This window comes from Vipera berus, assembly GCF_964194415.1.
Source record: "Vipera berus genome assembly, chromosome: Z".
Taxonomy (NCBI): Eukaryota; Metazoa; Chordata; class Lepidosauria; order Squamata; family Viperidae; genus Vipera; species Vipera berus.
Window position 1 is genome coordinate 103,515,485 of NC_138205.1, and position 576,716 is coordinate 104,092,200.

Below are 576,716 nucleotides of genomic sequence, written 5' to 3' on the forward strand. Positions count from 1 at the left end.
TCTGAAATGGTATGGGGCCATGGTGGCGAAGCTATGGCACGCATGCCACAGGTGGCATGCAGAACCCTCTCTGTGGGCACGGGCACCGTCGCCCCAGTTCTAGGCCTTCAGCTGGGTTTTATAAAAGCTTTTTGCTTTAGGCCTCTGCCACCATGTGCAAAAAAAAAAGTTCAATCAATCAATTTCAACTTATTATAAAAAAGATCTTGCAAAGTTGAAATTGTTTGATTGAACTTTTTAGTCCCACCCAGTCTGCTGTTACCACTGCAGTCACACCCACCGGGCACCTGACGATACATAAGTGGGTTTTGGGTTGCAGTTTGGGCACTTGGTCTCTAAAAGGTTCGCCATCACTGGTATAGGGTCTGCTGTTTGAGCAGTGGGTTGGACTAGAAGACCTCCAAGGGTCCTTTCCAGCTCTTTTCTGATTGATTAATTGTTTGATTAAGTCTGGCGATGTTAGTCTTAAAGTACTGGGATCTATTAATGATAGTTTTTATATTGCTACAAAGTTACCGAATAAACTCTCCTGGTGTTCCCCAGATAATAAACATTAGGAACCAATCAAGAAGCAAACAACAATCAACAAACAAATAGAAAAAGTACCCCAATCAAGGTATACCAACTCAGACAAACAAGCTAAGAGTAAATAGCAACTCAGTCAAGGAACAACCAAGACCATTTTCCCCAACACTGATAGGACAAGGCACTTGTATTTAAATTAAGAGAAACCCCACTCCTACTAGTACCGATGATGTTACCAAGTTTGGGAATGGAACATCTCCAAGAAAACAATCAAGCTCAGAGAGCACCAAGAACTCTCCCCCTCCCCAATAAATTTTTCACTTAAATCTGGAATGCTTTCCCCAGCAGTTTCTGTATGTTCAACTTTTGTTTCCATCCACTCAGTTTTACTCAATCAGCATTACATTTACTAAATGGAAAATATTTCCTTTAAGGCCTTACTACCTTTTTATCTTCCGTATAGGAAAGCTGACTGAAGTTAATGGGAAATAGATGTATATTGCCACATAGTAGATGACAATATACTCATTGGAATGCAAGTTGGAAAGATTTGTGTGTGGAAAACACACATTCCAATGCACACAATGAATTTCTTTTTGTTGGTAGCTTGATCCAAAGATGTCTGACTGCTATTATTAAGTAGCATTTTATAAAATATTATTAAATAGGTTTATTAAATAAGATTTAAGTTGGGTGAGGGTGCATTTGCACAAGCATCACCAACATTTGCTTTAAAAGTACACAACTAAAAAAAAACAGGTTCTAGCTGGGCTAGAACTGCATTCAGTTTGAAAATTGCCCATTGTGGGGGAAATTAATCGTATGTAAGATGTCAGAAAAAAGAGAAAGCTAAACAATGCAAGACCCTTGCTACCTAGTGAAAGGGTGAAGATCTAATATTATCAACTATAATTTCACAAAAAGTAAATTGGAAAATCAAGGTTAATGTTGGTTATCGTCTATGCTTCACTCTGATATGATAGTAATAGTGCCCCTACTTGCATTAATGTTCCTAGAATAGATTAAACATATAGTTAATCAGCCTATCAGTAAATATTGCTAAGCAGAACAGAAAGAGAACAAAAATAATACTGTAAAAATACCTTCTAGGGAGAGCTCTTGAATACAATGTGGTTTATTCTAACTGTGGAAATATAATTTGGTTTTAAACTCAGTAGGAGTTTGAGTTAGTTTTCAACTGGAGAATTATTTTCAATTAGATTGATAGGATATAGACTAGGAGAGATTTTATCCTCTGCATAGCTTAACGCTATATGGTATCATTTCAAATATTATAAAGAATGCTAATTTTTTTAAAGGTGTAATTTCAAATTAGAAGGAAATATATTCCAATGTTTCCCTATGTCTTTTCTATCCTCTATTCTGCACCCTAGCAACTTTGCTGATAAGAGGCTATTTATGGATGTTTTTCTTTAATCAGCCTCATGGATATTTTATTTAGCCAGTCTCAACTGCAATATGCAAGAGCCCTGGAGGTTCATTGTGTGGTATATTATATGTTTTGTTAAAACCAATTAAATATCATTCCTAAATCTAATGCGGATGAAAGGACTGAAAATACTCTTGCCTAAGGCTACCCAGTGCGGGATGAAATTTGCACAGGAAAGTCAGATTAAAGGTCTTCCACGACCATATTATTCTTATTCATGGGCGTCATGACTACAATGTTCGTTCCCATCATTAGAGTTCTTCTTTTGAGATTTATACAGCGCCGAGCACGGAAGCCTTCCAGCGTTGTGATGCGGCCGGCGCTCCTCCTCCACGTTGGGTTGTCCTTCCCGCGCCTCACCGAACAGCCTGCGTGCTCCTCCGGCCTTGGGGCGCCTGCTTCGTGCGTTGTGCTCGCCGATGCGACCCTTGCGGTATGCGACTGCTTTTGGCAGAGAGCTCGTGCAGGATTTCATTGAGTGTGAAGACAGAGAGCAGAGACAGAAAAGAGAAGAAGGCGGCCGCTGCCTTTGTAGTCTGGCTGGAATGCGGAAATGTTGAAGCACTATGTCAAACTTTTTTGAAACGGGGTCAAATCACATTCAGCCAGCGTGGGAAACCAAGGGGGGAAAAAAAGTAGAGGCGAGGTGGGGGGAAACTCTTTTGCTCCTGCTGCTGGTGTCAAACCGAGCTCAGGAACCGCGAGGAGAGAGAGAGAGAGAGAGAGAGAGAAAGAGAGAAACTGGGACTGCGTGGAGAGGCGGCGGCGGCGGCGTGCAGAGCTAACGCGGAGCCTTGCACTCGGGAGATTGCTCGTTGCAAGGCTTTGATCAGCCCCAGAAAATTTAGCAGCGCCTCTTTCACTCTTTCCCCAAAGAGGGGGAGGGGATCTCAGCGCTTTAAGGTGTAGCCTGCCCTCCCGGCTGGCAGGAAGATGCGAACGCGGGGCAGCGATAGAGCTTCGGAGTTGCTGCTGCCACTACCTGTGTGGCCCCAGTCGCGGCTGCTGGGCTCCGCTCGTGGAAGCGCAGCCTCCCCTGTCACTATGTGAACTCTTCGAATCCGGATCTGCTGCGTGTCTACTTATTTTCACGGGAAGCGGAATTTTTTTAAAAAAATATAGAAAAGACTCTCTCCATTGTTTTTCCTGCCTCATCAGGTCTTTGCTTTTCATCTTTTTCTTTTTAACTATTTTTAACCCCTGTCTTGCTGGAGACCACTCAAGTGGTAACTTCTTCAGAAGAGCCGAAGTGCGCCTGAGCAATTCCAGGTACTTCTAAAAGTGCCCATGTGCTCTTAACAGACCAGTAGCTTAATGCTTCATTAATTTCCAGAGGTGGGGGGCTGGAAAGGGGCTTTCGAGATAACAAAAAAGGGGGGGAGGGTTGGAGACTGAAAAGTATTGTTATTCGTTTCCCCCCTTCTCTCCACGTTACTTGCATGCTTCATAGGGGAGCGTTTTGGGGTGGTCCTTGTGCGATCGCCGCAGCTTCTACAGAGAACCACGTTCGGTGTCCGCGTGGGATTTTCAAGGACATGGTTGAGCCGTCTTAGCCGTGGCCAAAGTAAGAAATGGTGGGGAAGTGTTGCTGCGCAAAACAAACACTTACTTCATTTATTTTCTATTTTAGGAGGCTTCAGAAGGATATTAGAGAAAAGGGAAGGGGTTCAGCCGCCCTAGCCGTGCTGTTGCCGACAGCCTAGTAGCACATGTAGCGCATCAAGTTGATGCATGATTTCTTCACCTAATTTCTGCATGGCAAGCAGTTGAACGTAATTTCGTGGAGTGGGAATTCTAACTTTAACCCTTGGCAACGCTCCCTCTCCCCTTTTCGCTCCGTAGGATGTGTATTTTTATTTAAACGAAAATTGTCTGTCGCCAGCCGCCGCGAGCGCTCCGCATGGAACTCCGCATCATACAATCATCCCCGGGCTGCATGCGTGGCCGCCTCCGACAATCGAAAACGGTATTGCCTGAGCCCCCGCCCCTTGACGACCTCCCACATGGAGCCGCCCCAGTTTCCCATCTTCCAGCCTCTCACATCTGAGGCCGCCTGGACAGTGGGGGGCGACTTCCATCCCGGAGGCACTCGGCGCCTCCGCTCTCTCGTTGGTCATTCTTATTTTCTATTGGCTAATGACCCTTTACTTCAGGGAAGGGTGTGCTTCGTGGTGGTGGTGGGGGGTGCTTGGAATGTTCTTTCCTGCAGTTGCAACTTGTAGTTACTTTGGGTGGTTGTCTTTCATTTCTAACAGATGAGGGTCCTAGTTGTGGTAGAATTGTCCGGTTTCTTTTAAAGCAGATTTTAATAATGTAGTAGCCTTGTAGAAATTATATTGGGCTAGTCAGTTGGTTTGGAGACACCTCCTGAAACCTAGAAAAGCAACTTTGAATTATATGGTGGTGAAAAGGTGGGAACAAAATATATTTTATAAAAGTATTTGTAATCTTACGGACAAAAGGATGACAGCTTTTTAGCATATGAACAGTGCCTGCCGTCATTCCAAAAGATCCACAGCTACCCTTGAGCTTCAGAGTTGCATTTCTCACTTTGGGGTCCTCTGTTCTAGCAGCACAACATGCAGAATTTGTACTCCAAATTCCTTTAGGCATGCTAAAGTTCCCATCCTTAATTTCTGGTTTGTCCAGTTAGGACTGGCAACAATTCCTGCCCCAAACCACAGAGAATCACTGCTGCTCTTTGTAGATTAGCTTTCTCCTATTTGGTACCAGAACAGAATTGCTAATTTTGAATAAGAGAAATTGTGAAAATTAGAAATGGAACTCAAATTTAAGTTGTAAATAGTTAAAATTAACCATAATATTAAACAGGCAAAATAAATATTAAATTTATTGCATAGTTAGCTATTATTTCTGAATTTGGAAGAAAATTATCAGTTGTGGAATGATCTATTTTTGTTCGGTTGAAGCCTAGGAAGGACAAATTGCACTTCTTTGCCTTCTTGCCCTCTTGGTGTTAACTTGTTTTTAAAAAATCCAACCCATAATTATTGTCTAGTTGACTCTGAGAAATGAAAAACTGGTCATATAAATGCTAAAGTTCCCTTTTATCTGTATCATTACATGTGTTGGCTGGAAATGATGGATCCTGCAATCCAGTATATTTGGAAAATGTGAGTTGGCTGAACTGAGATGTGATTTTGTATCATGCACAGGTTCAATGGATTTCATGTAAAGTGAGAAATTCAGATACTGCTCTCTTTCATCTCTATGGAGATTCTTAATCATCCATGTCACAGTTGTCGAAAAGGTGCTTTTCCAAAAGGCAGCTGGACTTTCTTGCCCTGTTATCTTTTGGAAAAGCACCTTTGGGTGCCTTCTTTTTCATGTTCTTCTGTGTAAGAATAGAAACCAGAATGCAGTGCAACTCCAGATTTGTTATTGTATATAAATTGAGAATTGGTTTAAAACTAATACTCAATTTGTTAACAAGCCAAGGTTAGAACTTTGTGAAAATTCTGAATTTTATATCTGGTGCAGAAAAAAATGGCTATTTTGGACAGTTATGGACTTTATTCCCAATTCCACTAATGTTAGTGGGAATCAAATTTCATACATCCTTTGATCTATATATACGTATACTATACATAATTAAGAATTATACAGCTGAGAAAGTAAAGAGTATTACTTTTCTTGAACAACTTTATTGAGAGAAAGCATCCTAATTGAAACAAAAAATCTGCAGGCACTAACACCCAAACACTTTGCTGGCAATAGTAAAGAAAGTCTTTATAAAATTATATCTGAGTTCCTTATTTGGGATTTTTCCCTTACCCAACAATTTGCACATTCTAAAGCAGATAGCAAATTTAAGGGGAGAAAACCCAAAACATTTAATAGCATTTGAATGCCTAGTTAAGCGAAATATTTTTGAATAACCTTCCCAAAAGTAAATGAAGAACACTCTAACCTAGGAAAGAAAATGTGTTAGTTTACAATGGCTCCTGCAGAAAGTCCTTATATTGTGTTTTTATCAATGTGAGCTTTCTAGTGATAGGAAATATAGAAGAACCTCTTGAAAATGATCTTTAAGCAGATTCCTTTGGGAGGAGATAATGTTTCAAATATGAACTCAATTTATTTAGGAATGTGTAAGTATAGGCCAGCATCTTGAATTATGTCCAGAAACAAATGGACTCCACTTATGGTTTATGCAGCTGACTGTTAGGGCAGCCCCAGATAAAGCACATTATATCAATCTATATGAAAGGGGTTAATTCATAAAACACTATGGCCAACATCACAGTAAATATCTTCTGAATCATTCGCAGATATTTCAGTTGTAAAAAGGTTTCTTGCTTAGAGGTTTTTATTCATATTTTCTTTTAGTTTATGAGCAGAAAAAAACTTGATAGTTGCTTTTATCTGTGGTATTTCATGTATTACTCAAGTCATTGTCTTCCTTGCCAATGAATTGTTGTAACATTGGGTATAACACTATATACTTATAGTGTTATAACACTTATAACAATATAAAATAGTGCAAACACAGAGTATAGCTCTTTTTCTGGAGATAATAGTGATTGCAAAGTGATTGCAAGTTGAAAATGTGTGAATTGCAAGTTGAATAACTGATTCAACTTGCAAAGTGGATTGCAAGTTGAAAATGTGTGAATTGCCAAGGGGCAACTATTATGCTGATAGCTCCTGATTTATTTATTTCTTATTTTCTTGAATGAATTTGTATCATATTTCCAGTGCTTAAGGTATTCCCCAGTCCATTATTTTAAAACTTTTTGCAATGCTATAATGAATCAATAATTGTTGGATCACAAAAGACTGCTGCATATCATAAAAAATGAACAAAAGGTTGCTGCAGATTTATTAAGAGAATATACAGGGCTTTTATTGATCCTATATATGTAGAATACTGTTTTACACATATCACTCCCTTCAGGTTCATTGATACATACACTATTATAGGTGTATACTAAAAAATAAGTTGCACTATCTTACCTGCTGAAGAGAAGAGGTTAAAGAAGCTGTTCTTTTCAGCTGAAAAGCTGACAACCTCGACTGAAGACCCGAGCACCATCTGACCACATGAACTCCCATTCCTGCCCTAGCTCCTGCTCACCTAGCAGTTCAAAAGCATGTAAATGCAAGTAGACAAATAGGTACCATTTTGGTGGGATGGTAACAGCATTCTGTGCACCTCGGCATATAATCATGCTGGCCATATGACCACAGAAATGTCTTTGGGCAACACTGGCTCGCTCAGATAAGAAAGAGACCATTGCCCCCTAGACTTGGACATGACTGGGCAGGGAAAACCTTTTACCTGCTTAAGACTATTGTTTTCTGGCCAGTAAATACAGAAGGGAAACCATTTTTTCTTATTGCTGTAAGTTAGTGGTAACATTTCTTACCATTTTATAAGCAAGAAACACAAAACACAAAATACTGCAGATGTGGGAAACAGGCAAGGTGGAGCTCTGCTCATTTTGTGTGACATTACCTGCCCACCGTTGTTCTTGGATTGCATCTTCTTTCCTCAGTGAACTTCTAGTCCCGTGTTGGCGAACCTATGGTACGGGTGCCACAGATGGCACGCAGAGCTCTCTCTGTGGGCACGCATGCTGTTGCCCCAGTCTTAGGCCTTCAGCTGGGTATTATAAAACCTTTTCGCTTTAGGCCTCTGCCACCATGTACCAAAAAAAAGGTTCAATCAATAAATTTCAACTTCTCTTGGGGAAAAAAAGTTCTCACAAAGTTGGAATTGATTGATTGAACTTTTTAGTCCCACCCAGTCTGCAGCTACCACTGCAGCCACGCCCACCCAAAGGGCCACGCCCACCCGGCACCCAATGATACATAAGTGGGTTTTGGGTTGCAGTTTGGGCACTCGGTCTCTAAAAGGTTCGCCATCACTGTTCTAGTCTGTTGCTACTAGCTATAAGAATGCTGTATATTTCTTGAGGTAAATGTTCTTACCTTTAATTTACTAAATGTTTGCTCACTTGAAAGATATATTTACAAGCTTATGTTATTTTCAAATTATTTCTCTTCTCCAGAGACCACGTCCATATTAAAATAATCTTGTGAAAATATAAAACCTCCTTTCATAATGTTTTGTAGTATGTTTAAAAGAAAGCGTATAGGCAAATTGTCATGGATCAAGGGAATTGTAGCCCAACAGACCTGGAAATCACAATTTCAAAACAATATCTGTACAGTTTTTAACTTAGTTAACACCAATATTTCCAAACATCCTTTAAATCATAGTTCTGAGAGAGATACTTGTAGATTTTAATAAGGACTATAATAATTCTACGAGTCAGTCATTCTGGAAGAAGAGAAAAATGATATAGGTAAGCTCTTTTTCCTTTTCAAGAATTATCTGTAAGGTATTTATTTAAAAATGAAAGATAATAAGAGTTTCCTTAAGAAGACAAATGTCTTAACTGTCAGTGATCTTTTTTTAAAGTACCAAAATAAATGATGCAAATATGCATCCCTTCAGAAATGCTTATAGGACATTGGTTGGGAAAAGTTAGCCTATGTTAATTAAGGTTGGCACATGTCATACTAAATTTATTCGTTTTCATACAACGTATTGTTTTCCCATACATCGTGGAAATCATAAGTAGTGATGTCATGGATACTTCTACCACATTTCCATACTTATCAGAAAATAATCTCCATTCTTCAACGTAGTAAATTTGAATAGTCATTTAGAGAATAGTATTATTCATACTCTTTCAACTGCTCAAACAGTTGTCACCAGTGGAGTTAGGACAAGCAGAGAGCTTAAGTATGCAGAATAAAAGCTCATATTGCAGGGTAGGAAAACATACACAAAGCCTGAAAAAAACTCAGAACTTCATAATTCTTGAGCAAACTATTAGAAAAAGAGTTTAATGTTGAAAAGGAAAGGAAGGCTCAGGAAAAAGTATGGGCAGGAGGGAAAATTCAATGGGAGAAATAGAAAGGTATGGAAAGGGACATAAGATTTTAAAAGGAAAACTATGCTGTAGCACAAATAATAAGGATAGTTGGAATAATTAGGGAAATAAGAAAGACAGTATAATGGGAAAACACTTTATAAGAAAAATAACCAAAGTATAGCAATCACCAAAACGCAAGCCTTGTCCAACCTAGCATATTCTAGAGTACTGAAAAAGACATGTCTTCCCAGCCAATCGTCTTCATTGATTAGAAATTCTTAGATTAATTCACGATCTGTGTAGAAGACAAATACAGATAACAGAGCTTTATGAAGAATTTTAGTAAGTTAGCACAAATAGAGCATCTTTCTTAAGACATTATAGCACCCACACCTTTTAAAAGGCTTGCGTGGCTACTTTGAAATCAGTCTTCTCCTAGAATACGTATGCATACTCGGTTTCTTTTCTTTACCAGTAATCCCAGGAAATGTATTTTCAGATGAGAGGATTTTTAACCATCTGCACAAACTTTGTAAAGAACTTGAGTGTTTTAATAAGATGTACTTAGTCCACAGCAACCCACATTGCAAATAGGTTTTTGGTTTACATAGCCACAATGGCAGAAGTAGAGAATTAAGTAGGAGGATGAGAAAAGGAGGTTCAATAATAGAATATATCTTTGGGATAGCTAAGCGGCTAAAGTTTGGAGTGTAAAATCAATTATTCTGTTCTTAATAAACTCAGCTACACAACACTCATATGAACCATAGGCCTGGTTCATGCTCAAGCATACATTAAATTTAAAGTTTTGTTGGAGGCAGGCATAGTGTTTTCTTCAAGAAACTTTCAAAATTCTGGCTTACTGTTATCTAAATGTACCCATTGACTTTTCTATAGTTTACTGAATAAGTTTCAATTTTTTATCTATAAAATATTAGCAATGACCTTAATAATCTTGAAGTTATGTTAAAAGAATCTGTTTTTTTTCATAACCACTGATTTTTGGCATTTACAGCAAAATTAAAAGAGTTTTTGATTCTTGGTGATACTTTGGTTGCTCATTAGTGATAATGCAAAGACGTTGGTGATCTGTATATAAACAGGTTTTGTAGCGCTTGTCACTCCTTATTACTTGAAGGTTGAATTTGCTGTAGCCAGTCAGAACTTATCACTGATTGTAGATGACATCAGCGGATATAAAGCTTACTTCTCTCAACCATGCATTGATTTTTCATTGTTGAATCATTCCCACATTGTCTTGTGAATTCTTCACATACTGGATCTTTTAGATATCTATCTAGAAAAAGATTAGACATAAATATTATGGGGTTTGGATTTATTAAATTATAACATTTGTGGTTTGATTAAAAATTAACTCTACTATTTACCTATTTTACTATTACTCACTAGATGTGAAGAAAGCACTTTTAAGCCTGGTAATTTCAGTGGAACACATCTTACACATAGAAAGCATTCGTTGTGCTTAGTGAGATTACCACCTTGTTTTAAGATGAACATTTAGGAATCTTCTATCACCCTTTGGATGAATTGTATATGTGAGTTTCTTTTCTTCTAAAGTAGCAGATGTCTCTTTGGGCATATATAAGAATTGGCATTTTTAAATTCAGATATGACCAGTTTTAGAAGTATTGAAAAATGCATTTCTTCTACAGTATATCTTGGCTTTGTCTTGCACATTGTTAACTGCGCAAATGGAAGTTGAAAAGTCCTCAGCATTTATCCAAGCCCATTTCTTTTCTGTTTTGCTTGGCTGCAGCTTTGCTTATCTGGCTGTTGCTGTCAATAGTAATTCTCCAATTATATTACTGATTTTCTCCCAGTTTGGAATCCCTCTAGATGTGTGGACTTGATTCCCAGAGATCTCAGTAACAAAAAAATTCTCAGAAAAGTCATTATTTGGTGAGAAATTTTAGAAGTTGGAAGTCTATAAATCTGAAGACCATCTCAGTGGATTATATACTCTGTCCTTGAAGATGGCTTGGAATTTTTGCTAATAGAAATAGAAACCTTCCGTTTTAAAAGATTGATTACTAGTAAATTTTTGAGACTTAACTCAGTAATGACAGTCTTAATTCAGGGAGTTTAGAATGTATAGATTGTGACCTGTTTGGTGAAGAAGTTCATATAATGACTTGTGTCATATTATAATTTGTTTGGTTTAATACCTTGTGTGTATCCAGTTACAACTTGATAATATAAACATAACTGGTTAAAACTACCCTTGGTTTAGTGTAATAGGTAATTCCAACTCTTGTCTCTGAGACCAACTTACTTGACAGTTTTGTTGAGAAAATAAAATGAACATTCTTTGAAGGGAGACAAAATTACTAATATATAGGGAATGGGATATTAATGCTAATAATGGGAACGTAGCCTGATAATGCATACTAAGTAGTGAAATTAATGCTGCTATATTATGTATGAAAAAAGTGAACAGTTGCAATAATAAATGAAAAGATATTCTGTGATGGAGAAATAATATGTTCTCTCTCTCTCTCTTTCTCATTCTCTCTCTCTTTCTCTCTCTCTTTTTCTCTCATACACTTTGGTTTTATAGATTGAATTGGGTTTACACAGAGATTTATTCCAAAGACCATTCACCAGCTAAGCAATAAAACAACCACAGTTTATTACTACAGTTCTTGAATGTTACATTCTGTTGACTGGCCCATCAGTAATTGTTCTGAATACTTGTTGAAGTAGCAGAAAAGGCATTTTGGCAATTGGAATACAGGTCAACAGATTCAACTATTAGAACATCAGGCAACAATTTGTGAAGAAGGAAAGCCGTGAAGTCATGGATAAGGACAACATGAGCCTAGCTGACCAGCAGTATGAATGTGTGGCGGAAATTGGTGAAGGAGCCTATGGGAAAGTGTTCAAGGCTCGAGACTTGAAGAATGGAGGGCGCTTTGTAGCACTGAAGAGGGTGCGGGTGCAGACCAGCGAGGAAGGAATGCCGCTTTCCACTATACGCGAGGTGGCAGTCTTGAAGCATCTGGAAACATTTGAGCATCCTAACGTGGTCAGGTGAGGAAGTGGGGCAGAGAATGTAATCAACTATGTTTGAGATTAGTTGTGTAGATTGAATGAGAATTTTAAGCAAAGGCATTTGAGTATTAGAGCAGATATATGGAATAGTTTGTTTAAGTGAATATATTGCCAGCCTAACCCTTCTGTGCTTGAGCTTTTCCTCCTACGCATTCAAACATCCATCTCCAGAGGCATAGGTGTGTGACTTAAGTATTTGAGTGGATGGGCATGGTGCCACATGTATGCATTGATTTCTGGAACACAAAAAGGAAAAACAAAAAGAGTGTCTTTTGTACTGGGAATTATTTGTGCCTAAATCAACCTATAATTTTTTTAGGACTATTAAATATTGCCCTTAAGACAATACTCATTCTATATGGTATCCAAGTTAATTTTGAAATTAGAACTTAATTTAGAATATGTAGTCCCTTCTAAACAATTCAAGAGTACCGGTATATAGAATATATTAAAATTGCATGTGAAATAGAAATTCAAAATGGGTAAATGTCTGTGGAGATTCTCAGTCATCCGGGTCATGGTCAAAGGTGCTTTTTCAAAAGGCAGCTGGACTGTTTTTTTTTCCTTGAGGAAAACAGTGTTTTGCTTCTCATCAAAGAACATCAATTCGAATGGTGGAGGAGGATGGAAACATTAGTTATGAGAGGATGGTGGGGAGTGGGATGGAAGGATCATAATTCTTTGCAGTCATCTGTTCAATAGCACTCTGAGAGCCTTTGAGGCCACTTGGGAGTTTATCTGTGCCCTCAGGGTGACCTGAATCAGAGGGCAAATGGGAGTGGAGTCTTCTTGGAACTGCTGAAAGGACTGTGTTGTAGACAAAGAGATTGGTGGTGTCGTATTCCTCTCCCTCTGTTGAGGGAGGACTGTTCAGTTCTAACATAGGTGGCCTCTTTTTCACCCTCTTTCAAACCAGTGGTCTTCTCTATCCAGAATGTGGACTTTGCTGTCTTCAAAAGAGTGACCTTGGTCTTTCAAATGCAGATGGACCGAATCTTGTCCTGAGGGTTTGTTTTCCTATATTGTGCCATGCATTTATTTATTTTTATTTTTTTATTTTAATTCCATTTATATCCCGCCCTTCTCCGAAGACTCAGGGCAGCTTACAAGCTTAGCAGTAGCCTTCATTCTATGTATATGCCTGCTTATTAGGGCTTTCACACACACCCCCAAGCGGCATTATTACAAAGTCAGCTTAATTGCCCCCAACAATCTGGGTCCTCATTTTACCTACCTCAAAAAGATGGAAGGCTGAGTCAACCTTGAGCCTGGTGGGATGCGAACCTGCACTAATTGCAGGCAGCTGGTGTTACTTAAGGAGGCATTAGCCCACTGCGCCACCAAGGCTCTTCCTAAGTTGTGAAGTGGTTGTTTTGTTTTCCACTGTACAGATCTACACTTATCTCACTGCATTGTACAGGTAGTCCTGATCTTACAACAGTTCATCTAGTGACTGTTCAAAGTAACAATAGCACTGAAAAAAGTGACTTACGACAATTTCTCACACTTTTGACAGTTGCAGCATCCCCATGGTCACATGATCAAAATTCAGAAGTTTGGCAGCTGACTCATATGTATGACAGATGCAGTGTTCCAGCGTCATGTGATCACCTTTTGCGACTTTTCTGACAAAGTCAGTTGGGAAGCCAGATTCACTTAACAACCGTGTTACTAACTTAACAACTGCAATGATTCACTTAACAACTGTGGCAAGAAAGATTGTAAAATGGGGCAAAACACACTCAACAAACATCTCAGCAATAGAAAGTTTTTGGTCCATTGTGGTTATAAGTCAAAGACTACCTGTATTACATATGTCACATTGCTCAGTTTGTGTTTGGGTGTTTTATGCTTGGGGTGGACAAGCTTCTGTCTTAGTGTATTCGCATTGCACAAAATTGGAAAACGAATACACTAAGGCAGAAGCTTCTCCACTTCAAGGATAAAACATGTTGCCTACCTAGTCAGAAATAAGCCATATTGAATTCAACAGAACTTAATTTCCACTAAAGATTGTTGCAACCTTGGTTGCAGTGGTCTTTAAATATAATACATCTCAGGTCACAGTAATTCCTGGCCTAATTTTTTATAGGTTTGAAAATATGATTTAGAAGTTTTTTTAAAAAGGAAAGAGTTGTTCATTCCCATCTATGATGGTTTTAGCTTTTGTAAGTTTTAGATTTTATAAATGGTCCAGAAATAATACAAGGTTGTTCATCAGTAATAGAAAAAACTCCTGTCTATGATTTACCCTATGTTCTTGCTGATATGATAGTTGTATGTGAAGATTCATTTACAATTTTCATGGGTGGAGTCCCAGTAGTTCTAATCATACTGTTTCTTTAGATGAGTAATATGTCTGATATGTAATAATATGAGGTTCAAATGTACATGATGACTAATTATAAAAAAATGCCTATGCATAACAGGTATTATGATGGAATTTGAAAGAAGCTAGGTTAGAACCTTTAGTGAAATTTTCCAGGGAATTTTTGCAAGTATATAAACAAGTAATAAATCTTCATATTTGGAACCTACTAAAATAAAAATTTTGCAATCCTGTATCAACTTACTTTAGATATCCTGTTTAAACATTAATATAGTATTTCTATATCTATCAACATAATGAGATTAGGAAGACCCTTATGTTTTGCTTTTCTACATGCCACAATGATTTTAAGTATGAAAAATGGTCAGAAGTAACTTTTTTCAGTGCCATTGTAACTTTGAACTATCACTAAACAAGCTGTTGTAAGTTGAGGACTGCCTGTACTACAGGTGCTACAGTTTGAGTCATTTTCTGTCGTGATAATTTTTAAGAAAGAGAAATCTATAATCTATTTTGGAGTATGTTTTTAATATATTTATAATGTTTGATTTCATGGGAAAGTTCTATTTGTTATTGTATGCAGTAATGGGTGAATATCTTTTTCTCAAATATAAAAGTGAATAATATAGTGTTTTGGTTTTTTCAGTTAAATAAGAGCAAAAGATGATGTCATAGTACCTTGTTATATTAGAAATAGTTGATAGAAAAGATATCACAATGATAGTAGAATTTATTGTACTAGATGTAGTATTTAAAACTTGGTTGTTAGGTGTTGACCCTCTTACAGTAATTTGTTAGTCAATAATTAGCTTAAGAAGAATCCTCTAGGACAGGGCTTTTCAACCAGTGGTACGGGTACATTGGCACCTGGCAGGTGGTATGCAACCATCCTAGAAAAGTAGCGGGGGAGGGGAATGAGCTGAACCGGTGGCAGCACCCCACAAGCCTGAGCGAGAGATAGCTGAAGCTGCAGGGCTGTCAGGGCTCAGTGGAAGCGCCAGGATCAGTGCCAGTCTCCAGCTGGAGCTTGGCGCTGATCCTGTCACTTCTGAGCCCAGAAGAATTGCTGATCAGCTGGAATGTTGCAGCATCTCCAGGGTCTTGTGATTTACAATCAGATGCTTGGTAACTGATTCATATTTATGACGGTCACAGTGTCCCAGGGTCATGTGAAGTGACCAAAACCTGCTGCATCCACCCAGAAGACTGGGGGAATAAACACCAAACACCACCCCACACCACCCCTGCTGCCAATCCTCAACAGAAATGCTCACAACAATGAAAACGTCGGACAGGAGGAAATGCGCCGCCAGGCAGGTGTCTTGCTTGGCTGTGGCTTGGGGGGGGGGCACTTTTTTTCAGTGCCATTGTAACTTCGAATAGTCACTAAGTGAACTGTTGTAAGTTGAGGATTACCTGTATTTCATCAGTTTTTTCCCCTTTTTTTTGGTCATCAAGTTTTTGACACCTTGCTAGGTGACTGGTGGTACTCGGATGTTGCCATATCCTAAAAGTGGTACATTGGGTGAAAAGGTTTCCCTGCTCTAGGATCAAACCTATTTAGTCTAGAATATTTTTCCACCAAGATTTGAGGATTATAGCACAACTTACTTGAGGTGCTCAATATCTGATGTTAAATAAAATACCTCTTTCCAATATTGGACATTGTATATAGGCATCATAACTTAACAACTTTATTCTCTATGGATCATTTCCTTTTGGAATGAGGAACTATCACCACAAGGGATAGAGATTTGATTCAAAAGGAATTAATTGGGTGTGGAATCAAGTCTTTGCATGCAGCTCTTTTCCATGCAGTGTTACAGTTTAAAACAATACATCTAGGTTTCACATAGAGTGATCTATAGTAATCTTTGCTTGATTTGTCTTACATGCATATAGACCTGGTTTGGTCAACAATACTGAATCCAGATCTTCCACTTTTTTAAATTTTCCATATCAGAATAAATTGTTCATAATATGAAAGATGTCCTTGCTTGGTTTCTATAAGAGAATTAGTGCAAAATGTTTCCTGAGATGTTCCTTAAAATGTGTTTTTATTTTATCCTAAACTTTAAAATCACTATGTTCGAGAAGGCAAGAAGATCTATCCTCCAATGTTAAATGTTCAGGTAATCCAGAAAAGGACAGTTAAAGAAACAATAGACATTCAGCTTCCTTCCTTTTTCATTGAAATGCAATCTTTCAAAATTCAGTGAAAAATACTTATAGAAAGCAAGTTTTGTTTTCTTATAATATTAATCCTTTCAGAAATCCTTTAATAATTTTGCTTCTAAAACTGCGCTAATGCTCTGAATAGCCAAATAATAACAGCTGCCCATATTTGTTTTCTTTGGTCAGTGCTAGTCGATTCAATAATTATTCTGTGTAGATTTAGTATAATCTGTTGGAACGAACTGATATAAAACTCATTTACCGGTAGTTAAAAGTCATCGTTGGGTGATAATGCTTTAATGTCTTACTTGGAACTAGTACTGTGTAATAGCTGGGAGTTTCAAGGTAGATCTGAGATTGAATAAAAGAAATAAGAATTGAGGTTTGCACATGCAGATAAGCATAATTTCCTTTAAAATGATTTGTATGCTAAACAATAATTAATTGGGTTCATCCAACACACTAAGGTATAGGTGATGGTGTTATAAAACAATTTTCCTGGTTCAGAGAACATGCTAAGCCAACTTCTAACATTATAATTTAATGAGATATGCCTTGCATCCATTGGTTTCAAGGAACACCATCAAAACTTTTTAATATCACCTACAATTGAAACTACAGAAAGAATTCTGAAATGTTACCTTTTGTATTCTACTGTATAATCCACGTATACACAGAGTAAGGGTCTTCTGAAGCTAATACTTATTTGTAAGAGAATCTAGAATTTTAAAACGTTTGAAACTCTTTGGAAATTCTTCTTTTTCACCTTTCCCCTACTAAAAAAAGCCAAGGCTTATTATATATAAATATCTAAGCATACCATGTGCATAAGCATACTGGCACTTCAATTGTGTTTGGTAAGATAAATTCCGCGTACCCAGAGTTCAGGTTGGAAGATTAAATGTTTAATTAGTCGTTATTGTCCAGAATATATAAAATTGGCACAAATATATCCCCCAGTTATGTAAGATAACATTCACTGCTTGCAGAAAACATGAAGTATATGCAGACAAAGGAAAGACTTTGCCAGGAACAAATGACATATTGAATCCAGGAAATTCCTGTGTGTAAAATTAGGAATATTTCCTGCTGTAATGCATCTGTAAATATTCTGATTATATTTATTGCATCCAGCACCACATAACAGCTTGATTGTATTGGAATCTGCACTTATAGAATATGAATCAGAAGTGGAGTATTTCAACTCAAAGTATCCCATATCAAATGATACTGGTGTGTTTGTGTGTATGTGTTTACCAAATGTTAAAACAAAAATAAACTTTGCTTTTCATTTAATAGATTTTCAGCTTTAAGTCTGCCCCTTAAGCAGCTGCCCAAAACTCTGGTAGATGTAGTTATTTTTACTATTGTAGAAAAAGTTATTTCTAATATTAACTATGCACGATGGTAGCAATGATTTCTAAGTTCACAAAGATACGGAAGAAGGGGCGGGACCAGTGCCATGGTGGGACGACATCCTTTGGAAGTTCCCGAAGGATTGTCGCTTTTCAGCTGTTTAGGGGATCTGTCTGAGTTTCAAACAGATCAGAGCTGTCCTGTAGGGACAGTGAAGAAGGGAGGCACAGTTTTGGCAGCACAGGAGGGATCGCAACCTCCTGGAGAGTCAACGGAAGCTTCCCGGACCAGCAGCTGTCAGACGGCCATTGCGAGCGTCACAAGCCAGGGCAGCCACTTGGAAGATCTTGAAAGTAAGTTTGGAGGATTGCCTGGGTGAGAAGATTGAGAATCCTTAAATGCTGGAAACTGTGTGTGTGTGGGGGGGGGGAAATAAGAAGAATTTGACGCCGTGGAGAAGGGGGGGAGCGGATTTTTAAACTGCTCCTCTCCTGGAACTGCAGCGGTGGATAACAATGGAAGGCAAAAGAAGGTAATGAATCAAGTATCTTGGCTGAGAATACCCTTGAAGCTTAAGAAAAAAAGGGAGAGTAAGTGACCTTGAATGACAGCTGCAGGACTCACTGATAAGAAGTTTACAGTGTTTTTTTAGTTTGCGGAATGGTGGATTGTTTTTTATTTTGATTTTTTTTCCTTTTTGACTAAGGGCACAGAGACTTTGAAACGAACAAAGAGCGTAACCCGTATGGATTAATTTCTTCTTCTTTTTTAGATATAAGGATATTTGGCTTTTTCCTTCTTTTTTTCTTTCCTTTTCCCTTAGTTCTCACCCTTACTTGTCGCTGAAATTTTTCGTACTCTTTTTTTTTGGCGGGGGGGAGCACGTTTGGATTATAATACCCCATCGACATTTATATTACAAACTACTGGAGAAAATGAAGAAGACCACAACACACATAGCAACAGCTGCCCTAATATCACAGAGTCCGGTGGCACAGAAATCACTGGACAACACAACACAGCAAGATAGATCCAACATGGAATTGAAAAATATGATACTGGCTCTACACACAAACTTCAAAGAAGGGATCGGCAAACTAGAAGAAGACCTAAAAGAGGTCAAAGAACTGATGGAGAAAAATGAACAAAGATTGCAACAAGCAGAAGAAAGAATTAACAGATAAAGAGACTAGAGGAGATTGATAACCGACTTACATTAACAGACAGGAACCAGAAGAAAATGATCATTGCTTTAGAGATGGATAGAGCTGATTATTATTTAAGATTCCAAAATGTTGAAGAAGAAAAGGGAGAGAACCTAGCAGATGTAATGGCGGGAATATTAGCAGAAGCATTGGAGGAAAGCAAGGAAAAGATAATTAATGATATAGATGAGATATTTAGAATACACACTAGATATGCAACGAGAAATACTCTCCCCAGAGAGGTGTATATAAGATTTACTAAAAAAGCATTAAGGGTAGATATACTACAGAAACTGAGAAATGTTAAAATAAAATGCAAAGGAAGAGAGATAGTGATGTTAAAACAGACCCCAAGAAGAGTGAGAGACCTGAGAAAGGAGTATCAATTTCTGACAAAATGCTTAATTAAAAAAGGGATAAATTTTAGATGGTTAATACCAGAAGGAGTAATGATTAAATGGCAAGAATAGAGAATTAAATGGGCACAATAGAGAAAGCAGAACTTTTCTATGATCAATACTTTGGGCAGCAAGAAGAAGAAAGGCTGAGAGGGGAAAGAGTAATCAGACAGCAAGGAGACGAGACAGAGAAGCAACGCAGTAAGTATAGCATAGAACAGGAGGAAAGGATGTTGAGAGAAGGGACGAGCAAAAGAGGCAAAAGAGCAAAGAGAGATGAGAATAATGAGAGCAACTAAAACTTCAAATAAATAATCATGGAAGAAGAAATAAAAGCAATTTTGATAAACGTAAATGGACTAAATTTGACTATAAAAAGAAAACACTAAATAAATTGGGGAAATTTAAAAATGGATATACTTTGTTTACAAGAAGTTCATATTAAGAAACAACATAAAAATCTACTACAATATCCAAAATTGGGAGAATTACATACCTCACTTGCAGATCAGAGAAAAAGAGGTGTGGTATTATATATCCAAAAAGCAATACAAAGTACATTGTTATATTCAGATGAAGAAGGGTAAATTTTAATGGTGGAAGTAATTATGAATTGTAAAAAAACTTTATTGGTAGCGATTTACGCCCCAAATGGAAACCAAGACAATTTTTATTCAAAATTACACCAGAAAAATAATAGAATAGGAATTCGAAAGCATATGTATGATTGGAGATTTCAATGCTATTGTAAAGGGCGGGCTGGATTATAATATGACAAAAAAAAATAAGACCCTAAGGAGAACACTTCCAAAATCTTTTCATAATATGGTGGACAAATTAAATATACTAGATGTTTGGAGAGAAAAATATCCGGAAAAGAAGCAATATACATTCTATTCTAACAGACACCAGTCCTGGTCGAGAATAGATATAATATGGACATCAATAGACTTATTTACAAGTACACAAAATATAAACATAGAAACAAGCACATGAGTGGACCACAACCCAGTCACAATTACATGGAAAGGACAAAAAAAAAGAGAACAAGATGGACATTAAATCAAACTGTATTGAATGAAAAAAACTTCCAGCAAAATATGGAAAAAGAAATGACTTTCTTCTTTAAGGAAAACAAAACAGAAGATACCTCACTTCAAAATGTCTGGGATACGGCGAAAGCATACATGAGAGGACTTGCTATATCTTATATGCGGAAAAAGAATAAACAGAAAAGACAAATTAGGGAAAAACGAGGAAGAATATAAGACTCTTGAGAAAGAATTACAGAAAGATACACAAAACAAAAAGATAAAAAATTTAATGGAGTTGAACAAGCATAAAATGAACTTAATAGAAAATGAAGAGGTAGCAAGGAAAATAAAGGCAGCTAAACAAATCTTTTTTGAACATGCAAACAAACCAGGGAGATGGTTGACATACAAAATTAAAAAGGAGAAAGAGAAGAGATGGATTAAACAACTGGAAGATGCCGAGGGGACTTTACAACACCGGAATGAAGAAAAGAAAAAAATAGCTTGGGAATATTATGAGAATTTATATAAGCAACAAGTAGTTTCAGATGATAGAATAAAACATTTCTTGGAAAAAACAGAGATACCTAAAGTACCAGAGAAATTTAAAAAGCTATTAGAAGACAAAATAACAATGATGGAATTAACAGAAGCAATTAAAAAACAAAAGAATGGCAAAACACCAGGACCAGATGCGCTACCAGCAGAACTATATAGAACATTGCATGAACTGTTAGGCAATGTAATGCTGGAACTCTTTAATGAACTCCTCACTGAAGCTAAGATACCAGATTCATGGTCGGAAGCACTTATTACCCTGATACCAAAGGAAGAAACGGAAATACAGAAAATAAAGAACTATAGACCAATTTCCTTGCTGAGTGTGGACTATAAAATATTCGCATCAATCATGGCCAAAAGGCTTTAAAAGTTCCTAAACGAATTTATACATATGGATCAAAATGGGTTCCTGCCCAAAAGACAGATTAGAGACAATATGCGAATTATATTAAACACATTAGAATATTATGAAACACATCCCAAAAAACAGATGGCATTGATGTTTTTGGATGCGCAGAAAGCATTCGACAATGTGAATTGGCAATTCATGATAAGACTACAGATTATGGATTTTAGGGAGAAATTTATAAATGTAATTAAAGCAATTTACAATAAGCAAATAGCCAAAATAATGATTAATGGAGATATGACTGAAAAGATTAACATTATTAAGGGAACAAGGCAGGGATGCCCTTTATCCACATTATTGTTTGTATTGACATTGGAGATACTAAATAGAACTAAAACAGAATAAGGATATAAAAGGTATGAAAGTTAAGAGAGAATATAAGCTACAAGCTTTCGCAGATGATTTAATATTTATCTTGGAGAAGCCATTAGAGACAGGACCTGTATTAATAGAACAAATAGAAAAATATGGTGAGGTAGCAGGTTTGAAGATTAATAAAGATAAAACAAAAATGTTAGTGAAAAATATTACTGAAAAACAAAAAAAAGAATTGATGGGAAAGTTAGAGATACAGATTGTAAAGAAGGTAAAATATCTGGGGATTCACCTGACAGCAAGATGTACAACAATTAAAGAAGATAATTATTACAAATTGAAAAGACAAATCGAAGTAGATTTGGATAAATGGAAAAAGGTACAACTATCATTAATGGGTAGGATTGCAATAATCAAAATGAATATATTACCACGATTGTTGTTTTTGTTTTCAACAATACCAGTAAGATTGGAAAAGAAATATTTTGAGGGGCTAAATAAAATAATTTTGAAATATATTTGGCAGGGGGAAAAAGCAAGGATTAATTTAAAAATGTTACAGGATGCAAGACTCAGAGGTGGGTTTAGCTTACCTAATTGGGAATTATATTACCAGGCTGCAGTAATGTCATGGATGAGAGAATGGATTTTACTGAGGAATACTGGATTATTGACATTAGAGGGACATGATTTACAGTTGGGATGGCATGCATTCATATGGTATGGGAAAAATGGAATACACAGCTATGTCCAGAGACGCCATATCAAGAATTCTTTATTGATGGTTTGGGAGAAAATAAAGAGGAGGCATTACTTGAGGATTCCAGATTGGCTCTCAATGATGGAAGCGTTAATACACCCCAATATGTTTAACATGGGAAACATTATAAGATATAAAGACCTACTAACAGAAGCTGAAAACCAAACAACTATTAGAGGAACAAGGAATAAAGATGGATTGGTACATGAGAAGGCAAATACAATCTAGATATGAAAAAGATGCTAAAATAGATGGTTTTAATTTGGGGAGAACAGAGTTAGATGAAATACGGGAACTGAAGAAAAATGGATTAAAAATGTATAGCTACTTATTATATAGGGAATTAGAGGAGAAGCAAGTTAAGGAGTCAATGATAAAATGGTCAAGAAATTTTGGATATACGATTGAATTAGATAGATGGCAGCAATTGTGGGAAAGAAACTAAACTGACAATGGCGACAGCGTATAAAGAAAATATGTACAAGATGTTCTACAGATGGCATATGTCTCCAGAAAGACTAGCTAAAATCTTTAAGGACAGATCTATGAAATGTTGGAAATGCCATCAAATACCAGGCTCTTTCTATCATATGTGGTGGACGTGTGCAGAAGCTAAAACCTATTGGAACATAATCAAATCATGGATAGAAAAGATGATACCACAACGTATAGAATTAAGACCAGAAATATTCCTGTTGGGTATTTTACCAGAGAAATATAGCAAAGAGAACACATATTTGATTATTCATATAACCACTGCAGCTAGGATTGTGTTTGCACAAAACTGGAAGGCACTGAAAGCTCCTCCAGAAGAAGAGGTGATCAGGAAAATAATGGAATGTGCGGAAATGAATAGATTAACAATGATAATTAAAGATAAGACAGTCAGAGTATTATGAAATTTGGGGAAAATTTTATGAGTGGGTGAAAAAGAATATGCTTAAAAGACAGCTAACACTAATTTAGATGGAAGAAAGATGAGGAGATAAGGATATTATCATACCTAATATAGACATTGAAAATCTAAGGAGAGGAGCTGCTCGGACATTACCCTTGAATTGTATCAGAAGAGGAATGGGAGGGAAGAAAGAGGAGAGAGGGAAGAGAGTAGAGGAAGGGGGAGAAAGTAGGAAAGTTGGAGGGAAAGAGGAGGAGAAGTGGGGAGAAACGGGAGGGGAGTGGTGAGGGAAAGGGGAGAGGAGAGGAAGAAGATGGAAGTAGGAAAGAAAGGAGAAAGGGAGAAAGAAAGTAGAGAAGAGGGAAGAGAGAGAAGGAGGGTGGATACAGTGAAAGGGGAAATGGACGAGCAGCACCCAAACTTACGTGTATTTATGTATGGCAATATATTTGTTGACTTGTTTGTGGAAGAAATGGGAAAATAAAACTGTGTGTGTGTGTGTGTGTGTATATATATGTCAAATGCTTGTTAACTATTCTTTGTTAGCAATTTAAAATTTACACACACACACACACACACACACACACACACACACACACACACACATATATATATATATATATATATATATATATATATATATATATATATATATATATATATATATATATATATATATATATATATTAAAAAAACAAAAACAAAAATGCTGAGTGCACATTTGAGGAAAAAGTTCTTTGTCATGCTCTTTCTCTCTCCCGTGTTAACTTCCAAGATTCTGACTTCGGAAAATTAGTTTCACCTCCAAAACCATAAATCAGCCAGTGCAAGATGTCATGTCATGTTGAGCTGATAATATTTATTTTATGCAAAAGTCCTTTTCAGTAGTGCATATACTTCTTTTCTACATATTTTGTAAATATGCTTAGAACAGTGTATCCCAACCTTTAAGATGTATAGACTTTAACATACTGCCTTGTTGAAGATCACACAATTTAAAAGTTGAGAAATTTTTGAGACTGAGAAACACACTCTTAGACTATAGAAGGAATATCATTAGGGTATCCTGCTGTGCTTCCTGTCCATATGTTTTGTCGTTTGTGCACCTGAAAGTAAATATTTTATCAGTTCCTTTATTGTATTATCACTGGTGATTCTGAGAAATATGTACTCTACTTATTTGTCATGAAATTCTATTTATAACAGTATTGTAATACATTTAAGACATTTCAAAGACTTCCCCTGTACTAAAATCAGAATCAAACTTTGTCCTGAATGTTATATGGAAATTATATGGATTACATAGTTCTTAAATGTAAGGCCAAAAAGGATGCAGGAAGAAGAAACAGGCTCCCTATATATATATATCATTCTTTCTCCCCACCCCTTCCCTTAGTATGTTTGAAAAAAAGTTCTATTTAAATAAACAAAGGTATCATTAAAAGTGCTATTCTTTTAGCTATGAGGAAATGTTTTGTCATGTTTCCCTGGAATACATGCCATGTGGCTTTGTGTTTTCTTATTGAGAAAAATACCTTTTGAGCAGAAAGCTTTGTACAGTTAAAACTCATATGCTTCTCTGTTAGTGGTCATTGCTCACAATGGCTGGCATGTTTTTCATAAAAAAGTATATTTGACAAATTACCACCATATAAATGCATTGTTTATAAGTGGTATTTATTACAAAAATTGATCCTAATAAACAATTTGTTCAAATTAAAGGGATCCCGTGAATGTGTAAATGTACTTACCTATAGTCTATTTAAAACCATGGTCCATTTTCTTAGTGTTGATATCTTTCACATTATTATCTTCTGTCTGGCAGGTGTAAGGGGTTGGGAGATAACTAACTTAATAGTTATGTATTGAGAAATAAGGCAGTATATTTAGATTTCTTCTCCCAAGCAATACTTTTGTAACCCTGCATGACTGTTTACCTTGAAACAAGTAAGCTTCATATCTGAAATGGAGTTTTAACCAGTATATCTTCAAGCGTTAATCCAATGCATTGACTGCAAATTATACAAGTATCTTGTTTTGACTATGCCACCCTATATCATTTTTGGAAATATCTAGAGTTATTTGTAAACTGAAATCTAGATTTGGATGTGCATTATTAACTCATTGCCATAGACTTTGCTCTGTAGTAGAAATAGACTAAATTGGAAAAGGCCCAAATCAGCAATAAAGCATGCCAGAACTCCCAAATCAATTCATTCAATTCAGTTCTGTTTAAAATGATCAGGTGGCAGATAATGGGGGAAACATTTGCTAGAAACCATTGGGAGGCACCATCAAATGTACTGGCTTGTAATGAAACAACTTCTAAAGTTGTCTCTAACGTATATGGTCACCTATCTCACTAAGTGACTCTCCCAGGAAAAAAGCTGTAGTGGATTTGTTATAAGCATCTGATAGCCACATGAATGAATATCTTTGTATCTTTGAAATAACAGTATATGCAAGATACAGTAGGTCATCCACAAGTCAGTATAGAGTCTGGTTCCCAAAATATAGCAAATTATTCATGCACTGTCTCTTAATAACTGTTTCACTAATTTAGCAATTATGTCAAAAAAGATAATAAAACGGGCAAAACTCATTTAACAAATATATCTCAGTAACATAAATTTTACGGTTGTGAGTTGAGGACTACCTGTATTGAGCACACAGGATCTATCAACTAATTTGGGAAGGAAAACGACTGATGAGCAAATTATGTATGGAAACATAATCTCAAAGTCACATGTCTTTAAAAGGCTATTTTTCATCTTCAAAATACAATTTCACATATCCTGGCAGTCATTGAAATGAGCTAAAAATCATTTTTTTCACAACAAGAAATGCAGTTGGGACATATGGTGATACTGTCTAACAACTGTCCTGAGTTTGGATATGTGTTAATTAAAGAAATCTAACTTTAATTAAATCTTGTTGCAAAATTACTGCTAAGGAAAGAGAGGGAAGTGAGAAATTGTATGTAGCAGAATGAAAAGATGCAAAAGGGGATTTTATGTTTTCTTACCACAAAGTATTGGGACAGTCCTGTCTTCTGACCTATGTAGATGAAACTCTATAAATGAAACTCAGGTAATAATGCAAAGTATCTGTTGCTGTTTAAGGTTTCTTAGGAATTTCCCCTTTCAAAATTATCATGTCATATGCTGGCAGTGTCTGATTATTGTTTATCCACTCAGCACACTTCTCAACCATATTATGAATGCAGTTGCTTTTGTTTCTTTCCAAATTTCAAGCCAAACCAGTAATGTTGTTGGGGGCAATAAGCTGACTTTGTAATAATGCTGCTTGGCGGTGGCCGAAAGCCCTAATAAGCAGGCATATACATAGAATGAAGGCTATTGCTAAGCACATTGGTTTGTGCTTAAATTGTAAGCCGCCCTGAGTCTTCGGAGAAGGGCGGGATATAAATGGGATTAAAATAAAAATAAAAATAAATGTTAATGGCATTAGGCTTGGGGGGAGGGAGCATGGGGAAGGATTCTGAATCCTTTACCCCCACAAGTGCACACACACACACACACACACACACACACACACACACCACATTTGATCTGGTAGTTTGCATACAGCTGCTGAATAGCAGTTACCTTTGAAAGGAACATTTGCTCCAATTTGAGTAGAGCAAGCCACCTCAATCATTTCTTAACTAACAAGGGCTTTCATTTTTGCTTGGCAGTGGGAGTTAGGAAAATACTGGCTGATAACGATACTGAGAGAAAAAGCAAAAATGGGCATCATTGACTGAATGATTTGCTCTGGAATTTTTTTAAAAAACCCATAACCTAGGGTTTGAGCGGGAATATTTTAACATGATAAAAATTAATGGAACTGGTTTATGCTAGCAGATGTAATCTCTGTGGTAAACCTCATAATTGAGGTAGTTTAAAATTTCTTGATAAAAGTCTTGGAACATTTTCCCCCCAGATACTTTGGGATGCTTTATTCCAAATTACACAGTGAAATAAGTGGAGAAAGATACATAATTGTCCATTTGTATCATTTTTGATTAGATGACCCTGGCTGTGTATCATGTCCATGTATGTAATCAATTAAGTCAAAATTACCAGCAAGCCGGTTTTCTGTTTTCTATTAAGTTCTCATAAAGATATGCTGTATCTGTTTCAGCTGGTTAAAAGATTAACAAAATAAAAAAGGAACTGGAGAAAAAAAAAGAAGCTGTTTTAGCTACTACTGCTTAGTATTGCAAATCAAGCTGTCTTGATTTTCTTAAGCAGTAGCTTATAGTTTTTCCAAGTCCACTCCAGACATCTTTTTAATCCCGTCTATCCACCTTATTTATTTTATTCCCTTTCTGTTTTCCTCAACTTTGTTGAGCATAATTTTTTTTAATTAAGTGACTTAATGAAGTTGCTGCCAATTTTTGAAGACTGTTTCCAGCATGGTCGTGTCACCATAGAATCCATTCAGTATGAGAATATAAGCTATGTCCTTTGCACAGAGAGAGCTTTAAGTAAATTGCCCATATGCCGCATATAGCCTTCCCTAATAAATAAAGATAAAATACCCATCAGTTTTGGCATATTTTTTTATAAATATTTTATTAAGTTTTTATAGTTACAAATGTTATTGCTTAATAAACGTGCTGTTTGGGTTCACATATTTAACATTAATAGTAATATAACTTCCATTTCTACTCTCTACTCCATTTTCCCAGCCATTTATAGAAATTATCCCATAATTAGAAATATTCTGTATCTTCTTTCCCTTTCATTTTCAGTGTGAGCCTATCCATTTCTGCACAATCTAAAATTTTCCTGATTATGTCTTCTTCCGATGGTATCTCTTCATTTTTCCCATACTGTGCAAATGCAATTCTTGCTGCGTTAATACATATAATATTAAATATATACATTTTCTCTGTAATTATACCTAAAAGAAATAATTCTGGCTTAAAATTTACAGGTTTTCGTAATATTTTCTGTAACCACATGTGTATTTTTGACCAATTTTTTGTTTTGTTTTAGGGCTTGTCCACTAAAGGTGATAGTACGTGCCTGGCTTTTGCCTACATTTCCAACGAATTACTAGATACGTTTTTAAACATTTTTGCATATTTTGACCAGAATGCTAGAAGTGCAGTAAAGCTGAATTTTAGCTCATTTGTGCTGATACTGTTTTGTGCTGTCTGGGATCTCTAAAGACTGCCTTATAAGCCAACATACCATTCTTGCATCCCAGCATGCGATATAGTGACATAGATTAAATGACATTTTCCATGCTATAGTCAGCATTTTCATTAAAAAAAAACCAAATGGAGGCACACTTCATTCCTATTACATTATCCAAATTATTGCTAGTCACTGTAAGAGTTGTATTTTAATAACAATGAAAAATTTTCATAGAACTTATTTTTCTAGTGAACTAATGCTACTGCTAAATAGTTCAGTTTCCTTTGCAGCCAAAGTTTAATCAGCAGTTACAGTTTAAACAAACAAAATGTAATTTATGTTCTTGCATTATTTTTTTTATAATAACAATGAGCACTTGAAAGTTACATGGGATAAAATATTGATTTCAATGCTTTACTAAGACACCTGTTATATAGCTGTGTTTTCCTAACAGGCAGTCCAACAACAGACATCATTAAATGGAGCAAGTATTGCCTGCTCTAAGGTCAGATCTACACTTACCTCTTACTCTGTAGTGAAAATTGCCTGGCGATGTTTCCGAGAGCAGAAACAGATTATAATTTACTCTTGAAGGTAGTTCTGCATAGAGTGGACCAGGTTTTTCGGCTTTATTTCAAAAGTACTTTTACTCAGAGTATTTTTCTATCCTATGGTGGGTCAAGTTCTCCTATCCATTTAGATGAGGACAATTCAATTTCCTGCAAACTAATACCAGTAGCTCATTGGCTGCTTTGCATGATACGCACTGGCTCTTCAATGCATGCACTCTAATAAGACTATATCTCTCTCTTCTTAACCAATATTAAAGAAAGATATATTGGCTAAGATCTTCAAGCAGCCCACTTAAAAAAAACAACCCAGGATTATTATTACTATTTTGAATAGGTAATTTACTATTCCGGTATTTTTTTAAGGGCCCAAAGTTTTACCATTTTCTAGTCATCTAAGGTGGAAGAGTTTTACCTCAACTTTTACCTAAACCTATAGGTATGTTTGACTGTTTCTCCATTAGGATGACATAGTATGGATTGGATACATTACAAACTGTTGCTAAAGCATCTCAGTCTGGATGAACTCTTTGTAAATCAGCTAAGATTCAGTCTGTCTTAATTTTATAAGGATTATATTGGCTCAGTCTATGGATTACATTTAAGTCACAAAAGGGTTTTTTGATAGATTTGTATTTGAAGTTTTGTAAAGTATAACACAAATCTGATTTCGTGCAATGTATGAAATTAGTGATTTTGTCTTAAATAACTTCCCATTCAAGAATTAATTAGTACTAGTTTGTTTAGCTTCAGCAAGGTTAGTGTAATTGGAGCTTTCAGATCCTTTTCATATATTGCCCTTGTTTCATTCCTCTTGTCTAATAAACATATTACCCTTCCCTCATCTTCATTTTTCTTACTTGGCCTGCCAGTGCCCAGTCTTCTCCTAATTCATTACTGATCTGTTTCTCTATTCATATCTAATTTACAGTAGAGAAAGATACTTTTATTAGAGGAATGCCACATAGGTTTCTTGCACTGCAAACAGCCAATGATGACATGGTCTTAATCGTGCTGCAAAATCTTATATGCATTCATTTGGAAATAAGCTTTACTAAATTTGAAGTACAACTTATGTCTTAAGTTACAAAAATACATAATGACATTATAATTTTATTATATTCTTGAATTATATTGTTCATTATATTTTTTAACTGTGAGCTGCCCAGAATTGTTTTCAGAGATAGGTGGCTATAGAAATCAAACAAACAAAGAAACAATTAATTTTAAATTATAATTTAAAATAAATATGAATTATGAAATAAATATACAACAAAATATCCCTGCTGGGTATATTGTGTTTTGAAGAAGGGATAGCACCTCTAGTGGAGGACCTGCTGTGCACCTTTTAGGTCTGCTCAGTCACCTTTGGTTCCTCCCTGCGTTCAATTCTTACCTGTGATTCCAAATAGCTGTAGCACATGCAGTGGCTACACTACTTGGAGCTACACTCCAGTAGAGCCTCTTGGCAAACAGGCCAAACCAGGTAAGGAAAGCTGATGGGTAAGGGATTTCTTTATTCTCACTTATGAAGTCAGACCTGACAGATTGAGTGGAGGAAATCAGTCAACAATCCAAGAGTCAAGCACAGAAGGCATTGTGGAGCGCAGGAGCTCGATAAGACACAGACATCCTGGTTAGCCACTGCACTGTTCTAGCTATAACAGTTGTCCCACTGGATTAAGGTCCTTCTGTCAAGAGAGTGGAACTGTCCCGGTGCAATAATTGTTCCACTTAGAACTCTTATCACACATAGGTTTCTGTTCTGCAGTTCATTTTCATCTATAACACATCTGCAAATCATTTTAATTTGAACCTAATTTGTTTCACACTGATGGGGCGAAACAACAAATGGACTGTAAATCATTTTAATCTGAACCTAATGGGGCGAAACAACAAATGGAAATATAGCCACAAACCTACATGTAGATGACCTTTGAACCAGTGGTCATTTTATCCAGGATAGCAAAAGATGTCCAGCAGCATCCAGGGAAACTGGTAGTCCTTTCTAGAAAAGCAGTGTCCACCTTTGCATGAGGATGCGGATAAAAAGGGTACCCTAAACATTACCTGCTCCATAACATCTGACTGGCTAACCATTCCTTAGCAATTGAGCATCAAGAAAAATAAAGAATATTCTTTCTCACAGCCTGGAATATCCACACCTTGTTGTATAGAAAGAAGGTGGCCAAGCCTGAAAGACAAACAGTACACATACCAGTTGAACTTTGCCATTATAGACTTGATATTGCTGCAGTTACAACTCAAAGACCAGGTTTGCAGATGAGGATTCATTACAAGAAGCAGTGAGTTGTAATACGTTTCTATTGGAAAGGGGAACCATAGTCTGACAATAAGACTTTCAGAGTAAGTTTTTCAATCTTTGCTGAAGAATATTTCTATTCTCACTGGAATTAATGACCACAATAACCCTTGCTAAGGTCAAACTTGTCAGTCCGAGTGACCTCATCACTAGAATGGAAATAGAAGGAACAACTGGGATGGAGTCCTTGGGAGTAATGGGATGGGAAAACTAAATAGCAACTGTCTGCTACTTCTGGAAAAATTTGCTGAGCACAACCTATGCATGACTAACACAACATTCAGACCTGCAGACAAGTACAAAATTTCCTGGATCCACCCCAGGTTTAAATATTGGTACCCATTTGGCTATGCCGTAGTACATCAGCACAGTCTTAAAGACGTCACCACTACCTGTGCCATGTGAGGTGCTGATTGCTGGACAAATCACAGGCCTCACCCTGCACATAGTTCCTTTATATTGTAAGCAACAAAGATCTTTCAGAAGGGCATTCCTGTATTGATAAGCTACAAGATCCAATCCGGGTTCAGTGATTCCAAGAAGTACTTAATGAAAAACTAATGGCAATTTACTACTTGTAGAAACCTGTTCTGAAACATGGTTCTGGTTAAAAATGTCATCATGCACACTGCAAAAACTATTTGCACTGAAAACCCAAGTTTGCATTGAGACTGGTTTGATGAAACCCATAACTCCATTTCAGCAACCCTGCAACAAGGCTATGAAAATTGGCAGAATGACCCCTTCATTTGTCTCAAAGCAAGAGCACTTTAAGAACCTGCAGTCCAAAGTACAAAGAGAACTGTGAGAAATGCAGGACAAGTGGCGGCACAGAAAGGATGAGCAGGTAAAATGCTATGCAGATATGCATGTCACCAAAGAGTTCATCAGTGCCATGAAGTCAGTTTATTGTCTTTCTAAATACAGATTCAAATGCCTTTCAAGTATTCCAAGATATATTGGAAGACATTTGATCAACAGAGGAGATGTCTTATGGCTTCCACAACGCCATTTTTGTGGTTGTCTGTAAAAATAAGAAGCAAATCAGACTGGAAATTATAGAACTATCTTATTGCTGTCCATTGCAGACAAGATCTTTGCCCACATTCTCTTCAACAAACCTGTCACTGTCTCAGAAAGGCGATTCCAGACATGCACTGTGGTTTTTGACCAAAATGGAGTACAGGCAAATCCAGGAGCAGTGTATTGAGCAGAACAAGACTCTTACTATGTCTTCATTGACCTGACAAATGCATTTGACACTGTAAACAGATAGACATTATAGATGCCCAAGGAAATTTGTGAAATTGATTCAGCTGTTCCATGACAGAATGATAGGACATATTCTTTACAGAAGATTACAAGTGATTCATCAGCTGCATTTGCTATTCCCAATAAGGTAAAACAGGCATATATGCTAACCTCAGTCTTGTTCAATCTGTTCTTTGCTTGTATGTTGTCATGTGCTGTCCAGGATCTAAAGGAGGAAATGTCTATGGAGATGCTCAATCATTCAAATAATGGTTGTCTGAAAGATGTTTTTCAAAAGACAACCAGATTTTCTTGTTTTTTTTTCCTTTGAAAATGTTTCACTTGTCATCTAAGAAGTTTCTTCAGTTATGGCTGAATAGTGGGGAAGGGAGATATGTATATCAGGTACCAATTGGACATCTGTCTCTTTAATCTTTGCGACTTGGACACATGGACAAAATACTTCCAAAAATTATTCAAGAAACTTGCTTTGCTGATGACTGGTGTTCCAGGTTGATATACAATTGATGCTGAACAAATTCTCAGACTCTTTTATAGTCTTTGACCTGACTTTATCAACCTGAAAAAGATTGAAATAATTTACAACATCATGCCAAATACCAATATTGGTGGCACCTAACTGACAAATGTAAACAACTTAAAATACTTGGGAAGCTTCATTTCAATACTTAGATCTTTGCACAAATAAATTGACCAAGATCAGCAAGGCCAGCTATGCACTGGGGCAGCTGCACATCAGACTGCTTAATCAACACAAACTCAATCTCTCCACAAAGCTGAAATTCTAGAGAGTTGTGATTATCCTTTCTTTCCTGTATGGATTTGAGTCTTGGACAGTATACCAAAGCACATCAAACATCTGGAGAAATTTCACATGTGCATTCAGGGTTTCATCCTCAGCGTTTGTTCGCGAAACCATGTCTCCAACTTGGAGGTGTTAAATCATGCAGAGTCCACAAGCATTGCATCACTGATTATGAGAGCCCAGATGAGATTGGCAGGACACATCATCAGAATGGATGACCACTATATGCCTCTTCAATTGCTCTGTAACAGGGGTCTTCAAACTTGGCCCTTTTATGACTTGTGGACTTCAACTCCCAGAATTTCTCAGCCAGCATGATGCCTGGCTGTGGAATTCTGGGAGTTGAAGTCCACAAGTCATAAAAGGGCCAAGTTTGAAGACCCCTGCTCTATAATGTACTAGATTCTGGGAAGACAACTCAAGGTTGACTACACAAGCATTATAAACCCTATACCATTATAACATACAGCCAATGGAAATAGAAGCTTTAGCTGCTGATGGGACCCTCTGGGGAATTTTTTGCTGTGTAATGAAATGTGCAACTGCAAGAGCAGAGGAGACTTTTGACAATCCAGAACTTTTCCAGAAAAAGCCACGTATTAAGAGATCCAAGCTGGATGAGGAAGGAGGTTCAGTGTAGCTACACCCTAGAATCTCTCACAATATATCTTAGGGTAGAGGGTTACAGCTTTAATGTGGCTAGATTTGGTCTATTAGATATTTAAGTAGATCAGATATTTCTATCTTGGCTCTGGGCTTGGGTCTGACAGCTATGAAGTCTCAATTGGCCTTGAAGGTAAACATCACCAAAACCTGATATAAAATTGTGAGCAGCATCACAATTACTAGAATTAGTACAATAGTGAATTGCCAGTGCTCCTAATGTGTTAGATTCTGCTTCCATGGATTGCAAATCAATTTCCACATCCAGGATGAAATGCACAATAGCATCTCTTTTTTGAACTCAAAGGATTATCATATAGGTCTCAACTATATATTTATGACAAACTAATCAGATGTTTGAATAATTTTTACAGTAGTTATATTCTGTAAAAAGGAAAGTGGAATTCTTGAGCACCACAAAAGTGAATCTCCCAGGCATATTTTTCTTCTACCCCATCAAAAGTCAATCCAGAAGGTAACCACAGCTGATAATATCAACAACTCAAAAGGAATTGTTCAGGAAATAAATAGTTATATTTCTCCTCTCTATATTCTAACAGTGCATTTTCATAAGAAGTCAAACTGGAAAATAATGTTATCTGCTGCAGTGAAGGTTTGTTGACCTTTTAGTGCTAATTCAAACATTGGCATTAGAAGAGGATAAGAACAGGATATTTCAGATAAGTTTTCCAAACGAGGAGGAAGAGCACCCATACGCCCTTCTTCTATATTCAGAGGTTAGCCAGGCAGTTGGGTGGCTACAGAAGTAAACTATTAGTAATGCATTGCTATTATACGAGAGCTTTCTGGGTTCAAAGGAAATAGAAAGGATGAAGAGAAATGAAGGGAAAGCAGGGAATGTATTCAGAAATATGTTAATGGCAATGATATGTATTCATTGATGATGAACTTTGTATTGCTTTCATTTTTATAGTCCTCAAATCTATCCAAAATACATTTTAATATATGAATCAGATATTCAGACACACTGTATGTTTTTAGTTCTCTGAAAAGGTAGTAGCTCTTTGGATTTTCTGAATTCTTGCAGATCTGATATTTAGTCACTAAATATTACATTCTATAATAATAATAATAATAATAATAATAATAATAATAATAATAATAATAATAATAATAAGAAGAAGAAGAAGAAGAAGAAGAAGAAGAAGTAGTTGGAAGGGACCTTGGAGGTCATCTAGTCCAACCCCCTGCTAAGGCAGGAAACCCTATACCATTTCAGACAAATGGCTGGCCAGTCTCTTCTTAAATACTTCCAGTGTTGGAGCATTCACCACCTCTGGAGGCAGTTTGTTCCACTGGTTAGTTGTTCTAACTGTCAGGAAGTTTCTCCTTAGTTCTAGGTTGCTTCTCTCCTTGACTAGTTTCCATCCGTTGCTTCTTGTCCTGTTTTCAGGTGCTTTGGAGAATAGCTTGGCTCCCTCTTCTTTGTGGCGGCCCCTGAGATATTGGAACACTGCTATCATGTCACCCCTCACCCTTCTCTTCATTAAACTACACATACCCAATTCCAGCAACCGTTCCCTATATGTTTTAGCCTCCAGCCCCCTAATCATCTTTGTTGCTCTTCTCTGTACTCTTTCTAGAGTCTCGACATCTTTTTTACATCGTGGTGACCAAAACTGGATGCAGTATTCCAGGTGTGGCCTTACCAAGGCATTGTAAAGTGGTATTAGTACTTCACGTGATCTTGTTTCTATTCCTCTGTTAATGCAGCCTAGCACTGTGTTGGCTTTTTTGGCAGCTGCAGCACACTGCTGGCTCATATTTAAGTGCTTGTCCACTAGGACTCCAAGATCCCTCTCACAGTTACTACTATCGAGCAAGGTACCACCTATACTATACCTGTGCATTTGATTTTTCCTGCCTAAATGCAGAACCTTACTTTTTTCACAATTGAATTTCATTTTGTTAGATAGTGCCCAGTGTTCGAGTCTGTCCAGATCCTCCTTTATCTTAAGCCTATCTTCTGAAGTATTGGCTATTCCTGCCAGCTTGGTGTCATCTGCAAATTTGATGAGTTCCCCATCTATCCCCTCATCCAAATCGTTGATGAAGATGTTGAAGAGCACTGGGCCCAGAACAGAGCCTTGGGGCACCCCACTACACACTTCCTTCCATGTAGATGCAGTTCCATTGAGGGCCACATGCTGAGTATGGCCTGTCAGCCAGCTACGAATCCATCTGGTGGTGATGCTATCTAACCCACATTTTTCTATCTTATCAAGTAGTAGGTTGTGATCTACTTTATCAAATGCCTTACTGAAATCCAAGTAAATTAAATCTACAGCATTCCTCTGGTCCAGTAGTTTTGTCACTTGGTCAAAGAATGCAATAAGGTTTGTCTGGCACGATCTGTTTTTGACAAACCCATGTTGGCTTTTAGTGATAACTTTGTTCGCATCAAGGTGTTCGCTGATTTGTTGTTTGATTATCTTTTCCAGAATCTTCCCAGGTATTGAGGTCAGGCTGATAGGTCTGTAGTTTTCTGGATCTGTTTTTTTCCCTTTTTTGAATATGGGAACTACATCAGCTCTCTTCCAGTCCTCTGGTAGTTCCCCAGTGCTCCAGGATCTTTGAAAAATATAGTTCAGTGGTTCTGAGATCACGTCTGCCAGTTCCTTGAGAACCAGGCTCAAGGTTGACTCAGCCTTCCATCCTTCCGAGGTAGGTAAAATGAGGACCCAGATTGTTGGGGGCAATTAAGCTGACTTTGTAATAATGCCGCTTGGGGTTTGTGTGAAAGCCCTAATAAGCAGGCATATACATAGAATGAAGGCTACTGCTAAGCTTGTAAGCCGCCCTGAGTCTTCGGAGAAGGGCGGGATATAAATGGAATAAAAATAAAATAAAATAAATAAATAATCCATCTGGTCCTGCTGATTTGAACTCGTCTAGGCTGGACAGGTGCTCGCTTACCATTTTCTTGCCTATCTTAACTTGCGTTTCTATTCTGTTTTTTATGGCACTGGTTTTGGTAAGTTAAACTGATCTACATTAAGAGTTGTTGCTTGTTCCATTGACTTCATAAAGTCATTCAACATGCTGTGGGCTAATGTGAAATAATAATTATGCCCACCTACCTGGTCAGTTCAAATAAGGACATGCCTAGGACCAGTAGGGGAAGGAAGAAGGAAGGGGGGGAAAAGGAAATGGAAGGTAAAGGGGGGGAAAAGAAAAAAAGGCATTGACTTTCGACTCGTTTTAGCATAATAGAAGATAACATAACCTCATTTTTTTACTTTTACACATTTATACTAGCCATTTCTATAACAACAAGTCTATCTAATCAGCAAAACCAGTTTTCATTTTTTCCATCACAAGCACAAACTCCAGAAGCGATTTCCAAATAAAAAACATAATTAAATATATTCTCTTTGAATAAAGCAATTAATTTAACCGTCTCTGCTTTTTCTTCCTTGCAGAAATAATATATATTTCTACTTGCACTTTACAAACTATCCCCATTTATATGAACAAAATTCACTATATTCTTTCAGATTCTTTAACTTTAGATACTTTTAGATACTTTTTCCCATCTATTTTAAAACACTAGATGTTTCTTTAAAAACATTTCTAACATCAATAAGTTCTAATACTAATAAATCTAAATCTAATCTAAATCTAATACATGTTTTTTGACTTCCTCTTAACAAACATACTTTAAAATTAACTTTCAGTAATATTTTACAAGCTTTAAAAATTACTCAAAAATTATATATGAAGGACCATTTTCAAAGTCGTTTTATAAACAAAAACAAAACACAATCTACATTAAAATATTGTTTCAGTTACATACAACAGAGCAATAAAATTCCAGTTCCAATTAACTCATTAAATTTAAATTACTCGTAAGGTATCCTCTAATTATTCATCTTGTATACATCCATTTTAAGACTCTAAACTTTTCTTTAAACTAATACATGTTTTTAACTTCCTCTTAACTTAGATACTTCCAAATAAACTTTCAATAATATTTTACAAGCTTTAGGAATTACTTAACCATTATATATATATATATATATATATATATATATATATGTATGTATGTATGTATGTATGTATGTATATGTATGTATATGTATATATATATGTATATATACATATATATATATATATATATATATATATAAAAGAAATGCATTTTCAACCCCACTTTACATTAAAACTTTCTTTCAATTACATATATCATACTGATAAAAATACATCCTAATTCCAATTAACTCATTAAGTTTAAGTCACTTTTTCCAGCTTTTCTTCATAAAATAAAATATTTTTGTTATCTGGAATGTCTATCAAGTAATTATAAACTTCCATATTACTCAAGGATTTCCCAACCTTGCTAGTATTCATGAAGAAAAAGTCCCAGACTTCTCGTCTTGAAAGTTGCAAATTTTCTTGGAACTTTTCTTTCAATTGTGTTGTGAGGTTTATATTTAAACCATCTAATGAAGATTTGTGTCAGGTTTATATTCCAAAATTGCAATTGAGTCCTTTGCATTGTCAGCTACTTGTGAAATTGCCTCAGTGGTTTGGGAGTTTTCTGCACATAATTGCATATATAAAGTAGTTTGAGTAGTATTTAGCATCTTTGGAACATAGCTAGCCTATAAACTGGTAGGTTTTTATTTATTTATTTTTTCAAATACCTCTCTGATAATTTGCTCCTCCATCTTCTTAACTCCCTCTTTAGTCAAAGAGTAATTTTTTTGTAAATCATTTAAAAATTAGTGCACAGTCAGGAATTCTGGGAGTTGAAGTCCATGAGTCATAAAAGAGCCGAGGTTGCCTACCCCTGTACTAGAGGATTTTGTGGGATGATTCTAGGACTCTCCCTAATCCAGGAGAGTTGTATAAACTAAAGGAATGCTGGTTCCTTCTGTTAATAACTTGAAAAATTGACAATCTGGAGAGAAATCCTTCAGGGAGCCTGAGGGAATTTCTCCCTGGGCGTGTCGTCAGTTGGCCATCTTTACCAGAAGCTGATGATTTGATAATCAGAGCAGACTGTAACAAACTTTGACTGTCTTCATTACAATGAAGCAGTTACCACCAATTTTTAAATGTACATTTTTTGCTGCTTCATAAATAATAATATTTTTTCTTAACTATATAGATAATATACACTATAAAATATTTCTAAAGTATTTCCGGTGATCCACAGAGACATACTCTTGAAATAAAAAAAGATGAGGAATATTAGTGAATGTTTTTAAGACAGAGAAATCACTACAACAATGCAAGGATCTTCCAGCCTCTTTCACTTTTGGTAAAGTCAGTATTTATGACTTACCATCAGAAAAATAGTGGGCATTCTATAAAATGATGTACCTGTGATAACTACTAGCCATTTCTATAGCAATAGATAAACCTTCAGAGACATATAAGAGTGTTTCAAATATTTGTTGGAAATGCCAGTGTAAGTAGGGTACTTTTTATCATATCTGGTGGACATGTATTTATTATTATTAAATTTAGTATTTATTAAATTTAAATGTGACAAGGTAGTGGATACAGACCCATGGTTTAATTTAAAAAAGTTTAAAAATGGACTTAGAATGGACACCTTAAACCTGTTTGTTAGGACTATACTATTAGACATAGAAAAAAATGAAACTTTGTTGCTATACATGTTGACGGTTGCAATAATTCTATATACCCAGAAATTGAAAGAAGCATTAACTTCTACAACGGAGGAATGGTTGTATGGATAATAGAACTGGCAGAGATGGTGAAGTTGACTGCAATAATTAGAGCCAAGAATGTAAATTGTTTTGTGGTTATTTGGAAACCCAAGTTTGACTTTGGGCTTTGACAGTTAGGTGGGTTATTGCTATGGAAATGGCTAGTAGTTACTATTTAGTATAATTAAATAGTTATATTTTTATTTATTTTATTTTAGATCATTTATATAGCTGCCTACTCACATGTTCAGGATCTTGGGAAATAGCGTCAGAGAGGGGGCCAGCCTAATTTCTGGAGGGATAATGTACCAGAGGGAGGGAGCACTGTGGACCTCTTTTGGGTCCTGCCAGATGTACCCACAACATTCTTTGCCTCCTCGTTCTAGTGAGTCGGGTGAGTGTGACCGGCAAGAGACGGTCCCTCAGATAACCTGGTCCCAGGCCATGAAAGGTGGCAACCAGCACCTTGATTTGCACCTGGAAGCAAATCATCAACCAATACAGCTCCCACAGGAGAGGTGACATACTATATTATAATTTCATTTTGTATCTTACTGAAAAAAGTTGAAAGCCACTGGTATTTTTTAAAAATTTCTACCCCTTTCTATCTCTTCTATACCCTTTTCCCCCATGGTCTTTATTTTTATTTGTATTTTATATTAAGAAAAAAACTTGTAATAAAAATATGTTTTTTAAAAAAAAGAAAAGTAGTGGGAAAAATGTAATTAATAGAGTCTAGCAAGGAAGAAGCCATTTCTTCAAGAAAAATGTTGTCGATCTTTGTCCAGATTGGCTAAAAGGTAGCATGATAATGTTCCAGATTTCTTGAGGAATGTTCTATGGGGAGATGAGTGAAAAATGGAAGTAATAGTCCCTACAGCATGGTTATCGAGTGGATTTTCTTTTTATTTGCCTCTGTGCCTTGTAATTGTTGGGAGTTTGGGCCTTGATGGTTAACATAGAGGGAGATGAACCTTGTCTTTATTCGGGCCTCTTAGGGGGAGGAAGCAGACCTTCTTTTCTTAAGGTAGCAGACATATTCTTAAGTAAGGGAGTACTTATAACTCTGTGAGCCTCCTGATGTAGTAGAAAGTATACCATTTTTTGTTTTCCAGTCTTGTCTTATTGCTTCCCCCATCATTCTTTTACACTATCAAATGCTATCTGGGCTATTTCTTAGCCGCTTCTTTCCTATGGTGTTCATTTCCAGAATAATCTTGCAGATAGCTTAATCCCACAAGCAGCTTCTATGTTGTAAAAGTGAATCCCCAGCTCTGCAGTTTCCCTCTCCCCCTTTTTCCTTCCTTTTCTCAGCCCTTCCCCAACTGCATCCTACAAGCAAAGTCAGTGGTGAAACTATAAGGAAATCAGAATCACAGAATCAGAATCACACTCACTTAATGACCCACGGTGATTCAGTTACTGGTAATCAGGGATTGCCAAAACTGTCATTGTTAAGAAGCCAACATTGCACTTATTATCACATTGCTTACTGAGAGAAATTTTGTTCCCAGTTATTAGGCTAGGACTACATATGGGTTAGGACGCTGAGCTTGTCGATCAGAAGATCGGCAGTTTGCGGGTCGAATCCTGAGTGCCGCGTAGCAGCAGTACCTTGTAAAACAAGCATTTGATTTTTAATAATTATAGAAATGTCTGTGCCCTACTCAAGGTCTTTTGGGAAAAGTTAGGGTTAAAATTCTCTTGTTAAAACATTCTTGAGCCCTGGAGAGAAGAACACTTCAGGATTATGAATTACATTTGTCATGTAGGCCAAATTTACACTTGCTGCTATTTTCCTTCCTTACGACATTGTAGTCACTACTGAAAATACTTTCTTGTATGCACACATTACATGCATATGCATATACATAATTTGGTCCATGTTCACGTTCATAGCTTATAAAAACCTCAGCTGTAACCTCTGCTCCCTGGAACAATATACTCCCTGCGGTTAGGTCAGCTCCCACCCTATTACTTTTAAAGATCACTTACTTAGTAACTATGGTTCTTTTTTAAGCAAATGTTTGGTTAAAAAGATTGTAACTTAAGAGCAATAAATGTCATATTTTCTCTTATTTTTTATTATTTGAGATTTGATGTTTTAATTGCATGCTGTTAGAGTTGCTTGAGTAGGTGGCATATTAATTTTCTGTAGATAATGATTGCCAGGCTATGATGATTTGAAAATGAATATAGATAGTTCTTAACTTGCAAACGGTTACTTAATGATTGTTTGAAGTTATGACAGACTCCGAAAATCGGCTTATGACCTGGATTTGAACTTCCGATATCAAGGCCTCTCCCATGGTCATGGGCTTACCTGTGGTCACATTTTGAGTGCTTGGTAACCAACCCACATTTATGACCATTTACTGCACCTCACAATCATGTGACTGCAATTTATGATGCTTTTGCTGGAAACCAGTATTTACTTTCAGTTTCTGGCAAAAATTGTACCTTTGCAAACAATGGTCTTGCTTAATGACTGCAGTATTTGTTTTATGACCTCCACATTCACAACAACTGCCTCAAAAAGGTGGTAAAATCAGACATGGTCATGTGGTGACCCACTTTATGACTGTCATGATTTATGAATGAAATCGGGGGCTTGATTATGGTAATGTAGGATTATTTGTAATTAATATGTATTAATCTAATTCCTGATTCATATTTCTGTATTCTTTGTGGTCTTAAACAATAAAAATAGGAAAGATCCAAATTTAAGCCTTATCTTGAAACATAAATTACCTCAATTGGTCTTTGAGATGACCAGGTTTTTTTTCTTTATAAGCTTCATTTGTAGTAAAAAGATACATTATTCTTCTAATGATTCCTACCCATTTTTCTTTTTCATCCTTCTTAGGTTATTTGATGTATGCACAGTATCCCGAACTGAACGAGAGACAAAATTAACACTGGTGTTTGAACATGTTGATCAAGATTTGACGACTTACTTGAATAAAGTTCCAGAGCCTGGTGTTCCTAGTGAAACTATAAAGGTATCAAAAGGGGAGGGAGGCAGAAGAGTTTGTACATAAGCATTTTATTAAATGTATAAATTGTTGAAACATATATTTAATAAAAAGCTTTTTTAAGGAAATATGTACCAAGTTAGATATAGCTAAACAGCTGTAGTTTCATAGCTTGATTAAGAAGAAACAGAGGAACAGAGAGAATTACGTACAAAAGGATATAAGGAACAGTTGCTGGAATTAGGTATGTCTACTTTAATGAAGAGAAGGACGAGGAGTGACATGATATAGCAGTGTTTCAATATCTCAGGGGCTGCCACAGAGAAGAGGGAGTCAAGCTATTCTCCAAAGCACCCAAAGGCAGGACAAGAAGCAACAGATGGAAACTAATCAAGGAGAGAAGCAACCTAGAACTAAGGAGAAACTTCCTGACTGTTAGAACAATTGATCAGTGGAACAACCTGCCTTCAGAAGTTATGAATGCTCCAACAATAGAAGTTCTTAAGAAGAGACTGGACAGCCATTTGTCTGAAATGGTATAGGGTTTCCTGCTTGAACAGGGTTGGACTAGATGACTTCCAAGGTGCCTTCCAATATCATCATCATTAAATTTAATCAAACTACAATTCATGTTGTTGACAAATTGGGGTTTCTCACCAAGTGCAATTGGTAGTGCATGCATTTTATCCATCAGTTATGAAGAACAAGGAACCAGAGGAGAAGATTGCCATGACACATGCGCTTATACTAAAAAAAAATTATATTTGAAAAGCCAGAGTGTTTATTATTAACTGCCAAAAGGAAGGAACTACAGCCCAGTGGTGAAGATCATGTTTTGCATGAAGATTCCAGGTTCTGGAGGCATTTCCTTCTATAGTTTAAAAGGCTTGCTGCTATTTACAGTAAAATGAAAATGCTGAATCAGATGAAGCAGTGGAGACAGCATAAGCAACTGCCATATGATTTTAATATGATTATCTACGATTTTGTTATCTCTTAACTGATACATTTTTTCTATATTAGTGTATACTGCTTGGTGGGGATGAGAAAATCACAACTGCAAAATATTCTAGAATTTTTAAGAAAGAGAGTCCCCTGGGATTGTGTCACTAAATGTTAGAAAAAAAGTTGTGATTTTTTTTTTGTTAGTGGCATTACTTTTTCAACATATTCTGATTTAAAAAGGAAAAGGTGATTCAGAGCACACATTGATGTACACTTCATATTTGCTAGCTGCTTCTTAAAGGAAGCTTTGTTTCCCCCCCCCCAGCTTTTTGAGTAGTTGGCCACAGGCAGGATGTGCACATCTGTATATGCTCCGAATCATATTTTCCCTTTTGAATCTAGATGTTGTAGAGCCCTTGTATATTAAGAGTGCATTCACAAGGAAGAATATTTAGAAACTCTATGGCATAGATGTTTTATTAAAAGTTAGATACTAAGTTATAAATTTTATGTTATTTAACCTGGTTTCCATGCTATATATTGTTTTAGTAGATGTTCAAGAATCTTATTGCACATGCATGTAAGAATGTGAAATGTGTGGAGATGAAATGTGCCCAAGGATATGTGTATGCATATATTTGAATTTTCATATCCATGCAAGTTGTTCCAGAAATCTTTGAAAATATGTTAAAAAGGAGGAAGAGATGATTATAAGTACTTCTTTTCTAAGCATCTACATTAACTCACAGCTTTCCCACTGAAGTCTAATAGTCTTTGAGGTTAACCCTTCAACATCAATATAGTGATGACATCAATGGAGGGAAAAATCCAAACAAATTCTCTTATGTTTGTTTCTTCCTAAATTTTAAAAAAAATGTATACTTTCTCCCTTTTTTGTTGCTTTGTTCTATAATCACCATGTTATTCCACTTTCTGGTTCTTTTAAGTTTCAAATCTAACCAAATAGAACTTCCTTCATTTTGAGAATGATTTTAACTTCTGAGGGAAGCCCAGACAAAGGCACACATTATTAGAGTTAGAATATAGCTGACTGCAAACAAAAAAATAATGCATGGAAACTTAAATGAAATACAGAGCTGTACTGTTTGGGTGATTAATCCTTTAAACATTTGGCCGATTAAATTATTTTCACTTCAGTAAGGTGGGCCTAATATTGCAGAACCTAAAAGATCAAGCAGTTAAGGAGGAAAAAAAACACCAGTTAAAATTCTTCTGAACTGGCATTGCTTCAGAATGGAAAAATTCTGTCCTCTCTCTTTCTTTGGGGAGTGGATGTATTTTTGGGTTTTCTTCTACTTTTGCAGAATAAGATGTGAGGAAAAAAAATCTCATTATTTTTAATGTGGTAAAGCATTCAAGGATTTACTTACTGCACATCCATACTAAAGACATACAATAATTTCAGTAGAGGTATCACTCTATTATTTTTAGATACATATCAGCTTTTAAATGTTTTAGGTGTCATATCATGTTACACCATATTTTAGTCTTATGTAATCAGATTTTCTGCTTCTCTGTCATTGGTCATGTGAAAGTGTTCATAATATTTCCTTCTGTTTTCAAATAACCTTATTTGTTTAAGCAAGCCAACTGCATAACTCAGTTGGCTTGTTTTCAACAAACAGTGGTTAACATTAACTAGAATTTGATGGTTAAAGCTGTTGGTAAGCAAAATCATCTAAAGTACTTAAAGCTGCATCAGAGAAGAAAAACAAAGAGCAAAACGATTATTATCATGATGCCTGGACCCAACTAACATATCAAGTACATTTTGTTTTGAAGGGTTTTGATTGTTGCTGTGACTACAGATAGCTAGGAAACAATCTTGTATTTGACTTCAGAAATAATATGCCTTGACTGTATAGGAACTTTTGCAAATCCATAGAAGTCTCTAATGTAGAAGAGTTATAATTGTGAGCGAACAGTAGTTAGCATGTTTGAAATCTAGCTGAAGGCATAAATAACTTCAAGCTCTAAGTATGAAGAAAGCAATTTTGTGTGGAAGATTAAGGGTTGAGTAACGGTCAGTTACAGAACTAGGTTGAAGAAAACAAAGTTGGAGAAAAAACAATTACAGATAATCTTGGATTTATGGCCATTCATTTAGTAATGATTTGAAATTACGATGATTATCACAGCATCCTCACAGTTATATGATCATAATCCAAGCAATTGTTCATATTTATAATAGTTGCAAGGTCCTGGGATTACGTGATTGCCATTTACAAATTTCCCAGCTGGCTGCCAACAAGCAAAATCAATGGGAAAACTGGTAGAGAAGGTTGCAAATTGTGATCTTGTATCTTATTTAACAACTACAATGATTCACTTAACAAAAATGGCAAAAAAGATTATAAAATCGGGTGCGTTCATGTGATGCCATGCTTAGCAATTGCGTCATTGAGCAGTGAAATTTACGGTACCAACTATGGTTGTAAATTGAGGACTATCTAAGTGCTTCAGACCATGTTCAGTGACTGGTCTGTCCAACTTAGTATTATTGCTACCAGCTGTCAGTGGAAAACGATAGAATGACCCTGGAGCTCACACTGTGTGCTCAACTATTGAATTATGTCTCTCTCTGGATGATTAAGCATCAGCAACTATGCTGATCAAATTGTTAATCTGCCAGTGAAAATTAAACAGAATATTTTACAAGTCAAATGAAATGCTTACAACCTAATCACATACCTTCTTCTGTGTCATGATAATATCCATATATCACTAAACCCACTATCAGCGATACTAGACTAATACAGCAGAGCATTTCCGCAGTATAAAATATTATAATGAGATCATGATTTGATAGATATGATTTAATTAAAACAAAGCATAAAGTCCACTATTTTGGTTGAAATGGAATCTCATTTACACTGTTCCCCCCCCCAATATCTCCCTAAAGTAAATTCAAACATAAGCGTGGGCCACATTTTCTTTTTATTTGTCCTTCAAATTACTCCTCCTTATTCTCTTATTTTTCTGCACTCTTTTTTGCATTTGAAGAGTCCTTGGTGCTCTCTGAGCTTGGTTGTTTTCTTGCAGATGTTTCATTACCCAAATAGGATAACATCATTGGTGCTAGTATCCTCAGGACACTAGCACTGATGGTGTTACCTAGTTTGGGTAAACATCTGCAAGAAAACAACCAAGCTCAGAGAACACCAAGGACCCTTCATTTCAATCCTGAGCCACAAATATTCCCCTTTATTGGTCTCTTTTATCTTGTTGACTCTTGACTGGTTCTGTACCTGATCTTTATTCAATTCTCAATCTCCCCACAAAATTGTTATTCTCTGATCTTTTTCTTTCAACAGCTGGACTTCAAGCATTATAATCATGATTGTTCTCTTACAATTACAATTCTTACATACTCCTAGATTAGAGGCTTCTACATGCTATAGGTGCAAAGATTTTATATACGTATAAAAGTTAGCTTTAATAAATATTTCTCTCGGATAACTGGAGCAAGAAGGTAAGAGAGGGGAGGATGAATTCTGATTGTACTTCTCCCAACTCTGTATCCTACAGTTTAACCAAACCAGTTGTAAAAGAATGGATATATATATGAAAAGACTCTAATGAAAGTATACAGATGTCTTTCATGCAGTTAAATTGGAAAGACTAATTTTGAAGCTAAAAGGCAAACAACAGTGTGTTAGGAGCATATGCTTCATATTACCGGAGTATTTCATGCGCAGGTCTGTCACTCAATGAGAAACAACACAGACTGAAACAGGAAATCTTGAAAGAAATGACTTGTGGGAAATCGAGCCTCCCCTAAATATGTGTTTTATTATCTTTGGGTGTTCTTTTCTCAGTTACCACCATGATGAAACCAGTTCCCAGCATCCATGAAAAAGGCTCCCCCTCAAACCACATATCAAGATGCAGAACACTGACTGCAGACTAGAGTTGGGTGAGAGGAATGGAAGCAGATGCAAATGTTGTTCTGCAGCCAGTAGTCTTGTTTGCATTGAAGGAGCTTATATTGATGCCTGAACCTCGTGCTTCCTACAGATGCAACATTTCTATAAAGCCCAAGTTGGGGACATAGCTATGGAACAAGTAGAAACTGAATTATAATTCCCCACTAGTTTCCATTCAGTGCTAAACTGAAGAGAGTAGCATATAAGAACTGTCAATTTTTTAAAAAAAAAAACCAAGGACAAAAGGTCAAAAGGCAATTGCTAGCCAACAGGATTAGTTCACATGTGACTAGATAAAATGGTTACTCTTGTGCTACTTTGTAGTGTACTGATAAAAGTCCTTGTCACACACTCCGCATTCTCTATATAAAGCTAAAGCTGGGAAGATTTTTTGGCATTCCAAACCTCTGTCATTCCTCTCTTTCTCTCTTAAATGTTTGATTGCAGCTAATCCATGCTGATTCATATTATATATTTACCTTACCTTCGTCTATATAATAAGAAATATTCTACCTCAGTATGTTTTCATATTTTTATGCTTGTAAGAGATTACTAGAGTCTTTGAGGAAATATCTACATATTAAGACATTGACCTAGCTGGATCAACACTTTGTTAAAGAAGTTTCCCTCATATAAAAATTAATACAATTTTTTTATATATAATTTCCCATAAAAGTCTACTGAAAACTGCCAGAATTTAGAAATGTTGACAGATCGATCCTTGTCCATATTTTATCTTTTTCAGGACTTATTTCCTAAAATGTAATTGTGTCCAAGGACATGTACAGCTGTTTTATTAAAAAATATTTTCATAGCTTTTCTCTTTAAAAAAACACCTTGAATTTAGACTTATTTCCCACTTATACATATGTAGCAATCATTTCTAGAGATATTTTAGGCAGTTTCGTCTTCAGGGAACACAAAATTGCTTTAAAAAAAGAAGAATGTAAAAACTGTCCGGATTGCTGAATCTTACTTAGCAAATTGAAGCCTACAACTCATGAAAATATGAGTTCTCAGAACAATCTGTTGAATCTTTCTTCAACCAGTCATAATTCTATTAATTTTCCAGCTGCGTGTGGTGTGACATGTCAGCGTTGTACTCAAAAAGCAATGAAGTCTAGGAAGTGGCTTGGCTTGGGGTTCAGGATGTTAGTGGGTGAAAGGAATACCTTGAGCCCTTCAAATACCTATTTTGCGCTTTAAAATTCCCCATCTCCACTCTCACCCAGGAAAGGCTGTAGAGGCAGCAGAAAGAAACTACATGTGGTCTGTGCTTTTCACACTTTTGCCTTAAGTCTTAGGATTTATTTTGTTCATTTTTGCTATTGTAAATGTGTTGAAGATAACCCTAATATAGTTAGTGAGGTCATGCTGTATTGTGAATTGCAAAATCAAAAATAGTTCCCTAGCACAGGGCTTTTCAACCAGTGGTACGGGTACCACCTGTGGTATATTGGCACCTGGCAGGTGGTATGCAACCATCCTAGAAAAGTGGTAGCGGGGGAGGGGAATGAGCTGAACTGGTGGCAGCACCCCACAAGCCTGAGTGAGAGATAGCTGAAGCTGCAGGGCTGTCAGGGCTCAGTGGAAGCGCCAGGATCAGTGCCAGTCTCCAGCTAGAGCTCGGCGCTGATCCTGTCACTTCTGAGCCCAGAAGAATCGCTGATCAGCTGGAATGTTGCAGCATCTCCAGGGTCTTGTGATTTACATTCAGATGCTTGGCAACTGATTCATATTTATGACAGTCACAGTGTCCCAGGGTCATGTGAAGTGACCAAAACCTGCTGCAACCATCCAGCAGATGGGAGGAATAAAAAACAAACACCCCACCACCCCACCCCTGCTGACAATCCTCAACAGTAATGCTCACAACAATAAAAACCTCGTATAGGAGGAAGAGCGCCTCCGGGTGGGCAGGCAGGTGTCTTGCTCGGCTGTGGCTTGGGGGGCACTTTTCAGTGCCGTTGTTAACTTCGAACAGTTACTAAGCAAACTGTTGTAAGTCGAGGACTACCTGTACTTCATCACTTTTTTCCTTCTTTTTTTTTTGGTCATCAGGTTTTTGACACCTTGCTAGGCGACTGGTGGTACTTGGATGTTGCCATATCCTAAAAGTGGTACAGTGGGTGAAAAGGTTGAAAAGCCCTGCTCTAGTATATTTATTTATTTATTTATTGATGGGATTTATATCCCGCCCTATCTCCCGAAGGACTCAGGGCGGCTAACAGCAAACAGTATAGATAATAAAGATGACCCTTGAGTGATTAAAGAGAACATTATATGAGTGCAATGGGCTGGAAAGTCATTATCTTGTCTTTTCCTTAGCCACAGGAAAGACGTACTAAAGAGACCTCTTTTCTTCTGGCTGTGCATAAGAAGGGTTTACATGGCATGGAAATGTGTTACACCAAGCAGAAGCTCATGAGTTTGCAGGGCACACAGAGTAAATCTGTTTAGTATCTGAGGCACAAAAGAGAACAGCACTCTTGATAGTGATGCCTGGCCCCTTTCATTTGCTTTTCTAAATATACCATTTGCTTCCAATTCATGGAGTGGCATTTTGCAACAGTGCATACTTTCATGTGGTAGACTCTGATTGGTGGGTGGTTGTTTTTATTTTTAATTGGCATGAGTAAATGAAAGGTTACTTAGGCTCTGGTGTAGTAGTAGAGGTACTTCAGTTTGTTTAAAGCTGTTTGCCAAACTACAGCATCTGTTTTAACCCTCCATATTCATTTTCCACTGAGTAATTTGTACAAGGGTAATATCCTAATGTCTCACCAATTGCAACAATTCCTTGATTTGCTAGTTTGTTTTTCATGTTTTAATAACCATGACTGGCTACTGTTAGTCAATGCAGGCAAAGAAAAAAGAATTCTGATCTTGTAACTAGATACAGTTATCTAGAAGATAAAAGAGACTGAGTGTCTACCACTCTTTGAGAAGGATGGAAGGAGAATTCTTCTTTCCATTTCTTTCACTATGATGTCTCTTCTTTTATACTTTCCAAGAAAAAAGATCCATGGGAAAGAAAGGCATTGGTGTTTGTTCCCTCGCCCAATTTATTACATGTTGGTATTAAACAGGGAAAAAGAAGAGCAGGCGCTTATCCATGCTCCATTTATTAGAAGACATTGGAAGAATATTAGGGCAAAAAAATCCTTGCAAAGTATATATAGATAAAACGTAACTCCTTGCACCCTTTGAAGTGGCGTTTATCTTGGGCTGAGAAGCTAGGCAATATTTCAAAGGCAAAGGCTATGCTGCCAGTCAGTATTACACTGTTATATTCAATTTCTTTGCAATTGGAATCCAAATCTATTTTCCTAACTCAAAGGTTCTGCTCAATTTTTTGTTTGGTTTGTCTTAAGAAATTGATTTTTTTAAGGATGACAGTTCTTTGTTTACTTGTTACAATTTTATCATACTGATCTGCTAAGAAATTGTTCCTTGGTGGTGTTCAAGTCACCATAATCTGAGGAGGGGGGGGAAAGAGGGAGAGCGCAAATGCTGCATTTGAGCAAATTTGAGCTCCTGAGCCTGAAGCTGCTTGCAAAAGCATGTTCCCCTTTGGAGCATTATCTCAGCTTCCTAATCACTGACCAGCTGCCTTGTTAGTGAATAGAATTGTGGGCCCCTTGCCATGTTTCATGTGAGGTCTTGGCTGGGTGGCCAAACAGGCAGCCTGCAGCCGCCATCAAAGCAATTTGAGAGATATTGGCACAGCATTGCCTCCATTAATATCTGTTGTCACATGCTGTCATGCAACTTAAACCAGAGAGGAAATGACCACTGGAGACAGGAGGTGTGCTGGTAGCGTTTAGTGTCTCTAGACATTGTCCTTGAGGTTAAACAAGTGGATGCATTTATGTGATGTCCATAAACAGCTGTTAGGAAGCAAAACTGAATTTTGGCCCTATCACCATGTCTTTCTTTTCCAGTAAGAAGAATGCATTCAACATATGCCATCTCTTAAATGTTAACAATAATTAACAGAATAATTCGACAAATGCATTTTCAGATATAAACTTAACTTCACTAAGTAAACATTATTGTTTGGGGAGATCATCTAGGTTGGGTTCTCTGAACTGTAACATTAAATCAGCCAATGTTATTTTGTGTTAACAAATCACCAATATACAATAGAATGTTGTTTGAATCAGGATGAAAAGGAATGATATACAATTCCATGTTTCATTCATATAATTTTGCATTTTCTCCATTAATCTTTAGTTCTGGTTGTCCTAATATTTAGAAGACAGACCTTCATACATCATGCTAAGCCATGATTTAAATGTGTTACACTCCTTTGTTTTCATGTAGCCTACTAAACTGAAATTGTAATACAGCCCTTTAATAGTATTTATAAAATATGGATCAGTTACTCTCAAAATTATTTGCTAAGATGATTTGTAAAAATAACATGTATAAATATTGGCCTTTAACCAAATTAAGAAAAACCCTTTTGATGAGTAGTCTGGCAACATTAACTAGAAGATACTAGAAGATATCAATATATTGTAATGCATAATTTTCAACATGGAATGAAACCAATGCAAAATGTTTTTTATCTTGTCAAATGACCGTAGTAAATATAATTTCATAAAAACAAAAGAAGAAATTACTATTAACCATTACATAACATTCTCAAATAATTTTTCAACCAATCAATAAAATGAAATATGGAAATTGGGACTGAACATTAATTTATCTTCACACAGGATTTGTTAATGGTTATAATATGTGAGTCTTTTCTAAAATTAATGTATGGGTGCATATAATATTATTGTGTATATTTGCCAGTTAATTCCATTGCTTTGAAATAGGTTCACTTTCTGATGTGTGGTATTCCAAAATCTTAACATTTTTGCTTCTTTTTATTAAATTTTCTCTTAGGATATGATGTTTCAGCTGCTGCGAGGCCTTGATTTTCTACATTCACACAGAGTGGTCCACCGTGATTTAAAGCCCCAAAACATTCTAGTCACCAGCAGTGGACAAATAAAATTAGCTGACTTTGGCCTTGCGCGAATCTATAGTTTTCAGATGGCTCTTACTTCTGTGGTAAGTTTTAATATATTTTGCTTTTTTAAATCTAATTCCAATATTTGGTTTTGTATAAATGCAATTTTATCAGTATGAAAAAATTATTTGAGAAAACTGTTAAATCAGGATTCCTATCTGTCAGCCTTTCAACATAGTCTCTCTCTCATACCTTTACTTTCCAGAAAACGGGAAGATTTCTTCACATGCTTTCCATATTCCCCTTCCTTCGCTAGACTAAAATATCTCATTATCTGACCATTGCCCTAGCTGTGGCTTCTCCTTCTGTTCTCAAGAATATTCCCACAGACCACGACACTACCCAATGCTCTCTAAATATGTTGGGCTTCCTTGATTTCCAGCCAGCATGGATAACATGGAGCAAAATTGGGAATTAGTGTCCATTGTATCTACTGGTAGCTAATGATGGAGACTTGATCCAAATATTAAAAAGCGTAATTTGTTCGAAGAAGTTGCTATACTCGGGAGAGGAAGAATTCCATTTGCCGGTTATTGGGACTTAACAGCAAAAGGGCTGCCTTCCTAAAACCCAGCAACATTATATTTGGTATTTTCTTCACCCTCCCCGAATCTCACAGGAAATGCAGGTAGAATCATATTGACTGAGAAACCGATGCTCTGTGAAAAAGTGGATATTTTGCATATTATCTTTTTTCATATTGCTTCTACCCTGATGGAAGCACCTACATTTACCATTGGCATTTAATACAATTAGCTATGTGTGTAGTAATTAGTGAGGGGAGATATTAAATTTTGTATGAATTCATATAATTTTTTCTCTTTTGGTTTAGTCATACATATGTACCCAGTTATTGTAGTTTATGAATTTAACTTATTTGTATCAATCTGACTCATGTACCTTGTTCAGAAAACATTATATAAAGAAGTTGTGGCTTGAACCCTGAAAGAGATAACACTTAGAAAGAGATCTGCAACTATTTTAAGGTATGTAGCGGTAAAAAAAAAAGATTAGCACAGAAAATACACAAATAAAATACACGAGTTATGGATTTGTCTGAAGAAAGCAAAATGGAATAAGAAAAATAGTATAAATGGTTTTACAATAATCTTTAGGTGAACATATTAATAAGAAATGCATTTTAAAGGTGTAAATGCAATTCAGTGTAATTTCCACATTGCTGCTTGAGCTCTCCTCTCAGCTTACTTATTGCTGAAGAGTTATACACCATCAATTAGATAGTATATATAAAGAATTAGAGAGCTAGGGAAGTATAGTAGTTGGAATAAGTGGTGGAAAAGGAACGGGGACCTAGGTTCTAATTCTACCTTAGATAAGAAGAAGTCCAAGAACCTGAAAATTAGAAAAATATCAGTGCCAAGTAAAAATGAAAAATTATGTCAAGACATTCTCCTCCAAAATGCCTGTAGAGATTCTTAGTCATCCAGGTCATTGTCCCAAAGGTGCTTTTTTCAACTTCATTTTCTTTGTTTTTCCTTGATATTTTGCTTCTTATCCAAGAAGCTTCTTCAGTTCTGACTTCAAGGGGAAAAAATGAAAATCCAGTTGCCTTTTGAAAAAGCACCTTTGGGTTCTCCTCCAAAAAATTAATTTAGTTGCACCTTAATTTGAAATTATTGGTTTAACGTGGAAGAAGAAATAAAACATTGTTAAACTCTCAAGATAAATTATTGTACAAGAATGCATACACAATGATGGTATAAAAAGACTCTTGGGAGGCCTTTTGCTATGACTAAATGACATGTGAACTCCATGTTATTCCTACAGTGGAGAACAGAAATGTGGTTAAAGCTTTAAGAATTATTTACGGAAGTGTCAGCCAATTCCCAAGATAATATTCACCCTCATTCTGTCTTAGGATTCCTCTAATGGAATAAAATGAAAAATTAAAGTAAACTGGTGTAAAAAACTGGGATGCTTCAAACAAATAATTTCAGGTCATTCAATTTCTAATACTTTCTCCCTCAGTAATAAAACATTCTTCAGGTAGATAGGCCACTTAGGAATATGGCTGTCATTTGCATTCCCCTAACCAATAGAATGAATGCTCAGAATACACAGAGAGTTGTTATGGAAGGAATAATAGTCATAAAGCACTTTAATAGCAATAGCAAAGTTTTTAATAGCAAAGAAAAAAGACAGAAACATGACTCGTCTCTAAAGCCATAAAGAAAAATATTTTGAAGGTTTTTTTTCCTCACATGAACCTGACTAAATCTTTAGAGATATATTTTTGGTTGCTCTGTTCCTATCTTTGAAATAAGAATAATGGCCCCAATGGGGTCATTGTATTTGATTGCCCCAGCTTTATACATTTGTTCCTTTAGAAGTTACATATTTTGTCATTTAGAGAGTTATCAGTTAGATAACATATATGAACAATGAGAGCCAGGGCAGTGTAGAGGTTGAACTAGGTGCTGGAATCGGAACAAGGAGACCTAGATTTTAATTCTGTTTTTAAGAAAAGACCAAGAATATAAAATTAACTTTAGAAAAATATCAGCCAAATAAAAATGTAAAACTGTTTTTTAAAAACACAGTTAAAATATTTTGTAACAGCAGGATACAGGGTTTAATATAATTTTTAAATGTCGTCTAGCAAAATATCAATATCTTGGCCATTTACCTGAACTCTGAAGAAGAGAGTGAATTCCATATATCTGGCATAATTGCCTAGAAGACTTTGTCTCAACTAGCTATACCTGGACCAAACAAGATGACTTTTTTGTAATAGTTGGGCTGGTTTCCGTAAGAGAAACTGACCTTCAAATAGCTGGCCTTAAATTATTTATGGTTTTATGGATAATCAACTATTTCTTTATTTCTGATTAATATTTAATAAAAAACTAAGGTAGTTTATACAATGCTTAAGTTACAAGCTTTTGTGAATCAAAGTGTGGTAAACTTCCTCATTGCCACATTTTATAATATTGATCCTGATATTTGTGAACATGATTTTAAAAGTAGCTTGGAGCAAAGGCCTTACAGAAGGTCTGGGGATTTTAAAAGAAGTATTTTCATCTGGCATATGGTTTTGTGCTTCATTCAGGGACATTTTTTGGTTTATTTGTTAAATTTGTATGCCACAAATCTGATGCTAGGTAAAGACTAGGCTACAATCCTATTTTTTTTCCCAGACCACATACTGATAATCCTTGACTTATACAATCAATCATTTAATGATAGTTCAAAGTTACTGTAACTTTGAAAAAAGTGCTATATTTGCATTTGTGACCAATGCACCATCCCTATGATCTCATGATTGCAATTTGAGTGTTTGGTAGTTGTAGGGTCCTTGATTGTTTTCTTGCAGACAATTCATTACCCAACTGGGAAACATCAATGTGTAACGTTAACGTAAGTATTCATGAAAATGAATACAACTCCTCTCCCCCCCGCCCCAAATACTAACCAATTTCAAGAGGATAGGGGAGACACAGGAAAATTAGATGGGAGTGCTGCTTCTATATTACTGTAGCATTTTCATTTACTTTGGAACCTGCCTAACCGTTTGCAATTTTTCTGTTGACTGAAATCGGTGCAGTTCTCATGACAGCAATTCTAAAACTTATCTGGAAAAATTAGTGGCACAACTTCCTGAAATTTTGACAAATAGTCTAAGAGGTAATTGTGTGATTCATTTTTTCAGTAACTGTATGGCAGTTTATGAACTATGAAGATAACACAAAGACATGATAATATATTTTCACGCTGCATTAGAAATATGATTAGAAAAATATTACATGTCATGCTGATCAGTGAACGGTGTACTATGTCAGGGCTTTTCAACCAGTGGTACGAGTACCACCTGTGGTACATTGGCACCTGGCAGGTGGTACGTGACCATCCTAGAAAAGTGGTAGCGGGGGAAGGGGAATGAGCTGAAGTGGTGGCAGCACTGCACAAGCCAGAGCGAGAGATGGCTGGAGCTGCAGGACTGTCAGGGCTCAGTGGAAGCACCAGGATCAGTGCCAGGTTCCAGCTGGAGCTCGGCGCTGATCCTGGTGCTTCTAATAAGCCCAGAAGAAGTGCCAATCAGCTGAAATGTTGCAGCACCCCCAGGGTCTTGTGATTTACATTCAGATGCTTGGCAATTGATTCATATTTATGACAGTCACGGTGTCCCAGGGTCATGTGAAGTGACCGAAACCTGCTGCAACCACCCAGCAGAGGGGGGGGGGGATAAAAACCAAACACTCCACCCCCACTACCAATCCTCAACAGAAATGAAAACCTCGTACAGGAGAAAGAGCGCCGCCGGGCGGGCAGGCAGGCAGGTGTCTTGCTTGGCTGTGGCTTGGGCACTTTTTTCAGTGCCATTGTAACTTCGAACAGTCATTGTTGTAAGTTGTAAGTCAAGGACTACCTGTACTTCATCACTTTTTTCCTTTTTTTTTTTTGGCCATCAAGTTTTTGACAGCTTGCTAGGCAACTGGTGGTACTCGGATGTTGCCATATCCTAAAAGTGGTACAATGGGTGAAAAGGTTGAAAAGCCCTGTACTTTGTGAGTGGACAATTTTGAAATTCACATAACTGAACTCAGGCAGATGTACTGCTGCTCTTTGATTCATTATGAGTGACAATGTAGCTTGTTTTCAGTAAGAAGACATTTGACCCCTATCTTCAACTCGCACTTAGCTTGCAAGTTATCCTCAGCTAGATCTCAATACCAGAGTAGTGGGAGTAGTCAATGTGAGTCCCAATTTTTTAAAAAAAAAAAAAGACTCAGGAAAAAAATTATAGTCCGGTTAGTTCAGTATCTCTTAGACAAATTGGTAGAAGCAGTAATCAAAGAAAGCATGACTAGGCACATAAAGAAACACACCTTGCCGAAGAAAAATAAATATGTATTCTGAAAGGGAAATCCTGTTTTATTTTTATTTTTTAAGAATGCTACTAGGCATGTAGCTAAAAATGACCTCTCAACTTAGTATGTTTGGAGTTTCAAACAACCTTTGACAGAATTCTTCAGCAAAGATTCTTGCATAAACCTAGCAGTCATAAGATAAGAGTACCTGCCCTCATACAGATTGCCAATTCATTAGTAAAGAGTATGAATATATGGGCAACATTTTCAGTGGAGGTGAATAACTAGTGGAGACTCTCAAGGATATATGGAAGAAAATATATTTAGTTCATAGTTGTGAATTCTTGGTGTTTTTTGAGCTTGGTTGTTCACTTACAAACATTTCATATTACCCAATTAGATAATTATATGTGTTTTGTCATTACATCTTTGAGTAGGTATTCTACTTTCGTAGGTATCCAGATTTCTAGGGATGCATTAGGGTAGGGAAAGGGGGAAATAGGTAAGTAAATAAAGAAATATTAGTGGCAAGGAGATTAGTAACATTTTAATATCATTTAATTTTTCCTTTGGAGAAGACAATTAAGCAGGTAGGAGAGTGGTACTAGTGTGTTTCATATAGTTCAACAGTGTTTTCACAATGGCCAAATAACTGCACAAGGAAGCCCATAAATCTCCCAGCAGATAGTCTTCAGAGGCAGTCACATTACATCAAAAGCTCATAGCTATTCAGTGTCATTTTTGAAAGCTGAGTTATTTTTTGCTTTTATGTGTACAAAGATTTCAATGCAACTTCAAAAGAAGTTAATGCGTCCAATTGATATAAGCTTAATATGCAATGCAATGCCAAAAATGCTGCTTTAATACAAATGTAATGTATTGCTATAAAATGTTTTCAGATTGTTTCATATGGCTAAAAATCCCCTTCTCCTATGGCTGGCTTTTCATCCCTGTTTTGGGCTTGCTATGGGCTTCTATCATATAGCATATTTATGTAGACATATTTATTTGGATAAGAATTCAACAAAATAAGAACACTTTTCTTATATTGGTTTACTCATATTAAAACTTTCAAATGTAAAACACCCTAAACATTGAAAAGGTACTGTAATTAAAATATATCAAATAGAGCATTAGTAGTCAGTCTTATATTGCTGAATGGCATACATACTGCAGTGTGTAACTACTCAGTTTTAAGTATTTTCTTTTATTGAAATTTTCTTTTATTTGTTGTGTTGGCATTCCATTTCATACACTAAGGAATACACCATTTCAAAAACTTAATGCAACAGTGGCATGGATACTTTCAACTATTTGTGACACTATACGTTTTCTCTACTTCATGTCACTGAAACAGCAGAAATTTTAAATAAGTAAAGGCCTCCCTATCGTATCAGTTCTTGTGGGAAAATATGCTTCAGTGACTTACTGGCGCTGCCTGTGGAATGTGGCATTTCAAAGTACCTTTTTACAGTGGGAAAGAATTTGGGCAAGAATAAACAGTCTGACCTTGTTAAATGGACCAAAGTCCGTACATATCCCAGTTACAGAAAGCTAGTTTTTACTAGACTGTAAAAGAAAGCTCAGTTTTCAATTACTGCTATTTGAAATTGGGGTAAGGAGCAGGAACTTTAAAGAATCCTTGCATGCATTGTAATTTTAAATTTTCTTTTTTAGGCAACGTGGCATATTAGTATTACATTTAGAACAAGGTACTTTTGTCTAAAAATACCTATATTCAGACAGTGCTAAGAATAATTAATGTTTAATATTATTATAAGTGTTAATGAAAACGAATAATTTAATCCTAAAATACTAGCCATTCTCAAGTGGCACACAAGGTTAGTTAATTTCTTTGGGGACTTGGGAGATCCAGGAGATTTAGATGGGAGAAGGAATAGAGCTGTGATACAACACTGGAACACTGATTAATTTGTTGTTGTCTTTCCCCTTTCCCCATTCTTATTCGCTTTGGAAGGAAAGAAGTTACCAGTGATTCTAAATAGTTTTCAGTTCCCCAAAGTATTCCAAATTTCTGTCTTCTATAATTTGATGTAATCCTAAAATTTCTTTACAACTTACCAAACTGCAGCCAGCATGGTAGATGTTGTAACTAGGGACTTGGGGAAGTGTAATCCTAATATTTCTGAACAGCAGCAGCTTAAAGACAACTCTTCTATCATTTAACATTTATAATTTATATAAAAATATTTTATATATTTTTATATATTTTTTTAAAAAATATTGCTTAGAATTTATTTTTATAAATTATAATTTAAAATGTATTTATAATTTAAATACAGTATAATAAAAATAGCACTACGATTATATAATAATAATAATAATTTATAATAATTTTATTTATATACCGCCCTTCTCCCGAAGGACTCAGGGCGGTGAACAGGGCAAACATATAAAAATACAAAAATACAAAAGTTAAAAAAGAATTAAATACAATGCCCATGCTAAAACAATAAATAGTTATTTTAAAAAACAACAGTAAAAACCCAACCCATCCCCCTTCAGGCCAGGCCGGCTTGTTCGAATAAGTGGGTCTTCAGATCACGTCAGAAGGAGTGAAGGTCGGGCGCCATCCGGAGCTCGACTGGCAACCGATTCCATAAATCCGGAGCGCCCACAGAGAAGGACCTCCCCCTGGGGGCCACCAGACGACATTCTCTGACCGGTGGCACCCTGAGGAGGCCCTCTCTGTGGGAACGCACAGGGCGGAGGGAAGTTGATGCCGGCAGCAGGTGATCCCTGAGGTACTCCGGACCCATGCCATGTAGGGCCTTGAACACCATTACCAGTACCTTGAATCTCACCCGGAAGACAACTGGGAGCCAATGCAGCTCACAGAGCAGAGGTGTAACATGGGAGTATCGGGAGACTCCCAACACAACTCTCGCGGCTGCATTCTGTACCAGTTGGAGCCTCCAAGTGGTCCTCAAGGGCAGCCCCATGTAGAGAGCGTTGCAGTAGTCTAAATGAGAGGTCACGAGCGCATGAGTGACCGTACACAGGGCATCCCGGTCTAGATAGGGCCGCAACTGGCGCACCAGGCGAACCTGGGCGAAGGCCCCCCTAGTCACAGCCACTATGTGATCTTCCAAAGTAAGCCGTGAATCTAGGAGGACCCCCAAGTTGCGAGCCCTATCTATGGGGGGTAATAGCTCACCCCCCATAGAAAGAATATACTGCTTCATAGTGCTTTACAACACTCTCTAAGTGGTCTACAATGTCAGCATATTGCCCCCAACAATCTGGGTCCTCAATTTACCGATCTCAGAAGAATGTAAGGTTGAGTCAACCTTGAGCCTCTGAGGATTGAACTGCAAGCTGTTGGCAGAATTAGCCTGCAATACTGTATTCTAACCGCTGCACCACCATGTCTCCTGTAATGAAGTAAATACTTCTAATGAGGAATTTTCCCCAGCTTTACTAATCACAGTACACATTTAAAGTATATTAACGCGCACACTAACCCTTGTCAAATAATAAAAGTTTTATATGTGTATTTTGAAGGCCCAGTTTCATTCCTATTTGGAGCACCAAGACATCCCAAGACCACTGAGTGTAAGATAATATCCAGAATCTTGTAGAAATCAGTTGTACAAAATAATTACCTTGAAAGAAATCCCATAAGTAATTGGAATATGAAATATAATAAAAGTATATTGAGCAGTTTGATAAGTAATTATTTGTAAAATCCATTTTACATACATTAAAAAACTAGTTAATATCCAACAAGAAAAGCTGGGCATTGAAATAAATGGTTACAGATAAGTGAAAGAGAAAAATAAACTGTTATTTATTGTAAGCCAAGTTTAAATAAAGACAGAATATAAAGGAGATACGTATTATTAATGCATGCACCCCTTTCTAATTTTATAAACAGGGTAAACATCTGAACCTTTTGTGAATTATCTTTATTTAGTAAGCTGCTGCTAACTAGAAATTCTGAGAGTACCACTTATCTGAAGAGCACCAGATTAAAAGGGCTGTTTTAGAAAACAGCAGTATATCTCTTGTTGATAAACTAATTAAAAATATAAAAAGTTTTGCATGCTAAATGGTTTATATAATAACACTAACTTGATAATATAGAAGACAAGAAATCTATTGATATGCTTATAATTGATTTATTCAGTTTCTTCTAATTTAAGTCAGAAATGGTGGAAAACAAAAACAATGGTTTGTGAAGAGGGTGCTTAGACTAAATCCAAGGAACAAACTCTTCCTTCCCAGCTAATTAGTAGTTTGCTTATAATGCAATAACTTTATACTGTGCTTCAATGTTTTTGTTGAACTCTGGAATATTTCAGGTATATTATTTTCTTGATTAAATTAATTTACATAAATTAATTTATGTAAATGTCAGGCCTGTCAGCTTGAGCATTTAGGAAAGAAAGACCCTTGACTATTTGTAGCAAAAGGTATACTTTTTTACTAAAGCCAAGTGGTTACAGCATAAGCAAAACCAGATATGAATATTCCCATATAAACCCAGTACTTTTCCCTTGTCTTGGGCCATCTCCCCTTGGTCCTTTCATAAAAGTCCAGTGGTATTCAAACTAGGTGTTTTGGTAACAGTCTTAAAGTTTGGTGCCTCTTTGGTGAAGGTTTGCATTCCTTTCTCATTCTTGTGTCCTTCGATCTGCCAAGCTCTGTTCTGGGCTAGCACCTCTGGTTCCTGTTATACTGGTATTCCACCCCCTCCCTATATCCCCTTACTCCTCCCTCCCTTTATGGCAGGATGCCATGAAAGCAAAGCAGGGCTGAAGTGATGCGATGGCAGATCTGACAGTAACATTATTTTTCTACATCAGGGAAATAACTGATGGATTAGCATATAATTATTTAATGATGCCATCTTTGGTGCTGGATAAAGTTGTATGGTCCAAGATAGCACTGGTGCAATATTCAGCAGTGCGAGCATTTATCTGTGCTTCTATAATATGTTATATCTCTGTTCCGTAAGATGCATTGGCTGGCAGTTTGTTTCCAGGTCCAGTTCAGGATGCTGGTTTCGACCTTTAAAGCCTTCATGGCATGGAACCAAGTTATTTTCAGAGATAACCTCTTCTAATTTCCATCTGCCTATTCCATCAGATCTGGCAAGAAAGACATGCTACAGGTCCATTTGTCAGGGAACTATATTGGGCCATCTCTTCTATGACGCCTGCCTTATGGAACATTCTGCTTTCTTGCCCCGAAATGAAGTGATTTCCATCCCTACTTATTTTCTGGAAGTCACCTGATTTAAGGATCTCAAGAGATTGATGAACCCTATGTATTTTATGCTCTTTTTTTACTTTTAAATTTGTTTGCTTTTGATATGTTTATTGTTTTCATATTTTTTGCTCTATACCAGTGGCCCCCAAACTTTGGGGCACCAGGGACCGGTGCCGTGGAGAGAAGTTTTTCTGCGGACTGGAAGGGGCATGGTTTCATGTGCTGTCTGCATCCCATGGATAGGACTTTACTTGTTTGCACAGCCCAGTTTCTGGCATGCCGCGGGCTGGTGCTGGTCCATGGACCTGGGGTTGGGGACCTCTGCTCTATACCATCCAGAATCACTTTCTGTAAATTGGACAACCATATAAATTTGATAAATAAATGAATAATAATGGATAATATTAATTAATTAATAAAAATGAAAAAGGCTAATTGATTTAATTAATTAAATCACTAGAATTTGCATTCAGATACTCTCATAGTGAGCTTTGTCAATATAAAAGATTTTCTTTAAAGCTTGACTCCTGTTAACTTTATTTTATTTTATTTCTTTTCCTAACTTAGTTTTTTAACCATGTATTTTCCTGGTATTTGTTCATTCTCTTCTTAGTTTTTCTGAGATCAGGCAAGATTGATTGTTGTCATCTTGTTATTATAGTGTCTTCTAAATATTTTAGGCTAAAATCTCTGTTCTTCTCAGCCAGTATGTCTATAATCTTGCCTGTTGAGTTGATGAGAGATAATCCAACATCTTGCAAAATGTTGGTACAATACTTCAGTATGTGTACATAATACTCCAGTACTACTTTGTCAGTGTAAAATGCATTTCTGTTTTGTGTGCTAAGAGTTCACCATCTTGAAAGAGAAGAATTTTTTTTTGTTAAAACAAAACTGAATAATAACTGGCATGAGAAGCAAAGAAAGAAATACTAATTTTGTTGAAATATCTCCTGGGTATTGTCGAGGCATTGTCCTCTTAGCTTAAATATGGGAGATGAGATATTTAAAAATTAAGAACCTTTTAATTGTTCATAAAGTGCCCATTTTCTTTAGATCATTAATGCTTTTTGTACTGCATAGTTGAAATTCTTTCCCAGTGAATATGTGAAATATAATAGCTCAGATTAACAATTAATGACACAAATGATGTACTTTGTTCTAAAAAGTGGGTGTCCAGCAAGGAATCTTTCTCTTTTAGTTTTTTAAACACAGTTACAAGACATTCCTAATAGTTAAAAACAAGTGGGAACTTGTGGGGGAGAAAAAAATGATATGTGTATTTTGTCCATACCTTTTGCTTTTGCATCCCACCCTTTTTCTGCAGTGTGTATGTGTACAAGACAAAGGGAGAAATGGGAAGCCTTTCTTTAGAGTATTTTTTCTAATAATAGATATTTTTTAATAATACAGATTTGTTCATTATTTATTTAGAAACTTATAGCCACCGAATCTCATAATATTTCTGGGCAGCTTATTAAAAACAACAATATGTAATAGATATGGATTATAATATAAAGGAGTTTGTTTCAACTTTTGTTTCTGATGTTTTTAAAAAGACATTGAGTTTTTATAGATTGATACCCAGAATTATCTTCAAAATATGAATTGTTCTATTATGATTCACTGTTCCCTGTATTTGAAAACAATGTGGTACATGCTCAGGTGGAGCTTTAACATTTACTAGACAACCCATGCCCTATTGTGTCACGTTTAGGAGATATTTTCTTACCTAAACAAACTGAATGATCATGGCTGGGCAAAAAAGTAGTGAGACAGGAAGGACTTCCAACTTCTGTCCAACTTCCCTTTTGAGTTTTCTATTAGGAACCTGGCAGGGAGCATCAAAAATCTCCCTTTGGTGTTTTCTCCCTCCCTTCCTCACTGTCCCTCCCCTCCATCTTCTAGAAAAAAAATTATTAGATTTTTTTATTCCGCTTTTATTATTTTTATAAATAATTGAAGGTATGAGCTAAACATCTATTTGACCTATTTTCCCCACAATAATAAACCTATAAGTTAGGCTGAGAGATAATGCTTGCCCCAAACCTCCCAGCCAGTTTACATGACTAAAGTTGACCTAGAATTCTTAGTTTCCAGGTCTGTAGTCAGTTGCCTTAATTACTAAAGCAAACTGGCCCTTTTTGGCTCTCTCTATTGCTGAAACAGAGAATTAGAAGGGAGGGGGGAATCTTATAATTTTATTTACTACATTTTGTAAGCTACTGCCATCATTATAATAGTATGTTTCTGGTGTTATGTATTGAAATATATAAAGTTGTGTTAAGAGCCCTGTAAAGTGAAACTAACTTAACTTCAGCTGTTTGTGAAGCTAAAATGAAACTAACCTTTAGATGATCCTGACTGTTAACTCCAACTGTTTTGGAAGGAAACTTTGAACATTTATATTTGGTTGGGCTTTCCAAGTATTGTGATTGGTTAAGGCCCTGTGGGCTCAGAGTATAAATTACAGGAAATTGCCTGCAGTTCTCCAGTTCTAGTTGATATTGTAATTATGCTGGTCTGCTCCTTGCCTACTAAAGCCCACTACACAATAGTGGTGACAAAGGTGGGATTGCTGCAGAGGAGAGAGCTGCTGCTAAATAAGAGACTAAAATCACTGGATGTCAGACCAGGTAAAGAGTCCTGGTGGGACCATGCTCCCTGCCCTGCCTGCCAGTAAGACACACTGGAGGCACAGATATACCTGAGGGATCTGTCCCCAGGACTCCTAAGTGCAACACAGCTCCAATCACAACAGTACAGGCATTAACCAGCACCACAGGGGCCTCCCCAAAATGGCTAAACTGGGAATGCACAACGAGTTTGATATTACTCATCCGGAACAGTGGAGCTCATATGTCTCCTGAGTAGACAATTATCTCCGGGCTAACCAGATCACAGACGATGGCCTGAAAGCGGCAACCTTACTATGTATCTGTGGACAAGCCACGTTTGATGTTGCTGAAAACCTGATAGCAGTGGCAAGTATAGAGACTGCGGCCTATGCAGACTTGAAGAAAAAATTAAGGGAACATTTTGAGCATAAACTCTCAGTAATCGCCTGGCGCCATGCATTCAAGCAACATGAGCAGAGATCTGGGGAATCTGTAGCAGAGTTTGTGGCAGCCCTTCGCCAAGCTTTGTGCCAATGTGAGTTCCTTAAACTGGAAGACTGTCTCAGACAGTTTGCAGCCTGCATAATAGAGAATTACAGCAGCGCCTATTCGCCATGGAGAAACTGATTTTCCAAGACACATTGAAGGAAGTCATGGTGGATGAGGCTGCCGGAGGGGCAGTGAAGACTCTCCAGCCACCTAAAACACACACCAGCCCCACAGCAATCCACCAAGAGACCACAAAAGGCTTGGGGGAGGCCAGTGAGAGTGAAGAAATCGTTTGCGGAGAGAGCCACCCAGACAGCCACACTCCACAGAGCAAGAACTTTCCCACAGAGCTGCGCAAGCTGCGAGGGACAGCATGAAAGAGCAGAGCGCAGATTCCACACAGCAGTATTCCATGCCTGTGGAAAGCAAGGGCACATTGCCAGAGTTTGCAGAGGTCGTCAGCGGGAAACAAAACCTGCGACACAGCAGCACAATGGGAAATGGCCCCCAGGACAGAATAGAGTTTAATGCTGCTTGGGAAGGTGTAGCATCCAACATACAGGGGCCCAATGTTCCATCAAAGAAAAAACTCCAAATAAGACTGCAAGGGGTCCAAGCTCCATGGAGCTAGATACCGGATCGGCCCTGTCCATTATCTCTTTCAGGGATTTCGACCACATTTGCAAATGTAACCGAAGGTGGGTCCCGCCCAAATCATTGAGCTTAGTGCTAACAGACTTCCAGAATTGCTGTGTTCCCGTAAGGGGGGAAGCTACCATTAGAGTACAATTCAAGAGTTTGAGGGTCCCCTCAGCGTAGTGGTTGTAGAGGGACTGCGCACTAGCCTCATAGGACTGGACTGGTTCGAGGCCCTGGGCATCAGGGTGATAGTGCTACCGCAGAAGCACAAACAATCGTCACACACAGAGGTGCATTCCGAGTGCGCCACTTGCAGTTTGGGGTAAGCGTAGCACCCGGGTTATTCCAAAACATTATGGAATGAACACCAAGAAACATTCCCGGCATCTGCCTGTATTTTGATGATGTCCTGATCGTGGGGGAGTCAGCAGTGGTCCTGGCGGAATGTCTCCATGCAGTACTCCAACGTTTCCGCAAGGCAGGCCTAAAACTAAAGGAAAAGTGCCAGATCAGCGTGGAATCCACAGAATTCCTGGGTTTCCACATCAATGCTGCCAGAATTCACCCATCTGAAGCAAAGCTAAAGGCAATTCAGCAAGTCCCCATACCAAAATCCAAGGGGAAGCTACAAGCATTCTTGGGCTTGCTCAATTTTTACCACTCTTTCTTACCGCATAAGGCTGCCCTGGCCGAACCGCTACACCACCTACTGGACAAAAAAGCGCCCTGGGTCTGGTCGAGTACTCAAGACAAAGTGTTCAAGGTGGTAAAATCATTGCTATCCTAGCTCATTTCAACAAAAACCTACCAGTAACACTGGCCTGTGATGCTTTGCCATATGGCCTTGGGGCAGTACTAAGCCACAGGATGCCAGATGGTAGAGAGGCCCGCATCGCATACTATTCTAGAACATTATCATTGGCTGAAAGGAACTATGTCCAGATACACAAGGAAGCCCTCGCCATAGTGGCTGGCATTAAGAAGTTCCACGACTTCTTATATGGACGAACCTTCACCCTGTTAAGGAATTTATTGTGCAGAGGTCTCCTTGTGCTACCAAAGAGTTGCACAGACAAGGAAGGGCACTGAGAGCAGTAAAAGTCACACACAGAAATACACTGAGTTCTAAAGGCAAAAAGTATTTTACTTTGAGGTGGTGTAAGAACAAAAATGCACAGTCAAAAATAAACAGTCCAAGTAGCAATCCAAAATACAAAGTCTTCTTACCGATCCAGAGGTCAATACACAGTTCAGGTTTACAACAGTAGTAAACCAACAGCAGAGCAAAAACAGTAACAGTAGAAAGCAGTGAATTCAGAGAGAGAGAGAAGCTACGTTCCTAGCTTCCTCTTATGGCCATGAGAACACTTACACACCCATTGGCCAATTAACAACTTAAAGACATAGCATTATGGTTAATATATTTTCAACCCAACATTGTAGGCTAACACCATATGCCTAACATTCTCCCCTTTGGGTAGAATAATATATAACTCTTACAATCTTATGCACATTCTTTCACAATTAGCATTGTGTTTCACAGCACTTTGTACCTTCGTAAAATGGTCTGCAATATTTACATCAGATGGACAATACTCTAACTGTATTAATTTATCTTTGACACATTGTCTGACATTTAAATAACGAAGATCAGTATGTTTAGATCTTGTTCTTACTGCAGCATTATTAGCCATCTTTATCGCAGCTTGATTGTCCTCATACACAATGAATGGATCATTTACATTTAAACCCATATCTAACAATAATTGTTTGTACACTAGCAGTTCTGTACATAACACTGATAAACATGAAAATTCAGCCTCCATTGTAGATAAGCTTATGTGTTTTTGTCTAATAGACTTCCATCCAATTAAAGAATCACCCAACATTACAGCCAACCCTGAAGTAGATTTACGAGTGTTTGTATCAGAGGCAAAACTCGCATCTGCATATGCAGTAAGGATTAACTCACGATTTGGCTCTAAATATAACGAGTAGTGAATAGTCTGCTTCAAATACCTTAATACTCGTTTAGCTGATTGCCAGTGTCTAACAGTTGGATTATTGTTGTACCTAGCTAATTGATTTACACAGTAAGAAATATCAGGTCTAGTCCAATTACTCAGATACATAAGACTTCCTATCAAAGATTGGTACATAGTCTTATCAAATACAGGACTCTCAACATTAGTGTCCTTAAAATCCATAGCCATCGGAGTTTTTGCTGGTTTACACATTTCCATATTGTATCTCTTTAATAACTGAGATATTTTACTGGCTTGCGACACCTTAAAACCCCTATTCGTTTTCACAATATCTAACCCCAAATAGTGGCTAATTTCTCCAAGATTTCTAATTGTGAATTTATTTTGCAATCTTGAAATGATAGTTTGTGCTTCTAACTCAGTTTTTGTTATTATTGCAATATCATCTGTGAATAATAAAATAAAAGATAATGCTCCGTTGTGTTCCCTTCTAAACAAACAAGGATCAGCATTACTGGCTACAAAACCTAATGCACTTAACTCATTAACTATACATTTATTCCACTCATAGCCTGATTGTTTCAATCCATAGAGGCTTTTCTTTAATTCCCAACAATCATGGTCTCTATCACTGGTCAATCCTGGTGGTATTCTTAAATAAATAGTATGTTGCAATGGAGCATGTAGATATGCAGTTTCAACATCTACATGGTTAACCATATATTGGTTTTTAGCCGCCCATACTAAAGCTGCTCTTAAAGTAGTTGCCCTTAGACTGGGTGCAAACACCTCGTCATAATCCTCAGTAGTTTGGGCAAAACCTTGTGCAACCAAACGTGCCTTATGGGTTATAGTTCCATCTACACCCTTCTTTATTTTATATATCCATTTACAACCTATAGCTTGCTCACCAGGTGGCAGTTTTGCTTTCTGATAAACCTTAAGATTCTGCAAAGACTTCAACTCCCTGTTCATTGCAGCTTTCCATGATGCTTGTTCCTTTTCAGGATACATCCTGATCTCATCATAGTTAGATGGCTCTACACTAACTTGACATACTATACTAGCTTCATAGCGATCAGGTGGATGTCTGATACGCATTGAACGCCAAGGAATTACAGGGCTTTGAATTTCTGTCTCCTTTCCTTCCTCTGATTCATCTATTATCTCCCCTATCTCCTCTTCATCTTTTATATTTACAGGAGATGCATTATCATTACTAGTTACGTTATCAGAGGAGTCCTCAAACACTAGAGGATCAGTATTAACAGTTTCTTGCTCTAACCTATCCCAACCAACGTGCTCAAGGAATTTTGCACTAGCACTGTTATATACATTAGTTGTGCCTCGTTCCCAGAAACGATAGGATCTATGGTTAGCTTCGTAACCTACGAAGTATAATTGCCTAGCCCTATGTTGGCCTTTACTCCTGAGTTGTGCAGGAATGTGGACCCAAGCTGGGGTGCCAAACGTGTGCAGGTAATCAAGGTTTGGTCTTCTACCATGCCATATTGTATATGGTATTTTACCAGTAGAAGTATTAACAACTATATTCAGAACATGGTTTGCACATTTTGCTGCCTCCCCCCACAGTCTATCTGTTAAGCCAGAATCTCTTAACATGGTTCTAATCATGGCTTGTAACGTTTGCCCACGTCTCTCAACAAATGCATTATGTTGTGGCCTATAAGGGGCTGAACGTTTATGCTCAATGCCAGCTGATTGTAGCATATCAACAAAACGCTTATTTGTAAATTCAGTACCATTATCAGTAATTATGCACTGAACCTTTCTCTTTGTTTTTCTCTCCACGAACTTCAGCCAGTTTGCAAATTGTTGGAAAGTATCTGCCTTTGACTTAAGCAGATAACAAAAACCATATCGAGAGTAGTGGTCCAATATACTTAAAATATAACATGACCCTCCTAAACTTGGTTTCATGGGTCCAATTAAATCAGCAAACACAACTTCCAAAGGAACAGTTGTTTTGAAGCCGTTTATCCTGTTTGCAGGAGTTGCCTTGCTCTTTTCCTGATTACAGGCATTGCAATTCAAATACTTACTACATGGCTTCAGTTTAACTCCCTCTACTAATTCCACTGTTTTACGTAGTGAGTTAAAGTTCACATGCCCTAACCGCCTATGCAATAAATGTATACATTCATCATGTGGCTTCTTGTTCTCACATATCGAGTTAGCTTTAACTGTACTAACCTGGTTACTTGTGAGAACGAATAAACCATTTTTCAAATTAGCAGTTACACAGGTTCCATTCCTCTCAATAGTGCATTGCTCCCCTCTGAATGTTACCACAAACCCAACCTTAACCAATTCCCTTACAGATAACAGGTTGAATCTTAGCTTAGGTATATATAACATAGGTAACTGTTCATCAATGCATGGACAATAGGAATTACCTTCACCAGAGGCCTTCATCCTCCAACCATTGGCTAGTGAAACATATTGGTTGCTGTTTTTCATATTAACAAACCTCTTTTTCACTTTAGTAATGCATTGTGAAGCCCCACTATCAACAACCCACAATTCATTGTTTCTGGATGTTGATTCACCAGAAATAGCCAAACCAATGCCCTTCTTAGCCTTCCCACTGCTATTCACATTCTGTTTTTTACCCTTTCTACAGAATTTGGCTATATGCCCTCTAGCCCCACAAGAATAACATTTCTTGACGTTGTAAGCAGTGGTGAATTGCTGCTTCTCTCGTGGCTGTGTCTCTCTCAGCTGGTCTCTGTCACGCCTTCTTCTGGACTCTTCCAGCAGTCTCCCAGTAATGTTAGTCAATGTCAGTTCCTCTCTGGTCAGGACTTCCAAAGAAGAAACATATCCATCATAACTCTCATCCAAAGATGACAGAATAATGTAGACCTGATGCAACTCTGAAAAAAATCAGCTCCTTTTCATGAAGCTCTTGAAAAGTTGCCTTCATATAATTTAAATGGGTCAGCATATCTCCATTCTTCTGCAGACGAGCCCTAAACAGCTTACGTGTAAGGTGTATATGTGCACCCACACTGTCACGAACATAAAGCCTTCGCAAAACGCCCCAACACCTAGCAGCAGACTCCTCACCACGAATATGGACAAGCTGCTGGTCATTCAGTGTTAGTCCAATAATGCAAAGAGCTTTCTCATTGCTACGTTTAAAGTTGTCTAACTTCTTTGCATCCTCTTCGTCATCTGGATCCCAAGCAGTAGTATCTGGTGGGTTATTTACAACAGCCCATAGTCCTTCCTTGCACAAAAGCAAGCAGCATTTTGTGGACCAGGAAACATAGTTTGTCCCATCCAACCGGGTTATCCAGGAGATGCCTGACAACAGTTCCTGTGCCATTTTACACCAAATACAAACTCAGGTAGGAATACTGTGTGAACTTACTCTCAGTACAGGCCTGGGCCCATAACCAGTGTTAAGGAATTTGTTGTGCAGAGGTCTCCTTGTGCTACCAAAGAGTTGCACAGACAAGGAAGGGCACTGAGAGCAGTAAAAGTCACACAAGAATACACTGATTTATAAAAACAAAAAGTAGTTTACTTTTGAGGTGGTGTAAGAACAAAAATGCACAGTCAAAAAATAAACAGTCCAGGTCATAAACAATAGCAACAGTCCAAACTACAAAGTCTTCTTACCGGTCCAGAGGTCAATACACAGTTCAGGTTACAACAGTAGTAAACCAACAGCAGAGCAAAAACAGTAATAGTAGAGATCAGTGAATTCAGAGAGAGAGAGAAGCTACGTTCCTAGCTTCCTCTTATGGCCATGAGAACACTTACACACCCATTGGCCAATTAACAACTTAAAGACATAGCATTATGGTTAATATATTTTCAACCCAACATTGTAGGCTAACACCATATGCCTAACAGCCATATGGCCTTGGGGCAGTACTAAGCCACAGGATGCCAGATGGTAGAGAGGCCCCCATCGCATACTATTCTAGAACATTATCATTGGCTGAAAGGAACTATGTCCAGATACACAAGGAAGCCCTCGCCATAGTGGCTGGCATTAAGAAGTTCCACGACTTCTTATATGGACGAACCTTCACCATCTTTACAGACCACAAACCTCTGCTGGGTCTCTTCACAGCAGACAAACAGACACTGCAGATCCTGTCGCTGCGAATGTTACGATGATCCATTTTCATGGCTGCATACTTGTACCGGATAGTCCACAAGCCAGGTAAGGAAATGGGCCATGTCAATACTCACAGCCAACTGCCTCTACTGCAGTCTGATCTGGACCCAGCCCCAGCTTGTCGTATCCTCTTGATCCAGGACCTGCCTGAAACACCCCTACATGCAGGGGACATTGCAGCTGAAACCACCATGAACAGAATGCTTAGCCGCGTTCTCAACTGGGTGTTAAGGGGATGGCCAGAGACCCAGCCAGGCCCTGAGTTCCATCACTATGGTTCTCAGAAAAATGAACTGTCAGCCCACAAGGGATGTATGCTGTGGGGCAGCAGGGTCATCATTCCACCCAGTCTTCGCTCCAGAGTGCTGGATTTCTTACACGAGGGGCACCCAGGAATTGTTTGAATGAAGGCCCTAGCCAGGAGTTACTTGTGGTGGCCAGGCCTGGACAAGGACATAGGCAATGAAGTAAGAAGTTTCCAAGAAACCTGACCAAAGATGCCACAAGCACCAATGCACTGCTGGGAGACCACGCACGCCCCATGGTCTCGCGTTCACATTGACTTTGTGGGCCTTTCCAAGGGCAGGTGTTCCTAATTGTAGTTGACAGTTATTCCAAGTGGTTGGAAGTGGCACCGGTCTCATCGATGACAACAACCAGGGTCATCCTTGAGTTGCGCCAGCTGTTTGCCACACATGGTCTGCCAGATGTAATAATGTCCAACAACAGGGCCCAATTTACAGCAGGAGAGTTTCAATCTTTCTTCAACTCCAACATGATTCGGCACGTAACATCCGCTCCATTCCACCCCACAACCAACAGTCAGGCCAAATGAATGGTCAGGACCACAAAGCGCTCAAGCGGATGATGACTGAAGACTGGAACCACCTCCTGGGGAACATCCTCCTGTGTCAACACACAACTCCCAGTACAGCAACAGGTCCCAGTCCAGGGGAGCTGAGGTGGGGCCACCGGCTCACCACAAAGCTTGACTGACTTTACCCAGACAGATTAGCAGCAGAGACGGCTCAGCCAAAGCCCCCCAGGAACTTACAGCTGAGTGAATTGGTCTGGGCCAGGAACTATGGAAGTGGGGCACCTTGGGTGGCAGCTAGGGTAACTAGGATAATGGGGCCCTTGTCATACGAGGTTATTCTGGGAAATGATCGAACAGTCGGACGCCACATTGATGCGTTGTGGCGTTGGCAGGCCAGTCCAGTCCCAGGTGAGGATCCTGAGGTTTTATCAGACACACAGGAGAACTGATTTCTTCCGAGTTTGCCTACACCACCCTTGACCGCCCCCGGGGAAACAGATCTACAAAGAGTCGTAGAGCCGCTGCCATTCTCGAGCAATCAAAATGACCATCACAACTCTGTTCAACTGGGGAGAGATAATACTCCACTTGAACAGGACTCTGCAATAGCATTACGGCGGTCCACCAGGATCCGTGGGTCCACAGCCTATCTCAAAGACTATGAATATTGAATAGGCTGAGGATGATAACTATCCTAGGGGGGGAGGGGTGTTATGTATTGAAATATAGAAAGTTGTGTTAAGCCCTGTAAAGTGAAACTAACTTAACTCCAACTGTTTGTGAGGCTAAAATGAAACTAAGCTTTAGATGACAGTGACTGTTAACTCCAACTGTTTTGGAGGGAAACTTTGAACATTTATATTTGGTTGGGCTTTCCAAGTATTGTGATTGGTTAAGACCCTGTGGGCTCAGAGTATAAATTACAGGAAATTGCCTGCAGTTCTCCAGTTCTAGTTTGAGTCAATAAATGATGTTGTAATTATGCTGGTCTGCTCCTTGCCTACCAAAGCCCACTACACAATACCTATTATTAAATGGAAAAGCATTTACTTATTGAAAGGTAATTAATATTTTTTGGCTATTGCACAGATTTAGTAGCAAACTGAGGTAGGAGGATCTTTAAAGCTATGTGATTGAATAGATATTGCAAAGCTATAAAATATTATTGTTGTGTTTCTCATATTTTCTAACAAATAGATCAGTAAATGTTCTTTTCAGAATGTAGGGGGAAGAGGCCTTGTGGCCTTGCAGATTAAGATGAAAAATATAAGGACATTTGTGCTGTTCTGTAATGTTGGCCATATTCCATTGTTCAACAATGGAGACCCTAAAAATGACTTCACTTGCTCAAGTGTAGAGATTGTCATGTTAACTGAATTAGATATTGGCCAGAGATTGCTTCCAAGAGAAAAGCAAGTCTCTTGCATTTTCGAATCTGAAAGAATAGTTGAATGCAGCCATTGATTAGTCAGTTGATTAAAATGAGGAAGTTTATTTGTTGTAATGGCTTGTTGACAGAAAATAATTTTAATTTCCTATTGCTATTATATTTGGGACATAACAAAAAGAAGCAAGAGGGGCAATCTGTTTAAAATATCAGACTAGTTAATACATTCAGGCCTATGCCACAGACATAGTTCTAAGGCTTGGAATTCACTCCACTGTTCAGCTTACAGCCATGCATAATAGTTATCTTGGTAGTTTCCACATCCCCAAGAGCAAGCAGATGGGAGAGCAGGAGAGGAGGGGGAGAGCTCTTTCCCCCCTCCCCCTTTCTTTTAGTCCTTGGCTACTTGGGCCTTTCCTGTGTCTTTTTATATGAGGACCTCCATCATTAAAGGGGAAAGGTAAATTAATGACATGAATATTAAAAGGTTACTCACCCGTTTTAACATTTGGTCACTAGCTGGGTAATGAAAAGGAACCCTGGCCTACCACGCCTCTTTAGTGGGGCCACATGCTCTACTAAAGTATTGTGCATGATAGATCCTACAAACAATGAGTCTGTGCGCAGCTCATCCAGACAGACCGTGTCTTGCTGAATTACACCAATAGCAGGGTGGCCTACAGGCAAACAAAATAGTTAAACAATACATAATAAAGTTTTTATTTGGTATTTCCTGTGAGGCTGTGCCAGTTGCCAGGGAGTGTTCTCTATTTTCTTCCCCCTCCTTTGGTTGTATTAATTGTTGATCACAGCTGGCAAAGAACCAAAGAAGCAGCGACAGATAAGGAAAGGAAAGGGAGAGAAGGGGAATGGCATCTGGAGGGGGGGGGAGCTCAAAAATTACAGCATATATCTGGAATTTTCCAGCTAATGATGTGCGGATGTGGTAGTGCTAGAGAAAAAGAGCCAAACTGAGGCTGCTTTGTTCAGTAAGAGAGGCCCCCTGTAACATTCCTTTTAGCTGTGTATATTTTGGCTCCAGTTATACAATGTTAACTAAATGCAGAGTATGGAGAGAATCAGTATGTGTACATATGTGTGTATGTGTTGGTTATGTTATAATAAATAAAATGGTACAATGCATGCAAAATTGGGTAAAATGATACTTGATGTTGCTTGTGCTGTTTTGTAGCTGCATAATATTAAGGAAGAAAAATGCAAAAAATGCAAGACTCCCCAGCAACAGCTGCCTTTAGGGGATTCCCAGATGAAATGAATGCTACTCTTTTTAAAACTCATCAATGAAGCAAAATAAGTTAGATTTTGCTGATGTAATAAAAAGACTGTGATGGTGATATAGTTGCTTGGGGTATACAGTAAATAGGAAATACTATAATTGAGAAGCTCTGATACAGTTTTTCTATTTTGTCCATTCTTCATGATTAAGCAATTGAGGCTTTGTTAAATGAAAATTTTACAGTATGCTGAGTGATTATTAATACACATGCACATACAAGAACACAATCATGTACCCTGAGCAAACACAAAAATCAAGGCTAATATTATTTCCTATTGTGGAAGAACAGGCTCATAATGCATCAGAACAAATCTGAAGTACTGCATAGCTATTAAACTACAAGTTTAGATAGAGAAGAACAACACTGAAAGTTTAATCTGGATTGGGTTACCACTAAAATGGTGAAGATTTAACAGGCCCTTGTTTGAAGTACATGTAGGATTGCCAACTTCAATAGTATCCAGGAATATATGGCTTTTAATCATAAACTGACCCTAGGAGCAAAGGGATACATTAGATTAGTGTTTATGAAACTCAACAACTTTATGATGTATGAATTTCAGCTTCCAGAATTCCCCAGCAAGTGTGGGAGTTGAAGTTAAGACATCTTAAAGTTGCTAAGTTTGAGAAACACTGTTCTAAACCAATGTTGATCATAAAAAAGGAGTTAAAGATCATATCTCAGTGAATCAGTAACTACTCAGCTGTGGAGAACAGTTTGAATAATTCGAGTTTTAATCCTTAATACTTTCAATAGTTCTGCAAACATTATATTTGACTCTCTAGATATAAGCAATGCTGAATTCGATAGAACAGTTTAATTATGCTGATCAAAGGCAGAAATTAACGTTTTGTTTGATATTTGTCAATAGTATATTATTTATTCAGTGGAAAGAGAGGTACCTAAGCCCAGAGGTTCAAAACAATGTTCTATCTTATTTGGAGATGCAGATTTACATGTTGGCCTTTCTATATATCTCATTTATGGGTAATATTTCTGTGCTATCTGGATCAAAAACAAAATCAGTGTGACTAGCAAAAAAAATATCTGTGAAATATGATAACATTGTTGTAGAGGTGTCAAACTCAATTTCACTGAGGGCCGCATCAGCACTGCGGTTGCCCTCAGGGGCCGGGTGGGCGTGGTCTGGGTGGGCATGGCCTACTGGGTGGGTGTGGCTAAAGTGAGTATGGCCTACTGGGTGGGCGTGCCCAGCTCTACATCGTTTGCATCAAGGGTGCCTATGGGGGCCTGGGCAGGAGTGGGACAGATCTGAGGGTCTCGGGCAGAAGGAGGGTCTCTGGGCCAGGGCCAAGGCAGTGGGGGCTGTTCCCTCACTGTTTCCAGGATGGCTTCGCGGGCCGCATGAAACCACTTCACGGGCCAGATCCGGCCCCCAGGCCTTGTGTTTGACATGTCTGTGGTAGAAGAAGGAACCAGGCAGGTTGACAACATTTTCTGGTACAAGTTCATCTATCTTACAGTGTATTTCATAAATGTAGTTTCAGTTGGCATATCATTAAATAATGGACTACTTGTTAAAAGATAAAAGATAATGTGGCAGGTAGCTTTTAAGGCACAGGAACTTTCCATGGAGATGGCTGGAGCCAAAGCAAAATGTAGGAAGAACTTTCCTTTCAGAAAATCCATGGAAAACATGACAAATCTATTCTTGAATACAAATTTCTTGAAATTTGGAAAAAAATATCAATCACTAACAGTTCTCTAAAAAGAAAAGAAACTGAAAATCTTTGAGATATAGCTAAGTTCACTGTGCACTGAACATCTCTTGATGCCAGCGAGTCTGATTCTTTTGATGAGAATATACCAGGAGGAGGAATCACAGCTCTCAACAAAAACAATGCTGATTTGGTAGCCAGAAAAAACATTTTCTTCCTATATGAAATGGTTCTTTCTCTCCTGCAGACTCAGTTTACCGCTTCATAGTCCTTGCAAACTGAAGTCCATTGTTACAGCTGGGAGCTGTATACAGTACTTTGCAGCATATCTCGTGAGATGCTGACATCTAGATAAATTAGCTTTGGGGGGACGAGAGGGCTTGCAGTGACTCTACAGGGGATTTGACGTGTATTCTAAGTTCAGTGCTCCCTCTCTGCCACAATCTGACAGGTTGCGCCTGGAAAGGGACAACTAGGTTTCCAAAGAAAGGTATTTCCTTCTTCAGTTACTTGTGCCAGCACTTTCCAAGGGGTTAACTGGAGAATTTCTTTGAAACTGAGGAAGAAGGTCACTGGCGGCAAAAGCAAAGGCTTGCAGGGCCTCCATTAAGAGCCTTTCACCCTGCATTTCCCACCAAGAGGATTGTAAACATTGGCTCCCAGCCATAGTCTTCTACAGAACGTCTCTGTCCTGCCAGCATACAAGGATAACATGTTTTAACGCAAACAGCTATAAGCACATGAGTTACTTTCTGGATTCCAAAGATCATTTTGGTTATAGTAAAAGAGGTCCCATCTCTATGAAGGAATTTGAAAATACAAATTTATTTGTATTTGTTTTGTGGAAATTCATATGTAGCTACCTTTTTTAGCTATTTTTTTTTTTACTTTGAGGAATGTATTGTATAGAATGTTGTCAATTGGTAGCATAAAAGTTATTTTATCTGGTACGTGTTAGTAACTAGCAATATCATTCTTATCTTGTTTGCCCTTTAGCTAGATGCAATGCCATCGGAAATGAGAACTAGAAACATAAAGGTCTTTTTTACCTTAAATATTCACTGGCACTTTGCATTCATCTTCGACTTTCATCTTTGAAATGGTTTTCAGAAATAAATTACAACCAGTTTCTGTTGTTTATTTCAGAAGCAATGGTTGAACTCTTAGAATTCTAGAGACAGAAAACAAGAATTATATAGAAGGTATTTCAGAAAAGCTGATTCTTTGGATTTGAGTTATAGGGAAGTTTGCTGCATGCTGGTTTCATGCATCATTTTAAAGACATTTAAAATGACTTTATTATAGTTTAGTCATACCATGAATCTTAATTACCTTTTATATGGGAGAATTATAATTTGGCTAGAATCAAGGATTGAGATAGGGCTTGTAGCTTACCTTTAAATTGAAACATTCTTGTATAAATCTGCCCTCTCTTGTAAAGTATGATGTTACAAGAGCAATCTCGTACATAATTCTTAACATACTGAACATATCCTATTCAGAAACAATTCCAAGGAATATACGTTTTGAAGTAATTATTCTTTCCTTTTTATCAAGATCCCTCTTGTTTCTCAGATGTAACTCAGTTTATTTTCTAACCAATGTAAAAACAACTCTTCCTTTATGGTATTAAATTTATTGTTAATACCCATACTGCCTTTTTGATCTGACAACAGATCTAAGCTGGTGAATCTTTGCATCAACTAAAGGTAGTATGAATATAAGGCCTGTAGTAATATATGAACGTCTTCCAACAACAATTTTGAAAAAAACCTAGCATGTTTTTTGCCAATTTAAGGTGGGAAATGCTCCAAATTACCTGAAATAATCTAGAGAGAAGCATCCAGATTTCCTGAAAACTAAATAAAGCACAAATCCTGAATGGATGTGTAGCATGGTCCTGCCATTGGAAAGAGTGATCTCTCGTCAAATGTTAAGTGGAATCAACTAAAAGGATGCCCATTATTCATTTAAAGACATGCTAACACTGTTTGCTTAATGAAGCCCTGAGTCTGATTGCCAGTATCCTAATACATCAGGAGGATATACAGATCCATACTGTAGATTGCCCAGTTCATCTTTTGACTTGATTAAAAACTTTAGAGCTCTTGCACTGTTGAATAATAGCTCATACACATGTTCAGTGCCTGAGACTTTATTAAAAAATAAACCAACTACATATGTGTGTGTGTGTGTGTGTGTGTGGAAAGAGAAAGAGAGAGAGAACGGATATACCTATAAATACTCTGAACGACACTAGCATTCTAAGAAAGTTAGATTTCCTAGAAGTATAACACAGGATTCTGATTAGTGTTTTCGTTTACCCATCAAAGGAAATGAATAGGTTTCTGTTTTAACTTCTTTTTATAACATTTTTTTCAAGACATATGTTTTGGGAAGAATGAAGGTAAACAAACTGAGTCTTAATGGATATATTATGGAGATTCTACGTGTAGAGAAACTTGCAAGCAATCTTAAACAGCTTTATATTCCCCTTGGAAGCCTAAATGTTATTCATGGGTTGTTTGTTGTTTCCTATTATTTTTTTAATGCTTTCTGTGTGTTGTGAGTCATTCAGAGTCATTTGGAGTTAGGTGACAAAGTTCACATTGAATATTTGGCTCATTGGATATTTGGCACATGGCTGGACTACTATGATGTTGCTGTGTGAGTCTCCATTTAAAGACATTTTAGAATATTTAATAGATGCAAGATACGTATAACAATGCTGGCTGATTGAGGCAAAACTCACAAAACAAATGTCTCACTTAATAACAGAAATTTTTGGCTCAATTGTGGTCATAAGTTGAGAATTCCCTATAATTCCTTGTGGATTTCTGAATTTAGTTTGAAATATTTCTGTTAACCTTTAACACCTAAACTTTAGCAGTGTTGCTTGGAAATAATTAGATTAGTAAGTACAATGCATGAATCCTTTTTAGTAGTACCTGGTATCCTGGAATAATCTTCCTTATCAATTTCCTTCTTTGAAATGAGTTTGGTATCTTGCCTGTTTATTTGATAAGTTAGAGAAAATTGGGTTTGCTTGATTCTTTTGTTTAAAGATTCCTGGGAGGCTTTTTAGTAAATTTGAGTTAATCCATTTTTAAAATACAAATAAAAGAATTCCACTGGAGTGAGATAATGTGACTGAGATTATTTTAACTTAAACCCTGATTTATATTGGAATGGAATGGAATGGAATGGAATGGAATAGAATAGGAAGGGACCTACGAGGTCTTCTAGTCCAGCCCCCTGCTCAAGCAGGAGAACCTATACCAACTCAGACAATTGACTGTCCAGTCTCTTCTTAAAAACCTCCAGTGATGGAGCACCCACAATTTCTGAACGCAAGCTGTTCCACTGGTTAATTGTCCTCACTGTTAGGAACTTTATCTTTAATTCAGGTTGCTTCTCTCTTTGATCAGTTTCCAACCATTGTTTCTTGTCCTGCCCTCTGGTGCTTTGGTGAATAATTTGGCCCCTTCTTCTTTGTGGCAGCCTCTCAAATACTGTAATACTGCTATCGTGTCACCCCTATTTCTTCTTTTTTTTAAGACTAGCCAAACCCAAGTCCTGCAACCATTCATATGTTTAGTCTTCAGGCCTTTGATCATCTTAGTTGCTCTTCTCTGAACTTTTTCCAAGGTCTCAACATCTTTTTTGTAGTATGGTGACCAAAATTGGTTGCAGTATTCCAGGTGTGGTCTCACTAGGGTTTTATAAAGCTGTACTAATACTCCGCGTGATCTTGATTCTATGCCTCTGTTTACACAACCCAGGATTGTATTAACCTTTTTGGCTGCTGCTGCACATTGCTAGCTAAAGTGATCATTCACTAGGACTCCAAGGTCCCTCTCGCAGTTACTGTTTTTGAGCCATGTTTCACCTAATCTGTAGTTATATCTTTGATTTTTTCCTGCCTAAATGTAAAACTTCGCTTTACTCCACATTAAAATTCATTTTGTTGGATAGGGCCCATTGTTCAAGTTTGTCAAGATCTTTTTGAATCATGAGCTTGTTGGCTATCCTGGGGTGTTGCCTATTCCTGCCAGTTTAGTGTCATCTGAAAATTTGATGAGTTCCCCTTCTATTCCCTCATCTAAGTCATTTATGAAGATATTAAAGAGTATTGGGCATAAGACGGAGCCTTGTACTCCACTGCTTACTTCTCTCCATGTGGATGTAGTATCATTGAGAACTACTCATTGAGTATGGTTTATCAGCTGGCTACAAATCCATCTGGTGGTGATGTTGTCTATTCCACCTTTGTTCTAGCTTACCAAGCAGTAGATTGTGGTCTACTTTGTTGAATGCCTCACTGAAATCCAAGTACCTTATACTATGTTCACAGCATTTCACTGACTTACTAATTTGGTCACTTTATGAAAGAATGAAATAAGATTAGTTTGACATAATCTATTTTTAACAAACCTCTGCTGGCTATCAGTTAATAACTTGTTTGCTTCTAGTTGTTCGCAGATCTGTTTTTTTATTATCTTTTCCAGGATGTTCCCAGATATTGATTTTAGACTGATTGGTCTGTAGTTTCCTGGGTGTCTTTTTTCCCTTTCTTGAAGATGGGAACCACATCAGTCCTTTTCCAGTCCTCAGGTACTTCCCTGGTGCTCCAGGATTTTTGAAAGATATGGTGCAATTGTTCTGAGATAACATCTGCCAGCTCCTTCATAAACTCTAGGATGTAATCTGTCGGGTCCTGGTGATTTATAATCGTCAAGGTCAGATAGGTGTTCTCTTACCATTTTCTTGTTTATTTTAATTTTTGTTTCTCGTTTGTCTTTCACAGTATTTTTTTAGTATGTTGTGCTATATTTTCTTTTTGTATGAAGACTGATGCAAAGAATAAGTTAAGCAGCTCTGCTTTCTCCCTATTGCTTGTTACTTCCTTGCCATCTTCTCTATTTAGTGGACCTACAGTTTCCTTGAGTTTTTTTGTAATTAATATATTGAAATAAACTTTATTATCCTTGATTCCTGTTGCAAGTCTTTGTTCATTCTGAGCCTTTGCTTTCCTGACTTCGTCTTTGCATGTTCTGGCTGTTTGCTGATAATCAGCCTTAGTTGTGTGTCCCTCTTTGCATTTTTTTTTATTTGTCCTTTCTGTTTTGCAGTTTGTCAGAGAGATCTTTGTGCAGCCATGCTGGTTTCTTCTTGACTTTCTTGTTTTTCTTTTTCAGTGGTATTGTGCCGGAATGGGCTTTTATGATAGCATTTTTCAGAGTTTCCCATGCTTCTTGAGTTATTTTCCCCTTTAGGATTTTCATCCATGGAATCTTTCCTAGGTTGTCTCTGAGTTTGTTTAAAATCAGCTGTTTTGAAATTTAAGACATTGGTTAAATTATTTTCTATTGCTTGTGCTTGCATTAAATTGAATTCCAGTATGACGTGATCACTTTCCCGCAGGTTCCGGCAACTTCAACTCTCTCTATCATTTCTTCTCTATTAGTAAGAATTAGGTCCAGTATAACTTTACTTTTAGTTCCCTCCTAAATGATAAAATTGGATGATAAAATTGTCAGCTAGATTGATTAAGAATCTGTTTGATCTCCCGCTTGCTGCAGAGTTTGTCTCCCAGCTGATATCTAGATAATTGAAGTCTCCCATTACTACTGTGGTATGCTTCCCATACATTTGTTAACTGATTGACAACAAGTCCATCTATTTCTTCTGATTGGTTGGGTGGCCTGTAGTATACTTTTTTCCCCTTTTATATTGACTGATATAGATTCTGGTGGTCTTGGACTTTTTAATATTCAGATTGTTGAATACACAGTATGAACTGATCCTTTGCAACAATCTTCTCATCTATGTGGGTAAATGACTTCAGTATCATGTCATGAACATTGTTTTAACTTTAGGCATATGCATTTTAGTTGATGGAAAGAACTTGTAATATAATTTATGTAGAGACTGAACAGAATATGAAATAGTATATAACTTTGTCTTAGCCCTTTATTGATGCTATTTTTTCCTGTTAGGGAACCATGTTCTCCTATGCATATTTTTAAGCATGAGTTTGAATATAATGTCTATCATGCCAGAGATAAAAATCTGTGTTCTATTGTTCATGTCAAAAACTGGACTGATGTCTATGAATGTTGTAAAGTAAACGGTTTGCTCCCTTTAACCGTATATTTTTCTATTCGGTGACATGAAATTAAACAGTTATCAGTAGTAGAATTACTGGACATAAATCTACTCTCCAGCTAACAAGTCTTTTTTAGCTACCCAGTCATCAGTTTTGTATAAAAGATGTTGGTGTGCAATTTTGCTGTGATATCAACAAAATTGAATGATCTATAATTCGAAGGATTACCCCTGTCATAAATAGAGAGCTTCTAGCCATCTGGACCTTGGCAGGAATTATTTATGTGAGTTAATAAATCTGAGAATAAAGGAGTCCACCAGTCAATGTGATAATTTGGTTCAGGGAATAGAAGATATTCCACTAAGAGCCTCCTCAGAGTCCCAGTGAACCCTTTAATTTCCATCCAGTCATCAGAGAAGGCTTCAGACCTTTTATAAATCCTTTTGTGGATCTTTAGTCTTTAGTCCACTACAGCAGAAGGCAGTGAGTAATTGGTTATAATATTGCTCCCACATGAAGGCAGTTATTGGGATTTTGAGGGAGGACCTATGTTCCTGCAACACTCCTGCAACTAAATGCCCCCTTCCAAAAAAGACTGGGTTTGAGTAAAAATATAGTGGGGAGTTGAGGGGGGAAAAATGATCTTTAATCATACATACATTGAGATGCAAAGGGGATGTCAAGATACTTCTTCTTTTGACTTGAGTTCTCTGAGTAAAGCAGCCAGAATCATTTTTCTCTAACCTTTATCATCAAGAAATACCATCCATTTAAATGATAATTTTTAATATGGAAGTTTAGTGTTATTTTAATATAGAAGTCATTGCTTAACACCTCATTTGAGACTGGAATTTCCATTGCTAAATGAAGCAGTCATTAGGCAAAGCATCACATGACCTTACCACTTAGTGATCGTAGTTCCAGTAATCTGGTTGTGATCACTGGGAAAGAACATCATGCTTCTCCTGCTCTGTGTGAACCGCTGGCTCTTTCTTACTGGCTCTTCGATTAGTTCCAGTATCAGATACAAATATTTGAATAGCCATTTTGTAATAAATGAAGTAGCTACAGATCATACTAACAGCAATGCTGGTAGGAACATACTTGCATAAAATTATCATTTCTTAAATCTCTTCCTTCTGCCTGTAATTTCACCAAGAAGTAAATGGAATCCTTTTGCCTCAATATCAAAGCCCATATATGTAGCTTTATGTTATAGTAATTTCCACTCCACAAGAAAGATAGAACCAGAATGACTTCTGGTTAATGGAATGATTTCAACTGATTCAATCAAAGTGAACTTGCACTTTTAGGCTACAGTTTTATTTGCAAAGAAATATATTCTGCATTCAACAAGAGTTCATGTCTTGGCAGACCTTCATTAAAAAAATACTATTGCCATGGGCTCCACCTTGCCCTTTTCAGTACAAATTTTGTCCTTAAGATCTTTCATTGCTCAGCTTGACCCGGTGTTATTTGGGGGTGGGGAGAGATTGAGCCTTTCCTTTATCAAAACGTTTCACATAAGTAAAATATGTAATCAAAACCATCCAGAAGAGGAAGTTCTATGGTAACTGTTAAATTCACCATATCCTGTCTTATGCATCATTTTCATTTCTGCTTCTCTGTAACTGAATGGAATATCCATAAATTTTTGTTTGGTCTGGGGATGAGACAGAGGGAAATGTTCTTAATGAATCATGCAGATCACTGGGGGGGGGGGTGGATTTCCCCCAAGAGAACATTCTTAGTAGCAAGAACATTTATCTGTGGTTATTCTTTGCAGTCAAATTCCTTGAATTGAAGCGAGCAATTTTGCTCATCTTGAACATTGAACATAATGTATTCATATATACTGAGATAATTACATTTGTTACAAATGATCAGCTTTCCTGTTTGGTGCCCTCCGAATATAACACCTAACAGCCCTAGACAGAATGTTAATTAATTAATGCACGGTTTCATCTAAAAATCATTATAAATCATTCTTTATTAAAAAAAATAATCCTGAGACCTATCCTTCAATCAATGCTTTCTTCAGATCAGTTTTGTTGGGAATGCGATTCTTTTTTATTTTATTTTAAGGAATAATGCATTTTGGGGAAAATATTTTCTCAGCATTTAAAATGCACATTTTGTGCTGTGAAATAGTTCATTTCCTTCTCTGCTAAGATAGCATTTGCAGTAGAAATTGTTCTCCTCAACACTGATCTTGTTGAAATCCAGCATCTATGGAAAGCACTGGGTGAAAGATACTGCAGAATATGTAAATATAAATAAACCTGATGGTGTCATACAATACAAATCTACAAACCTATTTCCATTTTATATAATTTTGTAAATTGCTGAAATGTTCCCTACATATTGCCATCTGTGATGTTAAAGAGATTGAAAAAAACAAAAACTGAATGATGTTAGCTATTCTCTGAAGCTAGCCATGAAAGGAAAAATTTACGTGAATGGATATGGAATATTGGATGGTTTAGTATGACTTATTGTGGCAAACATAGACTTAGAACATGGATGTCCAGATGTCCCAACATTTTGGCTTGCCTGACTTTCTTTGAGTGAAGAGGAATTGTCTTGGACCGCATATAAAACACATCAACAGATTCCTGACAAACCTAGCAGACAACTTTGTCTCCCAAAAAGTAGAGAATGGAACTAGGGGATTAGCCATATTGGATCTAATCCTCACTAACAGAGATAAAATCAAACAACAAATCAGTGAACACCTAGAGGCAAACAAAGTTATTACTAAAAGTCAACATGGGTTTGTCAAAAACAGATCATGCCAGACAAATCTTACTGCATTCTTTGACCAAGTGACAAATTAGTGGATCAGAGAATGCTGTGGATATAATTTACTTGTACTTCAGTAAGGCATTTCATAAAGTAAATCACAACCTACTACTTGATAAGATAGAAAAATGTGGGTTAGACAGCATCACCACCAGATGGATTCGTAGCGGGCTGACCGGCCGTACTCAGTGTGTGGTCCTCAATGGAACTGCATCTACAAGGAGGGAAGTGTTCTAGGGCCAGTGTTCTTCAACATCTTCATCAACGATTTGGACAAAGAGATAGATGGAGAACTCATCAAATTTGCAGACGACACCAAGCTGGCAGGAATAGACAACACTCCAGAAGATAGGCTTTAAGATTCAGGAGGATCTGGACAGACTTGAACAATGGGCACTATCTAACAAAATGAAATTCAATGGTGAAAAAAATAAGGTTCTACATTTAGGCAAGAAAAACCAAATGTAGGTGGTACTTTGCTCAATAGTAGCAACTGTGAGAGGGATCTCGGAGTCCTAGTGGACAATCATTTAGATATGAGCCAGCAGTGTGCTGCAGCTGCCAAAAAAGCCAACACAGTGTTAGGCTGCATTAACAGAGAGATAGAATCAAGATCACGTGAAGTATTAATACCACTTTACAATGCCTTGGTAAAGCCACACTTGGAATACTGCATCCAGTTTTGGTCACCACGATGTAAAAAAGATGTTGAGACTTTAGAAAGAGTACAGAGAAAAGGACAACAAAGATGATTAGAGGACTGGAGGCTAAAACATATAAGGAATGGTTGCTGGAATTGGGTATGTCTAGTTTAATGAAGAGAAGGACGAGGGGGGACATGATAGCAGTGTTCCAATATCTCAGGGACTGCCACAAAGAAGAGGGAGTCAAGGTATTCTCCAAAGCACCTGAAGGCAGGACAAGAATCAATGGATGGAAATTAATCAAGGAGAGAAGCAACCTAGAACTAAGGAAAAGCTTCCTGACAGTTAGAACAATTAATCAGTGGAACAAACTGCCTACAGAAGCAGTGAATGCTCCAACACTGGAACTTTTTAAGAAGAGAGTGGACAGCCATTTGTCTGAAATAGTATAGGGTTTCCTGCCTGAGCAGGGGGTTGGACTAGATGACTTCCAAGGTCCCTTCCAACTTTATTAATGTTATTATATATAATATCTAATATAATATAACTAACATATAAATAACAAGCTTCCTTTATTTTTTTCTTATATCTTGTGGAGCAGCACAGGTTGGACACATCTGCTCTAGACAATTATCTGTGTATCCATTCATTCATCCATCCATCAAATTTATTGTCCACCCATTTTACTGCAGGAAGCAGAAACTGTGAAGTATCTTTTCCTAAATGTCTAAAAAGAAATTAATTTTCATTGAACTAAAAGAAAACTACAATGTAATTGTCCATTTGAGCATCTTTCAAAAGGAAGAAAAATTCTCAACATTTCACCTAGTAAAATATTCTATAATGGTTTCCAGAATGTATTTGGCCTTCATAAACTTAGGCACTTCAGAAATCAGTTTCTTTCCTGTTTATTTGTTGCATTCATTCCTTTTGAGATTTTGATTATTCTGAGCAACTGTAATTGTAGATGCAAGGGTCATAAATCTTTACATGAGGAAGGAAGAAAACAGTGACTGAAAACTGAAGTGTCATTTGGGGCTTTCGGTGCAATTGAAATAGTTCTATGGATACAATCTTAGACATGTTCATATGTGAGCTTGTACTGTTCAGAAATTATTCCAAATCACATGATTTCACCTGGCTTGAGGAACCAAGTCAATCTATTTCTCAATCTGTGCTAGTGTGTTTAAAACCAGAGCATAGTTTTTTCTCTTTTGCAGAGTAGCTCGACACCCCTTACATGTAAACCATTTTCTCTTTCCTCAGTAAGACATCTTTTGAGTGCTATTGTAACTTCTAATGGTTGCCAAACAAATGGTTGTAAATCAAAGGCACTTCCACGCCTGTAGTTGTGTGGAAGTGCCTTCTCTACTTAAGAGTTTTCTTAAGAAAACTGTTTTTCAGCAGAGGCTTAAAATCTGCTTGTTATTCATTTTAAATAAACTTCATTTTCCTATTTCTTTTTCTTCGTCATTTGAAACACATGACAAAAGCTAAATTCATTCATGTTTAGCTACAGTAAATTATATTGTTCATGTTTCAGTAAGAGTTCACAATTCCTCACATGACATATATTTAGAAGCATCTATTTTCTTCTGTCTTAAAATTACTGAATTGTTTCTAAAACAGGTATGAGACTAACATGCTAAAAGTTTTTAAGGCTTTGTCTAAATAATACCCTTTCATTTTCCTTAATTATTACTTCGTAACATCTACTTTATATATATTTTGCATGTTTTAATCTAATTTCAGATGACCTCTACATTGAGAAATATATTTTTCTAGGAGAGTGATACTATTACTTTAATTAAAAGTAATGTCTTCAGGAAAAAAAATCTAAATTCAACGGTACAATTTTTTAAGACTGCAATTATATTTTCCTCATTTGTAACTTCTTCAAACTTTTATCTATATGTGCATCTCAGAAAAACTGTTGTGGACTGTATTTCCTGTGGTGCTTCCAGATCAAAGGTTTATTGTGCAGTCCTTTAACATTAAATTTTACTATTTCCTCTATTTCCTAATGTAAAAAATATATGAAGGAATATGAAATAGAATAATTGCTGTCCAATAATTTTTAATTAATAGCCTTTAAATCATTTACCTGGAAGCATTCCTAAAGTTTTTCATTTATAATTTTATAGAAAACATTTGTTCGTCCTGAGAAGTAAAATGATTCCTTTTTACTTCAGTTTAGAACAAAATATTAAAAAAATCAAACAATTGATTAATAATGTAATTAATATGTGGATATTTCCACAAAGATCTTCCTTCAAAACTTGCAATTTAGAAATACAGTAATATTAGAAAAACAAAGAGATATTTTTCCTCCTTCTTGGGAATTTCTTTAATTAAACCATATTCCTAATAGTTTACCCTTTATTTTGCAGGTTGTTACTCTGTGGTACCGAGCTCCTGAAGTTCTGCTTCAATCCAGTTATGCAACACCAGTTGATCTTTGGAGTGTAGGTTGCATATTTGCAGAAATGTTCCGTCGCAAGTAAGCACTAATTTAAAGCCTTTATATTTTAGGGGAAAATTAGCTTCATTTATACTATATCTATACTATATAATCTATACTATAACATAATACTACTACTACATGAATTGTTATTTTGCTTAACGTATTGATTAATTAATTTACTTAAAGTGTCTTCACCACACTAGATTTTAGGATGATGCAACATATTATTTAAAACAATATAGTTCGAGATTCATGATGCAACAACAAGTAAAAAATGTCAAGGCAGGCTGGAATATGTGCACCTTGGGGAAGTTTGGAAAATAAAAATGTTAGAACTTGGCATTGAACAATTGTAAAGCAGATGCCATGGGAAGTCTTTAGGAAAGATATTCCAAAATAATATCCAGTTATGATTCCAAAATATTGAAATTGTAAGATTTAATAGTGAGCGAAAGAAATATTGGCTGCCTTCAGTACCCATCTCTTCTGCTCTCTATTATCCTCTGTTTTTATCCATTCCTTTGTAAAATTCATATGTGAATCTAATTTAGAAATAATTTTATTTCCAAATATTAAAATTAAAATATTGGTCTATGATATTAAAATTGAATTAAGTTTCTGAAATACACAAATCCTAAATTTGTGAAACACTAAATTTAATAGGTTAGAACTAGAACCAGTTGAAATAATACAATTTTAAATGATTACCAACTGTTTCCATACATTGTCATTCTACAGCTATTTGCTATATTGCTTTGAGAGCAAAATAAATATGCATTAAATATTTTTTATTTGTATTTTTTTGTTTAATCTTCATGGCAGCTTACTTTTAATAGTGTTTTGCCCTTAGAATAGAGTTGGACTTTTAGCTAATTGTTATGCCACTGAAGGAAGAGGGACCTGCAACTTAGAAGAGTTAAAAGGATAAGAGAATTGTTTCCAGGTCTAGATAGATAATATCTCAGGCTACTGAGAGAACTAATAGAGGTTATTGCAAACAACTCTCAGTAATTTCTGAGAATTCTAGCAGGATTTGTAAGATTCTAGAAGTTTGGAGGAAAACAAATGTCATTACCATCTTCAAAAGAGAAAAAAACGGAACTTCAGAAACTGCAGTCCAATCAACTTGACTTCTGTATTGGACAAGGTCTTCAAACACATTCAAGTGGTATATTTGTGAATATTTGGATAGGAACGCTACAGTTAACAGGAGCCAGCATGAGTTTGTTAGCAAACTGAACTAGAATAATGTGGCATAATCACAGGACATTTTATCACTTGGATTATGTTGCTTTTTATGTTGTCTGAGACTGTGATCCTGTAAGATACTACTTTATCTCTTTTGATAGAATTGCTAGCAAAGTAGATTTTCAGAATAATGTACACGTAGTTTACTTGGACCTCAGCAAAGGTTTTGACAGATGGAGAATATTAATAAATCTCATACAATCTGTCCCACAAAGGAAAGTCTAGGAGGAGAAGTGGGAATTAAGCAAAGGGAATCTTAATATGTATCAAGATTATAAGGAAAAGGTTCAGAGTCAGTGAAGAGTGGAACATTGTCAAATTAGATTCCAAACTGAAAAAAATAATTTCAGTGTGTTGACTAAGTACTGATTCTGTTGACATTGTGTTCAGTAAACAGGTCAAACAGTTGATATTTATGCCAGGATCCTATTCTAAATGTCTTCTCCTACCTGTCTGTGAAATGTCTCAATGCTTAAAACTCCTACTAGGCCTGAGCAAGCATTTCTCGCTGTAAGGATCTATACCTATCAATTATTTACTATTCTGGATTTTTCCTTTAATTTCTAAATTTCTAGGTTCTGAACCAATACAATTTACTGGGTATTTTTACACAGAATTCTAAGGCATTGTTCAGTAGATCACTATTCAAGGTCTGGTGGCTGGATTTGCAATATAGCTATTTTTGTTTCTTTAAATCTTGGTTAGCTAATTATGTGGCATTAATTGACTACTGTTCAGGGTTTGGATTTATGATAAAATGATGGTAGTGCAGAAAATTAGCAGATGGAAAGAATGAAGGAATGGCAGGAGGCATAGTATCTTACAAGTAGAGTATAGAGAGTATGCTATGCTTTGCTATGCTATCTAATACCATACCGTACCGTACCATATACAATACAATACAGTACCATACCATGCAATATAAACAGCCATTCGTCAGAGTTCAGGCACTTGCTGAACCTAGTGGCAGCAAGCATGTTCACTTACTTCAGAGCCCCTTGTTGCACAGGTAATTCACTCTAAGCTTCATGTATGGACAATTCACCATTTTGAATATACAGATGGTAACATCATAGTGGGGAGACCCAGATTTTGGTCTAAGGTGCTTTCAGATGTATTGACAGATGAAATGCATAATGACTTAGCAAAGTTTTGCCTTTTACATTCATCCTCAAAATGGACTAATTCTGAAAGTATATTATGTGAACAAAACCATCTAATAATTCTCAAATATGGGCAAAATGTTTTCCTCACAGAATATACTGGCTGATTTTCTTTCACATTGATATTACATTTCTGAATCTAAAAGTTTCTTTTCCAGCTCTGTTGTGCATCCTGGGGCAAAGACTTAAGACTATGCCAAAATATTGCTTTCCTGCAAATTAGTATGCCTTGCTGCCTTTTTGTCTGGCAATCAAATATGATTCAAGCTGTCATTGTTATCCTATTACATAGAGAGGTTGTTGTGTTAAATTAGAGGCCTGCATTTATTCAGACTTATGGTAGAAATTCAGAACTTGGAATCAGAATTAAAAAATAATCTAATAGACTGGCCACCTGTCTAGGGAATGAATTGAAACCTTGTTTAGGATTAGCTCATCAGTTACTAATATATCTCTATACCCATAAGACAGAAAGGCTTAAAGGGCAGATAAAGTGCTATCTAGATGTTTTCTAATTGGATGGGAACAACACAATCTCTTCATATAAAATATTTAGAAATATAGCTGCAGATGTATCCTTCTTGGATTGGGGGCAAGAAAAATGATACATTTATTTATTTATTTATTTATTTATTTATTTATTTATTTATTTATTTTATTGCATTTATATACCGCCCTTTCCCTGAGGACTCAGGGCGGTTTACAGGGAGTTAAAAATCAAACATACAAAAGTTAAAAGCCAAGTTAAAAAATATTAAATCAACCCTGTGCTATTAAAAACCCCAATTAAAATAATTTTCTCCTCAGCCTGGGCCCGAGAGCTCAAAGAGCCAGGTCTTCAGGCCCCGGCGGAATGATCGGAGGTCGGGGGCAGTCCTCAGCTCCACCGGCAGCTGGTTCCAGAGGGCAGGCGCTCCCACTGAGAAGGCCCTATCCCTGGGTGTCACCCGCCGGCAATCTCTTACCGGCGGAACCCTGAGCAGACCCTCCCTGTGGGAGCGCACTGGGCGAAGGGCGTTTGAAGCCGGCAGCAGGTGTTCTCTCAAATACCCCGGACCCAGGCCATGTAGGGCTTTATAGGTAATAACCAGCACCTTGAATTTCACCCGGAGGGCAACCGGAAGCCAATGCAGCTCGCGGAGTAGAGGTGTTACATGGGAGTATCGGGAAACCCCCATTACAACTCGCGCGGCCGCATTCTGCACCAGTTGAAGCCTCCAAGTGGTCTTCAAGGGCAGCCCCATGTAGAGAGCGTTACAGTAGTCCAAACGGGAGGTCACAAGCGCATGAGTAACTGTGCGTAGGGCGTCTCGGTCCAGATAGGGACGCAACTGGCGCACCAGGCGAACCTGTGCAAAAGCCCCCCTGGTCACGGCTCCTATGTGATCTTCAAAATTGAGCCGTGAATCCAGGAGGACGCCCAAGTTGCGAGCCCTATCAATGGGGGGTAACACCTCACCCCCCATCGTTAGAGGTGGAATAACATAGCTATGAATATATTTTACACTGATTTAAAACATTAAAATTCCCACAATTGATTTTAAATTAATATAAAAAAGAGTGGATGTCCAATTATTTCTATATTTCTATTATATGTAAGTTTTCATTAAAAATATAGTTGAACTGGGGCAATATATTCTTATATTCAGGTACAGAAATCATCCTCTTTAATTCTTTATTACATAGAATTACATGTTAAGCCAGAGCTGATTTAATTTGGAGTTTGATGCAAAGAAACTACTAGGACAAAACAGAAGCTAGCTTCAGGAGAAGTCTTACATGATGATTTAATCACTGCGTAATGGGATGGGAATGGCATATTGTCATTTGGAATGGCAGTGATTTAATCACTGCGTAATGGGATGGGAATGGCATTTGTCCTTTTCATGCAGATATTTTGACGTGCCACATGTTGGAATGTAATTCATTTTAGGAAATATGGAACCAATAGATAGTAATCTTGTCATATGGCTAGGTCAACACTCTAAATTAAATAACCTCATAGAGACTTTGTTCATCTATTTGTTTGAAGCCACCTCTATTTCCTTATATAACCATAATTAGGACTGAGTTATAATTGCAGGTTTTCCTGTTTTTATATCCTTTTTCTTTTTACTTTATTATCTTCTTTTTTATCTGTTCTTATTCTTCCTTCATACTTACAGATCAGATTTATTTTTTTGAGAATTCGGTGATAAATTTTGCATTCTCATTTAATTGAATGATATGATTCAAAAGGTAACATTGACAATAAGAATTTGGTTATTGTAAAGTACATTGTGATTTTTCTGCAGACAATATTAGCTCTGTTTCCTCTCAGCACCTTTATTATTTGTTAGCCTAATACTTAAATAGATTTCTAAAAATGTATGTATGTAGATTATTAAAGATATATGTTCATATTATGTGTGTTACTTATTTCAGGCCTGATTTGGAAAATATTAAAGGTAAAGGTAAAGGTTCCCCCGCACATACGTGCTGCATCACAAAGAATCAAAATGAATGGAGCTTCCCTGAGTGACAGATTTAAAGCTGAAAATAATTAAATAGAAAAACATTTTAGAAGTTCCATGAGGTTAACAACCATATTTCATTATATATACATTTTATGGTTCATATTAACTTGCTTCTTCCTTCTGTTTTTCTGACTGGTTATCTTCCCAAGGGCTTACAGTTCAGCTGATTGATAACCGTTAGTCAAACCCAGTAACTGTATCTGTCTGTGGTTGGAGAGGGGTGTGGAAGTGAATGGCATGCCATTCTGTTGTGGTTTTCCTTCAAGCTTCCAATCATGCCAGACATTGTCACAATTGTAGATATGATGGGCAAAGGAAACTGTTGGCCAACCATAAACCAAAAACTGTTATTTAGTGCCTAACAAAAGCAAAGGGAGGAGGGGGGATGCCATCTTAGCAGGCAGAAATCCCTTGGTTGGTCACATAATGTAATAAGGCTATTAAAGCCAGACTGAATGTTTTGATGATAAAGATGCATCACGTTTTATATATGACAGCTGTAGCCAGGTGCTAAGCTAAGATCTTTGCTCTGGCAAATAAACATTTTATTTTGATGGCTCTGTTTGGAGGGGGGAAGTGCCTTCTGAAGTCTTCATTAGGATGAGTGAAGGAGTATATACATGAGGAAGTGACAGAAATGATCTGTTCGATTAATAGTGGGGGGAGGGGGCAGGAGAGCACCTTGGCTGATAATGCCTGTGATATTTTGGTGTATAATACAATGGGTGATATGCAAGTTTAGGGTATCCAGAAGTCAAGTTTGAAGGAGGGGATTAAGATGACCAATTTTAGTAACCTAAACTAGGAGTGCCTCCCAACTAGAGTCATTTTTAAGAAGACATTTAAAAGACTGATTGATTGATTGATTGATTGATTGATTGATTCTCTTCAGGTGTTTTGGAAAAGAGTGTATTACTGAGGTTGAATGGAGAGAAACACTGCCATTTACATATGGGGTAATTGCTTTATGAGGAAATAATTAGCCTGCAAACAATTTTAGCCTATTGTCATCAGCAAAGCGAGTGGAATCCTTCTGATTTTTTTCTGCCCTCCAAATGTGATTCAGAGATTCAGCCATCCCCCACCCCACCCACCAGTAAGTTTGTATGAGCATATTGTTTGCAAGTGGTAAGGCAAGGAGGAAGGATAGACAGGAAGCTGAATTGACTAAATAGAGATTGGTTTATAGGTAGGTTGTGATTAGTGAAAGTCTGAATAATGTGTTCAATTTAGTGTGAATTGTAAATTGATTTCAGATCTCGTTTAATGCATCTCAAAATTCAGTTAATGTGAGGTTAGCACATTGTGACTGACACTAATACAGTTGCAGTTGGGTTTTTAAATGTTAAAATGTATGGATGCAAAATGGACGAAAGAGATTCTATCAGAGAAAAACAGTACAAAAATTATTGTGGGGGAAACCAGGTTCGCTTCATGTCTGCATGATTCACTTAACAACTGCAGTGATTCACTTAATTGCAGTGATTTAACAGCTGTGGTAAAAAAGATTTTAAAATGGGGCAAAGCTCACTTAACAACTGCCTTGCTTAGTAATGGAAATTTTGGGCTCAATTGTGGCTATAAGGTGAGGACTACCTGTAATTGAGAAGAACCTATATATCTTTTCCGTTTCTATACTCTCTGCAGAGATTACCTGAGTTTAAGTTATAGAAGATAAAATGACAATTACCTGCTTAAAGAGAAGTATATAATTTCCGAATTATCTTTTAATATCCAGAGTTTGAATTGCACAAGAAACCCTCTTTTAATTGTGCACTAACAATTAATGAAAATAGCCATTCATGCTTTCACATTTCAGGTAGGAATCCTGTTTAGAGATAAGGCTATTTTATTTAACCTGAAAAAATTTCTGAATGAATTAAACTTTTCTAAGCTGCACTCATACAAAATGTACATGGTTTAGTCCTATCAAAGGAGTTTTTGGTACTGAACGTATAGAACATATCTTTATGCCTTCCTGTTTCCTTCAGTTTTATAATTTTGCTTTGGCACTGTTCTCTGTTCCCATCAAAGCATTCAAAAATGTGGTCAGAGGGCGTTTTTTGTTTTTTTTTAAAATCAGGTTTATATGCAGGCTGGGAAGCAGAAAATCAAATAGAAATCTGTAAAAGGATGGGACAGCAGGATGCTGACAGCACTGGAATCCAATCAGAGGAAAAGACATAAAACAATCCTGAAATACTATGCCATCTTGTTTTTGTGTCAGATTTTCTCAAAGGGAAAAATGAAGAACACAGTATGGGTCTGATGGTTTTTGGACAATTAGAGAAATCGATTTGTTTTCCAAGCCATCACTGCTGCTTCTTTTTAAATAGAATCATAGGACTGAAAGGTCTTTGGAGGTCTTCTAATCCAGCCCCCTACTCAAGGCAGGAGTCTAAACCATCCCAGTCAAATGGTTGTCCAGTATATTTTTGAAAACTGTTTATTATAATTAAACAGCTTTGTTATATATACCATTCTTTAAGCAATATATGATTAAGCTCTAAGCATTTTGATAGTCCATTAAAATAAAATTTACTATTTTTATCCTAATTTCAGAAGCTCAAGAAACATGTTATTGTTATTTAGCTGTTTAATGAAAATTATCTGATCTAACACTTACAGTAAAAGAATGTTTCTCACCTTGGCAACTTACAGATATGTGAATTTCAACTTCCAGAATTCCCCAGCCAACATGGCTGTTGCTAAGAATTTCTTAATTTGAGATACATGCATCTGGAATTTGGCAAGATTGGAAATTGTTATACCAAATTCTGTTTCTTGGGGGGGGAATCTCTGCATTTGTTAACAGAAAGATAAATATAAAACCAAATTTCATTGAATTTAGAATATTTTGAAATAAAATGTATTTAGATTGCAGTACAATGCTGCATTCCTGAATTTGGTGAGGAGAGAGAGAACACTATATGATACTTCTCACTCCTATAAAGTTAAATACATCTCTGTTCATTCTGTATCCCATCTCTTATCTACAAGCGAATTATAATACATCAACTTTTCAATCCTGGTGCCAGATATCTTATTTTGTTGTTGTTAATTGCGAAGTCATGTCCGACCCATCGCAACCCCATGGACAATGTTCCTCCAGGCCTTCCTGTCCTCTACCATCTTCTGGAGTCCATTTAGGCTCACGCCTACTGCTTCAGTGACTCCATCCAGCCACCTCATTCTCTGTCGTCCCCTTCTTCTCTTGCCCTCAACCTTTCCCAGCATTATGCTCTTCTCCAGTGAGTCCTTCCTTCTCATTAGGTGGCCAAAGTATTTGAGTTTCATATCTTATTTTAACCTTAATCAAATAAACCAGTTTTCTATTCTTTTCTTTTACTTCCAACAGTCAGATTGAATCAAATATTGTCATAAAATTTGATTTCTGTAAAATTCTTCATACAGATTTCTTCAAGTCCTTAACAAGCCTCTTTTGTAGATCCAATAAGAAAACATTTTCCAGTTCATTCTCTTGGTTTATCACTGACAATCCTCTTTTAATTTTTAAGACTTCAGGCACTTTCTTTTATATATCTAATAAAGCAGGGGTGTCAAACTGCTGGCCCGCAGGCCGGATTGTCATGCTGAAACCGCCCCCACCACAGCTCCACAATGGGGAACAGTCGCGATAATAAAGTATCTTTTTTCCAAATTATTCTCTTGGCCTGTCAGTTATAGTTCTGCTTTCAGAACTTTCTGTCTTGTCAAATAAAATATGTTCCACATCTGTCATTTCTTCATTACCATCTTTTAGACATACTCTGTCCATGGAAGCAGACTTCATTACTGATAGTATTGACACTGAAGTTGTTAATTTCTGGCATCATTCTTGAAAGATCTCTAATATTTCCAATGTTTTAATTTTTGTGACATTTTGTAAATACTAGTATGAACTGATACTAAGAGCAAGCTCGTGGAGTTCTTTTCTGCTTAAAATCTTTAATCATCTGTAATGTGCTATTTTTACTATAATATCTTTGTTATGATTTTTAATAACCAGAATGGCCAAAATAAGTCTCTTTCCTATGAGAAGCTGTTTATTTTTATATTAATTCCAAAATCTTATAGTAAAAGTTAATACTCCAAAATTACCTGGATCCTTAATCCATTTGTAACTTTCTTAGATCAACATCATATTTAGCTTTTTACTTTATATTTCAATTTTTTAAGTTCTTAAGCTTATAGTTTGTTCTTTTGTTCAGATTAAAGAAACTTGACCAGGATAGTAGGTTATGTGCTACCTCCTCAATAGCTGCTGCCTATACTCATTGCTTTTTTATGTTTTCAGTTTGAAAATAGTACAGCTCTGGGTTTGCTGCAGAGCATAAAAGTCAGAATCATTAATCCATTCGGTCATTATTGTCATATTTCACCTGAAAGAAGCTCTCCAAGCATCCAGGCTAATGTTTTTTGAGCCTTGTTCCTGAGATCTCATAGCAGATTTAACATTTAGGTCCCTTTGTATACAGAGTATATAAATGCTAATATTCTTCTTTGTTCTTAGTACATAGTTTACTCCTTGATTTTTGTGTAAACTTGTGAGTTATTTCATACAGATTTTAAATCTTTTTCAGAAGAGATTGCTCCTCAGGAAAGTACCTATAATGGTTTGAGTGAGCAATAAGTAAAATACTTTTGTTTCCATTGGTTTATTTGCTTTGCAGTGCTTTTATAAAGGCTTCAAGTAGGTAAGAGTTAACTTCCTTCATGCTTTCATTCATGTGTGCAAAGACTTTAAGCTGATACAAGTAGGAGTATGTTTGGTTAAGCAAAGTTTATTCCATGAGAAACTGACCTACTGGCATTAAACAGTTTCTATTCAAAAGTTTCCCATCATAATGTCAGATAGAAATATTTTCAGTTGGAGAGGCCCAAAACAAATACCGTATACCTTATTGCTCAAAATCGGAATGACAAACGCTAGGTGTTTTTAAGTAAAAGAGATTCCAGTGTTAAATAAATTATTTTAATATGCTTGTAATAGTATAATTTTAATCAAAGTTAATTTTATGGATTGTAGTTCTGTTTTAATGCCCTGATATATGATATGATATATATGAATTGGGGACATTTTTTATTATTTGGTCAGCAAATTTCACTTGTTATTGTAGTATAAGGAAAAAGATACATCACAAATTAGTTTCTACCAGTGAGATCTTTATCCCACCAGCTAGACAAAAGGAAGAATGTAATGCAGAAGTAGCCAAATGAAAGTTCCCTAATCCTCCTTTATGGTCAGAGGAATAAAACTGTTTAATGTCTACTTTTTACTCTGTATGGACAACGAATAATTTTTTTTAAAAAAAGTCCAATCTTTCAAAAGCTATCTGGTCTCCAGATATATTGAATTTCAACTTCTACAATTCCATCAGCAGACCTCTTCCTTCATACATGTTTGCATTCCAATTGTATGTGCTTCTCATTTTCTCTTTTGGCAGATCCTTTTGATTATAAAAACATTATAATACCTAAACATTAAGAGTTTAACAATGTTATACTTTTTAAGGCTAAAACAACAAAATTCATATGGTGATTCTAAATCTAACAAATATATGGAGATGTAACTATAAGCTGCCACAGAAGTTATTTTTGTTGTAGCAAAATGCCCCACTGCCTAAGGAATGAGATATCCGATGTGGTTGTAATACGGAAGAACCATTTCCACAAAGAAAAGAACCACATATGCAAGCAGAACTTCAGTTTCCCATATTGTGAAGGCAATGAACAATAATAGCAATAAGCGGCAGCCCTAAAAAGTACAAAGCAAATTTCAACTGTACATGATTTCTTATCATTCATGTAAATAGTTATTTTGGATAAAGGCCAGAGTGTTTAATCTCACTCTTTCTGTATATATTTTTTTTAAAATTGTCTTCTAATAAAAACAGAACCCAAGCAAACCTGTCTCTAATCTTCATGGATTCCTTATCTTGTTTCAAGGTTCATTACCAATCAAAAGGGTTGACATAAAGATACAGAATCTGCATTGTGAGGGCACATCCAGTCTTCATTCTTAGATTTTTCTGAGACAAGCTACATGATATTCTTGAGATGACCAAACAAATGTGAGACAATCTCTATTATACTTGGATGTTCCATTTATTGTAGAGGAGTTCACATGTGTATTTGATCCTTGTATCTGCTTTCATTTCTATGACATTTGAACTCAAGATTTTTTCCACAGGAAAAAAAACCAGCCAAACTGGGGGTTTAGAGACTACTAGGAAGGAGTATCTTTAACAATCATGGGAGAGACAAATCATATTATTCATGTGGTTTCTTCTTTGATCAATTTATAGACTTACGTTTCCTTTATTGATTAGATAAAAGAACTTTCCCCAGACAATTGCTGATGCATAAAAATGCTTTCCTGACTAACCATCTGACTAAGCTACAAGGTTGCTTTAAAGCAGATAATCTAGAGCCTTGAAAGATAAAATAGATTAATCCTATACCTAAATGATCTACTGTATTACCTGGTGGGGCTACCAGAGGGGCACTCCTTGCAGTATCTGCTATACTGTTTATACCAATAAATTTGATAATTTATCTGTTATAATATAGCTTTTTTCATATGTAGCTTAGTCAAATAGTCAGGAATTTACCACTTATCTTCATAGAGTAAGGCAAAATTAATAATCTCTAGGTTTTACTATATCTTGAGGACAACTGAGTTAGTCGTACATATTTATGGGTACCAGTTCATAAAGGCTGAATGAGGCTTCCCTTTGATCCCCAACACCAGGGGTCCCCATGCTGGCTGGGGAATTCTGGGAGTTGAAGTCCACAGGTCTTAAAGTTGCCAAGGTTGGGGACCCCTGCCCAACACCATTCCTCATGTTCTTTGCACAGTACTCTTTCTAGCTTCTAGTAATTTCTTTTCTTGAATTACTTTGTTGGCTTCTTTAACTAAAAAAGTCTCTGGTAAAGCGTCATTCAGTCCAAATGCTTGATTTCTTATGTGGCTTGGTTTCAACTGCCAAGCATTTTAGTGCCTGGTAGGAAGCAACATCCTACATAAGTTGCTAGTTTGAGGCCTATGGTTGTAGTGGTCAAGATAAGAATTTAGAGTATTCAGGAAACACTATCTAAGATCTCAAGCCAAGTACAACCATTCATCATCTTTAATTAAATCTATTTTTATATAATTATTGTGGCTCCAAGATCCCTAATAACAGTTAAGCCTCCATTCAAGCTTCCTATGATCATTTCCAGAACCTGTTGTACAAGAATCAAATTGCATATATATTCATGTTAGTTCTTTCTGTACAACATTGTTCTCTAGAGTGCCCAAACAGGCTTGACGATTTATATGTTATAGCAACTTTATTTCCTGTTTCCGTTTTCACCAACATTTGAGTTTTCTGTTGACCTGCAGCAATTTATGTTCTGGCATTTCTATCATGTTTCTACTCCTTAGTTGAAGAATGCTCACTTACCCATCATAATGTCAAAATTTTTAGAAAAATAGTGTTGAAGGATTAAATTGGATACCTTTACAGTACATGGACTTTGAGCTAATTATTCCCCACTAATAAACTGCTTTTTCCTCACTTTGCTAAAAGATAGTTTTTAAATTATGTAAATGTGATCATGACATATTGTGAAAAAATCTTTGTTGTTACATTCTGTATAAATACACACATGAATAATGGATGTACAGAACCATATAGAGAAATTAAATAAATAGGCAGTGCTGCATCATGAAGCCATCATTTGAATCCACATCTTTTTATTACCGTATATACTTGAGTATAAGCCGAATTTTTCAGCCCACTTTTTGGGCTGAAAAATTCCACTTCGGCTTATACTCCAGTCAACAAAAAAAACTTACCGAGGACTTGTGCGCGGCCGAGGCTTTGGTGCTTCCGGGATCGCCCGCACCTCTCCCAAGCCACCGCCGTCCGAGACCTGCCGAAGTTTGGGGAGGTTTGGGGAGGTGCGCGCGCACCTCCCCAAACTCCGCGCCTTGCCTGCCTGCTTCTTTCCGCAGCGGAAAGAAGCAGGCAGGCAGGGCGCGGAGGAACGGAGACTTGCCGACGTTTGGGGAGGTTTGGGCGCCTCCCCAAACCTCGGCAGGTCTCCGTTCCTCCGCGCAGACCTGCCGACGTTTGGGGAGGTTTGGGCGCCTCCCCAAACCTCCCCAAACCTCGGCAGGTCTCCGTTCCTCCTGCCGACCTTTGGGGAGGTTTGGGCGCCTCCCCAAACCTCCCCAAACCTCGGCAGGTCTCCGTTCCTCCTGCCGACCTTTGGGGAGGTTTGGGCGCCTCCCCAAACCTCGGCAGGTCTCCGTTCCTCCTGCCGACCTTTGGGGAGGTTTGGGCGCCTCCCCAAACCTCGGCAGGTCTCCGTTCCTCCTGCCGACCTTTGGGGAGGTTTGGGCGCCTCCCCAAACCTCGGCAGGTCTCCGTTCCTCCTGCCGACCTTTGGGGAGGTTTGGGCGCCTCCCCAAACCTCCCCAGGTCTCCGTTCCTCCTGCCGACCTTTGGGGAGGTTTGGGCGCCTCCCCAAACCTCGGCAGGTCTCCGTTCCTCCTGCCGACCTTTGGGGAGGTTTGGGCGCCTCCCCAAACCTCCCCAAACCTCGGCAGGTCTCCGTTCCTGTTTGGGGAGGTTTGGGCGCCTCCCCAAACCTCCCCAAACCTCGGCAGGTCTCCGTTCCTCCGCGCAGACCTGCCGACCTTTGGGGAGGTTTGGGCGCCTCCCCAAACGTCCCCAAACCTCGGCAGGTCTCCGTTCCTGTTTGGGGAGGTTTGGGCGCCTCCCCAAACCTCCCCAAACCTCGGCAGGTCTCCGTTCCTCCGCGCAGACCTGCCGACCTTTGGGGAGGTTTGGGCGCCTCCCCAAACGTCCCCAAACCTCGGCAGGTCTCCGTTCCTGTTTGGGGAGGTTTGGGCGCCTCCCCAAACCTCCCCAAACCTCGGCAGGTCTCCGTTCCTCCGCGCAGACCTGCCGACCTTTGGGGAGGTTTGGGCGCCTCCCCAAACCTCGGCAGGTCTCCGTTCCTGTTTGGGGAGGTTTGGGCGCCTCCCCAAACCTCGGCAGGTCTCCGTTCCTCCGCGCAGACCTGCCGACCTTTGGGGAGGTTTGGGCGCCTCCCCAAACGTCCCCAAACTTCGGCAGGTCTCCGTTCCTGTTTGGGGAGGTTTGGGCGCCTCCCCAAACCTCCCCAAACCTCGGCAGGTCTCCGTTCCTCCGCGCAGACCTGCCGACCTTTGGGGAGGTTTGGGCGCCTCCCCAAACGTCCCCAAACCTCGGCAGGTCTCCGTTCCTGTTTGGGGAGGTTTGGGCGCCTCCCCAAACCTCCCCAAACCTCGGCAGGTCTCCGTTCCTCCGCGCAGACCTGCCGACCTTTGGGGAGGTTTGGGCGCCTCCCCAAACGTCCCCAAACCTCGGCAGGTCTCCGTTCCTGTTTGGGGAGGTTTGGGCGCCTCCCCAAACGTCCCCAAACCTCGGCAGGTCTCCGTTCCTGTTTGGGGAGGTTTGGGCGCCTCCCCAAACGTCCCCAAACCTCGGCAGGTCTCCGTTCCTCCGCGCAGACCTGCCGACCTTTGGGGAGGTTTGGGCGCCTCCCCAAACCTCGGCAGGTCTCCGTTCCTCCTGCCGACCTTTGGGGAGGTTTGGGCGCCTCCCCAAACCTCGGCAGGTCTCCGTTCCTCCTGCCGACCTTTGGGGAGGTTTGGGCGCCTCCCCAAACCTCCCCAGGTCTCCGTTCCTCCTGCCGACCTTTGGGGAGGTTTGGGCGCCTCCCCAAACCTCGGCAGGTCTCCGTTCCTCCTGCCGACCTTTGGGGAGGTTTGGGCGCCTCCCCAAACCTCCCCAAACCTCGGCAGGTCTCCGTTCCTGTTTGGGGAGGTTTGGGCGCCTCCCCAAACCTCCCCAAACCTCGGCAGGTCTCCGTTCCTCCGCGCAGACCTGCCGACCTTTGGGGAGGTTTGGGCACCTCCCCAAACGTCGGCAGGTCTGCGCGGAGGAACGGAGACCTGCCGAGGTTTGGGGAGGTTTGGGGAGGCGCCCAAACCTCCCCAAACAGGAACGGAGACCTGCCGAGGTTTGGGGAGGTTTGGGGAGGCGCCCAAACCTCCCCAAAGGTCGGCAGGTCTGCGCGGAGGAACGGAGACCTGCCGAGGTTTGGGGAGGTTTGGGGAGGCGCCCAAACCTCCCCAAACAGGAACGGAGACCTGCCGAGGTTTGGGGACGTTTGGGGAGGCGCCCAAACCTCCCCAAAGGTCGGCAGGTCTGCGCGGAGGAACGGAGACCTGCCGAGGTTTGGGGAGGTTTGGGGAGGCGCCCAAACCTCCCCAAACAGGAACGGAGACCTGCCGAGGTTTGGGGACGTTTGGAGAGGCGCCCAAACCTCCCCAAAGGTCGGCAGGTCTGCGCGGAGGAACGGAGACCTGCCGAGGTTTGGGGAGGTTTGGGGAGGCGCCCAAACCTCCCCAAACAGGAACGGAGACCTGCCGAGGTTTGGGGAGGCGCCCAAACCTCCCCAAACGTCGGCAGGTCTGCGCGGAGGAACGGAGACCTGCCGAGGTTTGGGGAGGTTTGGGGAGGCGCCCAAACCTCCCCAAACAGGAACGGAGACCTGCCGAGGTTTGGGGACGTTTGGGGAGGCGCCCAAACCTCCCCAAAGGTCGGCAGGTCTGCGCGGAGGAACGGAGACCTGCCGAGGTTTGGGGAGGCGCCCAAACCTCCCCAAAGGTCGGCAGGAGGAACGGAGACCTGCCGAGGTTTGGGGAGGCGCCCAAACCTCCCCAAAGGTCGGCAGGAGGAACGGAGACCTGCCGAGGTTTGGGGAGGCGCCCAAACCTCCCCAAAGGTCGGCAGGAGGAACGGAGACCTGCCGAGGTTTGGGGAGGCGCCCAAACCTCCCCAAAGGTCGGCAGGAGGAACGGAGACCTGCCGAGGTTTGGGGAGGTTTGGGGAGGCGCCCAAACCTCCCCAAAGGTCGGCAGGAGGAACGGAGACCTGCCGAGGTTTGGGGAGGCGCCCAAACCTCCCCAAAGGTCGGCAGGTCTGCGCGGAGGAACGGAGACCTGCAGAGGTTTGGGGAGGCGCCCAAACCTCCCCAAAGGTCGGCAGGAGGAACGGAGACCTGCCGAGGTTTGGGGAGGCGCCCAAACCTCCCCAAAGGTCGGCAGGAGGAACGGAGACCTGCCGAGGTTTGGGGAGGTTTGGGGAGGCGCCCAAACCTCCCCAAAGGTCGGCAGGAGGAACGGAGACCTGCCGAGGTTTGGGGAGGTTTGGGGAGGCGCCCAAACCTCCCCAAAGGTCGGCAGGAGGAACGGAGACCTGCCGAGGTTTGGGGAGGTTTGGGGAGGCGCCCAAACCTCCCCAAAGGTCGGCAGGAGGAACGGAGACCTGCCGACGAGCCGCGGCCACACAGGGTATTCCTGTGTATTCAGGCTTGCAGAACGGCGGATCGGCTTATACTCGAGTCAATAACTTTTTCCAGTTTTTGGGGGTGAAATTGGGGGTCTCGGCTTATACTCGAGTCGGCTTATACTCAAGTATATACGGTAGTTTTTTTCCCTTTTCTGCTTGATATCTCAAGTATCATCCAACAGCATCTTTTCTGGTCATACTCTTTCACATGGGTGTTTATAAATAGGAAAGGGGGGGAAACAAATATAAATCATAAAATTAGCATGGTAACATATTAGAGTGAATGTCCAAAATAAGGAGACGGGGTCAACCACAACAGAAGGCTAATAAGTGCTCATACATCTGTTGTATGTCCAAATATAGATCTGTATTATGACATGCGGTATTCATAATTTCAGATATTCTCCAGATGCACATGTGATCATAGATAGTTTGCAGTTTGAACATTCATTGTAACGAATATAATTCTTTTTTGTAGGCCGCAACAGTGTTCCATAATTTGAAGAATCCTGTTGAATGCCAAATACTAATAGGAAGGATTAGAGGGCAAAACTGTGTGGATGGTTTTTCCTTTTATGCAATATGGCCAGGGTGGATAATGGTTAAGCAATAATTGAAGCAATATTCAGGCCTCAGGGAATCCCTGCATTAAAATAGTAAAAATTCAAACACTTCACAATATAATTCACTTCTAACCTACATAGTCTTTACACAACAGCAAATTCACAGGCTTGCAGCTGAATTGCAGCATGTAATAATTCTCACCATTGTAAGCACCAGGATTGCAAGTCTGAAATTTACTTATTTCAGTTACAATGTCTCAGATAAAATCTAGGCTTCTCCTGTTGAGAAAGGATGAATTAAGCCCTATTATGGATATTTATTGAATTCTGAGGTTAATGTCTGAGTATCTACATTTACAATACTTATTTTGATACAGCTTACTTATTCTATAAGGGAGGGAACTTTTTTTGTAGCCAAGGCTTGGGGGGGGGGGGCAGAGCAGAGCAGCCATTTGCTATGGCTACAAGGAGAGGTATATGGAGCCTGAGGTTGTTTTTCTTTCATTATGAGAAGGGACATTTAAGAGGTACTATTATTAAAGTAATAAGTAACTTCTTTAGAGGTTATCTTTACCTCTAAATATCTTTATCTCTAAACTTCAATTGTCCTGAGAAAATCAGCAGAACATTAATATGTCGGATGTTAATGTGTGATCGAGGGGACTTCAGAGGGTAAAAAAACAGAGTGGAGGTCTCCTACTCCTTTTTCAAGTGCTTGATAGCTCTGGAGATTTTTATGCTGAGATGCCAAAAGGGTAGAATTTTGAAAACTCAAGAAGAGGGAAATTCACCTTGTTTCTTCGTGGTTCATTTTAGGCAGTAGGCCAAGCATAGCCCTTTTTAGGAGTGTCTTTGATCTCTTCTGGTACTTAGTTTTTTCATTAGTGTTTTTGTGTAATGAAAATGTTTGTATTGGCTTTAATTCATCCATAAAGTAATTTGGAGACTTTGTTCAGTTTCTGCCCTGCCCACTAGTGGATAACTCTGAAAACTGCCATAGGAAACAGTATTGCCATCTGAAGAAAAAAAAATCTACTGAATCATTTGAAAAAAGAAAAATACATAACTTAGGCAAAATGGTTTATAGAGATGGATAAGTCAGGAAAGAAATGCAAAAGTATGTAGTCATTTTACCACTTTTATTTATTTTTTAAAATAAAAATGTGGAAGCAAGATTGGATGAACAAAATCAGAAAAACGGATAAACAATTATCAACAAATTTATTTACTTTTTTCCCAACCAATGAAGCCATTTTGTAATCTGAACCATCAATATTGATACCACTTTAACCAAAGCAAAATTCCATCACATTCCACAAACTGCCCAGGAATTGCAACTTCCTGCCAGTTTTCTCATTGACTTTCGTTGTTGGAAGCCAGCAAGTAGATATAAGAAGACCCTTGCTTAATGGCTTGTGATCCTGGTTTAACAAGGGACTGTTGGGATTATAGGCCATATAGGAGCATAACCTATAGGTAGTCCTCAATTTACAACAGTTCATTTAGTGTCAGTTCAAAATTACAAAAGCACTGAAAAAATGACTTATGACCATTTTTCACACTTATGACCATTGCAGCATCCCCGTGGTCTCATGATCAAAATTCAACTGGTTGTCAACTGACTCATTTTTATGATGGTTGCATTTTCCCAGGATCATGTGATGACCTTTTGTTAACTTCTGACAAGCAGTCAATGGGGAAGCCAGATTCACTTAACAACCATGTTACTAACATAACAGCTGCAGTGATTCACTTAACAACTATGACAAGAAAGGTTATAAAATGGGGCAAAATTCACTTAACAAATGTCTCATTTAGCAAGATAAATTTTGGGCTTAATTGTGGTCCTAAATTGAGGACTACTTGTACTGTTTTACAGTTGCATTGCTAAGCAATGAAATTCTGTCCCAATTTCTGTTGAAAAGTGAAGTCTATTTGTATGCAACCTATTCTTATAGATTTATTTGTTAAAAATCTGTGAATGATTTTATTTGCTTTTTACTGTATGACTAGAACCATAACATCTTTAGAAGAATTGCAAAAAAAAATTCAGTTGCTATTTATTTACACAGGAAAACATTGTCCTATTTTTAGGATTACATAAATATACAATATTTTCTTAATCCTGTTTGGTATGCATATCTTTATATCTTAATGTTACATATGACACCAATAAAGTATCTGTGTGTGCATGTGTATATTAAATGTATTGCCACAAAATGACATAGATACACACACACTCATTTAGTAGTTCTGTAATTTGGAATTAAAATAGGCATTCCTCTCTTACCTATTCCTGGTCGGGTTAGCATTTGTAAAGAAATTTCTATTTTCTTACCATTCACATTGAAATTAATTGCTGGAACCAGTATTTTTTTTCATCACTTTAATTGGCACAACTTTACTGCTTGGCATTTATAATAAAAATTTGGTCAAAGTGATCCTATTGGTCAATATTAATTCTTAATTACACATAGAAAACAGAAATGATGACAGCTGCTTGCATTATTCTATTATTTATCTTTTTAAAAAAGCAGGATTAGATTTAACAAAGAGAAGAGTGAGGGGTGACATGATAGCAGTGTTCCAATATCTCAGGGGCTGCCACAAAGAAGAGGGAGGCAAGCTATTCTCCAAAGCACCTGAAGGCAGGACAGGAAGCAACGGATGGAAACTAGTCAAGGAGAGAAGCAACCTAAAACTAAGGAGAAACTTCCTGACATTTAGAACAATTAACCAGTGGAACAACCTGCCTCCAGAAGTGGTGAATGCTCCAACACTGGAAGTTTTTAAGAAGAGACTGGACAGCCATTTGCCTGAAATGGTATAGGGTTTCCTGCCTGAGCAGGGGGTTGGACTAGATGACCTCCAAGGTCCCTTCCAACTACTACTTCTTCTTCTTCTTCTTCTTCTTCTTCTTCTTATTATTATTATTATTATTATTATTATTATTATTATTATTATTATTATTATTATTATTATTATTATTATTATTATTACCAGATTTCAATTCAACTTATTTTTAGTTTAGTTTTCTCTTGTTTTTATTTTAATATTTATGCTTAATTTTTAAACTCTTGTCTGGAGCTTGGCGGTTCAGCAGAGACCACATGTTTTGCTTACAGAAAGTTTCAGATTCAGTCCTTTATGCTATGAATAGAGTAGGGTAGAGCGAACGTAACAGAACAGAATAGAATCTGAAAGGGAGCTGGGAGGCCTTCTAGTCCCTGGACTAGACTATACCATTTCAGACAAGTGGCTGTCCAGTCTCTTCTTAAAAACCTCCATGATGAAGAGCCTACATCCTCTAAAGACAAGCTGTTCCACTGATTAATTGTCCTCACGATTAGGAAGTTTCTCCTTAATTCCAGGTTGCTTCTCTCCTTGATTAGTCTCCATCCATTGTTTACTTCTAAGACTTTGCAGTTACAGTACACCTGCTTATATATTTATATTTAATTTTGAAAAGTGATAGCCCAAGCATCAGCATGACTGCTACATTCCTTTTGAGTTCTATCAACTCATGAATGATTTTATGTCTTTTCTTAATATGACCACTTCCTTCCTTCTCCCCACCCCCATCTTTTTTCTAAATGGAGTGGGATGGTGGTGGAAGAAACCTGCTTGTTTGACATTGCTACTTAGCAATGTGCTTTTTTCAATACCATGGCAAATGAGAATTTTTATTTTTCAGTAGAAAAAGTTACTTCTATAAGCTGTTGAATTATAAATTTTTATAGAGAAGTGCTTTATTAGCCTTTGGATTCTGAATTGTTCTATGTATCCCAATATGTAATAATATAGGTTCTGGCATTCTTTAAAAACAAAGTTCCAGAGTTATATATCACAAGCAGATGTTTAATCAAGGTAAACTAAGTAAACTGGTGGTGTTTTTTTTCTTCAAATGCCCTCTCATACAGAATTTTGGAAATCTCATGACACATAGCTACCCGACATTTGATTTTGAAGGTTAATTACCCGACATTGACTTTAGAGGTTAATTTCTTTTGGTTTCCATATCTGCCTTTCAGACCAGAATTTGAGGCTGCTGTATTGGCAGTTCTAGAGTTCCTGTCATGGCTCTTGTTTGGATTAGAAATGTTTTTTTGTTAAACATGAATTTCCCTTTCCTATGTAACATATTTGCTGGATTTTGTCATGCTGTGAGGTGGTTTCCAGTGAGTTAATCTGTTGAAAATGCTTTGTTATTCATGCCTGGCTCAGGATTAATAATTCTTCAAGAACTAGTATGAGTCTTGCAAAATTGCCAATTTAATACAAGGGCTTTCTTAACTGCAGAACTTGGGGAGTTTCCTCACATTAACCCGGAGTTTTGTGCCTGTGGTTTCAGTAACCAACATCCATCAAATTAGCCCAAAGTATTTGTAATTGTCACAGAGAAATACATACAGCAAATGACTTCTTTTTTGGAAAAAAAAACCACCTCTTCTTTAGAGGGGTTATAGTTAGCAAGGATTTTTTTTCTACTTCAGTGAACATGCTGGTTGTTTTTTTTCTGTCACCAGGTGGTAGAAGTTGGCTGAAAAGCAGCTGTCTAAAAGTTCAGTACTGAACTCTGAGAGCAAGAAGCATTGGATGAGGTTCAAAATGTGTGCTTTGGGACAGTGAGAAATTGAAGAAACTGAAGTAGCTAGTATTGGAAATCATGGGAGAAAGCTGGATGGATGATCTTCAGATATCTTTTAATTACTGGATTGAAAATGTGTGTGCTTTTTTTTTAGGCCACTTTTCCGTGGAAACTCTGATGTTGATCAGCTAGGAAAAATCTTTGAGTAAGTATTAGCTTCTTTCATTTTCTGTCAAGATCATTTGCCCAATAATTGATTTTTTGTTTTGTTTGATAAGTGTACAGTATTCACTCATTTTCTTACACAAGAGTCCAGATACTTGCTTCTAAGCTGACTTATGGTGTGGGTATTCCAAGATGATTGGATCTGGAATAAGATACATGTAAGTCCCACTGATAGCAGTGAAATATGGTTAGGCAGAAATAATTTCCCTTCATTTCAATGGGAACTGCATACAATAGCCTGGATCCAACCCAGTGCATCCTTTAGTGGAGAAAATTAGATCTTCTCTTCTCAACCTTTCTTCAACAAGACTTTGTATCAAGTCTGAATATATGGAGGTCACCAAACTTTACTGCTTTGTTTAACTTTTTATAAGTTTTAGTTTTTAAAGTATATCCTCTGCTAGCCTTGCTGAAGTGTTGAATCCTACAAATATTAAAAGTTATGCATATTCTTAGGGATCCTTCAGAATTTTAAAAATGTCTATAGATAATCTTATTGCTTATACTTTTTTCAGTTTTAAAATCAATCAATCCATCAATCATCTAGTTATGATTCCATGCTGTACTGGGTAGTTGTTGACATTTAATTGTTCCATCTGGGCCAAATAGAAAATCAAGTATTTCTCCTTCTCCCAATTTTCTATTACCTCCATCTTTCCTAAGGGTTTCGGGAAGTGGAGGGGCAAGAAGGCTAAAGTGCCACCCTTTTCTGGGTCTTAGGTGTTTTCCTATCAGAGAACTAGTGAACCCTACAGTCTGAGCATTTCTAGTAGAAAGATAACTACTATTTTTGAGCTGGCAGTATTAAGATAAAATCTAACAATACTCCTATATTCAGGCTCTGCTTGCTTTACATCATCATCATAAGGACAATTGGTGTCTTACTAAACTCTCTTTCGATAGCAAAGTAAGTGGCATATAAATTTAATAACTAAAACAAAACAGGTAGCCTGGTGCAGCTAAGTATTCCATTTGCAAATTGGTTCGTTTATATCATTTGTTGTATCAAGAAACTCAAATACAAATCAATTCTACACTGCATTCAGATTTTCATCTATATATCAGTATACATTAAGCGATGCTGTGAATATGATAGTATATTCAAGTATTGTGGTTTCTGGTCAAATAAATGATATGCATGCAGAAGTTCACTTTTATATATGGATTCCATTGTAGGATTAGAGCAAGGTGGCATCTGGGAAGATGGCATAAAGAGAAAAGGAGTGAAGGAAAGAAAAATTCCACCTTTATAGTCTTCCTAACTTTGCTTTTTGCTTTTCCACATTTGAATATATTAAATTCTCAGTGTTTGCTAGACAAAAAGTATATTTATTTTAGTTTCATTTGACATATTTATAATTAAATTGAGTAGCATATTGGATAAAACATGTCTGTCTGCCTATCTCCTCTTTATAGGCATCATTCCTTCTGAGTCAAGACTAGATTAATTCATTTGGAAAGCTTTCTTCTACTTAAAAAAAAGCAGCAAAAAGGAAAGACTTGTTTGGGCTAATGGCTAGAAAGGCACTAGCCTAGAATTAAGAGACCTTAGCCATGAAAGACTCCTTAGCCATAAAATTTAGCTGGGTGATTTGGGGCCAGTCTCTTTCACCCAAACTACCTCACCAGGTTATAGTTGGGGGGGGGGGAACAGGAAGAGGAAGGTTTCTTTGATATTTTTGTTGCCTTGAGTTATTTATACAAATAGTAAAGGTAGTGTGTATGCATGTATGTATGTATACACACACTCACTCACACACATATTTCCTAGATAATTTTATTTTGAATTGAATATTTTCAATTGTTGGGTTTGGCTTCCACTCCCATTGTATGTGAATCATCAATATGCATTATGGTGTGGTATGCTGGCTTGACAGCCGCGGATAGAAAGACACTACAGAGGGTGGTGAGCACAGCACAAAATACCATGGGCTGTCCCCTGATACCACTAGATGACATTGCTAGGGCCCGCTGCCTTAGAAGAGTGAGGAAAATCCTCAGAGACTACTCACACCCTGGTCATCACCTCTTCGCTCTCCTATCATCTTGTAGAAGATATAGAAGCTTAGCCAGCCGCACCAACAGGCTGAAGAACAGTTTCTACCCATGGGCTGTCAGGCTCCTGATGGAAAATAACTCCATGTCAACACAGTATGATAGACTTGAGGGGCCGGCGCGTTGTGCAATAAGTTCACATTGTGCAATAAGATTGTGTGTTTGTTAGTAGGATTCATTGTGTTGGGGGGTGCATGAAGGGAGGCTCAGCTAATCTCATTGTACACATGTTGTATCTGACAATAAAGGTGGATTTGATTTGATTAATTTGTCATGCACCAAATAGTTTTTTCTGTTCAACTTTTTTTTAAAAAAAAGTCAGGTTCAAGTGGTTTGATTTTTCAGAATCTGGCACTGTAGTTCATTTGTATCTAGCGTCAATGCGTTTATTCTTATAATACAAGAAGCATGTAATCTTGCTGATTTGATTTGTTTTTTGTTAATAAAATGACACATTATGGTATTTCTGGTCAATAAATGTCCAGAGCAAGAATGTTAGCAGGAATATACCTGTTTTGTGTGTTTCTTTTTTTTATTGAAAAGTTTTACAATACATTTTTAAGATAGAAAAAAGAAACAAAAAAAGAAAAAAACCCTCCTCTCCCTCCCCTCCCCTCTCCCCACCCCACCCCTACCCAACCCTCCCCCCTCCCCGACTTCCCAGAGCTGAATACAGGGTATAATATTACAAACATAAGCTAAAATATGCTAACAACCCAAAAGTAAAACATTAAATTCTGTCGCACTTTAAGTCTCCATAGTCATCATATTGCTAACAAATAACAAATAACTAATTATACATCATATAAAACCACTACTTATTCAAATGCTAAATGAAACTTTTTAGTCCCATATTTATTCTGAATATATTCAATCCATCTTCTCCATTCCACAATATATCTCTGTTGCGATTGTTCTTTCAAATATGCTGAAATCTTTGCCATTTCCGCCAAGTTAGAAACTTTCAAAGTCCACTCTTCTATAGTCGGCAGTTCCTCCTCCTTCCAATATTGCGCTACTAAAAGTCTTGCTGCCGTAATTAGATTCAACATCAATTTAGTGTCTATGACAGTAAAATCTGTAATAATACCCAACAAAAACAACTGCGGAGAAAACTTTATCCTTTTCTTAAATATCTTGCATATTCTACCAAATTTTAATCCAAAAAGCTTTAACTTTTTTACAAGTCCACCATATATGAAAATACGTTGCATCCTCACAACCACACCTCCAGCATCTGGGCTGGCAGTTCGGATACATACTTGCTAATTTTTTAGGATCTAAATGCCACCTATAAAACATTTTATAAAAATTCTCTCTTAAATTTTGGGCCTGTGTAAATTTTACGTTTCTAACCCAAATATTTTCCCAAGTATCCATTGTTATAACCTCCTGAAAGTTCTGGGCCCACTTTATCATGCAATCTTTAACAAGTTCCGTTTCTGAATCAATTTCTATCAATACATTATATATTCTTCTTATATGTGCTTGACCTTGATCTCTAATTTGTTTTACCAAATTTTCATCCGTTATCGAGAAACCAACTTTCTGATCCTCTTTCCATCTTGCCTGTAACTGCCCATACTGGAACCAAGTTTGTACAATCTTTTCTTCTTTTAAAATATTATATGGCTTTAGTTGCCATACATTCCTTTCTAACCTTAAAATTTCCTTATATGTAGTCGCATCATGTTTAAATCCAACATTTATATTTTCTATTGCATGTTTAGGTATTGTCCAAATTGGTATCTTATAATTTAACTTATGTCTATATTTTTTCCAGACTCGCAACAGAGCATACCTTAATATATGTATCTTAAACACGTTATCCACCTTCTTATCATACAATAAGTATGCATGCCAGCCAAATAACAAGTCATAACCCTCAAGATTTAATAATCTCCCTTGTGTTAAATTAAACCAGTCACTTATCGATGATAAAGCAGCAGTCTCATAATATAATTTAAAATTAGGCATTTTAAGACCACCTCTTTCATGCGTGTCTTGCCAGTTTTGTGTGTTTCTATTCGATGCAACAACCTGCACTGGAAAGAATTTATTTAATAATTAGGAAAAGCAAATGCCAATTTGAGTATTTTTTATTATATGCTAATCAAGGGAATACTTATTGTACATGAAGCCATGTAGGCAGTATATAATGCAGAAAGTTGATATAATATAAAGTTAAATCACCATTTTCATTATTTTTATCCAAATATTCTTCTTCAGGTCAGCATTTCCAGGTGTATAGGTTGCAACTTCTTTCATTCCAGTGCCTGGGAGTGATGAGAGTTATAATTCAGTCCAACTGGAGAGTGCCTAATTGATATATAATTCAGATTCAAATTCATTTGTTTTAATTTATTTTGGATGGTTTATAGCAGGGGGTCCCCAGCCTGTAGGCTGCAGCCCGGTAGTGGACTGTGGGCTACTGGCCACCAGGCCGCGGGATAGGCTGGCCAGTGTGCGCATGTGTGCGAGCACAGACCCCCACTTGTGCTAGGGTTGTGGCCACAGGGCTCAAAAACAGGTCACCATGGGACGCAAAAATGGAACACTTCGCACTGCGGGACACAAAAGGGCTGCCACTGCAGGGCTTAAAAATGGGATGCTACTGTGCTGCAGGGCACAAAAACATACCACTGCCGCACCACGGGGTGCAAAAACAGGATGCCATTGGGCACAAAAACAGGCTAATGCCACACCTCAAAGCACAGAAACAGGGCACTGTGCACAATAACAGGACAGGGTTAGCGAGTATCACGCAAGCACTAGCCCTGCCCCATTTGCATTGCACACATGCTTGTGGCCCATGTGTGTGCACGCATGTGTGCATGTGTAAAATGCTTCCCCCTCCCTTTTCTTCCTGTCCGCCAACCAAGAAAGGTTGGTGACCTCAGGTTTATAGAAGCAAAGTACTATATTCCAAGGCCATCACGCAATAAAGATGAATGTTCTTTGATCTAAGGATATTCAGTGTATATAAATTATAAGTGCACTGTGTAAAAATCTAATGGCAGTATCTGCTGTGCTATGTACTGTAGTAGTTTGAACTTAAGATCTAAAATTATATAAGTGAAATCTAGTTTTAAAATTCAATCTTAGTTTTATTTCATTGACATAAACAAATTTCTTACAGTAAAGCTAGCTATAGAAAGGAAAGTGGATGGAAATGCTAATTTATTTCCAGAGAGCTTTCTACAGAAAGCATTGTGTGGTTCAAAGAAATGTTAGTTTTACAGCAACTTGTACAACAGCACCACAGATCTCCTGCTTATCCTGCAGTCTTCTTTCAATACTGGCAACGATCAGTGAAGCCTCATGTGGCTCTTCAGTAGTCAAAATTGGCACATTGTCTGCCAAATGACAAATCTTCCACTGATAGTGTCTTCACAATGCCATCAATACATTTCATAGCAAAAAAGAAATAATCAAAATCTGAGGGATGCTGCACCCTGGTGGCACAGTTTTTTAATTCCAACTCTAGTTCCACAGAACTCATTTTCAAAATGCGTAATGCTGGCACCATTTGTGACACTTTTATGAATGCTCTAAAACAGCGGTCCCCAAACTCTGGTTTCAGCAACATCAGCGGGGGGAAGGGGATGGTTTTGCGTGCACAAGCAAGTCGCACAAATGGAGCTTCCTTGGCTCAACCTTCACTTGTGTAACCAGGTTGCCAACAAACTGAGGAATGGTAGCAGTCTGCAGACTGGGGGTTGGGGACTCCCTGCTCTAAAACAGTCTATTTTGTTTGCTTTCTAATTGAGGTTTTATTATTTTAGTTGTCATTTTAAAAGAAAGCATTTAATGTAAGGTGCTTTTACAATTTTATATTAAAACCTCTTAAGTGAATGAAAATTCACAATTGAGAACCATCATCAGATACTGAAACAAACATTGTAAGAACTAATGTTTCACTTGGAATAAGTGCTTGTTCTTGTCTTCTATACAGAGTAATTGGTCTTCCTGAAGAAGAAGATTGGCCTATTGATGTTGCCCTCCCAAGGAATGCTTTTGCCTCTCAATCCCCACAGCCCATTGAACTTCTTGTAACAGATATTGATGAACTGGGCAAAGACTTGCTACTTGTAAGTATCTGTAATAGTAAAATTTTAGAAATAAGCAGCCTCTCATGGAACAAAAAAGTCAACAATATATATAATTGTCTGTTGCTGAGCTGAGAAAGAATGTGGAAGAGTCTTCTCCAGTATCAAATAAAAGCTAAAAGTGCTTAGGATATATCAAGAAATATCCTTAAATATAAATTTTGAGAGGAGATAAGGATCTCAAATCTAAAGCCACATATTCACCTTCATTCCACAGAATAAACCAAAAACATCCAGCAATCACAAAATGCTCTGAAAAAAAATATTTATTTATTTGTTTTTATTATTAAACTTTGTGCCCTCCTTCTTGCCCAAGGCAACTTTAGGCTGCGTTATCCCAAATAGAATTAGTGGATCTACAGCCATGGGTATACAATAGCTGCATTCCCCTGCTGGAACCTCCTCTGAAATTCCCCCCCCCCTCAATAACAGCCCATGGTGTTAGGGTTTGGAGAAGAAGGAGAATGTTAGAATAAAAGATGATGTTGAAAAGATCAGATTATGATGTCCTTAAGCCTTTCTTGAATAAATAGGCTTAGTTATATAAAAAAAAATCCAATCAGTAACTGAATGTTCTCTCATTGCATTCTTAAATAATTTGCATCATATTGACTATAACCAGGCCCCCAGTGTGTCATTTTGATGTCATATCTTGGGCTGCTATTACCACTGATTTCTATTAAAATAAACGAAGGAATACTTTTATGATGTCTTGTTTTCCTAAACAATACTTTAAAAGTGGACATGTTCCATTTGAAATAATTTAACAGTATTTAGATACTTTATTAATGGCACCATGATTTTACCTCTGTAATTCATTCAACAAGTCTTACAACAAAATAATTTTCTTTTTCACAAATGAAATTATACACATTAACAAAAAAATCTGAGATAGAATAACTGCAGTACTTATGAGAAATGAGATCATATCAATCAAATCAGAATTTACTGGAATTTAATAACCTGTGTAATAACTGTAGTAAATACAATAGTGCGTGAAACTAAATGTTACCCATGCAGCACATATATATTAATCATCTAAGAAACTGGTGAACAAATGAAATGTTTCCCATAGAATTTTCATTGTAGAATATATATCTCTTTCTTGGTAGAATAATAACACTTAATACTTCAGAACTGATGTGGCATTGTTTGGGATTTTACTTAGTACATTTATTAATAGTGTTAATGATGAAGCATAGTCATCTTCAAGATGAATTTGACTCCTAGTGAGTCTGTAGTTTTCTTGATAATAGTATAGGTAGTGTTTGATTTGCAATCACAATTAGGACTGAAACTTTCATAGCTAAGTGATGATTGTTTAATAAATTGGTCCCAATTTTATGATTTTATTGCTCCAGTCATTAAGGGAATCTCATGATTGTTAAGTGAATCTGGCTTTCCCTACTGACTTTATCAGAAGCCCCCTGGGAAGATCATAAATGACAATCATGTGAACCCAAGACATTTTAACTTGATTTTGGTCACGTGACCATAGAGATACTGTGATGGTTGCAAGTGCGAGGACTGATCGTCACTGTTCTCAGCACATTGTAACGTCAAACAGTTGTTAAATGAATGATTGAAAATTGAGAACTACTTATATTCTAACAGTTTACTATTGATTTTTCTAACTAATTTTCCAATTTAATCTAAAATTCTGTGGTTTTCTGTTGGTCTCTCTTTCAAGTATTACCTGCATAGCTTTTTTCAATAACTCAAGACTAATTACATGCTGCTTCTCTTAAAAGCAGTGCTGATGACAACATAGACAAAACTTTGACTATATCTTAAAAAGATCATTATGTAATAAATCCTTGCCTTTTCTTGATAAGTTTTTTGGCCAGCAGTAGAAAAAGTGTGTTGCTGGATCAACCAGAGTGTTGCCTACTACTAATTATTTTCTCTATCTTATACAGAAATGTCTGACATTCAATCCTATGAAGAGAATATCAGCTAATGATGCCTTAACCCATCCTTATTTTCATGACTTGGAGAAATGCAAAGAGAATACAGATTCTGATGTGTCCTCCAGTCAAAACTCCACAGAGATGAATTCACTGTAAGGCTTTATCAGGCTAACCTAAGGATGAACAAAATAGTTTGATAAGATCACTGTTAAAGGTAAAAGGCATCATTGCATGTTTGAAAACTTTATAGAAGACTTCACATAATTGTGTAGTTCTTCAAAATGATGCTCTGCCTCTCCCAAGGAAAAGAACCTAGTTAGGCATGTTTTGACAATGAAACAATGCAAGATACAAAAACTTTAAATGGGTTCCACTATAGTTTGTTGTTTGTTAATCTATCTGGAAATCTACAGAATGAGAGAAGCTGTTGATCAGTTTTGCTGCCTTTTTCTTCTAGTGTTGAATGGTGCCACCATGGATTAGAAGAATTCAGTCTATCTACCAAAACATGACTTGATTTCTGTTTCTGGGTGCTGAAGTTTGATTTGGTGCTCCTCTGGGAGTTATGGTGGTAGTTTGTTTTGCTGTTTATTTGCTTGATCGTGAATTCAGAAATATTTTTGAAATAATATTTAAAAGAGTGACATTTGAATCTCTCTACCCTAAAGTTAAGAGAAAAATGTAAAAGATACACCTGGCTATTATAATCCACAGGATCCTTCCTTAATAAGAGATGGAAGATGATAACATTTTATTGTGTCTGTGACTTAATCTTCAAATATTAATATATACATTTGATAAAGGGAACAGGTGGTTTTAAAGAAATTAATTTGTAGGGATCATTCCTGTGATCCGCTAAATTTATGTCAGTCACTGCACAACATTTCATCTTTATCTTTTCTGATGAAAATTATGAATTTCAGTTTTATCATTTTCAGATTCAAGGATGAAATAAGAAAAAAATAAGTGTTCATATGCACACCTTATTTTGCTTGCCCATATATGCACACATGTGTACATAAACTAAAATGGCAACCTGAAAATAGCTTCTCCAAAATAAGCCCTGTTGGATTTAGTGAGGCACAGCTGTGTATAGAATTGAATCTTTAATAAGTTATAAACTGTTCCCATTTATTTGTGACTAAACCTCCATTGAATCCCATTCTGCAGAGCACATACACACACATTTAAAAAATCTGCAGTCCTGTGCGTTTTTCTCCTGAGGGTAAATTATTTTGAACAAAATGTGCTGTATTCAGCTGCAGATATATAAAAAGCTGGTCCTTTGAAATCTCTGGGACAATAAAGTATGAGTAAAATCCACAGGGATAATAATGAAAGTACTGTATGGCAGTGTAAATATGAATCTAATTTACTGAAACTCACTTCTACTTAAACATGCATTGGATTATGCAATGAGAAAACAGGTGCTCATAGCTGACATTCAAGCCTGTATGTCATGATTGCAATTAACTCAGGCACCTTCACATTTGCTTCAAGTTTGCTTCCAGTCTGACATTTTATATAATTCAATAATTTTATTTTTCTATATGAAAATATTAGAAAACCCTACTTGTTAATGTTGCTCTGCCCTACTTTGCCTTTCACATTTGCTTTATCAAGAAGCCAACTTTATGAATAAGTCACATGGATATGTTAGCACAAATATTTTAAATCTTGCATTATATGTCTGTATGTTTTAGAGTTTTTGTAAAAAAAAATAGAATTTTAAAAAGAAATTTTATTTTTGTAGCATGGTTTGATGAAATATTCTTAATCCATTTCTCATTTGGTTGCCTTAGTGTGACTCTAATATAGCTCCAGTGCCAATATATTAATGGTTGCAACAAATCAGAAGATGCAGGTGCTATTGGAACTAATCAATGGATTATACTCTTATCTATTATAATTGTTGCTCTGCTATCTAATTCATTTTTGTTTACTGAGTTATATCAATCATTTCTTTATACTTTGAATGTTAATTCCTGGGATAAGTCCCCAATATTTTCCTGTAAAGTACTCATTCATTTTATTTGTACCCTATATAAGGGATGAAAAAGTGCATGTATCCAAAAAATTAAGGATTGCATTTGGTTTGTTTTCCTAGGTGGTGTATCTCAATAATTTGTTCTCAGTGAACACAGGAAGATTCATGTGAATATCCCTTTGTTTTGGTTTTACCAGTCTAATCCCCTTTGGTTGTATCAAGCCTACAGTTGTCCATATTACTAAACAAAATGCCCTGCTATGGAAGTTTCTCACAATTTGCACGCCTATTTCAAATCATTTTCTAGAAATTGAAATTCTGCTATGCTGACGTTTTGCATTTATCTTGAACTTCTGTAGAGTAACTCCATGACTATTGGTTTTAAGTTACAGCTATTGTAATACAGAATGAATTTAAGAAAATTTAGTGTTTTATGGGAATATCAATGAAATTATTTCAGACTAAGCAACAGTATGATATGTCATACTTCACAAATATGAGGAGTTCAAATAGCCTATTATATTTCCAATTTTTACATTGTGGAGATGCAGTGAAGCTGACCAAAAGAAATACTGAGGAACAACTTGTTAAAAGGCAGAACATATGCTTTGCATGTTGAAATATTGTATTCCTGATATTTAGTTACAAACAGTGGTTGGATTCAGCCAGTTTGCACCGGTTTGTTAGAACTGGTAGCTAATTTTTTGTAGACTTGTGCAAACCAGCTGATACCCTAGCCCTTTTTCACAAGGCCCAGAACAGACCACCAGAAGTATGTGGACGCCACTTCTGGAAGTCTGTTCTGAGCCTGGGAGGCCTCCCCCAGGCCTCCAAGGTGCAGAACAGACTTCTAGAAGTGTCGTCCATGCACTCCGTGGCCCCATTCTGGACGGGGGAGGCCTCCCCAACTCAGAATGGATTTCCGGAAGTGGTGTCCATACACTTCCAGTGGGCATTCTGAGCTTGGGAGGCCTCCCCCATTGAGAATGGACTTCTGGAAGTGGCATCCACACAGAGAACCGGTTCTTCAAGTATTTGAATCCCACCACTGGTTAGAAAGGACAAACCTTGAACTTTAAATAGCTGATTTAACTTTAATACAAATAGTACAGACTAGATAAATTAATAGTTGAATATGGTTAAATATAGTATCCTCTGTTCTTTAGATATGTTTCTATCCTCCTTGATGAATCCTAGTTATTGCATCTATATCATACAGATCTAAGCTGAACATCTAATTGCTTCTCTTAGTTTCAACATACTATCTTTAAAAATGTGTGAATGTTTGTTCTGCTATTCATGCTGCCAACTATGTGCAATAGAAATTTTTCAACTTTATGTATATCTGTTCATTTAGGTTTGGCATAGACTTAGCTCAGGGAATACCTGCAGAAGAATCTCTCCTGCCTCCAGTTCAGTTCCTTGGCTCTGATCCAAAGGACTTGTCCTAAAACTCAGAGGGGCTTGCAGTTTCCAGCAGAATTTTTCACTTTCTCATTTCTGACCACAATTCCTTAGGCTGTGACAGAAGACCCTCTGAGAAGTTTTGATGTAGAAGTGACTCAAAACCTTGCTGCACATTTGGAGTCCATCATTTATAGCTCTTTGGATTGGGCTAAAGAACAATAGATTGGATGCTGAGAAAAAGTCTTCCGGCAAAATCTTCTTGCAGCTTGATAGGAGTGTTTTGTGTATTGTGTGTGTATTGCAGCCTGCACCAGCTACACTGTTCACCAGCACACCATAAATTTTTGTCTTGTTTATGAGAATTGTTTCAGTTAGCTAGTCTCATTTCTAGCAGGAATGTGGGGACATTGAATGTACCACTGTATTTAACATTACTCTGCTTTCTTGATTTGGCCTGAATGTATGCTTACATAGCCAAAATAATGCAATTCAAAGTTTGCAGTCTAAGATAACATGTAATGGGTTCTAGCATTTTCGGTTCTATTGCAAGATATTACACTGAAGTTTATCTTTAGTACCTTTTATTATAGCCTCTTGGATAGCGATATATTTCAAGCTGGTTCTGCTTGCTGTCAGCCATTTTCTCATGACTGTTCCTAATGCTGAAAGTTATCTGCTCATGTATATATTTTGTTACTTGTTTATATAAAATATGCATACATTATTCACAGGTTACATTGTACAGATTTCTTGGCTGCTAGAAATTACAATTATTTTAAAATGTAGGATAATTCAGAAAGATACAATCTCAGGTATCTTTGCAATTAACAGTATCTGTTTTATGGCTTATATATTTTATCATATTACATATAAATTCATCCAGTAATAGAATCCAGTACACATTGGGTTTGAAAAGGTTAAGTAAATTTACAGTGTTTTTTAAAAGCTTTTACCTAGTGCTCTTTTAATGAGATTTGCTAGCATTTCTAAAATTTCTAGTTTAAACATTTTCTACTTTTCATTATGTCAGGATAGATTAATCACACATATTTTATTAATTCATCATAAACTTGTCTTTTATTCATTATATTTCACTTAATTAATACATGTAGATATAATTTTAGTTGCAGAACACATGGAAGTAACAAACTAAATGGAGTAAGAGTCAGGTTTTCAGAAAACAGTGGATGTTGGTCTGCAGAAATTTCAACTGTACTGAAGGAGACTTCAGCATACCCTTAAATTTAAGCATTTGTCTGATTAATTAGGAACAGGAAATAGCATGTAGATGAGAGAACTGTAGGTAGGTAAGAGAATGGAAATGTGCTATCACCCTTCTTTTTCCAGCATAGAAACCAAGCAGGTTGTCAGAAATGTCTGGAAAAGCAGTAGTTGCTGGAAGTCACTCAAAGCTTAAATCTCCTCTGTCAACTCACCAAAAGCTAATAAACTTTTTGCAGATTAGTAATCTCTAGAGCCTTATTTAGAAGACTGCTTTGGTACATAAATACTGACTTTCATCCAGCAATTTGTTTCCTTCTGTGGATGTTCAGCATTTTGTGTTCATAATAGTGCTAATTATATTGTCAAAAGTTAGTATAGTCAGCCAGTTGTATATTTAGCAAAGAAAAGCTTTTGACAGTTTCAATGTACATTCTGAAAGGATCTTGCAAGAATAAGATTACTTTATTGCTTTTTCAAATGTGCAGCCTGTTTGCTTCCATTTATCTAATTACTAAATTCTAGTGGAATTTTAGTATATAAAAATTAGAATTGCAAATTTGTAGCCCATGCACAGAGGTCTGGTGCCTGCTTCCATTTCAATGAACGTATCTAAGTCATTCCAGTAGCTGGCAAATATCAGAGTTAATAAAACAGGTATTTTGCTTTCAGTCAACATAATTTGGACTTTTGTTCAAAACTGGTCATTCACTGTTTATGCTGTTGCATTCATATAAATATTTCAGTCCTCCACTTGCCAAATAGACATTTCACCTACTGAAATCAATGGCCCTTTCAAGTACTAGGTTCAAGACTGGAATGTTTGATAATGTACATACTCACATATATTCCCATTTATATTTTTTCATTATGTACTGTGCAGAAAATTCATGAAGAACTTGCAGTGAATTACCTACTTATTTGTGCAGAGTTTCTTTTCCTTTTACATATAAGGAGCATGTTGTCAGTTAAAAGCCTATAGAAAAATGAAAGTACAACTGAATCACAATAAATTAGATTAAAATTGTGGTGGAGTTCTGGGAGATTCAAGATAGAATGATCTGAATCAGAAAAAACAGTACTAGAGATTGGTAGCAAAACAAACAGGTTTGATGAAATAGCAGGCTCAAACATAAAAATCTTGAAGAAATATAGGCAAATGAAGCTAACTGGCAGTCAGGAAGAACTGATTTACCAGCAGAACATAAGAGAAACAGCAAATGATACAAAGCCATAGAAAATGAAATCAACATTTAGTTTCACTTCAGAGATGTAAGCCTGAGTAGAAGCAGGTAGCAATATTGAAAAACCAGTGGCTAGCAACAGGGCATGATGTTTGAACAGTATGATTATGCCATCTTCTCCTTTTCTGTCTAAATTATCTCACGTCATTTAAAGTTGACTTCCCAAGGCTAAATAAAGCCCTTTCTCTCAAACCCTTGCTAATGACAAATCCTCTGGTTGCTGATGCCATGCACCATATATTCTTAATCCCAGTTTAGGTAGGTTTAGCTTGACAATATCCTATCAGTGATACCTATTTTTGAGGGGTATGCATGGTACATCACAAACTTTGATTATTAGGATCTATTGTTTCTCCTATCCATTGCTAATGTTTTCAAAATCCAGTTTTTCCAGTTGGATGTTTGTCTGTGGAGAGATCATTGAGGGGGAAATGACTATTCTGTGTCATCAAAGAATGAATATTTGAGTGAGTTACGATGAAAGCACACAATTATATCATTTCCATAATGGTGGATGTACAATGTTGATCTCATTATGGCTTATTATGGTGCCTATGTCTGGTTTGTGAATATCAGAAATCAGCACACTCTTTCCTAAATATGTGCATTTATTTTTTCAAACTGCTTACAGTGCCAGTGAATAGACCCTCATGTTATGCTAAACCATAAAATGATTTGTTTGGTTATGTTATAGCATATTATATGAGCTCAGTCATTTTTTTTGTAAATAATAGTTTATGGCTTAGCAACTTGTGTGAGCTAATTCAAGTAATATGTGAACCCTATTTGTGTATTTGTTTTAATAATCATTTTGATGTAAGATATCAGTGGAGTAGGCCACCTAAAACAGCTTATTATATTTTTACACTTCTACTATTCTAAAATTATTTCTTTTGGGGTGCCTACAGTCCAAAGAGACTATTTGCTGCCTTCTGCTAAAGCTTTCAAATTATGTGCATCTGCTGTATAGGCTCACCATATGAACAAAAAAGTTGATTTCTGAGGCTGAGTTTGCCCTCCTAAGATGACCATTCATTGATTAAATACTTCACTCAGTAAGATTCCATAGGTTCAACATTAGAACTTGAAATTCATTTTTTGGAGATGACAAAAAATGTCTATATATTCTGTCGTATCAAAATATGTTTTTGTCAATACATGTGTCATTTTATTTTACATATTCATATTTCATGTCTAATGTTTTGGAAATGCAAATATACATAATTAACTGTTTTCTGTCTGAAGTTAAATTATATTTACTTTGATTTGAACTATAGTCCTAAAGAAAATTGTCAGTTTTAGAGTAATCAGTGGGAATTTTATAAACTGGCTTGATGATTAGGTTCTGAGCCTGTGTGGAACTCTACATTTATAGGCCTCTTGTTTCTCTTTTCTGAGCAAGGCATTAATGTTCACCCAGTGAGGAATCCGTGCTGCCTCCCTCAGGTAAGAGAGAGAGAGAATTCTTCACGTAATTCCAGGCCATGGGTGCTTCAGAAGTTATATACAAATGCTATTTCCTTACCGTGGAAGTGACAGCAGCATTATTTTTGAGGAATCATATTCCAGTGAATTGCAACTGCAATTATAAATAAAGAACAACTCTAGATATACCAGGTTTTCTCCACTCCAGTGAGAACAGTGATTCCAAAACTGATGGAATGTGCTAGTATCTAACACAGTTGGCTGATTCACTTAATGGTGTAAATCAGTGGTGGGATTCAGCCAGTTCGCACCACTTCGGTAGAACTGGTAGCTAATTTTTTGTTGCCCAGGTCCAGAATGGACTTCCGGAAGCGGCATCCACACAGAGAACCAGTTGTTCACATATCTGAATCCCACTACTGATGTAAATGTTGATAGAATTATCTTAATGATGCCATTTCTAGTTCGGCTGGTTTGAGCTTTCAAGGCCTAGAATTATTTTCAATCAGCTGACTTTTCTATAGGATCATTACAATGCAGTTTATTAGATGGTTACAGTTTGAGGATTATATCCTTAAACAGAATTTCTGTTGAAACGCCTTCATCTAAACCAGTGAGATTTACTGGGGAGTAAATATATTTACAGTTACAAGAAATTTTTTTTGCAGTCTCAGGTTCTTGCTTGGTAAGTGGCTGATTTAATAAAGACACATGGTTAGCAACAGCATTCAAACCCAATTAATAGGGTCAACATTTATTTCCATCTTATTGTATATCTGCAGTGTAAATGGTTGCTTTTTTAAATGATGTATGTTACAAGTTACTGAAATGGATCTCTCAGCTCCTTGGAGCTGGGATAAAATGTAGTATGTAGTCTTAAAATTGCAAGTGTAGGAGACCTGGGCTCTTACATTATTATTTTCATTTTTTCCAAAAATGTTCATTATAGATTGTGAGCTGCTAATCTAATTAGACTAAAAATAGACAGGATTTTAAATACATGACCTGAACGAGCTGCATAATATAATATTTGCATTTTGCTACTAAAGAGACAAAGCTTGTTAGATATACAGTAGTATCTTTTAGATCTTGTTTTTGAAAAGAACATAGGTGAACTTGAAAAGTTTAAATAGAGTAAAATTTACAGAGCAGTACAATATAAAAGGTGCTGTGGGAAATTAGTTAGATTTAATTAGCTTCATTTTTTCTTCTTTTTTGTAGTTCTTAGAAATGAGTCTATGATTTCTGATAAGTTTTAGCTTTGATAACTCTGTATATAAAAATAAAAATATGTGACAATGATTAAATAATTCTACATTTGTTGAATGGGGATGCGGAGGGGACACTCTATTGTGTTCCTAGACACCATCTATTCAGTAAAAGACATTTGATTGAAGATAATCACTAATATCTGTAGTTACTGATGCTTTTAGCACAACAGAAGAAGCAGTATAAAAGAATAGCCTAGTTGTTGAACTACAAAGTAAAACAGATTTCTTATACTGACCTGAAATTTAAAAGAATCCATTGCATGAATTATCTGTACTTCAATTAAATATTAAACCACTGCTTGTGTATAAAGTTTCGGAGAAAAATTGTGGATTAAGGTAAGATTTGTTCTTGTCAAGTCTTAATTTTCTTTTGTTCCCCTATTATATAATTAAAAGGAAGGGGTGAGGTGAAAGGGAAATATTGATGAAGCCTATTTAGTGTTAATTATTAGAAATGGATCATTGATGATTTAAAAAATATGAATTGGCTGTCTTTGCATTTAACTCTAGTTCAGCAGGGATACAACACGTTCGGAGATTCTGCTTAAACCTGAGATACATGGATGTTTATAAAACAGTGTGCAGTATTGTACTCTTAAAAATATTGGCGTCAACCAGTTAGTTTTAATTATTTTATTCTGGTCCTTAACTGTCTTATCTCTGCTCCCATGTAACCAGTCCAAATTGAAAGCAATGTAGTGGTGGGATTCAGCCAGTTTGCACCACTTTGACAGAACCAGTAGCTAGTTTTTTGTTGCCCAGGCCCAGAATGGACTTCTGGAAGAGGCATCCACATAGAGAACTGGCTGTTCACATATTTGAATCCCACCACTGAAGCAATGTAATATAATTGTAGCCTTCCACAAAGTCTGATGAATCAGAACATTATTCTCAAAGTTGAAAAAAAAAGTTGTTAGTATTGCCTGGAGATAACATGGATGACCACCGCTATAAAAATCAAGAAGTGAAACTTTGCCTATGAAAACAAACAATCCACAAAAGAAAGTGATTATTTATCGCAGAGCTAGCCAAAGATTCAATTGCCTTCAATTGAAAAGATATGGTTCCACCCCAAATATTGCTACTGACACAGTGCACAGCGAATGGGAGAAAGTCGTACGCAGCTTTCTGAGCAGAATCTTCCAAGACTCTAAAAATGCATCTAAACTCTTCAGCATGATAAAAGGAAGAATTGTAGCATCTAATACTTTAAGAACGTGGTGTCTATACTCAATGGGCCTTGTATATTATGCTGTTTAATCTAGAATTGTTTTCTCTGTTCTCTAAAACACAACCCTTAGAATTAAGCCATTAGAACTCATTTTAATGAGATGGCAGCATATTAAATAAATAAAGTCTGAATGGTTCTGTCCTAATCAAGTCACTTTTATATCAAAATTCATTGATGATTTTTGGCTAACTGTAATAAAAGTTTCCTTAAACTGAAACCATACTTTCAGTGGAGCATTATATGAGATAAAAGATTGTACTTTGTTTTTCAGCCATATCCTGCTTTTTGAATAAGAGCATCATCAATCTACTGTTCCTTTTCAAAGCTGCATTAATCAATGTAACATAGTGTGTTAGTTATTGCTATTTAAAGAATCTGTTTCTCATTCTACTAGGTGATGTTAGATCAGTTTGCAACGAAACATCGTGGATCAAACTGCATATGTTCTGTTCTTCCAATATTTGTTACATCGGTTATTCTAGAGCAGGGGTGTCAAACTGCCGGCCCATGGGCCGGACGTGTCATCGGGAAGCTACGCCCACCCCATTGCAGAATGTACATGATTGCAGAACGTACAATCATTGCTGGCAATGGCGAAAAAGCTCCGATATGTTGTGTGACGTCACATGACATCTCGAGTTTGACATGTCTGTTCTAGAGTATCCATGCTATATCATATGTATGTTCTGCAATCATGACAATGTTGCAATTCTGTGAACATTTATTTCAAGGATAGTTTTGATAAGTGTAGAAATGTGCTGTATGAAATATGTAACATTTATGCCAAGATATGAACTTATTTTATATTACCACTTTTGAAATACTGTATATCACAAAATTATTGATGGGCTGCTTGGACCATACACGTACATATAGCGGTGTTTTCATTAATAGATATCATCAAATCTGCTAATTATAGAGATTTTAAGAAAGGTTGATAAAAGATTTGAATGTTAAAAAAAGATGTGCAGAAATATGATAACACAGTCCTGTGTGGCTTGTCATACATCTTTGCATCATGGAAACAGTCTACTGACAGGCAAAAGATTGAAGAAGACATGCAAATGTATTCACCTTCCTGTCAATTTTAAAGCAGGATTCCTTGATATAACAAATGGACATCATGGGGAAGCAATGGGAAAGTGATGTCACACACATCATGAGAGCAAACAAGTGATTCAAATTGTGTAATTCATGATGATGAATTGATGTTATGATATGCTTGATATCATGGTTTCTATCATACCTAGGGTATAACAACATTGCAGTTTATTTTCATGCTCACAGAAATGTAGATATTTAGAGCAAAATCCTTTAAATGACTGTTGAAAACAAACCTTCCTTAGTTGAGTTTAACACTAGATGTATGTAAAGGAAGCAACCAAGTATTCCAATGTAGATGAATTGTTGATACACAGATTGCAGATGTTTAGATTTGCTGTTTATTTAATACAGATGTGGAATTGGATATTTTTCTGTTTGTAAAGTCAAAAACCATGTACATATAGTTGAAGATAAACACCAATATGAGAAATTACTATCAAAACATTTCAAAATCAGGAATATTTTTTTTCTTTTAATTAGATTTAAAGCATTTTATAAGAATGTCTTCATATATTTTAGGCACCCATCTCAGCTTTATTTTTATAAACTTTAAAATTGAAGTGTAAAAATAAATGCAAAACTTTCAAATAAAGTATATTGAATTGATAACACAAAGTTTTTGTGTCTGATTTTATCACTTTTCTTTGAGTTGTAGTCAGAATCACACCAATACAAGTGGAAACATAGATATGTACATATCTATAACACGTGTAGACCATTTGATTTCCAACTGAATATATTTTGTCACACATTTCCCAAATCATTTATCAACAATTTGTATATATGCAACTAATAATGCCTTTCCTTAAAAATAATAGTTAATGTAGTCATCATCCGCAACAGAATTATTTTGTTGTTTGTAGCAAAGAGATTCACAGTTTATTTTTCATGAAAAGTTCAGCTTTTGCTTATCCTGGAATTTCCACTTTTCAGTTTTATTAGATAATCCCAGATTAATGTTAATATATTTATTTTCTCCATATTTTTTTACATTTCTACCATTTATCCTCTTGTCTTTTTTTCTAAGTTAAAAATCCCTTGTGCCATAATCTTTTTGGGTAACTACAGCTCCCTCCCTCCTTACAAATCTAAGGCTGCATGTAAATAATCACCATTGTTGATGGCAAGTGTTCATTGGTTATAAAGCACATGTTTCAGTAGCATATTCCATTAGGAGAGCATTATATTACTCTTTCTCAACTGGCAGAAGTTCTGAAAAGTACTTCCTAATATGTTTCCAGTATATTTGCAGACCTTGATGCTTGTAACTACAAGCAGCAGAAACAGATACTCTAAGCCAAGGCAATTCTGGGAAAATTGCTTCCACCTCTGGTTTTAGACAATGAATTCACTATTAAATCAATATTTAATTATTACAGATGTTGGAAAAAATGAAAGCACCATCAACTTGCTGCATAGGAAACTAAAAAATACAATTTCTTTATTTTGGTATTTCCAGAATGAGATCTGATAAGAGGAGAATATCTATAGTTCTGAACTGTGGAATCCTTAATACTCTTGAGCTTGAGTCTTTGCTTGTCTAGTCAACTGGTATCAGTGCCAGTGTGGGGGTGCTACCAATTTCTATACAGTAGTTTGCCCAGCCACTGTTGCAGGTATTGTTTTATCCTTGCTAGCAGCTTAGGGTATTATATTCTGCTGGATAGTTTGGTGTTCATTCCTACTTATTGGGTGTAGACTGCTGGAGTAAATGTATTCTTGTCTTTTTGTTTTCTTCTTAGCTTTTTATAGTCTCTTGAGTAGTGTGTAAATGTTATCTCTATGATTCAACTGATGGCTGATTTGTCTGAATGCCAAGCTTCCACAAATTCCCTATTGTTTTTGAATTTGGCTTATTCTAGGATGGTCAAAAGCTTCTAGCTGAAACTACAGGTAAGTCCTTCCCCCAAAATGGTGGGCAATTTTTCGCTGAAGGACGGCTGATTTTGCTGCCAATGCTGGGTATTTGGCAGCTTTGCTGTCCATGTATTATGAGATTAAGGAGTTTTCATTGTGTCTTCTCACTACTAGCTGATTTTCATGGATGCCCTCTGCTAGTCTTCTCCTGTCTGTCGTACATTTGGCTTTACAGTACTTACACTATATTGTAAATGACTCTTGTTAGGCTACTTAATTAGTTTGTGTTTTATAGTAATACCATCTGGTACATCATAGACAACTTGAAGGAGCAACTGGAACAAACCATGACCAGTAAACACAAAAATGCTGATAACGATTGTCAAGACTGCATTTTTAAGACCAGCTGAAAGGAGGAAAACAAAATTTCAAACTAAACTTCCCAAACAGATAACATGAATCCAAATAGATAGTCTACAAATCCCAAAAGTACAGAGGCAAATGAAAAGCAGTGGCCCCAGCCTCCCATGTTCCTAAGGATATACTGTTTATCTAATTGTATCACTACCCAAAACGAAACTGAAATTTTTTTACAAAAGGCCTTGACAGCTAAAAGAGGGGACTGAATATTCTATCAAATGCAGTTATCTTCAGAATTATCAGGGTTCAAGAAATATACAAACCAGAGGAACATCCATGGATTCAATATTCTCCTGACTCATAACAGATCATAATGCAGTGTCTATAAACTAGCACTCCTACACAAAGAACCAAAAATTTGGATCCAATATGTGGATGACATCATCTAAATATAAAAGGAGCAGAGTGAAGAGAAGATGTGTGGAACAATCCACAATATCTTCAAAGGAATAAAATTCACAAGTAAGGAGGAAACAATAACACTACTCTGCCTGGATATCCTCAGCAGGGGAAATGATAGCTCATTAGAAAAGCAAGTCTGTTGAAAAAACCTACACTAACCCAGAACTCTGTTAATAAAGTAACAATCCAGATTTCCTCAAGAAGAACTGCAGATGACTGCAAATGCACAACAGCAATTTAGAATACCAGAAAAAAGAACAAAATGGATAACCACACAATTTTTCAAAAAGTGTCTGGCAACTCGACCCCCTATGTTACAACCAAAACAAACTACAGAAAGGATAAAAATTTCATCAAAAACATCTCTTGAAACAATTAACAGACTACAGCATCACAATAATATGCAAACCAAATAAAGCCCTCTAATACCTCATAAGTACAGATAGTCTTCGACTTATGACCATTCATTTAACAATGATTCAAATATAATGACAGCCTCAGAAAGGTACTTTATGGCCTGTAAAGCACTTCCAACCATTGCAGATGTGTACACACACACACGCACACAAACACAAAATAAATAGTCCTCGATCTGTGACCGTGATGGAGCTTGCCCATTACTGTCACAAGTTGTACAATCATTAAGTAAGGTGATTAATGTGATTGCCTTGCTCAATGACCCCATCCCCTGCTCTGTCTAATGCAGTTGTTAAATGAACATACCGGTTGTTAAGAAGAGCACAGATGCCTCAGCTGTGGGGGAGGCCTTGGGAGGCCTAGCATAGGCCCAGGCTTATGTTCCCCAAGGCCTTCTCCCCCCAGGACACCCCGTGGTCTGCTTTATTTCCCTCAGGATTGAAGTTGTTGAGCAAAGTAGTCATGACATCTCAATGACAGTTTTGTTCAACAACTGAGATTATGGTCCACTTTTTGTCATAATTTGGGGTCTACCTGTAAACCAAGAGACTCAACAGCCCAAGAAGAAGAAAAAATCTTATATAGCTGGGCTTTTCAACCACTGGTACGGGTACCACCTGTGTTATATTGGCACCTGGCAGGTGCTATGCGACCATCCTAGAAAAGTGGTAGCGGGGAAGGGGAATGAGCTGAACTGGTGGTAGCACCGCACAAGCCTGAACGAGAGATGGCTGGAGCTGCAGGGCTGTCAGGGCTCAGCGGAAGCGCCAGGATCAGTGCCAGGCTCCAGCTGGAGCTCGGCGCTGATCCCGGCGCTTCTGCTGAAACCAGAAGCGCCAATCAGCTGGAATGTTGCAGCATCTCCAGGGTTTTATTATTTACATTCAGATGCTTGGCAACTGATTCATATTTATGATAGTCACAGTGTCCCAGGGTCATGTGAAGTGACCAAAACCTGCTGCAACCACCCAGCAGATGGGGGGAATAAAAACCAAACACCCACCCCACCCCCGCTGCCAATCCTCAACAGAAATGCTCACAACAATGAAAACCTCGGATAGGAGGAAGAGCGCAGCTGGGCAGGAAGGCAGGTGTCTTGCTTGGCTGTGGCTTGGAGGGTACTTTTTTCAGTGCCATTGTAACTTCAAATAGTCACTAAGCGAATTGTTGTAAGTTGAGGACTACCTGTACTTCATCAGTTTTTTCCTTTTTTTTTTTGGTCATCAAGTTTTTGACACCTTGCTAAGCGACTGGTGGTACTCAGATGTTGCCATATCCTAAAAGTGGTACAATGGGTGAAAAGGTTGAAAAGCCCTGATATATGGCATACATGCAATAAAAGGACTTTAAAAGCCACTATTTAGAAAAGATGGGCAGAAGTTTAGTGTCCATCATCAACAACAATCATGAACACTAAGTAGCAATGAGAAGACACAATGAAAATGCAGATTTGAACGGGAGCAACTAGAAATGACCCATGACAACCCTCAGGTGACTATGGGATGAAAAGTGTAGACAACTGCAATTTTCAGTAAGCAGCTGGGGACTGGATCTGGGTTTTGCATTTTACTTTTGTATATATCTCTGGTGTTTTTTTTTCTCTCTCCCTTTCTTTAAAGAGATTAGAAATTTCCCTGATTCTTATTATTTCAATCTTTTGTACACTTTGTTGTATAAGTCCAGCCATAATACAGATTTGGACTGCATTAAAAATTAAAAAAAGAACAAACTAAGGATTTTGACTATTATACATCATATATTCTTTACAATGTTGCTATAATGCCAATTAAAGCTTTTTCATCCTGGTAGTGCAGATTTAGTAAGGTCTAAGGCCCTGTTTGCTCACTACGCAGTACAGTCTAACATGTACATAAATGGCAAAAATGAAAACTGCCAGAAGGATGAGTCTACAAGTCTTCAATATTTGCTCCTGCTTTTTTCTGAAAAGGACAGAGAAAAGAGAACAGCTTATTAGGAAACCTTTGCTATGGTAATTCACTCGGCCCACTAGCCTTTCATTGGCTGGATACTTTCCAAACTATATCATCTATACTCAAACAAACCATTAGGAAATGTAGCCCAACATATCTGGAGGGCATCAGATAAAGTCTGATCAAGTGTTTCTCAATAGGGCACCAGAGGGAAGGGGCTCATTCCTGATATATTTTGGGGTCTATTAAGCATCAGGCTGAAAGGAGGACTAAAATGGTCTCAAGAGCAATAATCAGATCACCTTGTGAAAGAGTAGTTAGCTCAAATGTAGCACAAAGCATGGAGTGGCACCACTCACAGGAAAGAGCGAATTGAGGGGGAACCTTTCATTTCCAATCCAGACATTTTAAAGAATAGAGACTTTTCTAAATATTTAAAGGGAAGAGGAGGGAAGTACATTCAAACCAGGTGAATTAAATCTATAATTACAGCCCATATTGGTTAGAATAAGACATACCTGCAACACAAGCTCAGCTTGCCTAGTATATTCCTTAAAGTCTAGAAGCCATGAGGGGAAAATCACAAGACAAATGAATAGATTTTCAGGCACATGTATTACATTAATAACTATATTGATTGTAGAGTCATTGCCTAAATTACATGAATTTACAAATAATTTAATAGTTCAGATTCTGATTACCAAACACCCTTTGGATCATATGTGTATCTCTCACTCAACTTCATCTCTTCCAGATCAATTCTTTTTTAAGAAGCAATCTGGTAGTTCCTTTTCAGACTAAAATTATTCTTAAAAAGGACATTTTATTAAATGTGGTAGTTTCCAGATTTCTAACATAGCTCTCCTTTAATGTCCAATACTTTTTTGCAACTCTTCTGAGTCTTGCCAAAAAAAAGTCATATGCAGATTATAATACATAGCACTATTCTCTGAAATATAAGATTTAAAACAAGAAATCCTAGATTTCACCTATTTGCAAGAGGCCCTTCATATAATTTTTACTCCTAATTCCTCAGAAGCAGCTTTTGTATTCCCCAATTTCTACATTCAAACTGTTTTTATCTTATGGTCAACCACTAGTAATTGAATTTCTCTCAATTATTCTCTCTATATAAATTAGCATTGCTTAACCTTTTTACCCAGTTAACTCCTGAAATAATTTTCAAATCTCAGTGAACCCTTGCATAAAAATATGACTTCTACAGCTGGTATTACATGGTGCACAAAGTTAAAAAATCATATACCGTATATTTATTTTTATAATCTCTCATGAAACCTCTAGCCATCTCTTGTAGAATGCCATCTAAGAAAGGCCACTCTAAATTATCTACTGTCTGGCTAAATCTGTGAAGCCACAGAACAGACAAGGAGATTCACCATGTCCTCCACTGGATCTGTTTACTGAGGTTATCAAAGCATTCTTTTGGTAGCCAAATGATGCCATCTGAAGGTAGTGTTTCCATCACTCCTACAGATTAGGAAAAAGTAATTGCTCTCCATAAGTATAGGAGCTCCAGTCCTACTTGGGCTCTTGAATTTAGGGTTCAAAAGCAATATTATCCCTGTAATCTCTAATGAGGAATATATCAGGGAGATTCTTGTTCCTTGTGTTGAGTATTCTCTACACCAAGGACAGAGCACACGTAGCCTTCCCTATGTTTTTAGTTCAACTCCTAATAAGCACAGACAGCAAGCTGAAGGCCATCATTAATAAGCAAATGATAGGCCCCATGTTCCTAATCTGCACATATTAGAAATGATTGTGCAAGGTTTCACAAAGGGATTGTTTCCAAGTGATGGGAGGGCTTGAATCATTTATATTCCGAATTATTACTGAACTCTTGGTAACAAATCAGGAGGAGCCTGGTAGCGACTTTTCTGACTAACATTTTGTATTAAAAGGCATCAGCTTTCATGAGCTGCAGCTCACTTTATCAAGTGCCTTTTATCCTTAAAAATCTTCCTTTCTCGTTCAAATTCTCCTTTCTCTTCTTTGTTTGGGGTTTCAACTATTTCTTCTTGGACCTATGTTTTCAGTTTTTTAGTTTAATATAGTTAAATCCCAATTCTGGATTAAATAGATTTTTTTTCTCTGAAATTCATTTTATGCAAACATTTGCTATGACTTCTTCCTTTCCTTGAAGACAGTTTGTATGCAGAACTAGAAATAAAATAATTTCCCTTTTGGCTCAATATATAAAGAAAAGAAAAGAGAGGGATGCTGTGGCTCAGTGGTTTAGGACGCTGAGCTTGTCGATCAGAAGGTCGGCAGTTTGGCGGGTCGAATCCCGAGTGCCGTGTAACAGAGTGAGCGCCTGTTACTCATCCCAGCTTCTGCCAACCTAGCAGTTCGAAAGCACGTAAAAATGCAAGTAGAAAAATAGGGACCACTACGGTGGGAAGGTAACAGCATTCCGTGTGCCTTTGGGGTCTAGTCATGCCGGCCACATGACCACGGACACGTCCTCAGACAAGTGCTGGCTCTTCAGCTTTGAAACGGAGATGAGCACCAGCCCCTAGAGTCGGAAACGACTAGCACGCACGTGCGGGGGAACCTTTACCTTTTTATAAAGAAGAGAGAGAGAGAAAAACAGGAATTAGTCCGTTGGCTGGTCATATACCTGCTTTTCTTGAGAAGGAATTCCTTTGAAAACAGATACTTTTGTCCTCCATAATTTAGGATCTTTCCCTCCTGTCATTTCTTTTAATATTTCCTCCTGCAGACCTTGAATAGATGTTTCAAGCCACTCCTCCACATTTAGATGAGATGTTTCAGGCCCTCCCTCTTGGAAATGATTAAGGGCAATATCAAGCCATTCCTTCACATATGGCATGGATTCTTCAGGACATCCCGTCTGTATATTTTGTATGGATTGTTGGAGCCATTCCTCCAAGTTGTTTCTGGCTCCTTCTGGAAGCTCTTGCCTGAGTCTTTTCAAAGATGTTTGTAGCCATGCTTGAACACTTGTTCTGGATGCAGTAGAACCATGCTCTCTGGAATTTGCTAAAGATGCTTGCAACCATCCATTCCTTAAGCTCCTTTGAGATAAAGCAGACTCTACCCGAAGTACTATCTCCCTGCTGCTTCTCAGGCTTACTTTTGATTCTTTAGACAATTGCTTTTTGAAATCCTGGATGCCTTTAATCGATGCTTCAAGCCATTCCTGGGGATGTAGATGTGGTACTTCAGGTCCTTCTGGTTCAAGGTTATTTATAGATATTTCAAGCCATTTTTTGATATCTTGTTTAGCTGCTTCAGGACTTCCCTGTTCCAGGTTTGTCAAGGATTCTTGAAGCCAATTTTCCAGAACTAGGTGGGGTGCTTTAGAAGATGACAGGCTTTCTAGAGATCTTTTAAGCCACTGTAATATATTTTCCAAAGGTCCTTCAGAACATTGCTTCTGGAGGTCCTGTGTTGATTTTCCAAGCCATCCATTATTTACGCTATCTTGAAATTTTACCTTAGACTTCTTTAAATCCTGAATGCTTTTAACAGATGCTTCAAGCCATTCCTGAGTTCCTAAATGCAGTTCTTCAACTCCTTCCAAGTTCTTTATAGATATTTCAAGCCATTTTTTGGCATCTTGTTCAGGACTTCCTTCTTCCAAGTTTTTCAAGGATTCGTCAAGCCATTTTTCCAGAACTGGTCTAGGTTCTTCAGAAGCTGAGATACTTTCAAGCGATCCTTGAAGCCATTGTAATATATTCTCTGCTGGTTCTTCAGAACATTGCTTCTGCAGGTTCTGTATTGATTTTTCAAACCATCCATTTCTTAGGCTATTTTGAAAAGCTATCTTAGACTTCTGTAAATCCTGAATGCCTTTAATAGATTCTTTGAGCCATTCCTGGGTACTTAGATGGGGTGCTTCAGGTCCTTCCTCTTCCAGGTTATTTACAGATATTTCAAGCCATTCTTTGGCATCTTTATTAGATGTTTCAGGACTTTCCTCTAATAGGTTTTTCAAGGAGTCTCGAAGCCATTTTTCCAGAACTGGTTCTGGTGCTTTAGAAGATGAGAGGCTTTCTAAGGAATCTTCAAGCCACCGTAATGTATTCTCTGCAGATAGTTCAGAACCTTGCTTTGTCAGGTTCTTTATTGATTTTTCAAGCCATCCCTTTCTTAAGCTACCTTGAGACTCTGCCTCAGATTTCTGAAGATCTTGAATACTTTTAATAGATGCCTCAAGCCACCCCTGCACATTAATCGGGGATGTTTCTGGCCCTTTTTCTTGAAGATGATTTATGGATATATCCAGCCATTGCTTCACATCTTCCCTAAATGCTTCTGAACATTCCTTTTCAAGATTTATCACTGAAGCTTTAAGCCATTCTGGCAGGGTGTCTCTTGATGCCTTAGAGGAATCCCCTTTCAGGTTTTTCAGAGATTCCTGAAGCCATTCTTGTATATATTGTCTAGACTCTTTGGAATGTTTGGTTTTGAGATTGTCTATGGAAGCTTGAAGCCATTCCTTTTTTAGTTCATTTTCCAGCATTCGAGGTTTTTCAACATCTGCACTTGTTTGCCAGATTGCCACAAAGCATTTTTTGTAGTCTTTACTCACAAGTGATAGTAACTTGTCTCTATACATCAATGACCTACAGCAGTCCTTTCTTAGCGCTCTCTCTCTAGAAAAATCAGAAAGGTACATATGAATCTTGACCAATAAACATCTAATTTGTCTATTAGACAACTGTTTATTACGCTCTGGATCTCAAATTTAGTTTCATATATTCGCTTATATCCTCATTTATACCCTGATTTTCTCCAATGCAAAAGAAATGTAAGGTGAACTCTCATATTTCAAACTTTTTAAAACCCCTTTTAAAATGATACAGTTAATAGTCTTATAAACCCAATAACAGAGTCTAAGCTAGCAAAAGGAAAACAATGTGATATATGTTCTTCTTCATTCTTTTTTGCTTACTGTGCCTGAAGGTCTCCGTGTATAATGTTTTATTATATATTATGGAGGTAAGGAAAATTTAATATGAAATTCTGGAAGGGAAAGTCAGGTTGCTATTTAAAAATGGCTCACCTGTTCAGTTTTTCCTCAAACTTTTCACACAACTGCTGTTTCTTCCAACGCAGGAAACGAATGATATCAATAAGCTCCTTTTTCTCACATTGGAGCTCTTCTATGTCCACCAACAGATGAGAAATTACGACTTTCTTTCTGTAAAATACCAAAAGGATAGTGAAAATAACCCAATTCATTTTTTACTTGAACTGATAAGCTTGTTTTTAAATTAAAAAACATTAAACATACCTTGTTATATATATCTATATCTATCTATATCTATGTCTGTCTGTCTGTCTGTCTGTGTGCGCTCACACACACACACACACACACACACACACTTACAAATCAGTAAATCTTCCCACATCGTAGCTGTATCTCTTTTATATTCTTTTAAGGGATTGGATTGGCTACATCAGCATTCATCATTATATTTATAAGAGTTGGATCATTTGAGTACAAGTTATTGATCTTCAATATTTAGCATTACTTAGTCTAGTAATATAGGTGAGGATTCTTTAGATTGTTTTCTTTTACATTTCACAAAAAATGCAAACCAATGCAAAATGCTTTCCAGAAGGAATAAAAAGTTATGGATGCAAGGTGTGGGGAAAAGTCCTCACTTGGTTCTCAAATGCCAAAGTGTCAAGATATCCCAAGTTGTTTTCATACTGAAAGCCTTTTAGGGAACAAGGACTCATTGAGATCAGATAAAGACAGGTTGACATGCTTGGAGAGCCAGATTTTTTTCAACAAGTTGAAAGGAGTCACCTCTGATTTTCCCCCAATGTTCATCTGGGCATTGTAGTTAAACATAAAACATTGTATTATACACATTGTTATGTATTGGGCTCAATTGTAATACCACATGGTTAGCTGGAGCAGCTAACGGCTCTCCAGCAACCCAGACTCCAGGTCTCCAGTGCTGCTATTGGCTGTCCCTAGGTGGCAATGGTTGCTTTAAACCTATTGGCTGCCGCCTAGGGGCTAGGCTATAAATTGCTGCTAGTTGCAGCCCAATTCTCAGTTCAGATCCTGCAAGCAATAAGCCATGAGCTTTGTTGAACTCACTTGCCTTGTCTCCTTTCCTGTGCAAATAATTGCTACATAACACTGGCAATGAAGGTGGGATCCTGCTTCCCAAAAAGAGCTGAAGTCCACTACGGGAGAGGCAGCTCACGCCTGGAGGGAAAAGGCATTCCCCCCCTACGATTGGCTAGCAAGCCACACTAGCAACCATGTGCTCAGTGGATTCATTCCCTGGGCCTTGGGAAGCAGGATCGGAAACCGCAGGAACCAGCCGAAGACAGAATGCTGAAGGTCGGAAGACTTCGTGAATTTGACGTCAAGCACTGAGAGGGATGGCCTTCCTACTTGTCCCAGGTAGAAAACTACCTCCGGGCAAACCAAATCACAGAAGAGGGGCTGAAGGCCGTCACGTTGCTCTGCATGTGCGGCCCAGACACCTTCGACCTGGCTGAAAACCTCTTCACCCCGACACCGCTAGAATCGATTTCCTATGCGGACCTCAAGAAGAAGCTGGGAAAACATTTTCAGCCAAACATGTCAGAGATTGCCTGGCACTTCATGTTTGATCAGCGAGTACAGCAACCTGGCGAAACAGCATCAGAATTTATCGCAGCCTTGAGGCAGGCCGCACACCTCTGTAAATTCTCAAACCTTGAAGAATGACTGTGAGACTGGCTCATCTGCAGCCTGTGGAACTGAACGCTCCAACAAAGACTTTTTGCCAGACCAAAATTAACATTTTCAGAAGCTCAAGATGAAGTTATGGCAGACGAGGCCGCCGGGGGTGCAGTCCAAACAGTCCAGCTGCCAAAACAATGAAACATGAAGAAACAGTCCACCACGAGGACGCCAAGCGCTTATAAGAATCTTCGGAGGAAGACGATCCTGTAGTCAACAAGCTTCACAAGCAAACTGACGTACAGGAACACAGCAGAAAACAGCAAGAGAACACTTACAAGGCAGTTCTCTTACCTAGATGTAAAGGGTGCGGCGGCAACCATTTTCACGCTGATTGCAGATTCTGGTCAGTCACGTACAGGGCCTGCGGCAAGACAGGCCACATCACAGCGGTCTGCAGAGCTCGCCAGAGGGACCAGCCACCCAAACACCAGTTGGAAGATCCGACCAGGAGAGGTACCAGGGCCCAGGGTCCATTTAGAGCCTTGGAGGAGCAGTGGGCTAATGCCTCCTTAAGTAACACCAGCTACCTGCAATTAGTGCAGGTTCGAGTCCCACCAGACTTAAGGTTGACTCAGCCTTCCAACCTTCCGAGGTAGGTAAAATGAGGACCCAGATTGTTGGGGGCAATAAGCTGACTTTGTAATAATGCTGCTTGGGGGGGGGGCAAAAGCCCTAATAAGCAGGCATATACATAGAATGAAGGCTATTGCTAAGCACATTGATTTGTGCTTTAGATTGTAAGCCCCCTGAGTCTTCGGAGAAGGGCGGGATATAAATGGGATAAAAAAAATAGTGTGGGGTTTTGCAGAAGCCGTAGAAGTGTATGCCGCACTGGGACCTGACGCCCGCTCAAATCTAAACTCAAACTGCTGGTAGAGCTACAAGGAGTCCCATGTAAAATGGATTTGGACTCTGGCTCTGCTGTCTCCATTATTTCCCAGGACACCTTCAATTTCATCTGCAGGTGCAGTAACAAATGGGCCAAGCTGAGGCCCTCAGACATAATTTTAACTGACTTTTAAAATGCTCAAGTTAAATTTAAGGGAGAAGCCACCATGACTGTAAAATTTAAGGGGTTTTATGGGCACCTGGATGTCATAGTAGTCGGGGGCCAGAGAACAAGTCTCATTGGACTCAATTGGTCTAATGCCTTAGGCATTCAGATTACTGGTGTCAACCGGACACAAGCTGCAAACCTCTCATCAGTTTGTGAGGACTTTGCAGACGTTTTTGATTCAGCCCTAGGAACATACACAAGCCTGCCTATCTCATTGAAACTAGACCCCAACGTAGTTCCCATTAGGGTTAAGCCACAAAGGGTCCCTTTTGCCCTCAAACATAAAATTGACACAGAAATACACAAGCTTGTAGAACAGGGCATTTTACAACCAGTTGATGTTGGGGAATGGGAAACTCCTATAGTCACCCCACTTAAAGCTAACGGGGAAATTCAGATATGTGCAGACTATAAATGTACAATTAATAAAGCCCTAAAGCAACACGCTTACCCTGTCCCAGTGGTCAACCACATTTTAGCTTCCTTGCAAGGGGGTACTATTTTCACTAAATTAGATTTAGCACAGACCTATCAGCAAGTGCCGGTTGATGAGGCCACAGCCGAGGCTCAGACAATCGTGACTCACAGGGGGGCTTTCAAAGTAAAGTGTTTACAGTTTGGAGTCAGTGTTGCCCCAGGCATTTTCCAGGGGATCATGGAATGCACACTTAAAAGCATTCAGGGCGTCTGCCCTTATTTTGATGACGTTCTTATTGCTGGGGAATCTACAGAAGTGTTATCCAGCAAGCTCAGGGCTGTCCTACAGAGGCTTCGCGAAACAGGCCTCAAATTTAAAAAGAGCAAATATAGTATTGGGGTCCCTTCAACAGAATTTGTGGGATTTCAAATTGATGCTAACGGTATTCATCCTGTTGAATCCAAAGTGAAGGCCATTAGGATTTCGAATTGATGCTAATGGTATTCATCCTGTTGAATCCAAAGTGAAGGCCATTAAAATGACTCCTAGTCCTAAATCCAAAGGAGAGCTACAAGCATTCTTGGGCCTCCTCAACTTCTACCATGCCTTTCTGCCTAACAAGGCCGCATTAGCAGAGCCTCTTCACAGGCTCTTAGATAAGAAAGCTCCATGGAAATGGACCAGCATTCATGAAAAAAGCTTCCAGGACTTAAAGGCACTGTTGTCAGTGAAATCCACTGTAACTTATTTTAGGGAGTCTAAACCAGTCTGTTTAGCATGTGATGCATCTCCTTATGGGATGGGAGCAGTCTTGAGTCATTTAGAAAAGAATGGAACACAAGTCCCTATTGCATTTTATTCTAGGACACTGTCCGCTGCTGAGCGTAACTATGCTCAAATTGACAAAGAGGCCCTAGCCATTGTTGCTGGAATAAAATAATTCCATGACTATTTATATGGCAGAGACATCACCGTCTTTACAGACCACAAACCTCTGCTGGGACTTTTCACAACAGACAAACAACCCCCCCCTCATACTTTCCCCAAGAATGCTGAGATGGTCTATTTTCTTATCTGCATACACTTTTAAATTGGTTCACAAACCTGGTAAAGAAATGGGCCATGCTGATGGCCTCAGCAGACTTCCACTGCCACTAATGGAACCAGACCCGGCCCCTGCAGCCAGAATTCTGTCCATACAGGACCTGCCTAAATTTCTCCTCCATGCTGGGGACATTGCTGCAGAAACAGGTACAAATAGAACACTTAGCAGAGTGCTTTCATGGGTACACACGGGGTGGTTGGATAAAAGCCCAGGTTCTTAGTTTCAGAATTACTTTGTCAGAAAGCATGAGCCATCAGCCCACAACGGGTGCATATTATGGGGAAACAGAGTCATAATTCCCTCTTCCCTGAGAGACAGGGTTTTACAGTCATTACATGAAGGCCATCCAGACTTTGTCAGAATGAAAGCTTTAGCAAGAAACTACCTTTGGTGGCCTGGCCTTGACAAGGACATTGAGGCACAAGTCCATGGTTGTTATACATGCCACCAATCTAGGCCGGAGATGCCACATGCTTCAGTTCATAGGTGGGAGGAAACGCACACTCCCTGGTCTAAAATTCACATAGACTACACTGGGCCCTTTCAAGGATAGCTCTTTCTCATAGTGGTGGACAGCTACTCCAAATGGCTGGAAGTAATTCCATTTGCAAACATGACTACTGCTAGGACCATCCAGGTGCTGAGAAAACTCTTTGCCACACATGGGTTGCCAGATGCACTCAGGTGCATTGTAACAGGTGACTGGCATCACAGATTGGCAGATTTTCTACTCTGCCAGCATTCTACGCCCTGCATTGCTACAGGCAAAAGTCCTGCAGAACTGCATTGGGGGAGGCATCTGATCACTAAACTGGACAGGTTGCATCCAGATAGAGTGGCATCTAATTCCTTTGACTCAGGTGCATCAAAGGACAATGGTCTACCTGGCCCGATGGGTAAGCTGGTAGACCACAAAGTGACTGGAACTCCATGGTGTTCCACAAGGGCACGCAAGCTTCCTTCTTACCTTGCTGATTACGTTGTAAAATAAAGAACTCTAATATTGTCTGTACTGTAACTCGTTGCTGTACTGAAAACTGGAGTTATGATGTTAACTGTCTAGTGTACTGTCAATGAAAGCCTGTTCATTCAGATGCTATGATAACTGTCTAGTGTGCTGTCAATGAAAGCTTATTCATTCAGATGCTATAATGTTAACCCTTGTAACTTGTATTGTTTTTTTTTTATTTAAGGTTGCTATGATGTTAAGTCTTGTTAATTGTATTAAGGCCAACTATTGCTTTGATGTTGTCTGATATAGGAGGGGAGGGGTGTTATGTATTGGGCTCAATTGTAATACCACGTGGTTAGCTGGAGCAGCTAAGGGCTCTCCAGCAACCCAGAATCCAAGTCTCCAGTGCTGCTATTGGCTGTCCCTAGGCAGCAATGGTTGCTTTAAATCTATTGGCTGCCACCTAGGGGCTAGGCTATAAATTGCTGCTAGTTGCAGCCCAATTCTCAGTTCAGATCCTGCAAGCAATAAACCATGAGCTTTGTTGAACTCACTTGCCTCGTCTCCTTTCCTGTGCGAAGAACCGCTACATAACACACATCCAAGGGAAGGATCTAATGAAATTCTGGAAGAGTAAATTAGGATTGTTCTGTAGAAATTTATCACCTGTTAAGTTCTTCTTTAAGATATTTATTATCTTTCAAGAGTTCCTCCTTCTCTCCACCTAGTTTTTCAACCTTGCATCTGAGAGACAGATTCTCTCTTTTCAGCTTGTTTATCTGCAAGGCTTCATCTGAAATATTCCTTCTGTAAAATACCAAGGCCAGAGTGAAATTAGCCCACTTAGCTTTTTTACTTGCATCATCAAACTTGTTAAAATTAAAAATAATTAGAAATACCTGATATTGTCTTTGTTATACATATCCTCACATTTTAATTAATTCAGGGGTGCTATTTTTTATTATATTAGTATTTGCTTCTTATAGTTAATTATGCTTTAATGATTTAGTGGGTATTTTAGAATTGCTCAGTAAAGTGACAAATGAGTAAATTGTTCCGGACTAGAGCTATTACTCTGTTATACTGTTAAAGAATTTGATTAGCTATTTCAGAATTAAATTAGCATCTTTATAAGAGTTGGGTTATTTATTTATTTTTTAAAAAAATCACTTCTCTCTTGATGTGAACAAAGATCTTGTCAAATTTACGCTTGTTGCCTTCCAAATTAAAAGGACTGCCCTTCCCCAATCATGTCCATTTCATTATTCCAGAACTGGCTTGATTAACCACTCACATTAGTCTGCAACTAGCACAAAACTCCACCAATTGTTTTCAGTTGTGAGAAATTAACAATTAGCTTCTTATCTTTAACAGAGATAAGTTCCTCCTTATCTCTGCTAAAAATTTTCAACACTTCAACACTGGAGTTACAATTCCACCAAATGCAAAAATATTCTTTATATTCAACTATCAAATTGTATTATAAGAAAGGCCAAACTCTCTGAAGCCCCATTGTTGATGTTTGTTTTATAATACAATGGCCAATGCTATTGTCAATGTGGAAATTATGAACATTGTGTTCAAATGTTACTTAGTTAATAGGATTATACAAAAATTTAAAGGGATATTTCCATTTGATGAAGTTTTGATTAACTCATGATAACAGACACAAAATCAACTATGTGATCACTGAGACTCAACATTGGTGGCAGATCATCATTCAAGATAATAAACTACTAATTATAAAATATTTTTCAGAAATCATTCTGCATAGGTTTTATAAAATGTTTTTGGGGTTGTATATAATATGATTATATTTAAAATATTTATGTCCTACATTTTAATATACAATTATTGACCATTATTACATATTATTTTATAATATATCATCTCATTCAATTGGAATAGATTACATAAGTCAGAGTGTCCTCTGCTCAGATATATAAATAATGATGGATAGAGTATTAAAGGGAGTAAAATTTCTTTTTATTTAATATTTCAGTATGAATTATTTGGGAAATTAATGTCTTCCTTCAAAATTCCTGGGACACTAAATAATTCTGTTTGGCTTGGATTTAATCTCATTATCACACTATAAATGATTGCCATAAGGTTAACTTTAGTATTTGATGGATGTAAAGCAACATGACACAAAATGCAAGAATTCTGGGCAATTGGAAGTATGTTTTTCCAAAATGAAAGGGCACCACATAAAGGCATTTTCAGGTATGCCAAAACTTACCTAAAGTCCTGCAGCTGAGCATACTTCAGGTGTTTTTCCGGTTTCATTTCCACCAAACTTCTTTCAGTTGTAAGACGATCTTCCTGCAACATTAACAAAAACAACAACAACAACACAGTTTTAAAAAGACAAACTTGCTGTCTACAATTAAGGACACTAATTTTTCAAAAAGCTTTCTCGGTGAGGGGGAGTTAACCAATGTTTCTCTTTCCTCAATTCTTAGGTGCCAACCAATATTTCAGCTACCTAAATACTACACACTTTCCTGAAAGTACATACCACTGAATAAAAGATTTATTTTTATATTGCTCTGTATGTATTGATAACTGGCACTTAATACAAACTATGTAGCTGCAGTGTTTGCTGGCATAATTTACCTTTTCCTTCTTCATCCTCTACTTTTTACAGCCTGTTAGGATGGAATATTGAACAGTCTGTTCACTATTTTGAGGCATTTTAGTCATTTCAATAAAGTTATATACTCCTTAACTAATTATTTCTCACCAATATATCCTTTTTCGCCCACAAAAAAAAGTAGAGGGAAAAAAAATCTTATTCTTGGTAAGTTCATTTGCAATCTTAAAATGCACTGAGGTGCATTGAAATCTTCCTCTAAATCTCATCAGCAAATCAATATTAGATCACATTGGGTTTTTTTCTTTAGAGTCACTTTTTGAAAATGAATAAAACAGTTCAATATTCTCGGTGTAAAATCCTATCAGGAACTGTAATTCAACTGATTTCAAAGGAAATTTTGCATTAATAACTAGATGCAGAATTGTAATCTACATTCTTAATAAGTGTGATTTATTTTCTCAACTAAGAAGGCATTTATTTATTTGCAGTATGATATTTTCATCTATGTATTTATATCTAGGGACGCAGTGGCTCAGTGGGTTAGGACGCTGAGCTTGTCGATCAGAAGGTCAGTAGTATGGCCGGTCAAATCCCGAGTGCCGCATAACAGAGTGAGCGCCTGTTACTCGTCCCAGCTTCTGCCAACTTAGCAGTTTGATAGCACATAAAAAATGCAAGTAGAAAAAAAGGGACCACTACGGTGGGAAAGTAACAGCGTTCCGTGCGCCTTTGGCGTCCAGTCATGCCGGCTACATGACCACGGAGACGTCTTCAGACAAGCACTGGCTCTTCGGCTTTGAAACGGAGATGAGCACCAGCCCTAGAGTCGGAAACGACTAGCACACATGTGCGGGGAAAACTTTACCTTTACCTTTTATTTCTATCTATCTATCTATCTATCTATCTATCTATCTATCTATCTATCTATCTATCTATCTATCTATCTATCTATCATCATCTATCTATCATCTTTGTGAGCCCAGATTTGACCTTGGATAGTGGGTCTGGGTCTAGGAAACATCCACCTCTTGAGAGAAATTTTTATGGTTTTGATTGAGTTGCTGATTTTTGCCAATTTCCTAGGAAGACACTACTTAGTTTCAGTCCAAAGGTCAACATGGGCAAAAATGTTTAAGGGGTCTTTTGTTTTGTTGCTTAGGATTCAGACAGGTTAGAGGAAGTTACAGTTGGTGAGTGGTCTGGGTGGCAAAGGTGTCGTGCGGACTTTGCCTTCTCACACTATCATGTTCTCATGTTGCACTATTTGTTTCATATTACCAATTTGTTATTGACAGTGAAAACAGCTTGTTTACCGCCATACAATAGATCCATGATTAAACTGGAGTGTGAATCCATATATTATTCAAATACCAAAAAGGATTACTAACCATATACTGTATGGCTAAACCAGCAATTTCATCTTATTTTGCTGTAACAAGCTTCAATCCTAGAAACAAGAAATAGGAGCATATGTATACATATTCAAGGTCAAATAAATATGTCGATTAGTTACAACCACTCTCTGTTCCTTAGTTGAGGCCTGAACTGTTACAGTTCCATGAAAAATGGAATAAAATTAGAAAGCTTAGTATTGCCCCACTGATTTTGAGTGTTGGGATTTGTAGTCATCCAAAGCTTCCTTCTAGTCTCCCAAATTGCTTTTTGAAAAGAAGAGATTAAAATTTCAATCTGTGTCTGTGTGAGGTCCTCTGCTCTTTGCAGAAGCCACTTTTTGCAGAAAACAATGCTAAGAGAACATGTTTCATATTTTCTTTCTTAAAAATAATCAGTCCTATATGAAATATCTCTGCATTTTTCAGTTATATATACTCAAAAGATTATTAACACAATTCTTTACCTGGTGGCGATATTTAGTAGAGCAGGAATCATGGCATGGCATTTCCTGCTGGATTACATGTGTTGTAATGTCTTCCTGATGTCTGGAAAATTGATAGTTGTGTGATCTTGAAGTATGTAGCTTAAAAACAATTACAGTAATAAAGATTAATAAAATATGCTATTAAATATACTGTGAAGTTCACTTTTTATAAATAGATTCTGCATCTCTAAACCATTTCATTACCATCATTGTTGATGCTATTGTTATCATACACCCATACATAACTACCCAAAGACTTATCAGATTTATCATATCAGATTTATTTATTTATTCTGTCACTTTTCTGGTAGGTATAAGGTGGCATCAAGAATAACCAACCAGAATTGAGATGAGATCAACTCATCTAAATTAAATGCCTTAGATAAATTTGTTTAAGCTGAAATAATAGTATGGACACACTATGTAAAATTGATTGATTGATAGATTCAGTTTGCATAGCCATGCATTTCAAACTAATGAGTGGCAAGCAATTATAAAACCAATGAAAAGATAACATGAATTGGGAATCCAACGTTTGCTTGATATTTTTCCTTCATTAAGGTATTCCTTCAAGGAGAAATATTTCATAGTTATGAGATCAATTACATAATTTTGTAAACTTCTACGTGATGTCAGCATAGAAGAAGAAGATGTTAGTTTAGATTCTGTATTCTGAGGTGTAGAAAAGCATATGTGTGCATCATTTACATCAATGCATGTCAATATATGTGCACCCATATACAACTCCTAACTGACTGCTCTAAATGGACATTAGGGGCAAAAAACGTTTATTCACTCTGGGGTGGAAAAAGAAGAATCTATGATGGAACTGTTTTCTGTGCCCAAACTTTTGCAAGGGGAGAACGTTGGGTGATATCACACAGTGCCCTTAGAGCAATCAGTCTTTAGAAGGAGTGCTGGGTGGGTTGCAGTGCCAGGAGCAATCCAGAATTGGGCAAGTGTATGCAACTTATCCATTAGCCTTCGCCTTTATGAAAGCAAGGAAAGCTGTTAAAAGGGTAGGGGAGGAAAGTAAAATAAAGAAAGGGGAGAGATGAGTAATAAAAGAAGGTGGGAAGGAAGAGGGGAAAAATTTTGAAAGTTCCTAAAGATGTGAGGAACAACAAGAGTCCTAAGCTGGCTCTGTTAGACAATGGAACTGAAATTTCTGTTATTAAATTCTTTCTTTTAGACAGAAAGCAGGCAGACCAGAGGGAAGGGACATATATGTTAGTGCACAGGTAAAGACTACCACGTGCCCTGTAACCCTCGAGAAACAATATCCATTTCCAAAGATTGCTGAAACATTTTTAGCAACTTAGAAAAGGAAGGGATTCCAAATAAACCTCTTCAGTAGACCCCTAACCACTTTGAAAACAGGTGGGATTTCAGATACGCAGGCTAGAGCATTTATTCAAGCCTGATCTGTTTTATGCCTCCATCCTTGAACCAAGCATGCAGTAGGTTTTGAACTACACAGAACCTCATGCTCACTTTAACTTCATCCCCAGATCAGGAAGCTTGGTTTATTGGGGCATCATGGTGGAAGGAACGGACACGACAGACCTCTTGAATATATGTTTCTACCACAAACTTAAAATTAGGAGCTGTTTTACCAAATTACTATAATGCACAAGAGGCAGAACTAATGGTTGCCTAACAGTTAATGTAATACACAATAGATAAAGGGGGAAATGAGCTTAAATGGACTCCAGAAGATGGTAAAGGACAGGAAGGCCTGGAGGAATGTTGTCCATAGGGTCGCGATGGGTCAGACACGACTTCACAGCTAACAACAAAAAAGCATCTGCATAGTCACAGACAGGGAATATTAGCATTGTCCATTGCAATACCAGGAAGTGACAGTTTCAGACAAATTGGTAAAAGATACAGAAATATGGCAGGATTTGTATAATAACTGGCAGAAAACCTGAAAGACTCCATATACTGGATTAAGGTTCACACTAGTTTAATAATTGGTTTTCTCCAAGAAAGCAGAGGTAGATGCCCGTAGAAAAAAGGATGCCCAACAGATACATGCCATGTATCTGTGACAATTGACAAAAATAAGGGGCAAAGGGGGCTACGTGTTTTAACACCTTAAAGATGGACATTGTATTAATTTGCAAAGAAATAATCTAACCGAATGGACTAATATGATATACCTCAATACATCTCCTTGCTTCTATTAATGTTGTTGTTGATGGACCTTTAGATACTTCCTGCAATATTGACAAAAATGCTGTTTTAAAAAGACAAACTTACTGTCAGCAATGAAAGACACTAATTTTTCAAACAACGGGGTTGAGATGGGGATTAACCATTGTTTTTCCATTCTCCATTCTCAAATCTTACATGCCAGCTGATACCACTGGTATCTAAATTCTATACCCTTACTCCTTAAATAATTGTTGTTTTCCATTATGGGTGTTGTGTAGTGAGTTCTTCGCGCAGGAAAGGAGACGAGGCAAGTGAGTTCAACAAAGCTCATGGTTTATTGCTTGCAGGATCTGAACTGAGAATTGGGCTGCAGCTTGCAGCAATTTATTGCCTGGCCCCTAGGTGGCAGCCAATAGGTTTAAAGCAACCCATTGCTGCCTAGGGACAGCCAATAGCAGCACTGGAGACCTGGAGTCTGGGTTGCTGGGGAGCCGTTAGCTGCTCCAGCTTACCACGTGGTGTTACAACTGAGCCCAGTACATAACACCCCTCCCCTCTTAGATCAGACAACATCATAGCAATAATTGGCAAACAGTACAAGTTACAAGACTTAACATCATAGCAACTTTTGTAAAACAATGCAAGTTATATTATAGCATCAGTTAGCCCGAATGAATAGACTTCCATTATAGCACACGAGAAAGTTAACATCATAGCTCCAATACTGTTTCAGTACAGTGACAAGTTACAGTACAGGCAACATTATAGTTCCTTTATTTTACAACATACCGGTAATCAGTTAGATAAGAAGGAGGCTTACGTGCCCTTGTGGAACACCTTGGGGTTCCAGTCACTTTCTGGTCTACCAGCTTACCCATCAGGCCAGGTAGACCAATGTCCCTTGATGCACCTGAGTCAAAGGAATTAGATGCTCTCTGGCTGGCCTCTCCAGGTTGGCCCACCCCAGAGTCATACTGATCAGCAAAGTTGGCACAGCGTTTGTTAAAGTATGGTTGGCTTGCTCCTTCAGGGGATCCATGTTGCACTTCTGGACTCCCCTCCTCTACGCCCAGTTCCTCACTGCTTAAGAAGGAAGAGTCTTGAGAGCTCATTGGCTGCAAGTTAATGCCGCTTGGGGTGTGTGTGAAAGCCCTAATAAGCAGGCATATACATAGAATGAAGGCTACTGCTAAGCTTGTAAGCCGCCCTGAGTCTTCGGAGAAGGGCGGGATATAAATGGAATTAAAATAAATAAATAAAATAAATAAGTTTGAGGACTTTGGGAGGGACTTATGAGGCAGTCCTCGCTTTGTGGCTGTTCTGGAAACCATTTTCTGAGTTGATCAATGTGGCATCTGACAACTCACCCTCCCTCCAGCCCCACTTCGTAAGAAAGGGGCCCAGATGATTTGGTAATTTTACCAGGAACCCACAGATTCCCATGTCCATAGTTTCTGGCCCATACCCAATCACCCATTTGCAGCCCCCTTGGGGGTTTTGATTGAGAGGCTTCTGCTGCCACTCTATCTGGATGCAACCTGTCCAGTTCAGTGATCAGTCGCCTCCCCCAATGAAGTTCTGCAGGACTTTTGCCTGTAGCAGTGCAGGGTGTAGAATGTTGGCAGAGTAAAAAACCTGCCAATTTGTGATGCCAGTAACCTGTTACAATGCGTTTGAGTGATTCCTTCATGGTCCTCACCATTCATTCAGCTTGACCAATAGAGGACAGGTGAAAAGGGGCAGATGTTGCATGCCTGATAACATTTGCTCTTAGGAAGGACTGAAATTCAGCAGCAGTGAATTGGGCCCCATTGTCTGAAACTAAGACATCTGGCAACCCATGTGTGGCAAAGAGTTTTCTCAGCACCTGTATGGTCCTAGCAGTAGTCATGTTTGCAACAGGAATTACTTCCAGCCATTTGGAGTGGCTGTCCACCATTATGAGAAAGAGCTGTGCCTGAAAGGGCCCAGTGTAGTCTATGTGAATTTTAGACCAGGGAGTATGCGTTTCCTCCCATCTGTGAACTGGGGCCTGTGGCATCTCCAGCCTAGATTGCTGGCATGTATAAGAACCATGTACCTGTGCCTCAATATCCTTGTCAAGGCCAAGCCACCAAAGGTAGCTTCTTGCTAAAGCTTTCATTCTGACAATGCCTGGATGGCCCTCATGTAATGACTGTAAACCCTGTCTCTCAGTGAAGAGGGGATTATGACTCTGTTTCCCCATAGGATGCACCCCTTGTGAGCTGATAGCTCATGTCTTCTGACAAAATAACTCTACCAGGGCTTTTATCTAACCACCCCGTGTGTACCCATGAAAGCACTCTACTAAGTGTTCTATCTGCAGCTGTTTCTGCAGCAATGTCCCCAGCATGGAGAGGAAATTCTGGCAGGTCCTGAATGGACAGAATTCTGGCCGCCGGGCCTGGGTCTGGTTCCATTATGGCAGTGGGAATCTGCTGAGGCCATCAGCATGGTCCATTTCTTTACCAGGTTTGTGAACCAATTTAAAATTGTATGCAGATAAGAAAATAGACCATCTCAACATTCTTGGAGAAAGTATGAGAGGGGTTTGTTTGTCTATTGTGAAGAGTCCCAACAGTGGTTTGTGATCTGTAAAGACCATGAGGTCCCTGCCATATAAATAGTCATGGAATTATTTTACTCCAGCAAAATGGCTAGGGCCTCTTTGTCAATTTGAGCGTAGTTACGCTCAGCAGAGGACTGTCCTAGAATAAAATGCAATAGGGACTCGTGTTCCATTCTTTTCTAAATGACTCAACACTGCTCCCACCCCATAAGGAGATGCATCACATGTTAAACAGACTGGTTTAGGCTCCCTAAAGTGAGTTACAGTGGATTTAACTGACAACAGTGCCTTTAAGTCCTGGAAGCTTTTTTCATGAATGCTGGTCCATTTCCATGGAGCTTTCCTATCTAAGAGCCTGTGAAAAGGCTCTGCTAATGCGGCCTTGTTAGGCAGAAAGGCATGGTAGAAGTTGAGGAGGCCCAAGAATGCATGTAGCTCTCCTTTGGATTTAGGACTAGGAGCCATTTTAATGGCCTTCACTTTGGATTCATCAGGGTGAATACCATTAGCATCAATTCGAAATCCCAGAAATTCTGTTGAAGGGACCCCAATACTATATTTACTCTTTTTTTAATTTGAGGCCTGCTTCGTGAAGCCTCTGTAGGACAGCCCTGAGCCTGTTGGCTAATGCTTCTGTAGATTCCTCAGCAATAAGAACATCATCAAAATAAGGGCAGACACCCTGAATGCCTTTAAGTGTGCATTCCATGATCCCCTGGAAAATGCCTGGAGCTACACTGACTCCAAATTGTAAACGCTTAACCTTGAAAGCCCCCCTATGAGTCACGATCATCTGAGCCTTGGCTGTGGCCTCATCAACCGGCAATTGCTGATAGGCCTGTGCTAAATCTAATTTAGGAAAAATATTACCCCCTTGCAAGAAACCTAAAAAGTGGTTGACCACTGGGACAGCGTAAGCGTGTTGCTTTAGGGCTTTATTAATTATACATTTATAGTCTGCACATATCCGAATTTCCCTGTTGGCTTTAAGTGGGTGACTATAGGAGTTTCCCACTCCCCAACATCAACTGGTTGTAAAACGCCCTGTTCTACAAGCTTGTCTATTTCTGAGTCAATTTTATGTTTGAGGGCAAAAGAAACCCTTCGTGGCTTAAACCTAATGGGAACTATGTTGGGGTCTAGCTTGAATGAGATAGGCGGGCCTGTGTATGTTCCTAGGGCTGAATCAAAAACATCTGCAAAGTCCTCGCAAACTGATGAGAGGTTTGCAGCTTGTGTCCGGTTGATACCAGTTATCTGAATGCCTAAGACATCAAACCAATTGGGTCCTATGAGACTTGTGCTCTGGCCCCCTACTACTATGACATCCAGGTGCCCATAAAACCCCTTAAATTTTACAGCCAAGGTGGCTTCTCCTTTAACTTTGACTTGAGCATTTTGAAACTCAAAATTATGTCTGAGGGCCTCAGCTTGGCCCATTTATTACTGCGCCTGCACACGAAATTGAACGTGTCCTGGGAAATAATGGAGACAGCAGAGCCAGATTCTAACTCCATTTTACAAGGAACTTCTTGTAGCTCTACCTGCAGTTTGAGTTTAGGTTTGAGGGGGCAATGGGCCCCTGTGCAGCATACGCTTTTACGGCTTCTACAGAACCCGACACTGAATGGACCCTGGGCCCCGGTACCTTTCCTGGTTGGATTTTCTGACTGGTGTTTGGGCAGTTGGACCCTCTGGTGAGCTCTGCAAACTGCTGCGATGTGGCCTGTTTTGCCGCAGGCCCTGTACATGGCTGACCGGAATCTGCAATCAGCATGAAAATGGTTGCTGCCACACCCTTTACATCTAAGTAAGAGAACTGCCTTGTAAGTGTTCTCTTGCTGTTTTCTGCTGTGTTCCTGTACGTCAGTTTGCTTGTGAAGCTTGTTGACTATGGGATCTTCTTCCTCTGAAGATTCCTCTAAACGTTTGGCGCCCTCGTGGTGGACTGTTTCTTCACGTTTCATCATTTTGGAGTGCTGGACTGTTTGCACTCACTCCCAGCAGCCTCGTCTGCCATAACTTCATCTTGAGCTTCTGAAAATGTTAATTTCGGTCTGGCAAAAAGTCTTTGTTGGAGCGTTCGGTTCCGCAGGCCGCAGACAAGCTGGTCTCGCAGTCGCTCTTCAAGGTTCGAGAATTTACAGAGGCGTGCGGCCTGCCTCAAAGCCACGATGAATTCTGATGCTGTTTTGCCGGGTTGCTGCACTCTCTGATCAAACGTGAAGTGTCAGGCAATCTCTGACATCTTTGGCTGAAAATGCTGTCCCAGCTTCTTCTTGAGGTCTGCATAGGAAATCGATTCTAGTGGTGTCAGAGCGAAGAGGTTTTTGGCCAGGTCGAAAGTGGCTGGGCCGCACATGCAGAACAGCGTTGCGGCCTTCAGTCCGTCTTGTGTGATTTGGTTTGCCCGGAGGTAGTTTTCTACCTGGGACAAGTAGGAAGGCCATCCCTCTGGATGCTTGACATCAAATTCGTGAAGTCTTCTGACCTTTGGCATTCCATCTTCGGCTGGTTCCTGTGGTTTTCGATCCTGCTTCTCCAAGGCCCAGGGACTGAATCCGCTGAGCACGTGGTCGCTAGTGTGGCTTTCTAGCCGACCATGGGGGGGGAATGCCTTTTCCCTCCAGGCATGAGCTGCCTCTCCCCTAGTGAACTTCATCTCTTTTGGAGAAGCAGGATCCCACCTTCATCACCAGTGTTGTGTAGTGAGTTCTTCACGCAGGAAAGTTTTCATGTTAAGTGGACAGTGCAGAAAAGTTGAATAGCACTTATTGTGTAAACTCTCCATTTGCAACTCTGGCCTATTAAATGTGTTAAATCAATATTTACAATGATGTAAGAGCTGCAAATGCATTGAGCCGTTGATTCAATTCATATAGCTGCTCAACTTCCCATAGAGATTCTGGGTAGCTCTTCTTTTATTACTCTCACCTCAGTTCTGTGTGATTCTGAAAGTCCCTGCAGTTTTCTTGCCAAGGTTTTATCTGTCATCTACTTATCAATCTGCCTGTCTGTCTGCCCATCCATTTATGCATCCATCTAATTATCCATACATCCATCTGTATCAAGTTTCTATAACAGCCATCACATTTGTCTGACAATAGCACTTAGTGTGGCCCATGAACGAGATGACTTCTCATACCTCATCTTGGAGACGCTTCATGAAATTTCTCATTCTCCTTTTAAACTCACCCTCCATCACACAGTTGTGACAATTGTCAACTAGAAGAAAATTAAGAGGTGAAAATGCAGAATAGCATTAACATTTTTTTTGACATATGAGAATATAAGATTGAGAGACTGTATCCAGAATAGCACATAATAAATATAGTGTCTAAAATGGATTTGCTCTCTAGTTCCTCTAATCTGAATGATCCTTGAGGACAATTGTTGAACCTCCAAATAATGTTCCTGTCCTAAAGGAACTAGAGGAATAGCCACAATAATGGAAAATACATATAAATGAAATGTGTTTTTGTGTATTTTCTAAAGAGAGAAAGCGTGGAAGCTGAATAGTCTGGGAGTGATGCAGGAAAAGGCCATCTTCCGTTTGCCTGAGAGATCTACCTCAAAAAGTGGTGCATCTGGTTCCTCTTGTAGAATTTGAATCTGCAGAAACACACTCCCATAGGTAGCCAGGCTCTAAGCTGTTTAAAACAAGCAATTCCCATATGCAGTGCTTTTTTGTAAAAGAAAAAGGTGCCGGAACTCACACATGTCATACCACCTGCCTTGCCTACCCTACAAGGTTCCATCCAAAAAAGGTGCCGGAACTCCGTTCTGAGCGTTCTATGAGAAAAAAAGCCCTGCCCATATGTGTCACCAAATAACCAGGGGAGACATAATGAGGTTTCTGGACAGCATCGGGTTGCCCATTCCTATCAAGGAGTTCCTACTTTCTCTTAAAAGAAAAAACCTAATTCTTTGGTATTTGTTTTCCAACTGATAGGATGCCAGGAGACCTAATCTACTTTTCAGTATCCTATAACTGACATGGACAATTTTTGATGGGTGAGCCAGGTTCACCACATGAGAGAAATTCTTGTTTCTCCTGTTAATTCCCATCAGTTAAATTGTCTGTAGAAGCCATAACCTGGCTCTTCGAGCTCTCTGGCCCAGGCTGAGAATTTTTTAATTTTAATTTTAACTGGGTTTTTTATTTTTCTCAGGGTTTTATTTAATCTTTTTTAATTTGTTTTAACGTTTGTATTGACTTTCTTTTAAATGCCCTGTAAACCACCCTGAGTCCTTCGGGAAAGGGCGGTATATAAATCTAAATAATAAATAAAAATAAATAAATAATCTATGTTTCCCATTGCAATAAAAGCATATCTAAATCCTACTGAATTCCACTGGACTCAAATGCCAGTAAGGCTTAATTATTATTTTTCTCAGCCTGAAACTGAGAAAAAGAAGTAATAGCTCTTCTCAGCCGATAACCCTAATTGATTTTCTTTACTACACAGATGATACAACCAGGGATCTCCTGAATTACCTATAGTGATCTATATATTTGGGCGTGAATGTTCCAAAGGTGGGTTTTTTTCAAAAGGCAACTGGACTTGCTTGTCTTTTGTTTCTTTTGAAAACATTTCGCTTCTCAGCCAAGAAGCTTCTTCAGTTTTTGGATAAGAAACAAAATGTTTTCAAAAGAAACCCAAGAAAATCGTTGCTTTTTCGAAAAAAGCACCTTTGGAACAACCATGACCTGGATGATTAAGAATCTCGATAGACAGTTGGCCATGAATATTCCTTAGAACCTAAGGCCTTTTTCTCTCTTACATACCACCATACGTAGAAACAAGTCAATTCAAAACAATTTTAGAAGTAAAGTTTTGAATGTAGTATATAGGAAAGTTTTTCATTTTCCCCCCTAATGCTAAACTGTAAAGGTAGCCCAAAAGTTGTTTTCCCACAGTTTAGGCAGTACCTTGTCTGTTTAGTCATATGAGATCAGAACTTTCAATTTTGATGATCGGCTTCATATAAAAAGCAAAGTCAACTATTGCTATTTCCTAGTTTTTCTCCAAGCTTTACCAGAACAGGGGTCAATGAACAGTGGGGGGTCTTCTTAGCATTCTACATTCAAATTGTAGAATTTATCTGCATTGAAGATGGGGATTAGGGACCAGAGTTCTGGTCTGACACCCCTGATTTGGAGGTCAAAAATAAATACAGGAAGGAAAAAATCTATTGAAATCATGTTGAGCAATGCGGAGTCCCAGCCTCTCTCACCGTTATTTCAATGAATACTTCTATCATTTATATCGGAAAGAAAAAGAGAGGAAAACCAAGGGAAGGAAAGAGAAGGAATGCGTACCAGTTTCCTATCTCTTTAATGAAATAAATTAAATTTACTTTCATTAAACTTTTAGTTAGGGTTGACCTTCTGGGTCATCCTCTTAGAGGTATTTCCTTACCAGGATCCTTGGTGCCTAAAACAAGGACAGAGCTTCTAAAATGATGCCTGGTACAAAAACCTAGGCATTAACTAAGACATAGTCCCTGTTGAGCAATATTATATAGCACAGACAAATGTCATCACAGGAGAGGTTTTGTATTATGTCATAATATTCTGCCTAGCTGTGCATAAATGACTGAGATCCACCCTCATATGCTCCAAAGCAAGAGTGTATCTTTGACTATGAAGGGTTTCAAGCTAAAAGAGAGATCCTGGTCTTAAGTGTCTCAAGACCAGGTCTGTTTAACAAAAGAAGGAAAAACTGGGAGGGGAAAGACAAAGAGAAGTTCCTCAAATACTTCAATGAGAACTGAGTACACAAATTGTCCTCAAAATGCTAAATGAATTTGGGGGGGGAGAGACAGAGAGAGAGAAGAAAACCAAGCTCAGTGACCTACTTGATCCCTTTAACCTTTGAGAGAGATCTTCAAAGATAATCTCTAGTGCCTGCAACAAACTCCTGCAGTTTTCATTCTTCTAGGATAGAAAGTCTCTGTTCCTTCCCCATAAACTACCTGTAGAAAGGAAGCAGGAAATAGAATGTATTTCTTTCATTCCAATAAAGAATTCCTGACCAAAATCTTTGGTGTCATTTTAGGACCCACATGGTAGGTAATTTACCTGCGATCCTTATACTTTCATAAGGAATTCTACCTTAGCAGAAGCTGAGATACGGCCCAGGGGCGCAGTTGGGCCTGCTGCTGGCGTACCTACCACCTAATCGTGCAGCGGCGGCCCTGCCCGAGCTACTCGATGCCCTCTCAGGATTGGTGGTTGAATTCCCAAGACTCATGGTCTTGGGCGACTTTAATCTACCGTCCCTGGGAGGATCGTCCGAACTGGCTCGGGAGTTCATGGCTTCCATGGCGGCCATGGACCTGTCGCAAATAATTTCTGGACCGACTCATGAGAGAGGCCACACCCCAGACTTGGTGTTCTTGTCTGGACGGTGGCGTGATGATATCGGTGGGGGTGCCACAACTGTTACACCCCTGTCATGGACCGATCACCACCTCCTGCGGCTAGACTTCCCCCTTGCCACCCCCCACCGTGGGTGCACGGTGCCAGTCAGATGGTACCGCCCTAGGCGCCTAATGGACCCTGATAAGTTCCAGGCAGCGCTTAGGGACACGCAGGCACTCCCTGCTCACAGCTCGGCGGATGCCTTAGTGGAAGCCTGGGAAAAGGCAGCCACGGAGGCTCTGGACCGAGTTGTACCCTTGCGGCCTCTGACCCGGCGCAGATCCCAGCGAGCCCCATGGTTCACCGAGGAGCTCCGGGAGATGAAGCGTCGGAGACGGGGCCTAGAGAGCCGTTGGAGATCCAGTCGATCCGAATCCGACCGATTGCGACTAAGAATCCTCACCAGGTCTTATCTCGCTGCGATAAGGGTGGCAAAATCCAACTATTTTACCACCCTCATCGCGTCCGCAGATAATCGCCCGGCGGCCTTGTTCAGGGTGACTCGCTCCCTATTAAACCAAGAGGTGAGGGAGGAACCCTTGCAGGGTCGAGCCGAGGAATTCGGTCAATATCTGCTGGATAAAATTGCTCGGATTCGAACTGGCCTGGACTCCAACTGGGCTGAGATGGAAGAACAAGACATGGACAGTCTTGTCGACGTCATCTGGGAAGAATTTGATCCTGTAACTCCTAAGGAAGTGGACAGGATTATGAGAAGGTTGAGCTCCTCCACATGCTTACTGGACCCGTGCCCTTCCTGGCTGGCCTATGCAGCTCGAGAGGGGACACGAGGCTGGTTCCTAGCGGTCATCTCTGCTTCTCTGAGTGAGGGTCACTTCCCCACCGCCTTGAAGGAGGCGGTGGTGAGACCTCTCCTCAAGAAGCCCACCTTGGACCCATCCTCTTTGAATAACTTTCGTCCAGTCTCCAATCTTCGCTTCCTTGCGAAGGTTGTTGAGAGCGTGGTGGCGCACCAACTTCCTCAGATCCTGGATGAAGCGGTTTATCTAGACCCGTACCAATCGGGTTTCAGGCCGGGCTACAGCACGGAGACGGCATTGGTCGCTCTGATGAATGATCTCTGGAGAGCCCGGGACAGGGGCCATTCCTCTGTCCTAGTCTTATTAGACCTCTCGGCGGCTTTCGATACCATCGACCATGGTATCTTGCTGTGACGCCTTAGGGGACTGGGAGTGGGAGGCACGGTTCTGCGTTGGTTCTCCTCCTTTCTCCAGGGTCGCTCGCAGTCGGTGCTGACAGGAGGACAGAGGTCGACCCCGAGGCCTCTCGCTTGCGGAGTCCCTCAGGGGTCGGTCCTCTCGCCTCTCCTGTTCAACATCTACATGAAACCGCTGGGTGAGATCATTCGCAGTTTTTGGAGTAGGGTACCATCAGTATGCTGATGACACCCAGCTTTTTATCTCAACTCCAAACAATATCAGTGATGCCCTAGACGTGATGTCCCGCTGCCTGAAAGCGGTCCGGGAATGGATGGGGAGGAACAGGCTTCAACTGAACCCGGACAAGACTGAATGGCTGTACGTACCGGCAAGCCAGGATATTCAGAACGTCCCATCCCTTAACATCGGGGACAAGTTACTACCCCCTGTTGATAGGGCCCGCAACCTGGGTGTCCTCCTAGACTCGCAGCTCTCCCTGGAAGACCACATAGGAGCTGTGACCAAGGGGGCCTTCTCCCGGGTTCGACTAGTTCGCCAACTACGGCCTTATCTGGACCTGGATTCCTTACGTACAGTCACCCATGCCCTTGTGACCTCTCGCCTAGACTATTGTAACGCTCTCTACATGGGGCTGCCCTTGAGATCCACTCGGAAGCTTCAACTGGTGCAAAGTGCAGCGGCACGGACACTCTTGGGAGCCTCCCGATACTCCCATATCACACCTCTCCTCCGTGCGCTGCACTGGCTTCCGGTTGCCTTCCGTGTGAAGTTCAAGGTGCTAACAATGACATACAAAGCCCTACATGGCATGGGTCCGGACTACCTACGGGAGCACCTTCTGCCAATGTCAGCACCCCACCGTCCTGTGCGCTCCCACAGAGAGGGCCTCCTCAGGGTGCCACCGCTCAAGGAATGTCGGCTGGTGGCCCCCAGGGGGAGGGCATTCTCAGTGGGTGCGCCAGCCCTCTGGAACAGCTTACCAACCGAAATCCGGATGGCCCCCGACCTCCGTACCTTCCGACGCGACTTAAAAACTTTCCTGTTCCAGCAGTCCGGCCTGGCATGATAGCGTTAATTGGGGTCCCAGTTTGTTTTCACTATTGTTTTTTATTATTTTTATTGTTCATCTGTATACCTTCCTTCCTCTGTACACTGCCCCGAGTCCCTCGGGAGAAGGGCGGTTTATAAAAACTAATAAATAAATAAAATAAATAAGATAAATGCTGCAACTTGCAAATTTTGTGAGCATGCAATTTCTTTAAGGAATGATGCAAGACAGGATGATTGGTGGTCTAGAGCAGGGCTTTTCGATCTTTTCACCCATTGTACCACTTTCAGGATATGGTGACATCTGAGTACCACCAGTCGCCTAGCAAGGCGACTTACAACAGTTCGCTTAGTGACTATTTGAAGTTACAATGGCACTGAAAAAAGTACCCTCCAAGCCACAGCCAAGCAAGACACCTGCCTTCCTGCCCAGCTGCGCTCTTCCTCCTATCCGAGGTTTTCATTGTTGTGAGCATTTCTGTTGTGGATTGGCAGCGGGGGTGGGGTGGGGGTGTTTGGTTTTTATTCCCCCCCCCCATCTGCTGGATGGTTGCAGCAGGTTTTGGTCACTTCACATGACCCTGGGACACTGTGACCATAATAAATATGAATCAGTTGCCAAGCATCTGAATGTAAATCACAAGATCCTGGGGTTGCTGCAACATTCCAGCTGATCGGCGCTTCTTCTGAGCTCAGCAGAAGCACCAGGATCAGCGCAGAGCTCCAGCTGGAGCCTGGCGCTGATCCTGGCACTTCCGCTAAGCCCTGACAGCCCTGCAGCTCCAGCCATCTCTCACTCAGGCTTGTGTGATGCTGCCACCATTCAGCTCATTCCCCTCCCCTGCTACCACTTTTCTAGGATGGTCGCGTACCACCTGCCAGGTGCCAATGTACCACAGGTGGTACCTGTACCACTGGTTGAAAAGCCCTAGATAAAACATAGATAAATTGACTGTGTTCACAGAACGTGTTCAGAGAAAGAGCAAATTGCTAAGTACATATGCAAAGCAGATTTGCTCCTGTGCACCCCTCCCTATAGGTCCCCATCTGCTGCACCCAATGCACAAAACTTTACCTATGCTCTTTTACTTCCCAGTCTGTCAGCCTGGAAAGAGGCAGCTTTCTTCTTTGAATGGAAATAATAATAATAATAATAATAATAATAATAATAATAATAATAATAATAATAATAATAATAATAATAATAATAATAATAATAATAATAATAATAATAATACTTGGGTATCCTTCAAGCTGACAACATCAAGCACACTGAAGTCAAGAAAAAGATTAGAGGTGAATACATCAAGAGAGTAAAGAAGATCTTAAAGTCCAAACTCAATGGAAGAAATACCGTGAAGGCAATCAACACCTGGACAATTCCAGTCATTAGATACATAGCTGGAATAGTGGATTCAAGCAGAACTTAAAGCTGTGGATAGGAAGACCAGAAAAATAATGACAATGAATCATGCCCTTCATCCACGCAGTGACATTGACAGACTCTATCTATCAAGGCAAATAGGTGGACATGGAATGCTGCAAGTACATCTGAAGAATATCTGAAGGACAATGATGAAGATGCACTGAAATTAGTATATCAGGAAGGCTTACTGACTACTGGAGAGACCAAACTGGCTTACAAGAAAGACCAAATGAAGAACAGAATAGAGGCATGGGAAGACAAAGCACTACATGGCCAGTACATTATAAAAATAGCTTGGGAAGCAGATAATAACAAGACCTGGCAATGGCTAAGAGCAGGAAAGTTGAAGAAAGAGTCCAAGGGACTAATTCTGGCTGCACAAGACCAAGCCTTAAGGACAAATGCATACAAAGTCAAAATTGAGAAGACAGCAACAGACAGTAAGTGCTGCCTATGCAAATAAGCTGAAGAAACAGTAGACCACCTGGTAAGCTGCTGCAAGCAGATTGCACACACTGACTGCAAGCAGCGGCATGACAAAGTAGCAACAATGGTGCATTGGAAGATCTGCAAGAAATATCATTTGCCTGTAAGCAAGAACTGTTGGGATCATAAAATAAAGAAAGTAATAGAAAATGATAAAGTTAAACTGCTTTGGGACCTCAGAATTCAAACAGACAAGCACCTGCAAGATAACAATTGTCGATAAGAAAGATAAAAAAGTCTGGATAGTGGACATGGCAGTGCCTGAAGACAGCAGAATAGACGAGAAAGAACTGGAGAAGATAACAAAATACAAAGACCTACAAATAGAAAGACTGTGGCAAAGGCAAGCAAGGGTAGTACCAATAGTAATAGGTGCTTTGAGTGCAATCCCAAAACAACTGGAGCACCACTTGAACACTTTTGGCATTGAAAAATTTGCCATTAGTCAATTGCAAAAGGTGGCCTTACTAGAAACTGCTTCCATCCTGCAACGATATCTATAACAGGGCTTTTCAACCGGTGGTACGCGTACCACTGGTGGTACATGAGCACGTGGGTGGTGGTACGCGGTGTCGCCTTCCTCCCCCCCACCTCCTCCACCTCCCCCCTGCTTTTGACTGCCCTAATGATGATGATGATAACTTTATTGTCACTTTGAATGTACACCAATCGGCATACATCAAAATGAAATTTCGTTGCATACAGCTCTCAAAGGGTCACCACCTCCGATATATACTTCTTGTTCGTGGCCCACTCAAATTTCACATTGTCCATTTTAGTCTCTAGGGAGTGAACAATGGCACACAGGACAGATTGAAATGGGGCTCCATGTTGATTAGCCCTCAAATTCGCTTGTATTCTGACAACCTCGCCTTCTTTCCTTTTTCTGATCCTGACTCTTCCAGCTTTTCCTTAAAGAGGCCTTGCTTCTTTTCGCCCCTGGAGCACGCTGCTGCTGCCACCAACTCCTCCAAAAGCCCCACTCCCTTCCTCTGGGCCTGCCGACAGCCTCATCCAGTTCCTTCACTCCATAAGCTCCAGGTCCTCTCCTCCTCTGCCTCCTCTGGAAACAGCCCTGATTTGCAAAACAATCCATCACTGGGCCAGCAGTCAGATCTTGCTGCTGGTAGAACAAATTCAAACAGCGCCAACGACTTTTAACGGTCTCACCAACAGTTCCAAAACCACTAGAAACTCGCCAGGCCAGCAAAGATTGTCGGTTGTATGTCAAATGTTACCTTAGTTCCACCATGTTGCTCAAACACATTAAAATCTTCCTGATCATGTGGCCTATAGCCCTTACTATCTCTCCCAAAACTATTTGCCTTCAAGAGCCAATGCAGCCGCAGCCATTCCAGGCGCCGCCATCTTAGATGAGAGAAGGAGTGATAGTCAATGTTAAAGACAACTCAGTCTTGTTGAAGTTAAGTTCTCTTTAAATCTAGTAAGTTCAGTTTTGACATTATAAACATAATTGTTGTGGTCTACATAAAATTGATATATGATAGAAGTTTCAATATTAAAGAAGTAGGGATTCTGGGGACAACGGAAGCAATATTTACTACTTTGCACTCTTAACTTTTTAAAAACTTGATTAGGTACACTTCGGTAAATTCTTCTGATGGAAAGCCATCTAGTGGATTATATTCCTCGATGGTACCATTTAATGCAAAAAGTTCAATGAGTTCCTCCATAACTCCCAATGCAGGAAAATCTTGGATTAACAAATATTGAGACTCTAAATTGACAGTATAAATCTGAAAAACAAAATCACCTTAATAACACTTTAATATATGTAGGTGAGCCATTCTATTTTGAAATTAATTGTTTACAGTAATACACTATAACAACTTTAAAGGAATGTGTCAGAGGTTTGGCATTTTAACATTAATAATCAAGTTCATCCATGGTAGTCCTCTACTTATAAACACAGTTGGGATCAGAATTTTCATTATTCAGTAAGGCAGTTTCTAAGTAAATTGCACCTGATTTTATTACCTTTTTTGCTACAGTTGTTAACACTGAAGTTGTTAAATCAATCATGTGATCATTAATGCAAATCTCACTTCCCCCCTTCTTGACAGAAGCTGGTTGTAATCGCAAATGGCAATTACATGACTCTGGAATGCTGCAACCATCATAAATACATACCAGTTATCAAACATCCAAATTTCAATCATGTGTCTGTGGGGGTGCTGTGATGGTCATAAGTGTGCGACCAGTCATAGGTAACGTTTTTCAGAACGTTATTACTTTGAATGATTGCTAAATAAATGGTTGCTAGTTGAGGACTAAATGTATGGCTTGTTTGGTTTTGACTGAGTTTGGTTAATGAACTTAAACTATCATATTTTTGATTCATTAGACTTTATTAATACTCTGAAGCCAAAAAAAGTAACAATGCAAGTTACAGAGTTAAAAACAAACCAAACAAGTAAAGGGAAAAAGAAAACTAGTATCAGGTAAAATGAAATTTTAAGTTAGTGGAAGAAACACCATAGATAGTAGGTAAAAGAATATAGCTAAGTTCAGAAATTAAAGATTTCTGACCCTTACATACAGTATAGAAAGAAGAAATATATCAGTCTTAACTATATTATAGCAAGGATTCTACATTGTTACTCATAGCATTTGGGCAAAATACAATTAACTACTGTTCTAGATACTTCAAAAATGATATTATTCAAGAGAAATAAATGTTCACATCAGATCAGCAACAATTACTGCCTAAAGCTTGGTTATGACATTGGGAATTATTGTTCAAATCTTATCTTGAAAATTAACATAAAATAGCTTCACAAGATATGAGGCATTGTTGAGATTAATATGGTAAAATCAGAGACACATCTGACCATTCAAAAGACTATTTTAATATTCAGCAATTCAGAAAGGATCTGAAATCTGTAGAGATTCCAATAATTTAATTTAATTTAATTTAATAATATTTCTATACCGCCCTTCTCCCTGAGGACTCAGGGCGGTTCACAGGGCAAGAATAAAATACAGAGTTACAAATATTAAAAGGAAATTAAATTAAATTATGCCTGATTTAAAAAGAAACAAACTGATAAATGTTTTATCAAAGAAAAGTCATAACAGTTGAACACAACTCTGATTTTCAGAGAATACTTATTCAGTAAGACATTTGACAAAATGGACCACAAGTACTATTTGGTAAAACAGAAAAATGTGAAATAGAAAGCATTCCCACCAGATGGATTCATAACTGGCTGATCAATTGCGTTTAAGTTAATGAAACTACATCTACATGGAGAGAAATATGTAGTGAAGTACCTCAAGATTCTGTCTTACGCTCAGTACTCTTCAATATCTTTATAAATGAGATGTGGAGATAGAAGGGGAACCCATCTAATTTGAAGATGACAACAAGTGGGTGGGAATAGCCAACACTTTGGACAGGGATCCCCAACCCCTGGGCTGCAGACCAGTATTGGGCCGTGGCCTTTTAGGAACCAGGCTGCATAGCTGGAGGAGAGTGGTGGGAAAGTGAAATTTCATGTTGTGAGGGATTTAGGTTGCATATTCCTCGTTCCCCCATTGCAGCGTGTGGTCCTCAATGGAACCGCATCTACATGGAGGGAAGTGTGTAGTGGGGTGCCCCAGGGCTCTGTTCTAGTCCCAGTGCTCTTCAACATCTTCATCAATGATTTGGATGAGAGGATAGAAGGGAAACCCATCAAATTTGCAGATAACACCAAGCTGGCAGAAATAGCCAACACTCCAAAAGATAGGCTTAAGATACAGAAGGCTCTTGACAGACTTGAACACTGGGTGCTATCTAACAAAATGAAATTCAATGGTGAAAAAAAATAAAGTTCTACATTTAGGCAAGCAAAACGAAATGTACAGGTATAGTATTGTTAGTATCTTGCTCAATAGTAGTACCTCTGAAAGAGATCTTGGAGTCCTAGTGGACAATCACTTAAATATGAGCCAGCAGTGTGATGCAGCTGCCAAAAAAGCCAACACATGGCTAGGCTGCATTAACAGAGGGATAGAATCAAGATCACTTGAGTATTAATACTACTTTATAATAATAATAATAAATAATAATAATAATAATAATGATGATGATAATAATAATAATAATAATAATAATAATAATAATAATAATAATAATAATAATAATAATAATAATAATAATAATAATAATTAGCTTATATCCGTAGGCTGTTAGGCTTTTAAATAGGACATAATCTTATGCAGAATTGACTTGGGAAGCCGGTGTGTGGTGTAGTTGGTTCACATAGTGTGGTGGTGGAATGGAGGGTTTGTTGTCACTGTGTGTTGGGGGGAGAGAGCACGGGGGGGGGAGGCTCAGCTAATCTCAATGTACACATGTACTTTGACAATAAAGGTTTATTATTTATTTAATAGTAGTAATTATGAGAGGGATCTAGGAGTCCTAGTGGACAACCATTTAAATATGAGCCAGCAGTGTGATGCAGCTGCCAAAAAAGCCAACACAGTCCAGGGCTGCATTAACAGAAGTGTTACTACAATACAAAAAAGATACTGAGATACTAGAAAGAGTGCAGAGAAGAGCAACAAAAATGATTAAGGGATTTGAGGCTAAACATAAGAAGAAATGTTACAGGAACTAGATATGTCTAGTCTAATGAAGAGAACTTGAGATGACATAATAGCAGTTTTCCAATATCACAAAGAAAAGATCAACCAAAGCACCTGAGGGCAGGACAAGAAGTAACGCATGGAAACCTATCAAGCGAGATCCAACCTAGAAATGAGAAATTTCCTGACAGAGAGAACATTAATCAGTGGATCAGCATGCCTTCAGAAGTTTTGAGCGCTCCATCACTGGAGATTTTTAGGAAGAGATTAGGCATTTCAGATTGTCTGAAATGGTATGTCTTGCTTAAGCAAGAGGACCCAGATTGTTGGGGGCAATAAGCTGACTTTGTAATAATGCCGCTGGAGGGGGGGCGAAAGCCCTAATAAGCAGGCATATACATAGAATAAAGGCTATTGCTAAGCACACTGATTTGTGCTTTAGATTGTAAGCCGCCCTGAGTCTTCGAAGAAGGGCGGGATATAAATGGGATTAAAAAAAAAAAGCAGAGGGTTGGGCTAGAAGTCCTCCAAGGTCCCTTCCAACTCTACTATTCTTTTCTACTCGATTCGACTTCCCGTATAGGTGCTTGAATGTATATGTAAACAAAAAGGGGAAGGAGGGAAGCACAGATTTGCTTTTAGCTTGTAGGCTTCCTATGAAGATTCCAACAAAGTATTTGTACCAGAAAACGGATCTGAGATCGGACGAGAAAGCATTGCACGGGGGTTAACCTCGATCACGTCCCGTGACGTATCGTGACCTATCGCGACGGTTTTTTGACTTTACTGAGCCGGGGTGGGCGTGGCCTGCGCGCGACACATCCGGCCCGCGGACCGCCAGTTCAACACCCCTGCGGATCTCTCTTTCTCCTTCGCCTTCGCTGCTCGTGCCCTGCGCCCTTCACGATGCTTAGCGCGCGATGTACATATCGTCTGCTGTGCGCGATACTGACAGACGTCACCAACCTCGTCCCGCGATCGCCCTCACCAGCATCAACCACCGCCATCTTCACTTCCCTAGTCTCTGTCGCCTCTTCAAACCGTCATCCAAGTCCCCCACCCCCAAGCACCGATGGCCACTCGAAAGAAAAGCGGGAGCAAATCGATGAAGAACCCGGCGAGGGAACGAAGCGGAGCCGTGGCACTTTATCGAATCACAGCAGGGAAAAACGGCTAGGCCTCCAATGATATTAGGCTACCCAAAAAAGGGCGAGGTGCGGAGCCGGGAGCTGGAACAATAGTTCCGCCAGTCTGATGACAGTCAAGAGTCGCGATTTGCTGCTGTTGTTTCTTAAGGTGGCTGATTCTGGTACATGGCCGTGGAAGGCCGGAGGATTCGGAATATCCGCGGCGAGCGTCCCCTTCAGAGACATCAAGAACTGCTTTTGCCACCTGGGCTGGTTTCCTATTTCAGACTGCAGCAGAATTCACGAAAGTGGCTGCCGATCTCCATTTCGGGATCGCGCTCTTTTTCACGGCGCGCCGTACTCGATCTATGTTCCATGATTACCGAGGTTCAGGTGTTCATTCACGGTTACAGCATACCTTTCTTGTTAACATCTCTCTCTACATTCAAGCATGGGGCTTTTAGCATCTCAGAGCCATGGGAGGGGATTATTTCCTGGCTTCAGGTAGTATAAAAAGGCTAACTTATCAGAATAACAAGAGTTGGAAGGGACCTTGGAGATCTTCTCATCCAACCCACTTCTCAAGCAGGACCCTGTCCTCTTCATTAGCTATGCTAGGTAAAAAGAGTTATTCGCTGGAGCCAAAAAGGAGATTTGGAGCTGTGCCTATTGAGGTTTCTTGACAACACAACAGAAATGATATGCCTTTTCATGAGGATGTTCAGTATCAAATGGCATACAATGTCTTGGTGTTCTTCCATCTAAGCACTCACCTGATCTTGCTGAGCATTTTGTTTTCAAAATCTGCCAATCAGGTGCTGCCACCCACTGGGGATTATTTGCATATGTTAGTATCTTGCTCAATAGTAGTACCTATGAAAGAGATCTTGGAGTCCTAGTGGACAATCACTTAAATATGAGCCAGCAGTGTGATGCAGCTGCCACAAAAGCCAACACATGGCTAGGCTGCATTAACAGGGATAGAATCAAGAAGGAAGGGGAAGGTGGTGTTTCATTGCTATAGTTTTCAAGCATTGGCAGTACTGAGAATAATCTGAAATTTCAACTTTCTACAGCTATTAAAGGAACATGAGTTTTAAATCAAATGTAGCATATTTTATTTATTTATTTTATTTTAATTCCATTTATATCCCGCCCTTCTCCGAAGACTCAGGACGGCTTACAAGCTTAGCAGTAGCCTTCATTCTATGTATATGCCTGCTTATTAGGGCTTTCACACACACACCCAAGCGGCATTATTACAAAGTCAGCTTAATTGCCCCCGACAATCTGGGTCCTCATTTTACCTACCTTGGAAGGATGGAAGGCTGAGTCAACCTTGAGCCTGGTGGGATGCGAACCTGCACTAATTGCAGGCAGCTGGTGTTACTTTATTTTAGGTAAAGGTAAAGGTTCCCCCGCACATGCATGCTAGTCGTTTCCAACTCTAGGGGCTGGTGCTCATCTCCGTTTCAAAGCCGAAGAGCTAGCGCTTGTCCAAGGATGTCTCCGTGGTCATGTGGCCGGCATGACTAGATGCCAAAGGCGCATGGAACACTGTTACCTTCCCACCGTTGTGGTCCCTATTTTTCTACTTGCATTTTTATGTGCTTTCGAACTGCTAGGTTGGCAGAAGCAGGGACGAGTAACAGGCGCTCACTCTGTTACGCGGCACTCGGGATTCGACCCACCAAACTGCCGACTTTCTGATCGACAAGCTCAACGTCCTAACCCACTGAGCCACCGTGTCCCTTTGTAGCATATTTTATCTTCCCCAATAAGGCCTGCTGATTTTTCCCCCATTGTGACAAAGTTAAAACTAGTTTTTTATCATTTGGAAAAATACCTTGTTATATCCATGAGATGACATCTTAATGCAGCATAATAATTATGTGTGTGCTGTGTTCTGTATTACCTTTATAAATTTTCTTAAAACAAGAACTAAAGCTGAAATGTAACAAACTCGAGACCATCAAACTATTGACCCTCTGGCCCACTGCATTAGTTAAGAGATAGTGGGAAGAGCCAGGTCTTTGGACCTTCCAAAAGGCTGCAGCTTTCCAGATCACTGACAAAGGCTGAAGTTGGCAAAGCCAAAATTAAGAAATCTGAAACCAGACAGAACAGTGACACTGACATTCCCTAAACTCCACTTAAGATGTTACCTAGCCTGGTAACGAAACATTCAGAAACCAACCCCCAAGCTTGGAGGACAAACCTTCACCCTCATCCTACATGCGAGCTACAGATATTTGCCGCTATTGCAAACAGACAAAACTGTTAATAAAATATGTAGCTATTTCCACTTCCAAGACTAAAAAATGTGCACGTGTCTGCTATATCCAAGGTTGAAAAATGAGCAGCATGAAGCCCATAAAAGCAGGAAAAATATAAAGTTCAAACCCTGGGTATTTTATAAATAGAAGGCTCGATTGATTGATTACTCCGGACCAGTCACTCTTAGTCCAACCTACTGCCATGGTATTCTATTGCAAAGAAAACAAGAGGAGGAAGGAGTGTTAGATATGTTTTAATTATATGGTAACAAGCTGGGATAAAATACTAATACTGTAATAATGAGTGGGTTAAGATCTTATAGAATTTTAAGATCCAAACTGACAGGCATCTTGATAGATGCCTGATGTAACAGTTACTGAAAAGAAAAAAGTCTGGTTCATTGATGTTGCTATACTAGGTGATGCTAGGATTGAAGAAAAAAATGGGAAAAATTAGACTTGAGACTTACAAGTCAAATTTGAACATTTATAGAAAAAGAAATCTGTTTTTATACCAATTTGATTGGAGCGCTCAATCAATACCTAAAGGACTATATTTGGATGTATTGAATTTATCAGACCTGAACGCTTTAATTTTACAAAATAACCATCCACTCTGCTTGTACCTGGTCTATATATATATATTTGTCCACTAACATGAAATATCCCATTTATTTAATATAAATTTGTTTTCTTTCAAATTCATAGGATCAAGTTGTTAAACTTCTTGGGGGAATCAACTTGTATTTTGGCTTGGATGAAAACCAACTGAAACAGAGGAAAACATTGTTGAAATAAACAATTAGCAGAAAAGATTGGCATCAAAGACTTTTCAGCCCTCTCTAAGTGGTTTACAGAGTTGGCATATTGCCCTCAATAATCTGGCTCCTCATTTTACCGACCTCGGAAGGATGGAAAACTGAGTCAACCTTGAACCATTCAGAATCAAACTCCTGGAGTGAACAGTGAGTTAGCCTGCAATATTGCATTGTAACCACCACGCCACTACTCTATATGTATAAAGTTAATATATATGGAATGTATCATAGCTACTTGTTTCAAAATCTGGTTTCTTATTAAATTATAAAATTGTTTACCGGTACAAGTTATGCTTAATAAAATATGAGATCAAGGCAAACATATTTCAAATGACATAGCTAACTTTCCAAATGATTTTTATATACATTCTCTATTAATTTATTTGCTTTGCACCTGCAAAATACATATAAATCAAGTGCTTTTCTTACGGGATATGTAGACATCATGCACAAAGAAAAATTGCACATGATGAAGAATACTGCTTGAAAGAAACATGCAGAAATAATACAGGCAGTCCTCAATCAATGACTGTAATGGAGTCTACCCATTACATTCATAAATCGTGATGGCCATTAAATGAAGTCCCCATGTGATCGCCTCATTTACGGACCTTTATTCTTTTTTCAATGCAACCATTAACTGAATGTGTAGATTGTTAAGTAGAGTACAAGGTGCCTCAGGGACCTTGGGTATCCCCTGGGATGCCTAGCACAGGGCCTGTCCTGGGCCTCCCAAAGTTCCCCCCAATCCCCTGAGGCATCCAGTGCACCAGTTCCCTCCCCCTGGAGTCTCTGCAAGCTTTGAGCTCGTTTTATGCCCCACCATGCTCCACACCCTTCTCATCCCATGTCATCCGTTGTGTGCTTACTTTTCAAAAAATCTCTGGAGCTTGAATTAGGATGAGAAATGAAGGTAGGCCACTCTGTTCCTGGGCAACGTGGCTCAATCCTGTGGGTGCTCTGAAAATTATGGCTGCTTTGACTCTTCCCACAGCTCAGGAATGAATTGGTTTGCCCTGCTTCTTTAACAGGAGCTCCAGAGAGTTCTGGACGACCACCGAACCTTCCAAAACTTGCATTAGGGAAGCAGAGCAAGCCTCTTTATTCCTGGGAAATGTGGCTTGATCCTAGAAGTGGACACTATTTTCTGGTCAGCCTCATTGAACTGTGGGAAGCTCTGTAAATGGTGGCTACTTCCAAGTTCACCCTACATGGCCCAGTTGCAAAGAGGCCTGCTTCCCTAATACAAATTCTGGAACGCTGTGCATTGGTTGGAGCTCATGTTAAGGAAGAAGAGCAAGTCTCTTCATTCCTGGGCTATGTGGCACAATCTCGAAGTCACCATCATTTTTAGAGCAGCCATAATTCAATGTAGCTGACCATAAATATTGGCCCAATTGGCAAAAGAAAGGTCAGGATCATATTGATTGGAAACATGCAGAAGAGGCCTTCATTCTGAAGTGGATAGACAATGGCAAAAATGTTGAGGAGGAGGAGGAGGAGGAGGATGAAGTGGTTATGCAAGACTTTATTAGTATTAGCTAATTATAAGTTTGGCATGTATATTAATATTTACCTTTTTAATTTAGTTACTCTAAAACCCCCAGCTTGCACAGGTATCTCCTAAATTACGGCAGTGTGAAAATAGGGCTGCCCTGTTGCCTTCCCTCAAAGATGACATTATGCAGAATGATGTCCCTGAGCCTGAATTAAAAATTGGAAAAGAAATGAGGAACCATGCTCCAAAAAAATCCATTTAAATTAGCAATTTCAGCAGCATCAGCCAAACTCAAAGGGAACATTAAATGCAAATATTTTCCCAAACTTTTGGATTTTATTGAGATGATTTCTTTTTTTATAATTCTGAAAAGAAACATGAGCCTTCGTTCTGTTGAATATCTTTCAAATGGATTTTGTGTTTAGACTATGTCAGATTGCCCCAGATTGTTGGGGGCAATTAAGCTGACTTTGTAATAATGCCGCTTGGGGTGTGTGTGTGAAAGCCCTAATAAGCAGGCATATACATAGAATGAAGGCTACTGCTAAGCTTGTAAGCCGCCCTGAGTCTTCGGAGAAGGGCGGGATATAAATGGAATTAAAATAAAAAATAAAAATAAAAAACTTCCAGCATGAAAAATACACTGGAAACATGTACATTTCAGGAATACAACACTGTCTTTTGTTTTTCCATGGAATGAAGTATTTCCTGTTTTAGAAGCTAATACTCAGGTTTCTTATGGGAAAATTAGTAAATTATTTCATCCAAGACAGCACATACAAAATTTAAACTATCATCTGACATCAAAGAAATAGCTGTCTAATACATGAGACCCAAAGCAATTTACTTCAAGTAAGAGTCAGGAATCTAATGAGTTTTCTATTGTGCAAATAATATGGAATAAATTTGAGGGTCTAAAAATGCCATAATGTTCAATAACGTGGAGCAAATGCATGTTGGAAGAATTTGGGTTAGAGAAATTTATGAAGGATTCAGGGAAAATTATTATATTAGACTCATTAGGATTTTAAACAAATTTTTGATGTTGACTGATTAACATTACAGAGTGAAAATATTTTACCTAGAACTAAACTGTACTAAATTTTAGTACTTGTTCAGAAAAAAATGTGTTTATGGTCAGTGCTGGTCAGCAATCTCCAAACTAATACATATGATGGGTTTTTTTTGTCTTTAATGAGCATTATCCTAATCCAATTTAAATAATTCAAATAATTTCAATTTAAAAATACTAATTTAGTTTGCTTTATTTCAAATAATTATGTCCCTTCCTAAATCAAGTTCTTAAATATTTTAAAGTAGCAAAACAAAATTTAGTGTAATTTGCATTTATTTTTCTTTACTTGGGCAAAGTTTCTGCTGCAAAAACAGTTAATATTATTGCCATAAATAATGTGAAAGCCATTTTGTCCAGTGGTTAAGGCATCAGGCTAGAAAGTGCGAGACTGAGTTCAAGTCTTACCTTAGTCATGAAAGCAACTGAGCGACTTTGGGCCAGTTACTCTCTCTCAGCCCGACTCATCTCAGAAGTTGTGGGGGAAATAGGAGAAGGGAGTTGTGATGGATATGTTCGCCACCTTGAGTTATGGGTAAAAATAATAAGTTGTTGTTGTTGTTAGTTGCGAAGTCGTGTCCGACCCATCGCGACCCTATGGACAATGTTCCTCCAGGCTTTCCTGTCCTCTACCATCTTCTGGAGTCCATTTAAGCTCACAAAAATAATAAGAGTGGGATACAAATTATTAAACCAAATCAAATCAATAGATGATGGGGAAAGATGCAGTGCAAGGAATCCTTTTTCCCCTGAGAGAATTGAGAAAGCTGTTAACCTAGGGGTAGGCAACCTAAAACACTCAAAGAACCACTTGGACCTGTTTCCCACCGAAAACACTGGGAGCCGCAAAAATCTTTCGACATCTAAAATGAAGATAACACTGCATATATTGTTTTTTTACCTTGTAATAACACTTCTCTGATAGCTGAAAACATAGGTATCTTCGACCTACAACCAGTCAGTGGCCATTCTAGGTTATGTTGTTGCTGAATGAATAGTGGTTACAACTGGTCTTCAGAGCTGTGGTTATCCTAGCAACCCCATCCTTACATTATCACAATTTGGGTGATTGGTATCCTGTTTGCACTTATGACAAGCGAAGCAGCTACAATCACTTAATTGCCACTTCTTCGAAAAGTCAGTGTGAAGGGAAAGGCAGAGATCACAAGGTCTCCTCACCTGTGCACACTCCTCCAGCTCTCTGTACTTATGTCATGCCAGCCACTCATGCACCCCCACGCACATTCTTTGACCGTTGCTTACCCCCACACAGCATGCACTTTCTCACACCCTCTGATCTGCGTAGCATCTTTCACCCATCCTCCCAACCTATACAGTGCCTCTCACACACCCCTTGCACCTTTCCCGAACTGTTTGGCATCTCTTGCATTCTCTCTCACATCCCTTGCTCTCTCCCTAAGCTACACACCACCTCGTTCACATGCTTGTCTTTCATACGCCCTTCCCAACCCATGCAGTGCCTTTCACTCATCCCTCAGGCCTTCATATTTATTTATTTACTTATGGGATTTATATCCCGCCCTATCTCCCGAAGGACTCAGGGCGGCTAACAACAAAACATATAATAAGTACAGAAATTAAGATAAAAATAAAATTAAAATCATCTGTGCAATAAATTAAAATTAAAAAATTAAAAATAAATTAAAAATTGTAAATATAATTAAAATGCCTGTCAGTCCAGGTCAGCCAGGTGGAAAAGGAGTGTTTTGAGGCCGCGGCGAAAGGACTGGAGATTTTGGGCCATCCGAAGCTCAGGGGGGAGCTGATTCCATAGGACTGGCGCTCCCACAGAGAAGGCCCTCCCCCTGGGGGTCGCCAGCCGACATTGCCTAGCCGACGGTACCCTGAGGAGGCCTTCTCTGTGTGAGCGTACTGGGCGATGGGAATTCGTTCCCGGCAGCAGATGGTCCTGCAAGTATCCCGGGCCTAAGCCATGTAGGGCTTTAAAGGTAAGTACCAGCACCTTAAATCTCACCCGGAGGGCAACCGGTAGCCAATGCAGCTCACGCAGGAGGGGTGTAATATGGGAGTATCGGGGTGCTCCCATCACTACCCGTGCAGCTGCACTCTGCACCAGTTGAAGCCTCCGGGTGGTCTTCAAGGGCAGCCCCATGTAGAGAGCATTACAGTAGTCTATACGGGAGGTAACGAGTGCGTGGGTGACTGTACGTAGGGCATCTCAGTCCAGAAAGGGGCGCAATTTGTATATTAGGCGAATCTGGGCAAATGCCCCCCTAGCTACGACTCCAATATGATCTTCAAAACTGAGTCGTGAATCTAGGAGGACGCCCAGATTGCGTGCTCTATCAATGGGAGGTAACATCTCTCCTCCTATAATCAAAGATGGAACCTCTTGGACTAAACGAGATGACGGTATGTAGAGCCACTCAGTCTTGGCCGGGTTGAGTCGAAGCCTGTTCTTTCCCATCCAAATCTGTACCGCTTCCAGGCAGCGGGACATCACATCGAGGGCATCACTGGGTTGGTTCGGGGTGGAGATGAAAAGCTGGGTATCATCAGCATATTGGTATTTCACCCCGAAGCCACGGATGATCTCTCCCAGCGGCTTCATATAGATGTTGAACAGGAGGGGCGAGAGCACCGATCCCTGAGGCACTCCACAACTAAGGGGCCTAAGGCTTGACCTCTGCCCCCCTGCTAACACCGTCTGTAAATGGTCCGAGAGGTAGGAGGAGAACCACCGCAGAACGGTGCCTCCCACTCCCAACCCCTCAAGACGACGCAGTAAGATACCGTGGTCAATGGTATCAAAGGCCGCTGAGAGATCTAATAGGACCAGGACAGAGGAATAACCTCTATCTCGGGCCCGCCAGAGATCATTCACCAGTGCGACCAATGCCGTCTCCGTGCTATACCCGGGTCTGAAACCCGATTGGTACGGATCCAGATACTCAGTTTCCTCCAGGATGAAAGGGAGCTGTCGTGCCACCACGCTCTCAACAACCTTCGCAAGAAAGCGAAGGTTGGAGACAGGACGGAAGTTGTTTAAAATAGCTGGATACCCTCACCAATCCACATGGCTCCTCTTGCACACCTACTCATGCCTCCCTCCTTGATGTGCAATGCACCATCTCACTCCATCCCCAACCTGGAAGTAGGCATTTACTTGTTTGTCGCATGGAATCTGCAACTTCTGCTGGCTTCCCCAATGACTAGTTGTAGGAAGCTGTGAAAAAGTTGCTTTACCTAAATAGCTGAGAGATTCAATTAACAACAGTAGCTGAGACTGTCACTAAGCAGTGAAGTCATGCTTTACAACTACATTGCTTACCAATGAAAATTCCAGTCCCAGCTACCATGAGGACTATACAGTGATCTGAAACCTAGAGTAATATCAAGGTCCACAGTGAAAAAATGAAACTAAGATTAAGTATTTAAAAAATCCAGCTAAGGACAAGAGGTACAACCAGCCTTAAAATTGGCAATCAAAATATTGAAGTGGTGGATAGCTGCTGCCTTTTAGAATTGACTATCAACAAGAAAGGACAAAGGAGTCAAGAAATTGGTTACAGACTAGCAGTTGGTAGAGCAACCATTTTTTATTTTTTAGCGCATGATGACATGACAGAATAGAAATAAACCTATATATGCAGTCCACATAATTATAAATAAAATTTCTATGAGGGTATGGTAGTGGCTTCATAACTGGATGTCCAATTCAGCTATCTAGATGATTGCCTCTGGTGTTGCTTCATGCTGAGCAAACGTGAAGGCCTCGAAAAAGAAATATAAATGCTGTGATGTATCTTTACTTATAAAAATCAGAGTCATGGAAGCCTTGGTAATTCTCTGTGACACTCTACAGAAATGAAAGTTGAAGAAAGAGGGTAGGAAGAGTATTAATGATTTTGAACTTGGAGAAGACTTCAAACAATACAGTGGACAGCCAAGAAAACAAACCAATGGATCAAGAAACCCAGTGTTCTCACCAAAGGCACAAAAGACAAGACTCATATTATCTTACCTTAAACAGATTATGCAAAGACCTAACTTTCAGGAAAAGGGTCTAATGCTGGGAAATGAAAGGTGAAGAGGATGATAGAAGCAAAGTGGATGGACTCAATTATGTGCCAATGGGTACATCATTTAAATATCTGAAAAAAGATTAGGGACATATTATCATGTATCTATGTATCTATTATCTATGTGGTTGCTAGCGAAACTCAGCAGAATATTGAGAGTAGTATCTGTTTTAACATAGATTTATTGTCTTATTGTAAAAAATGTTTCTATATATTTTATCTTTTGTGTGTTGGTTTTTCTCAGTAATTTCAACTTATCCAAGTAGTTCAAAATGTGAAAGTATTGTATTATTGTTATATCTATGATTCAAAAGAATCATTCTTGTCTATTCCTCTTTCATCCTCTTTGAGAAGTATGAATCTCTTATAGTTTGAATATTACAGTAGAAAAGTGATAGAAATATTTTAAAACAATATACATTTGAAAGTATATTAGAAATATTTTAAATCATTATATATTTAAAACCACTTGCTAGTGCAAAAGCTCTTGACTTTTTTGACATTTATCATTTTGTTTTTTTTGCATGGGCCAGAATTGCTCAACAAATACATTGGAGCAAGTGAACAGGCAGTTCGTGATATATTTTGGTCCAGATCCATGGTTCCCGAGTCTATTTTTATGATTATTGTAAGAACTGAGTTTGCTAATGGGTGATATGAGAAAATCACAGCAAGACGGTTATGAAAGATGACCTACAGCTAGTCCTCAACTTAGAACCATTCATTTAGTGATGCTCTAAGTTATGTCTCTGAAAAAAATGACTTATGACTGTTTGTCACACTTACAACCATTGCAGCATCCCCATGGTCACGTGATCAAAATTCTGATGCTTGGCACCTGGCTCATATTTATGATGGTTGTAGGGTCCCAGGTCACGTGATCACTTTTTGGGACCTTCTCACAAGCAAAATCAGTGGGGAAGCCAAATTCAATTTACAACGATGTTACTAACTTAGCAACTACAGTGATTCACTTAACAACTATGGGAAGAAAGTTCGTCAAATGGGGCAAAACTCACTTAACCGTCTTATTTAGCAATGGAAATTTTGGGCTCAATTGCAGTCATAACTCGAGGATTACCTATATTTGGATTTGCTAATTTCACATTTTCACTTTTGGCAAATGATATTTTATTTCTTTAGTCTGAAGTTTATATTGCAGAGCTCAGGCAGCCATGCTCCTGGAAGAGGTCACGATAACATTGGTGTAACTGACAAGTTGTTAATCAACCGTTCTCTCAGTTAGATGGTATATAAGGTTTAAAAGGTATATATGCATTGTCCAAGACCAATCATAAAAGCAAAGTAAAACAAATATGGTAAATAAAAGAATAAAATCACATTGTTACAAATATTAATTTGAAGGAGGACTAGGTGGTTTCTGGAGACCATGGTTACTGATAAAAATTTTGCACCCTTCTGAGAATTAGAAGAGCATAAATCTCATAATCAGAGGAGCAGTTCAAATTATTGACAACTGGGGTTGTGAATTTTCATCCCTATTAGTGTACAATATATAATGGGCATTTGAATAAAATAACTGCAGCTTTCATACATAAGTTTGTTGTGTCTGCTAGTTAGTGTACCAGTTTATGCCAAAGTAATAATCTCCTGTGAGTAAATATATAGGGTATTAAAAAAAATCTCAGGATAGTCAAGTTATGTGTATGAGGTTACACTATAGAAAACATGGGAAACACTGATTCAATTTAAATGTCAAACTCTCAAATTCCTTTGCTTCAATTCAGGCTGAGTTTTATCTATGCCAAAGGCAGATAGTGCTGGCAAGTCACGTCCACAATATGCTAAATCACTGTTAACTTGTCTTCTTAGAGTACAACCAAATCTTATCTAGCCAGGTGAGATAGTAGAGATAGATCCACTTAAGTCACTTAGGTAGTAACCCCTCACCTTAATAGTGCCATGTGGCAGATGTGTGTGTGTGTGTGTGTGTGTATGTATATTCCAAGTGTGGCCTTACCAAGGCATTGTAAAGTGGTATTAATACTTCACGTGATCTTGATTCTATCCCTCTGTTAATGTAGCCTAGCACTGTATTGGCTTTTTTGGCAGCTGCAGCACACTGCTGGCTCATATTGAAGTGATTGTCCACTAGGACTCCGAGATCCCTCTCACAGTTGCTACTTCTATGAGCAAGGTACTACCTATACCTGTACATTTGGTTTTTCTTGCCTAAATATAGAACTTTACTTTTTTCACCACTGAATTTCATTTTGTTAGATAGCGCCCAGTGTTCTAGTTTGTTCAGATCCTCCTGTATCTTAAGCCTATCTTCTGGAGTGTTGGCTATTCCTGCCAGCTTGGTGTCGTCTGCAAATTTGATGAGTTCCCCATCTATCCCCTTGTCCAAATTGTTGATGAAGATGTTGAGGAGCACTGGGCCTAGAACAGAGCCCTGGGGCACCCCACTACACTCTTTCCTCCACGTAGATGCAGTTCTTTTGAGGACCACACACTGAATATGGCCGGTCAACCAGCTACAAATTCCGTCTGATGGTGATGCTGTCTAACCCACATTTTTCTGTCTTACAAGTAGCAGGTTGTGATCTACTTTTATCAAATGCCTTACTGAAGTCCAAGTAAATTATATCCACAGGATTCCTCTGATCCACTGATTTTGTCACTTGGTCAAAGAATGCAATAAGATTTGTCTGGCATGATCTGTTTTTAACAAACCAATGTTGGCTTTTAGTAATGACTTTGTTTGCCTCTAGGTGTTCACTGATTTATTGTTTGATTATCTTTTCCAGAATCTTCCCAGGTATTGAGGTCAGGCTGATAGGTCTCTAGTTTCCTGGATCTACTTTTTTCCCTTTTTTGAAGATGGGAACTACATCAGCTCTTTTCCAGTCCTCTGATAATTTAAGGAGGACTCTGGTAATTTAAGGAGACATTGATCAATCAAAGCAGTAGTTAATTTCCTCTAGAATATTTCATGAATTATTGAAACAAAGGCTGTCCTTTGCTTATAAAATCTATAAAGCTAACATAAAGCTAAAAAAAGAAGTTCCTGTGGATTTTACTCCTTTAGTCATTGCCAACTATAGGTAACATAAAAGCCAAACTGAAATATTTCTAGTGAGATTGTACAATAGGATCTATTAGTCTGTCTGAACTCACCAGATCTAAGACTAGATCCAAGATGTTATCAAGGGTATCCAGTCCAGTCCACTCCAGCATATTTCCAATGAAAATCTACTTTCTTGTGCTTCAAGTGTACTATGGTATTTATTTTCTTATGAAACAACTAGAACAATTCTTCATCTATCTTCTAAATCACAGCACTTCAGATATTTGAAGACTGCCATTATATTTCCTTGCAGTCTTCTCCAGTCTTTTCCTTATAAATGCTTTGCATTTGGTAGGTAACAGGCAAGTTAAAGCCTATAATTCAGAAAAACCTTGCAATGCGGGAAATATCTTGTTCTTCAACCCACTCCCTAGATCTCCCTAGATCTGCAGAAAGAAGCTGAAGTAGGCCCATCTTGCTTCAGTGGGTGTTAGAAAGCATCCCGTTTCTTAATCTCGGACCTTTTAAGATATGTGGACTTTAGCTCCCAGAATTCTCCAGCGAATAAGCTGACTGGGCAATTCTGGGAAACAGCATGTTATAAAAGTTTTAAACTGAGAAACACCGTTTTAAGTTTTTCTCATAGCTGAAGTTGTTCACTTATTCCCAGATCCTTACTCTATTGAATTATTTTTTACCTATATCCTCATTACAAAGATACATGATGTGATACGGTGCGTGTTTTTTACGTATACATTTTTACAATTTTACACCGTCATAGGAAGTATAGATGTTCACTTTACCGATTGAGCTCCCTTTTGAATCTCCCGCGAATAATAAAAAAAAACCAACGAGAAGAAGTGAACATTGCGTCTTTCTCCACAATTTTTGCAATCCTGGGGCTCTTTCGCCTTTTTGCGGTTACATTCACTTTCCTACATTTACTCCATACAATATTTTAACTATTTAAAGATTAGGTTCGAAGCAAGTATTTAAAAAATGAAGAAAATCATACTACCGCCGCACATACTAAACGCCGAGTTCTTTCATCCCTCTCGTTCTCCCTCTCGTGAGGGCAAACAAGGAAGGGCAAATGGCTACAATGGCTGTCACTGAGCATGTTCGGTATCCCTGAGCATGCTCAGTAGTATCTGATGTTAAAAACTTGACGGGTAGCAGAGAAAGGGGCTCCGGCTAGGCCGGTTTGATTTTCGTCGCTGGGGTTCCGGGATTCCTGCACGCCATGGGGAAGAGGGATAACCGGGTGGTGCGTAAGCTAAGTCTCTCTCCTAGAGGCGCGATCGAAACGTCAAGGGTTTTGAAGAAGGGACATAATCTTTCCTACTAGCCTGGGTGGGGATGAAGGACTCAGAGGGAGACGGTGGCTATGCGACCACCTTTGAAGTTGGGGGGAGGAATAGCCAGTGTCTGTCACAGACATCCTGCAGACCTTTCCTCATTTCATTGAAAAAAGTGGTGAGCTATTAAAAATAGTTCTGATTATCACGGGCTTTGAAGTCTGAATGGGAAGGGTGGGTGGCTGTGACAGTTTTGGGGGGCTTCCTACATGAAACATTTCTTCCTCTGTTATGAAGTCAGAGTAGTAAGTTGGGCCCCTCACTACATGTGGATCTGGTGGGTTTTTCGTCTCAATTCTGTGATCAGAATGAAAAGTAACCTGGTATTTTTAATAAGCATATTATCTGATCTTATATGAATATATGGAGTGTGCTTGTATGTTTCCCAGCATTGGGTCCTTAATCATAAAATAGTCTCTAGTCCCAGGTTTTGTATTTCAAAACTTAAGTCCATTATTTTTGGGGTTTTGCATCTTGGTGGGGGATTTTTGGTTTTATGCTTAAAGATGATTTAATTATCACATCAAAATGTATAGATTGTTTAAGTAGACTTGAGTGACATATTATATATTGAGCAGTAAGATATTTCTAAAAGAGTACTGGAAAGTTAAAAGTTTTCTAAGGCATCTGTCTATTTAGCTGTACTTTTTAGGAAAAAAATGTTCATCCTTATTTCTCTGAAGAGACTATATTCCTTGATTTTGTTAAATTCCTAAGAATACACTGAAGATATAGAAATGAGTAATTTGTCCTAAGTAAAAACTACTTTGTACCCTGTCAGTGAAATGTTAAAACTGGTGGGAAGTTTCTTATTTCTCTCTGTGAATAATCTTTGTTTTCTGAATAAATACAGGCAGTAATAAATCTATTATAAAACAGGCCACTTTAAGACAAAGATTTGTATGTTAATTTTATAAATGAGATATTATATAGATAGCCTGATGCATTTTGAATAAGTCAAATTCCGCCTAAAATCAAAACTTCAATTATTTGTTCATACATTAGCTTACAAGGGTCACATTGAGGCTATTTTATTTAAGCCAGAAAAAGATGATGAAAAAAATAAAAAATAGAAAGCAAAGAAATTCCACAAAGAGATGTGTTTTTTATTGAGAGTTGGGTCTGAGCTTGATATTTTAATTCTCTGATTGCTTACCGAGGCCCATAACACAATCCAGTTGGGTAGAATCCAGAAACAACCCATATTAAATGACTGGTAGTTCAAACATGCTGATAATGTACATAGGAAACAATAATGTCTATATTAAATAGTGAATGCCTTATGGATAAAAAATAGAAAGGAGAGTGATTTCTTATAAGTTTCATAATAACCTGCTATTGAATCTGCAGCTAATAATATGCCGTAGATATGCATGCTTCAATATAAATATATGTTTCCAAGATTATATTTGCATACAATAGCTTCATTAATTAATATGCTAATAGTTCTTTTACTATTTTTTAATTTTAAAAAATCCAGATTAAGAGATGGCAATATTGAATATTTTCTGTTCTTTTACTTTACTACAAACTGTTCTTTGATGAAGGTTTCTAACAATGAAAATAAATGTTTTGGATTTCATGGGGAGGTAGGAAATATGTCAGAGATTTGAAAAGGTGGTAATGCTAAACCTAGTGGTTGTCTACATTCCTCTCATTTTATGCTATAATAAATTAGTCATCTCTACCCCAGCTTTCATTTCATATATATATGTGTGTGAAAGCCCTAATAAGCAGGCATATACATAGAATGAAGGCTACTGCTAAGCTTGTAAGCCGCCATGAGTCTTCGGAGAAGGGCGGAATATAAATGGAATTTAATATATATATATATATATATATATATATATATATATATATATATATATATATATATATATATATATATATATATATATATATATATATATATATATATATACACACACACCATATTTAATTATGTCCATGTTTTAAGTGTGTAACTAATTTTTAAAAGGTCATCAAAAATTGATGTGATAACATAGTGAAAGATAAGGAAATGTAGGAACCATTCATTCTCTTATAGACCATATTCTCTTAGCAAGCTTAGCAATAAATTTATTAGTCTTAATGGTACCATAAGAATATTTATTTTGTTGCTGTCCTCTCATAAGATGTTAAACATTACAGTATTAGATGATCCTCTGTGTTAGTTCCATACAATTTTTCTTGAGCAGAATGATTTCCCAGAGTCCAGTTGTGCGCAGCTTTTGCTGAGGCAAATTAAGAGTAAGAAATATCCCAAAATACTGCCTCCTCACCCCAAGTGCCATAACCATATGAGACCTAGTGTGTTTCATTAATCACTGAGAGTTATTTTTACTTATACAAATATATTACATTTTATTTATATATAAAAGTTTGACAGTAAATATATACCTTTAAATACTAGCTTTTTATAACCGTTGGAGAGGAAGCTGAACACATCATCAAAAAGTGAAGCCATCAAAATATGTTGTCTCAACAATGTCATTTTACAATACCTTGAAAATTCTATCAAGTTGGTAACTTATATAGATTGGCTAAATGACAATATGTCATTTTTGAAAATTACCAGAAAAAAACTATTTTTAAGGGTTGCAAATTTGAATAATTTAAGGTTGTCTCACTCTTTCTTTGTTATATTTAAGGCATATATGAATCCCATAGCAATGGCTAGATCCCGAGGTCCTGCTCCCTCTTCAGGACCTACAATACAAGACTACTTGAACAGACCAAGACCAACATGGTATGTCTGCAAATGATGACTTTGTTCCTTTTATAAGATTATACTCTACTAAGAAAGAGAAGTAGTAAAATTTGCCTTAATGTAATACTTGTGCCCCAAATTAATGGACTGGTTCACGCATGACATTAAATCAGGAAAAGGAAAATGACGTTTGAAGTCCACATGTGGACTTCCACCATCCATTTCTGGCTTCTGGAACTCATCCAAATATGGGTAGGCTCAAATTTTGGGTGATGTTTCACATTTTGTCTTTTAGGGCAAAATGAAACTCTTTAAGGCTTTAACTGGCAGGTGAAAATCTTCAATCATGAAGTTTTAAAGGGTGAGGCTTAGCAATTTTATTCCAGATTAACTGTCTCCTGCAGTTTCCCCAAATGTGGGAAATTCAACTGCATAATTTATGGTTAGGTGCCCAGAGTTGTGTACACGAGATGGGCAGCCATATACATTCAATAAATAAATAAAATTTCATCTCTAAACTTATGATCCCACCCCTTAAGATTATTGGTTGCCCAGTTTTTGAATGTAGGTCTAGATGAGTTGCACAAAGCTTTGTGCACATTTCCATTTGATAGAAGCTGCATTCTTCATGAATGAAACCACAGTTGCATGAAACCACAGTTTCACTTTAGATGCACAAACAGAGAAAAGAGCAAGTTTTCTTTCAGTTTCCTTAAGTCAAGATCTGCACTGATGATGTTACATAGTTTGGTAATGTAAGGTCTAGAAAATCCCAAACAAGGTCAGAGGGCATCAAGGATTCCTAAGTTAATATTTTCAGATCTAAACTTATGTATCAGTTACAGATTATGTATTTTTTCATTAAAGGGAAGAAGTTAAAGAACAACTAGAAAAGAAGAAGAAAGGTTCCAAGGCCTTAGCAGAATTTGAAGAAAGAATGAATGAGGTTTGTTATTTGAATAATGTAGGCATAAGCCTAGTTTTTATATCTCTATTATTATTACTATTAATATAATGCTAATGAAAATTCAGTTTTATACTAAGAGATACAGTTCAGTGTTAATTGCTTCTTATGCAGATACATCAAAAGATACCAAAAATGCAGACGTGATTAGCAATAAAAACCAATGTTCTATCATGTTAGAAGTTAACTTTCAATGATTGCAAATCTAATCCAGCGCATCCTAGATTAATAACAAGATGTGATTGGATATTCAGCTCTTAACAGTGATTGAATATTAGACATCTCAAATACTTAATGTTGGCCATAAATGTTAGGTATATTAATCCACCAATTAAAAAAGATAGTTTTAGCACAATTGTAAAAGCCACATTGCTGTTCTATATAGAAACAAAAATGCATGTTTTCTCCTTTCTGTGGCATCCAACATATTATAAGTAGGCTAGGTTGCAGTACTGACTACCTCTGTAATGAAGCCTAATAGTACAATCCTATTAAAAAAGTGAAGAGGAGGCAGTGTATAAATTGTATTTAATAAATAATGGATTCAGTGGGATTTTGTTGCAGAAGAATGAGTATAGAATTCTTGTCTAATTATTTCACACAAATTTCCCAACTCTAGAAATGGCTATTATGAGTTAGTGACCATAAAGGATACTTGAGAAATACTCATAATTGTTTCAATTGTTTTTCAGAACTGGAAAAAAGAACTGGAAAAACATAGAGAGAAATTATTAAGTGGAAGTGAGAGCACTTCAAGAAAGAAAGAGGTAAATGCCCTCATATATACCCTCCATGCGGAACTAGGGATTTGAAAATTTCCTGTTACAATAGTCTTTGGTTTAACTGAATTATTGTGGCTGTTGCTATAGAATACACTTCAAAAATTCATTCAAACATATTAATGAAAAAAATCCTTTTTTAGAAAAAGAAAAAAGAGAAGAAGAAATCCAGTAGGGTGAGCAAAGATTTCATTTACTTTTCAACACCTAAGACCTAAGATAGTTATATAGTTTATTTAAAGGGAAAAGGGTGATTTTTGGATTTTTATTATTAATGTTTGATATTGGTTTTTAAATGCAGGTGATGCATCTTTGGATAATATCCATAAATTTCAGGGGCGTGGGTTAATTTGTTTTATTGACAAATTCTGCATCTCACAAATTTATGTTTTGTTGTCTTTGGTCAAGTTGTCTCCATCTTCCTCTTCCTCATCAAGCTCTGATTCTTCCAGCAGTTCATCTGATGTTGAAGATGAGGTAAGACTGAATTGTAACTTTCCATAATTTCATATTCAAAATGGGTGTCTAAATGGAGGAGAAGCAGTGTCATTTTCATTGAAATGTCGGAAATCTTTCAAGGCAGGGGTCCCCAACTTTGGCACTTTATGACTTGTGGACTTCAGTTCCCAGAATTCCTCAGCCATCTTTTAAAAAAAATGGTTTTTTAAAGCCATCTGAAGGACAGGGCATCACTAAGTTTGTTGAGTAGTACCAGAGTCATTGTATTCATCTGCTGGCTGAAGTGGGAGTAAATGTCTGCCACCTCTATTCTCTGAAAATCTGCTCCACAGAATTAGAGGAAAATTAGAGGAAGATGAAACCATATCTTTCATCCTGTATTAACCTCCCATAATTGCTTATGAAAAAGCAAGGAGCCCTCCGTGTAGCTTAAGAAAGGGTACTCTTATGAAATCCCACTACCTCCTATGGGTGCAGTCAGAAGACTGGCGCCGAAAGTGGGAGAGAATGTATGTGTGTGTGTGTTTATTCTTCCCTTTCTTGAAAATATATTTAGTTCATTCATTTAATGGCTGACATTTATAAAGAAGCTATTTTCTTGAGTGTGCTAAAATCCAAGCTTTTCTGTAACTTCTGTAACTGGATAAGGTAGGAAGCTATTCACACCCATACATCAATGGGAGTGAAAGGGAGATGTATGAAAGGCTGAAGTATAGTTTTATTATTTTCTTTCCCCTCTTTTGTGTGGCTGTTTGTACCTTGGAACTGCTGAATTGAGTTTTGTAGAAATTTTCTAAAAGATTTTTTACCTTCACATCAGAAACAGCTTGTGCTACTTTTCAATAGAAAATAAAACAACTTATGTGGATACCAGCAAAAATGAATAATTTTGTAGAAAAAAAGGACAGTGTTGAAATGAAGCTCTCCTAGTACATGTACAGTATTAAGCAGGCAGCTGAATTTCTAAAACGCCATGCATCATTGCTGAGGACTTCCTATTCCAGTAGACAAGCGTGGACAGTGTTTAAGCATCCTTACAAGACTGAATTTTTAGTAGAATGGAAAGATGCCTTGAACCATTGTAAAAAAATAAGCTCTCAGACTAGAGTGATTTATTATATCACAAATCATTATGAATTAATAGCAGAACGGATTATTTTTTAGAGAAGAACTGTAAATTTGATTGGCTTCCTAGTCATGATTCTGGCATGCATATGTGATAGGAACCGGTATAGATCTCTTAAAGAAAAAAATTTGGAAGAATCTTGATGGAAACATTTGGTTAGTTAGAAAGATAAGCATCCTCTCTTTTTATCAATTCTCTGCCTTCTGATATTCCCTGGCAGAGAAGAAGTAGCAGCTGAGATTCTAACACAGAAGGTAACCATGTTAGTTCCAATCCCTTTTGGCTTTTCACAAGGCAGAATTGTGAAGTATGAAGAAAATTACTGTTTGATCTTTACTAACTGTAATGTAACTCTTTAACATAAAGGTTGTATAAAAGGACATGAGTAAAAGACTTAGGTGCTTTAGTTCAAATTGGTCAAAAACATGACTTCTCTGATGCCGATAGCTATTAACTAGGCAAGATTTGTTCATGAATCAGGACTTTTATTATTATTTTTTTGTAATTTAGTTGCTTTTCTGATAGATTGAAATCATAGTTCCAAAGTATGAAAAATTATATTCAGAATGTTTTGCTATTTATTTTTCATTGAAGTAATGTAGTAATTGATAAAAATAATTAAATCGAATTTCACTCTTTTTACTATTGGAATATAATGCCTGTTTAATTCAGAATGACTTATATTGAGCTTTTGAATAAACATTGCTTCCATTTAATTTCTAAAATTTTCATTTTAAGAATGTTTTTGAGCTTTGTTTTTCTCTGAAATTGTTTTTCTTCATAGCTTTTGATCTTTGAATACAAGTCAATGAAATCAGAATATTAAAATGATATTTGATAAAGACTTATTAAACAAAGACATTATCTTGAATATATAGAAATGGGAAGGACAACATAAAATCCAGTTATTCCTGTGGCTAGTCATTAAGAATATACGTTTATGCTTTATGTCTGAAATGATTTAATCTGAACAAAATCTAATAATTTTCTTATCATATTCATGATTAGGATAAGAAACAAGGAAAAAAGAGAAAGAAAAAAAAATATTGCTCCCTACAGAAGTCATCTGAAAGCTCTAGTTCAAACTCTGATTCAGATAGCAAGGTAAAGTAAGAAAAATGCTATCCTTACCTAATTTATGAATGAAACTTTTCACACTGATTAGAGTGCACTGGTAGCAGAAATGGATATGTGGAATATGAATGAAATTTGGATCCCTGTGCTTTGTTTTAAACTGCTGCAATGTTTGCTTTGCTGGCTCTACTTGCTCTATTGCAACAATAACACATACCTGTTTTATTTTTCACTGCAAGCTCTGTTTTGATTATTCCATTTCCAGAATACCAGTTGCCATTACTTCTGCACTTTTTGCTTATACAGACGCAAATTTAAGTGTAAGCTGTCATTAATGCTGTTTTTTAATCATATCTACTTTTTATTATTTAGGATAGCTTAAGAACTAAACGGACAAAGGAAGATTATGAAAGAGACAAGGTAAAACAGTTTCATAGTACTTTTAAAAATTCCTTGAAAATAAATTTGTAATTATTTATTTATTTATTTATTTAGTTACATTTATATACCGCCCTTTCCCTGAGGACTCAGGGCGGTTTACAGGGAATTAAAAATCCAACATACAAAAGTTAAAAACCAGATTAAAAAATATTAAATTGACCCTGTACTCTTAAAAACCCCAATTAAAAATTTCTCCTCAGCCTGGGCCCGAGAGCTCAAAGAGCCAGGTCTTCAGGCCCCGGCGGAATGATCGGAGGTCGGGGGCAGTTCTCAGCTCCACCGGCAGCTGGTTCCAGAGGGCAGGCACTCCCACTGAGAAGGCCCTATCCCTGGGTGTCACCCGCCGGCAATCTCTCACCGGCGGAACCCTGAGCAGACCCTCCCTGTGGGAGCGCACTGGGCGAAGGGCGTTTGATGCCGGCAGCAGGTGTTCCCTCAAATAACCCGGACCCAGGCCATGTAGGGCTTTATAGGTAATAACCAGCACCTTGAATTTCACCCGGAGGGCAACCGGAAGCCAATGCAGCTCGCGGAGTAGAGGTGTTACATGGGAGTATCGGGAAACCCCCATTACAACTCGCGCGGCCGCATTCTGCACCAGTTGAAGCCTCTGCGTGGTCTTTAAGGGCAGCCCCATGTAGAGAGCGTTACAGTAGTCCAAACGGGAGGTCACAAGCGCATGAGTAACTGTGCGTAGGGCGTCTCGGTCCAGATAGGGACGCAACTGGCGCACCAGGCGAACCTGTGCAAAAGTCCCCCTGGTCATGGCTCCTATATGGTCTTCAAAATTGAGCCGTGAGTCCAGGAGGACGCCCAGGTTGCGAGCCCTATCAATGGGGGGTAACACCTCACCCCCCATCATTAAGGATGGAATAACTTGGTTAACCCGAGATGCCGATATGCACAGCCACTCAGTCTTGGCGGGATTGAGACGAAGCCTGTTTCTCCCCATCCAGACCTGAACCGCCTCCAGGCACCGGGACATCACGGAGAGGACATCACTGGGTTGGTTCGGGGTGGAAAGAAAAAGTTGGGTATCATCAGCGTACTGGTGATACCCCACCCCAAAACCACGAATGATCTCGCCCAGCGGCTTCATATAGATGTTGAACAGGAGAGGCGAGAGAACCGACCCCTGAGGAACTCCACAAATGAGAGACCTCGGGGCGGATCTCTGCCCTCCTGTCAACACCGACTGCGAGCGGCCCTGGAGGTAGGAGGAGAACCACCGTAGAACGGTGCCTCCCACTCCCAGCCCCCTGAGACGCCGCAGCAGGATACCATGGTCGATTATAGAATAACTAAATGAAAATTCCTAGTTGCCTAATTGTAAAAAAACTCTGAAATTAACAGCTGTTCGGCATTAAAATTGCTGGTTGTTAGGCAAACTAATTCCAAAACCTGATCAACCTAACAGTTGACCTCTAAGAATTTACTAATTTAATTTAATGTTAAATATATTTTTATTACTATAGTTGGTCATACAATCAGCAATTAGTCTTGATTTTGTTCTTAAATAAAAAGATGACATCATAGCTGCCAATCTTTTAGTTGGTGTTGGCCTTCATTTGCATCAGATTCTTTTCAAGAACTTAGGTTGTCATAATGTATTGGCATAGTATATGTCCAGATCCAAGCAATATGGTCTTGTATAATTAGATGAAAATGTTGACAATGTGCAGATTTTATCAGTATCATCCAAGGCTTTTTGGTAGGGCACACAATGTCCCTGTAACCATTGGGACCACCATTGCTAGTTATGCCATAATCTTCCAGTTTTGATTTTTGAATCTTGATACTTTGTAATCTCCAATTCTTTGTCTTCTGTTTTATTGTTCCCTGATATTGTCACATCAAATATCCATACTTTTTCTTTTCAACCATAGTTAAATATGGTGTGTTACCGTATTTTTCGGACCATAAGACGCACCTGACCATAAGACGCACCCAGTTTTTAGAGCAGGAAAACAAGAAAAAAAATAATGGGGATTTTTAATGGGGATTTTTATATTGTATATTGTTACCGACTGTTTTAACTGGGCTATTATTTAATTCTTTTTTTAATTTTTGTATCTCGTATTTTTTATGTATGCCCTGTTCACCGCCCTGAGTCCTTCGGGAGAAGGGCGGTATACAAATACAATAAATAATAATAATAATATTCTGAACCAAATAGTACCGGTATACTAGGAAGGAAGGAGGGGAGAGAGAGAGAGAAGGAAGGAAGGAGGGAGGGAGGGAGGAAGGAAGAAAGAGGGAGATAGAGAGAAAGAAAGAAAGGAGAGAGAGAAAGAAGGAAGAAAGAAAGAAGGAAGGAAGAAAGGAGGGAGGATGGAGGGAGCAAGGAAGAGAGAGAGAGAAGGAAGGAAGGAAGGAAGGGAGAAGGAAGGAAGAAAGAGAAGGAAGGAAGAAAGGAGGGAGGGAGGGAGGAAGAAAGAAAGAAAGAAAGAAAGGTAGGTAGGTAGGTAGGTACCAGTAGTTTCTTTTCCCTGAATAGGTTTTCTAAGATGCCAAAGCAATTTCAAACAATTAGCAGTATTATCTTGCAAATGGGAAATCACTTCCAATAAACTTCACAGAGAAACCTGCAGGGACAACTCCTCACAGCTTTGCTGGGGCAAGTCGCCTATGAGGTTTAGTTTAGCAAAAACTATTTCTTTAGCAGTGAGGTAAAAGAAAGAAAATGTGCGCGCGCAGGGAGGGGGAGGCAGTCAGAAGGCATGGCAGGCATGTCCATATTTCCTCCCCTGCCGACCAATCACAGGGGCGGGGCGGAGAATTCCATGTCTTCATTCAATCACGTCTCTCCAATGGAGCTGATGGACTGCGTTGACTGAACGGGAGACAAGTGTTTTCGCTTACCTTCGGACCATAAGACGCACCTCGTTTTTCCACCCACTTTTAGGAGGGGAAAAGTGCATCTTATGGTCCGGAAAATACGGTATATGGCAAAAATGTATTCGTTTATATTTGGAAATCATTGTTATGTTAGATTGCACAGTCGGCCAGATGTTTAGATTGGATTTGGCATTTTTATCAACTTATCAATCCTTCCCAAGGATCTGGGATAGGCAGATGTGTTTATTTGAAGGTACTGTTAAAGGTACTGTTGCAGGATGTAAGCTATTCCAAGTAAAGGTGCCTTTTGCAATTGACTAATGGTGATTTTGTCAATGCTGATGGTATTTAAGTATGCTCCAGAGGTATGGGGATTGCATCCAAGCTACCTATTACTCTTGGTCTTATCTTTGCTTTCTTTTGCCATAGTCATTCTACTTCTGTTTGCAGGTGTTTGTATTTTGTAATTTTCTCCAGTTCTTTCTCTTCTACTTTGTCTCCAGGTATTGTGATGTCCATTATTCAGACGTTTTAGTCTTTCTTATCAACAGTTGTTTATTGTTGATATTTTGTCATGCTGTTATAAGTCTGCACAGTCTTCTTGCAGCAGCTAACTAGGTGGTTGCTGTTTTTCAGCTTCTTTGCAGAGGTAGCATTTTGCTGTCTGTTACTATTTTCTGAATTCTGGCTGTGTATACATTTTTCTTAAGAGTTGGTCTTATACAGCCAGAATCATTCTGTCTCTTCAATTTTCCTGCTCTTAGCTATTGGCCAGACTTCTTTGTTGTTATTTACTTTGCTTTCTTTGTGTGCTTCTCTCTCCCCCCCCTCCCTCTCTCTGTGCTGGCCATGTAATACTTGTTGTGTCTCTTTTTTGTTCTTCAAAGTATCATGTAGTCAGTGCATTAAACAAAAGAACAGATAACAAGATCTGGCAATGGTGAAGAACAAGAAAGTTGAAGAGAGGGACTATTCTTTATCAGAGGAAATGTGATTTTTAAGTGACCATAACTAATTATTTTAATCTTACCTAGGATTCCAAAAGTCTTGTTAGGAAAAGAATAAAAGCAGATCATATGGAAGAATTATTGCCATCAGACTCTTCATTGGAATCGATTCAAACAGAGGAGGTCAGTCTAAATATAAAGTAAAGCATTTACACTAGTTAAAAATGTTCGCCAAGGTCTCCATTCATATGCATATGTGGAAATTTTGGTCCATTTTTCCCATATGTGCTGCTTCAGATGATTGTGAAATAAGAGAACCACAAAGATCTTTCTTACATAGTTCTTTCTAGATTGTAGAGCTCCAAACTGTTGGCTGTGATGTTCCTGAAAAGTTTAGGCATGACAGCAGGATTAGAAAACAGGCAATTGCCAGATAGTACAAAATAGATATTGGAGAAGTAACCCTTTTTTTCCAAATTATAATTAAGCAACAATTCTATTGTGATTGCTATTTCAGTTTTTCAGCCTTTTTGTAAAATGTGTATTCTGCTTCTTCTCATTTAGGTACAAGCAAAAAAGAAGAAAAATAGTGAAGAAAAAGAGAAAAATGTAAGCTTATTTTATCTGTCTAAGAACTTTAAACTCCATTTTTTTTTATCAGCATGTATATATGCTGGGGCAGCCTCCCTATCTCAATTGCTCTGAGTTTCTTGTGACTTTATAATAATAATAAAGTTGGAAGCGATCTTGGAGGTCATCTAGTCCAACCCCCTACTCAGGCAGGAAACCCTATACCATTTCGGACAAGTGGCTGGCCAGTCTCTTCTTAAAAACTTCCAGTGTTGGAGCATTCACAGCTTCTGGAGGCAGGTTGTTCCACTGGTTAGTTGTTCTGTCAGGAAATTTCTCCTTAGTTCTAGGTTGCTTCTCTCCTTGACTAGTTTCCATCCGTTGCTTATCCTGCTTTCAGGTGCTTTGGAGAGTAGCTTGACTCTTCTTTGTGGCAGCCCCTGAGATATTGAAACACTGCTATGCTATATTTGATATTTACTATATCAATAATTGACTGATTTTCAACTATTACATAATGTGCACAATAGATAGATACTTAATTCCCCTTGGAGTAAATGTACTAGGCATTATGCTAGCATGAGCATTACAGTATTAAATTTAAATGATTGATTCTAGAGATTAAGAGAATATTATTTTTCCCCTAAATACAATAGTCCTAAGCAGGTAATAAGATATAGGATGAATTTAAAAAATCAAATCACATTGCTTAATATAGTCTTGCTAATATCACTCGGCAACAAATTATAAACTAGCTTTCTTGGAATTTTTTTCCCCTTCAAATTAATGAAATGTGATATGAGGAATTAAAAGTTAGAACTTTATATATAAAGAAGAACAACTCTAGAGATAAATATGTGGACAGTGCCTTCTGTAAACCTTCCAGTAGGGTGGTATTTGCTGTTCTTAATCTAGATGGGCTGGCTTATGATATTCAGTGGCTTTAATTAATCGTTGCCTTGAAAATGCATTTGGAGAGACAAAACTTGAATTGGAATCAGGTAGTTTCAGGATATAACAATCATTTTTGATATTTCCCCTTTTTAAAGGATAAAACAAAAAAGCGGAAGAAACACAAGAAGCACAGCAAAAAGAAGAAAAAGAAAACAGCAAGTTCAAGCTCTCATCCAAAATACTTAAGTCAAGTTTTTCTTTCGTCAAAAGTGCAATGAGACTATAGAGACTTGCAAATTGTGAAAATGATGATCAAATCTGCCAACTGCATGAGCTCTCCTGTATGTTAACAAATCTAGACATTCAGCTTGCCCAGTACCATTGGGCTGGAAATAGCCATTGTTGTTGCCTGATGCTTATTATACATATAATACCCCTCTCTAGCCCTCCAGTAGCGGATAGGACATATTTGAAAGAAACCCTTCCCATGGTTTACATGATTGAGCGGTAGTGTAAAACTGGATGGATGCCAAAAGGTTTTGCCTACTTTATTCATGGATATGTGCATGTGATCTGATATGCAGTTGTCAATCAGTTTCATTGTTGTAATGAATGACGCAACTCCCTGTGGACAAAGATGCATCAGGAGGCCTGTATCTATAAACCAAAGTTGAATTTGGGTGTTTTTATTTTAACAGACTATTAATAAAACTTAATTTTCTATTACAAAGACACTTGCAAAATTCCTTTACAGAATCAAATGTCATTTAGCAACTCCTGTGATACTTCATTTTTACTGATACCATTTTTGGAACATGAATGTAGCATTAATATATACAAATATTAATTTTTTTAGATATGTGTAATATAATTTTGTGCTTGTGTTTTTGGGTTGAAGTTAATTAGAGCACATAGTTTGATTTGACAAAAATAATACAGTTTTGCTAATGTTTCCATGATTATAAACTTTCCATGATATAAACTGCTGTCTTTTTCTTTAAGAATTTAAGGGAAAATCCACTATGAATTTTCTGAGCGTGTCCCATTAAAGTAAATGGAAGTGTGGAAGACCAGCTAGGCCAATAATTATAACTGAGCTGATTATGATAGCCTGCTATTATTTATTTATGTACAGTATAATACACTTTTATCTTTCATCCAGGATGATGTAATTCTAATGATGAAATACATGCTTGGATGATATTTCTAAAAATGAAAAGTGGACATTCTTTTTTGTTTGGGCATGTTCACTTCTAGTATTGGTATTAGGTACAGAGAAAAGTGTCTATAGTTTAGGAATAAGTGAAGGTGGAGACTAACAATTCAGTTACCCTCATTTTAACTTCAGATATAAGACACTATTCTTTATACATGAGTAAGAAAGGGAAAAAAACTATTTTAATATTCTCATCTAAGGTTTTTTCTGCTTTTATATATGCTACTGGAATAGAAGAAGTACCAATCTAATACGTAAGGATTTTATTACCACTGAATTAAAACAATACTGGGGCCTGAGATAGTATGCATCACCATTATCTAGTGACGTTGATTTTAACTATAGTTTTTTGTTATTTTTTTCAAATCATTATTCTTAATATACTTAGAGTTATACTGCATGATTTTGTACTGTTATATATAATTAAGGAATATAATTATAATCAGTGTTTTTAACTATCAGAAATAATTTTTAATTAACTGTTTCACATGCAACATCACATCATCCTTATATTAATGTACAGCTGCTGAAAATATTTAGCATGTAAAAAGCTGAACAGTGATGTTATCAGACAGCTTCATATTGAAACTGTTTTTATTCTTTATAAGTTCAATGGTAGATTTATTTTACAAAGATGTTCTGATATACACAAACTGCCAGACATTTTGTAAAGACAATGTTTTAAAAGTTTCTTTGGTCTGGATTATATGTGTATTGTTTTAGCTTCTCTAGCAATAAAGTGTGTACTTTAATAAATACCTCTAGATGTGAGACCGTAAAGAGGCTGTGACATTCACAGTGAATATACACATTTACCATTTTATGTAAAGAAGCACTAAAATTACTGGGTAATATTTGCTTTTTCAGCCTCTTACTAAGTAAATTTTTAAGAAGCAGTGCTTTTTTTGTAAGAAAAATGGTGCTGGAACTCAGCCCCCAGGCCATTCCTTGGTTTTGCTCCCCTCCCGAGTCGGACTGCCATGCTAAGGTGGATGGGAGGGGATGAAACTATTACGACGACTCAGGAACTGACAAAACAAGAATAATACTGTGTGTCTAAGCATATTTATGCAATAGTGTCCCTTCTCAAACAACACTACAACTCCTGGCAGACTTTGCTGGTTATTTACACCCACTGAGCCGAGAGGAAAGACGGGAGGGGTTACCACTATTGCCATAGCTGTTAAGAGTGACATATAGGATCAGGCGCAGTTCTACGATGGGCCATGAGTCAGTCGGGGGGCTCTTGGGGCTGATGCGCTGCCAAGGACTGGTTCAAGAGCAGTCAGTGTCGGGCCTTTGGCCTGTGCAGCCAGTTAACCTGATTGACTGTTCGATGGCAGGAGGGGACCACAGGGATCACCTTTCACCACCACGTCTATCTCAGCACCTTGGGAGCAACCACAGCATCTTCTAGAGACCCTCCTTCCCCTCCCCGTTTTCCTTACTTCCTCCGGGCTGGGGTTCTTGGTCAGTCGCTCCCCTTGCACGAGGTCCAGTTATGTCTGGGCTGCTGGGGAAGTTGTTCGGGATCAGCCTGGGGGAGAAAGGCGGCGGGAAGGGGCTTTCTCCCCAGGAGGCCATCCAGAAGCTTAAAGAGACCAAGGACATGCTGAGTAAAAAACAAGTTGCTAACCTGCTTTCCAGCTCTGGCGTGTTTCTCTTTGGCTACAGGGAAACAAAATTTGTAGGACTAAAAAAAGTTCAGTCAGACCTTCCAACTCCTTGTGAGATCTTTTTTTCCCCCGCAAGAAGTTGGAAGGTCTGACTGAACTTTTTTTAGTTCCACAAATTCCATTGAAAAAGGTGCTGTAATGCCTTTCCATGCGTTCGATGACAAAAAATGCCCTGTTAAGGAGAAAAAGATTGGTGGAATACCGTATATACTTGAGTATAAGCCGAATTTTTCAGCCCACTTTTTGGGCTGAAAAATTCCACTTCGGCTTATACTCCAGTCAACAAAAAAACTTACCGAGGACTTGTGCGTGGCCGAGGCTTTGGTGCTTCCGGGATCGCGCGCACCTCTCCCAAGCCACCGCCGTCCGGAGACCTGCCGAAGTTTGGGGAGGTTTGGGGAGGTGCGCGCGCACCTCCCCAAACCTCCCCAAACTTCGGCAGGTCTCCGGACGTCGACGGCTTGGGAGAGGTGCGCGCGATCCTGGAAGCACCGAAGCCTCGGCCGCGCGCAAGTCCTCGGTAAGCTCCGGGCGGTCACTTGCTTCGCGTCTCCTGAGGGAAGGGGGGGCGACTGGAGCGGGCGTGTTTCCTCACCTGCTGGGCGCCGCGATTTGCCCGGGGAACGCGTGGGCCCCGAATGGCAGCGTGGAGCGAGGAAGCGGACAGCCAGGGCTTCCCCGAGAGCCGCGGCCACACAGGGTATTCCTGTGTATTCAGGCTTGCAAAATGGCGGATCGAGCCTCTGCTGGTGGCAGAGGCTTGCAGAGCGCGGATCCAGCCTCCGCCGGCGGCGGAGGCTTGCAGAACGGCGGATCGGCTTATACTCGAGTCAACAACTTTTCCCAGTTTTGGGGGGTGAAATTGGGGGTCTCGGCTTATACTCGAGTCGGCTTATACTCAAGTATATACGGTAATTTGTATTGTTATTGCTTGGAAAGTTTGTATCAACATTTCTTTAAATTATAGCAACAGATATTATATAAAGTGTACAATAGGGTTGATGAAAGATACTTCTTCCAGTCTTTACGCATGCCTAAGAAAGGAAGGAAAAATCCCAGATTGGGATGAATTTTTCAGCATTTAAGCAAAATGAGCAAAGTAGTTCATATGAAGTCTTGAAAGAATAGGCGAATGTGTTTTTGTAGAGTAATATCTTTACAAATGAAGGCAAATATGTGTCCCAGGATAATGATGCAAGGTTGAATCTATGTCAGTCACCAGGATCAGAAGTTTATTCTTCTGAGCTTTCAGACTTATGCTGGAGCCCCTCTTCAGGGAACTTCTCTCTACTGGGATATGTGCTTTGGGTTCTTCTATGAGTCGTATTTATGTGGTGACTTCCTACTGGCTGATTGGTGTGTTGATGGCTGGCATTTGGCTGTTGTTTTCTTGTGTTGCCAAGCCCTCAGCTCCTAAGTACTGTTAAGCCAGGCATGTCAAACTGCCAGCCCCTGGGCTGGATGTATCATGCTGAAACCACGCCCACCCCATTGCTGGCAATGGGGAAAAAGTCATGATACGTTGCACGTCACGTGATGTCGCGAGTGACATGCCTGTGTTAAGCTGATGGTACAGTTGCAAGAAAAAGTATGTGAACCCTTTGGGATTACGTGGAGTTTTGCATGAATTGGCCATAAAATGCGCTCTAAACGTCATGTAAGTCACAACAATAGAAAAACACAGTCTGCTTAAAATATACAAACATTAGCTGTTGTCATGTTTTAATTGAACATAACATGTAAACATTCACAGTGCAGGGTGGAAAAAGTATGTGAACCCCTAGCCTAATGACTTCTCCAGGAGCCAGTTGGAGCCAGGAGTGAGCCAACCTTGACTCCAATCAGTGTGATGATATTGGATGTGTTGCTGACAGCTGTCCTGCCCTTTAAAAACACACACCTGTTTTGGGTTTACTGGTCTCAAGAAGCACTGTGATGTGAACCATGCCTTGCAGAATAGAGCTCTCAGAAGACCTACGATCAAGAATTGTTGACTTGCATGAAGCTGGAAAGGGTTACAAAAGTATCTCCAAAAGCCTTGATGTTCATGTGTCCACGGTAAGACAGACTGTCTACAAATGGAGAAAGTTTAGCACTGTTGCTACTCTCCCTAGGCGTGGTCATCCTGTAAAAATGACTGCAAGAGCACAGCGCATAATGCTTAATGAGGTAAAGAAGAATCCTAGAGTGTCAGCTAAAGACCTACAGAAATCTGGCACATGCTAACATTTTTGTTGACACATCTACAATAAGGAAAACATTAAACAAGAATGGAGTACATGGGAGGACACCACGGAGGAAGCCATTGCTGTCCAAAAAAAATATTGCAACATGTTTGAAGTTTGCAAAAGAGCACCTGGATGCTCCACAGCACTACTGGCAAAATATACTGTGGACAGATGAAACCAAAATTGAGTTGTGTGGGAAAAACACACAACACTATGTGTGGAGAAAAAAAGGCACAGCACACCAACATCAAAACCTCATCCCCACTGTAAAACATGGTGGAGGGAGCCTCATGGTTTGGGGCTGCTTTGCTGCCTCAGGGCCTGGACGGATTGTTGTCATTGATGGGAAAATGAATTCCAGAGTTTATCAGGACATTTTGCAGGAAAACGTACAACCATCTGTCCGCCAACTGAAGCTCCGCAGAGGATGGGTGATGCAACAGGACAATGACCCAAAGCATACAAGTAATTCAACAAAACAGTGGCTTCAACAGAACAGAATACGCCTTCTGGAGTGGCCCAGAGTCCTGACCTCAACCCGATTGAAATGCTGTGGCATGACCTTAAGAGAGCGATTCACACCAGACATCCCAAGAATATTGCTACACTGAAACAGTTTTGTGAAGAGGAGTGGTCCAAAATTACTCCAGATCGTTGTGCAGGTCTGATCTGCAACTATAGGAAACGTTTGGTTGAGGTTATTGCTGCCAAAGGAGGGTCAACCAGTTATTAAGTCCAAAGGTTCACATACTTTTTCCACCCTGCACTGTGAATGTTTCCATCTTATGTTCAATTAAAACATGACAACAGCTAATGTTTGTGTAGTATTATTTTAAGCAGACTGTTTTTCTATTGTTGTGACTTACATGACGTTTAGAGCGTATTTTATGGCCAATTCATGCAAAACTCCACGTAATCCCAAAGGGTTCTTCACATACTTTTTCTTGCAACTGTAAATCAGCATTCCTGTTAACTGACAAGGGGCCCGTTTCCCAGGCTTCAATCATTTCCCTGGTTATCTTTGTACTTCCATGGCCAACAATCTTAGTAGCTGTGAAATTAAATGTGTGTCCTTGTTCATTGCAATGTGAGGCTACTAATGAATTCGGGTCTCATCATCTGACAACTCGCTTTTGTTCTTGCAATCTGATGGTTAGCTTTTCCCCCATCTGTCCTATATAGTTTCAGGGGCCATCCATGCAGGGGATCATGTAAATTACACTAGAAGTATCTCCCACCTCCAAGTGATCCTTACAATGCATAATTTGTCCTCCTATGGTAGCCTCTGGGCAGTGTGCTATTATTGTCCACTTGCAGATTTTGGAAGCCGCGTTTTGCTTCTAAAACGTATGGCAGGGTGTACCATATAATTGGTCTTTTACCTTCTCTGTTCTAGTTCTCTCAGGAAGTTTCTGCAATGGCTCCTGATATCTTTATTACAGGTCAAATAAAATATTCAGAATGAACATCCCTTTGAATTATCCTGATATCATCAGGATGGATAGGAAAGAACAGGAAGGATGCTGGATAAAAATAAAAAAATAATAATTTAATTTTTAATTTTTAAAATTTAAAATTAAAAGTCACAATATTCCATTTGGAAATGTTGAATTCAGATTTGTTTCATATACAAAATTTACAAAATCTGTCAAAACGTGATACACACACACATGGCATTTGCTCTTACAGAAAATATTGAGTGCAGTAGGATGTATGCAAAGCAGCCTGTTTATCAGGCCATTATTATGCTAAATCTGTGTCACTGTTTATATATACAGTAGCTTCAGGTAGCTTTAGACATCAAGGAAAAGCAATGTTTATACAGGAGGATTGATGGTAATACACAGTTTTGCAAATATGAGCATGTTACAAGTGTAATCTTTTGAGTCATAAATTGGACAGATACAGATGTGAGTAAAATGTTCACTTAAGATAAAGGTTTGAACTTCAAGATAAAACATTTCCACTTAGAAAAGGAAATAGTTACAGAAAATAATAAAGATTAAAAGAATTTAAATTGATATAGAAAATAATTATATTTTACATTCAATCTTTAGCTTGTAGTATTTTTTCTAATTATCAAATGAACAGCCAGAAATTAATCACATGCATTCTAGAAAAACATCTTTAACAGAGATTCCTCCATTTTTAAATCCTTAAAGGTAAAGGTAAAGGTAAAGGTTCCCCCGCACGCACATGCGTGCTAGTCGTTTCCGACTCTAGGGGGCGGTGCTCATCTCCGTTTCAAAGCCGAAGAGCCAGCGCTTGTCCGAGGACGTCTCCGTGGTCATGTGGCCGGCATGACTAGATGCCAAAGGCACACGGAACGCTGTTACCTTCCCACCGTAGTGGTCCCTATTTTTCTACTTGCATTTTTACGTACTTTTGAACTGCTAGGATGGCAGAAGCTGGGACGAGTAACAGGCGCTCACTCTGCTACGCGGCACTCGGGATTCGACCCGCCAAACTGCCGACCTTCCGATCGACAAGTTCAGCGTCCTAACCCACTGAGCCACCGCGTCCCTTCTTTAAATCCTTATCAAATATTTAATAGTAATTCTTTATCCTGGTCTTCAAAACCCTCCATACTCCTTTTTGCTTTGTTATATGTCTTTGAGCATGCCTTCTTTTTACCAGCTCCACTGATCATCTGTCCAGAGTGGCTGTTTTCTCACAAAACTAGCTTTATTATTTAGTGTTGAACAGATTTGTTTGAATCTCTCTTCAATAATCTGTCTTAGGTTCTTGGAATTTTCCTCAAAACTAATCTCTTCTGGTTCTAAATGCTTTGGAATAAACTATTATTTCAATAACCTACTGTAAAGAAGCCTAGTACATATAAATGCATTTTCCCTAGTTTGTGTTTCCTTTTGTGTTTCCTTTTGTATTTCCTTTGTCAAAATACAGATCATTACCTCTATAGGGGGGGAAAAACTTTTTTGTAGAAGCCATGCCAACTAGTTGCATCATATGTTGAATCCTGTCAACTGCCCCAACTTGGTTAGTTAGAGAAGACAGACTCTCGAATCCATTGTTAGCAAAAATACAATTTACTAAAGCCAAGTGGTTACAGAAGAAGCAAAGATGGGTCTGGGATTTTCACGCCCAAAGCATATGGTTAATTTTTCCCTTGTTCCCACCTTCCCCCCCCCCCGTTATCTTTCCAGTGTCCGATTAATTAATAATTAATTAATTATTAATTAATTAATTAATAATTTTATTTGTATACCGCCCTTCTCCCGAGGGACTCAGGGCAGTGAACAGGGCAAACATATAAAAATACAAAGGTACAAAAGTTAAAAAAGAATTAAACACAATGCCCAAACTAAAACAATAAATAGATATATTAAAAACAACAATAAAATCCCAACCCATCCCCCATCAGGCCAGGCCGGCTTGTTCGAATAAGTGAGTCTTCAGATCGCGTCGGAAGGAGCGAAGGTCAGGCGCCATCCGGAGCTCGACCGGCAACCGATTCCATAAATCCGGGGCGCCCACAGAGAAGGACCTCCCCCTGGGGGCCACCAGACGACATTCTCTGACCGGTGGCACCCTGAGGAGGCCCTCTCTGTCAGAACGCACAGGGCGGAGGGAAGTTGATGCCGGCACTAACTGATTAGGTGCTAACAAATTGTTTGGGTAACAGTCTTCGTGGGTTGGATGGTTCTGCATTCTATAATGTGACTGAAACAGCTGGTGGTTCTCATGGGACAGCATAGTGCCTAGTTTCAATTCTTCTCAGGCAATCCCCCCTTTTTCATCCCCCTTTATCCTTCCCCTGCTGAGTATGGCAGGCTGGTAGCAAGCAATGCATGGTGTAGTAGAATGGTGGTCCTGACATTCTGTCCCTCCTGAAAATGTCTAGCCCTAAAGGAAAGAAAAAAAGTAAGGATTAGTCAGTAGACTTATTTAAGTTTGTTAGGGTATTTGTTGTGAAATTGGCGGGTGAGGCAAGTTGAGCTCACATGGTGACCATCAATCCACTCTGTCTGAAGGGCAAAAAATCCTTCACTATTCTCGCTGCTTCATGAATCAGAAACAGGACAATTGGACAGACTACCTTGCAGTGGCCGTGTTTGCTTTCAGCAACTCGCAGCATACCTCCACGAAGATGACACCTTTCCTGGCCAATGTTGGGTATCATCCTTGGTTTTTTCCCCTCACGCAGCTTGACTCATCAGTTCCTGCAGCTAATGACTATCTTGCCAAGTTACAGGCTGTCTATCAGTTGGTGCGATGGCAACTGGATAAAGCCAAGGCGGATTATAAAATAGTTGCTGATCAGTCTCAGCATGATATGCCAGCTTTGCCTGTGAGAGATCAGGTATGGCTGTCAACCAGGCACCTTCTATCAGACTGTCCTGTCAAGAAATTGGATCGCTGGTACCTAGGCCCTTTCCCCATCGAAGCTGTCATTAACCCGTTTGCCTATCGCCTGACTTTGCCACGCTTGCTAAAGGTACATCCAGTCTTCCACTGGTCCCTCGTTTCAGAACAACCGGCCTGTCTGCTCCGCTGACCAGAACATCCCCCACCTGAACCACATGATGGAGATGGCTCTTTTGAGTATGAGGTCACCATCCAAGACTCACGTTGGCTGAAAGGCCAGTTCCAGTTTCTGATTGAGTGGAAGGACTATGTAGTTTACATGGGAGGATGCGGCCATTGTGCGTGCTCTTGCTATAGTGCAGGCATTCCACAATTAATTCTCTTCATGGTCACAGACAGATTCGTCTGACCCGGGGAAAGGGTCCTGCAGTGAGAGATAGTGTTGTGATCCATTGGCTGCCAGCAGAGCTAGCAACAGAGTCAGATGAGGAGGAGAGGGAGGGGGAGACTGGATCAACTTTGGAGCCTTTGGAAGGTTCTGATGAGGAAGCAGAATCAGAGGCCGATGCAGAACCGGGTCCATCTGTCTGTGCCCAGGTGGAGAGGCAGCTGTCTTCGGGGTCTGAACTGAGTGAGGGGGAGGAACAGAAGGGGCCTGTCCCAGATGCGCACATGCGCAGAGAGAAGAGGAGAGCAACAGAAGGCAATAAGCCGGCTCTCAGGGAAAAGAAGACGTAGATTCTAAACAGTCCCTCCCTGCTGGGAAATAAATAGTAGAAGTTTGGGAGTGGCCTGTTGTTGCAGACAACCGTTTGTTTTCCTGGGTACATCAAGCAAGCTGGATTTCTTTGCTAGAATCAGGTTTGTTGGGACTACTTGCTCTGTATTTGAGGTGCTGAGTCTCTGTTGTGTATGCCACCATAACACCAGGTGGCATTGGTCAGGCAACCTGATTGGTCAACCTGTCCGGCGGGAAATATAGGACACCGGGTTGGGTGTCACCTGGCTGGCGGGAACACGGAGCAACCGGGTTGGCTGACTTCAGGGGCATCAGTTACATATAAGGGGCACCAGGGGTGGGGGCATCCAGTTCCAGCATGTAATCAATAAAGGCATTACGTATTATGCTGTCTCCTCATTGTCTCCACGCAGTCGCCCACACTACAACAGTCTCCCTGCTGGGAAGTAATAGGTAGTGAATTTGCTCATCCAGTGTGAACAGGGACTGTTTCTGCTTGGATTAATCCTTGAAAAGCTTTCTATATGGAGTTCTCAAGTGAACAGACTGTTCCTGCCCTGTGTCAGAATGGGAAAAGACTTTCCTTTGTGACTACTACTTTTTGGTTTTGTCTATCCAATGTGAACAAAGATTGTTCTTGTCCTGTTTTAATAAAAGGGGTTTGTTTTACTTGTGAGTAAGCAGTTTCTCATTACTTGTGAAAGCTGAGTTAGAACATATGTTTGTTGGTTTGTTTATTTGTGGAAATTTATATGGCCACCCAACTCATTCAGTACTCAGGGTGGCTTATAAAGATAAAAACTCAGTATAAAAACAATTAACAAGCAATAACTCCTCCCCCATTCTCCTGGTGACAACAATCAATTAAATAAGCCACTATATGGACTCCATTCCATTCTTGGGTCCCCAGACTTATTGGCAACACCAGATCTTTAGGGCCTTATGAAAAAAATGTCAAAGTAGGGTTAACCTTATCGCTATAGGGATGATGTTCCATAGAAGGGAGCCACCATGGAGAAGGCCCTTCTTTTTTTGTCCTGTTAGATGGACCTTCTCAGCAATGGGGACCCATAGCATTCCCTGCTTCCCACTTTAGTGGTTTGGGTGGATGTGACGGGAAAAGTTGGTCTTTCAAATAACCATGTAGACTTTAAAGGTAACAACCAGCACCCTGAGTTGGACCTAGAAGGAAATCAGCAGCTAATGCAGCTCTCACAGGAAAGGTGACACCTGTGCACATCTAGGCCTGCACAAAACCATGCGGATCGCTGAATTTTGAACCAATTAAAGCTTCTGGATAATTCTCAAGGGCAGCCCCATGTACAATATGTTGCAATAGTTAACGATGGAAGGTGACTAGGGCATGAGTGACTGTAAGCAAGCAATTTTGTCTCGGGAAAGGGCTTCAATGGCACATAATCTGCAGTTGCGCTCAGGATCTCCTGGCCACAATTGCCACCTGCTCCTCAAGCAGGAGTCTAAGAAAACTCTGTGGACTAGGAATTTTGCAGGAGTCTAAGAAAATTTTGGGGCAGTGCCACCCATCCAAGATCACCCATCCAATGTTAATGTTGCTAATTATTCAAATAATGAAACACAAAAGAAATAATGCAAAATTTAAAATATTTTCTTTAAGAATCATATTTTTAAAATGCAAGGTAAAATGAATAATCTTCTTTATATTCCTGAGCCTCCATCAAAAGGTTATCCTCAGTTAATGTATCCTAGCCCTTTATTGACGTCAGCACAATTTGAAATGGCCTACTGAAAGGAAATACATGTGCCTTCAGGTTACTAATAGATTTTTTTTTAATTTGCAATTGTTTGTCATGGCTTTCTAATAGCTAGTCATTTGAAAGAAATAATAAATATTCTTTTATGGTGGTGATGGAGACAATTTTTGTGTGAAAACCCATGTTCTTACAAGTGTAATAATCCTTGTAAATCTGAGTAGATGAGATCATTTCTGAAGATGCTGGGAGGGAGGGGCTTCCTGGTATCTCCTTTGATGTCAACCAATACCCACCTCCATCTTTTTTTAAAAGTGTCTTTAATACTGAAACCTGCCCACTTGAGTCACCTTTGGACCCAGACTTGGAGGTTTCTGTCCCTTTGGCTAGTTCCTGTCTGCCTAGTAGAGAAAGTAGGTAAGTATGGATGGATGTTTGTGTGCATATGTGAAAGAGCAAATATATACATGGTAATCAGTAAATTTTACTATTATTTTAAATTCAACTTGTCTCCATGTATTCTAAAGAACCATTTGTGCCTCAGTGTTCAGCTGAAAGTTATTTCAATGTGGCTGTTTTCCAGGGCTGTGTGTGAACATAAGCCAAACCTGAGAGCACACATGTAACATTTTTAATGGTGTCAGTAATGGGATACATGGATTAGAACTTTGAATGTATTTGAGTGATCAGTAATGCCTTTCTGGAAATTTGGGGATGCTCAGCAAAAGGGTGCTTTGCACTTCCTGCCTTCTAGGCGACAACTCCACTGGAGAACCTGAGTGGTCAACCCCGTCCTCGACGTAATCACAATCAGCAGGCTGTGGAACGGGTAACAACGAAAAAGCGTTTATTCTCACTGCAGAACGAGGAAAAAGTCAGCGTTGGAAGTAACATGCTCCCAACGCTCTTTTATGGCTGCTTTACAGAATGGCCCCACCCCTCCCAGCACAGGCCAACATCTGGCCATGCGCACATAAACACCCCTCCCCTTTGCTCTGTCCGTGCGTGCTCCCGCGACTGTGCTCCCCAGTGTGCCACCCTCCATGAGGTAAGTATTCCAGGTGACCCCCGCACAACCCCACTGTGAGACCACCCCTCCCCAACCGGCTGACCCCCCCCTCACCCGTAGCCAGACCCAGCAAAGCACCTGCAACCCTGGTCCGTGTGTCCATGACCACCAATCCATCTGAGCTCGACTCGCAACCGCCCAGAGCCAAGGAAGCCAGCAAAGCCAGAATGCATCCAGATACCGGCCCTTCCGGCGCGGCACCCACCACCAACGGGCAGGCAACAGCGCAGCCCAGCTTGTCCTTCTGGGTGCCTGCACGGCCTGCCGAAGAACCCATCCATGCGGGCCTCTCCAACGTCAAGCGGCCCAGCCTGTTCCTCCGAGCGCCTGCGGGGCCTTCTGAAAGGTCCATCCGCGCAAGCACGCCCGGGAGCTGTTTGGCGGCTGGCGTTCGGAGCTGCTGTAATTTGGCGGCCTCTGGTGGTTTGTCCGCTTTCGTCTGGGATGCTGGACCGTGGGGTGAGCTAACATGGCTGCTGGGCAGAGCATCGGGGTGGTCTGGTGTTGTGGGGCCACCGCTCGTGGCCGGGCACCCCTTGTAGTGTCGGGCCCACGGGGCTCGACACTGAGGAGGGGGAAATGGGTTTGATATATTGTGAAGTGATAGAGAAAGAAATTGGGACTGCCTATTGGTGATTTGCAGGAGAAAATGAAGTCAGTGTATTGAGGGAGAGATGTTAAGGTAGAATTTCGGAAGCTGTACAAATTAAGAGGAGGAATGAAATGGAAATATGTACCTGGAGTGTTTGCAGTAGTACTGAGAGTTGGGCTGACCCAAAGGGATCAGCTCCTCAGGCAGTCGTGATTGGAGAACTCCTCTTTAAAAGGCGACTTGGAGCAACTCAAAAATAATCACCATTTTTTGCAGGCTGATTACCGGCTGCAAAAGAGCCAAATGGTGGAACTAAAAGAGATCTTGGCTCAATTGAAGGATAATGTAGGAAGGGAAGAGGAATGGCAACAAAAGCATGCTGTGCAAAAATTAAAAATCTTGTGCAGACCTATACTAGGAATAAGCACCTAGTATTCTCTTGTGGAGAATGTAGTAAAGTAGGGGAACTGTGCAGACAAATAAAGCAACAATCTTGCCTGTTTAATAGGCCAGATCTTGATGAAACTCCAGACTTTCTTTTTTATAGGAAGGAGCCTTTTGAGGAATTATGCAATAAGGTTCCTCAGGCTTTAACAACAGTAGTGGAAACCCAAGCAAGGCATAAAAATGCCCACAACCAGCAATGGGAAGAGTGGGGAAAAAACTATTATTCATATTCCTTTAACAGGAAGCGAGCAGAAATGGATTGTTATCGATCTAAGGGCCCTAAGCCCTGATCCCACCTCAAATGGACCTAAAGGCTACATCAACTCAGATTCCAATACTTTTCTGACCAAGAACCTGTTAGAAATGTTGGAGAGGAAACTAAATAATGTGATGGAGCTGCAAGTAATAAAAGAATGCTGGGAAAGGAGAGGAGAAGACAACAAGAATAGGAATTTGTGGAGCAGCCAGGAGCAGAAAGTGGAGAAGATGAGCATGTTCAAATGTGGCTAAAGGTGAGAAATTTGGAAGAACACATGAACATGGGGTGGGGCTTCTACTATGAGTTTGAAGGAGTGGGTGGAGCAGTTAGAAATAAATCATCAAGGAAAGTATTGGTCAGAGGAGGAAAATGGAGGGAAGATGAAGAAAAAACGTTAATTGAAACATTTAACAGAAGCCTTAAAGAAGGATTCAGTCTTAGCTGTAAAGAGGGAAGAGGAAACCAAGTATCAGATTCTGAAAAAATTGTAATCTCAGACTTCGGCTTAGTCAATTTCTAAGGCTGCTCCACTGCTGTGGTAAATAAATACATAGGTCTTGATTGGAGGTATGAGGGGGTGAATTAAAGATTCTAAAGACATAAGGAATTCTGATTTATCCACAATGATCCTAAGCAAGCTCTGATAGATACTGGAGCTGAAACTTTATTAAACACTTTCCTTTGGGTAAGCAAATCTCCTTTGCAGTACTATCTGCCTTACAGACCTCTGACTTTGTTCCAGAGGCTAACTGAACCCATCATGGCTAATAATAATAATAATAATAATAATAATAATAATAATAATAATAATAATAATAATAATAATAATAATAATAATAATAATAATAATAATAATAATAATAATAATTTGGAAGGGACCTTGGAGGTCATCTAGTCCAACCCCCTGCTCAGGCAGGAAACCTTATACCATTTCAGGCAAATGGCTGTCCAGTCTCTTCTTAAAAACCTCCAGTGTTGGAGCATTCACCACCTCTGGAGGCAGGTTGTTCCACTGGTTAATTATTCTAACTGTCAGGAAGTTTCTCCTTAGTTCTAGGTTGGACTCTGACTTTGTTCCAGAGGCTAACTGAACCCATCATGGCCAGTATGGGACACATATTAGTGCACAGGTCGAGATCACCAGGTCCCTTGCAACCCCGCCCCACCAAACAATACTCCAAACCAAAGGTTGTTGAAACAGGGATCACAGAAAATATCTGCAACTTAGAGAAGGAAGATATTTTAAATGAATCAGTAAATCTTTTTAATAGCCCCATCTGGCCCATTCTGAAATCAGATGGGAGAATTTACAGTCTAGAGAATTTATCCATACCTGATCTGCTTTCTGCCTCCATTCTTGAATAAAAGCATGAATTTTGGCTTTGGGTTTGGCTTACCTAAAATTTCATGCCCCAGACAAAGAAATCTGGTTTACTGGTGCAAGGACAGGTCCCAAAATATCTCCTGCGTAGTTGTTTCTACCAGAGATTTAAATTTAGGGGCTTGTCAAATTCTTACTGCATACAAGTGGCAGAACTACAGATTTCTTGATAGGCACATGCCTTAGTAGAGGTAACTTAATTAAAGGAAAAGAAACAGATTATTTTGGACTTACATAAAATGACCCATGAAGGAGCAGTGAAAACCTTGACAAATGAAAGTCAAATTGTAATGTGGCTCAATCAGCAGATCCTGGTTCAGAGGAGGAGGAGTTGGAATGGGGAGGGCATGATCCCTATCCAATGGGGGAGGGCATGATCCCCTCCAAACAAGTGGAGAATTCAGGGCCTGAGGACGGGGTAGCCCCAGGGCCGGCTGGTAGTGGGGAGGGGGCAGCCAACCAACCAAAGGAGAGCTGCCTGCAGAAATGCAGCAGTTGCAGAGAGCCAGCAAAGATGACAGGCTCCAGACTACCTCTGATGAGGAACAGCTGCCTCCCCCATCCAATCTGGGGTGAGGAGAGCAGAGCAGAGGGAGACACAAAGGAAGTCAGTGAGACTGTGTCAACCATCCAAACAGTGAACTCAAAATCAAGGAATCTTTAAGGCTTTGAAGTGTCATAAAAGATAAACTTTTTCTCAGAACTGAAGAAGCAAAACCAGCTCTGCTTTTCCCACACAAAAATTTGCCTAGTTAACAATAGCTTCCCTTAACCCCCACCTGTTATTCACATTGCCCAATCATATATGTTTGGTTTGTTATGAGAACAATCCACTTCTCTGTCAGTCACCTGCGTTACTGACCTTGGCATTCTTGTAGGCTCTCAGGATCCGTGGACGGCTTCTTTGAATCCAATTTTCTCCCTACACTTTCTAACCCTCTTTCCTGTATCTGTGGAAAGTTGACAGATTGCTTATGAGGAAGTAGCCCTACCCATCCTCATAAGTAACAGCTGGGGAAGAGTGATTTAATCAGACGCTGGGAAAAATTATATTTATCAGAAACACCTACTTGTTTTGATGTGGGTCTTCTTGGCTTTCATAGATTGTTCCTTGAACTTTGGATTGTTTTTGGATTCTGAACCTCAGACTTTGCTTATGGACTTTGAACTTGGCTCTTGGCAGTGATTTTTTTGTAAAAGAAAAAGGTGCTGGAACTCACACATGTCATACAACCCGCCTTGGCTACCCTACAAGGTTCCATCCCAAAAAAGGTGCCGGAACTCCGTTCTGAGCGTTCTATGAGAAAAAAAGCCCTGGCTCTTGGACTTCAGACTCTTGGGTTGTGCATTGATTGTTGGAACTCTGGACTTGTGGTATTGTTACTTCCTTCTTTGCCTCATGGGTCACTTAGGACTTAGTTTATGGAGCCGGGGAATTCAGACAGGGAAAACTGAGGATTGGGGTGGAGCTTCGCCAGCATCATTGGTGGGTCATTTGACACTGAGATAAGTGAGCAATAAACAGGCCCTATTTAATCTCTGCCTTGCCAGTGTAACTTGGATCAGAACAGGCAAAGGGATCAGCAGCTGCTAATCACCTGGAATGTCAATTCAAAACAGGAACTACTCCAAGTTGCAATTCCCATTATATAGATTGGTACATGGGACACAATTTTCTGGTTGCATGGAAGGCTTTTTTGAATGGGTGGAGATCTCCTCCATGTGCAATAAAACTGCAGATACTACTGCAAGGTTATTGCTCCCACAGGTCCTTTGTCTCTGGGGCCTGCCATTCCACATTTCAACAAATAGGGGCACAACTTTTGTTAATCAGCTCTTTGAAGCCTTTATCCCGCAGTTGGAAAATTAAACACAAACTGCACATGGCACACAGGGCCCAGAAACCCATCTCAAAGCTATCCTCCCCCTCTCCCCCGCTGCCCTTACCTTGGTTCTTCTGACCATCTCTCTGTGCTGCTTATCCCAGCATATAAGCCTCTGTTACTTAAAGAGAAACCAGCGGTGAAGCAGGTGAGGGTTTGGGCAGAGGGAACTATAGAAATACCGTATTTTCCGGCCTATAAGACGACTGGGCATATAAGACGACCCCCTACATTTCCTGTTAAATTATAGGGTTTGGGCTATACTCGCCGTATAAGACTACCCCTCTTACAATGCACACCAAATAAAAATTAAAAAACATCAGATTTGATTTTAATATGGTAATTTTAATTCAAATGCTTATGACATGCAGGTGCTTAGTAGGAAAACTGTCACTTATAAATATAAGGCTGTTTGTTATCAAACATGTAAACATAAAACAGTGCAAGTGGATTAAACTATAATAATAATAATAATAATAATAATAATAATAATAATAATAATAATAATAATAATAATAATAATAATAATAAGTAGTTGGAGGGGACCTTGGAGGTCATCTAGTCCAACCCCCTGCTAAGGCAGGAAACCCTATACCATTTTGGACAAATGGCTGTCCAGTCTCTTCTTAAAAACTTCCAGTGTTGGAGCATTCACCACTTCTGGAGGCAGGTTGTTCCACTGGTTAACTGTTCTAACTGTCAGGAAGTTTCTCCTTAGTTCTAGGTTGCTTCTCTCCTTTTTCACTTTTCCTAATTCACTCTAAAGCTTTCCCTGCGCAGAGCCTTAAGTAACACAAGCTGCCTGCAATTAGTGCAGGTTCGCATCCCACCAGGCTCAAGGTTGACTCAGCTTTCCATCCTTCCAAGGTAGGTAAAATGAGGACCCAGATTGTTGGGGGCAATAAGCTGACTTTGTAATAATGCTGCTTGGGGGTGTGTGAAAGCCCTAATAAACAGGCATATACACAGAATGAAGGCTATTGCTAAGCACATTGATTTGTGCTTTAAATTGTAAGCCACCCTGAGTCTTCGGAGAAGGGCAGGATATAAATGGGATTTTTTTTAAAAAAAAGACCAAATGGGAGATCCGCTCCAGGTTTTCCAGCCAGCCCGCCCAGTTCCTGAGTCAAATGTGTCCTTAGAGCTAAGCCGCTGCTCTGGCTGCTGCCTTCCCCACCTGCCTTTCAAGTTGGGATATACTACAGCTGCTCTTCAACTTTAGAAGAAAAGACGCCCAGACCCCAGCCTGTAAAAAATCACAGACTGCAGCTTCTTCTCCAATTGGTCCCGCTTTCCCTGTGCAGACTAAATGGGAGATCCGCTCCAGGTTTTCCAGCCAGCCCTGTCCCTAAATTTTCAGCACCCGGTGTATAAGACGACCCCTGACTTTTGAGAAGATTTTCATGGGTTAAAAAGTAGTCTTATATGCCGGAAACTACGGTATTACAAGATTGCTTTGAGTGTTCGGATTGGGGCCTGTTTAAAGAAACTGCAACAGATAACCAACATATTAATTTAGAAGAGTATGCCACCACTATGTCTACATATATTCAGAAGTGCATTGAGGATGTCCTTAAAAACTTTGTGGTGTGGGTTAATGAAAAACCATGAATGATACATAAGCTTTGCAAGATATTGAAAACACAGAATGTGGCTTTTAAATCTGGTGATATGCTGGTGCTTAGAATAGCTAGAACCAATTTGAAAAGCATCATAAAGCAGTAAAGCAAGCCCATTGTCAGAAAGTTTAGAACTTTATTCAGGACCTTTATGAACACCAGGAATATGTGGCAAGGCATCTAAGCCATTACAGACTAAGGTGATTCCATTGTGTTCTAAGGGCAACACGGACTTCTTAAATGAGCTGAACACATTTTTTGGAAGATTCAAGGCATCAAATAGGACTCCTGCAAGGAACGCTGTGCCCCATCTTGATCAGCAAATGCTTAGATTTGATGTTACCTCTGTCTGGAGGACATTGTGGAAAGTTAACATTCTGAAGGCAGCAGGCCTGGATAAAATCCCCAGGCATGTTCCTAGGGAATGTGCAGATAAATTGGCTTATGTTCTTACAGATATTTTCAACCTTTCATTGCAGCAGGCAATTTTAAGAATGCTATTATTTTGCCAGTGCCAAAAAACTCTTCAATTAAAAGGGCTTAATGATTATCATTTGGTTGTATTTATGTCCATCATTATGAAATGTTTTGAAAGTCTGATAAAGGACTTTATTGTATTCAGCCTCCCTCCAGCATTTGACTCACTTCAGTTTGCTTACCATCCAAATCACTCCACAAAGGATAGTATTTCCTCTGTTCTCCATCTGAGCTTGGCACACTTAGGGGAAAGAAATACTCATGTACAAATGCAGTTTGTTGGTTTGTTCAGCATTTTGATCATTCCTCAGTAGGCAAACTGGATTTTTTAGGCTCCAATATTTCTTTGTGCAACTGGATTCTTGATTTTCTCACTGACATGTGAGTTGGGACTAGTATTTTTAATCATATTTTTTTTTGAGCACAGGTTCTCCTCAGGGCTCTTTCCTAAGTCCGCTGTTCTTCACCCTGTTGACCCATGACTGTTGTGCAAGATTTGCTACCAACCATATTATGAAGTATGCAGATAGTAGTGGGTGCTTACTGGGAGGAGGTAGAGGCTTTGGTGAACTGGTGTAATAAAACAGCTAGGTTTTAAATGTAGGAAAGACAAAAGAGATCATTGTTGATTTCAGAAAAGGCAGGCAAAGCCATACACCTCTGTGTATTAATGATTCAACTGGGTGTGCAGCTGATGAGCAGGTTAGTTTGGTCACTCACCAGTGAGACACTGGTAAAGAGAGCACAGCAGTGCCTGCATTTTCTGAGTCATATGAGAAGAGCACATCTTCCATCCCCTGTCCTTACCACTTTCTATAGGAACATTGAAAGCATCCTGTCATATTGTACTACTATCTGGTGTGAAAGTATTATATTTCAGACAGAAATGCTGTGCAGAGAGTGGTGAGGATGACAGACAAGATTATTGGAAGTTCACTTCCTTCTATCCAAAATATAGCATACAAGCAATGCTTGACCAGGACAAGCAGTATTGTCAGGGATGCTACACATCCTCTCCATGACCTTCAGATTTCAACAGCCTTCCGGACTCTTTAACTTCTGCTGCCAGGCTTTAGGCTGCCTTGGGTGGCTGGATAGCAGAACTGACTCAAGTAAGCAACAAATTTGGCAAAATGCTGAGTGTCTTGCACACAGACAATGGAATTGAATATACAGGTAAAAACACACAGGCAATTCTCAGAAAGCATGGCATATTTCAAACTACTGTACCAGAACAAAATGGGTTTGCAAAAAGAATGATGCTACTTTTGCTCCAGTTGCAAAACAAAGTACTTTCAGAAGACTGTTGACAATGGCATCTTCTTGAAAAATGGTTGTAAAGCACTATAATATTACAACAGCCTTTCTTAATGATGATATTGAAGAGGAAATATATATGGCACAGCCAGAAGGATACATGAAAAAATGGAGAATATCCACATATCCTACAAGATTCAAATCAACAGCTGCAGACTGTAGTGGGAGCATTGCTATATATTTCAACCACTATATGTACAGACATCATAGCTGCCATGTCATTTCTTTGTAGATATGTGAGTCAGCCATGTCAAAGAGAGCAGACATCAATCAAGAAAGTCATAAGATACTGTATATCAAACAAAGAATTTGAGTCTGAAGCTGTCTGCAGTTGGTGATTTGAATCTTGTAGAATGTAGATTATGTGGACTCTGATTGGGCAGGTGACCTAAGTACTCGCAAATCCACATGTGGTTACTTGTTCAAATTAGGAAATAGTCCTATATCTTGGTTCAGCAAGAAGCAGATCTCAGTAGCTTTGTCTTCTATAGAGACAGAATACATTGCTGCTGCCTATGCTAGTCAAGAAGCTGTGAGGTTATGTCAGTTGCTTGAAGATCTTGGAGAGCCAATCTCCCAGCCTACAGTCTTATATGAGGAAAATCAAAGATGTATCAAACGTGGCACCATGGTGGCCATGATTTGATTCACTTAATGATTACAATCCCTCCTCCTCTCTCAGTTGTGAACATTAAGTAAGCAAGTGCGCAGATTGTTAAATGGAGCCTCAGAGGTGAAAAAAATGAAAAAATGCCTAAAGCCAGCTGCTCATCTGCAGCATCTCAAAATGTTCGCTTTCCATGTCTATCCTAAAGGATCATTCAAATTAAAGGGACTGGAAGGCAAATACAATAGCTATATTATGATTTTCCTAAAAAAGTTTATGCTATTTTGTATTCTCACCTATTAATTTATCTTCTAGCCATAAATTTTCACAATTAGCAGATGGAGAGGAATTTCAGGAGAATGGAGAACTGGAAGTGTCTCCAAGAAGTGGTATTGCTTTGCCCTTTTTATGGCTCAGACAGCTACCCAACAGCTCTGTTTAGAGTGCCACCAATTTGTCACGGGCTCCTTTTGTCCAAATCCAATTCAGTAGGTTCCCATACCCCAGAGACCCACTCCAACCTCCCTGATCTTTAGGCAACCCCACACATACAGGCAGACCCAGGGGGTTTCCACACCCTCCCCAGGTCTACTGCTGCTTCTCACTATCAGAAGTAAAACTATAGTTTTCCCTTATCTTCTGGTTCCTTCCAGTTTCCTATACAGAATAGCAAAACCCACAGCCTTTCTCATTCCCAATACTCTTCAATGCCAACTACTCCACAATCACCATCTCACCATACCCTGCTGCAGGGCTTTTATAGCTGCTTTTTGCTAAGCAGGTGGGCTGGCTGGGGAGAGGTCTTAAAGGGGCAGGACACTATCAGCACAGGTGCTAGCTAATCTCAGGTAGCCCACCCTCTCATACTTCTCCACTGACTGTTTGTCAGGTTGCAGAGGGAGAGCACATGACTCCAGGACACTGCAACCATTGTAAATACATGTCAATTGCCAAACATCCAAATTTTGGTTTTGTGACCATGGGGATGTTGCATACTTTTCATAAATATGAAAAGTGGTCATAAGGCCCTTTTTTAATGCCATTATAATTTTGTCAGTGAACAAATAGCTGTGTCACGGTCAAGGTGTATGGTATTTACTTTTAATTATTGTGCACTGCTTGTAGTCCATTGGACTGAAGCAGTATGAGAGATCCAAGCAGCAGAAAACGCAAGAGTGTGACCTCACAGGGATCCATACTGGCCCTAAAAAGCAATGCCTTTCACCCTGACCTGGATCCCTTTTGGCATTCCCTCTCACTTTGCCCAGACAAGGCAGCAATCACCTTGACTAAGAGCAATTTCTGATAGGACACTGGTTTTGTAAGTAAGAGGTTCACAGCTTATGTACCCAAATCTGAATTGTGTCTACAACTTGTCCCCACAATGCTGGACAAGCCATCTTTTGGCATTTCCAAGCAGAATCTAAAGTATAGCCTGATGATTTATACACTAGCTGGATCATTGGGAATATTTGCTCCCAATCTGGCTGGGTAAGCCACCATATCTAAAGATAAAGTAGGTGTGTAAGCAGAATGGACAAAAAGCCATGAATCTTGCCCAAAGGATCTCTTCAGGAGACAGGTAAGAGGGAAGACATCAGAGTATATAGTTTAAAAAAATGGCAGTGTCTTGCTTGGCTGCAGCTGCTTTGGCTCTCAAGAGAGTTCAGGTTTTGGAGATGAAAGTGCCATTTGGTTGAGTGATTCTATGGGAACTTGTGACAAGAAAGCAGAATTGTAATGCTAAACTGTTTTATGATCGCCATATTGATTTCCATATTGGAGATATTTAGTGAGAGAGGAACTACTGATAAAGCTGTTCTGGAGAGTCTGCATTGCTTCGGATTGCTTCAGTTGAAGATGTCAGCAGCAAAAGTGTTGGTGGGTTGCACAGAGGGTGTGAGATCGACTGCAATCTCTTAAGATGCCTGGAGGAAGAGAGAAAGTAGTCGGAGGTGAGGTTGGCATTGTGCTTGGTGTTTTGGGTGGCGGAGGCAGCAGAGCATGGCAGCCTTTGCAGCAGGGAAGTCTCCCACTGGCACTGACCATCTTCAGAGGAGGAGGTGGTGTGATCGAAAGAGGATGTCTGTATTCTTAAAAAACATTGTGGTGTGGGCTAATGAAAAACCATGGATAACACATGAGGTTTGCAAGATGTTGAAAGCATGGAATGTGGCTTTTAAATCCGGTGATATGCTGGTGCTTAGAACAGCCATAACCAATTTGAAAAGGGCCATAAAACAGCAAAGCAAGCCCACTGTCAGAAAGTTCACAACGTTTTCAGCATCCTACAAATACCAGGCCATTACAAACTATAAGATGGCTTCATCATATTATAAGGGTGACATGGACTTCTTAAATGAACTGAACACATTTTTTGGAAGATTCAAGGCATCAAATAGAACCTCTGTGAGGAAAGCTGTGCCCTATCCTGATGAGCAAATACTTAAGATTTGATGTTACCTCTGTCTGGAGGACATTGTGGAAAGTTAACATTCGAAAGCCAGCAGGCCCAGATAATATCCCTGGGAGTGTGCAGATATTACAGATATTTTCAGTCTTTCACTGTAGCAGGCAGTGGCCCCATCGTGTTTTAAGACTGCCATTATCTTGCCAGTGCAAAAAAAAGTCTTTCATCAAGAGTCTCTTATGACTCAGGTGATTATTTACGGGAGCACCTTTTGCCGGCGTTAACTTCCCATCGCCCTGTGCGCTCCCACAGAGAGGGCCTCCTCAGGGTGCTGTCGGTCAGGGAATGTCGACTGGCGGCCCCCAATGGGACAGCATTCTTTGTGGGCGCACCTGCCCTCTGGAATCAGCTTCTGGTTGAGCTCCGGATGGCTCCCGACTTTTGCTCGTTTCGCCGCGACCTGAAGACTTGGCTATTTGAACTTGCCGGCCTGGACTGAGGGACTGGGATTTTAGATTTTAAAATTTAAAAACTTTAAATTTTAGTATGTGTTTATTGTTTAGGGCTATTTGATTTAATCTCGTTTTAATTTTTATACATTATGTGTTGTTTATAGTGTTTTAATTGCCCTGTACACCGCCCTGAGTCCTTTCGAAGAGGGGCGGTATATAAATCCAAATAAATAAATAAATAAATAAATAAATAAATAAATAAATAAATAAATAAATAAATAAATAAATAAATAAATAAATAAATAAAGGCAAGGTTAAGAAAGTCTTTTATTGTCCTCAAGAGGTGTTCAACAAATGACCCTCCAATGACCAGTAAGGCTCCACCCTACACCACTCTGAAGGCAGCCATCCTCAGTTCCCCAAACAACAGCCCATATACTACCAGGAAAGTCCACAAGGCAAAGTTCAGGCATAAGAGAAATGGCAGTTCTCAGGGCCATTCCAATTCCTTATCCTCATCCTCTGAACCGGACTCCGATGGGGCCATGACAGGGGTCTTAATGATTATTGTCTGGCTACATCCATCATTCTGCTTTGAAAGGCTAATAAAGGACTTTATTGTATCCAGCCTCCCTCCAGCATTTGATTCACTTCAGTTTGCTTACTGTCCACTTATAGGAAAGAAAAACCCATGTGTGAATGTTGCAAAAGGGGAGGGGAGAAGGACTGTAGAGAGCCTATCCCTAAGTGAAGCCGTAAGGAGAGGTGGGAGCAGTCACCAAAGACCAGCCCCAAGGCAATCCTCAGATCATCAAAGAGTAATGGGACTAATGGTAAGTTTTCAGTAAAAAGGGGTCAGACGTGCTCCCACCCCATTGGCCAATCAACTGTTCCATAGAAATCCTACCAAGGGCCAAACTACCCAAACCTAAGTTGTATACCATGCCCCTAGGGAACTGGAGGAACTATGGACTTTTATAGACAAAAACCTGAGAACTCCTGGAGAAAAAAGGAAGCTTGTAACTACTTGATAAACTTTCCAGAGAACAAAAAGATTTTACTCCATGAAGACAAGCTGGAAGGAGTGACTTAAACCTAACGAGTTAACTGAAACCAGATGAATTTTTACCTGGCTGATATTGGTAATTGAAAGAAAATCTTAATCTAAAATCTGAAAATGTAACATTTATATGTATATAAAATGCCTACGTAATTCCTAAAGTATGCCAAATGTTATTGAAAATGTATTTGAGATTATCTGTGTTAAGAGAAAGTTAAATAAAATGATATACTAGCTTAAAGGAAAAAAATTTAAAGTTTTAAAAAGGATGCATACAAAAGAAAGAAATAGTTTGGAGGGAGGGACTTATGATATCGCAGCATTTAAATTTGTTAAATTTTGAAGTGGCTGGCTTAGCACAAAGCAACCTCCCAATTAGAAAAATATTTAATAATTTATATACCTCAACAGAGAGAATGAGGTGGCTAGATGGAGTCACTGAAGCAGTAGGCGTGAGCTTAAATGGACTCCAGAAGATGGTAGAGGTCAGGAAGGCCTGGAGGAATGTTGTCCATGGGGTCACGATGGGTCGGATACGACTTCGCAACTAACAACAACAACAACAACTCCTCAACATCATAGAAGAGCTTTTTCTAGAAATTGTTGTAAACAATTAGACTCCATGGTAAGGATGTGGTGATTCCATTGAGTACCATGTGAAGAAAGGCTGTGTATTTGTGGAATACCGGTCATTGAAGAGATTGGACATTTTTTTTGATGGCAAACTGTTCTCTGCAGAAAGGGCTGCTTATTTAGATTTTATTTTAAAATTAAAAAGTATAATGGAATCCAGAAGAAAGACGAAATCATATCTTTATTAAATATAAACTAATTGCATTGCTTAAAGAAAAAGTAAACAGTTTAGAGACAAGTCTAGCCACTCTGAGACTCAGACAATTAAATGAGAAACCCCAACTAAATGAAGAATATAATCAAACTGAACACAGTAAAGAACAATTAATTACCAAAGAAAATGAACCTTTACAGATAGATCGATGGTAATATGTCAATTATAAAATTTAAAAACAACAACAACAACCAAGAACATTGTCCATATACTCCAATCCAATCTAGTACATTTCATTCAGGCTTGTACAACATGTCTAATGCTAAGGCTGAACATGTTGATTTCTCTGAATGGAGCTTGTTAGGGTTTCATTAGGATATACTGTAATAGAGTACAACACATAAGTTATGTTTATTTGCTTTAAAAGCACCAGGACACCTGCACTGTCAGTTGTTAAACTTTTATAACTACTTATAACTATTACAGAAAATCATTGCAAAGTATAAAATAATAGGGTTTGCAATCTTCCGGAGAAACCTTACAAATATGTTATCATTGATAGTTATACAAATAATATAACACACAATAAATAATACAAAATTTTAAATAAATGGTTTCTTTAAGAATCATATTTTTAAAATGCAAGGTAAGATGAAAATTATGAAATATTAGGGGGAAAACCTTAAGACAGACAGTGTTTCACATAAATGAGTGTTTGAAAATACTTACCAACAATGTATGTTGGGGATTTCTTTGAGATAAAAAATGGTACTGCTGTGAAGAGTATGGAATTTATATAAGTAACATGTAAGTTTTTTCAGAGGGAGGTTAGCCATTGGCTGGTAACAAAGACCTGGCCACTATCTACTCATGTTAGATACAGAAGTTGTGCCTTTTAGATAAGCCAGTGGATCAAATGCAGAGTTTTCTTGCTGTCTTTAGGTGATAACAAAGTACAAATTTTTGAAGGTAACCATTTTCTTTATTTAATCTGTCAATATTTACAGACACCTAGCCTCAAGATATCAAAATATCAAAGGGGAAGAAGAGATTTTAAAATATCTCAGGGGAGAAATAGTTCATACTCACAAATCTCTCATTTTTAAAATCAGTTGTTAGAATTCGATACTCAAAGATGCACACAAACATACAGAACAGGCTTCTTTTTGGAGATATTTCACTTTTACTGCACAACACTTACCCCGTTTCTCTGAAAATAAGACCTAACCGGAAAATAAGTCCTAGCATGATTTTTCAGGATGCTCGTATAATATAAGCCCTACCCCAAAAATAAGCCCCAGTTAAGATCGTCAGCCAGACAGATGCATTTAATACCGTATTCCCCTGAAAATAAGACCTAACCGAAGAATAATCCCTTTTGGAGCAAAAATTAATATAACACCCAGCCTTATTTTGGGAGAAACATGGAGTAATAGAAAATACTTACTGCACTCTTTTTATATATTTATGTCAAATAATTTAGCTTTACTGTGTTCATGTCTTGAAATAAGGTGATGGTTTCCCACTTATAATTATTTTTATTTTTAAATTTTTCTGGGCATAGATACTGTATATTCCTAGGATGCCTATCTGAAAGGTAATGAAGCCTTATATAGTAATCCTCCTTACATACCTGAGCCTCCATCAAAAAGTTATCCTTAATTAGCATATCCTGGCACTACCTACTGACATCAGCACAACTTGAAATAGTCTACAAAAAGGAAATACAAGTGCCTTTGAGTTACTAATAGATTTTTTGTATGATTTCCAATTGTCCATGGTTTTCTAATAGCCAGTCATTTGAAATAATAAAAAACATTCTTTTTAAGTGGCGATGGAGACAATTTCTGTGTGTCTCAGAAGTGTAAGTATCCTTGTAAATTTGAGTAGACAACATCATTCCTTTAGATGCTGTGATGTTTCTTGGTATCTCCTTTGATATCAACCAATGTCCCAGCTCCATCTTTTTTAAAGTGTTTTAATAAATCAAATAAGAAGTGGTATGCTGCAAACCAAAAGTCTTGATCATAATTGCAACAATATCCTTGGTTCCACATAAATTTCTGGAGGAGGTATTCTTTGAATTGTCATGTCCACCACAGTTCAGCAGCAGATTCTGGAAGATTTTGACCATTTAGTCAACCTGAGCTAATTCTGGAAAAACTAAACAGTATCTGAGAACATTAGGCAGTTATAATGCTTCCTTGCTATCCATAAAGATTGTTAAAAGCTCCTTGTAAATTCTGTTGTGAGTATCCTATGGATTGAATCAAATCCAGAAATAATGGATAGGGTGACAACTGGAGTGGCATTATTGTGCATCATTAGAGTCACATTTTAATATCTCAGACAAAAAAAACTTAAATGAAACTTATGAGCAACTGCCCATGCCCAGCATAACTTTAATAAGTGTATGTACAATGGTCAGTTTATAGAGAATGCTACCAGTTTCCTTATATACAAATACCACTAAACTTGGTGATAAATCTTCTTAATTGTGCACTAATATGACACTGAGATATCAAAAACTGCTACAGTTGCACCAACACCAGTTTGGTTCTTACAAAGATCAAAGAAGAGTAGAGGTAGTTCTTACCTAATGACCCTAATTGGGATTGGAATTTTGTCACTAAGCAATGTAGTCATTGGGCTAAACATCCCATTATAGCACAACTTAGCAATCATACTTTTGGTAGTTCTGGTTGCAGCCATTAGGACTCAACAGCAAAACACACACAAAAGAATAGAGATTTGAAGGAGGGGGCACCCTTAGGGAAAGAATTCATATCTGTCCTGCCCTATTTGACAGCTTCAAACCCCTCCTACCCATTCTCCCACCCCATAAAATCTCTATTGTTTTCTCTGTCCTGCACTCTGCCATTGAGGCCTTAAAAAGCAGGAGGAAGAAGACAGCAGAGGTCATTTGGAGGTGGCAGAGTGCAGGAGAGTGGGACTGCAGAGTGCAGGTGGCCAAAAGAGCAGAGGGGGGAAGGGGAGATAGGGGGATGGGGGAAGTTGAAGCACTCCTCATGTTGGCAGAGTGCTTACACTGTCAAGAGTGTAGGTGCTCTGCCAATGCTCAATGTGACTAGATAGTTGTAACTGAGGATCCAGCATAAGTACCATTTGTTAAAGATCTGTTGTATCTTCAGTCGTTGAATGAATGGTTGTTAAGTGAGGACTCTCTGTATAATCAATGCCATCTCCACTCTGTACCCTTGCTTTGAAAGATCTATTTCCTCTAATACTTTCTGGACCTGCAAGCTAGTCACCATCTTAGCTGCATTCTCTAAGATGACAAACTTGGAAACTAGATGAAAATTATTCATAGCCATGCTTCTTTGAGAGGGTTCATACCACTGACTGCTTGCTTTCTCACTTAAAGATGTATTAACCATTGTATGATCCAATCATATGTCATCTGTCAGGCAGTGTTAAGTAACTGGGGGAGTAAAGAGCAAAAGGACAAGTGGCCAGGTTAACATCCCAAAGATTCTGTCCATTTCTTCATTAAAGGTAAAGGTAAAGGTTCCCCCACACATGCGTGCTAGTCGTTTCCAACTCTAGGGGCCGGTGCTCATCTCTGTTTCAAAGCCGAAGAGCCAGCACTTGTCCGAGGACGTCTCTGTGGTCATGTGGCCAGCATGACTAGACACCAAAGGAGCACGGAACGCTGTTACCTTCCCACCGTAGTGGTCCCTATTTTTCTACTTGCATTTTTACGTACTTTTGAACTGCTAGGATGGCAGAAGCTGGGACGAGTAACAGGTGCTCACTCTGTTACACGGCACTTGGGATTCGACTTGCCAAACTGCTGACCTGATCGACAAGCTCAGCGTCCTAACCCACTGAGCCACCGCGTCCCTTATTTCTTCATTAGTTAATAGTAAATTCTTCCCAGGTAACAGAACAAGATGGTACCACATCAATTTGCATGGACTCATCCAGTTGGAATCCGTGGGGGTACGGAGCCAATTAGATGGTACCGCCCCAGACGCCTAATGGATCCTGATAGATTCCAAGCGGCGCTGGGGTCCCCACCTGCCTCCATTACTCACAACTCGGCGGATGCCTTAGTGGAAGCCTGGGAAAGGGCAGCCACTGAGGCACTTGAGCGGGTTGTACCCTTGCGGCCCCTGACCCGGTGCAGATCCCAGCGAGCTCCATGGTTCTCCGCGGAGCTCCGGGAGATGAAGCGTCGGAAACGGGGCATAGAGAGCTGCTGGAGGTCCAGCCGATCTGAACCCGACCGATTGCGGTTAAGAACCTACATTAGGTCTTATCTCGCTGCGATGAGGGAGGCGAGGTGTAATTACTTCTCCACCCTCATCGCGTCCGCAGATAATCGCCCGGCCGCCTTGTTTAGGGTGACTCGCTCCCTTCTTAATCAGGAGGTGAGGGAGGATCCCTTGCAGGGTCGTGCCGAGGAGTTTAGTCAACATCTGTCGGATAAAATCGCTCGGATTCGGACCGGTTTGGACTCCAGCTGGGCAGAGTCTGGCGATCAGGACACGGGCGGTCCTGTCAATGTTATCTGGGAGGAGTTTGATTCTGTGACCCCTGATGAAGTGGACAGGATTATGGGGAAGCTGAGTTCCACCACATGTTTATTGGATCCGTGCCCTTCTTGGCTGGTTTATGCAGCTAGGGAGAGGACACGAGGCTGGCTCCAGGCGGTTATATCTGCTTCTTTGAGCGAGGGTTATTTCCCCACCGTCTTGAAGGAGGCGGTGGTGAGACCTCTCCTCAAGAAGCCTGCCTTGGACCCAGCTGTATTGAACAACTTTCGTCCAGTCTCCAACCTTCGCTTTCTTGCGAAGGTTGTTGAGAGTGTGGTGGCGCATCAGCTCCCTCTGGTCCTGGATGAAGCGGATTATCTGGACCCTTACCAATCGGGTTTCAGGCCCGGGCACAGCACGGAGACGGCATTGGTCGCTCTGGTGAATGATCTCTGGAGGGCTCGGGATAGGGGATATTCCTCTGTCCTAGTCCTATTAGACCTCTCGGCAGCTTTCGATACCATCGACCATGGTATCCTGCTGCGGCGTCTCAGGGGACTGGGAGTGGGAGGCACGGTTTTTCAGTGGTTCTCCTCCTATCTCCTGGGACGCTCGCAGTCGGTGTTGGCAGGGGGGCAGAGGTCGACCCCTAGGACTCTCGCTTGTGGAGTTCCTCAGGGGTCGGTCCTCTCGCCTCTCCTGTTCAACATCTATATGAAACCCCTGGGTGAGATCATTCGTGGTTTTGGAGTTGGGTATCATCAATATGCTGATGATACCCAACTTTTTATTTCGACCCCAAACCACCCCAGTGATGCCCTCGCTGTGATGTCCCGTTGCCTGGAGGCGGTTCGGGTCTGGATGGGGAGGAACAGACTTCAACTCAACCCTGACAAGACTGAGTGGCTGTACATTCCGGCTTCCCGGGACACCTGGGATGTTCCATCTCTTTCTATGGGGGGTGAGCTTTTACCCCCTGTGGATAGGGCTCGCAACTTGGGAGTCCTCCTAGATTCACGACTCACTTTGGAGGATCATATAGTGGCCGTGACTAGGGGGGCTTTTGCCCAGGTTCGCCTGGTGCGCCAGTTGCGGCCCTATCTGGACCGGGAGGCCTTATGTACGGTCACTCACGCGCTCGTGACCTCTCGCCTAGACTACTGTAATGCTCTCTACATGGGGCTTCCCTTGAAGACTACTCGGAGGCTCCAACTGGTACAGAATGCGGCCGCGAGAGTTGTCTTGGGAGTTTCCCGGTACTCCCATGTTACACCTTTGCTCCGTGAGCTGCATTGGTTGCCAGTTGTCTTCCGGGTAAGGTTCAAGGTTTTGGTTATGATCTTTAAGTCCCTACATGGCATGGGTCCGCGATACCTCGAGGACCACCTGCTGCCGGCGTCGACTCCCCTCCGCCCTGTGCGTGCCCACAGAGAGGGCCTCCTCAGGGTGCCTACGGTCAAGGAATGTCGACTGGTGGCCCCCAGGGGGAGGGCCTTCTCTGTGGGTGCTCCGGCATTATGGAACCAACTGCCGGTTGAGCTCCGGACGGCATCAGACCTCCGATCCTTCCGTCGCGGGTTGAAGACCCATTTATTTGAACTAGCGGGTCTGGCCTGATGGGGGTATATGGGTTTTTATAGGCTTGTTATTTTTTATCATTCTTGTTTTAACTTGGGCATTGATTTAATTGTTTTTTAATTTTTGTATTGTTATTTATACATGCCCTGTGAACCGCCCTGAGTCCCTTTGGGAGAAGGGCGGTATAGAAATCTCAATAAAATTAAATTAAATTAAATTAAATATGAAGAACCCTTGAATATTTCTCACAGTGTCCTTAAAAGGTGATTCTTCCCTCCTGAACACACAGCAAGTCATCTTAAACAAAACCATTGGCTAGTTTCCAGTATATTTTTTTTAATTTAATTTTTAATTTTATTGAATTTATATACCGCTCTTTCCCGAAGGACTCAGGGCGGTTTACAGGGTATAATTTTTAAAACATTAATACAAAAATTAAGACCAATTTTAAAAAAATTAAACTAAGTCCCTGCAACATGTAAAACCCCAGTTAAAACCCAATTAAAACTCAGCCTGAGCCGGAAAGCTCGAAGAGCCAGGTCTTCAGGTCTCGGCGGAATGATTGAAAGTCGGGGGCAGTCCTAAGCTCCACAGGCAGCTGGTTCCAGAGGGCAGGCGCCCCCACAGAGAAGGCCCTCCCCCTGGGTGTCATCCACCAGCATTCTTTGACCGGCGGCACCCTGAGAAGACCCTCCCTGTGGGAGCGCACAGGACGAAGGGAGCTTGATGCCGGTAGCAGGTGTTCCCTCAAATATCCTGGACCCAAGCCATATAGGGCTTTATAGGTCATCACCAGCACCTTGAATCTCACCCGGAGGGCAACTGGAAGCCAATGCAGCTCGCGGAGCAGAGGTGTTACATGGGAGTAACGGGAAACTCCCATCACAACTCGCGCTGCTGCATTTTGTACCAGTTGAAGCCTCCGAGTGGTCCTCAAGGGCAGCCCCATGTAGAGAGCGTTGCAGTAGTCTAAACGGGAGGTCACGAGCGCATGAGTGACTGTGCGTAGGGCATCTCGGTCCAGATAGGGTCGCAACTGGTGCACCAGGCAAACCTGGGCAAAAGCCCCCCTGGTCACGGCTCCTATATGATCATCAAAACTGAGCCGTGAATCCAGGAGGACACCCAAGTTGCGAGCCCTATCAACAGGGGGTAACACCTCACCCCCCATTGTTAACGATGGAATAACTTGGTCAACCCGAGATGCCGGTATGCACAGCCACTCAGTTTTGGCAGGATTGAGACGAAGCCTGTTTCTCCCCATCCAAACCCGGACCGCCTCCAGGCAACGGGACATCACGGTGAGGGCATCACTGGGTTGGTTCGGGGTGGAGAAAAAAAGTTGGGTATCATCAGCGTACTGATGATACCCCACCCCAAAACCACAAATGATCTCGCTCAGCGGCTTCATATAGATGTTGAACAGGAGGGGCGAGAGAACCGACCCCTGAGGAACTCCACAAGCGAGAGGCCTCGGGGCAGATCTCTGCCCTCCTGTCAACACCGACTGCGAGCGGCCCAGGAGATAGGAGAACCACCGTAAAACGGTGCCTCCCACTCCCAACCCCCTGAGACGCCGCAGTAGGATATCATGGTCGATGGTATCAAAAGCCTCTGAGAGATCTAATAGGACTAGGACAGAGGAGCAACCCCTGTCCCGAGCCCGCCAGAGATCATTCACCAGCGCGACCAATGCCATCTCCGTGCTGTGCCCGGGCCTGAAACCCGATTGGTACGGGTCCAGATATCACCATAATATAATGCTTATAATGGGCTCTTTCATGAAACTTCTCAGATTCACTATCTTTCTTGCTCTACTCTGATTGTTTTCTGTTATTCCATCCTCCACATCTCCTTGGAAAACCATGAAACCCACAATATCAATAAACAGGGAGAGGTCCCATAGGAACAATCCAATCAGAGGCCCTTGATATCTATCTGCTCTAGATAGAAATGAGACCTCAGTCAAACTGACCATCATTTTCCCCTCCCCACCAAGCCCTAAGTTACCTCTGGTGCACCTTAGGTCCATTAGTCATTGAGCTAAAAGACCCAACTAATCTGCAGAGGGAGACAGCACCAGAGAACAGAAGTGCACTTAGTGATCTGACCATTATAAAGAACAGTGCCATATAAAGTCCACTGCAATAATCCACTCATGAGGTGTTCAAGGGATTCCCAGTCAGGAATTGTATTAAAATCCTACAGTTGTCTGAAGATTCTGAATTTAAAAAAAATAAAAATCAAGGACCCATGTTTTTCATCCCTGTAGTGTATTTCTCCCTAAAGAATGTTTCTATTGACATCTCCAGATTCCCATCTCTCCTTGTAAACTTTCCATTTTAATTGTTAATGCAGTCTATTATGGATGATAGTCTGGAAGTTTTCAGTGCAATCCATCCACCATGAAACAAGACTTTGACATACTGATATGAAGTGGATATGAAGTGGAGGAAACTCCCATCGTAGTAAAGAATCAATCAAGCACCCATGGGAATGTAAATGTGTTTCAGTATGAGTCTTAGGACTATGTGACTCACAAAGTTAGGATGTTGGTCTGATGATCATTATGCTTGCATTTGAGCCAGCTGCTACTGTTGGATGGGGTGAGCTCTCATCACACACTCTAGTTCCTGCTGATCCAACAGTTTGAAAGTGGGCAACTGCAAGTAGATAAATGGGTACTGCTTTGGTGGGCAAATTAAAAGGGGCATGAAAGGAGCCCCCAACTGAACATTCCCCCAGGCAACAATAATATTACCATTCAATCCTTTCAACCCAGGAGTGTTTTGGTGCTCTCGACATAAATGCAGTAGTAGCATGAGTCTCAGAAGTAGTGCCACCTCTCTCTGATGTCAAGTAATTCAATAGCTAAATTGATATATTTTAGCCTCAGTGTCCTGTACTCATAATTACTCACAGGATCTCTTTTCATTTATAACACTAAAGCTCTGCAAAAGGTATAGAAACTTATACTTCCTTATTGAACGAAAAGAAAGACTAACTGGCTTATGGTGCTTAGAGTTGTGTGGTTGGCAGCAATGAAGATGGCCATCGTTCAATTTTGAACTGTTTTTGAGAGCTCTAGGAATGAAAAATGTATCAGCATAGAGATGTCTCTAGATAAATATCTAATAGACATATTTGAAAAAGGATCCCTGCTTATTAACTACCTATACTATCTTGATATGTATAATTACATGACTGAAAAACAATTTTGCCAATATGGATTAGCAATTCAGCATCAAAGATTATGCCCAAGACAACTAAGAAAAAGGCAAAAACCCGGAGACTGTAGTTTCCTTCACAGTTTATTGTTGATATGAGATTTAACCTGTTGACTTTCAAGTTTAGTCACTATCCTGCATCAAACACATCTGAAAGATTTTGATAGAAATGTTCTCTTTGTATACATCTATCTGCCTATCTTTATCTGCCTATCTCTCTCTCTCTCTATCATCTATCTTCATCATCTATTTCTATATCCTTTGTACATGAATGTTCTGTAATAAATTGATCAACAGCAAAGGCATAATTTTGATGAGTACATTAATGTTTTTCTTTTATAAGAAGTAGCTGTAAAATAAACACTGAGCCATGAAAGTTAATATTTGCAAAATGAATGTAAGCACATGCATGCACATTCCTACTGAAATCAATGGGCTTTCAGGATATTTCCTGCCAGATCATGTCCAAGATTAAGAATAACAATAGCAATAGCACTTAGACTTATATATCACTTCACAGTGCTTTACAGCCCTCTCTAAGCAGTTTACAGAGTCAGCCTATTGACCCCAACAACTGGGTCCTCATTTTACCGACCCCAGAAGGATGGAAGGCTGAGTCAACCTTGAAGTTACTGTTAGTGACAAAGTGATACCAAACTGTAAGCATGGACCCCTTTATTTTTGCAAAGGGTTTTCCTTTTACTTATGTATATTGTATAAACAAGGTATTGTTGTATAAACAAGGTATCACAAAAGTGCACTCTAATTTTGTGGATGATGATTTCTAAAACCCTACTCAATCTTTTCCCCACATTCAACATTTTCCAATATTTGTATGCATAATGGAGTTTTGGTGTTGAAAAGTATTCAATGTGCCCAGCCACATGCATTGTTTAGATTCATGTATTTATATTTATAATCTTTATATTATAATATGTACAAAGGCTTTCCATTATACAGAGCAGTACAGAAGTTTACACTTCAAAAATCCACATTGTAGTACTACATAGTCTAATTAATATGGAAAAAAGAAAAACAAACCAAAGCTTAGCTAAAATGAATAAGCAAATAAGCAACTCCTCTTTCCCAAAATGCATAGCAAATTATTAAATATAATCTGATTGGCAGTGCAATAAAATTGCCCCATCAGTGTTTGTCTTAGCTTTTGTGTTTGTGCATTCTGCTATCAAATGTACATTATAATTGTATCAAATGTTTTGACAAAAGAAATTTTAAAATAACCATGATGGTTTTCTTTGTTGACAAAAATAGAAATCTATAACAAATTTGAATAACTCCAAAATAAAAGAAAAATATTTTAGTTTCAGTTTTACAGTCTTCTCATTATCACCTGATACTTGTACTTAAAAATAGCTTTATACAAAAACCACAGGCTTCTTAAATACAGCTTTTCATGCTCAGTACATTTTTGTGCACACAGTCCACTCACATCCTTCCGAACCTTGTAACAGATTCTGCTTAAAGAACAATCTGTGCTTCATATATAATCCCCTTGCCTGTTTCACCAGTAATGAATGTTTAAAAACTACATTTATCACTAATTCATGACGTTACCCTAATATTTAGCACAAATGTAGCGTTCAGCCTGAAATGATACAACAAGATGGGTAACAATCTTCAGCTGTATGACTGGTTGCAACATCATCAGCATATTAGGAAGGCTTGGTGAACTGTACAGGCCCAGGTATCACTTTTAAGATGGCTCTTTGCTGATGGTGGAAGATGGAGTGGCTTTGCTGACACTTCCATTCTGGGACTTGTAGCTGGTAAAGCTGGGTGTGTGGATTGACCGAATGTTCTTCATACTTTGGTTTGGTGATGTGGTAGAGATGGAAGAGGGTAAGGAGGAGGAGGAGGAGGAGGAGGAGGAGGAAGCTGAGGAAAAGGAAGATGGAGGAAGAGGGGTTGGCCGGCCATTTTGAGTCTGTGTGGAAAGTAAAAGGTGGTTGTGGCTTTTACCTGTGTGAGTAGGATTCTGGAATTTTAAGGAGCCATTAGCAACTGAAGGGATTAAGGAAGAAGAATGAGTAGGACGACCTGTTGGAGGACTGAGAGAATTAGAAGGAACAGAGGCTTTAGTAGATAGGCTTGGAAGGTTAGTGCTATCACCACTAGACACAGAACTACTTTTTCCAGAAGTGGAAGAAAAGGCTGGAATTTTTGAGGCCGATAGAATAGGGGAAATAGCTTTATAGTCCCCACCAGCTTTCTTAGCACTTCCATTAGCCTGTAAATAAAGATGGTGGGAGACAAGTTTAAGTCAGCATACATCACAAAGCATGGGAATATGTAGGAAATTCAGCTTGAGAAGAATAAGGACTTGTTCAAACCTGCCCTAAGTCTTGTATCTATGGACTGGATCTCTCCCCATTTTTCCTGTCCCTTTAAGCTGCACAGCAGAAAACGCATAGAGCAAGAGGGAGTTCAAAGAAAAGGGTTTGTGAAAAAGTGACCACAAATATGGGGGCTGATCAGCTGATGAAACATGCGTCAGAATTGTTAAGGTGAAGATGGAAACACTCCGGTGGGTGGTTAAGAGGTGTTGATTGAAATCTGTTAAATAGGGAGTTAGTATAAACACTTTAATCAGAAACACTTCAGACTTATCAATTCCTATGGCTGACTCCAAAAAGTATTACAGCTGAGTACTGAAACAAAATTTCAAAAGCAGGAGATGTTTGCCACAACATGCACAAAGCTGATATCAGAATAATGCAACTATTAGATACTTTCATGCCCCACACCCTCAAGCCCTGGATTCCAATTCAAGATCTTCACTGGGAAGACAGTTCATGATTTGGTAGCATCCAAAACTGGCAACTGGACTTATACATTTATGCAAAGCATACATCTCAGTACTGACTCCATCCCAGGGTTTGGTTTAGGGTAAAACTACCTGTCTGTACTGGCGTTGATCCTGTAGCTTGTGCTGTTTGATGGTCTTGTCCACACCTCCTTGCCTACTTTTTGTGGCTGCAGGGATTGGCATCCTGCTTGTCTGTGAAGTATTGGTTGAATTCTGTGAGGAAAGCAGGTATAAGGGTAGGAAAGAGACAAGGGAGGTAGGTCAGCTGGGCTCATTATAGATGAGAAGGATCACAGCACATGAGGAAAAGCTGCTTTAGGTGAGAAGCTAAAGCTCAACATGCATGGAAAGCACCAGAGGAAACCACATCAAAGTCAAAGTCAAAGCACCGGTGTTAATTTCAGGAATCAAAAATGGAATAAAAATTCAACTGCTAATCAATCTTAATTTAACTGCTGCACCCACAATAGAATATCAACTAAGCATTTTATGCCCACCACCAAAATCAAATAAAAATAAAATCAGCATTTTTTAAGATGAAAACACACAATATTAGCTGTTAGGTACTAAACTGGATGCACCAACAAGCCACCGGAAAAGAGGCAAACCAATCAGAAGACACCTCTTGCTTATTCTTGATTACTACTGCAGAGTTTTAGAAAGCAGCTGGAGTTGTGATTTCTCATACTAAAGTACCTTTCGTGAAGATGATCGTATTGAAGGAAGGAATTCAACATCAGCATTGCTTTCTTCCACCACTATGGATTCTTTGGGTGAGAAAAATCCTGGGCCAGGAGGTCTCTCTGCCTGGCCTGTGGTTTCAAAAACTGATTTTGGACTCATCTCACTAATTGTGCTCTCTAGCTGTTTGATAGTTTGTTCCAGGCTGTCTAGAGTTCGGTATGTATTCTTCCTGATTTCTTCAGTTCTAGATGCCTGAACAATTGCCTTTGATTCTGATTTTTCAGAAGTGTCAGCAGATTGAGAGCTAGGTATTTCAAATCTTTTTGCTTCTTTATGTTGTTTTAGAGTGCCATCTTCCTCCTCGTCTTCATACACAACAACTTGTAATGTTTTCTTGCCAGTTTTAGTTCCTGTGCGGATTGCCTGAGTGAGAGCGGCTAATTGCTTTTTAGGAAACTTAAATTTAAATTTCTTCTTAGCATCAGGAACATCCAACTTTGGTTCTGACCCATAAATGCAACTGGATTTCTGATGCTCCTTTTTGTTCATCTCCTGTCCTTCAGACTGTAGAACTTGGGTTGCTGAATTAGAGGAAGTTTGTTGTTTTGATTTCTCGGTAATCTGAATCCTATTTGTCTCAGAGGCTTCTTCATAGCAACCATCAGATTCTTCATTTTCTTCCTCTATTTTTTCTTCAGTCATCATTTTTTCCAACTCTTCATCACATTCCTCAAATATTGTTGAAAGTCTTTTGTAAGCTGATCTGATATCCATTGGTTCATCAAAAATAATGATGACTGGTTTTTTGTCCAAGCAAACCACTGGTTCTTCATCTTTAAGAGTTTCAACCATGCTTTGTTGAGATGGTATTTCATTCTTGGAATCAATGTTCACAGTCTGAACAGCATTTCCCTTCCTGTTCACTATGTCATGAACCTCTCCACCTGACAGAAACTGGACAGCTGTTCTAGTAATCATGAAGCCAACATTCTCTGACTGCAAACTCTCCTCATCTGGAATACTAGCTGGTGACTCTACTTCATCAATATCATTTAAGGTGATGTTCTTAGATACTTTATGCCTTAGTGCGACTTGATTATAGGCATTAATTGACCTTTCCTGTTCTTGTGTTGAGGGAGAAACTAATGACATTTCTTGAGCATATGAATCTGTTTGGCCAACAAGAGGTGCCTTTGCATCTTCCAGCAAGTCTTTTGGGGATGTGCTATGATCAGTCTCTCTTACTACAACATAGCTTGGTTTTTCTCTTCCGATTTCTTCAGGACATCTCTTTCCTTCATTTTCTAACATACTAGAGACGTTTGTGTTTGGTTTAAATGAATTTTTGTTGGCATAATCCTTGTTTTCCAAAAGCAACTCTGGCCTAAGGGCAGAGTTTTCAGTGATGCTGAAAGCACCTGAGATCATGGCTTCTGTTCTCCCTTCAGTCTTGTCCTTGGGATGGTCACTATCTTTTGTGGCCTCCCCATCAACCTAGGGGGGGAAGAGTTGCATTACTTAGGTTTTTGCTTTTGTTTTAATTCAGGACTATTATTTGACATTTAGTCCCCTCTTATGGAGATTTTAACTGATATTATCCCAATCAGCTGGTACATCATCAGATAACATGTATGCCCCTCTTTATATCAATACATAGCCATTTCCATGGTCTTCGGTTGGTTTCAATATCTCTTCATAGCATAGCTTCAAACTGTGAACAACATATGATATTTTATTTAGTTACATTTATATACCGCCCTATTCCCTGAGGACTCAGGGCGGTTTACAGGAAATTAAAAAATCCACCATACAAAAGTTAAAAAAAACCAAATTAAAAAATATTAAATTGACCCTGTATACTTAAAACCCCAATTAAAAATTTCTCCTCAGCAGACACTGTGGATGCTAGATGGAGCTGGTCCTTTAAAGGCTCTCCATATTGTGAAATACTTTGCCCCCAAGTAAGTCACAAGAGACAAAATGATTCCACTACAAATGTTCTAACATGTTAACTGTTTTCCTAGTTTATAAAAAAAAATCAGTTGTAACCACTATATTAGGATGTGTGGTCCAAAAAACTGTTTCCCACCCCAGACTTTAATTCTTAATTGTTGTTTTCTCAATTTCTGTGATGAAACATAATTGCCTTTTAAGAGAGTAAACAAGTTCTGGACTTATTTGACAGAAAAGAATTTACAAAAAGTGGCAGAGCAAATTTTACTCCAACCTTCCTGACAAATTAACTTACAATTAAATTCAAGGTAAGATTGAGGGAGCAGCTATAAAGGAAGAGAAACAGATCCTCCCATAGAGATGAAACTCTGATGCCAGATGAAACTGGATTATTCTATTTGTCCAATGTAACCTTCCATTTCGATAGCAAGACAACCTATCTTAGCCTTCTAAGCCTGCATACTCAAATTGCAGGTTTTGCTATTGGCATAAGTACTCCTACAGTAATTACAAATTCTGCAGAGCACAAATGATTCCTATTTCACCAATCTTTCAAATATTAAGAAGAATTGCACCAAACTTCACTTTTAAAGAATGTGACATTGAATGCAGGGTGTGAAAATGCAAGTGGGATACTGCTCTTAGTTTTGCCATCTTCTCTAATTTGTCAGGTGCCCTGAGTGGTTAAAAGAGGGTATGAAAATTTGAAATCAATTCCGAAGACCAACCCAGCTAACTAAAGATCTTTAGAAAACACAGTGGTATAAAAATATTACATTCGTTTAGTTTAAAACCACTTAGTCATGTCCAACTCTTGTGACTTTATAAGCAAGTGCTCTCCATGCTACCCTGTCAAGCACAGCTTCTTTCAGTTATTGGATGTTCAGGTATAAAAATATAATAATCTTAACAAAGAAAGGGATGACAAATACAGACTACATATAGTGTGGTCTGTCATATTAGAAATTTAATTCAGCAACTGTTTGAATTGAATTGAAAATTCTATGCAGGTCACAATTATTCGATATCAAATTATGATGCTGGAATGTTCAATATACAGCCATTATTAAATTTATAAACTATACATTACTACCTTGGCACTCAAAAGCTTTTGTATGTATAATAAAGTCACTTTTTTTTAGTGCAGAGGAACTGATTTTACAAAAAAAAAGAGATGGAAAGAGAACTGTCAGCAAATAAAAGGGGGTTTAAATTTGCTATTACCATGCAGAGATAGTGTGTTAGCATTCAGCTCATACAGACTAAACCACAGGAAAAACAACAACCCAAAGCTGTAGGTGAATACTGCTTGAAGATACTGCGAAGGGAAGGGGGTAAGAGACAGCAACAGCTGCACTTCAGGGGCCAGAAATTAATACTGGACAACTTTGCTATTAAACATGTATTTTTAGGTAGTGGAATTATTCCTGTTGGATTCTTTCTGTTCTCTCAACTTACTTTTCTTCCTACTGGCATTTCTTTACCAAGGTAGATAACATAATCAGGACATATTGAAATGCAACTTACTGGTTGTTTCTATGGAATGGCTATGTTTCTATGTCTATAGCTAACAATGCTGCCTATCCTGTCATGATATGTTTACTGAAGAGAAGCAAGTGCAGAGACAATCAGGGATCCAATAATTCAACCCTGAGCAACAAGATTATCCTCTATGACAGGGGTGGGGAATCACAGATCTTTTATGACGTGTGGACTTCAACTTCCAGAATTCTGAGGGTTGAAGTCCACAACTCATGAATGGCCGATCATTCCCGACCTTTGCTCTATGACAGGGCTTTTCAACCTTTTCACCCATTGTACCACTTTTAGGATATAGCAACATCCGAGTATCACCAGTCACCTAACAAAGTGTCAAAAACTTGATGACCAAAAAAAAAAGGAAAAAAGTGATGAAGTACAGGTAGTCTTTGACTTACAACAATTGGCTTAGTTACTGTTCGAAGTTACAATGGCACTGAAAAAAGTGCCCCCCAAGCCACAGCCGAGCAAGACACCTGCCTGCCTGCCCGGTGCCACTCTTCCTCCTATCCAAGGTTTTCATTGTTGTGAGCATTTCTGTTGAGGATTGGCAGCAGGGGTGGGGTGGGGGATGTTTGGTTTTTATTCCCCCGTCTGCTGGGTGGTTGCAGCAGGCTTTGGTCACTTCACATGACCCTGGGACACTGTGACCGTCATAAATATGAATCAGTTGCCAAGCATCTGAATGTAAATCACAAGACCCTGGGGGTGCTGCAACATTCCAGCTGATCGGCGCTTTTTCTGGGCTCAGAAGTGCCAGGATCAGTGCCAAGCTCCAGCTAGAGCCTGGTGCTGATCCTGGCGCTTCCACTGAGCTCTGACAGCTCTGCAGCTCCAGCCATCTCTCGCTCAGGCTTGTGCAGTGCTGCCACCGGTTCAGCTCATTCCCCTCCTCCGCTACCACTTTTCTAGGATGGTCGTGTACCACCTGTCAAGTGCCAATGTACCACAGGTGGTACCTGTACCACTGGTTGAAAAGCCCTGCTCTATGAGAATCATCCCTGTTGGTTGGGACACAAGTGATGCCTTCATCTGTTATAGATTCTTAGGCATTCTTTGTATGACATCTCTCCCTTCATCTCACTACATCAACCCCATTTCTTAGGATCTGCTATTTTGTACATGCTGGCCGAAGGGATGGAAGAAGGTTCTTTATCAAACTTGGTTTTCAATAATGCACTTTTTCCTTGTTTGAGAAGCCCCAAGAACATGTCTGCACTGGTAATGTTTGCTATAAGTGGGAGCAAGAATGTGACTCTATCAATGGAAAAAAAGGAATTGAAATGAACTAGAGCTGGATTTTTCATTGCATACTGTCTTTTCATTGCTTCAAACTGCCTCAGAATTATTAAGCACCTATTGCTATAAGGTTAATGATTACTCCTCATTCAGTTGAACATTAAATCAGGGGTCCCAATCCCTGGTCCATGGGCCAGCACTGGTCTGCGCAATGCTAGAAACTGGTCCACGCAAATAAGTGAAGCCCCATCCATGGGATGCAGGCAGCACACGTAACTTCACCCTCTCCGGTTCACGGAAAAACCTCTTCACAGATCTGGTCCCTGGTACCCAAAAGGTTGGTTTAAATTATTTCAGCGTCAACTTTAAGACACCTCTATCCATTTTTATAATTAGATGTGTGCTTTTTGCCTTCTGTTTCAGGTTCTAGTTTGAATTGTGTTTTTAGCTGTTTTATTCTTTTAAATTCTATTCTTTTTAATATGGACAATTTTTAAAGAGTTTCTACAAACTTTTGTCAATATTGTGAAGTTAAAAGTTGCTAAGAATGTCTAGTAAATGGTTTTACATTATTCCCTGCTTTGACACTATTTATGAATATGTGAGCTACAGATTTTCAAAAAAATAACTATGAAGGCAAGACTGGAAAAGGAATTATTCTTGCATAATTCACTTAATAAATAAATGTGTTAAATTCAAACTGCATTTGTTTTTCATTATGAGGAGACAAGAAAACAAAAACATAATTTTTGCTGTGCAATTTTATACAGAATTCCTGAAAAAATTTCTATCATAATAAGGTTTGCTACTAGGATTATATACTAATGTTTGTAAATCTGGATTTTTCTCTAAAGCATGACATCAAAACAGACAATTTTCATTTATTTTTTTAAATTTAATCAATTGTGAATTACAATAGAACATAAATTTAAAAAATAATGTTCGACTGTAATACACAATTGATTCTGAAAGGACATTAATGAATCTTGATTCTGATTATCCGTTCCTGTTTCAAGAAGAGTCCATTAGACTCTGTTTATTAACAGATATGCTCTGTTTATTAATTCTCTTTGGTACAAGTTAAATCATAAATGAAAACAGCCATTAACACAGTGTTAACCTGATATAAGGTTAGTTTGGAAGGATGGGAAGAAGGTAAGGCTAAGAGATTGTAGTAGAGTTCAAATGTCCCTGTTACCTTCCTCTCCTTAGGATGCATTAAGGCCACAGACCTCGCATCTTTTATTTGTGTATCATTTCTGGACTGTTCAGCATGATTGTTTGAGTTTATATCCATGTAAGAACACTTCTGGAAGGCCTAGAGGATTAAAATAGGGCAGGTTATTAATAAACATTTCCCACCCCTGAGCCAATTCTTCCTTTGTAGGGAAATCATGTATAATCTTTCCCAGTGCTTTTTTTATTAAAAAAAAAGGTGCCGGAACTCACACATGTCATACAACCCACCTTGCCTACTCTACAAGGTTCCATCCAAAAAACGTGCCGGAACTCCGTTCTGGGTGTTCAATGACAAAAAAAGCCCTGCTCTTTCCTGAATCAATTGATAAATTTTGTATGTGAACCTTAAGAATCACTGTCATCAATCAGGTCAACCTAAACAGTTGAATAATCCATGGAAGAACTTTATTTATTATTTTACTAGCTAACTTTCAATACCTTAGCATTAAACACAAAATACCATAGTGCCTTTCCCCCGCCCCCCAAACATAGATCTATGATGATTGTTCCAGAGAGGGGAATAAAAGATTTCTGACTGAAAACTGAAATTGCTGCCGCCAACACAAAGCTGGAGAACAAATGCAGTATTTTACAGCAGCTTCTTATTTCTAATACTTCACAGATCTATCAATTTGGATGTTGTCTCATTAAGTTCAAATTTAGAAAGGCGTGTCTGTTTTCCTTACCTGTAACCCGAACTTTGGATAAGTGTTTCTATCCAGTCATACATGTTCCATATATGTCTAATAAATAAATACTGAAAAGTTACTTTTTCATTATCATTTAAATGGGAATGGTGGTTTCAGGAGGCAGTTTCTAAAGAACTATTTGTACCTTTGGTCTTTAAAAAATTCAAAAACTAAAACTACAGCCATTTTTTCCTCCCTCAAAAGTAGTTTAAGGGTCATGATATAAAAAAATTAACTTTAATCTAAAGAAAACTCTTTAGACTAAAATTTCCTTTGCTTTGCTGATTTGTTCTGTTTCAATTATAGTTCAGTCCTGGTTTCACTACAGGCAGTCTAAACTGTTAGCATCAGAGAGTGCTACAAATGGCTCCATTTTCTAGGCCTCAGCTTTCTGCTTTAATTAATACCAATAAAAGAACTAAACAATTATTTCTCTATACCAGTGACTTTAAGATACCTGACTTCAACTCCCAGAATTCCCCGGATACATTGATTTTCAAGCTGCTAAAGTTGAGAAATACTGCTCTATAGCATTCTTCTTCAGCTTGAATCTTCTGAATTGATTGGACTAAAAACTCATTTACCCTTGCAGCCAGCATGAAACAGTAATGGAAGTTGTAGTTCAGTGAATGTAGAAGAGTGGAAGTCTTCTCTAGAAAAGCTGGAGTTCATCTCCTACCTTAACATGAGCTAATACTTACAAGCAACAATAATATTAATGTAATATTGCTTTGTTCACATAAGATGCAATTTTCTGGAGGGGGAGGCAGACTGCCTCACACTCACTACAATGGCATCATATTCCTGAAGACTACCTGTATATCCTAACTCCGTGGTGGCAAACCTACGGCGTGTGCACATGTGGCACTCAGAGCCCTCTCTATGGGCATGCGCGCTGTCACCCCATTCCTAGGCCTCTGTGTGCAAAAAAAAATATCAATCAATCAATTTCAACTTCTCGCGAGAAAAAAAAAGATCTCACAAAGTTGGAATTGCTTGATTGAACTTTATTTTCAGTCCCACACAGTAGTGAAGGAAATGACATGTCAGAGCTAGAAAAAAGGTGCCATGGGGGGGTGGGGGGAACGGCGGGAGCAGGACACTCCATGCGAGGGGTGGGGTGGGGCTGGTTGCTTCCTCCCCCCTGCCAGACACCTGCCGAAGCCACGCAGGGTAGGTTGCTGTTCCCGCCGAGATGCCCTCAGTTCCCTTGAGTGTTGTTTTACTAACCTGCCTTTCAGCTGCATTCCATTTCTCCGTTCGCTTCTCAGCCTTCGTCACATGTTGTGGGACAAAAAAAAATTCCATGAGATTTTCTAACTTCTTGCGAGATCTCACGAGAAGTTAGAAAGTCTCATGGAACTTTTTTCTTTTTTACCGATAGACCCACAAACACGTGGCAAAGGCTGAGAAGCGAATAGAGACGGAATGCAGCTGAATGGCAGTTAGTAAAAAAACACTTGGGGTAGGCGAGGGCATCTGGGTAGGGGAGGGGTGGCAACCTTACCCTGCATGGTGGCGGGAGGGTTAACAGTGAGTGCGGGGCCCCAGGAGGAGCTGCATAAACCAGGTGGAGGGGAGGCCGGGCAGATTACGGGCGCTGACAGCGGCGGCAGTCTGGAGGCTGATCACACATGCGAGTGGGAGAGCCGCGTGGGGCAGAGGCGCTGCCCAGGGCCAGAGGGGAGGCTGGGCAGATTGTGGGCACTGGCAGTGGCGTCAATGCAGAAGCCTATCACACGTGCCAGTGGGACAGCTGCACAGGGCAGAGGTGTTGCCCAGGACCGGAGGGGAGGCTGGGCAGATTGCAGGCACCAGCAGTGGTGGCGGCACAGAAGCCAATTGCATGCATGAGCGGGACAGTCGCACGGGGTAGAGGCACTGTCTGGCACCCACAATCTGCCCGGCCTCCCCTCCAGCCCTGGGCAGCGCCTTTGCCACTCACAGCTGTCCTGCTCACATGTGCAATCGGCCTCCAAGCAGAAGTTGCGCAATGGGGACATGTATCTGGGCAGCTCGGGTGAGAAGAAGGTGGGCTTCATAGGGCTGGACCCCTACACCCCTGAGTCCTCCCGTGATGGGGCTCTGATGATTGCCAGCTCTGAGGGTGGTGATGGGTGGTGAATGCAGATCAATCCTCAGCAAGCCCCGTTTGCCACCTCCTGCCCAATGTCGCTGCCATGAAGCCACGGAACAAGCCAGGCGGAGGTAAGGAACTGGGTCGGGGCGGTGGGAGAAAGGCACTCTGCGAGGTTTGGGTCTGACAAACATGGGGCTACTGCCTCACTTTTGGTGCCATGCCCTGCCAGGGCTGGGCTAGACTGGGTGTGGAGCCTCCTCACTTCTTCCCGTGTGGACATTGGGAGCGCCCACCCCACTTACCACTCGTCCCGGGGTACCTGCCACCATCCCGTGCTCTCCAACCCATTGCAGGCCAGCTGGGCGCACCAAGCTTGGGCCTCAGCAGATGGAGGCCGGAGGGGAGCGAGAGTCATGGCTGCCTGGCTCCTGCGCCTGAGGATGCGTGTAGGGAGAGGCGCCACCCAGCTTGGTAAGCCGCGGTCCACCCGCAGAAGGAGCAGAAGGATGGAGGAGGAGGGCTGCCCGGGGATGTGCGCAGGGCTGCCCACGGGGGGAATCTGACCAGCCTCAGCCTGGGGGGGGTGGAGGCTGAGGGAGCCTGAAGGGAGCTATCCCATCATGCCTGCCTGGCTGGCAATGGGCTGGAGAGTGCGGGATTCTGGCAGCTGCCCCGGGACGAGAGGTAGCCAGAGTGGGTGCTCTCGATGTCCACGCAAGAAGTCTCCACGCCCAGTCCAGCTCAGTCCCAGCACAGCACAGAAAGTGAGGCAGCAGCCCTATGTTTGTCCCCGTGTGCAAGTGCACCCCCGCCCTGCCAGGCAAGCGGAGCCATGGTATCTTTGGCAGAAGAGCACAGGCGGGTAGCGGAAGGCATGAGGAGCCCTGATTCCAGCACAGCCCCTCCCCACTCTCCTCCTCCCCCCTGCTGAGCAAGATGCCCTCCTGCCCAATGCCCCACCCGCTAGAGCAACATTAAGCTGGTCACACCCACTCTGGCCATGTCCACCCAGTCTGCTGGCAACTCCCGACCTACTGGCATTATTACATTGGCAACTGAAGCCCTGTTGAAGAACTGTGCAATCATCTACTTGTTAAGATGGCTGATGGTCCTGATGTCCAAGATAGACACTAGTTTATGAATATTTGTCATCTATTGACTATAAAAGGAAAAGTAACTGCAAAGATTGTCTGGCCAGCTTTAAAAGTGCAGTCAATATAAAAAAACCTACAATATACAGTTGAGCAAATGTCCATCTCAACAATTTTCATTGGAAGAATTGGAATGCAATTCAAATTTGGCCAATTATGCTTTCCATAAAAATAGCTTCTACTTTATAATAATACGTTTATTTTGATAAATCTTTAATCCTGAATTATTTTTCCCTTGGCTCTCAATCTGTTTCAAAATTTAAATCCCAGGAATTCAAATAAAATCTTTGGTATCTTTAGAGTGTAACAAATAAAATCCTCAACAATGTCCAGGTTAACTTCCCTCCCTTTGAATTAAGTTGCAATGAAGTTTGAACCAAACAATTATGTTTAAAACAAAAAAAGAGATGCTTAAATGAGAAAAATTTAGGAACAATTTATCTTAATCTTATCCCAATCACTTACTTTGGTGACCAATGTCTAAATATGAACCATGGGACTGGATAGCCCTAGTTCTGCTTCAAATTCCCTCCCATCATTCCAGGGAAACGTCTTCATTCTCTTGTATTGCCTTCGAGGTTCCCTTAGAAAAGCGACATACCACTTTAGGCAAACTGATAAGCTCAGCCTCATACCTGTAGTTCTGCCATTATTTTGTCTCCTTCTTCTTCCTCTTCATCCTTTATTGGTGTGCTGACTGATTGAAGAGAGACATTTTTTTCTGGGAAAAGTTTGGATGGTGTTCCTTGAACAGAATCTTCACTGCTTTCCTAAATTGCATGATAACAAGAAAGGAGAAAGTTATAATTCATCTGATTTATATACTGTTCACATAATTATCTCAATGTTCTTATTTGGTGTTCTGGAGACATCTGGGCTTTACCCCATCCTTCTAAAGACAGGCATCCCTTATTATCAAATCTGGACAGGAGGCACATTGTTGGGGCTCTTCTTTGCCTGCATCTTATTGGATTTCACTCATTTTTGCACCATGGTTGCCGATTTTACATAAGTAAAACTATCAATGCATGATGCAGCACAAGTTTGTTTTTTCAGTCAACTTATCCCATAGTCTGGTACTGATATGGAGGCTGAGAAGAAGCAGCTGGACATAATCACCCAGATGGCTTTCTTGTTTAATGGAGGACTAGAATCTTAACTACTATGCCATATTAGCCTTTTGGGATTTTACACATAGATGTAGTCCTTGACTTATGACCATAATGGAGCCTGTCTATTATGCTTGCAAGTCATGATCATAAATCTGTGTCATCACATGATTGACCCAATTTTATGATTTTTTTTGCAGTGGTCATTACGTGAATCACCATGATTAAGTGCATCAGCAGTCATTAAGCAAATGCTGCAATTAAGGGATTCCATTATTTGCCATGTAGAGTTTTTGCTGAAGACTGGAGTTTGGGGCAAAAATGTAAATTGCAATCATGTGTTGGCAGGATGCTACAAATCAGTTACTAAACACCCAAAATGCAGTCACATGATTGCAATGTGTGTGAGACCATCAAAACTTTGGAACTGGGTCATAAGTACCTTTTGGGGGGATGCATCGTAACTTTGAATTGTCACTAAGCAACTATTTGTAAGTCTAAGACTATCTGCATTTGACTAAAATATTTTCAGGTACTTTGATTTTCTTATTTTAGTTTGAAACTAACAGATGGTTAAAGGAGAATATTCTGAAATCATTTTGATGGAACTGCTCTGATTCATTTTGTCCCTTTGTATAAGATATATGAGCTTTTTCAAGGTGCAAATCCTTCCTTAAACATACACAGAAATGAAGCAGCATGAGTGAGATTGTATATTGGTAAGACAGCAGAAAGACTAAGTCCTATGTGCTGGGAATAACCTGTTAGTTAATGGTTATAATTATGGTAGCGGGGGCACTTTCCCATACAGTGCTAGCAGCCCCACCTATTAAATAAAAATAAATAAATAAATAAATAAATATGGTTTTAAATCTTATTTTAAAATTTCTTGCCTGTTTAGATCATACCTCCCCTCCTCCCAGTACTTAATTCAAAGTGATGTAAAAATAAGCTAGATACTATCTGGTCCCAAAATATTTCCTGTTTTGGACATCTGAGGTGCCTCCATCATCAAACCTTGGAGATAGTGTTATCTTTCCTGGCTGTATAACTGACTTCACTCAGTCTTGTGCTTAATCCAGATCCTAGCACATAGCTTCGCCGTGGAGGTGGAGGAGGTGGAGACTTCACTGCCTTTTCCAGCTCCTGTTCTGTTTTGGGACTATCTTCTGAAAAATCAAAGATTATCTCCAATGAAGTGGTTTCATACAGTCTATTGCAAGATAGACTCTTGCGTCAAGTTTAGAATTATGTAATCCATTTTTTTCCACATTTGATAGGTAAGATAGAAATTTAAACAAAGGAAATTTGCTAATTGCTTTTGGCGAAATACATTTTTTTATGTTGATGTAGTTCCAGCAGCAAACCAAAACTAAGCAAGACGGAAGAGCAAAAATTTGTAATGTAGCATTTTCATTCTAGTTAATGTTGACAAGATCAACAAACATTTAGCTGAATTAGAGCTGACTGGTATAAGAACTGTACAACATTAAGGACCTATCTATCCATGGTTATCTGCAGAATTGGGTGAAAAAAAAGGCCAAGAGGTAGCCATACTGGTGCATCACGTGTAAAAAGCAGGAGTTTTGATTACATCGTCACTGCCACCATCTTGACTTTTTTGTGCAGCCCACTGCCCTTGTCCCTGTGCTTCTTGCTTTCCTTTTCTCCCTCTCCTACTTTGTCCAATTCAGACTGTAAAACTGAGGATGAGAAATCCTGCTTTAATTCATCTGATAGTGGGCCACAGGTGTTTCTTACAGATGGAGGAATAAACTTTAATTACCAGATACTTGTGCTGCATCAGCTTTGGGTGAGACAGTTGCTTGCGAAGGTACATCAAGGTTTGGGATTGACTTCATAATGTTTGCTTGAGCTTCTTCTAGGAGTTTTTCAAATTCCTGCCCGTCGTAATGATCCAGATTCTGCCTTTTCTCTTCCCATTTCTTCTCTGCTTTCTGAAAAAAAAAGAAAGACAACAAATCCTAATCATATACTGAATTCTGCATTGCATGAAGCAAATAGGAAGGGTGCTCTGAATTCTCCTACTATCTCTGTATTTGATGCCGGTGGGATAAAATACTCTGCACATATTAGTAGATACTGTTCAAAAAGATGATTCAATCAGACCCCTTTGATGTTGCATCAGCCAGTTCTGTTTGCCAGCTTCCCCAGAAAGAAGGCTATAAGCAGGTGACCTTTGTGAAGTGGGACTCTGGTACAGGTTGCTGATAACCAGCGGTTAATTGGTGAATTCCTCATTAGGGTTTGAATCATAGAGAGCAAACTCAGGAAGAGTTGTGTGTCATTTCCCTATAAGGGCTGTGCCACTAATGCTCAACACTGACTAATATTCATTACTCTTGGCTTATATATTTTGCAAAAACATCATATACTAGGCAAAGACGCATGCATACAAACTCAAGCAACCAATCAATGTGATATATATAGGAAACATGGACATAAAATACATATGGAAAAATGTTTCTATAGAAATGCATATATTGGGACTAAAAAGATAAATTCTCTTTAGAGTTGATCCCAACTCTTGTTGGCTTCGTGGACATCTTCATGTAATTTTCTTGAAAACAAAGGTTGAATAAAAAAAAGTATTTTTAAGAAAGCAATATATAACTGTTTTACTACAGAGTTGTGTTTAAAACATGCAAAATGCATACGCCAAAGAATACTGCACACCAAAATAAACCACTTTTTGCATTTTTTAAAAAAGATATTGCAGAAAAGTTGAAACAAAATCAAATAAACATTATATTGATACTGTATATTCAAGCAGAGAGATCCTAAATGTTGAGTACACCAGGTCTGAGATAATTTATAACTATCATAATTATTTGATCCCTTAAGATCAAACCCAGAATTAATGCTATGTAACTACAGCCCTCTGCTTTGAAATAAAATACCTCAATTGAGAGAGCTCTGTTCCTTGTACTGGCATTGTGAAGTTCTTCAATAAAAAGATTTTGCATATTGTTGTTCACAGGAACAGGGGGTGAATGAGGCACCTGCATTTGCTGGGTATTGACTGTGCTCACTGTTGTTGATTCCATATATGTTGGAGAGCTTGATGTAGTTGTAGGTGCCCCTGAGAAATTGGTCAGAGGAGAATTTGGGACTTGACTGACCAATGTGAATGAATGCTGTGACTGATGGGTGACCACTGGAGAGCTTTGTGCATGATGCACTGTCACAGTGGAAATGGGAATCATTTCAGATTTAACAGACGTTTCGGCTGGGGGTTCAACAGCATTCTGCTGCAATTGTTGTTTGTTGGAGGTTTCTTCTTGATTTTTCAGAACTTCTGCTGCAGTGGCCTTCTCCATCGCAGTATATTGGGCAGCTTGTGATGCATCCACACCTTTGAGCAAGCTATCTGTAACATGCCTGCAAAAAAAAGAGGTTGTCAGCCTATGAAGTATAGCTAGCAGTCTCCCAATGTTATTTCAAGAAAAGGTTCCCTAAAATGATGTCTATCTGTCTGTCTAGCTAGCTAACTATCCTCTAGCTAACTATCCTCTAGCTATCATCTAACTATCTTGTATAAGGCCATTTAACTCTCTTCCCCTCCCCCCCAAATATTAACCATGTGGATTAGAAAAATTCAATGCACTTTTTCAAATTAGTGCCTTCAAGATATGTTGGACTGCTGATTCCCTAAGTCATGGCTTTTATGGCTCTTGGCTATAGCAAGAATGGACATTTTTTTCTGGACCCTAAAGCTGTTTTTTTTTTATGGCCATGATCACCACAGTCCTCAGACGATTATTTTTAAAATTGTCTGAGGACTGTGGTGATCATGGCCATAAAAAAGTGTGTGGAATTAAAATTTTCTACCTCTTTCAAAACCAGGTGTGGTATGTGTAGGATGTTTAAGAAAGACCAGTGAACGATTGATGCATCTGTTTTCTATTTATTATAGGGGGAATAAAAACAAGCCTGTAATTTTCACATTGTCTAATCTTGAGCTCTGCGGTTAGATATTTTTAACAAACTGATTCAGGTTTATTACAACATTATTTTTAGTGGCAAAATATATCCAAACTATCTCACAAGTGGATCCCTTTATTAAGGATCCTGAAGAGAAAAAAATATCTTTCATTTTGCAAAAAACATTTCAGCATTTTTTTTAAACAACGGCCTAACTCAATGAAGGGCAATTCTGAGAGGTGAGTTCAAATGTGAAGATTAGCTCAGATCTGTGGGCTGAACCCTCAATATCTTTTTTAAAAAGCAGCTTTTGCTTATCCTGCACCCACCCACCCAGGTTGAAAATTGAGAGGATAGTGCTTAAAGGAAGGAAAACAGGCAAGGAGAACCAGCTCATCAATACCATCAATCTATTCATCATCCTGAAACCTAAATTATTATTTTGAAATTACGTTCCCTGTTCTGAAAACCAAATCTTTTTCAAGTAGGTTGAAAACATGAGGTGTTGTTAGGTAGAAAAACAAATTTGCATAATTGGAATGCAGAGTTGCATAACAACATCTTCTAGTTTCAGGATCATCACACAATTTGCTACAGCTTTGGATACGCTCATCTGAAAGAAGACATCCTTAGCAGAAGAGTTATGGATCCAGCTAGTTGGATGAGGATTGTGGTAGGAGATTCAAACTCTTAGCAGCCTGATGTAATGATCTTTTACTGGGATGTCAGTGAGGTTTTAAATGGGTCCTTCACTAGGCTGCAATGCCTTCCTTTTTTCTATTTCCCATCTGAGGCACCATTAACAACAAGAAAATCTAACAGAGGTCAATATGAATTTACAGTATACTTGCCATATTCTGAGTGTGAGTATCCAGATCCCCAGCAGATGGGATCAAAGAGTTTCTACATGATTTTGTTGAAATCAAGCGAGCAGAATTTTGCAACCTAGATAAAGTAGCCTTAAATAACATATTAAACCTTTCTGCTGGGTTAATTAATCCCCTAGGGGCAATGAAAATAATTAAGAACTGGATAGTGACAATTGGGCTGATCCTAACCAATTAGATTCATGAGAAGGAAGCAATACAGCTTCCTTAAATATAGTTGATTTTATCTTACTAAGTCACACCAACACTAACTGATATAAAAAGGATTCTGCTTTGGGATTGGCTATATGATCATACAAATTTATTATTTTCTTAGATTTTGAATGTTTGTATATAAGGAAAAATTTTAATAGGATAGATTGTGAAAATATCCACTGTCTTTCCGGAGTATAAGTGATGAATAATTATGAATATGTTGGATATATGAATGGTATAAATTTCAAACGATTGGAGTATGTTAAACAAGTATCACCTTCGGAGTGTGGTCAGGATCTCTGTCATGCTCCGGACTCTCTTCAGTAAAAGATCTAGTTTATGAGGTTCTTCTTTTAAAAATCTCACAGCCTCCACCTCAATACGGAGAATGGCTCTCATTTTATTCTGCAGTGTTGGAAATTCACCTGTGGAAATAAGAACCCATGAGCTACTTCTGAAATGCAAGACAGACTAAGTTCCCATATCATATTTTTTATTTTATTTATTTATTTTTATTTTAATTCCATTTATATCCCGCCCTTCTCCGAAGACTCAGGGCGGCTTACAAGCTTAGCAGTATTAAAGCTGCCACTTCATCAAACTTAGTTGTGGAGTAAATTATATTCAGCCATCAAGTACAGATAGTAAATCATACTATTTTAGTTTAGAATAAGTTCAGTCAGTGTTGTCTAGTGGTTAGCATACTGGATTGGGACCAGAAGTACTCAAGTTCAAGCCCATTCAACGTGGCACTGATTAGATCATTTTAGTTCACTTATTCTTTTTCAGACTAAAGGCTTTCAAAAGAATGTGGCAAGGGTTAAAATGAGGGGTGACCTCACATTATTTCTTTGAACTATTTAGAGGTGAGGCAGCATATATAGATATAAAACCAAGGAAACAAATTACAGTTTGGCTTACTATCAGTGCAAGCCAGTGTTAGATCTAGCCAGTGGTAGAGGCATGGGGTTATTACTCAAATAGTATAGGAAAAGGATAGGAGAGGGAGATTCCAGCTTTTGAATCTGCATCTTCATGTGCAAGTACTTGGTGGAAAAAATCAGTTTTGAGTGAAGAGAGTGCACAGACCATTATCCGGATGTCTGATAAATTCAGTGTTACTTTATCTTACAAATTACCTAGCAAATATTTCTTGATTTTTACTCTTGTAGAGTATATAAAGAGCTTTTCCTTTTACTCTTGAAGTAGAATACTATGAAAGGGGTGAGGAGGGATGTGATAAAAACAGCATTACTTCACTTTAAAACTTATCAGAATCCAAGAGAGAGCTATTCAGATGTACACATAGAGTAGATATTCATGCATGCATTGAGGCTTTTTTAACTGGGATAAGAAATCAATATGCAGTAAATAATATCAACCTGGAGCATGTAGGACTAGTGGGATGCCCTATTTAGGGAATATGTAGAGCAGTGTTTCTCAACCTTGCTGGGGAATTCTGGGAGTTGAAATTAACATATCTTAAAATTGCCAAGGTTAAGAGAAACAGGTTGCCAACTCCAGTTCTACCTTCTATCATCCTATTTTCAATTTCCCTAGCACAGAAGTAGGTCTTGAGCTTTCCTCACCTTAATCTCACCCTCAAAATTATCTCAGTTCTAAGATCCATGTCCCAATCCTAGGCACATGGACTTGGACTTAAGTCCCACTGACCTCACTGTAACTTACTTCCAATGTACTTGATGAAAAATGGAGCATAAGAAGAACCTAGGCAATGTTAGTTAGATACTTAAACCAAAGGGGGAATAAAACCTAAATGCACCTTTGAGGGTGGCAACTGCCTCTCCAACTTGCCGCAGGAGGAAAGCTCCATCTTCAACATCTTTCAGTGTTACTGTTCTGTTAGATGTCAAAGATTCCTTCTTCAGATCTTCAACAAAACTTTCTAGCTCACTGGAAAAGTAGAAGAATTGAATTGGATGTGAGGACAGCTTAACAGATAAGACCAATTCTCAGAAACTGGAATGCTTCTAGTTTCCATCCCTAAGTTGGAAATTCTTGTTTTATGTCAGAATATTGCATTAAAAATGTTTCATACCCTCCCTATTTTTTGGATTTTATCTTCTATACTTCTGAGGCAGCATTGCCAAAGGTGGAGAACTACAGTGGTTGAAATGTAACATTCTGGACTATATCAGATTGGAGTACATTGGTATAAACAAAGCCAGAGAAAGACATAATTAATACTTCAATGTCATGTGCTGCATATTTATTATCATGTGCCCCTAACTTCATCAGGAATCAAGTTCAGCTCAGCTCCTTACCTTTAAGCCTTGCTACAGTCTGTACAACTGATCACCACATAGGAATTTAATATACGGATACCTAAACTTATGAATTGCTGGATAAACTTTTACATCAAAGATAGTGCACTGTCCAAGAAAAAAAATGTGTATTTTAAACTAGACCATGACTTGGATGAAATTACAATAACAACAAAAAAGGAATCTGGGGAAGATCACTGACTTGAGAGAATTATGCATAATTCTGCGACTGTCAGAATAATTGAACAATTATTGTTCAAAATAAATCTTTTAATGGAAACAGAACCAAAAACCACTAGATGGCAGCAAGCGACCAACACTTCCAGGATAAGAAAGATGGCATCATTAAACAACTGATGTGTTGTGTCTGTGCATGTATGTCTTGCCTAAAGCCCAATAAATGGAATTTAAAAGTAGAAACATAAATAGATCACACATGGTGGGTCTGTATATGATGCTAAAGGTAAAGCCCAAATGAAAACTAATCTAGTTTCACTGGAGTGCAAAAGTAGATACAAGATTCTTTAACTGATCCAGTTAAACATATTGTGTAAACACAGCCAATCTGTTCAAGCATTCATGAATCATTCGACATCCTTTAGCTCAGGTATTCAGCCTTTCTGAAGCTGTGGATTGTCTCACAGCATCAGCATTTGAGTTCTTTTTTGGGGGAAAGGGAAATTGTACCTTGAGTTGTGTTTGACTCCTGATGACTCCATAGGTAATTCCATATAGTTTCTAGGCAACAAATGTGTCAGTGTTGCCTTCTTTTACAACTTCCCAGACTTGTCTGCAGGTCTGGGTTTTCCTAGTTCTCTCTCAACAATGCTAATTAAATTTGATTCCACTTAGATTTTTTAATATATTCAACATGAGGGTTAGGCTAAACCAAAGAAAATGTTTACTTAATTTAATTAAAATCTAATTAAAGAACTTTGATTACTGTCTCTGGGTTTAATAATTTCTTCTTCTGTCGTATTTAAAAATTGCATTATGGCATCTGTTTTTTTTATTTTATTTTATTTTATTGAAAAGTTTTAAAATACATTTTAACTTTAACAATCCCCCCCCTCTGTTTGGCATCTGTTTGGGAGGGGCTTTAGGGAATGCATCTGGAGCTCTAAGTCAGAATTTGTCAATGTGTGGACTTCATCTCCCAGAATTCCCCAGCCAGCATTAAGCCGTGTTGAAGTCCACACATTTTAGAGTTGCCAAGTTTGAGAAACACTGCTTTAACTGGTGGCCTGCAACTCTGGGATGATAAAAATATAGAATTCGTTTGTTTTCACAGAGGAATTCAACAGGTGCACTGGGATGGGTAGGAAGGAAATACTGTGGCATCATCTCCGAAATCTAAGCAGTTCATTTTTGCTACATTTATGGCCCTGGAATCTCTTTTTGAGATTGACCTTGGAGAGGAACACTCATGTTGCTTTAAAGAAGTTAAGCAAAGGAAGTTCACTCACTATTTTTTTTAAAGTCATGGGTTCTTATGGGTGGCTTAAATTGAATTAATCCATCTGAAACTCAAGAGGATTTAAACCTCTTAAAAATACACATTCTAGTATACATATTCATTTGTTCTAGGGAACTTGCTAAGGGGTAAATTGGATTCATGAAAGAAATTAATTTTACCTTCTTTCAAAGGAAATAATCTAAAATTCATGTGAACTCCAAGACAGTTAAACAACAGTACCAGACTTTCACTAAGCTGAACAGAAAAAACTGGTTGGTTAATAGCTGTCACTCTCAGTTAGCTATCAAAATCATTTTACTCCTCCAGTTCAAGTTCAATTATAATATTGTGCTAATTACAGTATTAATGTTACCTAATATTACTCTACTGGTGCACTGAGGGCCAGCAATGTTCCAGGATTATTATTTTTTTAATGCAGATGTTCCCACAACACAAACAAAAGCAGAGGTCAGAGTGACGAAAGAAGAGAAGAGAGAAAGATTAGTTGACAGGAAAAGCCAACCAAACAACACTTTAAAGAAATGGAGACTTCACATAGCAATTAAAGTTTTTCAAGTTTTTTCAGGCAAGAGCAAATACAACTTATTTTCTGGGGGGGGGGGGTTGGCAATCAAAGATTGTACCGGGCAAAATAATGCTGGGATTTAATTATTTAAATGACAGAACTGGGATTACCAAGATTCCAGAGGTTCTTTATCTCTGTGCTTCCCTATTTGGGGGGGGGGGGAAGAACCACAATGTTGTTTTTCAGAGATTTGCAGCCAAATTCCTGAAGTTTTTTTTGATGACACAAGAAGATTTAGGAACCCAACCTTTACAGATTTTGGATTACTGTCCAAAGCTTTACAAATATCCTTTTGACAGGTATATGTCCCATTGGCTTATCTGTGAAATTAATTGCAAGACCTTTCTTTAACATGAGGTACCCCAGGCATATGGACCAACAACTCCCATAATCCCCTCTCTGGCACTGGAATCTTGTGGGGAATATGGAGAAACAGTACATTAAAGCAGACTTGTAGTTGTTGTCACAGATTCAGAAAGGGCCAGATCCTAGAGTAGAGAGCTTGGCGGTAAAGCCTAATACAAACCAAGATTTAGAAGTTCTGTGCCTCCTGGCTAAAGTTAGGCTAAAGCTTTAGAAGAGGAGATGTTATTATGGCTGCATGCAAATATATATATATATGTAGATTTAAACAGTTGGCAGCTTAATCTACTGTAAATTGATTTCATTATGATTTCTCTGAATTGCTACTTATTTCAGTCAATTGATTTCAATATATAGGGCCTTCATTCTTGAAAGCTCTAAAGTACATTTATGCCTACATCAACCATTTCCAGCTCCTCTAGATAAATTTTAATTAATTAATGGTTACAATGCTAAATCTAGGCCAGCAAAACCCTGCTCACAAACATTCACAGGGCTCAAAACATGACTCTGGACTAAATATTTCACTCAAACCAATCAATTTCACAGGGTGAGGGAAAACTCCCAATCCATCTTGAAATTCTCAAAAACAAGGGAACCAGTGATTAATTGATATATCCCAATCAATATATTTAGAGGGTAGTAAGGTTGATAAACACAGTGATCAGATAGTTTTGCAGCACATAGAAGGGATAAATTCCCTTAGAATTTATTTTGTCTAATGTATTTATAATTATCCTAAACCTATTTTTAGGCACTGTGGTAAGAATTGCAGCAACAGACTTGCTTAAAATAATTTTGGAAATAAACTGTTCCACACACAGAACTACCTATAAATCATAGTGCAAGCAATTAATTAAGATTAAGTAACAAAACATACAGATGGAAAAATGTTTGCTGGGAAAAGTTATAGATTTCAATGCAGCTTAATCAGTAAACATGATGATCTTGCCTGAAAAGTATTTCAAGCTGTTGAACCAGCCAATACTAAGAGATCAATAGATTATATTAAGAAACCTCTCGTCAGAAAGACTTGAGCTGCTGCCAATGGCAGTTACTTGGTAAGTTTGTAAAATTTACCTCCAACATCTTCTGTCCATACATGTTTAGGTTTGTTAGAATTTTATTTGTTTTAATTATGAATGCTCTCATGTCTCTAAATTTCTCAGTTTCTCAACCACCATGGGAAATTGGCTAAGAGTGAGTTGCTTGCCCAAGGCCACCTAATTCATTTCATTTATAACATTTTTTCCCTACATCCAAAATAAGGTTGGAGCCTCTGCAACTGATTCATCTCTTGGTAAAAGCTGTATGTAATATAGACCAATGGCTTGCATGCATATACAAGTAATAAAAAGAGTTAAAACACAGTGGTCAAAATTCATTGGGAAATATCTGAAAAAAGCTTGCTTATTGTGCAACTGCCCACCCACATAGGAAGTTTTATAGTGGACTATCATTTCATAAAACCTTAATTCTTCCCTTAGGCTCATAGCAAGGAATCCCATGAGCAAAACCTAATCCTCTGCTCGCTGAGACAGAAGAAAATCCACCAATTTCAAAAAAGGTTTATTCTTAAACTTGCATAGGACTTCAACCTAGCAAGTTTTCTAAAGACAAATATTTGATTACAGTCTAGAAAAGTTCTGTGGTTGGACAGAAAAGAGATTGCTTTTATTTTTTTCCCCAAAGCAGAAAAAAAATCTTTTTTTAATGAATGGAAGGCAGAATTCTTGAATTTCTCTTAATAACAGTACTAGCTTGCTGGATGTAGGTGACCCCTCTCTAATATTAATCAAAATTGTCCATGGATGGCTTTTATTTTAGCTTCACCTCTCCCACTGTAGGATGCAATAGTTTTTTCAACTTCTCACATATCCATTCCATATCCAGGAAGTACAGGAACTCTTCTTAAAAAGGCAAGTAACTGTTACAGAGTGAATGGAGAAAAGGGGAAACAGCTCCCTCAAAACTATCACTCAATATGTGCCCATCCAAAGCTTCCATAGAAAGCAAGTCTTAAACCAGGAGTCGTCAAACATGGCCCTTTTATGACTTGTGGACTTCAACTCCCAGAATTCCTCAGCCAGGCATGCTGGCTGAGGAATTCTGGGAGTTGAAGTCCACAAGTCATAAAACGGCCATGTTTGAAGACCCCTGTCTTAAACTATGAAAAGATCTCCTTTGAACAGAGACTATGTCCTTGTGGTGGAGGAATAATCGAAATACTTTATTCTGTATTGCCTTCTCTACGCTGGTACTCACCAGGGATTATCTCTACTCTTTACTAAATATCCTGCCTTCCTGGCTTGCGTTATTTTAAATCATTATTAAATAATTAATCATTATTTTAAATCATTATTAACAGATCAATCTGATTTTATTTCCTTGACCACAATTGTTTTCTAGTTTATATAGCATGACATAGTGTTTCCTCTAATCCTTTTTAGGTATTTTAGAACAATTATGTTATTCTTTATCCTAATTGTGATTTTTGTGCCTTATCCACTGATCTATGACTGAATAAAGATTGAATGAGTGATTGGAGCAAGCCTTAAAAAATCCAAGAATGAGGTAGAAAAACTGAATCTTTTTTTTTTCCTTCCCAAAGGCCAAAAAAGAATTAGGGAAACTGAAGGACAGATTCACAGCAGAATATACAACTAATAAATATACAAAAAATAAAATAACTTGAGTCTAAGCAAAGAAAAAAAAATATAGACTGAAAATGCCTTCCTTTCCAGATTTCGCTGTGCCCTTACTGAAACCTCGGTAATTGTGAGAGGCTGATGAAATAATAACTACTTCCCGCTCAAGACTTTGCTTTCACTTACCATAAGCTCTTCATAATCCTTTCAGTCTCAAGGAGATACTTTTGTCTTTCTTGCTCCACCAGATGGCGATGGCGCTGCACAGGGTCTTCCAATCTTTTTGCTCTTTCCATCACTTTGTGATTGATCTCCAATTCTGCATTCCTCATCATGGCTTTCAGTGTCTCCTGATTCTGCAGCTGTTACACAAGAGAAACCAGAGTCAATTTGTCCTGCTTAACATTCATCCTATTTCAGCACATTCCATTGCTCAGAAGTGGGTTTGCACAAACAATATTTCAGCCGAACACACTTAAAAAAGAAAGGGTCCTTATCAATGCTTGCACATTTAAAAAATAAATAAATAAGGGAAGCAGAAATGAGCATGAATGCTATTAATATATAAACTATACATCTAAATTCAGCAGAATATTGATTAAAAAGACTAATATTAGTGGGTTTTTAAATGGATTTTTAAATAAAATTTTGTTGAAAAAAACGGGATATTAAATCTTTAGCTTTATATGCAAATCAGTCTAGCATGTTATATCTATTACATTCTGGTGTGTTGGGCAACAATTTTCCGCAACTCAGTTTCAGGCACAGATACAAATAAGCATCCAAAAAACATCTCTACCAACACAAAGCAGCTCCTCTTCCTGAAGATGGCATATATGGGTCATTTGTTTTAATAGACCAGTCATTCAATTGGGTGATGAATATGAAAAAAGCAATAAAAGAAAACCACAAATAAAATCCAAACAATGGAGGCAGACTTAAAAAGGATCAATATATATATATATATATATATATATATATATATATATATATATATATATATATATATATATATATATATATATATATATATATATATATATATATATATATATATATATATATATATATATATATATATATATATATATATATATATATATATATATATGTGTGTGTGTGTGTGTGTGTGTGTGTGTGTGTGTGTGTGTGTGTGTAAGAAAAAGAGCAAGACAGAGAGAGACAGCATGTATTACATTTTACTATTCTTATCAGTTAAAAAAGTCAAAATGGAAGCCACCCCCATGTAATCAAGGCCCTGCCCCTTTTTATGTGCATTATGGTCTTCCATTTCCTCCCTCTTAAGCAGAACACAGTACTGCTCTCTAAGGTCAGTTCCGTGTAGTGATTAAGGAGACTCACCTCACAGGTTGATGTTGTGGGGAAAATAGGAAGAGGAAGGACTATTATGTATGCTTGCCACTTTCAGAAAGTTATAAAATTAATAAAGGCAGGATAAAAAAATCTAATAATAATTTGATGGTGCTCAGATAAGTATCTAATGAGCTTTGCACCTTCCATTTATCCTATTATCACTACTCCATAATCCTGAGAAGAAACATCAGGGCCTCCTGTCGGATATAGCAATGAAGCAGATTCTAGGTGGCCATGAAGAAAATGGCAATGAGGATTACCCAAGTTTAACTTGTTTTTTGTCTGCAACATTTGTACATGTCTAGGTGAAATCTGTGAACAAGCAGAAGCTTAGTTTGTTTTGAGATTTAGAACTCAAATTAAGAGACCATGCAGTTTCCAGTTATCTAATGTCATGTTAGTGTATTAAGGGCAGGCAACTGAGAGCCCAGCCAAATCCTGGACAGCCAAGCAGCTGGGAGTCTAACAGTGGCAGGTCTAAATAAGAAGAAATACTTATTAAATATGCAACTTTCACGGAGGGAGGGAGGATTACAGTAGATCAGATAGGTAAGTTTCAGGTTAGCCAAGTATTGTATTTAATGTGTCCTCCCTGGTTTTCACTGTCTCACTGCAGTTCCTACAATGATGTTGTCATTCTAAATGAGCACTGAAGTGATCTTAATTTCAGTAATCTGAGATTTCATATGCCTAAATAGGTGCTTTCATTTTTCATTAGCACCTATGATTTTCCATTAGCATCTGTTATTTTGTTTGTGCCTCCTTGAAAAGAACTTCCAGCAAAGATAACGCTGTGATAAAAATATATAATATGTATACCACGAACCAGGGAAACTCTACTTGGTACTTTCCAGACCCATCCTAGACATAAGATCATAATGGGGCCTGCCCATTACAGTCACATGTCATGATAGCCATTAAGCAAACAGCCTCACTTAACAATCTCCAACCTCAGCTCTTCCTGATGCAACTGTTAAATGAGCATGTCCATGTGCCTCAGGGATAGAGAAGGCCCTGGGAGGTCTATTGCAGACTCAGGTCTACCTATCCCAGGCCTTCTCCATCCCTGAGGCACCCCACGCTTTGCTCTTTTTGCCTTGGGTGTCCACAGACCTCGGCCTGCTCAGCTACCCAAGGCAGCCAAAGGCTGAGCAGGAGAAGCCACAGAATCCCCGAGTGGTCGCCAAAGCTCAAGGTAGTCTAAAGCTGGATAGCAGAAATTACCAGTGATTGATGAGCTGTTAGAAGAAGGCCTAGGTCCAAAGATCTAACAGGTCCTCATGAGCTGGTAGTTTGTGCTGCCCAGCTTTAGGCTCTTTTGAATGGCTGGATGGAAAGAAGGTTTGGGCTTAAAAGCTCTAACAGCTCACCATGAGCCAGTAGATTCTGCTGCCCAGCTTTAACCTGCCTTGGATGGCTAGATGCATTTCAAAGGCTGCAGGAACCTGGCATATGGGTGGGGGAGAGAGGTGGGAGGCCACTGCAGCATTCCTACAGTCAGTTATGTTATTGTTGTTGTTGTTAGTTGAGAAGTCATGTCCGACCCATCGCAACCCTATGGACAACGTTACTCCAGGCCTTCGTGTCCTCTACCATCTTCTGGAGTCCATTTAAGCTCACGCCTACTGCTTCAGTGACTCCATCCAGCCACCTAATTCTCTGTCGTCCCCTTCTTCTCTTGCCCTCAATCTTTCCCACCATTAGGCTCTTCTCCAGTGAGTCCTTCCTTCTCATTAGGTGGCCAAAGTATTTGAGTTTTAGCTTCAGGATGTGGCCTTCTAAAGAGCAGTCAGGGTTGATCTCCTCTAGGACTGACTGGTTTGATCGCCTTGCAGTCCAAGGGACTCGCAGGAGTCTTCTCCAGCACCAGAGTTCAAAGGCCTCAATTCTTTGGCGCTCAGCCTTTTTTATGGTCCAACTTTCACTGCCATATATTGCAACTGGGGAGACCATGGCCTTGACTATACACACTTTTGTTGACAGGGTGATGTCTCTGCTTTTTAGTGTGCTGTCTAGATTTGCCATTGCTTTCCTCCCCTGGAGCAAGTGTCTTTTAATTTCTTGGCTACAGTCCCCATCTGCAGTGATCTTGGAGCCCAGGAAAATAAAATCTGTCACTACCTCCATTTCTTCCCCATCTATTTGCCAGGAATTGAGAGGGCCGGATGCCATGATCTTGGTTTTCTTAATGTTAAGTTTCAACCCAAGTTTTGCACTCTCCTTCACCCGCAACAAGAGGCTCTTTAGTTCTTCTTCACTTTCTGCCATTAGAGTGGTATCATCTGCATATCTTAGGTTGTTGATATTTCTTCCGGCAATCTTAATTCCAACTTTTGATTCATCTAGCCCTGCCTTTCTCATGATGTGCTCTGCATATAAGTTAAATAGGCAGGGTGACAGTATACAGCCTTGCTGGACTCCTTTCCCAATTTTGAACCAATCAGTGGTTCAATGTCCAGTTTTCACTGTTGCTTCTTGGCCCACATATAGGTTTCTCAAGAGACAAATAAGATGGTCTGGTACGCCCATCTCTTTAAGAACTTGTCATAGTTTGTTATGATCCACACAATCAAAGGCTTTAGCATAGTCAATGAAGCAGAAGTAGATGTTTTTCTGGAACTCTCTAGCTTTCTCCATGATCTAGTCTGTGTATGTTGGCAATTTGATCTCTAGTTCCTCTGCCTCTTCAAAATCCTGCCTGTACTTCTGGTAGTTCTCAATCCACATACTGCTGGAGTCTAGCTTGTAGGATTTTAAGCATAACTTTACTAGCATGAGAAATGAGTACAATGGTGCGATAGTTTGAACATTCTTTGCACTGCCTTTCTTTGGAATTGGAATGTAAACTGATCTTTTCCAATCCTGTTGCCACTGTTGAGTTTTCCAAATTTGCTGGCAAATTGAGTGTAGCACTTTTAGTGCATCGTCTTTTAAGATTTTGAATAGCTTAGCTGGAATACTGTCACCTCCACTAGCTTTGTTGTTGCTCAGCTTTTCTAAGACCCACTTCACTTCACAATCTAGGATGTCTGGCTCGAGGTCAGTGACCACCTCATTGTGATTATCAGGGACGTTAAGCTCATTCTTGTATAGTTCTGTGTAATTTTGCCACCTCTTCTTAATCTCTTCTGCCTCTGTTAGGTCCCTGCCATTTTGGTCCTTTATCATGCCCATTTTTGCATGAAACGTTCCCTTCATCTCTCCAATTTTCTTGAAAAGATCTCTGGTCCTCCCTATTCTATTGTTTTTTCTATTTCTTTGCACTGTTCATTTAAGAAGGCATTCTTATCTCTGCTAGCTATTCTCTGGAATTCTGCATTCAATTGGGTGTATCTTTCTTTTTTCTCCCTTGCCTTTCACTTCCCTCCTTTCCTCAGCTATTTGCAAAGCTTCCTCAGACAGCCATTTTGCTTTCTTGCATTTCTTTTTCTTTGGGATGATTTTGGTTGCTACCTGTTGTACAATGTTGCAAACATAGTTCATAGTTCTTCAGGCACTCTGTCTATCAGATCTAATTCCTTAAATCTATTTGTCACCTCTACTGTATATTCAACAGGGATATGATTTAATTCATACCTGAGTGGCCTAGTGCTTTTCCCTACTTTCTTCAGTTTAAGCCTAAACTTTGCAATGAGAAGATCATGGTCTGAGCCACAATCAGCTCCTGGTCTTGTTTTTACTGACTGTATAGAGCTTCTCCATCTTTGGCTGCAGAGCATGTAGTCAATCTGATTTCTGTGTTGACCGTCTGGTGATGTCCATGTGTAGAGCCGTCTCTTGGGTTGTTGGAAAAGAGTGTTTGCTATGAGCATCGTATTCTCTTGACAAAATTCTATCAGCCTGTGCCCTGCTTCATTTTGTACTCAAAGGCCAAACTTGCCTGTTATTCCGCTTATCTTTTGGCTTCCTACTTTAGCATTCCAATCCCCCATGATGATAAGGACGCCATTTTTTGGTGTTAGTTCTATAAGTTGCTGTAGGGTTTCATAGAACCGGTCAATTTCATCCTCTTCAGCACTGGTGGTTGGGGCATAGACTTGGACTACTGTGATATTGAATGGTTTGCCTTGGATTCGAACTGAGATCATTCCGTCATTTTGAGGATTGTATCCCAGTATTGCTTTTCCTACTCTTTTATTGACTATGAAGGCTACTCCATTTCTTCTGAGGGATTCTTGCCCGCAGTAGTATACCTGATTGTCATCTGAATTAAATTCACGCATTCCTGTTCATTTTAGTTCGCTGATACCTAAGATGTCGATGTTCAGTCTTGTCATCTCTTGTTTGACCACATCCAGCTTTCCTTGATTATAGGATCTTACATTCCAAGTTCCTATGGAGAAAAAATATTTACAACATCGGACTTTCCTTTCACCACCAGATGCATCCACAGCTGAGCATCCTTTCGGCTTTGGCCCAGTTGGTTCATTCTTTCTGGTGCTACTAGTACTAGCCCTCTGCTCTTCCCCAGTAGCATATTGGATGCCTTCCGACCTGCAGGGCTCATCTTCCGGCATCATATCATTTTGCCTTTTGCTACTGTCCATGGGGTTTTCATGGCAAAGATACTGGAGTGGGTTACCATTTCCTTCTCCAGTGGATCACGTTTTGTCAGAACTCTCTGCTATGACTTTTCTGTCTTGAGTGGCCCTGCACGGCATACCTCATAGCTTCATTGAATTACGCAAGCCCCTTCGCCACGACAAGGCAGTAATCCATGAAGGGGATAGTCAGTTATATGGGTTCACAATCTTCAAAATGGGGTTGTAAGTAGCTTGAAGGGGGCGGTCTGTTGTATGTTCAAAAGGCCATTAAGTGACCTATCATATCCCAAGGACTGCCTGTATTTCTTATCAGTTCAAAGACCAATGGGTATAATGGTGAAGAAGTATACAATGATCATCCAGCACATCTGAAGGGTGCTGTCTTTAGAAAAAGCCATAGCTTAATAGTAGTACTTCGCACATCTTTTGTATGCAGGTTCAATCAGTCCAAGCATAATCTCCTGGACCAGATCTGGGAAATATATTTGCCCACAATCTTAGAAAGGAAGCATGCAGCAATATGGGACCTAAACTAGTTAGACTAAGGATCTGGTTGCAAGTAATATAGGTTTTTTATGTTTTGTCTGTAATCTAAACCAGTGTTTCTCAATCTCAGGAATGATAAGATGGGTGGACCTCATCTCCCAGAATTCCCTAGCCAGCATTGTTGGCTAGGGAATTTTAGGAGTTGAAGTGCACCACACATCTTAACATTTCTGTAGTTGAGGAACATTTATCTAAATTGACTAAATCAACCCTTTGGTGCTACCATTTGGGGCTTGTTAATGACACATAAAAGATGGTTCATTTTTGCCATCAATTAAAAAAAAACAGTGCATTTTTAAATCTCCTAAAATGGCCAGTAACCTTTTTTTTTAAACCACATACGGGCAGGAGAAAGAGGTATTTCTATGGAAGTTGACATATGGATATGGCCAGATTCCAAGACTCAGTGAAGAGAACTCTGGGCTTCGTTACAATCATAAGCTGAGTACTAGCTATAAAAATAACTCCCCTAAACCTTGTTCTCAAATCTTCCACTGATCAACTCATGAGTAGGTATTTTTACTCATAGAAGAGGTTTATTATCATGTACTGTCTCTTGACTATGAAAGTCCTCTTTATCACTTTTATTCTATTTTTGGATATCACGGTCAGATGCAGCATTATTGATCTTCTCAGCCCATTACAGGTTGGCTAGACAAAGAGATTTAACCCTCTTTCTCATACAATGAACAGAGGCCAAGGTTTTTAATTATGCCATGCATTAACCTGATCACTGATCCAAATAATAATCTCTGTCAGTCTATCTGCTGTTTTGTTACCTATCCCTACTGATAGGCAATTATGGCTTCTTGCATTTCTGCTTTTACTACCCCACCCTCCACCCACCCCCTGTCCACAACACACTGAAGAACAAAAGAATCCCACAACAAAACAAAAGGACAATGCTTTGTACTCAAATGAAATAGACTGGTCAATAAGATGCCTTTAGCTCTTTTCCACAAATATTTACATTTGTCTTCATTGTTATTTGGCCAAAGTACAGAACAAACTATTCTTCCTTGCTTCTATTGTTTATGATGAAGGTCACTGAAAGCACATGTCCTTAGAATCAACCTTGGCTTCATAGATACACACTTGTGCATTATGCAGGATCACTGAATAAATGCCCTTACTGCATTTATATATATGCTAAGAGAGAGAAAAATGTGTTAACTTCAACATCACTGAAGCAAAAAGATACCTCAGATTCTTTTCCACAAGTTTACTGTATTCTTTAAAACATATACTTTAAGATGTCTATGGAGATTCTCAGTCATCCAGGTCATGGTTGTCCCCAAGATGCTTTCTTTCAAATGGCAACTAGACTTTTGTCAGGACCCACCCCAATCCACATGTTAGGAAAACAAAAACTCTTGGAGTCAGTTCTAGTCCAAAAGGAATTTTTACTAGGACATGCTTGGTTGTGGAAATACAAGACAGGACTTGGTAGTGTTTTACAAACTGAAACTTTATAAAGAGTTCCCGGTTCAACCCCCCCTTCCCTCAACCCCATTTGGTCAGCTCCCATCATTTTACTTCGTGTCATCCCTTTCGTGGGAAAAAGGGAACTTCAAATCTTTATGGTTATTGCCTTCTTCCTTTACAGATTCAAATGGAGACACAGGCCAGATGCCTTCTTCCCTAACCCTCCCTTTTGTTCCCCCAGTTCAAAAGGTTTCCCTTGGTCTCTGAAATAACCTAAGGCAGGCTGAATCCACATGCGCTCCCCCTTCCTCGGGAGATGGCAGAATCCATGGGGGGGAAAAATAATGTTTTAAACATACATTTATGAATGTGATATAAATGGATTCTGACAACTTTCTTGTTTTGCTGGAAGACGTCTCACTTCTTCAGTTCTGACTGAATGTGGGGAGAATGGAAGGATTTATATTCCTTGTAGTCATGTGGTTGTTAGACTCTCAGAAAGAGGGCTAATGACCAGATGACTGCAAGGAATATAAATCCTTCCATTCTCCCCACATTCAGTCAGAACTGAAGAAACTTTTTGGATAAGAAGTGAAATGTCTTCTAGCAAAATGAAGTCCGAGTTGGGGACAGGTACCTTAAGATATTAATATATCTTAAATAAGATATTATGATCATTCTTGAGAGTGAGTAACAACAAGTATTTAAATTTTAAACTATTATAAATACCTCCTTGCAAGATCAGAACAAGAGCACAAACGTAGACCAAGGCTCTAAATAAAACAAAAACTAATGTTTGTATAGTAATCCTAAAGAAAACATATTAATGAAGATAATAATAGTTCTGATTAAATAGTTCAACATGACTACTTTACAAAATTAATGATTTGGTTGCCATTCTAGCAGACAGAACACACTACATAAGATCCTGATTTTTATCTTTAGATAAATGTGAAAAGTCAATAAAAAAAATTCTTATGAATTATTCAGCCACAGGAGTTTGGGAAACGGTAATCTAGGAGCACAATCCAGAGAGGTGGCAGTATAGGTAGCAACCTAGATGACCTTGTAGAATAACAATATTGAAAGGGACCTTGGAGGACTTCTAGTCCACTCCTCTGCCCAAGCAGGAGACCCTATACCATTCTGAACAAATTGCTGTACAAAAACATCTTAAAAACCTCTAGTAATGGGGTACCTGGAGGCAAGCCATTCTTACTGATTAATTGTTCTCACTGTCAGGAAATTTCTCTCTTTGTCTCTTGTGACGATCAGAATTGGACACAGTATTTCAAATGTGGTTTTACCAGAGCAGTATATAATGGTACTAATATCTCAGTAATCTTGATACTATTCCTCTATTGATGAAGCCTAGAAGTTACACGGCCTTTTCTTGGCAGTTGCAGCATGAGCTTCTGGCTCATACTTACTCCATTAGGACTCTTAGATCCCGTTACAATATAAGCTTGCTTTAATTAAAGTAAAAACCAAAAGTAGACTTGCACCTATATATATTTTAAATACTGTACAATGTAGCTCTTAGATGCCATGTATTTTTTAAAATTAGGCAGCGTTCCAAGCTTTATAAACATGACACAACAACATATATTATCAGGTTGGTGAGATGGAGGAAGGGTAAACTTCCATTTTCACCAGTCAGTTCCTCACTTTTTAAAAATTCTAACAACATTCAGAACAGAATAGCACAGAATAACAGAGTTAAAAGGGACCTTGGAGGTCTCCTAGTTCAACCCTTTGCTCAGGCAGGAAACCCTGTACCATTTCAGACAAATGGCTGTCCAGTCTTTTCTTGAAAACTTCCAGTGTTGGAGCATCCACAGCTTCTGGAGGCAAGCCGTTCCACTGATTAATTGTTCTAACTGTCAGGAAATTTCTCCCTAGTTCTAGGTTACTTCTGTTTTATCTTCCACTTGGTGCAGAGTTTGTCTCCCAGTTGATGTCAGGGTAGTTAAAGTCCCCATTACTATTGTGATGTGCTTCCTACAAATCTTAGTTAACTGACTAGCAAAAAGTTCATCTATTTCCTCTGTTTGGTTGGGTGGCCTATAGTATACACCTATCGTAATGTCATTCCCCCCCCCCTTATATTGACCCAAATGCATTCAAGACAAATTTTCAGCATAGTTGTGCTCTATTTCTGTAGAAATGTAGTTATTTCTTATATATAGTGGAACTCTTTCATTTGGTCTGTTTTTTTTTAAATAATTTAAATCCTTCTAGCTATATATTCCATTTATGGCTTTCATCCCTCCAGGTTTCCGTAATGGCAACAATATCATATCTGCCCTCATTTACTTGAATTTCTAATTCACCCTGTTTATTCCTCATATCCTGTGTGTTGGTGTATAGATATCACAGTCCTTACTGACATTCTTGACTATTTTAAAAATACGCCTCTTCTTTCTCTCCATTAGCACCTGGCAGACACCTGACCTCTTTCAAAAGCTCTGCGTCCTTTCCTAAATTGATATTCCTTAAAAATTGCATCACCAACCAGAAGGTGGTGTTTTTTTTAGATACCATGCTCTTCTTGCATGACTGGTGTGTAATACCTGATCCACACTTTCCCCTATCCAAAACAAGTTTTTCGTCTCAGACCACAATCTCCTGCTCATCTGAGTTATTGTCATCACAACCAGCTTGACCTTAGTATCCCTGTTAAGGTCAGCAAGGGCACTGTATCTGTTATGCAGATACACAATGAAAGTCTTGTGTTTGTGGTTCACCATTTTCATCCTGCCAGATCCCATGGTTGTCCATACTGCCTTTCTCCTGCAGGATCTTTTTAGTAGAGGGTGCTGATAGTGGGGCAGCTCAATAGAATAGAATGGCTGAACTGGACACCTAATTTCTGCCTAAAAGCATAGACTACCAACTCTAGATAAGTAGTAAGTCCATGTAAACTAGCAATTTGCTTACAAATAGGATAGTATCTAAATTTGAAGAGTACCTCAAAGGACAGCTGTGAAACAGGTATTGCACTGAACTAAGCTAGATATTCTAAAATAAAATTGCAATCACAGATGCACTTACCAAGGATGTACTACTGCTGTTTTAGATTTCAGTTATATGACAATATACCTTGCTCCACTGGACTTAACCTCAGTCCCCCTGAACAAACAGCTAGCAGCTCTTCCTAGCAGCCTCTGGGAAATTCAAATGCAATGCAGACGCAACCAGCATTTGTAAGAATACTGTTTAACCACATTTTTATGGTTTGTGACTGTTGCTTTATTGATCTTACCTTCCTCTACAAAGTCTTTAATTTGATGTTTATACTAATGCTTTGAAAGAGTATTCAGAGTAACTTTCAGAGATGTATCTGCTTAATTTGCAACAGAAAAACGACATAAACTTTGTGGAATCTAAAAAGGGCACATTCATTCATATTCTATTAAATTTCTCTGAGGCTTATGCCATCATGTCTACCTCTTTGGTTTTTGGTTTGTTTTTTTAAAGAAGTTCAAACTAAAATGCGTTTGCATTTTGGTACTCATTTCTATCTTCCTCAGCAATTTTGCATCACATACACAGTGAGGGCAAATAATTTTCTAACAAGGGTAATTTTGGCAAAGTATATTACAAAATTAGGAAAAGTGAATTTTCAAATGGTAACTAAGATTTAGTTTGTGGATGGGTCTGAAAATGCAAACACAGATATGCTTGCAACCCACTGGAGGCCTTCTCTAGTGTAACAATACCTGTAACTGCCTTATCTGGAGAAGCTGGAGACGGAGATCAGATACGTTGTGTTTCATGTTAAGGAGACTGAACTGCATGGCTGCGGAGTTTGATGGAACAAAATGGCGGGGGCTTTTACTGGAAATCTCAACTTCTGCTAATGAATTCTTCCCAGTGAAGTCATGAGTGGATCCTAAAAATAAAGATAGGCAAATGACTCCATTAATAACCTTACTTCCCTCTCTCCTACTCCTCTTTTGATCATTAATCATTAATGGATCACTTAATAAACTTGACGGTGTAAAACAGTATCAGAAATTAGAATATAATAGACACATTGGTTGACTGATATGATGACAGAGAACAGATGAGACAACAAAAAGAGAATCATTGTCAAAAGATAATTTATATACAATGTAAACAAGACTGGGATTATTATTTTTTGCTGCTCAGATATTTGATAAAATCTAATCATTGGCCTACTAGATTCTGACAAATCCAGTATCATCTATAAGCCTAAACATTTTTCGTAAATACATTTAATCAGTGTGTTTTACAGTTAAGGTCAGTGGTGGGATTCAGCCTGTTTGCACCACTCTGGTAGCTAATTTTTTTTGTTGCCCAGGCCCAGAATGGACTTCCAGAAGCGGCATCCACACAGAGAACTGGTTGTTCATATATTTGAATCCCACCACTGGTTAAGGTGTTGGGACTTAGAGTCATCTTGAAGTCCATCCTTAGTTAGAGAAGCTCCCTGAGTGATTTTAATCACATATTCTTAGCCCACCCAACTCCACAGAGATAATGTTATGGGGGAACAATACAAGCAAGGAGCACAACACACAGTGCCTTCAGCTTCTGACAGAAGTTAAATATATATCTAATATTGATTCTAAGATATCATTGAGCAGATTCAAATTCAGTGTAAGAAAACAGAAAACACATGGGCTAGAATCACACATTACATGAAGTCAACATGAACCTTGTAAGAATTGGATTTGGTCACAGTCCAATTTCTGGAGTGTCTATCCACTTGGTTTATGAACTATGGTATTGTGCAACCCAGGCAATTTTTGTTCATTTCATAAATTATGATATTAGATGAACCCAGCCAGAGGAAAAGAGGTATTGCACACCAAAAAGAGAAAGTGGCAATAGGTGGATAAAATCTGTTCTGCTTTCCTGACATTTATTTTCTTGATTTTGTTGCCTTTGCCACACCACACCATTCTCTAAACCAGTGTTTTTCAACCTTAGCAACTTTAAGAAGTGTAGACTTCAACTGCCAGAATTCCCTAACTCACTGGCGGGGCAATTCTGATGGCTGAAGTCCAAGCATCATCAAGTTGTTAAGATTGAGATTAAGATTTGCTCTAAATAATCCATCAAAGTACAAACCAAGAAGGAGGAAAAGAAGAACTGATAACCTACATTAAGACCTAACTATGGCTTATACCAATCCTATTAGTGGTATAATAATTTTTCTTATTTTCTTCTTTTTTTTTGTTTTTTGACAAAACCCCTATGCTTTTTATTGATCCATTTTCAAACAAGAAATTCATAAAATAAAAATAAATATTTAGACCTACATAAAATAATCTAAGATAAAAATAAGCTATTTACTATACACAAGAACAAAAGGAAATGAAAACTTTAAACCATAAGAAAATGCATTAGAAGAACATATAAATAAAACCTGTAATTATAACTATATCTCATGTTCACCTGATTCAGCAAATCTTTAAGAAGAAAAACTAAGCTTTTAATATTGACCAAGCCCATTCAAAAATATTTTCTCAAAAGGAGAGAACATGACATTTTTAGATTAACAAACTTTTCTCAAAAAATGCTAAATCTTAAAGTTAGACATAGAATTAAAGAGGAAACAAGTCTTGGAATTAAAGCATTTTTTTATTTTCCAAGGGTTATTCTTTTTTGGTATAGTTAGAGCATGAAAAACGCATCTTTGTTCTGAGTAATTCATTTTCTTTTCATATTATTTTCTTCCATTACTTTCCTCATTATCAGCTAGAATCCAGAATTGGGCAGGACATAGTGCTGAGTGATTGTAGTGAGAAAATCTCAAACCTGTTACAATAGAGTCCATTCTTGACTGGTTAGATCATACTTTTATTTTTCAATTCAAGCCCCAAACCTCACTATATTTAGTTTTAAAGGAAGTCTAAACATAGCACAGAACTGTTTTTCCTGCCTTGGCTTTCCATTGTTTCAAAATTTTGAACATCAGTGAAATAGCAGATGGGCTTGCTTCCAACTATACAAAAAAAATCTGAAGGATAGTTTTTCTGTCATGTAATTACGCTTTTGAAGGAATTCCCCATCTTTAAAAGGGAAAATGAGGTGAGGGAAAATAGCCCATTCCTCTGCAACAGGTCATGTGTTTTCCAGTTAGTATTTTTGTTCTGGATGATGTTTCAGTAGTATAAAAAAGACTCTTACGTAATCTTTCACGGGAGAAATGAAAATGGCAGACGTAGATTCTTTTCCAGTCTACCACACCCACACAGCTGTGCCTGCCTCTTCAAACATGTTACCCTGGGCAATGCCATGTTTAGAGACAGCTCCGCAGGCACAAGGAGGGAGGGAGGGAGGGAGGGAGAGAGGGAGAGGGAGAGAGAGAGAGAGACAGAGACAGAGAGACAGAGAGAGAGAATTCCTGAGCTCAAGGCTTGGGTATGCTGCCTTTCCAGGAGGCTGCAAGACAACATTCAGCATAGATGCCTTCATGCAGTCTCTTTTAAAACTCAATCCCTTTTCATGTACCTCCTTTTCTATTAGAATTTATCATGGTATAAAATACAAATGAAAATAAAAATAGTAAGGAAATGGGAAAGGGAAAGATCTGACTTCCAACTTTTTCAGTGCAGTAAAATACAAAATAAAATTGCAGGTTCAACTTTTTACTTTATCAACAGGTACTAGCCATTTCTATAAGGACTCTCTCTCTCTCTCTCTCTCTCTCTCTCTCTCTCTCTCTCTCTCTCTCTCTCTCTCTGTGTGTGTGTGTGTGTGTGTGTGTCTCTCCCCCTCTCTCTCTTCTGTATTTATTTTATTTATATCCTGCCTTTTGTATTTTTATCAAAGCAATAAACAAATCTAATACTTCTTCTTCCTTTTATTTTTCCCGCAATAGCCCTGTATGATGGGTTGGATGGAAAGAGAGGGACTGGCCCAGAGTCACCCAACTGTCTTTCATGACTAAAGTGGGATTAGAACTCCCGGTCTTTAGCCTGGTCTAACCATTAGACTTTGGGTCCCCAACTCCTGTTGGGAACCAGACCACGGAAGTGGCAGACAAGCACACAAAGCTTCGTTTTCACATGCACAAGATCTAGGCTGCACACATGAAACTATCCCCTCCCCCCCATCGCAGCTGTTGGTCCGTGGAGCCACAAAGATTGGGGATTGCTGCACTAGATCACCAACTGGCCCTCTAAACTAGCTTAATCAGCAAAACCCAAAGTTAAAATTTCATTTTTTTCTTGTCTCAAGCACTAAGAAGTTGGTTTCTAGGTAGAAACAAAGTGGGATATGTTCTCTTCTCTAATTAAATCAATCAATTTTGCCACGTTTGATAGGCCTTTAAATGATTCTGAAGAGTCACATTCAAATATCAGGCCTAGTGATAGAATATAAATAGCAGGCTGAAATTCTTGAAAGCATTTTTCCAGAAAGCACTTCTTCCCATTTATCATTGCCTATTGTAAAAAAAAAAAAGGGATGATACATTTTCTGAAACACTTTAAGATGTTGCAGCTCTTCACTAGTTTGGAAAAGCAGCTCTACACTTGTTCAAGAAAGATGGACATTGGACTGATAGGATAAGTTAATTATACTACATGCCCAATTTTTTTTATCGGTCTGGTGTTGTATATTGTAAAACACTCCCCGAGGACACAGGACACTTCTGGAGGATATGAGATGGAACACTTTGTGCCCTTTTCTTTGCACCAACATTTTGTATATTCTTGTATTCTGAGGGGCAATATAGTAAAAATGATTTTTTCCCCTTGAATTTACTCTTAGTATTCCATAATAACTGTCCCCAAAACACAGGAATCCAAGGCAGCATTACAGACTTACAATGTCTTTGCAATGCTTGTTCAGAAGTATAGAAGAAAACAAACTAAACAATTAATCTCAATACTGCCAAAGACTATCATCATAGGATGCTTCACATTTAGCAAAAACAATATCTTGCTTTCTCTTCAGTTTCGTGAAATTCCTTGGCCAGATTATTAACAGTTGGAAATATTATGGGACATTTAATTTTTTTAGGCTGATTCCCAGAATTTCCTTTAAGGTAAAATGAATTCTGTTGTACTTATCATATCACAAGAAAGCTTACCTGACATCTCAGCACTGCTCTTACTAATTACAGTTTTTACCATCTTCTCACTAAAGGGAAGAAAAGTAGATAATAATTACATTAGAATCGTCTTGATGTTGTCAGATAACATAAACTATTTAAACAATGTAGTATCAATGATTTTGCTTATAATTACAATCTAGATTACATTATATCCTGTCTATAATATAGATTACCTTGTAATTTAATTACTGATCTCACTTTAATATACTGGTTTAAAGAAAATGTAGAGCTCCACCACCAATAAAGGAATTTCACCAGAAGATTAATTGAATCAGAATTAATCAGAAGAATAGGGCAAATCTCCATGAATTACTGTCGTTTCTACTTTATCCAACTTTCTAAAATGTGAAGATGAAATTTTGACTCAAGTGAAGCCAACATGGTCAGGATTTGTCCTGGAACATTCCCTCCTCCCCCCATGGTGATTACGAACATTATTACAATGAAATAGATTTAATGGTTTTATTTCATTTTGGGTTTTTTTACCTAGAGAGATCTTTGCTATTACTTGTATTTGGCCCTTTTAAAAGCGCAGACTGAACAAGGCCAGTTAAACTGGCAATCTGTTTTTCCATGGCTTGCATCCTCTCTCTGTAAGACAAGAGAATCCTTGGTTAAAGCCAAACATAGTCATTTCCATGACTTGATTTTCTGAAGGGAATGAGGATCACAGAAAGTTACCATGGAATTTCTTTTGTAGTTTTTGAACATCCATTTGCATGTATTGTGTGACAAAAGGCCAGTTGATATATATATACACACACACACACTCACACAAACACACAGACCCAACATTCCTGTATGACTATAACCAAGACTCTTATGAGCACTATTTGCTATCTCATGAACCATACAATATTCCATGTATACTGAGATTAGACACCAGAATTCCCAGCCAACAAGGTCAATAAATATTTGTCAATATTTGAATATTGACAAAGGGAACCAATCAGAAATGTAAAACTATTTTTTAAAAATAATATTGTATCCCACAGTGTTAGATTCTTTTTAACTTTGGCAAATTTAAAATAAGCAGACTTCAGTTCTCATAATTCCCCAAGCTGGCTGAGGAATTCTTGGAATTGAAGTCTACACATCTTAAAATTTCCAAGGTTGAGAAACATTGGTCTAAGCTATTTTAGCTTTTTTTGGTCCATTATCTTTGTCTGGTTGCTTCTACTGCTTCCTTTTTTTGACCAAGTTGGAATTTCTTTCTTCAAAGGGAAGACGCACTCGAGTCTTCTAAAGTTCTTGCACTCCCTACTTTATACTCATGACATAAACCCCTTGACAGGGTTCCTCCTGTTTTGCCACCCCCCAAAGAGTTTTCCTTGCCTCATTTTGAGGAACCAAAGTTTAAAAAAACCCAAATATGAAAAGAGAAAGTTACAATTACAAGGGAAATACTTCCAATCTTTTTATTCCATGTGCTTACTTTACAGTAAGTCATTATGCAATAAAAATGTTTAGTGCATAATGAAAATATAGATAAGAATATTACTGAGATGATGACAATGTCTCATTCAGTGACAGAGTATGGAGGGAAAGATGTTTGAGCAGGAACTATAGCAGCCATAGCACTAAGTTATACTTCTGTACTTGCTTCTGATTCTTTTCTTTTTTAGATGAACCAATACTGGATAAAATACTAGTTCTGTCTCAGTTATACTCATTGGCAATTATTTTCTCCTCTTGTTTTCTAAAGCTGTCTTGTTTAAACAGATAATCTGGAATTATCTAGTCTTACTCCCAACAGCTCTCAAGGCCTCAAGCAGAAAAAAAGTATTTGTCAATCCTGACACCCAAGGGTTTAAGGATTAGGAATTTGTAGCTTTCCAGATGTAACTGAACAAGTATTCCTAGAATTCATCACCATCAGCTATGTTAGATGGGGCTTCTGGGAGTTGTAGTTCAGAATCATCTGAATTTTGGAAATCAAATATTGTGATGATCAAAATGTTGCACGGCGAATACGGAAATCCTCATTCAAATCCTTGATCAGTCAAAAATTGCTGTTCAGTCAGACATGAACTTTCAAAATATGAACTGCCTTAAGAAATAGAGGAATAAATGTAACTGATGAATAAAATTTTCTGATCCTGTTTGGAGCCAGATAGATACTGGCATACATCCTAAACTTTATTATTTAATTTGGCTGATGGTGGCTTTCCAGGATCATAGCTGAGTCTTTCTTGATCTTTCCTCATAAACAGAAATGCACTTGGAACTTTCTAAATTAAACCTGATGTTCTCCAGCATTTGTGCTGCAACTCACACATGGCTACCAGAACTAGGATATAAAAATCCAGATGTTGACTAGATGACAGTTATTTATTGATATTTGGATTCTTGGTGCTCTCTGAATTTGGCTGTGTTCTTGCAGATGTTTCATTACCAAACTATATAATATCAATAGTTATTTATGTTTATACTCCACTGCAATCTCATAGGATTCCCGGCAGTTCTTCAAGAATACATGAATAATTATAAGATCTGTAAACCAAATACGCAGTGGCTCATTGGGTTAGGACACTGAGCCTGTCGATCAGAAGGTTGGCAGTTTGGCGGGTCGAATCTCGAGTGCCGCGTAACAGAGTGAGCGCCTGTTACTCGTCCCAGCTTCTGCCAACCTAGCAGTTCGAAAGCACGTAAAAATGCAAGTAGAAAAATAGGGACCACTACGGTGGGAAGGTAACAGCGTTCCGTGTGCCTTTGGCGTCCAGTCATGCCGGCCACATGACCACAGAGACGTCCTTGGACAAGCGCTGGCTCTTTGGCTTTGAAACGGAGATGAACACCGGCCCCTAGAGTCGGAAACGACCAGCACACATGTGCGGGAGAACCTTTACCTTTACCTAAACCAAATAAAATATTGAAAAAAAATCCCTGAAACATCCCAGAACAAAAGAACATGAAATCAAGCATTAAGTCCAAATGCTCTCCAAAAAAACTCCATTTCCAACTGCCCTTGGACTCCTGGGCTCCATCAAACCTAGCTCTCACTGTCTGGAGCAATGAAATATAGAAAAACCTGTTAGTCCAACTCTTTCTATCCAAATCAGTGGTCATACTGAGCTGCCCTGCAGTTGGCCCTTTAAATCACAAGCCACTTGTATATGCCTAGAGCAGGGGTGACAAACTGCCGGCCCAAGGGCTGGATGCGTCATGGTGAAACCGCGCCCACCACATTGCCGGCAATGGAAAAAAAGTCATGACACGTGACGTTGTGAGTTTGACGCCCCTGGCCTAGAGGGAATTGCTTAACCTTCTAAATGAAGAGGTTCCCTCAGGTAAGGCTGGAAATAGTGGCGTTTAGCTATGTTTAAAATTGTATTAGGATTTTTAAAAACTGTGTCATAGGTTGAACTCTCTCTTCTTTTAATATCTTCCATAAAGTTTTTGTTTAAATCCTAGGTTGACTCGTGGCCTTCTAGTCCCTCCCTCAACTTGGCTGAACCATAGATTTTCCTGCTTCTTACAATTTAGCCAGACCTAGAATAGGGCAAGATCTTCCCTTCAATCAATAGCTAGTTCCCAAGGGGGTTGGTGAGAAAGGGAAAAATCTATGTATAGCAACGTTTGTGTACATGACAGGAAAGCAATCAGGTTTTCCAGTTGCCACTCACCCCAAGGTATGGCTTACATCAGAACCAAAGGGATTCAGAGAGAGTGGTTTGTTTGACCCTGTGGGTGCCTTGCCCCTTATTAGAGAGCCAAAGGCTAAAATGCTTGAAGGCTATCACTGATAAATAGGAGCTGCCAACTGGTTTGACACCAAGTCAAATATAAAAGTTACTGATCAAAATACAAATACACTTTTCTTGGCTGCAGTAGTGTACCATCAAAATTCTTGCCTCTTTCATGAACCACCTTGTAGGTTGGTATGAAATTTCCTTCTGGCTGAGAAATGAAAATTTGTGAGATCAAGGAGTGAAGCACCATTATATAGAAGAGACTATCAACTAAAAATAACCAGCATACTAAGAAAGGACAGAAAACTGCCATTCTTGCTTTAGATCATGCAAAATCTGAAATAATTTTGAAGAGCAATATTAAGGAGTGTTCATTAAGTCTACTATCTTTCCAATGAAGTCTGAAAATGGTCAGTTACAGGTGGTAGGGAAGAAGCAAAGCAACACATTTCATTCTGGATTGTGGAGCAAATTTTGAATATTTTTCCTACTTTTTAAGCAGATTTATTCTGCCCCACTGTTACTGTTTCTCTGTCGCTCCCCCCTCCTTTCCCCCCCCCCCGTTGGCATGTAAAAAATGTTCCTTTCAATTTGGAAAAGAAGAACTATTTCAAATGGCATTTTCCTGAAGCCTCAATAATGAGCTAGACTGAATAGGCCTTAAATTCAAAGGAAGACTCAAATTTAGAACTTTTACACCTTTGCTTTTTTAATTAAAACAATCAAAATTACAATCATTCATTATTTATTCCTCAAATTTTGAACACATGATATGAAGACTTAGCTTTCTTGAGAAGTATATAACACTCAAGAAAGCTAAGTAAAACAGAAGAAATGGACAACTATTAGCAAGGTGAATGTATTAAATTGCTACAGTTATGGGTATACTGTTGGGAAAGCTAAAGGCCCAGATTGTGAACAAATCATCATGGAGAAATTCTACCCATATGGTCATTAAGAGTTCACAGTAACATGGTAACATATAATCTATCAATCAATCAATTAGAAGACTATTATGGTAGAAGGTCCCAAACCTGGACGTCAGTCAGACGTGTATGCAGGTAGTCCTCACGTTACGAAGACAATTGAGCCGAAAAATTTTGTTGCTAAGCAAGATATTTGTTAAGTGAATTTTGCTTCATTTTAGGATCTTGTTAAATGAATCATTGTAGTTGTTAACTTAGTAACATGGTTATTAAGTGAATATGGCTTTTTCATTGACTGTTCTTGTCAGAAGGTTGCAAAAAGTGATCACATAACCTTGAGACACTGCAACCATCACAAATATAAGTCAGTTGCCAAGTGTTTGAATTTTGATCATGTGACCACAGGGATGCTGCAACAGTAATAAGTGTGCAAAATGGTCAGAAGTCACTTTTTCATGGTCATTGTAACTTTGAACAGTCATTAAATGAACTGTTGTACATCAAGGACACTCTGTATATCTCTGTTTTTTAATTTCTTTTTAGTAACAATGTAGAATGGCCATCTTCCTGTCTTACCTAACTAAAGATAATTTAAGTTAAGGTCTTATATTTGATTAAATTGATCTCCACATTGGACCTTAAAATTATCTAAGCAATGCTTCAGTGTGATTTCCCATTTCTAGAAGCTTTTTAGACCTCTCTTTTCCTTTGTTTTTATATTTACACTGACAAAAATACAAATCATATTGATAGAGACAAACAAAAATGACCACTGTAAAATCTTGCATTCAAGTTCACATGCTCATTTGTCTTGGAGTGGTTGGGCTCTGATTAAACCAAGATGGATGATATTTCTCAAAGATAACATGAAATTTGCAGAAGGCTATTTGCACTATTTATGAAACTTGCCAATTTTTATTTTTTATCCTAATAAAATTTATTATTAGGTCCCCCCATGGTCTATCTGGAAGGCTTTTCAGAGAACAACAGGGAGATGAAGAAATGTTGATTTAGGAACAAAAGTTATGTTTTACTGTGACATGAGAGTAGAGAAGGGTCAGGACAACACTTATTCCACCCACCCACCCCCAATTAGAACAACTGGACCAAATACTGACTAACTCAATCTCTCCTATGATATTAAGCTTAGCTCATGGTTGGCAATAGACTTCTTTATAGATGCTTGAGGTTTTTGTTTAATTAAAGTTGAACCTGATGCCCTAAAGACTCTTCCCAATTTAGCTAGGGGCTTTTGGTGTTTAACATATCTGTAGGATATCAGATCTGTCAGTTTCAGGCCTTGCTTTGAAGGGATTGACAGTCTGTGAAAACACTAGAATTTGCATTTGCCATGTCATACCACTGCTAATCAACTGCTTTCCCTTATTATATAATTGCATTTAAAATCTTGAAAATATTATGTTTCCTAGATTTATTACTATATGAATTCACAGAAATGGTTTGTGTTCCAAAGAATCTTCCTAAAAGGCTCCACAGCCACAAATGTTTTTTTAAAAAAAAACACAGCTCATGGTGTAGGGGGCTGTAGAAGTTTACCCTGTGCTGCATTTGGCCCATAAGTCTTTATGTTGAGAAGCTCTATTTGTTACTGCCAATTTGATAAGAATGTGCATAAACTTCCTGAGTGAGCATTTTATAAGATTTGCTTAAAGCTTCTTAGGCAATGTTAAATGTAATAGCAGATCAACTTCTGGGATCTGAGGCAACTGTCTCCAGAAAGCTAGAGTTAGCCAGAGATGGAATTCAATAGACACAAAATTGCTCTGCAAGCAATTGTCCAGAAAATTTCTAAAAGAAACCTCCAAACAATTTATTGTCCCAGACAATCCCTCCTAACGCATAATGTAGTCAATGGCACAATAATGTCCTAATAATAACATTAGAAATCTGGAATTAATTATTAAGTATGGAAAATGTCAATCACCCAGAGTCTGAATTGGGAGCCTCTGACAATAGGAGTGCCTTTGCACATAAAAAGCAAACCAGGAAGGCTGGTTCAAACATAATTATAAACAGGGCTTTTTTTGTCACAGAACGCCCAGAACGGAGTTCCGGCACCTTTTTTGGATGGAACCTTGTAGGGTAGACAAGGCGGGTTGTATGACATGTGTGAGTTCTGGCACCTTTTTCTTTTACAAAAAAAGCACTGATTATAAACAACCTAATGGTTTAGTGTTGTGTGTGAACTATGTTACTCTAGTGATTAGAAATGAGAACTGCAGCGATACCAACCCCAGATCTTATCACTAAATCCCAGAATTCTCTGCAGTCTGAAAACCAAGCAAGGCTGGCACTTCCCTCCCATCAAATTCCCTGCTTTGGAAATTTAATCTCTTCCCATCTTCCCACCTTCTGATTCCCATATTCTTCAGATTGACATTTGTAAAATACTGCAGTTCATAAATGAGAATATCTTTGAACTGGAATAACTACAAGGAAATGACCAAACAAAGATGGGGAGGGATGAAATTAAAGTAAAACATCTGAAACATGATTTATTGTTAACATATATTGCATATTATCTCTTTTCTACTGACATGCCTCAAATATTCTACCTCACATTTTAATAATTCTTTTGCTCCATAGAGTATATTTGTGTTATTTTATGTTCAGCCAAAATCGACACTAGAAACAGATGTGTTACGTTTCTTTTAAAAAGTTTTGTTTTAAGAAACTTCTGTGGTCCCAGCAAATAATCTTCATACAACGTATTTAAATAAGGATATTACAGAGAAGATCAGTTGGAACATCTCAACCAGGATTCTATTAGCAGTTGGCTGGCTGGCTGGCTGGCTCAGTCTAATGGCTGCCATGGTCAGTGGCTAGCAGACCTGCTAATTATGTTCACAAAGCTGATCCATTACAAAAAAAATGTCAACTGTATTAACTATATTATCAACTATATTAAATATTTTAAAATTCAGTTTGATTCTCCTTTTCTAACAAGATATATTTGCCCATGCCTAGGTGCCACTAAAAAAATGGGAGTTTTCATTCCTTTTTTGCATGTGATGGAAGAGAGATGGAAACAATACTTTGATAAAATTTAACTTTCAATTTTTTCAAACATGTTGTTTCCCTTGAAAAAACTCTTCTATCATTTCACCATAGATGATAATTCTCATGTATGTAAAAAAAGAGGTGAGGCTTCTATTGCATGGTTGAAATCTCCATATTGAGTGTTTTTTTACCTCCTTTCTGAAAACTTTGCTTCAGTAAATGAATTAGAATTACAATTTTTTTTCTTTTTGCTAAAGAGAACAAATATGTCTGAATAGTATAAATGTGTTTCTAAAACACAAAGCAAGGCTGAATAAAAATGTATTTTGTGTCATGGGGAATTAATTTGAAAATAATATAAATGAGTATTCTAACAATATTCATAAGCTTTCCCTTATTATTTCTCAGGTAGTCTTTATTTTTTTCTAACGAGATAAATATTATTTAAATAATTTATGGTAATGTATTCTGTTTGTCCTTTCAACCTTCCGCTGGCCTAGAGGTGAGGATGCTAACCTCTCATTCGGAAGGTTGAGAGTTCAATCCTAGGCAGCGGCAGATGCTTCTCTATCAGGCGCAAAGAGAAAATATCTGCGCTGAACTCTGCCTAGGCATCAGGAAGGGCATCCAGCCAGTAAACGCTCAGCTCCATCTAGTCGCCCCAACTCAATCCCAAATAAAGGGGTTAAAGAATCATAAAAATAAAAATATATTCTCTTTCTCCAATTTCAAGTCCCATTCAAAATGAGTAAACAGAAAAACGCTAAATTTTTGTACATAAATTTCAACTTTTTAGTAAATGGAATAAGCAACTGGTATACTAGTGAAGAAAGGAAAACCCATCTTGACTCTATAATGAAGAAACTGCAGTGCTAAATCCAACATGATATACTTACTCGTAAATATCAGATACAACTGCTTATTCTTCTGTTGTTAGTTTTAGATCAAAAAAACAACCCAGTTAGTCATCTTCTTAACAAACAATTAAAATATACATTGAAAGAAATCCTATGAATTATACCATTAAGATATAGAACATTTCTATAAATAGAGCCTTTCTTTTTTTGTGAGGATACAGCTTTATATTCTATCAGGAAGTCTTAATGTGGTATAATATACATTAGATGTTATTTACTGTGAAAAACATTATTTGATGATTATAAATATGTCTCCACCATATCTTTTGTAAACATTAGCCAAAAAATTTATCTCTAAATGCATCATTTGCAACTACACCAGCATAACAAACATCATAATAGTAAACATACTGGGGAAACCATTTGGGGGCAAATACAGGGAGAGTTAATTATTCCTCTCCCACCTACAGTCCCAATGAGAGTTCCCCTTCTCATTTAGCTCTCTTCCCACCCACCACCCAACTCCAAGCCAATAAAAAATATGTGTGTTGTGGATCAGAACTGCAATCCTAGCTATGGAGATAAAAGGTGATCCTTCCTCTATATCTTCTATTAAATAAATAAATCTTGACACAGCTGCAAATGGCACATTCAGTGTCATCTGTACTTTGTCCCGGCATTGTGATTTCCAAATTATTGCTAGCAATGTGTGTATGCCGAAAAATAAATTTAGATCCTAGTTTCTATACTGATCTTTTCAAACCTCTGCTCTGGGTCAAAGGCTAGCCGTAATGATGATTCTTCAAACTGCCTGATGCAACTCACTAGCTTGATTGGTCACATTCTAGCTACATGTCTGGTTTAAATCCAGAGCACCTTACTTCATCTTACCTGGTTTCATTCTCTTTTGGTATTACTGCTGTTCCATAGCCAAAAACCTTCTTGTCAGGAATCACAGGGGCCACCTCAGCCATGCCAGATAAACCTAGGGTATTTCGAGCTTTCCCTTCCACAAAGACAGGAGTCCCTGGATCTTTCTTGAGAGATTGTCGACTGGGGGATGACCTGTCAAGGTGAATGGTGTGCGGTGACACTTGGTGTGTATGAATGTCTATCATTCGAATGTCAGCCACTCGATGAGGAGAGGCAGGTGGTGTTTTGGAACTCAGAGTTGGCAAAAGACTTTCAGGATACTTCCTTGATTTCTGTCGATATAGTGATTGCTCCAGAAGTTCTGTTTGCACAGGAGGACTGCAGTAAGTGCCTGAAGACCTCATTGTGCTACGATGGTAGGCAATGATGTGATCGGGTACATCAAGGGGATGTCCTGTGTGTGAACTCGCAATGCTCATTCTGCCCTCATGGAACAAATAGGGATCAGCATACAGCCCCTCATTTCGGAAAAGAGTAAGGGTCTTGTTGCCCATGTCTTCATCCGGTTTCACATCCCTCCTTTCCAAGATGGCACTTGGGCTCGGTGAGATGGACCGTGGTCCAGGAATGTTAGAAAGCCTATCTCGGGGAATGGTTGCATTGCCAGGACCACTGACTGGCCTAATACTATATGGGATCCGGGATGGAGAAGGAGGCATTGAATGTGGCACTGCCATAGGAGGAGGGGAGGTTGGAAGTGCATGAGGAGGATGTGAAACAGATCCTGGCCGAGAAGTATTTGGGAAGATTTCTCTCTGCATCTGCAAGACAAAGAAACTGACTTAGAAAAGCTTTTGTTCTTGTTTGATTAATAGACAGTAATGATACATCAAGATCATTATCATCATCATTATCCAAACTTTCACTAGGTGCAGAATAGTAAGATCACACAAGAAAACTGATGTCAAATATCAACCGTACTGAAGACTCTTACCCAGACATAGTCCATTTTTATATCTACAAAGTAATGTATTAATATAGCTACATTATTTGGATTTCAAATAGCCATCTGTTGCCTTTCAGACTTTCAGAGAGTAAAAATGCACATATAGGGTAACTTCCCCAAGAATATGTCATCTGTTACATTGCGTGCACTTTAAGAGAAAAGGGAGACATGAAAGAAACGTGGGGACTCTTTTGATTTTGAAATCAGATTTGAAAAGCAAAACCATTTAGGACAGAGGTCCCCAACCTTTTGGGCACCAGGGACCGGTTCCATGGACAAATGTTTTTGTGTAGACTGGAGAGTGCATGGTTTTGTGTGCTACTTGCATCCCATGGATGGGGCTTTGCTTGTTTGTGCAGACCGGTTGCTGGCATGACGCGGCCTGGTACCAGTCCACGGACCTGGGGTTGGGGACCCCTGATTTAGGAAATATCAGCTGACAAAGCAAGAATCTCCTTTTGGAATAAGTTTTCAGCAGAATAAGTCAATTCAATACCGGATGACTTCCATTTAGGCATGTGCTAAATGATCTGGGTTCATACCAAGTCAGTTTAGTCCACTAACCTCTTCCAGCTATCATGCACTCATGTAATTCCCTAGTAGCATTCTGAATGGCAAAATCTAACATTTCTTTGAGAAGAAGTTCTGCACCTTCTATTATTTCTGGATATTTGTATGTGTGATTTACAAATATTATTGACATGTTTTATTTAATAAGAAAAGTATTAGATTTAAAGTATCTTAGCTGCAAATTAAGCACAATGTTCTGGTGTTAAATCCCCAAAACATTCATTTCATTGGAATGTGGTACATGCTGCATGGTGATCTTACTTAGCAAAATAACTTTCCAGAATTTTAATACACAGAGAGGATGTTTCCCACTGGGTAGCAACACAAGATTCTCTGCACTGCTACCAAAACACAGGATTGCAACCTTTTCCTTCCCCATGCATAAGTTTGCTTTTATCCTGATGTCAATACCCATGCCAGAATATACAATTATAGTTCCTATTACACTCCTTTCCACAGCCAGAGCCTATAAAGGACTCTTCTGGCCAAAGGTCAAAGTGAAGTTTTGTAGCCTTAAGCACAGCAACTGTGCTTACTGCAGCAACTACAAAATTAAGCAAGAAATAAGGTGTGGTAGCAGGATGTGAAGTATTTCAAACAAACACCGAGCAATACACTCAAGCTTCTCAAGTTAAATTGTGATGTGCAAATAAGCATTTCAGGCTTTCCCACAAATCGTACTATATAGACCCCATCTATCTACTGCAAGTACAGCTCATAAAGGATCCATGGCTAAATCTAACTCCTTCAAAAGTGCCAATGAAAGGGACTATTACATGTATTATCACCTTCACTTGCTTTCAACCGTTTATTTATTTCTTCTTAGGTCTACATTTCTAAAAACAATATGTTTATTAAAAATCAACAAAAATCAACACCTCCAAATTAATTATGTTAGCAGTAGAAAGTAAGAATATTTCAGGAATAGCCCACCTATATAGAATTTCCTCTTCTCTGATTTTCATTCAGTTTCTGAACAGTTAAATCCTCTTTGCACTGAATGGCAGTCTTCTTTTACTAATTGGACTAAAATGTTGCTTTGATTCACATAAACGCCCAGAAAAGAAAGGACTTTTGGATTGTCAGTTATGACACCTACCTGCATTGCACCAGCCTTGCCAAAGTGTATTATGTGTTATCTGCAACACATCTGCTAGGAAACTGAGGCCAGTTTGGATGTCCTTACTTTTAACATAATACACAGCTAAACACAATTATATGGTGTTATCAACTACTGGTCAGGCAGAAAATTGTTCCTTTAAGAAGTTCATCTTGTAGGAAATAATAATCTTCTGATGACCAATACATCTACATCCCAACTCTATCCAGATGAATATTCGTCTTGGCATAACTGGCCAGAGCCTTTACACACACAAGCATACACAAAGTTCAAATACCTTTCTATTTCTGTTTTATGTTATACATGTATTCTATAATATATCCACACATTTATACAGTACTTCATTTATTACAGTTTAGATATTTCAATTATTCCATTGTCATATTTATATGTATCGCTTACCTCCTCAGAGGTTTATTTTTGAAAGATAAACCTGCGTATCCGATCAGTTTTTACATTTCTTAACACATACGCATTTAGCAACTCTTTCAACTTATTATGCCAGAAGGAAATACAATCACCAATTTGTCTTTAAACTGAAACGACTTCATTACATACTGAAATCTAAGCAAATGCAGTGTCTCTCAATTGTCTTTAAACAACAATAATTTATTGTTGTAAGTGGAGTAGCCTCTGTTAATTATAGATCTACCCATATGCCACCTTCCTTCTTCCATCCAGTATTCTTTTGAAGCACAAACCTTTTAGATCAACTTTTCTCAAACCCTTCTATTAGCTCTTTCTTTTATTAAATATTGTTGAAGAAATATTGAAAAGCAGCAAACTGAGTTTACTCCAAACTGCCAATGTATTTCTTCTCCCAAGCTTTTCTTCTGTGCCCAAAAAAAGAAAAGAAAAAAGAAATCCACTTACAATTAAAATAAGCAAGTCTTTCTGGTAGACCAGACAATCATTAAACTGTGCCCCACATCTTGCAATGTTTTGCTTTTCAATCTATAAAATCTCCATCTAGATTATAGAATGACAAATGTTCCTACATTCATCTTCTTGAGAACTACCGGTATCAAAAAAGGCTTCTCATGTTGGTCTGAAGAATGCCCTGCTTGCTTCACTCAGTCCTTCAAACGGCACTGCACCAGTAGCTCAAAGTACTTTTCTCCCACAACAAACATCTCAGTTTCTCCTCCTCTTGCAAATTAGTCACTAAATAACACCCTTTGGCATGTCATCCAGTCAGAAGCCCTGCAACATTCCAGATTGCACATTGGCTCCCTGAGTAAAGCACGCACATGAAAAGCACAGAACATGGCAATTTGTGAAGAATACAGTCTTCCAAAGAAAGAGAGAAGAAAAAAACAAAAACCACAAGACATTTTCAACTTTCTCTCTCTTTCTCCCCCCCTCTCTCTTCCCCTCCCTCCCTCCCTCTCTCTAAAAATCCATAAGCAGTGTCCTTACAATAATTGCACAACAAAAATGTTTGTAAATGTTCACATTTCAATAAACTTAAAACAGCTAACAAAATTCAGTCTATTCCCAAAAACAAACAAACAAAAAACCCAAATATGCCTACTTCATCTGCAGCCCAGATGTACAGGGGGAAAAAAAGCCTGCCCTTTTAACTGCACCAGGAGAAATCAAGAGACCTGTCTACTAATTAACTTGTTACCTTAGCTGCTTTACCAGGCTGAACTTGGGAGGGAGTCACCATAAATCAAAGCCACTCCTATCTGCAGAACATTACATATGCAATTAGGTTGGGTTGCTGTAGAAGAGGTCGAAAACAATGAAAACATGAAAGGTGTCACCTTCTTGATTGTCTATGGCAGGGCTAAGCAACCTCGGCTCTTTTATGACTCATGGACTTCAACTCCCAGAATTCCTGGCTCAGGAATTCTGGGAGTTGAAGTCCATGAGTCATAAAAGAGCCGAGGTTGCCTACCCCTGGTCTATGGGTACTAATGAACACAAAGATACTTGCTTCAGGTCCGCTTTCTTATCCCAGGACCCTCCAGATGTGCTGAACATCAGATTTTATCCTTGTTCTGTACCAGCCTGCTACCGGCCCTGCAGATAAGGCAGGGACAACCCCTTTTACAAGAAGGCAAGAGGCTGGAACTAAGCCTGCCAAATTTATTAACATAAAAACATAAACAGAGCAAAGAGAGCAAACACGAACCATGAAACAGGAGCTATTCAAACGGTTGCCTTCAGCAAACCAGCCCTCCCACGCATTCCCCTTTTAAACAGTTCAGGGCGTGGCTTCTCTCTGCCTCCTTCCGAGGTGCCCCATTGCCTTCCTCTGTTTACTCCTGATTGACTGCCTCCTGCGTCGGGCGTCCTTGAACAGGGCCAGCTGTGGGTCATCTTCATCCACGCTGTCAGGCTCACACAGCTGGGTCTGCGTCGTGACCAGGTGGGAGGGGCCTGGCTGAGGGCTCTCATCAGCAAGCTCTCCAACCCCCTCAGCAACCTCTCCAACACCCCCCTCCTCCTCCTCTGAGTCGTCCGACCCAAATGCCGAACCCACAGGCTGACCCTGAATCACAACACTCCTGCCCAGCCTGTGGGGGCATGGGTTATGAGTTGGGGATTGTAATCCCATAGGAGAAAGTTGCTGTAATGGGAGACACACCCACTGGAAAATCCATTTGGATGTCAATCGGTCCCACACTATGGCTAATTAGTGTAATGAAGTAATAAATTTTACTTACTTCATTTAGGACTGTTTGAATGACAGTGCTAAAAAAAGAGACTTATGAATGTTTTTTCACACTTATGATCATTGTGGAATCCCCACAATCATCTGATCAAAATTCAGGTGCTTGACAAGTGGCTCATTATTTATGACAGCTGCAGCGCAGTGTCCCAGGGTCATGTGATCACCTTTTCTGACCTTCTGACAAGTAAAGTCAATGAGGAAGCCAGATTCACTTAACAGTCAAGTCACTAACTTAACAACTGCAGTGATTCACTTAACAACTATGGCAAGAAAGATTGTAAAATGGGACAAAACTCACTTAACAACTGTCTTGCTTAGCAACAGAAATTTTGGGTCAGTTGTAGTTGTAGACTACCTGTAGTGTGTGTGTGTGTGTGTGTGTGTGTGTGTGTGTGTGTGTATGAGTGTGCCTCCATGCAGGCTCGCTGGCTGGGGAATTCTGGAAATTGAAGTTCACCCATCTTAAAGATGCCAAGGTTGAGAAACATTGAAGTAGGAGCATAACATTCCTTCCTACATCCCCCCCCCCCCCGCAACAATAACTGTAAAATAGGATCTGGTTGAGAAAGAATTACTCTCGGTCCTATTCCAACATCATAATCATTACACACCTTGGTGATGACTATTTTTTCTCACTGATACCTTTAATTTCTGGGTTATCGCAATAGCCTTTTTTTAATCACTGAAAAGCATTAATCCAAACAAGCCTGAAAAACATTATCTGGTTTAAAAGATGATTACCAGTAATCAAAAGAATAATTCTTTGTATACACAAAAAGATCTTCAGACTCCAACGGGCGTATGTAAGTCACAACAGGGAGCCCAGTGCTTTTCTTCAGATAAGGTTGCAGCATAACCCTACAATTGTGCTCTAGGAAAAGAAAAGGCTTGGCTTCAGTTTGAGAGTGGCAAGAATTTCTATAGGGGAGAATGGCAGGTTAAGTGGCTCAACTAAGCTGGGAAAGAATTATCCCATTAGTGGCTATGTTAGCTTCATCTGCAGTCTCAGAATATTGTGTATTTATGCATGGGGGCAAAGGTAAAACTTTTAACTAGGCTGCCAAGGGATGCCATCCAATATTTTGAGGCAAATATGAAACCTTTCTGTAAACTTTCAACAGACAGAACTGATTTACATTATATACTTCTTTCTTTTTTTGTCTTCCTTTAACTGGGGAGGGCACCCATTTTTGTTCTTACCAAAACTCTGTGAGATAATACCTGTTCCAAAAATTCAGGTTAAATGTCATGGCATAGTAGAAATTTGAATTTGGGTCTCCCTGGTATCAGTCCAACTCTGAAATAAGACTGCCAAGTATTATTTGGCGCTCATGCTTGTAGTGCTGTTTAGGATTCATTTGGTCTCTTAACAAGAGGAACTGTAGAGAAGATTCAGTCGATACATCAAAGTTCAATTTTCACAGGGAAAGAAACACCAGGAACAACTTCTTGCTCTTCTTAGGATAATGTAACCTCCATCCAAGTTTGTAATTAACTTTTCACTGTCCCCCAACTGCAGGACATTGTTGAGTTTCAAGGAGTCTTCTACAATTTCAACTACATATGTCATTAGGTTTTGGTACTCTTTTGACAATTTTGTGTGTGTGTGTCTGTCTCTGTGTGTGTGTGTACGTACATACACACTCAACATAAACATATATTTTAATTGGAGGTCCTTTGGATCATGAGGGGGTAACGTTTGAGCTAACCTGTGCCAGATGAGTGTTTCCAAATCTGTCCTCTGCATAAATATGTCAGATTTGATTATTGGTTTGAATCACTAAGATATTTTTTCCTCTGACTTCTATGGTTGCTCTAAATGCCTTTGCCTCAGCATCAACTGTGCAGATGAGTCTCTCTCTCTCTGTGTGCCATGTTGTGCAGGGATGTGGTAGGGACAACTGCGGCTATAATAGACTATTCTGCACCCTCTCAAAACATTGGCTTCTTTCCCCTGATAAAGATATCTGGACTATTTCTCTGCTTGCTCAGTTAGTATTTTGCCAATCCCAAACAAACAGCATATGTACTTATGTGTAACGTGTTGCCTGTGACCATTTGTATTTAGCCCTTCTGAGGAAGAACTAAGTCTGTTTAAATGTCTGCAGCAAAATTCTTAAAATACTTGAGTATGAGCAGTTCCTTCAAGAATAATTGGGTGTCTATTAAAATGTAAGAATGTGAATTGCACAGAAATATAGAATAATCATTGCAGCAGCATGAAAACATTTTCTAAAAGATTCACTGGTTGAATATGTATTGGCTTTGATGAAAGTACTAAGCAACTCAGAAAGACTATTTTCTCCTGGGGGAGGGAGTTATTCAGAATCAATGGAAACACAGTATTCAATCAAATACCATGATTACTGAAAATAGTAAGAGCCTGAAGGGTCTCCATTTGGGGCCAATCACTGTCAGGTTGAATAAAGGCTGTTAACTCAATGTGAAGCATACTTTAACTGGGCCTAGGTGCCTTAAGGCCAATGAGATGGAAATTCAAGCTTGCCATTCAGAACTATATTTATGCAATTTCTAGAATGGATCATGTTGCATTCATCTGCTCTAAGCTTCTGTTTGGATAACAGCTATATACATAATGCATGAGTTGATCACTGTCATGGTTGCAATTTAATCTCATAGTTCCAGTAACATATATAAACTGCTCAAGCATCATCCCCCATTTTAATTACTTTATCAGGAGCCCTCAAGCTCTAACTACCAGACTCTGCAATATCTAAAGCATAATTAATTACTATTAAGTAATTTTGTTTACACTAAAAGTTTTTCCCCCTCTAACTTGACATATATTTTCAGAGTAGAAGTAAAAGGGACCATTCAGAAGAACAGATCCATTAACCAGAGGATAGGAAAACGTCAATACAAATGGGATTAAAATTGAATAGAACTTCTGTCCTAATTCTCTACTCTCACATTAGGACGCTGAGCTTGTCGATCAGAAGGTCGGCAGTTTGGCGGGTCAAATCCCGAGTGCTGCGTAACAGAGTGAGCGCCTGTTACTTGTCCCAGCTTCTGCCCACCTAGCAGTTCGAAAGCATGTAAAAATGCAAGTAGAAAAATAGGGACCACTACGGTGGGAAGGTAACAGCGTTCCGTGCGCCTTTGGCGTCTAGTCATGCCAGCCACATGACCACGGAGACGTCCTCGGACAAGCGCTGGCTGTAAGGCTTTGAAAAGGAGATGAGCACCGGCCCCTAGAGTTGGAAACGACTAGCACGCATGTGCGGGGGAACCTTTACCTTTACCTTTTAATCATATATATATATATATTTAATTCCATTTATATCCCGCCCTTCTCCAAAGACTCAGGGCGGCTTACAAGGGCGGCTTACAAGCTTAGCAATAGCTTTCATTCTATGTATATGCCTGCTTATTAGGGCTTTCACACAAACCCCAAGCGGCATTATTACCAAGTCAGCTTAATTGCCCCCAACAATCTGGGTCCTCATTTTACCTACCTCGGAAGGATGGAAGGCTGAGTCAACCTTGAGCCTGGTGGGATGCGAACCTGCACTAATTGCAGGCAGCTGGTGTTACTTAAGGAGGCATTAGCCCACCGCTCCACCAAGGCTTTTGTATCCATAGATGAACTTTGGAGTAAGTACATACTTTGTGTCTGTCAGAAACTTCATTAAATAGTCATACCATCTCCAGAACACATTTGTAATAAAGAGACATGGACAAAACACATTGTGACACACCACTGCAAAATACTTTGTAGCACCCCACTGAGGTTCTTTAACTCAAGCACCTATTTATCCTGGACTATCATGTTAGCCCAGAAGACACAACCTTTTCCAGAAGGGGATAAGAGTTATGGCATGTGCTTCTCTGCCCGCTTCAAAGCATTTTTAGTCTTTGGACCCAAGGAGCATAACTCAATTTCACAAACATCTTCAGTAGTCAGATATCTAATGCAGATCATGGGGTCCTCCACCAGCATTCCCATCTCTTAACTCTTCTGAATCCAAAATAAAATGCACCCAAAATTAATCCAGACTGTTTAAATTATTTTCTGATCTATATTTAAAAATCAAGATTCTATAAGCATGGCTTGGTAAAGGTAAAGGTAAAGGTTCCCCCGCACATGCGTGCTAGTCGTTTCCGACTCCAGGGGCCGGTGCTCATCTCCGTTTCAAAGCCGAAGAGCCAGCACTTGTCCGAGGACATCTCCGTGGTCATGTGGCCGGCATGACTAGATGCCAAAGGCACACGGAACGCTGTTACCTTCCCACTGTAGTGGTCCCTATTTTTCTACTTGCATTTTTACGTGCTTTCGAACTGCTAGGTTGGCAGAAGCTGGGACGAGTAACAGGCACTCACTCTGCTACGTGGCACTCAGGATTCGACCCGCCAAACTGCCGACCTTCTGATCGACAAGCTCAGCGTCCTAACCCACTGAGCCACCGCGTTCCTTTTCTGATCTATATTTAGAAATCAAGATTCTATAAGCATGGCTTGGTACTGCTTTCCAAACTCACAGTGGTGAGTTGGTAAAGGTAAAGGTAAAGGTTCCCCCGCACATGCGTGCTAGTCGTTTCGACTCCAGGGGCCGGTGCTCATCTCCGTTTCAAAGCCGAAGAGCCAGCACTTGTCCGAGGATGTCTCCGTGGTCATGTGGCCGGTATGACTAGATGCCAAAGGCACATGGAACGCTGTTACCTTCCCACTGTAGTGGTCCCTATTTTTCTACTTGCATTTCTACTTGCATAGTGGCAGTTCTGCCTTTTGTTTCTTCATCTATGAGTTTTATTGTTCCTGTTGGTTCTGTTACATTAATGATTAAGAGAATTTTCAAGTAATATGAAATCTGAATTAATTTGTTCCATGTGCAATCATACATCATCAGTCAAGACCTGTGGTGGTAAAGTGGTTAGAATGCAGTACTGCCGGTTACTTCTGCTGATTGCCAGCTGCCAGCAGTTTGGCAGTTTGATTCTCACCAGCTCAAGGTGAGGATGACCTCCATCCTTCTGAGGTCAGTAAAATGAGGATGCAGATTGTTGGGGGCAACATACTGACCTTGTAAACCACTTAGAGAGGGCTATAAAGCACTGTGAAGCAGTATATAAATCTAAGTGCTATTGCTATCATACAGTGTTCAAGCAAAGAATACAACAGAGATTGTATTTGTAGCAATTCCCTTCATAGATTACACTGTCCTATTGTGTTTTAAATCAATCAAAATGGATATTTACCCCTTTGATTTTGTTTTACATTTACAATTTCTTTTTTTTTCTCTTTACCCTCCTTTAGTCTTGCAAGAGGAAGCACAAGGAGGGGAAGCTAGAGATGGAATCACTGTTCTGATTTTGAACTTAAAATATTACATTAAAGGTTACATGCAAGACATGTGAGGATTAAAGTATATCCTAAACATCTTGCCGCTATTCTGCTGCAATGTGCTTTAAATGGGGTTTAAATGGGGTTGCCCTTTGAAAATCTTTTGGAAGCTTCAGTTGCCCATGCAACTATAAGTACATCAAAATTTGCTGATACTTTGGGAGATGCATCACCTGCTAATTAGGCTCATGGTATCTTTCAATACTTATGTCAACCAACAGAAAACAGGCAGCTGGTCTGTTACAGAATTTAAAGTCTTTTCTGTTGTGTTATAAACTTCCTAATACAAGGCTTTTCAACCAGTGGTATGGGTAGCACCTGTGGTACATTGGCACCTGGCAGGTGGTACGCAACCATCCTAGAAAAGTGGTAGCGGAGGAGGGGAATGAGCTGAACTGGTGGCAGCACGGTACAAGCCTGAGCGACAGATGGCTGCAGATTCACAGCCATTGTGTTTTACTGCACATGACTGAAGCCACAAAATTCCACAAGCTAAGAGTCCAAATATAAGGTAAGGAGCAAGAGTGTCAGGAATGTAAGTCTAGAATTGATGGGTTGTTTCTAACGAAAGGCCCTGCAGATTGCTTTTATATAGCTTTAATGTTGATGTGAATTGATTGTTGCTCTCTCATTTCACAGAGTTACGCAAATTTCCTTTGCTCACTGCTGATGGGTATTCTTGGGTGAGGTGCCTTGCCACGATCTGACCCCTCATGATCCGAATCAGATTTCAACTGCCCCCAACTCTGTCTCTTCTGGAATGGCAGCAGGTGTCTGACTGCTAATTCTGCAGACTGAAAAATGTTTAGATCTTCCCTATCAGCCTCAGACAAGATTATAAGCATCCAAGGTGATAATTGTCACCTTTAAATCCTTTTGTGACTCAGGATCTGGGTACCTAGGAAAATTCTCTGTACTGAATCTGTTGGCCCAATATGAACAGGAAAAAAGGGTATGCTAAAAAGGTCCATTTCTCGAAGAAAATCCAGCCACAGAGGTTCATACATGTGGAGATTTAGCTTACTCCAGGGAGCGGCACCAACATGGTATATTGGTTGGTGTTAGATTATTTTTATTCTATATTTTAACACTCTGTAAGTTGCTTAGAGTTTATGGGAATTTAACAACACAGAAACTGAAGTAAATAAATAAAAACTGTTGAATAAAACACACTTTAAATAAAATTTTCCCTTTTGCTTTCTATATGAAGCAAGTCAGTCGCGATTTGTTCAATGAAAAATTCTCTATGTAGTGTTAAATACTGTCATCCTTTTCTTTCTTTTCTCTGATTGCAGGAGGAAAAGTTAGAGAAATCCACATTGAAGCACTTGTTTACGATAAAAACTAGCTTACTGAATGGTTTCAGAATTAGATGAGGTGTTGGGTGCTGCTTTGTTCTGAACACTTTGGAGACGAAGAATAAAATGAATGCCATAATAGTGGATTATGAATTGCCACTTTCTCTTATAAAGAAAAAGTATTATGGTAGATGCCATTGTTATTCATGTCTCTTTGAAAGAAGAGTCCCTATACTGTTCAGCAGGGAAATGAAATAATAAAAATTGACACAGCGTGTATCCATTCCATGTTGGGTAAGTATAGGGAATAAAAAATCTGTAATTTGTTAAAGCATCCGGATCTCTCTTGCAAGATTTTCATGCAGACTTAACTCATTGCTCAGTAGAGGGCACACTAGATATGTAGATCAGGGGTGTCAAACTCAATTTCATTGAGGGCCACATCAGCATTGTGGTTGCCCCTGGGGGGGGCAGGTGGGTGTGGCCTACTGGATGGGCATGGCCAGCTCAACATCACTCACTTCAGAGGTACCTGGGCAGGACTGGGGCAGATCTGAGGGTCTCTGTCAGAGGAGGATGGGACCGGGGTGTGCGCTGGGACATGGTCCCTCCCTCCCACCCTTCCTTCCTCTGTTCTTTCCTTCCTCCCTCCCTTTTTCTCTCTCCTCCCACTCTCCCTTCTTTCCTCCGCTCTCCTTCCTTCCTCTCACCCTCCATTCCTTTTTCCCTGTTCCTTCCTGTTCCTTCCACCCTCCCTTCATTCCTCCCTCCATTCCTTCCTTTGCCTTCTCATCTCTTTCCTTCCCCTGTGCTCAGGAAGGGGTGATGGGAGGGGGAGGGATTGCCAGCACTAATATGCTGCTGCCGGCCATTCCTATACCATGTGGGTGGGCGGGGGTGGTCCCATTGAAAGGGATGCCTCGTGGCTGTAGGTGCTGGTGGGGGTTGACGCTGATCTACAACCTGGTTGCATCCATCAAAGCTAGAACGTGCTCAGCCTAAAATCCACTGGAAGCAGCAAGGAGCTGCCTCACCACCTCTGCCCCCCCCAGATGTGCGCTTAAGAGACAGCCAGCACCAGTGTCCTGGGTGAAGTCAGCCTACAGGAAAAGACAGCCAGCAGGGATTCTGGACTTTGCTTGTGTGTGCACCCAGGGAGCAGGATGGGGCTTCTCCATGGATTTAACGCTGAGCGCGTTCTGGCTTTGATGGACGCAACCAGGTTGTAGATCAGCGCCCGGTCGGCCTGGGCTGGGCCAAGGTGCGGCGGGCCAGTCCTTCACTCTTTCCAGAGCAGATTCCCGGGCTGAACAGAACCACATATCGGGCTGCATCTGGCCCATGGGCCTTGTGTTTGACATGTCTTGATGTAGATCTACATGACCTGGCAACAAAATTCCAGACCAGTGTTTTTTAACATTAGCAACTTTAATATGTGTGGACTTCAACTCCTAGAATTCCCCAGCCAGTATCTTCTGTGAGTTGAAGTCAACATATGCTCACTGGGGAATTCTGGGAGCTGAAGTTAATATATATTACAGTTATTGAGATTGAGAAACACTGGTCTAAATCATCTCTGACAGTAGGAAAGAGGTTTCTGTATTTTTTTGCTTCCACCTTGCAATTATTTGGTTTTTGGTAGCAAAGATCTGATATTTCTAAGGTAAAATAGTGAAGATAGGGAAAACTGACTGAAGAAAGTAAGCAGAGGAAGCTTTAAAAATAGGGATTTTTTTTACTTTGCACTATTTACCTTTTGCTTTAGCCTGTCTGCCCACTCTATTGTAATCCTAGCAAATTTCAAAAAAAGCCAAAGGGCCATCCTTTACCTAAAGAGGGGAAATGCCCTTGTATCTGGAAGATATTTGTGATTTCAAAGCAATGTTTCCGAACAATGTGATTCAGTCTCTTTCCAAAGGTGGAATTATCCTGAGATTTCTACTTCGACATTAGATTAACCATAATTTAGTGGAATTGAAGTATAGGCATTTAAAAATATATAGGTAGAAAAAAAGCTTTCTTCATAAACCATGGCTTCAAAAAGCAGAAACTAGTTGAAAATGGAAATCAACATTCTCAAACTATCTTTAGGGCTCTGCCAAAAGAAGAGGGGGAAAAAAGAGGAAAATGTAAAACTCAGTTTGTTAAAACTTGTGGGGTCCTTGGTGCTCTCTGAGCTCGCTTGTTTTCTTGCAGATGTTTCATTACCCAAACTAGCATGTTATCTAGTTTGGGTAATAAACCATCTTCAAGAAAACAACCAAGCTCAGAGAGAACTAAGGACCCCTCATTTTTATCCCGAGTTACAAATATTCTCCTTCATTGTTAAGACTTTTCATACAGTGCTAATTTATAATTATTAAATAACAATTTCAATCAAATTTGCCATGTTTATTTCTCCTGCATTTTTCTATTTTTTGAAATATTGACTTCAACATGTCACCCAAAAACAGAGACAAGATGGTAAACTGAGGCTTAAAGTATGAGTTACTGCAACACTAACAGGCATATTTTGAAATTCTGTGATTTCCTGAATGTCAACCAAATTTTCTGAATTTTTTTAAAAAAACTTCTGGAATACCATGGAGAGGATGATTTTGGAAAGCCCTATACTTTTCAAAGAGTGGCTTAGTGGGTTAGGACGCTGAGCCTGTCGATCAGAAGGTTGGCAGTTTGGCGGGTCGAATCCCGAGTGCCGCTTAACAGAGTGAGCGCCTGTTACTCGTCCCAGCTTCTGCCAACCTAGCAGTTCGAAAGCACGTAAGAATGCAAGTAGAAAAATAGGGACCACTACAGTGGGAAGGTAACAGTGTTCCGTGCGCCTTTGGCGTCCAGTCATGCCGGCCACATGACCACGGAGACGTCCTCGGACAAGCGCTGGCTCTTCAGCTTTGAAACGGAGATGAGCACCGGCCCCTAGAGTCAGAAATGAGTAGCACGCATGTGCGGGGGAACCTTTACCTTTACCTAAACCAAATAAAATATTGAAAAAAAATCCCTGAAACATCCCAGAACAAAAGAATATGAAATCAAGCATTAAGTCCAAATGCTCTCCTTGGGTGACAGATCAGTGGTGGGATGGCAAAGGCTGAACCCAACTTGCCTGCTACAACACAGAAGTAGGTCTACACCCCATTCTACCCCAGGTACTTAAAGTAGATGCTGACTAAGCTACTTTTATCCAATCATATGCCTCCTATCTCACATTTAATTACTTTTCAAATGGAAAACGTAGGGATTAATTGCAAAACAATAATTCATAAATGTTGGACAGTATCTGTGATATGTACACTAGTCACAATAATAAACCAAGAAGGAGGAAAAAGCAAATCAAAACAAAGCCAACAAATCTTGGTGTCAATCTGCTTTCCAAAGCCACTTTCTGTTTTAATGCCTGTATATGCTGATGATTCAAAACAAAGAACGTGAACAATGTTCTGCGGCAAGAAATGTCTGCATCTGTATAATGAGAGAAGAATTTAACTAATCATACAAATAAGGATTCAGTGGTCATTAATTAAGTGTGCATAAGAGTGCATGTTTACTGAATGAGAACAGTTCGAAAAGATCTTGAATGTACTCCAGTCTCAGTATTGTTTACATCATTCCAAAAGAAAACATTTGGTGACTTTATTCTTAGTTAAAGCCAGGCGATTGCATTTACAGGAAATCAAGCATTTCTGAATAATTGTAGTCATATTCAGATAGGTGTTATTTCTGGAAAGGGTGGGGCTCACACTTCCATAGAAAAACACAACAGAACACACAACTGCAGCCACAAGTCAATTTTTCCCCTCTCTTCTTGCTGTCCTAACAGCACTACTTTCAAGAGCTTTTCTTTGCCCCCATCAGAGAAAGAACCTAATTCCAATATGGAATTTTGTAAACACATCAATTGTTACATGCATAAATAGACTGTGAATAAGTCCAGATATTAGAGTGACAGCAAGTTTCCCAAACTTCTAGTTCTTTTTGAAAGTATATCTTGCATTGGGCCTGCATATCTTGTAGTGCAGAAAAGAGTACAAAAATCTTCAGGGGCAGTTTGGAGCTGCTGGTAATACTGAGAATTTGAGGTGCTCGTCTGTGTGTCTTTTGGGGTGGCTACAGCAGCAGACTTATGTGTTTTATTTATCTCTTATGAAACTGGTTTATTTCTCAAGAGGAAAGATGAGCAGTTGAATTCTCTAGCTAGCCCCATGCCTCTATACCTTATTGTCAGAATTTCTTCCTTGTCTCTGGCCTGTTAAGCAACAGACCAGGGCAAATCTCTCACCTACCAGATCTGCGAGGACAACCCAAAGTCAAATATCCTCTGGAAATAGGTGGTAACCATTCAACCACTACCCTAAAACAAAACATTGACTCAGAGTTTCAGACCTCCAGTTTTTTATCCAGAGGTTTCCACTATCAATTACAGTTGAATTCTAAACACAACTTAACATGTATTTAGAATATGTTAGAATATCAACATGTCCTCCTACCTAAAGTGGTTTTTTTTTACTTTAACTTTCCTTAACAAGAGAAAAGAAAGTATGAAAGGGAATGAATCAAAGTCAAGAAAAAGCACCACTGCATCTGTTAGATGGGGGAGGAGGGATTGCCATATCTTATATGTAACTATCAGAGAAATAATTATATTCAATAATTCCTAATAGCTCTTTGGTCACTCCAATAGACAACAGAAAAAAGGGAAAATAAAGCCAAAAAAATCAAATAGGATCTGATGAAAAATACTGGAATTAAAAGTGATTCAGGTTCTGAAAAATTTAAAGATGCCTGTATTGCAATAGCATTTGCACTATTAACATAATGTAAATAATAATTGGGGAAAAATTACACAGTTTTACTAAACACTTAAAAACCCACCCAACCAACCCAGACAGACATTGGTATGTGAATATTTACTGTGGTAAGTTAAGATGGAGGAAGAGAGGAGGAGGGCGAGCTGTAACAAAATCACCCACAGAGTGCAAATCTACAGTTAAACTCTCCATGTTGTGCAACAATTGAAGTTTTAATGTTTACATTTACAAATGACTAAACAAAATACATAACAAAACTTGATATATCCCATTGGGATTGCTTAAGGGGGTTGGTGGAAATTATTGTGTGCCTAAGAAAGCTTAATAGAGAGCAATGGTGTTCTTAAATGTTCAACCTCAGTGCTGAGTTGGGGGAACATATGGGCAGCACATGTGGATGCAATATGAATTTCTCCCAATTTGAAATGTTGAAACAGATGTTTTACATGCACTTGTGGCTAAATCCATGTAAAACTGCTAATCCGGCTCTGATTATTAACTGGAAAACCTCAAATATTTTGAAGTACTTAGATTCAACTTTCTGACATTGATGTGCATCCAATGAATTAAAAAGCAAAAGAAAGAGCTATTTTGCCCATTTTTCTATGCCTCTCCATGTTCTCCCTATCAAGCTTGGAGATAAAGCATGTACAATTCAGTACACAGTAAACCTATTTTCTTCTCAAGACATGCATTTCTAAACACTCTTAATTTGCATTTTCAAAAATATTTGGCAATTTGTAAGCCAAAATGTATGTTGAAAATCTGGAACCCAATGAAAGATTAATTACAATTTGTACATGAGTCCAAGACAGCTATCCTCAGTTTGATATTCTTCATTCATACTTTCTAATTCTGAAGGCTGCAACCTTCACCCATCTGGGAGGGTGACATGTTGGAGAAGGCTCTTCTAAAAGATGCAGCCCAAGGCAGTCCACATTGGAATTCCTAACATAAAAATCCCATAAGCCTCACTTACACGGATGCTGCTTTGGTCAACTATTTCCATCTCTATGAGACAAGATAATTCTTTTATCACAAATTCTGCTGTGTGTTAATTGGGCAGACTCTCCTACTAAAATTCTAGTCTCATGGACCCTACACCACCATAAATACAATATAATTTGAAATTCTTTTCATATTTGCATTTCTTTCAAATGCTTTGAAGGTAGAGACGATTGCAACAACATCCCATTAAAATAAAGCTGAGCATTAATTATTAAAACCAACCTTTTAATTCTAGTTGACTGTTGGTATCAGACATGTACACCAGTGGAAGAGTGTAACAATAATCTCATGGCACAGCAGATCTTCATAATCCTGGGCTTGAAAGAGGCACACTGTTCTCCTTGCTCTGTTTTGTCCCCTTGATTCTCAAGTGCAGTAAACATCTTACTTGACCTCTGGAATGTTCCTTCCCCCTTCTACTTGTGTTAACAATTTGAGGAAGTCTCATATTTGCCCACTGCTGATCTTTACTGATCTTCCATTCCCCCTTCCACTCTGTTGCTCCCTTTCTTTTTCCATTCCTTTGGCCTGACATGAAGAAAACTTGTTTTCAGTGAAAACAGCTTCTTTGGCATGTTAAAGAAAGTCTGTTTGTGGTATAGGAAGCCCCAATGCCCTTCTGGGTTCAGCTCCACTGAAACTAAATCACTCACTGCACTCAAACATGTTTAAGAAACAAAAACAAGACATTTTGGTCTGGGGTTTTTGGAAGCCACAAATATCTCATGGTAATTGGCCAACCATGAGAGCAATTTAGTTCAAAGTATATGTGTACTATCTCCCCAGCACCAGCCTGCATAATTCTGCCCCTGGCTCGCCAAGCAAGTAGCAGGGTTGGTCGTCCTTGACTGCATTCTTTTTGCATCTATTTTTAATCTTTTTGGAGGGCTTTATTTTTGTTTCAGTAAGAAAAAAATAAGGCAAAATTCTCCAAACAATTTATATATATTTGAACAACTATCTTAAAATGTTGCCTTTTCTTTTCCTTCAGTTTTCCAAAATAGTTGAGAAGATAATGCAAGCACAGCAAACTTTACTTGCCATGCTACCACACACAGTTGGATGGTCAATATGAACAACTGCTGTATTACTCACATACAAAGCATATTTCAAGTTTCTTTTCAAAGGCACAATTATATAATTATATTTCCAGATTGACAATATCCTGTTATGTCTTATCTACATTACTGTACCGGTATATATAAGTCTTTCAGCCTACAAGCCATTAGTTGCCTTGAAACAAGCACATCAAAACGGTTGCTGATTGTATTTGGATTTTCTTTCTTTTTTAAATACCTGAAAGGTTGAAGAGACCCCTGGAGACAGGCAGAAATTATTGCTTCTACTTTTAGCTTTTCTGACACCATTCCCTTTTGGCAAGATGAGGGCGAAAACAAAACTAATCAGAAGGTTATTGTCAATTTGGAACTGCTGCAACAATTTATCTGGATGGTAGGTTATTCTGGGAGTCCACTGTTCTCTCCATGTAGATGTTTTCATCAGAGCTGGACCAAGACAGCCAGAAGGTAAAGAAAGTTGGACTGCTTGTCCCATTTCAAGTACTAAAGCAGCATGGATTAACTGTGGTTACCATCACTGACACTGTATTTTCAAAGTTCTTTCAGCCAACTAAATTATACTTGGTGTCATATAATGATGTAACCAACCCGGTGGTGGTCTGAACAATGTCACTGCACTGGATTGGATTGAGTATCCCTGTTTTGAACGTGAAGTTTATGAAACAGTTGACCAGTTATTTTCTTTCAAGTTAATCTATCTCAGAGAATCAAGAGAATAAAAATGAGGAGTGACATTAGGTATGCTACTTTGAATTCTTACAGTAAAGTCTCTCTCACTTTTGACTCCTGAAGACTTAATGAATATACCCAAAGAAGTCATTTCTCTCCACCTTACTTGTCTTTTCTACTTCTAGCCTATAATTTGGGATATCTTCATGGTCTCCCTCCTAGTACTAGTATTCCCATAGCTTTCTGGAGACCAGGTAAGGGAGGGACTTTGGGACTACATCCCAAGGTGGGTTATAAGCAGCTCTCAGACTAGAGGTTACAGATGCCACCTTTGTTTGTGTTTTGAAGAAGAAATCACTGACTGGAAGAATTATAGTAACCCCTTTCTTGGATAATCAGAACTGTTGAGTGGCTTGGGGTTCTTTTTGGGAGTAAAAAAGTAAAAAAATAAAAGGTAGTGCATAAACAGTATCATGAAGTCATGAAATAAGTAAATGCTATTGGCAGTCCTCATTCAGTGACCACTTGTTTAGCAACTTTTTGAAATTATGACAGCATTGAATGAGGGGATTTACAAGAGTTCCTCATAGCTGCAGCTGTTGCAGCATCCCCCAGTCATGTGACTGTAATTTGTACACTTGGCAACTGGCTCAAAACTATGACACTGGAGCATCCTGTGGTCATGCAATTGCCACTGCTGGCATCTGACAAGTAAAGCCAATGGAGAAGCTGCCAGATGGTCACATATGGCAGTCATATGCCTATAGGACATTGTGACCACATGAGATACACATAACAACAACAATTGGAACTGCCATCGTAGATTGGAGAGATCAGGTGACATTGTGTTTACATCCACATCGCTAATCCCAATTACCATCATTAAACAAGAACGACTTGTACAATATGCACACTCAAAACCAAATAGATACATTGATAATAAAAATGACTGATAGAAAAGATGCTTAATGCCCCAAATACCTCAATACAAGTGCAAAAAATGCCATTTTGGAAACTGCAGTTTGCATTCCAGAAATCAAAGCATGGACCAGAGGTGACAAGCTAGTTTAAGAGGCTCAGGACAAGCTATATGTCATTTATAGACCTATTACCCAATAGCAGAAAAGTGATTGGGGGCTCAAGAAGAATGGCTCAAAATATAGGTCCTTCCTGCATATCCCACCAAAGATAGTTGTCTTAGTTTGTCAACTGTGGTATTAGCATGCTGACAGTCTAAGCTGAAAACGGACTGGCCAAATTTTGTTGGTGTCCAGTATGTTATGTAACAATTCTCCTTTCAAGAATAGTTTCTTAGCATTTTGAACCAAAAGCTTAGAAGTGATCCTTAGTCTCTAAGCTTCCTAGGTGGACATGATCTATCCACAAGATCAGGGCAAAGTGCCTAAAGATGCAATCAAGGAATGCTGCTTTCACTGAACATACTCAAGCCAGGAATCAAAATTTAATTTCTTCATGTGTACTTTCACTGTGTGAAGGTAGACTGTGTATTAGCTGAATAACAACATGTCTGGAAGCTTCTAAAGAGTATTAATTATAAAAATGGACACTTTTGTGTGTAAGATGGCATTTCTTGCATTTGCATTGAGGTCTTTGGAGCATTAAGCATCTTCCCTCTCAGTCATTTTCATTACCAACTTATCTATTTGCTTTTGAGTGTGGATATTGTGCAGGTATATATGGCCTTCAGATAAGATCTTTGCATGCAGGTATCTCAAGCATTAAGAACTCAGAAGAGACTAATAAATAAAGTCTAATAAAGTCTTTGGGGCACTCTGCTCTGGTAAGCTTAGTCTTATAGTTTCTTTTTTGCCTGGATTTTCAGCTGCTATTTTAAATCTATTTCTTATTATATTTATAAGACTTATATAGCTGCTCATGTTATGTTTATAATCCCGAGTGGCTCAGGAAAAAAAATTAAGAAGTTAGAAAAAAAGAAACCCACAAAAACTCCTGACAATCCAAAGGCAACACCCACCACCATCCATAATCAACTGTATTGGGCTCCACCTTCTCTCTATGCCATGTTGGCCACCTCTTCAAGGTCTCCCATTTGTTCTTTACATTATGTTATTAAGAGCTTTTCTGTATGTTTCAACATTGCTTCAGTTGCATACTGCTTTGAGAGCTCATTAGGTACGGAAAGATCAATTTCTTGAGGTCAAAAAGTAGAACTCTCCCCCCCCCCATCAGACCAAGAGAAGTACAACTGACCTAAGCATTCTGGCTATTCAAAATGACTTTGAAGAGCCACTTGTTCCAAATTTGTTTTTAGCTGGACTGTGTTATTTTTGGTGTGTGGGATAAGCCTTAGATTACTGAATGTTCTCTGTGGCTTAATTAATTGCAGAGACTGCATGGCTGAACTTTTTGAGATTTTACGAGCTACTATTTTAAATGACGGTCTTTTACTGAAATTGTGTGCTATAGATTTATGTCTTATATAAGAAAGAGGGTTCTTATCTGGTGCAATCCCCATAGGCTCACATCCAGATTTATTTTCTGGGGATTTTTATATTTAATGCCCTATAGATTTGCCAATAACTTTATCTAAATGAGAATCTCCTAACTATCTAGAGTTTAAAGATATCATATCAGGAATGCAGCACTCAATGCATTACATGGCCTTTCATTGGTAGCCCCTGACTTGTGGTCTTTCAGATGTTTCTGAATTTCAACTTGCCACAACACCAGCCTCCATGACCATTAACAAAGAATGGCAGAAGACATTCTTCAGCAATGATCAGAGAGCCAAGTGTTCTTCAAGATACTTTAGATCTTTGCACTGGTTTATTATTCCTATTACTTTCTAAGGCTATGCGGTACTCCAGGGTTGAATGTGAACACACTTTTAGAGCACAGACACAGCATCCATCTAAGCACACTAAAGCAGATGCATGTTCCCTAGAACCAGACTGTTGCTACTGCAACTATACAATCCCCAAAAGAAGGGTTGCTAGTAAAGGCACTGTACATAGGAACCACATAAAGCACCTTTTGAAGATGAGAACTAAACTTTGCAGAACTCCAGTATTTTTAATATAGTTAAACTGATAAAGAGTGCAATTTAAAACCCATTTGTACACCAGACAGGAATGACAATGAATGGGTAGCTCAAAAGCATTATAAATAAATAAATGCAACTAAATTATTTAAATAAAATAAACAAATAAGGAACACATAATGAAAGTCAAGATATATTTCTCCTGAATTTTGCTATGAAAAAAATATATTCTGTAAACTTATCCAACTCTTTCAGCTATTAGTATTACCAAAAAATATCTCGATTCAATAATACCTCAGTTTCTGCAAAATGAATGGATATGAATGAATGAGTAAAATAGAATAAAATGTGGTGGATCGTTCTGTGATCAACAAAGCTTAATCAAAAGGTATGAACTACAGAGTTTATGTACGTAACGTCGTAAGTTCTCCACAGCTTCTATTGTTCACTATTGATATATTATTGATATATATTAACTTTGTATAAAAATACTGATATTTGTAGAAATGTGTATAAATATATATTCCAAAATAATTTTGATGTGAACTGTGATAAAGGTTAAAAAGAGGAAAAGAGTGATCCATGTTTTTTCAAACTTAATAACCTGAGGCAGGCAAATCTCCTCAGGAAAAAAACTGAAAAACAAGGCCTGCCACAGAAGAGTTTTCCATCCATTTCACCTTTCGTACAGACAGGTATACAGAACAATATATAAAATGGGAGTTTGAGATTTGTCGTTCAGACGCCAACAAATGACCCATCTGTGTGACTCTTTTTTGGTAGCATTACAAAAGGGAATGTTAACAAAACTTTTAATTTTGTTAGTTTAAGAAATAATACACATGCTTCTACCATCAAGATTTTTTCCTCTCTTCAATTTTTAAAAATTGCAATACTTGGGTCCTGAATCTTTTTATGTGTCTAGTGGGCACATTTGAGAGTTGTTTTTAAAGAATAACAATTATGGTACTTTCCCCCGAAGAAATAGCCATGGGAGGTATAACCAATTTACTGGCTGCTTCCTCTTGCTCCCCTACTTCATAATGCTTCCTACTAGCTTATCTTTGTCTTTTTCTGAACCATTCCAAACAAAATACTGTTCTCTAATCAACCATCATTTTTTTTTATTTTCTATGAAACCTGATTGGATGTATTTGCAATCATAGGCATTATTTGGAAAGAGTTACTGCTGCTGCTTCACAGTATGACATCTTCCTTTTAACATCATCAGCATTTTTTAAAATGCTATTTCTCAAATAGTAAGAAACATGGTGGTTACTGTATGTATCTACTGGCACACTGGCTCTGACAGCACTTTTTCCTTCTCAGATATTACTGTATTTATGTCCCGCTATCCTATATTTTAGGGGTAACAAATCTGATCTTGTCATGAAAAAAATCTTGCTTTGTCAAAAAAAAATTAATAGTAGTTACATGGCAACTGTCTATTCACGTTTCAATAATCAGAATAATATTTACCCTTTGTTTTCTCAGAATAATAATAATAATAATAATAATAATAATAATAATAATAATAATAATAATAATAATAATAATAATAATAATTTTATTTATATACCGCCCTTCTCCCGAAGGACGAAAGAAAGAAATTTAAAGAAATTTTCCAGCAGTGTATCTTTCTAAAATCAGAGAGAATGGATTCAAGAGCAATTCCCAAAGGAATGTGTTTTGTAGTGTTGACGTGATACCCCGAAATACTCACTTCAATGTACCCGATGAGCAAAAGGTTTTTTTTTTTAAACGATCTGTCTCCTGCAGATTTCCATATGCAGGTTGATGTTATGAAGGTTCCCCACTTAGAAGCAAAATTCTACAAACAATTTAGCTTGTGTATTAAAAAAAAGAGACATAAAGTATTTAGGACTGCTAGATGCTATAATCTGAATGTTAGCATGAGAAGCTAGGATTAAAACACAAAATTTGCTGATGTTAAGAAGGGTCAGTAAGTGTTTGAGATATTTTCAGAGACATCAGGACTGGATCCTTTGAAATCTAACTGGAAAAAAAAGGAATGGGATAGAAAATATAATATTTATTTATTTATTTGATTTGTATACCGCCCTTCTCCCTAAGGACTCAGGGCGGTGAACAGTGACATAAATATCAAAATGCACAAATACAGAAATTGAAAACAAATTAAACCCTAATGCCCAAATGCAGAAGATATACTGGATGATTATATAACAAAAGCTATTTCTTTTATTAGTACATTTTCTCACCCAACATAGGAACTCTGATCTAAGAATTCTTTTATAAACAAGCTGTTTTTTTATTCCTCATTTTTTTTCTTCATTGCCTGAAACAAACTATTGGGGAACTGATGATCTCCAACCTGTAAGAACCATGATTTTATAAAATACTAACCACAACCCTCCATCCTCTTGGCTAAACATTTCAGAGAAAGCTATTCCAAAATATGCAATTATGAAAAATATTAACTTTTTTCAGCCCCACAGAGACAGCACATCAGATTTCTGATTTCTTTTTTTAGAAAAAGAAATAAGAGTGAAAGAAAATCACATTAGTAACTGATCTTGCAAATCAAAATAAATCTATGCTTGTCTGGCACTCCAATCTACTAACTCAGCATTTGGGATGGGGGTGGGTTAGTTGTTTTTTGGCTCCATACTTTGCCAAGCTATAAAGCAGCTTGCAGTTTATTAAAAACAAAAATAAGGAGGAACACAAGCTTTTCAGTGTGGAATGGCATTATCAAGCATTTTATATTAAAATGAAAACTTGCACCCAACTTTTTTTTTACCTTTTGTACAGCTACAGCCAAATTTTATAGTTAAAATAAGAACCCTGAAGTTCATTCCTATCCCCCCCCCACCACATTCCCCACTTCACTAAAAGAAAATGAATAGCCCAGGGCTACCAATAGTTTATACTTGTGATAGACATATAGATAATCCTCAAGTTCTAACCACTCATTTAGCAACTGTTTGAAGTTACAATAGCAGTGGAAAAAGTGACTTACAACTGGCCCTTACACTTGGGATTGTTGAAGTATCCCTACAGTCACATAATCAAAATTTGGGCACTTGGCAGCCAGTCTCTATTTATGATGGCTGCATCATCCTGGGGTCATGTCACCATTTGTGATTTTCCAAGCTAGTTTCCAACAAGCAAAGTCCATGGGGGAAGCCAAATTTGTTTAACGACTTAAGAATTGGAGTGATGTGCTTAAACAATAACAGCAAAAAAATTCATAAAATTACTGAAGTTGGGACTCATGTAACAACCTTCTTGTTTAGCAATGGAAATTCTGGTCTGAATTTTGGTTGTAAATTGAGGACTTCCTGTACACCCTTGAGAAAGACAGATGATTGTTTTATTCTGCACTCTTCAATACTGACAACCAGAACAATGCACTGAGCCATGTGGATTTGTAAGCCAATGGGGATTAATAAGTATAGTTCAAAGTTTAGCATGAGGCATGAATTCCATCCCTGTGGCTATAAACCATGGCTTATGGTCAGCACAAATGATTACAGACTGAGAAAACAACTACAAGTGTAGATAAGTATTATTTATATCTTTACATCTTTGATTAGAAAATCCCCTTTGAGAACTCAGCTACAAAACACATGCTTTGAATGACAAAGATCTGAGTGGATTAGTGATAATAGTGGAGCTATTACCACTAATAGCTCCAGTTAAGAGACCCAAAGAAAACGAGTATCAGAGAGCAGGTAAAGCAAGGAAGGAAGGAAGGAAGGAAAGAAAGAAAGAAAGAAAGAAAGAAAGAAAGAAAGAAAGAAAGAAAGAAAGAAAGAAAGAAAGAAAGAAAGAAAGAAAGAAAGAAAGAAATCTGAGAAATACTGACAAAGTAAAAAATGCTACCTTCCTAGCTGGTAGCACGTGAATATTTTAAGACTTTGATTTGGACTTCCATTTTCTTCTTGAGAATTTAAAGCCAAACCATGATTTGATCTTGGAATTTTTCTCTCTCAGGCTTATCTGTTCTTTCCTCCTCTATTTTCTCTAGTTTTATTCCAGAATTATCATGATTACCCAATCATGATTACTAAACACTAGATAATTTTCAAATTTTAATAGGAAAACCAAACATGCTTCTAATCTGGAGGCAAATCAAGTTTATGTATTTCCCAGTGACTCCACACAAATGGAACATGAAATCATGGTAACTTGTGAAATTAGTTACCATTGAAATTAGGAAAGTAAGGCAGTGGTGGGATTCAGCCGGTTTGCACCAGTTCGGCAGAACCGGTAGTTAATTTTTTGTTGCCCAGGTTCAGAATGGACTTCCGGAAGCAGCATCCACAGAGAACCAGCTATTTACATATTTGAATCCCACCACTGAATTAAGGCCTTAAACAGTTAATCTACCCATAGTCCCTGAACATGACTTTGTACAAATATATAATATGATAAAGCTAATTAATCTACTATGCTTTTTCTAATGAGAAATAATATCCACAAAAAAGTACAATGACCTTTCATCTGAAAAGAATGACACAAACCTTTATTTTATTCCATGGTCATGCATCTAAAGCAGATCTGTATTGATAAGCAGGCCTTAACTGGGTCCTCTGCTGCGAAAATAATTTTTATTGCTAGACCCAATCTCAAATATATCAAAGAACTATAAAGAAGGAGGACATATAATTAATCTATTTCTCCCACAGCTGAATAGCTATAGCATTTCTATATGTACTGGCTTTTATGGAGTAGGGATTCTTTGTATGGACTATGATACTGTCAACATAATATTCCATTTAGTTAAGTCAGTATGAGAGATTCCAATCCAAAGCCATAGAGAGAGAAATAATAGGTTTCATTGTTAAAGATAGTTAAATCCAGGATCTAAACTTAGCTTACAGGATAACTCTTAGAAAAATAGATATTTTTAAGATGGTGGCTTATTAAGAAAACAATTAAACCATTACACACAGTCATTTTCACATCCCATTGATTTATATATTCAAATACACTTCGCTGCATGGAGATAGGAAATGAAATGCTCTCCTTGCTGTATTTGAATACATTTGCAAGTGTAACAGTTTCTACCACATGTACTAATATGTGTACATGTCATGATGCTCTGCCATTTCTCTGCTTCTCTTTGTTTCTAAGGAGAAAGGAGGCCCTCTCCACAAGGGACAAATGCATGGTGCCAGGATATCAGGCCAACACATACATTACTGGGTTCATGGAGATAGATCTCCCTCAGACCATTTGTGTACTTTTCTGAATTTCCCTGAAAATGAGATATATTGAATTAAAGGGGCTTTTTAAACTGCTGAGAGCCTATGCAAGAATCTGATGTCCGACATGTTCTTTTTTTCTGTAATGTGCTGATCTGGAGGGGCCAATACTTTCTGGCAATAAGTATTCCAGAGTAGGAAATAATTATGGCTTACAGATCTGGCTTATTTCCTGATCACCAGAACAGCCACATTGTCACATTCCGGAGGACAGAATTTTCCAGTGTTCTCCAAAAGATTTCATCTATTGAGTGTTGGTCTTAGCACACAAACCGTTTGATACTACCTTTCTTCTCTTGCATTTTATAACAATGTAGGTTTGTTCTGCTAATGATTTACGTCTAATGAGAGCAACTGAACCCCCCCACCCCAAAAAATTACACTTTAATTACTTGAATGAAGAGGATCAATTCATCTCATCTTTTCAAGGAGGAAATCTTAATTTGAAGAGTTCTGGAACTTTGGAGTTCTCCAGTAAAAAATCTTGGAGTTCTCCAGTAAAAAAATAGGTCGACAAATAACAGAATAACAGAGTGGAAAGGCACCTTGGAGGTCTTCTAGTTCAACCCCCTGCTCAGGCAGGAAATCCTATTTTATTTCAGATGTGGTTGTCCATGTCCAATCTGTTCTTAAAAACCTCTAATGTCGGAGCACCCATAACTTCTGGAGGCAGGCTGTTTCACTGATTAATTGTTCTAACTGTCAGGAATTTTCTCCTTAGTTCTAAGTTCTTCTCTCTTTGACTAGTTTTCAAACCATTGCTTCTTGTCCTGTCTTCAGGTGCTTTGGAGAATAGCTTGACCTCCTCTTCTTTGTGGCAATCGGAACACTGCTATAATGTCACCCCTCGTCCTTCTCTTCATTAAACTAGACATACCCAATTCCAGCAACTGTTTTTGTATGTTTTATGTGACTTCTCTAAGAAATAATTAACTTCCTATATGGTACAGTGTCATAACATGGATTTCATCCCACTGTTACTGATAGAATTGGCTGCTAATATCCAAAAATTTCTACCATCTGTAAATTTACTCTTGCCCATTACACAGCAGGAATAGCAATACAGCATCCATAGATGCAATGGCAACCAGCAAGCCACCAGGTGGCACCCACTGATTCCAAAAAATTTTTAAAATGTCAACAGTAAGAAAGTAAAAAATTATATATTCACAGAGGATGCATAGAGAATGAAGAATCTTCATTCTCTAGTAACAACTGCCAGAAAAACATTTTGAGCCTTTATTTATAGCCATGGTTATAAAAGGAATTATTAGTCAAATTCAAAAGCCCAACACAAGCAGAATGTATGTTTCTTTTCACATTGATATTGTAGTAAATTTAAATTTCTCATTTTGTTTTCACTTATTCTATAAAGCCTATTAAGAGCAGCATAGCAATGTGTGAAATGAAAGCAAAATAAATTTCTCCTTTTCTGGTTGTTTCTTCATCCATTTAAAAGACACCACTAAGAAAATGAAACTTTAACTCTGTGTTTTGCTGATTAGTTTGTTGTTATAGAAATGACTAGTGCACATTAGTGTGTATGTATTAAGTATGCACGTATTAAGTATGGAAATGTAAAAATTTGAGGCTGTAATATTACAATGTTATCCTACTTCCCTAAAAAGACCAAAGTCAATGTTTTTCTTTCTTTTTTTCCCTTTACCCTGCTTTCTTTCTCTTCTACTTTCCCTCCCCCATTTTCCCACTATTTTCATTTTATTTTGCATTTTATATCTTGATAAGCTTAATAAAATTATTAAAAAAGACACCATTGAGAAATCTGTAGATTATACTCCAAAATGTTCAATGCTTCTTCATTTTATTAATTTAAGATTAATGTTTTGTTTCAGATAGCTACTTTTAAGAAAACCATAATTTTTTTGACTGAGGTAGTTGCAAATAATTAACAATCTACCCATTATTTATTATTTTCCATTTCAGCTCTCACTTAATGCCTAACTTAATAAATTTATTTCCCAAAATAATACCTGCATCTGAACAACTTCAGAGAATGAGAACAGATTATATATTCTGACAGTTGCTGAATCTGAGAAACAATATTTCATTTTTACCTCTAAATAAAGTTAATGTTTTGCTTTCCCTAAAGTTACAGCCATTGCATTTTTAAATCTATTTTTTATTTATAAATCCTTGACTTTGCAAATTTTAATCTCTGAATTGCTGAAGCTTCTTACCTTACATCTTCTAGTCAGTTCCTTTTATTTAGCGGTTTTGCATCTAAATAATGTTCTTCGTGTCTTCCAAAAACTGAACTACAGTATCATGCTTATGTCCTGCTAGCAGAAGCATTTTAGCTGAAAAAATAACAAAATCTGTCAAGGGAGCAACTTCCTCTGAATGACTGAGAGACTTTGCTATCTATTGCTGCACAGTTAGAAGATACTTTTCCCTTCTGCATTCCGGAAATACGTATAACCAAAACCAATGCTGGATTAACAAGAAATGTTTCTTCCATGTGTTCAGTTTGGCAGACACTGTAAACCATCGCAGAGGCACATGTGATGTTTATAAATACAGTAAGGCCAATGTTGTCATAACCTCTCAGTAACAAAACACAAACCCACATATACAAAAGCAGCAGCTGAGTGGGAAAGATGAGCTTTAATTCCTTTAGCCAGTTTATAGCAAGCCAACATGTGTTGATATCAAAGTCCCCCAAAGTAAACCAACTTTTATTAGTAGGAGGATATGCAAAGCACATATGGGACCTTTTAAATGCATTCCAACAAACCTCAGCCTTACTAGAGTTCATTATTCTAACTACTTAAATATCTGCTCTGCCAGCCAAATATAGCTTCCATATTGGAATTCCAAAATCACTGGCATCATAGTTCTTCCATTTGTTGTGGCTGTGATCCATCCTAGACTATGAAAAACTCCCTAGCTTAATCCAAGGCATTTGTCTGGCTATATTGATTTCCTCCTAACAACAACAACAAAAACAACAACATTTCCATCTTGCCTTTTTGGTCTTATTTACTTCCTTCATGCCTTTCTGTGATGGCATCTGGCCGCAGTTTAATCAACCTCTCTCTGTAGGTGGTATCAACACTAGAACTGCTTTAGAGTATTGAAATAAAGTGTTTTGCCTTGGAACAGGGTGAAATTTAAGAGCTATGCCATTTTAATTATAACCCTTATTTCCTTCTGGTTTTCTTTAGTGTTCAATATTCAAATTCTTATCCAATCATGTTGTCTTTCAAGAATTCAAAACAACAGCAGGAAGGATTCTCATAATTAAGTACAAAATGTTATTTCAAATCTGTCTGACCCTAAGTCCATTAAGGGAGCAAGGATTTATTAATCAATCAATGCAGGGGCCACCTGACTTAACAATATCTTAACATGACATTGATTGTATCATGATAAAATCTGGATTACTATAATGAGCTCTAACTGGGTTGCCCTTGAAGATGCTTGGGAGGTTACAACTTGTCAGAATGCAGTGGCACACACAGTGTTGAGTACTCCTAGTTTTGCCTGTTTTGTCACTTCTGCATGAGTTGCACTGGCTCCCAATTTCCTCCCAAGTGTAATTCAAGGTGCTGGTTATTTTAAAGTTCTACTTGGCAGAGTAGAAGAATAGCTAGGTCTTCAATAGCATCCTGATCATCATCAGGTTAAGAGTCAGTATATCATTCCAGAAGGTAATGCATAGAAAGCATATAATTCTATGAATAAGGCTCCCCTCGTTCAGGATCTGATCGAGGAGGAATGCGCGGACCTGGCATGCATTACGGAAACCTGGTTGGGCCCGGAGGGGGGTGTCCCTCTGACTGAACTTTGCCCTCCAGGTTTCCGTGTGCTCCACCGGCCGCGGGCTCAGGGCAGGGGCGGGGGGGTGGCGGTGGTTATACGGGAGACCTTATGTCTGCGGGAGGCCACTGTCATACAGATAATCGGGTGTGAGTCACTCCTCCTGAGGTGCGGCCCTGGGGCTCAGTTGGGCCAGTTGCTGACGTACCTGGCACCCAGCTGCGTGGCAACGGCCCTACCCAAGCTTCTTGATGCCCTCTCGGGGTTGGCGGTTGAGTTCCCTAGACTTATAGTTATGGGGGACTTTAACCTGCCTTCCCTTGGGTGGTCGTCAGAGTTGGCTCGAGAGTTCATGGCCTCCATGACGGCCATGGACCTGACCCAAGTAATTCAGGATCCAACTCATGGAGGGGGTCACACACTTGACCTTGTCTTTTTATTTGGACAGTGGCTTGATGATCTGGGAGGGGGTTCACCAACTATTGTCCCCCTGTCATGGAGCGATCATTATCTCCTGTGGCTGGTCTTCCGCTTTGCCACCCCTCACCACTGGGCTGCGGAGCCGACCAGGTGGTTCCACCCCAGGCGCCTAATGGATCCAGAATGGTTCCAGACGGCGCTTGGGTCTTTACCTATCTCCCTCACTCACAGCCGGGCCGACGCCTTGGTGGATGCCAGGGAAAGGGCGGCCACCGAGGCGCTCGACCGTGTTGTACCCTTGCGACCCCTGACCCGGCGCAGATCCCGTTGGGCTCCATGGTTTTCTGTGGAGCTCCGGGAGATGAAACACAAGAGATGGAGTCTGGAGAGCTGTTGGAGATCCAGCTGGTCCGAATCTGATTGACTGCGGTTAAGAACCTCAAATCTCACTGCGATGGAGGCGGCAAAGTCTGACTACTTCGCCATCCTCATCGCTTCCGCAGATAATCACCCGGCCGACCTGTTTAGGGTCACTCACTCCCTCCTTAATCAGGAGGTGAGGGAGGAGCCCTTGCAGGGGCAGGCCGAGAAGTTTAGCCAGCATCTGATGGATAAAATCACTCAGATTCGGGCTGGTCTGGACTCCGACTGGGCAGAGTCGGACGGGGGTGAGACGAGCGGTCTTGGAAATATTATCTGGGATGAATTCGATCCTGTGACTCCAGAAGAGGTGGACAGGATCATGCGAAGGCTAAGTTCCACCATGTGTTTGTTGGACCCATGCCCTTCCTGGCTGGTGTACACAGCTCAGGAGGGGACACGAGGCTGGATCCTTGCAGTAATAACTGCTTCTTTGAGGGAGGGTAGCTTCCCTACCGCCTTGAAGGAGGCGGTGGTGAGGCCGCTCCTCAAGAAGCCTGTCCTGGATCCAGCTGTTTTGAACAACTATTGTCCTGTCTCCAACCTTCACTTTGTAGCGAAGGTTGTTGAGAGCGTGGTGGCACATCAGCTCCCTCTGTTCCTGGAGGAAACTGATTATCTGAACCTGTACCAATTGGGCTTCAGGCCCGGATACAGCACAGAGACGGCATTGGTCGTGCTGGTGAATGATCTCTGGCGGGCTCGGGACAGGGGTTGTTCCTCTGTCCTAGTCCTATTAGACCTCTCAGCGGCTTTCGATACCATCGACCATGGTATCTTGCTGTGGCGTCTCAGGGGGTTGGGAGTGGGGGGCACTGTTCTACAGTGGTTCTCCTCTTACCTCCTGGGCCGCTCGCAGTCAGTGTTGGCAGGAGGGCAGAGGTCGGCCCCGAGGCCTCTCATTTGTGGAGTTCCTCAGGGGTCGGTCCTCTCTCCCCTCCTGTTCAACATCTATATGAAGCCGCTGGGTGAGATCATTCATGGTTTTGGGGTGGGGTATCATCAGTATGCTGATGATACCCAGCTTTTTCTCTCCACCCTGAACCAACCCAGTGATGCCCTCGATGTGATGTCCCGTTGCCTGGAGGTGATCTGGGTCTGGATGGGGAGAAACAGGCTTTGAGTTAACCCCGCCAAGACTGAGTGGCTGTGCATACCAGCATCTCGGATTGACCATTCTATTCCATCGTTAATTATGGGGGGTGAGGTGTTACCCCCAGAGATAGGGCCCGCAACTTGGGCATCCTCCTGGACTCACGGCTCAGTTTGGAAGATCATATAGGAGCCGTGGCCAGGGGGGCTTTTGCCCAGGTTCGCCAGTTACGGCCCTACCTGGACTGAGATGCCCTACGTACAGTCACTCATGCACTTGGGACCTCCCGGATAGACTACTGCAACGCTCTCTACATGGGGCTGCCCTTGAGGACCACTCGGAGGCTTCAGCTGGTGCAGAATGTGGCCGCACGAGTTGTGATGGGGGTTTCTCGATACTCCCATGTAACACCTCTTCTCTGCGAGCTGCATTGGCTTCCGGTTGCCCTCCGGGTGAGATTCAAGGTGCTGGTGATGACCTATAAAGTCCTAAATGGCATGGGTCCGGACTATCTTTGGGAGCTCCTGCAGCCAGCATCAATTTCCCATTGTCCTGTGCGCTCCCACAGAGAGGGTCTCCTCAGGGTGCCGCCGGTCAGGGAGTGCCGGCTGGCGGCCCCCAGGGGGACAGCATTCTCGGTGGGCGCACCTACCCTTTGGAATCAGCTGCCGGTGGAACTCCAGATGGCCCCCAACCTTCGCTCATTTCGCCGGGACCTAAAGACTTGGCTATTTGAGCTTGCCGGCCTGGACTGAGGGTTTTTAAGGTTTTTAAGGTTTTATTTTTTATTTTTTGGGGCTATCTAATTTAATTTTTATTTTAACTTGTATATATGTTGTATTGTTTTAACCTGCGCTGTAAACCGCCGAGTCCCTCGGGAAAAGGGCGGTATATAAATCGAAATAAATAAATAAAAATTCTATATCATCTACCAAAATCCAGATACTACTTGATTGAGGGAACTCAAAATGTACCACCACTGCCCAATATTACCAAAGGGCCCAAACTCATAGGACAGACATGTCAAACTCAAGGCCCGTGGGCCAGATCCAGCCCACGATGTTTAGATCTGGCCCGCAAACAGACTAGTAGAGGTGATTGGGTAGTTAACTCCTTGCTTCTTCTGGTGTCTTGTCAGTGGCAGCAGTGCTAGCACAGGACAGGCAGTGGGAGCCTCTCCAACAATGGAGCTATGTGGCAGCAGTAACTGCGGGGGCGGGTGGGTGGGCATGGCTAAAGCATGCTCTGCCCGACAGCAAGTCGCTGGCGAGGGAAGGAAAGGTAGGGAAAGAAAGAGAAAGGATGGAAGGCACTTAGGTCCTGTGTTTCAACCCTCCCTGCCTCATCCCCTTTTCCTCCTCCTCTTCCTTCATCTGTGCTGCATGTTCCCACAAGTAGCCACTCAGCTCACAGGCTTTTCCCCAAAGACAGGAGGAAATGCAAGACGGGAGGCTTGCGTGCGCCAGATTCGGGCCAAAGCTAGTTGAGAAATCTAAGCCACGTGCTGAAATGCATGCACTTCTTTCGAAGCTGCTGCTGCCCATCTGGGCAAGAGATCTGCGGCTCGGTCTCTCTAATACTCTCTACTGCTCAATCTCTCCAGTCTCAGGTAATTGGGACTTAAGAGTTCCAGGAAGAGTGCAGCCCCCTTATACCCCAGAAAATCCGGACTCACAGCATCCTACTGAGCCTCCAAAGTGGATAACTAGAGCACTCTCAACTGCTTGCCTCACGCAGCACCTGGGACTTTGAGCTTTCTGTGCAGTCTCATACTCCACATATACATATTATCTGCCACATAATGAGCACTGTAACACAGACAGTTAACTTTATAAGAGCCAAAGGTTCAAATCACCATCAATTTAAGTCTTTTCTGGAGGAAATACATTCTGAACTTGGTGATCTGCCCTATCACACAGAGGTGTGATGGCTAGGTTGAGAAAAAGTGCTCAATAGATTTTTCAAGTTGCGTAAGGAAATCTGTCAGTTCATGGAAGGTAAAGGAAAAGGCTCCACAGTATTGTGAGATGAAAAGTGGCTGTGTATGAGTTAACTTTTCTGTGCAACATAACTAAACATCTCACTGCATTAAATCTTCAGCTTCAGGGATGGGACTGTGTGATCACGGACATGTATGATGGAGTGAAAGCCTTCCAAATTGAAGCTGCGACTGTGGGAGACTCAGATGCAGCAAGGAAAGTTGAGTCATCTTTCCTGTTGCCAAGCAATCATAAACCAAGTCTCCACCGCTGTGTTCTCAGATGCTTGTTTTGCTGATAAACTGAGCACACTTCCCTTGGAGTTTAGACCTCACTTTGTTAACTTTGAAGCACAGAAATTCAATTTTGGGCTGCTCAGTAATCCATTTGCAGTTGACGTGGAGAAAGCACCTGCAAACATACAGATGGAACTAATAGAACTCCAATGTAACAGCACCCTTAAGGCAAAGTATGATTCTGAAGGGCCCGCACAGTTCATCAAGTTCTTCCCTAAAATGACGTGCCAATTCCCCCTACAAGCTGCTCGAATGCTCTACACCAGGGTGTCAAACTGCCGGCCCATAGGTCGGTTTCATCATACCAAAGCCGTGCCCAACCCATTGCCGGCAATGCAGAAAGAGTCGCAATATGTCGTGACACGTCGTGTGATGTGGTGAGTTTGACACCCGTGCTCTACATGTTTGGTAGTACATACCTGTGTGAGCAACGTTTCTCTGTGATGAAGGTGAACAAAAGCGCACAGAGAAGTCTTCTCACTGATCCACACCCCCACTCTATCCTGAGAGTTTCCACAGAACCTAACCTCAAGTATGAATCAACTTGTAGGCAAGAAAAGATGAGAAACATCCAGCTTGGATAAAATGGCATGAGAGAGAACTAAATAGCTTATATTTTCTTTGTTTAAAATTTGTTTTTGCAGATGTATTTGAAATATTTGTTCATATTTGAAATGTTAATCCTGTTTGGCCCATGTCTTAGACATAATACACTCCTCAACTAATATGATAGTCTTATGTGCAACTGGCCCTTTGAGGGCAATCATAATGCTGATGCGGCATTTCAGATAACCTGATGTATAGCAGCTGCTCTTCTTCTAATTGTATGAGTGATGAAAGTAAGGAAAAATTAAGTACTTTTCCACGCTATCTGTTACATAGACCTAAGTGTGTGGAGAGGCAAATAACTAGGGAAGAAGTTAGTGCAAAGTTGATGAAAAGATGTAAGATCATCTGAAGTACAGTTACCAACAGGAGCAGTTCAGCTGTCTCCTTCTCACATACATTTTACATGAGCAACTTGCTACCCCCATTACAATACAGAGATCCAAAGAAAATCTATGGTGATAGGAGAAAAAAGCATAAAATACTCATAAAGCGTCTACTGTTACCACCTCCCCAATTAAAAAAAACCTTACCTCACTAAAACTAGCTCAGTTCTTCCAGGGAGGTTAGTAATTAAAATGATTAATGCAAAACGATAGAGCAAGCCTCCATACCTAAATATGGCAATCACCTGTGGGCCAAGGAAGACCTGCAAGTCCATTCCCTACCTATTATAAAGAGTGTCTCCTACCAAGGCTTCCACTAAGCCATTGTCCTGTCTCATTCATAGATTTTTAATAGCAATCTGGCTTCATCATCTTTTGCTTGGAACTTCCCTATTTTCCAGAAACTATGGGTTTGGGTTCTTTTGTATAGGCACCTCTTTTTTGTCTTCTTCTTCAAAACATTTTGGTCTACATATTGTGTTAAGACATAATTTGGAACCATGTGCCCTAGTTGACATATAACTTTAACATATTTATTTATTTATTTATTTATTTATTTATTGATGGGATTTATATCCCGCCCTATCTCCCGAAGGACTCAGGGCGGCTAACAACAAAACATATAATAAGTACAGAAATCAAGATAAAAATGAAATTGAGAACATCAGTGCAATAAATTAAAATTAGAGAATTTAAAAAATGAATTAAAAATACTAAATATAAATTAATTAAAATGCCTGTCAGTCTAGGTCAGCCTGGTGGAACAGGTGTGTTTTGAGGCCGCGGCGAAAGGATTGGAGGTTTTGGGCCATCCGAAGCTCAGGGAGGAGCTGATTCCATAGGGTTGGCGCTCCCACAGAGAAGGCCCTCCCCCTGGGGGTCGCCAGCCGACATTGCCTAGCTGACGGTACCCTGAGGAGGCCTTCTCTGTGTGAGCGTACTGGACGATGGGAATTTGTTCCCGGCAGCAGATGGTCCTGCAAGTATCCCGGACCTAAGCCATGTAGGGCTTTAAAGGTAAGTACCAGCACCTTAAATCTCACCCGGAGAGCAACTGGTAGCCAATGCAGCTCACGCAGGAGGGGTGTAATATGGGAGTATCGGGGAGCTCCCATCACAACCCGTGCAGCTGCATTCTGCACCAGCTGAAGCTGGTAGAGAGCATTACAGTAATCAATACGGGAGGTAACGAGTGCGTGGGTGACTGTACGTAGGGCATCTCGGTCCAAAAAGGGGCGCAATTGGTATATAAGACGAATCTGTGCAAATGCCCCCCTAGCCACGGCTCCAATGTGATCTTCAAAACTGAGTCGTGAATCTAGGAGGACGCCCAGATTGCGTGCTCTATCAATGGGAGGTAACATCTCTCCTCCTATAGTCAGAGATGGAACCTCTTGGACTAAACGAGACGACGGTATGTACAGCCACTCAGTCTTGGCCGGGTTGAGTCGAAGCCTGTTTTCTCCCATCCAAATCTGTACCGCTTCCAGACAACGGGACATCACATCGAGGGCATCACTGGGTTGGTTCGGGGTGGAGATGAATAGCTGGGTATCATCAGCATATTGATGATATTTCACCCCGAAGCTACGGATGATCTCTCCCAGCGGCTTCATATAGATGTTGAACAGGAGGGGCGAGAGCACCGAACCCTGAGGCACTCCACAATTAAGAGGCCTAGGGCTTGACCTCTGCCCTCCTGCCAACACCGTCTGCGAACGGTCCGAGAGGTAGGAGGAGAACCACCACAGAACGGTGCCTCCCACTCCCAGCCCCTCAAGACGACGCAGTAAGATACCATGGTCGATGGTATCAAAAGCCGCTGATAGATCTAATAGGACCAGGACAGAGGAATAACCTCTATCTCGGGCCCGCCAGAGATCATTCACCAGCGCGACCAATGCCGTCTCTGTGCTGTGCCCTGGTCTGAAACCCGATTGGTACGGATCTAGATATTCAGCTTCCTCCAGGTTCAAAGGGAGCTGTCGTGCCACCACGCTCTCAACGACCTTCGCAAGGAAGCGAAGGTTGGAGACAGGACGGAAGTTGTTTAAAACAGCTGGGTCCAGTGCCGGTTTCTTGAGGAGGGGCCTTACCACCGCCTCTTTCAAGGCAGCAGGGAAGTACCCTTCACTCAGTGAGGCATTGATAACTGCTAGGAGCCAGCCTCGTGTAACCTCCCGAGATGCATAGACTAGCCAGGAGGGACACGGGTCCAACAAACATGTGGCGGCACTTAGTTTCCCCATGATCTTGTCCACTTCATCCGGAGTCACAGGATCGAACTCTTCCCAAATGTACTCGGCCAACTTTATCGTTTTCCTCTCGTTAGATACTGCCCAGTCAGAGTCCAGACCAGCCCGAATCTGAGCAATTTTGTCCACCAGATATTTACTAAATTCCTCAGCCCGTCTATGTAGGGGGTCCTCTCCCGTCTCTTGACTTAAAAGGGAGCGGACCACTCTAAATAGGGTGTCCGGGCGATTATCTGCGGACGCAATGAGGGTGGTGAAGTAGGCGCGCTTTGCCACCCTCATTGCCACAAGATAGGATCTAGAAAAGGATCTTAACTGTGTTCGGTCAGACTCAGACCGACTGGTTCTCCAAATGCTCTCTAGGCCCCTTCTCTGGCGCTTCATCTCCCGCAGGTCCTTGGAGAACCAAGGAGCGAGTCGGGACTTGCGCCAGGTCAGAGGCCGCAAAGGGACAACGCGGTCGAGCGCCTCCGGAGCAGCCTGTTGCCAGGCATTAACTAAGGACTCGACCGGGTTGTGGGAGAGGGAGGTGGGAATCGGTCCAAGCACCATCTGGAATTTATCTGGGTCCATCAGGCGCCTGGGGCAGAACCACCTGGTCGGTTCCGCCTCCTGACAGCGGGGGGTGACGTGACGGAGGCCCAACCGCAGGAGGTAGTGGTCTGTCCATGAAAGGGGTTGTGATGTTGGAGTAACCCCACCCAGTCCATTTAGCCACTGCCCAGAGACAAAAATAAGATCAGGCATGTTTCCTCCCTCGTGAGTTGGGTCCTGAGTAATTTGAGTCAGGTCCATGGCCGTCATGGAGGCCATGAACTCTCGGGCCACTTCTGATGCACTGCCCAGGGAAGGTAGATTAAAGTCTCCCAGTACCATAAGTTTTGGAAATTCGACCGCCAATCCTGAGATGGCGTCAGGTAGCTTGGGTAGAACCGTTGCTGTGCAGCTTGGAGAGAGGTATACCAGAAGTAGGCCCAACTGACCACCAGGACCCCATCTTAAGAGGAGGGATTCACATCCGTCTATCTGAGGGGCAGTGGCCTCCCGCGGATGGAGGGTCTCTCTGATAACGACCGCCACGCCACCTCCCCTACCCTGAGCTCGAGGTTGATGTAGCACACGGAAACCTGGAGGGGATAAATCAGTCAGAGGGACCCCTCCCTCTGGGCCCAGCCAGGTTTCCGTGATGCATGCCAGGTCTGCGTCTTCCTCCTCGATCAAGTCATGGATGAGGGGAGCTTTATTCACAACAGACCTGGCATTAAAATATGCTTTATTAGATTTTATTCTTGCCTCTTCTTTAAGAGCTATTCTCAGTATAACATCCTGTGAGATAGATGGGATTGAGAAAGAACATCTGGTCCAAATCACCCAATAGGTTTCCATAAATAATAAGAATATATGTCACATAAATTCTTCTTTAACAGAGTGGCGTTGAACAAGAAGAGCATATGCACGTTAGAACTGCTAAATATGTTTATATGAGGGATGGTGGAGGATAAACAAATTGAATATTAGCTAGTCCTTATTAAAAGAGATAAACAGAATTAAGAGAATGAAGTCAGAGGGTTATAAGAAACTTTAGTGGTCATCCACTTCCTCTCTATCCAATATATGAATTCTCAGAAGTCTTTCTCAACCTTCACAACATTAAGACCTGTGAGACTTCAACTCTCAGAATTCTCCAGGAAGGTGGAGAATTTGGGGAGTTGAAGGTCAAAGGTCTTAAAGTTGCAAAGGTTAAGAAACACTACCTCAGATAAATGGCTTTCCAATCTTTTTTTTTTTAAAAAAAACCCTCCATGATGGGACTTCCGGTGGCGACGCGACGCTGAAAGACAGCCGTTTTCGGGCTGCCCGCTCCGCAGCTGTGTTTTTCCATCGTAAACAGCGGCGATCAGCTGTTTAGATGGATTTGAAGCCCCCTCCTCGGGAGAAGAGGAGGGGGTGAGGCCCCAGGTAGGGGTTGAGCTCTCCGGGGCCGCCTGAGCTGAGAGCTTGGGCGGCTGAAGGATGAGCCCCCCCGAAGCCTGGGTTGCTCCGAGCTGCGCAGCGCCTCTGCTCTGGGATCTTTGGAGCAGAGCCAGGCGTTAGCAACCACCCCTGCCAAAAGGAAATACTTTTGATTATCAAGATGCAGGCAGAGCGGTACAGGAGGTCAAGGTGAAGTGGACTCTTTATTTTTACTCTCTAGCTCAATGGATTTTATAGCTTTAAAGTGAAAGTGCGTAATAAGTGAAAGTGGGGGAAGATGGCGGCTAAAACTTCTAAAGCTCTTCGGAATGCGGGGTCTTCCCTGGTGCAAGAGACCTCATTGCAAGCTTTGCTTCCTCCTGCATCTCCCCCGGTATTGACGCTTAAGGATTTACAAGACGCTCTTGGAAAGCAGGCACAATTGATGTCTGATATGATGGATGAAAAGTTGAAAAAGCTGGAGGAGAAAATGGAGGAGAAAATGGAGAAATTGGAGAGGACGATGGAAGAGAAGCTGAGAGCAATGAGGGTGGACATCTTGTCTATGGTTGAATCCGTAGCTGAATGTGTGCTACAGCTGGATATAAAAGTGGAGGATCTCAGTCAAAAGAACTCTATATTAGAAGCAAAGGTATTAGAAAATGAAAATATAAGGGATAAAATGGACGAAGAATTGAGCCTTGTTCAGTATAATCAGATGCAGTATGCTATTAGAATTAGGGGTTTAAAGGAGAATGGTAAAGAAGATTTAAAGCAGCTGATTTCTGAGGCTCTGGAAGGGGTACTGGGCCAGCCAGCATCTGAAATTGAGGGAAATATGGACAAAGTTTTTCGTGTAAATTCATGGATTGCAAGACAGAGGAAGTTACCCAGAGATGTGGTGGTCTATTTTACAAAGAGAGTAATTAGAGATGAAGTCATTCAAGCTGCTTATGATACTAATTTGGTAGTGGCTGAGCAAGAAGTTTTGGTTTTAAAAGAGATCCCTCCGAAGATCCTAAGGAGAAGGAAAGATTTTGCATTTCTAGTACAGGAACTTAAGAAACGTGATATTAAGTTTAGATGGGAGATTCCAGTTGGATTGGTGGCGACGCACGAAGGTAAAAGACATCGTTTGGTTACTGTGGCTCAGGCACGTGATTTTTATAGTAATGTGTTAAAAGCAACCCCCCTATCATTTTTGGAAGCTGCAAAAGGATACGGAGTGGGAAAGCTTCAAGATGTTGCAGATAGACAGACAGAGGACAATGGTGTTGGAGGGGATCAAGTCACAGTCTCATCGGTTGCTGCAGGAGGCCAGAAGATGACGCGTGCCGCCCTAAGAAGAGCGAGACGAGAGCAAGAGCAAGACCAGCAGAAAGTTATGGAATCTTCAAAGTGTGCTTACAGTGAAGATGTGGGAGGAGAGCGGTCTAAAGAAGTTTTGGGGGTCATGACAGAGGTGCTCCAAAAGTTTTGGGGCGTTAAGATTGCTGATTAAATTTTTAGATTAGAATGTCAATGGAGTAAAATTATTATAGAGGAGAAAGAAAGTTTTTTTTTTATATTTTACACAATTTAAAATTGACGTTATTTGCTTGCTAGAAAAGTATATTAGGGTTATGGACTTAAAGTATGTGTTGAACTAAGAATGGGTATGTAAGCTCCTAATTAACAACAAGTTGTCTTAGAGATTGCCTAAATCTTTTTTTTATATACTCTTTTTATTTGAACTTTTATTTGAACTTAAGGATGATTTGGAACTGCGAGACATTTGGCGTGATACATGCAAGAACTATTTTTCGATCATAGTTTAGTTTGGTCGGAGATTATTAAGATTAACAAAGATAGGCGCTTTTGGCGCGTAACTGAGAATTTGTTTGGAAATTAGAGAAAGGTGGGAGAATGCAAATAGCAGGTGAAAGTTTTTTTTCTTTTCTTTTTTTTTTTTGAAATTAATATGAATAAGGACTGGGATTAAGAAAATTTATTTTGAGTAAAGCTCTTTTTCTGTTTTCCTCTTTTTCTTTTCTACTTTATTTGTAATATTAATATTGTTTGTACTCATTTTATATGAGCTAGAGAGAGATAGAATTTATAGTTTATTGTTGATAACATAGGGGTGTTTATGTTTGTTTTTCGATTTTATGCCCTGTATTTAGCTCTGGGAAGTCGGGGGGGGGAGGAGGGAGTGGGGGAGAGGGATAGGGAGGGTTGGATAGGGGTGGGGGAGGGGGGGGATTAAAGTCAAAATGTATTGTAAAACCTTTTAAATAAAAAAACCCTCCATGATGGAGCATTCACAACTTTGGGAGGCAGGCAGTTCTACCATTTAACAGCTCTCAGTCAGGAAATTCCTCCTTATTTCAAATTTGGATTTCTCACTGTAGATCTTCCACCCACTGGTTCCTGTCCTATCCCTGGGTGCTCTGAAGAATTCATACCATATTTTAACAATATACCTCCAGGTATTGGAAGATTGGTACCATGTCTCCCCTTTTCAGCTTCAACATTCATGGTGATGTTGATGATTAGATCAACTGCCAAACTCACTTCAACAGTTTTCCTTCTCTCAACAATAGCATGGTATAACAGAAAGCTTGCAATAGTGGTGAATGAACCAAAAGCATTGGTTTTTAAACTGGGGTGATAAGGCATAACCTAGAGCTATTTGCAACCAGTTGTTTGAGAATCTACTTTGGAATTGCTGCTGCTAAAACCTTTTTTTTTCAACAATTTTTAAAATTTTATTCAAAATGTTAAAATACAAACTTCAATTTTTTTGACAAAGACAAAACAAAACTAGACAAAATATTTTAAAAAATTTTTTAAAGTGCCCCTGCTAAGACTTTTATGTAAAACAACACTCTGGTTTCTTTCTGGGGTTAATGTCATTTTTCAAGACCAGGAAAAGCGGTAATTGGGTCAAACAGTGTAAAAATCTCTGGTCTAAAGCTAAGGCAAATAACATATCATTGAAAGTTCAGAACTTGACTATCAAAATCAGCAGGAGAAGGTAGTGACATAAGATACCTAGCAGTTGCTTCTTTCCATGTATACATGTTAAGTAATCACAGTTGCAATAATATATTACTTGAGAACAGGATTAGAGCCAATAGTTTAGTTTATCCTGCTGGAAAAAGGAAGAGGCAAAGCAATCTAAGGAAAAGCAGAATGAATCTGAAATTTTTAAAGAAAATATGAACAGAAAGCAAACAATTTGTGTTTAAAAAATGGACATGGGGAAGCGTATCGTTACATAGAAAAGAGAGAAAAAAATTCTTTTGATACTACCTGCTTTCTCTGAAAAAGAGAATAAACTGGAAAAATAAAAACAAAAAGAGAGGATTATGTATTGAAAGATTTGGATCCAATATTTGGTATCTCTTTGCATCCAACGTAAATTTTCCCCACATAATCTATTATTAACACTTCAGGGGTGAGTACATATGCCATATTTCTGGATGCAAACTTGCTTCTGTTAAAATACTGTAATTATAGCAAAGGGTTCTTACAAGACAACAAACAGGCTTTTCAGCACTTGCTTACAATGTGTTGTGCCAGAAATCACAGCAATAGAAACTAATCACCACCTGGCTGGCTGTCTTGCCACTCAAAAGAAAAAGACAACCAAATGTGTAAAACAAGCCATCCAAATCTCAAAGCTGATACGGTACCTTCAGTTTCGTTCACAGCATATTAAAGGGCTTGGCTACATGGAGCGATTATTCCTTTGCTTTTTTTTTTGCTTCATGCCTTTTTTTCCCCTTTGACTTACTCTTCATTATTCCTTTTCTGTATCTCACATAATGTTTCTTTATGAGGATATGTACTATTTTTTTTAAGTAACCAACGGAAGAGGGAGTAGTCTTTCTAAGCAAGAGAGTTTTATCTATAAGATGTAAGAAGAGTTCTTTCGAGTCCAATTTTAAAGATAGAAATAAACTCTTCCATTCCAACTATTATGTCGTGGGCTCTGATGAGCAGGAACGAGAACACGCAGAGGAGTACAGACAAACACATACTTTATTTAAGCAGAAACTGTACTGAGAGATTGGAGTCACCCTGTCACAATATATAGCCAGGCCCTATGGTATTAACCAATCGGATTGAAGCTATACTTGCTGCACAAAGTAGACCAATAGCAGGACTGGCGACGTCCTGTCTGAGCAAAGCACATGGTGATATTCCAAAAGCCCAGTACATAACACCAACCACCATGAATTTAGCTGGAAAAAGGAAGTTATCTCTTCTCCTAAAGAGCTGCTGCCTTTTCTACATATGCACTCCCCCCCTCCCCAGTTTCCTCAGTCTGTTCTGCAACGGCTAAAAATAGAATGTGCGCTGGTAAAGGTGCTTCCTTATACACATTCTTTGTCCTTTCCCACCACTTCCTTCCTTAGAATCACTTATCTGAGGATTCTGAACAAGATACAAACCATCCTCACAACAGCTACTGTAGTGACTCTTTTCTGGCTGTGAAACCTAGTAACATCCCCATCCATAGCAAACTGACTGCTGATCAGAAAATTAATTTCTAGGCAGAAGTGGACATTTTAACTCACCACCTGTAGCATGACATACCTCCACTGGGCTACCAGAGATCCAGGCAAGAGGTATAGAGGAATCACTCCACAGGAAGCAACACATAGTTGAGTTTATATTTATAAATGTTAATTCCTGCTACATTAATAACTGCAGCAATGCTTTGGATTTGCTATACAAAGCATGCTCTTGAGTAATTCTCAAACAAATGCAGAATTCTAAGTCCCTATTTTCACAGGTGTTTTGCACCAATGATTAACTTCTGTTTCAAAATCCTGTGCAACTTACTAAAATCAGGCAGCTCCCTTGGTGACAATACTTTTCTGATAGAATTAATGTATTTTATTCAAAGAGAGTGGGCACTGAGATTTTGAAGGGGAAAAGGGTTTTTAAGGAAATATCTGATCTAAGCAGTAAAAAGTGGTGATTATTTCTCCTGGACAGCCTCTATTTGCACAATTTTAAAGTAGTTGTTTGTACCAGCAGTTATTTTTAGTTTGGGAAAGCCTTGGTGATAAAGTGGCCATAAATAGATCCCAAAATAAAATTAACGTGATGCTTCCATTCTGTTTTACAAGGCTAGATACCTTGGGGAAAAAGATTTTAGGAAAAAGAACAACTACTTTCCGCAGTATGAAAGATTACTATTTAATACCCATTCTGGTACAGAAGTCTAAAAAATTTACTAGAGCACCAATAAAAGCCCATGTATGTACTTAAAATCATGATAAATAGAATAAGATAGGGATAGGGCTAAGAAATGGATGATATATATTTCCCCAAATGTAGAAAAAAGTGAACATTTGCATTTGGCTTTACAATTTGTGGAAGTTAACTATCATCAGTGCTAAGACCTGGAGCTATAGTACAGTTCTATAAATGGTTACTCTGTAGTTCAGTTCCACTGTTTCCCTCCAGGAACTACTGATATTCCTCGACTTACAACCATTCATTCATTCTATTCAAATGCCTGATCTCCGCTCCTTCCGGCGCGATCTTAAAACCCACCTTTTTGAACAAGCCGGCCTGACCTGATGGGATGGGGTTGGGTTTTATAAATTGGTCTTAACTTTTAATCTGTACTAATTTATTACGGGCATCGCTGTTTAATTACTTTTTAATAATTTTTAATTTTTGTATCTTGTTTTTATTATGTATTGCCCTGTTCACTGCCCTGAGTCCTTCGGAAGAAGGGCGGTATACAAAATAAATAAATAAATAAATAAATAAATAAATAAATAAATAAATAAATAAATAAATAAATAAATAAATAAACAAACAAACAAACAAATAAATAAATAAATTCAGCTCTATCTATTATAGCCCCAACATCTCAGCAGGTATTATGGAAGGATCTAAACTTTTCAAATACAATGAATCTATTTACAGTCTCAATAAATAAGCATTCTGACTTTTCATAAACAAATAGTGGGCTGGCATATGCTGTTCAATCATTCCCACCTGGTTACTTTTATCAGCAAGGGTAACTAAACAAAGTGCAGTTTACCTATTAGTTTTTTTGGCATGATGTGTGAACCAGGATTTCTGCTACATCTCTATTAAACAAGAAATGGTGGCCAAAAACAAATCAAGGTTTTCAACTTGGACTTATTAGGAAGAAACATAGGTCAGCATTCCTGGTTCCAAAAAATGGTAGCAGTAACCAAATTATGGAAGAAGGTGCCAAGGTTTGATTGTTCTTCCTAATCAAGATGCAACCTGAATAAATAGGTTTAGGAATTCTACTGTTTATCTATCAAAATTTATATGATCATTAGGTAGCACTAAAGGGAAACAGAAAACATTAATTCTTTGATACCATCTAGTGCAGAGCTTTTCAATCTTTTTACCCATTGTACTGCTTTTAGGAAATGGCAATATCTGAGTACCACCAGTCGCCTAGCAAGGTGTTAAAAACTTGATGACCCCCCCCAAAAGGTCTGTTTGAAGTTACAATGGCACTGAAAAAAGTGCCCCCCAAGCCACAGTCGAGCAAGACACCTGCCTGCCTGCCCGCCCGGCAGTGCTCTTCCTCCTGTCCGAGATATTGTTGTGAGATTTCTGTTGAGGATTGGCAGAGGGGTGGGGTGGGGGTGTTTGGTTTTTATTCCCCCCTATCTGCTGGGTGGTTGCAGCAGGTTTTGGTCACTTCACATGACCCTGGGACATTGTGACCGTCATAAATATGAATCAGTTGCCAAGCATCTGAATGTAAATCACAAGACCTTGGAGATGCTGCAACATTCCAGCTTATAGGTGCTTCTTCCAGGCTCAGCAGAAGCACCAGGATCAGTACCGAGCTTCAACTGGAGCCTAGCGCTGATCCTAGTGCTTCCACTGAGCCCTAACAGTCCTGAAGAAGTGCCGATCAGCTGGAACCTGGCGCTGATCCTGGCGCTTCCGCTGAGCCCTGACAGCCCTGCAGCTCCAGCCATCTCTTGCTCAGGCTTGTGCGGAGCTGCCACCAGTTCAGCTCATTCCCCTCCCCCACTACCACTTTTCTAGGATGGTTGCATACCACCTGCCAGGTGCCAATGTACCACAGATGGTACCTGTACCACTGGTTGAAAAGCCCTGATCTAGTGCAGGGGTGTCAAACTCCCGGCCTGTGGGCCAGACATGTCATCCGGAAGCCACGCCCACCCCATTGCCGGCAATGACAAAACTGTCCTGATATGTTGTGCGATGTCACATGATGTCGCTAGTTTGACATGTCTGATCTAGTGGTTACTCTAAGTTTGTAATCAGATCCAATAACCCTAGACATTATTGGCATGATGTATAATTGCAGCTAGTGACCAGTGCATAGCTTTTAGTAAACTATGATTTGGTTCAACACAACTGCCTTGATTCACACAACAGTACAGGCCCAAACAAAACAAAGTATTTATTTTTATTTATTTTTATTTTAATTCCATTTATATCCCGCCCTTCTCCGAAGACTCAGGGTGGCTTACAAGCTTAGCAGTAGCCTTCATTCTATGTATATGCCTGCTTATTAGGGCTTTCACACACACACCCCAAGCGGCATTATTACAAAGTCAGCTTAATTGCCCCCAACAATCTGGGTCCTCATTTTACCTACCTCGGAAGGATGGAAGGCTGAGTCAACCTTGAGCCTGGTGGGATGCGAACCTGCACTAATTGCAGGCAGCTGGTGTTACTTAAGGAGGCATTAGCCCACTGCTCCACCAAGGCTAGTATGTTATTTACTAGGAAAATGGCGAACAATATTTATTGCCTCACAGAAGTTAGTTAAATAGTTAAGATTTTTGTTTCATCTGTCACATGTCTCTTCAGTGTGTGATTCCTTACTAATGAATTTATCCATGGATTACTTTTGACTACTCCAATAAGTAATAAATGTATTTTTTCAAACAGCTTTATGATCACTGTTTATGATTAAGAGTTACAATCAGTCCCCAAATCGGTTACTTCTAGAATAAGTACAATATAATTATACAAGATACAGAACTACAAACTATCCAACCATGTATAACTCAGCATATGGAAGCAACCCAGGATGTATGATTAGTTTTATTCAGTGTGTGTGAACCCAAAATATTTGACTGATGCACTATGTTGAACTTAAGTAAGTTATCAGAACTCAGACACCATAAAAAGAAAGTGATGGACAATTCTTAATTTGCCAGTCAAGCTTACCTTAAACATTTGCAACATTCCATCAATTTTACAGCCATTATTAACACATTTGGCAAAATAATTAAGGGGGGAAAGACAAAAGGAGGTAATTTTCACACATTGCTGTCATTTTTATGGCCCCAGAGAAGCAGGTTCTCAAATAAGAGAACCAAAGAACACTAAATAAATGAAGGTCTTGGACTTACCCTTACATCTCCATTGATAGTTCTGGGCATGTGATTAAAGACATGGGCAGGATCCTTGTTGTAAACTTTAAGGAAAGATTTGTCTTGAATATTCCTAGAATTAAAAATAAAACACACATGCACACGTAAGGGAAGAAAGGACTTTATCTCAGCCCGTTTACTTTATTTGAATAATCTAGGTATTGACTGGTGAATGAAGAAGCTGCACATTGCACAAACAATAAAAACACTGCTCACTCATCCCCTGGAAGGGAATTTTCTTCTAAGATAAACTCATTTCAAGTTTCATTAAAGATGCTGCAATAACGGTACAAAATCCAACACATTTCATAAATATTTTTATTGGCTTTTCTCAGTACCTTATTACCAAGGCAGTCATATCTTCCCTCTGATTTGAAGTAAGGATACATATTAAAATAAAGCATCAAAACAATATTTGTCAAAGATCCTTAGGATTAAAATGTTTGAGTAACAGATTAACTCCAATCGTTTCAAATGCATAAAGTGAGATCTACTGCTGAATAAACATGAACAGCTTTAAACTGCAAATATCTATAATACATGCTCAATACTAAAATTTTTGTTTTTAAATTCTCAAGATGAATTTTCAGTTAACAAAACTGCTATCTAACTCCATAAATTAAAAAGTCAATGGGTTTGCCATTTAGTTTAAAACCTACCTTAGAGTTTACAGATTAGAGGTCTGCAGTAAATCCTGCTGTTTTCTCCTGCTGCAATAAAGGCCTACAAAGAATGTAATCTAAACACATTTATGCCGTTTTAAAGTTCTGATGCCTTTCATTTAGTACCAATCATCATCAGAGAAACTGCATGTTACACCGAATTCCTCTGCTCCAGGTGCAGTTATATGTTTAGTGGGCTGATCTTAATCAGTGGGATTATCATTTTGATGGAGGGGGGGAAAGAGAGAGAGACATGGTGAAGGATTTTTGGACAAGTCTAGTTTCTTTTAAAGTTGCTGGTAGTTGCTTTGAATCTGTAACTAGTTAGAACTTGCATTGCTTCTATCAAATTCAAGCAGTCTGCCAGGAAAAGTCAGAGAGCTGAAAAGACGAAACAATGTTCACTGTTAAGAAATGTAGGGTTAATTAGATGTTTAGATATAATGAAGTCAGCACTGAGCAGAAACCACAAGAAAAATATATGCCCACGGGCAATGGAAGTTTATCGCAAGTTACGATGGTGCTGAAAAAGTGTCTTATGATCCATCCTTAAAGTTAGAACTGTTGCACTACCTCCTGGGGTCATGTAATTGTAATTTGTGAACTTGGCAATTGGCTCACATTTATGACCGTTCTTGTGTCCTGAAATCATGGGATCACAATTTGCAACCTTCCCAGGCAACTTCTGACCAAGCAAAGTAAATGGTGAAAGCCAGAGTTGCACAACTACAGGTAGTCCTCGACTTACAACAGTTCATTTAGTGACATTTCAAAGTTACAACTGCACTGAAAAAACTGACTTGTGGCCATTTTTCACACTTACGACCATTGCAGTATCTCCCATGATCATGTGATCAAAATTCAGATGCTTGGCAGCTGACTCATATTTATGAGCGTCCTGGGGGTCATGTGATCACCTTTTGTGACCTTCTTACAAGCAAAGTCAGTGGGGAAGCCAGATTCACTTAACCGTGTTACTAACTTAATAACTGCAGTGATTTATAAAATAATATAAATAGGGCAAAATTCACAACAAATGACTCACTTAGCAAAAAAAAAGTTGGGGCCCAATTGTAGTCGTAAGTCAAGAACTATCTGTTTGTGATTCACAATGACCACATTAAAAATGGTTGTGAAATCAGATCCAGTCATCAGATGATTCAGTTAATGACTGCAGTGTTTAGTGACAAAATTCTGCTCCCAGCTGTGATCTGTCTGGCTGGGGAATTTGGGAGCTGAAGTCCACATGTCTTAAAAGTTACCAAAACTGAGGAACACTGAGCTAGCTCCTTCCTGCTTTCTCATATTTAGCATTAAAGTTGATCAAGATAAACAAGGCTTTTCTAAGACAGCAGATCACAACTTTTCAATCACAACAAAGTAAGGCTGAAACTGAGTATGTAATAGAATGAAGAGGCAGCATTATTTCTATCATCTTCTCTTCAGTGTTAACTTTTTACCTGCAGATTGTCTGCATATCTTAGGAACACAAGAAGTTGCTTTTTTCAATTTTGTCAACACTAGCTGGCATTTTTTTTTATTCCATTTATATCCCGCCCTTCTCCGAAGACTCAGGGCGGCTTACAAGCTTAGCAGTAGCCTTCATTCTATGTATATGCCTGCTTATTAGAGCTTTCACACACACCCCAAGCGGCATTATTACAAAGTCAGCTTATTGCCCCCAACAATCTGGGTCCTCATTTTACCTATCTCGGAAGGATGGAAGGCTGAGTCAACCTTGAGCCTGGTGGGATGCGAACCTGCACTAATTGCAGGCAGCTGGTGTTACTTAAGGAGGCATTAGCCCACTGCTCCACCAAGGCTCTTTTTACCATTTCTGTCATGAGTCTTGCCACTCCTGTTTAGACAGCACGTATGGATCCTACGTGCCGGGCTAAACAGGGAGGTACATAAACAAGTACACCCCACACAAATGACAACATTCAAAATGTGTTCTTCCACAAGTAATCTGAAATTGCAAATCTACATCTCCAGGCTCAATCAGTGCATTTTTCCACACATGTAGATGTCTAAGCAACAGCCATCTAGCAGACTGCCTGCTGGGATCCACTTTGTAGTGAAGAACACAAAATTGTCTGTGGAAAGTATTTTCAACCTAAGGGCCCAACATTGAATATCCTCCCCTCCCCCGAGTATCTAGCTTGGTACCCCCTTTGCTTTTATAAAAGTGCTGATTTTCATATTTCATAGCCTTTTCAAGATTTTATGACAAGCTACTCAAATAATGTACAGTATCTGAAAGGAAGGATAAAACTCACCAGCAACAGCATTATCATAATAATTACAAAAATGACAACATTAAGAAGAGTCTTTACAGAAATGTTTTCTGAGTGGGGAGTGCATGACTTTGTGACCTGGAGACTGCCTGGACTAGTAGTCTCTGCAATTTTCTTGGGAAGATTTTCAGAAATGGCTTGCCCTTTCTTAGGGGTGAGAAAGAGTGATTGGCTGAAGTAACAATGCTAATGACCATTGTTGTTTCAAGGAGTTTAGTAGTAGGTTTTAATTGCTCCTTCATATTAAGAAAAATCTAGAAGTTTAGAGTTCATTCTGAGCTAGCTTGCCTAGTATTTTACTCTTGTTTACTGAATAAAGAGGAGGTGGGGGGAGGAATCCTCATATAGCTTCAAAACTTTTCTTGCTGTGAAAGTTTGAGACTCTCAGTTCCCATCCCAGAGTCGTATACCACTCAGTCAAGATCAGGTATTGCAATCTCCTGTTCACAGTACAGTCATGATGTTGTGGTATCAGATTTGATAAAAACCATAGGATTGCTATGGGTTCTTACAATCTTCTCCACAAAGGTCAACCACCCAACTTCCACTGGGTACTGTGGAAAATGGCTGCCCTTGGTGTATCTTTAAGGAGCTCCTTGCAATTTGTAAAAGATTTGGGTAGCATCTTGCTTGGTATGTATGCTTTTCACGTTATGCTTTTAAATTTGTTTGCTTGAGCTAATAATAAAGGTTAAAATCCCTTTATTTACTGAAATGTTCATTGTCTTTGGATCCAAAAGAATCAATTGCCTTTCAGTAAACCAGTATTTTATTGCACACAGCTAATTACTGAATACAAAAAGCCATCTATGGCAGCCATTTTGTGATAGCATCCGAAGCATAACTTCAAACTCTGTCTTTGATTTAAACCTAAAGTATTTGAATCTCTTCAACACATGTGATGTACACTTTCTTCTCATATTAAACATTTTCATACTTCAGAGGATAATCTCTGCCCTAATACTTGCCAAAACACTGGTCCAAGCTCATCCAGGTGGCTTCATACTTAAGATGGGACCAAAACTCATGGTCTCTTGGCTTCTAGTCAGATGCCTTAACCACTAGACCAAAATGGCTGTCAAAGAAATGTCTTCTGATCAATAAAGAAATCAGAGCTGCTTGGTGCATCCTGTGGGAAGAGGTGATGGCCGAAGGCACCAATCTGCCTTTTGGAAAACCAGTAATTTATTGCACACAGCTAATTACTGAATACAAAAAGCCATTCATGACAGTCATTTTGTGAGAGCATCCAAGGCATAACTTCAAAGTCTATCTTTCATTTAAACCTAACATTTTTGAATCTCTTCAACTTATGTGATATACACTTGCTTCTCATGTTAAACATGTTCCTACTATAGAGGATAAATATAAATGGATATATTTTGTTGGTAACAAGAAGGCATAGAATAATAGGAAGCATGTAGCACTTCCTAGACCACTAAAATTATGAAGTTCAGGATAATTTTAATTTGTTACATTCCTTTTTTAACTGTTAAGTTCTATAGCCCTATAATGCGCTGACAGACATTTCAAAAACCTCCTGCAAATGATTCATCCAGATTTCTGGAAAGAGTAATGGAGCACTTCTACATCTACTTATCAGATAGAAAAGAAAGAGGAAAATGAAGCATAAAAGGCACAGATAATGTTTGCAAAGGTATCTTTCTAGATCAGAAGTCCCCAACCTTTTGGGCACCAGGGACCGGTTATGTGGACAAAGATTTTCCACAAACCAGAGGGGGCGTGGTTTTGTGTGCTGCCTGCATCCCATGGATGGCCCTGTTGCTAGCATGCTGCGGCCCGGTACTGGTTCATGGATCGGGGGTTGTGGACCCCTGTTTTAGATGTTTTAGTTCTGGATCCATTCAACACTGGAATGTCACAAGAAAAAATATATTCCAGCCAGACTGAGATCCTTGAGAAAATATTGGAATATTGCATGATATAAGGGTCCTTAGAATATTGCATGATTTAATGGTCTTCAGAATTTCTAAATTTAAAATTTCTTCTTGTTTTTTTTAAAAAACCTGGGAGTGGGAGGAATCATTTGGAGACACTACGAACATCTTGGCACTTGTGGCCAACATATTGCTAATCTTTGCAAAAAAAAAACACCCTACCTCAAGCCATAGAATTTCACTTACCTCACATCACTTAATTCATAATAGATGTTTCTGCTCTCATCCTTGATATATATTGCCACACTGGGAGATTCCAACATTTTCATTGTCAGTTGTTGGGGAAAGGCACTTACAAAGAGGGCACGAATAGTGTCTGTGCTTGTAATCTCATTGGGCATCCTTAGCTGTTTAGTTTCATCTCCATATTGAAGATATAAAACCCCTAGGAGCAAAAGAAAACAGTAAGAAATAAAAGTGTTTGTTACCATGAACAAAGGAGAGTTTTAAGCTGCAGACTAGATGCACACACTCATATATATTCTTTCAATTCAATTTTGGGGAAAAAAGAATTCTCTGGGTTACTCATTATATTTTGTCAAATCATACTAAATTGTAAAGGAATATTTTATCCTGTACTCCTTTTTTGTTGTTAGTTGCGAAGTCGTGTCCAACCCATCGCGACCCCATGGACAATGTTCCTCCAGGCCTTCCTGTCCTCTACCATCTTCTGGAGTCCATTTAAGCTCACTCCTACTGCTTCAGTGACATCATCCAGCCACCCCTGTACTCCTTTACAACAGTTTTACTACAAGGTCCCAAAATTCACTATTTGCTGCAAACTCTGCAGTTTTATAAAGAAGTTTTTACACTCTGTAAACCAATACATTTCTCCAATTTACATTCTAAAAGTGATGGAAGAGATGATGCTATTTATATCTCAATCCTGAGCACATGTAAAACTATTAATGTATAGGTAATCCTCAACTTACAACAGTTCATTTAGTGACTGTTTGAAGTTACAACAGCACTGAAAAAGTGACTCATGATCAGTTTTTGTACTTACAAACATAGCAGTGTCCTCACAGTCACATGATCCAAATTTGGATGCTTGGCAACTGGCACATATTTATGACGGTTGCAGTGTCCTGTGGTCATGTGATCACCTTTTGTGACCTTCTGACAAGCAAAGTCAATGGGGGAGGCAGATTCACTTAACAACCGTGCTACTAACTTAACAACTTGCCACAATTGTTCACTTAACAATTGTGACATGAAAGGTCATAAAATGGGACAAAATTCACAACAACTGTCTTGCTTAGCAACACAAATTTTGGGCGCAATAGTAGTCATAAGTAGAGGATGGCTTGTATTGACCCTCAGGATCTGTAGGCTGTTCACGTTTGGATGAAATGGAATAGACTTTGACTGAGTCACTATGGCTGCTTGGACTCCCAGGATGGACTCTCCCTTGTGGATATTGTGGTCTTGGATGAGGTTTCATTTTCCCAGTCAAGAGTGGTATGCAATTTGGGGGTCCCTCTGGACTTATAGTTACTGCTCAAAACATAGCTGTGGCCAGAAGGACTTTTGCAAGTGTTCATATAATGCATCACTTTTGCCCTTTCCTAGAGTGGGAGGCTCCAGAATTCTTCACGATTGGAATAATGCAATCATGAAGTGACTCATACCCAGGTCATTTCATGATTGGATAATTGCAATCCATTGCACATAAAGCTGCCTTTGAACACCACCCAGAAGCTACAGTTGGTTCAAAATGAAGCATCACAAGCAGTAATGGATATCTCCAGGTGTGTCTATGTGTCACCACTGCAATGGGAGCCACACTGGCTGCCAGTCAGTTTCTGAGTACAATTCAAGATTTTAGTTATTATCTATAAAGCCCTATATGGCTCCGGACTTGAGTATCTGAGTGATTGCTTCCTTCCAATCATTTCTACCTGCTCAATACATATCAGCATAGTGGCTGTGCCCCAGGTCCCCTTCCTTAAACGCATGCACACATGCACACGAAACAGCATCCACCCAGTGACAAGGATGGTGCCATTTCTCTTTGGGTTCTAGAAAATGTTGAAAACCTGGCTTTGATCCCAGGCCTAGGGTTGATGTTTATGATTTAAGGTCCCTGTTTTGTTTTGTTGATTTTATAGTTTAGATATTTTTAGATCATGATTTAATGCTTTAATGTGACGGTAAGGGCTTTCTCCAAGTCCCATACATAATCTATTACCTGTGCAAGCAGTGAAGCAGAGAGCAGTATGAAAGTGAGAAAAATACAGTATCATGACATAATTTGCTGAAAGGCAAACTGAGAAACTGTCTACAGACAAATATCTGCATATCCAAAGATAATACAGCATCCTTTACTGAGGACATTGTAGAAAAGCAGAATATAATGATTAACACTTCCTGTAAAGTTGGATAAATTCCTTCACTGGTGGCAATTATTCTTGCCATCCTCAGCATTAACTTTTCCAGAGACAATTTCAGAACTGTTTTTGAGGTCACCTTCATGATCTTTGTGGTAGTTCTAATCCAAACTTTAAGCATTACTTGCCATTAGTTGTTCTCACCTAATTATAGGTATTCCATACAGTTTAAGACAAGACAAGGAACAGAAATCTATAATATTTTTGTCTTCACATACTCTGTTAGCACTATCCTCTGTATTTATGGTTTTTAAAAAATCCCAACGTCAATTCCAAATTACTATGGCAACATGCTTTTATCTGGAAAAAAGATGTGTATACTGTTGCTGTAATGTTCACTGGGTTTGAAATTAAGCACATGTTTAAACTGAAGTAATCACCCTATAAAAATGAGTTTGGGTTGGGGGTAAAAAAAAAAATTCTATTTTACCAATATAAACCCTACTACAGTAAGTCAAATCTTATTCCTAAATTTATGACCATAGAATTACAATGTTAAGTTTGCTCTTAGATCTCTGCATTTCTTACTAAACTAAACTATATTGTGGCATACAGATTTCTACATGCACAATATATGGTAAATTCCCAATATGCTACTTTCTTAAACATCAAAAAGTCTTATCAAGTTTTGAGGATTAGTTGTAAGTCCCTTTCTTCAGCACTATCATAACTTTGAACAGTCACTGAACAAAAACTCATAACTTGAGGATTACCTGTATTATAAAAAAGAATATCACTAAATAATGTTCATGTTCTTTCAACAAATTACCATTAGTAACCTCATTGATTTTCATTGTAATAGGAATTCTTTGGGAATATATATTTTACTTTAAGTCAGCTTAGATGTCCCTGTGTGATGGGTAACGGGTTCTTGTGTCCTTACCCAGAGAAAAACCACTTTTACCCAAATTGGGGTTAATTTACTGAGGCTTGGGAAGCACTATGCTAGGATGTCAACCTTTTCAGCCAATAAATAATGCAGGATAGGAAATTGGTGTCCCAGAACATCCACAGGACACCAGGTTGGGAATACAGACTTTGATGTTATGGAGGAATATATTGTCTATACTCCTTGACACAAGCCACCAAGGAGAACAGGAGACATTTGTAAAAGCATCTTGATGTAGGTGATCTGAGGCACAACTCTAGCCAAAGGAGTTTAGAAATCAGGTAATATTTCTCCAAAAATGTGCCAGACTCACTGAACAGGCCTATAAAGGAGTTTTATGATGTGATCCTATTGCTCCTGCTAAAACCTATACAGTGCTCATAAGACAGGGGTAGGCAAACTCGGCTCTTTTATGACTCATGGACTTCAACTCCCAGAATTCCTGAGTCAGCATAGCTGACTCAGGAATTCTGGGAGTTGAAGTCCATGAGTCATAAAAGAGCCGAGGTTGCCTACCCCTGTCATAAGACATACCAGATGTACCAATCACTTTAATTAAGTCAGGACATTATAACTGCCTTTTTATACAGGAGCTTCTGGGCACACTGCTAAACAATGTTCATTAACATTGCCTACATAATTTATGTTTACCAAGGAAGTAATGCCAAATGGTATTTTAGCTCTGTCTATTGCCTTCTTTTCAGGTGCATTTTCAAGATATCTGCTTATATACAATGGAAGAACAGATTAAAGCAACAGACAAATGTGATTACACAGGTTTATTTGGGACTGTGTACATTTCATACTTCCCCTGAGGACACATTCCCCAAAATAGACACATAAGCATAATCAATGGTGCATAAACCATTTTTAAAAATCAGTAGCATCAGTCTAAATACTGATTATGTTGGAAAAAGTATTTCAGTCGTGCAAAACATTTACTCAGAGATAAGGTATATTTCATTTTAAATCCTATTCATCTAAAGAAGATGATACAGGAGGTTTATGAAAAAAATAAACAAGAAAAATGTGGCCACATTTGTGCTAGGTAGTTTCCTGGGAGTCTTTTGTTTCAAATCAGTAATTAAAGCTCATTGTTTGGGCCTGTTTTCTTGAAGACCTGCCAGTATTGGCTTTAAATATAATTAACTAGGACTTTCATGCGTCAAGAAGTCAACAGAAAGGACAGATGTGACATAGCAGAAGCTGTTTGTAATAAAACTCCATGGGAGAAAATAAGACCACCATAGTAGCAATGGGGCAAAGATATGAATTGATAAAATCAGTCAGAAAGTATATAGATCATGGATAACCGTGATATTAAATTACTGTGTATGATTTAAACACTCCAAAAACTATTTCTGATACTATAGTACAGCCTTCCCCAATCTTGGCATCTTCCATAAATACATAAGTTCAACTCCCCACCTAGCTTAGCATGGATGTGGCTGAGAATTCTGGATGTTGTGCTACTTGAAACATCACGAGATTGTTATAATCTTACAAAAAATAGAAAGGATGATCTCCCTTAAGACTGGAGTCTTGGTGGTGGGGTCACACAGCTATCACTTTTACATTCCTTGTGCTAGACCAGGGGTGTCAAACTCGCAATGTCACATGACATGTTGTGACGTATCACGACTTTTTTTGCCATTGCTGGCAATGGGGTGGGTGTAGTTTCACCATGGCGCATCCGGCCTGTGGGCCAGCAGTTTGACAACCTGTGCGAGACTTTTTGAGTGCTTTTCCCCTGACAGAAATCAGGACTTCAACATATCAATAAACCTCGATTTACAACTGGTTGCTTTGAGACTGTTTAAAGTTGCAAGGAGTATACCTGGGGGCTATTCACAACCCAGATTCAAAGTTTAAATGGTCAGCTCTTCCCCCCTCCATGGTCATGCTTTTGGTTCTGTGAAATAAAGTTCCTCATTTCTGGTATGTAACATTAATAATCTGTTCTTTTCTTTTATCCCATTTATATGTTCCACACATCTGAGAGTCACTTTGGAAACATTTTGTTCAGTTTATTGACTTTTTCAAATTGCTTTTGGAGATATACTATAATGTTGACATTTTTTCATACAGAAATAATAAAATCAACAATTCTAAGCAGAAAAAAACCACTTTTTAAAACATTATAGAAAAGAAAAGATGAGCCAAGCATAACAGATAAAATTTAGATTAAAAGTCTGCCCTCAAATCTACTCAAACCCAAAGATTAAGGGTTGTGTTAATTTTATCCAGATGTATCTCTCTAACTGGTAAATAAGTGTGTTGACAGTAAACTTGTTCCCATCTCAGAAGAATTTGACTCCTCATTTGAGATGCTCTTCAAAGTGAAAAGGAACACCATTCAAAATACATTCAAGACTTTGCACGATAAGCAAAAGTATTGATGAGGGACAGAAGAGATGCCTGTCATGTGGGCTGAAATCAACATTATCAACTCTGGAGACTTCCGCTGGCGGCGCGGCGCTGAAGACAGCCTCCCCTGGCTGCCCGCGGCTCAGCTGTTTGTTTTTTTGCCTGAAACAGCGCCGATCAGCTGTTCGGGCGAAATTGAAGCCCCCTCCTCGGGAGAAGAGGAGGGGGTGAGGCCCCAGGTAGGGGTAGAGTTGGAAGCTGGAAAGGGATCTGGAGAAGAAGAACAACAAGAGGAGGAAACAGAGGAAAATGGTGCTGGAGGAGATCAAGCTACAATCTCTTTGGATGATCCTAGAGAGCAAAGAGTGACGCGTGCTGCTTTAAAACGAGCAAAGAAAATAAAAGAACAAGATCAGCAAAAGTCTTCAGATTCTTCACATCGCATTCATAGCCAAGCTGTGGGAGGAGCACGGCCTAAAGTAACCAGTCCTATCAAAGCTGTGGTCCAAGAGCTTTTCGAGGATATACATGGCAACTAAATTTTTAACCTGGAATGTTAATGGACTAAACTCACCGCAGAAGAGGAAGAAAGTTTTTCAATATTTAAAACAATTTAAGATAGATGTTATATGCCTGCAAGAAACGCATATTAGAGTTTTGGATCAAAAGTATTTATTGAACTCGAGGCTGGGTACGCAATTTGTTGCTTCTGCAGAGAATAAGAAAAATGGAGTGGTTGTTTATGTTAAAAGTGCCTTAACAGCGGACCTAATTGAAGCAGATAAGCATGGAAGATATGTTATGATCGAGCTGTTGTTTGAAGGTAAAAAGACGCTTTTAGTTGGATTATATGCTCCAAATCAACAACAAGCTGACTTTTTTAGTTTACTTCATACAAAGCTTACCCAGTTGGATTATAAATCCTTTATTTTTATGGGGGACTGGAATGGAGTTATGGATGTACAGTTGGATAAGGCTGGAGCCTTTAAACGCATTCCAAGTCACGCTAGACTGCCTAAATCTTTTTTTGAAATGAAGGATGACCTGGAATTGCGAGATATTTGGCGTGAGAGACATTTGCGGGAGAAGGATTATACATTTTATTCTGATAGACACCAATCTTTTTCGAGGATTGATTTTATTTTGTTGACTAATGATCTTCTTTTGAGAACTAAAAAGGTGAAAATCTGCGCAAGAATTATCTCTGATCACAGTCCAGTGTGGTTGGAGATTGATAAGGAAAGAGGAGATAGACGCTCATGGCGCGTAAATGAGAATTTGTTTAGAAATCAGAGAAATGTGGAAGAATGCAAACAGCGGATGAAGGATTTTTTTGAGATGAATATGAATAAGGGTACCTCTATGGATATGGTTTGGGATGCTAGCAAGGCCTATATGAGAGGGGTGTTGATATATATGAATAATAGACATAGACGTGCAGTGGAAACTAGAAGGAAAGAACTGGAGAATGAAATAAAGGAAAAAGAAAAGGCTTTGATTTTGAACCCAGAGGAGGTGAAGATCAAGGAGGCTATTAGACTGTTACGAGGACAATTTGATAAATTAATGGCTGATCAAGTGGCGACCAATCTGCGGTTTGCTAGGCATAATACTTTTTGCAATGCTAATAAGCCAGGCAGATGGTTGGCTTATAGACTGAGGAAAAAACAAAGGGCATCTAATATAGATAAGATTGAGCATAAAGGAAGGGTTGTGTATCAACAGAATCTTATTAAGGATGCCTTTGTGGATTTTTATTCGAAATTATATACTAAAGAGGACATTAATGCAAAAGATATTGATACGTATTTGGAGAAGGCTAGCATCCCGGTTCTTACGCAAGTACAAAAAGAGGGGATTAACCAACTGATTACAGAAGAAGAAATTTTTACAGCTATTAAGGAACTGAAGGTGGATAAAGCACCAGGCACTGATGGCTTGACTGCGGCCTATTATAAAAACTTACAATTAGAGATGATAAAACCGTTAAAGGAACTGTTCCAGACAATCCAGAGGGGGGGAAAGGTGCCCCCGTCTTGGAGAACAGCTTTTATCTCTTTGATTCCGAAGGAAGACCAGGATGCTACTTTAGTTAAAAATTACAGACCGATATCGCTTTTAAATACAGATTATAAGATATTTGCTAAGGTTTTGGCTAATAGACTGATGAGGGTTCTGCAACAGGTGATTCATGGGGACCAAACGGGGTTTATTAGTGGAAGACAAATGAAAACCAATGTGAGACATATAGTTGATGTGTTAGAGTTTTTGGAAAGGCACAACCAGATCTCTGCTGCGCTAATCTTTTTAGATGCTGAAAAGGCTTTTGATCAATTGAACTGGCAATTTTTGTTGAAAGTTTTAGACAAAATGGATTTTGGGGAAAAATTTTTACAACCGATTAGGGCATTATACCAAAAACAAACTGCCCGAATTATAGTTAACAATAGTTTGACAACAGTATGTAATATTGAGAAGGGCACAAGGCAAGGCTGTCCGCTATCGCCCTTGTTATTTATATTAACATTAGAGATACTATTGGTTAAGATTCGGAATTCGGAAAAAATTAAGGGGATACAAGTTGGAGATCAGGATTACAGATTGAGAGCATTTGCAGATGATCTGGTTGTTACAGTGACCCAGCCAGAGAACTCTGTTGTGGACCTGATGGAGATAATAACACAATATGGGAAGGTTTCTGGATTTAAAGTAAATATACAGAAAACTAAAATTTTGGCTAGAAGTATGACAGTTTCGCAGAAGGCTCTCTTAGAAGGATTAACTGGATTTGAGATTGTTAAAAGGGTTAAATATTTGGGGGTGATTTTGTCGCCCTCTAATACAAAGCTATATAAAAATAATTATGAAAAGTTATGGGGGAAAATTCAAAAAGAACTGGAGAGTTGGGAAAAATTGCAATTGTCTTTGTTGGGACGGATCGCAGCAGTGAAAATGAATGTCCTGCCCAAATTTTTATTCTTATTTCAAATGATACCGATTCTTAAGAAAGACTCTAACTTGGAGGAATGGCAGCGTGGTATCAATAAATTTGTGTGGGCAGGGAAAAAGCCACGAGTTAAACTTAAGATTATGCAGGATACTCGTGAGAGAGGTGGCCTTAAAATGCCTAATTTTAAATTATATTATGAAGCTGCTGCACTAGTAGGAATAAGTGATTGGATTAATTTGACACAATCGAGGTTATTAAATCTTGAGGGCCATGATCTGTTGTTTGGCTGGCATGCATATTTGTTGTATGATAAGAAGGTAGATACTGTGTTTAGGATGCATATTTTAAGACAGGCATTGCTGAGAGTTTGGAAGAAGTATAGACATAAGTTAAGCAGCAAGATACCATTGTGGGCAATCCCAAAACACGCAATAGAAAATATACATGCTGGTTTCAAACATGATGAGACTACTTACAAGGAAATTTTAAGTTTGGAAAGGAATATTTGGTGCTTGAAATCATATAGTTTCTTGCGAGAAGAGAAGGTTGTTCAGACTTGGTTTCAATATATTCAGTTACAGGCCAGGTGGAAAGAAGACCAAAAAAATGGATTTGCAACGACTGATGAAAATTTGATAAAGCAAATTAGAAATCAAGGACCAGCACATATTAAACGGATATATCTTGCATTGATAGAGATCGATTCAGAAACAGAGCTTGTTAAGGATTGTATGATAAAATGGGCCCAAAACATTCAGGAAGTTATTACAATGGACACGTGGGAAAAGATCTGGGTGAGGAATGTAAAATTCACTCAAGCTCAAAGTTTAAGAGAGAACTTTTACAAAATGTTTTATAGATGGCATCTAGATCCTAAAAAGCTTGCAAGTATGTATCCGAATTATCAGCCTAAATGTTGGAGGTGTGGTGATGAAGAGGCAACATATTTTCACATATGGTGGACATGTAAAAAGGTCAAGGCTTTTTGGATAAAAGTCTGGTGGAATATGCAGAAGATTTTTAAACGGAGGATAAAGTTTTGTCCGCAATTTTTTTTGTTGGGAATAATTGTTGACGCTACAGTTGTGGACTCTAAGTTGATGCTGAATTTAGTTACGGCAGCAAGACTTTTGATAGGTCAATATTGGAAGAAAGAGGAACTGCCGACTATACAAGAGTGGATTTTAAAGGTTTCCGACTTGGCAGAGATGGCGAAGATTTCGGCCTATTTGAAAGATTACTCGCAAGAACATTATATTATGGAATGGAGAAAATGGATTGAGTTTATCCAGAATAAGTATAGGGTCAAGAAGTTTTATCTAGCATTTGAATAAGTCTTCTTTCGTTTTCTTTTTTCTTTTTTTATTTTGTCTTCTATATATATTTAATAATGCTAAGTTTTGTTTGATCCTATATAAGTTAGAGAGTGATGGATTTTAGAATTTATAGTTGTTAGTATATGGTTGTTTATGATTGCCTTTTTATATATATATACCTTGTATTTAGCTCTGGGAAGTCCGGGGGGGGGAGGGGGGTTAGGGGGAGGTGGGGGGGGAGGAGGGAGGGGGGGAGGGGGGGGAAGGGGGGAGGTAGGGAGGGGAGGTAGGGAGGGGGAAGGGGGTTTTTTAAAGGAAAACTGTATTTTTAAAACTTTTCAATAAAAAAAAAAAAAAAAAAAACATTATCAACTCTGGTTACAAAGCCATAGTTCTTGGAATGACATTGGTTTATAACCCAAAGTCATGAGCTGCCATTTCAGGTGTTTCTGTACAGTCTCAGTATAGGCATATCTGTATACCCGAACAAGTATAAATATTTAATTTTAAATGTTGCATTAATGAGTGGAGATTTTTTAAAATTTTTAATCAAAGATACCTAGAGAGAGAAAAAAATCAAAAATACAAAAAATAGTAAAAAATAAAGAAAAAAACTGTGCATATATATATATATATATATATATATATATATATATATATATATATATATATATATGTATACACACACACACATATACACACAGATATACATACATACACAAATATGCCATATATATAAAGTCAATGGCGTTGAATAGTAGCATGAGATATGAAGGGACAATATTGTTCTCTTATTGTTCAAAGTAGTCATATGGCACTGAAAATATTTGCTGGGGTAGACAGTCAAACTGAAGTTTGAGGGAATCTTCCAGTAGAGCTTCTAGCTATGGTAAATTGAGGTGGACTCTTAGAAAAACTAAAGAAATAGATCCTTCAAACTCCTCACTTTACACATTCAAATAAATATTGGCCTTAACAGTTTTATAGTAGGGTAGGAGGTAATGGTGACGGCTTCCAATAGCCACATATACAAATGTTACTTAAAGATATTAGACAACCAGTCTAACTAGGAAACAAATATTACCTTCTCCTGTAAAAGTATTTTTTTAAAAATAAAATAGCATCTGTCAGTTGCCCATAAATTAACATTTGGAGGATGGAATGAAGAAAGGAAAAAACACAGAGAGGTCAGACATCATTTATCTTTTTGGCCTAGGCAAAGTCAGCAAAGAGCCTGCAGGGCATGGATAACTAGTTGAAGGTTAACAAAATCTGGGGCAATTTTTCCAACTCCTAGGCTCCTCATGCTATAGAATTATACTAATAACAATAATACTAACAACAATAAGTGATGCCATATGTTGACTTTACTGTGCGGCTTGCATAGTCTGAGGAGAATGAGAACTGTCAGAGATTCAACCACAGAAGACAGGTTTCATGAGAGGATCCAGATGAAGAATGTGTTTCCCATAACAACTGTGTTTGGGCTATCCTAATGGCCCCAAGAGGATAGGCTATTACACAGGACAAGTGCCACAATAAGGAAGGAACATCCTCTGGGTCTCACCAGATGAGATTGTTTAGTGGAAACAGCCCAGAGCATGCCATCCTCTTGGAATCTGTGGGACAGGCAAAAATAATCAGAGATGAATAATTCAGCAAATAATTGATTCTATATCAGGAAAGGCTTTGTAGGGGAATTGAACCTGAAAATTGATTGGGAGCCAATTAATTAAAGAAAAGTAGTGTTAAAATGAATTACAATGGTGTGCATGTAATTATGCTACTGGATTCTGAACCTCTGAAAGATCTTAAAGGGCACCTTAAAGCTGAATTCATTGCAGAAACCTAAGCAGAAATTGACCCAAGACATGAGTAATCTTCAGGAAAACCTCTCAGTCAAGGAACAAAGGCAATTGAAGCCTAAGTTAAATTTGTGCAAAGATTTTCCTGGCCACAATTGCTACCTGCTCCTTAAGCAGTGGCCAAGAGTCTTAAGAACCAAAAGAAAATGACAAGAGTCCCCAGATTGTGCATCAGCTCTATCCAGAAATGAGTTATCCTATCTACAACTAACGATGCAGTACCTGCAGATTTGGGATGTCCTAAAATCCACAGACACCTGATTTTTATTTTTTATTTTAATTCCATTTATATCCCGCCCTTCTCCGAAGACTCAGGGCGGCTTACAAGCTTAGCAGTCAGAGTTAAGCTGAAATCTGTGCTTCCACTCTCCAGATCTTATAGCCTCCAGACATGAAGAAAGAACCTTGACAGCATCACTTGATTTGTTAGAGATAATGCTGTAGATATATATCTGATTGTTATCAGCATGTTGATGATAATTAACCCTCTGGCCCCAAATGATCTTATCTAGTAGCTTCATGTAGAAGTTAAAAAAGACTTGGGACAGAATTGAGACCTCTTCTCTCTCAATATCAGATGAAACTGTCCTCAAAGGAAGGACACTACAACATCATGCCCATACTCTCAACTCTCTTGGCCAGTCCACAAGGATATTTTTTATGATTAATGGCATCAGACGCCATTAAGAGATTAATAGGGGCTGGGCTGGACAAACCATCCCTATACTGATCTCTCCAGAGATCATTAGCAAGTGCAGTCAGTGGTTCTCATTATTACATCCAATTGTGAAACCAAGGGTCCAATTAATCTATTTTCTACAAATTCAGGATGTTCTGAAGTGGTAACTTATTTTTTCAATAACCTTTTGTATATTATGAAACAACAATACTGTCAAGGTAGAATTAGAGCAATTATGGAAGGAGCCATTGAGTAGAATTGGCAGGGAAGCCCAAAACATATCAGAATCAAATTAGCATACTAGAATGTAAGTCTAATAATAAACATAACCTTTCAAATATGAAGATAACATCCAGAGCTTATAAAATTAAAGTCCATAGTTCAGCCAGTGATGAAATCAAGTTCTTCATAATTCTACCAGCCTCTGAATATGACACAGGCATTATTTAAAACACATAAAATAATTGGCATCTCGCTTGATTTTAATTACTAGTACTGGCATATGGCCCAAATAAACTTAAAATGCACAATTAACTAAATTCTGCAATTAGGACAAAGTCCTTAGGGTAATGTGCATGATACATACATATTTGTCCATTTTTTTATAAGTCGTCATTACAATTGGAACTTCATAAGAATTTCTGTTGTTAAGCAATGTGATTGTAACACGTGACCATCTCACAAAGCAATAGCAATCCCTGTAACCCAAGTTGCTAACATTAATTGAATCCCAGAGTTGGTGGATCAAAGTAAATGGGGAAGCCAGCAGGAAGTGAAAATCCCAGCCAAACAGGAAGATAAGTGGCTGTTGCTGGATGGGGGAGAGAGTGAGGGAGTACACTGGTTTAAGGTGAGGGTCAGGGGGAATGTATGAGGATTTGTGAGAAGTGCTATGTGAGTCAAGAAGGTTGCATGAGACTGTTCTTGGTTTCCATTTGGGGCATATATTTCTACAATCACTACTTTCCTATGGTTTATTTCTACCTCAACTATCAATACTACCTTCTCTATCTTTATAAATTTCTTTAGCTACCAATTTCTCATTCACATATAATACCACCCCCCTCTTTTTTGTTGATCTAATGATACAAATATATTTCCTAATTTTGGTTGATCTAACAGGTATTTCTGTTGTTCTTTTATATGAACTTCCTGAATTGCAATTATATCTAATTTTTGACGAATAGGTTTATTAAAGATTTTCCGTCTTTTCATTGGCGAGTTTAAACCATTAATATTCAGTGACAAAATCCTGCATTCATCTCCCTTTATTTTACTTATATCTGGGTCTTGTGCTTCTCATTGTGCAGATCTCTCTTGTTTCTTTGTCTCTGCCTTCATATTTCTCTGTAGTCTCTCCAGATTTATTTCCTCTATCCTCTGTTCCTAGTACCTTCCCTACTATAGCCATCTCTCTTGCATCCCTTTCTCTTATGTCCCCTCCATCTTGGTCTTCTACTTCATCTTCATTATTAAAGTGGAGCTTATAAAAATATTCTGCCTTGTCTATCGAGTCTAATCTACACCTTCTATCTTGCCATGTGAGTAGAATGCCTTCTGGAGTTAGCCATCTAAAGTTCACATTATATCTAATCAATTTCGATGTCAAAAATTGGTAGCCTCGTCTCAAATCCCTCATTCTTTTAGGTATTTGTTTGAGAATTGTTATTTGTTGTCCTCCATAGTCTAGCGGCTCTTCTCTTGATCTATGTAGTAATTCATCCTGGGTCGATTTTTTAATCTCACATGTACTTCTTTCGGAAGATTATGTCTCCTCGCATAGTTAGTTTGGACCCTATACGTCTTATCAATTTCCACCAACATTTCATCTTTTCCTATGCCTAATGCCTTCGCCATTAAGTCTGCCATCATGTCCGGCAGCTCTTCACCTTTTTTTCCCCTTAACATTTTGAAAACGCAGATAGTGGGCGGCTCTCTCTGCTTCCAGAAAGATCACTGTTGTTTCGAGCTCTCTGTTTGCCCGGATTAGTGTTTCACTTAAGTCCTCTACTTTCTTCTCCTCCTTCTCCATTCTTACTTCCATTTCCTGTAATCTTTGCTCCTTTTTTATTAATTGTTGTTGAATCCCCTCAAATTTACCATCAATCGCTTGTAGTTTTTCCTTGAGCTCACCAGTATCATTTCTTACTTGGCCTATCACTTTCTTCATCTCTTCATGATTCTTAGTCATTGCTTCTTGCATATTTTGCAGAAGGGCTTGTAAATCTTTAAAGGAGTTTGACCTTTCCCTTTGTAGCATGTCATCAATAGACTTCTGACTAGAAGGGCTTGAAGACATCCCTAAACCCTGTGGCGCTGCCCTCTTTCCTGCACTAATATTTGTTTAGGTTCGGTCTGCTTGTCATATTTAACCAGATTTTTTATAAAAATACTCTTTATGGGGTATTCCCACCTTTCCCCCCCCTCTATCTCCCTCCATTACTACCTCCTCTTCTATTTCCTAATTTGGGGGAGATATATCAAAATCAACAGCCACCCTGTCCTCTATCTCTAATCTGTTGTGGCTCTTATGATATTAATAAATCTGACCAAACCCCTAAGACATTACTCCATTACTACCACTCTTTACAAATACTTAATTCCTTTAACCTTAAATAAACCTTTATCGATATATCAATCAAATTATATATATATATATATATATATATATATATATATATATATATATATATATATATATATATATATAACAATCAAGTGATTAATTCCTTAGCTAATTGATTATTTCAATTCTATCCAATTCTAGCAATCAACAATCGCAGGAATATAGTTATTCCACGAATATGGCAAGCAGTCAGTTATATTTATGTGTGTCTTTTTATCTATATTTATATATCACCTTTATCTTCCTGTCCCATCAAAGTCACTTTCCTTTTAATTATAAATTTCCAACTCCGAATTTGTGGCTCCTTTTATATCTTTTTCTTCAGCCAATAGCCAGTAATTGTCTCACTATCAAAACTGCAGTCCTAAGATTGCTGTGTCACTTTCTCCATCTTGGATCCGTTATACTCCCATGGCTTATAAATCAAAGCTTCAAAGTCTGTCCAAACTATTCACTTTCCTTCTACTTATAGTCCACACTCGTTTTCTCAAGAGTTCAGTCTCCAGGACTCAAAAACTTATCTTTTCCCGTTACCTTTCTATCCATTCGCCTGATCTCACGGCTAGTTTACTTCCTGGCTTCCTCTTCTTGTTGCTCTCGCCTGTCGCCTTATCTCTCGTCGCTTCTCTCGCCACTCGCTCCCTCTCGGTAAGGCTCCCTCTTCTAGCCAGCATCTCTTTCAAAAAGCGCTCCCTTTCACTTTTTAAATGTAAAAATCTTGGAATTACTTTTCGTCAGCTCCGTTCCACCGTTGTTCCACTAAGTCGATGCTAGTTCCGTCCCTCTGTCAGATCTTCGTGTCGGCCATTACTGGCCTCCTTCTCCCCGGTCCGCTTGCATTGGGTTTTTCTCCGGATCCCCAACACGGGATGCCGCTCATGTAGGTTCTCCGGGACGCCCGCAACTTTGGCTGTCCCTTCAGGACCTCCTATGGTTCCGAGGAGCCCCCGCAGACACTGGGTAAGAGGTTGTGTGATATAGAGAAGCCCATTCATACAGCCACCCACTCTGACAGCTGGATGTGTGAGAAATGTGCAGGCTGTATGAGAGATACCACAAAGGTCAGGGTGACATAGAGATACTTGAAGGGCTAACATATACAAGCTCAGAGGGCTGAGGAGGGTGCAAAGGTGGGCGAGAATTACCGCACTGATTTTCTGGGAAAGCTGGCAGGAAAGGTGGCAAATGGTGATCACATGATCGTGAGGTGCTTCTCAACTAGTCATAAGTGCAAATGGATTGCCAAACACTGAGACTGCGATCATGTGATCACAGGTTGCTGGGACAGCTGTAACTCCAAGCATCAATCAGAATCATCATTCATTCAGCACCTTTATAAATTCATAGAGTCACTAGAAAAATGGTCATAAGTCAAGACCAGTATTCAAAGTGTTATATTGTTCATGGAGCAAAACAAGACCAAACCAGGACCAACTACCTTAATTTTATATCTGATCATACATCTATCAGGATATTTAATCATCAGGTTCCTAAATGGCTGCACATCTCTTTTCTGTAATATGCAATCCTAGTGTGAGAAGGACAACTACTACAGAATTATTCTATATAAGAGGCCATGTCAGATAACTAATTCCAAACTTGCAAATTGTGCTTTCAGTCGTACATTCTTCAGTTTGGAATCCTTCAGATAAATTAGTCTCTGGCAATCATAATTCCCAGGCATTCCAACACATCAGAAGGGCCACAGGCATAATCAGGCTAATGTAATAACTAAAGTGGATTAATTACTTCAAAATATATGGAAGAACAGCCTGTTTTTTATTCTCAATCTGCCTTGGCTTTGGAGAAATCAGTTAAGTGTTTGAATTACAATTTTTTTTAGACTGTTTAAGAAAGTCTGTTATATATCAGATATCAAAGCAATCTTCGGGGGAAAAATGGCCCAGGACTGTTAGCATAATAAATTAACCACTACATTCACAGTTTATGAGCAAATCTGTGATTAATGACCCACGCATCTAATTTTATCCTACATTGCACATTGGGATCTGGGATCCTGCTGGACAGAAGCAACATTATGACAGTAACCTTTTGCCTGCCTCAGCAATTGGTATTCACTGCCTTATATAGAAAACAGCCTGGTTGTAGTATTTTGCCTCCTCCTTGAGTAGCTAATTGTAAGCATTGATTCCAAACCAATTAAATTGCAAGATGCTGTTCAAGGCAAAAGGGATGTCCTGAGCTGGGAACTAATAAAGTTCCTGGCTCAACAAGTCTTGTCTAAAAGAAAAGAGGATACTTCTGTAACTCATGGGGCATGGAGCTCAGGGACCTGCATTAGAACATCTGATAAATGTCCCTCCCTTCTCTGGCAATAAATGCATGTACAAAATAAATTAAAAATTTACTCTCTATCCTGCAGTTTGAAGCAGATTTAGCCCATATCTAAACAGCATAGATACCTTCTCACTGCAATCCATCTACAATACTTTTTTGTGCTTGTAGGAAGTTCTCTACTTACAACCACAATTAGGACCAGAATTTCATTTGGTGGTTATTAAGAGAGTCAAGCCCAATTTTATGATCTTTTTGCCATGGTTGTTAAACAAATCATTGCAGTAATTAAATTTATGGAATTGTTAGAATATGCAACAATTGAACAATGTTCAAGACAACCCAGAGACGTGGAATATAGCAGAGTGCAAAACACAAATATCAATGAAATATCATTTTAGAATCACTTGGGTATAAATTTAACATTAAGATAATTTTGACCAAAACCACACCTTAATTTCAGGCCTATTGGGCACCTATAATTCTTTCCCAATAGAAGGTGAAAGATTTAGTTATTTGGAGATGTGATATTCAAAAATGCAATATTGGTTCTTAATACATAGCTTGGTGTTAGATGTTTCCCTCCTGAAGAGAAGTTATTTCACACAGTAATTCTATTCTGGAACATTTATTTGTAGATACTCAATGTTATCAAAGGTCTGTAAAGTTAACAGGAAGGAAAAAAATGGATACTGCAAAGTTTTATGATTAAATAAAAAGACATCATTGGAAGGAAAGCCAATATTTGAAGAACATCTTTCTATATTTACATACTGTAAACTTTCACCCTTGGGAGCTCTAAACATTTGCACTGCACATGCAATTTTATCTTTAATTTTCCACTGCTTTCTTATTACATACACTCAGTTAAAGGGCAATAATGTAACTGCAGTGCTAGTCATGGATATATGTGTAAGATACACTTTAATACACATTAGCTTTAAGTTTCTGGTTTGGACTCTCCTGTTTTTTATATTTGCATACAAATTTAAAATAATTTGTATTAAAAAAAGAATTTACTTATTTTTAGGGAAAGGTAACTGGAAAGCTGAATTCGCTGAATCGCTCTGAATCACTCTGGTGAATGATCTCTGGAGGGCCCGGGATAGGGGATATTCCTCTGTCCTGGTCCTATTAGACCTCTCGGCGGCTTTCGATACCATCGACCATGGTATCCTGCTGCGGCGTCTCAGGGGATTGGGAGTGGGAGGCACAGTTCTTTGGTGGTTCTCCTCCTATCTCCTGGGACGTTCGCAGTCGGTGTTAGCAGGGGGGCAGAGATCGGCCCCTAGGTCTCTCGTTTGTGGAGTTCCTCAGGGTTCGGTTCTCTCGCCTCTCCTGTTCAACATCTACATGAAACCGCTGGGTAAGATCATTCGTGGTTTTGGAGTTGGGTATCATCAATATGCTGATGATACCCAACTTTTCATTTCGACCCCAAACCACCCCAGTGATGCCCTCGCTGTGATGTCCCGTTGCCTGGAGGCGGTTCGGGTCTGGATGGGGAGGAACAGACTTCAACTCAACCCTGACAAGACTGAGTGGCTGTACATTCCGGCATCCCGGGACATTCAAAACGTTCCATCACTTTCTATGGGGGGTGAGTCTTTACCCCCCGTAGATAGGGCTCGCAACTTGGGAGTCCTCCTGGATGCACGGCTTACCTTAGAAGATCATGTAGTGGCCGTGACCAGGGGGGCTTTCGCCCAGGTTCGCCTGGTGCGGCAGTTGCGGCCCTATCTAGACCGGGATGCCCTGTGTACAGTCACTCATGCGCTCGTGACCTCTCGTCTTGACTATTGCAATGCTCTCTACATGGGGCTTCCCTTGAAGACCACTCGGAGGCTCCAACTGGTACAGAATGCGGCCGTGAGAGTTGTCTTGGGAGTTTCCCGGTACTCCCATGTTGCACCTTTGCTCCGCGAGCTGCATTGGTTACCAGTTGTCTTCCGGGTGAGGTTCAAGGTCTTAGTGATGGTTTTTAAGTCCTTACATGGCATGGGTCCGGAATACCTCGGGGACCACCTGCTGCCGGCGTCGACTCCCCTCCGCCCCGTGCGTTCCCACAGAGAGGGCCTCCTCAGGGTGCCTCCAGTCAGAGAATGTCGGCTGGTGGCCCCCAGGGGGAGGGCCTTCTCTGTGGGCGCTCCGGCTTTGTGGAATCAGCTGCCGGTTGAGCTCCGGATGGCACCGGATCTCCGCTCCTTCCGGCGCGGGTTAAAGACCCATTTATTTGAACAAGCTGGCCTGGCCTGATGGGGAATTACTTAGGGTTTTAATATTTATATATATTTTTTATTGTTTTTATTGTGGGCAATAATTTAATTCTTTTTTAACTTTTGTACTTTTGTAGTTTTAAGATATGCCCTGTTCACCGCCCTGAGTCCTTCGGGAGAAGGGCGGTATAAAAATTTAATTAAATAAATAAATAAATAAATAAATATAACTTGATTAAATTTAAGGATTTTAACAGAGCCAAACTATATCAAGAACATCCAAACTACTTCCTGTTCTGGATGATTTACTTCTAGGAAAGTAGCAATCACTTCCATAATGACCAAATTGAAACATTCTACAACAATATTCGATTTTCCACACAACTAATTTTTTACATGCAGAAGATGCTCAGCTGATCTCAGAAAAATGTTGCCTCTGGTCTCAGAAGAATTTTTCGTCTTGGAGTGGGACAAAGTTCATCAAGGTGATGGCTCAAAGATTAAAACTTCCCTTAGATCTATTTGTATCTGTCTCTTCTTCATTGTATATCATATATTATATATCATATATTCAAACTAGTACCATAGAGCTGTACACTCGGACCTACTGAGGAAATTGTAATGTATAGCCTTGAGCAGATTCCTGCGTATAATGTCTTACCTAGAGATCTTTCTTTTGTTTGATTTGTTGTCCTCACAACCGGAAGACTCGCTCGAGTACGACTTCCCCTTGAAAAAGGAGAAAGGGCTTCGGCTTCTGACATGACTTCCAAGGAGTCAACAGCTACCTCTGACAAATATTCAGCTTGATCCCCCAAGTTGGGCTGTGGACTTTGAGAAAGCTTTGGGCTCCTTGTCTGTGAAATAAAAACAGAGAGCAAACACTTTTTAGTAATGTTAAAAGACTTGCCTGAGGGAAGATGATTTCTACCCCCCCCCTCTCTCTCTCTCTAAAGAGAAAATACTGGTCAAGTTGGTGAATGCTTAAGGTGACTCCCATGTACGCTATTTATAGTGTCCGTCCCAGGGTATTCCATTAAGATTTTTTTATTACTGTACACACAAATACATAAAAGTAATATTTGACAGGCAACTAAGGATACAATTTTATATGTCGCACGGATGGCAATTCCATTTCATGATGGAACAATTGTTCAACTATTGTTAGTATTGTAATAACAAGGAAACAGACTTAGATATCTACAAAATAAAACTGGCATGCCATGATTTAAAGAGTTACCTTTCTAAGTGCTTTTAAATCTGCTTTCAGTAATTGATATGAGAAGATTATTTAGTAACTCCAGTATTAACTCTTACAGTTCAGTAAAAGGATAAACCAGGTTTATTTCCAATTATGAATGTAGCTGATTACATCACTGGGCTCCATTTACCTCCTCCCACACAGAATTTACATATTTATTAAAATGATGAATTTCAGACCTAATATAGGCTCTGAAAGGACCTGAGGAGACCAAGCCAGAAACGACAACTATGTCCTATGAGAAAAAGGCTTGAAACAGCTGAGTTTATTTGGCCTACAATAGCAAACATTAAGAGGTACAAGAGATAGACAGTGTCTTTACACAGTGGAAGAATGGCCAAAGAAGAGGGTAGAACCAAAACAGATGAAGGGAAAATTGATGAAAAGGAAGTAGGTTTTGGTTGAATCTCAGATGCAACTATGTAATTGTAAGAATTATTCATGAATGGATCAAATGGCTTCAGGAGAGTGAGGATTCCAATTTACTATTGATATTTAACTTTGGACAACCATATCCCAGATAAATTATTGTTCAGCCTCTGGCGCTGGTGTCCTACATTGAATCCAAGGGAGCCTTGGTGGAGCAGTGGGCTAATGCCTCCTTAAGTAACACCAGCTGCCTGCAATTAGTGCAGGTTCAAGTCCCACCAGGCTCAAGGTTGACTCAGCCTTCCATCCTTCCGAGGTAGGTAAAATGAGGACCCAGATTGTTGGGGGCAATAAGCTGACTTTGTAATAATGCCGCTTGGGGGTGTGTGAAAGCCCTAATAAGCAGGCATATACATAGAATGAAGGCTACTGCTAAGCTTGTAAGCCGCCCTGAGTCTTCGGAGAAGGGCGGGATATAAATGGAATTAAAATAAAATAAAATAAAATAAAATAAAACACAGAGTATATCTTAAATCCCTTTGGACCTGTATTGCTTTTCCATCATCATCAGTGCATAGGGGTATAATCGTTAGATAAGCAAATGGTAAAACCTGTGTTACTTTAAATCTAGACTTAGCAAATGTTAAGGTGTTAAATGCCAAAGATGCTTTTTTTCCCCCCAAAAGGCAACTACACTTTCTTGAAGTTAACAAGAAAGTCCTGTTGCCTTTTGGAAAAAAAGAAGAAGCACCTTTAAGACAACCATGACTTGGATAACTGAGAATGTCTATAGAGTTGTTAAAGTTAAGTTGCTAAAGTACTACTATGTGGCAGTTGGGGAGACTGAACATGTATGTACAAGTAGTCCTCAACTTATAACCATTTGTTAAGAGACCGTTCAAAGTTACAACAGCACTTAAAATGCCGTTTTATAACCATTTTCCACACTTAGGGCCATTGCAGAATCCCCATGGTCATGTGATCAAAATTCAGACACTTGGCAATTGGCATGTATTTATGATGGTTGCACTGTCCCAAGGTCAGGTGCTCACTTTTTGTGATTTTCCGACAAGCAAAGTTGGGGAAGCCAGATTCATTCATCAACCAGGTTAATAATTTAACAACGGCAGTGATTCACTTAACAACAGTGGCAAAAGAGTAATAAACCAGGTGAAGCTCACTTAACAACAGTCTTGCTTAGCAAGAGAAATTTTGGGCTCAATTGTGGTCATAAGTTGGGGACTACCTGTAGTTCCTATGGATTCAGCTATAATGCCAACTGAGCCTATCCAAAAGAGCCACTGGATGGGTTAGCACAGGGGTAGGCAACCTCGGCTCTTTTATGACTCATGGACTTCAACTCCCAGAATTCCTGAGTCAGCTGACTCAGGAATTCTGGGAGTTGAAGTCCATGAGTCGTAAAAGAGCCGAGGTTGCCTATCCCTGAGTTAGCATGACCAATTCCAGGGTTGCAATTGGAGAATGAATGTATTTCAGGATGTGAACACTGAAGGATGAGCAAATATTTGAAATACAAACTGCTTCAATCTCAAACTGCCCAGTTGCAAAACAGTTAACAGGAGCTATCTCTAACATTTTGGACTGTTTTAAAATCTTTTCCAACAAAGAATAGGGTGCTCTGAATTTGAAATGTTTTGCACATTATTAAATGCCTCCAAGAGTGATTCTTCTTGCATATATGTATGTTTTCATTTATTAGATTTATGTACTATATTCAGAATCTCAAAGCCATATATGTATCACTTCTCCTATTTTCTTCCACAATAATCCCAAGAAGTTAAATCAGGCTGAGAGAGGAGGACTACCCAAATTCACTCAAGGAGACTCTATGGTTAAGGACAAGAGTGTGTATCTTCCCACACCTTAATCATTATACAACTTGGAATAATGATTACTCAGCTTAAAAAAGAATGAATAGTGGAGTATCATTTATAAGCAACATGACTAAAGAGAATAAACAAAATTGAACTTTACTCAATAGACCCAATGCTTTTGCCACCTAACTTTAAAGCATACCGTTTCACATTACAAAGCATATCATTTGTAAATTCCAAGTGCTATAGTCTCTCTGATTCTGGATGATATAATATTGGAGATAATTGATTTAGACATTATTATTATTATTATCGACCTGAAATAAACAATGTTATCAAACTATTTCCCCATTTTTTTATTTCTTATTTTCTCTAGTTCATATGTTAAACACCCATACCGAATACCAACCCAAACAATGCATCCCTTCTGATTTGCAGCCTCCCTTGTGCATTATCCAAGACTTTGAATTCATTTCCCTTTTTCTTGATTAATGTCTATATTTAAAAGATTATAAAACACTGTTTAGATAAAGTTAGGATTTTAAAAAAGAAAGAGAACCATACTGCTGATATCTGCCCTTTCCCCTAACATTTTGCTTTAATGGAAAGAGGTTAGCTTGCTGCACAAATGGCACAGATCAAATTATACTCCTTCAGTGACCTTGCCTGAATTAGCAACTTTTGCCTTTTATTCAATTTTCATTAGGTTGCCAAAGTGCTTCAGTCATCTTCCCGTTGCCAACTTGATTTCTCATAACATTCAGTACCTTTGAAATACTGAAGAAAGGCTCCAATTTCTAAAGACTTCCAAAATTTGCATCATTATGTTAAGTATTATTAAAGGCCTATAATGACAATATTATTAGCAGAATATTGTGATTCTTTTAAGAGTGTACTGTGTAAAATTTTAAAATTTTATAGGATTCCGTAAGAGAGCAAACCTCACCCCCCACAAAAAAAATCACTTAAATATGGTCAATTTTATATCACTAGGGATTTGCCTCTTAAGAGGATTTTTTTCTTCTAAACTAGCTCCTTTGAAAATCTAACATCCCCACTTTCAGCCCCAATGATTCTGCATGCTAGCATGCAGATTGCTTCTGACAATGCAGAGGCATGTTTTGAAATGTTTTATGGCATTGATTATAAATAGACTATGACACTGTAAACAATCTATTGTGGGTTCATGTATGTTAATATCCAAGAAGTGACAAAATACTCTCCCCGTCCCCCCCAAAAATGAAATCCAAGAGGCAATTAATCTTTCATTTCTTTCATCTTTGTAACTGAGAAGATCACATCTATAAAAGCCTCCATTATTTTGAATGTTGTAATACTTTTCTGTGCAATCTAAACCCTCCTTAAATGATAAAATATAATAATATTGCTATCTGTACTATTTTCTCCATACTGAAAATTAATAGAAGCAGGAAAATGAATTTATTTAGATCACATATAGGATTAAAGCAAATCCAGCATTTAGTAGTGGGTTGGACTAGATAATTTCAAAGTTGCCTTCTATGATTCTAAGAAAAGATTCAAATTTTACTTCTGTAGTGCTGCTAACTGACTCAAAATTAGATTCCTGTTAGCTGTTTTCAAGCTAACATAAGATTCCAGAGAAAATATCATTGATCTCTTGAACTGTTATAAATCTACACTCTGCCTTCTCTCTTAATTAGAATTTAAACTGATGAAAAAATGATTACCGTAATTTCCAGACAAATGAATATATTTGTTGTTTCATTTAAAGGGATGTGAATATTGGAGTAGAAAATCTGACTGTAGACTTACACAACAGACACAAATTTAATTCATCTGTTCTTAATCACAAGCAGCTGAAAGTTGCACATTATCTGCTGTTCTTGTTAACCCCTATTAGATACAATTTAGCTTTCCTAATCAATTATCCATTCCTGTGTGAATTCTAATTATTTCCCCAATGGTTAACAAGCTACAGTGGTTGATATTAAACATTTAACGTCTAAGCAATTTACAATCTACTTTTGAAAACGAGTCTAATGCATGAGTTTGTATCCAAGAAACTTACTAGGTGACATGTCATCTGAAAAACTAGGTGACATGTGATTTTGCTTGCTCACTGTTCTTCCTTTAAAAAAACAGATGTGAATGGATGAGAATCTGGATTAGAAAACAATGGCAATTAGTTAGTTGCTCATCACACAAAAATTGTATTCCTGCTAACCTATTGCAGGAAGTAACACTTTCAGCATGATTTTAAGTTGGAAATAAAAGTGCTGTCCTAATTTTGTTACTTATGGCCTACATCCCAATCCACACTAGTACTCCCGAACTGCTTTCTGCTAAATTCAAAAGGTGGCTACTTCAAAAAAAGCCAACATTTTAAAAATGCAATTTGGTGTTGATCGTTACTGATATAAACGAGACCAGAAAATCAGAAATTTTTAATACCAAAACCACAATGGCCTAAAGACTTTATGTGTTTGCTTGCATGCAGTATAAGGTATGGACAGAGAGATGATTGTAGAATCATAATGCATTTTTACAGCACTTACTCCACAAAATTACATATTCAAAGAGGATATTTCCTGATATAGGGTATCTCACCATTTCCCTCTTTTATAAATGTTAGAAATGAGAGGAATCAGCAACAAAAGGTTACTTAATTAAGCTATCTGAGCTGAAATTTAACAATTCCTAATTATGTTATTGGGTCATGTTGACTAATCAGTTTTTGTACAATAACCTTCAATTTTGTCACTCTATTAAGTTTTATGTGTTTATACTGCATTCTTTCCAGTTAAATAGACTATGTCCGATAGTCTGTTTAAAAACAAACAAACCCTACACTTAATCATTGCTTGAGGACACATCAAACTCCCCAGTGGTTAAGATGGGTGATGGAGCTGCCTTCTGAACACCCTTCCTTGAGTCACCCTTGAGGGTTGAAAAAGTCCCTGGATCATGTTGTGGCCAAGGGTTCACTTCAAATTCGGAAGGTAACAAAAGGGGGTGAAGCAGAAAACTAAAAACTGAATTTGGGTGGAGGTTTTTGTTGTTTTTAATTCCTGTTCTATTTTATGTCTTCTTTAGAATTTACACAATTTACTTCTGTTTCCACCTCAAAATGGTGACATTATGCCTGTGATTTTGAGCAATTAGGGCTTCGTGTCTGTAATAAAGGAAAATCACGGTCTGTCCACTCATTTTAGTTCATGGGAATCCAAGCCTGCTGTTCCATTTGACAATTAATTATGTCTCTAAAATCCAAAATAGAATTCCAAAATAGAATAAAGAGTGAAATCTTTAATACTTCTTAGGCAATATGAATACACTGTTTGGCAGGACACGGTGGCTCAGTGGGTTAGGACGCTGAGCTTGTCGATCAGATGGTCGGCAGTTTGGCGGGTTGAATCCCGAGTGCCGCGTAACAGAGTGAGCACCTGTTACTCGGCCCAGCTTCTGCCAACCTAGCAGTTCGAAAGCACGTAAAAATGCAAGTAGAAAAATAGGGACCGCTATGGTCGGAAGGTAACAGCGTTCCGTGCGCCTTTGGTGTCTAGTTCATGCTGGCCACATGACCACAGAGATGTCCTTGGACAAGCGCTGGCTCTTCAGCTTTCAAACGGAGATGAGCACCAGCCCCTAGAGTTGGAAACGACTAGCACACATGTGCGGGGGAACCTTTACCTTAGTCTCTTTTACTGAAAGTGCTTTATCCATCAAGACTTGTATTGGTTTGTTGCATTCAATGGTCTTCTTTCTCTGTTCTTTTGCTGGTTATGCTGGCAGGCCATTCTAGCATGTTAAGTCTAACAAATCCATAGATCAACAGGGTATAGGAGGCTGCTATGAGCTGTCCTATATTTCTATCCTATTATTTTTAAAGGCTCATGAAGTTGTATTTAACATAAAGCTACTTTTCTACAATTTGCTTAACTTTGCTAGCATGGTTATAATAACAGTTTTCCTAAATTTTATTTTCCAGTTTAGGTGGCCACTTTTTTTCCTCCTACGTTATATATAATACTGCCTTGTTTTGTGTAAGTATACATACTCTATCTTTCAAGGAGAAAAATTACTCCCTTGAAGATTTTCACTGAACTGATTTCAGGCTTGGGGGAAGAACATTTAAAGTTTGCCATTTAAGTGATTTACTACATTTTTTTCCTTCTCTGCAACTTATTATTCCACTACTGAGAAACAAGAAAACAATATGGGATACAAAATTAACAGTAGTTGCATGGGAAAAGGATAAAACCATTTTTTCACAGAAAATAATATATGGCGATTATGATCTTTAATATAGAAAAAATGTGAAATGAGATACAAAACCTAGGGAAAAATTGCACTTGCGTGTGGGTGCAGATTCCCTTGCTTGCTTTTTCATTAAAATAGAAAATCCTGGCACAAGGATGGCAAATCTTTTGATAGTGGGGAACTACAGTAGAAAGGATCATGTGCACAAGAGCTGGACTTGCCAAAGGCAGAATTCTTTATGGCTGGAGAATTCTGAATCACTGACTGAAACTAGTGGTAGTTGAAGGTATCTGTCCAAAGGTATGTACAGGCAGCGTAGACTTACAATCTTCTTTTGGGCTCAAATGAAATCGTAAGTGAAGGACTACCTGTACTAATTAATAGGCTTCGCAAAAGCAAGGCCTCAAGAGCAAGATCTAATGGGAATACTGGGGGTTGATATTTGCTGTGATATGGATTTTGCATGTTTATATTTCTTAGCAGCTGGTGTTGGAACAATGTCTTTGTAGCATTCTCTGACTTTTTTCATTCCCTTGATTTCTTCAAAACCCAGCTCTGAATTATTGAGTTGCTACTGGTTTTGTTCCTAAATCCTGCTATGGATTGGCTTCCTGATTCAGCTGAAGTCACTACCTGAGCCTGGCCTAGTTCGAAGCATCATGGTTGTTTTTTTAATACTAATAAGTTATAGGCTGTTTGTATTTCTCTTCTTCCAAGCTTTGTTTAGCTGCTTAAGGAAGAAAAGGAAGGGTCACATCTGCTACTACCTAGGTAACCTGGTTTTCCCCCCCAATATTAAGTCTGCAATCCTATGTGTACTTGTCTGGAATAATCCTTTTGAATACAGTAGGACTAACCTGCTGAACTGAATATTTTTAAATTAGATTTTATTGGGTTAATTGTTATGTATTTATTACTTTTATGATTTAGTTCTTTTTTAAATTTGGTATTTTATGTTTTTTAACTTTTTATTGTTGTGAGCTGCCCTGAGACCTTAGGGAGAAGGGCGGCATATAAATTTAATAAATTCTAATTCTAATTCTAATATACTCTGTAGTGTCTGTAATGTCAGCCTGTTTCTCTGTTTCTGCCTGTTCAATATGAATGTTTTTCAATTCAAATAGACAATGAAAAGCATAAAGCTCATAAGGGAGTCACCTGGCACAGCCACCAAAATATTTTGAATTTTTCCTGGACCATGGTGAATTCTGTCAAAGTTACCACATTCAGAATATATGTACACTTCAACAATTATGACTCCTCCCCAATGCTCTGCTAGTACTGGTTAGCAGTTCCCAGAGTTCAATTCCCCAATTTTGGAGTCCATAATGCCATTGTCTTTGACCACAGTTGTACTGGCTGAAGAAGAATGAGATTCTTAACTACTTTTGTATTGAATTGTACTATTCTTTGTACAATAAGGTACTGGAGGTTCATGATTGTCTCTAGAGGCATAAACAGAGGTTGAATTTTCATAGACTAGTGTAGCTTAGTCTCTGTCATTTCTGCACTGATTATCTCAAGATGCAGGGATGCAAACATTGCATTTTGCTAGCCTCTCTGGAACCTGAATCCTGAATCCTGGAACCTGTAGATTAGATGGAGCACCAGATTTGGAGATTCTTTTTGCACTGGGAGATTTTGCTCAATGGGATATCTTGCTACTTAGAGATCGTGTTTCTGTGTTGAAATCTCTCTAATGTTGACTGAGTCACTAAGCCAAGTTCAACATGCTCCCTTAGTTCACAAGGACCTAAACAACCTAAGATGAGGTTATGTGAAAACTGCCTCCACGAAATTCCCAGGGAGTTGAACGAAAATTAAAGGTAACGACTAGAAATCTCACCCATGGAAGGCTTGGCATAACATTCTCTACTGTAACCAAATAAATAAACATATATGCCAACTCTGCCTAAAGCACAGTCACAAAGTACAGTAAGAAAGAGTCTCTTGGCAACTATATTATGTCATCATCATCACTTGAAGTCAGGAAGTTGCTGAACTGCTGATAAACAAAGTGACTTGGGTTGGTTGATACCTATCCATTACTGTATACCAGGGGTCTTCAAACTTGGCCCTTTTATGACTTGTGGACTTCAACTCCCAGAATTCCCCAGCCAGGCAGCTGGCTGAGGAATTCTGGGAGTTGAAGTCCACAAGTCATAAAAGGGCCAAGTTTGAAGACCCCTGCACAATACAATGAGCATTACTTCCTTATTTCAGAGAACAACTTTCTAATTTCACTAGAAATTAGACATTTGAGGACATTTGAGTGTTTGATATATACATTTTAAGTAATTTATCATACAGTATTATGTCAGATCCATTTGAAATACTGTTGTTTCCTATAAATCCAATTAATTAGTATTATATGATGCACTGCATATATTCCAGTTTGGAAGCCAGATGTGATGACCCAGGGCCCCAAACAGAGGCAAAGCAGTTGACTGGCAAGGGAAACAGTCTTTTAATCACTGCCCAAGTTCTCCCAAAGCTCCCACATAAGCTGGTAAGAGTTCAACAAATGCACACACAGGCAAGGCAGACAACACAAAAAGGTAAACAGTCCTCCTGCAGTCTGCAAAGAGAGACTTAGAAATGTCTTCTGTGGTTCTGAAGCAGGAACAAACCAGTCCGGATTTCAAAGTGTCCAGGTTAGACAAGAGCACAATTCACCCACCCCACAGCATTTCCTTATATCTTAGTCCCCAGGTGTGCCTTGTGAAGTGGGGCAGGACGCTCTCCTCCTGAGCAATTGAGCCTGTCTCCATTGTTCTCTCCTCCTCTCTGCTCTCCTTGCTCTAGGATCAGGTGTGGGGGGGGGGCTTGCTCCTCGCCTGCACTCTGCCTTCCCTGTTCCATACCTGAAGGGCCCTGGCCTGCCTCAGCCTGCTCTTCCCTACCATCCTCCGAAGCCACAGACACCCCCTCCTGGGCCTCAACAAAGCACTCCATGTCTTCCTTGGAGTCAGGCTCGGAAGGAGGAATGACACCAGATCTCCGTTATCAATGAAGTAATTTTTTTTATCAGAAATACCTGATTGTATTTAGGGATACAATTTCAACCTATTAAAATAGTTGCTAAAGTATGCAAAGAAAAAAGTTTAACTTTGTGTACTGATTGAAGGGGAAATACTCTGAAGAAAGTCCTGCAGGGGCAATAAATGGAAAATCAAGGGAAACAAATGCTAAAATACATTATTGTGTGAGCCTTTGAGACAAAATGTTCTGCTCCAAGAAACAGATTACACTTCCATCTCTTTTGAGCATAAATATCCAAAGGCATATTTGAAACAATGCGGGAGAAAAAGCATCTTCTGTATTTGTGGCATTTTTTAAAATAAAACCTAATGGATTATATACATAGTTACTCAAATTTACAGTTGCTCTTGAAAAATTGCAACGAATCATGGTGCCACTGAAGATGTTTTTTAAAAAATGTATCTTGTAATGTTTTATACAAAAGACAAAATGCCTGGTAGCAATGGAGGATGATAAAATATATTTGTAAAACTCATATTTAAATGCAATAACTTTAGGCGACTTTCCAGAGAATTACAAAGGCCAATAAGCATAACAAAAAAGAGTGCCTGAAACACTTGTTTCTCAAAAATGAAATATTAAGATCTAGCCTAAGGAATGAATGTAAATTGCATGCTTCTCAGAATGCTCTGAAAGAGACATGCATATTTATATGCATCTTCTGTGCCACTTTCCAGATATTGAAGGCATATCCAGATTAAGGTTCAGTTCTTCACAAAGAATGAAATGGTTCCCACTGTTTAGATGCAAGGTGGATAATAATCAATGATTTTTTTAATTTTTTTTTAAAAAACTGATTTTTTTATTTAAATTGGATTTTTTTTATTTAAATTGGATTTTTTTATCTTTACCAAATTTATTTTAATAAAATACTTTTGGAGTAAAATCTATCTACATATAGTTTTCTATTTAAGATACATTAATAATTTAGTTTATTCAGCATGAAATGGAGCTTAGTTATGTAGCATGAGGCTATATATTCTGCAATATTTGCATTTTTGGTAAACTCATTCAACGAATTCAAGCTTTGCAAGCTGAGATAACATGCACTGCATTGATGCATTCCCACAATTTCTCAGTAACCATGAGATAAATCATAAAACAAAGTTCAGGAATATTCTTTTATCCCATTGTTTTGCTTTTTTTTTTCATGAGAAGTTGGAAGGTCTGACTGAACTTTTTTTAGTCCCACAAAGTCTGTTTTCCTGCAATAGGAGAGAAATGCACCAGAGCTGGAGGTTAGTGAAGAAATACTTTTGGGAAGAGAGAGGAACGGGCCAGTGGTGCGCCAAACTCTACAGCAGCACTGGGAGGAGAAGCAGCAGGAAACGGGGCTGCCCTTTCCAGAACGGAGATGGGAGACGCAGGGCGATGCAGGGCAGCAAGCAAGTGCTCTTCTCTGCTCTGCATCGCTGCACAGAGCTGCTCCCTTCCACGTTCTCTCCAGTGGCAGTGATGGAGGGCTGGCGGAGGGAGGTGGCAGGGGAGGATTTCACTGCCATGTCACGGTGCAAGCCACGGGAGTTGGTGGGGTAGGAGGTGGCAGCTGCCGCCGGGTAGGTGATCTGTGGGGCAAAGCGCGAAGAAAGCTCCTCCAGCAGTGAACAGTGATAGCGGAGCCTTGCACCGTCACTCCCCCCCAGCTCTTAAATGGCGGAAGGGAACTGGGCCTATCCTGCCCATCCTCTATAGCATGGTAGTCTGGCTCAGGAAGGGAAGGAAAGGGAAGGTCGCCAAGCAAGGATGGCCTGGCTGGTGTGTGTGTATGTGTGTGAAGTAAGTGGGTGTGGGGTGCAAGGGGCATCTCCACCCCTTCCACCTGCCTTGCCTCATTGTGGCAGTGAGGTGTGACGGAATGGGCAGGGTCCTAACTAGGGCTTATATTAGGCTCACTCCCAAAATCAGGATAGGTCTTATTTTCTGGGTAGGTCTAATTTTCAGGGAAACACGGTATGTGCCATTAACCTATTAACTTAAAATCAGTTCTGAGATTACTGTTTTACTAACATGACAGCTTATTATTCTAAATAGGAAATTTTCATTTTGTTTGCAAATAATAATATTAAAGATTCTAACTAGCAACAAGAATGAGTCCTTACATTTAAAAAGCACCTGTTATTTCATATCCATCATGGCAGTGCTTGTTAGCGGGCATCCACTCGCTTGCTGCCTGCCATGTCCCTCACCTTGTTGTGTCACTGCAGCATCACTACCCATCCCATTAAAGTGAATGGGACTCTCAGTGAGTCAACAGGAGGTCAGAGGAGATGACAGTTGCTCTTTAAAAATTATAATTTAAATTGAGTTGATTTAAATCAAGCCTTTTTACTAGTATTTAAATCATGATTTAAATCAAATCTACCCTGTTTAGATGACACTGTCACTCAGCACACATGATGGGACCAAGCCACAGTTTGCTACACAATTTGGCTGTGATGTTTTTTGCAAATAGCAAACATTGATTCTAATGACTTTTGTTGTTAGCTGCAAGTCGTATCCGACCCATCGCGACCCTATGCACAACGTTCCTCCAGGCCTTCGTGTCCTCTACCATCTTCTGGAGTCCATTTAAGCTCACGCCTACTGCTTCAGTGACTCCATCCAGCCACCTCATTCTCTGTTGTCCCCTTCTTCTATTGCCCTCAATCTTTCCCACCATTAGGCTCTTCTCCAGTGAGTCCTTCCTTCTCATTACATGGCCAAAGTATTTGAGTTTTAGCTTCAGGATCTGGCCTTCTAAAGAGCAGTCAGGGTTGATCTCCTCTAGGACTGACCGGTTTGATCGCCTTGCAGTCCAAGGGACTCGCAGGAGTCTTCTCCAGCACCACAGTTCAAAGGCCTCAGTTCTTTGGCACTCAGCCTTTTTTATGGTCCAACTTTCACTGCCATACATTGCAACTGGGAAGACCATAGCTTTGACTATATGCACTTTTGTTGACAGGGTGATATCTCTGCTTTTTAGTGTGCTGTCTAGATTTGCCATGGCTTTCCTCCCAAGAAGCAAGCGTCTTTTAATTTCTTGGCTACAGTCTCCATCTGCAGTGATCTTGGAGCCCAGGAAAATAAAATCTGTCACTACCTCCATTTCTTCCCCATCTATTTGCCAGGAATTGAGAGGGCCGGATGCCATGATCTTGATTTTCTTAATGTTAAGTTTCAACCCAAGTTTTGCACTCTCCTTCTTCACCCCCAACAAGAGGCTCTTTAGTTCCTCTTCACTTTCTGCCATTAGAGTGGTATCATCTGCATATCTTAGGTTGTTTGTTTCTTCCGGCAATCTTAATTCCAACTTTTGATTCCTCTAACCCTGCCTTTCTCATGATGTGCTCTGCATGTAAGCAGGGCGACAGTAATGACTTTAGTTACTGACAAATAACTGAGTTGTTTCTGCAACTCATCACTGCAGTGCCACATTATAAAAGATCTACAATACCTGTAGAAGGTACCAAGATGCCTGTTGCATTTTGATAATGTCAGCACAACCCAATCCAATCCTATCCAAACTAAAGTATGAAATTGGAACATTTGAGTAGTGGAAAACTTTTTCATCAGGAAATGCCTGAAACATGGAATTTGGAAAAAGAAAAAGCAGCACTAAAAGCCAAAACTGTCCATGCAGAGGAAAAAGAACATGCAATTCTACCCTGAATGAGGAAAAAAAATTACTTGTGATGCAAGCTGTTAAAATGATTAAAATGTGATGCACATTTTAATCGATTAAAATAGGGCCAAAATGGCAAGCTCATTCCAAGGCAGGGTGCAGAAAAAGAAAGTATATAGTACTAACTCTCTGAGAGGTTTCAATTTTCATCAAGTACCTTTGAATGTCAAGCTCTGAATGGAGGGAGACCAACATGCACTGTAAAGCCTGTGGATCAGAAACGGGGGGAGGGAGGAGGGGGAGAGAAAAGGGGACAAGAGGAAAGAGGAAAAGAGACAAAAGTAATTAAAATAAATAAAACAAAGTAAAAATGGAATGTAAGATATGCAAGGAGTAGAAAAATAAAAGAGAATCCAGCTGAACAATGGCCTAAATCCCTCCCCCCTCCTCAAGTTAAGTCTTTAAATAGGAGGTAGAGTTCTGAATATGATCACAATTTTGCAACTATTGCAGACAGAAGATCTCTCCTTCTCCAGGTCCATGTTCTTTTCTTCTCCCAAATTCTTGCCTTAGCTCTGGATAAAACCTACATATAAATAAATATTACCTCTTTTTTTAGTCACATAAATTAGAAGTATCTGCAGATTGTAGTCCAAAAACTCAAGATGGGGGCTGCAATGTAGAAATTGGAAGATCCACCTTTTTTATCTGCATATAATCAACTAAAGAAGAGTGGCACTTCAATCCTACTATCATGTTTGCCATCCTGACTTTTTGGAACCTTGCCTGAAGACACTCCTGATCTAATTGCTCCTATCCTACTTCTGTCTGATCTTTAAAGAGCTTGTGCAAAGAGATAAAAACAAGAATAAGGTGTTATGGAATGATATGATTTCACTAAAAAAAAGAGAAAATCATGAAAAAGTGTGTTAACATTCAATATTTGCAACACAGGTAATCTTCAACTTACAAACATTTGTTTAGCAACCATTCATAGTTACAAGAGCTTACGTTAACAAGTTACTTGTGATGGGTTCTTGCATGTGTGACCACTGAAGCATCTCCAATGTTACTTGATCAAAATTCATGTGTTTGGCAGGCAACATATATTTATGACAGATGCAGCATCTTGGGGTCATGTGGTTGGCAGTTGAAACCAGCTGGTTTCCAACAACAAAAAAAATCAGTTGGGGAAGCTGAAAGCTGCAGCAGAGAAGCTGGACTCCTGAAGAGGACAGTCCCTAGAGGAAGGAGCCTAGAACAAGGGTAGGCAACCTCGGCTCTTTTATGACTCGTGGACTTCAACTCCCAGAATTCCTGAGTCAGCTATGCTGACTCAGGAATTCTGGGAGTTGAAGTCCACGAGTCATAAAAGAGCCGAGGTTGCCTACCCCTGGCCTAGAATTACCCTGCCTGGTCAATGAATAGGCAGAAGCCAATGACACTAGATGGGTCCCATAAATACCTAGGCCTGGAGCTATGCAAATACTTAATAAGTGTACCAGTGTTTTTTAAACAACTAAGTTTTGTCACAGACATCATCATCATCATCATCAGAAGAAGTAGGAAGGGACCTTGGAGGTCATCTAGTCCAACCCCCTGCTCAGGCAGGAAACCCTCTACCATTTCATACAAATGGCTGTCCACTCTCTTCTTAAAAGCTTCCAGTGTTGGAGCATTCACCGCTTCTGGAGGCATGTTGTTCCACTGGTTAGTTGTTCTAACTGTCAGGAAGTTTCTCCTTAGTTCTAGGTTGCTTCTCTCCTTGACTAGTTTCCATCCGTTGCTTCTTGTCCTGCTTTCAGGTGCTTTGGAGAATAGCTTGGCTCCCTCTTCTTTGTGGCAGCCCCTGAGATATTGGAACACTGCTATCATGTCACTCCTCGTCCTTCTCTTCATTAAACTACACATACCCAATTCCAGCAACCGTTCCCTATATGTTTTAGCCTCCAGTCCCCCAATCATCTTTGTTGCTCTTCTCTGTACTCTTTCTAGAGTCTCAACATCTTTTTTACATCGTGGTGACCCAAACTGGATGCAGTATTCCAGGTGTGGCCTTACTAAGGCATTGTAATCCAAGTTAAAGCCAAAAAGTTACTTTCCAGCTGACTTCAGAGAACCAGAAATTGTAATCAAACTGGGAGCTAAATCCTCAATCCCATATTGTGCATTGACAGAGCAATTATATAAACGTTTACTTAAAATGAATCCTACTGACGTTGATGGGTGTTATTACAAGAAAACGTAGGACTTCCAATGATAACCAAAGAGTTACTTAGTCATCTTCTGCTCAACAGATTAATTATTAATATTGAATCCTATATGTCCAATAATAAACCAGGGACATATTTTACTATTATAAAGCTCATCCTCCACAAAAATAAAGATTAAAAAGTCCTTAAATTCCACAGCACCTTCTCAAAAAAAAATCAAAGAGTTGAAAGCATCCAAAAAAAGCATCACAAGAAAAAAAATCAACCTAATTAAAAAAATTGCCCATATTTATATATGAAGAAGATGCAGCTAGTCTTGATTTACAACCATAATAAAGGCTGGAATTCTGGTCCGAAATCATTGCGGTCTTAAGTCAAGGCACCATACGACCAGATCCAAATTTTTGACTGTTTTATGGCAATTGTTAAGCGAATCTCACTTAACAAATCCACTCTCTCAAATGGGCATTTTTTGTCATTAAATAACTGGTTATAAGTCGAGGACTACTTGTATTGACTCTAAAAAGCTTGAGGTGAGAACAATGTACATTTGGAAGAAAATGAATATTTCCTACAGATTAGGATTTTGTTACATTTTTATGAAAAAAACCCACAATCGTTCTTATACTACACTATGGAAGAAAAGATATGAAATAGCCTAATTTTTCTAATTTTTCAGTTAATAGCAAAGGTAGCATTTTGCATATTACACAAACCCATTCAGCAAATATTTGCCTAAATTGATAATAAGCAAGTATGTATTCGAAAATAAATCCTGCCCTTAAAAATGTTAACAATCCTTCAGGAGACATTATTGCTAAAAATAACCATTCAGATTTAGCAGAACTTTGTAAACAAAGTATCTAGGACCCCTAAAGGAAATTTTGTTATTTGAATAAGACATTTTTGAGAACCATTTCCTACAATTTTTTGTATTTGTTGCCTTGGATCTATATTTATCCCACTACAGGCTGAATTTGTTTGTTATGTAAACCTATGCAAAATATGAGTGTCAATGCTGCTAACATTGGGTGTTAATGCTTTGACAACAGATGGAAATGTATTCATTTTTCTCTTTCGCTTTTAGAGCTGATTGATGCTGGGAGAAGGGATGTGGATGAGAGTCCAGTTAGTCATAATAACAATTTCAAGTTGTGGGAATTCAAGGTTACTGAGCCCAGAGTTCATAATGATTTGGTGGGCTGGAGAGCTGTGGAGAAAGCCCATGTTTCAAGCTAATTGGGGAATGTGATTTATGACTGTTAGCTGGAGGAGGGAATTGTGCTTTGCTACTTTGTGCCAAGGGGAGGGGAATTCAGTTTTTGGCTTCAATTATGTAGTGCCGACATTATGCTTCTCAAATAAAAGATTCTTTAAGGTAAACAATGCCTCAAAGTTCTTTTGAAGAGTTTCAACTATCAGAACCATGATAATGAGTTCTGCATCATGCATCTGCATCATACTTTATGGCTTGGTGCTTCTGACCATTGTAGCTGCCTCATCACACTTAGCTAAATGTATAAAAAGAACCTTAGAGTATAAGTAATGTCTTCTTTGAGTTGAACTTGGATTTAGAAAACAGAAATGCTGGGATGACAAGGGCCTTTTGCCTCCCACCACCCTTATGGATTTATAGATTGGACACTGAGAGTCTTTGAAAAGATTTCCCATTTCTTCTAGTAGCTCAAATTTTGGCTTATTATCTTTCTGTATTACCTTTCCTGCACCATTGTCAAGAGACAGAAGACTGCTGCAGTTGGAAAACCACAGAAACAGTTCGCTTTCACTGAGTTCTCTATTTTCTATTGTTTATCTCCCCAAAATAATTATCCTTCTCCTCTGTGGCATTGTGGGGAAAATTATTTCATAGCTTGGAAAATGATTCCTCATAAGCTGATTATGACTGATTGGAATTAAGAAACATGCAGAGGTAAGCTGCATCAGAACCAAATTCATTAAAAAAATGAGTAGCAAATGTTTTGAAAATGAAAGGGGGAAGGAGTAGTAAAAATCAAAGAAGCTGTCAAAATTCAGGAGCATTTCTGGATGTGGCATTTTCCCATTCAATGGCCCGATTAATCAAAAGATGAAGCAATACCATGAGAAAGATCAGAAATGGCGAGTATGAACTTTCTCACATAAGGTGACTGTCAAATACCATATTTTCCGGCGTATAAGACGACTGGGCGTATAAGACGACCCCCTACATTTCCTGTTAAATTATAGGGTTTGGGCTATACTCGCCGTATAAGACTACCCCTCTTCCAACGCACACCAAATAAAAATTAAAAAACATCAGATTTGATTTTAATATGGTAATTTTAATTCAAATGCTTATGACATGCAGGTACTTAGTAGGAAAACTGTCACTTATAAACATAAGGCTGTTTGTCATCAAACATGTAAACATAAAACAGTGCAAGTGGATTAAACTTTAATAATAATAATAATAATAATAATAATAATAATAATAATAATAATAATAATAATAATAATAATAATAATAATAATAATAATAAGAAGAAGAAGAAGAAGAAGAAGAAGAAGAAGAAGAAGAAGAAGAAGAAGAAGAAGAAGAAGAAGAAGAAGAAGAAGAAGAAGAAGAAGAAGAAGTTGGAAGGGACCTTGGAGGTCATCTAGTCCAACCCCCTGCTAAGGCAGGAAACCCTATACCATTTCAGACAAATGGCTGTCCAGTCTCTTCTTAAAAACTTCCAGTGTTGGAGCATTCACCACTTCTGGAGGCAGGTTGTTCCACTGGTTAATTGTTCTAACTGTCAGGAAATTTCTCCTTAGTTCTAGGTTGCTTCTCTCCTTGACTAGTTTCCATCCATTGCTTCTTGTCCTGCTTTCAGGTGCTTTGGAGAATAGTTTGGCTCCCTCTTCTTTGTGGCAGCCCCTGAGATATTGGATCACTGATATCGTGTCACCCCTCACCCTTCTCTTCGTTAAACTACACATACCCAATTCCAGCAACCGTTTCCTATTTTCCTAATTCACTTTTTCACTTTTCCTAATTCACTCTAAAGCTTTCCCTGCGCAGAGCCTTATGTAACACCAGCTGCCTGCAATTAGTGCAGGTTCTCATCCCACCAGGCTCAAGGTTGAGTCAGACTTACATCCTTCCGAGGTAGGTAAAATGAGGACTCAGATTGTTGGGAGCAATAAGCTGACTTTGTAATAATGCTGCTTGTGGGGGGGGTGAAAGCCCTAATAAGCAGGCATATACATAGAATGAAGGCTATTGCTAAGCACATTGATTTGTGCTTTAAATTGTAAGCCGCCCTGAGTCTTCGGAGAAGGGTGGGATATAAATGGGATTAAAAAAAAAGACCAAATGGGAGATCCGCTCCAGGTTTTCCAGCCAGCCCACCCAGTTCCTGAGTCAACTGTGTCCTTAGAGCTAAACTGCTGCTCTGCTACGCATTCCCCACCCGCCTTTCAAATTGCTCTTGCATTCCCCACCTGCCTACAGCTGCTCTTCAACTTTAGAAGGAAAGAAGCCCAGACCCCAGCCTGTAAAAAATCACAGACTGCAGCTTCTACTCCAATTGGTCCCGCTTTCCCTGCACAGACTAAATGGAAGATCCGCTCCAGGTTTTCCAGCCAGCCCTGTCCCTAAATTTTCAGCACCCAGCGTATAAGACGACCCCTGACTTTTGAGAAGATTTTCATGGGTTAAAAAGTAGTCTTATAGGCCGGAATCTACGGTAGCAAAATGTTCGGCTCCTTTTGCCTCATCTAACTGCTTCCAATCTTCCACAGCTTCATTTCCCCTCTTCTTATTGGACATTATTGTGACCTCTGTTGGATAAATATCTTTCTTCTTTTCTCCCCAGCCCAAAGTTTTATTTTTTTTTATTTTTATTTTAATCCCATTTATATCCTGCCCTTCTCCGAAGACTCAGGGCGGCTTACAATTTAAGCACAAACCAATGTGCTTAGCAATAGCAAGTTAACACAATAAGCATCTAAACAAAAAGGTAAGTCAGAAAGAAATTCAAATTACTTATAAAGATACATATATTCAGTGCTTTTTTGTAAAAGAAAAAGGTGCCGGAACTCACACGTGTCATACAACCCACCTTGCCTACTCTACAAGGTTCCATCCAAAAAAGGTGCCGGAACTCTGTTCTGAACGTTCTATGAGAAAAAAAGCCCTGCATATATTCCTGAGGTGCGTTAATTTTATCTGACCTGCAAGAACACTTCTATGATCACTTCAGTATTTTTTTTTCTAAGCCCACGGGAGAGGGATGTAAAGTCAAATGTTTGGTGTTTCCAACCAAGGGCATGATTTCTTCTTTTGAAGAAAGTAGTGATAGTTGATCCCAAATAAACAACCAATTTTGCCTTTATTCTTCATTTTATTTCTCTACTTTCAGTGAAGTTTACACATTTTGATCCCACATTTCTGCAAACCCATATACATGGACATTATGGACTTTAATTACATAAATCAGTTTGATCTGATTTTGTCTAGTTCTTCCTATTGGCCCTGGCCCACTTTGAAGAGTGGCCCTGGGGAAGTTACTGAAAAATCCTCTGTCTAAAAAAAGAGTATACATCTCTAGTTCTTCGTGGGATTCTACTTTTCCTTCAAGACTGATCAAGCTTCAATTAAGTCACTGTGGAAAGTGTCCAATATGGACTCTTTTTGCATAACAGGATAACACTTTTACATTTGAAAATGATTAACGTGGGATCATCCATGGAAAAGATATCAAATGGTTTTCCTTTCCACTTTAAGCCTTAGACCTGCATTTCATACCTATTCCAGGAAAAACTTAATGCTCAGTTCTTTTAAAATTTTGCCTTGTAAACCGCCCTGAGTCCTTCGGGAGTAGGGCGGTATATAAACCGAATAAATAAATAAATAAATAAATAAATAAATAAAATGCAATTAAACTTGCTAATTCAACAACCTTGGTTTGAACATATACAAATGTGCATTTTTTAAAAAAAGTATTATCTTTCTATCACTTTGCGCTCTCTCGCGCTCTCTCTCTCTCTCTCTCTCTCTCAAGTTTTCTCTGACACTATTTTAGAATCAGAATTGAGAGCAATGTTGCATGATAGATAGCATAGCAAAACTATTCTGGACCCCATGAGGATGGGGGAACATAACTATTTTGTACCAATCTCCCAAATGACTAGGCTTATATATCTACCTTATTATTGAGACTTTCAAGGGGATCATCTCTTTCAACAAGTGCCTGTCATCTACTCATCAACTCCCTCAGTGACATAAGTTAACAAACAGCTTTGTACGCTATATACATACTGTACACTAGTATATACTTGCTTAGAAGATGCAGGAGACAGACAGGAATTTGTTCATACATTCTAGCTATCTCTATGACATTGATGAAACAAAATTAAACGAAGTGTGCTATTTGCAAAAAAATAACACCCTTGACTGCACACTGACAATTTTGGACAAGTTCTAGCTTATGTTCAAAACAATCTTATCAGAAGCAAACTCCATTATGTTTCACATTGAGTCATGTGATGGATGTATTCCAGAGGAGCAGGAGACAACTCAGTTCGGATAGCTTGTGTGAGAGAAAGAGGGTGAAGAGAGTTCCTCCTTAATAGTTCCCAGAGTACAGATTCTGTCTATGAGTGAGGAACAATAAAGAGATCTGCTTGGAAGAATCACAAGAAGTCTTTCTTGGCTTTTGGAGCTTGTCATCAGTCTGGCCAAACTAAAGTAAACTACCAGCCAGCATATACAGGTAGTCCTTGACTTATAACCATTTGTTTAATGACTGTTCGAAGTTACAGCAACAGTGAAAAAAATAACATATGGCCATTTTTCACACTTACAACTGTTGCAGCATCCCGGTGATCACATTACCAACATTTAGATATTTGGCATGTATTTATGATGGTTGCAGTGTCCTGGGATCATGTGATCATCTTTTGCAACCTTCTGTCAAGTCAATGGGAAAGTCAGATTCACTTAATAACTATGTTACTAACTTAACTGCAGCAATTTATTTAACAACTGTTGGCAAGAAAGATCACATAATATGGGGCAAAACTCATGTAACAACTGTCTTGCTAAGCAATGGAAATTTTCTGCTCAATTGTGGTCGTAAGTCGAGGATTACCTGTATTCTGGGAACTATTATGGAGGCACCCGTCTTCATCCTCTTTTTCTCACACAAACTATCCGAACTGAGTTGTCTCCCACTCCTCTGGAACACACCCCCTCCCTCCTGGGAATCTGGACTACATTTCATCACAAGTTCCTTCAAATATATACAGAACTGCACCCTTTTGTTCCCATAGATTTTAGTAACTCAAATTATTTATTTTATGAAGCTATGGCTCCCTTAGTTCTGATTATTGCCTGATTCACATACAAGTCTGAAAATTTTAAAGCTGTAATGGATGATTCACTCATCCTTTAAACAAAAAAAATATCACATGGATCAATGCTAGTATAAATTTATTTTATTTTATTTATTTTATTTTAATTCCATTTATATCCCGCCCTTCTCCAAAGACTCAGGGCAGCTTACAAGCTTAAATTTAATTAAGTTTAAATAAATTAAATAAGGCTATTTAATTTACAGGCAATTTAGCCTATATCTCAGTATTAATATACAGTAGTTAGAAATTCAGTTTTAAAAACCAAAATACATAAATAAATACATAAACTTTCCAAACCTGAAAAGTTTACAAGAAATATTCATTCATATATAACTCATGTAAGGAAAATATAAACAGCAACAACAGCTTCAAAAGCAGGAATGCAAGACTTGAATTTGAGGAGCTCCCTACATCAGCAGCCAAACTTGGGTTTAACACTGAAAGAAGTTGCAGCATATAAAATTGTTTTCAATTTATAAAGTTGCTAGGATTTCTGCCTGATGATAATAATTTGCTTTAACAATGGGGTATTTGGGAAGTGAAGCTAATTGCTTTGAAAACAGTTGCATTTAGGGAGACCTTTTATTTTAAGTTCTTGTATTTTTGTTAATTTATTTCATTTTTTCTCTTCAGGGTGGAAATAATCTAGAAAGTGTGATTTCTTAACAAAGGGCACCTTCAAGCAAGGATTTTGCACTAGTTCAGAATCATTAAAAGAGATATGTGATCAGATAACTCTGGCCCCATTTACACTAGGCCTGTATGAAGCCTGAGGAAAGCTCAAGCAGAAAGTGCTAGACCTTGATTAGATAATCCATGCCCCATTGGGTCATTGTTTCAGAGATATTTCTTTGCCTAAACAGAGAAACAGAATGAGCAAGAGTGGGCAAAAAAAGAGGAAGGGGCTCTGAACTTCCTGCCAGCTTCCCCACTGAGTTTCCTTGTGGGAATCTGATAGGAAGCACTGGAAATCTCCGCTACCCTTCCCAGCAGGCAGCTAAGCGGCTGGCTGCCTTTAGATAGGGGAGGGAATGAGGGATCACAAGAGTAGCTGAAAAACTGTTGTAGAATAATGAAAATGAAGATCATGTGATTGTAGCTGCAGCCAGTAGCACTGAAGCAGCCATAACTTCCTCAAATTTCATTCCCTCAGGAATCATGGATCCTGGAGTTTGGACATGTTCTGTAAGTTAGCCCATTCGAGGTACATTGGTTCAAAAATTGTTGCCCTATGACCATGGAGGCGAACCTATGGCACATGTGTCACAGGTGGAACGCAGAGCCCTCTCTGTGGGCATGTGTGCCATCGCCCCAGTCCTAGGCCTTCAGCTGGGTTTTATAAAACCTTTTTGCTTTAGGCCTCTGCCTCTGTGTGCAAAAAAAAAAGTTCAATCAATCAATCAATTTCAATTTCTTGCGGGGGGGGGGAAGATCTCACAAAGTTGGAATTGATTGATTGAACTTTTTAGTCCCACCCAGTCTGCCGTTACCACCACAGCCATGCCCATCCAATGGGCCATGCCCTCCCAATTGGCCATGCTCACCCGGCACCCAACAATACATGTGGGTTTTGGGTTGCAGTTTGAGCGCTCAGTCTCTAAAAGATGCACCATCACTGCCCTATGACATACTATTTTGCCTAGTTACAAGTCATGACTATGTGAGTTTTAGTAGTATAAAGATTTACAAAGAGAGAGTACTAACATTTCTTCTCTCTACCATAATTAGCTGCCCTTTTACAGTTCCCTAATACTAATCCCATCTCACTGACATATAAACTACCGTATATACTTGAGTATAAGCCGACTCGAGTATAAGCCGAGACCCCTAATTTTACCCCAAAAACTGGAAAAAGTTATTGACTCGAGTATAAGCCGAGTATAAGTATAAGCTTGGCCCCTTCTTAGCAACATATCTATATTCTGTGCCACGACGAGCTGCTCGTTGACTCCGCCGGCGGCTGTTTCTTGCCGCCTCCCAGCTGATGGAGCTGCGCGACCACCAGCAGCCGTCTCCAGCCTTCTCCCAGCCATCCCTGCCGGCACGTGTGCTCTGTGGCCGTTCATGGCCGCCCCCGTTCGCCCCCCCGACCGTGGGTGCGGCCGCGGGTCCAGCGTTCGCCCGCCGACCAGCTGATGGGCGCGGGTGTGGCCGGGCTGTCCCCGGAGCCGGGCGGGTTCCACCGGCTGGGCTCCCCACGGCTGCCTCAGCAGTTGGCGCGGCCGCGGGTCCGGCGTTCGCCCGCCGAACAGCTGATGGGCGCGGGCGTGGCCGGGCTGTCCCCAGAGCTGGGCGGGTTCCACCGGCGTTCGGCGTTCGCCCGCCAAACAGCTGATGGGCGCGGGCGTGGCCGGGCTGTCTCCGGAGCCGGGTGGGTTCCACCGGCTGGGCTCCCCACGGCTGCCTCAGCAGTTGCCGCGGCCGCGGGTCCAGCGTTTGCCCGCCGAACAGCTGATGGGCGCGGGCGTGGCCGGGCTGTCCCCAGAGCCGGGCGGGTTCCACCGGCGTTTGGCGTTCGCCCGCCGAACAGCTGATGGACGCGGGCGTGGCCGGGCTGTCCCCAGAGCCGGGCGGGTTCCACCGGCGTTCGCCCGCCGAACAGCTGATGGGCGTGGGCATGGCCGGGCTGTCCCCAGAGCTGGGCGGGTTCCACCGGTGTTCGGCGTTCGCCCGCCGAACAGCTGATGGGCGCGGGCGTGGCCGGGCTGTCCCCGGAGCTGGGCGGGTTCCACCGGCGTTGACCCGCCGAACAGCTGATGGGCGTACGAGGGGGAGAAACAACACTGGACTGCCGCCACCTCTGCCAGCCCTGCAAGCCTCTGCCGGGGCGGAGGGCGACGGTGGCTGTGGCGACCGGAGAAGGGAGCCGGAGGACTCGCAGCAGTCCTTAAGGCGTTGGTTGTTATGACTGGGCGAGAAGCGCGCGCGCTGGAAGGGGCTGGCTGGAGGGCGCTGCCTCGGCGCCTCGCATTCCTTTGTTCTGCGGAGGGGGCGGGGGGGAGAATAAAGGCGGCAGGCAGCGCTCCAGTGAGGGGGAGGGGGAGAAGAGGAGAACGTAAGCCCTGCTGGCTCGGGCAGGAGTAAATAAAGCTGGATAACAGTTGTTTTGTACGGACGGAGCGAGAGCAGAACAAGCTGGCCGGAGGGAGGGATGCGTCTCGTAGCGTGTGTACTCGCGCTGTTCAACGCGGAGAATGAAAGGCGGGAGAGAGGGTGGGCGGAAAGCTCCTCCCTGCTTCCCTCTCCCGGCTCCTTTTTGCCTTGCAAAATGGAACTGGGTTAAGCCAGCCGAGAGCACGTGCTTTCCCCCTCCCCAGCCGGCCTGAGGGACCCCTGCCCCCTTTGTGCCTTTTGCCTTGCCGAAATGTCGCCAAGGCACTCGGCCGACTTGCCCTGCAGTCTGCGTCTCCTTGGAAGTCCAATACCTCTGGAAATCTCCACGTTGGAGAAGCGGCAGAGGCTTGCAGGGCTGGCAGAGGTGGCGGCAGTCCAGCGTTGTTTCTCCCCCTCATGCGTGCGTGTGTGTGTGTGTGTCAGACCCGCAGGAATGGCTAGTAAAGGTGGCGGCAGTCCGGCATTTGCGTTTCTCTGTGTGTCAAGCCCCGTGGGCCCGACACACAGGAGGGGGGGACGCCGCTTCCTTACCAGCCATTCCCGCGGGTCTGACACACGCACGCATGCATGAGGGGGGGAAACGCCGGACTGCCGCCACCTCTACCAGCCGTTCCCGCAGGTCTCACACACACACACACACACACACGCACGAGGAGGGAAACAACGCTTGACTGCCGCCTCCCTAGCAGACCTTCCCTGCGGGATGTGCTGCCAGGTGTCAAGCCCTACGGGCTCGACAACACAGTGGGGATCGGGGGAGCACGACCGGTGGCAACTACCCAGCATCAGAGAAGGCCCAGCTGCGCCCGCACCCATCAGCTCTTCGGCGGGCGAACGCCGGACCCGCAGCCACGCCAACTGCTGAGGCAGCCGTGGGGAGCCCAGCCGGTGGAACCCACCCGGCTCCGGAGACAGCCCGGCCACGCCCGCGCCCATCAGCTGTTCAGCGGGCGAACGCCGAACGCCGGTGGAACCCGCCCGGCTCTGGGGACAGCCCGGCCATGCCCGTGCCCATCAGCTGTTCGGCGGGCGAATGCCGAACGCTGGTGGAACCCGCCTGGCTCTGGGGACAGCCCGGCCACGCCCGTGCCCATCAGCTGTTTGGCAGGCGAACGCCGAACGCCGGTGGAACCCGCCCGGCTCTGGGGACAGCCCGGCCATGCCCGCGCCCATCAGCTGTGTTCGGCGGGCGAACGCCGGACCCGCGGCCGCGCCAACTGCTGAGGCAGCCATGGGGAGCCCAGCCCTCCCTTCTCTCAGCAGCCTGTTCCGAACGAAGGGACAGTTCTTTTTTTGTTCACTGGAGTATCAAAAGTCTGTAGAATTATAGCTAAGTTTTATAACATCACTATGCATGCCAATTAGAAGTTTTTGAACCTAATTGTTTCCCCAGGTGCATGTAATGCAGACAGGAATAAGCTCTTACTGAACGCCATGTAATTATTTTTTTTTAACTTTTGTGTCTATGGCAAGTCTCAGTCATCCAGGTCATGATTGCCCCAAAGGTGCTTTTTCAAAAGGCAACTGGACTTTTTTTCCCCTTGAAGATGTTTTGCTTCTCATCCAAGAAGCATCTTCAGTTCTGACTGAATGTTGGGGAATGGAAAGATTTAAATCCTTCTATTCCCCAGCATTCACTCAGAACTGAGGATGCTTCATTGATGGGAAGTGAAACATCTTCAAGAAAGAACAAACTCAGGTTGCCTTTTGGGAAGAAAAAAAAACACCTTTGGCTTAACTTTCATGTGTTTGGCCTATGACTCTATATTTTGATAAGCTGAATAAACTAAATGCAGCTAGTACAGAGTCTGATCCCATCAATCTCAGATCTGCTGCAATTCATCTGAACTGGAACAAAGCCTGTTTTCCAGGCAATAATGTAGCTCTGTGGAATTTGTGGGCATGGCATTGTTTTGGATAGAGTCTCCCAAGCCCTCTCCCCTCGTTAAAATGCTATCTTCAAAGGCTTTTAAATGGAGAGGAGAAATGATAGAAAAACAACTTGGATGCTTGCAAATGACCTCCCTTTGTATACTTTTCTGTCAGGACAACATGGAATGTGGAGTTGTTAGCAAAGTTATTTTCTTTCCTCTTCTCATGGATTCTCCCTCTCTTGCAATAATCCTCTGATAAATAACCAGAACATGTGATAAACTGAGTATTTCTTTTGGCCCTCTTATCAGCCCTCATCCACCTTTGTCTGAACGTGTTGAAACACTTCATGTGAATCTTACGTCTGTTTCCAACAATATTTAAATGCACCATTTAATTTTTATTTTATGAACTGGGGGTGGTGAAGAAGCCTTCCTTGGAATGTTTAGATAAGTCCACATTTAATGATTCAACCTGTGGGGATTAGTGTGGTATAATTTTCTTATAATACTGTAATAATAATATCTGCAAAAAAATACCATTTGCCTCTAAGCAAAAATTGATCACACCACAAAATAGCCAAAGTAATAGAAAATGAAGAAGTCAAGGAGCTCTGAGACTTTAGAATTTGAACAAACAGGCACTTGACACACAACAGTCGAGAATTAATAACTGTTCATAAGAAAGACAAAACGGATGGTGGACATGGCAGAACCTGGAGAAAGCAGAATGAACCGGAGAAAATCACAAAATACAAAGACCCGCAAATAGAATGACTAGGGGAAAAGAAAGCAAAGATAGTACCAGTAGTGACAGGCACATTGGGTGCAATCCCAAAACATCTGGAGCACCACTTGAACACCATCATCAATTGCAAAAGGCAGCTTTACTTAGAACAGTTTTCATCCTACAATGATACCTTTAACACCAACAACAGCATCTCCCTATCCCAAGTCCTTGTGAAAGGACTAAACAGGTGGATAAAAAATGTCTACACATCTGGCTGACAGTACTTGCTTGCCTTCCATAGGATATGTTGTATATAAGGGATCCATTCCTGCTTGAATTTGATTAGAATGAATCCATTATGAATATGTACATCCATTTGTCCATTGCTGCATATTCTCAAATATTGATCCCCCAATCTTGTATTGTTGGCAACATTTCTCTTTTCCAATATTGTGCCAGATTGATTCTTATCACTATCAGCATATATCTTAATAAACTGTGTTGCTTTTCATCGGTACTCTCTGTGGTCATATGTAATAAAAATTTCAATTTCAATTTTATTTTCAGATTTTTGGGGATGTTTTGGTGTATTTCTTTCTAATAGTTTTGGCTCTTTTTTGCATATGTTTAAATGGAGGAGGGTGTTGAGGTCAACCATCTACTTTATCCTAAGAACAATAGCGTTCTAATGGAAAATTGAGATTAGAGGGTAGAAGACTGATCTATGGACCCTCAATAAAACTCAATGGTCAAGAGAGTGACTCCAATGAAAACCGAAACATGCTCATACCTGTATACATATACTCAAAACCATCACAATATAGAAAAACAAACATATGATTTCATACATTCATGTCCTCACTGAATTCATTTTAAATCCTGGACTGTTCATTGACAATCACCTGTAGTAACAGTAGCAGAAGTGGCAATCATAATAGTCAGTGGAAGGCTGGATCCTAGCTGGAAATATGGGGAACCTTGTGGAAGAACAAGTGTAGGCCACACAGGTAACAAGATGGAGATGAACCAGTGGCTAGGGAGAAGGTGGGGGGAAAAGAAAAGCAGGAACAAGAGAATGAAAAGAACAAGGGGAAAAAATGGCATGATGGTCAAGTATGGAAAAGAAGGAAGAAAGATGGAGAGAAAGATCCTCAGAGCAACTGCCAATGTTTTAAAAATTAAAGCAGAATCCTGGATATTTTAGCTCTTTTTGGCTTTTTATCTAAGTATAAAAAACATACAGATCAAATATCACCAGACATATAGTAACTCCCTATGTAATATGGTTCTTTTCTTCTAACAGAATGACAAGAGTTCTGTTAAACTATACCCAGTTTGGTGGACTCAAGACACAAAAGAGCTAACAACAACACAGATTTCTAGACAACACACACACAAGCACTTACATACTCACTACACCTCACTCTTCCCCACTGTTGCTACTCCTACTCCTACTCCTGAGCTACTACACCTTGCGAGTACTGCTAGAGAAAAAGCATCCCTTTTTAGTTGCTTTACTTCCACACACAAATACACACCATCTTCTCTCTCCCCCAGCCCCCAATGTCTCATAGAAAAGCTTTTGTAGTCAATCTTGCTGTGCTGGCTGGGGAGATGGCTTAAAGCAGGGGTGTCAAACTCAATTTCATTGAGGGCCGCATCAGCATTGTGGTTGCCCTCAGGGGGCTGGGTGGGTATGGCCTGGGTGGGTGTGGCCTACTGGGTGGGCATGGCTAGAGTGTGTATGGCCTACTGGGTGGGTGTGGCCAACTCTACATCGTTCGCATCAAGGGTGTCTATGGGGGCCTGGTCAGGAGTGGGACAGATCTGAGGGTCTCTGGCAGAAGGAGGGTCTCTGGGCCAGGGCCAAGGCAGTGGGGGCCGTTCCCTCACTGTTTCCAGGATGGCTTCGCGGGCCACATGAAACCACTTTGCGGGCTGGATCTGGCCCCCGGGCCTTGTGTTTGACATGTCTGGCTTAAAGAGAAGGGAAGAAAGTAGCACAGGTGCTGGCAATTTTTGGACAGCCTGGTCTCTCACACTGAACAGTGCAGTTCTGAACTGCCTATACAGAATTAAATTTTATTGCTTTCAACAGAACCTGTATGGATTTGCTTGGTTTTATCTAAGTAATACTATGTTTTAAACAGACTATTTCTGTTAGTCACTATAAAATGGATTCAACACACAATAAAACTAAAATGGCTCAATTTAAAAAATAAACTAGAAAAGTTATAATCATTAGCTATGCCAATACCCAAAAGCCACTGATCTAGGTACTAGCCAATGCCTCAGAAAAAGTCTTCTAATTCAAAGGTGCCAACAAAAAGGCTGTTTTTAAAAAATATTTATTTACCAAATGTATATGGTTTCCCATAACATAAGAATGTTTTGGGACAGGGTATAGCAAAACTATAAACAATATACCTAAATAATCTTGTTCGACAAGGGAATTACAAGCAGAACTATGTATACTAAATATGATTACTGAGCCAAGTTCTCATAGATGAGGCATTCTTTTCATTAGCAAGATACAAACCCATGCCATTCAATTACAGTGGGAAAATATGTAATTTATAAGAGTACCATATTTTTGCAAATACTGGTAGCTATTCACAAAATCTATAACAACAGTGATATAGTCAGATTCCTGCCTAGGGGTGTTAAACACAGATCATGGGACAATGATGGGAAACTCACATATATTTACTATTCAAGGTCCTAAGTGTATAGCAAAATTCATGCATACATGAGAAATGGGCAGGATGTGATTGTCTCTTTGTACAAAATAGAAATATCATACATTCTTGCTATTCTTCATTTTTGACCTAAATTTCTAAGAGCTTTTGTTGCATGACAATGCAAATGTGTTACCTACAATATAGTTCCTTCTTGTTTTAGAATAGCCAAATTTTTATCTCTGTTCTGAATGCTGATAAAAAAATTCTGCAAGTTAATGGAAGCTAACTACTCACCATATAACTTCAGAGCTGTTTTTCCCCTCCCTTTTATATCCTACAATGCACATTTCTTGCCTGCGTAAGCAGAATAAATCAATTAAAATTGTCAGTTTTCATCAAGGCAGATGCTTCACTGGAATATCTGGAGCAGAACAACCTTTAATCATGTTACAGTGGAGGTGAAGATATGTCATCACAAATACTAGCCAAAGAGTTGTCATAGTCTTTACATTTTTAGCCCAGAAGGGAATAGAAATTAGGTAACTAGGAAGTTTTTAAAAATATTGTTAAGATCATAGACATGCCCAGAGTGTCTGCAGAAATATCATCTATGACAACAAATGGTGAAATTGGATGATGATTGTGTCTAAACAACAAAAGAGGCAGTTAACTTATTATACAACTAGCATAACTCTGAAAATTCCCTCCATATCATTACAAGATGGGTTCAGGTATGAAAAGTCCACTTGTTTACACAGGGTAATCTTCTTGCAGATCTCAGATTGATATTAACGTTGGGATCCTATAATAGTACTTAATAGGTTTGTTTGGTCTTTGACTAGAAAATATATACAAAATAAGGCACATATTTATTGTTTTTTTGAGAGATGGCTTCTTCCAAGCAGTTGTAATCTATATCTTATTCAAAAGTGTGTGTGGGGGGGGAGGGAAAGAGAGAGAGACAGGGAGAGGGAGGAAGGGAGGGAAAGAGAGAGAGAGAAATGTTGAGAACATACCAGGTTTTGCCCTCCAGGGAAATTCTTTTCTGGGAGTCTTAAGCAATAAATAATCTCTCCTTGTGTTAAAACAACACTCACCGAAGTTCAGAATAGGAGCATCTGCAATTTGGAATGCTCCCTGGGGTCTCTCACTGAGAACAAAATGCTTAAGTCTGTGGGCCTTATTACAGGGAGTTTCCCATTTATAATAACTTATAAATATAATAACTTGCTGCACCTTAGGAATCTTCTATCTGGAAGCAATTGTCATTAAAGTATTAAAAGCCCTGAGATATTTGCAAAGCAAACCTGACTGATATTTTAACTTCTGCACAAAATTTGTTAAGGGATTTGGGATTCCTGTTGGATGTCAGATAATATATAAATATATGGTGATTATCATTATCTATAATCATTCTTTTTAGCTATCATGTAAAATGAAGAATACCTTCCATTGAATTCTCATAAGAAAGCACAAGATCGAGCAACTGAAGTAGGTTTTAAAAGCTTCTGAATATTTGGTACCTGTAACATAATGTTATGCATTTTCATCTCTCTGGGAAGTGGCGTCATGAGCCCAGGTTGAACCATGACTTATTGTACTTGAAAGTCAATTTAATAGAAGACAAGATTATTAATTATCATTAGTCATGGCTGCTCAAAAAAGCTATTGAAACACATATTGGGCATCTCTTTTGGCTAATTTACCAGAAGCATCTGATTAGATGGCCAACAGTGGATGAGACATATTTAATCCAATTAAGTAAAACAGGATTTATCTGCTTTTTTAGAAATATCAGAAAAATAACCACGTTAGCTTTTCTCCTGAAAGAATAAGAGAATAACTGCTGGCTCATTAGAGGTGACAAATACATTGTGATGTCTTTCTTAATCTATGCCACTTTATTGTATGTATGGTTATTCTTCGTGGTATGTGACCATTATATACTTTCTCTATTTTTTTTTCTCTCTCTCTCTGTGCGCATGTGAATACAGACAATTGTTCAGTATGGTATCAGTAGGCCATGAGGTCATCCCTCCTCACTGAAGAGACCAATCTGGACTTCCAAAGTGCCTGTCATTAAGAGCTAGGTCTTCGGGAAAGTTTTGGGCATGTGGAAGTTCCCAAGGAAGGTGCTGTCACTGTATGTTGATCAGAGTGACGCAGTACTTTTAATCATAAATTTTATTTTCTGGAAGCTGCTCAGAACCTATGGAAATTAGTGGCACCAAACTCAAATATGTATATACAGGTAGTCCTCAACTTACAATCTTTTGTTTAATGACCCTTTGGTGTTACAGTGGCACTGAAAAAAATGACTTACGATCATTTCTCACTCTTATGACCATTGCAGTAGTGCCATGGTCCCATGATCAAACTTGGACACTTGGCAGCTGGCACACGTTTATGATGTTTATAATGTCCTGGAGGTCATGTGATCATTTTTTGCCACTTTCTGACAAGCCAAATCAATGGGGAAGCTAGATTCACTTTACAACCATGTTACTAACTTAACAACGTAGTGATTTACTTAGCAACAAAAGCAAGCATTGTTGTGAAAAGGGGTAAACTCACTTAAAATAAATTTTGGTATCAGTTGTGGTCATAAGTTGAGGACTACCTCTATATCAAAAACAAGCAAGGAAATAAGTAGCCATTGCTGAACTTGATAGGAGCAAATTCCAAAGAATGCACTGTTTTAGCCTAGGACAGAAATGGACCACACTATGGGTTAAAAGTGTTCCATGATACAACATAGGTAATGATGCATTTAATTTGTTGGGCCTGAATGGCAGGCTTGCCATGACACAGAATAAATAATTTATTCTAAAATCCATTAATAAGCAATAGTAGTTGGATCGATTGATTATGAAAATAGAAAAAAAATCCATACGTAATACTGATATTGGGATCAAGTAAAGTAATACAAAACAGTGCACAATTTTGATTCTTTATTAGGAAAAATCAGGATGCAAGGGACCATCACCCATATTCCAAAACCTGGACAAAAATAATGCATACAAGTAAAGAGATTTTCTTTCAAGTGATATATTTAGCATCATTTGCAATTTGGCCCCCAGGTATCCTATAATGCTGTGGGATGTAAAGTATCTCATTCATCCAATCATCCATAAACAAGAAATCTGCCATCAAGTGCCAACAGTGTCCTCCTGCTGTTTGCAGAGCAGAAACATGCAATTGTCTACACAAGGGAGTACATGGATGTGAGTTTGACATCAAAAAGGGCAACATTTAAAAAACAGTGGGAGAATATTTCAATTCTCCCTGCACCCCATGACATTTTGCTATTGGCTTCAGAGACCCTATACTTCAAAAGAAAACTACAGTATGAAATTGTATTCATCAACACTTTCCCACTGGGATTCATTTCCACAGTAGGTGTTCAATTAGGTTAGCATAGCTGCAAAGATCACATTATCACAGTGACTGCTACTATGAGGGTAGGTTCTGCTGCTTTTATCATGTATGCTTTTAGCCTCAACACAAAAATATTAAAAATATTTCCACCACTCTTTCCACTTCAACACCCTTGTAATGGGGGCTTGCTTAACAAACCATGGTTAAGAATTTTAGCTTTTCAAACTATATGGCTTCAATGAAGGATCCTACCCTACCTCTGGTTGCTATGCTTGTTGTTGATATTAAGTGGCGTTCTTTGTCCCCCACCCCCTCCAGTGTACAGAGAAGAAAGCCAAATCCCTAACAGTTTCTCATGACACTTATAACTTCATTTTCATAGTATTCTGTAAGATATAACACTCTGGCTATGGTTGTCAAAAAGAGCAGGTAGCCCAAACTCTGTCATATTATTTCCACAAATAAGTAAATAAATGTCAGGGCTGAAACACAAGTTAGCAATGAACATTGCCAAGACATCTACAAATTCCATATTTTTTTTTAAAGAAAAAGAAAATACATGCATCAAATCTCAAGAGAACACCAAAGATGGCAGAGTGGGAAAAATGAATCCTAAAGAACTAGTATTTGTATAATTCCAGCAAAACAAGATTTTAGTGAGAGCTAAATGAGTATGTGGGCACATGCGCCATCGCCCCAGTCCTAAGCCTTCAGCTGGTTTTTATAAAACCTTTTTGCTATAGGCCTCTGCTGCCGTGTGCAAAAAAAAAAAGGTTCAATCAATCAATTTCAACTTCTCGCGGGGGGAAAAAAAGATCTCGCAAAGTTGAAGTTTAGCTAAATGAGTTAAAATTTAGTTAAAGTTTAAATGATTTAAATTAAATTTAAGTTTAAATTTAGTTAAAGTTTAAAGTTTAGTTAAAGTTTAAATGAGTTAAAATTTAATTAAAGTTTAGCTAAATGAGCTAAAAGGGACGCGGTGGCTCAGTGGGTTAGGACGCTGAGCTTGTCGATCAGAAGTTCGGCAGTTTGGCGGGTCGAATCCCGAGTGCCGCGTAGCAGAGTGAGCGCCTGTTACTCGTCCCAGCTTCTGCCAACCTAGCAGTTCGAAAGCACGTAAAAATGCAAGTAGAAAAATAGGGACCACTACGGTGGGAAGGTAACAGCGTTCCGTGCGCCTTTGGCGTCTAGTCATGCCGGCCTCGGACAAGCGCTGGCTCTTCGGCTTTGAAACGGAGATGAGCACCGGCCCCTAGAGTCGGAAACGACTAGCACGCACGTGCGGGGGAACCTTTACCTTTACCTAAATGAGTTTAACTAGGGCTTGTTGTTGCAAGAACAGTTTTTCTATAAACATATGTATACCTGCATGGGGTACTTAAATACCCCTATTAAAAAGCCACTTGCAGTTTGATCTAGGCCAGTGGTAGCAAACCTTTCAGAGACCGAGTGCCCAAACTGCAATCCAAAACCCACTTATGTACCGTCGGGTGCTGGGTGGGCATGGCCCATTGGGTGGATGTGGCTCACTGGGTGGGTGTGGCCAATTGGGTGGGCGTAGCTGTGGTGGTAACGGCAGACTGGGTGGGACTAAAAAGTTCAATCAATCAATTTCAACTTTGCGAGATCTTTTTTTTCCCCCCGCGAGAAGTTGAAATTGATTGATTGAACCTTTTTTTTTTGCACACGGCAGCAGAGGCCTATAGCAAAAAGGTTTTATAAAAACCAGCTGAAGGCTTAGGACTGGGGCGATGGCGCATGTGCCCACATACAGGGCTTTGCGTGCCACCTGTGGCACTCGTGCCATAGGTTCGCCGCCATGGATCTAGGCCATACAGTGGTATATCTTAAAGAAATTTTAAGAAATGATACAAATACTAGTTAAGATATTTGTAACTAAAAAAGAACTAAACAATTGACATCTGATGGTAGTGATACTCAGGGCTTTTTTCCTCATAGAACGCTCAGAACGGAGTTCTGGCACCTTTTTTGGATGGAACCTTGTAGGGTAGGCAAGGCAGGTTTTATGACATGTGCGAGTTCTGGCACCTTTTTCTTTTACAAAAAAAATCACTGGTGATACTGCATCTGTTAATGAAGCAATGTAGTGCAGACATATAGAACAATTCTATTAGGAATTTACTCCTAGTTTTGCCCCTTTTTTCTCTAGGCAATCAGCAGCACTAAATCAAATCAAATTATTGACTTGTTCTCTTAACTTCCTAAACCAAGCCACTGTAATTTATAAAACATAGTTTATAAACGGAAACCCAACCAGTTTTTGGTTTACTGAATAAACTGTGGTTGTGTAACCATGGCTTAACATATTTTAAAGTAGCTGACATGTAATGCAATTGCCAAAATTTTTATAAAAACTGGTGCATAGGTACAGATTTTAAAGTACAGATTGTTATCAACAGTTAAACTTCCAGTTTGCTGATTTTTCAGTTTTCCTGTCTATAGGACCGTATTACAGATATTCACTAGGAAAATGTCTTAGGCTTGTCTACTCTTCAATTCAAATATATTGAGAATCCTATTAGTCATTCAAGTATTGTGTGTTTGACAATTCAGTCCTGAACTACAAATATTCTCTTCTATCGATAAGGACTATTTGGCCCGATTATTAAATAGCAAAGTATTTTATTTTAATTATATTATTAATTGAGATGGAGGAGAGCTAAGATGTAGAGAGCTCCTCCAGAAAAGTATTTCTCTATCACCATGTTTTTAATCTGGTGTTTAAAATGCTCTGGTTTCCAATAGGGCAGCAGAGGATTTAAATGCTTTAAATCCTCTAAAACCTCTAGTGCCTTTCTGGAAGCGTCAACATTTAGAAAGAGGTGAGAAAACTTACTGTCACAAGAAAGAGAGGAAAGAGATATCATACACATCCTGCTACACAAGCCATATCCAGTTGAAAGTGGACAGTTACCTAATGAACAGGCAGCCTGTAAGAATTCCTACTCCCTCAAAGCCCCCGGTTAGATATTATGCTCTAGAGTGGATTTACAAGCAGAGATCGAAAGTCAACAGCTTATAAATCTTTCTTCCTCAATCTGCTCCGCAGTTGTACAGTTATTACAAGATGTGGGTATGAATACTAACCTGATAAACTTAAAGAATAGAAATGTAACTGACTTTTTAACCAGACAAAGCCAGCTGCCAGAGCAAACAGTTCCCTCTATCTTTAATGTCCATGGTTAAAACCAAAACAAAGAGGTCCTTGTAAAACATATTGAGAACAAGTCAAACGACAATCCTGCTACAGCACAAATCTGTATAAAGTGTATCATGAAAGCAGCCAGCAGGGAAGCCATGGCCAACTTTACCTATACAAGGAAAACAGAGAGCATTGATTAGAGAAAACAGACCACTCTCACCGGAAAGGGTAAGAAATAAGTCTCCAGTGGGAGACTTAGCCAAGGAAGACAAACATTCAAATCACCAATGCTATATACAGCCTATACAAAGTACCTTGCAAATATTAAATAACAGAGCAAACAGAGGACTATGAGGAACAAAAAGAGTAATTATCTTTAAACCAATTACTACTTTACATTATTTACAAATTATTTACAGCAGACTGAGTGGCTTCCATCTAGCAGAGACTTAGAGCGAATTTTACTTACCTTTAGGCAACACAGAACTTCCATATGTTATTTAAAATGAAGCATCTTTGGATACATTTACAACCTTCTGCTCAGAGTAACTCAGTCTACTCCTGGTCCTGAGAGTATTGCCACCTTAGAGAATAAGTGTGACCATCTGACTTTAGATAACTTCAAGAACATTTCTGCCTTCGAAAGATGACTGCCCAGGCAAAAAGTATGCTCAGAGCAAGATAGTGCACAGATGACCTTCTAGGGAAAAAACCTCCAATTAACTATTTTAGCGCCCTGCCAGATTCAGAACAAGCTGTATTATTAAAAGACTGGATGACTTAGAGAAACTCTAGTGGCAACATGTAAAGTAGTCAAGACCTCAAATTGATTTGCTTTTACCAACTATCATTGGCATCATTTTGAGACAAGGCATGGTGGTGCCCTTATCTAATTTATGGAATTCAGATATGCAGATGATCAACATAGAGTCTCCTGAAGTAGGCCCACATTCCTTCAGTCAGCTCCTTTTTGAAACAGCACTAAATCCAGAAACTTCAAAGAATAAAAAGCTGGATGCTGTTGATAGACAAGAGGAAGGTTTTGACTTCCTAAAATCACAACCTAAGCCAGATGGTGGGCTGTACCCAGAAGATGACATGGACATATGCAACTTAACATATCCAATAACTGTCACACGCTCCAGTACTCCAGGCAAACCTCTACTACAGGAATCACAGAAGACATCATAAAGGCAGTCCCTGAGGCAGGAAGAACATCACCACCCAAGGAGGATCCAATTTCTCTGTCAAACTATATTGACATGAAACAACAACCAACTGATGCTCACCATGTTAAGTGCAAACCACCACAAAAGTTACCTGACTCCATACAGCATGAGAATGTTAAAGGTAGGTCAAGTTACAACCAGTGTGTCTTCCTAGATACTGAAGGAACTTTGGACTTAATCTCATATCTAGAATGACCTCATGAGTCATATCATTCATTTCCAGATCTCAATTCATTACCATTCACTGCCTCTGACAACAAACAAGGAATTTCTACATGGGAATCACTATCCTTGCTCTCATGGAACATTGCTGGATGGGAAGCCAAAAATATAGACTTGCCTTTATAAACTACATCTCTCAATTCAACATCCTTATGTTCCAAGAGACATGGTGAACAAAGATCTCTTATCCCTCTCAGAAGTTCCTGGCATTGGACCAGGGAAACATTGTGCTGGTCTGAGAATACATAAAAATGTATTTAAATGTCAATAAACTTAACTTACTTGATGTGCCACTCAGTCATCAAGAACAGCTTTGAATGAATGAATGAATGTGAAAGTATTTCTATATTTTATCTTCCCAGCAAAAACTGGATTGCAACAGAGACTGCAACAGAGACTGGCCCAGTGATGTTGGTGGTCTTGGCAGGAATTTGACTATATTTCCTGGCTTCCAGTTTGAGGCCATACTAGTTGTTGATTATGAAGTGTAAATAGCAAGGATACAGCACCAGGCCAGATTTCCTTTTTTCTCCAAATGCAAATATTCCAATTAATCCATTTATATACATATTTGAGATTGGCTGGGTCCAATATAAGAAGATGCAAGTTATAGTTCTGTTCTTATGTATCTCCTATGATTCAGAATACCACTTATATCTTAAAATATATTTCAGAGATTATTCAACTAAATTCCATAAGATTATAACTTCAGCAATGAATCCAATGTGACTTCAGTTCTGAAGAATGTACTGTTCATTTAAATTGTATTAGGTGCAGCAATTGATGCAATGGCACTTAATTTCACCAAACCATTTCTTTCTACATTCCTCTGGAGATGAATTGGAAGTTGATTTTGAGTTTATTTTTATAGGTTTTCCCCCTCTTCTGATCAAGAATACTGCCTCCAGATTAACAAAACCCAAAGCATATGTTAGCTGCCAACAGGTTTTGCTATAAGAACACCATGACCATAGATCATGCTAAGAATATATCACATTCACTGCTGATTTGAAAGTTGCTCAATATAACATAGAAAGTCATTCAATCTGTTCCATCCTTTCTCAACCAACACAGCCAAGGCTGTTTATCATCCAAAGTGTCTGAAGGATTTCACTTTGGAAAAGGGTTGTCTTCTTTATGAATACACAGAAGACCTAAGGGTCCAATCTAACAAAATCCTTGGTGTGTTCCATTTTGCTTTTTGAGAAGTTGAAGAAATATAAATGCAGTATATAATGACAAGTAATATCTGTTACATATCTGATATGCAGTTAAAGGTTGCATTGAATTCCTAAAAGCTTTGACTTAATTATAACCATTCAAGATGGCAAATTTTTATGCTGTGAAACAACTCCTATGTTTGCACAGTGACAGTTTTGCCTTAGGTCAAAGCAGGATGCAAATATGGTATACAATTCATCTGCTTTTCAACTAAAATGCTCACAACACCAGAGTTCCCACCACTCTTAGCCATATATGCTCTCACCTTATGTCACAGATATAATTTCACTCAGTGCTTTTTTTGTAAAAGAAAAAGGTGCCGGAACTCACACGTCATACAACCTGCCTTGCCTACCCTACAAGGTTCCATCCAAAAAAGGTGCCGGAACTCTGTTCTGAGCATTCTATGACAAAAAAAGCCCTGATTTCACTTGCATAAGTAATAAACTGGAAGTGTCTACTAAGCCAGAGGCAAATCAGGCTTGCTTGATACAGAGGCATTTTTCAAACTGATGGGAACAGAACTGACCAGCATAATTGAAAGCAACCTGTCCCTTTAGTATCTTACTACAGATCCAATATTTGGTGGGATGTACATGCTGACAAAAGTATGTATCTCTCGGACTCTACAGCTGCTAGAAATTATGAAATTATGAAAACTGAAATTTGATGCATCTGGAAGATTGGGAGAAGGCAGGGAAATTCGGTAATAAACCTCCTTTTGGTTATCAATGACAGACACTCACAGATACAGAACCTTTATTATACACATTAGAAAACTACAACATTACATTACTTTTCGGCATAATCGCCATTCAAATTGAGGCACCTGTTGTAACGTCTTACAAGGTTTGAAATTCCTTAGTAATAGTCGCTCGGCACCAAATCTGGGCTTTGGGAGGCAGTGATCAAAAACATCCCAACAAAACTGCTTCAAAATTTCTTAGGTGCATCTAGCAATGTGCGGACAAGCATTATCATGAACCAACACCAAACCAGAAGTCAGCATGCCCCGACACTTGTTATGGATGGTGTAATGTATTCCCCACAAGAATGACAGCTGTCAAAGGCCGCTCCACGTGGCCGCACTGACAGCTGTCAAAGAAAAGCCGTGCATGCGCGAGCTGTCAAAAGGCCGCTCCATGTGGCCGCACTGACAGCTGTCAAAAAGCCGCGCATGCGCAGTAACAGCCGCGAGCTGTCAAAACAGCGGCAGCCGCGAGCTGTCAAAGCGGCAGCAGCCGCGAGCTGTCAAAGTCACGCACGCGCAGACACATCAGCCACTGACAGCCGCTAGCTGTCAAAACGCCGGCTAGGTTTACCCGGGTTCCCAGCTGAAACAGCAGCCAGCTGACAGGATTCCCCAGCTCAGCGGCGCATGCGCTATCACTGGGGAAATGTCAAAGCTGCCAGCTGATTATTGGGCACGGCCTCTCGGCGGGAAAACACCCATCCCTGATTTGTTAACCTGTTTGACAGTTGCCTATATAAGGGCTGGTTGTACAGTTTTGCCCCGTCCGGGCTGAGTCAATAAATGTTTGAGCTGAAGCCATCATCTCCCTCTTCATTGCCCGAGATAAACCAGATGGCTCGTCTGAGTTTTCATAATGTTTCACAGTAGACTTCTGAATTGAATTGAATTGAATTGAATCACGCTCCATGAACTTCACTAGCAATACTCCTTTGGCATCTTCACATTTGGCGGGATTTTCTATGGCACCACTTTCTATGTGATGTTGGTTCATGTTAATGCTCGCCCGCACACCGCTAAATGCATAGGTTTCTTTCTCAATTGCCCTCATAAAATAGAACCAAAGATCAGAGGAGATGGAGCCAGGTGGGATAATATAAAGCAGCAAGATCTGTTCATGATTCTGAAAGATCCCACTCTTATCCTTGTCTCTGGCTTGAATTTTAACAGACTCTTCTTAGTGGCCAATTATTTTTCCTATCTCCTTTGTTATTTCAAATTGTACCAGATGCTTACCTAGGCCTGGCATAAACACATCCATCATAAGCTGAATTTGAAATGTCATGTTATTTTTCAGAATTTTAGTTATCAGATGATCAAAAGTTCATACAAGCTTTTATCCCAACAATCCTATCCCTTTTTACAAGTCTATGAATCAAAATATTAGGGGGTAACCATTGGAGCACATGACTATGGCGACTCAAGTCCCCACTCACTTATGACATTCACACCACAACTTGGAACCAGTTATTGCTTATTAATCTAACTTATCTTCGAAGATTGTTGTCAGGACAAATGGATAAGGAAAATTCTAGTTGGCGCTTTTATCCACCTATCGAAGATCTGCACTAGTGTCTTTATTATATTTTTAAATAGTTTTTAAAATAATATTTTAATGATATTCTATCTTCTATATATTGAGAAGAGAGCCTAGATCAGGGGTGCCAAACTTGCAACGTCACGTGACGCAATATATTGCGACTTTTTTTCCATTGCTGGCAATGTGGTAAGCGCGATTTCACCATGATGCATCTGGCCCATGGGCCGGCAGTTTGACACCCCTGCTCTAGATGATAGATGCTATCTGAAAAATACTGAGACTGGAAAAATTATTCATTACAGTATAACTTTCCAGGGTAACAAGTTTCAGTAAAGATTAATGTGATACACCATTTTCTAGTTGTAAAGTACTGTCTTTAGGATCATAAAAAAGTTATTTAAGATCATAGCATTAAAAAGCAGCATACCTTCAAGAGATTTGAATAGCAAAGGTCTCTTTATTTGGTTCTGTCAGAATGAAAAATCTTGAAATGTAAACAGCATCTCCTATCTTGTTCTTGCCTTCATTTCCAGAATTATTTTAAAAGGAACTGTATTCAACAAAGCAAACCTTTTGTGAATGTAAAGCTGTCTTTCTTCCTAGTCCTCTCAGACTTCTCCCCTTCTCCTGTCCAAGAGACCAAGATATCTTATTGCTATTCACACATTGTTTCTGGATTAAACAATGTTGAGATTGTTAAGATTTAGTTTGCTTTTTCTTGCTACAAAAAAACCCAGAAACAGATTAGGTATTTTTTTTTGGTAGTTCTCCTCTGGCTAGCATGGGAGGGCATTCATTCAGTGAACCCAAAACGTTGAAGGTCTAGAAGACGATGCACAAAAGGGCTCTCAGAGGCATAGACCTCTGATGTGACCACTGCGTTTTAGGTGTCTACTGAAGTCAGATGGACTAATCAGAAATAACCCACCCATTACTTACAGCACTGTATATGCTAAATGCAAATCACTGATTCAGAATCTATTATTTTGGATTTGTATTGAAAAAGAAAGTGTACACCAAAGATATACTTCTGATGTAAGTTAACAGTGAATTTTAAAAAATGAGAAAGAGGTACCATAGTATAAATATATAGATCACACTGATATAGAATCCCATTGTTTTTGAAGCTTTTTCATTTCAAATGTTCTAAAACTACACATCCTGTTGGGGTCAAGAGTTCACACAGACATTTTACATCAAAGGCGCCACATTATTTATATTCACATTTCTCTCAGGTGATACTTCTGCTAATACAGGGCTTTTCAACCTTTTCACCCATTGTACCACTTTTAGGATACGGCAACATCTGAGTACCACCAATCGCCTAGCAAGGTATCAAAAACTTCATGACCCAAAAAAAAAGGAAAAAAGTACAGGTAGTCCTCGACTTACAACAGTTCACTTAGTAACTGTTCAAAGTTACAATGGCACTGAAAAAACTGCCCCCAAGCCACAGCCGAGCAAGACACCTGCCTGCTGCACGGCGGCACTCTTCCTCCTGTCCGAGGTTTTCATTGTTGTGAGCATTTCTGTTGAGGATTGGCAGTGGGGGACGGGGTGTGTGTTTGGTTTTATTCCCCCCCCTCTGCTGGGTGATTGCAGCAGGTTTTGGTCACTTCACATGACCCTGGGACACTTTGACTGTCACAAATATGAATCAGTTGCCAAGCATCTGAATGTAAATCACAAGACCCTGGAGATGCTGCAACATTCCAGCTGATCGGCGATTCTTCTGGGCTCAGAAGCGCCAGGATCAGTGCCGAACTCCAGCTGGAGCCTGGCGCTGATCCTGGTGCTTCCGCTGAGCCCTGACAGCCCCGAAGAAGTGCTGATCCTGGTGCTTTCACTGAGCCCTGACAGCCCTGCAGCTCCAGCCATCTCTCGCTCAGGCTTGTGCGGTGCTGCCACCGGTTCAGCTCATTCCCCTCCCCCGCTACTTTTCTAGGATGGTTGCGTACCACCTGCCAGGTGCCAATGTACCACAGGTGGTACCCCTACCACTGGTTGAAAAGCCCTGTGCTAATAGACTCCAATCTGCAATAGATGGAGTTGTCTTAATGTAGCCTAATTCCTTTCCAAAACAAGATGATGTTTCTCCAGCAGTTACCAAGCAGTTCTGTTCTTTTGACTGGTAAAACTTGAAGGAAGTAATGATTTTTTATCCTTTTAAAAAAATCTCTGAGACACATACGAATTACGACTTAAATGCAAACCAGAAAAGATTTGCTGAAAACCTATGTAAACCTATATCCTGGACATTGTAATTAATTCAAAGTAAAGAGTTAAAAAAATCTTACTAGATTTTCACAGCACTATTGGCAGGTTTTTAAAATAGGTCTGCATGTTAATAGCAACATTCAAACACCACAAATCCTCAGTTGTGGATTTAAAAAGAAAAAGCCATTTCCAAGAGATTTTTTTTTTAAAAAAATAAAAAATATTAAAACCATTAAAATTGCAACTTGCTGGTGGTGCCTGGATGACAGTTAGATGGTCTGCCTCCATGTCACATGAAACTTTTCCAATCCGTCACTGCTCCTGTCTCCCAAATGGTTAGAATCAGTTTGAAAACTTAGCAACTCTGAAATATGAGCAGGAAAAGGATAAGAACATCTGCCCCATTCCATGCTGTCACAGTAATAAAAAAATATCCTCACCTAATTTCACTGAAAATAAAATAAAATGCACCCTTTATTTCATAACATTGTACTTAGCTAATGCTAAGGAAGCGCTCTGTGTACTTTACTGGACTATCAATGAACTGCAGAACACACACCCTGATGGATTATTTATTGTTGCCGGAGATTTCAATCATGCAAATCTCAGAACTGTGCTCCCTAAATTTCATCAAAATGTGGACTTTGCAACCAGAGGGGAAAACATGCTGGATGTTGTTTATACAAACATGTTGTTGTTGTTGTTAGTTGCGAAGTCGTGTCCGACCCATCGCGACCCTATGGACAACGTTCCTCCAGGCCTTCCTGTCCTCTACCATCTTCTGGAGTCCATTTAAGCTCACACCTACTGCTTCAGTGACTCCATCCAGCCACCTCATTCTCTGTCATCCCCTTCTTCTATTGCCCTCAATCTTTCCCGGCATTAGGCTCCAGTGAGTCCTTCCTTCTCATTAGGTGGCCAAAGTATTTGAGTTTTAGCTTCAGGATCTGGCCTTCTAAAGAGCAGTCAGGGTTGATCTCCTCTAGGACTGACCGGTTTGATCGCCTTGCAGTCCAAGGGACTCGCAGGAGTCTTCTCCAGCACCAGAGTTCAAAGGCTTCAATTCTTTGGCGCTCAGCCTTTCTTATGGTCCAGCTTTCACTGCCATACATTGCAACTGGGAAGACCATAGCCTTGACTATACGAACTTTTGTTGACAGGGTGATGTCTCTGCTTTTTAGTGTGCTGTCTAGATTTGCCATGGCTTTCCTCCACAGGAGCAAGCGTCTTTTAATTTCTTGGCTACAGTCCCCATCTGCAGTGATCTTGGAGCCCAGGAAAATAAAATCTGTCACTACCTCCATTTCTTCTCCATCTATTTGCCAGGAATTGAGAGGGACAGATGCCATGATCTTGGTTTTCTTAATGTTTAGTTTCAACCCAAGTTTTGCACTCTCCTTCTTCACCCGCAACAAGAGGCTCTTTAGTTCCTCTTCACTTTCTGCCATTAGAGTGGTATCATCTGCTATACAAACATCCCGGGTGCATATTGGGTGAAGCCCCACTTCCACCTCAGTTATTCAGACCACATCTCTGTTATGCTAATTCCAGCATACAGACCACTCATCAGGCGTTCAGGGATAGTACGGAAGCAGGTGAGGACCTGGCCAGCAGGAGCCACCTCTGCTCTTCAGGACTGCTTTGAATGCACTGACTGGGACATGTTTAGGGAAGCTGCAACCAACGGCGACTCTATTGGCTTAGTGATCAGCTATATCAGCAAGTGCATTGATGATGTTACAGTCTCCAGGAAAATTATCTTACACCCCAATCAGAAGCCGTGGATAACTGGAGAGGTGCGTGCTCTACTGAAAACTCGAGACTCTGCATTCAGGGCAGGCAAAAAAGCAGCCCTAAGAATAGCAAGAACCAAATTGTCCCGGGCCATCAGAAGAGCAAAGCGTGCACATGCCCAGAGCATCCACCAATACTTCACGGACAGCAGCGACACATGGCGTATGTGGCAGGGTATCCAAGCCATCAGAAGCTGTCTAAAGTCATTTCTTCTCTTCCCCCCCCCCCGGCTCTGTAAAGGGCTCTCGACTGGAGCTGGACTTGTGCGTGAGTTCCGGCAGCTTTTTTTTTTAACAAAAAAAGCACTGATGATCACACAACTGTGGCTGATAATGGCAGCACAGCAGCTATAGCAATGAAGAGGCCACAGTTTTGCTACATTTAAATCCCACGGTTCCTGAATTCTTTACATTAGCTCATTTAAAGTATATTAACTCAAAAATTGTTGCCCTCTGATACACAATTTCATCCAATTGAAGGTTACAAACCGACACAACAGTTTTACAGTATGTAGATAATGCTAGCATACTGTGAATTTTACAGCAAATGTAAATCATCAATTTCAATTAATCAGAGTTGAATGTGATGTTTAATTATGAAATTAAATCAATTTCCAAATGATATGATGAGCTGAGTTTAATCTAGATCTGAAACAAATGTCAGAGTGAAGGGAGAAGATTGTGCCACAAAGCCATAGCTTGCTATGGCTCACCTATATAATGTCAAGTTGTGGTTCAGTGTTGCTTCCAAATTGATTTATCACCTTGGTGAAGGTGTGCTTCCAATTCTATATTTACTGAATTAAAGAAATTCAAAAGCAAGGGACTTTGACAGAGGAGCTCGCTTGGATGAAGAGAAATGTACCTGATTCCTTCTTTCAAGTTGAGGCTTCAGTCACGCAGGCTTATTATTCTCAGGGAAAGAAATGAAATTAAAAATGGCTGAGAGGCACTGATAGAAGAAGCTGGCAGGAATAAGGGGAAGGAATATTTGGCACTCAATTTGATTTGTTAATTTCCCAAGGTAATTCCCTCCTTTCCCAGTTTTAATACCTTCCTTTACTCTTAGAATTACAAGGATGATGAAAATATATGTGTATCAGAATCAAACTCTGTAAGATAATCCTTTCATTGCAAAGCTATATATTTCCTTCAATTTATCTAATACACATACTTCCTATAGCTGAAGCGAAAACATTTTGTTTTTCTCAGGGCCAGCCTATTGCTTTAGAGCAGGCATGTCAAACTCGCAATGTCACGTGACGTCGCGTGACATATCGGAACTTTTTTCCATTGCCAAAAATGGGATAGGCGCGGTTTCTCCGTGACGCTCCGGCCCGCAGGCTGGCAGTTTGACACCCCTGCTTTAAAGAGACCTTGAAACGACATTGCCACCCAGAAACAGCTGTTGTGATGTAGCACTCCTGAAGCTGAAGATACTCTTAACTCTTGTGATCAGAAATCATCAACAGACTATCCTCTTTGTTGGCCAACGTATTTTTTGAAGGAGAATTATATGTGACTCCATGAAGAACCATATTGTAAAAATTAAAATTTAATAAAGATTGGTTTCTAAGGATGGTATTTGCTGGGGCCTCTATTACTGCTAATAAATCTACATCTTAACTGTGAACATAGTGTTCAAGAATATTAAACCCTATGAAAGAATGGTCAGTTTTTGTGTCTGATGTCACCAAAGTCCACTGAAGATATCTGAACCAAAGATCCCCCAACATTGAAGCATTTCATGTTGGTGCTCAAAGATGTATTTTCTATAAAGTTGCTGATGATAAAGAGTCATAGTTTAACAGTCAGGTCTGTAAAGATTTCAGGTTCATTTCTTAGCAATATTAGGTGAGTATTTTGCTTAAGACAAAGCTAAAAGTAAAGTTTATGGATCAAGGACACAGAAGCAAACAAGCTGCCTAGAACAGGCCATAGCTGACTTCTTGAAATTGAGGTTTTTTAAAACCAAGTTTTCTCAGGAGCATTGTACTGTTCCCAGGATGTTTGTGTGCAAAACCAATCATTTTTAGTTCATTACTGGGTTAATTTCAGTAATATAATGGGATAAAAGTGAATACAACTCTGCAGTTATGGTTCAGAAGAAAGGCAATTTCCAGGCTGCCTCCCTAGTAATCATTCCTCCCTGTTGCTGTTAAGATATAAGAAACAAAATATGCATGATGACACAGCAATCCACATTTCATCATTCTGGTGTCACTGTGGTAGCATCAGATCCCTCTGGTTACCTGGCAACTGTACAGTTCTAATGAACATTCAAATGAAATTCTGATGAAAAATTAATGCCTCCCCCAATTAAATTTCACATAAGAGAAACAGTGCTTCAAAAGATAACTTGAACTATCCCCTTTGTTAAATTATTTTAACAGCCCTCCATAAATCTTTTGAAAGTCATTAAAATACACAATTGCACCAGACCATGCACCATGCATTTATTCTTTGGAAATGAATCAAATAACCTTGATTCATTTCTTTTAACTGAAAGAGCTATATATGGACAGCAGATTAAGAAAAGTAGAATTATTTGGAGAAATAAGTTGTAATTTAGTAAACATATCAGCAGAAAATAATGAATATATATATATTGTCTTTCAATTAATCTTCAGGCTTTTAAAGTGTACAATACTGGGCACTGAGCCAAATTTTCAGAGCAAATGACTCCATAAATAGTAATATTATACAAATTCTTCCTAAGACATTCCATTTATAATAATTTATAACTCTAGTCATTTCTAGACTATACAAGACCTATGGACATAAATGCTTGGAAATTTCAGGCTTCAGACATGTATACTTGTTTTTATTTTACTAGGATAGTTACTAAAAATAAAAAGACCACACAGTCAGTGGTTCTCTTCTGCAACCCTGAATGGAGAAAATAATTTAATAATTATATTATTAACTAACAGTTAACATGTAAAAGGATTTTAAGCATGTGGCTAGAAGGAAAGAAATGAAAATGCAGGGGTTGAATATGGGTCAGGAAGAGAAAAGACTCAAATATAGTCTTTATAATCAGGTATTAAGATTTTAGGGACGCGGTGGCTCAGTGGGTTAGGACGCTGAGCTTGTCGATCAGAAGGTCGGCAGTTGGGCGGGTCGAATCCCGAGTGCCACGTAACAGAGTGAGCGCCTGTTACTCGTCCCAGCTTCTGCCAACCTAGCAGTTCGAAAGCACGTAAAAAATGCAAGTAGAAAAATAGGGACCACTCCGGTGGGAAGGTAACAGCGTTCCGTGCGCCTTTGGTGTCTAGTCATGCCGGCCACATGACCACGGAGACGTCCTCAGACAAGCGCTGGCTCTTCGGCTTTGAAACGGAGATGAGCACCGGCCCCTAGAGTTGGAAATGACTAGCACGCATGTGCGGGGGAACCTTTACCTTTACCTTACTATTAAGATTTTATATCTACTGTTTTGTAGGTCTTAGTAAAGGAGAAAGACCATGTTGATAAACTAAAAAGAATTGCAGGCCACAAAGGAATAGTTGACACAAATAAGCTGTTCAAAGATTAATGTGGCATGGTTGCATGGTGGAAATGGCAGTTTTCAGGGAATGCTGAGGTGCTCAGCGGTTTGTTTTTCAGGGCAGTGGGTGACATTTGAGACCAGTGGAATAATTTTTTTTAAAAAAATGGTGTGACAAACCAAGCTGCTTGGCAGATTGCATGTGGCCCCCCACCATAGGTTGTATATAGTTGGCTTAGTGAAAAACTTTTGGCTGAACCTTACCATAGTTTTAATTGGACCTAATGTAAGTTTCATGAATACCTATTTACATTTATTGATTGATTTAGGCTTATATGTTGCTCCACTCAGAATATGGCTCTAAGCTAATAAGTAACTAATTAATCCTAGCAAATTAGGAATTGGTAATATTTTTGAGAAGGGGACGCGGTGGCTCAGTGGGTTAGGATGCTGAGCTTGTCAATCAGAAGGTCAGCAGTTTGGCGGGTCGAATCCCAACTGCCGCGTAGCAGAGTGAGTGCCTGTTACTCGTCCCAGCTTCTGCCAACCTAGCAGTTCGAAAGAATGTAAAAATGCAAGTAGAAAAATAGGGACCACTACGGTGGGAAGGTAACAGCGTTCCGTGCGCCTTTGGCGTCTAGTCATACCGGCCACATGACCACGGAGACGTCCTCGGACAAGCGCTGGCTCTTCGGCTTTGAAACGGAGATGAGCACCGGCCCCTAGAGTCGGAAACGACTAGAACGCATGTGCAGGGGAACCTTTACCTTTACCTTTTAATACTTTTGAGAAGTTCTGTATTTCAATTAGCATTCATCTCATCCAGCATAGTATATTGCAAGGACTTCAGGAATTGTAGTCCAGCAATCTTGAAGGCAATAAATTGATTACTTTTGGTATAGAAACTGAAAACCTGACTTTCCTTTGTCCCTCACCTAGTTAAAGAGGAAGACCAAAGGAAAAGTTTGTTTGGATTCCATCTCATTTGTCAAAGTAAATTAATGGCACAATTAGAATTTTATCTGGTGTATATGGGTTACAGCTGTGTTTCATTGCAATTTATCTTTTGTTGAAATTTCAGTTACTTTGATTCTTTTTGGATTCACTATCATTTAAAAGCAACTCTCTTTGTAAACAGAGTTCAAGGCAGGCCACTCTAAAATAAGTTTAAAGCTAATGGATCAGTGCAAAGCTGTTTTGAAAACTGAATTTGATGTTCTTAATGTTTTAAAAGATTCAGCCAAGGAAAAAAGTTGTTTCTGCAGTGTTCCGCCCAAGCAGTTGCTAGGTAAGAGCTTGAATCTGTCCAAACTGACAGGATGCTGATAAGGTGCAACACTGCTAAAGTGTATGAATTGAGACTTTCAAAGAGTGGTAGCAAATGATAGAACTATATAACTCTAACCACATCTGTCTGAAGCAAAGAGTATCAAGCATCTTTACTGCAGCTGTAGTCCTGCAATACATAAAGATGCTATGGAAAACAGCTGTGCTTACTAGAATGGAAGAAATCAGTGGGTTTCCAAATGTTGCTAAATCAAATTCCCAATAATTGTATTAAAAAGAGATATTAGCAAAAATGCTGGAAGTTGTAGTTTAACAAATAACCTGTTTGAAAAAAATCCCTATTTGCTTTAGGGACTGCTTCTTTATGTTTCCTGCCTGTTTTTCTCACTCCAAATCTATAATCCTACTGCTCTGCAACCCCTTATCAAAAGCAACAGTGGGGAAGTGCCATGTGTTACTATAATTCCCAGCATTCTTCATTGTGTTCTTGTTAGCTGCAAATTCATGTCCGACCCATTGCAACCCCATGGACAATGTTCCTCCAGACCTTCCTGTCCTCTACCATCTTCTGGAGTCCATTTAAGCTCACGCCTACAGCTTCAGTGACTCCATCCAGCCACCTCATTCTCTGTCGTCCCCTTCTTCTATTGCCCTCAATCTTTCCCAGCATTAGACTCTTCTCCAGTGAGTCCTTCCTTCTCCTTAGGTGGCCAAAGTATTTGAGCTTTAATTTCATGATCTGGCCTTCTAAAGAGCAGTCGGGGTTGATCTCCTCTAGGACTGACCAGTTTGATCGCCTTGCAGTCCAAGGGACTTGCAGGAGTCTTCTCCAGCACCAGAGTTCAAAGGCCTCAATTCTTTGGCACTAAGCCTTGTTTATGGTCCAAATTTCACTGCCATACATTGAAACTGGGAAGACCATAGTATTGACTATACGCACTTTTGTTGACAGGGTGATGTCTCTGCTTTTTAGTGTGCTGTCTAGATTTGCCATGGCTTTCCTCCCCAGGAGCAAGCGTCTTTTAATTTCTTGGCTACAGTCCCCATCTGCAGTGATCTTGGAGCCCAGGAAAATAAAATCTGTCACTACCTCCATTTCTTCCCCATCTATTTGCCAGGAATTGAGAGGGCCAGATGCCATGATCTTGGTTTTCTTAATGTTAAGTTTCAACCCAAGTTTTGCACTCTCCTTCTTCACCCGCAACAAGAGGCTCAGTTCCTCTTTACTTTCTGTCATTACAGTGGTATCATCTGCATATCTTAGGTTGTTGATATTTCTTCCGGCAGTCTTAATTCCAACTTTTGATTCATCAAGCCCTGCCTTTCTCATGATGTGCTCTGCATATAAGTTAAATAGGCAGGATGAAAGTATACAGCCTTGCCGGACTCCTTTCCCAATTTGGAACCAATCAGTGGTTCCGTGTCCAGTTCTCACTGTTGCTTCTTGACCCGCATATAGGTTTCTCAAGAGACAAATAAGATGGTCTGGTACTCCCATCTCTTTAAGAACTTGCCACAGTTTGTTGTGATCCACACAATCAAAGGCTTTAGCATAGTCAATGAAGCAAAAGTAGATGTTTTTCTGGAACTCCCTAGCTTTCTTCATGATCCAGTGTATATTGGCAATTTGATCTCTAGTTCCTCTGTCTCTTTGAAATCCTGCCTGTACTTCTGGTATTTCTCGATCCACATACTGCTGGAGTCTAGCTTGTAAGATTTTAAGCATAACTTTACTAGCATGAGAAATGAGTGCAATAGTGCGATAGTTTGAACATTTTTTGGCACTGCCTTTCTTTGGAATTGGAATGTAAACTGATCTTTTCCAATCCTGTGGCCACTGTTGAGTTTTCCAAATTTGCTGGCAAATTGAGCGTAGCACTTTTACTGCATTGTCTTTTAAGATTTTGAATAGCTTAGCTGGAATATTGTCACCTCCACTAGCTTTGTTGTTGCTCAGCTTTCCTAAGGCCCACTTCACTTCACATTCTAGGATGTCTGGCTCTGACCACCCCATCATGGTTATCAGGGACCTTAAGCTCGTTCTTGTATAGTTCTTCTCTGTAATTTTGCCACCTCTTCTTAATCTCTTCTGCCTCTGTTATGTCCCTGCCATTTTGGTCCTTTTTCATGCCCATTTTTGCATGAAGCGTTCCCTCCATCTCTCCAATTTTCTTGAAGAGATCTCTGGTCCTCCTTATTCTATTGTTTTCTTCTATTTCTTTGCACTGTTCATTTAAGAAGGCATTCTTATCTTTTCTAGCTATTCTCTGGAATTCTGCATTCAATTGGGTGTACCTTTCCCTTTCTCCCTTGTCTTTCGCTTCCCTTCTTTCCTCAGCTATTTGCAAAGCTTCCTTAGACAGCCATTTTGCTTTCTTGCATTTCTTTTTCTTTGAGATGGTTTAAGTTTCTACCTCTTGTACAATGTTGCAAACATTCACCCATAGTTCTTCAGGGACTCTGTCTATTAGATCTAATTCCTTAAATCTATTTGTAACCTCTACTGCATATTCATCAGGGATATGATTTAGTTCATACCTGAGTGGCCTAGTGCGTTTCCCTACTTCCTTCAATTTCAGCCTAAATTTTGCCATGAGAAGCTCATGATCTGAGCCACAGTCAGCTCCTGGTCTTGTTTTTACTGACTGTATTGAGCTTCTCCATCTTTGGCTGCAGAGCATATAGTCAATCTGATTTCTGTGTTGACCGTCTGGTGATGTCCATGTGTAGAGCTCTTGGGTTGTTGGAAAAGAGTGTTTGCTATGACCATCGTATTCTCTTGACAAAATTCTATCAGCCTGTGCCCTGCTTCATTTTGTACTCCAAGGCCAAACTTGCCTGTTATTCCGGTTATCTTTTGGCTTCCTACTTTAGCATTCCAATCCCCCATGATGATAAGGACATCATTTTTTGGTTTTAGTTCTATCAGGTGTTGTAGGGCTTCAATTTCATCCTCTTCAACACCAGTGGTTGGGGCATAGACCTGGACTACTGTGATATTGAATGGTTTGCCTTGGATTCGAACTGAGATCATTCTGTCATTTTGAGGATTGTATCCCAGTATTGCTTTTCCTACTCTTTTATTGACTATGAAGGCTATTCCATTTCTTCTGAGGGATTCTTGCCCACAGTAGTATATCTGATGGTCATCTGAATTAAATTCACCCATTCCTGTTCATTTTAGTTCGCTGATTCCTAAGATGTCGATGTTCAGTCTTGTCATCTCTTGCTTGACCACATCCAGCTTGCCTTGATTCATGGATCTTACATTCCAGGTTCCTATGGAGAATAAATCTTTACAGCATCGGACTTTCCTTTCACCACCAGATGCATCCACAGCTGAGCATCCTTTCAGCTTTGGCCCAGTCGCTTCATTCTTTCTGGCACTACTAGTACTAGCCCTCTGCTCTTCCCCAGTAGCATATTGGACGCCTTCCGACCTGAGGGGCTCATTTTCCAGCATCATATCACTTTGCCTTTTGGTACTGTCCATGGGGTTTTCATGGCAAAGATACTGGAGTGGGTTGCCATTTCCTTCTCCAGTGGATCACGTTTTGTCAGAACTCTCTGCTATGACCTGTCCATCTTGGGTGGCCCTGCACGGCATAGCTCATAGCTTCATTGAGTTACGCAAGCCCCTTCTATTTAGATGGTGCTATATTTTACTGTGAAGGTAATATACTTCAGTAAGGCATTTGGCAAAGTAGACTTCATTCTACATCTTGGTAAGATACCACAATGTGGGATAGATAGTACCACACTTGGTGGATTTGCAATTGGCTGACACACTCAGTGTGTAGTCCTCAATGGAATTATATCCACCTAGAGAGAAGCATGCAGTGAGGGACCTCAAGGCTCCATTTTGGAACCAGTGCTCTTTAGCATCTTCATAAATGATTAGAATGGGATAGAAGGGTTGCTAACACCAAGCTGGGGGAATTGCTAACACTTTGGAAGATAAGCTCAAGACTCAGAAGGATCTTTACAGAATAGAGCAATAGGCTCTATCAAATAAGATGCTGTTCAGTGAAAAGTAAGTAAGGTCCAATGCTTAGGCAGGAAAAACCAAATGCACAAGTATAGAAAGGACAATTCCTGGCTCAACAGTAGTAAATATGAAGGGGATCTAGATGACCTAGTAGATCACCAGTTAAGTGTGAGCCAGCACTATACTGAAGCTGCTACAAAAAAATAGTCCTAGACTGCATTAACAGAGGGATAGCATCAATATCACAAGAAGTGATAGTCCTGCTGCACTAGTGAAGCCACATTTGGAATACTGCATCCAGTTTTGGTTGCCACAATACAAAAAAGATGCTGAGATCCTAGAAAGAGTGCAGAGAACAACAAAGATGATAAGGGATCAGGAGCCTAAAGCATACAAAGAACAGTTAAGGGAATTAGGTATGTCCAGCCTAATGAAAAGAAGGATTAGGAGTGAAATGCTAGCTATCTTCCAGTACTTTTGAGGGGCTGTCATACAGAAGAGAAGCCGACTTATTCTCTAAAGCAGGGGGTCCCCAGCCTGTGGGCTGCAGCCCACTACCTGGCCTTGAGCTGATCAGAATCGGGCCAGGGAAGTAGGTGAGCATGTGTACACAAGCTCCTTTTGTGTGTGCATGTGTATACTTGCCCACCGCTCGCACTGAACCACCATCCTCTACCAGTCCACAAAGATGGAAAGGTTGGAGAGCTCTAAAGCACGGCTTTTTAACCGGTGGTATGCGTACCACTGGTGGTACGTCAGCACTTGGCAGGTGGTAGGCTTACAATGGGTTAAAAAGCATCTGTAAAGAAAAGTGTAAAAGAGTAGTGTGGGGATGAGCTGAAGTGGTGGCAATGCAGCACAGGCCTGTGGGAGAGCCAGCTGGAGCCACGGTATTGCCAGGGCTCTGCTGAGCACCCAGGATCTGCGTCAGGCTCCAGCTAATTGGCGCTTCTGGAAGCTGTGCGCAGCATGGGGAAAGGAGTCAGTTCCAGCTACACTGAAGACAAAAGGAGGAGGGAATAAACATGCCCGTGGGGTGTTTAGAATTGGCCCGGGGCCGCCCACCCCAGCCTGCAATCAAAGGAAAACCCTGAATCCAGCGGGCCAAAAGGCAGCCCAGCCACCACATCCCTCCAGTTCCTTCTCCTCACCCCCTGGGCACAGAAGCAATCACTGCTCTTTGCCATAGCTGGGGCTTGGCTTGCAAGTAGCTCTATCTGCTTCATCCTGCAAAGCGGCGCTCGCCTGTCACTCCCACTGTCACTGACCTTGGGCCAGTCACTCTAAACCTCAGGAAATGGCAAAACACTTCTGAAAAAGTTTCCAAGAAAACTGCAGAGATTAGTCCAGGTAATCTCTAGGAGTCAAAAACTGACTTGAAGGCACAAAAATGTACAAGAACTCTCAACCACAGGGTGCTTTGTACATTAGGATTTAACTAGTATGGAAAATATGATGTGTTCACTCTTTTTCTAACACAACTCTGGCGGCAAGTCCTGATCTAGTGTAGCAAAATGTGTGAAGTATATTACTGATTCATCTACTTTATGCAGTTGACTGTTGCCTTTTAAGGTAACATGCAGCTTCATGTGCCCTCCATTTTTTTCCTTAACAAGCTTATTACAGCCATCTTTGACATATTATTGTACAATCAGACTTACCCATGCTTCCACTTCTGCATGCCATCCCACCCCTAAAAATCAAGCAAGACTAGCTATTCAGTTTATAGTACAAAAGCTGCCATCCTGGCAGCTACTCACTTTAAAGTGTTTAAAAAGTGTAGCAGATCACAGCATGATAAATATTGTTTAATAGGGCAGTTGGCATTCTTTGTTTCCAATTTAATGAGTTCTTCTGAACAGTTTACACCAAGACTACTATGCATTCTCAAAGCAGTCTACACTTTATTATGTTGCCAACTCCAGAATTGTTTAAAGCAAGTGCATCAATGTCTGAAAGACACAAATATTGCATTCATTTTTATCATCCACAGCAGCCAAGAGGTCCTGTCACCATGTATATAACAGGCAGCCAATAATAACCCAGGCACGCGACACCCTGAAGTTAATCCATCTATTCTGTGAAGTGAAATCTGCAAAATTCAGGGTGATTGCCTGTCTGCTTGAAATCCTAAGGGAAAGCGGAAGAGGATAAATAGCTAAACCAAAACGCCACTTTTAACTCCATTCCTTTCAGAATAAAAACTGTCATGGTTGTTCTGTCAAAGATTACAAGAGATGGCCTGCAAACAAAGACACATGTCAATTTTACTAAGGATCACGTTGAGCCATTTATGAGCCAGATTTTCTCACCCAACCTATTTCCTCTAGATGTTTCTTTGCCAAAAGGGCTTACAATTTAAATAGATGGTTGGGAATTCCTTCAGTGTGCCAAAAGGCTATTGTTACCAGCTTCCTTTCAGAATTTGCACTCTTTAAGCATCAAATAAGCCTAAGTAAAAAAAAAACACCAGAAAATTTAGCTCAGGAAATGCAATGAGTACAGGGCTGATAGTGTCTTGGGGCAGCTGTCTCCTATAGCTCACTATTGCTATATCTTCTCAATCTGATATGCTGAACTTCTGCTTGGATAAACCACAGCCACCAGAATCACAATAGTTTGCATTTCCTTAAACTAAGCGACACTAATCCAGTTATCAAAAGACTGGGTCATGTATAATGCTATTCAGTGAAGAACTACAAAAACTGGGAGCACTATTTTTAGACTTTGGTCTGATTATGTCACTAATGTTGGCTACTGAATCCTCCTGAATCTCATTAAGCTGAGCCTTGTTTAAGAAGTAAGGTTTTCCAGAGTGCTGATTCCTTCTTATATTAATCACTCTTAACTGATTTGTGTCTTGAATCAGCTAATTTGTCCTATAACCTTCACCTGCCTTTCAATCCTGATTGGACATTTTGTCCCCAGCTACTAATTTTTAATATTTACATCACCACAATATGTTGCCCACTACTGATCAACTTCATTTTGCATCAGAGATACAGCACCTGAAACATTTTATGTGGCATGGAATCAAAACTGCCAGTAGTCAATTATAAAAGATACTGGAATAGCTGCTTGGATATTGGTGATCATACCCTGATTCTACGTGACTAATAGCAGGTTTCTTGGATATTGTATGTTGAGTCAGAGTTTGCATATGTAAAGGAGGAAAGTAATATATTGTGCTTCTTTGAATGACACCATGCTTTATTTATTTAAAATTTAACCATATTTTTTTTAAAAAAACTAAACCTTTTAGAACTCCATGTTTCTTCCTGAAATCTATGCTAATTGCCAAAGGAATTTTCCTGGCATTTTGTCAATGAAAGATCTAATGCTGATTGTAAAGGTGCAGACAATATTGCTGCCAGATACTTTATAAAGAACAGCCATAGTCACCACAAAAGGAATCCAACTTGACACCTGTCAGATAATTTTATTTCATGAAACTTTGTTTCTGATGAAAAATCCAGTTGCAACACTTACCTGGCAAGAGGGATGAATGTATTTTCAAACAAGAATTACAAGTGGGAAAATAATTGAATCATGAATGATCCAAAGGACCTAACTCAAAAGAACTGAAATTGTTTGTATCCAAGCTTAGCTCCCAACTATTTATAGTACAAGATATCCTATTGGATTTACTTCAGTGAAAACTCATCTTTGAAATACACATGGATGCAGACTCGTCAAAGTCTTCTAGTTATACTTCTTCCAGCCTAAAAAGAAAGATATCGCAGAAGTATCCCTCTTCTTCCCCTGTTCAGATATTTAGGCTGATTAGTGATATCTCTCTCTCTCTCTCTCTTTCTGTGTGTGTGTGTGTGTGTGTGTGTGTGTGTGTGTGTCTGTCTGTCTGTCTGTCTGTCTGTCTGTCTGTCTCTGTCTCTGTCTCTTTCTCTCATCAAAGCAAGATCCATACAGTCCTAATCAGTGAGCTTGGGCATAATGTTTAAATGTAAAATGCAGCATTCCTGAACACTTCAGGAATACCTCTTCTTACTGAACAGGGGAGCAGAGTCTGATGGAGATTGTGGTTCAAGATATCTGCACTAAATACAAAAAAACAGCATGAGCAAAAAAAGAAAAGAAAAGAAAACCCTCTTAGCAACACAAATGGTACACACCAGAAAAATAACATGTCAGCACAGGACTTTTGTTGGAATGCAGATTCAGGCACAACTCACTGAAAGAAAAACAGCTCTTTAATTATTGTACTTGTTCTGTTGTCCTCTTTATTTCATATAGAAATTAATTTCAATTCATTTTTAAGTATTATTTCCCCCCTAAAATTATTTTAGAAAGAGTATGATCTTGAGAATAACTTTAAGAATATTTGTTTTTTTTAAATTGTCAGAATCTATTGAACAAGAACTCTATTCAAGTCAATTACTGAAAACTTGCATTTTGAGAAATTGTGAGTGGAACTTCCATCATCACCAGCCTATATAGTTGGGTCAGAATTGCATTCTGACAGCATCTGAAGTTTTTTGGGCTCTAAGATGCCAATGATGAGTGGAAGCCCCAAAGATATGTCATAAAAGAATTTCTATAAAGGGCTTAGCTAATTTACGACTATAATAAAGGTTTGATTAATTGATTGCTATAAATGGCATCTATTGTTTTCTGTAAGGGCAAATACTTGAAACAAATGGATATCTAGAAAATGACTGACCAATTAATTTAACATCTGTTCTTAATAGTTGAGTGGAAAACATTATTCAGTATAATCAAGAGTAAAAAAGTCTTATTGAAAGAGAATGAGCATGATTTCCAAAAAGTTAAGCTCTGTCTGATTAAACCTTTCTGCATTTTTGAACGTCTCAACCAACAAGGGGATAAAGCTATTCTGATAAATGTCAGCAACTCCAGAATATTAATTTTTTACTCTCCAAATTCTCACAAATGATTTGAATTTGATCTGAAATTAGGCTTAAGTCTGCTAGCGTAGAAATGCTGCAGACATTCAGGAAGCATAATTAATATTTGAGCTACCATCCATGGACTTTAAACATCCAAATGAGCAATAGATAATTCCAAAAAATATGATTTTCTCTCTCTTTTTGCTGCCATTTGAGTCACCTGGAATTCTGCATGAGAGATATGGTAGCCCTAGACCAAGGGTAGGCAACTTTGGCTCTTTTATGACTCATGGACTTCAACTCCCAGAATTCCTGAGGTAGCTTTGCTGGCTCAGGAATTCTAGGAGATCAAGTCCACGAGTCATAAAAGAGCCAAGGTTGCCTACCCCTGCCCTAGACAATACATACTAATTCTCTTCTTCAGCTGACCAACTAAATAGTATAAAAAGACATTTGTTTAATGCCCTATCTCTCAAGTAATACAAATCTCATGTCTTTTCCACGTGGAAAATAAATTGCCAAGCACTGCTGCTCCCAGTTTTTCAGTACATGTAATTTGCATGGTGTTTGTCTGATAATTTGAAAAATATAATTGGAGAGACTACAATGATTAAAATTTTTAAAAAAGAAAGTCAATTGTAATAATAATAATAATAATAATAATACTTTCCTTCCATAGGTACCTTTTTCTAGATCAGGGGTGTCAAGCTGCTGGCCCACAGGCCGGACACATCATCCAGAAGCCATGCCCACCCCATTGCTGGCAATGGCAAAACCGTCCCGATACGTTGTGCGATGTCACGTGACATTGCGAGTTTGACATGTCTATTCTAGGTTCTCCGCTGCATTTAAAAGTCCCAGTGAGTTGAGAAGGCAAGTTTATATGTACTTTTTACTATATATTTTACTAGATTAGAGTAAATAAATACAATCTCTAGAGCAGGGGTGTCAAATTGCTGGCCCGCGGGCCGGATGCATCATGAGGAAGCCACATGCACCCCACTGCCGGCAATGGCAAAATCATCCTGATACGTCACGTGACGTCGTGAGTTTGACATGTCTGCTCTAGAGCAATGTTTCCCAACCCAGGCTTCAACTCCCAGAATTCTCAAAAATGGCCACACTAGTTGGGGAATTCTGGGAGTTGAAGTCTACAACATCTGGAATTTGCTGCAGTTGGGAAACAGTGGTTTAGAGAGAGAAAAGCAAAGAAAATGCAAAGCCTAGCTGGAGCTCAGTGACTAGAAGCAAGATGAGACAAAGGTTCCTACAATCTGCAGCAATTGCTATGGTTTCAAATAAATTGATCAACCTCTCAGAAAAAAACATTGCAAAGTAATCGAGTCTAGGTTGGTTCCCCCCCCCCCAGAGGAGAGCAAAACAGTGGTTTGGAGGTCCATTTTGTTTCCTTAAACACATCCTAAATATCTTACTCTATCTGGATCAATAAAAGATATCAACAAAGAAATAAAGTCTAGTTTTTGTTGCCACATGATAATCATCCCAATTGTTATAAAGGTAAAGGTAAAGGTTCCCCCGCACATGCGTGCTAGTCGTTTCCAACTCTAGGGGCCGGTGCTCATAGCAGAGAATCTAGTCGCCCCAGCAAGTTTGGAGTCAATTATCTACTCTGAGCTGAAGAGGAAACTTAAAGAGCACTTCAAACCGAAGCTCTCTGTCATTGCCTGGAGACATGCATTCGAACAGAGGGAACAGCAACCTGGAGAGACAGCTGCAGAGTTTGTGGCTGCCCTGAGACAGCGTCCAGTCTCTGCGACTTCCCAGACTTAGAAGATAGGCTCAGGGACCGACTGGTATGTGGCCTGAGAAACAGAGACTTACAGCAGAGACTGTTAGCGAAGGAGACCTTGACATTCCAGGACGCCTTGAAAGAAGAGATGGCAGAAGAGGCTGCCAGGGGAGCTGTCAAAGCCTTACAATCCTCAAAGAATGCCGCCAGCCAGATAGCCATCCACATGAAGACTCTGAAAGAGCCGATGAACTGGACAAGAACAATGAGATTGACTGGGTGCAGAAGTTCCCAGAAAGAGAGCAGCCACCATTTGAGAAGGCAGTTCCCTTCACTAGCTCTGCGGGCTGTGGAGGTCAGCACCGGCACTCTGAGTGCCAGTTTCGTATGGTGGTATGCCAAGTGTGTGGCAAACAGGGCCACATCGCCATCATCTGTAAAGGTTGCTGGAGGGAATCTCCACCAGAAGACTTTCCCAGGAAAGGTACAAGGGCCCCGGGGCAAAACAGAGTAGGCTATTGCTCTGGACAGAAGGAGCATTCTGAGAACAGGAGCCCATCGCCCCCTTAAAGAAAAGCTTAGGTTAAAAGTCAAGCTTCAAGGAATTCCATGCTCAATGGAATTTGACACCAGGTCAGCCCTGTCCATAATTTCCCAAAGAACTTTCAATTACATTTGCAGTCATGGCGGAAAAAGAGTTAAACTCAAGCCGTCAAATCTAATGTTGACAGATTTTCAAAACTCCCATGTAGCGGTTAAAGGGGAAGCTATGCTAAAAGTACAATTCAAAGACATCGTGGTAGTCAAGGACCAGCGTAGTCATGGTAGTCAAGGATCAGGACTTATCGGCTTAGACTGGTTTGATGCCCTAGGCATCCATGTGACTGGCATTAACAGAACACAAACAGTGGACCTGACGACTGTCTGTCGGGAATATGCTGATGTTTCAGCCCTAGCTTAGGCAAGTACAGGGGAGCTTCAATTGCCCACCATCTTGATCCAACCATAACCCCAATCAGGATCAAGCCTCACAGAGTGCCTTTTGCCCTTAAACCCAAGATTGATGCAGAGTTAGATAAATTGCTGCAGCAAGGTGTGCTGCAACCGGTAGACAGCAGTTTCTGGGAAACTCCCATAGTCAAAGCAGTTAAACCCAATGGTGAGGTGCGCATCTGCGCTGATTATAAGTGCACCATTAATAAAGCACTTCAGCAGCATGCATATCCAGTACCTGTAGTTAGCCACATCTTGGCATCACTACAGGGAGGTTGCGTATTTGCCAAGTTGGACCTGGCACAGGTGTACCAGCAACTGCCTGTGGATGATGCCATGGCAGAAGCTCAAACAATAGTGACCCATAGGGGAGCATTCAGGGTTCGTCGCCTGCAGTTTGGGGTCAGTGTGGCTCCAGGTCTTTTCCAGAGATGATGGAACGCACACTCAAAAATATTCCAGGTGTGTACCCTTATTTCGATGATGTCCTCATAGCTGGGGAGTCAGCAGAAATATTGGCTGAATGGCTTAAAGCTGTCCTTCAGTGTTTCTGCAAAGCGGGGCTGAAGCTCAAGAGAGACAAATGTCAAATAGGTGTGAACTCTATAGAGTTCCTTGGATTTTGCATCGATGCCGCAGGAATCCACCCCACTGACTCTGAGTTCAAGGCTATTCAGCAGGCTCCCAGACCTAAGTCAAAGGGGGAGCTGCAGGCATTTTTAGGGTTACTCAATTTCTACCATGCAGTCCTTCCACATAAGTCTGCATTACCAAAGCCTTTACACAGGCTCTTGGATAAGAAGGCACCATGGCAGTGGACAAGCTTCCACGAGAAAAGTTTCAAAGCAGTCAAATCACTGCTGTTTTCAGGAGGCAAATTCCCATAGCATATTATTCAAGGACACTTTCACCAGTGGAAAGGAATTACACCCAAATTGATAAGGAGGCATTGGCAACTGTGGCAGGAATAAAAAAATTCCACGATTTCCTTTATGGTCACCCATTTACGGTCTTTACAGACCACAAGCCTCTTCTAGGTCTGCTTACTGCAGACAAACAAACCCCTCAGATCAATATTTATGGCAACCTACAGTTACAGGCTAGTCCATAAGCCAGGCAAAGAAATGGGCCACGATGACACACTTAGCAGGCTGCCTCACTTGGAACCAGACCCAGCACCTGCTGCAGGCATCCTGGCAATCCAGGACCTGCCAGAGTCCCCCCCTTCATGTGGGGGATATGGCTGCTGAAACAGCCACTGACAAAACACTCCGTCATGTTTTGAACTAGGTGCTGAGGGGGTGACCAGAAGCCAGTCCGGGGACAGAATTTCATAGCTTCATCAGAAGAAAGGATGAGCTGTCAGTATAGAAGGGCTGCATTCTATGGGGAAGTCAGGTCATAGTCCCACACTCATTGAGGACTAGAGTCTTAGAATCTCTGCATGAGGGACATCCTGGAATAGTCAGGGTGAAGGCACTCACAAGAAGCTACCTGTGGTGGCCAGGGTTGGATAAGGATATATAGGTTCAAGTGAAAGGATGCCAGGTTTGCCAGTACTGCAAGCCCCAGTACATCACTGGGAAACCACGCAAACTCCCTGGTCTAGAATTCACATAGACTATGCTGGACCCTTCCAAGGACAGGTGTTCCTCATTGTAGTGGACAGTCACTCCAAGTGGCTGGATATAGCACCTGTCCCTACTATGACTATTGCCAGGACCATCCAGCACCTGCGCAGAATCTTTGCCACACATGGCTTACCCAATGTAATAGTGTCAGACAATGAGGCACAATTTACCGCTGCTGAATTTCAGTCCTTTTTAAAGGCTAACATGATTAGACATGCCACTTCGGCCCCCTTTCACCCGGCTTCGAATGGCCAAGTGGAGTGCATGGTCAGAACAACCAAGGAGTCGCTTAAGGGAATCGTGTCCGGTGATTGGCATCATCAGTTGGCAGACTTTTTGCTCTGCCAGCATACAACCCCCTGCACATCTACAGGTTGCAGGCCAGCAGAACTCAGATGGGGACATCGGCTAACTACGAAGCTGGACCGTCTCCATCCAGACCGAGTTGTATCAGACACAGCACAGCCGAAGCCCCCAAGGAACTTGCAAGTTGGCGACCGAGTTTGGGCAAGGAACTATGGTCAAGGGGAACTGTGGGTGGTAGGTGTGGTTTGTAAGGTGTCAGGACCATTGTCATACAAAGTGGTCCTAGAAGATGGCCAGGTGATTCGCCACCACATCGATCAATTGCGTTGGCGACTGGCCAATCAGAACCAGGCCACTGACAGAGATGAGAGCCAAGACCAGCCTGACAGTGGCATTGCGACGGAGTCTCAGGGTGCTTGTGAGACTCACGGAGATGTGGAAGGTGTGTTAGCTGGAAGTGAGTCACCCATGAGTGGAGATACTGCACTCACAGAGCTGGACTTGCAGATGGACCTGTTTCCCATCTTGTCTGGAACCACTCCATCCACAGACATTGGCACAGGTTAAGCGAGTGGGTCCAAGAGCCCCAGTCTACCCAGCCAGGCAAGGGAGCTGGTAGACCAGGAACCACCGGCGGTGGCGCAGCATTCGGAGCGGTTGCGGAAGCCACCAGCATATTTGCAGGACTATGTACATTTTCTTCATATGTGAGCTGTTTACGGGGAAGGGTGTTGTGTATTGATGTGAATTCATAACAACAGTTATAAATAGTTAACTCTTGTATTCATTCAAATCTGTCTATTACTTTGCAAGCTTGTGTTTTGAGTGGGAATGTTGCTTTAAATTCATTGGCTGCTGCCTATCAGTGGTCCGTATAAATAGATGTCAAGCAGCTGTTAGAGCTGCTTCTGTGTTAACTCAATAAATGAACTGTTACTTGTTACTCTCGCCTCTTCAATGCCTCAACGATCCCAGTATATAACAACAAACATAATTAATACAGTTTCTGCCCTCCCAAATTATGTATCATAGTTCCCTTTTTCCTTTTTAATGAGTAAATCCAGAAATCACTGTTTAATTTTAACCAATTTCAGCAAAATCTCCATAAAGTACAAAAAAGTTTCTGTGCAATTGTCAAGACTCATGAGGTGTGAAAAAGGTAGTTTTACAAATATTTCTAAGGAGGAAACACATAAGAAGCAACAGTCAGTGACTGCCAAAGAAAACAGGCTCAGTCAGGTTTAGCTTCATGGCATCTTTCCATATATTATTTGCCTTTCAGCATTGGAGAGGAGAAATCAGACAAGAACAAACTTGAAAGGTTCTTGTCCCAAGAGGTAGAGAAAAAAATCACCCATCTCTTCTCTTCTAACATGTGCATGCCAAACCCATTACTAAATCCCTTAGTGATTCTTGCCATGTAACTTTGGCTCACTTGCATGAGACACATGCATTCTGCCACTTCTCAACTGCTTTGATTACGGTAAGCAATGAATTTGCCCCAGATAATGTAGGCCTCACCTTTTTAATACTACAAATAGATTCTCATGGCCGTAACTAATTAACATGCCTATCACTACTGCAGGACTTGGGTTTGGCTAGCTAGTCTAAAGAAAAGAAGAAATAGGGGAGACATGATAGCAGTATTCCAGTATCTGAGGGGCTGCCACAAAGAAGAGGGGGTTAACTTATTCTCCAAACCACCAGAGGGCAGGATGAAAAACAATGGTTGGAAACTGATCAAAGAGAGAAGCAACCTGGAATTAAGGAGAAACTTCCTGACAGTGAGGACAATTAACCAGTGGAACTGCTTGCCTCCAGAAATGGTGGGTGCTCCATCACTGGAGATTTTAAAAAAGAGATTAGACAGTCACTTGTCTGAGATGGTATAGGTTCTCCTACTTGAGCAGGGGGCTGGACTAGAAGGCCTCCAAGGTCCCTTCCAGCTTTATTCAATTCTATACAGTTTATCCCAATATTTTAATATTAAACACTGCCTCTTGTCTCTATTTTTCTGTTTCATCTTGAAAAAGAGATATAAATATCGTCTACATTAATATTTTTCATCATATTTCTTCTTAGTAAAACAAAGGTGGGCTAAAGAAAAATTCATTATTTGCTGTCAAAGTTTTCACATTCCTTTGGTTATTGAAACAGCATCCTTAGTGAAACTTCAGGGAATAAAAGGAAAGTATACTCTTGCTTCAAGAGTCCAAATACATACCTGTGCCCATGAGATTCCTAGATCACATTGTTCATCACTCAGAAAAAGAGAACAGCAATTGCCAGAATTCAGTAGGAAAATAACCACTCCTGCTAACTCTCAATTTCATCAATCTAAGATCCAGAAAATATCTAATTTCTGGGAAGGGGAGGGGGCAGAGTCAAACCAGAGGCTAAGTAGTTAAGGTTAGATTTTTCACAACTGTATAACACTCTGGAGAATTCTTTAATTGAAACCAGTAATTTGGGTGATAGTTACATAATAAACATTCAAAATAGCTTTGTAGAACCAGTCCAGAGTTGAAAACTTAACTCACTAAGAACTGAACTCACTATGAATTAATAAAAGTGGAAGATGCACATATTAAAGGCAAAATGTGCCCACTTAATATTTTCCACCCCCACTGCTATTTAACAACAGATAAAATGAGGACATTATTAACAATTTTAAACAGTTAGCATATATGGTTAATATTCAGGTATGTTGTAGAAAACAATAAAAGTCCTTTTTTTAAATGCATGTACTTTATGAAGTAATTAATTACAACTTTTATTGTTGATCAACTCTTTACACTAGGCCATTTCTGATTTTTGAAAACAGCTCATATTTTCATGAATTTACAAGCTAAGGCAATGAAATGAATTTCAATGCATATTACTGTATATGTTGGAGACCAACTACTTTTATCATCATCAATACTTTTAAAAGCAAATTCTGTACAACCCACTAAAATCTTTTTATGGGAGCTTCTTTATCCAAAATGTTATGTTTGTATAATAGCAAATTAATGCTAATCATTAATACTAGCACTAATGATGTTACTTAGTGTGGTAATGAAAAGTCTACAAAAAACAAAAAAACAAGCAAGCTCAAGGACCTCACAAGTTCAAACCAGAGCTACAAATATTCTCTTCTATTAATTTAGCATATGAGGAGAACATGATAGAAGTAAACATATACACACAATCCACATAATTATATACAAAACCTTACAGGGTTACAGCAGTGGCCTCATAACTACTTCTATTAATGCTAATCATTTATAAAAGGAATAAATAGTAATGGACAAGATATCCATCACAAACTAGCACTCAGTAGAGTAGCTGAAAAAGTTATTCAAATGTCATTATATTCTATTACTCATGAAAATCAGGATGGTATTCCCCGTGACTCTATGTGAGCAAACATTGGACTTTAAGGAAGTGGGATAGGAAGAAAATGGATACCTTTCAACTTTGATGATAAAAACTCCTGAAAATATCATAAAAAGCCAAGAAAATAGACTGATGGATTATCAAACAGGCTTTGTCTCAATCCTGCCAAGACTGAGTGGCTGTGCATACCGGCATCTCGGACTAACCAGCCCATTCCATCTCTAATGATGGGGGGTGAGGTGTTACCCCCCCGTCGATAGGGCTCGCAACTTGGGCGTCCTCCTGGATTTGCGGCTCAGTTTTGAAGACCATATAGGAGCCATGACCAGGGGGGCTTTTGCCCAGGTTCACCTGGTGTGCCAGTTGCGGCCCTACCTGGACCGAGATACCCTGCGCACAGTCACTCATGCGCTCGTGACCTCCCGATTGGACTACTGCAACGCTCTCTACATGGGGCTGCCCTTGAGGACCACTCGGAGGCTCCAGCTGGTGCAGAATGCAGCCGCGCGGGTTGTGATGGGGGTTTCCCGATACCCCCATGTAACACCTCTACTCCATGAGCTGCATTTGCTTCCGGTTGCCCTCCGGGTGAGATTCAAGGTGCTGGTAATGACCTATAAAGCCCTAAATGGCTTGGGTCCGGTATATCTGAGGGAACACCTGCTGCCGGCATCAAGCTCCCTTCGTCCTGTGTGCTCCCACAGGGAGGGTCTTCTCAGGGTACCGCCGGTAAAAGATTGCCAGCGGACAATACTCAGGGGGAGGGCCTTCTCTGGGGGGGCGCCGGCCCTTTGGAACCAGCTGCCTGTAGAGCTTAGGACTGCTCCTGACCTTCGCTCATTCCGCCGGGACCTGAAGACCTGGCTCTTCGAGCTTTCTGGCCTGGACTGAGAGTATTAACTGGGGTTTTAATTGTATTTTAATTGTAATTGGGGTTTTTAGTTCAAGGTTAGTGTAATCATTTTAATTGTTTTTAATTTTTGTAACTTGTGTATTGTTTTTAAAAAAAACCTTGTGAACCGCCCTGAGTCCTACGGGAGAAGGGCGGTATATAAGCCTAATAAAATAAAAATGAAAATAAAAATAAAATAAAATAAATAAATCAAACCAGAGTTCTCAGTTGAAGCACAAAGAACCAGAGCCAAATTAACTATTTTGGACACTATTATGTGAAGACCCTGCTCTCTGGGGAAAAAAAACTCTAATGCAGGTTAGCAAAAGATCACCATAGAGAAAATCTATGTGATTGCCAGGATTAAAAAAAAAAATCTTGATGATATATAATCAAACTTGGTCCTTTTCAGATGTTCTGAATGACACAGCTCCCAATTCCTTGCCACTGTACAAGCGTTCCAAAAATCAGGAGGGAATCAAGTTTCTTACCACCAAATGCCTAATTTGCAAAGCATCTTACGGACCATGATACATCTAAAATTGAACAGAAACTATATCTCTATGGACATCAGGGATTGTCCTTACAGTCATTTATTCTGAAACAACCCAAGCTCTTCATTCAAACCAGTTCTTTTAAAGTCCACCTACAGAATGCTGGCTAAAGAGTCAAATTGTTTTAAAGAGCAGCTGTTCCAGGGGTTCAGCTACAGGCCAGTGACTGAGGGTCTGGATTAACATCCTTCTATCTGTCCCAGAAAAAAAACCAGTATGCTTCAGCACAGAACATTCAGGCCCTAGGATTGTGTACATTCCTTTTTGAAGTTGCTATTGCAAAATTCCATGGATAAATAAAGGAGGGCTTAAATGACAAGTTTTAAATGTCAGCTCCATTTCCCACTTGTAAAGAAAATGGAAACCGTAGAATGGGGAAAACATGCCTAATTATTAAAACTAAGTCACTGTTCAAAACTAACTTATTAATTATCCAGATAATGGCAAAAGTAGTCTCCTGAGTTTAATTAAATATAGCCCCAAAGGCTAGCTCGTTGCTTTTTGTTTGTTTAATTAATTTAAATGCAAGTTTCAATCAGAATACATGCATGAAGGAGCACGGTATTTAATCATTAGCCTTAGAAAGATAAAATTATATAAAGGAAAATGGTTCAAAATACATGCATGGCAATTGAGAACAGTTTCCTATAATTAGAGCAACAAATGAAGGCAAAGTAACTGCCCAACTAAACTAGGAAAATGAAGGAGCTTAAATGCCCAGCAATAAAATTGATTTTCATCCCTTTTCAAGTTTTAATGAAAGGCTTCTGCTACCCTTTTCAGTATAATTAATTGGGAAAAAAATGTACTAGTCTTGCATGAAGGTATTGTAGCCAATCTTTCAGCACACTGAAACAGAATCCCTACAAGCAAAAGAGATACTGTGGTCACCTTTTTCCCAAAGCAGGATTAGTGCTGCAATTTTCAGGCTACCTAATTATAAAGTATTATCCATCTATTTGCACTAATATGTAAAAAAAATATGTGGTTTGAGGATATAGCAAGACATGAGCTATAGTTTCAATAGCGTCTTGAAGGGACGTTCTTGGATAGAGCAGACTGGTCCTGTTGAGCTCCCAAATCTTTGATATTTTTTGTAACTGGGTTGACTCATATTCATAAGACATCATTAGAAATGCCTCCCTGGAAAAAGCTGATATGTTGAAGATTTTGTGACATTGTCTTAAACCATATTGTCTTGTAATTGTTTTGAGTAAGGAAAGAACTCAGATCTATGGAACAGAACAGTTAACTTCAGCTAATGTGCTATAATGTAGGTCCACGCATCCATTTTGATTTTAACAAAGGCATCCCTCCTAATACTACATTTTAGAATTCAAGAGGCTATCACAACAGAAGCAATCTTTAACCTGGTAACAGAAAAAAAATAAGTGCAGAATCTTTAGTAATGTGCAAAGATTGTTGAAGATTCACAGTGATAATTACTACACAGTGGTAATTACTACACATTGATAATTACTACTGCAAATGTCGTTTTCATCCATAAAAAAGGGAAATGGGTGATTTCTTGGGAAGCTATGGACTCAAAAATGTTTTGCCTTTTGTGACTTTATTTCATTCTGGATGCAATGCAGAATTTGGTCCACAAAATTCTGTCTATAGATTTGTTCCATGCTTATAGCAGGCAGAAGTGAGTCATGATGAAAATATGGTATACAATATATCTCACCAAGTGTTGGAGCTTGTTTCAAAGAGAACTGAACACATGTCAAGATAAAAGCCAAGGTTTTAAAGCATAGTAAGTTGCAAATAATATCCAATCCATCAGAGAGGATTCCATATATTATATAGTAAACAGTTCATATTAAGTTTTGGATCTGTTAGGTGAAATTTATGTGAAGTAGTGTTTTTAGTTCCTGCATCTCAACCACACTATTTTAATATCAAGGGGAATCACAGCTCAAATGCTGAGAATATTTCCTCCAGCAAAGCAAAATAAATATATTCACAATTACAAGCCCAGATATATCAAAGAGCAGTATTTGAATACAACGGTTTGCTTATCTACCCACTCCTCAGGTTCATCAGATAATTTGTGGTATGGTAAAGCTCTGGCAACTACTTCAAAGAAACAGGAACAACTCTGCATGGAGCATAGAAAGAAAGCCAGCCAAGAAACCAAACAACTGGAAAACCTTTATTGGAGAGTAAGTGTGAAAAAGGAGCTAGGTGAACACAAAATGTTATGGCAATCTCAGCAAGTCCAGTCAGAATTCTGAGCTTTGACATACTAGACAAATTGTTGACGGTTCAGGATTAAATATGAGCAGGAGATACAGAAAATTAAATTTTCTTCTTCTTTTCTCACTTCTTTTTCCTTCTTTGGCTGTTTTGTCTTTTTTATATTATTAGCTCCAAAGCAGAGACTGCTTACATTAAAAATATCGGGAGAGTACTTGGATCACAAAAAAATGAATCCAAAATATTTGTAGAGTAGTACTTAGGACAGTGGTGGCCAACCTGTGGCATGCGTGCCAGAGGCGGCACTCAAGAGCCCTCTCTGTTGGCACGCGCACCACTGCCGGCAGCAGCAGGTCCATCAGGCTGCCACCGCCGCCCAGAGCAGGAGCCCTGCCCAGCCCAAAGGAGGCGAAGCAGCTGACTAGCAAGCTCGAGTAGAGGTGGTAGAGCAGAGGTCACCAACCATTGTTGATTGGTGGACTGGAAGAATAGGGAGGGGGAAGCATTTTGCATGCGTGCGTGCATGGGGCCACAAGAATGCATGCGCTGCCAATGGGGCAGGGCTAGTGCCTGCATGATACTCACTAGCCCCGCCCCATTCTTGTGTGGTACAGTGCCTTGTATCAGTGCCTTGCAGCACAGTGGCCCATTTTTGCGCCCCTGGTTTTTGCGTGCCAGAGGCGGCACTCAGAGGCACCTCCATGCCCCCTCCCAAGGGCACCATAATGCTGATGCACCCCTGGCACTTTGCAATAAATAAGTGGGTTTTGGGTTGCGGTTTGGGCACTTGGTCTCTAAAAAGTTCGCCATCACTGACTTAGGATAATGAGAAGCATTCATGGATACTGTGTTTCATGTACCTACAGGGGCAGGACTCCCACCCTTCTTACATTTATGCTGCAAATGTCTTGATGGTATTTGTTTATTATATCTTGTCAATGTGTCAAGCTACCTGAAATGGCTCTCGCTCCAATCATTATTGCCTTCCAGAAAGCACTAAAATATCATTTTTAACAAGCTTCGAGATCCAATGCTAAAAGGGAGCCTATGTGTTGGCTGAATTATGTGAGATATTCTCCCACTTGTGGTCTTCTTTTTATCTATATTTACTGTTTTAATAGTTTTAATTGGCTTTGTAGTAACCTTTAATAGCAAGTTTTATTTTATGCTGCCCAGAGTTAATTCATATGAGATGGGCAGTCATAAAAATTTGACAAATAAATAAAATTATTGCGTCTAATAATTGCTTTTCTTTATTTCTTTTTACTCAAATCTTAATTTGTTACATAATCTTTAACTTTTGATCATCTTATTTGATACTGACTTGCTTTGCATTGTACCACTTTGATGGCACTTTGGGTTAATACCATTGAAAGTCTCTGGTATGTATACAAAAATATATACCAACAGAAATATCTCCAGGTTTTTGCTGATGAAAGTCTAAGGTGTCAAAAACAGACTTTTCTATTAGATGACAGGGGATTAGGAATAGGCTGCATAAAGCATAACTAAAAATCCCTCTTTTTAAAATAAGTTATTTAGAGTTAAAAACTGAGAAAGCTAATGGTGACCAAGATTTCAATGACCATAAAGACTGAAAAATAGAACCCCATTAGCAAAATAGAATTAAGGGTTTGAATTCTTGTGACCATCAGTGTCACATTCCAGCAGAGAATGGGGGCCTTTGTGCCTTGAGATGTTGCTGAATAATAAACTAAAAATACCTTAATGTCGACTTCTGATCACCATTGGCTGAAACTATAGTTGAACACTTTGAAGACCAAGAGTGAACCAATATGAATTTACCTTTGCTTTTCACTAAAGAGAAGCATGAACATTAGTTCACTCTAGAGCAGGGGTCTTCAAACTTGGCCCTTTTATGACTTGTGGACTTCAACTCCCAGAATTCCTCAGTCAGCAATGAGGAAAAAGAACCCTGCTCTAGAGACTGACTGACTCATGTTGGTGCTTTTAAAGTACAAAATTTGATGCTGTTTCCATGTATAATCAGCTATTCATGGGGACGATATAGGCCTATTACATTTGACTGCATCACAAACAAACTTTTGGCTTTGGACAAATGAAGTGGCATTGTGCAAATTATCTGCTCCAGAAGCAGACAAATAAGATGTCTTACATTCCTCACTGTTGTTTGAGCAGAAGTTACATCAAACTTCAGAGTTTCAGAGAGCCTTACCTGATAAAAGCAGGGATTGAACCTATGACCTTCTGCAGTAAAGCACACATTTTTCTATTAAGTGTGATTTCTTCACAGCTATCCAGAAAGAGCTTAAACAACTTCTAAGTGGCCGACCCAAAGTACAACAGACCACCAGAGAGATGTTAATATGTGTTTGTGGTTATTGGCAAGTAAATTACAGGCAGTAAGTAATTCCAGGCCTTCAACTAAAAAACAAACAAAAAAGACAGAGAATGTATCTTAGTACTTAAGGTTTATAAAGTGCAGAATATCAGGTGATCCTGTTAGTGGAAAAGTACGGTCATAAGCAACATCTGAAAGTTCCTAATTTATGGCATCTTAAGAAGAAGCCAGTGATAATAGATATGCTGTTTGTTCTCAGAATATTTTTAGTGCAGATCTAAATGGATTTTCTTGTTTAGATAAAAATAAAACTCTTTCTCAAGTCAAACCTTTACCCTTAGTGACTTCAGAGATCTACCTATGTGGGGATTTTGGCTAAAATACAGAAAGACATAACATTGCCTTCTTTTGAGAATCTTTTCATTTCCATATTTAGTCTATACCCCCAGGATTTCCTTATCTGTCTCCTGTCCAAGTACGAAATAGACCTAGCCCTGCCAACTTCAGACGAGATCAAGGTCAAACAGCTATTATACCATGGAGACCTAAATCCTAATAAATCCAACACACCACACACAAACAGAGAGAGAGAGAGAGAGAGAGAGAGAGAGAGAGAGAGAGAGAGGGAGGGAGGGAGGGAGGGAGGGAGGGAGGGAGGGAGAGAGAGAGAGAGAGAGAGAGAGAGAGAGAGAGAGAGAGAGAGAGAGAGAGAGAGAGAGAGAGAGAGAGAGAGAGAGAGAGAGATGTGTAGCACTGTGCTTATGAAATCCAATAAAAAATTGGTACGGGAAAACTTTAAATAAACCTAGTGACCGTTGTTCTGGAAATACATTTCAATTGATTAAAGTGGAAAAGATTAAATACTGGCAAACATGCCAAGCTAACACAAAGCTAATAATGAGAGCTTAAAATGGGCACAGCTAGAATGTTCAGCTCCAAATTACCTCCATCAATTTCTCTCTCTTGCTTCATGAAAAGAGAATATCATGTTGTTACCTTAGATGATGGAAGAGATCAGGTTGTCACTAGCCTAATCTCTTTAGAGAAGGGAAATGTTATTTTAAGAATCCATTATTGTATGTATACTATAAAACTTTTGTATCTACAAAACTTTCTTATGAAAGTTGAATGCTACTGGACAATTTTCATGCTACCTAGAGGCAGAAAATTAAAGAAAACTTGCAATATTATGGATTCTCCTCAGGACATTACAGACTCTGGGACAGGATCAGACTATGTTAATTATTAAAAAAAAGAGATTCTCAATGTAATTCTGCAATGGAGGGGAGTGAATTACTTTTGAGAACAGTATTAGAAAATTATACATATTCCTTCAAACTAGCAGGATAATTAGGTAATTTAATGATCTGTAAATATCAACAAGGCTTTTTATTGCTGCAATTTAATATTCTATCATTAAGAGACCTTGAAGGCAAATTTAAGAAGATCGCCTATGCAGAAAATTTTCATCTATGTGGTTCAAGGGTTATTGAATTCTTTATCCCAGATCCTGGGTTGTTGCAATTTTTATAGAGATCTTTAAAATAGGAGAATCCCAACTTTCAAAACATATATATTGGCTAAAACCCTAAAGTAAAACAAATTACTTTTACTGCTGTGCTACAATGTATCTGAATCTTTTTATTGTCCTGATGTGTAATACTTTATTTTGGTCAGAAACTGCTATCCTTTCTAGGTAATCTAAACAAGAACAACAATGAACACTAGTCCTCTCTTTCTTGTAGGGATATGTTAACCGAATTTTGCAAATGTGAAATTATTTCTTCCTTCCTGTCCTTCCCCCCCCCAGGAAAACTAAAGAGGTCCCCCCTTCTGAAAGACACACTACGCCCCCTCTGCTTCTATGGGCTAAGTTACCTTTTGCATAATAGATGCCTGATCTGCAGCTCTTCCTCTTGTCTCTCAAGTTCATATTTACATACCATTACAGAAACCAGAAATAAAATTTGAGAATTAGAGCAGACAAAGGGCATATGTAAAAATACATATTTAGCTAATAGTTTTTACAGATAGTCCTCAAGTTACGATCATAATGGAGTTTACCCATCACTGTTGTAACTTGTGGCAGTTGAAAATTGGATCAGATGCCAACACAATTTTAAGACCATTTTTGCAATGGTTGTTAAGTGAACCAATAATTCAGTATGATCTGGTTTTACAAAAAACGAAATAAATCCTGCTTTGTAGTTTTACATCAGACATACTGCTCAGTGATTGTAATTTTTTTTAAATAAAATCATAACATGGTTACCAGTTATCTGTTTCTTGACCTGGCCTTTCTTAAAGGTCTGGGAACCATTCTGACATCACTTTGTTCTTTTTCAAAGCAGATGGCTATATTTGTCTACAAATCTGGATTTGGATTGCTTATCATATTCATTTTGTAAAGAAACAGAACCCAGAAAAATTATTGAAAGTAACAATGGTGATCATTTTTGTTGCATCCTATCTTTTTACCATTTCACATGTTAAACACATGTAAAAACCCAAGTGAGAGGGACCAGGGGGTGCTCAAAAACCCACTGGAATCCACCTAATCCAGGACAAGTTAGTTTTAAAAACGAGAGCAGAAAGTATCTTCATCTTGTACAGTAACAGTATTTCCTGCTATGATGAGATGTATTAACATCCTAATTAATCAAAAGAACATATACAAATTTAATGCAAATTGTTACCTTCCTCGCCCTCTTTTTGGTGATGCAATAAGCAACCACCCGTAAATATACATGGAAGATTATATATTCAGTTAGACGCCACACTGAAGTCTCTCTGCAAATGTAAGTCAACAGATTAGTCTTCTCTTTGGCTCACCAACTCGGTATGTGGAAAGCAGAAGAGAATTCAGTGTAGGAACATAAGCAAAGTAGCAACTATCTTCCTATTTTTTTAAAGCAAGAGATGTCACAAGTTAGGCCCTTTATCTACTCTGTGGTTATACTTCATTTCTGCTGAACAGAAAAAATCCATGAGGCTGAATCAATGAAGAGCACTCCTACATTTCATTTCAGAATGAATCCAGTGCTACTTTTACAGAAGTATTTCCCACACCATTTAATGGATTTCAATTCCTAATTATAAGCATTTAGGGCTCCCACTGTGTGCAAATATTCACTATTTTTTGAGTTTGAAATCTTCCCTCTAGAACAGACATGTCAAACATGCAACATCACATGATGTCGTGCAACGTATTGGGACGGTTTTGCCATTGCCGGCAATGGGGTAGGCGCAGCTTCCATGTGACACATCTGGCCTGCAGTTTGACACTCCTGCTCTAGAATGATTAACACAAAAAAGAATAATCTGTCCATCAGCCCCAGTCAAAGTGATCAGAAACCACTTTCAGTAGCAACTGATTGACAGTGACTACAAACAACTGCTTGTTAATAAACAGTTATATGACTTGGTCCCAGAATGGAAAGTTATGGAGCAAAAATGACTTCTAAGGGGGAAAAAGGGAAAGAAAAAAAAAATCTAAAATCTTTCTGGCAATATGCTACGTTCGTGTCATATTTTACGTCCTATATCAAGTTGTATATGGCCTCCCCTTATCTGAAATATTGTATACTGTTTCCTTGTACAACTTGTTTTAAAACTATTGTTACACTGTAAATTAGACAGGTCATCACACAGCACTTTATTTTTTCTGTTTGCAGAGTTTGTGACAGCTTTCTTTCCTTTCCTTTGTTAGCATATTATAACTTATCTGACAGGTCATCAGAACCCAACATTGTTGAGTAACCAATAAATCATTCATGGAGTAAACTTGCATCATCCTGCAGCCCTAGCAACATGACTGGTGGTTCTTCAAAATAAAATTGTCCTAATTGATTATCCTTCATAATAAAATTATAGTACACTTCAAAAAATTATAAAAATTATGAAACTTTCCAATAATTGATGTAATAAAAAATGTTACATTCTATTAATGTAGAATAGCATACTCCCAATGTGGGGTCATTTTAATTTGTATTATGCTAAGTAAAATAAGTAAACCAAGAGTCAATTTGGTGTATTGGTTAAGGCATCAAGCTAGAAATCAGGAGAGCAATGAGTTCTATTCCCATCTTAGGCAGAAAGCCAGCTGAATCATTTTAAGCCAGTTACTCTTTTATCAGGCCTGGAAGAGGACAATAGAAAACCACTTTTGAAATACTTGCCAAGAAAATTTCAGGGACTTGTCCTGGCAGTCTTGGAGAATCAGACATGACTGAATAGAAAAAAAGTTAGTTTATCATTTTATTTATAGCTATATATTCTAAAAGGGACGCGGTGGCTCAGTGGGTTAGGACGCTGAGCTTGTCGATCAGAAGGTTGGCAGCTTGGCGGGTTGAATCCCGAGTGCCGCGTAACAGAGTGAGCGCCTGTTACTCGTCCCAGCTTCTGCCAACCTAGCAGTTCTAAAGCATGTAAAAAATGCAAGTAGAAAAATAGGGACCACTACGGTGGGAAGGTAACAGCGTTCCGTGCGCCTTTGGCGTCTAGTCATGCCGGCCACATGACCACGGAGACGTCCTCGGACAAATGCTGGCTCTTCGGCTTTGAAACGGAGATGAGCACCGGCCCCTAGAGTCGGAAACGACTAGCACGCATGTGCAGGGGGACCTTTACCTTTACCTTTATATATTCTAAATAAAATATTATTAAGACATTTAGTCTTTTTTAATGGGTAAAGGCTAACCTGGGAAAGAAAAAAGACAGGATCCTAAAGACTAAGAGCAAAGGACTCCAGTGTATATACAAAGGCAGTGTGTTCCCTAAGTAGGAATACAGCTGAGTGGTTTTGGCCTAACACACTTTGGAAAAACTGCAAGCACTATGTTCTCAGCTAACCCTGCTCACCTCCAAGTTGCCAATTCCATGCCCAATTTAAAGACAAAGGCATGTAAGAAACTTTCTATCAACTTTTCACCAGGACATATCTTCACTGTGATAGCTACATTGCAATTCTTCTGAAATTAAGTAAAATTATTTCTAGCTTTACATATGTATATACAAGGCAATTAATATATGCAAATATACACGAGCATCCTTCTTTGATTTATTTTTTTTAGTGAGGCACTTTTGCACTTTGGAGATGTATAAATTATGACATATGACCTTGCCCTATTTGGAGGAGGTGATCTGCAGACAGGTGATCTTCAGAGAGGCCATAGACTAATTTTCTGAGATGTAACTGTAAAACAATTACATAAATGGGTTGTCCATAAGGTAAGAAACAGTCCTGAAGAACAACAGAACAGATGAATTTTCAGCCAGAGTTTAGATGCAGCTAACTATGCCCTGGCATCCAATGGGCTTTGACCCAAGCCTAAAAGGACTACCATGTGTGGTACATAGCTTAGTGGTGCTAAGAGGAATCTCAAAAAGTAGGCCTGAATATTATAGATATAATATAGAGATTACCAGTGCTTTTTTTCTTTAAAAAAAAAGGTGCTGGAACTCTCATCTTGGCGGGCGCAGGAGGTGGAGGCGGCAGCGCTGCTGCAGTCACGGGCCCAAGGGGTGTTGGCAGTGGGCTGCCCTCCTGGGGTTGGAGCCGGCAGAGCTGGTGCTGTGAGAGCTGCGGGGCCCACTCAACACGGCGGGGCTGCGTGGGGTGGGTGGCGGAGGTGGCACGGGCCAGGCGCTGCAGGGCGGCCAGATAGGCACGCAGGGCAAGGCGATGGTGGCGCAGGTCCAGCACTGGGTAGGCCACCAGCTGGCCCAGCATGTGGAAGTTCAGCCACTCGCTGCACCTGTGTGCCACCTCCACGCCCAACGCCTGCAGCCGCCCCGCCAGCGCCGCCTTGCCCACGCAGCCCTGCCATGTAGAGTGGGCCTCACAACTCCCACAGCACCAGCCGCTCTGGCGCTGACTCCAGCCTCAGGGGCAGCCCACCGCCGCCACCCCCAAGCCTGCAACCGCCCCACCAGCGACAATGCCCGCCCTGCGCAGAGTGGGCACCATGGCTCCCACAGCACCAGCTGCAATGCGCACCGATGGCGCACACCTTGTAGACGCCGCCGAGCCAGACGCTGGTGCAAGGCGGCGGGAGGGCATGGGCGGCAGGCAGGCTGAGGCAGCAGCAGACGTTGAGGGCCAGGTGTCCAGGGCGGCCACGTAGGTGCGCAGGACGAGGTGGCAGCAGCAGCGCAGGTCCAGCACCGGGTAGGCCACCAGCCTGGCTGACACTAGTGAGCACAAGGAAGGAGTGCACATGGATTCTGCAGAACCCACCTCCCACTCCTTGTCCTCTCTTACTTAACTAGTTGAGATGGTGTAGTTGGGCAGCAGGGAGGGGTGCAAAGTTCCTGCCAACTCGCCTTCACTGCAGACAACTTGCCTGTGCAACGTTTGCTGGCCGGGTCTTTTGGGTGGTCAGCAGCAATTCCTATTGGCTTTCGAAAGCCAATAGAGGGAGTAGCACAGCTTGTGCAAAAGCTTTGTGTGTGTGTGTGTGTGTGTGTATGTGTGCGCAAAAAAAAAGGTATTGGAACGCCATTCTGAGCGTTCTATGAGAAAAAAGCCCTGGAGATTACTGATAACTATGTGATAAGTGGCGAGTTTCTGTAGCTCAGGTGTGGTGAAGGGTCATTCTCCAATCTTGTGGGTTGGTTTCTTAATGTTTTGTTACCAGGCTCAGCACAAAGACTGAACTCAAGTGCTATCGGTTTTGGATGTCAGGCTGTCCTCTATCATGCCTCTATCATGAGTTTTAGACAGATGAACTCAGTAGAGTCAAGCCATTTAACATATGCAGATTGAATTTATTAGCTAGATAAATTAGGCAGGCACTTTGTACAATGGTCTTTTAAAATAACAGCAATCAATAAATCTATCTAAATTTGGGTCAAATGATATGTATGGTTAAATGCAAAAGTATCATCATTTGGCTCAATTCTGGCATCTAGATCTCCCATTACAATTAGTACAACTTTGGAGATTTAGTTGTGAGGGATAAAATAATAATCCTGCAATTGGTCTATAATTATATTGGGCAAACTGGTCATACAAATAAACTCTAGATCCCTTAGCTTCAGGCTCAAGAAACAGTTCAACACTATTATTCCTTATCCCTTTTCTATAACCAACTACTGCTCAGTATACATTATCAGCAAGCCTTCATTCTAAAACTTCGTTCATTTAAAAAAAATTGCCTGCAAAAAGGGGAATTGATTATTTAATGTAAGCAGTTCATTCAACATTTAGATCTTTCCTCCAGTAATGTGACATTGAGTACAGAACAAAAGATTTGTTCACCCTAACAGATTTTCAAAAACTCAACCCTCTGCAGTTTGTTTACATAAATGTCATTGGGATTTTGGCTTGTTTTCATTGCAGAGAACAGCATACAGAAGCCAGTGGTGCCACCTCAGCATTATTTAGTGGAAGCAAATAAAAATCAACTACCAATTAATGGAGCAGAATGAAGTGGGGAGGAGAAATGAACAGCAGACCAGTCATTGCAAATTTAGAAGAAAAAACAATGAGGACCAAAGAACTGCCAACTGCCTTCCTGGCATAAAATTGTGGCTGCTGTGCGCCCTTCTGAGTAAGCTCTAGCTGGAATGTGAAGCTTAAGGCTTGTGAATGGATCTGTTTGGAGCCGTAATATTATCGGAGATTTTTGCAGGATGCAAACCTGTAATTTCAGATTAGTTTCAGTTGCATTCTAGGCATAAAAAGGGGGAAGGAAGGAACGTAGGTTGGTTTTGGTAGTAGAAATGTTTCATTTTCTGCAATGAATAATTCTCAGAATCAATTTATTTCTCTTTCTCTCTATTTAAGCTACCTGATATGCCAAGCTAACTATTTACTTTATTTGCAATATACAAACAGATATCTATTTCAATATGTTTAGCACTACCATGTTCTCTCTCTCTCTCTCTCTCTCTCTCTCTCTCTCTCTCTCTCTCTCTCTCTCTCTCTCTAAATATTACATCCCTGCTCAGCAGTTAAGTAACACTTAACCAACACTTTGATACTTAAAACACTTAGGTAACACTTTAAAAATGGGCTTGCTATTTATTGCCTCAGGTACACCACTTAGAATCTTTTAAAGATTGAGATGGTTTAGAAATACTAAAAATATGCACATATATTTATAGGAACAGAGTTTATATGATGAAAGCCTACACAAAGCATCATTCAGAGAACCAGAGAAGCACGTTTTGCCTATTTGGTCACTCTAGGATGTGCTACTCCCATTATTCCCTCATATTACCTTATTAGGCTTCCTCAGTCTTTCTGAAAGACAAGCTACAGTGGATATTAATATAAGAGCAGATGTTAAAATGAACAAGAAACACTCAAATAATATTGTCTGTACTGAGGAAATATTTTTTTAAAAAAAATGTTTCCCTGAACCAATGTACCAATTCATTCTTAGGGTTTGCATTTCATATTGAAAGTTCTGCAATATGATCTTGCCTTCATTGATAGTGGCATAAAATGTAGAAATGCCAAAAGGCAAATAATAAAATGGAATATTGATATTAATTTTACTCAAAAGGGAGTATAATAGTGTATTCAAATGTATACTTTACACATACTATTTATATCAGTCAGTGTTTACATTATTTTCTATGCCTGGTTTACATTCAGGATGGCTTTCAAAATCATTTAAGCTGCATAAACTACCGTAAGAAATACAACCATACAATGTAATTAGGAGGAAACATAATATAAACAATAGCAATTATACAAATTATCAAAGCATTGAACAAACTAACCAGTCTTTTTAGGGCAAAAATTCCTTAATTTCTTCCACTATCACACTCCCCCTGCACCAAATAAACCCATGAGCAGTAACTCTAACAATTGTGAAACAACCAGGCAGGCCAAATATCACAGGTTGAGTAGTAGTTGATTATATCTCAAACCATTATCAAATGCAACCTCCATTCTAAAGCTCCTTGGATAAACTTGATCAAATTGTTGTTCTTTCAAGGGCTGCTAAAAGGCAGTGATTTCAGTCTAAAAAATTAAAGAACTGAGTTAATAAGCAAACAACAATTAACAATGGAAATAATAATCATGAGAGTCAATTTGGTCTAGAAGTTAAGGTGTTGGATTAGAAGCAGAAAAAGCCGAATTCTAATCATGATTGAAATACAAAGCCAGCTTCTCAGCCCTAGGAAGAAAATGAAGAGCAAGCCATTTCCAGAAACATTATCCACAAAACTGTACATTGGTAGTTGCCAAGAGACAGACTCAAAAGGCACAGACATATATATAAAGAATAATGTTATGTCTTAAATTTAAGACACAGCATATGCCATTGAAAATCATCATTTTGTTGTCAAATTTTGTCAACACAATCTTCAAGAGTTTGGGGAACTACAAAATGGGGCACATATAACCTGCTGACATAAGCAACTTATTGTTTTTCAAAAAGCTTTGCCTACAGCTCTTTTCACCTGTAATTGCCAAAATAAGTCTGCCTCATATTATACTTATCCCATTCCGTTTTTCCCCCCTTTCTCTGTCTCTCCAAATGCAGAACTATTCATATCTTTTTGTTATTTTTTTCCTATCAGCCAGTCAAAAATCTCCCTTTTCTCCTAAGGAATTAGCCACTTTTCCTTTTTTTTGTTTAATCAATTGCAATTTTAATACCCATCAGGTCATTAACAGAAATGGCAAACCTCAAAAAAATTCTGCAGTCCTCTATTCAATGCTAGTTCCAAGCTGATGGAGAACTGTTTTGATTTTCTGGGTATGATCGTTCAGCTACTTCTAAATCTATTAAACATTTAGATCACCCATTTCATCTTTTACCTCTTCATAAATGAAGAAATTGTGAGTGATGTGACTGAGCATTCCCTCAGTCTATTAAGCTAGGGGTTCTGTTGAAAAAAGAGATAAGATTAGTCTGACATGACTTGGTTGGAACATAACTGACTTGACTTTTGTTTTTTGCATTCCTGTGCAAGTGCTCAGAAATATGCAGTTTAATCATCTGCTCAAGGACCTTGTATGAATGTCACATTGACTGGTCAATGATTTCCTGGATCCTAGTTTTTTTCTATAGGCTATAGAATCAAACTATTCATTCGGGTCATTTGTTTGGATATTCATTACACCTGAATTGTTTACAGTATGATTTGTTTTTAAAAAGTAAAACCAAGAACAAAATCTTCTTTGAATAAACTTCTTGAAACTTTTAAAAATTATATCCACAGCCATTTCCCTCTGTAACAGGGAAAATGAAAATGCTGACACACACTGGACCTTTACCCATCTTATAGTTTATCTAACTTGCTCAAAGGTTCTTACAAAATATGTCTCTGTTTATATAATACTCCTCAAAGAATTCCAAAAACACTTTGTTTGTATGGAAACTTGGCAGGTGTAGAATCTGCAGGCTGTTAATTTCTCTGTTCTTGGAAGAAAGGGTTATATTTTACAGTAAAAGTGAAATATTAAATTGCAACCAGATCTAGGCCACAATGGCTTGGGAAAGCAGGATTTCCTCTCTCCTTTTTTTTCTTTCTACAGACCTACAAATATTATTTGGAACCTGCTGATCAAAGTAAGCTCTGGTGTTCATCTCTGTAGGAAAGTGGGGACTGAAGGAGAAACAGCACATAAGAATTGGAAGAAAATGTCTTCTCATTACAGAAGATTCTTCTGTGTAGTTTTTAGCAATTAATTTGATAGGAACAATACAAACTACACCCAATCCACTAAGTCTCTTTAATCCTGGTTTTTTACAACACACCAAACTCTAAAATTTAATTAAGAAAGCACCATCACTAAGCTCAAATAATGTGATGCCTAGTTCACAAAGCAAGTTAAGACAAAAGTCTGCTTTTCATAATGAACTGAATCATAAACTAATGGAATAGTATTTGTATGAGCCAGTGATGGCGAACCTATGACATGCATGACAAGGGTGATATGCTACAATGTTTTGATTCAGGGGTCCCCAACCCCCGATCCGTGGACCGGTACCAGGCTGCAGCATGACAGCAATCGGTCTGCACAAACAAGGAAAGCCCCATCCATGGGATGCGGGCAGCACACAAAACTACACACTTTCCGGTCCGTGGAAAAACTTTTCTCCACGGAACTGGTCTCTGGTGCCCAAAATGTTGGGGACCTCTGTTTTGATTGACACACCAACATTCATCTACACCTGATAACAGCTATTCTTGAACTACAATCCATTCTTATGAGATTTTCAAAGGCTGTGGAGGCTGTACAAGAATGGAGTGTGCTCTCACATGGCCTCCAATCCTCTGAAATTCATGCAAGAGGGTTCATTCAGGCTCTCTGAAATTGTGCGAGAACAGAGCGTGTTTTAGGTGGTTTTGGAGGCTGCAGAGGCCACAGAAGACATTCTCTGAAGTTGCTCATGCAAGCCAAAGCAGCTTCCGATAAGCCACCACAGGGCCTATCAACAAAAAATAACATTGCTTAAAGATAAGAAGTGCACAGAAGATGCTCGGAGGCTGGGCTGTGGCAGGGGAGGGGCAATCCCACCATTCCCCAAGGATTAAGCCACTGGGGGAATGGTACAAGGTAGCCTTTTTAGGAGCAGCAGTGGCACCAGGACTGAAATTGAGGCCTAGTCTTCTGCTTCAGGGCCAGCTGTTTAGAGTAGCCTAGCTAGGGAGGGGGACAATGGGAAAGAGACAATTGTTTCTGTGTGGGGGGGGGGAGATGTCTGCAGAGTCAAGTGAATTTTTTTGACATACCAAGCCCCAAAGGGTCACCATCTACTGAACTAACCTGTCTCTAGCTCATATAAATACTACATATGAGGTTGGAGAGGTTGCCAGCTGTACACACATATGATCTAAAACCATAACCTTTTAATTAATATAATTAAGCATTGTCATTTCTAGCAGACAAAATTACATTACTGTTGTCAGAACCAAGAGTGACAAAACTTTCATTTTTTGGAAAACATTAAGGGATTTATATAACGTAATCTTCATTGCCAGGGGAATGGTTAATACAACTATATTACTGACATAATATACTCCAACCTATACACAAATGTTTAGTAAATCTAGGCACTAAGACTTCTCCAATGTGTTGCTACGCCAATGGGTTGGGCTCATACTCCAGGATTTCATACCAGCATGCCTGAGCTCCAACAGGAAATTGGAGGGTATAAAGCTTGAAAAGGTTCCTCCAGATCACAAAGGTTTACTGTAATTTAATTCATTCCTGCAAGTCTCATTTACTCCCAAACCCACTTCTTATTCATGCTACTTAAAAAGAATTTTAAAAGCAGAGCTGCCCGTGCAATTTTTTATCCTAATGCTAAATTGTAATAGAAATTCCATGTTTGTTGCTTTCATTAGTAGCTGCTCTTCTGGATGCTTGAAGAAATTTTCATCTTAACTGTCTGATTAAGAAGCACTTCCTAAATTTTACTGTGATGCTAAAGTGCTGCAGTTACCGCATATTGCAGCTGGAAGCTGATCTACTGGATTAGATTCATAAAGCCACCCTAAGATAATATTTTCATTAGAACCAGTAAAAGGGCGGGATATAAATGGAATTAAAATAAAAAAAATAAAAAAGTGCTTTAAAGTTCTCCAAGATTCCTAGAGATGTAATCTCCAAAAAGGAGAATAGGATATGTTACAAGCCACAAAATCTGGAATTCTTAGTTATCTTAAATTAGAGGAGATGACTAAGAATAAATTTGTTTAGTCTCCTCTAGATGTTAAATAGATTCCAGAATGTACCTGGATTAGGAAAAGAAACAGAAATATTTGCACAGATTAGATTATCTGATCTGCAAATTCATAACTGAGGTACAATGTACTAATAAACATAGAATAGGACTATTACCCTTGTCCCAGCTTATAAGCTTCCCAGAGACAACCTTTTTATCGCTTTTAATAATTGAAAGGCAAACTATTTCAGGCATTCTGGAAATTACTGCCCACTATATTTGGAAGGCAGTAGGTTAAGGATGACTGGATTCAACTGATCAGCAATTACCCATCCAATCAATTCTTTCATTGTTTGTTAACTGGAGAGTATTGAGAGTGGAAGTGGTCATAGGAAACACTAACTTTGATCCTGAAAAATGTGGGTACCAGTTGAGTTCGTAGTTGAATTCTGTGCTGAAATACTGCAGTCCGATCAGTAAAATGGATATAACAAAGATCAAACCCAATGGAGGCAATAAATCTTGTAAAGCACTTTTATAAAGCCAGCTACATACATTATTCATTCTTATTTGTCAGAACTTGTAACTTCAGTGAAGCATATTTAAACAGACAAAGAGAAGACTGAACATGCAATGCTTAATTTCAAGACAAACTCCCTTAAATTCAACTACTGTTCCAGGTAGGAAACTGGATGCCTTCAAATATTCTAGACTACCTCTTGACTACTGATATAACAGGCCCATCTCTGATTTTTTTATTTTTTTTTAATGGTGGATACTGAAACAATAGAAATGAATTGAGCACTATTCAAAGTTCCTGCTTTATTGTTCCATATATTTAAAATCTAACCTGAGCGGCTTTATTTCCCCCTGAAAACAGAACCTAAACCAGCAGACAATCAGGTCCTTGAACATGATATTTCTCATTTTCAATTTTTTTTCTTTTAATGCTTTGGTAGGCATCTTGAATTCTTGGGACTTATATTCCTCCTTATGAGGTTTTTTTTCTCAGTCTCTATAGCCATCTCTGATTACAACTCCTGAAAATTGCAGGTAACCAAAGCTTAAGCTTTAAAATAAGGATAGTTATAAGAAACAAAAAACTCATTAAAATCTTTGCCAAATCACATATCTTCCTCAACTTGGTGCTATTTCTTATATACCTACAGTGGCCCTCAACTCATAACCATTTGTTTAACGATTGTTCAAATTTATGACAATTCTGAAAAAAATGATTTACGATTAATCCTCATATTTATGATTGATGCAGCATTCCCATAATTACATGACCAAAATTCAGATGCTTGGTGACTGAAATGTATTTACAACAGTTGCAATGTCTGGGGGTCATATGATCACTTTTTTCAACATGGGGTCTTCTGACAAAGTCAATGAGGAAGCCATATCTGCAGAATTAACAATTATGCAATTTGTTTAACAACCATAGCAAAATGGTTGTAAAATTGGATATGACTCACTTAATGACCACAATGCTTAGTGATGGAAATTTCAGTCCCAATTCTGGTCATAAATCAAAAACTATCTGTATTGCATTCCATGAGTATGCATGCATTTACTTAAATGTAATTCTTTGCCAGTAAGAATCTGAATAAGAGATGAAAGACATCCAAGCAACAAACAAAATCACCATCAAACAAATAGGAAAACTAATGCATAATAAAGTAAAAGTCCTTCCTGGCTTCCCTTTCTATAATATGTCATCTTCAAAGAAGGTTTTTTGCCCTTTCCATAAAACTCCACCTTAAAAAGTTGCACTTTAATTTACAAATCACAGGATATTTGCAGTAAGATACTCTAATAAAGTGGGTATTTTAAAAAATGAGTTTTGGAATAATCAAATGCAACAGCTAGTAAAACTAAATTTCTAAACTCATTTGAAAACCTCATCATTTAAAGCATATGTTATAAGTTCCTAGACATCTGAAGCACTGTCTCAAACAAGTACAATATTCCCCATTTCCAGATAGGTTTATAAAAATATTTTTTTTTCTTCCATAAGCCTGGTTGACACCTGGAAACAGGAAAGCTACACATGTGAAGCAGGAAAAATGCTCTTGTAATACCTGGTTAATTTTGTCTTTGCCACAGGAACAGCAAAGAGATGAGAAAGTCCTTTTTTTCCGTTGTTCTTTTTGGAGAGAATTAGAAGAACCTTCCACATTCGAGTCCATATTATTTGTCTCTCCAACATCTCCAGAAACCACCTCAAAGCTTACATCACAGTTTCCCAAATATTGCCTTTTTCTGCATATGCATGCTGTGTGCACTGAAACAGATCTATAAGCAAATGTTCTGGCATATCAGGGTGTAGATATGATTCACAAATAGAAAATACCGGTTTTTCATGGCTTGGCTTGCATAGCTACATCTGGGTGTGGCTGAAATGAATGCAGGTGCACAACTTGGACTCTAGCCATAAGGAGAATACTTTTTCTACAAAATATCATTTATATGGACAATCTTAAACACATTATTAGACATGCTTCAGAACTGTTCAGGAAATAAAATGAGCTCCTTTCTTATTAAACTTTTCTAAGCAGCACACAAAATTTCACTGCTAATGGAGGAAGTAACTGGTACCTGGAACAATGTAGGAGACCAATGACACCATCGGCTGATTGGCAGGCAAGTCAAACCACACCAAAATGAAATCATGTCTACTAATAGCCTCAACATTTAGAAGTAAAATATTCAGGTGTTGGGTTCAATAACAGAATTGCTCAATTTCGAAAGTGTGGTCTCCTCTTGAAGACCAGCAAGGTTTTTCTAATAGCACACACCTGAAGCCAGATAGGAAGGAGTGAAATTAGGACAGAGAGAGAAAAGAGGAAAATAAACATTCTACACAGACAAAGTGTAATGGTACATTACTAAAATACCAGAGCTTTCCAAATATAAGAGCAAATTGTAGCAATTCCTAAAACTATAGTAAATTTGCTGTCCCATATCTAATTCCTGATCCCATTTTAGATCATCTGCCTCAAGCAGAAACAGTTTAAAACATTACTTAACATTTACTTTACTTATTAAAAGGTATTTACCATTTGAAAGAGATTTAATTAGTTCACATTTCAAAGCAGATGAATCTGATTTTACATTTTTGAACATACCAAAACTTAACTTATCACTTGAAATTTGCAACCCTTACTCAAATTTTGCAAATGTTGACCAATAATAAAAAATATTATAGGTGAAAAAAATCCTCTATATATAAGAGAAAAAATTAAAATGCATTATATTTGGGTGAACAGGGCTTTTTTTCTCATAGAACGCTCAGAACGGCGTTCCAGCACCTTTTTTTGCCAAAAAAAAACCTGCCTCTATTGGCTTTGGAAACCCTATTGCAGTCTTGGCTCTTTTTTATGACTCATGGACTTCAACTCCTAGAAATCCTGAGCCAACCATGCTGAGGGGAAAGAGAGAGGTTTCCAAGCTGAGCCATGCTGGCTCAGGAATTCTGGGAGTTGAAGTCCTTGAGTCATAAAAGAGCCAAGTTTGCCTACCCTGCACTAGACGACATTAAAATTATTTACAAGGTTACTTCTTTAGAAACTAAACTTTTAGAATCTAAAACAGCTCATTCAAAAAAGCCAACAGAAAAGAACCTCACATTTTTCATCTGCTTCTGTCTTTTGCAAAGTAAAATTAGATAACAAAATAATCTATTTCCTATGTTAACATCTCTTCAATGAAATCAATAAATCAATAAGGAAAGAAATGAGAAACATTTTTTCTCAATGTAATATGTCTAATTTAGCTGATGCTAGAAAAAAATAGTATCTTTTGTAAATACTCGAAAACTATTTTGAATCTATAACCATCTATTACAACTAAACTACTTTAAATTAAACAATTCTTAAGAATGAAATATTCTTAATTTGGACTTTACTTTTACTGTTTGGACTGTTGTGTGTTTTGAAAAATAGATTATTTAGAATCTAGTTATGTTGCACTTCAGTCTTTAAATAATTAACCTAGTATATACATAACAATATAGGATGTTTTCCATGGTGAGCTTAACATCAATAACAACATTTATTAAAAAGGCTAAAATAATTTCTGGTGGTATTATCTGTACATTAACATTTTGTTTATTCACAATCTTTCACTTTTCACATTCTGGGCAAGCAGTAGTCATGTATCCTAGCAAAAAAATGTTACATATGTGCATAAGCATGGTCAGTAGCATATGCCTTTTTAAAAATATCAAACATGCAAAGAAACAAAAATAAGTCCAAAATATCTGTATTATATCCAGAAATGCCAACTTTGCAACCAATATTTCTCATCCATAACTATGGCACCCCAAGGCACGGGTCGGCAACCCGCGGCTCCGGAGCCGTCTCCTGCGGCTCCCAGCCGCCCGGTGCGCGCGCACCTCTTCCAACGGGCAGTGGTGCGCGTGCACCTCTCCAAATGGACAGTGGCACTGCCCGTTTGGAGAGGTGCGCGCGCACCTCCCCGAATGGGCGGAGGTGCGCGCGCACCTCCCCAAACCTTTGGAGAGGTGCGCGCATACCTCCGCGTGAAGGGGCAGCGGCGCCGCTCTTTGAGGTTTGGGGAGGTGCGCGCGCACCTCCGGTCGTTCGGAGAGGTGCGCGCACACCTCTCGGAATGGGCAGGGGCGCCGCTCTTTGAGGAAGCTGCCGCGGCCCGTCTGCAAAGCTGCCGAAAGCGGCAGCTTTGCAGACGGGCCGTTGCCGTCGGGCAACCGGGAACCGGTTCCATCTCACTTTTAAAAAAATGGCAACCGCGTGCATCCGCGCATGCGCAAAAACCCGTTTTGCACATGCGCAAAACGTTTTTTTGCGCATGCGCGTGCATGGAGACACGCACGCAGCTCCCACTTTTTTTAATTTGTGATGGAACCGGTTCCCAGTGGCTCTTTTCCTTTTTTAGGTTGCCGACCCCTTCCCTAAGGATACCTGCATACATGCAAATGCTTCTCTGGGATCAGTAACGCAGCAGGGATTGCTTTTTCCTTCCAATAACATATACCTAAAACCAGTTTATTGCATTTGGCAATTGTACTAAAAAAAAATATCTCACTGTCAACCAATATAATTCATTTAATTTGAAATCAAGTGAAAAATTGATTTAAATTGTTTTATTAAAACACATTAATGGCAATTCTTTTATAAGAAGTTGCCTCAAACAAAATGAGTTTGACATGCGTGCTCTAGATAGCTGAATGCTCCAAAATAAATTCTAGACCAGGCCTGTACATGCAGCCTATCAAGCACCCTTGGACAGAGCACAGACTTTTTAAAAAAATAATAAAATCACCACCAGTGCCCTGAAAGTCATGTTGCCTAGTGCCTCCATAGCTTACCATGACCACGAGCTCCAACACTGTAGATGCTCCTCTAGTCACCAAATCATTGATTAGCCCACCTTTTGCAGACCACAAAATTTTTTAATTTATCAGTGTGGGCCTTTCCCTTCTACAAGTTGCACAGACCTCTTCTAGATTTTCCTCTTGCCTTTCCGAGTTAACTCCTTGGTCTGTCATTGAGCAAGAATTGACTTTGTAGGGAAGCATACTATCATTTGATGTATATTTAACATATGTTCTACCTTTATTTACCGATTATATAATATTTGTATGCAATCCACATGCGAGGTTTGGGCCAACTTACAATAGAAAAAAATATATTTTTAAAATCAGAAGATTAAAACATAAAAGCAGGGCTTTTCTTCTCATAGAATGCTCAGAATGGCGCTCCGGCACCTTTTTTTGCACACACACACAAAAAGCTTTTGCACAAGCTATGCTACTCCCTCTATTGGCTTTCAAAAGCCTATTGGCTTTCGAAAACCAATAGGAATTGCTGCTGAGCATGCCAAAAGACCTGGCCGGCAAACGTTGCACCGGCAAGTTGTCTGCATCGAAGGTGAGTTGGCAGGAACTTTGCATCCCTTCCTGCTGCCCAACTACACCATCTCAACTAGGTAAGTAAGAGAGGACAAGGAGTGGGAGGTGGATTCTGTGGAGTCCATGTGCACTCCTTCCTTGTGCTCACCCGTGACAGCCAGGCTGGTGGCCTACCCGGTGCTGGACCTGTGCCACCATCGCCTTGCCCTGTACGCCTAACTGGCCGCCCTGCATTGTCTGGCCCACACTGCCTCCGCCGCACGCCCCACGCAGCCCCGCCATATAGAGCGGGCCCTGCTGCTCCCACAGCACCAGCTGCACCGGCTCTGGCCCCGGGGGAAAGCCTGCCACCAACACCCCTCGCACCCATGACTGCAGCAGTGCCACCCCCCGTCCCCCCGCCTCCTGCGCCCACCAAGATGAGAGTTCTGGCACCTTTTTTTTTTTTTAGAAAAAAAGCCCTGTGGGTGAATAATGTGTGAGATGGGTGTATATAAATTTAATGAATTGATTGATCAATAATAGATATGCTAGGCACAGTTGGAAAAAAGATATTTGGAGGAATGTATATTAAACTAAAGACTTTAGTCCAATTCTTTTATTAAAACGTCAAATTCAGCAAAATGAATGACAACAAATAAATAAAAAACTAAGATAAAACTAACTCATTCATTTGCACTTCCATCCTTACAGTTTTCTGATTTGGAAAAATTATAGGGACCCTATAACCTTCATATACACAACCATTAAATGATTAATTAACTAATAATTACTGCAGAAATTAACCTATTAGCTTCTGACAGATCTATGTAGGCAATCAAGATTATGAATTGTCTAAAATAAAAATTAGCTACATTTGTATGAGATGCTTAGAAAGCAATAATAGTCCTTCAACTGGCAATATTTAATTGACTTCATTACAGCATTACAGCAATCACAGTGTCCCTTAGGAAGGCAATTTTTTTAACAACAAAAAATGTATCCTCTTCTTTGTCTTATAGCTTGGCTTTTAAAATTCTTCATTTTTTAGACAAGAATGAGAATGTGAATAAATATGTAGGCCTACTAAGCTGAGATTAACCTTGTGATTAGGTAAAAGAAGCCTGTCTTTTTAGTGTACTCTTAAATTAAAATTGTAACTTAATTTTATTTGCTGATCCATTAAGAACAGGATAGGCCAGCACAGGCACTGATACATTCCTGGAGTACAATTATAAAATGAATAAGCTGCAATAACAAACAATAAAAATAGAGTATAACTTCCTTCTCCACCCAAGAACCTTTAGAGCAGGAATGTCAAACTTGCAACGTCACGTGACATGTCATGACGTATTGCGACTTTTTTGCCATTGCAGGCAATGGGGTGGGAGGGGTTTCACTATGATGCATCTGGCCCGTGGGCCGGCAGTTTGACACTCCTGCTTTAGAGGTATTCAGGCAGCAATCCCCATAATTCCCCAGCCAGTACTGAGGAAGGTTGTGATATACAGTTGCAAGAAAAAGTACGTGAACCCTTTGGGATTACGTGGAGTTTTGCATGAATTGGCCATAAAATGCGCTCTAAACGTTATGTAAGTCACAACAATAGAAAAACACAGTCTGCTTAAAATAATACTACACAAACATTAGCTGTTGTCATGTTTTAATTGAACATAAGATGGAAACATTCACAGTGCAGGGTGGAAAAAGTATTTGAACCTTTGGACTTAATAACTGGTTGACCCTCCTTTGGCAGCAATAACCTCAACCAAACGTTTCCTGTAGTTGCAGATCAGACCTGCACAACAATCTGGAGTAATTTTGGACCACTCCTCTTCACAAAACTGTTTCAGTGTAGCAATATTCTTGGGATGTCTGGTGTGAATCGCTCTCTTAAGGTCATGCCACAGCATTTCAATCGAGTTGAGGTCAGGACTCTGACTGGGCCACTCCAGAAGGCGTATTCTGTTCTGTTGAAGCCATTGTTTTGTTGAATTACTTGTATGCTTTGGGTCATTATCCTGTTGCATCACCCATCCTCTGCGGAGCTTCAGTTGGCGGACAGATGGTCGTACGTTTTCCTGCAAAATGTCCTGATAAACTCTGGAATTCATTTTCCCATCAATGACAACAATCCATCCAGGCCCTGAGGCAGCAAAGCAGCCCCAAACCATGATGCTCCCTCCGCCATGTTTTACAGTGGGGATGAGGTTTTGATGTTGGTGTGCTGTGCCTTTTTTTCTCCACACATAGTGTTGTGTGTTTTTCCCAAACAACTCAATTTTGGTTTCATCTGTCCACAGTATATTTTGCCAGCAGTGCTGTGGAACATCCAGGTGCTCTTTTGCAAACTTCAAATGTGCTGCAATATTTTTTTTGGACAGCAATGGCTTCCTCCATGGTGTCCTCCCATGTACTCCATTCTTGTTTAATGTTTTCCTTATTGTAGATGTGTCAACAAAAATGTTAGCATGTGCCAGAGATTTCTGTAGGTCTTTAGCTGACACTCTAGGATTCTTCTTTACCTCATTAAGCATTATGCGCTGTGCTCTTGCAGTCATTTTTACAGGACGACCACACCTAGGGAGAGTAGCAATAGTGCTAAACTTTCTCCATTTGTAGACAGTCTGTCTTACCGTGGACACATGAACATCAAGGCTTTTGGAGATACTTTTGTAACCCTTTCCAGCTTCATGCAAGTCAACAATTCTTGATCATAGGTCTTCTGAGAGCTCTTTTCTGTGAGGCATGGTTCACATCAGACAGTGCTTCTTGAGACCAGTAAACCCAAAACAGGTGTGTGTTTTTAAAGGGCAGGACAGCTGTCAGCAACACATCCAATATCATCACACTGATTGGAGTCAAGTTTGGCTCACTCCTGGCTCCAATTAGCTCTTGGAGAAGTCATTAGGCTAGCGGTTCACATACTTTTTCCACCCTGCACTGTGAATGTTTCCATCTTATGTTCAATTAAAACATGACAACAGCTAATGTTTGTGTAGTATTATTTTAAGCAGACTGTGTTTTTCTATTGTTGTGACTTACATGACGTTTAGAGCGCATTTTATAGCCAATTCATGTAAAACTCCACGTAATCCCAAAGGGTTCACATACTTTTTCTTGCAACTGTATAAAAGCAACAAAACAGAAAACTGGCTGGAGCAAACTTAAGCGGAAATACAAAGTCTGATGAAATCAATTTGTTTTAAGTATAGATCCTTTTTTTTTCAAACTTGGCAATTCCATGAACTTCAATTCCCTGAATTCATCAGCCAGCCCTAGAATATATACCGACTATCAATTCTCTATTGAACAGTCTAACTTATCAAAAACAACTGAAATAGAAGGCTGAATGCAACTTACTTGGAAGAATAATTCAGGTTCAAGATTTGCATTGCTGTCTATCTGCTGAACATCTTACAATGCCCCCGTGGCTGATCTTAGGTAGCAGATTACCTGCATGGGCATAACCAAGCCATGCACCAGAGACTTGTTTTGAAAATCTTGGAAGCTCTAAGTATAGTGGAAGATATTGAGCTCATCAGTAACTGCAACAACAAAAGTATACATCTGAAATGACAGTGCATTTATTCCACTAAACCAGTTCTTCTAAACTGGCAATGTTTAAGAAAAGCCACAAGCTTTAGGAGTATGCTAATTGTCCATTGAGGATGTCCTATTCATCAACAGTTGGAAGATAATGGTTAGGAATTTTGAAGAAAATTTTGGCTAAAGCACAAATCCAGTTTGAATGAAGAGATTTAGAACAGCTCATGATTTGGTTCAATAAAAGTCCAGTACAAGAAACTTATCACACAACTCCATTTGCCTGAGATGGAAACTGAATAAGGCTTTGTTGTTCTATCACCACTGTTTACCACATGCTGAAGAAGATAAATGGCAAATAGAGAACTGCCATACAAGACCTACAGTTGAATTTAGAAGCAAAAAAAATTATTTGTAAACCTCTTTGATATGATTACATACAAAGCAGGGTACAATTACAGCTGAAGAACTATTTTTTTCCCATGATAAGCCAATCCAGAGGCTTATATCAGTAGGAGAAGCACCTTTAAAGATGCTCCCATTGTCAGAGCATCATTCATGGAGCCTTATCCTGCACAGAATGCTGTACATGTGTTTGGCTCCTATTCTCCCAATATTTTTTTAAAATGATAAACATACACCATTTTCACCAAACTTTTAACACTTGGTTTTTTTTAATTTATTAATTTTAATATTAGATATAAAGTTTATATTTCATTTTAAATATTACAGCTTAAAATGCTTGAATAAATGCAGAGCATAAAAGCGACATACCCACATATATTTATCTTTTTCTAAAAAACCAACAAATCAAAAAATAGATTAGTAGAACAAGTAGTATCATGCCAAATTACAATATTTAAGACCATAAAACAGCTGCTTGGTAACACTCCACTAAATGATACAGCAAGATAACCAAAAACATGAACACGTATGTCTTTATAGGTAGTCCTCAAGTTATGACAGCTGACCCCAAAATTCCTATTGCTAAGCAAGACAGTTGTTTTGACTCATTTTACAGCCTTTCTTGCCACAGTTCTGAAGTGAATCACTGCAGTTATTAAGTTAGTAACATGCTTGTTAAGTAAATCTGGCTTCCTCATTGACTTTGCTTGTTAGAAGGTAATTACATGACCCTGGGAAATTACAATTGTCATAAATACATGTCAGTTGCCAAGTATCCAAATTTTGATCATGTAACCTCGGGGATGCTGCAATGGTCATAAATTTGAAAATGGTCATAAGTCACTTTTTCCAGTACCATTGTAACAGTCACTAAATGGTTGTAAGTCAAGGACTACCTGTACGTGACACTGAACTTAACAAAATATGGTGCCAACTATAACTGAAAAAGTGGAAAATTCTATAATTAGAATTTGCATTAAGAAGTCTTTTTCACAAATCAAACCTCTGATAAGTGTGCCATCATCAAAAGACAAATCTAAATGATATGAATGATCAGACAGGAATATAAAAAAGAAGATAATCCATTAAATTTCTAAGTCATAAGCTCATTTTACATAGACAATTACATAGCTTATTCAGAAGAAATGAAACTCCATTTAGTGGAGTTCATAATTGCCTGTAGGATAGTCTCCCCTTTTTCTTCTGAAAAGAATTCAAAAAATTACAAACAAGAGAAGATAAATCAACCCAGATCCATCTTCCTTTCACTTATGGTAAAAGCATGCAAAAAAATCTGAAAATATCTGAAAAATATCTAAAATATTTTTTATCCTGAGACTGATTCTGCCCTATTAAGTTCAGGGAAATTTCTCTTATCCTGCATTACAAAGAAAGGCAATCTGGAGACAAGGTACAAACATAAAAGGAGAAAAAGGTTTGGAGTTTGACTGTCCTGTTTGCACATCATTAATATAACTTATATTAACAACTTGGCACTGAAGTCCCCCATAGAACAGCTGCAAAAATAAAAGATTGGTGTCTTGACATCAGTTCATATCTTGCTACCGAGCCTTTCAAACATCTCCCAAAGGGTGAACTATGTTAGTCCGTAGCAGCAAACAGGAATAGATCATGTGATTCTAAAAGAACTAACAGATTCATTATAACATCAGCTATGGGGAACTAGAATCACAGCTGTCCATCATGCTGTCAGCATCTTCTTCAAAATTATGAGAATTAAAAACTTCCAAAACAATGAGAATAGAGATTTTAACACCAAATAGGAGACAAAATATATATTCTGGATTTTTATGTTTCATACTTCAGGGCTTAATCTGTAAATTCTGTTATGGCAGCATGCAAAAATTTATCTGGAGACCCCAAATGATGTCTATGACACTGCTGCCAATATTACAATTACAATAAAAAATGGCTGCAACAGTTTTAGGCCTGAAAAGTAGTTTCACTGTCTTAATAGCTCTTCAACACAGGTGCTATAGCTCAGATTTGCTCCTTCAATTACCACAGCAGTTCTAAATGATGTCTCGCAGTTGGACCAAGATGTCTCCAACTGCAAAGCTTCACAATTCAGTAGCATTGTGAATAATTTCAAAAAAAGGATGACTTGAACAGATGGTTCCAAATATTGCAAAGAGAATAGGAACCACATAATTGTAGCTTCGACTTCAAGGCAGAAATGGATAATGACGCTCACATTGTCAAGACCAGTGTTTTCCAACCTCAGGAATTTTTAAGAATTCCCCAGGCAATATCTAAAGTTGCTGAGGTGGAGAAACACTGTCCTAGAAACCAATATGTTGAAGGCAATATGCAGAGTGGAAGGACAGAAGCCAAAACCAGGTGTGTCCACACCTATATGTTTATATGCTTTTTAATATTCTTTCTCACCATCTTTGTTTCTGAGCTTGTTCACAAACCAACCTACCTCCCCAGTGAAGGATGCTGTGTTTACTTTTATCAGAAGACTGAAGTGACTGCTTTATGAGGGTTTCGAAAATGGTCTGAGAGTCAAATGAAATTAAGCTAAATGACACATATGATGCAAAACAGACATTTTGATATAAATAGAAAGTAAAAATAATTTAAAAAGCATTGGGGCAAGTGTTGATTCCAGTCAGTTATCCACCCACCTCCATGTTTACTATTTTTTTCCAAATATGAAAGAAAAAGGGATGCTGCCAGTGGTAGTCCCACCAGACCTCAATTATTCAAAGTCAGTCCAGGAATAAATGCTACATCTGACTTCTGTGCTCTCATTCAGCTGCTATTCCTTTGTGGATTACCTGGCCTGTGGAACCCAGCAATTGGGTCTTACGTTTTAACCCCAATCTATACCCAATAGGTAGCATTTTACTATTTCTGATGTAAGAAGAACACCAACTTTTGGTTGGAAAGGGGAAATAGGATATAATAATAATAAACAACCTAGAATCCTTTCATCAGTGGCCAAATAAATTTGGAGAATCAATCTGTGAAGCCCTGGGGTTCATAATTTATTTCTGAAATCAATATTTACAAATTCACTTACAATAAACAAACAGAAATATTAAAAAATCATATATGTTTTTGGCACATCTTTTTATGAAAGTTCTCAGGACTATAAGTAGCTGAGAGAAAGCAGCTGCAATATGGGCTTTCTTGGAACTGCATCCATCTCTTTCTAAAGAAGCAATCAATTCAGTTATAAGCACACTAGTTGAAATTTTCTTAAAAATGTAGTATGCCAGTAGGCTCTTAAACACATAAAGGTAACAAAATAAAATCTACCCACCATTCATTTATTTCCCCCCTTTATTATTTTTATAACTAACTCAAAAAGGCAAACATATCTAATATTCCTTCCTCCTTTTATTTTCCTCACCAGAAGAACCCCATGAATTGGGTCATACTGAGAGTGTGACTGACCCAAAGTCACGCAGCTGGCTTTCATCCAGCTAAAACTGAAAATCTTCTGGTTTCTAACCTGGTGCTTTAAGTAGTAGATCAGACTAATCTTATTTGCTATTAATGTGACACCAGTAATAAACTCTCACTCCTCTAAGCTTGAAGAATAGGATCACCCTAGGAAAGAATGAACTAATAATTAAAGTGTATGTGGCCATTAAAGTCTTTTTTTTATTAAAGAGTTTTACAAAAACAAAATTTTACAATATATCCCCAAATCCCTCCCACCCCAAACCCCCCCACTTCCCCCCCCTTCCCAGAGCTAAATACAGGATTATAGTTACAATAATCATATTCTAAATAAAAATTATGCATAATATACAATTAACCAAATTCATAATGTGCTTTAACTCCCCTTTAACATAACTACAAACAAAGTACCAATAACAATATCCCACTAAAATCTACTCATAAGCTAAATGGAACTTTTTAGTCCCATATTTGTTCTGAATATAATCTATCCATCTCCTCTAAACTGAAATATATCTTTCCTGTGAATGATCTTTCAAATAAGCAGAAATCTTAGACATTTCTGCCAGATTCGAAACTTTAAACACCCATTCTTCTATAGTGGGCAAACTATCCTTCTTCCAATATTGTCCCACCAGTAACCGTGCTGCTGTTATCATATTCAACATCAAATTAGTTTCTTTAACATCACAATCTACAACAATACCCAATAAAAATAATTGCGGAGAAAACTTTATCTTTCACTTAAAAATCTTTTGAATGTTCCACCAAATTTTGATCCAAAAAGCTTTTATGTTTCTACAAGTCCACCACATGTGAAAATAGGTAGCTTCTTAAGTCTTAATTTGTTCTCTCTTCAGGAGTCTATCATTGGCCAGCCACAGTACAGATGGACATGTTCAAATCTCAGGCACAAGTTTAAATTCAATAAAACCACCACAGTCACCACTACTTTCATTGATAGCTATTTCTATGTTAGAGAGGACCAGATGCTTCCTGAGCCTTAATAGGCAGGAGACTCTCACACACTAACAATGTTAACACATTGATTTATTCTTCTTCTTAATAATAGCAACCAAAAATGCATTCAGGAAAGTCCTTCTGCGTAATTGTTAATGCAGAAGAATTTTTCTCCTTTCAGAAAGGAATGCACAGTAAAAGCATAAACGGCACAGATTAGCATCAAACATCTGGGTGTTATTTAAAATATTTTTTCAGAGCAGAAATAGAGGGATTTGCTCAAATATGCAGAGCTGTTTCTAACATATATTTTAAAGCTTTACAGTAAATTGCAATTGTCAAATAACTTCACTTACACTCTCTTTATCACAATCAGATGCATACTTTTTTTTATGTTCAAAGGATAGCTTTTCTATGCACACCAAAACTAAGCAACATCTTTTCATTTCTATTGAAATTACTGACTCAGTGCAAGTTAAAAAGAGCTAATGGCTTTTAGATAAGTTATTTATGCCACTTTAGAGGTGTATTTTTCTCATCAAAGTCATTTATTCCTTCTGAAAGTAATTTATAAGTCACAACAGATGGGTACACAATATCAGGCAACCCTAAGAATAGCACTGGTCTAGACCAGCCTTCCCCAATTGGATGGCCTCCAGAAGAACTGAAAAACATGATGTCTTCACCAGATGAAAATGATGGATTCTATAATTGCAACACTTCCCATGGCAAAAAGAGAGGTCACAAAACATAAAATATGCATATGGAAGAGTGAAGGATCTTGTTGGGAGCAAAGTTAGTATGTCTCTGTGCAATCACACACACGAAAAACAGCCAACTTTACATATAATTCATTGGGCAATGCCATCCCTTAGATTTTTAAATATATGTACACACTATTTTCACCCCTCCAGAGCACACACAGCATCCAGACCATCCTAAAGGAGAAAGTTCTAGATTCAATCCATCCAAAGTCTCATTCAGATGGGTCAGTGTGTTTCAAAGAGTAAAACAAAATTGAACTGTAATCCTAGGAGCCGTGACCGTTTGCTGACTTTTGCAACATAATCCCATTTACTAGACAAAAACAAATGGGGGGGAAAATATTGCATTGACCCAGGAAGCTGTGAATGAGCACAGAAATTAGTTTTGGCCTTCTGAGCCTAACACTTGTTTATTTATGTGCGTGTGTGTGTTGTATGTGTTTTGTACAGCATTCAGAAAAATTGCCATTATTTTAGACTAATTATGTCAACTAGATTAAATTTCAGCAATACCATTTAGGAAGAGCAGGGAAGACCGTGCCTCAACATTGTGATGCAACATTTAAATTGTTGAATTAGGATTAGAGACCCAGATGAGCCATCCACCCCACCCCAGAAGCTTACTTGATGACTTTGGGCCATCATTCCTTGTCAGTCCACTCCACCTGATGGGAGTTATTATGGTGAAAAAAGACTGGATGAGTGGCTTTGTATGCCATCTTGAGCTCCTGAATGAAAAGTGGGATATAAATTTAATACATAAACATTTGTTTGAGACCACAAATGTTATGCCTCAAGATTACTTATAGTTCTGGCCCATTTATTGAAAAAGAACAAGACCCCTGTCACATACTGTGAAGTGATCCTGTTCACAAGGTACATGAGAGAACAAAAGTGGGATATAAATTTAATACATAAACATTTGTTTGAGACCACAAATGTTATGCCTCAAGATTACTTATAGTTCTGGCCCATTTATTGAAAAAGAACAAGACCCCTGTCACATACTGTGAAGTGATCCTGTTCACAAGGTACATGAGAGAACAAAAGTGGGATATAAATTTAATACATAAACATTTGTTTGAGACCACAAATGTTATGCCTCAAGATTACTTATAGTTCTGGCCCATTTATTGAAAAAGAACAAGACCCCTGTCACATACTGTGAAGTGATCCTGTTCACAAGGTACATGAGAGAACAAAACAACAAATCTCCTTCATCAGCCCACATAAAAAAGCAATCTTTCTGTTCACTGATGCTGCAGATATTGTCATGCCAAAAAATATTTTTAACAAACATGGTCTGTGAATGCTTCCTACCCCAAATGTAATAATGTAACTCACAAAAGTCTGTATCTCACACACCTCATACTTATTTCTGGGAACTGAATAGAAACATAAAAGACTATCAATGAAAGAAAAGGTAAGAAACAGTGTCTCTTCCTCCTGTATCAAACTACCTATGTGTTGCGTAGATATAAGTTGTAGGGGGAGAGATACAAGAGAAAAGGAGAAAGCCATGGCAGATTATGTATCTCTGAAAAAAATTGAAACATTACACACCAGAAGACAAAAGAGAATAGAGTTGCATCAAGTTTACAGAAGATCCTTTATAGGAACTGATGAACATTGAGAGAGCATTTAAAAAATTTCAATAGAAATACAGTAACCTGGAAAATGCTTTGCGCAGTTGACTCAGTGATCTCTGTGTCCAGCAGTATTTCTCAACCATGGCATGTTTAAGATGTGTGAAGTTCAAGTTTAATGAATATAAGATGCCTAGGGTCACTTCCAGTTGAATGGACAGTATGTAAATTGAATAATAAATAAAATAAACTCCCAGAATTGCTGACTGGAGAATTCTAGCAGTTGCAGTCCATACAACTTAAACATGCCAAAATTGAGAAACAGTCGTCCAGAGCAGGGCTTTTCAACCACTGGTACGGGTACCACCTGTGGTACATTGGCACCTGGTAGGTGGTACACGACCATCCTAGAAAAGTGGTTGCGGGGGAAGGGAATGAGCTGAACTGGTGGCAGCACCGCACAAGCCTGAGTGAGAGATGGCTGGAGCTGCAGGGCTGTCAGGGATCAGCGAAAGTGCCAGGATCAGCGCCAGGCTCCAGCTGGAGCTCGGCGCTGATCCTGGTGCTTCTGCTGAGCTCAGAAGAAGCGCCGATCAGCTGGAATGTTGCAGCAACCCCAGGATCTTGTGATTTACATTCAGATCCTTGGCAACTGATTCATATTTATTATGGTCACAGTGTCCCAGGGTCATGTGAAGTGACCAAAACCTGCTGCAACCACCCAGCAGATGGGGGGGGGGAATAAAAACCAAACACCCCCACCCCACCCCACCCCCGCTGCCAATCCACAACAGAAATGCTCACAACAATGAAAACCTCGGACAGGAGGAAGAGCGCCGCCGGGCAGACAGGCAGGCAAGTGTCTTGCTCCGCTGTGGCTTGGAGGGGGCACTTTTTTCAGTGCCATTGTAACTTCGAACAGTCACTAAGCGAACTATTGTAAGTCAAGGACTACCTGTACTTCATCACTTTTTTCCTTTTTTTTGGGTCATCAAGTTTTTGACACCTTGCTAAGCAACTGGTGGTGCTCGGATGTTGCCATATCCTGAAAGTGGTACAATGGGTGAAAAGGTTGAAAAGCCCTGGTCCAAAGGCTCAAGTCCTCCAGTGACTTGAGTGTCTTGAGTGTCTTTATCTTTAACTTGGACCTGGGCTAGACAGACATCCTTAGTAGAGCGATATCCAGACACAGCTGTTCAAAGAGAAGGCACCTTGAAGGCATAGGGCCTGGCATTCTGTAGAAGATAAGCACTGCTGATTCCACCTCCTAGGTAGAAAGAAATGGAGCAGAAAGTGGTTTTTTGTGTCCCCCCCCCAATACTGCTGTGAAATTGAATTGCAGGGGAAGAGGGATGAATAAAGGCCAGACCACACAGAAACTGCAAACTGTGTCTCTCCTAGGATGCAAGTAAACAGAGCCACTCCTATCTCACCACCACATCAAAGGGTATGACAGCTCCTGATGTTTGGTGTACAACACCCAAAGTTCACTGTTGTGAATTTTGCTAAATTGGTGCAATTTAATGAGGAAGAACAGACCAAGTGGAAGAGCCAGGAGGACATACAGAACAAAACAAGAATGCACTCAGTGGTGATAAGAGCAGGATTTTCTTCCCTGTTTCTGTTGTGCTATTTCAGCAAGCGTATTCACTACCAAAAAAAGCAACAGAAAAACCTTTTCAGCAAGAGATTTGCCCAGTCTTGTTTATTTGCACTCTGCTAACAATTCTCTGAAAAGGGGTTTTCAATTTTGGGGATTAAAACCAGTCAGAACTAACTGACCCGCTTAGTCTGCTTTTCTTCAGGGAGATGCGAAACTACAAATGCTTTTGTGCATTCATGCTTAGAAAGCTGCATCCCACACAGTTTATATTACTAACCTCCAATATAAATGCACTATCCATTGCTGAAATGCCCCAGCTTAAACCCAGTAATATTTCAACCTGCACCAAAGAAATAAAAAATACATGTGTGCTTCTGGAAGAGTCAAGACTTACCTTCTACCTTCTATTGTGCAGGTGTAGAACTGATTACAGTACTTAGGAAAGGCTGTCTACTCCATGAAACATCTTATTTATGATCTTTTTCCTTTAAATGTTCCTATTAGCAAGATTATAGGCCTATGCACAGCGTCTTTGAGATCAAAGCAAGTGTAGAGATTTTTTTTCACATGTGTACAGTACAAACTTATTTTCTACTGGGACTACCCAGATAATTTTGAAAATGTTTTTCAAATGTCTTTAAAAAGCTTACATGGCCTTAAAACAGGACCTATCATATCAATTGGCCAAACGGCTAAGCTAGTGAAGATATCTTCTCAAGAAGTCTGTATCTGTTGAGCTTTTGCTATGTTGGGATGTAAGCCATTCTTTGACAACCTGCTCTACATTTTTTAAAACTTAATTCAATATTTTTAAATGTTTTGAGAGTTTATACTAAATTTTTCTTCTTTCAAAGTGTTTGAATTTAAAAAAAAAAATCCAGTTGGGTGTGCCTTCTTAGGAATGCCTTGAGAATACCCTTCTAGTTCAGGCTGGCCCACTGTAAGGCCTAAAATAGGTCTGCCACACATTTTGGGGGGCTACAATTTATTAGGGAAGCTTTTTCTGATAGCCAAACAGCCCTTTAATAAAATATAAAACTGTACTTCTAAATTACCACTTTTCCAACTCCACAGACACTTCTAATTCCAGTATAAAATGCAACCAGGATTGAATTGAGCTGCATCAGCATGTGAAGTAACTGATTCCTTTTTTATTTTATTTGTAGAGTAATTCACAGGCAGATAAGGTAGTCCTCCTTTTCAATGGGCAATTTGATCATTTGTAATGAAAGTATTGAGTTGCTTATAGCTGGCTAGACTTTTTGTTTCCTTTACATTGCCTGTCAATTTCAGAGATAGCAACTGCCTTATACCCCTAAATTAATTTCTCCCCAAAGAAACAGTTGGCATGTGCTGAAATTCTGAACAATTGCAAGCATGTAGTACAACATCACTTGATCACTAAGTTTCATCTCAAACCAAAACTGGGTTTGCATCCTTCATCTCAAAAGATTACAAGGGCCATGATAATGACACTTTGATATCACCAGAAATCTGTTTAAGTAGATATTGAATCTCTTTACCTTCTAGTAGTTTTATCATATAGGTGAATTTTTGCTTGCATTTTTGAAAATTAGTTTATTATAAAACTTCATGAGGAAACTGCCTTTCAGTGGAAAAAATTATTACTCCATGCCATTTATTTTTGACAATATTCTCTTATGACTCTTATATGTTAGATACAGTTGAATCAGTTCCTAGAATTAAAAATAATATTTTCCTTATGCAATATACAGAGTAGTTTTTCCCAGAATGAGAACTGAATCTGGGACTTTCTACATGCAAACATGCACTCATCTCCCCTGTGCTATGATCCCTGTCTCAAAACTATGCTTAAGCTTTCAAGAGTAAGAGTTACAGAGTCAGTGATATCAATAGTTCAGAAGAATTTTCTGTACACGGGAAAAACACTGCCTTTGTCTTTGCTCTGAAAATTTCCACAAAGCTGGAATTTTTTAAAGTCTTATCTTAGGCATAGCTGGCATAGATACAGAACAAATTAGCCCCAGACTCAATGGGATGAGCAAGTGCATTAGAACAGTGTTTCTCAATGTCAGATGTGTGGATGTCAGTTCCCAGAATTCCCCAACCAGCGTTCAGCAAGCATCCCCTTTTGGAATTCTGATGAGTCCACATATCTTAATGTTGCTGAAAAGAAACAACGCATTAAAGCATGTGAGGCTGGTCAATATCCCTTCAACATGATAAGAACTTGATTGGTCCAACTTGCATACAGGCAAACCAAATAAATTACGTCCACTGTCCTTCTCCTTCTCCTGCACCTGAAATCATTCTCTGCGTTCTCTGTATCCAGATTAACTGCTGCTGTGGCTTCGTATTTTTCCTGAAAAAAGTGCAAAGTGCTAGTCTTCAGAAAATCAATATGGCTGAGAATTTCTGGTATGGAAAGTGGATGAATAAAGGCACTTAGAAACCAAAGAGTGGAAACTTGATCACATTACATCCTCTATAGAAACATAAAAATACTAGGGGGTGATTCAAAATAATTTGATGCCTTTGGAAAGTAGCACCCACATCAAAGCAACCACTGAACTGTTCTCTAGCTAAGGGGAATGTTAGAAATAGACTCTGATGCAGGGCAAAGCTTTGTGAGCAGGAGAAACAGAGGTCCTCCTTTTGAATGTCTACAGATCTCATAAACGCAACCCCAAAAACAACATAAAAAGAGAGAACAACTCGCATTGCATTGTATTTTTCAAAGCAGTGATAGACTCGGTTTAAAATATTAATTCAAATCTCCTCCAACCTAGTGCCATCCAATTATGCTGAATGTCAGGTCCAGTACCAGTTAGGGGCTAAATGGAAAAAAAATAGATGGCTCCAATGGCTATTTTGAAATACCTTTATTCTTCTTATAGCATCATTTATGGCAATGTTCCAAATTCAGCATTCCCAGCTCATTGAGTTTTTAACTAAATACAAACATTACTTCTGTTGCAAAGATCCAATAGCTGCCCTTCCCCATGAATATCTGGCTTATGTATCTCATGTAAATCAGTGTTTGCTATTTTCTCTCCAGTGAGAAAGCTAAAACATTGCAGAAGCAATATGTGTGATCTAGGGAGAAAAACTGCCGCTGAATGGTTCAGAATATACTGATCCTACACCAATACAATATAAATACACTGTCATTTCCACCATGATGGACATTTAATAGTTAAATATTTATTGATTTAGTATATTTTTGTTGAAATCAAATGTTCATTTTTCTATATATGGTTACCAACCATAAATTTGATCATAGAATATTAGAACTGAGTCTGGTTGCTCCATATCTCTTTCCATTCTTCTACTTCATCAACCATAATCAACATAATTAATGCAAATCAGCCATTTTATTTGACATGTTCACCATGGCATATTTGAATATTAAACACATAAAGCATCAATCCTTTCTTAAACCAACAACAAAAAATCAGGCTTGGAATTAATTCTATAAATTACCATTAGTAAACTAATACTAGCAATTTATCCATGTGCCATGTGAAATAGATTCACAATGTTCTGGACAAAATATAGTTTCATTTGCTTCTACTTATTTTGTAAGCACTTTGTGCCATTAAATTTACTTCTGCTTGTATTAGAAAGGAAAGGAAAGGAAAGTGATAAAAAAAAATTCCTGCTCTCCATTTTGTCTGATTGCTCAGAGAATAAAAGGTGTTTTAAACAATCCTGTCCGATCTTCATCTTACCAGGTACCTTTAAACTGAACTGGTGACCTTTTCTGCTTCAAAGATTTATTCCAACACACCTATTATTCATCTCAAGAAAACTAAGCCACTTCCTTTAATGATCTGATGGTAACAGCAGCAACAGATACACAACGACTATATGCTAGCAACAAAAAACAAGGAAACATTTTCTAGCTATACAAGTAACTTTTTGCCAGACAAAAAAAGGATGAATCATATTCTTCCATTGCAAAACTTTCAGGCTTCTGTTAGGAATGTATTGTCAGAAGAGGGTAGATATTTTAAAGCTATTCTTCAGAAAACTTTTCCATAAATGAACATTTCTAAAGTTTGAGCCACAAATTAGGGCTTTGTGAACTCACTCACAATGAGCCTAACAATGAAAATTGAAGCACCTAATCAGAATAGTTCCCGAAATAAAAGTAATGCCACTTTCCTATTTCTACCATGTTTCCCCAACAGAAATCAAGCTACTGTTTATGCATTACACACACACACACACACACACACACACTCACAGAAAAGTAGTTGATCATTTAAATCAAAAATTGGGTGGGGCAGGTGAAGGAGGGGAAGAGAACAAGAGAGAGAGAGAAATACATACGGGAGATTAATTCAATTCTATTCTCCAGAAGACAATACAGCAAAATAAACTTCATCCCACATTGTAGCCTCTGCCAGATAAAAAGGAAATGTCTGTTTACCTAATTAGAGAACTCCAAAGCCAGCCCAAGAGATTAGTTCCAGAACATTTCCTGTAGCCACCAAAATCTTTAATTCACAACAAACTCTCTTTACAACCCAGGCAGGTGAAACATCTTCCATGTCTCCACCGCAACTCCTTTAACCCCTTTTGTGAGTCAAACTTTCTCATTTGCATGAAAGCCTCCTCCAGCCTATGGGACTTTGAACAGCTAAAAGTTACACTAGCTGTCTTAACATGCTTTCCGAGTATGATATCACCCATCTCCATGGTTACTTTAACCCCACCTGCCCATACAGCAAAGTAACCTGTCAGATTCAAACCACAGGATACAATTTAGCTATTTGTCTTGAGTCAATGTTTAACCATCTGCTCCTTGGCACACAATCTTCCAGAAGTTAATTCACAATTAAAAACAGAAGAGACGTTTATTAAAGGCAAAATATGTTACTGCAAAAATATAGTGCTTTAAAAAACAACCTTTAGCAATACATTGATTGTCTGCCTTTCCTGTCCAACAATGCAGAATGAGTATTCCAAAGGGGTATCTACACCCCCAAATAAGCTGGATTTCACTGAGTTTTAATATTATAGTTTCAGCATTTTCATTGTTTCTCTTTTCAATTATTGGTCTTTTTTTTAAGGAACCAATGATCCTCTCTCAAGTAGTACAACCTGTCAGGCAGGTTTCTCTGGGAAGCTTGCTCTCTCCATTTTATTTAGAAAGCCTGCCTCTTGCTATGTGGTCTTCCCAGTGCTTTTTTTGTAAAAGAAAAAGGTGCCGGAACTCACACATTATACAACCCGCCTTGCCTACCCTACAAGGTTCCATCCAAAAAAGGTGCTGGAACTCCGTTCTGAGCTTTCTATGACAAAAAAAGCCCTGGGTCTTCCTAGCAAACACTGTTTCACTCTGACTTCCTCCTGGCTTCAACAATGATTTTTATTTCCTTTTCGGTGATATGCTCACCTGTTGAAAACTTACTCCCATGGACCTCAGCGTGGAACACAATGTTCCTACAAAAGGGAAAAATTGCCGTCATCTTCTGGAGCTGCCCTTCCAAATCGTCCAGAACATTTTAATAGAATTCCACTTTTTTCTTTCTCTCTCCCTTCTTTTGGTGTACAAATACAACTGGAATCATACATGCTCTTCTTTGATCAAGTCAGATATTCGTGGCCAGGTGAGCAAAAGGTCTTTTTCCCCACTAGTGTCACAGCACCCCCTGGAGTCGTGACACTTTCTACTATATTTTCTAGAAATATCTGTCAAGGTGCGTAGGAGATATTTTTTGAAACTTGTACAGGAGGCCATTTTGAGACTCGTTTGAATGGCTCTATTGCTGAGTTGGTTATTCTTACTCTCTCTTCACCTAGGATTTGTAACATTGTTTTTAATAAAATGTACTTTTAAGTGACTTTATATATTTTGCACATTGTTGTTTTTACATATAATTTTATTATCTGTTATGCACCACTCAGAGTCAGTGAGATAGGAGACTGTATAAATTTGATTAATAAATAAGAGGCATACCTATTAGTATATAGCTTGGCTTCTAGTACAGTATTGTGTAGATGTCAGTGTTTAGAAAACAACTCTTTCAATAGATACTGAAATGGTATAGGGTTTCCTTCCTTAGCAGGGGGTTGGACTAGATGACCTCCAAGGTCCCTTCCAACTTATTATTATTATTATTACTCCCTCTAAAATATATATTAAAAACTTTCAAACCAGGATAAACAATGGGAAATAAAGGGAGCCTATCGCGAATATTTTCCAAAAGTAGCTACCCCATCATTGCCAAGATACATACAGAAATGGAGGAACTTTAAAATCAGTTTTGAAACTTTGAAGTGACCTAGGTGTATGCTTTCTCTAGAGAAGCTTATTTACAGCACACACTTCCAATTTCTTTGAATCCTGTTAGGAAGAGGAGAGGAGGAGGAGGTGCCTTTATAACCATGAAAGGGAAACTGACAAACATAACTCCTTACTGTCATTGTACCTGGCTGCTTCCCAGAAAAATTACAATGGATGTGATTGTGTCCCTATAGATTATTCAGAGGGAAAAAAGGTGGTTTCCTGGATCAGCTCCTTGATGAATGAACCCAGCAAAAGAGACAAACACAGGATGGCTAAAACATTGGAATGAATCACCAGGAATATCATGTTACAAAACACACACACAAAACAAAACTTGGCATTCAGTACTGATTATCAACTAGAGATTTGACTTTTTGCAAAATTGATTTCCACAGCTTCCAATTCATTTGCTACATCTTTTATTACTGGACAAATATTCAGTTTCTGTAGCTATTTCTAGGGCATAGTTTTCTGTTGATACATATTCTTGCAGGCGCGCAAGCCTGTGTGTCTAAAAAAAGATAGAAAGAAAGAGAGAAAGAGAGAGAGAGACTCACGTAATGTAGGTACTGATGTTACTGAATATGTTTTATTTATAGTGTATTCGTAATATGTTTTATTTTAAGCCACTATTTCTAAACCACAATTTGTAGCTTTAAAATAAATATTGATACTGATATTGCAGTGTTCCAAGATCATTTTTACAGCATTTAATTCCGTTTTTTAGCAAAACCTCATTCATAGCTATTCATTAGTTCACTTTACAACCACCGTGTTTGCTTAATGACTGTCACAAAAAAGATTGTAAAAATTGGTCAGTCATATGACCAACCCATTTTACAACCATCATGACAAACGAATATAATGGGCAGGCTCTTTTATAGTCATATTATATGTCAAGGACCACCTGTATGTTATTTATAGAAACAGACACACAAACACGAGACATACAAACACTTTTTTCAACTTTATCTTTTGTTTGTCAGCTAGACTTAATTGCCCAAGACCAACTAGATGTGTATCTTCTGGTTGTAGCATCTGGGCGCAGATCACAATATATGCTTTTCTGCCGATCCACTTTAACCCACCCAGAAAATATTCAGAACATCACCAGCTAGCTGATTCTACCTGACACTTCAGTTTTCCACAATGCCACTCAAAATGCATCCCTCCAAAATAATGCTAGAAAATTAAATAATGGCTTTTAGCTCCCTGACAATATTCAGAGTACTGGTGGTAAAACTACAAGAGCGAACAAAAAAGGGCTCACTGAAATTCTGTTTGCTCCGAGTGGTTCAAATGCAGAAGCAGCTCTGTTATTAGTATTGTGTTGTGGGTCCAACGCAAGGAAGAGACGCCAGCCTGTGTGTGAGTTCAGCTCCTTATTAGAGGGGGGTAGTGAACTGAGGAGTGAGGGTTACCTGGCCTCCTTAAATACCCGGCCAGGTAAGCGTGCAGCCAATGAGGTTGGCCCTAGGTTTCCCGCCGAACTAGGTTTCCCGCCGAAAACCGTCCAGGTCAACGCCCCCTGGTGGCTGTTGCTATGCAGGTGCCTGCATACATAAGAACCCTCCCCCCTTAGAGAAGAACCTCATAACAACAACAACTTGTAACTACTATAACTATAAAAAAACAATGGTGTCCTGTGTGTGGGTCACTTGCACACATAGTCCGACAGGTAAGCAGGTGTCCTGTGTGGTCGGGTGGATCGTCTGGGTGTGGTTGGGCCCTGGGCTTGGACCGTGGGTTCTTGAGGCCTTTGTGCAGGGCTGCAAGGAGCCAGAATCAGAAAGTCCTCCTCCTTTGGTCCCTGCTCTGTGACGTCCCCGGCTGGGTTGACCTCTTCTGGAGTGTGGTCCTCCTGTTGGGCGTGTGTGTTGTGTTCAGGGACGTGTGTGATGTGCTCAGGGACCCTTCCTCTGAGCTGATTGATGTGTCGCCTTATGCATCTGTCCCCCTCCACCCCCACAATGTACGAGAGGGGTCCTGTTTTCTCGACCACTGTCCCCGGAACCCATGGATGTCCAGCCCCGTAGTTCCTTGCCCAGACCAGGTCCCCCATGTTGAGAACCCTGTGTGTGGGTGACGATGGCAATGGTGATGATCGTGATGCTGGTGGTGATGGTGATGATGGCCTTCCGGTCTTGGCTGCTACCCGGTCTGGGTGTAGATGGTCCAGCTTGGTGATGAGGCGCCGTCCCCATCGAAGCTCTGCTGGGCTCTTCCTGGTAGCCACGCATGGTGTTGTGTGTTGGGCGAGTAAGAATTTCGTCAGTCTGTGATGCCAGTCCCCGCTGATGATGCGCCGGAGTGCGTCTTTGGTCGTCCTTACCATCCGTTCGGCCTGCCCGTTGGTTGATGGATGGAAAGGCGCGGAGGTGGCGTGCCTAATCCAGTTTGCCTTCAAGAACGCCTGGAAATCAGTAGCGGTAAACTGAGGCCCGTTATCAGACACAATTACGTCGGGGAGGCCGTGTGTGGCAAAGAGAGCTCTGAGCACCTGAATTGTCCTCCCTGAGGTCATGTTGGGAACAGGGACTACCTCTAACCACTTAGAGCAGGGGTCTTCAAACTCGGCCCTTTTATGACTCATGGACTTCAACTCCCAGAATTCCTCAGCCAGCATGCCTGGCTGAGAAATTCTGGGAGTTGAAGTCCATGAGTCATAAAAGGGCCGAGTTTGAAGACCTCTGACTTAGAGTGACTGTCCACCACTACTAAAAATAGTTGGCCCTGGAATGGCCCCGCATAGTCAATGTGAATGCGGGACCATGGCGTGTGTGTGGCCTACCGGTGTACTGGTGCGTGTGGCATTTCTGGCCTGGATCTCTGGCATGTGTAACAGGCCTTGACCTGATCCTCAATTTCTTTGTCCAACCCCGGCCACCAGAGGTAGCTCCTAGCCAGTGCCTTCATCCTGACCACCCCCGGGTGCCCTTCGTGTAAGGAATCCAATACCCTGGCGCGTAGTGCGGGTGGAATAATGACCCTGCTACCCCAAAGGAGGCACCCCTTGTGTGTGGAGATCTCGTCGCGTCTAATGAAATAGGCCTGAAACTCTGGTCCCGGGGATTTGTCCTGCCACCCTGTGCAAACCCATGAGTGCAGCCTGCCCATGATGTTGTCTGTGGCTGTGTGGCTGGCAATGTCCTTGGCAAGAACTGGACACTCGGGTAGTTCCTGCAGGGCTAGGATCTGTGTGGCTGGTGCTGGGTCTGGATCCTGTGTGTGTAAAGGGAGCCTACGTAGACCATCTGCGTGGCCCATCTCCATCCCTGGCTTGTGATGGACCACCGGAGCATCCTGGGGGACAGAATTTGGGGGGTCTGCCTGTCTGTGGTGAACAGGCCCAGGAGTGGTTTGTGGTCCGTGAAGACAGTGAACTCCCTGCCATATAAGTAATCGTGGAATTTCTTGATTCCTGCCACGATTGCCAGGGTTTCTTTGTCAATTTGGGCGTAGTTTCTTTCTGCTCCAGACAGTGTCCTAGAATAGTAGGCTATGGGGATTTGTGCCCCGTTGGGCTCAAGGTGACTGAGAACAGCGCCCACACCGTAAGGGGATGCATCGCAGGCGATGCAAATGGGCTTGGACTCGATGAAATGGGTTACTGTGGACTTGTCCGACAGTAATGCTTTCAGGGCCTTGAAACTCTGGTCATGGGTGGCCGTCCAGGCCCATGTTGCCTGCTTGTCTAGCAACCTGTGGAGCGGTTCAGCGATGGCTGCCTTGTGTGGGAGGAATGTATGATAGAAATTCAGCAGACCCAGGAATGCCTGAAGCTCTGCTTTATTCTTGGGTGTGGGTGCTAGTTTGATGGCCCTCACCTTGGATTCTGTGGGGTGGATTCCCCTGGCGTCTACTCTGAACCCCAAGAATTCTGTGGAAGGGACGCCTATGCTGCATTTTTCCTTTTTGAGTTTGAGACCAGCTGTGCGCAGCCTTGACAGAACCTCCCTGAGCCTACCTGCCAGCTCCTCTGCTGATGCTCCTGCGATCAGGATGTCATCAAAATAGGGGCAGACTCCTGGAATGCCCTTGAGTGTCTTTTCCATAACCTCCTGGAAAATGCCGGGAGCAACGCTGACTCCAAACTGCAGTCTGTTCACCCGGAACACCCCCCTGTGTGTTACTATGGTTTGAATGTCAGCTGTTTCCCTAGTGACCGTGAGTTGCTGGTACGCCTGCGCAAGATCGAGCCTTGCAAAGATGGCACCGCCTTGGAGGGAAGCGAGAACGTGGCTGACTGCGGGGACCGGGTAAGCGTGCGGGTTTAGGGCGCGGTTCACCAAACACTTATAGTCGGCACAGATCCTTATTTCCCCGTTGGATTTGAGGGGGGTTACGATAGGGGTTTCCCACTCCCCTCCATCTACGGGCTCTAAGATTCCCTGGGCCACCAGCTTGTCTAGTTTGCGCTCGATTTTGTGTTTGAGCGCGAAAGGGACTCGCCGCGGCCAGACCCTAACGGGGGAAACATTCAATTTAAGCTTGAACGATATGGGGGCCCCGGTGTACTTGCCCAACGACCCGTCGAAGACGTCTGCAAACTCCCGGCAGACGGCCTCAATGGAGTCCCCCTGGATCCGATGGATCCTGGATACTGTGACGCCTTTGCACCGTCCTCCGATATCTGGTTCAACCACATGTACAGTTCAACGTGAGCCAGGTAGCGGGTCCAGGTCTCAGGGTGGCGGGTCTCGAATTCGTGGGGTTGTCTGGCTCTAGCCATGGCGGCGGTTGCAGTCTTGGTCGCGGATGTGGCACTTGGCGTTGCTGGGTTGGCTGGCGGTCATGGGGGGGGGGGGAAAGAAGGAAAATGCCTTTCCCTTCAGCTCACAGAGCATATCCCCAGTGACTTCAGCTCTTGGTCGGCAGCAATCCCACCTTCGTCGCCACTATTGTGTTGTGGGTCCGACGCAAGGAATAGACGCCAGCCGGTGTGTGAATTCAGCTCTTTATTAGAGGGGGGTAGTGAACTGAGGAGTGAGGGTTACCTGGCCTCCTTAAATACCCGGCCAGGTAAGTATGCAGCCAATGACGTTGGCCCTAGGTTTCCCGCCGAACTAGGTTTCCCGCCGAAAACCATCCAGGTCAACGCCCCCTGGTGGCTGTTGCTATGCAGGTGCCTGCATACATAACAATTAGGTTAGATTAGTGTTTCACAACGTTGAGAGGTGTGGACTTCAACTCCCAGAATTCCCCAGCACCCTCAGGAAGGCACTGCTAGATCGAACCACACTGGACAATTTTTGTTCAGTATCCAGCTTTCTCTTTTTAGGAAAGGTGGTCAAGACAGTGGTCATACAACAGCTTCAAATGATCCTGAACAAAATGGATTATCCAGATGCCTTTCAGTTGGGTTTCAGGCCTGGACATGGGACTGAAACCACACTGGTTGCACTTTTAGATGCATTCATCCTTGTTCTACTTGACTTCACAGCAGGCTCTGGTACCACTGACCATAGTCTGGAGTGGTTATGAGGGTTGGCACTGTACCGTGATGTTGTCCCACCCTTAGCCCCCACACTGTGGAATGCCACAGGGTTCAATATTTTTTCTCTGTTCTTGATTAGCACCAGCATGATTGTCACACAGAAACTGCTGGGTGAGGTCATTCATAGCCATGGGATGAGATATTATCAGTATACTGATGCTACCAGCTCTATATTTCCACCTTTTATGGAGTAATCAATGCTTTTGATCTCATGTCTCAATGCTTCAAGGCTGTGGATGGATAATAAACAGGCTTCAACTCAATCCTGGCAAGACCAAGTAGCTTTGTTTTGGAGGCCATCTGAAATTTACTATCTCTAGTTATGGATGGAGTGGCCCTGTGGCAGATAGATCAAGTGTGCTTTCTGGAAGTCCTTCTGGACTCATGGCTCCTGCTAGATAATAATAATAATAATAATTTTATTTGTATACCGCCCTTCTCCCGAAGGACTCAGGGCAGTGAACAGGGCAAACATATAAAAATACAAGAATACAAACATTAAAAGAGATTAAACAGGTGCCCAGAAGCTAAGAACAATGAATTAAAATACATTAAAACAATATTAAAATCTAAACCCATCACCCATCAGGCCAGGCCGGCTTGTTCGAACAAGTAGGTCTTCAGATCGCATCGGAAGGATGACCAGATGACTGTTGTGCTGGGAAGACATTTGCATAACTTTGGCTTCTATGTTTATTGTGCTCATTCCTGAAACAGGAGGCCCTATGCTCAGTCACTCATACCCTATTTATCTCCTGCATAGATTACTGTAACACATTGTACATGGGGCTGATATAATTGTATGTGGGAATGACTTTGAGAGATGGGGGAAGGGGAAGAGAGAGAGAGATGTTGCCTAGGGAACAATCAGATAAGAAGGGTCCTAGCCTGCAGCTGCATAATGGGAGAGAACGAAACTCAGAAAGTTCCTCCCCTTAACCTATCCGGCTATAAAAAATATGGCAGGAGATTTATACTTTTATCACGATTCTGCTAATGTAGCCTTACAATAAAGTAAAATTAGCTTATCTGGTCATGTTTCCAGTCTGAACTACCTCAGAAAGCTGAAGGTTCCCTTGAAAAGCATCCAGAAGTGGGTACCACAAAAAAGCATGTGGGAAGGTAACAGCATTCAGGATATGCTCTGAGTTGTCATGTGCCAGTTACATGACCAAGGAAAGGTCTCTGGACAATGCTGGCTGTTTGGCTGCCGAAATGGAGATGAACACCACCCCCTAGGGCAGGGGTAGGCAACCTCGGCTCTTTTATGACTCATGGACTTCAACTCCCAAAATTCCTGAGTCAGCTGACTCAGGAATTCTGGGAGTTGAAGTCCATGAGTCATAAAAGAGCCGAGGTTGCCTACCCCTGCCCTAGGGTGACCTTTAACTAGTATGGTAAAACCTGTGGGGACACCTTTACCTTATAAAGGCAGAAGCTCATGGACAGTCTTTTTCCTACAGCTCTTTGGACACATTACTTAATCACTGAGGAATGGAACCACCACCCCCAGACACACACACACATACATTGCAAATTAATTTAAGAATTATCTGTTGCTGATTGTAATAACATACATATGCATATAACCAAAGGGCATGTGTCAAGATTTTTTTCCTTGTCTTCTGAGGAACTACACTGCTCTAAAGTTTACAAGTTCATTAAGTATACACTTTCAACCTAATTATGAGTACAAGATACAAGCTAGATTTTTTATTTCAAACTAATACATACAGATCTACTCAGAAATGTGCTCCACTTACAATGGTGTACACAATTCTTGAAAAGCTCTCCAATTTTAATAAATAAGCCAATCTAAAAAAAAATAAACAACAAATAAAATTTACTGCATCCACTGACTTTGGAGAAAGATCAAGCTAAAGAATTCAAAGAGTGTCCCTACAGAGGTCTGTTCAAATACTTAGCTTGGAAATATCTTCTATGCTGAAGCTAAATATTTACATGACTCAGGAAATATTTAATCTAAGAAAAAGTAATTTCTAAATTATCTTTATTTGCCATCCTGCAGTATCTCTGAAGATACTGTAGTTCATCACACAAATAGCAAACACAATCAATAAAGTATCAGTGGAAAAATATGAAGCTTGGGAAATGTTATGAAGAAAAAAAGAAAGATAAAAGCAGCAGACAGCATTTCCAGAAATTACAAAGAAATCAGAAGTTTTGAGAGCAATTTTACATGCTAAATGATAGGTAGGGGAAAATATTATTGTTTCCTACATAATGTGCAAACTTCATATGCAAAAATATAGCTATATGTAACCACCAACACAGTCACACACATGCACGCACGCAGGCACGCACACACATACACAAATGCTAGATATGGTTCACTCACTTTTCATAAAGGTGAGTACATGATTGTTTCCTTCCATCCTCTGTACAGTTCAGCAGTATAATTCAGATTAGATCCTAAGCCATAATGTGCATGTTTGGTTTCAGTTTAATAGATTGTACAAATTTCATCATTTGAGTATTTATGCTACAGTTTAAGGCTTAATGTCTGAATTTCCAGTGTATTACTTCCAGACACCAATACACCTACAAATACAGGTAATCCTCATTTAATGTCCACTCGTTCAGTAACTGCTAGTATGGTACTGAACAAAAGGTACTGATGACTGATCTTCATAATTGCAGCCATATAGTAACACCATGGTCGCAATCTGGTTGCTTGGCAAACACTTGCAATTACCATGACACAGCATTCCATGGTCATGTGACTGACATTTGTGGTCTTCACTGCCAGTTTCTGACAAGCAAAGTTAATGGGAAAGCCAGAAGGTCTTTAGATATGGCAGATGGTGATCATGTTATCAGGGAAGGCTGCAACTATGCAGGATTCCTCTAAGAATGGCAATTGGGACTGCTGGAGCTGCCACTGTAGGTTGACATAGACATATGACATCACTATTGACCACATCACTTAACAATGGAGTTCCCACTCTTATTTACAAGTAGTCCTCAACCTACAACAGACATGTCAAACTCGCGACGTCACATGATGTCATGTAACATATCGGGACAGTTTTGTCATTGCCGGCAATGGGGTGGGCACAGCTTCTGGATGACATGTCCGGCCCGCAGGCTGGCAGTTTGACACCCCTGACCTACATTCATTCATTTAGCCACTGTTCAAAATTAAAACAGCACTTTAAAAAGTGACTTACAACCAGTCCTCACAATTACAAACATTGCAGCATCCCCACACTCACAGGATTAATATTCAAGCACTTGGCAACTTGCATGTTTTTACAAATGTTGCAACAATCTGGGGTCACGTGATTGCCATTTGCAACCTCTCCAGTCAGCTTCCAGCAAAGTCAATTGGGGAAGCCAGATTTGCTTAACAACCATTTAACTCCTTTAGCATCCATGGTGATTTGCTTAATAACCCTGGCAAAACTGTTGTAAAATCAGGCACAACTCATTTAGCAACTGCTTTACTTAGCAGTGGAAATTCAGTTGTGATTGTAAGTCAAGACAACCTATAGTATACATTGATAAGTGAAGACTGCCTATACCTCTGTGGTATCCATTCAGACTCATGTCTCACTCCATTTTATTATTGATTTATTATCTGTTATCAATTAATATCAACTTGTAGGATTTTCTCCAGGATAATTTTCTTGATAAAATATTGGGGTAGTTTGCCATTACTTTATCCCTCCCATTATAGAATAGATGCTTTTGCCATTGTCATTAAAGCGATCAGCTGCCTTGTCTAGCATCTTCCTATATTGCAGCTGCCTGCTATAGGTGCCAACTTGCTTTGCTAGGCAGCTGGAAATATATAGTCCTGTCATACACTGACAGTCCTTCAAACTAGTCTAGGCAGGAAACCAAAACCGTGACTACTAGCCCTTCCCTATTGTAAGGTTACAGTAGCAGAATCCTGCAAGTCAGAAAAGCACTTCTTCCCTCCCCTGCCTTTACTTTCCTGAGAACTAGGCAGGGTTCCTTCTGAGATGTTTTCTCCACCCCTATCCATCCTTTGGACTCATATTTCTCTTATGAGACCACTGTCCAGGCTGTGACTTTTCCTCCTGTCTCCAAAGTTATTCTCATGACGTAGCCTATTCCATACCCTCCTCCTTTCCAGGAGCATCACTTTGCCATGATAAGGAAGCACACTGGGCTCTGAGGAAGGATTTTATTATATGTAGGTTCTTTTAATTAAAAAGAAATGGGAATATAGCAAAGCCCAGCATCAATTTCTATTGTAATCCTTATTTCAAAGAATGCTTCTGGAGCCCTCATCTGCCCTTGAAGCATTATTGGGATTCGACTTGAAAACAAACACTAAGATAGCATGAGGTGGTAGAAAGGGAGAAAAAGTGATAATATCTATGTCTGGAACATTGTTTTTCTTAAACTGTTGGCTTTGTCTTGTAGAAAGCAAGCAACGACAATAACAACAAGATATACAAATATTCTAATCTCCTACCTAAACCAACAGAAGTTCTAAAAGCAGTTTCAGATAACATCCTAGTCCCAAATCAATTTGTCCTACCATTTTGTTTCAGGTTGAGTTATTTTTTTAATTTCACTGTCAAATCCACCAGTTTCACCAGCGTCACATAAGTGAGTCCAGCTACACAATTTCTTTAGTGACTAAGGACAAAATCACTGGTCCATAGAGTTGACCAGAGACTAAGAACAGTTGCCCACTCACCCAATTCATATCCTATCTATCTGGCCTTCTGAAGTATTTCAGCAGATATGACCTCAAGTCCAAAGTACATACATCTGGATTAGACAATCACTTCCTAGATTTTATTTGTGACATCAACCCCTACTGAATTTATCTCATGGAGATATGTCAAGCAGCATGTATATTCTATTTCCCACCAGAGATGGCAGGAATAAGCAAGCCAGACAATTGTCCAGGGCCTTGCACTTCAGTCCCTCTTTCCCAATTGTGGTACTATTTCAGCAAATAACTTGAAAGGAAGTTACTACTGGCTTCCTCCCCTTAGCCAGACAGCTAGTTGCACTAATCTATTTGTAAACATTTGATGTAGTCTATTTTTAGTTTGTAAACTCTTGATCATTTTTTTTCCAGAAAATCCAGATGGCATTATGTCATTATCCATCTTGGGCAATGAAGAGAGCAAAGGGAACAAGAGAATCAGAGGGTAATCAAGCAGCAAAATGCTTTAGATAATATTAATATTACTGACTGAAAAGTTGCTAATAGATTATAAAAATCAATCTGTGAAGCCCTCTGAAATTCTTGCTGAATGTCCCAAAGCTCTTTTCCCATCATCAGAACTATAGCAGTATCATAAATTTGAGTAAATTAAATCCTAAAGCTTAAATTTCTCAGTATATATTTCATTTTATTTTTTTCTAATTTGCTCCAAGCTTTATTTTAGCTGGTTTAAAATCTTTGTTTCATTCTCTTCACATAATAAATCACTTTGGTCAAATCTGACTGGAAATTAGAGTAAGAAATTTTTTAATTAAAATTTAATAATAAAACCAGCTTTACCATTTTTTTGCAAAATGAGTGATGCATAAATTTCTATATTTCTAGCCAATATATTTTAAATTGCATTCATTAGAAAATGAGTCTTTGATTCAATATGAATGCTTTTCTGCTTTGCTCTTCCATTATTTATTTTTAGTAACATTGTTCATAAGTGACACATTCTAGATGCCAAAGCATCTGTGGGATCAGCTATGGAAATTTCCCTTAGCTCTGCATTTTTCTGAAAGGGTAAATAACAGAAAGAGCATAAACTAATAACAACCGTCAATTTATAAATCATTTTCATGATCTGAAACCATCACATTTTTTTAATTTGAGGTGCTTAAGAATCTTGGATCCAAATCCAGTTATAATTACATAAATTCCAATAATCACAAATAACTGGTGAGCTCACCAGGTAAAAATCAGCTCAAATAAAACAGAGCTTCAAATGATAATTGATTGCTCGATTAACTATTAACAATTCTCCTGGGTCCTGCTTTGAGAATATGCCTTTTTTAACATCCATACATGCTACATAGCAAACTCTCATAAGTACAGATTGGCATCAGTTCAATGAATGCATCTTCATCAAAGCAGACAGAAAATGACCACAAAAATAGCAAAATATCTACAGTATTCTTTTAAAAAGATGTTGCACATTTGCCTATTGCACAGTCATCAGGCTTAATTGTACACAAATGTAATCTAGCTTTCTGACAGGTTATCCTCTAAAACTAATCTGGGTGCCCACAAAACAGTTGAAACTACAATTCTCAGAATCCTTAGAAAGGATTTTTTTTAAAAATTTACTGGTTATTATTAGATCTATAAGGTAAAGGTAAAGGTTCCCCCGCACATGTGTGCTAGTCGTTTCCGACTCTAGGGGCCGGTGCTCATCTCCGTTTCAAAGCTGAAGAGCCAGCGCTTGTCCGAGGACGTCTCCGTGGTCATGTGGCCGGCATGACTAGACGCCAAAGGCACACAGAACACTGTTACCTTCCCACCGTAGTGGTCCCTATTTTTCTACTTGCATTTTTACGTGCTTTCGAACTGCTAGGTTGGCAGAAGCTGGGACGAGTAACAGGCGCTCACTCTGTTACGCGGCACTCAGGATTCGACCCGCCAAACTGCTGACCTTCTGATCGACAAGCTCAGCATCCTAACCCACTGAGCCACCGCATCCCCATTAGATCTATATCCCACCTTTATTTTATACAACTCAAGGCCATGTACATACACACTCCCTGAGGCACTAACATGAATGTGTGTCTTGAGAAAAAGCTGTACACTGTTTTAGAGCTAAATTATATTTTATTTCCATACCTGATCTCTCAGTCTTTCCTGGTGGCCCATGATTGCAGATGCATGGTGGGGATATTTCTGTTTCAGATGCTCCAGAAACGCCTCTCTTTTTTTGTCCATATCAGAAGATTGCATTCCCAAAATTTCTTGGGAACTCCGAGGGCCGCCTACAGTATGTCTTCGAGGAATATGGCGACCCACCTTGGAATGGGTAGATTGCCTATTTGCAGAAGTAATGAATTCTTTAGGCCATAGACAGTCCGTATCATCTAATGAAGCTCCATGCAAATTTCTTTTTCCCAGATCTGTGAATAAAAAAAAAACCGCACTAAGATATTGTTAATGCAAAATTTTAAACACCACATGGATGAATGGAATTATATTACCCAGTTTTTTAAAATATTTCACACAAAATTGCTTCAGTTCAAGAAGCAATAAAGTGTATTATTTTGGAAAAACAACCCTATAAAGATAGCTGCTATTAGTGATATGAAATAATACATAATGCCACATAGAATATGGTTCATTATGGAAATGCTACTCTCTAAAGTAAAATGGTAGATGAAAAATAACTCCCCTTCTTTCTTGCTTTAAAATCAAAACATTCTTTTAATAAAAGGAATTTTCCCCATCCTAACACTGCACTATTTTTTAATAATTTATTTATTTATTTTTATTTTTATTACATTTATATCCCGCCCTTCTCCGAAGACTCAGGGCGGCTTACAAGCTATTACTATTTTCCTTCCAATTTTGACTGATGAAATTCTTTTCCAAAAGTGGAATTTGAAATCTTTAATCTTTCTTCAGTGTTTGTTTTCAATGTGTTCTGAAACTTCTGTGAAGTAGTAATGAGAAAAGCACTTCTCCTTTTTCTGCATGCAGTTCTTCCCACTCCCAATTTTCAGACTACAGCCTTGGTTTTAAATTTCATAGATCTTGCTTGGATCCGAGACAGCAGACTGGAAAATATAGTGTCACTTTTTCAATAAACCATTATTTTGAGAAATGAAATAAAAGCAAGTCTATGTGATAGGAAAAGAAATAATTCGGGGATGGAGGAAAGCAAGAAAACTTTTACAAATTTAAACTTTGAAGCTTGTGCATTATGGACAACCTTGGAATGAACACTGTAGCAGTGTGGACATTAGAGCTAACTTATCTGCAGGTAATAGAGTAGTGAAGTAATGAAGGCATCAGGAGAGGAAGTCAGATGCTTGTCAGTTTCAATTCTATCTTAGACAAAATCCAGCTGGATAATCCTGGGTTAATCGCTTTCTCTCAACCCCAGGGAGGAGGCAATGGCAGATCAGTTCTGAAAAACCCCACCAAGAAAACTGCAGAAATTTGTCTGTGCACTCTCTGAGAATCAGAAGCAATCAAAAAGAAGAGGAAAAAAAAGATCTGCAGATAACTAAGTAACAGAACCCCTTGGGTCTGTAAGAAAAATGTAGGTTGAAGACATGAATAGTGGAGAGTAAACAGAAGAATATAGTCCTTAAAAAAACTTTCCCAATTTTGTTTATAACGTTATTTGCTATTACTATTGCTTTTTAAAATTTCCTTTTTCAATTAACATATTCTGCAGCATTTCAACTTTTATGGTTACTTGAAAGTAAACCTCTTGTCTCAACTTAAATAGTTTTACTATTTTAGAGTAAATAGAAAAAATACATAGAATTGGAGGCATTGTTCAGTGTTTAAATTGTTTGAATTCAATGAACTTTAAGCAGACTAACCAGAACCACAATTCCAAGTACAAGTGACCTTTTATTTATTTGTTTATTCAGAAGACAATCTTACTTGTTTCTGTGGGATTCACTTTCATGTAAAAGGCACGGCTGTGCAAAGCTTCAAATCTACTCTGATGAAGCCACACTGCATCATTTCAAAGCCTCCTCTGACAGGATACCCAATACCTGTAAGATCCAGTCCTCAACTCGAAATATGCTCTGCACACATGCAGAAGGCTCTGCTATTCTAGAGGAATTCTAATCATATGCATATTAATTTGGAAGTATTGTTTTTATGTGCTTTGGACTATTTTCTTCCTATTTACAACTTAGCAGCAATCTAAGTTCAAAATGGGCCCATGTAGCATAATAGTAAGATGGTTGGTCTAAGATCAGTTAACCCTTAATCTTTAAAACTCAGTAGATGACTTTCTCTCAGCCTCACCTATTTCACGTTTGCCATTGCAGAGATTAAAATAAGGGAAATTAAAGTAAGGGTGTACACTGCCTTGGGCTGCTGAGAAAAATGGAACACAACTCAGTCATTATATGCTCCCAGCAATATCCTAAAATTTCAGGTATCACATCACTGTCAAACTAACTCAGAATTCTGACTGATACATGGCTGGTTGTCCCACGGAGTTCTTCTTTCCAAGGGAAAACTAAGATCTTTGCGTGCTTTGCTTAATATAACTTCTAATCATATCCATCTAATTTAGAAACAAACTATTTATAATCCTAGAACTGGAAACCATGATTTGTTCTTGTATTCTGATCCCTGTGTTGTTTAAGGACAGATTTTCTGTTAAATAAACCACAGAAAGAGCAAAAAGATAAAACCAGGACAAAATTTTCCATCAGCCTTTTGCTTATGTATGCTAAATGAAATTGCCATAACAGTTTTTCACAATCTGATACATTCCTTTTTTAAAATATTTAATAAACAGAACACAAAAAGAAAAAAAAGAGAAAGAACAAAAGGGGGCAAAAGACCAACAAATAATCTATACCAGGGGTGTCAAACTCAATTTCATTGAGGGCCGCATCAGCATTGCGGTTGCCCTCAGGGGGCCAGGTGGGTATGGCCAGGGTGGGCGTGGCCTACTGGGTGGGCGTGGCTAGAGTGTGTATGGTCTACTGGGTGGACGTGGCCAGCTCTACATCGTTGGCATCAAGGGTGCCTATGGGGGCCTGGGCAGGAGTGGGACAGATCTGAGGGTCTCTGGCAGAAGGAGGGTCTCTGGGCCAGGGCCAAGGCAGTGGGTGGGGGCCGTTCCCTCACTATTTCCAGGATGGCTTCGCGGGCCACATGAAACCACTTAGCGGGCCGCATCCGGCCCCCGGGCCTTGTGTTTGACATGTCTGATCTATACACATGCATACATGGTTTCTCCTGCATGTAGATACATACATAGTTTCAGATATTTCATTAATAATCATCCACATATACTTTGCTTCCATAAGCCACCTGTTCATCAGTTATGAACGACGTCAGCTTTGAGCCAACTGAACTTATTGGGGCCATAAACTTTGTACCTTCTTAATTCATTTTCCAGTTTGCTCAGGCCATGCTGAACCAGGAAGTACCGAGAGCTGAATCCATACATCAAGAAAAAAAGAACCTGTTAGGAAAAACTGCCTTATTAGCATTTGAATTTAGCCCGGAGCTTAACCAAGCCATTTATTGAGTTTGTAGCAATGGAGAAATCTGAACTGAGGAACTACTAAGTAGAGCTCCAGTTTCTCACTTACTTTATCACAGCGATTCTTTTATGAAACTTTTCTTTACAAATTGCTGCTGTATAAATCATTAGCTCCACTGCCAACAGCCTCTGCAAAATGCTAATCTTCATGTTCTCCATATATGGTAATTTGCATACATTTTGGATTTTTCTATTTTAATATTAAATATTTACATTAACGAAAGCATCTCCAGGAAGTTTCTGCACAGTCAATCTAGATTGTTGTTGCATAAGATTGGGAATGTTTTTGTCTAACCAGGAAATTCCTCCACAAACAACAGCTGCTGGGATTACCTACTTCTTTACTGTTACCCAACCTACACAACTCTCATAGTTATCTGTATCAGCTGTGCTGGTACAGTTGTGCTATGAAATATTCTGTAGTGTTTATTTACCCTACACAATGACAACTGGTGGATGTAAATGTGTTCCGGACTTACCATCTTATAACATCTGACTTTCCATTTGTGGACAATGGTTTACATGGATATTTGCACTTTATGGCTCGATTGCGATATTCCAGATCGGACTTGTACGCCCTCAGGGGGATTTCTCCCTCCTGGACACGACCAGCTTCCCTGTCTACCACTTCCCTTGATGACAGGTCCAACTGCTGGGACCCCGAGAGATGGTTGGGCTTAACTAGGGGCCTCTGGTGGAGACACATTAAGAGGCCCCTGATATGTTTTTAAGCCGGTTATTTTAAAGGGTTAGGGAGGGGGGAATAGTAGGGAGGGGAGGGAATTACCAACCGGCATTCAGTCTGGGCCTGTTATGGGTTCCGGTGGGATGAGGTTGGGGGTGGAGGTTGCTGGCTCTGCGTGTGCTGGGGTGGGTTCACAAATCCCCATGGCGATAGGGAATGGCAGCAGGTGGTTGCACGGAGGGCCGCATCAACATCTGGGATTGCGCCCTCGCTATCTTCGAGCGGTGGCGCGCTCCGACCCTCCAGTTAGCACCCTTTTGCCCAGGGATGAGGGTGATCAGGTCCCTGAGCTCAGGGTGGTGTATTTTAATGCCAGATCCGTTGTTAACAAAGCTCCCCTCGTTCGTGACTTGATCAAGGAGGAACGTGCGGATCTGGCATGCATTACGGAAACCTGGCTGGGCTTGGAGGGAGGGGTCCCTCTGACCGAGTTATGCCCCCCAGGTTTCTATGTGCTACACCAGCCACGGGCTCAGGGTAGGTGTGGCGGTGGTTATTCAGGAGACTTTATGTCCGCGGGAGACCACCATTGTCCAGATAGGCGGGAGTCCCTCCTCCTGAGATGTGGCCCTCGGGTTCAGATGGGCTTGTTGCTTACATACTTGGCGCCCAGCTGTGTAGCAACAGCCCTGCCCGGGCTGCTCGACACCCTCTCAGGGTTGGCGGTGGAGTTCCCCAGGCTTATAGTCCTGGGTGACTTCAACCTGCCTTCCATGGGAGGGTCGTGAGAGTTAGCTCAGGAGTTCATGGCTTCCATGATGGCCATGGACCTGACCCAAGTAATTCAGGGCCCTACTCATGTGGGGGGTCACACTCTCGACCTGGTGTTTTTATCTGGACGGTGGTTGGATGATCTGGGAGGGGGTTCGCCAGCTATTGTCCCCCTGTCATGGTCCGATCATTTTCTCCTGCGGCTGGTCTTCCATTATGCCACCCCCCACTGCTGGGCTGTGGAACCGACCAGGTGGTTCCGCCCCAGGCGCCTAATGGACCCAGGACGGTTCCAGATGGCGCTTGGGTCTATACCTATCGCCCTCATTCACAGCCTGGGCAATGCCTTGGTGGATGCCTGGGAAAGGGCGGCCACCAAGGCACTCAACCGTGTGGTACCCTTGCGACCCATGACCTGGCGCAGATCCCGGTGGGCTCCATGGTTTTCTGTGGAGCTCCAGGAGATGAAGCGTCGGAGATGGGGTCTAGAGAGTGGTTGGAGGTCCAGCCGATCCAAATCTGACCGACTGCAGTTAAGAACCTTCATAAGGTCTTATCTTGCGGCGATGAGAACGGCGAAGGACAATTACTTCGCTGCCCTCATCGCGTCCGCAGATAATCACCTGGCCGCCCTGTTTAGGGTGACTCGCTCCCTTCTTAACCAGGAGGTGAGGGAGGATCCCTTACAGGGTCGGGCCGAGGAGTTTAGTCACCATCTGATGGACAAAATCGCTCAGGTCCGGGCCAGTTTGGACTCGACTGGGCAGAGTCTGATGTGGAGGAATCGGACGGTCTTGAGCATGTTATCTGTACTGAGTTCGATCCTGTTTCCCCTGATGATGTGGACAGGATTATAGGGAGGCTGAGCTCCACTACCTGTTTATTGGACCTGTGTCCCTCCTGGCTGATTTATGCAGCTCGGGAGGAGACACGAAGCTGGTTCCAGGCAGTAGTAACTGCCTCTTTGAGTGAGAGTGTTTTCCCCGCCGCCTTGAAGGAGGTGGTGGTGAGGCCCCTTCTAAGAAGCCTGCCCTGGACCCAGCGATTTTGAATAACTATCATCCGGTCTCCAACCTTCACTTTTTGATGAAGGTTGTTGAGAGTGTGGTGGCACATCAGCTTCCTCTGTACCTGGAGGAAACTGATTATCTTGACCCATATCAATTGGGCTTCAGGCCCAGTCACAGCACGGAGACGGCATTGGTCGCGCTGGTGAATGATCTCTGGCGGGCTCGGGACAGGGGTTGTTCCTCTGTCCTAGTCCTATTAGATCTCTCAGCGGCTTTTGATACCATCGACCATGTTACCCTACTGCGGCGTCTCATGGGGTTGGGAGTGGGAGGCACTGTTTTACAGTGGTTCTCCTCCTATCTCCTGGGCCACTCGCAGTTGGCGTTGACGGGAGGGCAGAGATCCGCCCCGAGGCCTCTCGTTTATGGAGTTCCTCAGGGGTCTGTTCTCTCTCCCCTCCTGTTCAACACCTATATGAAGCCGCTGGGCGAGATCATTCATGGTTTCGGGGTGGGGTATCATCAGTATGCTGATGATACCCAACTTTTTTTCTCCACCCCGAACCAACCCAGTGATGCCCTCGCCGTGATGTCCCGTTGCCTGGAGGCGGTCTGGGTCTGGATGGGGAGAAACAGGCTTCCTCTCAATCCTGCCAAGACTGAGTGGCTGTGCATACCGGCATCTCGGATTGACCATCCTATTCCATCGTTAATTATGGGGGGTGAGGTGTTACCCCCCCCCGTAGATAGGGCCCGCAACTTGGGCATCCTCCTGGACTCATGGCTGTTTGGAAGATCATATAGGAGCTGTGGCCAGGGGGGCTTTTGCCCAGGTTCGCCTGGTGTGCCAGTTGCAGCCCTACCTGGACCGAGATGCCCTACACAGTCACTCATGCACTCATGACCTCCCATTTATACTACTGCAACGCTCTCTACATGGGGGCTGCCCTTGGGGACCACTCGGAGGCTTCAGCTGGTGCAGAATGCGGCCGCGCGAGTTGTGATGGGGGTTTCCCGATACTCCCATGCAACATCTCTACTCCGCAAATGGCATTGGCTTCTGGTTGCCCTGCGGGTGAGATTAAAGGTGCTGAGAATGACCTATAAAGCCCTAAATGGCTTGGGTCCGGGATATTTGAGGGAACACCTGCTGCCGGCATCAAGTTCCCTTCGTCCTGTGCGCTCCCACAGGGAGGGCCTTCTCAGGGTGCCGCCGGTAAAAGACTGCCGGCGGACAATACCCAGGGGGAGGGCCTTCTCTGTGGGCGCACCTGCCCTTTGGAACCAGCTGCCCGTGGAGCTTAGGACTGCCCCCAACCTTCGTTCATTTCGCCGGGACCTGAAGACCTGGCTCTTTGAGCTTTCCACCCCAGGCTGAGAGTTTTTTAATTGGGGTTTTTACATTTTTCAGGGATCAAATTTAATTCATTTTTAATTGTTTTTTAATTGTATTGTATTGATGTTTTAAACACCTTGTAAACCGCTCTGAGTCCTACGGGAAAAGGGTGGTATATAAATTTAATAAACTTAAACAACTATATATTATCATTTCAGATGTCAAGGCAGGTTTTGATAGAATGCCAAACCCAACTATAAGTACATGGCCAACTAGACCAGGAAGGCAGGACATTTCTGGTCTGGTGGGCCATGTAGATATAAATGGGTTCCAACTATCATGGGAGTATATCTGGTAGGACCCAGGAAGAGGGGCTTCCATGGTGGCTCCCTCCCTTTAAAACATAATTCCCCTAAAGATAAGATTGGCCTTCACCCTGTTGCTTTTCCACAACACCTTAAAGACATGATTTTATTAGCAACCATTCAGAGCCAATCAAGTGGCTTGATTCTTTTGTCGCTGCCTGGGGTTGCGATGGGTGGTTTAAATTGTGTGCTTTTAACTATGGATTTTTAATGTTCTATGCCGCCTCTCCCCCCACCCACCCCATCACTGCTATTTAAATTTGTTTAATAAATAAATATGAAAACAATGCTATAATGCTGGTCTCAAGAAAAACTAAAAGGGATTAGTACTTGAAAACTGATCTGGGAAGGAGCAAACCCAGGTTCTTCCTTACTAGATAGATTGGAACAGCTGCCCATCTTGATATGCCATTTTATTTTTTTAATTTTTGGGCTAGTTTTGGTAACCAATGTAGAGTTCAGATACATGCTTCTAAATAGAGGTGAAGCTGGTGCTTTGCTTTTCAACTCTCTTCCTGCCCTTTCTGTCTCTTCTCCTGTGTGTGTGTGTGTCTCTCTCTGTGTCTGTTTGTGTGTGTGTGTAAATAAAATCAGGATATACAGGAAGTCTAAAGGGTATCAACAGCAACTATTTTGAATAGCCTACCTTAAGTGTAGCCTATATAAGATGATGTCTTTTTGCCATCTTGGTATTTCAGGGCACTATTGATGACCAAAATGCCCACATTGGAATGTACAGTATCTAGTACGATATAGGAGATTAGATTTGTACTACAGACAATGCAATATGGGTACATTATGAGTGTTGTGCATGTTGTGCATTATGCAGCTGTGACAGAAGGAGCAGGTGGGTACAGCTGATTTAATTCCCTTGGTTCTGGGTAATGCTGTTTGAAGAGAGAAGGACAGCTGAGCTCCCAGGCGGTTGCTCACCATGGCTGGTGGAGTACATACCAGGCAGATATAGTCAAACTGTACCCCCCCCCAGGGAAATGCAACTATGTGCTTAGACATGGCTTCTTTCACTTCTATTTTATGACCTAGAAGAAAATGCTTGAGAAAACAGACATGTTTTTTTTCCTAAAAGTGAATAATGAAAAACTCTGAGTCAACTCCTAATTCTGCTGGAGTCACTTTGTCTGCCACTATCAATGACCTGCACAAATACAGGAAGTCTCATTCATTTTCAGTTTCTGTGCATGCATGCATCAGTTAGATCAAATGCTTCCCAAAATTATTCAGCCTTGCAATTTTACAAAGCTGTAGACCAAGAAAATATGACATTGATATGAAAATGCAAACATATAAACATTATTTATGCCCCTATGATGGTCTTGAAGATTCAATTCTCTTCTATTTTAGGAGTTAAAAAAAATCTGATTATTTTGAGATTATTTTTCAACAGTTATATTCAAACCTATTTACAAACTGCATATTCCAGTAGTTTTATACCTAGAAATGCTACCTGTTATCTTGGGGATCCTTTGAGCTATATCTGGAAGGTAGCCCCACATTCTAAGATATCACATTTAGCTCCTTGCCAAGCTTACTAGATTTAAGCAGAAGGTTTTTTTTTACTATATGTCTATGAAAGTAAGTAAATGAGAAACAAGTACGCAGGTTACAGTACGCCTTTATTTACTTTGAAAGTTGATATACCTTACTCTATAACACTAGCAGTTGTTCTCTCGGTTCATTTTTAATCAAGCTGAAAATCTTGCCCCTAAGTATAGTAGTGAAATGGCAGTAAGTTTCCACCCAGTGCTCCTAAATCATCCAGCACAGAGTTTTGGAAACATTTATTCATAGTTCTACATACAGCAGGGGTGGGTACCCTGTAGTATTTGGACTTTAATGCTGCCTTTAGGTTAATTTCCAAAGAGCCCTGGCAGTGATCAGCTCAAATTCCAGGAGACCTTCCCTCTCCTTGGCTTCCATTCGATAGGGCAAAGAGAGGCAGAGGTAGCAAAAATAAAGAGGACAGTAATAAGATGGGAGAAGAGTTACTCTACCCATTTTTCCTCAGGCCCCACCCACCACTCCCCTATGACCTCTGGCTGGATTTCCTAAGAGTAAATCCAATTCTAAACTGAAAATGGCAACCCACCAATATTTGCGGCATTTATATGATGTATTAAAATGAGATATAGGAATCATGTAAATTATTTCTACTACAAAACTTGAATTGCCAGACAGAGAAGTCTTTAAGAAATTTTAGTACATCCAGAGGCTTCCAAGATATATACCAGTGACTATATGCAAGGTTAACAAACCTACCTGTGTGAGCCTATACAAATATGTTTGCATGTGACAGTGTACCAATTCAAGGAAAAATTGGCAAAAAAAATTATTAAAACATTTTAAGTCACTTTTCATCCTCGAGAATATAAATATACAAATATGAGTAAAGAAAAACATTAAAGGAACACTATATAAACATAATAAAGCAGAGAAGGCAGCAAAAGAAAAACAGAAAATTAACAGGCAAGAGAACAGGATGAAGTCTCAATAAATGAAAAATATCTAACGCTGCCCCCCAAAACACATCATTTCTAGAGAGAGAGAGAGAGTGTGTGTGTGTGTGTGTGTATACACACATAAACATATATACATCTCTCATACACACACACACGCATATATGTATGTGTGTGTATGTATATGTATCTGTATATGCATAGTATATATGTATATGCATAAAAGGGGCTTTCATTTATTCAGTCCAGACAAAAGCGTTTCAGCAGTGAAATCTCCCTAATAAAAGTAATAATAAAAGTCTGCAGGGACCCTGGAAAAATCTCAAATATAGTAACTGAACCTGTATTCTAATTTCCCAAAATAATCTACGCAAAAGAAACATACCTTAGAAACTCCCATAGTAATGCATTGAGATTAGTCACGTGTTCTGCTATTGAAACATTTGCTGCTAAAACGTAAAACATCGGAGGCCAAGCGAACACACCAAGTCTGACCTCACGTGAAAGCTGCGTTCACAACTTATGGCCACAGTCCAAGACAAACGCGCGTTTCATGCGGAGTAAGCTAAATTTTGAGTGATTTCACTGGACGCGAAAATATGAACGCCAATCGGCCACCTTCCCGGACAGTAAAGGACAGGCTTTCGATTTCCAATTAAAAATTAATAGAACCCTCTGATGGGAGATTGACACCCCCTCCTCGCTTCAGATTACTTTGAGATTTCCAAAACAGGATATTATTTTGCCTTCCAGAAAAGTGGTTTCTTCCCCAAAGAAAAGCCGAATGCAAGCGGCACAGACAAACCGCGGATAAATTAAGCATCTGCTGCAGCTACTCTTACGGAGATTAAAAAAAGCAGCCACCGTGAGACAAGCTGAGCGGAACTCCATCTTCACGCGGTTTTGTTACTTACCCTTCCTCGGGTTGCTGCTTCTCGGACAGACCGAGAGCGGCTCCGATTTCGGGTTCTCAGCTTCCTCCATTACCCCTGCCTACGCTCAAGCTACTGCCACAAGCTTTCGATTCAGAAATCTAAAAACTTTCAGCTCAAAAAACTACCCAGCGGCCCTTCCCCGGGAGAGCAGAAAGTTCTTTTCAAAAGTCAATTACATTCCAATAAGCCCCCCGCCCAGATATCTAGTAGAGATTCTCCTCAGCAAGCCAATGGGCAGCGGCGCTTTCAAAGGCGGCTGTTGGCTCCCGCTGCTGTGGCTGAAATAGCCCCCCAGTCTCTCTCTCTCTCTCTCTCTCTCTCTCTCTCTCTCTCTCTCGGAGGCCCTCAACAGGTGATGAGTTTGAATGTGCCTTCGCTGTTGCTCACGTTGGTCCTCAACGAGGCAACCTTATGACCTGTGCAGGAGGGGGGAGTGGGGGGAGAGATAAACTTAAAAGCAGTCGTGCTAATCACAAATTAATATTAGTATGTGAAAATTCAGTTCCATATATAGTATGGGTCCCAAAAGGACATGGTCCAAGAATCTGATTTCCCTGATAATGGTACAAAACTAATTATTATTAGACTGTGCATATGTGTATATAAAAAATAAAATACCTGGTCAGCTGAGACAGGAAAGAAAAAAAATTGACATTTTTACATGTAGCTTCTTCAGGAAAACAAAAAACTACATAAAAGTATCTGCCATATGAAGATAACAGTCTTGTTGGCAGTTAATGAAGTTGCAATGAAGGATAGAGGAACAGAGACTGGTCAAAATATTTGCAAGCTCACTTGCAAGATGCATACAGTAGTAGAGTCATATTTATCAAATTACAATGTGAAGCATGATCATTGGTTGGAAAATGGAGGTGTGGTTCTAACTACCATACAAATTGAGCAAATAGGATGAAGAACCTGATTGGATACTTAAGCATCTATTAAATAAAAGGTAATCAGAAGAAAGCTATGCTTTTCACAGACTAAAATTAGTCTCTCCCGTAATGCACGGATTGCTTACTCTTTCTTCTCTTTAAATTTTCCCTTCTTTCTTCACCCCTTCCCCAGCACCAGACATTTTTTCTCAAAGAGGCTAGAGCTCATTAACAGAGGGTTGAATTTAAAGCAAGGGCTGTATATTATCTGGAGAATTACATTGTTTAACATGTAACAAAATGAGCAATTTTTCTAGACTTGGGGGAGGCGTTAAAAAGTCAAGGTAGCATAACTGAATCTCTGCCCCATGTAGTTGCAGCCACCATCTTGAATTTTTCAAACCCCACACCTCCCAGCAGAAGCTTTTATTCAGTGTGGAGTCTAAAGTGAAAACCTGTCTAAAGTATGATTTAGTAACTGAACTGATCAGATGGACTGATCTCTTTTATTCAAGTCATTCCAGCTCCTCAATTAAAATAATGCAAAACTTACTTCAACATTTTCAGTTTCTGCTTAGGGGGCATTGACTGTGATGGAGGGAGAAAGAGAGACAAAATGCCACTGATGCAGGATTTCATGAAAAGATAGTAGAAATAGGCATTCAGAGGAATGTTGTTTCCTTTCAGTACAAGTAGTTGTCAATTATAACCACCAGGGCTTTTTTTTTGTGATAGAACGCCCAGAACGGAGTTCCGGCACCTTTTATGGATGGAACCTTGTAGGGTAGGCAAGGCGGGTTGTATGACGTATGTGAGTTCTGGCACCTTTTTTTTTAACAAAAAAAAGCACTGATAACCACAATTGGGATGATAATTTCTGCTGGTAAGCAAGGCTGATAAGTGTGTTATGCCTGATTTTATGACCATTTTTGGTTGTTAGGTGAATCACTGGGGTTGTTAAGTGAATCAAATGGTTGTTAAACAAATCTGGCTTCCCCCATTGACTTTGTGGGAAGCAGGCTGGGAAGGTTGCAAATGGCAATCACATGACCTGCTACAACTGTTGTAAATACATGCTGATTGTCAACCACCCAATTTTTGATCATTGTGCAGATGCTGCAGTGGTTGCAAGTGCAAAGACCAGTTGTAAGTCACTTTTTCAGTGCTGTTGTAACTTTGAACAGTTACTAAACAAATGGTTAAGTTGAGGACTATCTGTACTTAAGAAATAGACGGTTCAGGTTGGCCATCCAAAAAAAATATGTTACTTTCCTTCTTCAGTCAAACACACTGATATTCCCCAAATGAGATTGCAGAAAACAAATTCTACCAGCTTTTAAATCCAGGGGGCTCAGTACAAGAGAGCCCTTTACAGGTGTTCCCACCTACCACTTCCAGGTATAAGAACAGTTTCTGCCACATATCCTTCTTCCAAATCCTAACAGTGCAAAAGCTCTCTGGATGATTGCATCTGGCAGTTTTCAAACTGAAATAAATTAAGATTTATAATTGCAGACTTCACAAAAACCATAAAAGACAGCATTAAGGCATGCCAAGCAATAAGCTAGGAGAAAATTAGCTAAGCTGAGATGGAACTGGAAACTAAAATAGACAAAAATAGATAAATGAATAGACTTCAGCCATGGACTTGGCAGGCTTACTGGGTTATTAGCTGGAAAAAGAAGGGGGTTTGGCAACAGAAGGAGCAATTTGATGCACGAGCCCCACAGTATTCACTGGAGCTTACTCTTAGAGAAGTCTGTCTCAGGTTGCAGTACTATAGGAGGATATATAATTCATAAATCATTAAAGTCAATCAAAATATTGCAGCTTGGTGGATTTCTGAGCAATTTAGAATTATCTCCCAAATGTCAGGAGTTCCTGAAGTCTGTGCCACATGTAGTGAACAGCCAGGCTGTACATTGTTGCCCTCTCAGTTATGATACAGGATTGATTCCACCCACCAAGTTTATTATTTATTTATTTATTTATTTATTTATTTGGTTTATATACCGCCCTACTCCCATTTGCTTCCTTTCCCCAGATGTATGTATGGCATAACAATGCCTTGCACATGATAGGCTGCCACTTAGCAATTGCAAAAGGAATTAAAAAAAAATAAAGCTTATTTTGTTAATCACATTTTAAGAAAAATAAGATATTGAATATATTTCAAGTGACAAGGCTATCACAAGTTAAATAGTAATTGAACAGAGCAAAAACTAACATAATGAATTGGGCAACTCCCCAGAAATCCAGTCTCAGCATAAGATCTCATGGAAAAAAACCCCTCTGTATTTCATCTGATTCCAGAGAAAGGAGATATTGATAAAGATAACCACAGCAACTGATAAAACCAGCAGTGGGCAATAAACTGAACCATTTTGGATGTTTCAAAACTTGGAATCAATGTAAGGATCTGCTTTTACAAAGCAGTTCCAAAACAGGAATATACAAGTTGTAATGTTGAACATTGATGTCTATGGCACACTATGGTGATGTCAAAGTGATGGGTTCATGCAAATGTTCCCATTATGTATTTGCATCTCAATGTCTGAGACAAGCAGAGGTAATCCTCGACTCACAAGAGTTCATTTAGCGACTGTTCAAAGTTATAACAGCATTGAAAAAAGTGATTTATGACCGTTTTTCATACATAAGACAGTTGCACTATCCCCATAGACACGTGACTAATTTCAGATCCTTGGCAGTTGACAAATATTTATGATGATTGCAGTGTCCAGGAACATTATCACCTTTTGTGAGCTTCTGACAAGCAAAGTCAATGGGGAAGCTAGATTCATTTAACAACCATGTTGCTAACTTGCCACTAAACAATTGTGGCAAGAAAAGTAGTAAAATGGGCCGATTTTGCTATCTCGCTTAGCAACAGAAATTTTGCGCTCTGTTGTGATCGTAAGTGGAGGACTACCTGTATATAAGTTACATCATTTGCATGATAATGACATCATACCCATGCTGTCTTTTTCTCTCCCCCCCCCCCAATGCTTCCACCACCAACTACATACGCCCAAGAAAATCAGTTTTAATTCCAAGCAAGCGTCAGGCATTTCAAGATTAGGAAGCTCTTCTCAAAATGTGTACCGTTTTAAAACCTTTTTTCCAAGTTTAGCCCAACTCATCTTGAAAGGACCAGGTTGAAGGCAGCTTTCATATGCCATCATAAATTAGTTAAATCTGCATTCCGCCTTCAAACTCTTCACTGCTTTAAAGTTCAATATGAAAAATGAAGAGTTAAACCATGAAGACAACAGTCTGCCAGATTTGATAGAAAAGAGAATCAGAAAAAAATGAGATGTAAATTGGACAAGGTGGCAAGACAACCTTGTCAGTTCTGTGTAGCACCAATTACCACAATCCACTGTTCAGACTTAAGACTAGTCAGCTGAAATTCTGGTGTGATGGTAGAGGTATAGGCCTATGCATTCCAAAAATGCTTTTCTTTGTGCTTCTGATTTTGTATTTAAGTATTAAATGAGAAGTGACAGGAGCTGGCATTTCAGCAGCCTGTTGCCACAATATCCTGTAAAACAGTCATTTTTCATCTGGAATCAAGTTTAACTATATGTTTCCTGCAGTATTTTAAGCATTGTTTTCTTGCAGAAACAGGATTCTTGTGACCCCATTGAAATGGAAAACTATTATGTAACAAATCATAGAGGACATACTCTGAGTTTGTCCTTCTCATCACCTTCTTTTTTTTTTTTGCTTCTCCCCTGCCTTACAACTTCATTTATTTTGAAATCAAATTTCTAGAGCTGCCCAACCCAGCTAATTTTGGTTAGCCAAACCAGAATAAAAATAATCAAATAAAAAAATATTTGTTTGTGCAAAATAACGATGGAAATATTTTCAGCCAGACAACAGGATTAGGGCAGACATAAAGACAAAGAACAAACACTTCCTGGGACCCACTAGATGACACTTTCAAAGATGGAGCCTGGAGCATCTCTACAGGAAAACATAATGTGAAGAAGGTAATCATTAAGTTAACAGGCCCTGCACATTTTATAAGCCACCACCAGGAACATGAATTGCTCCCAAAAATTCTCTAATAATCAGTGCAGCTTATCAAATTTGTCACATGGGCATGTCCAGACATGCTTATGACTGTCCACATGGCTACATCCTGGATCAGTTGTAGCTTCCAAGTGGTCTTCAAACAATGAGAAGTTAGTCTCAGTCCAAGAAAGAGTGCCATTGGCATATCAGACCAATCTGTGCAAAGCTCCTCCTGGTCATCACTGCCACCTCTTCCTCATTTATTGCAATGCAATATTTTGGGAGGGAGGGAGGGAGGGAGGGAGGGAAAGGAAGGAAGGAAGGAAGGAAGGAAGGAAGGAAGGAAGGAAGGAAGGAAGGAAGGAAGGAAGGAAGGACTACTCATAGTTGGCATCTTGGTCCACTAAAGTATAATAACCATATCTGAATTCCTGTGGATTTAGATGGTTACCACTGCCACATAGTAATGAAGACTTCTCACTGCCTTTTTCCAGGACTTGGCTTTTCTTGAGTCTCCAATATACAAACCAGGTTTGACTTCCTTATCTTTCCAGGTTCAACTATGGTCATGATCAATTAGATATTGCTACCTGCTGAGACCTGCTACATATATCCTTCAATTTAAAAACAGTCAAGATGGATGCTAGTGATGTTGCTCATTGCTGATGCCGCTGTTGACAAAATCTGTCTTTCTGTCTGTCTATCATCCTGTAGGCATTGGACTCTTGGTAGTTTACAGAAATTCAGTAACATTAGCATGTCCATGCTCAGAATTAACGTAGGAGAAAATCCTAAGCAACTATAAAATAAACCAAAATCCTAGAGAAGATTTCTGTAGAAGAGCTGTTTTCAGCTGTTCTCTGGAGGTGGTTAAATTAGGAGTAATATAGTTTTTAATAGACTATTCCAGAAGGATGGCAATACTATTGGAAAAGCAGAGCTTCTAAGCTTCCTGGAAATTGGGAGCTACCAGCTATTTTTCTAACAAGATGGAAGAACTGGACCTATTCTAGTAGGCGAATGAGGACCTGAAGATAACTTGACACCAGGGCATACATTTAAAGTTTATTTAAATCTGTACTTAAGTTCTGAATTTAATTTTTATATTATAGAAACCACAGTATTAAAAAGAAATAAGTAAGTTGTTCTATATAATAGCTATGATTTCAAATTAGTTTTCTCCAAATTGGTGCCCAGTACATATGATGAACTTTAACACTGGTCTTTAATTCTAAACCTCTATCACGAGGTTAAGGGAAATGATTCTAAATCATAGTTTGATTTCATTAATAGGGCATACTTACTTGGCAAGATTTATACTGTAGTGTATGCCTGTAAAGCATACAAGGAAATGTCAGCACAGCAGGGGGCTGGACAGCTCCAGGCTATAACCGCTTTTGGCGGGAAAGCCTGAATAGAGCGGGTCGTTGACAGCCCCAGGGCATGGTCAGCTCTGGCGGGAAGCCAGGGTTTAAATCCATTGGCCACCTGCATGGCGGGAAGCCCAGGTTTAAATCTATTGTTCACCATTCACCTGGGCAGGTATATAGAGACGCCAGGTAACCCCTTTGCTCCAGCTTAATTTCTGACTCAATAAAGAAATACTACCCAGCTCAAGTGTCCGCCTCTCCATACAACCACGCGACATTGCTTATACCAAACTATAATTCAGCCACACATATGCCCCATGACTCTTCTTCTTCTAAACAATGCAACTGCAAATTGCATATCTGGAGTTAGCTTTCTAATGACTAGTTAGAATAAACTAGGCGGGGAATCTATGTTTTGTTGCAAGTATATTTATAGGTTAATAGCATATGGTATTGGAAAACAAACATGAACAGATAATTAGCTTATTTATTTATTTGCTGTATTTGTAAACTGTCATACTCCTACAAGATTCCAGTGGTTTAATCTTAAACATCAAGACAAATGTGACAACATTAATTACAAAATTCACAGAATGGTAAAAAAATCATTTGTTCTTCTTTCAGCAACTTTCAGCAATTAAAATATCTGTGAAACTGTTCAGTTTTCACCATCCTTCTAATGTCAGGAGAAAGGGTGCCATGCAGATCTTCAGATATTTATATCAATGTTTTTCAAACTTAGCAACCTTAAGATGTGTGAACTTCAACTGCCAGAATTCCAGTGTGAAATTCCCATACTGGATTTCTGGGAATTTCTGAGTCACTAAATTTAAAAAACACTGCTCTAGAGGAGTGGGGCCATAACTGGAAACAATAGTTCCTTCCCCCCCAAAAAAATTTCACAAGGAGAACCCCCAAGATCCCAACTTAGGACATACAGGCACTTGAAGCATATGGTTTGTAGAAGTTCAGGTTAGATTTAGGAGCTATCAGATAGATGCCTTGTTTCTTATGCATAGTTGAATGCAGCTCTCTGAGCAACAAGTGAAATTTGTTCTGCTTCTTTTTATTGAAAACCATGCATTACTTTTAAGTTGCATGTGAAATTCAACCCAGGTTTGCACAATGTTTTCTGTGAACATTTGATCTCTTTCTATAAACAGTATAAAGCATGAAACTTCCATAAGTATATAATATTTGGCCTTTTGAGAAATAGATTTACAACTGCAAGGAAGGGTATTGTTTCCCCCCCTTTAATTCAATTCCTTAACTGAAGAAGGGCAACTTGAAACAGAATGATAAAACAGAACTTTATCATAAAAAAATCCCTGAAAAATATGACAACTGAGGCTGTCTTTTAACTTAGCTTTTAGTTTCACATCCGATAACATTAATGACTGAGTACTGCTATGACCATAAAGCAAAAGGTTAAATAAATTTTACTTTCTATTTGTTTTTGGAACGTACAAAACGTAAATTTAATCAGATCTGTCTTCATTGGTCACCAAATAATAGTTTCAATTATATTAACTGATATACAGTATGTTTTTTAAAGTTGTAATTGCCTAGAATGTCATCAGCTTCTTAGTGTTATTCTGCTTTTCAGATTGACGAACACCATCTTGCATGATCAAACACAGCATCTGGGTCCAATTGGGCAAGTTTAATCTCTACATTTATTGTGTCTTGCCATCTTTGTTTTGGTTTTCCACTTGGGCACTTGCCATCTGGATTAAAGTGAAAGCAGTGCAGGCAACAGTGTGGGGTGCTGCTCATAGGACATGGCATACCATTGTAGGCATATCTCCCACATTTTCTGAGGTATTGGCACAATACCCATTTGCTGTACTGTGTTGTTGCTGACATGATCAAGAAGAGAAACATCTAACAACCAATGAAGCATTTCCACGGCATGTAAAGAGCACTCGATGCAGTTCACCAGCAATCAGCACCACATAAAGCTACTGGACATACCATTATTTTACACACTTTTGATGGATTGCCATGCATCAGTGATCTCCTTCCATCGTAGCCATGCTTTGTTCATTCTTGCACAACTTTGTCATTAGTGCTGCCAGTATCAAAAATTAATTGTCAAACAGTTTTATAGGAACTGAAATTATAGTAGTGAATTAATTAATGCTTATCTTAGAATAAATTTTGTGGTTAATAGTGACTGATAAGGTTATAGGCATTCTATCTAAACACACAATGATAGAACAAGTTGTTCTTTAGAACCATATTAATAAAGTTATTAAAAGTGATAGGACATTCATTTTATTAGCATTAAATAATATTGTCTGCTTTACTGGATTTTTTGCCAGCATACTTAATATTGTATGAACACTGAATAATATTAGATATTAACATTAGACATTATTTGCCTTCATTCGTAATATTAGATATTTTCCTGTGTTAATGAACCTTAATGAATTTGTCACATTTAGGTCACCTCTAATTAGAACATGAGGTCATGAAATAGCTTTCAATTGTAATTTTCTAAGCAGTCATATTATTATAACAGGGGTGTCAAACTGCCGGCCCATGGGCCAGTTTCATCGTACTAAAGCTCTGCCCCCCCCATTGCCGGCAATGCAAAAAGAGTCGCTATATATCGCAAGATGTCACGTGACATAGCGAGTTTGACACCCATGTATTATAAGAACAAATATTCAACTCTCCTTCACAATGTGATTAAGATCAAATATTTAGAATTAACCTAGATTGATTTAAAATTTATTTAAAGTATTTGTTTATCTCAACAGCATATAACTTTACTGACAAAAATTTATATCAGATTAGTTGATTCTTACCCAACCTAAACTGCTTTTTTAAGTAAAATAAGATAAGTAATATTTTGTTACAAATCTTACTGCTATGGTACCATAGAACTAGCAATAGTGTCAGAAACATGAATCCTGCAATTGAAAGTTGGGCACTATCATTTCAATTTAGAAGAGAATGCAACTTTTCAATACGCCCAATAATAAAAACCTACTACCACCACTACTATCATTAGCACACAAAAATAGTATTAATCTACAGTGGGGGGCAGATGTCCAAGCATGATTGGACTTAGCTGTTATCTGAATGGAAGACTATCAGGAAGTATCATAGTTGGAGAGTAGACTAAAAAGCTGAAAATACTTTGGAGAAAAGTGAACAGCAATGTGTGCCAAAGTATGTCTCTATGGATACAGACTGATGCCAAAAATCAATAGTTATTTCGTACCCCTGCTTTACTTTATTCCTCTGCTAGCTGGGTTATATTTCTCCTTGCAGTCATCATCAATCATGCACCAGCTAAAAATGATTACACCACATAGGTCAAAGTTCAGTTTTGCTTTCCTTTAGATAGCAGTTAATCACAGCATCAGGAAAAAAAGAGTCCTGGCTTGTTCTGAGCATATCCTTTTATTCTTGGCAACTAATATAAATTTAGAATTAAAACCAATTAAAATCCTTCCTAGTTGGGAACAAGTATGATGAACAGCTGAGCTGGTACCACTGGTATTTGCAAGCTGCTTAAACCATCAGCTTACAATTCTCATATTTAAGAACTGTATTCTTTGAGGCTGATTCTTCCCTCCAGCTTTTAGACTCTGGAACTGCTTCATTTAAAAAGCTGCTCTCTTGTGATTAGAATGGAGACACAGTTCACAATGTTCAATTCAGAAAAATTGGAAATATAGTTTTAAGCAAATTTCGCTTTTTGCATGGAGTGTAGATCTGTGGTGTTTATGGAGCCCTTGGGAATGGCAGAATTGCTGAAACTAAGTAGATATGAAACACTCTTGTCAGGTTCCACTAGAAGATTATATCTAATAAATTCCTTGGGGGTCAATTAAGAAATACATTTGTTTGCATATAATATGCATATAATGTCAGATAGATAGTGATCTACTACCTTTTAGACCAATTGTCATATGTCTTCCAGGGCAGCTAAATTACTTATTTACTTATATTTATTAGATTTTTATCCTATCTTTAGTATTTTATAAAAAAACCCAAGGTGGCAAATATACTCCTCTCTTTTTCCCCACACCAACAACCTTTTGAGATGATGTTGGGCTGAGAGAGAGTGACTGGCCCAAAGTTACCCCAGGGTCTAGGACCACTCAGTGAGGCCAGCTTGGTGCAGCCAGCTTACCACCACCAAGTTGCCTCTGCCAATTCACTGCTGCCAAGTCATTGCAGCACAACACAGGACAATTCAACACAGCCAATTCGTTCTTGGAACAACTCACCACGAGCCATTGAGCAGCCGGGCAAGTGAGCAGGTGGGCAGAGCACAGAGGGAGGACAACTGGGCCTTCCCATTTTCACACACACACACACACACACACACCGCCCTCCAGCTGCCCAGGATGAATTGTCCCCATAGTGAATTGACCGTTTTGGGCTGTCTTGCAATGATTTGGTGATGATGAGTTGGTAGAGGCAACTTTATGCTGGCAAGCTGGCTGCACCGAATTGTCCCATTCCGAATCACCCAGCTGGCTTTCATGCCTAATCCTGGATTAGAACTCACAGTTCCTGGTTTCCAGCCTGGTGCCTTAACCATTATACTAAATTAACTCTCTTAAGTTAAAATTAAATTTCAAATTAAATTACATTAAAATCAAATTTCACAGAAATAAAAAATGCATTGTAGCTTATGGTTTATACAAAAAAGGGGGGGTTTCAATATTTACTGAGGTTTAATATATGCAGAATTATGCAATTTCCTCCCAATGAGAAAAAACAATATTTTGGTTCAAAAGAGTCCATGATGGTGACACTGTTACAATTTTCTTAAATTTGGTATCCTGATGTGCCTGCCCCATATACTGATTACCAGGAATAGGAGGGGTTTTTTTCCAGTTTGCCCCCCCCCACACACACACATACCCACCCTATAGAATATTTCCCTTGGGGAAGGATACTTGGTTCCCTCTATATTAGCATTTTGGTTCCACATAATGGTGTTTCAATTTTCCCAGACTTTGTTGAAATAGATGTACATGAATATGTTAATATTTTTAAAATTCCTAGAATGCTGTCACAGAGCTTTTTAATGCATTTTATTCCCTACTTATTTATTAGCTGCTTAGAAGCATCATTTTGTAATTTAGTGCTGTTTTTTTAGTTTATATTTTCCAATTGTAATTTTCATTTTTAAGTTACCTTGGAAATCACATCAGTTTGGAAGAGGCCACCATGGTGGATGTAAATATTAACAGAACATTTTCAACAGAAGCAGATGGTCCAAGCAACGTCCCTAGATTAGTTTGGAGCCTCAACTTTGTTTCTCATTTCTCACTTTGTTTGAAGGCATCTACTAAAAGAATATAGTAATGAGAGAAATAGACAGATTTCAAGGTTTGTCCCAGATACCTTTTGGTAAATGTCCAAAAGACAAGGCACTGCTCTTTGATCTTTCCTGCTTTGTGCTTTGTGCCATAATTAAACCATCTGGTTAAAAGAAAACAACCCAGCCTAGATATACTCACATCCTCTTCAGATTTACAGGAATAAAGAACAAGTTCCCATTCCTGAATTTTACATCAGGCCTGTAGTCAGCTAAAAGATTAGGGGAGGCCATTAGAAAAAATAAGGGTGGCAGTTTAAGAGGCCTTTTGTAAATTGAATAGCTGTAAATAATTTGAGAAGCACATCTCCCCGGTTGTCTAATGAGATGCTTGCTTTATCTTCAGTTCATATTTATTATGTTCTCACCCTTCAGGATCAAGAAAAATATTTAATTCTTCCTTTCTATTCTCCATTGGTCAGACTGTATTTAGAATTTAATGTCCCGTTCTGGGTACCATACAGTGAGAGCAGCCAAGATAACATGGCTCCTGGAAAGAAAATGTATGAGGAATAATAGGAAATGCCAGCTATGTTTAGCCTGGAGGAGAGGAGATTGCAAGGAGACATGTTTAATATCTTTTAGTATCTGAAGGCCGTCTTGTTGAAGATGAGGAAGATTTGTTCCAAGCTGTTCCAGAAGATGGAAGAAAAAACCTACGAATAAGTGAAATTCAGTAAAAGTGATTCAAAAATGGAATAGGTCTCCATGAGAATTGGAGGAATCTTCCTCATGGAAGCTGGATGCCCATCTGAGATGCTGAAATAACAGATTCACTTCACTGGGTTGGGGACTGCAAAGTCGCGTGGTCGCACAGAGAGACGGACACTTGAGCTGGGTAGTATTTCTTTTATTCGGATCAGGAATGAATCTTAGACAAAGGGGTTTACCTGGTGTTTCTTATACCTGCCCAGGTGAATGATGGCCAATAGAATTGAACCTGGGCTTCCCGCCAGTGCATGTGGCCAATAGGTTTAAACCCTGGCTTCCCGCCAGAGCTGACCATGCCGGGGGCTGTCAAACTTGCTCCGTCCGGCTTTTCCCGCCTCAGCGGTTATCGCCTGGAGCTGTCCAGCCCCCTGCTGCGCTGGCATTTCCTGTGTATGCTAGCAGCATACACTACACCCCTTCCCCCATAGTGAGGATTTTCCTCTGTCATACCATCTCCAACTATATACACATATTTACAAAACATAGTTACAATGGATACACTTGTTGATCTGTTGCCCCTTTATGAACGTACATAGTCAGCGAGGTAGCTTGGCGCTTTGTGTGGCCTACTTGACCTTCTTGGTACATGTTCTTCCGGAGGTATGGTGGCGTGGCTATTCATTCCTTCCTGAAGCTCCTGTTGAGGAAGGTTGCTGTGTGTCTGTGTGTGTGATTTGCTGATTCCTGGTGACTGCCTGGTTTCTCTATCAGACTCCTGCCTGTACAGGGGTTGCCATTGCTCCCCCCCAACCATCCTCCTTGGTGAATGTGTTTGTATTGGCTTTTGTGTTGGATCTTCCTCCTCACCCCCCAGTGTGTCCTCTGCCCCCCTTTCAGGAGTCCTTTTCGAATGAACCCTGCTCAGAACCTTGTCTTTTGGTGTCTCTGTGGCTATGTCCTTCGCGTTGAGGGGGCATTCTGGCAGTTCTTGGATTGCCAGGATTTGGGCAGCCGGTGCTGGGTCCGGCTCCCTGTCCATTAGGGGCAGTCTGCTGAGACCATCAGCATGCCCCATCTCCTTCCCTGGTCTGTGTATCAATTTACAAGAATATGCAGAGAGAAATATTGACCATCTTAGCATTCTAGGTGACAAAATCTGTGGTGTTTGTTTCTCTGTTGTGAATAGTCCTAATAAAGGTTTATGGTCTGTGAAGATTATGAAATCTCTGCCATACAGGTAATCATGAAATTTCTTTACTCCAGCAACCACTGCCAGTGCCTCCTTGTCTATCTGGGCATAGTTCCGCTCTGCAGCTGACAGGGTTCTGGAGTAGTAGGCGATGGGAGCCTGAGTTCCATCCTCCTTGAGATGGCTGAGCACTGCTCCAATCCCATAAGGGGATGCATCGCACGCAAGACAGATTGGCTGATCTTCCCTGAAATGGGTGACAGTGGCATCGCTTGCTAACATATTTTTTAGTGTTTGGAATGCTTTTGCATGTTTGTCAGTCCATTCCCAAGGCGCTTGCTTGTCAAGTAGCCTATGTAGGGGTTCTGCAATTGAGGCTTTGTGAGGCAGGAATGTGTGGTAGAAATTGAGGAGCCCCAAGAACGCCTGCAATTCAGGCTTGTTTTTGGGAGCAGGGGCTTCTTTGATTGCCCTCACCTTTGATGCAGATGGGTGGATGCCTTGAGCATCTATCCTGAACCCCAGGAATTCTGTCTCTGGGCCCCCAATCCTGCACTTCTCCCTTTTGAGTTTGAGACCTGCCCCCCTGAACCTCTCAAGGACCGTCCTTAAATGGGTCGCCAGCACGTCTGGGGAGCTGGCTGCGATCAGGACGTCATCAAAATAAGGGCAAACCCCTGGTATTCCCTTAAGCGTCCTTTCCATCACCTCCTGAAATATCCACGGTGCTACACTAACCCCAAACTGCAACCGGTCTACCCGGAACGCTCCCTTGTGAGTGATGATCGTTTGTGCTCTAGCAGCCCCTGGGTCTACCGGCAATTGCTGATAAGCTTGGGCGAGGTCCAATTTAGCGAACACCGACCCGCCTTGTACGGACGCTAAGATGCTGCTGACTGCAGGGACCGGATAGGAATGGGCACTTAAAGCTCGGTTTATAGTCCCTTTATAATAAGCGCAGATACAAATTTCCCCATTTGCTTTAATTGGCGTTATGATAGGAGTTTCCCAATCTGCTCCATCAACTGGTGTTAACACCCCCTGGTCTACCAGCTTATCCAATTCCCGCTCTATCTTTTGCTTTAACGCGAATGGAACACGCCTCGCCTTCATCCTTATGGGTTGTACCTGGGGATCTAGTCTAAATGAGATTGGGGGACCCATGTACTTTCCCAACTGCCCATCGAACACGTCCGCGAATTCCTCGCAGACTGCTTCTAGAGACAAATGGCTCCGTGTCTGATTAATCCCTGTGATTTTGATGCCCAAGGCATTAAACCACCCTAACCCCACAAGGCTAGTCCGCTGGCCCTCGACGACCAACACACTTAATTTACCCTTGAATCCCTTGTACTGCACCCACAACAACGCCTCCCCCCGGATTTTGATCGGTGAATTTTGAAAGTCAGAGAGGGTCAGTCTGGATGTCCTCAAGGGAACCCGTTGGCCGCTCCGCTTGCAAATGTCTAAAAACGTTCTGGCGGAGATGATGGATACGGCTGACCCTGAGTCCAGCTCCATCAAGCAGGGGACCCCTTGCAGCCTCACCCTCAGTTTTATTTTTCGGGCTAGCGCCGCAGGAGCCCCTGTTTTGAAAACGCCTGGCCGTCCCGACGTGTGACTCACAGCCACAGCGACCACTTCCCAGTACCTGTGGCATACTGGAACTCGGCTTCCACCTCGTGTAGGCTGTCCCGCTGCTTGCTTCTGCAGACCGCCGCAATGTGCCCCGTTTTTCCGCACGACCGACACTTCGCCGACTTGAAACGGCAGGTAGACCGGGGATGCTGTCCTCCGCAGCTTGCACAACGGGTAGACCGGGAGCCGCTCGCGCCGCAGCCGGAGCACTGGGTAGACCGGGGCTGTCCGTAGCCGCTGTTCTGGGTAGACCGGGAGTTGCAGCCGCATTGCTGGGTAGACCGAGGGCGATTCGTGCTGTGGCCATGAGGCTGGGTAGACCGGGGTCCTCTCGTTCCGCATCTGCACTCCTGGTCTCTCTCGCCTGCCGTGGCTGGTCTCGGTTCTTTTCTGTTGTCTCGGTCGGGGTTGAAGGATCGCTGAGGTCGGTTGATGGCATCCACCTCCAGCTCTGCCCCGTCTGCATCGGTGCCTCTTCTCACCTGGTGGATGGATCCGCCTTCCCTCGTCTCGGGCTCCTCGGCTGCATCCCAGGCTAGGAGTTCGTCTTGGACATCCCTCAGGGTCAGTTTCTGCTTAGCAAAAAGTTTCTGGCGCAGCTTCCTGTCCCTCACCCCACAAACGAGCCGATCCCGCAGCCTAATTTCTAGATTTTCAAAATTGCAGAGGCGAGCTGCCAGCCTCAGAGCTGCCATATACTGTTTGGCAGACTCACCTGGTCGCTGATCCCGTTTTTCAAAACAATACCGCCAGGCGATCTCGGACGTCTCAGGCTTGAAATGTTCAGACAGCTTCGCCAGCAATTCGTTGTAGCCGACGGAGTGGATGTCATCGGGTGCGCATAGACCGACCGCCAGCTGGTAGGTTTCTGTGCCGCAGCTGCAGAGCAGTACCGCCGCTCTCTGCCGGTCCTCCTTTACCCCGTTCGCCCTCAGGTAGCATTCTATCTGCCCCACGAAGGCTTCCCACTCCTCGGGGCGGCCGCTTTTGAAAAGGGGATACTGACCCAGTTGTGTCATCCCGTCGTCTCGGTTGTCCTGCGTCTGGATCCGGGGCTGCCGATTGGATTCCGTCCGTGGCTAGCGTTGTCCGATGCAGGATCCCATCCTCGTTGCCAGTGCAAAGTCGCGTGGTCGCACAGAGAGACGGACACTTGAGCTGGGTAGTATTTCTTTTATTTGGATCAGGAATGAATCTTAGACAAAGGGGTTTACCTGGTGTTTCTTATACCTGCCCAGGTGAATGATGGCCAATAGAATTGAACCTGGGCTTCCCGCCAGTGCATGTGGCCAATAGGTTTAAACCCTGGCTTCCCGCCAGAGCTGACCATGCCGGGGGCTGTCAAACCTGCTCCGTCCGGCTTTTCCCGCCTCAGCGGTTATCGCCTGGAGCTGTCCAGCCCCCTGCTGCGCTGGCATTTCCTGTGTATGCTAGCAGCATACACTACAGGGACTATACTAGATGATCTCCAAGATCCCTTCCAAGTTATGATCACATTCTGTTTTAACACACATCTATACAAGTATCTTCTTCCTATCATCTCAATATTGTATCTCAGAAAACTACTGTGACTCAGAGTAGTTTAGTGATTCAGATTCATTCAATTGTTCATTTATTTTATGGTTTTAATAGTGTACCCAAATAATGTTTTTTTTGAAACAGCAATATAATATATCTGCCCTACTTCAAGATGAAGACCAATAATGTTTAACAGAGTTAATTACTAGAGTAATCAAACTTTAAAATTCACTACCATGAGATGTGGTGCTGGTTACCACTTTGGCTGGCTTCAAAAAAGGTTGGATGAATTTATGAAGACCATAGGGATCACTGGTTATTAGCCAGCTTATCCAGCTGAAGAAGTTTCTTGGATGAGAAGTGAAACATCTTCAAAGAAAAACAAGAAAGTCCAGCTGCCTCTTGAAAAAGCATCTTTGGGTCAAATGTCTGGAAATGACATTTGATTTATCATCAGGCTTTGCATCTGTACTAATTCAGGATGGCAGGCAGTAGTGGAAGAAGGTGAAACAAGGGGGAAACTGAAGAGAAGGATATTGGCATCAACAGCATATGGGGAGAAGGGAGGGTCCACTACATCCCTGTGCTGGGAGACCTCCTACATAGATGCAATAAATCAAAGAATCATTTTGCAGACTGAATTCAGAGACTCTGATGCAACAAAAAGTGAGTCACTATCATTTCATCAGGGAGTAGGCAGAGGGCCACAGGACTGAAGAATTTTCTGTTTCCTTGTTTAAAACATTGCATGGTGAGACAACTATGCAAACAAAGTCACTGGAAGTACACTTACTGCTCTACATAAAGTGTTGAATATAAAATAACTGCAGTTGGGGGAAGCAGTTTTATCACTTAACATGCTTGTGTTAAGACTTCATAAACTAGGAAATTGAAAAATGTCCAGAAGAGGGGAATGGCAAACATTTCTATAATGATGCCAAAAAAAGCCTTGTATGGCTATCACCATGAAGTCCATTGTTTCTCAATCTTGGCAACTATAAAATGTTTGGACTTCAACTCCTAACTAACCCCATGCTGGCTGTGGAATTCTGGAAGGTGAAATCCACACATTTTAAAGTTGCGAAGGCTGAGAAATAAAGATGTAGTCTAAGCAGAAACTGAGCTTAAAAGAGAAGGAGGTTGTTCATATAATTACTCTCCCTATTTTCAATCATTTTTCCCTTCCACAATTTATATATATATACCTTCAAATCAATCTTCAGTCCTGGCAATTACATTGACAAATCCAAGCAATTTTTTTGGCAACATTTTTATGAAATGTTGCAATGGGTAGTAGGAATAACCGTGAACAACAGGAAGATGAACCACATCCAAGACAATCCTTGGATAAAAGAAATTTGAGTTAGCGGCAGAAAAGTAATTTGAGAAAGTTTGTCAGACTTGACCCTCCCTAGTTCTCATGAAAATAAATGGAGGGAGTAGAAGGATATTCAGACTTTCAAGATTGTTACCTTATAATAAAATTTTATAATAATTGTTATAATAACAGGATTAGTATTCATAATTTTGGTTTCCTAGTAGGATCTGCCTCAAAGGGCTAACCAATATTTGCCATTGTTCTCTTCCTAGTGCTGAGAGAGAATGACTGAGCCAAAGTCATCCAGCTGGCTTCATTCCTAAGAGAATCAGAACTCATCAACTTCCAGCATCTAGCTTTTAACCACTATACTGATCTATCTCTGCACGGCATATCCCACTTCTCATTGATACCATTGCCAAGTCATTACTATGAATTGGGCACCCATAATTGGGCTTTCAAAAGGGTAACATCTTGTATAGCTTCTCTCAAAAGTAGGAAATGTGCTTCATTTAAACCCAGAAAAAGGATAAACCCACTGGACATGCACATGGTGTTATTGCGGGATACAAATTGGAAATGAAGTGGTCAAATTTTTAGAAAGTAACTTTTAAATCAGGGGTCTTCAAACTTGGCCCTTTTATGACTTGTGGACCTCAGCTCCCAGAATTCCTCAGCCAGCAATGCTGGCTGAGGAATTCTGGGAGCTGAAGTCCACAAGTCATAAAAGGGCCAAGTTTGAAGACCCCTGTTTTAAATCATCCCACATCCTGCTAAGGTTTAGATGTATTTCAAAGGGCACTTGTGGTATAAATGGCATTCTTTCTCTCTCCAGTCTTGCAATGCACAGAAGTCTATCTAAATCCCATTATTTTATCCTATCTGAAGTAGAGCACCCTACTGAGCAGAGGAAATGAAAGTATTTTACCCTTCTTCTATAAACAATAAAGATCTAGAAAATGTAGATATATGGACTTCATGGCACTTGTTCAACGAGCAAATAGAGTCAGGCACAATAATAAGACAGATCACTTTGTCCACAAGATGCCTACTTTCAATGGAAAATCACGGTCCGACTGAAGCAAGATGGATAATGCTAAATTTTGTGCCTTGGGGCAACATACATCATAAAACAATCTAGAAACACTGCCTATCATAATGTTAGCAGGAACAAATACGGTATTGGAAGAGCAAGGAGATATTTGGTTTCAGAATTTCAACTATCATGTACTAATTATCCTTAAGACGCTTTTTCCTGTCTTTCTTACTTTTTTAATCCAGTGAAGCTAAGACAGATAGTCCTATTTTTATAGCTAGACTAGAGCTAAGCCTCATAGGTGCTACATATGAATAGAAAACAATTCTTATATTTGTCACTAAATTAGCCTTAAGTATTTTGCCTTTAGAAGGGGAACTACCCTCTCTAAGGGAGCATATGGTATATAGCTAAGCTACCTATTTGTCCCTACAAATTAGAGGTGGTCCACTGGTAGTTGTCTGAAATGATTCTGTAAGCCTATTTGAATATTATCTTTTAAAAAAAAACATTAGCAGAACAGAATGTAAGTTTCCTTTCAGCCTCTGATTAGCTCAGAAAAGTTATGTGAAATTATCATTTGACTACAAGCCCTTTTCACCATTATGTATGAGAGTGAAGTGATTTCAGCAATTACATCCTTCATTTTTAGCCCCAATACTGCCATGATTGTGTACAAACACTGATTTGGTCCATTTAAGCCATGGTAATGTAAATGGCCCAGAGATTTTTACTGAAGTTTAGAACAGTTTGCACTTAATTTTAGAGATACTGTATTGCAAGGAGTTATGAAAATCATACAGCTTTACACCTGATGTAGTAAAAAAGTATGAATTAATTTAAGACGACAGTTGCTTTTATGCAATCTAAAAAGTTATTTGTGACCAATGTATTCTTTAAAGTAGTATTTAGAGAACATATAACTTATTCCTTCCCTCCTAACTCATTCACCTGCAAAATTCTGCATTATTGATTTTAAAGCCTAAAACCACTTAAATAAAATGAATTAATTTAAGAATGCAAGTCAGTTAAATGAAAGCAGAATATTTTTGCTGAAACATTTTTAAAAACTGCAGCTACCAATTTTCTTTTCAGTCTTCTTTATTGTTCTATATGCATATGATCTCAATCTTTGGAAAATAACATTTCTCTGGAAAAAAATATCAGTACAATAATAAAAACTTTTAAGCTTATCACCAAATAAGCTAAAAGTAACTCTAGAAAGGAGCAGGACTTATAAGATTTTAATCACACATGAACAAGGGAAAAGCTGGCAGATAGGACAGAGTACCCTAAGTCACATCTAGTAAGTACATAATGAACAATGTTCAGCAAAGAAACAAAACCCCATAATTGCTCAGACTCAGTTCAACCTTTCTTGTGGTCTCCTTCTGCCTGGGCACCCTATTCTCTGTTGCTTAATTCCGTTCTAGGCTAACCGTACTCAGCAATTTGTTAAACAAATAGTGTCTAAAATCCTGAGCAGTGGCTAAACTGAGTTCTGGTTTGCTTCTGCCAATAAGCCAAAGTTTAGCCCTATGATCAACTTACAGCATATAAAATATATATAAAATCTTCCAAATAATTATGTCAGAAGAGGAGGGGTGTCTGAAGAAAGAGCATAGGAATCTGGGGAACCTTAGTTGAAACTTACTACATAAACAGTGTCAAGTATCATCTATCTACCTGTCCACACAATAAACCAGGGTACAGAAAGAAAGAAAAAGGAAGATGCAGGCAAAAGTTTAATATTGCCTGCCTTTCTCCCTGAAAGTATTTGCTCTAATCCTTTTTTTAAAAAACATTGGCATATTTGAAACATTTCCCTTAAAACCTTTGTCTAAATCAGTTATTTACTTAGGCCTCCTCTACTTTCCAAATTCCTAACCCACTCCCTCTTCCCTTCCCATTTAGTCAGAAAGTCTGTTTTTGTGTTTCTCTGGAGATGTTTCAAGGCCAAAGAATAAGCCTTTTATTTGACACCCACACAAAGCAAGGAAACTTTCTTTCCATTTTAAAAAAGAATGTTATAATTGGCAGAATCAAAATAGACTTCTCCTATTTTTTCTTATTATTTAAAATTATCTAAGGTACCAATTATTGAGTTTTAAAGGGCAAGAAGCAGGCAATATATACACATACCTAAAATAATGGCTATTTTCCCGTGTCATTTAAACTACAATAAAGCATATTTGTGCATAGAATGGATTTGCTTCCATTTCATAGCTCCCTAAAGTAAACTAACTAAACTCACTTAGCAACCCCCCCCCCCAGTTTTTTCAAACTCCCTTACTCACCCACAAATTCTGCTACAAAAATTTAGAGGCCGAAATGATAGATTTGTGATGACTTAATTTTCCACAGAATAATAAAGATGGAAAGGCTCATTCAGACCTCCTGCTATGTCTAGGCTCCAAATTAATGTATCTCCAATATATGATTGTCCAGTTTCTTCTTGATTATAACCAAATTAAAGACTTCTCTGCACAATTAGCCTCATTGCCAAACTGCTATGGTTTTTTTTCTTCTCTTAGTTAAAATCGGTCTTCCTATAACTTAAATCCATAATTCTATGGTTTTCTGTTTCCTGAAACAACAGAGAAGATGGCATCCATTCAGTTATTTGAAGTTTATTTGAAACACCCAGAATCATGGAGCTTATCAACCTTTGCCTAACTACATACTTTCAGTTTGATGGACAAATATATCAACTAATCAAAGATAAAGGTTCTCCCGCACATGCGTGCTAGTCGTTTCCGACTCTAGGGGCCGGTGCTCATCTCCGTTTCAAAGCCGAAGAGCCAGCGCTTGTCCGAGGACGTCTCCGTGGTCATGTGGCCGGCATGACTAGACGCCAAAGGCGCACGGAACGCTGTTACCTTCCCACCGTAGTGGTCCCTATTTTTCTACTTGCATTTTTACGTGCTTTCGAACTGCTAGGTTGGCAGAAGCTGGGACGAGTAACAGGCGCTCACTCTGCTACGCGGCACTTGGGATTCGACCCGCCAAACTGCTGACCTTCTGATCAACAAGCTCAGCGTCCTAACCCACTGAGCCAATGTGTCTATTATCAAAGATACACCCATGGAATCACCACTTTCTGGAATAATAGTAGAGGCCACTTAGAATCTATAGCACTCTCATACATACAACCTAAAGTATGGATCCAGTGTATAGACAACATCCTTATTATAAAAGAAAAGTACCAACTACAGAACACACATGAAGTCACCACCACCAGAAAAGAAAACAACAGCATATTACCCTTGCTGGATATTCTCATCAACAGAAGCAGTTATGACAAATTAGCAACATATCTATGTAAAACCACCCACACCGATCAACTGCTCCACTACCAAAATAACCACCCAACCTCCCACAAGAGAATTTGTGTAAGAATATGTTCAAACAAGTATCTACTGCAGCAACCCTGAAAATCAGAAAAATTAACAGATCGTCTGTATATATTCCAATAAAATGGACATCCAACCAACTTCATTAAAAGTGCCTCACCACTCAACCCAATGTAGCACAACCAATACAAGCTGTGAAAGGAATTACACTGCCATACATCAAAAACATCTCAGAAAACACCAACAGACTATTACATCACATGACATCACTTATTACACAAACCAACTAAAGCCTTCCAAAATATCCTAACCAAACCAAAAGAGTCAGCAGCCCCAGAAGAAGAAAAAATAGTCATTTACAACGTATAGTTGTAAGTAGTGCAACAGCCACTATGTAGGACAAATAGGCAGAAGTCTAGTAGACTGCATCCATGAACACTAAATAAAAGTCAGAAGACATGATGAAAACTCCTTAATTTTATAACACATGGACAGACTAAGCTACTTTCAGCTGGGTAACTAAGTGACCTAGACCAAGCCAGGTCCAAAAACTAAGCTTCCTGGACCAAGCCAAGCCCCAAATATCTGACACTCTGATAAATCGGCTATCCATAGACACACAGACTTCTATGTACCATTCAATCAAAAAGCCAAAATGGAAACAAAAAGACCAAAATACTTCCTCACCAACAGTCAACACCCAGATGAACAGAGAGCAACATCCAAATTAACATTAGACCAACAATCAAGAAGCAAACAATATCCTAATCAAGGAATTATCAACTCAGAGAAAGAAGCTAATAGTAATCAACAATCCAATCAAGGAACCACCAAGACCACTCCTACCAGTACTGACAGAGCAAGCCATTGATATATAAAACGAGAACAAACTCCTTACTAGTGCTGAAGATGTTACCTAGTTTGGTAATGAAACGCCTGCAAGAAAACAACCAAGATCCGAAAACACCAAGGATTTCATAGTATTTCAAAGTTTGCTATCACATCAGTTTTTTGTCTTCTCTTCTCAAGGCAGTTACTTCAACAACTCTTCATAGGATTTAACTTTCTAATCCCTTACTATTACTATTACTATTACTATTATTATTATTATTATTATTATTATTATTATTATTATTATTATTATTATTATTATTATTATTATTATTATTAAAACTTATATATACTATCACTTCCCGATAAGGCAACTTTGGCTATCTTATGGATCAAAAAGATAAACAGAAAAGTAGTTGAAAATTTAAAACTATGCAAAAAACCAGGAACCAAGAGATAGGCAGAACAGGGATAAGGTCTTCTTACCCCTCAACCACCTCCATTGGTGAGTGCCACCTTCAGAGACCCAAGCCAACCAGCCAAGCCAAGTTTTAATATCCTCCTGGTCAAAAGAGCGGGAGCAGTTCTTAGCTGCAGAATGTTACTTGCCCTATTCTGAAATTCTGTCCACTTTTAAAATCCTTCTTAAAGTGACACTTTCCTTGAAGACAGACCGAACCAAAGGAACTCAGATTAGTACTTCCTCTAACAATTGAAACATCTGTTGTTGAAGCTTAAAATGGCATTTGTCATTTTTGCTGGTCTGACCTGGAAACCAAAAGACTAGTTCCATCTTAGGTATGAAAAACCACCTTGATGACTTTGAGCCAGTCACAGTCACTCAGCCCAACTCAACTCACAGGGTGGCTGTTGTGGGGAAAATAGGAAGAGGGAGGAGCCCTAGGTTTGTTCACCATATAAGTTACTTATAAAAATGATAAAGATGGGAAATAAATATATATATAAATAATAAATATGCACAACTAGGCTCATGTATTTATTGCTCATGTACATTGGTAATTTGTGGCTTATAAATAAATTAGGTATACATAGGCAATCTGGTGCACCCCAGATATTTTGAATGATAGCTTTCTTAATTTTTTGATATCATCATGCTGGTTGGGGCTAGTGGAAACAGACTGAAAAAAAATATCCAAAGGTTACAGCTACTTGATTATCTATTCTTGGGCTGGGAGCTAGAATGTAGTAACATTAGATCATTTCTCATTGCTATATATAAAGCTGTCTCAGTGCTATAGTTTAATCCAAATTATTTGGTTACTGGAAATTACTTCTTTCATGCCCCCATCATCACCTTTTCTCTCAACTATCCTGAATAATCCTATTTTTTTTAAAAAAATGTAAGTAGTTTAGCTTTATTTTCTGTTTTGTTTGCTAGTAACATTCAGATGAAAGTAAAAAAAATACGAAATGAACAAAGATATTCTCTTTTTGCAACAACAAAAGACTGTGGGTAATCCTATTTGTTTCAACCAGGTTTTTTGTTTTCTTATTTTTGTTTTATAAACCTTTGACAGAGTATTCTGGCTGCACAACTATGGTTTTGCAGAATTTAATTATCGTCTTTTTATGGACTGCTCAGAGAAATATGCTGTAATTGAAAAGTGGATTGTGAGTAATATTCCAATAACTGAATTCCGATTAATGAAATTATTTATGTACCTGTCTGCTACTGCCCTCTGTTGGACTGTAGTTCTCCATTAGAGAGATTAAGATAGGCCCCAAATATCTATCATAACAAATTGCTTTGATATTTTCTATTCCCCAAGATACCAACACATTGCTTAACAGTATTTCATAGAGGCAATCCTCATTCCAGAATTATGAGTACGGGTTCCCTTTTATGGAATTATTATGAAAAATAACAACCTTCCCAGAACTTTAGTCAAAGAATACCAAATATTGTTAAAAGAAGCAAGAGAGAGGGACAACTGTAGTTTGAAGTTAAGAACTTTCTCAGTTACAACAAGCAGTGATAGTCTGTATGCAGTAAGCACAACAATTGCTCTACTTGTAAAAAGAGAATTCACAAGCTTGCCCAACAGGTTGAAGATGGTTCCAAAATCAAAGGAAACAATACAACAACAACAACAATAATAAACTGCATCTTCTTAATTCTTGAGGGAGGGAAGGAAATTCTCACTGGTACATTTTAACATTCAGTCAACTTTGTTCAACAATTTCCAGATTTGTTTCACAAATAAGACTAGCTACTAGCCTTACAAAAGTGCCTAGGACCTATCCGTCATCTTGCTAGTGCAAGGTACATTTGTAAATCAAGAGAGAAATATTTCCTTAGACAATTAGAAAATCAGCTTATCACCATTCTGAATTTATCAAGAGAAATTCACCGTATGGCTTTTTAAGCCATTGACAAATTCAATAAAAGGTAAAGGTAAAGGTTCCCCCGCACATGTGTGCTAGTCGTTTCCGACTCTAGAGGCTGGTGCTCATCTCCATTTCAAAGCCGAAGAGCCAGCGCTTGTCCGAGGATGTCTCCATGGTCATGTGGCCGGCATGACTGGATGCCAAAGGCGCACGGAACACTGTTACCTTCCCACCGTAGTGGTCCCTATTTTTCTACTTGCATTCTTATGTGCTTTCGAACTGCTAGGTTGGCAAAAGCTGGGACGAGTAACAGACGCTCACTCTGTTACGCGGCACTCGGGATTCGACCCGAGAAACTGCTCAGCGTCCTAACCCACTGAGCCACCGCATACTATTCATCTTTTCCAAGTGGCCATCAATATCAGCCTCAACAAAAATCACTTAACCATATTTATATATATAGCTTTGAATACTGTCATTATGGATTACAGGTAGTATGTTAGCATTGGAAAAAGCTACCATTCCAAACTATATTGCTGAATCTGGATCTTGCAAACTCCTTAGGGCCACAAAAGACTGGGCATGTATTAACCAAAATCAATATTTTTTCACTATTGTACTCAGATCAAAGAAGAAATTATTCATTGTTGGCTGATACTGAAAGTAGACAGTATATGAAATAACATGAGAACAATTTTGATTTGCAAATAAGTTCTTCCTTATGGAATTCCTCATAGTTCCTTAATCCTTTCTAGTCTCACTCCATTGGTTTATGAGACATGTAGAAACATAACCATTTTAGCAACAATACCACTGGAACTGCCTGTGGTATTAAAAAAAACCTCTCATGGACTGTAAGTCTGACATGCAGGAAAGCCTTCACCCTGCAAACTCTTTTTATAAATTAGATAAAAGAATGTAGAAAACAGATGCTCTTCCGCAGAAACAGCCAAGGCCTTCTAATATCCTGACAACTTGTTAATCAACAAACATATGGAACCATTTTACAAAAACAAACCATCCAAACCACTCAGTTTATATGGCACTTTTCAATGAAAGCGTTTTCCAGATTTAGCAATGGGAAGGAATAATGTAATAGTTATTATATAAAGAACTCATTAACTACACATCAAGCACAGGCTTCTTCAATCTGCATCTCACCAGATGTGCTAGGACTCAATTAAACTTCTGTATTGCAGTATCCAATTAAGCTGCTGGAGTATCCAATGTGATAACTTGCAAGTTTTCTTACATCATAGTTTCTTGCTGTGTTCAATTCTGAAAACTCTGGATTAATCTCTGACTATAATGAGGACAAAACATCAAGATTAAGTGAGGTAACCTGCTTTACCTCAATTTATAAAACATATTTTAAATTATAATTGATTTTGCAAAATACTTGTAAAGATTACTTATTGATGTTATAGTCTCTGAAGCACTTATCTTAATTTTGGTTTGTTAAAGTAACTAAGTGTCAGGCCTAAGCTTAGAAACCAGACAATGAGATCTAATCAAATTCAGTCCTTTATTTGCTTTATTTGGACAGAATCTTGCAAACTGAAGCTATAACATATTAAATATATCCTAAAGAATTTTAGGGTGCAGCTACTCTGAACTTCTTCTACCTATCCCACCAGCTCGGGACTGTACGCTCTCTTAATCAAGGTCTCTTTCTGGGAAAGCTCTGTATTGCCAAAAGTCTCCTCAATTGCTCCATCACACCAATTTGGGCTCCAAACTGCCTCAGCTTCAGAAGGATGGCCCTCTGGTTTATTTCAAGCATAGAAATCAGTGGTACTGTAGTGTAAGAACCTATGGATAGAATCATCAGACTTGCTAAAGCATCCAGAAGGAATCCAAGTAATCTGAAGCAACGGTGACCAACAGGGTGTTTAAACTAGCAAAATTGCCCATTACCTTTCATTCTGATTAAACAAATTTCAGCTATCCAAGGTAAGTACCATGTGAGTGTATTTTGATGTCTAATACTTCATATGTTTGAACTCACTATAGTATAACTCTCTGTTATACTATAAAAGGAAGAAACATATAAAGTCATGTTCTCCAGATGGCATACTCTAGATATGTTTAATCATGATTTCTCTCATCCCCTTCTAATAATTGTGTCACCTATATTGACTGGAGGTATAATTCAAGAAATGGAGGTAGTGACAGATTTTATTTTCCTGGGCTCCAAGATCACTGCAGATGGGGACTGTAGCCAAGAAATTAAAAGACGCTTGCTCCTTGGCAGGAAAGCCATGGCAAATCTAGACAGCACACTAAAAAGCAGAGACATCACCCTGTCAACAAAAGTGCATATAGTCAAGGCTATGGTCTTCCCAGTTGCAATGTATGGCAGTGCAAGCTGGACCATAAGAAAGGCTGAGCGCCAAAGAATTGAAGCCTTTGAACTATGGTGCTGGAGAAGACTCCTGCGAGTTCCTTGGACTGCAAGGCAATCAAACCGGTCAGTCCTAGAGGAGATCAACCCTGACTGCTCTTTAGAAGGCCAGATCCTGAAGCTAAAACTCAAATACTTTGGCCACCTAATGAGAAGGAAGGACTCACTGGAGAAGAGCCTAATGCTGGGAAAGATTGAGGGCAATAGAAGAAGGGGACGACAGAGAATGAGGTGGCTGGATGGAGTCACTGAAGCAGTAGGCGTGAGCTTAAATGGACTCCAGAAGATGGTAGAGGACAGGAAAGCCTGAAGGAACGTTGTCCATAGGGTCGCGATGGGTCGGACACGACTTCGCAACTAACAACAACAACAACAACAACAACAACAACATAATTCAATACATTTGGAAGATGTCAGGATAGCGAAGACAAAGCTAAATGTACACACTAACACTTTTACTTTTTTGTAAATTTATTGCTTTTTTTCTCCTGTGATCCTATATAAAAATATTGTTCTTGCATTCTATTCCTAACTTATGCATATCAATTAGAAATTGAAGCTGCAAATCCTATATAAGAGGCATTAGAAACACTACAATTTATTTCCAAATAAATATGTATGAATACTTATTAGGTATTGAACTGTAAATCATAAATTATGAAAGTTAATTGGAAGCAGCAGAGTTCTATAGTAACCAAGATCAGAACTGTGCCATAAAATTTATATTTTTTAAAAAAAAATACCACAGGATGTAATGGAATACTGTTAGGAGAAAGTACATTTCAGAGTAGCAAGACTTAATGCAGTTTAGATAATTTTTGTGTGAGAAAAAGTGTGAAGATGGCTTGCCCCTAATAGTTACCATAGTTTTATGGTGCAAGTAGTCTTCTGTAGTTTGGCAAAATTTCTGTCTAAAGGTGAGGAACAATAAAGGAAACTGCTTTCTTGGATTCTGGAGCCTGACCCAGATTAGATATTCAGGTAGTTTGATCCTAAAAAAGAGAAAATTTTAAAAATGGACAGAAAGGAAAGAAAAGGGGGAAAGGGAAAGGGCAGGGGAGGAAGGCAAATTTATTTTCTATCATTGTGGAGACTAATTTACAATTACCAGTTTGGTCTGGTGATTAAGGGACCACACTAGAAAGTGTGAGATTGTGAGTTTAAGTCCTGACTTAGCTATGAAAGTCAACTGGGTGAAAAAAGAAAAGATAAAAAAGATAAAAAGATAAGAAAAAGATTTTAAAAGATAAGAAAATGAAAAGATAAGCAAATAAAAAAGTTAAAAAGAAATAATCAGAAAATAAAAAATAAAAATAAGATAAAAATTAAAAAGGATAAAAAATAGGATACCAAAAATAAAGTGAAAAGATAAGAAAAAATAAGGTAAGACAATAGAAAGATAAGATAAAGAAGAAGAAACAAAGAACATAAAATGACATGATAAGAAAAAAAATAGAAACGAACAAGATAAAAAGAATAAAATTAAAAAGATAAAAAAGGATCAAAATTATAAGAAAAGATAAGAAAATAAAAAGCTAAGATAAGAAAAGATAAGGAAAAAAATAAGAAATTAAGAAAAGATAAAATATAAAGAAGCTAAAAATATAAGATATAAAAAGAAGATAAAGATAAGAAAAGATAAAAAACAAAAAGATAAAATTGATAAAACTGATAAGAATGTAATTGTAATTCTTTTGATTGAAGCAAGTGTTCTTTGCCAACCAAAGTTTATAATTGTGTTTTTTATGGCATTTAACCCCAGTTTGACTGAGTTTAGATGAAAATAGTAACAAGAACTTATGATCTATGATGATTGTGCTGGAATGAGGAAGAAAGTGGGAATACCCAGTTAGCTAGATCTAAACGTGGTCAGAGAAATAATGGATACTGCTTTACTTGGCACATAAAAAGCCAAGGAAAAACTTGGATTTGCAGATTTCAATAAGGCATAGTTGTGTATCTGTGGTTTAGGGGACAAACTTTATTGGCTGAGTTCAAACAACACTAAACCATAAATCGTGGATTAGAAATCAACAATGTCTAGAATTATAATGCACATAAAGCAAAACTAAGCCAAGTATTATGTTTAGCATGCTGTATAGATGACTTAAAGAAGGCAAGACAAGGTAAAGCGAGGCAAGTCTGAATTAAAGGTTGTCTTGGAGTTAAGCAAACAGGCAACAAATGTCAGTGACACAGGAACAAAATAGCTTAGTGCAAATCCTAGAAAGAAAGTCTTGTGTTCCAATAAATGTAGCTGGATTTTATTATGACAATTACATTTGAAGCAACAAATTGTAATAACTTGACTGTAAGGACCTACCTCAGCTAAGCCACCCAAGAAAGCAGAACTCTTGAAACAGGCATTGTCTCAAAAGGAACTTTTATTAGAGGCTAGTGACGGTAGGGAATCAAGGCGGAATCTGAGAGAAAAGCCCATGAAGCAATATATTAAAAGCAACATTCAGTACTCCTTCCCCCCAGTCCCAGTGTTCGTTTGAATCCCAGCCAGTCCACAGGCAACATCGTGTTTTGGTAACTGGTCTTTTCAGCGGGCTCCTCAAGGTCTTTCTCACTTTCAATTTCTTCTGGCTCCAAGTGCAAATCATCTCTCAGATAAGGGAGAGACATTCCATCCCCGGCGGGAGGAAAGGGCATCCTGCAGACAGTGCGAAGCAATCCCAAAGTCATCCCCCTTCCCAACGGAATGGCAGGCCACAAAGAAAGGCTTCAGAAAGGGAAAAATAGGCATATGGTTAAAATACATTTCTTTGGGGACCCGATGTACAGACCCCCTAGAAAAATGGGTAATCCACCTGCAAAGACGCAACAAGGGAAAGGGAAGAAAACATCCACATTAATCAGGTTTATCAGGGTACTTTGAGTGAAAATGCTTAAGTAGCTTAGGAGATCTAACATGTTTTTTGTATACCCATTCATTTTGTACAAAGGGAAGGTTTTTCCAAGCCACTAAATATTGGGTGGAGCCATGGTGTTTATGGGAATTGAGGATGTCACATACTTCAAAGTATTGCTCCCCTTCCACTCATACCAGTATAGGTACAGGAGGGGCTGGGGGCCTAAGGTTAGACGTAATCTCGGCTTTGAGCAAGCTACAGTGAAAGACAGGATGGATCTGTCTTAGTTTTTTTGAAGATCTAGTTTCACTGTTACTGGGTTAATAATGCATGTAATGGGGAAAGGTCCTACAAATTTAGGACCTAACTTCTTAGACAGTTGCAAGGATTGCAAATATTTTGTAGAAAGATAAACTTTGTCTCCAGTCTTAAAAGGTTTCTGCTCTACCATCTTTTTATCCGCTTGGGCCTTATAGGCATCTCTGGCTTCATCCTGCAAAGAGGGAGTGTCAGGTTCCTTAATAGGCAATTCTGGAATAGGGGTGAATGTCTGGTCATTGGCAACCTGAAAAGGGGTGTATAGTCAATACTTGAATGTATGGCATTATTATATGCAACTTCTGCAAAAGTCAACAGATAAGTCCAATTATCTTGCTGATAGTTGATAAAACATCTAAGGCAGGGGTCTCCAACTCCTTGTCTGTGGACCAGTACCGGGTCAGCAACTGATCTGCACAAACAAGGAAAGCCCCATCTGTAGGATGCAGGCAGCACACAAAACCACATCCCCTCCAGTCCACGGAAAAACTTCTCTCCATGTAACTGGTCCCTGGTGCCCAAAAGGTTGGGGACCTCTGATCTAAGGTACTGTTCTAGAACTGAGTTCAGTCTCTCTGTGTCCCCATTCATCTGAGGATGATGACTAGATGATAGTCTTTGACTAGAACCCAAGAGACCCAGAAAAGCTTTCCAGAATTTAGAAGTGAATTGAAACCCCCTGTCCAAAATGATGCATTGTGGGGCCCTGTGGAATCAGTAGATGTGTTGCACAAATCATTTAGCCAATGTTTGGCTGTCAGGATCGTTGGGCATGGGATGAAATGGGCCTGTCTAGAAAACAAGTCTGTAACTGTATTCCCAAGACTTTCAGGAAGCTCCACAATAAAGTCCATAGAGATCTCTCTCCAGGGTGCTGAAGGGCTCACCTCCAGCTGTAAAAGTCCAGGTGTCTTCCCTTGCCTCCGCTTAGCTTCAGCACATGAGGTACAGCTTGTTACATAGCTTTCTATGTCCTTTTTCAGGAAAGATCACCAAAATTGCCTTTTTAGAAGGTGTAGGGTTTTGACAAATCCAAAATGTTTAGCAATATATGAATCATGTCCAGCTTGCATTATTCTCAGTCTTAGAGTTGCTGGAATGTCTATTTTCTCTCCAACCCAAGCCAAGTCATCTTTAATCAAACACAGACTCTTATGTCCCTGAAACCACTCATCAGTTTCCACTGTTTTTTTTTAATTCCTGGCATGCTGTCTTGTCTATTGGCATTGTGGCCTTGCTTTGTGCTCGGGTAGTGACAGGCACTGCAAATTGTTTAGGAGTCATAAACGGTTTAACTACTTCAGATTTTGCGCTATTATATTGTGGCATTCTAGATAGGGCATCTGCTAGGAAATTCCTCCCCCTAGAGAGGTAATGGATTGTAAAGTTAAATCGGTGGAAATGTTGGGACCACCGTGCTTGCTTGGAAAACAACTTCCTAGGGGTTTTCATTGCTTCAAGGTTCTTATGATCGGTCCACACATGGGACGGTATTTTGCTCCCTCTAGGAAATGCCTTCAGGTTAGGAGTACCCATCGCACAACGATGGCCATGAACCAATTAAAATTTCTCAGCTCCAGTGCATTGCAGTTGTAGAGGGTCACCATCCAGTCATCCACTGTGTCTTCCAGCACTAGGGTGACCATTCTGACTTTCTCCTCATCTATAGGCAGCGTTCTCCCATATCTTTGCATGTAAGTGAATATCTGGGCTAGGAAGAACCCAGGAATCTCTTGGGATTCCCATTGAATTTCATCCCCAATGGAATTGGCTTCACTTCCGCTGGTTGGGGTATGGCCCCTCTGGGTCTTTGGGGTGGGCGTGCCCATTGTGCTGCTGCTGCAGGGGGGGCAGCTGCCGCCACCTCAGGCACCGCTAGCTCTTCTTTGCTGCTTCCTCCTCTGCTTCTTCCTCCGATTCCGATTGTTCTTTCAGCTGGGCTTTTAATTCCTCAAATGACTCTCGCACATATTCCATTGTCTGCTTTAAGATGGCTTTCATCATTTCTGAATTTGGATCCACTAACTCCTTTTCAGGAGGGGTAGGCTCTGGGTTTTTCTTCTTTGCTTTCTTCTTTCCTCCCCCTCGCGTGAGAGTTACTTTCAGAGCCTTTCCTTCCCAGTCTTCTTTCTTTCTGATCCCGAGCTACCAGTGTGCAGATTTAGACTGGATGGTTGCTCATTGTGTAATATTGTTTTGGACCACTTCATGCAAAATGGAGACAATTCAAGAAGGCTTGTGTAAGCATATGCTACATATTGCTGGCCTGCCCCATTTTTATCCCTTCCATTGTCTCCTAAATTGGAGCAAATTAAATTAAGTGCTAACTTTTGGGCTGTCAGTAGCACAAATTTTAATTCCTTTTGTAAATTAAGCATGCTAAACTTTCAGAGTTTCCCTTAAATACCTCCATTCTGACCAATATGTACAGGCTGAACATTTCAGCCTCATTCTTTTGGGAGATGTTCCTATGTTGCAGCCCCAGCACTCTGCCATAAATTTTGGGATATGATTTTTTTCCAAAATAAAAACGTGCCTATTCCACATGGATACACCATAGAGCCATACATACAAAATGACTATGACTCCATTGCATAGAGGCTCAAAATGCAGTACTCTGGATGTTCCTGAACTACAAGCTCTAGCTGTCTCACCTAGTATGGCCAATAGTGAAGGACAAAAAGGAGGAGGTAAGTTGCACAACATGACACTGTCACACAAATGGCATGAATTGTGTAATATACATCTTGACACAATTGATGCAAATTAAATAAATCATGTCACCTCCATGTCATAGTGATGTATTGCTTGCATTGGAGGGATACTTTTGCTTTGAACAAAGGATTCTGGGAGATATGATCTTCTATATGTTATGTTGCATCTTTATCCATTCTAGAGCTCTGCTAGGCTCTTCCTCAATGAACAAATAAGCACTAAGGTGTCCAGTATTAACAAAGGAGACCCAAAACTGCATTCAAAGTTTCTGTAACTAAGGCACTTAGCCTTATATCATCTCTACTATCTGACATGCTTCTGTCTTACAATGAAGTTGCAAATTTTGCTGACATCTTTAACCAACATTAATGTTAGAATTCTATAAAAAGTTCCATGATTCAAACATCCAAGTCAGTTCTATGGAATTTATATTCTGGTGAATTTATATAGAATTAATGTTCAGAGCTGCAATCCTTCACATAGTACCTGGAATAAATTTCATCAGACTCAACGAACTTAGTTTTGAGTAAATTAATATAACACAGAAATGTAATATATTAATTGAAGAGAAAAGTTCCATTTTTAAAAAGTCTTCTAATTATTTTTTAAAAATTCATTATAACAGGAACTAATTATCATTTAATATGCAATTACCTTTTGGAAGGAAAAAGTCTATTTGCAGCAAATCTGAAGTATTATAGATACATAATTTGTAGAAAAGGGAAATGTGTGTTGGTTTTTAATGACATATTTGCATTTAAATTTATTTTTGCTCATTCTCTTAATTGAACACTAATGTTTATATAATAGCATTTGATTTAATATACTTTTATCCTTAATGTTATGACCTCCATACCTTCACAATTTTCATTACTTTAGTTAATGAAAGTTTAATAGAACTTTCAACAATTTTAATAGAACAGAAAGCATTTTTTTAAAAAAATATATTCTGAATTGACAGAATTCCTTACCTAGCCAATGCTTTAATATTCAAAGGATTGCTCCTATCACTTAGTCTTGCCCTATGCTTGCATATGATAACTTACTCAGAAAATTCATTACCTGCAAATTCAATATGTTTTACTAAATGCTTAGGAAAAATGTTCATTCTTGAAATCCTGAGGCAATTTCTTTTTTAAAAAATAGATTTTTTTTATTCTGAAATGAGAATGGCTTAAATGTTTAAGAAACAACATGGAAATATCAGCTGTTACATAATTAAAATCAAAGTGCAGAGGAGAAAAACATGCAATTAGTGCACTTAAAATGGAAATTAATCATTTGTAAGTATCCAGGATACCTTTGAAAAATTTTGAATGCAATCTTGTCCAATCTTGTTCAAATTACGGTAAGTGCTATTACAATTTCTGGGTTAAGCAATTTTTGACCTGAACACATTATTGTTAACTCAGAAACAATTCCCCAAGTGTCAACAATTCCCCTAAGTTGTAAACTCCAGGATTCTTTCCTGTGAATAATGTTAACAATGTTTCTTTGTATGCTTATGGATTTCAGTATTGATTTCTATTATATTAAGTTATTATTAAATTTACCCACATTTTAAAATATTTGTATTCTTAAAAATCCATGAATCTTCTTAAAAATAAGGGGTGTTGTATTAGATTTAAAAATATATTACCCATTTTAATCTCTCATACACAATGACATTTGTATTCACAGTTTAAATTCAAACCAAAACATAATTTTCCTACAGTATAGCTTCTCAAACAAATTGCCTGACTAGGATCACACAAAATATAATACATGTGGTATATAAATGACACTGCTAAATTTGCATAATGTTTTGCTATATATCAACCAACCCACTGGATTAATTTCAAGTAAAGAATCTATAATTACAAAGTATGAACAACCTCTTTGTATACAAAAAACTATTCTTAATATTTGAATACAGAGATAACCTGCACAGATCTCATCCGTGTTCAGTCCCTAGAATATTTTTTTAAAGACACATATTGACATTTTTCATGTATTTGCCATTGTTTTCCTTGTGAAACTAAATATTTAATTATTTATATTGCTTCATGTAACATTATATTATTATTTATCCTGGTTATACATTATCAAGCTCTTAAAAGTTTCAAGCAGGACAGAGAAAACATCTGGTGGAATGACATAGGAAATAAATCAGAAAAACAGAGTATACTAATGAACAAAGTAATAAAACTCCTAAAAATAGAGTGTTCTAACAAGCTCTGTAGGAAAAACAATGATTTTCTATTGTCCTAAAATCCTGGTACAGAAAGTTAAGATGTATAAAAAGTCATAATCTTTAACACACAATTTCCTTCCTACTATTCCTTAAAGCAAAGAAACTGATTAAACATCCTGCCACTTATTGAAAACTCTTACACTGCATTTCTTACATTTAAAACCAAGCAGGGTCATTCACATGTTAAATTACAGCTCTTGGCATGAATAAAACCAGATTGCAACACTGAATCAATAAAGCTACATGTTGGGATGTCAAAAACAGCTGTGGGAGCATTGAAGTACAAGAAAAGTCTGCTACATATTTATTCATTTTTAAAATATCAGCATCTGCTTCAGAGTGCTTGATTTTGTATTTTTAGACATTTCATCAGCCCCTAAAATTTGCTGTGGATTCATTTAAAATTCATCTTACGTTTTTTTCCTTTATTGCAAGAAAATATTTAAGGTAGTTTTTCACACTGAGAAATGTAATCAATATTACCTCAGATCCATAGATTTGGACTGAATTTGTAAATCAAGCACTTTTAGCTTCCTCCTTTCTTATTACTACCTTTTATGATAGTGGTCATAAGATGGAAATTTTGCTTCATATTTAATTTGCTTATAATTAAATTATGTGCACAGGCTAGTAAAAAGACTTGGACAAGAATAGAATTCAGAAAAAAACCTAAGGCAAGACATGTCAAAGACCCATGATTATTTAAAATTCTGAAATCTAAATATTCTAGAATGTCTAAAAAACCCTCTACCAGGTCAGAAATACTGTACAGATAGACTGCAATGCATAGAATACATAATATAAATAAAACCATTTTACTCCAAAAAACAAAAATATAAATGTTTACAAATTCTTATAATCTAGTTTGCAAGATATAAAAAAACTTAGTCTAATCCTTTCTCAGAGGCACACACCTACTGTTCTTTCTAATTTGCTCCAAATCTTAGTTTATAATGTTATACATAGAATAGTTTTCTTCATAACAAATAACACTGTTGACCATCTATCTTTTTTTCCTTCTATATTTCTTTCAAGTCTACAGTTTCTGAAAACAAATGAAATTGTCTCCCATCTTTTTGAGTTACAACAAACAAAAGCTGTAGCCTTCAAATAAGCTTAAGATAAATTAAAAGAAAATTTCCAAAATAAAATCCTGATTCTTCCTATCTGTATCATGAATAAAAGCCCACATGATACAACCTTTCCATGACATGCGACCCTTCCTCTTCCTTTTAGATGTAACCAGGGTGTTTACCACCTACATTTATCCACCTCTGATTGAAGGTGGTATCATTGTCAGTGGTCTGTTCCCCAAATCAATTTTTAGTTATTAGCAAGGAGAGCATTAACTGTGACACTTTAGAGCAGGGGTGTCAAACTTGCCATGTCATGTGACATGTCACATCATATCACTACTTTTTCCTCATTGCCGGAGCTGGGGTGGGTACGGTTTCGGCATGATGCATCCGGCCCGTAGGCCGGCAGTTTGACACCCCTGCATTAGAGGAACAGAACCTTTAACCTGCCCATCTAAAAATGATCCATAGAACTTTTCCCCTAAGATATCAAAGAATAATAAATGTCCTGCCCTGTTTTTCCTGTTTTCCAATCATAATTTCAGGCAGTAATTCTAAGCTGCCAAACCTTATTTTGTACATATAAAATAGAACTTGTAAATTTAGGTATTGTAGCTGTCTGCACCAGGGGTCTGCAACCTTGACAACTTTAAGACTTGTGGATTCAGCTCCCCGAATTCCTCAGCTAGTTTATAATATAAACTTTGTTTTTCTTTTTTCTACAAAGATATGTCAAGGATTTTGCTTAGAAACTCTGCAAAAACTCATTAGCCTAATGAGAACTAGGTTTATTCATTTCACAGACATTGCATTGGCTGACAGTATGTTTCTGAGCAATTATTGGTTGTAAGTTTAAAGTTTTATGGCAGAGAACCATCTTCTCCATACAGAACCTGCTCATCTTGGGCATTCAGGTTTCTGAAAGACTGGTTTGAATTCATCTTTCTCCGTTTATGAGATGAAATATGGGAGTCTATAAGCAGACCTTCTCTGTGGGAGTTCCAGCTATGTGAAATAGCTTGTCCTTTCCTGTCAAAATAGCTCCCATGCTGCTTGCTTTTAGGAAGGCTGACAAAACAGTCCTTTTTCTCCACGTGTTTGAAGTCTAAAATGTTAGCTGATAGGCTGCTGCCAGTAAGTTTAATTTTGAGTAAATTTGGTTTATGATTGTTAATGTCATTTTCATGCTAATTATTTTAACTGATATTAGTTTGTGGTTAATGAACTATATTACTATAAGAAGTTTCCTTTGTCTTTGAATGGGGGTGAATTTAAATATTTATATTTAGCAATATAAATCTTATACATTTTATTAAATTTATTTTTTTTAGAATTTAAAGTAATGAGAAGAACTGATTATTGGGTTCTTTTAGGAGAAGGGTGGTAAAAATGCATAATTTTAAAAATTATTTTGGGTTTATAAAATATTCTTTGATATACTTTAAAAAAACATGCAAGATTAATATTTCTAATAGTTATCTATGTAGCTTTTGTTCTGCTATCTTTTCCCAGATATGATGACTGTGGCATCCAATCTATAATAAAATTAAAACTGTTCATCTCTTGGCATGTTTAATAAACCAAAATACATAAAAACCTTCCTGTGAAATACAGTATATTTGCCAGGTTTTTTTTTAGTATATCCAATATATTTTACACTGGATATTTTGTTGGGTTCACATCCAGGTTAAGATCTTTAAAATCACAGATAACACAACATGTATGGATAATAATTGATTGGGGGACATTGGCTCGAGTAGGGCAATGTGGCCACACATCACTGAGCAGCTTTGTGTCACAAAAGTGATGTGATTCCTCTTGCTGTTCTGAAGAGTATTGTCTTCTTCTCTCAACAAGGGAGAATTGCATCCCTACTTCATGGAAGCAAAGCTTTGTTGTGGTAATTCTGGTTAATTATGTTACAGTCCTGACCTCTTCTCAAATGCTTTCTCTTCTTAAATTTCACCTCAGTTTTTTTTCTTATTGCCATGGCTCCTCTCTCAAGTGCAGTTTCAACAACTGCTTTATGCTTAGTTTTTTTTACTTACAGTTTCTCTATCAAGGTTGCCCACAAGGTATGGTAAAAAAAAGTTAAGATGCCATAAAAGTGCAGTTCAAATTCTATCTTTAGATTACCGGTAAGTGCAATATGCAGCTTTAATTATATTATTCTGGTCACCCTCTTGATTTTTTAAAAATCTTACTTTGTGGTCACCCCAGTTGTATAGTCATTCCTTTTAAGACTACACATTCCACCATGTCCAGATTCTGCTTTCCACATTATTGTGTAATTCCTTGATTTAGTAAGCTTTCACTACTTTCCTCCCTATTTTATATAAATGTGATGGATGGATGGATGGATGGATGGATGGATGGATAAATTAATTAATTCTTTTCTGGTTCCCCTTCAATTCATGCTTGCTTTCAACTGATTCATTCTAGCAAGCAACCCTTCCATGTTCAGTATATATTTCTTATTTTTCTTGCTCACAACAATAATCACGTCATCATACAGCTCAGGACTTTTGGAGAGAAAAAAAATGAAAAATCTGGCTCATTACATTTATTTTAAATGGCCATTTTCAGGACATGCTTAAAAGGTTCTCTAGGAAGAATGGATGGGTCTTGTCATGTAGGATTTAGGGAAGGAGAAGTGGGACAATTGCCATGGAATACTCATCTGAAGCATAATTCAATATGTTAGCATTTTAAATGAATGAACTGGTATTTCTGCTTAATTTTTTATTCAATATTGCTGCAAAATTAATATATTTAAATATAATATGAAAAAGTTATTTCAGGTTTCCAGAAATATTCCACAAAAGTTAGATTATTGATTTCTATGAAGTAAAAAAACAATGGAGAAAAATATTAAAATGAGTTAGGAAGGAGTTAGAACAAGGCAATTGCCTCCTCTTTTCTCTCAACTTTGCCTCCTCTGCTACTCTTACTATTTTTCTTCCCTTCCAACTCTCCTTCTTTTCCTAGTCCTTTAACTCTTTCTTCTCATCTTTCTGCATGTCCACTTGAACATCTGTCATCTTAAAAGCTGATTGTCAATCCTCTTCTCTTTTTCTTTTTTTCCAAATTGGCTAACACATTTTTCTTCCCTTCAGAGCCAGGTTTATAGTTTTCCAAAAAATAACAGTATTGACACTTCATGTCCCGCTATTTCCCCTTTGCCTCCAATGTTGTGTAGCTTGCCACTTATTTTGCTGTCCCAATTTTCTGTCTTCTAGTTTTTCTTTGACCCTCTACTCTCTAATCTGGCTTCTACCTTCTGCATTCCATTTCACTGTAATTGCTGTTTCAGAAATCACTGATTAATTTCCCTGCTGCCAAATCCAATTTTTTCTGCTCTGTCCTCATTTCCCTTGATTTCTCTGCTTGATTCTTCTCAGATAGCTCATATCTTGTTCATGACCTCAATTTCAGTCATTCCTTCTCAGCTGATCATTCATTAGATGGATCAACACAACATGCTTAACCCATCTTATACCATCTTAAAAACATATTTGTTGTGTTCAGATAATTTTCTATCCTCAGAAAATAAAACCTTATTGTAGTTTAATTGAATATATTAGAATGTCCAGGATATGTTAAGACGACGACACTAAATACCATGCTAATTTTATGTAGAATGTCAATGCTTTTTTTCCCATTTGAATTATTAGATATGTGATCTATATAAGTGTGATTCACAAATTCTGGTTTATTGGACACAAAGGCAATATTGGCTTTCTTGATATCATAGAACTACCACTGCTACCATGTATGATTACTGAACAATGTTATTTAGAATGCTGACAATTCAACTGCATTAGCCCATTCTAGGATGGATTATGTGTTGGTGCAAGCTCTAAATGCTGTCACTCTCTCTGTCTTTCTCATTCTACAATGTCAAACTTACCTGCTTCCCCAGGCAACTATATACTGATGACATCTAATTACTGTAATTTTCTATTTTAAAATATTTCTATTACTCCACCTTTGGTAATCTGATATTTCAATATTGGACCTCATTTTTCCTTTCAAGCTTTCTTTGAACCATCTCCTTGAGTCCATCCATCAAGTACAAAGTTGACCCTTGTTTTCTTTCCCATGCTCACTTTTCTGCCTTTTCAGCTTTGTAAACTAGACCAGTTATAAGCTCTAGTGGACATTATTGTAAGGGTAAAATGGAGAAAATTAAGAACAAATATGATTAGATACAGTAGGGAATTTAGATCATCGAAGAATCGTTCATTCAGGCAGAGCTCTAGCCTTAGGCCCATTAGGCTCAACAGCAGTATCCTGAATTCCTTCTATTATGGAAAAACCCAGTGAAAAAGACAAGAGACAGCAACACAAAACAATAATTCTTAGTTTAAGATTCAGAGGTTTATTTTGCTAATAATTTGGAACATAGCAAGCATAATAACACAATATCACTTACATCAATAACTCATTGCAATGAGGACCACATGGTATAGCAAACTCCAATAGGACAGCTATAGGCCAATGGCAAATCAATCAGGCCTAGTTCCAACCTTTTATACCCTTTCTTGTTCTAAGACTGTAGTCAGATGGTCCACTGACTTTTGCTGACTTTTTACTGGCTTTTTACTGACCTCCTGCTGACCTTCTGCTGAACATAACTTTCCACATATACCCATGTTCATTGGAACCTGCATCCATCAGCTACTTTCAGTTCCCTATTTCTCCCATGGTTATAATACTTATGTTCCAAATATACATAGACCTATCTACTTTGCAATTTCATATTGCACAAAGCTCAGCAGATTACAAATAGTACGTTTGTATTGTAAAACAGTATAGAGTTCGAGTTAAAGCTTTGTTTTAAATCACTATTGTGGGGGCCTAATTCAGGTTTGTTCCAACCCTATCTTATTATATGAGGAGGGGACTATATTTTCGTCTCCCACACTTCTCTTAGACAATCCCTCTCTCTTTGAAAACAGAGCTGTATATGTTTCATAGGGTATTCTGATCCCCAAACTAATCTACTATCTTCAGATATTCAAGGGGACATTTAACAATTAGTTCAGTTGATTCCAGATGGTAGACTGGAGATGGAGGAAGAACATGATTATCTTAGATAGTAAAATGAGTTACTGTCAGAGCATGCACAGTTTTATTGCACTGAGATAACCCAGGAGTAAACACAGTAAACAGTGATTTATATTAAATGGTGGTTTATATTACACTATCTACAATATCATACATCAGGAACAATATACATACATGTAGTAATACAGCAAACTCCAACACCCAGCAGTTACAGCAGGAAACGGACAAGAGAGAAACACACCAGCAAAGCCTTCCCTTTTATACTCAAGTTCTTAAAGGGACACAGACTCCTGCTGAGTCATTCCTATCATTGCATCATCCACCTTATGTTACATTACATCATTACATAAGCTGTTTAGCTATTAAATTATTACCTTGACAGTTTCATAGGCTATTCTGACCCCCAAATTAATCTACTATCTTCAGATATTCAAGGGGACATTCAACAATTAGTTCAGTTGGTTCCAGAAGGTAGATTGGAGATGGAGAAAGAACATGATTATCTTAGACAGTAAAAGTGAGTTAATTTGAAGTACATTCTTAGTTTCTTTCCTCTTCTGATGCTTGTACTCATTAGTCAGGATGTTCTGACTCACCCATTTACAGAGGAGATGGGAAATAGAAAGTCTTTACATTATCTTAAGATGTAAGCTAAAAGATATTAAGCTAGTATTTTTTTAGAGAAGATTTTCTTTGCCATCCTAAAACTTGAGCTGTTTTTTTGTTTATTGAATTCTTTTTTGACTATCAGTATGATTTTTTTTTTTGTAGAATGAACTATCTGAAAACAGAATTTAGGGGCAAATGATAGAGACAAGTTGATTCTACAACCCTACAGCTAAGAACCTGTGTTCCTCCAGAAAGTTCTGGAATACAAGTTCCAACAGCCCTGGCTAGCATGGTTAAGATGGAAATTGCAATTTAGCAACTTCTGGAGGGCAGGAAGCTTTCCTTTTGTGAGCCAGCATCTCATCTCTATTCCTTGTTGACAACATCTGCATCTGAGCCAACTATTTCATTCAACTTGCTGGAGAGTCAGCCTTTGATGATGAGACTTAATAATAAAAAAATAGAATTTAGGCTTTCTCAGAATGAATTTATCTGATGGATGTGTAATCCAGATTGTCTTGCAGCAAATTCCATGTGGTATGAGAGCTTGCTTAGAATAGCATAAACATGCTGGATTTTGATTGCATTTCTGGCATACTGGGCAAACGTTGTTAAAGCTGACTAGCTGTGTCCTTACCAGTAGAAGGGAATACTTCATGTGTATAATTTATTATACCTACAAATTACATACAAATTCTGTGTATAAAAGTATTATTTAGATCACTGCTGTTTTCAAACTTGCCACTTTAAAATCTGTGGACTTAAATTCCCAGAATTTCCCAGCCAGCATGCTTGGTGGGAGCTGAAGTCCACACATCTTAAAGTTGCCAAATTTGAAGAACACTGATTTATGTTATAATTTAACTCAAATTGGGTCTGTCTTATTAAAAAAGCATTATATGAAAACTCAATTGACCCAATTTATGATAGGTAATACTTGTTAATATATATGGGTTCATCTGGCAACAATCATGCCAAATGGAAGATTGTAAACTTTGAATGTAAGAGAGGTAAGTGATAAAAAGTTTGGATTAACTAATGAAACAAATAGGTTATACTGGGTACTTGTGGAATAAGAAAAAAGAAATATATAATAGATCTTAATGATCTTATATATTGGAGTGAATACATGCACAAAAGAGAAAAAATTAAGTATAAAAGAAAGGGTTAAAATATATTGCACACAGAGTGAATTGATATCATCTAGGCTGTTGAGCAAATAGAATAAATTATGTACCTTGGTATAAATAGGTAATATGTGGAAAGTCAAAGAGAATGTTAAGATATGTAAATGATGTGGAAAACAGTACACGATTGTGAGGAGAGAGGAAAGTTGTCCTGTTTGTTAAACAGAAACAAATGTTACATATCTCAGGTATCTCACATAAAAGTGAGTTGACTACAGCAGGAACAGGACATCTATAAATCTTTGTGGTAAAACAAAAAGACATAGGCAAAATGAATGAATATTGAATGATGTGGATTGATCCAGGACAAAAGAAGTCCATTGAGTAAAGTTGGTCGTGTAGAGAGATTGAGTGAAGATTGACTTGAAAAAGAAATATATGATGCAGGAGGAGTGAGCGGAATGGACTTCCTTGGAAAAACCAGAAAAGTTATGATTTGATGGAACTGATGAGATCCCCAAAAACAGAGGTCCCCACCCCTGGCCTAGTACTAGGCTGTGGAACTGGGCTGCACAAGCTGCTGGCAAGCACATGAAGCTCCACTTGCACAAGCAGTGTGCATGCGTGAGAAACCATCCCCTCTCCCCCTTGCTGCCACCGCTGTCAGTCTGAAAGTCTGACTGAGCAAAACAGAAACAAAGCATGGAAATGCAAGTAGATAAATAGCTACCACTTCAGTGGGAAGTTAACAGCGTTCCATGCACCTCAGCCAATAGTCATGCTGGCCACATGACCACAGAAGAATATTTAGACAACGCTGGCCACCTTGGCTAAGAAACGGAAATGAGCACCACCCTCTAGAGTCAGACATGACTGGACAGGGGAAACCTTTTACCCAGTGGTGGGATTCAAATATGTGAACAATGAGTTCTCTGTGTGGATGTTGCTTCCGGGCCTGGGCAATAAAAAATTAGCTACCGGTTCTGCCAAAGTGGTGCAAACCAGCTGAATCCCATCACTGCTTTTTATCTTTAAATTACATTTCTTATGCTGCTATTTTTGCTTATTATTTATTGTTATTTATTTTATTTATTTCTCACTTTTTCATGCTACTGCTTACACCAAAGGGAGTAGTGTGATGGATGTGTGTGTGCATGTGCATAGAGAGATATGCACACATATATAGTCTGTAATTCAGTCTACTTGAAAGGAACAATTATCAATTGCGCTTTTAGCAAGCTTATTAAATAATAATAAAAATTAAGGAACTAGAATTCTTAATACAAGATTATTGCTGTTCACTTATTATTTTGAGAGTATTTTAAAAACATCCTTAGTAGTATGCTGCAATAATGTCCAGAGTAGTCCATGCACAACATAATTCAGCTAAAACCGATTAGTACAATTTTATGAAACAAAGATTCAATTATTAGGTTGCACACCGTTTTGGGACTCTGACCCCGATTTACCTCAGAGTTGAAGTCTTGATAATCTCTGTGCTAAATTCATCCTGATGGATAATAGAAAATTCTGCTCCATTTCCTCTGGGACTTCATGCTCATTAGTCACAGCACACCAATTAAGAGCTTTGTTAGAAAATGAAAGGAATGTGACATTGTACTTGTTCAGACTAGGAAGCTTCTTTCACATTCACCATGGATGAGTGGCTTTGTATGGGGACGCCAAAAATCACATTAAGAGGTCGTGTGCAGCAGCGTACATGATCAACAAAAGACAAGAGGTTTTTTTTTCCAGTCAGCAGAACTCTTTTAAATTCTGAGCAATAATCAAAAGACTTTGCTTTTTCTTCTAAGAACATGAAAGCTGACATTTTCAAGAGAGAAAGAAAAAGAAGAAATAGTGTGGCTTAGATGTTGTACTAGAATCCAGGTATACGTCCATCCGCAACCATGGAAGCTCCTAATTCATTCTTCAGATTTATATGCACAATGAACTGATTTCTACAAGTAACAAATTAATATTCTGAAAAATGCTGCAGAAAATGAGAGATGTTTATAAAGAAAGGTGGGGAAAGCTTCATATGTTTGTATCTTAGTAGCTATAGTATACTTAGCCTGCGTTACTTCACAGAGATGTTATGGGAAAAATCAGTGAGATGGAGTGTTATGAATACTGCTAACTCCTGGAAGAAAGGTGGGAAATAAACATGCAGATGAATAAATAAAGCAGTAGCAAACATTAAAATAATAAACATTTCTGACTGTCCAATATCTGTCCAAGGAACAAAAGAAAACTTGGAGTTAATGTTTTGATGAAAAGCTTATCAGCTAGAATACCTACTATTTTGTCAGGGATTATTGGCATTACAAATTCTTTTTAAGTGTTCTTAACAGTAATTCCTAATTAAGGACATAACAGATGTAGTGATTATGCTCTGATCATGCACTCGCATAACTCAATTCCAATGAAAAAAGCACAAAAGGAAATTGACTAATTATATAGATTCCTTTCACATGATGGTTTTGTGCAACAGAATTAAATTTATAAGATTTATAAATAGCATTGATGGCACCACTTGCAAGCTATTAAAATACAAATCCCCCCCATCTGTAAAAATCTCTCAGTTTTTGTAACGTTTTCCAACCATTAGTCTGTTGCTTTCAAAACCAATTCATTCTAGATTTAAACCTGAAGATCAAGTTAGTTCTGCTAGTATGAAACTAAGGCTAAGCAGTCATATGTATCTTTCAGCTTAAATATTTATTTGTGCAAATCATATGCAATATAACGGCAAGGCTGTGGCCTATATTCTGCATTAATGAAATATTACTTCCCAACGTATTCTACTTATGATACATATCATAGCAAATTATGAACAATATCTTAGGTTAAATGCTTAGGAAAGCACAAACAGCAAGTAAACATTTGCTGCCAGAGTTAATTTCTATTGGTCATAAAGTTTTAAAATAAGATGTGTGATTCCATTATATCTGCCCATTGCATTCATCCCAGCTAACCAAGATTGGATATCTGCAGTTAATAACTTTTAAGAGACAATCTCCTGGGACAATAATATTGCACTTTTTAAATTGATCATGCTAATTGAATAAAGCTAGCTAGGATTTCCTGCAAATTATTTTTGAATTTTTAGAGGGTTTGGGATTTTTTTTTGTTTCAACTGTTAAACTTATTTTAGGGCTTACACTACAGTGTTCAAAACTGTACAAATTTTTTTAAAGTACTTGGTTGTGTGATGAGAGGATTCCAGAAGCTATAATAGAAGCTATTCAACCCTATAATACATCATGTAGCTATCCTCACTAGTCACCTTCACTTCTTTGCTTTGCTTTGAAGCTGAGCAAAGGTTAAACTGAGAGCATCTGGATGGAACTGCTCTCTTAGTCTGGCTAACAACATGCCAAAGTAGGTGAGACAATCGGAGTAGGTGGGATAATACTAGTTCTCCAAACAAATCTGGCCACAGCCCAGTTTCAAGCCAAAGCAAGATCTAAGAACTCTCCATTGTATCTGCTACTTTCCTGATAAAATGACTTCCAACTTGCTAAAAATGTCTTCTTGGCTAAGAACCCCATTCCCAGTCCTCAGTCTACTGTATGCAGGATATGTTCTCTACCAATAACTGGGTTAACAATTTTGCTATCAAGGGCTCATCTGTTCAGCAATGGTCAATAGGGAGCTAGGCTGAAGCAAAGAGTAGATGGAGACAGAGCCCAATACTCACTTATTGCCAGTCTACTTTTTCATAATGAAAAATGAACCTTTTTCTTCCTGTTCTTCTCAATTCCTTTATATTACCTTATTTTTTTCCCTGTCAAGGAAAAGGCTGTGCAAAAGAAGCATGAAGTTCTTCCTGGAAGTCTGAATTAGTTGCTTAGAGGCGGAAGGTCTGAAATTAAGGCAGAAGCTGTATTGGCCATCAGGCAAAATTTGGCCAATTTTTGCCTATCATTGTTGGCTGGAAGATCAAGGGAAAGAAGATCAAAGAACAATCTAGTAAAGGTTTCTTAAAGATCCTTGCTACTTAGTAGTTAAGATAGTGTTGTGTACAGTGTTCTGTACTTGACTGAAGAGATGAGGCGAGTGAGTTCAACAAGAAACGTTCTTTATTTGCTTGTAGGAACTGAACTGGGGAACAGGTCTGCGAGTGCAGCTATTTATACACTGGCCTCTATTGCCGCCCTAGAAGCAGCTAATGGCGGTGCTGGAGACGGGTTGTCTGAGGGGCTGGGAGCTGTTAGCCAGCTTCCCTGCTTAAGCAACCTTCCAGCAATCAAACCCACATGATACACTTAGTAAGACAAAGCCCAATACATTACAGATAGTTCCAGAGAAGTTGTGATTCCTCCCCAGTGAAAACGATAGAGCAGCGATGTTTGACTCCACCAGCTAGCTCTATAGAAGATGACATCTCAGAGAATTAAAAACTACCATTCTATCATCTCATGGAGCCGTTTCCTAACTTTAGGAAATTTAAGATAAGTGGACTTCAACTCTCAGAATTCCCTGAGAGTATTCTTCACTTATATTTATCAACTATAAATTTCATCCTATATAGGCTGTATGTAATAAGATAGAATTTTAGGTAAACATTACCTGAATACATTTTATAAATCATATTATTCATCCTTGAAAAAGAAGTCATGAAACCCAAAATGAATCAGAGGTTTTATAGAAGCAGGAGGAATATTTGTCAAGCTTGATTAAACAGTGTACATGATAACAGAGATGACATTTCCTTAGTCTTATGCCCCACAGCTGTTATTCATGGGCCCAGCTTCTGCTTCACTTTCCTAAATATCATAATAGGAACCATAACTATGTGACGGTCTCCACTAGAATAGAGGATTATCTTACCCCATAGATTCCTTATCTGTGTCACAACTGTGCAAAGATCAAATAAGTGTTTCATTTTTGAAAAGTTTTGAATGAAACACCTTTTTTAAATTGACTTGCAAAACAAGTCAGCTACTTCTATTTCGATTTGCATCACTCCAACAACCTCCTACAGTACCTCCAGTAGCCAGAAGCTTTTCTGGCTATGGTAAATTATTCCCAGGAGACTCTTGCAGCTACCAAAAGAACCAAAGGAGAGAAATGAAGACAGCGCAAACAGGCAAATTTTGGATTATTACTGCACTTCGATGAGCCAATAACACTGCTTTTGTGATGTTGTCAACTTGTCAAAGAAAATTGTAGCTATATTGCCCAGGTCTATTTCTTTCAAAAATTCCCTTCCCAGAAACAGGTATTTTCATTCACCAAGGAAAAAAAAGGAATAAATATTTTTCCCATCCCTTGAACTGACCACATCAAAAGCCACACTCTTTTATTAGCAGGAGTCATAGCAGATGTCATGTAAAATTTAGATTTTATGAAAGGTCTAAATGACAGCTGCACTAAAACTAGCTTGTAAGTTAAGTGCTTCATGCAAACAATAATAGGCATATTGTTACCCTGCATTACTTTTTTACCAGTTATTATTCAGATTGATGATTGGTATTATAAATCTCTTTCAAATGAGAAAAGAATGTTATTTCAGATTCTCATAGCTGGAGAAATCAAAGGGATCTAACGAAGTGAACTATAGCTCATGAAAGCTTATGCCTCTTAATAAAATTGATTAGTTGGAAAAGATACTGCTAACTCCTTGTGATTTTGCAATATTAGTCACCTCTCCTCCTATAATATCATGCCTGGAAGGTGATATTTATTACAGTGTTTCTGAATCCTAGTTACTTGAGGGCATGTGACTTCAAACCCCAAAATTCCCTAGCCACCCTGGGGCATTCTAGAGCTGAAGTCCACATGTCTTCAAGTTGCCAAGATTTGGAAACATTGCTCTGTTAACTCCAAAACTAAGTTTCAAACAATATAAAAAGTTAAAAAGAAATTCTTTGTTTGTTTAACAAATAAATATAGCTGAGTATCTACCAATGGAACTAACAAACAAAAAGTAAAATGCACTGTGCAATCTAATCAATTAGAAAAATCATCACGTATCATAAAAATCATAAAAAACACGTATCCCCATATACACTGTGCTCCATTAGTATCCCTGCACTAGTGCTTGGTGGGAAAGCCAGAATTTTAAGGCCTTCTGGAAGGCCAACAAAGTGGGCCTTAGATCTCTGTCAGATCTGTTGTTGTTGTTAGCTGCGAAGTCGTGTCCGACCCATTGTGACCCCATGGACAATGTTCCTCCAGACCTTCCTGTCCTCTACCATCTTCTGGAGTCCATTTAAGCTCACGCCTACTGCTTCAGTGACTCCATCCAGCCACCTCATTCTCTGTCGTCCCCTTCTTCTCTTGCCCTCAATCTTTCCTAGCATTAGGCTCTTCTCCAGTGAGTTCTTCCTTCTCATTACGTGGCCAAAGTATTTGAGTTTCAACTTCAGGATCTGGCCTTCTAAAGAGCAGTCAGGGTTGATCTCCTCTAGGACTGACTGATTTGATTGCCTTGCAGTCCAAAGGACTCGCAGGAGTCTTCTCCAGCACCATAGCTCAAAGGCCTCAATTCTTTGGCGCTTGGCCTTTCTTATGATCCAACTTTCACTGCCATACATTGCAACTGGGAAGACCATAGCCTTGACTATATGCACTTTTGTTGAGAGGGTGATGTCTCTGCTTTTTAGTGTGCTGTCTAGATTTATCATGGCTTTCCTCCCGAGGAGCAAGCGTCTTTTAATTTCTTGGCTACAGTCTCCATCTGCAGTGATCTTGGAGCCCAGGAAAATAAAATCTGTCACTACCTCCATTTCTTCCCCATCTATTTGCCAGGAATTGAGAGGGCCGGATGCCATGATCTTAGTTTTCTTAATGTTTAGTTTCAACCCAACTTTTGCACTCTCCTTCTTCACCCGCAACAAGAGGCTCTTTAGTTCTTCTTCACTTTCTGCCATTAGAGTGGTATCATCTGCATATCTTAGGTTGTTGATATTTCTTCTGGCAATCTTAATTCCAACTTTTGATTCCTCTAGCCCTGCCTTTCTCATGATGTGCTCTGCATATAAGTTAAATAGGCAGGGCAACAGTATACAGCCTTGCCGGACTCCTTTCCCAATTTTGAACCTATCAGTGGTTCCGTGTCCAGTTCTCACTGTTGCTTCTTGGCCCGCATATAGATTTCTCAAGAGACAAATAAGATGGTCTGGTACTCCCATCTCTTTAAGAACTTGCCACAGTTTGTTATGATCCACACAATCAAAGGCTTTAGCATAGTCAATGAAGCAGAAGTAGATGTTTTTCTGGAACTCTCTAGCTTTCTCCATGATCCAGTGTATGTTGGCAATTTGATCTCTAATCTAATCTCAGATCTAAGGATAGGCAGAAACCCTCACAGACAAAGAATCCAGCAAATATTTTGAAAATAAATATAGAAAAATAGAAGTTTCTTTTTCAGAGGAAGAAAAGTTTTGAAAACTTTCAAGTATATAATAGACCAATGTTTGTGTTAGCAAGTACAGTATACTGTAGAAGTTCATTCTAATAGAAAATATATTTTATGTATTTTTTAATCCACTGAAGGTACATTGATTGTGAACTGATTTAAACATTAAAAATGGGGAAGGGGGGAATTAAGCAAGAAAAATAGTAGGCTACATTAATAAATCACGTAGGAAAAGCCTACAGAAATAGCAGCACAGAAAAGCTACAATCCCCAGTAAAATGCAGGCACTTAATATCAAACTATTATACTCTTCATCTGGCACCAATTATTTTAGCTTGGCATCAAAAAACTCCCTTCCCAACCTTTTTATTCCAGCTCTGTCAAGTCTCAGGGTGTATCTTCTTGGGTCATGTCAAAACTGCTCATTGAACTGTTGAAGACTGCATCATGTCCCAGCACCTATGAGGCTACTTGGATCACTAAGGCAAATAGGGAGACAAAAGGGAAAGTGTCTTCTAATGCTGTCCCTGCTTCTCATCCAGCTATTTCCTTTATTTCTGCATCGGATGAGGAGAATGCATCTTTCTCCTTCTGTCCTGACCACTTTTTACAGAGGCACGATTGAGAATGTTTTAACAAACTGCATAACTGTTTGGTTTGGTGGTAGTAGAGTCTCAGAGAGAAAGTCCATACAGAGTTTGGTAAGGACAGCCGAGAAGATCATAGGAAGCTTGCTTCCTGTTATTCAGGCTATTCCTTACAAGCGCTATGTGCTTAGAGCTTGAAGCATTGTTAGATACCCCACACGTTCACTTCACAGTCTGTTTCTGTTGCTCCCCTCTGAGAGGAGGTTTTGAAGTATTTCTAGCAGGATTATCAGATTCGGTAACAGTTTTGTTCCCTATGCCATCTGGTAAACTCGCAAGATTTGTTTTTCTCACCAGCACATGTACATCTGTGTTGTTTCTCTGGGACATATGTGTATGTGGGTATATGCATAATTATTTTTATTTTATTTTTTTGTAATGTTTATGCAATGCATATTGGAGGTGGTTATGCAAAGAACCACCACTTTGTGAGCTGTATGCAAAGAAATCTCATTTTAATGTAGGCTGACTAATGTACATTTAAAGTGACAATAAGATTCTATTCTATTCTATTCTATTCTATTCTATTCTATTCTATTCTATTCTATTCTATTCTATTCTATTCTATTCTATTCTATTGTCTAGTTTAAGAGATAACGGTAGTTCTCTCTCTCTCTCTCTCTCTCTCTCTCTCTCTCTCTCTCTCTCTCTCTCTCTCTCCCTCCCTCCCTCCCTCCCTCCAATCTCTATTTTAAATAGAGAATGTATTTATGAATACATCTACCTTTAACTTCAACTTGTCATAAACCTGTTAGCATTCACTGATTGCCAGGCGAAGACATGCCCTGTACACAAGACCATTATATTATGAATTTCTTTTTTCTTTTTTAGCATGACTTCTTCCATCTACTTAATTTTTCCGGTAAACTTTTAGCAGTTGACACAACCTCTGACAGGGTCTCATCATGAATACAACATTAGCTTCCCCCAAGGGCAAGTAAACCCTTTGGAAGAGAAGCAATTGATGGGATGCAAAGTAGATTGTAAAGCAGCCTTCACCAACCTTTTGCCCTTCAGATGCATGAGGCCCCACAACTTCCATAGTTCATCAGTATGGCTGAAGGCTGGCTAAGAGGCAGTCTCGGTTCTTCTAGAAGGCAATAGCTTGGTGAAGGCTGGTGTATAGATTTAATGTCTGCCCAAATACCACAACTCCCATTCTCCTTCACATCCTTTATTTACCCTGATTAAAAAGTGAATGAACTTACTCCTTGTGTATGGCCATCTCATACAACAACCACTCAGTTATAATGGTTATGAAAAACTAACTTTGTGATTAATTCTTGTTTTTGTGACCTTCTCAGGTCTTAAAGCAAAGGAACTCCATAGTAAGATTATAAACACAGTGCTGTTTTCACTTAGTGATGGCTTCACTTAATGATCAGATTGCCAATCCAATTGTGGTCACTAATTAAGGACTATCAGTATTCAAGATTAAGTGTATTTGTCCCTGAATTAAGGCAAAACTGTTCTGAGAGTGACAAAATGACTCAGTTAGGAACTAATCAGTTATGTTGGTGGGATTGCTTTGTTTAAGATTACAGCAAGAGGTGGCATTTTGCTAAAAGCAGCCTAACAAGTTGCTTCTGCTTTAGTGAGCTCCTCAGCTATGTCCCATCCCAGTCAAGAAACTATTTCCAAATAAATGTATATGAACTCTTCCTCAGTAACTTCCTTATTTGCCAAGTTATCGTAAAGTAATTCTTGGCTTCAAAAACTGCACCGCTTCTGTATGTTTCAACTTCCTTTATATTTTGGTGCTTCTCATTCCCTGCCACCACTGTTTTGGACTTGACTTCTGACCCATCACACTACTCTTCAGTATTTTAGTTGCACATCAATTTATGAAATGAATACAATTTGGATTAACATGTTAAATACAGTTTTTTTCCTTTTCAGTTTTTCATGTAGGAGCATTTCACTGGACAGTTCTTTGCATAACATGTGAAAAAAATAAAGTGTATTTCTAATTTGTGGGTTGCTGCACAACAAAACAATCCATGTCATCCACAAGGTTTATGTTATTGTTATTGAAGCCCAGGAGTTAAAGAACTTGTTCTTTTCTGAGATTTGGGATTCCCCCCCCCCACTTCAACTTCTAAAATAATTGTAAAAGTTTAAAAAGTTTCCTTTTATTCTCTTTTTTAATATTCCTAATACTGAGGAAATATACCACAAAACCAAGAAAATGCTATTGCTATGTTCAGTGGAAGCCATTCAAATACTGCATTTAACAGTGTTTTTAATATTTGCATGTTAATAGAATACTTCCTTATTTTAACTCATTAAGAAAAAGAGTTTTGCTGTTGGGATTTTAACCTGCAGTGTTAAATTCAGTCTCTCTCTCTTTCTCTCTCTCTCTCTTCACATAAGCAGGCAATGTGATTTATAAATGGTTCCATGCCAAAACATTTAAAGAATGTAAAGTGGAGAACACATCCATTAAACACTTTTTGCATGCACATATGAATAAATAAGTAAAAAGAAGTACAACTATTTTTTTTTAAAAAACTTACGTGTTATTTTGTTGCTAGAATAAGCCTGTAGTATTCCTTTTGGGGTATTCTGAAATCATCTCAGCTTTTTCAAAGTGCATTTCTTAGCATCCCAAATATATAACAACATTCATTCTATTTAAAGGACCATACAGTCCCAGAAGTAGGGTTTTTCCAGAACCATACAGATGAATTTTCACTCCAGTTGAATTGTGTCACTCTTTTTATCTGTTGACATTTATTGTCACCCAGTTTTGGTTACAGTACTGCAATAGCCAGAAATCTGAATCAAATGAACTGATCCTCTTATGTTTTTAGCACTGAAGAAAAACATGTGGAGGATTTCCTGCTGAGATTTCCCAGCAGAGGTACAAATTCAAGAGTGTATGGAAATTTGTCATAGATTTCTTTCAGGTTACACCAACTTATGCATTCAAGCAGCAAAAAGATAAATTTATTATTCCTCTCAAGATAAACTGATAACAGTATCCTCTGTGCACCACTCAGAATTAATGCTATAAAATGGTCAGCTCTATAAATCCAAAAGTCCCAAAGCATTGCTTAGCTCAAAGAAGTAAGTCAAACACCCCAGGAAAAAGCCTTCTTTCTGTATGTCATTATCTGTTGAAGAATGTTGTTTTACAACATCACACTAAACCACAGGTCTGCAACCCGCGGCTCCAGAGCCGCATGCGGCTCTTTCAGCCGCCTCCTGCGGCTCCCAGTCCTCTGCCATGTGCAGTCCAAAAAAAAAAGTGGGACTAAAAAAGTTCAACCAATCAATTCAAATATGCAGGGTAGGTGCATATCTCGCCTTGGCTCCACTCTTCAGTCAAACCCTGTTCTGCACGCACGTACGCACATGTGCACACATTTTTTGCGGCTCCCAGTTTTTCCTTTTGTGAGGCAACTGGTTCCGGGTGGCTCTTTCACTGTTTCAGGTTGCTGACCCCTGCACTAAACCAATAGAAATGGATACCACTTAATTGATTCTAATCACTTGTCTGTAATCTAAGTCAAAACACATAAGCAAATGCAATACCTAGTGAGATCAAGATCTGCAAAATTATTTCTTCATTGGGTACTTCTGTACTTCTGCCATTACATGTAATATACTTATGATTCTCAGCTCTGTGTTTTATTTAATAAAATCAATAAACTGATAGCATCAACATGCCAAAACATAACAAATTGAAGTAATCTCTGCCCTTTGGGTTCAGCACTAAATTTTGAAATGAAATAGCTGCAGTATTTTAATAGCTTTTATATTATTCATGTGTGTGTGTGTGTGTTTGTGTGTGTGTGTTCATCACTTGTATTAAAAAAATTAAGTTCTTCATAAGGAAGTTTTATTATGAATCCCCAAAATTGGATCATACCCAATATTAAAATCCATCATACAAACTAAAAACATTTTCTAAAACTATTCTTACTAGTCATTCCTGTTGCTAAAATAAGTAGTTGAAAGAGTTTGAACTCTTTAATATTTCAGTCTCTAGATAGAATGATTAGACTGAACAATTCATCTTTTCTGAGGTTTCAACTAGCCATGATAGATTAGCCATAATAGAATTCCTCAATCTAATGTCCCCAAGATGTGAAACATGAATTCTGATAATTCCCCAGGAATTGGGAATTTGGAACCTCAACACATCTACAGAGCATAATGTTGCGGAAAAGCCTGGGGTTCTAGATTACATTTATAGATGTTGTTCACGATAGCAGTAGAACATGCTGGATCTATTTCATTCAACATCAATTATACATGTATTATACAGGTAGTTCTTGACTTACAACAGTTCATTTAATGACTGTTCAAAGTTACAAAGGCACTGAAAAAAGTGATTTATGATTGTTTTTCAGTTATGACTTTTGAAGCATCCCTGTGATCATGTGTTCAAAATTCAGATGCTTGGCAACTGAATTTATGGCCATTGCTGTGTCTCAAGGTCATTTACTTGGACTTCAGTAAGGCATTTAATAAAGTAGACCACAACCTACTACTAAATAAGACAGAAAAATGTGGGTTAGACAGCATCAGCCCAGATGAATTTGAAACTGGCTGGCCAACCACACTCAGCGTATAGTCCTCAGTGGAACTGCATCTATATGGAGGGAAGTATGCAGTGGGGTACCCCAAAGCTCTGTTCTAGGCCCAGTACTCTTCAACATCTTCATCAATGATGTGGATGAGGGGATAGATGAGGAACTCATAAAATTTGCAGATGATACCAAGCTGGCAGGAATAGCCAACACTCCAGAAGATACAGAAAGATCTTGACAGGCTTGAACATTGGGCGTTATCTAACAAAATGAAATTCAATGGTGAAAAAAAGTAAGGTTCTACATTTAGGCAAGAAAAACCAAATGCACAGTTACAGTATAGGTGGTACCTCAGTAGTAACTGTGAGACGGATCTTGGAGTCCTAGGGCAGGGCTTTTCAACCTTTTCACAGATTGTACCACTTTTAGGACATGACAATATTTGAGTACCACCAGTGCTTAGCAAGGTGTCAAAAACCTGATGACTAAAAAAAGGGGGGGGGATTTTGGGTTTTACTGAGTAGATTCATTTGTTGTTATAGAAATGGCTAGTTTATATTATGGAAAAGTAAAAAGTTGAGGTTCAATGTTAATGCTTCTTTCAACTGCAACAGAGGAACTCTGTTCTTTTTCCTTTCTCCTCCTCACTTTCCCCCCCTTTTTCCTCCCCACTGTGTTCCTTTGCTGAATCACTTTCTCTTTCCACTGACAAATCTATGATGAATTTATCCATGTTTATTAATATGCACCACTACCAGCTAGCTCAGGGGTCTTCAAACTTGGCACTTTTAAAACTTGTGGACTTGGCAACTCCCAGAATTCCTCAGCCATTATGGCAGGTTGAGGAATTCTGGGAATTGAAGCCCACAGGTTTAAAGTTGCTAGGTTTGTAGACCCCTGAGGTAGCTGGTCTTCTCAGCTCTTTCCACAGTGTAGTAAGAATACACCCCCCAATCCCTTCCCTGTACCCTTAAAGACACAGGAATCAAATGCAAAGCAAGAAAGACTCACAGAATAAAGAAACACCTAAACTCCTTTTTTTTCTCTTTATGCTGCCTCAGGTGTGTTATGTGTCACAATGTTGCAACTTGAAACTGAAAGGCTCCGGCAATTGTGAAAAGCTTTAGCTTTAAATTAAGCCTTTTACCTTCAAAGAAAACTTTCTAAAAGCCATAGGTAAAGGGGGTAAAACTAATTAATTACATTTGTTTAAAGGGATCAAATCTTTCCCTGTTGTCTTTTTCTTCTCCTTTCCCCCCAAAACCACCTCCTTTTATAGCGTCTCCTCTCCTCCCCACCCTTTTTCTTCAGTTCACCTCCAGCTCCAAGCTGCTTCTGGAAGAGCCAATTAGCTGGAGCCCATCAGCTGGAGCCCTGACGGCTCCTGGGGCTTCTGCCGAGCCCAGACAGTCCTACAGCTGCAGCTGCCTCTCCCTCAGGCTTGGGTCACTTTGGCTCATTCCCTTCCCCCACTACACTTCTCTAGGACAGTCGCGTACCACCTGCCATGTGGCAAAGTATCACAGGTGGTACGCGTACCACCAGCTGAAAAGCCCTGTCCTAGTGGACAATCACTTAAATATGAGCCAGCAGTGTGCTGCAGCTGCCAAAAAAACCAACACAGTTCTAGGCTGCATTAAAAGAAGGATAGAATCAAGATCATGTGAAGTGTTAATATCACTTTATAATGCCTTGATAAGGCCACACCTGAAATACTGCATCCAGTTTTGGTCACCCCAATGCAAAAACAATGTTGACACTCTATAAAGAGTGCAGAATAGAACAACAAAGATGATGAGGGGACTGGAGGCTAAAACATATGAAGAATGGTTGCTGGAATTGGGTATGTCTAGTTTAATGAAGAGAAGGACAAAGGGGGACATGATAGCAGTGTTCCAATATCTCAGGGGTTGCCACAAAGAAGAGGGAGTCAAGCTATTCTCCAAAGCACCTGAAAGCAGGACAAGAAGCAGCAGATGGAAACTAATCAAGGAGAAAAGCAACCTAGAACTAAGGAGAAATTTCCTGACAGGTAAAATAATTAACCAGTGGAACAGCCTGCCTCCAGAAGTGGTGAATGCTCCAACACTGGAAGTTTTTAAGAAGAGATTGGACAATCATTTGTCTGAAATGGTAGGGCATGGATGTCAAACTTGCCACATCACATGATGTGTCGCGACTCATTTTGCATTGCCGGCAAAAGGGTGGGCGTGGCTTTGGTATGATGAAACCAGCTGCAGGCTGGCAATTTAACACCCCTGGTATAGGGTTTCCTGTTTGAGCAGAGGGTTGGACTAGACTGCCTTCCAACTGTTATGTTATGTTATGTTATGTTATGTTATGTTATGTTATGTTATGTTATGTTTGTTATGTTATGACCCTTTGTGACCTTCTGACAAGTAAAGTCAATGGGGAAGCCAGATTCATTTAACAACTGGATTACTAACTTATCAGATGCAGTGATTCACTTAACAACTATGGCAAGAAAGGTTGTAAAATCAGGCAAAACTCAATTAACAAATGTCTCACTTAACAACAGAAAATTTGAGCTCAATTGTGGTTGTAAGTCAAGGACTACCTCTCTCTCTCTCTCTCTCTCTCTCTCTCTCTCTCTGTGTGTGTGTGTGTGTGTGTGTGTGTGTGTGTGTGTGTAATTATGCACAGACTAGGAAGACTCAGAACATGCTCACTCACATAATTGAAAGTAAGAGTGACCAACCTGTGCTATTCCATCTGCCACAGGTTGTTTATCTATGCTTACAGGACAATATTAAATCAGTCATTGTCCCTCTACCTAACATGTGTCATGAGGTTCTTGTGAGAATAAAGCTTATGAATATTCCAGTGAACTATTAGGATGAAATATAACAAAAAAGATTGCAATATATTTAACCTTCATTACTGCAATATATTTTAAATTGGGAAAATATCTACATCTTATTTGATTCAACTCTCTCTTTTAAAAATGTGTTTATAACTCCTGATAGTTTCACGATAAACAAGAGCAGAAGAAATAGAAATAGAATGAATAGAAACCAATATCCATGGAGCTTATACAGAATGGTTGGGCGGCTTGAATATCATTTAAGCCAATATATTTGATTCAATTTTTTTCTTAATACATTGTGTTTATTTATCTGTTGTTGGTTTATAAATAATGGCTTAAATTTTAACATGATTTGTGAATCCAGTCTATTGTAGTTTATCATAATTTAAACAAACAACAAAATTGCATATTGCATTAAGATTTTTTTTGCAGCATTCTTGCAAATCATTGTGCATATCATTTGCATCATTATTATTATTGCTGGGATTTCTGAGAATTCTGCAAAATTATAGTTGAATATATGCCAGACTGTGTTGATAATAAAGATTTGATCTGATTGATTGTCCAATATGACAAGTTCAAAGTACTAGAACGATCAATGTTTGAATATCTAGATATAAAAATAAAGCTAAGCTCTTTGTGAAAAAGTATCTTACAACTTCTATTACCGCTTTGGAAGAGTTCCTGCTATGGGAAATAATTATGTTTGGAAAAAGAGAATCTCTTTAAATCTTTAATATAAAGTCAAATATTTGCCCTATCTAGTGTTTAACAATTTCTTGATTTTTTTTCTCATGAAGCAGCTTTTTATTATTAAATAAGAAAATATGAGGTTTTATGATTCAGGATGGAGGAAGTTAGAACCCAAGAATGTATTAAGATTAAGCAACATAAACTGTGTCTAAAATGGACTCAGTAACAGTGAGCAAGAAGAATATCTAAGTCTCCATATGAGGAAGGAAGGAAGGAAGGAAGGAAGGAAGGAAGGAAGGAAGGAAGGAAGGAAGGAAGGACATTATCCTCATTCAGCAAAGGGCTACTCATACATAAATGTCACTTGCTGGAAGTGCAAAAGGCTTCTTCTATTCAGCCAGAAGAAATTTTAGAAATTAACATATAAAGTGGCGATTTGCAATTTTATTCGTTTGGAGCATGAGGGGTTGCGCTCTATTATTGGGTAGAAGCAGGTCACTAAGAGAGAGAGAGAGAGAGAGAGAGAGAGAGAGAGAGAGAGAGAGAGAGAGAGAGAGAGAGAGAGATATGAAGGAGACTTAGTGAAAATTAAGTACAGTTAATATGATTATTCCACACAATTGGCAGGACATGTTCCCATGTCTTTAGGCCTAATACACAACATCGATGTGATGTCCCATTATTTGCACTCAGGGTATTTTTGGATTAGACATATTTAAAGTAAAGCTTCCTTGAATTTTACAAATATGTGAATTGATTGTGTGTATTACATTCATATAGTTTATCTATATGAGTGTAATACACACACACACACACAAACACACACACACGCACACCTTTTTTAAAATGAGCAGGTTCCAGGACAGAAAGAAAGTTTTCTTTCTTACTCACAGAACAGTAAATCAATTTACATGTTTGCAAAATTCAAGGAAGCTTTGCTTTAAACATGTCTCATCCAAACATGTCTAATCCAAAAATACCCTGAGTGCAAATAATGGGACACACAGAGACATATTTACATATACTTACATACATCCACACTCTCACCCATATGTACACACATTATTGTAATTTCCATTCCATTTTATCCACCATCTGATTAAACCATCCAAACCTTAATTACTTTTATTTTAGAAGATTTCTACTATATCTGATCTGCTAAAAAATTAAGTGAAGGGGAGAAATGGAACATTTTTATGCAGAAAGTATTTACTAATGTTATCTAGCTGAAAACCTTTCATGAACTGACCCAACACAATGTTGTATTCTGAAAGCACACCTGAAGGGCACAGGCCTTGGAACAGCTGAGATGGAATATTTCTTTTCATCAATCCATTAAACTATTTATGGTTTTCTACCTAATGCTTTCAGAGCTCTATAAGACTTTGGACTTTCAAAAGTAGTTACTAAGAGAACCCCAGAAGAACTAAAATAACATTACAAAATATTGCCTAGGGTGCCTATATTTTTTATGCACATCAAAGAAAAGATTGCATTTCTGAGTCTTACTGAAAAGTCATTTTAAGAGACTCCTTTATCCTCATTTGTGCCATATACTGCTGCCAACCTGGTGAGGGAAGAGGAATAGATTACATAAAACTGCACTCAATCTATTTATCCTCTTCTAGGGTTTTTTTTTAATCATGCTGTAAAAAAGAGAACAACAATGGTGATTAGGGGGTTGGAGGCTAAAACCTATGAGGAATAATTGCAGGAATTGGGTATGTCTAGTCTAGTGAAAAGGGACGCAGTGGCTCAGTGGGTTAGGATGCTGAGCTTGTTGATCAGATGGTCAGCAGTTTGGCGGGTCGAATCCCGAGTGCCGCGTAATAGAGTGAGCGCCTGTTACTCGTCCCAGCTTCTGCCAACCTAGCAGTTTGAAAGCATGTAAAAAATGCAAGTAGAAAAATAGGGACCACTACGGTGGGAAGGTAACAGTGTTCCGTGCGCCTTTGGCGTCTAGTCATGCCGGCCACATGACCACGGAAACGTCCTTGGACAAGCGCTGGCTCTTCGGCTTTGAAATGGAGATGAGCACCGGCCCCTAGAGTTGGAAACGACTAGCACGCATGTGCGGGGGAACATTTACCTTTACCTTTAGTCTAGTGAAAAGAAGGACTACGGGAGACATGATAGTAGTGTTCCAATATTTGAGGGCTGCTACAAAGATGAGAGGGTCAATAGAATAGAATAGATCTGGAAGGGACCTTGGAGGTCTTCTAGTCCAGCCCCCTGCTCAAGCAGGAGAACCTATAACATATCAGACAAATGACTGTCCAGTCTCTTCTTAAAAACCTCTAGTGATGGAGCACCCAAGATTTCTGGAGGCAAGCTGTTGCACTGGTTAATTGTCCTCACTGTTAGGAAGTTTCTCCTTAATTCCAGGTTGCTTCTCTCTTTGATCACTTTCCAACCATTGTGTATTGTCCTGCCCTCTAGTGCTTTGGAGAATAATGTGACCCCTTCTTCTTTGTGGCAGCCCTTCAAATACTGGAACACTGCTATCTCCCCTATTTCTTCTTTTCTTTAGACTAGCCAAACCCAAGTCCTGTAGCTGTTCTTCGTATGTTTTAGTCTCCAGGCCTTTGATCACCTAAGTTGCTCTTCTCTGATTTTTTTCCAAACTCCCAATATCGTTTTTATAACATGGTGACCACAGTTAACTGCAATATTCCAGGTGTGGTCTTACTAGGGTTTTATAAAGCAGTACTAATACTTTGTGTGATCTTGATTTTATGCCTTTGTTTATATAACCCAGGATTGTATTAGTTTTTTTGGCTGCTGCTGCACTCATAGTGAAGTGATCAAAGTTACTGTTTTTGAGCCAGGTCTCACCTAATCTGTACTTGTACCTTTGGTTTTTCTTGCCTAAATGTAAAACTTTGCTTTTCTCCACATTGAAACTCATTTTGTTGGATAGGGCCCATTGCTCAAGTTTGTCAAGATCTTTTTGGATCCTGAGTTTGTCTTCTGGGATATCGGATACTCCTGCCAGTTTAGTGTCATCTGCAAATTTGATGAGTTCCCCTTCAATTCCCTCATCTAAGTCATTTATGAAGATATTGAAGAGTGATAATGATGATGATGATGTCCAGTCTCTTCTTAAAAACTTCCATTGTTGGAGCATTCACAGCTTCTGCAGGCAGGTTGTTCCACTGATTATTTGTTCTAACTGTCAGGAAGTTTCTCCTTAGTTCTAGGTTGCTTCTCTCCTTGATTAGTTTCCATCTGTTGCTTCTTGTCCTGCCTTCGGGCACTTTAGAGAATACCTTGTCTCCCTCTTCTTTGTGGCACTCCCTGAGATATTGGAACACTGCTATCATGTCACTGCTCATCCTTCTCTTCATTAAACTAGACATACCCAATTCCAGCAACTGTTCCTTATATGTTTAGCCTCCAGCCTCCTGATCATCTTTGTTGCTCTTCTCTGTACTCTTTCTAGAGTCTCAACATCTTTTTTACATTGTGGTGACCAAAACTGGATGCAGTGTTCCAAGTGTCCAGTGTTACATGCATATGTACCATGCCTATAACAATCATTTCTCATTCTTGAAAAACGTTTGACAAAATCTTTGTGTAAGAGGCAAGAAGAATGACTCATCCAGTGTATTTTTCTGTAAATATTCAGCTTCTCTCCAATATACTGACTGTCAGAATCCATTTATATAACATTCATAAATGTATGTTTAAAACATTATCCCCCCCATGGATTCTGCCATCTCCTGAGGAAGGAGGAGCGCATGTGGATTCAGCCTGCCTTAGGTTATTTCAAAGACCAAGGGAAACCTTTTGAACTGGGGGAACAAAAGGGAGGGTTAGAGAAGAAGGCATCTGGCCTGTGTCTTCATTTAAATCTGTAGAGGAAGAAGGCAATAACCATAAAGATTCGAAGTTCCTTTTTTCCCATGAAAGGGATGACATGAAGTAAAATGATGGGGGCTGACCAAATGGGGTTGAGGGAAGGGGGGTTGAACCGGGAACCCTTTATAAAGTTTCAATTTGTAAAACAATACTAAGTCCTGTCTTGTATTTCCACAACCAAGCATGTCCTAGTAAAAATTCCTTTTGGACTAGAACTGACTCCAAGAGTTTTTGTTTTCCTAAGACGTGGATTGGGGTGGGTCCTGACACTGGCAGCTTTTAATGACCAGTAAAAACAAAACAAAACCCAATCCATTTTTATTCTTTCCAACCCAATAGAGTGTTGGAAAGAAATTATAAAAAGGGGCTCATGACTTTGTCTGTCCATCTGTCAGCTGGGTAATTCTTTGAAAACAGAATGGAATAGACCAAAATTTGATGTGCTGACAGAAGCTGGGAAATAAAGAGAGTGATAAAAAAATGAGCTGGCTGTAGCCAAGAAAAAAGAATAAAATCTCCCTCTGGAAAAGACATTGGGCAGCTGGAACTATGCTCCATTCTTAAACCCGCCTCCCTTCCAGTCATATGACCAAGACCAAGGACACACACACAGACCGATACAATTTGAGGACAAGGCAGAAATGCACATAGAGAGGCAATGTAATCTACCCTGATTAAATTCATATACATGTGCACATATATGCAAAATACATGTATGCTTACATCCTGATTAGTCTCTAGGAACAAAATGAATGCATACACACAAACAAACATCAGTTTATATAAGAAAATATAGAAATATTTTCTACTAATAAAGGGGATGGAAAGAATTGCAGAAATCCTGTTCTGCAAGCTTTCACTACCTCATTTATGATAGTAACTATTGTACTTCCATGTATTAAGAAAAATGCCCTAGAATTCTGGGAAACAAGAAGGCAGTTCTTGCTATCTAAGTCAGCATTTTATTTTGCCTTACATCTGAGCAGTTTTGTCTCCTCCATACTACTCACAATATAGCCAGTTTAGAGATTGCAGATAGGATGACAATTGGTACGTGTATTTCTTGCAGACCTGAGTAGCAAATTGACAACCTACAAAAGACTATCTGCTTTAGTTTATGCCTGGTGCTAAACCAAAGTACTAATCAGTATGTTCTTTTCTGCTTTTTTCTTCATTTAGAACTAACATTAAAGGATGAAACAATCAAAACTCAGTAAAACAAAAACAAAAAAAGCTAAAATACATGATACTGCTTTAACTAAAAAGGTCTGGCTTGATTGGCAAGCTTTGACTCTTTTTCTGAAGGCTTCAGTACCACTGAATGGCATTCCATATCTCTAGAGGCACTACAGGAAACCTTTCTCTCATGTATACCCAACAAATAGGGTTCTCAATGTTATACCAAATATAAAAATGTTAGCCTTAATGTACTAATTGCTAATTAGATGCTAATGTAACATATAATTTGGGTTGCATTAGTTTAAGCAACAGTATATTCTCTTTGCTGCTACAAAGGAAAATCTTTAATTGCAGTGGATATTAAGCCATGGCTCACTGGCCTGTGCAGTAGATTGTGGTCAGAAGAAAGTCTTCCACTGGTAATTCATGTTGCTAATGATTTCAGCTCATTAAAACCACGTTATATCAAGGCGTATTCAGATTTATTGTTTGAGACTTTCTCAAACTCACATTTTCCAAGCTTGCACCCAAAACTGGCAACCAGAGGTGTAAGTAGCATTAGTTACCCTTAATGTCCTGAGGATATCTTTCAGATAAAAGTTATCTATACAAAGATGAGAAGAAATGGAGCCTATCCTCTCTACTCACAATTTTTGCATTCTTTCCCATTTAGAGAAGCTATGGAGAATTAGGGTAGATTGAGGGGGCATAATTCTGTTGACAGACTATTCATTAGGGAAATGGGAATATTTTAATAGTTTTTCTAAATAAGTAATTACTGGATCTCTCTGATTTAAACAATTTCACTTTTATCTGCGCAAGACACCAAGCTATACTTCAGTTAAGGACTTCATATCACTTTAGGCAATTCAGCAGACCTGAAGCCTATTCCAGCTGATGTTCTCCAGGTATATTGCACTTAACCTTCAAAAACACCAGCTGACATTAATAAAGGCTATGTTGATTGAAAATTCTGACAGTCGAACTGCAATATATCAGGCAAATACCAAATTGTGGGGGGGGGGATTCAAAACTATTTCAGTTTGGCTTATGATAAATGCTGGGAACAAAAACTATCTGATGAGTGAGATGACATGTCATCTTTCTGGCTCTATTTAACCTTTTACTATATTTAACCAGCCATAGTATAGCTCTGGACGCTTGGCTTGAATCAAGGCTACTAAAGCACCACTGAAGTTTTCCCTGCTTTGAAGCCTCCAACTTAAAATGCAGGAAGAAATAGCTGTCAATGAATTTGTAATGAATCTGTGTACACTTGCTCCATGATGCTGACTCCAACTCAGATAAAGCTAAACTGTCCATATGATCCAGTTTGCCTGGGATAACAACTATTGTCCTGTTTGGTGTACACACACTACATCTTTTTTATGAGTCCCTTCAAGCAGTTGCCAGCTTCTTCCCTTCTTAGAAACATAGAAACCTAGGGCTGGAAGGGGCCTTGGAGGATCTTAGTGGATCCTGGACAAATGACTGTCCAATTTTTTTTCTTGAAGATCTCCAATGATGCAACAACCACAACTTCCATGTAACTTAACATATAGCTTCCATATAACTTATATGACTTCCATGGTGCCTCCTTTCACCAAGCTGAACATATATCCCAATTTAGATAACAATTATCTAGTCACTCTAGGTAAAAGTGTCTGATAAAAATTAGTCATTGTAGAGAAGTACACAGAAGGTATTTAGCACTCATTAGTACAATATGAGCTTAGTTTGGGAAAACAAAATCTGAGAAAGAAACTTTAGATGCCCCATCTTGAATTTCTTTAGTATAAAAGGATGGAAAAGGGAAACCTTACCAGACTTTATCAATATTTCCCAACTTTTGGTGAATTTTAAGATGAATAGACTTCAACTCCCAGAATTCCACAGCCAGCATGTGTGGACTTCAACTTTCCCCCTGCTGGCTGGAGAATTCTGGGAGTTGATGTCAATCCATTTCAAAGTTGCCAAGGTTGTGAAACACTGGCCTATGTCAACAGAGTTCCAGCAATCTTCTGTGGTGTCTGTTTACTGACCTAGTCAGCCCAAGGTGTGACAGACCCTGTGATTATGGCTTCAAATCAAACAATATCTTTAACAATTTTCCAAGCATTAATAGAATCACTTAACTGACTAGAAACTTTTCCAGAATATTACTTTGATGCATATGATGTTAGCATACAATAAAACACTTTATACACATATTCACATGATATTCAGTGATGCTTGCTTGTATGTAATTATGCACAGAATCAGAATAACAGAATAACAGAATAAAAGAGTTGGAAGGGATGTTAGAGGTCTTCTAATCCAACCTCCTGCTGAAGCAGGAAACCCTACATCATTTCAGACAAATACAGACATATCCCAAACACACAGAAACACACACAGACATGCACTTGCACATACAGACAGAGAATATTAACATTTTCTTAATGTATCCAATGGTACTTTATATGCTCACAGTACATAAAACCAAGCACTTCTGTTCACACTGAATTATCAGGTAACTCTTGAAGCTCTTCAACTGTAACAAGCAGCAATATGCTAGAAGAGCTTCATAAAAGTCATGCCCTGAAAAAAACATATTAACATTCTATAAGCCAATGAAGGAGAATATTTGTAGCTCAGGATTGAAATAAGGGGCCCTTGGTGCTCTCTAAGTTTGCTTGTTTTCTTGCAGACATATAAACATCTAGAACCCTTTGATGTTGACACAGTATTTCAGAAAGCACAAGAGGCAGCAAAGTCAGCCTTTCACAACTGACTCTCCAAGTAGCTCTTTTGTAAACAGAGAGATTGCAGCCTCAGTTAATACACAACAGACTACAATGCAATAATCATCAGGTCATCATAGTAAATCTTCAATTACCTTCTAACTCAAAATACAGTTGGGAAGGAAGGGACAACAACTACTGTTCTCACAAGAGCTTCGTTTCTTTCTCTGCTGCTCTTTCTGAAAGTAAAAAATTCTGAGCACCTTATCTATGGTCAGATCAAAGGAAAATGTCCACATTAGCTGCTAAATAGGCAATGCATTTTACACATTTTAAGCTCTGCAAAACCAGAAAGGATGTCTTAGTTTCTTTCTCATTTGTAACTGTCTGCTTTTCATTAGTATTCGATGATGTGTGTGCATGGATGGAGAGAATGGCTACAGTTAGTAGTATAAAGTCAAGAGATTTTACTGCAATAGATTTGCTGCAGATTATTACAATTAAAGGAAAGGATTCTTTTTTTTCCTTTCTCCATTATGACCCAAAGATGAAAATCTATTTCAAATTTAGTGCAGAGAACTGTGCTCTTATTTTTTAAGAAATCACTAACCCAAATTTTAAATTTCATATTATAGCTGAAATGTCTAGTTCCCAGTAGCTATACATCAAAGTAAAACTTCTTATGCTAAGTTTTTATCATCTCACAATTTGTCACGTATTTTATTTCAGAGATCATTGGGTGCATAAGGATATTTGTTATGTCAGGAGGTTTTTTTTCCTGTGTAATGAGTCAGTTAGAGCCCAAGCATTTGTAAATGTCTCTTGGAAGATCTGGATTTTAGAGTAGACATGCTGAATTTGGAACCTGTAGGCTAATATCATGCAGAAAGAACCATTCCAGCAAAGAGCAGAGGGTTTGTATTACTCAGACTACTCATGTATGATGAATAAGAAGAATGGTAATTTTTTTAAAGCTGTATTTCCCAAGTTCAGAACCTATTTTCAGCATCCCTTTAATCATAACCTCTGACACTTTACCAGTTCAAAAGCAAGTTAGTTAACAAAAACTAATAACACTTGATTAACCTTTGAAAAGCCATACATTTTTCCCAAACACAAGTCTTGCTGTAAACGAGACAAGAAATTTCAAAACATACCAAGCATGTATGTTCATGACTATATAGTAGTACAGCAAAGGTATTCCCAATTCAGTCCTAATGTTTCCTCTTCCCATTCCTCACGGATGTCCTTGGAACTGTACTATTATAACAAGCTTCTCTTATTTTGCAACATCTAATCTGGCAGATTATTTATTTGAGAAAGAAATCCATACTTTACCTTTCAGTCCAGGAACCCTTTGCCAAAGCAGTGCATCCATGCCTGGCATCTGTTGTTCATGCTGCTGCTGCTGTTTCTTAATCAGGTTCCCTTCACTGCCAGCTCTCAAAATCTTTTCCCCTAAACTAATCTTCCTCATTCTGCCACTAAAATCTTCCTTCCTAGACAAAGGCAGCCTAGATGCTGGGTTAGTTGATAGCGGCCTGGCTAGACGGGAAGATTTGGACATCATGAATATTCAGCAATCTATCACCTGCTGCAAAGAACTATGCTAAAAAACACAGATGCATGCACATCCAAAAGCTTCTTTTCTTCCTCTTCCAGCAGACTTCACCGTGAAGAAATTACGATGTGAACTGCAGTGCTGTCAGTGATTCTGTTATTAAACAAAAGCCACTGGATGGCAAGAAAGGTTAAAAAAAACTCCCAGACCCACGGAATATAAATGGGACTTAGGGTACAGCAGAGAACTCCTCCTCGTGATGGATTCTCAGATCAATAGTGGAGTACAGATGTTCTGTCTGACATATACCAAGTAGTTGCTGAACAGCCAAACCATGCAGATAGGCTGCCCCACCTACTCCTATAAAATAGTGGAAACGTGAACTGTACATCGTAACAAAATGGGGATTGTGCGTGCATTCCGCCTCCAAATGTGCATTTCAGCGTGGACTGTATGCTATGGTCTCAGTTTAGTGTATTTCTTTATCATTAACAACCAGTGGCTAGTGAAGACCTTCGGGGAGCCTGCCTAAAGCAATCATGTTTGCATGGGCTAAAAGCAATGTTTGACAAACTCAAGGTTGGAGAAATCAATAGGTTGAATGAATCTATTTCGCCTTTTCCCTTGAAGTAGAATGAGGAGAAATTTGGGGAACGTGAACAATTGAGATATTCACATACTGGGTGCCAGATACCCTGCCCAGCTGGAACAGGCAACCTCACATTCTATTTGTTTTTGTTTTTTTCATGAACCTTATTGACTATACTGTCAAATTTTAGCAGAGCAATTGTTGCAAATGAGCAACTTAGTTTCTTGCCATATTAGATAGCTAATCATGAACAAAACTTGTAGCACAGCCTGAAAGAGGCTTAACATACTGTATATGGGATTTCAATTTCTCCCCTCAGGATGCCACCACTACAGGACATTGCATGCCAAAAAAACCCCACAACTAGATAAAGAGCTAATTCTCACAGCACTGACTTATGCCTAAAGATACTTACCCATTTAGTAGGGTTGAATTGATATTATACTTCTCATCTTCTTGTCTTCCTCTCAACTTCTACTGCCTTCTTCTATTAGTATCTTATGATTTATCACTTGTTGTTTTTATCTTATGATTTATGACATCACTTTTTTGTTTCTATGTACATTGAGACTTTATGCACCAGAGACAAATTCCTTGTGTGTCCGATCACACTTGGCCAATAAAGAATATTCCTATAGCTTATTTTTTTTTTTAAAAAAATGGTTATTTCCAGGATATGATTAAAAAAAAAGTCAAGATGACCGTCATAATTATCTGGACCCGTACTGACCTATAAAGCCCTAAATGGCTTGGGTCCGGGATATCTGAGGGAACACCTGCTGCCGGCATCAAGTTCCCTTCGTCCAGTGCGCTCCCACAGGGAGGGTCTTCTCAGGGTGCCACCGGTAAGAGATTGCCGGCGGACGACACCCAGGGATAGGGCCTTCTCAGTGGGGGCGCCTGCCCTTTGGAACCAGCTGCCAGTGGAGCTGAGGACTGCCCCCGACCTCCGTTCATTCCGCCGGGACCTGAAGACCTGGCTCTTCGAGCTCTCTGGCCCAGGCTTATTTTAACTGGGGTTTTATTTATACAAGGACAAATATAATTTTTTTAAAATTTGTTTTTAACTTTTGTATCTTGTTTTTTTTAATTACCCTGTAAACCACCCTGAGTCCTTCGGGAAAGGGCGGTATATAAATGTAATAAAATAAAATAAATAAAAATAATGGTGCAACTGAAATTCCACCCCCTTTTTATGCACAACACAGCTATCTATAATCATTTCATTTTTGCTGCATCAGTCTGATGAACTAATGTCAGAATTGTTCTGTTTTTTATTAGTGTCTTTATATCCTGAAATTTTAATATAGTTCTTCTAAAAAGGGCTTATACATATAAAAAGAGTTACAAGGTGGCGTTGTTTGAAGATCTATATCTTACTCTTTATCTAAAGGAAGTATTACAATGGAAGGATTAGAAGTCACCAGGTATGATTATATGTTAGTACAATTGTATCTTTGTAGCAAAGAATAATTAAGAAATCCAAAAGCATGTTTCAGCTTTAAAAAAAGATCTAGAGTAAAAGCAAACAGCTTTTGGGGGCCAGAAATCACATTTTGTGTTTTGAAGGCATGTTGGAGGTATTTCACAGAACAAGTATCTTAGATGCCCACACTATGAAAAAAAATGGTTTGCCCTCCGGAAGCCCATGCTTTTACAAATACCCTTACTGCTAACAGATCCTATATTATATTAATATTATAAGGAACAGTAATATCCATGTTAATATTTGGAAATATTTAATATATGGCTCATAGCTCTCCCAATCACCGTATTTCTCCCCAAAATTCTTTGCATGATACATCTCTGTAATCAGTCCTTTATCACAAGATCTGACCCAAGGCATGATACATTACTCAAATAGTAATACCAATGACACAGACATCCCCTAAACACCACTGAAGATGTTACCTAGCCTGGTAACAAAACAGTCGGGAACTAACCCACTAGCTCAGGGAATGAACCTTCACCTTCAGTAATAACAATAGCACTTAGACCTGTATACCATTCCATTTACAGCCCTCTCTAAGCAAGTTTACAAGTCAGCATATTGCCTTCAAACAATGTGGGTTCTCATTTTACTGACCTTAGAAGGATGGAAGGCTGAGTCAGCCTTGATCTGATGAGCACTGAACTCCTCACTGTGGGCAGAGTTAGCATGCAATACACATTCTAAGCACTGCACCACCAAAATTCCTGATCATGATGCCATCATATAAATGACAAAAATCATGTAATTTGCATCATGTGCATGATGTCACGATGAATGCCATCACACACACACACACACACACACACACACACACACACACATATTATTCCTTGCCCATGCTAAAGTGTAAAACATTTTTGTGCATCTCATACAAGACATGCTGGAGATCCATAGATCCATACAGAGTCAACATCTCAATTAAGGAAACTGAATATTTTCAAGAGCAGCTTGATTTTAAATTTCCTATAAATCTTGATCAGACAAGGTGATTCTTAGAAACTCAACATCTTTCAATTATTTTATAAGTCTTTTTTTATTGAAAAGTTTTAGAGTACATTTTATCTTTAACAATCCCCCCTCCCCCCACCCCTACCTAACCCTCCCTATCCCTCCCCCCCATTCCCCCTCCCCCCCCCCGACTTCCCAGAGCTAAGTACAAGGTATAAAAACAAAAAACAATCATAAACATCCATATGCTAAAAACAATAAACTATTAATTCTATCGCCCTCTAGCTCATATAAAATGACTACAAGCAATACTAACGTTACATATAAAAAAAAGGAAAAAAGAAAAGAAAACTTGTTGTTGTTAGCTGCGAAGTCGTGTCCGACCCATCGCGACCCTATGGACAACATTCCTCCAGGCCTTCCTGTCCTCTACCATCTTCTGGAGTCCATTTAAGCTCGCGCCTACTGCTTCAGTGACTCCATCCAGCCACCTCATTCTCTGTCGTCCCCTTCTTCTATTGCCCTCGATCTTTCCCAGCATTAGGCTCTTCTCCAGGGAGTCCTTCCTTCTCATTAGGTGGCCAAAGTACTTGAGTTTTAGCTTCAGAATCTGGCCTTCTAAAGAGCAGTCAGGATTGATCTCCTCTAGGACTGACCGGTTTGATCGCCTTGCAGTCCAAGGGACTCGCAGGAGTCTTCTCCAGCACCACAGTTCAAAGGCCTCAATTCTTTGGCGCTCAGCCTTTCTTATGGTCCAACTTTCACTGCCATACATTGCAACTGGAAAGACCATAGCCTTGACTATACGCACTTTTGTTGACAGGGTGATGTCTCTGCTTTTTAGTGTGCTGTCTAGATTTGCCATGGCTTTCCTCCCCAGGAGCAAGCGTCTTTTAATTTCTTGGCTACAGTCCCCGTCTGCAGTGATCTTGGAGCCCAGGAAAATAAAATCTGTCACTACCTCCATTTCTTCCCCATCTATTTGCCAGGAATTGAGAGGGCCAGATGCCATGATCTTTGTGAAGCAGCTTTCACAAGAGATCGATGGAACGTTAGGGTGCTTCCAAGTGAAATAGGCAGAATGCAGAGATGCAGTCATTATGAAGCTTTATTCATCGACAGGTTATATAAAAAGAGCTATATGGCATGGAAGCATCCATGCTTGTAAGATAGAGAATGCATGCGAGAGAATAGAAAGAGAAGCAGAACTAGAAGCTTTTAGGCAGCCCCAGAGCAGAGGTATTTATGGGGGGTCTCGGCCCCTCCCTAGCCATAAAACTCTCTCGCCAATGGGGCTGCTGCAGGGGAGCAAAGAAGCCTCTTTGCTCCATCTGATGACCTATTTGGGGAACTGCCATGGGCTGGCACAAAACATGTAACAATTCCCCTTCTTGCCAGCCAATGACAGGGACCAGTGAATGTGTGTGAGGGGGCGAGCAGGTGTCATAGACATGTATAAAAACGTTCAGAAGGCCAAACACAAACGCTTACACAGAAGGTTGTGCCGGTCAATGGGAACAGGTTTGGTGAACAGATCAGCTATCTGGTCAACTGTATTACAGTGCTCTACACGTATAAAACCCTCTTTGGCAAGCTGTCTGACATTTTTATAGCGTATGTCTATGTGGCGAGATCTAGAGCCTACTGCATAAGCCCCCGAGATTGCAATGGCGGCCGTGTTGTCCTCTAGAATTTGGATGGGCAGAGGAGGAGCTGCCCAGATGCTCGTTATCAGCTCATTGAACCAAGTCAAATCATTGGCCGTGTCTGACAGGCTGGCAAATTCAGCCTCGGCCGTGGAGCAAGAAACAAATTTTTGCTGCCTAACATGCCAATGTATTGGGCAGCCATTTAGCAATATGAGGAAACCAGAAGTGCTCCGCCTACTTTTGGAGTCACCGGCCCAGTCTGCGTCTGAGTAAGCGGAGAGCTGGGCCGTCTTCCCCTTCTCTGGTTCCAGCAAAAGGAGGGCATCGGTCGTGCCCCTGAGGTACCTAAGTACCCTCTTAACAGCAGTCCAGTGGAATTCCTTTGGGTGTTCCACATGCCTGGACAATAGATTTACAGCTAAAGCTATGTCAGGCCTGCTCCAATTGCTGATATATAGCAAGGAGCCAATCACAGATCTGTAAAGCGTATTATCTGTGAACTCAGGACCGTCCTTGTGAGTATGGTTGTAAAAGTCGCTTTGCATTGGGCTATGCGTGGGATTAGATTCTGCCATTTTGCATTTGGCCAATAACTCCTCTATCTTTTCTTTTTGAGATAGAGCGAACCCCCCCTTAGTGGCCAAAATATGCACACCCAAGTACTTGTCAACCCGCCCCAAAGATTTCAAAGTGAACTTTTCTTCCATGGGTTTCTGAGGCGTTGCTGGGGAACTGGATGGCTCATCCTCCCCATCTGAACCAGGTGGGATGACATCTTCGTCTTGTTCCACACTTTCGTCGGTGGCAGGGTATGTGGACGTCTCAGGTGATGTTGTAGTCGGTGTGCCCTTGTTGGGACGGCTGATATATGGGCTCAGATCATTGGAGTGTATCTGGGCCCAATTGGAGTCCTCTTCGAAGGAGGCAGATTGGGAAGTCACAATCCTGCCCCCTTCTCCCAGGAAACGGTAGGCCTTGGAGCCAGGAGCGTAGCCCAAGAACCTCAGTCTCTGGGAGACAGATCTCCCCTTCTTCCGCAGCTGCTTGGGGATGTGAACCCATGCATAGGACCCAAAAACACGTAAATGTCCCAGATTTGGTTTCCTACCATGAACTAGGAAATATGGGGTCTGGTTCACAACACTGCTCCAAGTGCGGTTTAAGGTATAATTGGCGTATTTTACCGCTTCTGCCCAGTATGATTCTGCAACCCCTGCGTCTGCAATCAGACTACGCATCATAGTTTGTAGGACTCCATTTCTTTTCTCTGCCACACCATTCTGAGCGGGGGTGAAAGGCGCGGTAAGAAAATGGCGGATGCCCTTACGCTTTACCCAGTCCTGGAATTTTCGGGACATGAACTCAGCCCCGCGGTCGCTCTGCAGTTGTGCAATCTTGGTTTTATACTGGGTCTCTACAAAGTTGTAGAGTGATTTTATGGCATCAAAGGCTTCAGATTTTTCTGTGAGTATATACACGTGGCCGTACCGTGAAAAATCATCAACTGCAGTGAGAAAATACTGACTTTTCCCTAGGGATGGTGTGAAAGGCCCGACCAAATCAACATGGACTAGTTGATATGGGAATTGGGTCTTACGCAGTGATGTTTTTGGAATGGGCGCAGCCTTCCTCTTTGACTTCTTACAGATTGCACAGTCCAGGAATACTTCACAATCTTTGAGCTGGACTCCCTCAGCAAACTCTCCCGTCTTTTTAACCACAGGGAAGCTTGCATGACCTAATCTTCGGTGCAAAATATGGGCACACTTATCGTGGAGTGGCTTCCCGACTGACACCCTCTTGGCTTTGGTAGCCTTGAGCGGTGCTTCAGGTGACACCTGAGGTTCGGATTTCTTATCCACACTGCCTTGCTGTGGGGGCTTGGATGCAACCGCTTCACCCTTGCGGTCGTTAAGCAGCCTTGGGGTTGTCTGTGAGGCCCCTTCTAAGGGGGAGAAATATGGCAAATCATCTATGATGGCTATATTTCCAATGACCCTCTGGTCCCGGGTGACATGACCTCCCCCTTTGCGAAATAAAACTTCCACCCCGTCATCGTCGCATAACTTGATAATGCTCAACAGGTTGTTGGCAATAGAGGGCGCGTGTAAGACACCTTCAACTTTTCCAAGCCCGGGTAGAGAAACCGTGCCCTCCCCAATAACTAAAGCTTTATCACCGTTGGCCACCTTGACAGATGAGTTAATTTTCTTTAACCTTTTAAAACCTTGACTCACATTAGTAATGTGAGATGAAGCTCCAGAGTCCAGTAACCATAAGTCAGTGGAGCTATCAGCTCTTGTGGTGGGGGCACAGGTAGACACAAGATTGTTAGTACTTTTGGCCCCGCCACGGCCCCTTCCTTGTCCCTTGCCCCTACCTTGATTGGGACCACGCTTGGGGCCTTGTTGAAAATGGGGGCAGTCCTTCTTGAGGTGCCCCTCAGAGCCACAGGTGAAACACTTGAGTAGAGCATTAACCCGCTCTGAGTTGCGGTGTCGTGTGCTGGCTGGCTGGCTGGTGACTCTGTTGTATTCTCCCGTATGTCTACGTCTGCTATCTTCGTCAATGAGTCTGCCCTCGAGGTAGGACAGAGGCATGGGTCCATCCCTGCCCCCTTCCAGGGAAATAATAAAATTGTTCCAACTTTTGTCCAGGGAAGCCACAATAACTGCGACCAAGTTCTCTTCAGGTATTCGGTAATTTTTGGACATTAGTTGCGCCCTGAGGGATTTTAATTTTCCAAGATGTTCTGCCATGCTGGCCCCAAACCTGAGTCTTGTGTTGTAAAACTCAGTTGTGAGTCTGGTGAGAGAACCCATGCTCTTGCTGTTGAATAAATTGTACAATAAGCGCCAAACTGCGCAAGCTGTGAGTCCATCTGGAATGCTAGGGAACAAATTATCATCGATGGACGCCATCAGAGTGGAAAAAGTCTGTCTATGAAGCCACTCTTCTCGTGAGCTCCACGGGAAAGGTGGTGGGTTCATGGCCATTTCAAGAATCCCATCCTTTAATAGACATACCTGCAAATTTCTATTCCAACTGTGGTAGTTCTCACCCCCAATTTTCAGTTTTTCAAAGTTGGGATTCAACGTGGACGCAGCTAGAAAAGTTTTATCCCATTCCTCTAGCATCTGGGAGGTTGGCATTGAAAAAAATGGTAAAGGTACCCCTCTAGTGGGCGTTGGTGGTATATTTCTCTGATTTTCAGATGGCCCCCCTTCTGGGTTAAAAAGCCCGTACTGGGCATGTCCAGAAAACATGTGATCAGGGGGTGGGCGGTGCCCAAGATTGCCGGCCGGCACTTGGTTTTGAAAATGCTCTGGGAATCCTTCCTGGAGCCCCCCCGGCCCTGGATTGCCTTGAGAAGCCCATCGCTGTTCCTGAAGACCTTGGGGATGGCTAAAGCCGATGCTGGAGGAGGGGGCCAACCCCCCCCCGAAGGCCAAGTAAGGAGAGCGCCTGGGCGGGGGCGAAAGGAAGGCTGGGGGCCCCGGAGAGAGGGTCGGGGGCCTTGGGGGGTAATGAGCAGTCTTATAGCCATCATAGGTCACGAGGGTTTCTGCTGGAGAGAGCCCAGGAGTTTGCATGTTGCTATGGCTGGATGCCAGGGGTTGCTGGGCCTCCAGACTTAGTTGAGGCCTTTCTTTGTTAGAAAATGTGGGTGCACAGGGGGCTGCCATCTTGCTTCCTGTGCCGGGCCATGCGGTCTCCCTGGGCGGAGCCATCTTGTTTCCTGTTGCCCCAGGAAGCTGTAGGTCACAGTTAGGCAGGGGATTTCGCGCCGAAAGCCCTGGGGTCCCGGGGTTACTCAGGGTGGCAGGCGCCATATTGAGGGGCCTCGTGGTGGCTGAGGGGGGGCTTACCCGGCATCCACAGTCCTTCTGCACTGATGTCCTTCGTGGAGAGGCTTGTGGGGTCTCCTGTACTTCAAGGAGTTTTAGAAGCAGTTCCTTGCATTCCGGTGTAGACATTTGATCCACGCGTTGCTTGCGTTGGGCCCGGAGCGCTTCTGCTGCATCTTGACAGTCTTGGGTGGACTGTAAAACTTCCAAGCTTCCCTCTGTGGCGTGCAGAAGGAAGCCATCTGTGCTCTCACCTGGAGCGGGGCTTGCTTCAGGGGTTAGAGCTGTTGATCTTGATTGAAGACTCCTGGTCACAATCTGCGATTTCCGGCCATCCATTTCAGTTTCAAATCTAAGCATTAGCTGCAGGCTTTGGAAGCGTTCCCTTTAACCATCCTCTGCTACCAACTTGTGAAGCAGCTTTCACAAGAGATCGATGGAACGTTAGGGTGCTTCCAAGTGAAATAGGCAGAATGCAGAGATGCAGTCATTATGAAGCTTTATTCATCGACAGGTTATATAAAAAGAGCTATATGGCATGGAAGCATCCATGCTTGTAAGATAGAGAATGCATGCGAGAGAATAGAAAGAGAAGCAGAACTAGAAGCTTTTAGGCAGCCCCAGAGCAGAGGTATTTATGGGGGGTCTCGGCCCCTCCCTAGCCATAAAACTCTCTCGCCAATGGGGCTGCTGCAGGGGAGCAAAGAAGCCTCTTTGCTCCATCTGATGACCTATTTGGGGAACTGCCATGGGCTGGCACAAAACATGTAACAATCTTGGTTTTCTTAATGTTAAGTTTCAACCCAAGTTTTGCACTCTCCTTCTTCACCTGCAACAAGAGGCTCTTTAGTTCTTCTTCACTTTCTGCCATTAGAGTGGTATCATCTGCGTATCTTAGGTTGTTGATATTTCTTCCGGCAATCTTAATTCCAACTTTTGATTCATCTAGCCCTGCCTTTCTCATGATGTGCTCTGCATATAAGTTAAATAGGCAGGGCGACAGTATACAGCCTTGCCAGACTCCTTTCCCAATTTTGAACCAATCAGTGGTTCCGTGTCCAGTTCTCACTGTTGCTTCTTGACCCGCATATAGGTTTCTCAAGAGACAAATAAGATGGTCTGGTACTCCCATCTCTTTAAGAACTTGCCACAGTTTGTTGTGATCCACACAATCAAAGGCTTTAGCATAGTCAATGAAGCAGAAGTAGATGTTTTTCTGAAACTCCCTAGCTTTCTCCATGATCCAGCGTATGTTGGCAATTTGATCTCTAGTTCCTCTGCCTCTTCGAAATCCTGCCTGTACTTCTGGTAGTTCTCGATCCACATACTGCTGAAGTCTAGCTTGTAGGATTTTAAGCATGACTTTACTAGCATGAGAAATGAGTGCAATGGTGCGATAGTTTGAACATTCTTTGGCACTGCCTTTCTTTGGAATTGGAATGTAAACTGATCTTTTCCAATCCTGTGGCCACTGTTGAGTTTTCCAAATTTGCTGGCAAATTGAGTGTAGCACTTTTACTGCATTGTCTTTTAAGATTTTGAATAGCTCAGCTGGAATACTGTCACTTCCACTAGCTTTGTTGTTGCTCAGTTTTTCTAAGGCCCACTTCACTTCACATTCTAGGATGTCTGGCTCGAGGTCAGTGACCACCTCATTGTGATTATCAGGGACGTTAAGCTCATTCTTGTATAGTTCTTCTGTGTAATTTTGCCACCTCTTCTTAATCTCTTCTGCCTCTGTTAGGTCCCTGCCATTTTGGTCCTTTATCATGCCCATTTTTGCATTAAAGAAAACTTATTCAAATGCTAAGTGAAACTTTTTAGTCCCATATTTGTTCTGAATATAATCAATCCACTTTTTCCACTCCATAATATAACGTTCTTGCGAATGATCTTTCAAGTAAGCCGAGATCTTTGCCATTTCCGCCAGGTCAGAAACCTTTAGAGTCCATTCTTCTATAGTCGGCAGTTCCTCCTTTTTCCAATATTGACCTATTAAGAGTCTTGCTGCTGTAATTAAATTCAACATCAACTTAATGTCCACAACAGTAGCATCTGTAATTATGCCTAGCAAAAACAATTGCGGACAAAACTTTATCCTTTGCTTAAAGATCTTTTGCATATTCCACCAAATTTTTATCCAAAAAGCCTTAACCTTTTTGCAGGTCCACCATATATGAAAATAGGTTGCATCTTCACCACCACATCTCCAACATTTAGGTTGATAATTCGGATACATACTTGCAAGCTTTTTAGGATCTAAATGCCATCTATAAAACATTTTATAAAAGTTCTCTCTTAAGTTTTGAGCTTGTGTGAATTTTACGTTCCTCACCCAGATCTTTTCCCAAGTGTCCATTGTAATAACTTCTTGAATATTCTGGGCCCATTTTATCATACAGTCTTTAACAAGTTCTGTTTCTGAGTCAATTTCTATCAATGCAAGATAAATCCGTTTAATATGTGCTGGACCCTGATTTCTAATTTGCTTTATCAAATTTTCATCAGTCATTGAGAAACCAATTTTCTGGTCTTCTTTCCACCTGGCACGTAATTGAGTATATTGGAACCAAGTTTGAACGATCTTCTCATCTCACAAGAAATTGTACGGCTTCAAACACCAGACGTTCCTTTCCAAACTTAAGATCTCCTTATACATAGTCACATCATGTTTGAAGCCTACATTTATGTTTTCTATTGCATGTTTCGGGATTGCCCACAACGGCATCTTGCAATCTAACTTATATCTATACTTCTTCCAAACTCTCAACAATGCCTGTCTTAAAATATGCACTTTAAATACATTATCTACCTTCTTATCATACAACAAATATGCATGCCAGCCAAATAACAAGTCGTGGCCCTCAAGATTTAATAATCTCCCTTGTGTCAAATTAATCCAATCACTTATTCCTGACAACGCAGCAGCTTCATAATATAATTTAAGATTAGGCATTTTAAGACCACCTCTTTCACGAGTATCCTGCATAATCTTAAGTTTAACTCGTGGCCTTTTCCCTGCCCACACAAATTTATTGATACCCCGTTGCCATTCTTCCAAATTAGAGTCTTTTTAAAGAATCGGTATCATTTGGAATAAAAATAAAAATTTAGGCAGGACATTCATTTTCACTGCTGCAATTCTTCCCAGTAAAGACCATTGCAATTTTTCCCAACTCTCCAATTCTTTTTGAATTTTTCCCCATAACTTTTCATAATTATTTTTATATAATTATTTTATAACTCTTCAATTGAACCTAGTCAACTCCTGTCTTAATATGGATTTTAGCTATTTTTCCCTCATGATCACTATAGCTACTTTTGATGTGACTTAAAAGAATCTACTACAAACACAGTCAGTGGCATATTAAAACAACAGTGGCATATTAAACATATGCTGCAGGTAACATACATAGCAGCACTAATTATATGCAGGCCATGTGATTCAGTTGCTGGCGCCATGGATTTGGATATGCGAGGCTACTATAATTCTTCCTTGGTACCTTTGAGAAAACTATGTTCCAGATGAATTCACCACCTTATACTAAGCCATGATAAGTTTTTTTAAAAAATTTGGCTACATGAAGTATTTTGTAGATCCAATCACTGTGAATTATAAACTACATTTTATGGCTTTATGAATTGGATGAACCCAGATAATAATGATTTATTCTACATGTCATAATTTTAGCTTTGTGCAATTTGTGAATCCAGTTATAATTTTCAGAATAAAATATCTTATAAAGTTATGTGGCTAAAATGGCAGCCTAAGCTTCTGGGGGTGGGGAAGGATAAAAAAGAAAAAGCAAGGAGTTTTTTTTATTCGAAGTTGAGTTTGCCAATAAAAAA

At 39.4% G+C, this 576,716-nt stretch overlaps 3 protein-coding genes across 17 annotated transcripts; 2 read left to right on the forward strand and 1 right to left on the reverse strand.

The window, feature by feature from the left end:
- Window positions 1–2,667: 2,667 nt before the first annotated feature.
- Window positions 2,668–131,205, forward strand: CDK6 (cyclin dependent kinase 6). 4 transcript variants are annotated; one of them, XR_014028488.1, is made up of 9 exons: window positions 2,668–3,244; window positions 11,462–11,934; window positions 42,746–42,881; window positions 52,646–52,813; window positions 89,850–89,959; window positions 111,549–111,599; window positions 117,630–117,765; window positions 119,703–119,907; window positions 123,038–131,205. XR_014028488.1 is itself a non-coding variant. In XM_081343858.1 (9 exons), the coding sequence occupies exons 2-9, from the start codon at window positions 11,702–11,704 to the stop codon at window positions 123,129–123,131; spliced, it is 1,071 nt and encodes a 356-aa protein (XP_081199984.1). In that variant the 5' UTR covers window positions 2,668–3,244; window positions 11,462–11,701; the 3' UTR covers window positions 123,132–131,205. The 4 variants fall into 4 exon arrangements, 2 of the variants coding, with proteins under 2 accessions (XP_081199984.1, XP_081199985.1); XR_014028489.1 differs by having other exon boundaries at window positions 123,199–131,205; XM_081343858.1 differs by having other exon boundaries at window positions 119,703–119,845.
- Window positions 131,206–185,322: 54,117 nt separating this feature from the next.
- Window positions 185,323–200,281, forward strand: FAM133B (family with sequence similarity 133 member B). Of its 2 annotated transcripts, none has more exons than XM_081345262.1 (11): window positions 185,323–185,431; window positions 188,174–188,271; window positions 189,100–189,178; window positions 189,889–189,963; window positions 190,119–190,151; window positions 190,384–190,452; window positions 192,569–192,664; window positions 193,007–193,054; window positions 196,948–197,043; window positions 197,425–197,469; window positions 198,480–200,281. In XM_081345262.1, the coding sequence occupies exons 1-11, from the start codon at window positions 185,408–185,410 to the stop codon at window positions 198,600–198,602; spliced, it is 786 nt and encodes a 261-aa protein (XP_081201388.1). In that variant the 5' UTR covers window positions 185,323–185,407; the 3' UTR covers window positions 198,603–200,281. The 2 variants fall into 2 exon arrangements, with proteins under 2 accessions (XP_081201388.1, XP_081201387.1); XM_081345261.1 differs by having other exon boundaries at window positions 185,427–185,640.
- A 6,397-nt stretch (window positions 200,282–206,678) lies between these two features.
- Window positions 206,679–470,069, reverse strand: KIAA1217. 11 transcript variants are annotated; one of them, XM_081345576.1, is made up of 19 exons: window positions 449,355–449,562; window positions 360,781–360,976; window positions 340,713–340,911; window positions 335,589–335,682; window positions 286,153–286,955; window positions 277,252–277,356; window positions 276,742–276,791; window positions 272,393–272,565; window positions 260,968–261,143; window positions 255,227–255,357; window positions 253,721–253,868; window positions 251,338–251,818; window positions 250,203–250,374; window positions 249,434–249,585; window positions 247,943–248,077; window positions 243,347–243,466; window positions 237,430–238,911; window positions 236,824–236,946; window positions 206,679–207,311 (listed from the first exon to the last, which is right to left on the reverse strand). In XM_081345576.1, the coding sequence occupies exons 1-19, from the start codon at window positions 449,460–449,462 to the stop codon at window positions 207,306–207,308; spliced, it is 4,854 nt and encodes a 1,617-aa protein (XP_081201702.1). In that variant the 5' UTR covers window positions 449,463–449,562; the 3' UTR covers window positions 206,679–207,305. The 11 variants fall into 11 exon arrangements, with proteins under 11 accessions (XP_081201702.1, XP_081201695.1, XP_081201700.1 ...); XM_081345574.1 differs by lacking the exons at window positions 206,679–207,311; window positions 449,355–449,562 and adding exons at window positions 232,161–236,154; window positions 469,862–470,069; XM_081345570.1 differs by lacking the exon at window positions 206,679–207,311 and adding an exon at window positions 232,161–236,154 and having other exon boundaries at window positions 249,473–249,585.
- Window positions 470,070–576,716: the final 106,647 nt, after the last annotated feature.

Coding starts and splice junctions, on each gene's coding strand:
- CDK6 (XM_081343858.1), top strand. CDS start 11,702: ATGGATAAGGACAACATGAGCCTAGCTGACCAGCAGTATGAATGTGTG. Junction 11,935..42,745: donor GAGCATCCTAACGTGGTCAG/GTGAGGAAGTGG, acceptor CATCCTTCTTAG/GTTATTTGATGTATGCACAG. Junction 42,882..52,645: donor TTCCTAGTGAAACTATAAAG/GTATCAAAAGGG, acceptor ATTTTCTCTTAG/GATATGATGTTTCAGCTGCT.
- FAM133B (XM_081345261.1), top strand. CDS start 185,524: ATGAAGGACTCAGAGGGAGACGGTGGCTATGCGACCACCTTTGAAGTT. Junction 189,179..189,888: donor TTGAAGAAAGAATGAATGAG/GTTTGTTATTTG, acceptor ATTGTTTTTCAG/AACTGGAAAAAAGAACTGGA. Junction 197,044..197,424: donor AATCGATTCAAACAGAGGAG/GTCAGTCTAAAT, acceptor CTTCTCATTTAG/GTACAAGCAAAAAAGAAGAA.
- KIAA1217 (XM_081345567.1), bottom strand. CDS start 449,462: ATGGACTCGAATGTGGAAGGTTCTTCTAATTCTCTCCAAAAAGAACAA. Junction 276,792..277,251: donor AATAGCAAAGATCTCTCTAG/GTAAAAAAACCC, acceptor TCTTCCCTTTAG/TGAGAAGATGGTAAAAACTG. Junction 249,586..250,202: donor TGATGCAGCACAAGTATCTG/GTAATTAAAGTT, acceptor TTGATTTTTCAG/AAGATAGTCCCAAAACAGAA.